General features: G+C 44.4%; 6 protein-coding genes across 12 annotated transcripts; 4 read left to right on the plus strand and 2 right to left on the minus strand.

Moving 5' to 3' along the window:
* The first annotated feature begins 7,223 nt into the window (after positions 1 to 7,223).
* stxbp2 (syntaxin binding protein 2) lies at positions 7,224 to 58,794 on the plus strand. 2 transcript variants are annotated; one of them, XM_078531438.1, is made up of 19 exons: positions 7,224 to 7,304; positions 24,388 to 24,437; positions 26,643 to 26,724; positions 28,276 to 28,352; positions 31,505 to 31,583; positions 32,736 to 32,839; positions 33,636 to 33,784; positions 35,444 to 35,528; positions 43,799 to 43,929; positions 44,489 to 44,596; positions 46,632 to 46,689; positions 50,734 to 50,799; positions 51,337 to 51,417; positions 51,692 to 51,830; positions 53,705 to 53,811; positions 54,833 to 54,931; positions 55,358 to 55,443; positions 56,436 to 56,593; positions 57,632 to 58,794. In XM_078531438.1, the coding sequence occupies exons 1-19, from the start codon at positions 7,268 to 7,270 to the stop codon at positions 57,709 to 57,711; spliced, it is 1,776 nt and encodes a 591-aa protein (XP_078387564.1). In that variant the 5' UTR covers positions 7,224 to 7,267; the 3' UTR covers positions 57,712 to 58,794. The 2 variants fall into 2 exon arrangements, with proteins under 2 accessions (XP_078387564.1, XP_078387563.1); XM_078531437.1 differs by lacking the exon at positions 7,224 to 7,304 and adding an exon at positions 23,453 to 23,552.
* A 5,751-nt stretch (positions 58,795 to 64,545) lies between these two features.
* Positions 64,546 to 99,043, plus strand: LOC144668773 (uncharacterized). The gene is made up of 5 exons (XM_078531103.1): positions 64,546 to 64,628; positions 67,783 to 68,066; positions 69,074 to 69,222; positions 96,428 to 96,566; positions 98,286 to 99,043. The coding sequence occupies exons 1-5, from the start codon at positions 64,546 to 64,548 to the stop codon at positions 98,564 to 98,566; spliced, it is 936 nt and encodes a 311-aa protein (XP_078387229.1). The 3' UTR covers positions 98,567 to 99,043.
* Positions 99,044 to 109,524: 10,481 nt separating this feature from the next.
* On the plus strand, positions 109,525 to 164,426 carry xab2 (XPA binding protein 2). The gene is made up of 19 exons (XM_078531466.1): positions 109,525 to 109,619; positions 111,623 to 111,771; positions 116,265 to 116,388; positions 117,813 to 118,010; positions 121,495 to 121,629; positions 123,170 to 123,334; positions 125,933 to 126,077; positions 131,197 to 131,348; positions 132,678 to 132,797; positions 134,409 to 134,540; positions 136,332 to 136,463; positions 137,340 to 137,453; positions 151,730 to 151,892; positions 155,060 to 155,250; positions 156,935 to 157,057; positions 159,260 to 159,431; positions 161,891 to 162,017; positions 162,629 to 162,744; positions 164,042 to 164,426. The coding sequence occupies exons 1-19, from the start codon at positions 109,584 to 109,586 to the stop codon at positions 164,101 to 164,103; spliced, it is 2,556 nt and encodes an 851-aa protein (XP_078387592.1). The 5' UTR covers positions 109,525 to 109,583; the 3' UTR covers positions 164,104 to 164,426.
* A 13,697-nt stretch (positions 164,427 to 178,123) lies between these two features.
* On the minus strand, positions 178,124 to 368,916 carry camsap3 (calmodulin regulated spectrin-associated protein family, member 3). Of its 3 annotated transcripts, XM_078531469.1 has the most exons (17): positions 368,484 to 368,916; positions 315,124 to 315,383; positions 250,345 to 250,506; positions 248,581 to 248,664; positions 229,378 to 229,516; positions 226,772 to 226,911; positions 217,508 to 217,601; positions 214,717 to 214,765; positions 212,156 to 212,232; positions 207,334 to 207,409; positions 203,776 to 205,924; positions 196,553 to 196,689; positions 195,840 to 196,042; positions 188,905 to 189,001; positions 183,924 to 184,042; positions 182,224 to 182,342; positions 178,124 to 178,873 (listed from the first exon to the last, which is right to left on the minus strand). In XM_078531469.1, the coding sequence occupies exons 1-17, from the start codon at positions 368,593 to 368,595 to the stop codon at positions 178,571 to 178,573; spliced, it is 4,320 nt and encodes a 1,439-aa protein (XP_078387595.1). In that variant the 5' UTR covers positions 368,596 to 368,916; the 3' UTR covers positions 178,124 to 178,570. The 3 variants fall into 3 exon arrangements, with proteins under 3 accessions (XP_078387595.1, XP_078387597.1, XP_078387596.1); XM_078531471.1 differs by lacking the exons at positions 315,124 to 315,383; positions 368,484 to 368,916 and adding an exon at positions 252,691 to 252,806; XM_078531470.1 differs by lacking the exons at positions 212,156 to 212,232; positions 214,717 to 214,765 and having other exon boundaries at positions 368,484 to 368,913.
* Positions 368,917 to 369,565: 649 nt separating this feature from the next.
* Positions 369,566 to 404,523, plus strand: LOC144668964 (sialic acid-binding Ig-like lectin 12). Of its 4 annotated transcripts, XR_013573571.1 has the most exons (10): positions 369,566 to 369,703; positions 386,276 to 386,674; positions 388,228 to 388,527; positions 389,402 to 389,680; positions 396,857 to 396,948; positions 397,315 to 397,368; positions 400,524 to 400,598; positions 401,125 to 401,195; positions 401,999 to 402,077; positions 403,964 to 403,998. XR_013573571.1 is itself a non-coding variant. In XM_078531472.1 (9 exons), exons 1-8 carry the CDS (start codon positions 369,568 to 369,570, stop codon positions 401,161 to 401,163), a joined length of 1,374 nt encoding a protein of 457 aa, XP_078387598.1. In that variant the 5' UTR covers positions 369,566 to 369,567; the 3' UTR covers positions 401,164 to 401,195; positions 403,964 to 404,523. The 4 variants fall into 4 exon arrangements, 3 of the variants coding, with proteins under 3 accessions (XP_078387598.1, XP_078387600.1, XP_078387599.1); XM_078531472.1 differs by lacking the exon at positions 401,999 to 402,077 and having other exon boundaries at positions 403,964 to 404,523; XM_078531474.1 differs by lacking the exons at positions 369,566 to 369,703; positions 401,999 to 402,077 and adding an exon at positions 373,618 to 373,879 and having other exon boundaries at positions 403,964 to 404,523.
* A 3,271-nt stretch (positions 404,524 to 407,794) lies between these two features.
* On the minus strand, positions 407,795 to 420,151 carry LOC144669017 (dynein light chain Tctex-type 5-like). The gene is made up of 4 exons (XM_078531570.1): positions 419,931 to 420,151; positions 413,558 to 413,671; positions 413,404 to 413,466; positions 407,795 to 408,396 (listed from the first exon to the last, which is right to left on the minus strand). The coding sequence occupies exons 1-4, from the start codon at positions 420,045 to 420,047 to the stop codon at positions 408,049 to 408,051; spliced, it is 642 nt and encodes a 213-aa protein (XP_078387696.1). The 5' UTR covers positions 420,048 to 420,151; the 3' UTR covers positions 407,795 to 408,048.
* Between the last annotated feature and the right edge of the window lie 14,644 nt (positions 420,152 to 434,795).

Raw genomic sequence — 434,795 nt, forward strand, 5'->3', positions numbered from 1 at the left:
AGACTTTCAATGTCACAGCATAGTCACGGACTAAAGGCTATGTGTTTTTTTTAAAAGAAAACTAAGAGGAATTTGGCCTAAACCTATTCAGGCCATTTGTTATTCCCAGAAATAAAAGGCCAGGATTTTCCATTCGTCAGGTGGGTTTGGCGGGAGCGGTCACGGAGCTGACGCCGCCCACAACTGGCTCCGCACCGCCATTTCACGCGGGCGGAGCCAAATTAAGGCCCGCCCTGTGTGGATCATGAGCGGTAGCGCTGAGCGCCACCTGTGCAGGCGGGGGGGTGGGGGTGCGGAGGGAGAGTTGGGTCAGTGCTCTTTCGCACATGCGGTGAAAGAGCGCTTCAACCTCCCTGAGGCAGCTCTGTATCTCAGGGAGATTAAAGCGCTTTTTAAAAAAAATAACTAAATGCATTAAGAATTTAATGAAACACGTCCCCTCCCATGTGACTGTGTCACCTGAGATGGGACATGTTTTTATTTTTCTAAGAAAGTTTTTATTTAATTTGTAATAGCTTTAGGAAACCTCCTCCCGCTCGTGGATGAGGTTCCCTAAAAAAAACGTAAAGGCCGCTTGGCCTGTTCGTCTGCCCCGCCAGCCGTAAGGTTGGACGGGCAGCATAAAATTCAGCTTAATTACCTCGTTAATGGCCTTAATCGGCCTCTCGATTATCCGCGGGCGCGCAGCTGACTTCGGCGGGCACCTGCCGAACGAAATATTGCGCGAGTTTGTGATGACGTCAGGACATATGGCCAATGTCATCACGCCTCATTTTATGTTCCGGTGTGTCGGGTGTGTGCCCGTACACCGAATGTAAAATTCTGCCCAAAGTGTTTGTGTATGGAAAATCTAATGCAAATGCATTGACCAGTGAGTTTGACTTCTAAAACCTACTAAGCCTGGGCACAAGAAATTGGAATTGATGAGTTAATTTTCATTCATACAAGTTGGTATTCTAAAAAAAAATGAAGGACAAATTACATGAAATTCAGAGGAACTATAGGAAAACAATAAAAAGACATGCACACACGGCCAAGGTGGTTTCTATGGATATAAAAGAAGTTTCTTTTGAAGAAGAAATGAATATCAAAGGACAATCTGTTAGGCCTTCAACACTGTTATTTTGAGATGTGAAAAGTGCAGTGTAATTTAGCAAGTTACTTTGGAAAAATTCTGATTTCATCTAAGGTACAGAACAAACAAGCAAAACATGTTAATGCCTGGAATCAAATAAAAATGTTTGACTTCTGTTTTAAAGATATAATGAGAATATTTTATTGGACTGTAAAATTTCTCCAGGGCTCATAAATGTAATGGAATAGTAAATAGCGGGATGTGTGAAATTAGATGAGAGGAAGTAAGTGAGGGCACAAGATAGAGAGAGGAAAACACAGGAACAAATGGGAATTGGAATAATCTATATTGGGTCTAATTCAATGGAATATCTCAATCTGATATATTCTAGCAAAAGGAAAAAGTGTAGATGAGGCTAGTAAACCAATAACTTTCTCTAGGTGTCCTAGTCTTTGTTTATCTTTAAGAATTGTATTTGATCTTCTGGTCAACACCTGAGGCACGGGACCATACTTGGAGAGATAAGAAAATACTTTGAGATCTTTTGAGAAGATCACATGAGAGTCAAGAATGTGTGGCATGACATTTGGGACACTGCATATGTGTGCAGATGAGTTATGTGTGAAATAATTAATATGCAGGAAATCAGTTCAAAAAGGGCTGGTCCGAAGATTGAGAAGTACTTGGAGAAATGCACTGAAGGACAGGGCTCAGGCATGTGCACTACTTGACAAACAGCATGGCATGAAATAGTGAACGTAGCCAGTAGAGTGAGACAACACCTTTAAATCATCAAGGCACTGACGCACACTCCATAGAGAAACTGACTTTAAAACAATCAGGATAGAATTAAACACACTGATACCTGTCAAAGTGAGCAACATTAGAGTAAAAGGGTGAAAGGTTTGGACTGAAACAATGAAGGGCTTGGGAGTAAGTACATGTAGTAGGAAGTATCCACAAGATGGATACAGATGAAAAGAGAGCTGGAGAATCTTTTAAGTCAACGCATGTTGTTACTTTAATGTTATTGAGTAAGGTAATCTGCAGGTGGGGAGTGTCAGGCTGAAGGGAGCATCAATTGACACTGGTGTTATTCAGAGATCATATTCAAGTTACAATGGAAAATGAAATTTAATAGGGGAACAGGATACTGAGATGAACATTCAACAGTGGGGAGAGGAACATGCTAAGTATTTATATTTGCAAATGTGAATTTACTGTGTCACAGCTAACACCCTAAAAATGAGGCATGGCGCCAAATGGTGTCCTATTTCGAAACCCATATTCTGTTTTAAACCTATACAGATATCACGTGTTGGGGATAGTATTCTGTTTCCAGTACCTGTATATTATATACCAATATCACCGAACTCAGAGTTAACTTTGGGATGCAAGAGGAAGCACTAAAAGCGATAGTTCAGTTAGGACACCCTATACCCTCTCTATCCTTAAATTTGAGGTCCATAAATAGAAAGAACTACCTCATCTCAGAATCACTTGATAAAGAGGCAACAAAACAATGAGGAAAGAGGAATTAGAGAGTTACGAGCCCGATACTGGTGGGAAACTGTCATGAATGTAGATCAACACCCTTGGTTAAAAACTCTGTCCACAATATTTGTCTTCTTATAAGTAGTGACAATTATTGGGATAATAATGAGACTCTGCTACCTGAGACACCTCACCTGGAAACTGTGGAGGTGCACCATTTGTTTGGGCTGGGCTGCTGTGAAAAACAATGATAGATTTGTTGTGAGGCATCAAATGCCAAGCATTTTAGCCTCAAGTAGGGGCATATTTAGGGAAATTGATGTTTAAAGAGTAGTTTTAGCCTAGATCACACAATCAAAGTATATCGATCAATCAACCTTATGGTATACTGTCCTTTTAATCTGTAACCAATAGAAGACTCCAGCATTTAATATCATGTGGCTCTGCTTAGCTTCATTTGACAGAGAAAGGCACCACAGGATTTTAGACACAATGAGGTAACATACTAATGAGTTAATTACAGAACAACTGCTGAAGACACTCCTGTTGCACTTATCTCCATGAGTGTCTCCATCAGAAACACATTGACTTGCCACCTTCAAGGTTAAATGGGCAAGTTTACATCCCCTCACTCGTAGAACCTTATCAGAACCTGGTGCTATCAAGACAGGAAAGTTAAGAGGGATTTATTGCATAAAGAGGAGGGAAACAATAACAACAGCTGCGTTCTACATTAAGTTAGTTTTAATTTGTAGTGTTTTAGAAGAAAGCAATTACATTTGGCTCAATGTATTTTTTGTATTAAGAGCAAACCTTTGTAACAATATGTGACTAGTTTTGTAACTGTATAATTCTTTTAGACTTTTATCACTCAAGACTATGTATTAGTTGAATGTATAAGGAGACTTTACTACCTTACATTTTGAGCACTGATTACTGCTATGTGCTTATATTTTTATGCACACTCTGTATAACTTTTAAGTATTAGCTATTTTGTAATCGTTTGTATTAGTACTTTGCAATCTTTTGTATTAGACCTACATAGTTTTAAGGTTAAAAGGAGCTTCAGCAAATCATTATTTTGTTTTAAAAGTAAAGTAACTCATTCCAATTACCAACAAGAACAGGGAGAAAAACATCACCTAGCAGATAGCCTGTAAAGACAGTTACTGATAAAGGTTCTGATTTAATGAGGAAACTCTTTCGAGTTACCAACAGTCACAGATTGCAACTTCTTTCAAGTACAATCACAGTTCTTGGTTTTCTGGGAGTGGGACATGAACCCACAACCCTCTGATTCAAAGGCGAGGGTGCTATGAACTGAGCCACAGCTGACACCTCTCGATTTAATGAGGAACTCTTTCGAGTTATCAACAGTCACAGATTGCAACTCTTTCGAGTACAATCACAGTTCTTGGTTTCCGGGAGTGGGACATGAACCCACAACCCTCTGATTCAAAGGCGAGGGTGCTATGAACTGAGCCACAGCTGACACCTCTCGATTTAATGAGGAACCTGTACCAATTAAGCAGAGTCTGAGACAATGAGCTCAAGGTATCATTCATGAGGACATGACAGCATAACTCCCCAATCCTGAAGAAATGGTCAAAGGAAGACATAATAAAACATTCTTTAATCCTAGCAAGAAATTATTAAAATAACAGAAATAAACTTTAATGAGGAGGGTAGTCCTACAGGTAATTAGCATATTAAGAAACCAGTCAGATAATAGTGAGAAGTGATATCAATTGATGACCATCACCCTTGGGGGCCAATCACAGACTGATCACGCACCCCCTTAAGCCTATTAGAATTTAGGCCACTCAGAATACAATAGCATCATTGATCATGCTGTGGGTTGTGGACTCACCGAAGAGAGAGAGAGAGAGATAGATAGATAGAAAGAATACCTGTTCTTTTCCAGCATTAAATTGGTCAGAACCAGAACCCAGGGACTGGTTCTCAGTCAGCAGCAAATGATTGAGAACTGCTCGGGATGAACCTCGACAGAAACCACTGCATCTCTCTCCAGACCTTCTTTGCAAAGGTACAATCCACCAGGAGGTGAACAACGGCCTCGTCCCCACCACAGCCACCTCGAGGGCAACGTGCCAAGGGGGTGAGACTCCTGGCGTGTTGGAAGGATCTGACAGGGAGGGCCTTTCTCAACACCAGCCAAACTACGTCTTGGTGCTTGTTGGAAAGTTCTGGCGATGAGGCATTCTGCCAAATGACCAGGATTCTGTGCTCTACGGGCTGTTCCCAGGGACACACACCGAGACAAACATCAACTGCAGCTGGAGGATCATCAACTCGGTGAAAGACGCTCTTTGGTCTGCCCGAAACTTGTTGGTCTTCCAGCGCAAAGAGTTGTCCCCGACCGAGTGTTGCAGACTGGCACATTCCAAAGTCCAGGACTACGTGCTGAGGGACGCACTAAAGCTTGGGGCAGCCACTGCAAAGGCGCAATGGGGAAGGGTCGCTGCCTAAGACCTTTCTGCCACAGTGCACCGAGGGGCTGGGAACTGTTTAAATCCCCTCGGGCTGTACAGCTCAAAATGAATGTCTGCAAATGATTGTAATATTCATTTATTGTATTGATGCATTTCGTGATACATGTTGTAAAAGTTGAACCTGATTGTATTTTTGTGATGGTGATTTTGAAATGGTTTGAAATGTTGTTGAAGATATTTTATGAATAAAGTATATTTTTGCAAAAAAAAAGTCAACAGCGAACTCTGTGTAAGCTCAAGAATGGGTATAATGACAACAATAACATAAGAAACCATCCCAAGGTGCTTCATAGGTGCCTCATCAGGAAAAAATAAACATTGCGCCACATGTGGCAATATTAGGGCAGACAGCCAAAAGCTTAGTCAAAGAGTTGGGTTTTAAGGAGCTTCTCAAAGGAAGAAAGAAAGATAGACAGGCAGAGAGGGAGTCCAGGTCCTAGGGCCCAGGCAGCTAAGTCATGGTCATCAATGGTGCAGCAATTAAAATTGGGCATGCTCAAGAGGCCAGAATGGGCAGAGTGCAATGATCAAGGTTGTAATTTAAGAACATAAGAAATAGGGGCAGGAGTAGGCCATTTGGCCCCTTTAGCCTGCTCCGAGGCTGGTCTGAGTGTGGCCATAACGCCACTTTCCTGCCTGTTTTTCCCATAACGCTGGACTCCCTTGTAGATCAAAAATCTACCTTACTTAGCCTTGAATATATTCAATGACCCAGCCTCCAGTGATCTGGAGAATTACAAACAATAACTCCCTGAGAGAAGAAATTCCTCCTCATCTCTGTCTTAAATGGGAGGCCCCTTATGTTTAAACTGTGACTCTTAGTTCCAGATTCCCCCAGACAGGGAAACATCCTCTCAGCATCCACCCTAACAAGTGACCTTAGATTCTTACATGTCTCAATATGAACACCTCTTATTCTTCTAAACTTCAGTCAGTACAGGCCCAACCTGATTGACTATCAGTGAAACAGCTCTTTTCTCCCATTTTCAATTTTTTATATCTGCATAAAGAAAAATGTTTTAAAAATTACAAAAAGAACAATCTTTTTTAATGTTCTGATGATTTTTCTCCAGGGTTGCACACAGCAGTGTCCTGGAGTTTGATCTTCAATTCCCGGGAGACTCCTGGTCAATCCTGGAGGGTTGGCAACCCTAACTGGTGTAATCTTACCAACTGTGCAGTTGTAGCAAGACTTCCCTACTTTTATACTCCATCCTCCTTGCTGGGGGGCAGATTAGAGAGATAGGGAGAAATGAGGCCATGTTCGTGGGATCTTGCTGTGATTAAACCGGCTGCCCATACTCACCGGCAACTAGTGACCATGCCGTAAACTATTGTTGGGCACGAGTGCCTAAGTAATCTGGCTTTCCTTAATCAACCTGCATTTGTCCATGTGAATATTAATTTTGGCTCTAATTATTGTTTCTATTGGTGTAGGAGGGCAGTGCGTCACAAGGATGGATGTGCTGGCCAACCAATGGCAAAAGTGTGGGTGCAAGTCATGTGATGAAACCTCCAGGGATACATTAAATCACTACAAAAACAAAAATACCTGGAAAAACTCAGCAGATCTGGCAGCATCTGCGGAGAGGAGCACAGTTAACGTTTCGAGTCCGTATGACTCTTCAACAGAACTAAGTAAAAATAGATGAGAGGTGAAACACAAGCTGGTTTAAGGGGGGGTAGGATAAGCTGGTTTAAGGGCGGGGGTGGGATAAGCTGGTTTAAGGGGAGCTGGATAGAGGGCCAGTGATAGTGGAGATAACCAAAAGATGTCACAGACAAAAGGACAAAGAGGTGTTGAAGGTGGTGATATTATCTAAGGAATGTGCTTGGCAGCCCTAGGATTAGGCTGTGCTTGTGAGATCTTGCTGTGCTTAAGCTGGCTACCCATACTTACCGCCAACTAGTGACCGCATTGCAAAATATCATTGGCCACGCATGTCCAAATAGTTTTCCCCACCATGCAGCCACTGTGTGGCATGTTCAGGGTATTTGAAGGCCCATTCCAATTGAGGAAGAGGTGAGAGGGGGCAATAACAGGCCACAGTGAACCCAACAGGAATGGATGACGTCATTTGATAGTTGGGCAACGAGGTCACCCAGAACTTGGCTGTGACGTCATCCTCCGTGACGTCACAAAGGGAAGCGATGCTCGTCTATCGCGAGAGGCGGAAAAGTCAAGATGGCGCCGATTGGGTTGAAGGCAGTCGTCGGGGAAAGTAAGTCCATTTTCGCTGGCGTTCGTCCTCCCTTTCCCACCCCACCCCCCCGCCCAACCCGGATCAGAGCGAGCTCGAAATATTTTCCTTCCGGCTCCGGAGAACGTGCGAACGATAATAACACGTTTAAGATCAAATTGACAGCTATCCTTCCGACTGCTCCCTGCCGCCGCCGCCCGGGCCGATGGGGATGGGGTGGGGAGGTGGCGAGGCCCCGCCCGCGCGCTCCTTCTCGTCGCCGATTGGTTCGCCCTCCTGTCACACCCTCTGCTCTCCTTTCCTGATTGGCTGCTGGGGCTGTCGATCAAACCGGGCTTCCTGTGACACGACCTGTTGCTGAGGGTTGGGACTGGTTGAAGTAGGGAGCTTTAAAAAATAAACTGTGGGGTGTGGTGCTTGGAGCTGGAATTCTGTTATTTGCAAGTTATTTATTTATATACATAACATATAAATAAATACAAACAGGGATTGAGGCTTAATAGCTTTTTTTTTAAAGTTCTTTTTTAAAAAAGAGGAAGGTGTTGGAGCTGCTGTCCAGTGTGGTTCCTGCTAAAGTTATTTAATTGTTTATCTGTCAAGAGCTGTTGTGTTAATGTCACTCAGGAAGTTTCCTGCCTGGCAGAACTTGTGAAATGCAGCTTTTATATTTTAGTTTTAGTAACATTCTGATTCTCAAGAGGGCGAGGAGGTGTTAGCCTTTTTGGGGGGAGCAGGGTGGAAAGAATAAGATGTCCTCCTGATGTAAATTTAGTGAAGAATAACACCCAGAATATGCGTGGCTCTGGTTTTTCCAAGCTGTTACCCAGCTCACAGATCAAAAGATTCTTGTTTTTTTTTGTGTGTGTGGGGGTTGGCTTTTTTGGTACAGTGTAGTTGTTTCTAACTGGTAATGGAAGTTTGGTAATAGCATTCAGTGCACAAAATGTGTAATGTTTTCACATGGAGTCTTTTGAAATGGTTTCCTGTATTCTGTATTGGTGAAACTTTTGTGCTGTGTACGGTTAAAGTTAGAATTTTACTTTAAGGCTTGAATTATCCTTATGTCCCATTTTGCTGTAAAGGCATTATTACTGTCATTTTGAATCAGTTTATGACATGCCACCAGATCTGTTTTTTCATATCTTTTTGAGGTATTTGCAGTGAAAGAACTTAATATTCCCCTGGCATTTGTATTTAGTTTCTAAATTGACTCTGCCTTAATTTTTTCTTAAAATTGGCTCAACTCCACAAGCTGGAAATTAGCATGGTTTCATACAAGTTCATTTCAGAGTAGAATCTAGAACAAAAGTCCTGTAACTCCCTTCCTAATAGCACTGTGGGTGTACCTACACCACATGGTCCGCAGCGGTTCAAGAATGCAGCTCGTCACCACCTTCTCAAGGGCATCTAGGGATGGGTAATAAATGCTGGCCCAGCCAGTGAATGAATAAAAAAAAAATGCAAAGCTAGTTAAATGAGTTTAGAAGAATGAACCAGTGTGTTCTTAGAATGTACATGTTGTGCACATGAAAATGTATGTGCCTTCCACTATGGGAATTGTGAATTTCTTTTAGCAATTATCCCCTGCAGTCTGGAACTCCCTCGCCCAGGATCTTTATTGCCATCAACCTCATTTTCCTGCCTTCTAAAGTATCCTTAAGATCCTGTTCTTTGTACATGCTTTGTCTTCTTCCCTTCTCTCTTTTTTCCTTTCTGCTTGCCCTGCACTCTTTGTCCACCATTTTGTGCCGTACTCTGAGATGTGTTCTCCATACATGAATTCCAGGTAGGAGTCACAGCACCAGTGCCACAATCAGCTCTGTATTCCGGCAAGGAGGGAAATGTTTTTAAACAATCAAGTTGGAGATGTGGTTAACAAGAGTTGGCCAAAGAATTGTAATTTGCTTCTCTCTTTAACAGCACTGTGAATAAAGTGACTAGTTCAAACAAGATGCATTGGCCTTTCCTTCATATTATTCAAAGCACTCTTGAAGTGAAAGTGGCAGGAGAATTCCATGTTTGGTCTTGAATGCACTAAAGTGAAGAAATATACAATATCCGAGGGAGGTCGCCCTGCACCACTTGATCATATGTGGAATATGTTAAACAAGTGCTCAGACAGTTAAAGATCTCTTGTGGAATATTATAAATTTATTCCAGATTCCACTTTAATATTTTTAAGGAATCAGAAAGCCCTCCTGACGCTCCCAAAAAATCAAAACTTTGCAGGTCAGAGATTGGAGCTTGTAGAGTTAAATACCTGTAGAGTTGCCACCTGGCAGTTAGGGCATGATTCACAGCTACAGGCAGCCACAATGTAATGGGACCTTTCCATCGGAACTTAGTGCTTTGCCATTGTTGTCCTTGGGTGGATAGTGCGTTATAATTGCAGCCTCCAACACTCGGCAGGTTCAGTGAAACTAACTGGGCCAGCTCATTTGTTTAATTTCCACTTTGCATGCTATGATACCAAGAGACTTATTTAGCAATAAAGTTTCTGAAGCTTTAGTATTTTAATTAATATGGATCGTAATGCACTAAATCAAAAACCTGCAATGCAATTTTGGTAAATTTTAAGCACTTTACCTATGCACACCCTTTCTTTCAGTTATGCCAGTTTTCTCTTTCCCCTATTTTTATGTAATGCATAATTGTGCTGTTTTTGTTAAGTTTAAAATTTTTGATCAGCTAACTGTAGAGATTCACAAAGGGCATCAAATAACACTTTTTGGAAGATATGGACATCAGTATCTAAATTATTATCAGACTTTGCAATGTAAATTAGCAACCCAATTGATTCCAGCATCACAGCCTATTGGATGTTAGACAGAAAAACACTTTAGGAGCAGTTCAGTCCACACCGCTTTCAATACTTTGAGTTGTTCCTGATCTAATTCCACTCAAGTTCTTCAGTTCCTTTGGCAGCTGTGGAGAAATTGTTTGTTAATGGTGGCTGCAGTTAGTCCAGGAATGGTGGCCAAAGCCAAAAGGGGCTTTGAGAACTTGGTTACCAGGGAGTAACTCTCAGGTATCAGCTGAGTATTCTGAATCTTTTCTAGTATCATGAAGTCCTTCCTGTAATATAACCAAAAGTGAACACATTGCTCCAATGGGGGAAAGCCAATACTCTGTATAGGTTCAGTGCCATGTTCTGTGATTCGTCTGATGTATTCCATGAGCTGAACAACTTTTTCCTGTTTGTCTTATTTGTCAATATTCATGGTTTTGAAACTCTGTTCACCAATACTTTGAAACATTTTTCCCTGTGCTTTATCCCTTTTAGATGAACAGTTCTGTTTATTTTTCATCACTAGTGTGCACTTGTCAACACTGAATTTTATTTGTCATTTCACAGCCCAACTTCCCACTCTATCTAGATTTCCCTATATTTCATCAATGTGCTCCTGATTATGTAGAGCCCTTTACCCCTCAATTTTCATTGAACTGTTTTGTGCTAACTCAACTCCAAAGTCATTGGTAAATAGCTTGAACAGCAAAGGCCCTTGCACTAACCCTTCAGTCTCATCACTAAACACTTTCTACCAGTTCAGTGTAGCTGAGTGAACAGCTAATGTCTGCTCCTTTGCAACCAGTTACAAGTGCATTTTGTTTACTGCCCAGCTAATGTCTGCTTTTCTACCTAATAACCAACCTGCTGTGCTGTACTATTTCAAAAGCCCTGCCTAAGCCAAGATAAATGGTAACAATAGAGATCCTTTTATCCTTATGCACTGGTACCTACGGTAATTTGAGCCAGTTTGTCAAATACACTTTCTTCCACAACCACTCATCAAATCTATTCTGTTTTCCCCGATAACCAAATATGACTAGCTGTTTTGAAATACCCTTCTTTGGGATAGCATCTAACATTTTACACATGAAAAGTTGTCCACATTGTAATAGCGAATACACTTGTAATGTACTCTATTGGCTGCAAAGTGCTTTGGGACACCCTAGGGTCGTGAAAAGCACAATAAAAATGCAAGTTATTTTTTTAAAGCAAGTTTGTCATGCCCATTTATCTTGTGTGGAAGATGTTGCCATAGTAATAACATCAGAACACTTGTGTTTCAGGGACTTGGTTTACTCTCTTTCACTTGCAGTGCTAAGAAATGTAGAAACAGAAAACTGATTTTGTGACAAGATTTTAACTTAATACAAGGTATCCTCTCAGCCTTCAGTAACTCGTGGCACAGGGACACTAGAGAAGAGGAGATAATTTCTCATGGTCAGAGGGAAGGAAAAAGGATCATGAAAAAACAGCCCTAGCAGAGTAACAGGAGATGTTATAGTCCTGGGAATCAAATAAGGGGTATCACAATTGCATAGCAGTTAGCAACATCAAAGAATTAGTGATTCCCATGCTTCAACAAATGACCAAAGCTGGCATTTTAGTGTCTTTACCATATTTGTATTGTGATGTATTATAGGAAAAAATCCTCTTAAACTGATGTACTTTAATGTTGTGTTTGGCTGTTGTGTACTACTCAATTTCTCACCATTTTAAAAATTCACTCATGGGATGTGGGCATCGCTGGCTAGGCCAGCATTTATTGCCCCATCCCTAATTGTCCTTGAGTAGGTGGTGGTGAGCTGCCTTCTTGAACCACTGCAGTCCATGTTACAATCCAGATTACTCCCATTGTTGCTACCAGTACCAATGACAGACCTATCACTGCCAATATTTCACACTTAATGCTCCAGATAGCCTTACTAATTTTCAAGTGGATTTTTAGTGAACATTTCGCCATCATTACTCAGATCTCAGTGACAGGATTGATGTAAACTGTAGGAGAGTGAAAAAGGATATTTTCAGGAAGTTGGAGAGATGGTTTCACGATAATCTTGTCACAAAAATCTGTTTCCTGTTTCTTCACTTCTGGGCATTGTGAGTGACAAGCTAGTAAATGAAGTCCCTGAAACATGTTCTTGAGATGCTTATGATTCTATAAACATTCCAGTGCCATTCACCTGTGCAAGATAAATGGCTATGTTAGTTCTATCCAACAGTGCTGTCTACATACTTGTCAATTATCAAATGAGTCAAGCAATTGGGTAATGTTTTGCATTTTTCCCTTATTACTTTGCAATGAATGTGCTAGCAGAGAAGAAATATGAAACTGATTTTTGTGTAAATAACTTTGTTCTACCTCCTTTTTAAATTGTTTTTGGGTTTTTTTCCTTTTAAGGTTCATGCCATCCCATAATCGATATTTAATATGAGAATCCATTCACAATGAATGTCACTTAAACTTCACTGAAGTATATCATCTTTTGAAATTTCCCCACTAGGCCCAATTAAATTGAGAAATGCCGTCAATATAATAGTTTTTGTCCTTTCCTGCTCGTGTTCCCCGAGAATCAAAGGCGAATAAAATAGTGTTTATGTAGCTGACTGTTACAGGTCTGTTACTGATTTTAGAAGGAGTTTGAAGTGATGAATTAAGAGAATGCACAATATCAAAGCATATTGACTTGTGTGATTCTTTTCCTTCTCCAATATTTTTGTGCTGTCTGGATTTGTTTTGATGTGTTTATAAATATTTGATTTTGGCAGAAAGCTGAGGGAGGTAGCATTATATCTCAAAAGCCAGGCCAGCCCACATTTCATCAGAGTTAACATCTCCTGGTCAAAACAGACAATAGGTGTTACTGCTGGTCAGTATGGTGTGCAACCATTTTTGACCATGGTGTCTTGATTCTGGTTTTGGAGAGGTATCGCAGGATGCACATGTGCTGCTTGCTCCAGTTCAGCTGTCTGAGCCAAAAAACAGTGAGAAAGAATACCTCATGGAATTCGTCTCTTGTGTAAACCTTTTCATCCAAAGTGACTGAAGAGAACTGTGAAGTTTTTGAGAGTTCTATTGTTTTTAAAACTGGCCAAGCTGAAGTTTTATAGTGTGACCAAATCTACTATTTTGCTGTTCTTGATAACCAAATATATGAATTGGTAATTTCTAATCTGGCAGTCTGATGTTTGGCAGTCCAAGTGATCAAAGCTGGTGGGTGTTACAGATGCTTTCCAGTTCAAACCTTAGTGGTAAAAATGATTTATTATGCTCTCCTACTCTAAATACCTTGTGCACCAGTTTTGGTTCATGGGAAATGTGTATTTGCCTACAAACTTACAGTGAGCACAAGTTGAGAGAGCCCAAATCATAATACTCTGTTCTGTAGAGGAAGTTCTGCTCTTCATCTGTGCCTAATCTTACCTGAAATGTTTCACTCCTCCGTCTGAAGACTACAGTTTAAAACAGTGTAAACTGTTGACAGGTGGATCGAGGGGTAAATGGGGCAGTTCTAGAAGTTGAGCAGAGGTGATGATCAGCTTTTCTACGTGGCAGCAAGAGAATAACATTTGTTACGATTAGACTGGTCTTTGTTTCATGGGGAGTTTTAATACTCCTTACACTTGTGGGTAGCTTTATTTTCCAATTTAATGAGTTTTCCCATAAGCATTGTGTGTTTGTAAGGAGTGATCGATTCATGGAGAAATGGTCACTTCAAGTGGTTGAGTTTAGGGACACCTGTGTTTGGATCACAAAGAAGGGTAAGCTTAAAGCACTCTGAGCAGCTTCAAGTGGCAAAATACTTTTGAGGAAAAAGTACTACCAGTTCTGAAGATGAGTCACATTGGATTTAAACGTTAACTCTGTTACTCTCTCCGCCGATGCTGCCAGACCTGCAGAGTATTTCCAGCACATCATTTTTATTTCACATTTGCAGCATTTGCAGTCCTTTGCTTTTATTTTTGAGGATTACTGTGCTTTAATTGATATTTTTGCCGGGAGGTGTGCTTTTTTAAGAAAAAAAATAACACACTCTTACCTTGCCCAGACCGGCATTCTTGAATGTGGATGATCTGCATTGTGTGAATTCCTGTCACCCGTTTGTCTCTCCCTATGTCCTCAGGAGCATAACCATGACGGATACGAGGTTTAATATTGTCGAGGTTGGAGTCGGGTTATTTTTTTTATTTTTGGGTTATGTAAGCTAACGTGATTTCTTTTCATATTAATGTGAAAATGGAAGAATATTAGTTTTTAAGTATTTTCAGATTTATAGTGTTGCTGCTAATCAGCACCAACAGTTCTTCACTTGGTTAAGATTTCTTTTTGCTTCCGTTTTTATGGTAGTCCTTTCAAACAGTCTTGCAGTATCTAGAATCTGGGTAAGGAATTTTATTTTTTGGTCTGTAAAAAAAAAAAACTGGGTATCCTACAGTTTTACCAGAATAACTTTATTTCTGTGCAGTAGCACTAAAACTACTGGTTGTAGTTTGCATAATAAAATAAAGTGTATGTGACTGCACTAAATCAGAAGGACCCTTCATCTAACCTCAATTAACTGGTCTTAAGTTTGACAAAAGCCGAGTGGCTGCACATAGTGTCGATACTGCTGGTAGGGAGCAGTTGCAAGACAGCCCTAATGTCTGAAGATTTACTTGGTAACTAGATGAAAACTATAAAACTTACTTTTGGGCTGCTCTTTGCGTTCTCCAGTATGGCCAGCACATTCATAATGGTTACTCAGCCATTGCTTTTTATTGTTTTCCACACCCACCCAGCCCATTGGAGTTTAGAACATAAGAAATAGGAACAGGAGTAGACCATTCGGCCCTGCGAGCCTGCTCCACACTTTCAATAAGACCGTGGCTGATGATCTTGTTTCGATTTCCACATTCCCATCTAACTCCGATAACCTCTGATTCCCTTGCGTAACAAGAATCTATCTACCTCTGCCTTAAAAATATTCAATGACCCCCACCTCCACCACCTTCTGAGGCAGAGAATTCCAAAGCCGCACAACTCTCTGAGAGAAAAAAATTTCTCCTCACCTTTGTCCTAAAAGGGCGACCCTTAATTTTAAATGGTGCCCCCTAGTTCTGGACTCAACCACAAGAGGAAACATCCTTTCGACACCCACCTTGCGAAAGCCGTTCAGGATCTTGTATACTTCAATCAAATCACTCCTCACTCTTCTAAACTCCAAATCCAGTCTGTCCAACCTTTCCTCATAAGACAGCCCACTCATTCCAGGCATCAATCTAGTAAGCCTCCTTTGAACCACCTCCAATGCATTTACATCCTTCCTTAAATAAGGAGACCAAAACTGCACACAGTATTCGAGGTGCAGGCTCACCAATGCCCTGTATAACTGAAGCATAACGTCCTTACTTTTATGTTCAATCCCTCCCATAATAAAATATAGCATCCCATTAGCCACCTTAATTACTTGCTGTACCTGCATAGTAACTTTTTGTGACTCACTACACCTAGATCCCTCTGCACCTCAGAATTATGCAGCCATTCTCCATTTAAGTAACACTCTGCTGTTTTGTTCTTCCTGCCAAAGTGAACAACTTCATATTTTCCCACATTAAACTCCATTTGCCAGATCTTTGCTCACTCGCTCAAAGTATCTGTATCCATCTGCAGCCTCCTCATGTCCTCTTCACAACATACTTTCCTACCTATCTTTGTGTCATCTGCAAATTTAGCTACCATATCTTCACTCGCCTCAACTAAGTCATTGATGTAAATCGTAATAAGTTGATGTCCCAGTACAAACCCCTGTGGGATTCCACTCATCACATCCTGCCAATCAGAAAAAGACCCATTTATGCATACTCTCTGCTTCCTGTCAGCCAGCCAATCTTTTATCCATGCTAATATGTTATCCACTACACCATGCGCTTTTATTTTCTGTAATAATCTTTGATGTGGCACCTTATCAAATGCCTTCTGGAAACCCAAGTACAGTATGTCTACAGGCTCCCCTTTATCCACTGTACATGTTACTCCTTCAAAGAACCCCAATAAATTGGTTAAATATGATTTTCCTTTCATAAAACCATGCTGATTCTTCCCTATTGCCTTGAGCTCTTCTAAATGCCCAGCTATAACCTCCTTAATGATCGATTCTAATAACTTCCCATGACAGACGTCAAGCTAACTGGCCTATAGTTTCCTGTTTGCTGCCTCCCTCCCTCCTTGTATTTGTATTGTGAGTTATGTTTGCTACTTTCCAATCTGATGGAACCTTTCCAGAATCTAGCAAATTTTGGAAAATTAACATCAGCGCATCAACTACCTCATTAGCCACCTCCTTAAAGACCCAGATGGAGTCTGTTGGGACCCGGAGACTTGCCAGCCTGCAGCTCCCATCAATTTGCTCAGTACCATTTCCCTAATGTTTTCAATTTCACCAAGTTCCTTTCTCCCGTTCACCTCCTGATTTGCAGCAATTACTGAAATGTTTTTTATATCCTCTATAGTGAACACAGAAGCAAAATATTTGTTCATTTCTTCTGCCATTTCCTTATTATTTACTATTAACTCTCCACTGTCACTCTCTAGAGGACCAACATTACTTATTCTTTTCCTTTTTAAGTACCTGTAAAAATGGATAGCAAGAGTTTATTCATTTCTAGCTAACTAGTTTGCAAAATAAGATTGGGGTCTGTCATAAGGGATACTGGGTGTCCCAGGAATAGCCCAAGAGTAGCTTTGTGGGACACCCCTGTATTTAGGAATCCCATTGCCACAGCAGCAGAAGCCCCCTCCCATTTCATCTGCATGCCTTCCACAGACCTGCAAACCCAGTGCTGCCTCCAGCATAGAAGCCCCAGAAATAGAAATGTAAAGGAGGTATCATATGCAATCTCTATTCTCCTGGTGATCTCCAGGATGGGTGATTTTGGGGTTGGGATGAAGGTTCAGGGACGTCTGTAGATTGATCACAGGTGAAGCCAGGGTTATGTTTTGCTGTGATGATTCATGACTGCCACTCTAACACATTTCATCTGGGCGTGCAAATGAATGGTAACCGAATAGTTGATTTTATCTTGTTATTCCATATACACCATCCTGTTGTTTGAAAGAACTGGATTCTGCCATAAGGGTCACTGTTGTGGATGGCTATAATTCAAAGTCAAGAATCGTTTTGCTGCTAAGCAGGAGCATTGAATAGGTCTGGTACAATTTCTTGTAACTTCTATTAAAGTCAGTGTTCTGCAGGTACAGGTGGTCTAATTCCTCCTCACACTCCAGTCATAACTTAAACGTGATGAAGAATAAAGTATAAAGGGAATGAGTGAAATTATAGTTCAGCCTTTTTCAATAAATGTGTTGACCAGATTGTAGTGGGCTGCTTCTGTACCCAGTATGCCATTGTTTCTGTTATCCTGCCTATTCTTTCAGTTGAATTGCTGTTCATCCGATTAAATGTAGGTAGGATACAAGAAGAGCTGCCACCCAAGCTCCCCATTAGAAATAACCAGCTTCAGAAATCACTTACTTGTTCAAGGAACCACTGTTATTGCTTGTGCTTCAGTTGAGTCTGTTATAACATAGAATTGCAGTGAATCTAATGTGGTTTGCAGCTACTTTTCTGTTTACTTGGTTTGTGTTGGTAATTTTATTAAGGACACTGGCTTAAGGATATTGCAGAGCCCAATTAGCTCCCTTGATATAACTGAAGTTTCTTAATGACTCTGGACTGATAATGAACTCAGCTTCTTTTTCACTGAACTTGTTTGAACCATGTTGTTACCACACCACCGTCCCCTCACCCGTAACCTTGGATTCCTCCACCTGTCATCACACTTTTTATTCCTGTTGTGGACTTTGTGTTTTACGTTCTGCATGGTGAGATTTTACATTAACCCTTTGCATGTTACATTTAATTAGATATTTATTTTGGGTACCTCGCTAATGTTAGACTATGTGGTTTTCAAATAATGTGGCAAATTTGATATTGCATTCAGTGACATGTTGTCACTTGACCATGTTAGATTAAATTTTGACTCCTTTGGTTTTTTTTATATTCCCCTGAGAAAGTGGATTCTTGCTGGAATACAGTTCTTGGACATTGGCTGGCCAGCCTTTAGTACTTTGCCCAAACAGTCCGCCTTCATTGTGAACTCGGATGGTGGGCGTCAGTGTGATACTTGACCGTCGAGGACATTATAACTAGACCTAATCCTCCTGGTCTCACCTGACGAGCACACTTGCACTTTTGCAAAAGTGATCACTGAGCGGCAGCCAAAAATGGGAAGGGTAGGAGCAAAGGAGGAAATAAAATCTGCCAAAGTATGCTGTGACCAGTTATAACTGCCCAAGTGCTGTGCGGCTGAGATCCACTAATGCTGCTGTGCGATTTAAACCCGGGACCCTCTTTTGTGCACCTTCGAGCTATTTAGAGGCGCTATAATTGGCTGATGCTTTGGGAAAAATAAACAAGTTCACAGAGTCATAGAGTTTTATAGCACGGAAAGAGGCCATTTGGTTCATCATGTCCACGCCAGCCATCAAGCCCCTATCTACTCTAATCCCATTTTTCCAGCACTTGGCCCGTAACCATGTATGCTGTGGCATTTCAAGTGTTCATCTAAATACTTCCTAAATGTTGAGGGTTCCCGCCTCTACCATCCTTTCAGGCAGAAAGTTCCAGATAGCCCCCACCCTCTGGGTGAAAAAAAAAAATTCCTCAAATGCCCTCGAAACCTCCTGCCCCTTACCTTAATTCTATGCCCACTGGTTATTGACCTCTCCACTAAGGGGAAAAACAATCGGATCTAGGTGTTTGAAATGTGTTTGGGAATGTTGATGCAAAAGAAGTAGGATAGTAGTCCATATTCTAATGTGTACAGTTTATTTAGGGCTGTTAATGACATCCAGCACCTTACAGTATGCAGAAGCCTCAACTCGACTGAGAAGTCAAGGGGCAAACTGCTAATTTAAAGCAGTATAGCCTAAGTGACAAGAGCTGTGTGCTTCCACCGGTCTGCACAGTTAATGTCTTTGTGTATTGTAGCCTCTTGGACTTTGGCCCATGACACAGGAAAGTCCAAGAGTAAAAATGTGTCTGCATCAGCAGGTCCTTAAGTGGCTACATGCACATAACTGGGTGTGCATTACTCAAGTTTTTTGCAGGACGAATGCTGTTTTGGCAAGTGTGAGGCTATACCACAGGCGTTAACTGAAATAGAGAGGATATGCAACAGACTAGAATTTGAAGAGAGGCGGAGACTTGGGACTGGAGGTGGTTGCAAAGGTAGCGAGGAGCGGAGTGGCGGTTAGCGGGGAGCGGAGTGGCGGTTAGCGGGGAGCGGAGTGGCGGTTAGCGGGGAGCGGAGTGGCGGTTAGCGGGGAGCGGAGTGGCGGTTAGCGGGGAGCGGGGTGGCGGGGAGCGGGGTGGCGGAGAGTGGAGTGGCGGTTAGCGGGGAGCGGGGTGGAGGTTGGCGAGGAGCAGAGTGGTAGATACTGACATTTTGTGCAGGAGAGGCTGCAGGTGGAGAATTCTGAATATTGGAGTTTAGCTGCAGATTGGGAGGCAATGGAGAATGGATTTCAATTCCTTGTAAAACCTGGATTATGTCACTCCATGGAAATACCCCTGTTGAATTCCAAAGCAGTTTTCTCTCCATTTTGATGAGGCTTTTGTTTTTATGTTGGCAATAAAGTAGCCTAACGTAAAATGGCACAGCATGCTGACTAAAGGCGGTAACTAAACCAGAGTGGGCAACTTTTTGAATTCCTGATCCTCTCCACCCCCCCCCCCCCCCCCCACCCCCTTCTGAATATGTTGATTCCTGGTGAGATAAAAATCCCCAGGAATCTCTACCTGCTCATAGCCCACATACGATGAATGAGGGGCTGAGCTAATGAGTTTAAGTAGGCCAAGGCTGTCCAACCCATGAAACCCAAGCCACTCTGGCCTTTTATTTCTTCCCAGCTAGTTTGTCCTGCTTGAATTTTGTGGGCCTGAATGTCTTCATTTGTGGGCAAGCCCTAAGTCAGAATCCCTAGGTTTGTTGGTACTTATAGTTAGGATTTTTTTAAAAAAATTTGTTCTTGGGATGTGGGCGTTGCTGGCATAGCCAGCATTTATTGCCCATCCCTAATTGCCCTTGTTCAGAGGGCATTTAACAGTCAACCACATTGCTGTGGAATATGCTTCCTTAAAAATGCTCAGCCAAAAAAACTCAGCTAGGTTCCTGATGTGAATATTAAACTGAAATAGTTAGGTGTATAAATTGAGTTTTTTTTTAGGCTTCCAGTGTGACAGATTCTCATTCTCAGCGTACATCTGCTGTTGATGATCATTCTACTGATGGTGTGTGATATCTTCAGTTCATTGTTGCTGCTGCACATGGTGGTTCCATTTCTGTGGAAACTGGCACCAATTATCTTAATCACTTCTGAATGTTTGTGATTGCTGAAGATTGCTCTTGTCTGAACAGCTTGAAAATGTTAGAGGCATTTTCAGAACACTTTTATGGATAATTGCATCTCAATACTTATTATCTGACTGGTATTTAAAACAGTGTGACACCATCATCCTTTAATGGAACTGTTGAAATATTGGAACTGCTGCAAAGAAGGCAGACTGTTGTCAGTATTAAAATGCTATCCCTGTTGGAGGAAGGGTAACAGATCCTTGGAAAGGGTATGTTGAAAACTCAGAATTATATGGCCTGTTTCTGTGCTGATTAAATCTGGCCCAATAAATCTCCACAGCAGCCCCCTCCTACCTTACATCGTTTTAACCCTCTCTGCATATCCTTCTATCCTTACTCATGTACTCATCTATTTTCCCCTTTATTACCGATATAAATCCAGGGTTGAGAGCTTTAAGACAAGATAAGAGCATTCAGACTTTTCCCACACAGGAGGTTAAGGGAGGGACTAAAAGAAAGTACTTACAGGCCATTGATGGTAATGACCCATTGGCCCATATGGAAGTGCCGAAAGTCAGCCTGCCTATGGCCTAAATCAAAATGGCAGACACCATACTTATGCTGTTGATGGTTTAATGCCATTGCTAATTTCCAGTTGGAGGCAGCTACTGACCCTCTTTCCTAAGTAGGGTTTTGCTGCTTCTGATTGGCATCAAGTTATTTGGGTTTGCCCTTGACAATGAGAAATGGAATTTTAATGTTCTTTCTGCACTGGGGTATCTTAGAAGTGCTCAAAGCTTTGTTTTGGGTGGTGTTTTGGTTCAAAGTCAAGTCAGAAGTTTCCACCGTGATGATTGGCATACAAGAAGTCAAGCACTACCTTTAAAGAGTTACTTCAGAGGTTAGTGTAAGAACACTTTGTTTTCAAGAGGGTTATTAAAGTTTGTAAATACTGTAACAATCCAGTTTGATTTTCTGCTAACGTTCAATAAATTGGTCTGGTGGCTTATACTCTGAGGCACAATCTGTGTATATACCCTTCTAACTACCAAAGGCAAGATCACATAGCACATGACATATTCCAGTGAGCCAGATACATTGTGCAGCCTTCTCTATTCGCCACATTTACCTGGATGTGGAACAGGTCTTATTTATATAGCACCCTTAACATAATGAAATGTCCCAAGGCAATTCAAAGGAGCATTATAGTGTGACACCAAGCCGCACGTAACATTGGGTCAGATAAGCTAAAGCTTGGTCCAAGAGGTAGGCTTTAAGGATCATCCCAAATGAGAAAAGTGGAGCAGGAATGTTAAGAGGCATAGGGAGGGCATTTCAGAGTCCAGTCAACTATAGACATGGCCACTAATGGTGGAGCAACCAAAATTGGGGATGCGGAAATGGGCAGATGAGTGAAGACATCTCAGAAGGCTACGGGGCCTGAGGAGATTACTGAGGGAGGGAGAGAGAGAGAGAGACGCCATGGAGGAACCCAAAAACAAGGCTGAGAATTTTAAAATCAAGACGTTGCTTGACTGGGAGCCAACGTAGGTCAGCGAGCACAGGGGGTGATAAGGGAATGGGACTTAATGCAAGTTAAATCACAGGCAACAGAGTTTTGGATGAACTCTGGCTTAGAGGGTAGAATGTTGAAGATCAATCAGGAATGCGTTGGAATAGTTGAGTCTAGAGGTAACAAAGGCATGAAGATGGTTTCGGAGGCAAATGAGCTGAGATAGGGGAAGTTGGGTGGTGTTTTGGAGGTGGCAATGGCGTTCTTAGTGATGCACGATTGTGGTCAGAAGCTTATCTCTGGTTTAAATGCAACACCAAGGTTGCGAACAACTAGCTTAATCTCAAAGTGCACGCAGATTCACGCAGATGGAAGGCCCACTTGTGGAAGCAGCTAGCCACACTGAACCCAAGAAAAATACCTAGATTAAAAGCGCAAGAACATAACAGGTTTGGATAGTTTCCCAAACAGCTTGCAGTGTAAATTCAAAATTTGGATCACCAAATTAGTGTGAATTTGGATCACCAAAAAACAACTTTAAAAAACTTTCATGAGGTTTTGGTGTCACTGGCAAGACCAGCATTTGTTTTCCATCTCTTGAGATGATCTTGAGTAGATAGTGGTGAGCTACTGCCTTGAACTGCTGCAGTCCATGTGGTGTAGGTGCACCCACAATGCTGTTAGGGAGGGAGTTCCAGGATTTTGATCCAGCGACAATGACGGAACAACGATATATTTCCAAGTCAGGATGGTGAGTGGCTTGGAGAGGAACTTGCAGGTTGTGGTGCTCCCATGTGTCTGCTGCCCTTGTTCTTCTAGGTGATAGAAGTTGTGGGTTTGAAAGGTGCTGTTGAAGAAGCCTTGGTGAGTTGCTATATAGTACACACTGCTGCCACTGTGCCTTGGTGGTGGAGGGAGTGAATGTTTAGATTGTTGAATGGGGCACCAATCAAATGGGCTGCTTTGTCCTGAATAGTGTCGAGCTTCTTGACCGTTGTTGGAGCCACTTATCCAGGTAAGTAGAGGATATTCCACCACACTCTTCCTTGTGTCTTGTATATAGTGGACTGGCTTTGGGGAGTGAGTTTTAACTCGGGTGGTGAGTTACCTGACTCAGAATTCCTAGCCTCTGACCTGCTCTTGTAGCCACAGTATTTATATGGCTGGTCCAGTTCAGTTTCTGGTCAATGGTAACACCCCAGGTGGTTGATAGTGGGAGTTTCAGCAATAGTAATGCCATTGAATGTAAAGGGAGATGGTTAGATTCTCTCTCTTTGAAGATGGTGAGTGCCTAGCACTCGTGTGGTGCAAATATCACTTGCTACACAGCTCGAGCATAAATGCTGGCCAGGTCTTGCTGCATATGAGCTGGGACTTCTTCAGTTTCTGAGGAGTTGGATATGATGCTGAACTTTGTGCAATCATCAGTGAATATCCCCACTTTTGACCTTGCAGTAGGTAGGTCATTGGATATGGTTGGGCCTAGAACACCATCCTGAGGAACTCCTGCAGCGATGTCCTGGAACTGAGATGATTGACCTCCAACAGCCACAACCATCTTCCTTTGTGCTAGGTATGACTCCAACCAGTTTCACCCTGATTCCCATTAACTTCAGTCTTACCAGGGTTCCTTGATACCACACTTGGTCAAATGCTGCCTTGATATCAAGGGTAGAGACTCCGCCTCACCTCTGGAATTCAGTTCTTTTGTTCATGTTTGGGTCAAGGCTGCAATGAGGTCAGGAGCTGAGTGGCCTTGATGGAACTGATATGGAAAGTAGAAATGCTGAATAAGGATAGTAATCATAAATCATTTCAATAGACGTGTTAGGTCAGAATCGAAAAGGGAAAAAATGTGGCCTGCATTTTGGAAATTGCATTTTAAAATCTAGAGTCTTTAACTTGATCCTGTAGTTGAAATGGTTGCTTCTCCATTACCCTTTTTAGTCGGTAAAATACTGGAAACTAAATTAATCTTTATGTAATAGACATATGTGTGAATAAAATGGCGCTGTACTGAAGCTAGAAAAGGCCCTCGGAGGCTTCATGTGTGCAATATGTGTTATAATGCATACAAAGGCTATATAAACCCAGCGATGTACTTTACCAATTATTGAGTTTTAAATAAAGACTGCTGAGAGAAACTTAAGTGCACCTCACTTGCAATTTTTTTTTTTGTCCTTTAGTATTTTTGGGTCAGTAGTTCTTGCCTGCTCATCTGTCATTTGTGTAACTTGTTATATTTATATTTTGGTTGAAGACTTTAGCTGATCGAGGGCCTGCTTTGTTTCCTTTTGTTTAATGTCACACACGTCCTTGTTGCATTACCATGTAAAGGCAGGAAAAGAAACCTTCACCCAGGACTTCAATATTTCCTAACCTTAACTGGAGTTTTTCTTCTTTCATAGAAATTTTAACTGGAGTGATCAAGAATCTGAAGAAGGAGGGAGAATGGAAGGTATGTGAGAGCTGTTTGGATTTGAATAGTTTAGCTTAGAGAAGGAAGAGAGATGCTTACCTTCAAGCAGCATTTTTTATTTCTCATGTATTTGAGCTTCTCCAGTGGTTCAAAGGCCAGATTTTGAAGCTGGTACAAGAATTGTTTGAACCTTGTGGGTGATGATAGGTAGTTGTCTTTTCCTAGCCTTGCTGTGTCATCCTTTGAGTAACTCGGTGCTTGAATTACAGTAACGCTTCTACTGGAATTATGTAAAATATAATTGAATTTGTTCTTTTAAAATGCAAAGTACCCAAGACGTTCTTGGTGCCAAACTGGGGGGCTGGTGGGGAGGTGGTGGTAAGTGGGGAGTGTGAGCTGTGGTCAATTCCATCTATTTACTTATCATCTGGAGAGTAAGTTTGAATTAATCTTACAAGAAGGTGACTTTCAAATCTGATAAGTGCTAGTGGAATAAGTTAAATAAAATGTCTGCACTCTTAGCTTGCACTTATGGGTGTCAGGACAGTGATAAATCTTTTACAATCAATGACTAGGTGGAGTGGTGTGTCATACAGGATATTTAAATGATTTATGGTTCTCACACTTTGCAAAATCTCGTGATCATACTCTGGATGAGATGCTGCTGCGTAGGCTTAAGGAATCCATGGCTGAAAAAAAAATGGCTGTAGAAGTCTTCGCTTAGAAGAGATGGGGGGAAACCAAGGGCGGAATTTTACACTGGCAGAATTTTTCGGTCCTGCCAAAACCAATGGACTTTGGAATGGCTCGCTGCGTTTTACAGCTCCATCCCCACCGTGACAGGGGCATAAAATTCCACCACAGGTACTTGTTAGGATTGGAACGGAGTAGATCCTGAGGGACTGTCCAAGAAGAGAAGCTGTTAGGAATCCCAAGAATCCAAGGAAGATCAAGCAAAATTGCAGGCAGGCAGAATTGAAACAAATAAGTTAAAACAGGTTAAGTGCAAGGCATTACATCGAAAGAGAATGAAAGGCACTCGTTCAGTGAATTGCTTTGAATGAGAGAGGTGAGCTGAAAGACCTGCAAATGAGTGTGTGCTTAGCTTGCCCAGTCAATATAGACAGTACTCAGTGAGGCAAAACATACTGAGCTATACCACTAAGTCAATAGAGTTTAATGCCTGAGGCAATGCGGCAAAAATGGCAGGGCGTTCTGATCAGTGTGATTGCAAAGGAAACCTCTAAGCTCAGGAAATGGTACAGAAGACTCCCTACACCCCCATCCATACACCTACCCACACTAAACACAAGTGCCAGGAGATTAAATGATGAGAATGGGCATGAAAACCTCAAATTTAGCTCCTTGTGAGATTGAAAATAAGGGTACTCTAGAGATTCATTAAATACCAAATGGAAAAGAAAAGCTAAATTAATGAACTTTTAAGTGTCGGACAAAACTAGCCAAGAGCAAAATTACCATGAAACAGTTTATACAGTGATCAACTTCAGCCTAGTGTAGAAAGGGGAAAAAAATCCTGATATATTGAAAACTGCAGGAGGAAGAAACTCGATGGACCAAATGACCTCCCTCATTCTCGTTGATCTTGGATGTTTAAGGCTAACTCTGGTGATTTCCTCACACACAAACTAGCAATGATGCAGCTTTTGAAAGTGGTGGTAACTTGTTTAAGAGGAATTGGAGAAGCTGAAGCTGTACATTCCAGAGAGAAAGAATGAGAGTTAAGCGAGGGCGAGTGGGAGGAGGGAATTTATCAATGTAAAATATGAAATGATGTAGACACGGTAACCTCAGAATATCACTTCAAAGTTGAGTTAGACCAGCAGGATAAAGAATGTCAAAGTAAATTAGTTGAAAGCATTTGAAAACTGACTTTAGAAAGAACTCCTTTAATGACGATGATAAATGTTTGGACTAAAGCAGCATCCTGGAGATGAAAACATAGGAGATTTTCTATTGCTACCCCACACAAAGACAACTCCAATTATTATTCACTATAAACTGCTTCCCAATATATATTTTATCCCTTGGCAATTTGTACCCATGTCCCATTGCCCTTGTACTTAAATTTAACAGCAAAGTTTAACACCCACATTTGGCATCACCTAACCCCTGCTTTTTAAAAAATATTTCTTCAACTCCACAATATCAGCTTTGTTTTTAATGCCTTTTCCAAAAAGTATAAAAATTAATTCAATGTAACTTTGTCTAAACCTCTCCCAGGTGCTGCTTGTAGATCACTTGAGCATGAAGATCTTGTCCTCCTGCTGCAAGATGTCGGACATAATGGCGGAAGGCATAACCAGTAAGTAAAGTAGAGCTTTAGTGCAACCGTTTGTTTGAACCCTACCCAGAAAGGATTGGGTGGAAATTGAAAATATCAATATAGATGACTGCAGTTTCACTTTAAGATCGTATATGAGGATCAAAAAATTCTGGTAAATTGTAATTCACAGAATCACAGAATCTTTACAGTGCAGGAGGTGGCTATTCGGCCCCTTGAGTGGGAGCAGTTTCTCTCTATTTACCCTGTCCATGCCCCTCAGGATCTTGAATACCTCTATCAAGTCTCCTCTCAGCCTTCTTTTCTTCAAGGAAAACAGCCCCAACCTCTCCAATCTATCCGCATCGCTACAGTTCTTTATCCCTGGAATCGTTTTTGTGAATCTCCTCTGTTCTCTCTCCAATGCCTTCACGTCCTTCCTCAAGTATGATGCCCAGGACTGAACACAGTACTCCAGATGGGGCCTAACTAGTGTCTTATATAATTTCAACATCCCTTACTCTTGTGTGCAATGCCTCTCTCAACATGCCCTGCCATCTTCAGTGACTTATGTACATATACACCAAGGTCCCTCTGTTCCTGCACTTCCTTTAGAATTTCTCCTTTTATTTTGTACTGCCTCTCCATATTCTTCCTGCCAGAATGAATCACCTCGCAATTTTCTGCATTGAACTTCATCTCCCACTAAGTTTGCCCAATCCACAAACAGTCTATGTCCTTTTGAAGTTCAAGGCTATCCTCATCACAGTTGACAATGTTTCTAATCTCCGTATTATCTGCAATTTTGATATCATGCCCTGAACACCACAGTCTAGGTCATTAATATATGTCAGAGAGAGCAAGAGTCGCAGCACTGACCCCTGGGGAACTCGTCTACAGCCTTCCTCCAATCTGAAAAACAACCATTTATCACTACTCTGTTTCCTGTCACTCAGCAAATTTCTTATCCAAGTGCCTACTTTCCCTTTTATTCCATGAGTTAGAATGTTGTGTGGCACTGTATCAAATGCCTTTTAAAAACCCATATACACCACATCAACATCAGCATTGCCCTTATCAACCTTATCTGTTACCACCTCAAAAAAAACTCCAGCAAGATATTTTCCCCTCTTCCTTTTTAAACAAAGCTGTAAGTATTGTATGCATTTGTTAAAGCCAGTTTGCAGAGAAAAGCATCAGGATTAGCTCTTTTGGCAAAAATACTTTATTGCTGTGAATGATTCAAAAATACTATCCCTAATTTGAGAGTGAAATCTGTTTTTTTTTTCCCTCCTTGCCTGGGGCCTAGGTTGTACATGGCATTCGCAGCTTGCATTACATTTTTGCATAGCAGATTAATATATCTAAATATAAGCAAACTACTGCAGATGGAAATCGGAATTAAAAACAGAAAATGCTGGAAAATCTCAGCAGGCCTGGCAGCATCTGGGGACAGAGAAACAGAGTTAATGTTTTGAGCCCATATGACTCTTCTTCAGACTAATATATTTGCCTTCTGTGTACTGCAGTGTTAATTATCATACAACGATACTTGAAATCCTGTTAGAGCATTGCTCTCACTTTTTATTCCAGTTGTTGAAGATATCAACAAGAGGCGGGAGCCGATTCCCAGCTTGGAAGCCATCTATTTGATTACACCATCAGAAAAGGCATGTGCTGCAAGTATAAACGCTCAGATCACCACTGGGCTCATTATGGTTATGTGTTTGTCAATATGTTCAGTAATCTTTTTGGTACTGGGTGTGGCACACATCTATTGCAATGCAGATCTCCTACGTTGCTGAAGAATGCATCTCCAGTCCAGTTGAAACTCTCTTTCGAGTTATCAACAGTCACAGACTGCAACTCTTTCGAGTACAATCACAGTTCTTGGTTTCCGGGAGTGGGACATGAACCCACAACCCTCTGATTCAAAGGCGAGGGTGCTATGAACTGAGCCACAGCTGACACCTCATCCAGTCCAGTTGAAGGAAAACCACACTGGTCTCCTAGTGATTGCATTGAGAGCGTCTGATGCTAGGTTTAATTGGTATTGCAACTATTCAAATGCAAGAGGTTCCTTTTTTATGTTAGTTGCTACTGCTGTGGAACCTCCCCATTTATATTATGGGAGAATTCTGTATCACCACCAACAACTTTACATCAGCTCTGAGTAAAAATACAAAGAACATAAGTAAATGGCACTACAACTGTGGGAAATTAATGAGCAGCAGTTTATTATATGAACAAGTAGGGGCTAGTAGAGTGGCATGCCTTAAATCCCTTTTTTCTGGGTTGAATTTAAGCTCTGTTCAAACCTGTTCTGACATTCTTTTCTTAAAATATTGTTATTGCCACAGCAAATTCTGGCTCTTTTTTTAAAAAAGAGCAAATTGAAAAATAGACATGATCTTCCAGTGTAGTCTCAGAATAGTAGAGACTGTGTTAATATTGTCATTTAAAAACTTAAGACACTAAAAAATGCTAGCCCTGGTTATAAATGATACGTTGCTATGTGCGCCACTTCTGTTACCTGTACAGCTCAAGGAAGGACTTCTCTGGCTGCAGTTGGTGGCTATATCAGATAATTAAACCGGTAATCCCAGGACTAGAAATTTGGCACTCTACAAGTGAGGCTGAAATTCCCATCTATATGTCATCCCCCTCTCCTCTATTTTTAAGACCATCTTTGACCTACCTTTTAGTCACCCCCTCATATTTTCTTTGACTCCGTCTGTTTTGATCTGATGGTGTGTCTGTGAAATGCCTTGAGGTGTTTTCCTATGTTAAAGGCACTATATAAATGTATTTTTGTAATGTATTAGTAAATCTGCTTTAACATTTTTGGAAAGACCCATAAAGATGGGCCTCTCCCTTTCACAGATACTGCCATGTTTGCTCACTGGCTGCTGCTGGCTGTGTGGGATCTGCATGTCAGGAGCCAACTCCATTATCACAGGACTTTAGTGCAATATAAATCGGTTTAAAGGTGTTTGTCATGCATGCTTGTATGTGGAATTTGCAGTATCCAAATTCTTAATGATCTGTCAGTTAGCTTCTTTTCACAGAAAAGCAATGATCAAATACCTGCATGAACAGATTGAAAGTTAATTGTAGAAGTTTAGGATCAAATATACCACAGAAAAGTATAGTTTACAAACCAGTTGGGATTTTAGAAAGGCAGCAATCAAAACTGAATAATGTAGATTGCAATATTTGATATCTTGGAGCTTTCATTTGATAGGTCTTAGTAAGAAACTTGATTATGGCTTGCTTTCTTGAAAGTTTTCAGAGGTTTTTACATTTTGGTTGCATCTCCCCTGTAAGTGGTGTTCAGTGATAGCCCCGTGCTACATAAACCCTACATTTACTTCTCCTTTTGTTTCAGCTTCGAGTTGTTAAATTCGTCGTTTGTGGGTAGAAGGCAATAAAAACCTGTCTCCGTGCATCTTGTGGGGCCCTCGAATGTGGTTTTCCAATATCGTCTGGCCTCCAGATGTCCCCTGTTTCTTCTTAGTAAATGCCAGCAGGAATGCTGTATTCCAGCCTCCACAGCACTCCTCGGTGTAGAAGTGCTTCAGTGCTCTCAAGTGTTTAAATAAATTGGGGTGGAGCAAATTGCAATGCAAGTTGTACACGCCTCTCTGATCGGGCCAGGTTTGAAGACCTGGATGGTCTTAATTGGTTTTGCCCTTCCATTAATGATACAATCCAAGTTAACTGCCTAATAGCGTAATTTTGTAGGGTATGTACCCTTTCTACTAGCTTTTCATTTTTTTCACTGTGTACAATAATGTTGTTTTCTGATCCTGGGTGGAAACTGTTAAAGCTTGTCCAGTGAGTTTACTTTTTGCACTATTGTTGTCAACTTCTGACTTTGAGTCTTGGACCTTTAATAGTACTTCCCAGTATAAATTGCTACTTTACCTTGTCCTGGTTATAGTGAAAACCCACTTTTCCTGGGTACCTGGATTTGCCCCCCCAGTAGAACTGTCTTGTCCATGGACCTAGTGTGACGGAAGGGGCATTACCCTCAAGGCCCATCCCTACCAGGATACAAATGCAAAATTGCCTTGCAAATGATTAACCTGACTGTTGCCTGTCTGGAAGCCTGTGCCCTTCCACAGCAAGCCTTGCAACTTATTTTTTTAAGTGAGGGTTAACATCTTGGTCAAGTGTTTGGAGTGAAGGTATAGGCAGATTTACTGGAGATTCCCAGCTGTTTTCGGCTCCAAGAGTTTTAGATTGTCACAAGCCCTATTGGGCATTTCGTTTTTGATTTGTGACCCTGTTTTTCCCTTTATTTTGCTACCTCTTCTCTGTGCTGAGCTTTATTTCAGTCCCATTTAGCAGATCATTTACCTTGGTCAGTCTACATTTGTTTAGTGGAAAGACAAGCTTAATGTTTTGAGTTCAGAGCTGAAACATAATTGAAATTAAAATGTAAAATTCTGGAAATAAACAACATGTTAGTCAGCACCTGTCAAAAGAATGGATGGATTTTGAAATTTCAGCTGTTAGGGAAAGTTCTGCCCTTCAGAAAGATGCTTGCCAAAAATCTCAATGAACCTGTTGAATTTTGACAAATTGACTGTCTTCATGTTGGCTCCCAATCCACGAAATTACCAGATTTATTGAATTCAATTTCATAACTTGATGGGATTTGAAACACTAAACTAGTGCCCCACTGCTTCACATTCAGTAGTGGAGTGATTGCCCATTGTATGTATAGGAGTTGTAAGTTACAATTTACAGTGTGCCTATGTATTTCTGTTTTATTTTTGTCCTGGGTGATTTATTTTTTCTTTTTTTTCTTTCCCAGTCTGTGCGAGCCCTGATTAATGACTTCAAAGATATACCAACATTTATGTACAAAGCAGCCCATATCTTCTTCATTGATTGTAAGTGTTGATGTTTCAGGTTTTGTTCTCAACATGAACAAGTAGAAATCGGTCCTGGAGTATTGGAACAACCAATGCCATTCCAAATGCTGCGCTTTCTTTATACATGGTTCGGACCCTTTTGAAAGAGCATTTGGAAGGATGTGTATGATTTCCATACTTCTGCATGAGATCCAGGAAACATATGCTGCGTGGTTTAATTTATATTATACAGCTATTGGAAACTAAGTGGCTGCTGAGGCAGCAATTAACAATTATAAGAGAACAGGATAAGAATTTGAAAAGGATACGGTGTCAAGATATATGGGATTAGAGTAGATGGCTCCAAGTGAATTGCTGCTATCTGTAAAGCTGGATTTGGCTTGACAGCCTCGTGGGCTGACTTCTATGGTATAAAATGTATTCTTTGTGCCTCTTGTAATTAAGATATGGTCAATTTCGCGTACTGCATTCAATATGAGGCTGCTTTGACATCTTACCATTATAATACCTGTTTGGGCCAGCTTGCTTCTCTCCAAGCCTTCATCCAGGTACAAAGTTGTCCAGTTAGATTAACTTGTGTTAAATCTATGCACATCTCCACCCCCCCCACCCCTTGCCAAAGACTTGCAAGTACTGTCTTCATCCTTTATACTGGTAGATTGGAAATTGGGAACTAAAAACTTAAGGTGATTGTACATTTTGGCACTCTGTCTCATGCCACAGGGTATTGACAGTACTAGGTTTCCCACATATTTTTCACCCTCAAGAGGAAATATCCAGGAATGATTGCCCAAATATTTTCTTAACCCCTGACATAAAGGTGGAGCTGATACTTATCTAGAATTAGACCTCTACTTTAACCTCATCCTGGGATTGTTTATACCTCGGAGTGGGGTGGAGTGGGTTTCAGAAAGAAAATAAGAGAGAAACCTAAAGAAGGCAGATTTTATTTCAAAGTATAGCAAAATGAAACCTTTTTTAAAAGTATGATGCCCATTTTTCATATTTAATAGTTCAATAGAGGTTACACCATCTTTGCACACTCTCTGTAACTGGCCATGGCCCCTACTTGTAAGTTAACTATTGCGAAGATAGATAATCTATCGAAAAAGTTATGCTGGGCATTGATCAGTCTGGTTTGGTTTCAATCCCAACTCTTGCTCCCCCCAGCCTGTCCAGAGTCACTGTTTACCGAACTTGGAAGATCACGGTGCACAAAAGTAGTCAAAACCCTCAAAGAAATCCATGCGTCTTTCCTTCCTCTTGAATCCCAAGTGAGTAATTGCAGGAAACCTGCTTTAATAATGCATCATTTGACCTTGTACAGCAATCCTGATGCCGCAGTAAATATGGATGAATGGCAGTTGCGTTTTACCATATTAATGATTCAAAAGACTTTTCAAATCAAGGTGAATAAAAAGAAAATCTGACATGCCTTTACAGTTTCTTCTCTAACAAAGTTTAAAAACAGTCAAAATTGTGCTAATTAACTTAAAAAGGAATTATAAAATCTGTATATTAAAAATTAAAAATAAACCCTTTTTTACTTGAGAGAAATTTTGATTTGACTTTTTTTAACTTAACATCTAACTATACTTTTGTTATACACTTTTTCTTACCCAAAACTGAGCACTTTCAAATATCTATAAAATGAACTTGTGTTCTTGAGGCCAGAGGGCTCTCCAGTGTTTCAGGAATGAAAAGATTACAGACTCATGGCAGCTCCACAGATATTGCTGCCTTCTAAGGCAATCCGCTTATTAAAGTTGTTAACAAGTGCCTTTTGACATGATAAATCTAATCCCTTGAGCTGCTATATTACGGTAATAATTTTGCATTGTTAAAATAGGGAAAATTAATCTATTTCTGTGGCAGGCTGGATAAATACAAATATTTTTGTTTTAATTTCAGTTTAATAGCTTAACTTATGTTCTGTCAAAAGTACATCTTTGTGTTTCATATTTTTCTTGAATAAAATACTTATTTCACAGCATACTTGTCTATAGTATAGCCTGTTTGTGCCCAATGCTGGCATCCAGTGACTGTGTGTGTGTGTGTGATCTCCATAAGGTGTTCTCGCTGGATTCTACAGATTCATTCTATCACTTCTTCAGCGCTCACACTGCAAATGGCAATAGTACCCTGCTGGAGGATCTGGCTGAACAGATAGCAACATTATGTGAAACATTGAAGGAATATCCAGCTGTGAGATACAGAAAGTAAGTCTGTTCATAATTCACATTGAGATCAGTGTGCAGTTTCCCCTTAGTGACATACCCGTGTGATGGGCCAAGGTCTGTGGAAACCTGGAACATTCTCTATCTCTTTCCCCCATTGTGCCCCTCACCACCCACCAAAAAAAAAATTGAGGCTTGTTCAAAGCTCAGCTTGCTGGGTTTTTGTATTCAAGGTTATGGAACCAAGGCGTAGATGAAATTAAGATACTCATTAGTCGTGCTCTAATTTAATGGTGGAACTAAAGAAGGAATGCCGTCCGATTGGCCCCTCACCTTCCCACCTCCATAAATTACAACTCCTCTGAACTTCTACCGCTCGAACCCTGCAGAAAGCATTGGAGTAGCTGTGCTGAAGGTGATAAAGCTATGAATGAGGGTCTTGGCAGTGGATGTGTGGAGCTAGAGGAGGTGGTTTTTCTAATGAAGAAGACATATTGTTAGAAGTAGTTTCCTTCCTCCTTCAGCTAGCAAAGTTAGCAAAACCTGTTGTAATTCAGGCCAATAAAGCGTCTGAAGTTATGCTGCTTAAATCCTATCCCACATTGTTCTCACATCATTCTTGCTGGCCTATATTGGTTTCTGGTCCTCCAATTAAAAATTCATCTTGTCTTTAAATCCTTCGATAGCTTCCAACTCTCATCCTCTTGCCCCATAATTGGTGATTGTGCCTCCAGCCACTCTGAAATTCCCTCTGCCTCTCCACTGCCCTCATACTTTATAAAGTGCCCTTTAAAGCCCAGCACTTTGACCAGGCCTTTGGTCACCCTATCCAATCTCTCTTCTGGCTGTGTATGCATTTTCTTCATATTCTGTGAAATGCATTGGAATTTTTTTTAAAGGTTATAGCTGTTACATAAATGCAGAGTAGTAGTTGCAGTCTCTCCCCTCAAACCTCCGAATCTAAAAAAGCAAGCACCAAGAAAGAAAATACAAGTTTTCGTTTTCTCCTACAATTGTGTTTTTTTTTTCCAAAATAGTGTACCTTTTTCAATTACAAATTGCAATTTGAAGGGCTTATCAATGCAGTGGACTATACAAAGTCCTTTCGTCGAAGTATGCAGCACAGGAGGGGGCCATTCAACAGACTAATGCTGTGAAAGTCTCATCAAAGGTCTGTTGGGAATTGACCTTGGGCAGTTATTAGCTAGCTCCCAGTGGCTGCAAGCCCACAGCACAAAAGCTTTCCATATAAATTGGTAATATATCATGCTCAGGGAGATGGCATGTGTAGGAAATTGAAAACGTGCACTGATGCAGCAAATGGGGAGAAGCGATGCTCTCCAAAGCTTGGAAGAGGAGAGTAAGTTTTACATTTGACCCCTGCTCTGTTTGGCCTGTTTGTGTTTGCTGATACAGCGTGCTAAAACTGTTCCTCAGGAATGATATTCCTTTGGAATGCACCAGAAACTGGTGCAGTTACATCGCAAATTAAATTCTGGGGATTTAATAGTGACATTTTAACAATTGTGTGCCTAAAGTACTGTACCCTTCTCAATTCCACTCTCGATCTTTGGTTGATTCAGTGAACCTTTTGGGCTTAATGTTAACCCATCCTCCCCCCAACCACAGCCACTCAGTCCTAAAATGCGATAAAGCATGTCATTGTTGAGGTGTGAATTTACCTTCTTCTTATGTTTCTAGGGGCCCAGAAATCAATTCAACAATGGCAAATCTAATTCACGACAAACTGAATGCATACAAGGCTGATAATCCCAGCATGGGGGAGGTGAGCCACATCATTACTGATTTAACTGTCATTTATGCACCTTGTGGTTTTAATTTTGCTTTTTCTTTTTGCTGACATCATTTGTAAAATCATCAACACTGGAGGGCAAGTGGCAAACAATGTGAACATCAGGTTTAAAGGAATACATGAGAACTGGCCTTCAAAGCAAGGCCTGGTACTTGAACATACGAAATAGGAGCAGAAGTAGGCCATTCGGCCCCTCGAGCCTGCTCCGCCATTCAATAAGATCATGGCTGATCTGTTTGTGTTTTGAATTCCGCGTTCCCATCTACCCCGATAACCTTTGATTCCCTTGCATAACGAGAATCTATTTACCTCTGCCTTAAAAATATCCAGTGATCCCACCTCCATCGCCTTCTGAGACAGTGTTCCAAAGTCGCACAACCCTCGGAGAGAAAAAAATTCTCCTCATTTCTGTCCTAAAAGGGCGACACCTAATTTTATAACAGTGCCCCCTAGTCCTGGACTCGCCCACAAGAGAAAACATCCTTTCCATGTCCACCTTGTCAGGACCATTCAGGATCTTATATACTTCAATCAAGTCACCCCTCACTCTTCTAAACTCCAGTGGAAACAAGCCCAGTCTATCTAACCTTTCCTCGTAAGACTACCCACTCATTCTAGGTATCAATCTAGTAAACCTCTGAACAGCCTCCAATGCGTTTGCACCCTTTAACAAGGAGACCAAAACTGCACACAATATTTGAGATGTGGCCTCACCAATGCCCTGTATAACTGAAGCATAGCATCTTTGCTTTTATGTTTAATTCCTCGCACAATAAAGGATAGCATTCAATTAGCTGCCTTAATTACTCGCTGTACCTGCATACTAACTTTTTGTGACTTATGCACTAGAACACCTAGATCCCTCTGCACCTCGGAATTTCTGCAGCCGTTCTTCATTTAAATAATACTCTACTTTTTTTATTGTTCCTGCCAAAGTGAATAACTTCACATCTTCCCACATTATACTCCATCTGCCAGATTTTTGCCCACTCGCTCAACCTATCTATATCCGTCTGCAACCTCCCTATGTCCTCTTCACAACATACTTTCCTACCTACCTTTGTGTCATCTGCAAATTTAGCTACCATGCTGTCACTCCCCTCATCTAAGTCATTGATATAAATTGTAAAAAGTTGAGGCCCCAGCACAGACCCTTGTGGAATTCCACTCATCACATTCTGCCAATCAAAAAAAGACCCATTTATGCATACTTTCTGCCAGCCAGCCAATCTTCTAATGCTAATATGTTACCCCCTACTCCATGAGCTTTTATTTTCCACAATAACCTTTGATGTGTCACCATATCAATTGCCTTCTGGAAATCCAAATACAGTACGTCTACAGGCTCCCCTTTATCCACAGCTCATGTTGAATGGTCCTTGTACTAATCTGTCGGCGTTATCTTTTTTGGACATTGTGGGCGTTTAAATTGGTGATAAGTTTTTATCCTCTTGGAATTTAGTATAATTTTCATTTTAAAGTACCTCTTAAAACTGCTTTAAAAATTTTGTATGCTGAAGCATGCCTATGTGTTTGGGAGATTCCTCATTATTGCCATTAAGTAGTGGGAATGATGGTCGAGGAAAGGGAGAGGCACTGAAGAGTAATGGGTGTGTTAATAACCTTAATGGAGTGACTTGCTGAGAGGGCTTTACTGTGTTTGCACTGTGAAGAAGCTGAACTAGCAGTATGAAGCCATTGACTCAGGATGTCAAAGAAATTATATTTTCTGCTTTTAGCTCTGATTCTAATCTCAGTACTCCTGTCGCCTAGGCAAGTTCAGCAGCTGCTCTGAGCCAGAGTTTTACCATCAAATATTACTGCAGCGTGCAATTCTTTTCTAAACAGAATTTTTAAATGACCTGAGGTTGGATTTAACCAGATAGATCAGTACGAAGCTGTCGTGCTAAATTCTACAGCTTTAACAGGAGTTATTATGGCTTGACTGACTCTCATTTACCACTGAGGGCCGTTGTTGTGCCGCGTGTCCGTGAGATTTGATCTGCAACCACTGTCTGATGGTTTCAGCGGAACAGTTCCCAGAAATCAAATATCTGGATAAGGAGGGTGAAGCAGAATAAAAATGGAAATATCTCATACCTCAAAATATATAGCTCCTCCTCCTCCTCCTCCTCTTCCTCTTCCTCCGCACCCTTCAAAATGCCGAGTTTCAAGAACTCCCACCGTCCCCACCCCAATCTGTCTCCTCCCACCCCCAAAAACCCATAGTCTATTGGGTAAAGCTTGAGGAGGAAAACCAGCTAAGGCCCTTGCTAATGACTTGCTTTCCAAAAATACATGTTTGAAACTTATGGACAGTAGGAGCCAACAGGATTGGATTCTGATGTGATGCCCTTGGCAGTTGAATAGTCAGTGCACAAGTATTTTGGTTGGTAAATGAAGAATGGCCACTTAGCAGAGGACAGTCACCTGTGAAATGTAACCCAACAAAAGTCAGATGGGAGTAATTTGTTTTGTACTTCTCCCCGTCTTATCTTTCTTGACTTCTGATTTTGTTTTTTATCCATTCTCAGCTGTTGCTACAAAATTCTAATGTGGTGAATAATTGGCCATTTTGACAAATAACTTAATGACTTATTAATGACTTCACAGTGACTTAACTCCCAACTTTGAGAATATTTTTTAAGTATTCCTTTTTTTTTATATAGTTGGGAGAAAATTAGGAGCTTTGTTACACCTGGAAAATAATCTTTTCTTAAAATAAAGAAAGGCAGGGCGGTGACCTGAAAGCTGAAAACGATTATAATTACAGGTCTGTCTCAATTACCCAGATTTGCCCAGACAGAGGGTTTGATCAATGTTGAAGCTCATGAACAGTGAAACACTGCAATCATGCTCCAGACTACCTGGGAGCAATACCACAGGAGATCAGCGAATAATTTTTAGGAAGTAGACTTAACTTTTTAACACAATCTGCAAGGTTATCTGTGAAAGTGCTCTGGAAAGCCTATGAAGTGAACATGATGGGGCATGGTCTTAATTTATCCATCTGCATTGTAGTGTTTCTTACTTTCTTTTTAAACTGTTTTCTTTTCTCTCTTCCTTCTGTCCCTTCCTTCCATGTCCATTTCCAGTTTCCTGTCCCTTTTCTTCCAGAATGCGAACAGTCGCTACATTTCAGCCAAGGGTAAATAAGCGCACATTTATTTCTGTGGATGTTACTGTGTGAGTCTCTTTTTGTCCAGCAGATTCAGGAGCAGTTCTTGGTAATAGCTTTCTACATACATGTTAAATGTAAGTGGTATCAGTTTGCACATTTTGCAAAGCGTGTAGTCTCCTTGTAAAAGTGACAGCCGTGCACTTTGCTCATTTGGGACTTTTAAATTGGGTACTCTCTGAAGGAATATCAGCAGAATAGGAGGAAAACATTTATTTAAACATGCTGTGCTACTTAAAAAAAATAATGCCCTGGAACATAATTTGTCTTTTTAACTTATTTGAAAAACTTTCATGAGTCAAAATAGATGTTTGAGACATTGAGAGATCAATTACTGGGAGGGCTAAGAAAGATGCTCCTACAAGGAGATATTGACTCCAATAATAAATATCCAATATGGATGTGGGATATGAATTACAAGAAAGAATTTGTATTTAAATAGTATCTTTCAAATCCCCTCACTATCCCAAAGAGCTTCCAAGGTCAATTAATTATTTTTGACGTATAGTCACAACTGTTTTGTGGGCAGCTGGTCCAAAAACCAAGATAAATGACCAGTTATGCTGCATTTCTGATTGTTTATGGATAAATGTTGGCCAGGACACTAAGCGAGCTTCTTGCTCTTTACCAAATAGTTACATTGCGCACATTACATCCACATAAATAGGCAAAAAAGACCTCGGTTTAACATCTCATCTGAAAGTCAGCACCTCTAACAATGCAGCACTCTCTCAGCAATGCAGTGAGCTGCTGCCCTAGATTACTTGCCCAAGTCTTAGTTTGAAGCTTCTGCCTCAGAGGCAATTGGGCACTTGTGTGCTGACAGTTAAATGAGATTTAAAGACATTAAAATCATTTTGAAACATGCAGGGTTCAGAGATTTAAAGCACCCGAAAGTAACACTCAGCTCTACCAAAACAGCTCCCCCAACCAGAACACACAATTGAGCAACTCTGACTAAAGCCAACCGTTGAGCACCTTCACAACACAGGTTGGAATTTATTCCATACCCTAGCCGTGGAAAAGAGTATCTAATAAATACCCATGTCTTGGCTGTTGCTTGAATGTTTATGTACTTAGTTCAATGTATTATATAAATGGAGACTTAGTGAAGATGTAGCTAGCGAATTAATTGTATTCATTACTTTATTGCTGTGTGCGTTACTAGCTGACGTTGTCATTAATCACAGACCTACATGCTGTGTTTAATTGAATATCATGTTGAGAAAGATTTGAATTTCCAGATGCAGTTGGAAAACATCCCTCATGGCAGATAGCAGTGTTACCAAGTTAAATAGTTTTATTTCTGCTGTCCCAAAACTTTCTTAATTTCCTGATGCTGATAATATATCTATCTTGCTGAATCCAGAAATGATGATACACCTATTAGTGATGAGGGTTTCAGCAGGCTTCTGGAGATGAATGCTGAAAGCAATATTAAAGGGCAGTCATCTGGGTGCCATTTTATTCTGACTATGCATACAACCATACAGGCCAGCTGCTTGGCCTTATATCGCTGGCCTAAGCTCTTCCTCCCCTTCCATCCCCTTCAACACTGCTGCTCCCACACATCCAGAAAGATGCAATATAATTGACTCTTAAATGCCCTCTGAAATGGCCTAGCAAGCCACATAGTTGTGTCAAAAGCTACAAAGTCTATAAGAAATAAAACCGGACAGACCACTCCGCATCGACTTACAGCAACAGCAAACTCAGCCCTGTCGACCCTGCAAAGTCCTCCTTGTGCCAAAATTGGGAGAGCTGCCCCACAGACTAGTCAAGCAACAGCCTGACATAGTCATACACTCAGAATTGTACTTTACAGATAATGTCCCAGGTACCACCATCACCATCCTGGGTATTTCCTGTCCCACCGGCAGGAAACTGAATTGGCTGAAGACTGGCATCCAGAGGAGGCAGAGATGGATCGTCCACTCAGGACTTCTGGCTGAAGCTTGTTGCAAATGCCTTATCTTTTGCACTGATGTGCTGGGCTCCCCCTTCATTGAGGATGGTGATATTAGTGGAGCCTCCTCCAGTGAGTTGTTTAATTGTCCACCACCATTTGCGACAATGGCAGGACTGCAGGGCTTAGATCTGATCCATTGGTTGCGGAACCGCTTAGTTCTGTTTATTGCATGCTGCTTACGCTGTTTGGCATGCAAGTAGTCTTGTGTTTTAGCTTCACCAGGCTGGCACCTTATTTTTAGGTATGCCTGGTGCTGCTTCTGGCATGCCCTCCTGCACTCTTCTTTGAACCAGGGTTGATCCCCTGGCTTGGTGGTAATGGTAGATGGGGGGGAATATACCAGGCTGTGAGGTTACAGATTGTGTTCGAGTACAATTCTGCTGCTGCTGATGGCCCACAGTGCCTCATGGATGCCCAGTCTTGAGTTGCTAGATCTGTTTGAAATTGGCCCAGCAGAGATGGTGACACAGTGGTATACAGTCAGGAAGGAGTTGCCCTGGAAGTCTCAACATTGACTCTGGACCCCATGAAGTCTCATGGCATCAGGTCAAAAATGGGCAAGGAAACCTCCTGCTGATTACCACGTACCCACCTCCTTCAGCTGATGAGTCAGTGCTCCTCCACTTGGAGGAAGCACTGAGGGTGGCAAGGATGCAGAATGTACTCTGCGTGGGGGACTTCAATGTCCATCACCAAGAATGGCTCAGTAGCACCGCTACTGACCGAGCTGGCCGAGACCTAAAGGACACAACTGCTAGACTAGGTCTGTGGCAATGTTGAGGGAACCAACAAGAGGGAAGAACATACTTGACCTCATCCTCTGCCACAGATGCATCTGTCTGTGCTGGCATCGGTAGGAGTGACCACTGCACAGTGGTGTCATGATCGAGGTAAAAGGAAATGTCTGTAATCTATTTTCAGTGAGGAAATCAATGTCTTGAGGAGAGGACAGTAAAATGTGAGGTAAGGAGGGAGTATTCTCAGAGTGGTTTAATTACAAGTGCATATTGTAAATGTTGCCACACCTTCACCAAAGAGACCCCCAGCTTTACAAACCTCTTTATTAAAACTTGAACAGTTGTATAATAAAACATTCACTTAGCTCCATCTGGTGTTCTAACATTTGAATAGCAGACGGAGAAGAGAGGGAAGAGTGTTCTACTGAATGTTCTACATCTGAGTTCTACCGAAAAATTTCTACATCTGACAAAGTATTTTAGATCGATCTTGGTTCAGAGTGCAGGCTTACATCCGAGGGAGGTGGATTTGAGTTGCATTGTAAAGTGGAAGAGTCAGTTCAGACTTGTGGAGATGGAAATCTTCAATTTGTGTATGTGAAACCGTTGTTAGGTTGGTAATTTAATGCCCTTAACTAGAGGAAGTAATGGGCAAGACTGTATATCTGGAGGTACCATTAACCTAATCTTGCTTTGGGAAAAACTTGTATGCCTACACAGAACCCTGGTTAATGATATCGCAGTGTTATACATTGCAGCTATTTCAGTTTACACCTTAAAAATATTTTCTAACTCAACTATCATCATGTGTAACTTATTTCCACAGTCCATCTCTGCTAATTTTAGCATCCAGTTTACACACACTATTTTCTCCCTTCACAGATTATGGTATATCCAAATAAACATTCCTTAGATTTGGTGTTTGCAATCTAGTAAAGACATTTTATCGTAGAAATGTTCATGAAATATTTTCACTAACTGATTTGTTTATTGCCACCCCACCAGAGGAAAAAGTCACATTTTGGTGCTTTTGAGAAGGGCAACCAATGCTTTATACTTTCCTAAGCTTCCATTTTAAAATAAGATACTTTTGGATTTCAGTAAAGCAGACTCCTGCTGCATAGGTCAAAAAACACTCATAACCTATAAGAGCACTGGACACAAGAACTAGGAGCAGGAGTAAACCATATGGCCCATCGAACATGCTCCGCCATTCAATACAATCATGGCTGATCTTGGGCTTCAACTCCAGTTTCCCACCTGCTCCCCATATCCCTCGATTCCTGAGAGACCAAAGATCTGTCTACCCCAACCTTAAACACATCCCACGATGGAGCATCCATCCACAGCCCTTTGGGGTAGAAAATTCCAAAGGTTCACAACCCTTTTGAGTGAACTAATTTCTCCACATCTCAGTCCTAAATGATCAGCCCCTTATTCTGAGACTCTGCCCCTGTGTTTTTGATTCCTGGCCAAACCTAACTTGAACGGGAGTAAAGGTGAGTAAATGAATTTGCTAAGCATTAGGTAGAGATTGAGCATTTCCCTGTACCATTGCAGTGAGTGATGATTTACTGTGCAATAGCGCCTCCACCTGGAGCTTTTGAGCATTGCAAAACACAGTCACTTCTCCGACCTGTAAGAGCAGTATTCTACTACAAATGGCATTCTGTTGCAGTAATATTGACTCTACAAGAAATATAATCTGGATATTAGTTTTTTAACAGAAACTCATCTTGATCAGCATTTCTATAGAACACAAATAGATATACAACTCTCCTTGTAAACTGACTTTATTTTTCTTTGACTGTTTTTCCATTTCTTAGAAATAGCATTTCCTAATACAAAACAATTCTTATTCAGCCTTATTTGAAGTAGTCCTGCTTTCTGGGAATTGCTTCGAGTCCCAGACGCTGTCTTAAAGCTGCCAGCAGGATTTCAGTCGGGTGCGCTGGTAACCCTTTAAAACAGTGTCCACACAAACTGTCAAAACATCCAGCATTTCAATTGTAAACCTCATCCAAATTTGACTGGCATCTGAAGCTCTGTAACAGGAAGGTGGGGTGTTCGTGGTTCCGAGTATGTGGTGGGAGGAAGCATCTACGTCATGAATTAAGCTGTTGGTTTGCATGCCGCCCTTTCTTTACCATACCGATACCAATAACTCTGAGCCCAGCGCCACCTCTCTGTAAACCATAAGGACACTCGGTAGGATTTATGCAATACATTGTGACCTCGTGTCGTTGTATAGACTGGGATTCTCTTTTGGATAGATGGAATCAAGATGGGCCAAACGGTCTTAATCTTGTCGCTAATTTTTATATATTTTTTTAACTCAAACTTCCAATCTTTTGTCTAGGGCCCTGAAAAGTCACGTTCACAGCTGCTGATATTGGACCGGGGCTACGACCCTGTGTCACCAATCCTGCATGAGCTGACCCTCCAGGCGATGGCCTATGATTTGTTACCGATTGATCAGGATATTTACTCGTAAGTTTTTTTTTTAAATCACTCCCAAGAAAAGAAGTTATATTGAGGCTTCATCAAGAGCTTTCCATGATCCTGTTCTGTGGTACATTATATTGAAAGTTGTAACGGAGATGTAAAGGAGTCCCATTCAAATTGAGAATGGTACTATGTACAGTAATGGCCAATTTAAACAGAGCATTTAAAACTTTTAAAACCTGGCAGTCAGAAATCGTTCCACAGTATTCCAGAGTTCCATTTGAGGCCTTGGAGAAGTTTTGTTCCTGGTTTATTGTGTGTTTCAGAGGGCATTCGGTGTTAGTAGTAGCTATTCATGGCTCCATTGTTAAATAAAATTATACAGTTCTTTTTGATTTTTAGTTACTAATTTTACTGTTTCAATGTCAGAGATAATGTCTGGGTGATTGTTATCCCTGAAAGTAGTGTAGATGTTGAAGATATAGCTAGTTGGGTGGGAGAAGAGAAAGCAGGGGAATTACATCCATATTAAAAGAGATCCATTATGATTTCTTTGCAGTATTTTTGGATACACGTGTGGAGACCTTGTTGCTTTGTTTTTCAGGTATGAAACTGCAGGAGTTGCAGAGTCTCGGGTAAAAGATACACTCCTTGATGAGGATGATGAGCTCTGGCTTCAGCTGCGCCACATGCACATTGCTGACGTCTCCAAGTATGTTATTGAGCGGTTTGTTATTGAGCGGTTTAACATTTATCTCCTGGTGTTAGACGTGGTTTGATGATGACTCTCCCGCCCCTGAGTCAGAATATTGCCAGTTCAAGCTGCAGTCTAGATACTGGATACAGGCTGGCACTCCAGTGCAATACTGAGGGAATGCTGCACGTCAGAGGTGTTGTCTGTTGAATGGGATGTTAAAGTCAGGACCTATCTTCTCTCTTGGGTGGACATAAAAGATCTCATGCCACTATTTTGAAGAAGAGCAGAGGAGTTCACCCCAACGTTGTGCCAACATCACTAACACAGAGTATACGGTCACTATTTTGCTGCTGTTTGTGGAACCTTGCTGTGCAACTGTGACTATACTTCAAAAGTACTTAATTTACTTAAATTACTTTGGGATGCCCTGAGGTCATGAAAGCTGCTATGTAAGTGCAGGTTTAGAACAAGGTGTGTATTTCTTCTACTCAGGATAGCAGATTCGCACACATTATCATTATTTCCAGCCTAGTCCTGACTTCTACCAAACAGATTGTCAATATATAACAACCACTTCCTTTAGCCTCTAAAGCATGTAACCCAGAACAATAAGTAGCAATTATTCCCATGTAATTAGCACACATCAGCAGTGTTAAAAAATGAGTGTAGTAAAGAGGTTTTGTAAAAAGAATAACAAAGAAAGACATTTGTTTACAGAGCACTTTTCACAACCACCGGATGTCTCAAAATGCTTTACAGCCATGGAAATACTTTTGAAGTGTAGTCAATGCTGTAATGTAGTAATTCTACACACATAGGCTAATTCCACTAATAGTAAAACTACAACCTAATTCTCAGAGCTTTCCTGTGCCCCCTTATTTTGAGTTGCTTTCCCGTAGGGATTACAGTATTGCAATGGGAAAAAATTTGACAAAATCGCATTTAATTAATTTTACACATGAACACACTGAAAGGCAGGTGTCTCCTTCGGGTTCGTCCTGGTGTTCACTGATAAGCACTGCCATTGTCATCTGATGTGGAGGGATTGGGGGGAGATGGGACATAAGTAGTTTGTTATAAAGTTGGGAAGTACAGAAGGTTGTCATTGAATTCTTAATCCAGATTCTCAAGCTTGCTTAAAATATCATTCCAATTTGTATAATTTAAGACATTTTTAAAATCTGAGTAAGTTAGTCATGCAAAAGTTTAGATTGCTCTGTGGAATCCTCCTGCTTCAATTGCAGTGCAACCTCTGTTTATCCCCCATTTTGATCACCAAAATTTTCCCAGGGCAAAGCCTTGTGCCTCGACATTTTGTTGTACAACAACTTTTGTTATTTATGTATCACCGCTTTTCTTTGAATAAAACTGCAAAATGTTTTTTTCTCATTTGTATTGCACTTTCCCATGTTCATTGTATGAAAGATTAAAATTTGGGGACTTGATTATTCTGAGGGGGTGCCATTATGTGTAAATTAATGTAAACAATTTGTGTTCATAAAGCACCTTTTAACATAGAGAAACTTAGCAAGCCATTCCAGAGTTGCTTAATAATGGGAGAATGAAGTGACAGCTAGGCTTTTAAAGGCAAGGATTGAAATAGAGAGGCACCTGGGTTTAGAGGAGAGGGCAGGGAGAATGAACTCTGCCACGGGCGAGCTGAGGAAACGGATGAAATGCTCAAAAGGCTAAAGTTGGGAGGATTGAAAAGTGCTCCAGGTCTATTCTGATAGTGTGATAATAACTGTTTATTACAGACTTCTCAAACAGCATCCACAGTGCTCCTAAAACGATGGAAATGTAACCTCTTTGGAGTCCTGTGCTGAGTAAATTTAAACTGTTACAGCTCAATGCATCATATAAATGGAAATGTGCAGACTTCTCTCCTGAGAGTTTGATTTGTAATCAGGTTCTGCAAGGCTGGGCTGTTAGTATAAATACATCATTTAACACTATACTGTTGTCCTGTTAAATAGATTTGCATATTTCCATGCAAGAGCCTGCACCATATATCTACCTTGCATGTTTTTTTTCCCCTCCTAACATACAGGAAAGTAACAGAGTTATTAAAGACATTCTGTGAAAGCAAAAGGATGACGACTGATAAGGTGAGCAGCGTTTTCTTGAGTGTTCACGACAGTTCATATACCTCTCCACGTAACACACTTCCTTAATTATGAATCCAATTTTAAAACCCTTTTCTTTCACTTTTTTTGTCGAGGGGGCAGTTAGGTTTTACGGTAGAACATGAAAAAGAGGGAACTACAGTTAGAGAAAGAAAGGTGTGCCACGTGCAGTGGTAATACTTGCATCTATATATAATGTACCGAAGAGAAAGATATGCTGAAAGGTTAAGATGAGGTAAATGGGAATAGGAGACTCATGTGGAGTATAAATAACAGTACAGACTAGTTGAGTTGAATGGCCTACTCTGTATATGAGCCGCAACTTCAGTTTTTGACTGGATTTTCTTTTGCGTCTTTCAAGCCTTCTCTTCTGCTAAGCTTGTATGAAGAAATATTACCTCATTTTAAACTTGATTCTCTACTGTCCAACATTACTCTACATGTTTGTAAAGGCAGGTTATTCACACCAGTGTTGAACTTGCTGAGGTGGCAGTAGATACGTTACTGAACGTGGTGACATCCTGAAGCAATCAGCTGCGTCAGAAATGCCTCTGAGTTTGTTCTCGTCAATCAAAGAAACATAATGTTGTTTAATGTTTAGTTGGAATATTGGAGGCAGCAGTGTTGGCTAACAGGTGCTGATACTCCAATGTTCTGACAGTATATGCCGTGAAGTTTGTCCCATGACATTTCTACCCACTGTCAAAGTGGCGTTGCTGCCAGACCCATGTGCATTTCTCTCTGTCTGATCAGCGCAACGTCACCACATTACAAGTTTTGGTATGTGCAGATTTAGCATCGATGCGTTATAAAATTTCCCCTCTCTACATGACATTATAGGCTAAGTATGGATGAGGAAGGCCATTCAGCCCATCCTTTTTTTTATTCATCCATAAAAATCCTACGCTTACCCATTCTGTTCTCTGCCCCCTCCCCCAATCCCATTGCAGTGTCAATTGTTTTCTTAAGTTAATCACGATTTTTATTTCCACTATTCTCAAGTCCATATACTAATCACTCGTGGAGAAGATGTTCCTGATACCTGTATGAAATTTACTGTTAATTTCAATTTTAAAATTTAATTTAATTTTAACCGGTGACCACCCCCACTATTGTTCTTGCAATTGTTTTAAAATAATATTCTGGAATGATCCTCTTACAAAGATCATCTGAGGCCCCCTTTCCCATTGAAGACCCAAACTTCTACCAACATTTTCTCGTAACTTGGACCTTTCACCTTTGCTATTTTGAAATCAAGACCATTGCACTAACTCCTACAGCCGTGTAGGACCCCGATGCCCATCAAACTTGTGGCAGTCACCAACGTGATACAAAATATATGCAAATCTTGTAACAACCTCCCAGAGATGAACTGGCATTGAGGGAAAGGACTAAAGATGAGCAATAGTGTACTGCACTGTGACAGCAGCTCTGTCAAATAATTTTAGTAACAGCAACTAACCACTATATATCCAGTTGTGGTGTATCAACTAAAATATTTCAACATTCTGTACCGTAAATTACTGACTGTATGATTTCACTTCTTCAATGGGGGCCTGTTTACTCCATACCTTAATGAAGCTAGGCCACAGTTTTTTTTTTAATGTTAAGGATTGTTTTTTTTTCCTGCAGGATTTTGTGTTTACTTTCGACATACCCATGGTCTGTGTCAGACAGAATCTGGAACCAGGTCCTCAGTCTAATGGGCTGCCGCAGGGTTCTAATGTCCATCGGATTAAAAGCTGTCTCAGCTGGTGAAGAGCATCAGTTCACCAGATGTGGCGAGTGTATTGGACAGCACTGTCCTATATGAATTCATTCTTTACCAAAGACTTCAAAATTATGGAACTTGTCCCTGATCTCCTACAATACACTAACTTTAGATCAAGCTTGGCATCACCTAAGCATTCTCAATTTATTACTCCCTCTTCCCCAACTGCTGATGTATTGCTTGGTTAATCTTGGCCAGTTGACCCAGGCTTTTCAACATTGAAATTTGAGTGGGGGGGTGAGGTGAGTGCAGAAATCAATACATAAATGTAAAGGGAGTTGACTCTTTACCCTGCTGATTTTGTAGCCTGTTTGTGGTCTTTTGGATTTCCAATCGAAGAACTGAGACCTGACTCTTTAAAGTTTGAATCTGCGCACCTGTGGGATTCAGACTTAGTTGTAAATGAATGCTGAATGCGGTGGTGTCCAATATAAAACTATGCATGCGCGCACACACTCAAGTACTTCTTAAATTCTAATTCTGAAATTAAAATTGTACTGTTTTACTTTTCACAGTTTAATTATTGAATCTGCTGTCATGCCCACTTGTTTCATGAATATTAGACTGATGTATAATTTTCAGCATTATAACGCCAAACATGTTTGCCTTCTTTTGGTAGTGGGGCAGTTACTGGAGTAATTGCTTTGGACTTGAGTTGAGGCACTTGAACATTTCTTTGTACTGAAAAACATTTGTGCATAATTACAGCAAGCTGATGGATTACTGACTATTTGATGCGATCTTCAAAGCAGAAAGTTATGGATTCAGTACCCCAAATATTTACCCTGTTTAGCTGATTTCAACTGGGGCAGCAGGGAGGGGTTCCTTTTGACTCAGACCTAGGATTTCAGTAGATTGAGGAAGGGAGAGAAATCGCCCAACGGCTGCACTCTTGACCCCTTATCTCATGATCCCAGCTGAAAAGTGGTTGCCAGATGTTATGACGTGGCAGATGATGTGTGCCAGATGGACCAAATCCACAAGGGAAGCTTGGTCACGCTACCATAACAGTTTTGCAATTTGTATTTATTATAAGATGTGTTGTGCCCTGAATTTAGAAGTAATAAGTCCACCAAGACCTTTGGATATTTTAAAAATTAAATTCAAATATTTATTAACAAAATAAAAGATTTCAAGCACATACATAAGACTACAATTACTTACTATTACTAATAACTCCTAAAATTCCTAATTGACCTGACTCCCAGTTACACCCTCATTAAGGCAACAGTCCAAAATAGATTTTAGATTTAAAATGGAACCAGCAAGTTAACACAATACCCACTTGACAGTGGAATCCCAAATAGCTTTTCTTCAACTTCAGTTTCGTTATATAGCAGACTTATGCACAAATAGCTGGAGGCTTCATTAAGGCTATTTCATACTCTGCTGTTAGATCTTAACATGGCCTTTTTTCTGCATAGCCTTTCATTCTCCTTTATATGGGCAGAATTTAGCCCTCAATGGGCAAGCGGGTCCCACCAGCTCGGCGGCAGGCGGGCACCTGATCCCCGCTGCTGAAACGGGGCCCGCCACCATTTTGAGTGAGCAGGCCAATTAAGGCGCGCCCAGCTGCCTACCTGACAGGAAGCGCTATTCTCCCGACGTCATCCCGTGTCATTTTCCCCTCGGCGAGCGGGCCCTGCCCCCAAATTGCCAAGAGGAAAATCCTTCAGTATATGTTCCTCTCTTTTTAATATGTAAATTCTATTGTTCCATATGTCTTTGAAACTGTAGTTTCCTCAAAAACTATCATGTTGCCAATATTGTCAGTAACTTTGGGAAAAATAAACACTTCTTAGCCTTGGCTAGTTGTAAACAGACTAAAATCCCTTTGAAATCCAAATCTCTTTTATCTAAAAATGCAAATTCCCTTACATGCTAAGCCAGCATCTGTGTTTACCCATTAGAATGTCAAGCACCAAGCTTCTTTTGATGATTTCAAGCCTTCAGTCTACTTGACTCCAAATGTAATTAAACCACACAGACCCAACTATAATTACGCCCATAAACCTACTCCACAATAAATGAGAAAAATATTATGAAAATTATTATACTTTTGTCTCACAGGTGTGGGCAGGATCAGATTCAGCTGTGAAGCCCACCTACCCTAATGACTGTCAAGAAGTCCAGCACTTAGTGTTGAGGCTGTAACGTGAAGAATGACTGTTTAGCCTAAAGTACCTTGAGAAGGGAAGGGGAGAGAACTGAAGTTTTTTTAAAGTGTCAAAAACACTTGTTTTTTTTTCTTTCAGGCTAACCTGCGGGATCTTTCTCAAATACTAAAGAAAATGCCTCAATATCAGAAGGAGCTCAGCAAAGTGAGTACCACTATAGTTTGCCATCTCTGTGAAGAGGGTAGAGAACAAATGAGCACATGTATTTTTAATTCACTAACAACCAGAGCTAAAATATTGGAGGAAAAAGAGTCTAAGATACCCAATAAATTACACCCTGTTGAATAAACTGTACCAGTTAGCTTAATATTTTTAGTAGTTAAAAGGGCAAGTTCTGAATAAAGAAACAACCCTATTTATATTTAATAAATGTACACTGTCTACAAGAAGCAGTGTAAATTAGTTATGATTAAGGGTTATGCAGTACTATGTAATCTGACTGAACCCTCAGTAGTAGATGGGAAGGAAGGAACAAAATTCAATTCAAGAACTTGTAATTTTTGACTGTTAGACTTCAAGATCTATTTCCCTTGCAGTTAATTTTAAATTAAGGATAAGGATCAATGAGTCCCTATTTTATGTACAGTAGTCCTGCTGGTGTCTTATTTCTCAGTTATTTGCTACCTGTGACAAGTGCAGCTGTCCTCGTGATAATGTCCCTCCTTTTGTTTTTCCCTCTAGTACTCCACTCACTTGCACTTGGTTGAAGACTGTATGAAACACTTCAAGGGCTCAGTTGAAAAGATGTGTAAAGTGGAGCAGGTCAGTGCATAGAATGTGCGCGCCAGTCTGGAGTCAATACTAGTGGCAGGTAATATTTTGGTCACTGATTCACAGTGACAATAACAGTGATATTTGAAGTCTTGTTAATTGATGCCTTTCAAAGTGTGTCTCATTGTAGTTTGACATTTCTGGGATATATTACAAACTGCTACAAAATTGAATTTTTCTTTGCAATTGCTCGGTACAGAAACCTGTAGTTATGTAGAATATTTGTACGTCAGATTAATAACACAAACTTCTTTCCTGCAAACAGGACCTTGCTATGGGGACTGATTCAGAGGGAGAGAAGGTCAAAGATCCCATGAAAATAATTGTGCCAATCTTACTGGATACTAACATCAAACCCTATGACAAGATCAGGATTATCCTTCTATACATCTTCCTCAAAAACGGTGCAGTATAACTTGTGCTATTTTTATATTAATTCAAATAGCTTTGCATTGCTCAGTGGCCACCAATTTTCACCCGCTTCACACAACAGACCAGTCACACTGTAGTTTTAGCATTGAAGTTACAAATCTTTCATTTTGCCTCAGTGTAAAGATGCAGCATAATTTTGAAGTAAAGTAATTAAATTGACAACCGGTATCATTTTGGCAAGGTTTGAGATCACTTCAATGAGGACGTTCAGCTTTGTGGCAACATAATTTAAGAAGTGGGCTGGGGAATTTGAGTGGTGGGATAGCTTAGAATTGGCCTCTTGCCTCTGCATCCTGGGCTTAAATCCAGCCAAATTGACAAAGTGCTGGTCCAGTGTGAAACGGAGTTGGGCAGCCAATTCCCTCTGTGGTGGTCATGAGCCTCCACTAACAGTAGGCCCAGATTCACTGCTAATTGTCCATGTCTTTGCAACGAAATGTATTATGCAGTAAATAGGGCAAAGAGGCAAGTGGATGCTCTTTTGAGGTTGGGGCTGAGGCACGTTGTAGGGTAAGAGTAGGTGGAGCCGTAATCTGCATTGTGCTGAGCAATGCCTAACCAGGGAGTGCTTGCTGTTGACACTGGCTGCCTGAAATGGACAAGCATTCCTTTCCGTAGAACCCCATTAACTTGAGCACAAAAATTTATTATTATAGCATTTTTAAATAAAAGATGAACTGATGTGATTTGACAAATGTTTGCTAAGTAGTAAGGTGGCTCTTTGAGCTTTTAAGTAGAAAGTCTCTTAAAAATCTGACTATCTGAAGTCTCATTTAAACTTGAACATATTGTATGTTAAGTCACATACCCCAAGTTATTAAGTTTAATGCAACATCCTCCATTTGTAACTGTCCAGTCACACTAATTTCAGCATTGGTGTGTTATCAAGATCATTCTCTATGCTGAGTTAATTGGTCTCAGCCTTGGGCTTTGAGCCTTTAGGCTTTGGAGAACATTAACATTAGTTGCTAATCGCTGTCCAATTACCCCTGCTGGTAAGTCATTGTCTAGGTGTTGGGCAAGGACAAGTGTGGGCTTGATGGGGGTGTCTTCCCCATGCAAACAGCCTGCCAGTGTTTCTCATTGAAACGTGGAGGATTCTGAGGGCTTGACAGCATAAATGCTGAGAAACTGTTACCCCCTCACCCCAACTAGAAAGTCTGGAACTAAGGAGCATAGTTTCAGGATAGGGGGCCAGCCATCTAGGGCCGAGAGGAGGTGAATCCTTGGAATTTTCTACCCCAGACAGGATGACTAGCTCTCACTGGGAAAATTAAGGGAAACTCTGGCATTAGAGCACGTTGCTAGGGGAGAGGGGGAAGTGTTTGCTGCTAGAGTTGTGTGAGTTACTGCAGTTGCACAAGATTTACAGGACAAACAGCATCCCAGATGCATGCAACCCAGGATACTGGGCTCAGTTTCAGGACAATCCCATAAAATAAAGGACAGTTGGTCACCCTGACCCCAGAGGGCTGGGGGTGCTCAATCAGTGAGTATAGTCAAAGGCTGAATCGCTTAGATTTTTGGGCACTAAGGGAATCAAGGGAAATGGGGATAGGGAGGGCAAGAAAGGTAGAGTTCATATGAAAGATCAACTGTGATCTCATTGAATGGTGATGCAGACTTGAGGGACCATAAGGCCTACCCCCTCTCCCTTCCCTTATATTCAAAATCCACTGTTGTGAGACCAATGTGAAGAATGGCTATTACTATCAGATTACTGGTTCTTGTGGAAGCTTTTGTGAGGTAAGGGGGAAAGGTATAAGAAATATTTTCTTTATCTTTATTACTGTGTTTATATTATCTAACTTCCTTTGGTTGAACCTGTTCGGTTTGGTCATTTCAGGGATCACAGAAGAGAACCTCACCAAACTTATCCAGCACGCAAATATCCAGGAAGACAGCAATATAATCCGAAACTATCAGAATCTGGGTACAACAATCATAGCTGGGGTATGCAGAACTTAAATTGACCAACTTCCTTATTTTAGTTTTGCTTTAAATGTTTGCAGAAACCTAGACGGTAGTAATTAATTTTCTTGAGCAAAGGTATAAGAATTTAGTTTTCCATATGTATAACTGTAAGGCAGTGCCAATAATCACTATTTGAGTTCAGCTGTAACAAGTGTGTTCCTAAATTGTGGCTAGGTTTTATGGTAATATCCTAAAAACATAAAATGCTGGAAATACACAGCAGATCAGGCAGCATCTGTCCGGTCAATGACCTTGCATCAGAACTGGAAAAAGTTGAGAGATATAACAGGTATGTAAACAAATACAGAGGCTGGGGGAGGACAAAAGGGAAGGCCTGTGACAGGGTGGAAGGCAGGAGAGATTAAATAACAGAAGGGATGATGCTGCAAGGCAAAATGGGGTAGTAATGGGCCAAAAGATGGGCTAGAAAAATGTTAAATTGGTAATAATATATCTGATTTTCCTACATGTCCCATGTTCAGCCACATTGTAGACATTGTAAAATGTGATTGTTGTGCTACAATTTAGGAACAATCATTGTCGCTTCACTGAGGTATTAACTTATACTGCATCAGCTATTTGTGAAAGTTGGGAGGTTAATGAGTGATGCGTTAGAAAATTTGAGTTCAGAGGTGACTAAAGTACAAATAAAATTTTCTGCTGATTTGGGTATGAGGTGCAAATGGAGGATGTTGCGAAGGTGGACATTTCGTTTGGCGATGAATAGAAGGAAGTGGGATTCAGAACTCGGGTCTTGGTCGAACATGTGGTCTGGCAGAAGATCAGAAAATGTCATTGTACCCTGAATTGATTTTTAAGTGGCAAAGAAATGTAGGTTTAGGGCAAATGTGGATATGTTTTGGATATATCCCTCTGGATTTGTCAACTTTACTTCAAATCACAAAGATTTTAAGGGATTTTAAAAGTGGAAAAAGACCAAATGTTGGCACCTGAAATTAGAGAAGTTAACGTGTACTTTTTTTTTAAACTTCATTTTAAGAGCGGATTATCTTCAAAGTCTAAACCAGAAAGAAAATTACGAACAGAATCAACTTACCAGCTCTCCAGGTGGACTCCAGTCATCAAAGATATTATGGAGGTACTGTAGTGTGAATAAATGTGGGCCTCTGATCTACAAAGTAAACTGTTACTTTATGATTGCTACGTATTCACTGGTCAGGGAAAGTGAGCTGTGTTTCTCCATTTTATTCCGTGCCGATACCTCAAGGTTTCATAAGCATGAAATATATTTCTTTTGACTAGCAAAATTAGAGGGAGGGAATGCAGTGTTAATTTGCCTATAATAGAGAATGAACAATCTGGAATATTAAAGCTGTAAAAATGGGTTTACGTGATGGCAGATGTGGTGCAGTTCATAATGTCTCTATTGGATATTGCACATTACTGTATGAAGTTTACGTATTTAAAATCTCGTTTGAAAAACGGATTGTCCTGTATTGCAAATTATCATCCATTGATTTACAATAGTATGCATTTTTGATGTAACAACTTGTAATTCCTACAGGAAGCTACAGAAGAAAAGCTTTGCAAAAAGCAATGGCCGTTTGTGTCGGACCCAGCCCCAAGTACAGCAACTCAGACAGCCGTGAGGTATGTCAGTGATGAGCTCCCTGCATCCAGTCTGCTGGGGCTGAACACTCTTGAGCCAGTTTGGCGATTTCTCATCTTCTTTGAAGAAAATGGGTCACTTTCTTTTTGTAGTCATGCTGTGTAAAGTCACTGTGCATATTAGAAAGGGTATGGATAGTATAGAAATTGTTACTCATCTCGTAATCCAGAGGACGAGTTCCAAACCCACCCTGGCAGTTTGAGAATTTAAATTGAAGCTTTAAAAATCCATAAATTTTTTTTAAAAAACTGATTCCACAAAGTGGCCATGAAGCTGCCTGGTGTAAAATCCAGAGATAAAAACAAAAAGCTAAAAGCTACTGCGGATGCTGGAAATCCAAAACAAAAACAGAATTACCTGGAAAAACTCAGCAGGTCTGGCAGCATCTGTGGAGAAGAAAACAGTTGACGTTTCGAGTCCTCATGACCCTTCGGCAGAACTGAAGTATAGTTAGGAGAGAGGTGAAATATTTGATATTTCACCTCTCTCCTAACTATACTTCAGTTCTGCCGAAGGGTCATGAGGACTCGAAACGTCAACTGTTTTCTTCTCCACAGATGCTGCCAGACCTGCTGAGTTTTTCCAGGTAATTCTGTTTTTATTTTGGTGTAAAATCCAGTTGGTTCACCAATGTCCCTTAGGGGGAGGTACCTGCTGTCTTTGCCTGATCTGGCCTATATGTAACCCCAGTGCCACACCGATGTGGTTGATTTTTACCTGCCTTCTGAAGGGTCTAGCAAGCTACTCAGTTGCATCAAACCATTACTCTGGGCAGCTAGGATGGTCAATAAACGGTCACCTTGCCAGCGTCGCCATCAGCCCAAAGTGATGTTTACTCCTCCATTTATGGGGATGGGATGAGATTGTTTGCATGTTGTTACCCCAACACTGAGACTCTTGCAACCCTGAGACACCCTTTGTTAATCGCACATGGGAAAACTTTAATAACGTGAATTTTTGTTACTTCCTCAAGCGCCCGCTTTGGTCATTGGCACAAGAACAAGACTCCAACAGAGTATAGAACTGGGCCCCGGCTCATTGTTTTTGTTATTGGAGGGGTTTCCATGTCTGAGATGCGCTGCGCATACGAAGTAACAAAGGCCACCGACAACAAATGGGAGGTGTTGATTGGTAAGTTTTGTCAGCTTTGTTACTTCCTGTACTGAGTTTCAACCATCGTTTGCCCCGCTAAAAATACACTGAACCCCCGTGCAAAACATTTTGGCACTCGAACTTATCTAATGGGCATTGTTTAAAACGGAGTGAATATTGACATTGAATTGGAGGTAGGGTGGGAGCTATGGTTTTAATTTATTTATGAACTACAGCAAACGGTCTCCGAGTTGGTGACTGAAACTACAGCAAACAGCATCACCCGAGTACGGTGGGATTATTCGTCCAGCCCAATGCATTGAGTTAATAGTTAATTAATAAAAGTTGCATCCGTGAAATTAGTTCTAGTTGCTTACAGCAGTTGTTGCTCCAGGCTTGATTAATGGGAGCATTCCCCCATCAAGTCCATTCCGGTTGGTATTTGTATCACTATAGGCAACCTATTTAAAATGGTAACGCCCCCCTACACCCCGTGTTTCTTTGTTAACTATATTATTGCTTTTGTCCATTTACTGCTTTATTATACTCTCAGAGACAACCATGAAAGATTTGACATTGGCAGAGTTAAGTGTGTAGAAAATAGCTAGTGTAGGTTTTAGATGATTTTAAATTTATCCAGATGGAGCTTGCAAAAACCTGCAGGAACCAGATTGGAATTTGGAAGCACCATTCCTGATTGGAGGGGGGGGGGTGGAGGAAAGACAAGTTTGACACTTAAGGCATTAAGTGTATGAAATGAAGTTGGACAGCACTTGTTCACCAATTGATAAATGGGTTGTGAAATAAGTGACTTGGGAATCCCACTGCAGTGGCTGCTGGAATTGGGTCAAGAGCAATTGAATTCAGAAGAACAAAAGGTTTTAAAGGCTTTGATGCAAACCTAGTAGAGGCATTCAGATCCTGTATAACAGAGCTGGTTTCTGGGGCTGATGGCTTTTCCCTTTGCCTGAAAGCCTTCTGTAGGAGAGCTCTTCTTCAGAAAGGTCAGCTTGGGTAAAACATTCTACAATTTGATCAGTACCAGAACAACATGTCCACCTTTTGCCTCCACCACAGGCTCCACTCACATCCTGACTCCTGAAAGATTCCTGGACAGTCTGAAGAATTTAGACAAGCCTCTGGAGACTCAAAGCTGAAACTACTGTTGGATGTTGCCAACCCTGCCGCCAACCTGTAATTTTCCAACTGTGATTAAATCCACAAAAAGGTGGAATAGTGACTCTAAATCAACTGGTTGTATGTTACGCTCACAGAATTAGATGTAATTATTTATTTATCTTTAAATTGAAGTTTACAGTTATCTCCCTCCTTTAATTGGCAAGCATGGGTGCATCAATGCTAATTTACTTGCCACTTAGTGAGTTGCACATTCTTCTCTTTCCTTCTGCCCGCAACCCGTTTTTTCCCCTTGAAGATGCAGATTCTTGCCCAGGCTGTGATTTATAAGATGCTGCCAGCCCTCTGGTTCTTCAATCCTACCCTCGTCTGATGTCTGTGCTTCCACGCACCCTTCCAACAAAGAGCATTTCTTTTTAAATAAGTTAACTTTGGCAAGTTTGTTGTCATCCAGAGACATGCAGATTAGGGAGCTCCCTGGCTCTGTCCCTGGCCTGCATCAAGTTTGTTGACCTCAGCCTGGATAGCACACAGGCGGTCATACAATTGACCTTTAACACCTGGGCTAGGAGTGAGGAGCCTGCCTAGTTATTTCCTCGTCCTCAAGCTGAGATGAGAAGATTTAGTATAGGCTAGAGTTTGTACCTCACCCCTTCCTGGTCTGTCTGCCTCTATATCATCATAAACCTGTTGAAGCTAACTCCGCCTGTTGCCATTAAAACCTTTTAACCAGCAGGACCTTGGAGCACCTTTGGTATAGTGGAGTTGCTGATTCATTGGACGGAGCATGAGTTACAACAGTTGCAAAGAGCCAGGGTACAGTAAACAGTTGAAGGTGTAAAGATGATAAGATGCACCGATGCTACCCACTAGCTTGTGAAGTGCTTTGATTTCGAGCTCAACCAAAGCTGCCACCTGGTTGGTTGGTTCCTACTCCTGTTTTACCTGAGGTTAAAAAGCCTTTCTATCCGCATATAATCGCATAGCATTCCTCTCGACCAATGGAAACGTCCCATGTTATTTTTACATTATAAATTTTAATGCACTTTGCATTGTTTGTAAACTGGAAGCAAAGACTAAATCATAAAGGATTGTATATTTGTGGTGTGTTGCATAATCTTTTACTTTACCTCTTTGCTTGCAGTTGTTCTGCAATCCGAATAGGCAATTAAACTTGTATTTTTAATTATTTAGATTCAATAGGTTGAGATGAAGGTGGCCCTTCAGGTCCGTTTGACCTGATCCTTGCAGAATACCAATGCTACAGCCTTCCCATTATTGCTTTATATAGGCATATGGACCTCTGCTTAACATTTACTGAATGACTCATATTAAATAATGCAAAATCAAATTTAGGACAAAATTATGTTTTAAGATCAAGCCTCGATGGAACAGATGTTGAGTTTGGCCATCACAATCACAATAAGCAGATGTTAATCTGAGGCCAAAAAAAAAATTGCAGATTACATGTAACAGCTTTCATACCCATAATATTTTCCATCACCAGAAATCCTTCATAAATTGATAGCCTATTGGATTATGGTGATTTACATGTCTGTTGATGGCACTTCACAGTGTTGGGTTCTCTGACTTATTCAGGATTTTGTGTGTGTTGTCTTCCACTCCCCCCTTTAGAATGGGTTCTGTCCATCCCCCTGGCACTTTTTTTTTTTGCAGTGAGCAAGTCATCTACTATTTCCTTTGAGGCTGCTCAAAGGAAGTAGACGAGGGGGGCCAGGACAGACTTGTGCTCTGAACTTTCCTTCTCTCCGTCCCTAAGGGGAAGGGTCCAACTTCTCTCGCTCCCCCTGCCCCCTCCACCTCCTCCATTAACACTGCCAAACTCAGGAGCTTGCTGTACGTGGAATCATGGTATAAACTTACATCCTCCCACTGGATGGCACCATACATCACAGCAGCAGGCACAACACAGTATCCCATCAATGTCAAATAAGAGATGTTGAATCAATTTCTAGATCATATAACCTAGTAAAGCTCACTAGTATATCCAAAGATATTTACATCTGAACACTTATTACCTCAAGACAAACAATTACTGGAGAAATTTCTATTGCTAGAATGAAGGCTTGCCTTTAGGGAGTATTTTAGTTTGAATTAATTTGTTAGTAAGCTCACTAGAGAGTATGGTGCCTGGAGAATTCACTTCTCCCCTATCCTCAATCGATTCCAGTTTTCTGAGATAACAGCCCTGTGTTCTCGATCAGCCATAGCAGTCTCTGGTGTTGCACAATTTTGTCTCTTTTCTTTTGTCTGACACGAAGGCGACTTGTTGCGATAAACTGCATTTGCCGAACTTCACACTGAAGGGATGTCACAACGGTTGCAACACAAAACTAGTCTGGCGAAAGCGTTTGAGAACTCAACCTCCCCTGGATCTCCTCAGGCGAGAGGCGATACCGTTTGGCCCCTGCCACACCCTAATTCTGTGCGTCGGTGTAGATTGCATTGAATTCACTTTTGTTTTTGAAGCTTTATTGCACTAATTAAATGCAGCCTCTGCACAAGTTTCTGTCACCAGACTGTATATGGGAATTTTTGAATTTTTCAATGCATGTTTGTAAATTTGGTTTAAGTGAAGCTGTTTGCAAATGCATTAGTCAACATTGAGGTTTATTTTTGAAATGATACATAGATGGTTTGGTGGAACCTTCTGGCCTTGGATAACATTATAATGCAATCTTTGTTTAAAGTATCACTGAGAATTCCTTGTGTGCTACTATTAACTTCTGTGCATTTCCCTATGCTTACGACCTGTGTTCTGTTCAGTTAAAATGTACCTTTTGAATTGCAGAACATCCCCCACCCCACTCCAACATCAATTCTGAAAGGGATGTTGAACAGGATGGCACATGCACTCTGGGCCCTAGAAAGATTATTCAGATTTGAGTAAAGGAAATTTCTGAAACATGGTATTTTTACCTCCGAGCCTTTTAAGGAAGCCAGTGGTAAGCCACCTGATGATTTACATGCCATTTTTACAGCTCAAGTCACATTTGGGCAGAACTGTCATGTCTGGACAAATACAAGATTTTCTTTGGATTGTGGGCTGTGCCTGGCTGTCAATCGCATTCTGCCCGCCAGGAAGAAGCTCTCCCACGTGTGCTTACACACACACACACACACACTCCTTGTCTGAGGGGGATGCTTAAAACATAGTCCACTTTCTCATGATATTTAAACTAGTTCTGCAGTGAGTTTCTAGGCTTACCGGGACCTTTGTGCACTTTTAAAATCCTAGCTTCACACTGGTGTATTCCATATGGTGCCATGCTCTGTAATGGTTCAGCCCCACTCCCAACCCCCCACCTCTTCCCCCTCTGCTTTCCCCAGGTGGCCATCTCGCACCATTTGGCTTCATTACATCTCCAAATCTAATCAGTACTTCATTCTCTCTGTGGCCCTGCTACCACATTACATTGGTGTACGTGGTATAACTTCAGCCTTAATATTAACTAGGGTTTCTGTTTATAAACCTGACCTACTTAACCAATTGGTCTGAGGTCACCTATTCTTTATGAAGTGCCCACTCTCTTGCCATGGAACAGTTCATCACATGATTGGGGAGGGGGGCTAATTAACTCTATTTTCGGACCTATTTGAATCTTTTGTTATCCAGCATGTAATCTGCCTATAGATTCAATGGATTTAATTTCATTGTGTTTATGATTTATCTAGATGGCAAAAGTTGATGTAAATATTTCCTCTTTAGTAGTAGCCAGAATAACTTCTGTATGTATATGCATTGAATAATTAAAGTCCTATAAACTCTCTCAGTTTATGGTGTGTGCACAATCTATCTTCATGTAATAAGTTACCTTTTTGGTATTTACTTATTTGATTCCATCTCCTGTAGGCTATGTATTTATAGTTTTTTAAAAAGAGATCTTGCATTTGTGTAGTGCTTCTGCCAGTTCAGGATGCCTTGAAGCATTTCATGTCTAATTGAAGTGTGGTCACAGTTGTGTGGAAATGTGGTCCCAATTTACCTCCGATAAATGTCCAGAAAATGTGACTCCCTTGGCACCACTTCCCTGCTCTGAAAAGCCTCTTTGAGGTCCTGACTCTCCCTGCAACTCATTGTTTTCCTTTATCTCTGCTGTCCTGTGTCCATTTGTTGGCCACTGAAGCGACCAGAAACATCTCTGTATGAAGCTGAGCTGGGATTTAATGGCCATTCCTAGATGCCCTTAAGAAGGTGGTGATGAGTTGCCACCTTGGACAGCTGCAGTCCCCATGCCATTGATATGATCACAGTGCTGTTAGAGAGGGACTCCCTTAATTTTCAGCCAGTGGCAATGAAGGAATGACTATATTTCCAAGCTAGGATGCTGTGAGACTTGGAGGAGAACTTGGAGTTGGTGCTGTCCTGTACACCTGATGCTCAGCCTTCTAGATGATGCAAGTCATGGGTTGAGGTGCTGTTGAAGCATTGGTGAGTTGCTGCAGTACACCTTGTAGATGATGCATACTGCAACCAACCACTCTGCCCCTGTGGTGGAGGCAGTGAATGTTTGAGGTGGTGGATGGGGTACCAGTCGAAAGGACTACTTTGTCCTGGATGGTGTTGAGCTTCTTGAGTGTTGGAGCTTTTTTTTTCCCATTTACAGGATGTGGGTGTTGCTGGCTAGGCCAGCATTTATTGTCTGTCCCTAATTGTCTTTGAGCTGCTGCGTTGAACTGCTGCAGTTCCTGTGGGCACCCTGTAGGTACACCCACAGTACTTATCCAGGCATGTGGAGACATTAAGCTCCTGACTTGTGCCTTGTAGGTGATAGGCTTTGCAAGTCAGGAGCTGAATCATTACCCAGCCTCTGACTTACTCTTGTAGGCACAGTATTTATGTGGGTGGTCCAGTTTCTATTCAATGGTGATCCCCAGGATGTTGACAGTGGGCGATAATGTTAGTGACATTGGCTGTCAGTTGGAGATGGCTAGACTCTTGGTGAAGAAATTGGTTGCATGGCTCTTGTTTATTGCAAATGTCACTTGCCCAACCCTGGATGTTGTACAAGTCTCTCTGCATGTGGGCATGGGCTGTTTCACTTTCTGAAGAATTATGAATGGAACTGAACACTACAACTATCAGCATACATCCCCAGTTCTGACCTTTTGATGAAAGGCAATTGATGAAGGTCATTGATTCCTAAAGGTGGTTTGGCCTAGGAATCTGCCCTGAGGAACACCAGCAGTGCTGTTGCATCATCTAATGAAACCCCTTTTTTCAGTGATATCCATTATATAATGAGATGTCTAAAGCTGCACTGTACTCAACCACTGACACACAATTTCATTAGGTTTTTTATTCAATAAATATACTCTTTACGTTTGATGTTTATAGACCAGGAAACACCAGATTAAACACCCTAGCGGACATGAGCTGTGTTTTGAAAATTAGGTGTGGGTGAGGAAGGAACAGACATACTGCTTTAATTATGTGTAGGTTGACTTGAGCTCTCCCCTGCTGTTTGAATAGTGCAATGGGATCTTTCACATCCTCTGATTTCAAAATCTCATTGGTGAGACTGCACCACAGACAGTGCAGCACTCCCTCAGTATTGCACTGAGAGGGTCATCTAGATTTTGTGCTCAAAGCTCTGGAGTGGAGCTATGTATCTGTGAACCTTGAGTCGGAGATGGGACTACTACAAACAGAACCATGGCCAACATTGTGACCTTTGACCATCTCCTTACCAGCCTTGTGTTTTAATGGAGTAACACTTTGATTTTTAAATGAGATCCTTAAAACCTCAACCTTGCCGTACAATCGAATCAGAGTTTGGGGTACATTGAGAGCACCATTTAATTGCCTTTCTTGCAGAAAACTGTTAGTTCACAAAAATAGACCAATTACAAAGCAGGGGAGAATAATTATGTCACACTTTTAATTTATAAAGCCATGACATGCTATGAAGGAAAGTGGTGATGTCATAATAGGATAAGCAGTTACATTGCAAAGCAATAGAGAAACCTCGAGTTAGTGCAGTGGTTTTCAGAATGGCTGACCCAATATTTTTGTTGCTAACATAAAAAAAATGAAATTGGCTTATATTTATGTATTTATTTGGAACTTACTAGATGGTTGGTGTTACCCTGGTAAGCATGAGTTCTGATTGTTTCGGGTTAATGTTTAGAATGTGTTGCAGGTCAGTGCAGCAGGACAGTTCTATGGCCTGATGTTCCACCATAATGTGCCTAAAGTATTCTAATAAGCAGCGAAATACGGCTCGATATCCCTTCAGATCAAGTCTCTCAGTTTAAAATCAGGGAGACAAATCGTCTGCCCCTATTGACCAGCTTACCCACCCCCCCCCCCCAAAAAAAAACAGGATAAAACCCATAAATATGGCTCCAGTGCATTTGAAAATTCAAATGTTTGGTGAGATGACCTTGGTGCACTTGTATGCTCATTACCTAGATTTGCTGTAAAAAATAAAAGGGATCCTTTAAAATATTTTTTTTCCAGAAATATACTTTATTCATAAAACTTGTAAGAGTACATTACAATTACAAAAGTACATTACTCCAAATGAAAGGTTATAGTGCAATAAAATTAAACTTTTTTCAATACAGCATGTTCTGCTCTGAGGTTCCTCAATGCAATTGCAATACTCTTGATATTTACCATATACATACCATGTCAGACATGCAGCAGGGTGAAACGTTTAAAATTGAATATTACAGAAAATGCAATTGAGTTAAACTTTTCTCCAGTCAGCATGTTCCACTCTAAGGTGCCTCAATACAATTTCAATGTTCTTGATATTTGCAATATACGTTCCTAGTTAGGCATTGAACTGTGGGATTCTACACCATTTCCAGCCCCTTGGTGTACTATGGCTGTAAGGCCTTGGACAGTGACCTTTCACCATTGTGCTTCTGCGGCGGCTGCCCCAAGCTTTAGTGCATCCCTCAACAGGTAGTTCTGGACCTTGGAATGTGCCAGTCTGCAACACTCAATCAATCAACACTGGAAGACCACGTTTAGGCAGGCTGAAGAGCATCTTTCACTTGAGTTGATGATCCTCCAGCTGCAGTTGATGTTTCTCTCAGTGTGCATCCCTGGGAACAGCCCGTAGAGCACCAAGTCGTGTCACGGAGCTGCTCGGGATGAACCTCGACAAAAATCACTGCATCTCTTTCCAAATCTTGGCAAAGGTGCATTCCAGCAAGAGGCGGTCAACCTTCTCTTCCTCACCACAGCACCTCGGAGGCAACGTGCGGAGGCAGTGAAACCCTGGGTGTGTAGGAAGGATCTGACGGGGAGGGCCTTTCTCACCACCAGCCAAGCTGCATCTTGGTGCTCGTTTGAAAGTTCTGGCGATGAGGCATTCTGCCAAATGACTTTGACAGTCTGCTCGGGGAACCATCTGAAAGGACCCATCATTTCCTTTTCCCGCAGGCCTCTAGGACATTACCTGATGGACCCGTGGTCAAAGGTATTTTCTGTATAAATGTTTCCACGAGGAATAGGTGTTATGACAAGGTCCAACTGTTTGGAGCATTCCATGGCAACGTGGCCAGACCCACCCTTCACAACGCTGAATTTTTTTTTAAGTAAAATGTTTTCACCATGAACAGCGCTTTCCTTAGAATTTCTATGCAAATAAAAAAAAATCACATTACACAAGCAATATATATGACCATCCAAGCCTGATCTTACATTCGGGATTTTTTTCTAGCAGAAGATGACGTGCGGCGGGATTTTCCACACCCTCCCGTTGCCACGATCTCCCGGTCCCGCCACAAGTCGATGGACTTCTGGCTGGGGCGCAGCCTCACCCGCGGCGGGTCCCACCCGCAACGGGGCTAGAAAATCCAGGCCAAGGGCTGCCTGTTCTTCCTTTAACCACCGGCCCACCCCCCACCCCCCCGCCCCATCGTCCCTGCCTAATTTGTGCCATTTTTGGGAAACACTCCAACTGTCCTGGCTGAGATTAACCAATGCCATTGGGACCTTATGTCTATACAGTTTAATTACACACTAGGCAGTTAACAGTACATGATCATTCAGCTGGTGTAGTTGTGAATGTTTTAGCTTTGAAGCGAGTGTAAAAAGTGGACACTAGGTCCTGAACCTACCAAGTCTCTGCTAAATCTTTACAGGATGCGGTGTGCCAAATATAAAATACGAAAGCAACTTTGCCAGAATGATGCGTCCTGGAGAGTTCCCATGGCAAGTCCAATTGCAGTTTAACTGGAAGTATTTATGCGGTGGTGTTATTCTGGATAGATGGTGGGTTTTGACAACAGCACATTGTGTTTTCATGTTGTAAGTATCACTGTATTTTGGGACTTTCATAGTGTTTGCCTGCTGAGTTTTATAAGCAACCTGCAACAGTTACCACGCAACAGCAACCAGCTTCTAACTGAATGTCAGATTACCTAATTAGATCAATTCTAGGGTCTGGACACAGTAGATAGGGAGAAACTGTTCCCATTGGTGGTAGGATCAAGAACCAGAGATCACAGATTTCAGTTTATTGGCAAAAGAAACAATGGAGACGTGAGGAAAAACTATTTCATGCGGTTAGGATCTGGAATGCGCTGTCTCCGAGTGTAGTGGAGGTAGGTCCAGTTGAGACATTCAAATTGGATTGTTATCTGTAAAGGAAGAATGTACAGGGCTAGGTAGAGATAGTGGGAAAGCGGCACTAGGTAAATTGCTCCTTTGGAGAGCCAGCACAGACACAAAAGGCCGAATGGCCACCTTCTGTGCTGTAACCGTTCTATGATTCTATAAAGGAAGTAGTTCAGTAGGTAGAAGATTATATGCTCTGCTTTGGTTGTGGCCTTAATGGGCAACTTGAACACAGTCATCACTTCAACAGCAAACAACTTAAAAGATGTCTCACCCCACATTGATTGGGAAATAGCTATTGAAGTGTAAACATTCCCTTCTTCATACCTTATAACACATTGTGTTACATAAATACACCTGTTATAAAGCAGTGTATCTTCTGACTTGTCATGGCTAAGGACCTGGGAGCTCTTTTTTTTATTCATTCACGGGATGTGGGTGTCGCTGGCTGGGCCAACCTTTATTGCCCATCGCTAATTGCCCTTGAGAAGGTGGTGGTGAGCTGCCTTCTTGAACCGCTGCAGTCCACGTGGTGTAGGTACACCCACATTGCTGTTAGGGAGGGAGTTCCAGGATTCTGATCCACCTCACAACATAAAAAAGATAAAACTTGCATTTCTACAGCACCTTTTGTGAACTCAGAACATCCCAAAGCACTTTAAATTTTACCTTGAATTTGACATAAAAGCAGAAACTGCTGGAAATACTGGGCAGGACTGGCAACATTAGTGAAGAGAGAGAAACGAGAGTTAACATTTCAAGTCAATATCCACTCAGCATTTCACATCTCGGTTGTTGTGACTTAGTTCAAATTTTCGCCTAGTTGGCAATACTTTGAGTCAGCAACCATTTCCTTGTTTAAGTAAATGAAACCAAAACCGAGAGAGAGTGATGGTTCCACCAAGCACTAATGGGAAAATTCTCTGGAAAATAGGTAGGAGGCAATGGTGACTGCAGCACTTACCATATGCTATTTGGAAACCACATTAGTGCTTTTGGACATTAACAAAACCCCAAGATTAAAATGGAAAATGTTGAAAATACACCAGCTTCATCTAAGAGTTAGATTAATGGCTGGGGTGTAGGCCCTTCATCTCGAACTGGGTTCAGAGGTAAGAAAGTCTCTTTGCAGACTGAACAAAATGAGGTGGGTAAGAAGGAACAGGCAAGAACCATGTAGACTATCTCTCGTCACAATGGGTTTTTAAAGAGGTTTAACAGCGCTAAATGATAAGATCATCTTAAGACAGACAGTGAGAAGGAATTCGAAAGGTAAAAGAGGTCAAATCTGCTCCCAAACTGCAGGGAGTTAAGTGGATGATAGGCAGAGGAAGTGGATGGGAAAAGGCGTTGGCTGAAATTGCTCAGTTTGGATACCAGTTGGACTTGCTGTTTCTCGAACCTTTCGCTTCAGGTTTTCAACGCCTGCAGTGCGTGCGTTTTTATCCTTCGCTGAAACCCTATTTCAATACTTGTTTTTCACGTTCCTCAGCAGCTCCAGGGAACTCTATCCAAACTTAGTCATCGTCGCTGGGACCCTTCAGGTGGACGACGTGCAAATTATTTATAACGTTCACAAAATCATTTTGCACAAATATTTTGTGTACGATTTGTTCGGGGTCAAAATCCCAGACAACGATATTGCTCTCGCTCTGGTGAGAGAACCATTTATTTTCAACAACCTGGTGTCACCAATCTGCCTACCGGATGACAGACACTTTGACATGGACACTGTGGAAAATTGCTGGGTTTCTGGATGGCAATTGAAAAGCGCAGGTAATTAATTTGAGTTTTATTTCAATTGTGTCTGTTTGTTTCCCCTCTTCACACCTCACTCACTACTGGCAACTTAGGCCAGTGGTGTATTTGCAGGAGATGTGCAATAGTGATATGGAGTGGTGTCTCTATCAAACATCACTCCCTCCTTTAGTAGCAGAATGTCTTTATCTCCTAGTGCTTTCTAGGCAATATCGTATACAGGAAATAGTCATGGTGGATGTTAGTGTCAGAGAATTTGATGGGGTGGATACAGTGGTACCACTTCCTTGGACACCATGGGATGTAACCCTAAAACTAGATAGAGCTGGGCCGGCCAGGGGTGATGTCAGGAGAACTTGGAGTGTTGCCGAAAAAAGAAACATGTCAAAGCTTTGCATCTTGCACTCATCAGGACACTTCACAAGAATACCAGTATAAGGGGAAAACAACAATTCATACTGTATGTGAAGAGAGCGCTGATTGATGGCAAACGGACCCTGCTTGGTAGAGACGTTGCCATGGAGAATGCACCAGTGATGGTGACTGACAGTTAACTGTCAAGCATTGTAGCTTGGGGTGGCTTAGCCTGGGTTTGAGTCCCAGCAGCGGTGCATCGACTCTGCTAGGACTCAAAACCCAGAACGCCTTCTGCCGCTAGAAGTTCAACATGCTATCCATTGTGCCAAGGAGCTATCCATATGTGAACGTGCAATTGCCGTAAGTGGCAATCGACATTAAACCAATTACAGCATTCAAAAAGGTACTGGATACTTGGAAAAGAAAGTTATAAAAGGCTATGGGAAGAGAACAGGGAAATGGGGTGGTCTAAAACCAACCTGTGTTAGGGGCTTAAATTCGGTCTGAAAGGAAGCCATTAGTCTGCGTAAATCTGTACAAGGCTGTTCTTATTACAACACTATGGTTTTTCTTCTCACACGTTTGAACTCAGTTTCAGAGAGTCAGGCTCAGTGTTAAATACAGCTGATTTTCTTGTGGATTTGACCCTGTTTGCTTTGTGTGTACAGCTCAAGGTCCCATGCCTCCAATTTACCACATGGTAAAGCAGAATGTAGGGCATCAGACGCTTGCGACTTGCGGGAAATTCTACCCTGAAAACTTGAGGAAAAACGTGATTTGCGTGATGAATTGGGATAAGAAACAGTCTCTCTGCATGGTAATGTTTTATTCAATGCTTGCCATTCTATTATCTGAGCGCTACGGGTGGGGTACCTCAATGTAGAGGTGATCCGGAGCACTTCTCACATTTTGTATCAGACAGGATAAACAGTTTTTTCTATGTTTGGAAGAATGAGGGGTGATCTCATTGAAACATTCTTAAGGGGCTTGACAGGCTAGGTGCTGGGAGAATGTTTCCCCAGGCTGGGGAATGTAACGCTGGAGGCCATAGTCTGAGAACAGGGGTTCAACCATTTAGGACAGAGATGAGGTGAAATATCTTCACTCCAAGGGTTGTGAATCTTTGGAATTTTCTATTCCAGAGGTCTGTAGCTGCTCAGACATTGAGTATATTCAAGTGAGAGATGGATAGATTTTTGCGTATAAAGGGGTACAAAGATAGTGTGGGAAGACGCAGTTGAGGTATCGGCCACAATCTTACTGCTTGGCAGAGCAGGGCTTGAAGGGCCAAATGGCCTACACCTGCTTCTTATCTTATTCTCTTCCTCATGAAGATTGTGCTACTGTCTCCAGTAGACCAGCAGTTCCTTATCCGAGTGACAATTTTATTTTTATGTGCGAACCTAGGATGAGGAGTTTTGGCGGGGTATTTGTGAATTGGGTTGGATATTGGAGACATCAGAGGCCAATCTTATCTGCCATTAATAATCACATCCAGCTTTTGCAGGCAAAAGGCATCAGGAGTCAATATCCTACTTGATTTGGTTTTCTTTCTTACCCCAGAGTACTGAGGCAGATTGTAATACCCATCCTGTCACCACAGCCCAGGGCAAGAAATGCTAGTTTTAAGGGGGCTTGTCAGGGTCTGAGGTACAGAACATAAAAAAATACACAGAACAAGAAAGGTCATTCAACCCATTCTTTTCATTGACCATGTATGCTCTTCGTCAACCTTGGATCTTCTGAAGGGAAGTTCTGTATAGGTGTTCCCTACTGTGGATTCCAAAGATGATCGAGGAAAATTCAACAGTACTCATATATCCCAACGTGTGGATGATGGGAAAGAATCTGATGTGATTTCCACTGCCCCACTTGTTGGTTTTCATTGTGTAGACTCCTATATGGTGGAAGCCCACAGGTTGGAATGGGTTGTCTGTTGAATTGTACTCAATAGGGTCAACGTTTAAGGGGCTTCGCACAGTATTATTGGTTCCAGCTCTTCTTTTTTCCTAGGGAGGTTACGGAGCCCCCCTTGAATGTCAGGACAAGCGCACAAAAATTTGGATTATAGCCGGGGCTGCGAGCTTCTGCAAACAATCGTGCAACTACACTGCCCTATTCACCAGGTACTCTCACTACCTTAACTGGGTGCAAACAAGCACCATCTTAGAGGGGAGGCCGTTCTTTCCTGTTGGACTTCCCCCTAAACCTACAGTGCCTTGCCAGAAAATTAGGCACACCGTGGACAGGAGCTCAAGAAAGAAATCGACGAGGAAATGGGAACAAAGAAGGGAATGGAAAAAGAAACGACCGCACAAGGTCACCTTTGGAAGCAACTCGTCAAACTCGCAGCGGGACCCCTGGCGAGCCCTTACCTGTCTTGTACAACTTGTGCTGCTACTTGGGAAACTAAACTGAAAGGTGCAATGAAACAGAGGTGATTGAATACTTAAAGACTGCACTGCCTCGTTATAGTACTGGACAAGCAACCCTGTTGCCTTGAGTTCAGCTCCCACCATAGCAAGTCTTGAATTCAATAAATCCGGTCATTTGTGGAAGTGTCTCCCTTGATTATCCATTCTGGAGTAGGTCTCAAACCTTCCGATTCAGAGGCAGGAGTGTTACCCACTGACCCACAACATAACATCTTCCAATACTGGGACAGGAGGGGTGAGTAAGAATCAATAGGTGGGGCATAAGTCTGGAAGGGGTAGCTGAGTTTGGAAGGAGTGAGACCATGAAAGAATTTGGAAAACACGGCCAAGAGTCTTAGAGCGGAGTTTTAGGGGTGTGAGGGAAGGGATTGGGACACAGCTCTTAATGTAAGTGAGAACGCAAGATGTGGAACTCTGGCTGATTTATAGATTTATACAAGGGAATAAAAAATTACATTTGAAAATCATCATTAGTGATGATTGATGAATAAACCATCACTGTAGTTAGCAAGTAAAAATGTAATGGCACATCAATAGTTTATAATTACAGAAGAGTATGCGAAATGAAGGGTAGTCTTTCATGGTTGTTAAGTCTCCCAAGTGAAATATGTTTGGGCAGGCACAACCCAGTTCTACTTCCCAGGGACTTGAATTCACCGCATGAATAATGCCAATAATTTGCCTTTAATTAAGCAACCTCGTTCAAAGAGGCCAGAGAGATCACAGTTAAAGGGAATGGAAGGAAGCAGGGTGGGGGAGTTGAGGGGTCTCCTCTGTGGATTTCCTTGAGCCAAGTTGTTGAAATAAAAAGGAAGACTTGCATTTAAATAGCAATTTTCACAATCTCGGGATGTCCCAAAGCACTTGACAGCCAATAGAGTACTTCTGAAGTGTAGCCACCATTATAATGTAGGAAATACAGCAGCTTATTTGCACACAGCAAGCTCACACAACAGTAATGCGATAATGACCAGATAATCTGTTTTTGCGATGTTGACTGTGGGATGATTATCGGCCAGGGCACAGGAGAGCAAGCTTCCCTGCTCTTTTTTTTTCAAATAATTCCATTGGATTTATGGAAGTATTATGATGTGGAGAGTGTAATTTGGGTTATTTCAATCATTTTATGAATGAAATTTAAGAGTTTAATGACCTTAGGTCCCTTTTAAGCTGAAGATCCTCTGTTAACTAACCAGGTCATGTTTCAAGGAGCACTTTGCAATAATTGCCTCCCCAGATGGCAGAATAGACTCATTAGGTTGTAACTTAAATTCTCATGTCTCAGGGCACATGAGGGGATTTCATTCCCTTGTTATTTGGTTCATAGAAGTTTGGGTATTTCCATGAATTAGTCATTATGGATTTAAATATTGGTACTGCTTGAAATTGTGATTGCTAAATGCATAGTTTTTCAGTGAAACATATGTGACCTACTTTCCTTTCGAATTAGTGTGGCGGGGGGTCAGGGTGGGTGGTGGAGGAGGAACATTCAACCTTCAGGGGATCAGAGCACTAGAGCATACGCAAGCAAACAGGATTTCCCAGATTACCGTACAAAGTTGCTCGCCATAGTCACATCACATTAAGGCAACTTTCGTTAACTGCAGGGTGAGGGTGAGGTTGTGGCGGGTGGCAAGCCAAAGAATGAGATAGTAAAGGATGGCAGACATCCACAGAAACGTAAGGTAAGGCCCGGCAGTGTGACTGATGCTTGCGGGATTGCACTTTACTGTGATTCATTGAAGGGCTGGAGGAAATTGGTGAAACGAGTTCAGACAAAAAAAAAGGTGGGGGGAGATGGTGGTGTAGTGGTAATGTGGTAATGTCACTGGGCTATTAATCCAGCTGCCCCCGCTAATGCTCTGGGGACATGGGTTCAAATCGCACCAACTGCAGCTGGTGGAATTTGAATTCAGTTCATAAAATCTGAAATTGAAATCTAGCCTCAGTAGGTGGTGACTGCCATGAAACTATCAGATTGTTGTAAAAGCCCAACTGGTTCACTAATATCCGTACCTGATCGGGCCTACTTGTGACTCCAGACCCACTAGCTTCTGAAACGGCCGAGCAGGACACTCAGTTCAAGGGCAATTAGGGATGGGCAGCAAACTCTGAGATGGCCAATTTTAAGAGCAGGCCTCGGAGTGGGTCAGAGAATTCTGTCAGCTCAGCGGCTGGGTGGGACTGGGAACCCACGAGGTTGGAAAGCAGACAATTTGGAAATAACTGGAGCCCAGCGTTTTAAAAATATTGACATTTAGACAATCCAAACTTTGTGTCTGACTCATTTGATTTTTCAGGTGTTTTAATATCAAACGGAGTTTCATTTCTGTCCAGAGCCCCATAATTTTCCATATGGGCCTGTTCAATGTGTCCCATTTCGTACCTGGATTTAGGGCAGATTGTTTTCCAGTTGTAGAGTAACAAGTTGTATTTCTAACTTTGTGAACTAAATTTGATTGTGATTTTAACCAAGCACAAAATGTTTAACTAAACAATTACCATAGAGATGGAATATTCTGATAGCAACCAAATGCCCCTTATACCTGATAAGCAGCTCTACCTGCCCTGAAGCTAATGTAATGTAATTTCCATCCTAGCAATTTTTATTCATTCATGGGATGTGGCTGTCACTGGCTAGGCCGGCATTTATTGCCCACCCCTAATTGCCCTTGTTCAGAGGGCATTCATGAGTCAACCACATTGCTGTGGGTCTGGAGTCACACATAGGGCCAGACCAGGTAAGGACGGCAGATTTCCTTCCCTAAAGGACATTCGTGAATCAGATGAGTTTTGACGACAATCAGCGATGGTTTTGTGGTCATCATCGGACATTTTAATTCTAGATTTTTATTGAATTCAAATTTCAACATCTGCTGGGGTGGGATATGAACCCAGGTCCCCAGAACATCAAGATAAAAGCAAAAAACTGCGGATGCTGGAAATCCAAAACAAAAACAAAAATACCTGGAGAAACTCAGCAGGTCTGACAGCATCTGCAGAGAGGAACACAGTTAACGTTTCGAGTCCGTATGACTCTTCAACAGAACTAAGGAAAAATAGAAAAGAGGTGAAATATAAGCTGGCTTAAGGGGGGTGGGACAGGTAGAGCTGGATAGAGGGCCAGTGATAGAACAAAGAACAAAGAAAAGTACAGCACAGGAACAGGCCCTTCGGCCCTCCAAGCCTGCGCCGATCATATTGCCCGTCAACTAAAACATTTTGCACTTCCGGGGTCCGTATCCCTCTATTCCCATCCTATTCATGTATTTGTCAAGCTGCCTCTTAAACACCACTATAGTACCTGCTTCCACCACCTCCTCTGGCAGCGAATTCCAGACACTTACTACCCTCTGCGTAAAAAACTTGCCCTGCGCATCATCTTTATAGTTTTCTGCTCTCACCTTAAATCTATGTCCCCTAGTAATTGACTCTTCCACCCTGGGAAAAAGCTTCTGACTATCTACTCTGTCCATGCCACTCATAATTTTGTAAACTTCTATCAAGTCGCCCCTCAATCTCTGTCGCTCTAGTGAGAACAATCCAAGTTTCTCCAACCTCTCTTCATAGCTAATAACCTCCAGACCAGGCAGCATCCTGGTAAACCTCCTCTGTACCCTCTCCAACGCCTCCATATCCTTCTGGTAATGTGGCGACCAGAATTGCACACAATATTCCAAGTTTGGCCTAATCAAGGTTCTATACAGCTGCAGCATGACTTCCCAGCTTTTATACTCAATACCCCTGCCAATGAAGGCAAGCATGCCATATGCCTTCCTGACTACCTTATCCACCTGCGTTGCCACTTTCAGTGACCTGTGGACCTGTACACCCAGACCCCTCTGCCCGTCGATGCACTTAAGTGTTCTGCCATTTACTGTGTAATTCCTGCCTGTATTAGACCTTCCAAAATGCATTGCCTCGCATTTGTCCAGATTAAACTCCATCTGCCATTTCTCCGTCCAAGTCTCCAACCGATCTATATCCCGTTGTATCCTTTGACAATACTCTTCACTCTCTGCAACTCCTTCAACCTTAGTGTCATCTGCAAACTTACTAATTAGCCCAGTTACATTTTCCTCCAAATCATTTACATATATTTCAAACAGCAAAGGTCCCAGCACTGATCCCTGCGGAACTCCACTAGTCACAGCCCTCCATTCAGAAAAGAACCCTTCCACTGCTACCCTCTATCTTCTATGACCAAGCCAATTCTGTATCCATCTTGCCAGCTCACCTCTGATCCCGTGCGACTTTACCTTCTGTACCAGTCTGCCATGAGGGACCTTGTCAAAGGCCTTACTGAAATCCATGTAGATAACATCCACTGCCCTTCCATCGTCGATCATCTTTGTCACTTCCTCAAAAAACTCGATCAAGTTAGTGAGACACGACCTCCCCTTCACAAAACCATGCTACCTCTCACTAATACGCCCATTTGCTTCCAAATGGTAGTAAATCCTGTAACGAAGAATCTTCTCCAATAATTTCCCTACCACTGACGTAAGGCTCACCGGCCTGTAATTTCCTGGATTATCCCTGCTACCCTTCTTAAACAATGGAACAACATTGGCCATTCTCCAGTCCTCTGGGACCTCACCCGTAGCCAGTGAGGGTACAAAGATTTCTGTCAAGGCCCCAACAATTTCCTCCCTTGCCTCCCTCAGTACTCTGGGGTAGATCCCATCTTGTCCTGGGGACTTATCCACCTTAATATTCTTCAAGACGCCTAACACCTCTTTTTTGATCTCAACATGATCCAGGCTATTTACACACTCTTCCCTAGACAAATTGACCGCTAAGTCCTTTTCTTTGGTGAATACTGATGAGAAGTATTCATTCAGTATCTCTCCCATTTCTTCTGGCTCCACACACAGATTCCCACCTCTGTCCCTGAGTGGGCCCACCCTTTCCCTGGCTACCCTCTTGCCCTTTACATATGTATAAAAGGCCTTGGGATTTTCCTTAATCCTGGTTGCCAGTGACTTTTCATGACCCCTTTTAGCCCTCCTGACTCCTTGCTTAAGTTTCTTCCTACTTTCTTTATATTCTCCACGGGCTTCATCTGTTCCTAGCCTTCTAGCCCTTACGAATGCTTCCCTTTTCTTTTTGACTAATCTCACAATATCCTTCGTTCTCCAAGGTTCCTGAAACTTGCCATGCTTATCCTTCATCCTAGCAGGAACATGCCGGTCCTGAATTCTTATCAACTGATGTTTGAAAGCCCCCCACATGTCAGTTGTTGATTTGCCCTCAAACATTCGCCTCCAGTCTAGATTCCTCAGTTCCTGCCTAATATTGTTATAATTAGCCTTCCCCCAATTAAGCACCTTAACCTGTGGACTCCTGTTTTCCTTATCCACCAGTACCTTGAAACTTACTGAATTATGGTCACTTTTCCCGAAATGCTCTCCTACTGAAACTTCGACCACCTGGCCGGGTTCATTCCCTAATACCAGGTCCGGTATTGCCCCTTCCCTAGTTGGACTATCTACATATTGTCTCGGGAAGCCCTCCTGGATGCACCTTACAAATTCTGCACCATCCAAACCCCTAGCACTAAGTGATTCCCAGTCAATATAGGGAAAGTTAAAATCACCCACCACAACAACCCTATTGCTCTTACATCTTTCCAAAATCTGCCTACATAACTGTTCCTCAATCTCCCGCCGGCAATTGGGAGGCCTATAGTAAACCCCCGACATTGTGACTGCACCCTTCCTATTCCGGAGCTCTACCCATATAGCCTCGCTGCATGAGCCCACCGAGGTGTCCTCCTGTCATACAGCTGTGATATTCCCCTTAACCAGAAGTGCAACTCCCCCACCTCTTCTACATCCCTCTCTATCCTGCCTGAAACATCTAAGTCCTGGAACATTTATCTGCCAATCCTGTCCATCCTTCAACCCAGTCTCTGTAATAGCAATAACATCATAGTCCCAAGTACTAATCCAAGCTCTAAACTCATCTGCCTTGCCTGTCATACTTCTCGCATTGAAACAAATGCATTTCAGACCCCCAGTCCCACTGTGTTCAGTAATTTCTCCCTGCCTGCCCTTCCTCTTAGTCCTACTGGCCATATTCACTGGTTCCCAGTCCTTTATTTCACCTGCTGACCCATTGCTCTGGTTCCCACCCCCCTGCCATACTAGTTTAAACCCTCCCGAGTGACACTAGCAAACCTTGCAGCCAGGATATTGGTGCCCCTCCAGTTTAGACGCAACCCGTCCTTCTTGTACAGGTCCCACCTGCCCCGGAAGAGATCCCAATGATCCAGATATCGGAAACCCTCCCTCCTACACCATCTGTTCAGCCACGTGTTCAGCTGCACTATCTTCCTATTTCTAGCCTCACTGGCATGTGGCACAAGGAGTAATCCTGAGATTACAACCCTAGAGGTCCTGTTTTTTAACTTTCTGCCTAACTCCCTGAACTCCCGCTGCAGGACCTCGTCACTCTTCCTGCCTATGTTGTTAGTACCAATGTGTACCACGCCCTCTGGCTGTTCTCCCTCCCCCTTCAGAATGTCCCGTACCCAATCAGAGACATCCCGGACCCTGGCACCAGGGAGGCAACATACCATCCTGGTGTCTCTTTCACGACCACAGAAGCGCCTATCTGAGCCCCTGACTATAGAGTCCCCTATGACAATTGCTCTTCTGTGCTTTGATCCCCCTGCTGAACAACAGAGACAGCCGTGGTGCCATTGCTCTGGCTACTGCTGTTATTTTCCCCTGATAGGCCATCCCCCCCAACAGTATCCAAAATGGTATAGCTGTTAGAGAGGGGGACAGTCACAGGGGATTTCTGCACTGACTGCCTGCCCCTTCTAGCGGTCACCCATCTATCTGTCTGTACCTTGGGTGTGACCACGTCTGTAAAACTCCTGTCAATGACGCTTTCCGTCACCTGAATGCTCCTAAGTGCATCCAACTGCTGCTCCAACCGATCCATGCGGTCTGTGAGGAGCTGCAATTGGGTACACCTCCTGCAGATGTAGTTGTCCGGGATACTTGAAGCATCACAGATTTCCCACATCCCACAGGTGAAGCACTTCACCCCAGCTACTGCCATTTCTAGAACTATTTAATAAATCAATTTAAATCTAATAACTGCTTATTGACTCCTTATTAACTATATGTTCCCTAGGGCTAGATTTCTACTATAAATGCTGAATTCTAAGAACAGTAATCCCCTGATTCTGGTCTAGATACCCTCTACTTATAGGTGGAGATTGCCAAAAGATGTCATAGACAAAAAGACAAAGAGGTGTTGAAGCTGGTGATATTATCTAAGGAATGTGATAATAAAGCCTGGGTCTCTGGGATACTAGCCCAGTGACAATACCACAATGCCACATCCTCTCCTGAGAAGATCAAGAACAACTGTATCACAGGAGCAGCATCACTTGGAGTTTGCCTCCAGGTTGCCCATTATTCTGAGTTGTCATTCCTTCATGCACAATGAGTCAGCAACAACTTTCCTTTATATTTTCGCTTCATTCTTTCATGGGATGTGGGCGTTACTGGCAAGGCCAGCATTTATTGCCCACCCCTAATTGCCCTTGAACGGTGTGGTCTGCTCAGTCATTTCAGAGGGCAGGTAAGAGAAGAATGAGAGGTGAATTTACTGAAATATATAAGATTCTGAGGAGCCTTGACAGGATAATTGCTGACAGGATGTTTCCAGTCTTGTGGGAATCTAGGCCTAGGGGGGCACTGTTTAAAGATAACGGGCCTCATATTTAAGACAAGAGATGAAGAGGAATTTCTTCTGAGTATTATTTTAAACTTTTCATGAGATATGGGCATCGCTGACAAGCATTTGTTGCCTGTCCCTAATTGCCCTTGAACTGAGTGGCTTGCTAGGCCGTTCCAGAGGGCAGTTAAGAGTCAACCACATTGCTGTGGGTCTGGAGTCACATGTAGGCCAGACCCAGGTAAGGACGGCAGGTTTCCTTCCTCAAAGGGCATTAGTGAACCAGATGGGTCAGGTCATTAGTATGTGGAACTCTCTTCCCCAGAAAACAATGAGTCATTGAATTTATTCAAGGCTGAGTGAGACAGATTTTTGATAGACGGGGGGGGGTCAAGGGTTATAAAAGACCAAGTGGAGTGGAGACCACAACCAGATCAGCCATGATCTTATTGAATGGCGGAGCAGGCTCGAAAGGTCAAATGGCCTACTCCTGCTCCTAAGTCCAATGCCACTATTACTGAGACTAGGTTTTAATTCCAAATTTATTAATTGAATTTAAATTCCACCAGTTGCCATGGTGAGATTTGAACCTATGTCCCCAAAGCATTAGCCTGGGTCTCTGGATTACTGGTCCAGGGATCTCCCCAAGTGCTTTAAAACATGGCAAAGCATCTAAAGGTGCTTCTTAGCAGAGTTATCAAACAAAATGAACAGTCAAACATAAGTCACATAAAAGGTATGGGACAGATGACAGAGGTAGGCTTTCAGTCTTGAAAGGAGGAGAGAGAGAAGAGATAGAGAGGCGGAGAGATTTAGGGAGGGAATTCCAGAGATTAGGGCACAGCCACAGGTAGAGAAGAGGGAGGTCCTGAATCCACCTGAGCCAGATTGGGGATTGAACCCCATGCTGTTGGCACCGATCTGATCCACACTGGCCAACAGGCCTGACTCTTTTTATATTCTTTCAAGCATAACAAAATAAAAGCAAATAACTAATGAAAGAAAACTAAAGAACCACCTCTTAAAAGGGGGAGGTTAAACCAAATTACTCAACGAAATGACCACAGCAGGACTTGAACTCAGTTATCTTATGGCATCATAATTCTCACTAAAGTCAGATTCATTAGGCCACATAGTCACCTGACTTGCTGTGCTCTTTTGAATACCAATAAGAATAAACTAACTAATTAACAGCCCCTTAAAGGGGCAATGTAATAAATAAAATTTACAAAAGAAAATAAATAAAAATTACAAAAGAAAACCTATCTAATTAAGCAAATATGTCATTCCCAGGGCTGGTGGTGCACTCCAGCGCCCTTGGTGCCCACCGGTCAGAGCAGGCCTCGAGTGTACCAGTGAACACCGCGTACTCCCACTCCAGAGACACGCGGCTGCAAACATAGCCGCGGAAGAGGGGCAGACTGCCAGGTCAGACGACCCCCTCAATCGCCCACTGCCTGGACCTGTTGATGGCCACCTTGGCCAGGCCCAGGAGCTGGCTAACAAGGAGGTTCCCCCTCCCTCCTCACCACCCCACCACACCGGGTGACCAAAGACCAGGAGCGTGGGGCTGAAGTGCAACCAGAATTTGAGGAGCAGCCCCTTCAAGGAGTCAAAAAGGGGCTGCAACTTCTGGCAATCTCTATAGACATAGAACACAGACCCCTCAAGGCCACAGAAAATACAGGTGTCCTGGGAGTCGGTGAACCATCTTAATCTCCTATTGCACAGGGCTGCTGCTCGCAAAGCCCTTCACACCAGGTCCTGACTCTCTTTGTACTCTTGAGTATGACTTTAAGCAATTGGTCAAATTAAAAAATTAACGGATTAAATTCATGTGATAGCATCTTAAAGGGGCACTGTAACAAAAGACAAAACCTTAAAGGAAAGTTATTAGATTAAAATAAAATGTTATCTTGGGTGCTGATGACGTACTCCAGCCCCCACAGTGCCCACCGGTCACATAGGCCTCAAGTAAACCAGTGGTCACCACACGCTCTCTTCACGGACACCCGGCTGACTCTCTTTATATTCTTTTGAATATCGGTAAAACAAATTAACCAAGTAACCAATTTTTTTTTTTTAAATTGATAGCCCCTAACAGGCACTGTAACTAAGGAAAAATTTAAAGGAACCGTACCATATTAAACCCAAACATGGTTTTGGGGGCCAATGAAGCACTCCACCCCCACTGGTGCCCACTGGTCACAGCCGGCCTCAAACACACCAGTGGACCCTGCATGCCCCTTCTCCAGGGATACCCGGCTGACTGCCTTTCTATGTGCTCTCAGTCCTTAATAAAATAATGCCCTTCACCCGTGTGTCAATAACAACATAATCAACCAGCCATTAACATTGTTTTCCACAAGGAAAAGTTGAAACAGAGACCATAGCACCTTTTGGAAAGTAAGGTAAATACTTAAATAAGAAGATGATAAAGAGCTATGCAGAGGGAAGCAGAGCAGTGGCGCACGCATGGGATTATTCTAACAAAGAGGTGGCTAAAATACGATGGGCTGAATGGCCTCCACCTTTGCTGTAAACCTCGACAGTTCTCTAACCTATGTGGATAAATCTGCGGCTAATTATAATTATGATAGAGTCACTGTTGCTGCCGAGTTGAATATCTCCTCAACATAGCCCACGCTCACAGCATACATTTCTAATTTTCACGTCCCATTAATGTAAGTGCTGCAAAGCCAGGATTTACAGAGTGTTTACCCTAAAGCCAGGATTTACTAAATCTGAATACAAAAGTGAGGATTAGCTAAACATAGAATTAAGATGGGATTTAATGAGTCAGAATGGGCAGAGTTTACAAAACAGCTGACTGTTTCTCTTAAACAAATATTGTGATAAGCTATGATATTGAAACAGCAATGTACAGTTAACATCAGTAGGCATTTAAGTTTTTGAGCGTAGTATTATTTATTATGGAGTCAGGATTTTCAGTGCAACTTAAAGAGAAATTGGTGATATTTTGGGAGATATTTCATTTCAACCTTCTCAATTTTGAGACCGTAGCACTCAGTCAGCGAAGTTTGTGCTGAGGTAATATTTGTTGCAACGGAAACGTCAGCAGTGTTTTTATGGGAAAATTTAACTGCTTCTGTTTCCTTTATTTCTCCCCCAGTTGCGTTTCATCCTCTCCTGAAGCTATAGGGAAGTAATTTATATTGATCTGCACAGGTAGTGTACATGGACTCCCAACTGTCACGATGCAGTTTGGTAGGAAGAATAGAGGCATAGACTATTTTCTAAATGGGGAGAGAATTCAGAAACCTGGAGTGCAAAGGGACTTGGGAGTCCTAGTCCAGGATTCTCTTAAGGTTAACTTGCAGGTTGAGTCGGTAGTTAGGAAGGCAAATGCAATGTTGGCATTTATTTCGAGAGGACTAGAATATAAAAGCAGGGATGTGCTGCTGAGGCTTTATAAGGCTGTGGTCAGACCACATTTAGAATATTGTGAGCAATTTTGGGCCCCGTATCTCAGGAAGGATGTGCTGGCCCTGGAGAGGGTCCAGAGGAGGTTCACGAGAACGATCCCAAGAATGAAAGGCTTAACATATGAGGAACGTTTGAGGACTCTGGGTCTATACTCGATGGAGTTTAGAAGGATGAGGGGGGATCTGATTGAAACTTACAGAATACTGAAAGGCCTGGATAGAGTGGACGTGGGGAAGATGTTTCCATTATTAGGAGAGACTAGGACCTGAGGGCACAGCCTCAAAGTAAAGGGAAGACCTTTTAGAACAGAGATGAGGAGAAACTTCTTTAGCCAGAGAGTGGTGAATCTATGGAATTCATTGCCACAGAAGGCTGTGGAGGCCAGGTCATTGAGTGTATTTAAGATGGAGATAGATAGGTTATTGATTGGTAAGGGGATCAAAGGTTACGGGGAGAAGGCGGGAGAATGGGGTTGAGAAACTTATCAGCCATGATTGAATGGCGGAGCAGACTCGATGGGCCGAATGGCCTAATTTCTGCTCCTATGTCTTATGGTCCTATTGACTCACTGGGGATAGTGCACTGTAGTATCAAAGCCCCACTGATCCCCGAGCCATGACAAATGTGAGAAGTTTACTCAGACCAGCAAATTACCCCAACCCTGCCTAACTGTTCAACTTAGGTTAAAAGAATACGAGCACCAAGTTTGTAAACTTAACAAGTAAATAACTGTTTATTAAACAAATTGTCTGCAACCAGTGGCAAAAGAAAGAAATATGAACTGCTAACTTTTAACTCTATAACTTAAACTCTACCCCTTCTTAAACCCCAATACACAAACACACACACACAAGACATGGATTTTAAGAGTGAGATGAAACAGTTCATTAGCACCAATCCAGAATCCAAGATTAGATGGGTTAACTTTGATTGCTTTCTTCCAAATTTCTTGCAGGAAGACATGAGGTGGTCTCCCAGCACTTGCAGTCTGTGGTTCTCAGGTTGAAACTCGCTTTTAATGTCTCTACTGGTGATTTTTTTCTCCTTTTCCTCCTGACTGGGGTTTCTCAAAGAAAGTAGGATACAGCGATGTGAGGAATGGCCAGCTAGCTACTATGGCAGGATTACTGGAGTCTTACAAAACACAGGAGAGAGATTTCTGGTCTTTCCTCTTTTCAGGCTAGGAGCTGATCCACTGCACTAACCTCACACAGAACCCGGCCAATTGGTCAGGAGCCAATCAAAACGCTGTCGCTAGGCAGTTCCCTCTTAAACCAGGTCTCTGTTCCAGCACCATTCTGTCTAACCTGGCACACACTGTTCCAAGAGAGAGCAACATCATGGATTTTCTTCTTCCTGCTCCATTGGACCTCTTTTAAAATATGGCCATGGTAGTTTTTAAAGCCACAGCCCAAAAAAAAAATAGGCTCTTTGCACAACACAGAGTGGGGAGGGAGTGGGTATGGAGGGAATTGGAAAGATCTCGGAGGAAAGAGGCCCTGCAGCGCCAGAAGTGGTGGGACCATGTAATTACAGCATGACAAGTTTACATAGGTATTTTCTGCTATATATAAATATGGACATGGGGCTTTACGGTGAAATATATGTAGGGAAGCTGGGGTTAAAGATGCACGCATCATTAAAAGTAACAACTCAGGTTAAAAAGGCCATAAGAAAATGCAAAGATAGGGTTTATTTCTAGAGAAATATAATTGAAAAGCAGGGAAGGTAGATGCTGTATGGAAGCTTGGTTATACCTTACTTGGCATACGGTGCTCAGTTCTAGTTCTCGTATGACAAAAAAGATACTGGAGAAGGTGAAAAAAGATTTACAAGGATGATGTCAGAACTGACAAGTTTCAATCTGGATAGACTGAATAAGATGGGGCTCTTTTCTCTGGGATTTTAAAAAACGATAGTCACAAGTAAGATGGTCTCAGAGTAAGAGGTAATTATATTTCTCTAGAAATAAACCCTTTCTTTGCATTTTCTTATGGCCTTTTTAACCTGAGTTGTTACTTTTAATGATGCGTGCATCTTTAACCCCAGCTTCTCTACCTATATTTCACCATAAAGCCCAATGTCCATATTTATATATAGCAGAAAATACCTATGTAAACTTGTCATGCTGTAATTACATGGTCCCACCACTTATGGCGCTGCAGAGCCTCTTTCCTCCGAGATCTTTCCAATTCCCTCCATTTAGGAACGAGATGAGAAGGAATTTCTTCACTCAGAGGGTGGTAAATCTTTGGAACTCTCTGTCCCAGAGGGCTGTGGAGGCTCAGTCATTGAGTATGTTCAAAGCAGAGGTCGATAGATTCCTAGATGCCAATGACATTAAGGGATATCGGGATAGTGCGGGAAAATGGCATTGAGGTAGAAGATCATCCATAATCTATTTAAATGGCGGAGCAGATTCGAGGGGCTGAATGGCTTACTCCTGCTCCTATGTTCCTACAAAGCCCAATAATGAGTTCAAGAGAAACTTCTTTACCCAGAGAGCGGTTCGAATGTGGAACATGCTACCGCATGGAGCAGTTCAGGAGAACAGCATAGATTAATTTAAGAGGAAGCTGGATAAGCCACACGAGGAAGAAAGGAATAGAAGGATATGCAGACAAGGTTGGATGAATTTGGGTGTGTTGATTGGAGCATAAATACCAGCACAGACCAGGTGAGCTGAATGCAGTTTCTGTGCTGTAACTTTTATCTAACGCGATGTAGTAAGTGCAAAATGCATTAATTTTTTAAATGAGGACTATATTAACAGTAATACTTTCTGATCCAATTATCCCTGTACTGTAACCACACTTCACCTGAAAACTACACAGTCATGACTCCCAGTGTGCAATGCCACACAAGAGCGACTAGTAGACAAAGGTATATTTGCTGGGGGCAATTGAGGATGAAGACTACTTTGTGTTGTTCTTAGTGATGCTGCCAATATCCTAAAGCACTCAACTGTGGCTGAACCCTGAGCTGCTGTAGAGAAGGAATTAAAGGAGGTGAGCGATTTTAGAGAGAACGTGGCAGGAGCTGGGGAAAGACTTAAGGAGGTGGAGGATTTGGGAAGAGAGTTCCGGAGTGTGAAAGTATCTACAACACTGGGAAAGATTGACACCTTCTTTCACCACTGCTGGTGTTAAGAATCTTGTACCTAATTACTTGGCAAACTGTCAGTCAGAATGTGTGAGCACTGCTGGGGTCACTGCCTCTCACTGAGAATAGCCTGTCTCACCCCTGAACTCTAAACAGAAGCTGAAGGATTATTCTACAAAATAAGGAGGCTGTGCAAAGCTTACTGTAAGGTAGATGTAAATACTTCACACTGAAGCTATTTCAACCCCAGTTACCTTAGTTTTGAAGGCAAACTTTCATAAATCTCTATTTGGTCCATTTTATGCACAGAACACAGACCAGTTTTGAGCCTCCTACATTGGACTGTACCTTGCTAAATTCAGTTATATGACGTGAGGGGTACAAAGTGTCTAAACATGATACTAGTGTTGGGCAGGACTGATAAATCAGCTGTCTTTTCCCTCATCTCAATACCATAAGTTGCACTCAACTCAGAAGGTGTAACAAAGGGAAAAAGCGGTAGCGGTGTACACAGTTCACTCAGGGAGTCTGAGTAGCTGTGGCAACATGCACTAGCATGCAGTAGTCCGGAGTTACAGATAGTGATGGTAGAGGCTCCAACGTTCTCTCCATCACGTGACTGAGCAGGAATCTCTCCCGCTCTTACCGCCTGCCATTGGCGTGTGTTGGAAGGGTTTGTGAGTTGATAATTAACTTGTTTGGCCGCGTTATGAACGCACCTTCCTCGGTAATCAGGTAGGGTTGCCAACTGTGATTAAATGTGTTCCTGGAGGATTAATCACTTGACTTGCCCAACGCTTCAGCCATTAGTCGGCCAACACATCCATCCTTGTGACGGACTGCCTTCCTAGGCACTTGGAAAGCAAAAAGACTTATTACCCAATTGGATGATGCTTGATTGTCAGCCAAACAGCCTTTTCCACCCCCAATTTTCAATATTTTTACACCTGGCAAAGAGAAATGTTCAAAGAAAATGACAAAAAAAAGCCTTTTTTTTTAGTGTCCATGTGGTTTTTCTCCAGGATTGTACACAACAGCATCCTGAAAATTCCAGGCCAATGCTGGAGGGGTGGTAACCTTGCCATCAAGTCCTAGAGTGGGACTTGAATCCAGTGCTGTTAAGGTCAGAGTCAAGGATATTACCATTGCACTACAAGACTTCCTCCAAGGGAAAGGAAGTACTCATCTGTTAATTTTGAATTCAAAATTACAACATACTAGGGTGGATTCTGAACTCTACACCTGTTTCTTTCCCCTCTCAAACTCCCAATAAATATTGATCCCTTTTCATTGTTGTCAAGACTCTGGATAATTATAGAAGCAGATGACAAAATACTCCTCAGGACACTGTGCTATTAAGGTCCGGGGCTGTTGTTCATTGTGGGCTTCAACAAAGAGATTGAGGGGTGCGTTATAGACAAGTTTAGTGAAAACCAACTTCACTTACCAGGTTCTTTTTATATTTAAGCCTCTGACAGAGGGAAGCTCAGGGAGGTTTCTCTTTCTAAATAGGAAGAAGAAAAATAGGCAAAAAACACTCCTCAATGAATGCATTGTAACTGACAGTGGATTACATACAATGTGCAGGCACATTGGTTTATGCCAGTATTAATGCTCTACATGACCCACCTTCCACGCCCCCCTTCAACTATCAGTCTAACCTTCTATTCCTTTCTTCCTCACCTGTTATTCTAGCATTGATACCGCTCACCTCAACTACTCCCCCTGAGAGCAAGTTCCACATTCTCACCACTCTCTGGGTAAAAAGGTTTCTTCTGAATATCCTATTTCAAATATTAATAACTATTTTATATTTATTGCCCGTAGTTTTCCTCCTCTCTCATATGGTCTATCAAACCCTTCAGCAATCTTAAAAGCTCAATCAGACCACTCCTCAGCCTTCTCTTTGAGAGAAGAGACACTATAGCTCCTGTGCTGTGTCTAGGAGTGTTGGTCATTGTGGACTTCAGCAAGAGATTAAGGTGGTACATTAGTCTGTGATAGACAACTTTAGTGAAAGCCAATAGCCTCTACACTTAGAGGCCCTGGTCAATTTTTCCTGTCCTTTTAATGGGAGTGATAGTGGTGTAGTGGTAATGTCACTAGACTAGTAATCCAGAGGCCCCAGGCTGGTAATCTGGGGAAAAGGGTTCCAATCCCAGGAATGTAAATTCAATTAATAAATCTGGCATTGAAAGGTCAGCCTTGGTCACAGTGACCAATAAAACTATCATTGTTATTTTTTAAGGAAAACCATCTGGTTCACTAATGCTCTTTAGGGAAAGAAATTTGTCATCCTTACCCGGTCTGGCCTACATGTGTCTCCAGACCCACAGTAATGTGGTTGACTCTTAACTGCCCTCTAAAATGGCCTAGCAAGCCGCTCAGTTCAAGGGCAATTAGGGATGGCCAAAGCCAGCAGCGCCTCTCATCCCATGGAAGAATAAAGAAAATAAATCTCCCCTGTGAGCCTCCTCCACTAAGATGGAAATCAAAACTGTGCACAGTATTCTATAATCATGGTCTCACTTACTAGCTGTTTATTACTGAAAGAGTTAATCACTTTTTAGCTTATCAATTGTGTGTTGGAGATAAGCTGCCTGCCGGATTAAACAGGTTGGGTGTTTACCAAAGATTCCTTAGGCTTGTTATGTGAATATAGGCTGCAGCATTGTATAGAGAGGATTGGAGGATTTATAAACCTGCACCGGAGTGGGTTTTTTGCATTGAACTAAGATTGTCAGTTGTAGGATCTGACTAGGTCTGCATGTATCTGTGATACTGGTGCCTCGGTAGTGCAGGCTACACGTCATTATTGCTGGAGGTGCAATAAGGTGAGCAGGAGATGAGTGAGATCCCTCGAAAGACAATGATGAAGATTTATTGAGCGGTTCATTGCTGAAGAATTGGAGGGGATACTGTGCACAACCTCTGTTCGGTCTGAAAAGGCATCACCTCTGTGAGCTGCGGCCCATCTCTCCCAGCAATGAGCCATAGCGGTAAGATGCTCCAGAATAGTCCACCCACTAATGATGTTAATACAATCAACAGTGTTAGGCCTGATGTCGGGACTGACTGCAAGGAGGAAACGCCTAGTGCCGTTGACAGTGAATTGGTAAGTGTTTCAATCTGTATCACTCCTTTCTCTCTTCAATCTGCATAACAATTTTAATAGAAATAGTAGGCAAGATGGGCCATCAAGCCTGCTCCTTCATTCAGTAAGAGGCTGATCTTTTACGCCAGCTCCACTTTCCTGCTTTATCCCCATATCTTTTCATTTCCTCAGTGCCTAAAAATTGATGGATCTCAGTCTTGAGTGTGGCCAGTAAGCATCCACAGCCCTCAGGGGTAGAGAAACCTTTTGAGTGAAGAAACTTCTCCTCATCTCAGTCCTAAATGGTTGGCCCCTTATTCTGAGTCTGTGAACCCCTAATTCTAGAGTCCCCAGACCTGGAAAACAGCCTCTTAGCACCTACACTGTGAAAAGCCTTAAGAATTTTATACGTTTCAATGAAACCACATCACATTTTTCTAAACGGCAGGGAATATAGGTCTGTTCTACCCAATCTCTCCTCATAGGACAAATCCCTCATTCTCAATCCATAGTGAACTTTTGTTTTGCTGCCTCCACAGTATGTATGTTCTTCCTTAGGTTAGGAGACTTAATCTGCACATAGTAGCCCAGAAGTGGTCACACCAAAGCCCCATATAATAGTTCGATCCATAAAACTCCTTTGGTTGTTTCTTGGCTGATGTTTTTTCCTCGCATAGGTTCCAATAATTAGCATTTTTAAATTCAGTGCTCATGCCGCAGATTGTGCACACTGTCGTGTTTCGAATCGGGAAAAGCTGCTCGTAAAGGTTCTTGAAACAAATCTAAATATCCTCCCGTATTTTTTTTTGTTTAAGACCCTGATTCTTTCTTCCTGCAGAGAGCGTACCCACTTCCTTCCCCTTCCTGGTAACTCACCCAAGTGGCTATCCTTCAGGTGTGACCCACTCAACATGCACACTCCCTGCTGCTTGTTTTTCCACAGAAATCCTGCGAGCAGGCTCCCAGCCCTTTAAAAACCTCCTATGGGAACACGAAGCATGAGGCAAATATCGTGGGCGGAATTTTAGGCCGGCAGGATTTTATGGTCCTGCCGAAGTCAGTGGACTTTTGAGTGACTCGCCGCATTTTATGGCCCCTCCCCCACCACAGCGAGGCTATAAGATTCTGCCCTGTGACACAGTCATAAGTGCGACTATAGCACCAACTTTCCCGGTGGTCTAATTATATCTTAAATCTGTATTTGTTTTAATCGGGATTAATAACGCATTACCAAAATGAAATTGCTTAGTATGGCTTGGTGCCCTTCATGAAGGGAAATCCGTTATATGTAAGCTATTGCAGATAATTTGATTGTCTAAGTATCTTGAGCAGGTCATAAAATTCAAAAACGGGTCAAGGACATTCAGCCCATTGAACGTCATTCTAGCTCTCTTAACTCTTCCAGAATTGCATCTCGCTGCACCTGACCTCCAGAACCCTGTCCAAACATTTGTCACTCTTTGACTAAGAAAGATTTTCCCAATATCTCTTTAACTACTGGTAAAAGCTCTAACTTTTAAGAATAAATTGGATAGATACATGGATGGGAGAGGTCTGGAGGGTTATGTTCTGGGTGCAGGTCAATGGGACTAGCGGAATAATATTTTGGCACAGACTAGGAGGGCTGAATGACCTGTTTTTCTGTGCTGTAGTGTTCTATGGTTCTATGGTTCTAAGCTCTGGATCCATCACATCATCAGAAGAAAGGTTATCTGACCCAGGTGCAGGTGTACCCTGGACCAGACTGGAAACCCCAGATTCTCTTTCATTCATGTGGGTGCTGCAGCAGCTCCTAGAAGGACCTTCTCTCCACCCAATCTAGACCTCTTTCACTTGATCCTGGTGCTCACATCCAGCCCCCTACACACAACCTGCTGCAGGTTTAAAAAGTTAAAGGATACAAATTCAGGAAAACCGTAGGACCAAAGATGCTCATGGCCCAGAAAGAGGCCTCGCTGCTCCATCGGGTGGATATGAGAGATCCTCTGGCAGTATTTCAAAGAAGAGTAAGGATGCTATCCATGGCGTGTGCCAATGAGCTACAATATATAAGATTCCGAGGGGGCTTGAAAGGCTAGATGCTGAGAGAATGGGCTGAATGGCCTACCCCTGCTCTTATTTCTTATGATCTTATTTATCCCGCAATCAACATCACAAAAGCAAATTCCTAGTTATTTTCACACAGCTGTTTGTGGGAGCTTGCTGTGCATAAATTGGCTGCCGCGTTTCTTACATTCTAGCACTGGCTACACTTCAAAAAGTACTCCATTGGCTGTAAAGCGCTTTGGGATATCCTGAGGTGTGGCAAGGCGCTATATAAAACCTAAGTCCACTCTGTGTTTTTCTCTCTGCTGCGAGTCTGTCCAGACTCTTTAAGCAACCCATAACCAACCCCACTAACCTGCACTCTCCCAGTAAAGGAATACATGTGATGGGCACATGGAAACAGCAGGAGATATCCACAGATGGAAGTGGGGGTGGGGGTGGGGGCAGAGAAAGAGTGACATAAAGAATTAGGGAGAAATGGACAGATACAACAATGTGAAAAGGTGAGAATTAAACAGGAAGGAAGAGTGGGAGAGAAGGAAAGTGAGTTATAGGACAGGTTATATTCTTCATTTTAATCATCTTTGAAGTCAACTATTATATAGAATGTACAGTACAGAAACAAGCCATTTGGCCCAACTGGCCCTTATGGTCTACATGAGTTTCCCCATACCCCTGCGTCATCTAACCCTTTCAGCATATCCTTCCGTTCCTTTTCCCCTCACCTATCTATCTAGCTAATTCCCCTTAAATTCTTTCTGAAAACGCGTTCGGGACAGTGCAGTCCTCCTTGCTGGGATGACATTGTGCTGGTAATTTATAGAAGGAACCTCAATGAGAGCATGGAACAGGAGAAAATCAGACTTAACTATAGATACTGAGGGTATCCACAAGCTAAGGGGAGGATCACAGTATTGCTGCTGACTGCGTGACAACACTCCAAGCTATGGAGCACGAAAGGATATCTGCTTGACTCCTGCTCTGCTAACTTCCCAAGTCCAGTGTTGGCCTTTATTGCAAGGGGACCAGAGTGCAAAGGGAAAGGAATGAGGCTAAAATTATACAAAGATCCCATTTAAAGTACTGTGTTGTGTTCTGAGCGGCTGCGCCTCAGAAGAAAACACACGAACGCAAGAGCTAGGAGGAGGAGTAGGCCACTCGGCCCCTCGAGCCTGCTCAGCCATTCGATAAGATCATGGCTGCTCTGATTGAGGTCTCAACTCCACTTTCCTGTCTGCCCCCCATAGCCCTGGACTCCCAGTCGTTCAAAAATCTAACTCAATGACACGCAACATCCACTGCTCTCTGAGGAAGAGAATTCCACAGACTAACGACCCTCTGAGAGAAGAAATTCTTCCTAATCTCTGTCTTAAAAGGGAGACCCCTCATTTTTAAACTGTGCCCCCTAGTTCTCGACTCCCCCACAATTGGGGGAACACCCCCTCAGCATCTATCCTATCAAGTTCCTTCAGAAACTTATATGTTTCAATAAGGTTGCCTCTCATTCTTCTAAACTCCGATGAGTATAAGCCCAACTTGCTCAACCTTTCCTCATAAGATATCGCCTTCATCCCAGGAATTAGCCGAGCGAACCTTCCCTAAACTCCTTCAATTATATCCTTTCTTAAGTAAGGAGACCAAATACTGGCTTTGGTAGGGGTGTAGCGCAGATGCACAAGGTTGATAGCTGGGACTAAACGTGAGGACAGATGGCATAGATATTACAGCCTTGTATACCCTTGAGACTAGATGATTAAGGGGTGATTGAGTTGAGCTATTTAAGATGATTAATGGAGCTGATGGTGTAGATAGGGAGCAACTATTGCCGCTGGCGAAGGAGTCCAGAATTTGGAGCACAAACTTAAAACTACAGCCAGGCTGTTACGCGGTGATGTCTTACATCATACAATGGACAGTGGGAGCTGAGAACTCTTGTCCCCAAAAACTGCTGTGGAATTTGAAAATTCCAAAACTCGGATTGGCAGATTTTTCTTGAGTATTGCTATTCAATGGGTTAAGATACGGGTCAGCCCTGACCTAACTGAATGACGGAACAGGGTAGAGGGGCTGAATGCTGGCCAACTCTTTTTTGTTCTAAGGGAGGAGGCTTCATGCTGAGGTTACAGGATCTCCCAGGAGAAGGAGGGAAAAAGAAGATGGTAGAAGGGGTGCTTTAGGTTTGGGGGGGGTGGGGGGAGGTTGGGGGGTGTGAGGGGGGGCGGCCTGGAGGGGATGGGGGTGGGGGTGGAGGCGGGGAGGGGTTGGGGGTGGGGGTGGAGGGGGGGAGGGGGTGGGGGTGGAGGGGGGGAGGGGGTGGGGGTGGGGGGGGGAGGGGGGGAGGGGGTGGGGTGGAGGGGGGGAGGGGTTGGGGGTGGAGGGGGGGAGGGGTTGGGGGTGGAGGGGGGGAGGGGGTGGGGGTGGAGGGGGGGAGGGGGTGGGGGTGGGGGTGGAGGGGGGGAGGGGGTGGGGTGGAGGGGGGGAGGGGGTGGGGGTGGAGGGGGGGAGGGGGTGGGGGTGGAGGGGGGGAGGGGGTGGGGTGGAGGGGGGGAGGGGGTGGGGGTGGAGGGGGGAGGGGGTGGGGGGTGGAGGGGGGAGGGGGTGGGGTGGAGGGGGGGAAGGGGGTGGGGGGAGGGTGGGGGGGAGCTGGGGGGGTGCGGGCACTGGTGGGGGAGGTGCTCACATCTCTGAAAGCTTCGGTAACTGGTAACATATTGAGGTGTATTTGGCACCTACAATGGATGGGCCTGGCATTCGCATTGAGGACGAGTCAGAGCTAACAGGCAGAGCAAGGGGGAAAATAGGGAAACTTTTTCAACAATAAGAAGTTGTCATCAGCAATTCTTTTTTTAAATGCAATAATCTAAAAGGTGGATGAGTTGAGGTGAAAGTCATAGGCCTGAATTTTTGCTCCCAGATCGGGAGCACAGAGTCGAGACAGTTCCCAACTCAGCAAACCCAACCCAGGAAAATGCGCCCTGGAAGGCTGGGTTGTCGGTCTGGAGTGGCGGAGGTTGTTAAGGGGTTGGGGGGGCCTTAAATTAGGAGCCGTGGCGGGCTGGGTGCAGAGGCGGGCTGGGTGCAGAGGCGGGCTGGGTGCAGAGGCGGGCTGGGTGCAGAGGCGGGCTGGGTGCAGAGGCGGGCTGGGTGCAGAGGCGGCTGGGTGCAGAGGCGGGCTGGGTGCAGAGGCGGGCTGGGTGCAGAGGCGGGCTGGGCAAAATGCTGACCTGAAATAAACAATCAAACAAAAATGCCCTCCAGCCCTCACCCCTCACACCCCCACATGCCTCCATGCCTTCCTCATGCCAACCCATAACACCTCATGCCTCTACCCACCCTCCATGGACCTTCGTATCTTCCATACCAACCTATGTCCTTCAATCCATGCTCCATGCCTTCATACCCTCTATGTCAAGCTAAGCCCTTCCATCCACCCCACCATGGCCACTCAAACCCTTCATGCCAACCTATGTCCCTCCACCCACCCTCCATGGCCCCTCATACCCTCCAGGTTAACCTATGCCCCTCCACACAAACCCTCCATGACCCTTTATAACCCATGCCAACTTAGCACCAACTCATGCCAACTCATCCAGTATCCACCATGGGCAGACCTCAGGACCCATGCTGAGATTAAATAATGTTCTTAAGTGTCTGTTGATGAATTCACTATTTTAGAAAACACTCTCATTGCTTAAAAACCCATTCACTATATTTAAATTCCTTTAACCCCTTATGAAAACAAGCATTTGTATTCATAGCCCCACTTCAAAGAGTTTATCACCATTTGGAGCTGTCAATCACACTGTGAAATGACAGGCGCCCTACTGTGATAACAAAAGGTTGTGAAATCAGTCATGCAGCACTAACCTTGTAATGATAACCCTCAGTCTTATGTCAGCAGACAGTGAAACAGCAAAAACTGATTTTTGTAATACTGCGGGCTGTTTTATTTAGTTTAAAGGGCAGAATATTTAAATCACTTGACGTCTTGACAGTTCTCTTGAAAGTTCCAATGAGTTTATCCACTTTTTACACATTCAACTGTACTTTTAATAACCCCAAAGGAGACCTTATATCTCCCAAAGGACACCTTACCTTGCCCAAAGGTGTCCTGGGACCACATCCAATAGGGTACCCTACCTCTCCAATAGGGTACCCTATTTCTCCAAAGAACTCCAGCAGATATAGCCCTTCTCCTACCTTGAATAAAGTGCACACATCATGTTTTAGACATACCACTAGCTGAAATCTGGCCCTACTTTTAATGAAGGAACAAATAGATAAGATATACTGATAGAGTCAGATGAAGAGGGATGGGAGGAGGCTCATGTGGCTTCACTTGGTGTTTATATTGAAGTAATGAATTCTGCCGGACTATTCACCGATATACCGTGTGGGCCAAACCCTCTCTGTGTGAAACTCGTTGACATCTCACACTACATAAATAGGAATTCTATCAAAGCTGAAAAATTAAATATTTATAGCCAGTAGCTTGAAGAAATCCTACAAGCACTGGGGATTAAGTTTGCTAAATTGGCTTTTAATTCCATCGTCAGCCTTGAAATACTCATTTCTCAAACGGCTTGAATGTTTCCCTCAAGTCTTCCTCATCCTGCCTGTACATGTCTTTTTTATTTTCCTTATTAATTCCCCGTTTAATTTTATCCCCTTCCACTCCTGAAGGCGCTAGTCCATGTTCTGGCTATGGGTCCACTTGCCCCAGCAGCCACCCAGCCAGTGCCTTGTGGCTATTCTTCCAGTGTGTGCCTAGACTGTGAATGTTGACAGATAATTTAATCCTGGGAAGCTTCACTGTCCTCCCCTGATGTCCAGCATTTACCGGAAGAAGTCTCAGATGGGAAGCCTGGATGATTTTCCACTCCACTTGACCTAGGACCATTGAGTTAGCTGCTACAAACAGATTCAGTCCAGCTAAGCCAAAGAAATGTGTGGCTCAGGATCACTGTAATCTACATTATCCTTATCCTTGTCTTTAAAAGCCTCCATGGCCACTCCTTTTCTCTGTAAACTCCTCCTGTCCTATAAGGCCACCTGTTCCTCCAACATTTAATTCTGATGCTTCCCTCCACCTCCCCCCTCATCACCATTCACTTTACCCCCAATTTTGGCAGCTGCACCTTCGCTGCCTCGGGCCCATCCTCTAGAAGACCCTCCCTACACATCTCCACCCCTACCTCTCCTCCTTTGAGCAAGATGTTGGCTATCTCTTCTAATCTCTCGTCTTTTGGTTCTGTGACTTTGGGACGATTTTCTATGTTACAGGTGCTAGTTTTTTTTTATATATAAAATATGAGTGGAAGAATTAGTGGCAAAGATAAATTTGCAACCTTTTTTTGTAGCTTAAGAAGAAGGTGTCAGGGTGCTTTACGAATGGGGAGGAAGGTCAGCTACAGAATGCAAGGAATGGCAGCAAAACAGTCAAAGAGATAGGTTTTCGATCATTTCTTGAAGGAAGGAGAGATCTACTGAGGAGATGCACCAGAAGAGTGTTTCAAAGGATGAAGTATGGGAACTGAAACACAGAAGGTGGAATATTAGAGATCATAAGGTCATAAGGAAAGGAGCAGGAGTAGGCCATTTGGCCCATTGAGCCTGCTCCGCCATTCAATAAGATCACGGCTAATCTAATCGAGGCTTTAACGTCACTTTCTTGCCTATTGCCCATAACCCTTGACTCCCTTGTCGATCAAAAACCTGTCTACTCAGCCTTGAAGATATTCAATGACCCAGCCTCCACTGCTCTCTGGGGAAGAGATCTAAGCTGGAGTGGTCAACTTCAGGAGAGATCCTAATATAATAGAATTACTTGCTCCACAAGGAGTTTCTAACATCCCAAATGAAACTCTCGGAATTCCAGTTACATGTCAGAAGGAATGTCAAATGAGATGGCACCCAAAATCAAACACTACACCAGTGGCAGAGAGAGTGTTTATTTGCAACCTTAATATACATATTGGTGAGTCAAGCAATGGACTTATTTTGTGCATGAAAAATCCTTGGAGGAAGTACTTTCTGCTGATGCCCGGAATTACTGTCTAAACAGGACATCAGTGGGACTTATTTGCAATGGGAGCAGTTTGGAGGGGCTGAATGGCCTACTGATGTTCCTATCACAGAATCCTAGGGCTATTTGAGAAATGCTCAGCACCTGTTATTTCTCCCCCCCACCCCCCCCACAGGAAACTGATCCCAATGAGGCAGAAAATGAAGGGTTCTTCAACATGGTGAGTCATGCTCAGAGAAACCGAATGGATGACCAGCGATGCAATCTTGGACGAAATGAGACACCTTCTAAAAAATCAGTTATTGACACAAACAGTAAGTGCAGTGCAGGAACCGTACTGGCAATGTCACACACAATGACATTCCCTAGAACTGGCATACCGGGTTGGCACCTGAGGGCACTCATTGAACCCGGGTAGTTTGATGGGATCATACGAATGAACGTACGAATTAGGAGCAGTTGTAGGCCACTCGGCCCTTCAGGCCTGCTCTGCCATTCATGGCTGATCTGATTGTCACCTCTACTCCACAATACCGCCAGCCCCCTGGTAATCTTTCATCTCCTTGCTTATCAAGAACCTCGCTACCTTTTCCTTAAAAATATCCAAAGACTCTGCTTCCACCTCCTTCTGGGGAAAATGTGTTCCACAGACCCATGATCCTCTGAGAGAAAAAAATCTTCATCCCTGCCCTAGATGGGTGATCCCTTATTTTTAAACAGTGACCCTGAGTTCTAGATTCTCCCACAAGAGGAAACATCACTCTCCACATCAAAGCAGTTGTCCTTTACCCAGTTCAAGGGTTGTAAACGAGCTGGTCACAGCGCAGCCTCAATTCAATTCAATCGGCCTAGCTCCACAGGCTGTGTTTGTAGGTAGTTCTGAACATATTATTTGAAGCAACATAGAGGGAGCTGTGCTCCATGTGTACCTGTGTGTGTGTGTGTGTGTGTGCGTGCCTGTATGTGTGCCTGTGTGTGTGTGTGTGTGTGTGTGCCTGTGTGCCTGTGTGTGTGTGTGTATGTGCCCATGTGCCCATGTGTGTGTGTGTGTGTGTGTATGTGCCCGTGTGTGCCTGTGTGTGTGTGTGTTTGTGTGTGTGTGTGTATGTGCCCGTGTGTGTGTGTGCATGTGTGTATGTGTGTGTGTGTTTGTGTGTGTGTGTGTATGTGCCCGTGTGTGTGTGTGTGCCTGTGTGTGTGTCTGTATGTGTCTGTGTGTGTGCGTGTGTGTGTCTGTGTGTGTATGTGTGCTTGCTTCACAACTGATCTCTAAGTGTCTGTTGCTGAAATATGGAAGTGTCGCTTCCCCTTATGGTTCAATGGCTATTGCATTTGTATTGAATTCCTTTGTTTTAACACCCAGTTGCAAACTTTTTGTTTTTAAATACTCAAGTTAAAATAAACATCAAGGGATGACTCCTTCAATTCACCTTTGGAGTTAACTTGAATCTCTCCCAATGAGCACTTTGCAAGTATTGACTGTGCTGCGCCAGTGCAAGTTACACAAGGTTTGTTAATGGAACACACTTGATAGCCTGAAGGCAAAATACTGCAGACGCTGGAAATCTGAAACAAAAACTAAAAATGCTGGAAAAACTCAGCAGGTCTGACAGCATCTGTGGAGAGAAAGACAGAGTTAACGTTTCGAATGCGTATGACTCTTCAGAGTTCTGAAGAAGAGTCATAAGGAATCGAAATGTTAACTCTGTCTTTCTCTCCACAGACACTTGATAGCCTAATTGTCCAATGCTTTCTTCCTTATCTGTCATGTCTTAAACACAGTGCATTGTCTCAACAGTCTAATGACGCTGTGCCTGGACACACCACTGTGAGTGTAATCTTAACTCCGCCTAAATTGATGTGACTGTCAATCAACTGAATTCAATTCCTAGTCTGTATGGCTCACTTTGGCAGTACTTGGGCCTATCAAGGGGAGGTGCTTAAGTTCCTCTTAAAACTTTCTTTTCCTTGTTTTTGATCTATCTGTTCATGCATCCTGCACTTAAATGAGTTTCTCGGCTTTTATCTGGCAGAGTCTAGCAGTGAGCGCCCAATCGATGAACTCCTGGACATGCTCGCTGACAAACAGGGCCAGCGTTTGGATGATCAACGTGTGACCTGTGACAACTTACCCGGTCTCCTGATGTCCGAGTGCTATACACCGTCCACTGATGAAGGCAAGAACGAGTTTCTCAGCAGAAGTGTTTCACTTCCAGATATGCGAGTATCTGTGGGGCCAGTCAGCTGTAGCTCAACAGTAGTTAGGCCCAGATTTATGAACGAACGTGGCAATGGATTCCAGTCCCAAAAATGATCGGAGTAATTTCAAACAAGACCTTTGAAATGGCCAACTCACGTGACAGAATCGTACAGCCCAAAAGGCTGGACATTCAGCCCATCATGTCTGTTGCTAGCTCTTTGAAAGAACTATCCAATTAGTCAAACTCTTGTCTCCTATCGGTGCCTGCATCTGACAAACGCTCGTCAGGTGATGTATTAGAAGTGGATGTGTTTAATGAGAGACTAGATAAAGACATGAGGGAGATAGGGTTCGAAGAATGTGTTGATGGGATGAATTGAAGTAGGGCAGGAGGAAGTTCATGCCAAGCACAAGCATGGACTCACTTGGATCGAATGACCTGTTTCTGTGTTGTACATTTCATGGCTGGGATTTTATGCTGGTCCAGGTCCCTGCCATTCCCTCCCCCCCGCTCAATGTAAATACAGGGTGCAAGCCCACCACCACTCTGCTGTCTTATCGCGCAATCACTGAATGTCTGTCAGGCTTGAGACGGGTCTTCTGCCCTGATCTGGGGAGGAAGTCCTGCCTCTAAGAGCTGCCAGGCAATCAAATGGCTGGCAGCTTTCTGGTCCCAGCACTGCCACCGGCAGTGGTGGCCATTGCTGGGACTGCATCCAGTCCCCGGTGGCACTCATCAATGGAGGCAGATGGCTGGCAGACACCAGCGAGCAGGGTGATAGGGTGGGGCGGGGGGCGGGGGTCAGGGTGGACAGGCCATGGAGGGGAGGGGAAAGGCAAGGGGAAAGACCTTGGGAAAGGGCATTCAATGGGCCCAGGGATCACATAAAGGAGGTACCCCTCCCAACTTTCCCGCCACCAACCTGAGCAGTGAAAGGTGCTGAGCTTCACATTTGGATGCGATCCCCCAACCACACTGGCTTAAATCCCAGAAGTGATGGGTTGAGACCCTTAAGTGGCCAATTAATAGCCATTTAACGGCCTCAATTGGCCCACAAGCGAGTGGGCATTTCAACGTCTTCCCGGCATGGGTAAAATGGCAATGGGGGCCAGCGGGTAGGTGTCGGGAACAGCGCCCATAGCGTTGCACCCATCTGCCAACCTGACCCAGGCATGAAATTCAGCCCCATGTGTCACTATGTTCAGCAGCATTACAGTGATGACTGTGCTGTTGGGGCATGTTTTGTTCTAGTGTGCTTTACTCATTTATTCTTTTTATCAACACCATGAGGTTGTAAAGCACCTTTCATATCGAAAAATATCCCATAATATAACCACAGAGATACAAAATGGCTGTCAAACCAAAGAAGGAGATGTGAACAAGAGTGACCAAAGGGTCTAGGGGCTTTGAGAAGGAATTCTAGAGCAGAAGGGTCCAGGAGGCTGAAGGCAAGATCATCAAAATGAAATGATACATTTACACACCTAGTCCTAACTCTGAACAGGATGGGGTAGGATGCGAGAAGCATAATCTAGACAGAAGGTATCTAAAGGGTAGGAGGAACCTCATTGAGGTACAGAGAATACTATGTGGTATAGATAGTATAAACTCAGAAAATTCTCTTGGAATGAGGTATGAAGGTATGAATGGAATCACTTTAAATTATTAAGAAATAAAAAGTTAACTTTATGAAGGGTGCTCCCAATTCCTCATCAATAGGAACGCGTGTTGGCAATTCAGACATAAGGTCAAGTTTTCTGATTTTCAGGCCCTGGTGCTGCTCCTGTTTCTGGGCCCTTGGGTATGTCTGTGCATTATGACCATTCCCCAGGTGAGATACCCCAAATTGTTCACTTCCTGAACGGGACCCCAATTTTGTTATGCCCCCGGGTGAGGAGAAATGAGCTGGCTCCCCTTCTTTATTCAACCCCCTTGGTTGGTTGCAGCAAGGTTAATTTTATCCCTCATGGATGCCTTTCCCTATTCCAAATGTATTTATGTTTTAGATGGAGCCAATTTAACTAGGCCTTCTTGAGTCAAAGAAAGAATAAGTTTATTAGTTACTAAAACCTGAGGAAAAAATAATAAAAATGCAACACACATACACACAAATTAGAAATGAGAAGTTCAGTACAATAATAAAAGTTTTAAAAATATACGAATCAGTCTTTGGTTTGTCCGTGAGGAGTGGATGGTGAAATGTTGCGGCCGTTAAGATGGGTGATTCCGGTAGAGCTGACTTTGGCAGTTGAGCAGTTGGCTTGGAGACACTTGGTTCCGCAGGTTAGCTGAAGGATCTGTCCTATTTCCTTTTTGACTGTGGCTTTGCTGACTTGCCTCCAGCCAGAGAGAGAGAGAGAGAGAGAGAGACGTTTACCTGCAAGCTCCAGGGGTGCCTAGTTGCTGTTCTTCTGCTGTGACTTTCACAGTACACACTAGACACACAGAACTAGAACTAGAGCACACAGATCAGGTTTGCAGCTGGCTTTTTAACCCCTTTTCTTGTATATACCTGGCAGGGAAAAAAAGCAAACGTGTCTTTTGCCAAGAATCTGTTTTCTTTCAACTCAAATCATGTCCACAATCTGAGACATAACTCAACTGGAGATGGTTTCTGATGAGATGTGATAATCAGTCTCCATTGTCTCCTCAACCACAGGAGATTAAAGTTCAGTCTTTTGCATTGCATCTCTCCCTTTCAAGTGTCTCTGTCTGAAGTGGATCTTGACACCTTTTTAGGTGGGACATTCCAAGGCCTCTCTGGACTAGTCAGTCAAGTATAATCCACATAAGAGTTTTCCAGAAAGTAGTCATTGTGCAGTCTCAGCCAGCTTTTGCTTCTATGTCCTTTTTTAAAAAAAAAATATCTTCCTCAAAAAGTTCCATATACCTGTAAGGAGTTCGACTGTGATCCACTGTCATGACATGGGCAACAGAACTTTTGAGAGACCAGAGAGCAAAGACTGAACAGTTCACAATTGTATCTGTTTCGTGATCAGCGAGTCTGAAGCCTCTGCTGATCGCTGCTTCTCACTACAAGATATTTTCAATATCTGCTATGCAACAGAACTTTATCACAATATTTCAAACCTCAAAAACTCATAAAAAGCACCAAGGTAGAGTGAGATTATAGGTAAGTAGACAAAAGGACAAGATTGAAGTCAATGGAAAAGATGCTTGAGAATCATGTGCAGTGTAAAACAGGTTACTGATTCACTATGAGCCCATTGCACACTCATGTCCTGGCAATCTCACCCCACAAAGCCCGCTCACAGTGAACTTTCATTAGCAACAAATTAAACAGAACTCCAGCCATGATTCCACCCCCTGTTCACAAGATAATTATGAATGACAAAGGCCACCTGGCCCAGCTCATCTCATCCATCCCAGAATGACATACACTCATACATATTAGGAGCAGGAGTAGGCGATTCGGCCCCTCGAGCCTGTTCTGCCATTTGATAACATTGCCAACATTGTACCAGTGGCTACAACTCAGAAGCAATTGATTGGCTGTAAAGCGATTTGGGACATTGTGAAAGGTGCTGTATAAATCACACAGTGAGTGGTTCAGGTCTGGAATGCACTATCTGAAGTGAGGTGGAAGCAGGTTCAACTGTGCATTCAAGGGGGTATTAGATGATTATTTGAATAGAAACAATGTGCAGGAGTACGGGGAAAAGGCAGGGCAATGGCGCTAGGTCATAATGCTCATTTTGAGAGTCGTTGCAGACACGATGGGCTGAATGGCCTCCTTCTGTGCTGTTAAAATTCTGTGGAAATGTAGGTTTTGTCTTTCTTTCATTACACATGCATGAGGTAGGCAGAGTGACTGTAGCAACGGGGAAATTGGAGGCCCAATGCTGATTCTCTAAAGATAATTAATCACAGAGCAATCAACTGATGTTGGGAAAGTGGCTACAAAGAAATAACCACATTTACAAAACAATTCAAATCTGTAGCTAATCTCCCCCCAACACCTCCCCCTAACCTGCCCCCCAACACCCTCTCCAGCCCCCCCAACCTCCCACAACCCTCCTGAGCCTCCCCCAACCCATCCTCCAACCTTTCCCCAAACCCACCCTCCAACCTTCCCCAAACCCACCCTCCAACCTTCCCCAAACCCACCCTCCAACCTTTCCCCAAACCCACCCTCCAACCTTGCCCCCAACTTCCCCTCTAACCTTCCCCCAATCTCTCCTCCAACCTTCCCCCAACTCACCCCCCAACCCCCCCTCCAACCTTCCCCCCCAACTCACCCTCCAACCTTCCCTCCAAGATTCCCCCAACTTCCCCCCAACCTCCCCTCCAAACTTCCCTTATCCCCACTCCAATCTTCCCCAACTCCCCATCCAACCTTCCCCCACCTCTTCCTCCAACCTTCTCCCAACCCCCCCAACCTTCTCCCTCCAACCTTTCTCCCAACTCCCCATCCAACCTTCCCCCACCTCTCCCCCAAACCTTCTCCCCCCAACCTTTCCCCAACCCCCCCTCCAACCTTCTTCCAGCCCCCATCCAAACCCTCCCGCCCCCCCCCCCCCCCCCCCCCACAAACAGCATCCAATTGGTTGTAAAATTACAGGGATGTGATTTACCATTTTTCGAGCAGGAACAATCTCAGTTGCTGCTGCTGCTTCCCACCTTCGGGCAGCTTCGTGGTTTCCGGGCGTGATTTTCAAAAGAAAAAATGGGAATCACAAAGCTGCCCGAAGGTCGGAAGCAGCAACAGCAACTAATGAAATTGACACTGACACTGACAGACCGGCTTAGAAAATATCGGAACTCTCAGCCTGACAGATCTGGTTTTTTTTAAGCTGGTCTTTCAGGTCTGCAGCGCTGGCTGTTCAGTGTGGGCAATGAGAAACTGTTTGAAACACCAAGCCTGCACCCCCCCCTGCACCCTCCCACAGACCCTGGAACCCAGTGTTTGGCACCGTCTGTACCCCCACCCCTCTCCTGGACCCTGTTGATATTGTCCCGGTGTGTGAGACTCTGCGCCTGGAGCACACTTTTGTAAAAAGTACCCCTCTATTTAGAGACCATCTTCAGTAGAGAAGAATTTCCTTAACTGAAAGAGTGAGCAAGTAGGATAGGAGAGGCAAGGTGCATTTAGGGACCTTCAAGATGATGATGGATGTCATCATGAGGGTATTAATGAATTAGAGGGATGAATGTACCATGGCAAGCAGAAGATCAAATGGGCAGCAGCATGCCCCAGTTAGAATGAGTGGTTCATATGGAAGGGGAAGTTTGATTGAGATGTACAAAATTGTGAGGGGCCTGGATAGAGTGGATGGGAAGGGCCTATTTACTTTAGCAGAGAGGTCAGTGACTAGGGGGCATAGATTTAAAGTGATTGGTCAAAAGATTAGAGGGGAGATGAGGAAGAACATTTTCACCCAGAGGGTTGTGGAGGTCTGGAACTCACTGCCTTGTACAGGCAGAAACCCTCAACTCATTGAAAAGGTGTCTGGATGTGCACCTGAACTGCCATAACCTGCAGGGCTGCGGACCAAATGCTGGAAAGTGGGATTAGGCCCGGGGGGCTCGTTTTTCAACCGGGGCAGACAGGATGGGCCGAGTGGCCTCTTTCTGTGCTGTAAACTTTCTATGATTCTAAATCACCTTGTTGAGTTGAATGGTCTTTTCCCATTCCACGCTCCCTAACACCCCCATCAGCACTGAATGTAGTTGAAGTTGATAAACTCCTGGGTTATTATAAATAGTGGAACCTTTCAGCTGGTATCTGTACTGATAATTACACTCAGACTCAGCAACTCTTCCATTCAGCCCAATCAATAAGGTCACCCAACACTTGGTATAAGTTAGCAGAAGTATTCATAGGATTGTAAGGGTGTATGGAGTGAGAAAAAACATTCATTCATTCCTTCCATGAACCATGCACACAGACCATAATCACAAACTCTTATCTAACTCACTCAATCTAGTGAGAGAAAGCTAGCTTCCGTCTTCCCATTTTAAATCAAACGTAGCTGTAAGATTCTAATCTAGACCACTCAATTTGCATTATATAGCCAAGGAGGACTTACATTTATATAGTGCCTTTCATAGCCTCAGGACATTTCAAAATGCATCACAACCAATGAAGCACTTTTGAAGTTATTATGTAGGAACGCGCCAGCCACTTTGTGCACAGCAAGCTCCCACAAACAGCAATGTGACAATGACCATATAATCTATTTTTGCAATAAATATTAGCCAGGACACCAGGGAGAACACCCCTACTCTTCTTCAAAATAGTGCCATGGAATCATCTACATCCACCTGAAAGGGCAGGTGGGCCTTTGGTTTAACCTCTCATCCAAAATTTAGCACCTAAGGCAGTGCATTACACCCTCAGAAGTAGGTACAGAATGGTCTGAAGGCTCTGGGGCTCAAACCCACAACCATCTGGCTCAGAGATGAGAACAAGACCCGCTGAGCCACAACTGACACGTCACTCTCTTTGTAAGCATCTGATCTCATGCTTATTTTACTCATCTTCAAAGCCTTCGTTCCTCCTGTTAACCAGCCATTAGCCAAAAATACTTTTTAAAGGTGTTGATGAATGCATCAGTAACTGGAAGACAGATAAAATAATGCTGCGCTTATTAACAGTGCTCTGTATTTTTTTTGAGCGATCACGGTGCTTTACCTACTTAAGCATTACGCGAGACATCATAACTTTGTCCCAGTTAATCTATTGTGACTTTAGAATCAGTCATTTAATCCTGTATTGTTTCAGACTTCGAAGCTGAATGAACAAGTCAGGGTTGGATTCCAGTTGAACCTGACGAAATTGCTGTTGACCTGACTAATCGAGAGTGTGTGAGAAACTGCCAGAGGAAAAGCAAATGGACCATAATACTGAATCATTTCCCTTAAATATTAATTCTTGCGAACACTCCTTGTTTGAGGCAAACCTTTTTTGCTCTCTGTTGTGGTTTTGTGGTTTTTGCTAAACTGAGGCAGACATTTGACCGTATTGGCCTGGTCTTCCCTCTTGTTAAACTGCAGCACCCTGATATGTTCAAACCTCTTTAAAAATTGTTTCAAATATGCTTAGAACCATCGTGTAATAATACCAGTCATCATTTATTAATTGTCATTGAAACAGAGTGTATCGCTCTGACTGTGTTTTCATTGAGAATTGGTACAAAATATTAATAAAGATATCTAAATGTTGCATGTTTGACATATAACTGAGCTTCAATTGCCTATTTTCTGTTCAATGTCTCTTCACTTCCATCCCACTCTCTTCAGCCCAAGTGAATTTTAATATAGAGTACACTTCATGTCAAGAAAACTCCAATAATTTGTAGTTACTCTCCATTATAAAATGTCTGAGATTTGACACATTCACTTGTTCATGTGACAACATGAACACTTTGACAAAATCATTAACCATGGGTTAAAATGGCAGATGGCAGAATGTCATATGATAGTCTTACAATGTTCGTTAATAATTTCTTTTATTCATTCTTGATAAGTGAGCATTGATGGCAAGACTGGCATTTATTGCCCATCCCTAATTGCCCTTGAGCAATGTTCTTGAACTGCTGCAGCTCAAGTGGTTGATATACTCAGAATGACTTTCCCATTAGCAGTTTAATACAACTGAGTATTGCCGAAAAAAGAGACATGCTGTCAAAGCTGTCTGTCTTGCACTCATCAGGACATACGCTTGCCAACCAATCAGCACCCTCTCCTCATGCAGTATAAATTGTTCTCTTTGAGATTTGGTATTCTTGTGAAACTGTCCTGATGAGTGCAAGACAAAAAGCTTCAACAGCATGTCTCTTTTTTAAGAAATACTCAAGTTCTGTACTACCAAGTGACTACAACTGAGTAGCTTGCTACTCCATTTCAGAGGACAGTTAAAAGTCAAGTACACTGCTGTGGATCTGGAGTCGCATGAAGGCCAGACCAGGGAAGGATGGCAGATTTCCTCCCCTGAAGGAATTGGAGAAACAGTTGGGTTTTCACGATAATACACCAACGTCAGGGCAAGATGTGTTGGTGCCAGTTTACACCGGGAAAGCCAGCTCGTAGAACTGAGTTGTCCTGTCTGTTTTTTTCAATCTTTGAGTTGACAAGTCAGATATTTCGAAAATGGAAATTGGACACCAAATCTTGATTTTAAAATGGAAAATCTATATTCCCACTTAATTCTCTCCATAATATGTTATTGGTTACGTTGTTCAATTGACAAAACAACCAGCAGCATCAATAATTTTAGTGATTACAATACAACTTGATCTAGCAGCAAGGCACTAAATACAAAAGATAGATGTTACTCCCTATCTGTCAAAGAACAGGTGACCATGTGTAGAAACAGGTTGTTCCTTGTTTCTTTGCTCCTGTTCTGTCCTTCCCCCATTAAGGTAGGTCCTTCCATATCTTCAACCCCATGCAGCATCCACATGGCTATGGCATCATCCACCTTCAGCCAATCAGTGACAGTGTGGCCCTATGAACTCATTTATGACACATGCTTCTCTTTGGACTGACTTTTTTCGGCAGTTTTGCAGCAGACACAACTTTAAAACAACTGTCGTAAATCAGTTTAGGGTAACAGCCGTTAAGGTTTTTCACCTAATTTACATCATTGACAAAGAAGATAAGATGTTCCATAGGGATAGATTCTCACCTTCTGCTCCTGGGTGATGATCTTGATGATGGTGGAGTGGAAAACCCATTTGTTGTTGAAGCTAAAACAAATTGATGATCTGAGCCAAAGTATTTTCTTTTCCAACAATATACTTTATTCATAAAATTTGTAAAAGTACATTACAAAACACTTCTATGTGAAAAATACAGAAAGTGCAATAAAATTTGACTTGTCTCCATAGAGTACGTTCCACTCTTAGGTGCCTCTACACAATGGTGGTACTCTTGATATTTACAATATACATTCCATGTCAGGCATGGAGCCTGAGAGCAAAATATTTCAAATTGGAAATTACAAAAGGTGTAATAACTTCATACAGCATGTTCCTCTCTGAGGTGCCTCATTACAATTTCAATACCCCTGATATTTACAATATACATTCCATCCCATCATACAGCTTGAGGAGTTTTACACAGTTTCCAGATCCTCAGTGCGCTATGGCTGAAAGATCTTAGACTATGACCTTTCCCCATTGCGCCTTTGTGGCGGCTGTCCCAAGCTTTAGTGCGTCCCTCAGCATGTAGTCCTGAACCTTGGAATGTGCCAGTCTGCAACACTTGGTCGAAGACAACTCTTTGCGCTGGAAGACCAGCAAGTAAAAACATCACCCACGCAGTGACAGTGAGAGTGACTCAAATAACCTTATCTGTTTCTCACCTCCGGTTTTCTCCCTTTGTCTTAGCAACAGGTTAACAACCGCCATATTCACCCCATCATATCCTCCTGTCAATCACCTTGCTGAGATTCATCTTCCTGCTGGCTTCTGTAGCCTCTACCATACCTCACAAAACATGGAATGGATTTCTGAAAAACACCTGGAATTAATATCCACGGCCACTTTAACAAAGACAGCAAAGTATAAAGTTTGGATACAGTACACGTATCCAGGATTTCTCACCATTTGATCCTGAGATGAGCTTGTGACCTCATATTCATGCCAACATTAATACTGCCTATTTCCACCTCTGCAACAAAGCCTCATTTCATCCCTATCTTAGTTCACAGCCTACTGAAATCCTCATTCATGCCTTTGTTACCTCTGGGCACAACTATTCCAATGCACTCCCGGCTGCTCTTCCGCATCTTACCGACTGAATTTGAGGTTATCCAAAACTCAGCTGCTCATGCCTTGATTGGCAGCAAATCCCAATCCCCTATCAGCACTGTGCTCGCCAACCTACGTCAGGTCCCAGTCAAGCATCGTTTTAATTTATAAACTTTCACCCTTGCTTTCAAATCTTTCTATAGCCTTGCCCCTCCCTACCTCTGTAACCTCCTCCAGCCCCACAACCCTCCGAGATATCTGCGTTCATCTAATTCTGGCCTTTTGAGTATCCCCGATTTTAATCACCCCACCATTGGTGGTCAGTCCTTCAGTTGCTTAAACCCCAACACCTGGAATTCCCAGCTCCCTATACCTCTCTACATCGCTTTCCTCCTTTAAAACACTCCTTAAAATCTACCTCTTTGACCAAGCTTTCAGCCATCTGTCCTAATATCTCCTTTTGTGGCTCGGTGTCATATTTTGTTTTATAATGATCCTGTGATGCATCTTGGGACGTTTCAGCACGTTAAAGGTGAAATATAATAGAAGTTTTAAAAAAGATATTATTGCCTTTATTGCCCCTTTTCCTTTCATTTTGCTTCATTTATATGGCAGCTGTTGCTGCTATTCAGTGAGTTCCCAATCTCAGCCATGCTCGAAAGAGCTGGGAGTAAAAGAGTTTTGGCTCACAATTTACACCCTGCAGACAATTCACGTCAATCGACATGCAATAGATATTAACATTGATATTTCTGCAAAAAATACTTTCACAATAATGATGGATTCCATGTTTTCTCTATCAGTTAATATCAAACTTTATATATACTCTATAATATATAAAGAATGAATAATTTATATAATATGCCAACTATTGGCTCCATAGTAGAAAAAACATTCATTTTACAAGAGCAGGGGGACATTAAATCCAACTGGCTGGCCTTATTCAACACCATTGTTACTCATTAAAACCTGTCAATCATTATATCTAAACCAATTACATTTCAGTATTTTGCCAAAATTAATATTTTACCAGTCACACAGAGAGGGGCGGGGACACTGGAATGCTCCAATAACTGTACAATATCTAGTGTCAATCAGACCACCTTGTCCAATAAGGACTAAGAGGGGCTGGTTCCATGTGCGGAACGCCATCCAATCACAAGGTTTATTGAGCTATCCAATCATCCTCTGGCATTGAATGCCAATCACGACAGCCTGATCCAAGAGAGTCAAAGAGGGCGAGGCTACAGTCCATTGGTTTATTCAAACGTCAATCATAGTTATACCCAATTAGTAGTCAGAAGACAACGACGTTGTACGGCCCAGCCGCCAATCAGCGCGATGAGGGGCGGGGACCTGGGTTCAGTCCGTTTACTTCACGCACTCTCGGCGCTGGAAGTGGCCGCTTTATGAAATGAGCAGCTTATTACGGAAAACCGATGTTATTTTTGTAAGTAAACCACGAACGGTCGGTTAGTAACCCCTAATCCATCGTCCCCAATCGGCTGAGCCAGTTTCCGTGGGTAGGCCTCAGCGGAAGCCTCGGGCTCGATTTATTGTCAGCCCGGCTGCGGCCTCCGGGGGCCATTGGCAGCTCCTTGGGTTGACCCCCAGGTTTTTCTTTTTTTTTAAAATTTAATTCGTTTTGGACTTAATTGAATAAAATGGCTTGTAAAAAAAATGCAGACGCAATATGCCAAACCCACATGACAGAGCCAGGGGACTGTCCAGTGTGAATGTGTCAGGGTCTTTGCTGCCTCACTGGTCAGTACCGGCTGGGGTAGGGAACCTAGTTATACTGTCACCGCAGGGCTGATCAGAGGCAGTTCCCCCCATCCAGCAGTGAGCAAGTCAGGGTGGCTGCTGCTACCCAACGGTGTGAAAGGGAGAACTTGCATTGATATAGCGCCTTTCACAGCCTCAGGACACCTCAACGCGCTCTACAGCCAGTGAGGTACTTCGTTGCCGCGCGATGGAGGAAACGCAGCAGCCAGTTTGCGCACAGCAAGCTCCCAACCAGCAGCAACGTGATCGTGACCAGGTCGTCGGCGTTTTTGTGTCAACGCCGGGTGAGAATCGACCAGGAGACCGGGTGGAAACCCCCCAGCTCTTGAAAATAGTCCCATGGGATCTTTTATCTCCACCGGAGAAGGCAGACTCGGTTTGGCATCCCATCCAAAAGACGGCACCTCCGACAGTGCAGCGCTGCTTCAGTAATATATAAGAGTGTCCGCCTTGCTGAAGTCCTGAAGTGGGGCTTGAACCCAAAGGGCAACAGTAGTGAATGTGCTTCAAAAAGTAACTCGTTTAATGGGAATTGCTTTGGGAAGTCCTGAGAGGTGATAAGCAGATTGTTCTTGTCCATAGTTTATGCATCATCTCTGTGGATTGCAGTGCTCAACTTACATGGAGGTACTGCCATAAAGATACTGCTCTTTTTTTAAATTCTGCACTGAATGTTGAGCAATGGCCTACATCCTTTAGATTCTGTGAATGTAAGCAGTCCAGCTAATGATGATTACCAGCAGATGTGGACATCAAGGAAAAAAATTACTAAGCAAACCTAAGTTCTGATGGCAGTTCAGGTGCCTCATTGGGCTGTTAAAGTGTACAATCAGAATAACCCTAGCACAGGGGCAGATGGTGGCATAGTGGTAATGTCACTGGACTAGTGACCCAGACTAATGATCTGGGGGTAAGGGGTTCAAATCCCACCACGGCAGCTGGTGGAATTTAAATTTAATGAATTAAAAAAAAATCACCTGGAATGTAAAGCTAGCCTCAGTAATAGTGACCATGAAACTTTCATTGATTGTTATAAAGACCCATCTGGTTCACTAATATCCTTTAGTCTGGCCTACATGTGACTACACCAAGGAGATGATGTGGGTGCCCTCTGAAATGTTCAGTTCAAGGGCAATTAGGGATGCCTGCATCCCGTGAAAGAATTAAAAAAAGCCACATACACAGCATAGGAGGTCATTGGCCACCCTTTGTCTAATGTATATAAAGCTGGGTGTTGGTTGTTCAGGCCAAGTCTTGCAGCTTGTGTTCTCTAAGTAGTTTTGGGGTGTAAAGATTGTACATTTTTATATACCAGTTAGTTACAGTTTGGACCTGGCTGTTACACACAACGCAAAGGAAACACACTCACTGAGTAAATCACGTATAATTCCGAGCAACACTAATCGATAAGCACCAAAATATCTACTACTTTTGGAGGGGTGTTAGAAAGGTTTGCAAAGAAAGTTTTCAAAGGAGCTTTTTCATACGTAAATCAATAACTCTCAGATTAGTTTTGTTTTACCAAGTTGCTGCTGTTTGCGCTGGCAGAACAGATGTTTAACACGTCGCCAGTACACCCAGTCTTTGCCCAAGAGCCTGATTGACTGGTGACTTTTTCTTGTGTCCCCTTGTCTTCACTCAGTTCACTTATCTGAATCTCTTTGACAGGAGGAAGATGATCTGCCTTACGAAGAAGAGATCATTCGCAATCCTTATTCCGTTAAATGCTGGATCCGCTACATTGAGTATAAACAGTCTGCGCCCAAACATGTTGTGAACATGATCTACGAGAGAGCACTCAAAGAACTTCCTGGCAGGTATTGTGAAAACTGTTCCCTTCAGGAGCAGTGTTGCTTTCTGATTACAGGGGGGGAAACTGAGACTCCTAAGATGGATAGCTGAAAAAAGCTACTGGCTTGCTCAAAAATATTAGTCGTTTTTGCACAGATCAAAGTTTTGCATCTTGCGTGCGTCCGTCATACGTTTATGGAAAGTAATCTTTGCCCTGGAACATGACATTTCCAATAATCCTTGACTGCAGTAGTTTAAACGCAGCTAGAATCAGTTGGCTTTGCCTAGCTGGAGCAGTTGCTTCAGAGGAGTGCAGACAGCTTGCAAGCAGGTTCCAGAACAAATGCCAACTGTGATCAACATCATGGGAGATATCTCACTTTTAGAATAAAAGTGCTTGCATGTAAGTATAGTTTGGAACCAGACCACTTGACCCACCTGGTCAGTGCCACTGTTTATGCTCAGTACGAGCCTCCTTCCACCTTACTTAATTTAACCCGGTGTATAGTTCTATTCCTTTCATCACCTGTTTATCTAGTTTCTCCTTATGTTGTTTGCTCAACTACTCCTTGTGGTAGCGAGTTCCATATTCTAACCACTCTCTGGGTAAAGGAGTTTCCCCCTGAATTACTTAATGGATTGATTGGTGATTATTTTATGTTTATGACCCCCAGCTTTAGACTCCACCGCCCCCTGTCCCACATGGGAAACCTCTTTCCTATGTCCACCTTATTATTTGAATGAATTAAAAGGGGAAAAAAAATGGGATCTGAAATAAAAATAGAAAATGTTGCAAGTCAGTCCACACTAGAAGAAAGATTGGGTTGCATTTTGGGGATAGATCATTTGTCAGTTCATACTGTCACAGGTAGAGTTTGTGTTTATTGTTCATGATCAAAGCTTTTTTTTTGTGTGTGAAGTTACTGTGTGTTCTTACTCTGAATGTTTTGTCCCAATTAAAATAATTTCCAGCAACAAGCTTTTGTGTTTTTAAAAATAAAGATTAGTTATCAACACACACTTGCCTCGGATGTTTAAAACGTACACACTACGATAGACACAAAGATTGGATACGGATGAATAACGAAACAATAGAGTTAGCATCTGGTATTATTTCAGTCTCTTTCATAGCCGGCCTGTAGTTTCTTAGCTAAGTTAATGCTTTAGCTGGAGTAGAGGTCTGGTAAAAGCAGAGGATTCTCAGTAAGCTGCGAGGCTTCTTGCCATTGAAGTGGTCAGGTAAGCTCTCAGGTGAACATGAAGTTGGAATAGATTGGGGGGGGGGGGAGAGTCCTTCTCCCTCTTTATAGCTGTTTTATCTTGACTGCATTATCTTGCAGCTGGTTCAATGGCCTTTCAGATGGTATCCCTCATGGTGTTTCTCTCATCCGAACAGCTTTTGCTGTAACTTTTTAAAGCAGGCACAAGCATGGCTGCCTTACCCATACAGGTCCAATATGTATACAAGCCCAAATAGCTTTCCCAAATAAGGTAGTGGTTTGGGCCAATACACATCCTGTGTTGTGGCCTTTCAAACTTTGAGTGTTTTGAGGGAAGGGGCCATCACAATACAATGAAAGGTCAAAGAGACTCGTTTCATATTCGTCTAACACCCATTAAGTATTGACATCTCTATTGTCCATGGTGAGGCAGGAAGACAAATTGAACGGTATCAAAGCAAATGGAATGGTGGCCTCTATTCCAAGGAGTATAAAGTAGGGTAGTGTTGCTATAACTGTACAGAGTCTTTGTAAGACCGCATCTGGAGTAGGAACATAGGCAGTAAGAGCGGGAGTAGACCATTTGGCCCATCGAGCCTGCTGCGCCATTCGAACAGATCATGGCTGATCATCTAACTCTTACGCCCTTTTTCCCACTATCCCCATAGCCCTTGATGTCATTAGTATCCAGAAATCTATTGATCTCTGTCTTGAACATACTCAATGACTGAGCCTCCACAGCCCTCTGGGGCAGAGAATTCCAAAGATTCATCACCCTCTGAGTGAAGAAATTCCTCCTCATCTCAGCCTTAAGTGGCCTGCCCCTTATTCAGAAACTGTGTCCCTTGGTTCTAAACTCACTAGCCAGGGGAAACATCCTATCCGCATCTGCCCTGTCACGCCCTGCAAGATTTTTGTAAGTTTTAATGAGATCACCCCATATTCTTTGAAACCCTGGAGAATACAGGCCCAGTTTCCTCAACCTCTCCTCATAAAACAATCCCGCTATCCCAGGGATTAGTCTGGTGAACCACTGTTGCACTCCCTCCATGACAAATGCATCCTTCCTCAGATAAGGAGACCAAAACTGTACACAATAATCCATATGTGGTTTCACCAAGGCTCTATGCAATTGCAGCAAGGTATCTTTACTCCTGGACTCAAATTCCCTTGCATTGAAGGCCATCATACCATTTGCCTTCCCAATTGTTTGCTGCACCTGCATGGTAGCTTCTAGTGACTCATGAACAAGGACACCCAGGTCCCTTTGGGCATCAACACTCCCCAACCTCTCACCACTTAAGAAATAATCTGCCTTTATGTTTTTCTACCAAAGTGGATGACTTCACACTTATTCACATTATATTCAATCTGTCATGATCTTGCCCATTCACTTAGCCTGTCCAAGTCCCCTTGAAGCCTCCTTGCATCCTCCTCACAACTCACATTCCCACCTAGCTTTGTGTCATCAGCAAATTTAGAAATATTACATTTTTTCCCCACATGCAAATCATTTTTCTAGATTGTGAACAGCTGTGGCCCAAGCGCTGACCATTGCAGTACCCCACTAGTAACAGCCTCCCATCTTGAGAATGACCCATTTATTCCCACGCTGTTTTCTGTCTGTTAACCAATTCTCAAGCCATAGCAATATGTTACCCCCAATCCTATATGTTCTACATTTGTTTACTAACTGGTGTGGGATCTTATCGAAAACCTTCTGGAAATCCAAATACACTACATCCATTGGTTCTCCATTATGCTACAAGTAACATCCTCAAAAAATCTCCAACAGATTTGTCAAACATGATTGCCTAATATCATTATTTTCCAAGTTTCCAGCTATCACACCACTTATAATAGATTTTAATATTTTCCTGGCTACTGACATCAAACTAACAGGCCTGTCTCTCTCTCCCAGCACTCTCTCTCGCTCCCTCAAAGTACTCTGTCCAGTTTTGGTCTCCTTAATTAAAAGAAAGGATACAATTGGATTGGAAGCAGCTCAGAGAAGATGCACTCAACTGATTCCTGGGATGAAGAGATTATTTTATGAGGAAAGGTTGAGCAGGTTGGGCCTATGCCCACTGGAGTTTAGAAGAATGAGAGATGACCTTATTGAAACATATAACAAATGGCGGCGATGGTGTAGTGGTATTGTAGCTGGGCTAGTAATCCAGAGACCCAGGGTAATGCTCTGGGGACCCGGGTTCGAATCCCACCCTGGCAGATGGTGGAATTAGAAGTCTAATGATGAGCGTGAAACCATTGTTGACTGTTGTAAAAACCCATTTGATTCACTAATGTCCTTTAGGGAAGGAAATCTGCCGTCCTTGCCTCCTCTGGCCCTACATGTGACTCCAGACCCAGAGCAATGTGGTTGGCTCTTAAATGCCCTCTGGGCAAGGGCGATTAGGAATAAATACTGTCCCAGCCAGCGACGGCCACATCCCATGAATGAATTTAAAAAAAAGATTGAGGGGACTTGACACTGAGAGGAAGTCTAGAACCAGAGGACATGAATTAAAGGTTTAAGATGGTGATGAAAAGAATTTTTTACTCTCGTTAGTCTGTGGAATTCTCTTCTCCGGAGAGCTGTGGAGACTGGATCATTGAATGTAGTTCAATTTTTGATTGATAAGGGAGTCAAGGGTTATGAGGGGCAGACAGGAAAGTGGAGTTGAGGCCACAGCCAGACCATGATCTTATTGAAAAGCAGAGCAGGCTTGATGGGCTGAATGGCCTCCTCCTGCTCCTAGCTCTTGTGTGTGTGAGAGAGAACAGTGATGGAATTTACTTGGTCAGAAGCTTTTACTTAGGAGACCTGGGTTAAAAATGTTAACCTAGACAGACAAGGTATCAATCAGGACACCAGATCTCACTTATTTCCATGCACATTATTTTCTCTCGCTTCAGGTTATAGTCCCTTCCTGGAGTTTTCTCATCCCCACGTGAAACACCTTTGCATTTCACCTACTACACATTTTCCCAATTCACAAGTACATTTAAATCCTCTCCTAACTTATCCCGTTCAACGTTGAAATAAACCGCCTTCATAAACTTTGTACATTTCAGCAAATTCAGGCATTGTGCGTGTGACTCCTAGCTCCAGACCATTAACAAAGATAGTAAATAAAATCTGTCAACATCCACCGAACCAATGAAAGCACAAACAGGGGAGAAGAGAGAAAGTTAGGAGAAACTATTTAGAGCCTAGCGTTTTCTTCTGGCATGTCCCGAGGATTTTGTGTACAATGATAGAGTCTTGTATGTTAATTCTGCTTCTAACTCTTCCCCAGTTACAAGCTGTGGTACAATTACCTGAAACAGCGGCGGAAACAGGTGAAGGGGAGATGTGTCACAGACCCTGCGTTCGAGGAGGTTAACAACTGCCATGAGCGAGCCCTGGTTTTCATGCACAAGGTGAGTATTGGTTTGCCCTAACTTAGTGGATAAGGGAGCATAGTGTTGCTATTACACACCCAGTAACCCAGAGGCCTGGACTAGTGATCTGGTGACATGACTTCCGATCCCAATAGGACAGCAGGGGAATTTAATTTCAGTGAATTAAATAAATCTGGAATCAAAGTTAGGATCAGTAATGGTGAGTGTGTAAAGCCCAAATGATTTACTAATACCGTTTTGGAGAGGAAATCTGCCATCCTTACCTGGTCTGGCCTACATGTGACTCGAGGCCCACAGCAAGGTGGTTGACTTTTACTTTCCCTCTGAAGTCGCCTAGCAAGCCACTCAGTTGTCAAATAGACTGCTCACCACCACCTTCTCAAGGGCATTTGGCAATGGGCAGTAAATGCTGGCCTTGCAAGCAACGCCCACAACTGGTGAATGCATAAATACTAGCACCACTCTTCCTCCCTGCGCCCCTACCCACTCCCCGCACCTCCAGAAATGAAATCTGTTGTTTTGATCATTTATCAGCAAATCACTATCACTAATAAGTGAAACTATAATGTAGATGAGATGTAGGCAGCTCCTTATAAACAATATCTCAAACTGATGGGGGTCCTTTCCAGTTGAGGTTTAAACCCCGTATTCAGTCCCTAACTAATATTGCTTTCCTCCACCTCCATTTCTGCTGTCTCACTCCAAATTCCACCAACATCCTCCTTCACTCTCTTGTTACCTCTAGACTTGATACGTTACACCAATATGACACTACGACCTGAACCTGTTTTGTAGTGGGTTTGATGAGTTTAGAAATATGGTGAAGGTTTCCCGATGGCATAGCGTACAATGACACCAACTTGTGTTATACTGATCCATAAACAGCCCCCAAAGGGTTGAAGCATCAGTTCTTTGGAGTGGATTGTGCTCAGTTAGCTGATGTCAGTCACAGAGATACTAATTGGCCTTAGTGCCCTTGAGCTATGGTGGTGGCAGAGATTAAGCTTGGATTCTCACTGACTACTTGTCAATTTGTGTATTTCCCAATTGAGTACAGGACTGAGCTTCACTGTGGTGTCCCCACGATTGAATAGTTTTGTCCTTGTCCAAATTTGGCTACCCGGGTGAGATGTTCGTGGAAGAGGGGCCCTCCAGAAAGTTAGAATGTGTAGGACAGAACCTGAGCCAATTTTTACAGGGTTTTAAAAGCACTTATTTACAGAATCCACATTGCAGACATGCACCTCCTAACCCAACAAACATTGTTTCAGCCTGCTCTTATCTTTTAGGGCACAAGTGAAACCCATTTAATGCCTACCACTTGCATACAACTAAATACAATGAAGACAGACGACTGACTGTACTAGAATGAGTTAGCAACTTCAGGACAAGGAGGAGGAGGGCAAAATAAAACGATCAATACTTTCTTTTAAAATTTTCAGATGCCGCGTATTTGGCTGGACTACTGTCAGTTCCAGGTTGACCAGTGTAAGATAACGAGAACTCGCCGCACCTTCGACAGGGCCCTTCGGGCCCTCCCTGTCACCCAGCATTATCGCATTTGGCCCATGTACCTGAGGTTTGTCCGCCTGTTTCCGCTGTCAGAGACTGCAATCCGAGTTTACAGGCGCTACCTGAAGGTACAAGAGTAAACGTGGCATTTCTGTTTGCCTCTGCTCGGGTGTTTTATTGGAACAGTTGATCCTTTTCTAGTTGATCTTCAGAATCGCTGGTTAAAGCAGCCTGTGGAAGAGTGCTTACTAGTTGATCTTTTATTATTTGATTATTTGGACTAACCATATAAATACTGTGGCTACAAGAACAGGTCAGAGGATGGGAATTCTGCAGCGAGTAACTCACCTGATTCCCCAAAGTCTGTCCACTATCTACAAGGCACAAGTCATAAGTGTGATGGAATACTCTCTAATTGCCTGGATGAGTGCAGCTCCCACAACACTCTAGAAGCTTGACGCCATCCAGGACAAAGCAGCCTGCCTGATTGGCACCCCAACCATCACCTTCAACATTCACTCCATCCACCACCGACGTACAGTGGCAGCAGTGTGTACCATCTACAACATGCACTGCAGGAGCTCACCAAGGCTCCTTCGACAGCAGCTTCCAAATCCACGACCTCTATCACCTAGAAGGACAAGGGCAGCAGATAATGGAAACGCCACTACCTGTAAGTTCCCCTCCAAGCCACTCACCTTCCTGACTTGGAACTATATCGCCATTCCTTCACTGTCGCTGGGTCAGAATCCTAGAACTCCCTTCTTAACAGCATTGTGTACCTATACCATAGCTATAGACTCTGGTTCAAGAAGGTGGCTCACCATTACCTTCTCAAAGGCAATTAGGGATGGGCAGTCAATGTTGGCCTAGCCAGTGATGACCATATCCCATGAATGAATAAAAGACAAATCTTGGGATGTGGGAGACTCCAGCAAGGCCATGTTTATTGCCCACCCTGGATGCTCTTGAGAATGTGGCGGTACGCTTTCTTGAGCTGCTGCAGCCCGTGTGGTGAAGGTGCTGCCACAGTGCTATTAAGGAAGTGTTCCCCAATTTTGACTCAGTGACAATGAAGGAACAACAATTAATTTCCAAATCAGAATGATGTGTGACTTGGAGGTGAGCTTGCAGGTGACGGTATTGCCATACACCTGCTACCCTTGTCCTTCTAGTAGATGGAGACCATGGGTTTGGGAGATGCTGTTAAAGAAGCCTTGGCAGTGCACCTTGTGGAGAATACATTCTGCCTGGTGGTCAGCAGTGGAGGACATGAATGATTAAGACATTGAGTAGAATGAGCTCTGGCGTTTGGAAGGAGAGATAACCTTATTGAAACATGTAAAATTCTTAGAGGATTTGACAGGGTAAATGCTGAGAAACTATCTGCCCTGGCTGGAGAGTCTGGAGCTAGGAACCATTGTCTCAGGATGAAGAGCTAGTTATTCTGGACTGAGGGGAAATTTCTTCTCTCAGAGGGTCGTGAACCTTCAGAATCTCTACACCAGAGAACCATGGATGTTCAGTACATTCAAGGTTGAGGTTGTTGGGCTTTTGAACTCGAAGGAAATCCATGTATATAGGGATCAGATGGGAAAGTGGAGTTGAGGCAGAAGATAAGACCATAAGACATAGGAGCAGAAGTGGGACATTTGGCCCATCGAGTCTGCTCTGCCATTCAATCATGACTGATCTGCTAACCTTCAATTCCACTTTCCTGTGTTTTCCCCATAACCCTTGATTCCCTCACTGATTGAAAATCTGTCTATCTCAGCCTTGAACATACTTAACGGCCCAGCTCCTACAGCCCTCTGCGGTAAAGAATTCCTCACATTCACTACCCTCTGGGAGAAGAAATTCCTCCTTATCTCTGTATTAAGTGGGTGACCCCTTACTCTGAGATTATGCCCTCTGGTCCTAGCCTTTCCCACAAGGGGAAATAACCTTTCATCACCTACCCTGTCAAGCCCCTTAAGAATCTTATATGTTTCAGTAAGGTCGCCTCTCATTCTCCTAAACTCCAATGAGTACAGGCCCAACCTGCTCAACCTCTCAGAAGAAAATCCCTCCATACCCTGGATCAACCTAGAGAACCTTCTCTGGGCTGCCTCCAATGCCAGTATATCTTTCCTTAGATAAGGGGATCAAAACTGTTCACAGTATTTTAGGTGTGGTCTAACTAGTGCACTGTATGGTTTTAGTAAGACCTCCCTATTTTTGTACTCCGTTTCCTTTGAAATAAAGGCCAACATTTCATTTGCCTTCCCTATTACCTGCTGAACTTGTATGTTAACTTTTTGGGATTCATGCATGAGGACCCCCAAATCTCTCTGTGCTGCAGCTTTCTGCAGTCTTTCTCCATTTAAATAATATTCAGATCCTCTTCTTCATGACAAAGTGCATAACCTCACATTTTCCCACATTATATTCCATCTGTCAAGTTTTTGCTTACTCTCTTAACCTGTCTATATCCGTCTGTAGACCCTTTGTGTCATCCTCAACACTTTCCTTCCCACCTATTTTTATGTCATCTGCAAACTTGGCAATAGTATGTTCATTTCCTTCATCCAAGTCATTAATATATATATTGTAAATAATTGTGGCCCCAGCACTGATCCCTGTAGCAGTCCACTAGTTACAGGTTGCCATCCTGAAAATGCCCCCTTATCTTGACACTCTGTCTTCAATTAGTTAGCCAATCCTCTATCCATGCTAATATATTACCTCCAACACCAAGGGCTCTTATCTTATTAAGTAGCTTTATGTGCAGTACCTTATCGAATGCCTTTTGGAAATCTAAATGTGTTACATCTACTGGTTCCCCTTTATCTATCCTGCTTGTTGCTTCCTCAGAGAATTATAATAAATTTGTCAGGCATGATTTCTCCTTCTTAAAGCCATGCTCACTCTGCTTGATTATATTCTGTATTTCTAAATGCTCTGCTATTACATCCTTTATAATAGATTCTAACATTTTCCCAATGACGGATGTCTTGATTTGATGTTGATGTTGATTGGCAGTGCAGGCTTGTGGCAGGGTGGCGTATGGCATACTCCTGTTCAGATTTCTTACGTTCCCACGCATTCACTGAAATGCAGCAAGATACGGATTTGTACATGCTCACAAACGGAGAGCTGCAGAGATCCAAAAATGCTTTGTAGAGTTTCCTATAATCTGGGGCCATATCTATGGAATTCCCCTTGTTCAACAACCCTTAAGCTTTCCATAGGGAGGAAGGAATAGATTTGTTTAGCTGTGTTTGCTGTGCTGGCAAAGTTGAATCACTGGCAAATGTTGGCACAGATGCTGTCCTTCAGATTGACAGATCATGGCTATACAGTTTTTCACTGTCCCATATTGTAAGTTCTTGATCTCACTATTAGGGAATATGTGAAGGAAAAGTTGACTTCTCAACAAGAGGGTAGGCCCACTGTGGTCACTCACTTGCTAGTAACAGGCTTTATCGCGTCTTTTTCAATAACCCAAGTGTAAATTGGCAGCCTGTATGCTGTTTGGTAAGGAAACTACATGTTTCTTTCTCCTCCCCCACCCATTCATTTCTGAATGAATACAATTCCTTGATGTTATTCAAAATCCTTCAATATTCACAGCTGTCTCCTGAAAACGCTGAGGAATACATTGAGTATCTCCACTCCATCGATCGCCTGGATGAAGCTGCTGTCCGGCTCGCTGCCATCGTCAACGATGAATCATTTGTCTCAAAAGAAGGAAAATCAAACTATCAAGTAAGCCAGTTTTTAGCCTAGCCAATTATCTAGCCGCTTGGTAGTACAGAACTTGAGTTGCTGAAAAAAGAGACATGCTGTCGAAGCTTTTCATCTTGCACTCATCAGGACAAACACAAGAATGCCAAATTTCAAAGGGAGCAACAATTTATACTGATTGAAAAAAGGAGTGCTGATTGGCTGGCTGGCAAGTCAACTGATTGATTGAGGCATTGCCATGGAAAATGCACCAGGGAACTATTACCCCTCCACATTTCTGTTTAATTCAGAAAAGGGGCCATGCCTGGACATGTTCCTTTTGCCTGCAGTGGACAGGTCCATGCCTATGAGTATATGTAGCTTCCAGCATAAATTTCCCTCTGAAATTTAGCATTTTTGCATCTGCCCTGATTAGTGCAAAAGGAAAAGATTCGACAGCATGTCTCTTCAGGAATGCATCTACATCATTGCTCCTTTATAATGCCAGGTACACCAAGAAAATGGTTTGCTGCAGTGCTAAAATGGAAAATAATTCCTTTGTATTGTAAGAATATGTCCAAATTTTGGTGTTTCACGATTGTCTGCCATTTTGTTTTCTGGGATAGAGGGGCACCTTTGTCTCCACCAAGGCAGATAATGGAGATTTCACTGCATGACCTAACATTTGATTAAATTCCCAACCCCGCCTTCTGAAGGCTCTGAATCGTACTAGTCCTTTAGGCACCAGCAGCCCTTCAGTACCTCCATCAAGTAAGCGTTTGTCATGTGAATTGAGACATTATATTTTAAAAGGTTACACACCAGAGCTCACAGCTGAGCTCTGACCCTCTGTTTACTTGTGTACTTTCCACTAGGAGGTTATTTGGACGGCTGTTGATAATGAAAGCCAGGGTGATAACCCACACCCTGATCCTCAACTCCCTCAACCCACCAATACCCTGGGCAAAATGAGCTAACTGTGTACAATGAGAAATTGAAGCTGAAATTTCTTTACCTGTGTTGCTCAGCATCAGACAATCACGCATGTATCCAATAAGGCATCAGGATACTTCTGTTTCCTTCATTGTATTTTCCTTCTAGTTCTGTTCTGCTTCTCCGTCCTTCAGTTCACGGATCCCAATGTGGAGCTGACCGTTTTGTGGCCTGCTAGCCTGAACCGGTTTTAATTATCGATTTCCTATTGCTATTTGTGGAGAGTAATGTTTGAGTTTAATGTTTGTGCACTTCTTGTAATGGTGCAAGCATGCACATGGTTCACAATGAAAGACTGGTCAGGATCTCTCCACATATTGAACAATTACTAAATTGGGCCCCTCCCTCTGCCCCCTCCCCCGTCTCTCTCCTTTCCTCCCTGTCTCCTCTCATACCTCCACCCCCCTCCTTGCTCCCTCTCCCCCTCCGCCACACACCCACCCACCCACCCCTCCCCCTCTCTCTCCCCTTCTCCCTGCTTTGTGACTCGCAGATTATGAAGAGTGCAATGTCGGGTGAGGACAGAAGCAAATTCTAATTTTCTGTAGTTGAGAACAAAGCATTAAAAAAGTTCTTTGTTTTTCCACAGCTGTGGCACGAGCTCTGCCACCTCATTTCTACAAACCCAGACCAGGTGAAGTCCCTGAACGTTGGGGCCATTATCCGGGGTGGCCTGACCCGCTTCACTGACCAACTAGGGAAGCTCTGGTGTTCCTTAGCTGATTATTACATTAGAAGTGGTCATTTTGAAAAGGTATGGGCTCCAAACTGAACAAGAAACTCCACTAATGATAAAACATTTCTGATTCTAATCATTCTCAGCAAAAAAATTCAGTTTAAGAAAAAACACTTTGCAATTGCTTTTTGATCTTTTTTGTTTTGCATGTTTTCATTTCTAAAACTTTTGTTTTGGTAATCATTGGTAGTGTCATTGGACACTCATGAGGAGCTACAATTACCAACCAGCCGGGTGATTGTAGACTATGATGGAAAGCTGACTAGCCCAAGTTACCTTGTTACTTAAATTCTGGAGTTAAGAGCATTGACTCTCTCACAATTAAAATGAAAATTATACTCTTGGGAACCTGTAATATACTATTACACAAATCGTAGCACTGTCACAGGCCATTCAGCCCAACTAATCCGTACTAGTGTTTACACTCCAGACAAGCCTCCTCCCACCCTAATTAATCAAACCCGTCAGCATATCCTTCTGTTCCTTTCTCTGTCATACTTAGCTTACTTCTCTTTATAGGCATCTATCCTCAGCTACTACCCCTGGTACCAAGTTCCACATTTGAACCACTCTGTATAAAGAAATAAAAACAGAAAATGCTGGAAATACTCAGCAGGCCTGTCAACATCTTTGGAGAGCAGAGCGGAGTTAATGTTTCAGGGCTGCGCTCCTGTCTGCACAGATGCTGCCTAACCTGCTGAGTATTTCGAGTATTTTTTGTCTTTATTTCCGATTTCCAGTATCCATAGAATTTTCCCCTGGGGAAAGAGGTTTCTCCAGTATTCTTTAAGATCTTCTTTATGTTCAGTCGTCTGCCCGAGGGCAGGTTCGACCCACAGTGCTGTGATCTCCACCATGGGTAGGGCAAAGAAGCACGTCTCGAGTCCACCCCAGCCGGAACCAGGATCGAGTCCCGTGCTGCTGGCACCAATCTGACCCTCACCGGCCATCTGAGCCAATTCCACCACCCCCACCCCCTCGTCAAGGAGTCCGATTTGCCGTGTCAACATGCACTTTTATGTGTATGTTGTAGTCTGGAGCTATGGACAGTGATGGTAGAGGCTCCAATGTCACATGGCTGATCAGGAATCTCTCCCGCTCTTACTGCCCGCCATTGGCGTGTGTTGGAAGGACTTTACAAGTTGCTACTCAACCTGTTTGGCCGTGCTATGAACGCACCCTCCTTGGCCATCAAGTCCTGGAGTGGGACTCAGAACTCGAGCTTCTGACGCAGAGACAGGGATGCTACCCACTGCACCACAAGGCCTCCATTCTTTAAGATAAAGAATAATAAATTCAACATATTTGCGGCCCCTAGTTTTGGACTCTCCCACATCTTTTCCATGTTTACTCTATCGAGCCCCTTCATAATCTTAAAGGCTTTTATCAGGTCAGCCCTCAGCCATTTCTTTTCTGGAGAAAAGACCCACTGCCTGTTCGATCTTTACGGGTGGTTTTTAAACTGGCGTGACAATTGCGCAACAGTTGTGAAATGGAGACAGTACCCATCATCATTAGTGTGGCTAGGAGTCCTATCAGTCCCTGGTTCTACTGTTGCTTTATGCATAGTTAGCAGTGAAGCCTCTAGATTAATGATCCTTCACATTGTTAGGTTTGTTTATTCTTCTTGCGGTTTCCTGGGCTGTGCTTGCTTTTCAAACAAGATATTAAATAGGACGAATCAGAATTCGAGCATTTAACACTTTGAAGGAATGTTGAGGAGAGACTGGCACATCACATAACATTGTCAGTGGCACCACCAAAGTTGAGATCTGAACTTGGTGATGCTCCCATTTTGACCAAGCTCTCCCATCTTAGTCAGCACGTGGGTGCTGAATGGACATCCATTTTGTTCGCTCCTCTTTTATCATAGAATGTTACAGCACAGAAACAGGCCATTTGGCCCATCAAATTAGTGCTGGCATTTTTCCCCACAGGCCACCTTGTTTGATCCTACTATCTTGCTTGCTTCTCATTTCTTTCATGCTCTATTACAAGCGGTTAGCTAATACTCTCTTAAAAGAATATAGTCTGCTTCAATGAGGTTTTGAGGTAGAGAATCCTCATTCTAACCACCTGTGTGGCTATTCTAGTATCCCCAATAATTATTTTTCTAATTGCCATCGCACTAACCAGTGGATCCAATCAATCAATCACTATTTACTACATCATAATCTTCACAGCTCTACCAGGTCATGCCTTAAACCTTTTCAGCTTAGAGGAAAAAGGTCCTAACTTCACAAGTCTTTCTCCATGCCAATGTAGCCTTTCATCTCTGTAACATTGAATAAATCTGTGCTGCACTTTTTCCATGTCTACACCTGTCCAAAAATGGAGTGTTCTTGCTATTGGAGGATTATCCCTGTACTACTTATTGTGATCGGTTGGAGTCTTTACAGGCCCCTTGTTACGCACATATGCACCCCATCTGTTCACCCTTATCCTGGGTGTACATACGTACCCATCCCTTTGCCTTAATCATAGGTACATGCGCACATACCTATGCCTTCACCTTTATTCTGGTGTATATACTCTCGCACTCTCCTCTCTCATTGGTTTGCACCGTCCTGATTTTCAATGGGCAAACAAAAGAGCTACCTCTGCGATTTCTTGTAGGCCAGAGACGTGTATGAAGAGGCGATTCAAACAGTGATGACAGTTCGAGATTTCACTCAAGTGTTTGATAGCTATGCGCAGTTTGAGGAGAGCATGATTGCAGCCAAGATGGAGACGACAGCAGAAATGGGGCAAACTGAGGAAGGTAAAGTTACTTTTACTTTGCATTTTTTTTTTCTTGTTTTTATTTAATTTAATTTATTTTCACCCCGCTTTGCTCTCACTGACTCCTGCTGGTTGACAGTGGCACTGACCCCGGCAAGCTGTTGATGTCTCGTCAGTTCAGCCTTTCTTCAGCCATAGTGTCAGTGTTGACAGGTAAATATCACAGGACCTCGAGTCTTGTCCATACTTGATATCCGTGCTTTCCAGCAGGAAGTTATTGCCATCAGGAACCCGAGCTGACTTTCCGCCTTTTACAATTCAGAGTATTGAGGCCAATGAGAATCGTACAATACCAAAGGAGGCCACTCAGCCCATCATACCTGTGCCAGCTCTATGAAAGAGCTATCCAATTGTTCACACTCCTCCGCTCTTTCCCTGTAGCCCTCCAGATTCGTCATTTTCATAAGAACATAAGAAGGAGTACGTCATTTGGCCCCTCAAACCTGCCTGCACCATTCAGTAACTGGAATCTAATCCAGAGGCCCAGGCTAATGCCCTGGGTACTTGAGTTCGGATCCCACTATGGGGCAGCTGGTAGAAATTAAATTCAATTAATAAATCTGGAATATAAAGCTAGCCTCAGTAATGGTGACCATTGAAACTATCAACGATTGTCATAAAGACCCATCTGGTTTACTAATGCCATCCTTACCTGGTGTGGCCTTCTGTAACTCCAGAACCACTACAATGGGGTTGACTCTTTTTCTCTGAGCTAGCCTGGCAAGCCAAGGACAGTTAGGAATGGGCAATAAATACTGGCCTTGCCAGTGACATCCACATCCCATGTAAGAATAAAGGAAAAAAAATAAGATCATGGCTGATCCGATTGTGGCCTTAACTCCACTTTCCTGCCTGTTCCCCGTAACCATCGACTCTCTTGTAGATCAAAAATGTAACTTAGTCTTGAATATATTCCATGACCCAGCCTCACTTCTCTCTGGGGAAGAGAATTTGCAAAGATTAGCAACTCTAATCATTAGAAATGATGATTTAGAGACCCCTTATTTTGAAACTGTGGGCGGAATCATCCCAGATTTGCACTAAGTGCGGTAGCGGCAGGAAAAACATAGCCGGCCGCAATGGTGGCTTTTCACACCGTATCGTCCCAAACTCACCGCGTTAATTATGCGTTAATTACCCAGGATGCACGCCGCTTCCATAGCGGGCGGGCTCCAATTCGCCTGCCATGCTGTCACCTCATCGCTTCATCACGCCAGGCACCACAATTAAAGTACAGCCATGCTCAGTGCTTCCAGCCCAGGACTTCAGCAAAGAAGATATGGCCCCGAAAGGCAAGAATACTGCAGCTCTCGAGCGCCTTTTGGCAAGGAACACAGCCCACCATCAACGGGCTGAGACCCGCTGTGATGTCCTGTACCCCCGCTCTGGCCACAGGAGCGGCAGCAACATTACCACTCCAGCTTGGTAGGCAATGGCACTGGTGATCAGTGCCAATGCTGCACAGAAGAGGTTGGCCATCCAGTGCAGATAGAGGATGAATGATCTCATCCGTGCAGCCAGGGTATGGCAACCATCTCATTGCTCTAAACTCTCACATTCAAGCCCATCACTCATTCACTGGCATCGCACTCACTGCCAGCTCAAGGGACATCACCACCCACTCTCACACACACCCCCTCACATCTCCATCTGGCCTCATCTCTGGAGGCTGCCTCCTCAGCCCTCACCATCTTGAGGCCACTTGCACAGATCAACATGTGTCCCCACACACACCCTGGGATACCCTCCTTCCCCAGTTCAGCTCTCGTTCTGCAGCCTCTTCCCTTGCCTGAGGCCACTTCGCTCCTATCCCCAAGCAACCCCCAGCCCTGCAGCTGGTGAAAAGCCACCCACTGGCTCATCTGGTAGATAGAGGCCTGCCTGTGAACCCCCCCTAAAAGTGATGTGGTGCTGTCTGTGAAGCCTGGCGCTGGTGACTGCGAGTGCTGACCGAAGCAAGGTGGGCAAACAGACCTTGAAGTCCCGAGTGAAGTGCAGCCGACCAAGTGCACGGCTTATCCATGCTGTTGTGAAACACGTCGGCGTGTTTTCCTGCCGACGTGGGCAGACGATCCTGGAGGGGTGGTTGATGAGACCCGCGGGCTGGCATTATAATGATATGCTAATGTATTGCAATGAGGCTCCCGACGTCCAATGGCGGGGAACGCGGCCCACCATCAATGATCGCAAACTGGTTGCACGGTGAAGTGAAACCAATTTTTGGCCTTCTCGCCATATTGTCCGCTTATGCCACCGAACACACCCGACACCAGCGGGCACGGAAAATCCCGGCCTGTGCCTTCTAGTTCTAGATTCCCCCAAGAGGGGAGACATCCTCTCAGCCTCTGCCCTGTCCAAGGCCCTTCAGAATCTTATTATTTCAATAGGATCACCTCTCATTTTCCTAAACTCTAATGAGTGTAGGCTGAGCAGGCTGGGCCTTTCTTCAGAAGACAATCCCTTCATCCCAAGAATTAACCTAATGAACATTCTCTGAACTGGCTCCAGTGCAAGTATATCCCCCAGTTAAGTAAGAAGACCAAAAGTAAAGTACATGCAGTACTCTAGGCGGAGTCTCACCAATGCCCTGTGCAGTTGTAGCAAGTCTTTTCAATAAATATCCAATTCCCTTCTGAAAATTATTTAATCTGCTTCCACCAATTTTCTGGCAGTGCATTCCAGATCATTGCAGTTTGCGTAAATACAATTAAAAGTTCTCATTTCCTCTCTGGTCCTTTCCCCAGCTAATATAGACTTGCTCAGATAGACGGCAGTAAAACCCATTATCTACGAGGTCACTACATCCCCTGTTCATTCGCAAATTTAGGCTGGGGAGAGTTCATGAATAAATAATTGAATTCCTACCTAATTTGCAAATATTATAGATAATTGAATATTATTCTTTTTATTTCATTTATTCTTTCACGGGTTGTTGGCTTCGCTGACTAGGCCACCATTTATTGCCTGACCCTAATTGCCCTTGAGAAGGTGGTGGTGAGCTGCCTCCTTGAACCGCTGCAGTCCATGTGGTGTAGGTACACCCACAGTGCTGTTAGGGAGGGAGTTCCAGGATCTTGACCCAGTGACAGTGAAGGAACGGCGATATATTTCCAAGTCAGGATGGTGAGTGACTTGGAGGGGAACCTGCAGGTGGTGGTCTTCCCATGCATCTGCTGCCCTTGTCCTTCTAGGTGGTAGAGGTCATGGGTTTGGAAGGTGCTGTTGAAGGAGCCTTGGTGAGTTGCTGCAGCATTTCTTGTAGATGGTACACACTGCTGCCACTGTGCGTCAGTAGTGAAGTGAATGAATATTTAAGGTGATAAAGGGGTGCCAATCAAGAGGGCTACTTTGTCCTGGATGGTGCTAAGCTGCTGAGTGTTGTTGGAGCTGCACTCATCCAGTCAAGTGGAGAGTATTCTGTCAGATTCCTGACTTGTGCCTTGTAGATGGTGGATAGGCTTTGGGGAGTCAGGAAGTGAGTTACTTGCTGCAGAATTCCCAGCTCTGATCTGCTTTTGTAGCCAGAGTATTTATATGGATGGTCCAGTTCAGTTTCTGGTCAATGGTATCCCCCAGGATGTTGATAGTGAGGGAATTTAGCGATGATAATGACATTGGATTAATTTGCTTGTTCAAGGAATTATATCAGTAAGTTTTTTTTTGCACAAAAGTGAATATTCTAAGTAAAGTCTTTATGCTACAAGGACTTTCCTGTATACGAACATAGGAAATAGGAGCAGGAGTAGACCATTCGGCCCCTCGAACCAGCTTCACCATTCAATAATATCATGGCTGATATGTTTGTGTTTCAAGTTCCACATTCCCATCTACCTCCGATAACCTTTGATTCACTTGCCTATCAAGAATCTATCTACCTCCACCTTAAAAATATTCAGTGACCCCGCCTCTGGAGGCAGAGAGTTCCAAAATCGCACAATCCTCTGAGGGAAAAAATTTCTCCTCATTTCTGTCCTAAAAGGGCAACCCCTAATTTTAAAACAGTGCCCCCTAGTCCTGGACTCACCCACAAGAGGAAACATCCTTTCCACGTCCACCTTGTCAATACCGTTCAGGATCTTATATACTCCAATCAAGTCACCCCTCACTCTTCTAAACTCCAGTGGAAACAAGCCCAGTCTGAACAACCTTTCCTCATAAGACAACCCGCTCATTCCAGATATCAATCTAGTAAACCTCCCCTGAACTGCCTCCAAAGTGTGTCTGTTATTTAGTGGGAATACATGAGAGTACATTTTTATTTTTCATCAATAGTTTGCTGTAAATTTTTCACTATATTTGCTCCGAATTATTATTTCACACCTAGGGCTTTTTCCAAAAGGCCAGCTGAGTTATGAAAGCCCATTCACATTCATTGCACCAGTTGCAAATTGATCTGAATCAATATACTGTTCTGTACCTAATTTAGATAAATTTATGGCACTGAAGGAGGCCATTCAGCCCATCATGTCTGTGTCGGTCAAGAAAGAGCTATCCAGCCTAATCCACTTTCCAACACTTGGTCTGTGGCCCTGTAGACCACCTAAAGTGCATATCCAAGTATTTTTTAAATGCGATGAGGGCTTCTGCCTCTGCCATCCTTTCAGGCAGTGAGTTCCAGACCTCCAGCACCAACTGGCTGAAAGGTTTTCTTCTCAATTTCCCTTCTAATCTTTTCATCAATTACTTTAAATCCATACCCTCTGGTTATTGACTTCTCTGCTAAGGGAAATGGGTCCCCCTTATAATTTTATACACCTGAATTAAATCTCCCCTCAGCCTCTTCTGTTTCAAAGAAAATCAACCCCAGCTCACAGCTAAAATTTCTCGTTCCTGGCAACATCCCCGTAAATCTCCTCTGCACCCTCTCTGGTGAGATCATATCCTTTCTGCAATGCAGTGACCAAAACTGTTTGCAGCACTCTAACTGCAGCCTAGCTAACATTTGTACAGCTATAGCATTGTTTTATAGAGTTTCTAACATCCGTTTGAGCTATCTTTCATTATGGGGTTATTCCTTGATGCTAATGTGAACAGTGAGGTTTTCACTGGGTCCTGTGTGATGTGGCCAGTGCAGTAACTCATACTTGCGTTTTTAACAGATGATATCGATCTGGAGCTGCGATTGGCTCGGTTTGAGCAGCTGATAAATAGGCGTCCCCTCCTTTTGAACAGTGTGCTGCTTCGCCAGAACCCACACAACGTACACGAGTGGCATAAACGTGTCAAACTGAACGAAGGAAAGCCGCGAGAGGTGAGGAACTCTATCCTTGGAATCATCAGACTTCCTTCATTCCCCCTTTAGAGTAAACCCCACAGCATGAGTCCTGGATGTTAGACAATGTTGCATAAGAAACACGAAGCCTGTTTAAAAATGCAGAATAGGTTTGCGCACGTAATACACCTGCAATCTGTTGACAAATTTATGTTGCTTCCGAGTTGTCACTGAGCTGATTTCAGTTTGTGAAACTAGTTGTGAGGTAAGTGACCCATTTTACTAAACCATTCTACATGCTAGTCCTCCATTCTTCCTCATTTCTGATGAAATCAAGATCTTCCTCGTGTTCTAACTCATTCCACCCCAGTTTCTCAGTGCTGAAATTTCATACCTGTCTTGTCTTTTTCCTTCCACCTGCAGTATGCAGCCTTTCAAACCTAGCACTTAGCATCACTTCTTCATTGATCTAGCCTTTTCTGCCGGGGGTGGGAGGGGGGGGGGAATCCTCCACAGTGGCCCAACTCCTAGATTACTCAGTTTAACAGAAGGTTATCTGCAATGTAGATACTGATTGCATCCAATATCAATAAAAGGTAGTAATTGTTCTGGTCCAAAAGGTGCACAGTTGAGTTGATTTGAAAAGGTTGGGGCAAGAAAACAAAGAATTTAGTCACTAGTACTGAGATGTACCTGTATCAATAGTGGTATAATGTGTCTTCTGTGATGGACATTATAACTACACTGTCCTTTGAGTTAGAGCTGTTTTTATTCTTCATGAAGAATACTTCATAGAGGAAAATATACACACACAAACGCACAGTAGTTTCTAAGCACTTCCAACTCGCATTTGTGCAGGAGGCAAGTGGCCAATTGCTAAGTTGCCTCATGATCTCCATGTCCCTGGCTGTTTTCCAAGGCCCCCTTCATAAGCAACTTGAATAGGGGATTGGAAAAGACGAGTGCCCATGCGGAAAGCAGATGGTCGGCATCTCTAATGTAAATCACAAGGGAAGGCTGGTGATCTGCTCGGAGCGCCTGTTAATGTCATTCACTGGCCAGCTACATAAGTTAAGATGGCATCACAGACATATCATAACAGCAGTAGACCAGTTAGCCCCTTGAGCCTTCCCAGCACTCAGTGAGATCCTGGCTGACACTCTTCTTTCTTGCAACTTTCTTCAGGCTTGATGCTACGTTCATCTCTGATATTTCACTTGATATTGGGAGCACCATCTCAATTGTGACACGGTGCTGTGCGATTCCAAAACACTATTTTAATACATCTAATCAGACAACTACACTACTTTTAACGGGTAGGAAATGAAATGTTTGCTCTGACGTAATCATCGTTTTTCTCCATTACAGATCATAAACACCTACACAGAAGCTGTGCAGACGGTCGACCCATTAAAAGCTACTGGAAAACCACATTCACTCTGGGTTTCATTTGCAAAGTTTTACGAAGAAAATAGTCAAATTCAGGATGTAAGTTGGACCGTTGCTCTCTCTTAAAGCTTTAGAGGAAGGGGATGGTGAACGGGTTTGACCACTGTCCTTTCAGCTTAGGATTCAAATTTGACGGAGACTGATGGGATGAAAGCCTGGCTGTAGGAGTCATTTGAGGTGATTGGTAGAAGGACGAGAGGGGACATGAGGAAAAACCTTTTCACCCAGAGGGTGGTGGGGGTCTGCAATTCACTGCCTAAGCCGGCGGTTGAGGTTGCAATGCTCAACTCATTTAAAAGGCAGCTGGATCTGCGTATGAAGTGCTGGAAACTGCAAGGCTAACAGACCAGGCGCTGCAAAGTGGGATTAATGCTGGTAAATGGGATTAGGTAGGTAGGTAGGTCAGGTGTTTCTCACGTGCCGGTGCAGACTCGATCGGCCGAAGGGCCTCTTCTGCGCTGTGTGATTCTGTGAAAGTGAGCGGCTGGTTTCTTTTTTCCCTTTTTTGGGCTGGCGCAGACACAATGGGCTGAATGGCCTTTTTCTGCACCGTAACTTTTCTGTGGCTCTGGCTCATTTATAAGATGAGTCTCAATCCAGTTCCTGATGAGGGTGAACCTACACAACAAAATGGTCCCTAATTAGGCACTAACTGAGTCTCAGTCAGGGGCCTCAGGTGGCTAGTAGGGAAATGAAACAAGTTAGAAGACTTGTGCAGGAGCTGTTCTGGAAATTTGGAACTGAGATTCCTTAATGAGGGAGAGTAGAGGGAGCTTTACTTGATCTTGGAAGTGCTTGATTATGATCCCAGGTGCTTAAAATGGGAAGACCTGAGCACAGATGGATGGGGAGATATGACATAAAGAGGTTCCTATATTCTCACTTTACAACAAAATCAGATTATGGCAACCCATTTTTAAAGTAGATGGTGCTTATTCCAGAAAGCCAGATAGGATAGAAATGGAGCCAATCTTTACAATCTACATAATTTGTTGGCAGAGATACTCATTATAAACATACACCTCCAAATCCAACCACCAGTTTGACTGCCCCTTTTTAAAAGGGGCACAAGTGGATCCCCAGTTAATGTCCACCACTTAGATACAATTAAACACAATTAATATACGATTAACAGTACACAGCGGCATTTTATTATGTGCTGAGGATTGTAAAATGCTTCTTAACATTTAGCACCTTCTTTACATTTTTCTCCCTTTATCTCCGAAAGGTGCTGAACTCTTGTTGTGTTTGATTCGATGGGTACCTCTGTAATATAGTGAGCCTTGCCAGTGAGTGTTGGTTGGTCATGAAGGGTGCAGCCAAAACCAGTCTTATCCCTGCCTGACATTCAAACACTCATTGCCTCCCTCCCTAACTTGCCACCTCCCTGTCCCACTGACTCCCTCACTCACCAGGTAACTGTCGGATTCGTACTTGTTTTTTCTCGACCCTCTAGCCCACCTGTACTAAGGCCAATTAAAGCAAACAGTTAACCAGCACCAGAATGGAACTGGGAACCTTCCAGTGTAGAGGACCTAATGCTGCATACACAGGGTAGCGGAGCTTTTACCGGCTGGACAACTGGGGCCAGTCTTTCTTGAAAAGGATAAGAAATGTTCATTGAGAAAGCCGAATCTGCTTCTGTTTCAGGCTCGGACTATATTCGAGAAAGCCACGAAAGTAAACTTCAAACATGTTGACGACCTCGCCGGTGTTTGGTGTGAATATGGGGAGATGGAACTGCGGCATGAAAACTATGATGAGGCACTTCGTCTGTTGAGGGTATGCCTTTGAGTGTCCTGCCTAATCGTTTTCACAGAATTATTTCCAAATATGGTTTTCCATCTAAGTAATGTGTCTTAATTATTTTTTGTTTAGGGGTAAAGAAGCACTCTCATTTAGGTTCACTGCCTTTCCCGAATCTAAAATTGTGGGCAGTGTAAAGGTAGGGGATAGTGATTGAGCTTCACTTTAGAGGGGGAAGTGGCGATGCCGCTGGATTGTCATCTGGAGGCCCAGGCTAATGCTCTGGGGACACGGGCTCAAATCCCACCACGGCAGCTGGTGGAATTTAAATTCAATGAGTAAATTTAATGAATTAAACCAAAAAAAAAAATCTGGAATGAAAGCTAGTAAAAGCTCAGAAATGGTGACCATGAAACTGATCACCAATTCTCGTAAATAGCCATCTGGTTCACTAATTCCCTTTAGGGAAGGAAACCTGCCATCCTTACCCGGTCTGGCCTACATGTGACTCCAGACCCGCAGAATTGTGGTTGACTCTTAATTGCCCTGTGAAATGGCCTAGCAAGCCACTCAGTTCAAGGGCAATTAGGGATGGGCAACAAATGCTGGCCTTGCCAGCGACGCCCACATCCCACGAAAGAATAAAAAACTTGCTTTGCCTTTGGTGCAAATTAATTGAAAATTTTACTAAGCTCAACAATAATTCCACATTGCAAAGCACAGAGGTTAGCAGAGAAATGGATTTTTAAGTCAAGCAGATTTTTTTTTTGAGGTGGGGGGGCGCTACCCCTTCGAAGAGCCATATTAATACCGAGGCAGAAGATCTGAGATTCTGCGTAGCCCCCATCTCCGACCCAGACGTTCCTTGTATGTGTCTGCTGTGCTCGGAGCACAGGTCAGGTAATTATTGAAGATCTCTGGGTTTACACTTCAGAGATTTTCAGACCCAGTGAAAAACTGTCTGGCCCAAAGCTGGACAAACGCCAACCCAGGTTTGATTTTTGAATCACGGATGCTTTCATCCCTCTCCTCCACCCCACCCTTCAGCTTTAGTGGACGGTGCTGCAGATTACACAGTTGAGTCAGCAGATGGCAATATCAAACTAGCTGGGAGTGCTCCTTCCACTGGAGAAATGGTCCTTTGGACTCTCTGGCTGACTTTCCTGCTGCTGATTGTTCACCTACTGGCTTTATAAACTTTTGTGATATTTTGTCTCCCGCAAGTCAAGTATAAACAAGCCTCCAATACAGCCAAGCAAAGTCTGTTTTTGAGTCTAATTGCCACGTTTTTTTAGTTTTAAAAAGATGAAATGTAACTAAAGTATAGACTAGTGCAAGTGGTTAATGGAAGGCGCTGAGAGTGGACTCAGTCTGGGTCACTGCTTGGGTAATCGGAGCCATCGCTACTTGAAATATTTCACTGCATCACTTATTTCTTCTTGTGTGCAATGAATATCTGTCTGTGTGTCTCTCCCTGTCTGCCTGCCTCTCTATCTGTCTCCCTGTCTCTGTGTCCCTGCTTGTCTGTCTGTGTCTCTCTCCCTGCCTGCCTGCCTCTCTGTCTGTGTCCCTGTCCCTGTTGCTGTGTCTCTCTCCCTGTCTGTCTGTGTCTCTCTCCCTGTCTGTCATTGTGCCTGTCCCTCTCTGCCTGCCTGAATGTCTGTGTGCCTTTCCCTGTCTTTCTGTGTGTCGCTCCCTGGCTGTCTGTGTGTTTTTCCTTATCTGTCTGTCTGTCTGTCTGTCTGTGTGTCTCCCCTGTCTGAATGGACAGGTGGAAAGAGCAGAGGGGAAATTAAAACCTTTATTTTGTACTTTTTGCCTCTACAGAGAGCCACAGCAGTACCGGCAAGGAAAGCTGAGTACTTTGATTCCACAGAACCCGTCCAGAACAGAGTATACAAGTCACTGAAAGTCTGGTCCATGTTAGCAGATCTGGAGGAGAGTCTCGGCACTTTTAAGGTGTTTAAAGAATAAATTTAGTCTTGGACTCCTTCGGTTTCTTGCTTTGCACACCAAAAAAGGTGTTTGAATTTGGCTTAATTGTGCAATTTATTATTTTTGCTTTAACCTGTGGCGTGAATAGGTTGGGATCCTGCTTGCCTGCCGTGAGCTGGTACCGATCTTGCTGCCAAACACAAAGTGGCAGCCCAACACCAAAGGGTCTCCGCATAAAGTTTCCATTGCCAACTACAGATCTCATTCAGGGAAGGTTTGAGCATCCCTCATGTCACAAGTGCCAGGCCGTTTGAACTTGCCACACTCCTGTTAGTCTCCCCTGGAGTACGAGACAGTATCACTTCGCTGTTTAGATGTTGGTGGTCTTCCTGTGACAGAAATGAGTAATGTGCATCATAGATTAAGTATAAAAAATAATTGAAAATGGAACACGAGGGCAGAAAACCTCATAAAGCGAAACAAAAGCATTTGAAACAAAGCAGGACAAATTTTTTAAAGTTGTGCGTGGTGAATGGAAAAAGAATGTCGTTGATCTCGTGTTAGTATCGTAGAATGGTTACCGCACAGAAGGAGGCCATTCGGCCTGTTCTATCCATGCCAGCTCTCTGCATGAGCAGCTCGCCCAGTCGCATACCCCCGCCTTATCCCCGTAGCTCAGAAAAAATTATTTCTCTTCAGACAATTATCCAATTCTCTTTTGAAAGCCTCCATTGAACCTGTTTTCGCCACTCTCCCGGACAGTGCGTTCCAGATCCTAGCCGCTTGCTGTGTAAAAAGCTGTATTGCTAGGTGTGGGTTAACGAAAGGAAATGTGTTTATTTTTTTGTAATTCTTGTTTTGTTAATTGTGTGTTTTTTGTAATTTTTATTTTCAAACTAGTCCACAAAGGCAGTGTACGACAGAATTATAGATCTCCGAATTGCCACACCTCAAATCATCATCAATTATGCAATGTTCCTGGAGGAGCACAGCTACTTTGAAGAAAGTTTTAAGGTGAGCTGCCGCTTTTCTATCTGTTTGGCACCTTTGCAGCACTGGGCGAAGGAGTTTCATTCTTGTAGCTGGGTTAAGTCTGTAGTGATTTTTAAAATTACGTATAGAAGGTTGTTCTTTTGAAGGTTCAAACACTGTTGGTTTGCAAACCAAAATAAGAGAATGTCCAGACGCCTGCTCTGCGGGGCCCTTGGCATCATAAGAGTGTACAGCCCGAGACAGCGGGCAGAATCACCTGCTGCCGTTTGCGGGAGAGGCAGAGATCAGTTTCATGCTAGCGTGAAATCACAGCAGGATCATCCGCAGGTGTCCGGGATCGCGAATCCCGCTGGAGGCCGGAGTGAACCCGCTAATGGGACGTAAAGTAAGGCCCAACTGGAATCGTCCCCCACCCCCCACGCCCGATTTACCGTTAACATTGGCTGAAAAACATGCTGGGGTGAGAACACGTCTGATGTGCAGAAGCCGGGACTCAGCGTTAGGGCCTTGCTCAGATCGCAGAGAAGAAGATGCTAGAGGCCTACAGCTACCGGACCCTGGAGGAGCACATGCATCGCATGCTGGGTGGATCCTCATGGACGCGGCTCCACCACGAAGCAGCTCCACGGAAGGTGGGAGTCTCCACGCAGCAGCTTCGACTTCACGGGCTTCACCATAGGCTGGCACAGACCATCAGTGAATGTGTCGGTGGGGAGAGGAAGGTCTAGGTGTGAATGGGAGAGGAAGATGTACTGGGGGTTTGAGTGGGGGGGAGGGCAAGGTTTTGGGGAGGGTTGGGTGAGGTTGTGGAGGGGGCACAAAGGTGTTGCGGGAATGAGGTTGGGGGGGCGTAGGGCGAAGGTGTAGGGGGTTGAGATTGGGAAGGGGAAGGAGGGTGTAACGGGAGAATGGTGCAGTCAGGGAGGAAGGTGTATGAGAGGGAGTTCAGAGGGGCGAAGATGTCCTTGGGGGAGGAGGGAATTCAGAGCGGGGGAAGGTGCCTGGGGGAGGACAGACTCCGGTGGGGGGGAAGAAGGAGTTTGGAGGGGGGAGGGTGTCTGGGGGAGGAGGGAGTTCAGCGGGGGGAGGGTGTCAAGGGGGTGGAGGGGACTTCGCAGGGGAGGGGGAGGAAGGTGTAAGGATGGAGTGAGCTGGAGGAAGGGGTGGGGTGTGGAATGTCCAGTGAACTGAATGTGTAAGGGAGGAGCCTGTGGAGTCAGACTCTGGAGAGCCTCCTGGGGAGCGAACTCAGGGTGGGCATGGTAGGATGGAATGGTGAGTGTGAGACAGCTATTCGGGTGGGAAGGTGAGGTTGCGTTGGCACCGGTAGAAGGGACGGTGAGGGTGGTTGGTGGTGTCATGGAGGCAAACACAGACCCTGGGAGTCGGAAGGAGAAGGTCGGGGTGGTCAATGTGGATAGGGATAAGATTTCCAGGAAGGTAGGGAACGTGCACGTTCACCTGGACATTCCTGAAGGGGAAAGGTTCAGGCTGTAGGGCAACAGTGGGGAGGTCGAAGGTGATGTCAGGGGGGTGGCCTGTGATGGGGGAAAGGACATGGTGACTGGGGGAGGGGAAAGGACAGGGGAGCTGATCGAAAACTTGACTACGACCATGGTTTTCAAAGCGAAAGTGAATGGAGCCTCGTGTTGGACAGACACAGGGTGCTGCATGGGAGTGTGATCAGTGTGTGGGTGGAGATGTGAGTCAGCTCAGATAGACAACTGAAAGGGAACCCCAGCTGGCAGCATCGAAAATGCTCGGGACTGTGAATTGGGTGTGATGGATGAAGGCTCCGTGTGGGTGGGAGAGTGCTTGCACGAGGCTCCGAAAGGCCCTGCCACAGACACTTCTCTCTCCAGATTCACTCCTGGTCTGGCTATGTGCAGCTGCTAGTGGCAGGGGGGGGGAGCTGCAGGTAGAGTACTCACGAAGCCTGTAAATTAGCCTGAAAGACAACATTACACGTTATTCAGTGAAAGTGAATATATTTTCAGATTATAAAGTGACTAAAAGTGTTCACCTGTGCAACCACTTGTGATCAGAATTTCTTAACTTTTCTAGGCCTACCACTTCTTCTAGGTGCTGCCCTGACATCTGCAGCAGGGGTGGAGACAGCCTGTGCAATGGTTGGCCCCGTTGCCTCTGATGACTTTGGCATGTGTCCTCTGGAGATCAAAGGCCTTGAGGGCCCCGGCTTGCTTTAACTGTCCTCCGGTGGGCCAGCTGCTCTCTCTGCGGTGACAGAGGACAAGGTTAAGGGGGTCACAGGCAAAGGGGACTCGGAGGGAGCGGACAGCTTCTGAGATTCCTGAGTGGATGATCCAGGGGTGTCCAGCTGCCGTTGCTCCTCCCTTCGGGTGCCTGAAGGCCCTGGCCTGACTACTTGAGAGGAAGGAGGACCTGGAGGGATGTTGAGGTGCCGTATTTCCCTCTCGTGTTGCCACTCCAGGAACTCACCCATGGCTACCACAGTGGAGTGCAGGTCTGTGCACATCTCCATGTTCTGCTGGACCAGGGTCTCCATGGCGTTCACCATCCTTCCCATGGAGACCTACATTTGGGCACCACTTCATCAGAGAGCAGGCAGACACACACCTCAGATTCGTGTGCCACTCTGTTGGCTTCCAATAACTCAGTGTGATGTGCCCCCCACCTTCTGCTATCTCTCCATGATGAGCTGGAAGGTGAGACAGACGCCTCTTCCCCAGCAGTCCTCCGAGTGCCGGGGAGCTCGGCTGAACTTGCCTCCTCCTGCTACGGACACTTGTCCGTGCGGTGACCACCAGACTGTGACCCCGAGCCTGCTGTAGATCTAGGTCCCACCGAGGTGTGTGTCTCTGCGCTGGTGGAGGGTGTGGGTAAGCGCTGTGATGGGTCTTCCAGGCTGCTTATTTCCAGCTCTTCAATGGAGGAGGTGTCCTCTTGGAGGCGAGAACCTGGATGGAGCTGAGGGACTGGCTGGCTGGGGGTGTCAGTTGCTTGGCAGGGTTCCCTATGAACCAAAGTAGAGATAATTAATGCATGGCAGCAGAGTCAGGAACAGGAGAGAGAGCACTCACAGTTGAGTTGAGAGGGGGATGACGTGGTGCAGGATCCTCACGTGGGTTTTCGCTGCCAACCTCACCGTCACTCCAGGCACAGTCTGTAGGCTACGCTCTGGTGTGCTTTAAATATGGCGCCGGGAGCGAGGAAGCAGCGGGCAAATCCAAGCCCGCCCACCGGCGATCCGGTGTGTTTCTCGTGAATGCATTATTAATGAGGCAGAGGTCGCGCCAGGAAGAGGTGCTAAAACCCACCATCGCGGTTGGCAGGTAAAACATCATTTTTCACGCCTGTGGGTGCAATTCTGGGACGATTCCATCCAGTGTTTTTAGGAAAGGGGGTAGAAAATTAGAAGGGAAGAAATATCGCGGTACATTTATTGCTGAATTCACAGTGTTGGGTTGCAGTAACAATTGTGTTAAACCTCGCTGCCTCAGACTAGTTGGATTTGATACCTCTGTTAAAATACATCACTTCACCACTGCCTCATGGCTTAGAGTCTGAGGCCTGTGCAATGCTCAGACTGGATTACTTTTTGTCAGGCTGCATCTGGGGCATTGTAATTGCAGCTTTGGAATAAAAGCCGCCCAGGCTCTGAACCAAACCGAGGCACAGGAGGATATAAAAATCACTAGTCCAGTTTCATTATAGATTTACCTCTACATTTTATCGTCTTTATGAAGTTTGTATAAGAGGAAGAACTAATAATCAGACACCCAAATTGCATTTTAAATGTCAATACACATGATCCAGAAAATGACAAAGTAAATTAACTCTGTATGCCTCCAGTTTTAAACATCATGCCTTTTGCCTTTGTGCATATTTTTATTGCCGTATCCTAGCAACTCTTTTCAATTGAAAGCAATAATGATTTAATGATGCTTAGTTTGACATTACTTTCAATGTCATGCTCGATGGATCCTGTAAAATTTGCACTTGCTCCTTGGTATGTTGATGGGTAAATCAGAATAGTTAGAGCCGCACATTTTAAGCGTGTGGTGTTTGCTCTCCTCCCTCCGCCCACTGATGCTGCAATGCGCAAATGTGCTGCCCAGCGTTAAGCTGAACCACGGCGATCAGGGAGGCTACAGTTTTGACTCCTGCTTCAAACCGTGGATGCTGACCTCAGCTGGTGAGGTGAAGGAGATACTATAGTTGACCTCAGTTGTGGCCTCTGCCACAACAGTGCAGCACTCCCTCAGTACCAGCTCTGGGAGTGTCGGCTTAGACTTTCTCCTCAAGAGTGGAATTCGAGCAAATGACCATTTAACTAAGAGGTGAGAGTGCTACCCACTTAACTCGCAACTGGTGGGAAAGTGTAGTTTAGTCTTATTTCATATTTGTCTAACTTAAATTACCCAAAATTTCAATTATTTTAATCATTAAATTCTCCACTATTTGTGTTATTGTACGATTTAATTTTTTTGAGTGAAAAAGTATTTTGAATTCTCAGTACATGAGGAATGTACATTACAAAGTTTTCTCTTTTGAGTTTCCTAGGATTAGTTTTGTACCCATCATGTTAGCTTGAAGTGCTGCCATTAATCTGGAATTGGCAACTAGTCTCAGTAATGGTAACCATGACAACTATCATTGTTGTAAAAACCCATCTGGTTCGCTAATATCCTTTGGGGAAGGAAATTTGTTGTCCTTACCTGGTCTGGCCTACATGTGACTCCAGACCCACAGCAACGTGGTTGACTCTTAACTACTCTCAAAGGGTAATTGGGAATGGGCAAAAAACGCTGGCCTTGCCAGCCACACCCACTTCCCACGATAGAAAAAAAGATACACGCAGATATTGTTTGATGTCATCCAGCCTGATTAGGCTGAGGTGCAGTCTGAGAGTCAACAGCTTCTGGTGAGCTAGTCTGACCAAGCACCTACTTGTGGACCTCCTCGGGCAGGGAATCTACATGTTGGAAGAGCAAAAAATACAAACGTACGAAATAGGAGCAGAAGTAGACCATTCGGCCTCTCGAGCCTGCTCCACTATTCAGTAAGATCACGGCTGACCTGTTTGTGTTTCAAATTCCACATTCCCATCTACCTCCGATAACCTTTGATTCCCTTGCCCAACAAGAATCTTATCTACCTCTGCCTTAAAAATATTCAATAACCCCACCTTCACTGCCTTCTGAGGCAGAGTTCCAGAGTCTCTCAACCCTCTGAGAGAAAAAAAATCCCCTCCTCTCTCTCCTGAAAGGGTGACCCCTAATTTTAAACAGTACCTCCTAGCTCTGGACTGACCCACAAGAGGAAGCATCCTTTCCATGTCCACCATGTTGACACTGTTCAGGGTCATATATGCTTCAATTAAGTCACCCCTCGCTCTTTTAAACTTCAGTGGAAACAAGCCCAGCCTGTCCAACCTTTCCTCATAAGACGGCCGGCCCATTCCAGGTATCAATCTAGTAAACTTCCTCTGAACCGCCTCCAACGCATTTACATCCTTCCTTAAATAAGGAGACCAAAACTGCACACACAATTCCTGATGTGGTCTCACCAATGCCCTGTATAACTGAAGCATAACACCCTTACTTTTATGTTCAATTCCTCTTGTAATAAAGGGTAGCATCCCATTAGCCTTCTTAATTACTTGCTGTACCTGCATATTAACTTTTTGTGACTTATGCACTAGAACACCTAGATCCCTCTGCACCTCGGAATTCTGCAGTCGTTCTCCATTTAAGTAATAGTCTGCTTTTTTATTCTTCCTGTCAAAGTAAACAACTTCACATTTTCCCACATTATACTCCACATGCCAGATTTTTGCCCACTCACTCAACCTATCTATATCCATCTGCAACCTCCTTGTGTCCTCTTCACAACATACTTTCCTACCTACCTTTGTGTCACCTGTAAATTTAGCTACCATGCCTTTGCTTCCCTTGTCTAAGTCATTGATGTAAATTGTAAAAAGTTGAGGCCCCAGCACAGACCCCTGTGGAGTTCTGCTCATCACATCCTGCCAATCAAAAAAAGACCCATTATGCACACTCTCTATTTTCTTCCAGCTAGGCAATCTTCTGCCCATGTTAATATGTTACCCCCTGCACCATGAGCTTTGATTTTCCGCAGTAACCTTTGATGTGGCACCTTATCAAATATCTTCTGGAAATCCAAGTACAGTATGTCTACAGGCTCCCCTTTATCCACAGCACATGTTACTCCTTCAAAGAACTCCAATAAATTGGCTAAAGATGATTCCCCTTTCACAAAACCATGTTGACTCGTCCCGATTACCTTGAGATTTTCTAAGCGCCCAGTTATAATCTCCTTAATGATTCATTCTAACACCTTCTCCAAGACAGACGTCAAGCTAACTGGCCTTTGGTTCCTGTTTTCTGCCTCCCTCCCTTCTTGAATAGAGGGGTTATATTTGCTACTTTCCAGTCTGATGGAACCTTTCCAGAATCTAGCAAATTTTGGAAAATTAACACGAACGCACCTACTACCTCATTTGCCACCTCTTTTAAGACCCTAGGATGAAGTCCATCAGGACCCGGAGACTTGTCAGCCCGCAGCTCCATCAGTTTGCTCAGTACCACTTCCCTAATGATTGTAATTTCACCAAGTTCCTCTATCCCTTCCATCTCCTGATTTACAGATATTACTGGAATGTTTTTTGTATCTTCTATAATGAAGACAGAAGCAAAATGTTTGTTCATTTCATCTGCCATTTCCTTATTATCTACTATTAACTCCCCACTGTCACTCTTTAGAGGACCAACACTCCACTTACTCTTTTCCTTTTTAAATACCTGTAGAATCTCTTGTTATCCATTTTTACATTTCTAGCTAACTTCCTCTCATATTCTTAATTTCTTTCCCCGATTAACCTTTTAGTCATTCTCTGCCATTCTTTATATTCTGGCTAATCCTCTGACCTGCCACTCATTTTTGCATGGGTTATATGCTTTTTCCTTAAGTTTGATGCTCTCCTTAACTTCTTTAGTTAACCACAGATGGTAGGTCCTCCCCATAGAATTTTTCTTTACAGTAGGAATATACTTATTCTTAGTATTCTGAAATATCCTCTTAAATATCTGGCACTGTCTCTCTATTGAACTATCCTCTAGCCTAGTATCCCAGTTCACTTCAGCTAGCTCAGCTTTCATGCCCACATGGTTGCCCTTATTTGAGTTTAAAATACTAGTCTTAGACCCACTCTTCTCCCTTTCAAACTGGATATAAAATTCAATCATATTGTGGTCTCTGCTACCTAGGGGTGCCTTCACTCTGAGATCATTAATTAATCCTGTCACATTACACAATACCAAGTCCAATATAACCTGCTCTCTGGTTGGTTCCAGAATGTGTTGCTCTAAGAAACTATCTCAAAAGCATTATATAAACTCCTCATCCAGGCTACTACTGCCAACCTGATTTTCCCAGTTTATATGTAGATTAAAATCACCCATGATTATTGCCATCTCTTTATCACACGCAACTAATACTACTTCTTGTATATTTTGTCCTATGTCGTGGTTACTGTTAGCAGGATTGTAGATCAGTCCCACCAGGGAGTTCTTTCCCCTACTATTCCTTATTCCACCCAAACCAATTCTACACCCTGATCTCCTATATCAAGGTCATCTCTAACTATTGCATCAATGCCACCCTTGATGAACAGTGCTACCCTTGCTTCTTTACCTAGCTTCCTATTCTTTTTGAAGGCCATGTACCCCTCAATATTCAGGACCCAATTCTTATCACCCAGCAGCCACGTCTCCGTAATGGCTATCAAACCATATTTACTTACTTCAATGCGTGCTATCAATTCATTTACTTTGTTATGAATGCTACGCGCATTCAAATACAGAGCCTTTAGCTTTGTCTTTTTGTTATCTTTGTAACATCTAGTCTTGTCTGTTGGTGTATTCTCAGGTTTTTTTCTCTCTGTCCCTTCCTGCCATTCTCTGACCCTCATTTCCCATATTATTATTTTGCTCTCCAGCCTTGACTCTACCCCTTGATTTGCTACATTTACCTATGCTTGATCCCTCACCCCTCTTGTTTGGTTTAAAGCCCTCTCTACTTCCCTAGCTATGGAAATTGGGTTAAAACTTGGATTTTAGACCTCGAATTAGGTTGCAATTTTGTATAATTGTTTCTTTTATTTAAAATCTGCTCTTCAGTGATTTTCGCACATCAGTCAAACAGCTTTTCTCTTGCTGCCTTTTGTTATCAATGCCGGGGAAGACAATGTGTCAGTGCTGATTAAGTTGCATTGCCATCGTCATACATCTCTCTGGTAACATGCAGCAGGAGAGTCTAATATGTTGCCCTGGGCCGTAGACAGCCTCTGAGACCCGGCAACTTAGCCTATGAAGCTGAGTCATATTTAATGATCTATTTAAACCTCTGTTTCTTTTGTTGGTTTTTAATTCTTCCATGGAATGTGGACATGACTGGCAAAGCCAGCATTTGTTGCCAATACCTAATGGCACTTGATAAGGTTTACTCTGATTTGGTTTCCTCTGTTTGAATTCTGCCTGTCTGGAATTTGAGGAAGGGCAGCATTTTGCACTCTTGACTAATTGGTGGATAATTCCTAAATCCGAACATCTTTAGGCACATGGATTTTATTGTATGGCCCATGAAGCTCCATGATCCATAGCTATGTGGCCCATTTTTAAAAAAAACTCTTGATTCGCAGCTCAGGTAATGATGGGAGCACTTTTTAAAATTCATTCATGGGATCTGGGCATTGCTGGATTCTCATCCCTAATCGCCCTTGAGAAGGTGGTGGTGAGCTGCCATAGTCCGTATGGTATAGATGCACCTATAGCGCTTCTAATAGTTAAGGCTGGGAGAGTAAAGGGTATGCTGGTGTGTTCCAAGCAAGTTCCCATTATCCAGATGGCCATTTGGCGCATCTAACAACCATCGACACTGGCTCGATGTAATCTGTGGATAGCTGTGCCCTGGTAGTAAACTTTCTGATTGCTTCATTCCCTTGTGTGTATGAATATCTCACCTCCACTTTCTCATGGGCAATTAAGGTTGGGCTGTAAATGTTGACCTAGCCAGCGACATCCATATCCCATAAATGAAATTTTTAAAAATCTAGTTCCCAATCACTAGGTGTTCGAACCAGAAGAACAACCTGTTTTGGTTTTGTTTAGGTTTATCATGATGCAATAGAACAACTTATTTGCTTATTTTACTTCCGGGCCACGCCTGCCACCCAGTTTTGCATTGAGTGTTGCAAAGAGATTCTGCTAATACTATATGCAAAAGCCAGGAGTGTACACAATGGAGCAGTTCATTGTTGCACCATGTTACTGACTAATGATCACTGGCTAAACCAAAAATTAAGCTCCAGAGTTGCCCTCTGCTCTCATTTCTCTCCCAGTTCGTGAATCATATGCCAAAATCTTATTAATATGGGTCATGTTCTTTCCTTGACATGATCTCTAGAAAGTTTCCCCGTTAAAAATTTTAGACCAAGCTTACATAAACTCAGGCTGTAGTTTCTGATCTTTCACCTCAGCTATGTTGCCACTCACTCGCTATGTACAAGGTGAGATGTTGGGTCTTTCAATCGCCTGTTACTGCTGCCTGACGAGCTGCCCTGTACCATTAAATATTTGTGAAGCGATGGGCGGGTTGGGCCCGATAGCCGAAAAGCATCTCCCCCACCAGGACCTGTTTTCTCAACTCTCAAATGGCCAGTGTTGCAGAGGAAGACCAAAAAAAAAACACTACAAAGACACTCTGAAGCTCTCCTTGAAGCACTGAATTCATTGACGTGAATAACTGGGCCTGGCTTGCTATTATCGTCCAAAATGGCGACAACTTGTCCGTCAAGCTGCATCACGTTTTGAGTCACAGCCTCTTAATGACGAGGTAGAGCGGTGGCAGAAAAGGAAGCAAATCCTGCACTCCAGATCCCGCGACCTCATGGGGCATCTGCCCAAAGTACTCCGAGAATCAGCCTGTTCAGTCGCATGAAGACCCGTGACTGAAACCCGTGACCCTGAGTAGGCGTTGTCCTTGAGCTGAGGGACAGCTGACGAGGAGTGTTGGGCTGTCACCTTGGATAAGCTTATCACCTTGGATAAGCTGACATCCTGACAACCTGGTGTAAAATTTGGAGCACTTGTACACCGGTGAAATGTAGATGATTCAGACCACCGCAATTTATGCAACGTGAAAGCCAGCGTGCTTGAGGCTAACCAGGTCGCTAGCTGAGAGAAAGGATCCTGTAACTACACATAAACACGCCAGGTTATACAAAGCCAGTGATCTAATCAGGTGATTTGGCTCAAAATGCAAAACTAGACTAATACCTGACCATTATGACTCCCTGAGGTTAGATTACAGCTTGCACATCATGCCCTGGCATTTGATATTTTATAATCTAATCTCTGGCCGCTTTCGTTGTGGTGGTGTGGGAGGGGGGGGGCGCGTTTCATTTCTATTTTTGGTTCATATTGGTTCCGGCATCAGCTAATTTCCACTCATTTCTGTATCATGCATGTGGATGGCAGTAACAGAAGCCAAATGATGTGCAATTGACCAGCCACGTACAACCAGGCGGAACATGTAAATCCCTATCAAAGAGTGGCAGAGTCCAGAACAAGGGGGATAATAACCTTAAAATTAGAACTAGGCAAAATGTCACAAAGCGTGTTGGAAATCAGGAACCCATTCCTCCCCAAAAAACTGCTCAGTTTAGCTCAATTGAAAATTTCGAAAGTGAGACGGATAACTTGTTGTTAGATAGGAGTATTAAGGGCTATAGAACTATAGCGGGTAATTGGAGTTGAGATACAGTTCAGCCACGGGGTAATCGAATCACAAATTAGGCTTAAGGGGCTGAATGGGCTACTCCTATCGCTATATTTGCAATGTTGAGGAATGAATTATATATAGTGAAAAGGGCTTTAAAGGTGTATAATACAAAGCACTATAGTGCGGTCAAGAAATACTTTTCTGCATGTTATTTATGAGTAGAGCTAAGGAGACTGGAACAGACCATTGGGCATCATCACTAGGCAGGGTCCACCTCCCCCATCTCAGCAAAGCTTTTCCAGTTTACCACCTCAATTCCTTTAGCCAAGCCAGTTTCCGCTCCAGTTCAGCAACTTACATTGTTCCAGTGAAGCCCAACAGAAGCTGGAGGAACAGCACCCCATCTTACAGTTAGGCATTTTACAGCCTTCTGGACTCAACAACTTCAGACCCTGAGCTCTTGTCCTCCATTTTGAATTTCTTTCCCCAAGTGCCAGTCTGTATCTTGTTTTCATGTTTTTGCTTTTAGACAATGCTGAACTTATTGCTGCTATTAACACATTTTGCTTTCAGGCAGCACTGACCTTCAATCTGCTATTCGCACCTATTCTGGACCAATCCTATGTTTCTTTTATACAATCATTACCTTTGCCTTTGGTTCCATGACATCTCTATCATTTAATCTCCCCCACCCTCTTAATTTACCTTTGACCTCTTCTGCTCCACCTGCCCCTTCAGTTCGAAAGAAGAGTCATATCGGACTCGAAACGTTAACTCTATTTCTCCCTCCACAGACGCTGGCAGACCTGCTGAGTTTTTCCAGTATGTTCTATTTTATGACTTACCATTATAACTCTGTGAGCATGAACCTTTCTTGGTTGTTGGAACTGCAGGCTTGATGCTAGTTTCTGATTCTCAGCACAACTTCCATTATTTGATAAAATCATAGTGCCTGGAAGAATAGCATTCTGATTCTCATTGAGACTCAGAAGGAGGCCATTCAGCCCACTATTCCTATTCAGGATTAGCAACCCAATTTGACAATGCCCCTTTATGACCAGCCAATCGGTTCTTCAGGTTGTTGTAAACAATAGTTTCCTAATTAAAACATGAGCCTGGGAGCAGTATTTTATATTGGCTGCAGTAGACTAGAAAATATAAGGGTTGTTCCTAACAATAACAATTATTCGTAGGAACTTTGCCTGTGCTGCACTGGAACAACATGGGCTTTTGATCTGTTTCTACGTTAATTCGAATATTATGTTCCTATTTATATAAAACATTTCTTTTGCTATGCTGCCCCAAACTCTTACGCCTCCTACTTTCACTATAAGTGCATGTTGCAGATGTGGTTCCAAGTTTTTGTACAATCCGAATCGAGGCCTGCTCAAACCACCTGGCTTAACAGTAAATTGTAACTTTTTGGGAGACGAGGGTGCCCGGGTTGCAACTAGGGGGAGACTCTAGCAAAGTAATCCAGAGGCCCAGGCTAATGCTCTGGGGGTGGCAGGTTCAAATCCCACCACTGCAGCTGGTGGAATTTAAATTCAATTAATAAAATCTGGAATTGAAATCTAGCCTCAGTAAGGGTGATCATGCAACTATCATCGATTGTTGTTTTAAAAAAAAAACCCATCTGGTTCACTGTTGCCCTGTAGAGAAGGAAATCTGCCAATCTCACCTGGTCTGGCCTACATGTGACTCCAGATCCACAGATGCGGCTGACTTTTAACTGCTCTGTGAAATGGCCTAGTAAGCCACGCAGTTCAAGGGCAGTTGGAGATGGGCAACAAGCACTGATGTTGCCAGCAGTGCCCACATCCCATGAAAGAGTAAATTAAAAGAAAACATTGTATGTTTATTTTCTTCCATCCTGTTTGGGAGTTGCCCTAGCATTGGCATCCTCCGCGGCAGTGACCTCACCCAAGATTAAGAAGTCATCATGAGGAGGGCCATTCTGGAACACAACAGATTGATATGTTTGGCATATTGTCATCTGGCAGTCAACATTTGCCAATGACATGGAGTGGCCTTCATAAATATTGTCCAAACCTCTGTTGCCTGTATCCCAACTTTCACTAAGTCCTGTTTACCCATCACCTCTGTGTTCCCTACCTGCACTGGCTCCCGGATAAGCAATGCCTTTATGTTAAGATTCTCATTCTTGTTCTCAAACCCTTCTGTGGCCTGGCCCCTCCCTGTCTCTATAACCTCCTCCAGCTCGACAACCCTCCCAAGCTCATCGTGCTTTTCTAATTCTGGCCTTCTGTGCATCCTCCATTTTTATTATTTCACCATTGGTGATCGTGCCTTCAGCAGCCTAGTCCCTAAGCTCTGGAATTCCCTCCCTAAATCTCTCTACCTTTTAGGACGCTCCTTAAAATCTGCCTCCTTCACCAAAATTTTGGCTACCTATCCTCATATCTCCTTATTTGGCAAGGCTTGGTGTCAAACTTTGTTTGACACTACTCCTTTGCAACACCTTAAACTGTTTTACTATGTTAAAGGTGATAAATAAATGCAAGTTGTTGGTGTAAGTGTGCAGCCCACAGCCCACTTGTGTGACTGGATACAGCATCATGGTATTTTCATAATACATTGTTCCACACAATCAGCTCCTCTATGAAGGGTACCTCTGGATGATTTCAGTAACATATGCTGCGCATGCTCCTTCTGTACTGTTTACTTGTCTCCCACTTTCTCCCTCCCACCCTAAAGTTGACCTCCATAGGGGTGCGTGTGCCAGCACATGCCCAGTACCTCTTCCAAATGACCCTCACCTTATCTCTAGAGAAGGCTGAGGGGAAACACACAACAGACCTGTTTAAGATTATCAAAGAGTTTGACAGGGGAGGACAAGCTGGGGGAAGTTAACTCCAAGACAGTCACTAATAAATCCAGTAGGGACTTCAGTATTAACGATTTTACCCAGAGATTGCTGAGAATGTGGAACACTCTATCACAGGGAGTAGTTGAGGTAAATAGCGTAGATGCATTTAAGGGGAAGCTAGATAAACGCATGAGGGAGAAAGGAATAGAAGGATGTGTTGATGGCGTGAGATGAAGAGGGATGGGAGTATACTCGTGTGGAGCATAAGCACCAGCATGGACCAATTGGGCTGAATTTCCAGCTCCTGCCCTATACGTTCAATGTAAACCTATGTTTTAGCCTGTATGGTGAGTTTGGTCAGGCTTTGACTGAGGTGGCATCAAAGCAGGCCAGTCTTGCTGTTCCATGGATGGACACTTTCTGACAGAAGTTTACAGATAGCTCAACACCTTATGGTAACTGGGTGGCAATCAGATACAAGACCAGCTGACCTTTCTCGCTGCAGAGTCCAGTGTGATGCCATTTGCAGTGCCTCAAACGTTAAGATCAGTTACCAACATACAGAGCAAGGATTAGGCTAGGAACCTAGCCCATCTGGCTCAGTAGCTCACAGTTCATCTACTAACAAAGTGGAAGGGTCTCTTCCTTCTATATAACCAACTGCGCTTTGTTTTTGCAGGCTTACGAGAGAGGGATTGCCCTATTTAAGTGGCCCAACGTATACGATATTTGGAACACTTACCTTACGAAATTCATCGATCGGTACGGTGGGAAGAAACTGGAACGAGCGCGAGACCTCTTTGAACAAGCTCTTGATGGATGCCCACCGAAATTTGCCAAAAGTCAGTCCTTACAAACTTGACGTTTTAACTCTGTTGTTCAAACTCCGATTTCCAGTGAATGGTGCAAACACCTGTGAAAAGTGTTTCCAGAGGATGTCACTAAAGTATTGTTTATTTTTTCCTTTAGCTTTCGCTACGCTCGTGACAAATTCTTTAAATGTAACCAAATTCTCTTGGGCTTCAATCAAAACTGACGGGCACTTTGCTTTTTCATTACAATGAGCAGTTTTGCTTGTATAAAAGAATATAAATTAGCTGTAAGATTTGGATTAGCCACACTTGGTCGTTCCATTACTGAATTCACACAGTAAGCCTGGCCCCTGGCAGTAGCACTGATTCTACGTACCCAAACATGATTGAAGAGTCCTGAAATGTATTTTAGATTCCAGCAAAGCTTTTGAAATGTGCTTACAATCCGCAATGTGCATCTTCTGAGCCGTGAACTGTTCGTGGCTTCACCTGTGACAGGTAATCAACTTCCTCATTTGGCCTTACACTTGGAACTGTTCCAGTACCATGTTGTACAGATGAAAAAGCTTCTAGCCTGAGAGGGTGACTTCCATTCTTCAGCCCTCTCCCTTTGTCCCAATCTTGTGCCTCCATTTTATCTGCATTCATTTATTAGGAACAAAATTAGGCTATTCAGCCCCTTGAGCTATTCTGCCATTTGACAAGATCACTGTATCTTAACTCCGGCCACCTCCCTCAGCTCCATCTCTTTTTATAACCTCATCTAGCAAAACTCTTATCGCTCTCAGATTTAAATATTAATAATTGATAACACCTACAGCTTCTTGTGGAAGAGAGCCCCACACTGTTACTGCCCCTTGCATGAAGAACAGTTCTCTAATTTCTCCCCAGAGCTGCTTCACTCTGATTTTATTTATTTTTTTAATTCATTCACGGGATGTGGGCTTCGCTGGCTGGGCCCAGCATTTATTGCCTATCCCTAATTGTCCTTGAGAAGGTGGTGGTGAGCTGCCTTCTTGAACCGCTGCAGTCCATGTGGTGTAGGTACACCCACAGTGCTGTTAGGGAGGGAGTTCCAGGATTTTGACCCAGTGACAGTGAAGGAACGACGATATATTTCCAAGTCAGGATGGTGAGTGGCTTGGAGGGGAACTTCCAGGTGGTGATGTTCCCATGCATCAGCTGCCCTTATCCTTCTAGATAGTAGCAGTCGTGGGTTAGGAAGGTGCTGCCTAAGGAACCTTGGTGAGTTTCTGCAGTGCATCTTGTAGATGGTTTATGGTTGTCTTTTTCTTGAATTGCCTTTCTCATCCCTCCTAATTTGTAAATCATCATCTTCCATTCTCTGCCCGAAGGCACCTCTGGCTCACAGCGCCACGACCTCCATGAGTAGGGCAAGGCCACAGGTCCTGAATCCACTCCAGCCAGAACGAAGATCGAACCCTGTACTGTTGGCACCAATCTGATTCACACCAGCCAACCAGCTCCCCACAGTGGAGTCCAAGTTGCTGTGGCAACATGCTCTTTTGCATGTGTGTTGTAGTCTGGAGCTACAGATAGTGATGGTAGAGGCTCCAATTATCTTTCCATCACATAGCTGACCAGGAACCTCTCCTGCTCTTAGCACCTGTCATTGGTGTGTGATGGAAGGATTTGAATGTTGATACTCAACCTGTTTGGCCATGTTATAGATGCCTTCCTTGGATATCAAGTCCTGGAGTGGGGCTTGAACCTGGAGTTTCTGGCTCAGAGGCAGGGATACTGCCCACTGCGCCACTAGACCTCCAACCTCTAAATATGGCCAGCTGTTTCAAAACAAAGACCATGTATTTAATGCGTCGCTGTTGATACTGTTCTATTTCGTTTACATTCTCTTGCTTTCCACCCCCCTCCTTTTTTACCTTTCCTCAGTTTTTCACTTCCAATTGTACAAACCTGTGGCGTCTATAGATGGTGTCCCTTTACACTTTCACCCACTATCCTGGAAAATCTGAAACTCTCAGTTCATTCCCACCCCTGACGAAATATTGTTTCCTATACCCGATTCCATTTTCATTTGTGCTTTGATAGTTAGAATATACATGTCCATTCGTGATTATGCAGATCTTTAGATCAATCAGGCAGTCTAGTTCTGATTGGGTATTTAAATCTAAACTATCCTGCCCAGTTTTTGTTGGCTGCTGGATAGAATGGTACAAGAACACAGTATTTGGGTGTCGCATAATCCAGGCCTGATTACTATTTAATCAAACATTACATGCTAATCGTGGGTTGTCAAAGTATGCGTTCGTCAGTGAGAAATTTGTACCTTGCCATTAGTATCCCAGTGCAGTTTTTATCTTCCAGGTCATCCCAAATCTTTGGAATCTATCATGGAGCCTTAAGGGAGATTGGAGAGGAAGTGAGTGTTTTCTCTCACTTTTTGGCCACTTATTCACTAAAACAGATTATCCGGACGTGATCACGTTGCTGATTGAGGGAGTTTGCTGTACACAAATGGGCTGCCATGTTTCCCAAGTTCAAACAGTGACCACCCTTCAGAAGTACTTCGTTGGTTGTAAAGTGCTTTGGGGCATCTTTAGGTTGTTTAAGGTGCAAAATAAATGCAAGTCTTCGTGTTCCCACCCTCAAGCTAGACCCTCATGTTACTGGGCCCCAGTTCATGATGGATTTAATTTTGGAGGCAGGTGATGCTTTCAGTAAGAGGACTGCACTATGAAATGAGGACAGTTCAGGGGTCTATAACACCGTCTGTGTTAAGGAGAAGAGATCTACCTTGTATTCTGATTTAATCCTTTATACATTGTATATATGATATAAACATATCCATATGTAAGTAAACATACTGCAACTCTGCAGCAGGTTGCACAGCATCTTATAGACAATAGCAGGTTAACAGAATCACCGAACCATTTCCTAGAAATTACAGCACAGAGTGGGCTGGTGCAGCATCGTGTTTTAACCTGTTTTCCTTCTCTTAGATGCCCATTGGCTTGGTGCATATGCCTGACGGTAATTAATTGTAGATTCCCAGCATTTGTATTTCTGTACTAAGATAAAAGCAAAACACTGCTGAGTTTTTCCAGCATTTTCTGTTTTTATTTTATATTCCTGTTTCGGCTGTTTGAGCAGGAGAGAGGGCCGTACACAAACAATACCACTATTGGTTATTCAGCTGTAATCTTTATCCTTTGCAGCTATCTACCTGCTGTATGCTAAGCTGGAGGAGGAGTATGGCTTAGCCCGACATGCCATGGCTGTGTACGAACGAGCAACGAAGGCGGTTGAGACTTTGGAGCAGTATGAGATGTACAACATCTACATTAAAAGAGCAGCCGAAATCTACGGAGTTACCCACACGCGGGGTATCTATGAGAGGGCGATTGAGGTACAGTAGGCTTCTGTTCATTTCTCATCCCCATTCTGCTGTGGTGCCTGGGATGTTCTGTAAGGCCTGTCCAAGCCAACGTTTGTAGGTTCATGTCATTCAGCTGAAGCCCAGAGGGCGCGGGCAATGTTTAGGTTGGAGCAGAGCTTCTATTCAAATATCACAGCCATGGTGGAGCAGGATGGTTGATTTCTGGCGTTTCAGCTGATGGGAGGGCACTGTGGAAGCATCTGCATTGTAACCATGGCAACTGAGTTTTATTGAATAGGTTGCACACTAGATTGCAAATGTAATGTTGGCCTTTATTGCAAGGCGGCTGGAGTATAAAAGTAGGGAAGTCTTGCTGCAACTGTACAGGGCATTGGTGAAACCCCACCTGGAGTACTGTATATAGCTTTGGTCTCCTTACATAAGAAGGGATATACTTGCATTGGAAACGGTTCAGAGGTTCATTCCTGGGATGATGTCTTATGAAGAAAGGTTGGGCCTATACCCATTGGAGTTTAAAAGAATGAGAGGTGATGCTTATTGAAATATGTAAGATTCTGAGGGGGCTTGACAGGATAGAATCTGAGAGGATGTTTCCAGCCTTGGGGGAACCTAGGTCTAAGGGGCACAGTTGAAAGATAATGGGTCTCGTGTTTAAGACGGAGATGAAGAGGAATTTCTTCCACAAGAGGATCTTTTTTTTATTTCTTCATGGAATGTGGGCATAACTGGCAAAGCCAGCGTGTGTTGCCCATTCCTAATTGCCCTCAAACTGAGTGGTCTGCAGAGGGCAGTAAGAGTCAACCAGATTGCTGAGAGTCACATGTAGGCCAGACAAGGTAAAGGGATTTCCTTCCCTAAAGGACATTAGTGAACCAGATGGGTTTTTACGCCAATTGATAATAGCTTTCAATTTGAATTTAAATTCCATCAGTTGCCGCCAAGGGATGTGAACCGGTATCCCCAGAGCATTATCCTGGGCCTCTCCAGTGACATTATCACTACACCACCAGCTCCCCACTGTCTTTGGAATTCTCTCCCTCAGGCTGGGTCATTGAATATATTAAAGGCTGAATTAGATTTTTGATTGGCGTGGGAGTCAAGGCTTAGGGTTAGGGTTAGGGTCAGGAAAGTGGAGTTGAAGCCACAATCAGATCAGCCATAATCTTATTGAGTGGCAGAGCAGGTTTGATGGGCCAAGTGGCCTACTCCTGCTCCTAATTCTTATGTTCTTATGTAGATTGGGCCAGTGATTTTTTTAATATTTGGTATAAGAGTGAAGTCTTCTTATGGCCACAACCTGAGTTAGAGTGCTCAGAGGAGGGGAATGACCCAGGGACTCTTGCACCAGTGCACCGCTGTCAACAGAAGGCCCCAGCTGCCCTCTCTCTTTCACCATTGTGGTATTTGAATGGAAGCTCTGCTTAAATCTAATTGTTGCATGTGCACTCCCAACAGTGAAAAAATGCAGTACCTTTTAAGTGCTTTTCAAGATATCACACAAAAGATACGGCAGAACTCTGATGAGGAGTTTAGGAGTGTTGATAGGGTGAGGTGTTGTGCGGGATTAACTACCTGTGATGGAGAGTTCACAGTGCACATTTGCCTGAGCATTTGTGAGGAGGTTCTCGACTGTGGTCTCAATGAAGTTATAATTTTGGATTGTATTTATAAGGTAATTTTCTTTTTGTTACAGGTGTTGCCAGATGAGCATGCCCGGGACATGTGCTTGCGATTCTCTGATATGGAATGCAAACTGGGTGAAATCGATCGGGCCCGTTCCATTTACTCCTACTGCTCCCAGCTGTGTGATCCCAGGGTAGGTACTCTCACTGCTCCCAGCTGTGTGATCCCAGGGTAGGTGCTCTCACTGCTCCCAGCTGTGTGATCCCAGGGTAGGTACTCTTACTGCTCCCAGCTGTGTGATCCCAGGGTAGGTGCTCTCACTGCTCCCAGCTGTGTGATCCCAGGGTAGGTACTCTCACTGCTCCCAGCTGTGTGATCCCAGGGTAGGTACTCTTACTGCTCCCAGCTGTGTGATCCCAGGGTAGGTACTCTCACTGCTCCCAGCTGTATGATCCCAGGGTAGGTACTCTTACTGCTCCCAGCTGTGTGATCCCAGGGTAGGTGCTCTCACTGCTCCCAGCTGTGTGATCCCAGGGTAGGTACTCTCACTGCTCCCAGCTGTGTGATCCCAGGGTAGGTACTCTTACTGCTCCCAGCTGTGTGATCCCAGGGTAGGTACTCTCACTGCTCCCAGCTGTGTGATCCCAGGGTAAACTCCTGAATTGGCAAATTGCTTTCACACTTTTATGGAGCATTAGTGAGATTTCCTTCTTCCCATTGTTGGTTTAGTATCACATGCTTGATAGAAACCTGTGTTCCTTGTTTAACTTCAGTAGTGAAGTCAGTTTTAGAGCCCACCCACCCCTCCCCAGTTTGTACCACAGCTGAGCTCAGCAGACTGAGTGCAGAACATGCCATGGTGTTATGATCATCCTGGTCTATATGCTTCTGTACAGGGTCTTGATTTTTGTTGCAGAGTTAGGAGCTAGTGTCCCTGCCTCTGCTCCGAGTTTGAAAACACCCCAAGACTTGATGGCCAAGGAAGGTGCCTTCATAACATGGCCAAACAGGTTGATTATTAGCCTGCAAATCCTTCCAATACATCCATGGCAGGTGGTAAGAGCAGGAGAGCCAACTGGTCAGTCATGCTTGATGTGGAGTGGCGCCCCTCAAGTTATAGTCCCTGGCTTCAGGCTTGGGACCTGTTCCAGGTTAAAACAAGCTGCGGAAACAACAGGTGTAAGCATCAGACATCGATGACCCACATCGTCCTTGCTTTCTCCCCTCCTGCCCTCAAGGAATCCACTCCTCCTGGGAAATATTCCTCGGACGCTATTCTGGCACCTCAAGTAAGTAACCAGCCCTTGAGCGTGTGAGTGGCAACAGGTTAATTGGCCTTGGATAACAAGCACGCTATCCAGCAGAGGAATTTGAATTTCAGTTGGAAATAGGAACCTTGAAAAGCCTGTTTTCCTTTTCTAGCTCGGGTATTGAAGTCAGTTTTAGATGCCCCTACCCCCTGGTTTCTACCGCAGCTGAGCTCAGCAGACTGAGGACAGAACATACCGTGATCTTATGATCTCCTGGTCTATAAGGTTGCATCTCGTGTTGCCTTTAGCTGCGGAATTGGGGGGTATATGTACACAAATCATCGAAGGTGACAAGACAGGTTGAGAGTGGTTAATAAAGCATATGGGATCCTGGGCTTTATAAATAGGGGCATGGAATACAGCAGCAAGGAAGTTATGAAAAACCAGTATGAAACACTGCCCCAGCTGGAGTACTGCATCCAGTCCTGGGCACCACACCTCAGTAAAGGTGTAAAAGCATCAGAGAGGGCGCAGATAAGATTCATGAGAATGATTCCAGTGTTGAGGAACTTCAATTATGTAGATAGATTGGAGAAGTAGGGATTGCTCTCCTTGGAGAAGAGAAGGTTGAGAGGAGTTCAATAGAGTTGTTCAAAATCCTGAGGGATGTGGAAAGATCGGGAGAAACTGTTCTTATTGCTGGAAGGATCGAGAAGCGGAGGCACAAATTTTAAATTAATTGGCAAAAGAAGCAGTGGCGACATGAAAAACATTTTTCTACAGTGCGTGGTTAGGATCTGCAATGCACTGACTGAGGGTGTGGTGGACGTAGATTCAGTCGGGATTTTCAAAAGGGAATTGGATCATTATCCAAGAAGGAAACATTTACAGTCTGCAGGGAGAAGGCAGGGGAAGTGGAACTAGGTGAATAACTCTTGCAGAAGCAGCATGGACATGACAAACTGTCTGGCCTCCATCTGTGCTGTACCTTTCTAGTTTAAGTTGCAGGGGTGAGCGATTGATTTTTTTTTAATATATAGAATTGATTCCTTTATTCAGTTTTTTTTAAAGATGGTTATGATTCAATACATTGGCAGTTTTCAGTTTCCAACAGGTTTCCTATTTAACTCCCTGTTTACCTTCAGATAACACCGTCATTCTGGATGACCTGGAAGGAATTTGAGATCCGGCACGGTAACGAGGACACCATTCGCGAGATGTTGCGGATTAAGCGTAGTGTGCAGGCCACGTACAACACCCAGGTCAATTTTATGTCCTCGCAGATGTTGAAGGCCTCCACTAATGCTACAGGCACAGGTAAGCTGTCCAGCAGCCGGATGTAAAGTGGCCAAGTTACTGAAATAATAGAAACAAGCGATAGTTGTCACTCCTCAGACCACAAGAAAGTTGCAAATGATCCAGGCCCTGTGACCCATTTTCTACTTCATCCATCCAGGCTGAACCGATAGTCTCCCCTTTGCAATATCCAGTTGGGTCTTTAACAGTGCTGGTGTTTTCACCCCTACTGCTTCTCAATTAGGGAGGCTTTTCCACATGCTGCGACAAAGAACTTACTGAGATCAGTCTTGAATTTGTCATTAACTACTTTGCGGCCTCTTGGCCTTCTCCCGCTAGTAGTTTCCCAGATTTACCATTGCATGCAGTTTACACAATCTTTTACACCTCCTGGACACCACCTCTCAAAGATAAAATGGCCCAACTTCAGATTTTCCTCAGGATACAAATGAGTGGCTTGTTAAAGTATTTCAGAGGCCAGTTCAGAGCAACCACCTTGCTTTAGGTCTGGAATCACATATTGACCAGATCGAGGTAAACATTTAATTCCCTAAAGGGCATTAGTGAACCAGATGGATCACCATGATCAATACTAGATTTTCAATTCAGGATTTATTTAATTAATTGAATCTGCGTTTCCCAACTCCTGTGGTGGGATTTGAACACATGTCACCAGACCATTCATCGTGGCCTTTGGATTACTAGTCCGGTAACATAACCACGATGCTACCGTGTCCCATCAAGCTGCTTTGCATGTTGAAGAGCTGCCCTATAACGTGTAGAAGGCACACTGTTTTATTATTGCAAATGTCACGACACACTGGGGACAGTGCGCTGTAATATCGACTCACTGGGGACAGTGCGCTGTAATATCGACTCACTGGGGACAGTGCGCTGTAATATCAACTCACTGGGGACAGTGAGCTGTAATATCGACTCACTGGGGTCAGTGCGCTGTAATATCAGCCCCACTGTTCTCTGAGCCACGACAAATGTGAAAAGTTTGACCAAACCACCAGATTGCCCCAATTCTACCTAACTGTTTAATTTAGGTTAACAGAATACAAGCACCAGGTTTGTAAACTAAATAAGTAAATAACTGTTTATTGAACAAATTGTCTTTAACTAGTGACAAAAGAAAGAAATTTGAACTTCTAACTATAACTTAAACTCTACCCCCTTAAATCCCTCTACACACTCTCACTCATTCACACTCACGCACATGCGCACACACATATGCACATACAAAACATGGATTTTAAGAGTGGACTAAAACAGTTCAATAGCACCAGCCCGGATTCGACAGGTTGATTTTGATCGATGTCTTCCAAATTCCTTTCAGTTCTTGTTGATAACACGAGGTGGTCTTCCAGTACTTTCAGTCTTTAGTTCACTGGTTGAGAACTTGCTTTTCAATGTGCCTAACAATGGTTTTCCCCTTTTCCTTTTTACAGAAGTTTACTCAGAGAGAGAGAGAGAGAGAGAAAGAGCAGTTTATAGAAATATGAGGAAAAGAGATTTTAGGTATTTTCTCTTTGCAGGCCAGGAACTTTCTGCACTGCTACCACACAAGCCCTGGTCACCTGGCCAGGAGCCAATTAAAACGGTGATGTCAGGCAGCTCCCTTGGTCCAAGACTCCTTTTTGGCACCATCCTGTCTTTCATGGCACACTCTGTTCCAGGACTGCAACATTGTATATATCTCTCATCCTGTTTCAGTAGACATGTCTTTCAGACTGTAGCCACTGTAGTTTTAAATCCATAGTCCAACAGAAATAGAGAAAAATGAAAGGTTATGTTCTTTGCACAGTGCATTCATTCTCAGAACACCTAACACTGCAAAATTACCCACTTTCCCTCCTTCCCTATGGGCTACAGGCTCCTAAAATCTTGACATCACTCTAACCACTGCTTCTTGAGTTTCTGCATCACCTCTCATTTAACTTTTTAGATGCCTTCTTCAATGCAAGCCTTGACCTTTCACCCAGATTGCTCAGTGATTGCAATCTTACCTAGTCCAGCTTTTTCCATGTAGACTCTTGTGTGGCAGTGTAGGCCATGGAGGAAGCTGTGCGGCATGTCTGGCCAGAATTTTGCGGAAGTGTTAATGAGCCTGGTATTTTGTTTTGAAAGCTGTGACTCATTAGAGACAGTCTCTGAACGAAATAATAGGTTTTGAACTTTCTGGCAGTGTTCCTTGCTCTCTGTCTTGAATTGCAGGAATAAACTAGCTTGTTGTGATCTTTTTTAGTGTGAATAAGTACTATTACTTGTAGTAACGCCATATTGGGGGGGGGCGGGAAATCTGAAAGGAATAATAGCCCAAGAGTTTGCCTTTAATCAAGAACTTACAGTCCAAATCATTTGCTTAATCTGGTAAGAGTAATGTGTGAAAGAGAATTAAAAACCCTAAATCATTTACAAGATGAGTATGGAGTTTTCAATAAGATCAGCTTTTTCCCCTTACATTCATTATTCAGTGTCTGATCTTGCACCTGGGCAAAGTGGAATGGATGACATGAAACTACTGGAACAGAAAGCCCAACAACTGGCGGAAGAAGCTGAGAGGGAAAAACCCAAACCCAAAGACAAGATTCTGTTTGTCAGGTATGCTGTGCCTTGGGCAGAATTGGAAGCGATTCTTACTAACGTTGGCATCTTTCAGTTCAGCCGGGCATCCTGAAATCTAGCTTGGATGAGATGAGCAGTCATGGGCGCATCCTTTCCTCTGTCAGTGCCCCCACTGACCTAATATAGAGGGTCTTGGAGCTTGACTCCAAGTCAAACCTTTGTGCCCCCCTCCCACCTTCTAACCTTTCTCCCCAAGCCCCTCTGTTTCTTCCTAAACAGCTGAGTTCAGCTCAGTCCTTATTTCCAACCACGAGTGGCAATGAGCAAGTTTATGATAGTGGAATGTAATACAAATGGACTGAATTGAATGGCTGCAGAACACAGCACACTCTTCACTAAGGAAATTTTCCATTAATTTCTCTTATGAGACGCTGTCTGGGACTGAAAACAGCGGCCAAATACAGTTGGCCCCAAGTACAAAACTACAGGGCCTCAGCACTCAATTTCAGTCTTGAATAAATTTAACGGATTGCAACCTTGCTTTTGCTCCAGAAAGCCCATCCTTGGTCCTTTAGCGTTAACATGCGTAAAAGTCTAAAGAGCTCTGAGTTTTCCTCCTGTCTTGACTTGCACACTCTCGTTTACAGGAGTGACGCATCTCGCACCGAGCTTGCTGAGCTTACAAAGCAGGCCAACCCGGATGAGATTGATATCAATGATGATGATGATGACGACGATGAGGAGGGTGATGACGAACCAGACGGTATGTAAGGATTAACGGACATTAATCACGTAATAAAGATGCACTCCCACTTTTGGAGCATCTTTGTAAAACCTCTAACAAACCCTCTAAACCCCCGTTTATTTGCTTTGCAACTCCTTCACTGCCTTCAAAAGCTTCCTCGAAATCTACCTGTTACCTCCCCTAACTGTTGTCCTAGTTGCTGCCCAGTGCCTCTCCCTCTAATCCCTGGTTTGTTCTGAAGTGTTTTGTTTCAGTACCTTAAAAGCATTGTATGAGTTTGCATTACTGCAGCAAGATCCTGATTTTTTTTCTCTTGCTGCAACATTGGTTGTGGACTGTGAATTAGCTGGTCTATGTCGTTATATTACTGTATGTAATAATGTGCGGATACCATTTAAATAGAAACTCTCCATACTTGTCCTTCACAAAAGTTACATTGTTTTTGTGTTATACTGAGACATACAGATCAGGAAGGTTCCTGCTTTGATTTCTAGTCTCTGTTGTGTTAGCTGATCTCATTGAGGTAGAAGTGTGACCACTCTATTTGGCCTCAGTGCCCCAGGGTTAGTATCCACTGATCCCAGCCAGAAACGTTACGTGGATGGACTGTAATGCCCGTGTAATTGCAGTGCTGAATGCCCAGTAATACTCCCTGTGCATTGTATCACATAGGATATTACCAGTGTCTCTGGTGATGATATGTTACAGTTCACTCAGGAAGGCTGAGTTGCTGCGGCAACGTGTATTTTTTACATGCATGTTGTCGTCTGGAGCTATGGATAGTGATGGTAGAGGCTCCAATGTTCTTTCCATCACGTGGCTCACCAGGAATCTCTCCCGCTCTTACTGTCTGCCATTGGCATGTGTTGGAAAGATTTACAGGTTGATACTGAACCTGCTTGGCCACATAGTGAATGCATCTTCTTTGGCCATCAAGTCCTGGGGTGGGGCTTGAAACCAGAGCTTCTGACTCAGGCTGGGACACTATCCACTATGCCACAAGACTTCTTTAAAATAGCAAGTAGAACTGTGAATATTTCACTTTTAAGTAAGCCCGTGTATTAGATTGTATTTTAAATTGGAATTAATATCACTAATCAAACAGGCACTGCTGTAGCTTTATATCTGCAAAATTGGTCTTTCTGTCACACTGTGCAAGCTGAACATTTACAGAACTGCTCAGGGAGCCAGGTAATTCTCTGGACTTGCCTAATCAGTTAAGAGCTTAGTGTTGACATCTTGATGAAAATGATTTAAAGTGATTTTAACCTCCTTTTTATAGGTTACCTAACTTTTTTTGCTTACCTATTTGCAGAGGTGCCACTTGAGCAGAAAGCTGTCCCCTCGGCAGTGTTTGGGGGTCTGAAAGATGACTGAACAGTAACTCGATGCAGAGTAATTACTCCCTATCGTCCATCGCCTTTGATAGCAGAAGCTGCTGTTTGGAATGCAGATACCCTGTATGTGCTGTTTAAGGCACACCTTAGCTGGTTAAGAAGCTGGACTGATGGAAAGATTTATTTCTTCCCCTTCTGTTTTGTATTCCAATTCCCCCTCCTGGTACCTGTGTATTACCAGCCAATGGGCACTGCCTTCTCTTCTGTTAAACTGTATTTATATAAATGTATGGCTAGAGCCAGTTTCTTTAAGGATTTAAAGCTTATTTCTATTACATTAATAAATGAGAATTCTACAAAATACACAGCTGTGCCGTGCACGGACAAACCCAATAGTCCATTTGGGTTGGGCGGTTGCAGTTTCTATACTTTGTGTGGGGGGCAGTCAAGACCTTTATTAACCTAGTGTTCCCTTGCCCGCCTTTCCATACTCAAGGCCAGTGTTTGTCATTTTCTCCCAAATATTGACAATCTCACAAGGGTTCGTCATCCTGATACTTCTCAAGGACAGTCCATGACATAAGGATAAGCAATACTGTCACTGCAGAAAATATCTGATCCATCAGAATGACATCCAGAATTCTCATTACCTTCTGAGACCCCCGTGCTGTGCGCTGATAAACCCGACAGTAAATCTGATATGGTGGCAATTCAATCTGATAGCCCATGTTTCTGTTAATATTCAGGAAAAACTTGCAATTGTCTAGCGCCTTTCATATGCTCAGTTTGTCCCACAAGCTTTACGGGCAATGAAGCACTTCAAATTGAAGCCACTGATGTAGGAAATGGAGCAACCACTTTGCAGAGAGCAAGTTCCCACAGACAGCAGTGTGGTAATGACAGGATAACCTGTTTTAATAAGTTTCAGAATTTATAATATACTGCTGTTGCCACAATTATGGTGACATCTGCACACTGACTAACCCTGACCAGCCTAGTATGTTCAGGATGCGGAGGTAACTCAAGTGAGCTGAAGCTCAGTGGGTAGTACTCTAAACCTCTTGGGTCAGAAGGTCTTGGTGGTAAGCTCCCCCTTAGAGACCAAAACACCCAGTGCAGTACTGAGGGAATGCTGCAGTGCTAGAGCTGTGTTACGAATGAGCCATTAAACTGAGGCCCTGTCTTGCCGCCTTGGGTAGACATGAAAGATCCCGTGGCATAACTCGGATAGAAGCAGTGGAGTTCACCCTGCGGTCCTGTCCAATATTTATACCCCAGCAAACATCACGAACACATGATCTAGTCATCATCACATTTTTGTCTGTGGGGTCTCACTGTCTGCAAATTGGCTGCTGTGTTTTCTACAGTACAATGTTTACACTTCAAAATGTTCTTCATTGGGTGTAAAGCACTTTAGGACAATCTATGTGAAAGGTGCTATATAAATGCAAGGGTATTTTTATGTAAGTTTCAAGCTACGCTTTTTAAGCATAAATGTGGGAAAGCAATGCTATTGGGTAGTTCCCTAGTCTAGCCTTTGGAGGCCATGAGGAATGAAAGCAGACACTGGCTTCACGCCCCTATCTCCTTGACCGGTCAGCCATTAGATTTTAGAGTCAGTACATTTAATCACAGTGAAATTTACACACACGCAGGACCTTAGCCGACTGTTGAGATCTGTAAATTTCTTGTACTTTTTTTTTTATTCGTTCATGGGTGTCGCTGGCTACTCCATCCCTAATTGCTGAAGGCATTTAAGAGTCAACCACATTGCTTTGGGTCTGGAGTCCCATGTAGATCAGACCGGGTAAGGACAGCAGATTTCCTTCCCTAAAGGACATTAGTGAGCCAGAAGGGTTTTTACAACAATCGGCAAGGGTCATCATCAGACTTTTAATTCCAGGTTTTTTTATTGAATTCAAATTTCACCGTTTGCTGTGAAGGGATTCTAACCCAGGTCCCCAGATCATTACCCTGAGTCTCTGGGATACCAGTCAGTAACTATTACATTATGCCACCACCTTCCCCCGAGTCTTGGATGTTACCCTCAGCATGTGTAAGTAAGAACTACTCACCATTACCTTGTATTTGGCTGTCCAAAGTATGTTTGCCACGTGTATTTACTTCTCATTACCTCATTGTACTTTGAAGGATTGCAATGCATTAATATTTCATTCCAGACATTTACCCATAGCCAGTAGTTAAAGGGCTTCACCTAAACCAAATCTGTCTCTCTCTCAGTGAAATTCTGAGATGCATGTACGTACAAACGTACAACCATCTTGATAATGGAAATCTGGAACTTTCTCCCGCAAGAAGGCTGTAGAGGCTAGGTCAGCTGAAAAATTCAAAACTCAGAGTTTTGTCTGATAAAGGCATTGAGGGATAGTAGAGCAGAGGCAGGAAATTGGAGTTGAGTTACAGACCAGTCATGATTTCCATGAGGGGCTGAAGGCATGAATTGGCAAGTGTTGGCATAGGGGATATGGGGGTGGGTGGGGTGTATGGGGTCCATGGTGGGGGGCATAGGGGGTGAGGACTCGAGGGATTTGTGTTATTTTTTATTTATTTGAACACTGTGTCCCCGAAGCACAGAGACAGACATTGCGCCCAACCTGCTTCCGCACCAGACAGTCTGCGCATTTATTCTGGGGTCGCCCGCCCCAACTCCTGTTTCAACCCCCCACCCCCCCGCCCGACCGAAATTCTGACCCGCGGACGAACATTTTGAAAGGTCAGGTTTGCCGAGTCGGGCCATCTCCTGACTCAGCAAACCCAACCCGGCGGCAAAAATCTTGGCACTGAGATTGTTGCCGCTCGTCAGGGAGCCCTATAAAACAGGCGCAGTCTCAGAATAAAGAGACTTGGATTGTTTCGGACTGAGATGAGGAGAAATTCCTTCGCTCAAAGGATTGTGAATTTTTGGAATTCTCCGCCCCAAAGAGTTGTGGATGGTCCATTGTTGAATATATTTAAGGCTGGGATAGATTTTTGGCCTCAGGAATGGGGAGCGGGCAGGAAAGTGGAGTTAAGGCTGACGATCAGCCACGATTGTGTTGAATGGTGGAGCAGGCTCAACAGGCCACATAGCCTACCCTACTGTGCTCCTATTTCTTGTGTTCTTGAATGGTCGCCTCCTGTTCCTTTGAGTGAAGGGCAGGGCAGGCCGAATGGCAAACGGGACGATGCCACAAAGCAAGAGCGATAACGAGACAAGTAAAGGAACAAAATATGGGTCTAGCCAAGGTGGAAATGGCTACTGTTGATTAGCCGAAGGGGGAAGGAAACATGGAAATCCTGGAACTTCGTTAAATGTTATCACTTTTTTATTCAGTCACAGGATGTGGATTTCACTGCCAAATCCAACATTCATTGACATCCCTAATTGCCGCCTTGAATACAACGGTGTGGCTTACTGGGCCATTTCAGAGTGCGGTGGGTCGGGAGTCACAAATAGGCCAGACCGGGTAAGGATGGCAGATTTCCTTCCCTAAAGTGAACCAGGTGGGGTGTCGTGAGAACCAGGTGGGTTTGTGGTCACCCATTACTGATACCAGCTTCTTATTCCAGACTTTGCAGGTACACAAGTGATAAATTTGCATCGTTATGAAGCACTGTTGAATTATTTATGTGAGCTATTTTAGGAACCTTTTCTTCACTCAAATTGGCAGTGATGCGAAGCTGCCAAAATGTAATTTAGCTGTCTAATTTCAGATGAGGAAATAGTTTCCACCTACCCACATATATTTTGTGCTCATCAAGTTAAGGGAATGGACCCTTGCCTTAAGCGGTGCACCGAGAATTAAACAGGTATAGCATGAGTTAGATTCAGATTCAAAGGCTCCCCGAGGTTTGCCTTAACCAATAGTGTGACATTTTGCCATTTTCTGCACCAGTCAAGTTGGAACAACCTGCCCAAATGATTAAGGTGGGTGTTAAGAGTTCCCATGGCACTATTGGAAGGTTAAAGACTTCACCTGATGTCTCTGGCTGACATTCCTTCTCTAACCAACACCACGATAAATGAATCACGAGGTTATTCAGAACCTGTTTGTTGGACCTTGCTGTATGCAAAATGGTTGCCATGTTTACTTGCACAAAAACAACAACCTGCATTTATAAGGTGCCTTTAATGCGCTTCTGGAGAGCACACTATTGAACAAAATTTGATATCAAGGCACATAAGGCGATATTAGGGCATGTGACCAAAAGCTTGGTCAAAGATGTAGGTTTTAAGGAATGAGGGGTGGAAAGGCAGAGAGGTTTAAGGAGGGAATTCTGAAGCTTAGGGCCTAGACAGCTAAAGGCACAGCTGCCAATGGTGGCATGATAAAAATCGGGCTTACACAAGAGATCTGAATTGGAGGAGTGTGGGGTTATGGAGCTGTAGGAGGTTAGAGAGATGGGGAGAGACCAGTCCAAGGAGGGATTTGAAAACCAGGATGAGAATTTTAAAATTGAACATTGCTGGGCCGAGCGCCAATTTAGGTCATCAATCATGGGGGTGACGGATAAACAGTCACTGCACTTCACACACACTGTTTCAGAGCTGGATATTAACGCAAGCCTCTTCCTTTTACCAGCCTCATTGTCAGAAATTGTTTATGTAGTTGGGGTGATGGGGGGGTGGGGGGAGGTGGAGCAGTTGGTGGTTTCCTGTAATCTTTATATCTTTATTCTTACAAAGACCTTTTGGGGATTACTCTTCAGGAGATTGCAGAGTGTTACTAAGAAGCAATCTATAGGAAAATAGCAGCAATAGACATTTGTGACAGGAGGACATATTTTGACCTATTTTGTCGTTCCATTGCAGCAGTGACTCAATGCTTAACTGTTTCCAATGTTTTAAGATTTTCCGCAGGCAGAATTTTGAGTATTGTGCTGGATTCGTTAACAGATCTTGTAACCGGGGTTAGGAAAGATATAGAATTCTTCACCATTGTACAACATAAGGTGAGGAAATGAACTTGAGAAAGATGGGTTAGGGTTATGTTGCAGTTATATAAAGCTCTGTTCTGGGCATTGCACCTTAGGTAGAATATATTGACCTTACAGGAGGTGCAGTGCAGATTCATTAAAATGAACTGGGGTAAAAGGGTTAAATTATGAGGACAGATTGCATTGACTAGGCTTATGCGCCCTTCAGTACAGACAATGGTGATCTAATTGAGCTGATGGGGGAGACCTGAAGAAGGGGACATAACTTTACCCTTAACACCCTGGCTCTAATTTTAATGTCAAGAAACACTTCTTCACACAAAGAGCTGTATGAGTCTGGCACTCTCTTCCCCCAAGAAATTGTTGAGGCTAAGGGATCAATTGAAAATTTCCAAACTGAGCAATGTGTTTTTATGAGGCAGGAATATTAAGTTAATGTGGAACCAGTGCAGATAAATAGAGTTAAGAGGTTGATCAGAAATGAACAAATTGTGAGTGGTGGAACAGACTCGAGGGGCTGAATGGCCTGCTCCTGTTCCTATGAAATATATCTGCACCAGTCAAAAAGAGGTCGTCAACATTTACACACATTTCTAATGAATTAAAAATGAGACTCGTACACTCAGATATTTTAATTTTCCCTTTACTCCTCTAGCAAATTAAGTTGAAGGATTAAAAACACTTGATGAATTGGCCAAAGTGGATTCAAATTCCAGTATAGGTAGGGAACGGTTGAATTAAATGGTTGATATATTAGGTGAAATAATTTTTGCAAAAACAGTTGGTACAAGTACAACATGAGATAATTCCATCTTCTGTATCTTTTTAAAAATATATGAATATGTTATGTGTTTTGAGCAGAGGTTTAGTTCCCCCCCCACCCCACTCTGTGCTTGACACTAAAATAAATTTGTTGTAGATGGAGTAAAGGTGGCGAAAAGGAGAGAAAAGACAGGGAAGGAGTAATATTTAACTCCCTCTGGGAGCATGCCCGAAGAGGGCGTTGGCAACCACAGACTTCCATTGGATTGGTCCATGATTATGCTTGGTAAAGTACTGCAGTGGTTTGCCATTGCTTTCTGCAGTATGGCTGACCAGGAAACTCTCGCACCCACCATCAGGCATAATGGAAGGCTGATAATCATCTTGTTTGGCTATGCAATGAACACACCTTCCATGGCCGTCAAGTTCTGGAGTGGGATTTAAACTTGGACTTTATGAGACTGAGGTAGGGATGCTACCCACTGCACCACAAGACCTCCTTGATATTTAACTACCAGAGGTTAGACACAAAACCGCCAAGTCAACTAATTCAGTTCATCCTTTTGCTTTGGGTCCAAGGTACAAGAAAAGTTCATCTTTCGAAAGTGCAACTTATGGATCCTGGGTGCACTCCAGTCCATAAGTCTGCCAGGGTCACTAATTTGTAAACCCAATCTGTTCTTTGTGCCCTCTCCAGTTAGTGTATTAGGGTGCAAAACAATGTGTGAGCAAGAGACAAAGGACATGCAATCACACTAATTTGACTTGGCGACTATACTGAATCAAAATTGACCAATCGCCTCAAGCAAACAACCTTTTAAAAGCAAAATACTGCGGACGCTGGAAATCTGAAATAAAAGCAGAAAATGCTGGAAAAACCCAGCAAGTCTGGCAGCATCTGCGGAGGAAGAAACAGAGTTAACGTTTCGAGTCCGTATGACTCTTCTTGGACTCGAAAAGTTAATTCTGTTTCTCTCTCCAGAGATGCTGCCAGACCTGCTGAGTTTTTCCAACATTTCCTGTTTTTACTATTTTAAGAGTATAACCAGAGGTACTTTTGAAATCGCTTTCTCTAGGGCACTGGACCTTTATGCAGAACAGTTCCATAAGCTCTGGAGAGGGTTGCATTGGTACGTGGCCAATCCCATGGCTGGTACACACCAATAAAACTCTAGTGGTTGACTGCGCTCTTGAAGCAAAGTCCCTGTTTTTTTTAATTGAAAGGAAATGTAAATCATGCTTCAAAGGCAATGTCAAGGAGGTCAACTCTTGTCGATAAATTACCACACTGCAACTGCAGTTAAAGCCAATGGGTGGTTGTACTTGAAAACTGAATCCATTTATGCAATGCTGACTCTATTAGAACAGCTCCAAGTTGCTGTGCAACTGGGTCACAAACATCATTAGCATTTTAGCAATGTGCGATATCAACCGCACCATTTAGGTGTCCATTCTTCTCCCAAGTGAAAATGATTAAGGCTCAGTTACGAGTTCCATAATGGCCAAGTAAAACCTGAACCCCGCCCCCCCCACCACAAGTTGCATTTATGGACGCCCCTCTTCCAGTTTTGTTTCCTCAACTTTCTGACCCATGATAACTCCCACCAATGTCAGAGATCTTCCAGTACTTCTCAATTGGTAGAATACTTGCCCTGGTTGTAGCCCAACCTAATTCTCACTTCACTTGATGCCCTTCTCCCACACACATTTCAGCTCAAATCATCGACTAGAGATTGGGAATCCTGGCTGATTTCCCTTACCCTAGCGTACTGGTTCATTATAATAGCACATCTTCAGCCATGTGTTAATATATTATCCCTTCTGCTCATGGCTGGGGAAGTAATCCTAATATTACCAGTTCCTCAATCAATTTCCAAATTCATCTCGCAGGATTTCAGACCTTTATACCAATAATAAACAAAACAGAAAATGCTGGAAAAGCTCAGCAGGTCTGGTAGCATCTGCGGAGAGAGAAACAGTTAACATTTCGAGCCCCTATGACTCTTCTTCATGGTGGAATAATAGTTTTGCAGTGTGATTCTGTGTCCATCAACCACTGAGTTGACACTGCCTGAAGTAATTATATAGAGAACTGTACATGGATGAGGGACCACAGCATCAACAAAATGTTACCTGTTATAAATAAATTGTCTTTAATTTTTATTCTCTAAACGTTAAGAAATTTGAAGAGAACTACTCGGTGGCATCACTGCTACGTTGCAATTGTAACAAAGTAGAATGGTTTTCATGCTACTGAACTAAAGAAAAAGAGATTTATACAGAAATTACAGCACAGAAACAGGCCATTTGACCCAACTGGTCCAACAGGCGTTTATGCTCCACGAGATCCCCTACCAGACTACTTCATCAAGGTTATCAGCAATGCTTCCTCTTTTCCCCTTCATGTGCTTATCTAGCTCCTCTGTAAATGTATTTAAGTTATTTGCCTTAACTATTACTTGGGTAGCTTGTCCCACATTCTAACAAGAAGGATTTGACTGCTTAACTTTCTCCTCTTCCCCCAAATCACTCCCTGCAGGCCTCACCCACATGGTTACTCTTCATGTGAAGGGCAAGGCAGAGTTTAATGCTTGGAATGGGATATGTGAGGTAAGGTGGAGAGACAGCAGGACTTAGTCCTCAGCCAATATCTACACACATCCTTTCCCTTTGCGGCCACTGGGTGGCAAATGAGGGGAAACATCTGGATGATTTTCCCAGCCCTGTGGCCCAATTTTAGGGCCTCACCAGACACTATACTTGCCACCCATTCTGGGGCCTCCTGGTTCAGAATGTTGTGGTGGAGCCCAATTCATAACTTGGTTGGAAATGGGTGCTTGATCAAAATGACAGCATCTCAAACAGAAATCTCAGGAGCGTAGAAGCTGAATTAGGGGGAGATGGTGGTGTAGAGGTAATGTCACTGGGTGAGTAATCCAATAGACCCAAGTTAATGCTCTAGTGTATATGGGTTCAAATCCCAGTACAGCAACTGGTAGAATTTGAATTCAGTTGATGAAAATATGGAATATAAAGCTAGTCTCAGTAATGGTCACCATGAAACTATCTTCTGCTTCACTACTGCCTCCTTTTCAGGGAAGGCCATCTTTACCCAGTCTGACTGACGCATGACTCCAAACCCACAGCAAATATGGTTGACTCTGAAATGGTCTAGCAAGCCACTCAGTTCAAGGACAATTAGAGATGGGCAACAAATACATTCCATGAACAAATAAAGAAAATTCTATAGGCGCACCGTGTTTCAGCTAAATAAGACTTATATTTATATTGCACCTTCTGCAACCACAGGACTAGTAACCAGAGACCCAGGGTAATGCTCTGGGGACCAGGGTTCGAATCCCACCCTGGCAGATGGTGGAATTTGAATTCAATAAAAATCTAGAATTAAAAGTTTAATGATGACCATTGTCAATTGTTGTAAAAACCCATCTGGTTCACTAATGGGAAGGAAATCTACTGTCCTTACCTGGTCTGGCCTACATGTGACTCCCTTCTATCAAGACAGGTGCCACGTGCTATGTGACCTTCCAACCCTAGGTCAGGTGACCCCCCATATACAGTACAGAGTAGCGTATACTGGAGTCCACAACCACGATCAGCTATTAGCATGACAGACTGTGCAGTTCAAGACGACAGCTCACCACCGCCTTCTCAAGCACAATTAGGGTTGGGCAATAAATACTGTGCTGATCAACAACACACACATTGATAATGAATTAACAAAATACATTTGGTGTAGAACTCTCAAAATCTGACATAGAAGCTGAAACAGTCATCAGCATCAGGGAAAAAAATGTGCTTCACAGCCATTGATCAATTGCACTCTGGGGAGGGCATGTTGGTGTGGGAGGGGTTTGGAGGTGGAGGGGAAGGGTTTAATTTTGGCAAGAGTTCCGTGTCACTTCAACTTCAGCAAAAGAGCCAGGAACCACAGAGTCAGCGTTTACCCCAGTTTTCCAGGATTTCCGTGGCTCGGCACCAAAATTCCACTGGCAGGCAGGGAGTCTCCCCCTCCCCTGCTCCCTGGAACTTCATCTCTTTGATGTCAACGACACCGGTGTTTTCAATCAGCGGGATTAACATGCCACGTGATGGTTTACTGGAATCCAGGGCCAGGCTGAGTTCCTGGACTCGATTCAATGGCTGAGGAGGGGGTTAGGAGAGGTATTTCCCAATTTTACTCTCTCCCACCCCCCACAAATCAGCCTGACTTTTACCTGTTTTACTCACCTCTCCAGGGAGATCACACGGTTGGGGCAAGCTAAAGAGCGTGCACAAAACATCTCCATCGTGCCCAACAGATTCACTGGACTAGAAGTTCTTTTCCTGTTTGTAACTAGGCCTGCAACCTCGGCCGAACTGGACTGGTAGTCTAGCCGTCTCCTCTAGATGCTGACTGACCTGCTGAGCATTTTCCCATGCCTATAACTCACTTGCATTTGAAACCTTTGTTTTACTAAATCGTCGTCACTGATGTTAGCAGAAGGGTCAATAAATTAGGCAGAATAGATTTAACGCAATTGGTGGAAGGATTAGAGGGAAGATGTTGAGAGGCAGGGGTGTGGTGTCAATGTCAACAGACTAGTAAATCTGAGGCCCAGGCTAACGCTCTGAGACATGGGTTCAAATCTCACTTTAGCAGCTGGTGGAATTTAAATTCAATTAATAAAATCCGGAATTGAAAACTAGCCTCAATAACTGTGACCATGAAACTATTGTTGTAAAAACCCCCCATCTGGTTCACCCAATGCCCTTGAGGGAAGGAAATCTGCCGTCCTTGCCTGGTCTGGCCTACCCTACATGTGACTCCAGGCCCACACTGCCCTCCGAAATAGCAAGCTGCTCAGTTCAAGGCCAGTTAAGGGTGGGCAACAAATGTTGGCCTTGCCAGTGATGCCCACATCCCATGAAAGAATAAATAGAAGAAAATGTTTTCACCCAGAGGGTGAGGTTCATTTTAGGAACTCACTTCCTAAAGAATGCGAGAGGCAGAGGCCATCATCACAGTTAAAAAAAAAACTTGAATGTGCACTTGGTGGTGCCATAACCAACAGGGCTATGGACAAAGAGCTGGAACGTGGGATTAGACTGGGTTGCTCTTTCAGGGCTAGTACAATCGCAATGAGCCGAATGGCCTATTCTTCCAAGCATCCATATGTTCTGCTCCAGAATCCCACCATGGATTTTGTACATCAAGATCATCCTCTATGGAAGAATGCGTCAAATACTGTTGCACTGTTTAAGATTTGCCGAGGTTGGTTTAGAAAGATCAGAATTAAGGCAAATGCAGACAAAGATACTTCTTGTAAATTGGTAAATTATTTTTATTAAATTTCCAAGATTTTTTTTTCTCATGTTATGCCTTCTAACATTACATATTCCAGGTCCCACATCTGTAGACACATACATCAGAGTCCATTTTAAATCCAGAGGTAAAATCTCAAGTGCTGCACCCCATACAATGTTACATATTGGGTTAAAAATAAAGATCAGAATTTTAGTCCAGGCCTATTTGGTCAATGTACTGCTTACCACCCCAGTTCTCCAAGGGGCTTATCAACATTGCCACAGTGAGTGATGTATCCCAATTGGGCAATGAAGGGTATCTTTTTCCACTTATTTGTTTCTAGTAGACTCTGTAGATATTCCACTGTTGAATGTTTGTAAAGCTTCCAACGAAATCCAAGACGACCAGCCCCACAAGAGAAATTCCTGTGCAAAATCCACTTTATCATCTGTAAAAATTGACACCATGATGGGCTCCATCAAGTTCAACTTTGGTAAAGTCCGAGGCTGATATCACCATGGCGGCTACAAATCAGTGAATATCCTAGTGTCATACTGCAGAAATTTCTACCTATTCTCATTTCTTGCTCTCTGAGGTGAGTCCTGATAGTTACATCTGGCCAATATCAAAACCCACACAAACGGGGAGATGGGGGGGGTGGAAAACACAAATGCTAAATGGGAAAGGTGGACACGTTCGCAAACATCTAGCGCTCTTGCAAGACTCGAATGTTCAGCTGCTTTGCGGTCCTTCAGGATCTGCATCACTGTTCAAATGTCTCAACTCTACCTACCTCCTGTAACAGCAACACTCAACCAATTTACTCTCCTCACTTGGCTAGTCAAATATTTAGGCAGTGAAATGGAGTTAGTCAACTCCCTCCACAGTGAGACTCGACAAGCCAATGGCCCCCCAACTGTCTCGTCCAAGTGGAGGATGCCTCCTTGTGGGCAAAACAACATCATCAGCCCAGCCAGTCCATGAACTATTACTCTGCCCAGAAGAGCAGACTATCAGTATAGGCAAAATACACTTGTGTACGGGAGCTATAAAAAAAACAAAAATCCTTCTATTGGCTCCAAAACGGCAAGTAGAACCAAAATCTAATTGTCTGATTGGAGATGTAAAAATGTCCAACTAAACAGTCAGAGCAAAAAAAACTAAATGTTCACATTGTAATTCCCATACAACCCAGTTCACCTTTTCAACAGTATAGTGCCAAAGAGGAATTTTAAAATTAAGAAATGTGCCTAAATACTTCAGGGATTCTTCATTATCCATCAACTTATTTTTAATATACATATACATATATATATATATATATATATATATAGACACTGGTGTGTAAAAAAGCAATCGTCAACAGCTTGCACTCTCCCAATTTCTCCAGTTTCTTCCCACCACCCCCCTCCCCCAAAAGATCGATTATCCAGTTCACTCACTAGACCAACTAATGAGTCAATGTGGTTCCTTTAAAAGGAAACTTTCCAAACAGACAGGTGAGATTGAACGTAAATAGCCGACGGATTCAAGTGACAGGTAACTGAGCAAAGCAAATGTCTAACACGTCACTGGAAGCTGTAGAAGCGCTGAGCCTGGGGAATGCAGCGAGGCCGCGAATTCAAATTCTTCATTTGAACTCTGCTTTCTCTCACGCTAGAATTTGTGGAGTTGACAAACTTTTGGTAAGGTTTCAGTGGAATGCTACACAGTAGCAAGAGCACCCAATTTAATCTGGTGGGGAGAAGGGGAAAGAGAGAGGGTGGAGGGAGGAGAGACACTAAGTAGTGCACAGAGATCCCAAACAAGTTGGCTCCTGAACATGAAACAATTACAGCAGTATTCGATGGTGGCTGCAACAGGCTATCTCCCCGCTCAATAGCTGGGCCAGGAAAATCTGGAGTGGGGGGAAATAGGTACAAAGATATGATTAATGTATAAATTGCAGACAGGTAAAATTCTGCATTCAGCCACGTTCAACAACAGGACTGGGTCAAAATGCTTTAGAGTTGATCAGATTGTTAACCAAATTGGGATGCACTGGATCTGGACACCTTAGTCCTATTGATTCCAGACTGGATGTGGTGTCAATGTGAACCTGAGCTTTGTATGAAGCACACGTCAATAGATCTTCCGAGTTCCCTAAATGGCGTAGGTGCAATCTTGAGAACTACAAAAACAGAGAAATGTTCTTCTGAGGTCCCAAGTCTGCAAACTGCAAACCCCAAGGTGGACTAGAATCATTGGAAAATCGCAAAATAAATTTCTGTCTGGCTCAGATCCCCACCTTTTCTCCAGTGGCAAGGTGTGGCTAACACCTGAGCAACTGAATAGATCACCATCTCGATTCCAAACTAAAAGAGATCCCGAAAGTCAGGAGTCAGAAGAGGAAATTCACCAGATGTAGCCCAAAACCACCTAGGATTGATACACAACAACGTCCACTTGGAAGCAGTTTCGCCAATGCAAACCTCAGGAGCTAGAGATGATCATATTAGGTGCAAACCTATAGCTCAGCGCAAGTGTCCCAATAGCTGAAGGTCCAAGATTTCGCTCTGCCCTAGAGAGACTCAACCCAGGCAAATTAAACTCTGATCAAACCTGGGCCAAATGCAAGCAGCGGAGGGGCTGTGTAATAAGCACAGCTATGCTGGAACTTCACCTTAATCCCACTCCAGCATTCCCTTTACCACTGAGATAGTGTAGGTGCGAAAACACGCAGCTTATTAAGCTATTGATTCAAGATACTTATTCCATTCCTTCCACAAAGCAGGCAGGTAGGAATGGCATGTTGATTATTTGAATAGTTAATAAAATCTCAACTCAGATAGCACTTATCGGACACCAAATACTGGAACAAGGTGTTTGTGGTAACTTTCAAACATAATTTCCAACTCCCAATCATTCTTTCCAATAAGTGACAGAGTACCTTAAATATTTCATCTATACAAACAGCTAAATCATTTAAATAGCTCCAATATATACAGACACAACATTTCGATCAGTAGTAACCTTCAGTAATTTAGCCTCAAAAATTTATACATCTAGTTTATTTTTATTTTTAAAAAAAAAAGTTTTGACCCCCTCGGAAAGTCTTTGCCAAGTGCATTTCCTCTTTAGTGCTTTGAATTTCAGACGACCCCCTCAAGCCTTCTGAGCTCCATCATCTGGAACATCCATTGGCGCAAACTCCACAGGAAACAGGAAGACAGGGTGGTAACCCCCTTCCCAAACTGGTTCACTCCCATGTGACGCACTTGCTCGTATGGTTATCGGGTGACTGACGGTAGCATGCAGAAATGGCGAGAGAACTCCAGCGTCCATCCATGAAGAACAGTAGAAAAGAGAGAGGAAAAAAACAAGAACAAATGGCAGGTTGGCAAGCCGGGGTCCAAAACCCTTGACCCGTCCGTCTGTACAGGGCAGTGGGGTGGGGGGTGTGGGTGGGGGGGGCAGGCAGGGGGGGGTGGGGGGGAAGGGTTGGCAGGGAGAGAGCCCATCATTTAGACGGTCCCGGTTTTTTGGGAGTACCCGGCCTCTTTGTCTGCCACAAGTGCCCTTGGATGGTGACCGCGTCGACACTGGCAGACAGGGTCTTGCTGGGGATCTGGGTGAATTGCTTCCGGTCAGAGTTGTACTTGTAGATGCCCTCGATCATGTTCTTTGTGATGACTTTGGGCCCGACTCCTGCCACGCGTTGCATATCCTCAGAGTCGGGGAAGAAGGTATACACAGCCCGGAATTGGCAGCTGTTATCACGGAACAGGATCAGGTAGTGATTCGATTTGCTCTTCTCTACCTCCTATCAGCAAGGGGAAAGAAAGCAGCGGAGAGTGAGAATAACAACCAACGCCAACTCCTTTTGAAACTCCCATTAAATTGGGGAACATGCAGCTTTATAAAATAATAATCTTGGGGGACATGGGGAGGCTCCTCAAGCCTCTTCGCCATTTAAGGAGATCAAGGCTCAGCTGAGACCCATATCCCTTAATATCTCTGGCAAACAGAAAATCTATCAATCGCAGGTTTTTAAAATGACAGTTGATCGAGCACCAATTGCCACTGGTGGAAGAAAGTTCCAAACCTCTACCTGAAGCGTTTCCAAATTTTACTCCGAAGGTTTGACCCTAAATTTTAGACTTCACCTCCTAGTCCTGGACTTCCCCAGACAGTTGAAATGGTTTCTCTCTCTCCATCTACCCTATTTATTCCCGTTAATATCTTAAAATTTGATCAAATCACCCCCTAATATTCTAAATTTCAGTGAATAAAACCTCTCCTAATTTAACCCTTGTAGCTCTGATTGGATTCTGGTAAATCCACACCGCACTCCCTTCAAGGCCGATAATCCTTCCCAAGGACAAAGTAGGCCCGTGTTCAACCTGGCCTGTCCTTCCAAATCCACAGAATAAAAGAGGTGCATATTATCTAAATGGTGAAAGATTGCAGAGCTTGAGATGCAGAGGGATCTGGGTGTCTTAGTGCATGAATCACAAAAGACTGGTATATGCAGGTACAGCAAGCAATTAGGAAAGCTAATAGAATGTCATAATTTATACTGAGAGAATTCGAATACAAAAGTAGGGAGTTTTAATAGACTAATCTTTTAGCTTCTCTTTAGCTCTGAAGAAGAGTCATACGGACTCAAAATGTTAACTCTGTTTTTCTCTCCACAGATGCTGTTAGACCTCCTGAGTTTTCCCAGCATTTTCTGTTTTTGTTACCAGACTAATGCCTGGATTGGGCGGGTTGTCTTATGAGGAAAGATTGGACAGGCCGGGCTTGTATCCGCTGGAGTTTAGAAGAGTAAGAGGCGACTTGATTGAAACATAAGATCCTGAGGGGTCTTGACAGGGTGGATGTAGAGAGGATGTTTCCTCTCGTGAGAGAATCTAGAACTGGGGTGGGGGGAGGTCACTGTTTAAATGTAAGGGGTCACCCATTTAAAACGGCGATGGGGCAAAATTTTCCCTCAGAGGGTCATGAGTCTTTGGAACTCTCTCCCTGAGAAGGAGGTGGAAGCAGAGTGTTTGAATATTTTTAAGCCAGAGGTGGATAGGTTCTTGGTACACAATGGGGGGTGATAGGTTATCAGGGGTAGGTGGAATGCAGATGTGGTCTCACCAATGCATCTGGAGTACTATGCACAGTATTGGTCCCCTTATTTAAGGAAGGATGTAAATGCGTTGGAAGCAGTTCAGAGAAAGTTTAGCAGGGGCCTAGTAGCCAACTCCTGTTCCACGTTCATATGTTCGTATTCTAATTACTGTTACACACCCCGAAGGTAAAACAACAGCTATTTATTGTTCTGAGGGAAGCTTGTTTTTAAGGGTCTTCCACTTTGAGAGACCCCAAGTTAACAAAATCAGCAGCAAATGACTAGCTCTTTCCTTTAAGGAAAGCTACATTTCAACAGCTGAAGACATGGCTGCCAAAGGTGGTGTAAGAGAGTTTGGAGTTGTAAAAAGTGCCAGAATTGGAGGGAGAGAGAGACCTTGGAGGGTTATCGGGCTGGAGGAGGTTACAGAGATAGGAAGGGATGAGGCCATCCGGCAAGGTAGGCCAGAGATGGACAAGCAAGACTTGGTGCGAGAGCTTTACATGATGTAAAGTTTACGAAGGCTGGAAGACAAGGAGCCACAAATAACAGAGTTCACGCAACAATGGAATGTTAAATTAATCGTTTCAATTCCGAGATCAATAGGATTGTTGCTGGACAAGGGTATGGAAAGCAAAGTAGGTCAATGGAATTAAAACACACATCAGCCATGGTCTTACTAAACAGATCAAGGGGCTGAATGGCCTCCTGTTGTTCCTAAAGGAGCTAAATCAAATTTTAATAAAACGGGTTTAGGCAGGAACTGTAGATTAAGGGACACTGAAAGTAAGCCGATTAAAGATACTTTAATTAATATTGGCAAAAATGCAAACAGGCACGCTATGTCAAGCCCCACTGCCGAAAATTCCCACCATTGCTCAGAATCATACAAGTTTTGTAATTTTGCTGTCTGATATGAGAGCTGGTAAATAATTGACTTCACTAGAGGATTTCTGAATCCCTGCAGTACTGACAGGCTATCAGTGCAACGATGGGGGACAGTGCAAAAAAAACAACTATCGCCGCTTGTCCCACTGCTTGACGGACAACCGCACCCCAGTGAAGAACAGGAACCCCTCAGCGCTCATGCACTGGCACGCAGCTCACATTCTGGGCCTTTAAACCCCAACAGCACGATCCCTGCACCCGCACCAGGGGACAGCTATGCAAATATTATGTAAACGGGTTTCGAATCCCCACCCATTTTCCTGAGGTGCCTTCAGTCATTTGCGTTTTGCAAAGTCTAGCCGACTGTTCACATAGAGACGGAGAGAAACACACACAAAGGCCGGTCAGAGCTCAATGCAAAGCGGTGCTTTGCATGGATACCACATATCGAGCGGCTGCCAACTTTATCTTAAGGACCATCTGTGAAAAATCATCCATGCCCAACGCACCCCTGCATTCCCCACACGCCTGGTTCACCCCCTCCTGCTCCCTCCAGATCACCACAGCTTCTCAAGGGCAAAAAAATCAGGTGTGAGACCCCGTGGGGCTAAATCGGGAAATCTTGCGTTTGGCTTAATAACGCCCGGTTTACACTTGGAGAAGTTTCTCTGCTCATCTCTCTCTGACACTGGACTCGAGAATCAAACAGGGGTCCGTCCGTTCCATTCACTCCCTCCCTCGCTGCCCAGAGGTGAGTTTATAGCTCCCACGAGCAGCTCCAACCTTTTCTGACAGGTTCCTGAAAAGTGCAGTTAAGGTGGATCATCGTCGGATTGGAAGGTGGAGAAAGCTCGAGGGGCCCTTGTGGATCACTCCTGCCCCCATTTCCTATTATCACAAAGAGGAGGTCATTCGGCCCATCGGGCTTTCACTGGCTCTTTCAATTAAGAGCCATCCGATTAATCCCACTCCCCCTGAAAATTTCTCTTTTAAGCATAGACATTCAACCCCTTTGATGAAAGTTATTATTGAATCGGCTTCTGTCAGGCAGTGCGTTCCAGATCATCATGACTCACTGCGTTTAAAAAAGAATTCTCATCTCTCCTCCCTCGATCGGTGTGTCTGCACTGCATGGAGATATGAACAGGAAGCCAGACCAGCCTTACCTCCAATATCTTATTCTTCTGGGGCTCATTCACCCTCCCTGCCAGACAGCAGCGAGTGATTGCGTTCTGTATAATATATTTATTCGACTTGGCGCTGGGCTCCTTGTACAGCTTGGGACCTGCAGAAGGAAAGATCGTTCATTTCTTTGCCCAGCTCAGTACAGAATCCAGCTGGATGGTGAAGGGAAGAGGCTTTATTTCTGGCCTACGTCAAGACAGCCAGCTCCCGGACGGATAGAATAAAAGGGGCCGAATGGCCATTCTGATCTCTAAATCATCTCATGATCCCATAGCAGTAATGGTGGAATAAAGTTGGCCTCAGTGCCCCCAGAATTAGGAAATGGAGGTGGGCTCCAGGCCTGATCACCGAGAGGATAGATGGTCAAGCCGGTCAGTAACGTGACCACCCCTGCCACGGTGCAGTGGCTTGGGTTTACTCACAGACAGTGAAGGGGCGTTTATACAGCACACACGATGAGGCCACTCGGCTCATCACGTCTGTGCTGGCTCTTTGAGTGCGCTATTTAATTAGTCCCAACTCTCTTGCTCTTTCCCCACAACAATGCTAACTTTTGCTCTTCAAGTATTTATCCAATTCCCTTCTGCAGGCGCTTCCACACCCCTTTCACAGGATGTACCCCAGGTCACCATAATGCACTGCGCAAAATAACCCCCACCCCCCGCCCCCACCAGTTTGCATCTTGTGGTTGCCAATAAAAAGAGTTCCTCCCAGACGACCCTATCCAAACTCACTTTGAAAGCCTGATCTCGTCCTAACCTTTGCTGCTCTATGAAGGGCAATCCCAGCTTCTTTTGGTCAATCAACATGGCTGCTTGACACTTCAAGGCTGCTGGCACCCAAGAGGCCTAACTCCAAACCTCCCTCGTGCTGTAGAAGCCTCAAGCTACAGGCCCCAAGGTCCTGACTAAGGGTGGTGATAATGTGTGTATATACACTTATTGACATCATAGCACTTGTCTATATGTATCTCTGTGGAAAGCTATGCAGGCTGGGATATCCCAGAATTCCATGCAATAGTGCAAGCCCACAACTAGACCAATTTAAGCTACAGAACCATCCAGGCCGGGTGAAGCATCTGCACTCTCCAGATATTTTTCCGACTGGAATCACAGAACGATACAGCACAGGAGGCAGCCATTTTGCCCATTGTGTCCATGTAGCCTCTCTACTGATCAACTCAGCTGGTCACCGCCTCCCCCCCTGCCCTTTCCCCGTAGCCCTGCAAGTGCTTATACAATTCCTTTTCGAAAGCCATGATTGAATCTGCCTCCACCACCCTCTCAGGCCGTGCATCCCAGATCCTAAGAACTCGTTGCATTTAAAAAAAGATTTTTCCCTCACGTCACCGTGGACCTCAGATCAGTGAGCCCTGGCTCTCGATCCCTCCACCAACACGGAGGGTTTCTCCCTACCTACTCTGGCTAAGACCACTCAATTTTGAGCACCTCTATCAAATCTCTTCCCAGCCTTCGCTTCTCCAACAGACCTGCGGAACTGAAGTTCCTCACCCTTGGAATCACTCCTCTCAACCTTTTTCTGCACCCTCTCTGAAGCACTTGAGCTGTGGCGGGTTTGTGGGTTTTGGAGAATAGGGGGAGGGGGGCGGGGTGTAGCCTCATGGTGGGAGAACACCTAAAGCACGCGGAATTCCTCGGAACAGGACAACAAATCCACTCACCTGTGTACTCTGGAATCGACGCTGGGGACGAGGCAGTCGAGGCATTCTCCCAGTCCTTCTCGCCATTGTGATTCCCCGCCAGTCGGTTTGGAGACGGGAGTCCTGAAGGAGAATCTGCCCTGTGGGGGTGGAATTGATACAAAATGCTAAAAAGGTGACAGGAAGATCAACGCATTCACAGTTTTGTCATCAATATTTCTGGGAGCTGTCTGACACCCAAATTCGCCAGCTTTGACTGGCACAGGGATAAACTGGCTTTGGCTCCCAGCAAACAAGGTCTACTATTGGAGGTTTTCCAATCATAATACGCTGAGAAATGTGGAGCTTGCTACCACAGGGAGTAGTTGTAGCAAAGAGCAACAATACATTTAAGAGGAAGCTGGATAAAGAATCTAAGGATAGGCTGATAGGATTAGCTGGAGAGGGAGGCTTGTGTAGAGCATAAAGAATGGACAAGGTGGGCAAAATGGCCTCTTTTGGGGCTCTACTTTCTGTGTAAGTCTATGCAACAATGCCAATGGCGACTTATGAAGGAAGTGGTCCAGTGCTATTATCCCGATGGGGAAACCGAGGCCATCTCTTCATTAACTCTCTGAAGAAGAGTCATATTGGACTCGAAATGTTAACTCTCGTTTCTCTCTCCGCAGATGCTGTCAGACCTGCTGAGTCTTTTTTCCAGCATTTTGTTTTTCAGATTTCCAGCATCCGCAGTATTTTGCTTTTATCTACATCTTCATTAATTGGTTCACTGTTTGCCCCAAGAGCACACATTCAGAAGCTGAAATTTTGGTAGGCCCCAATTGAAGAGAGCACAAAACTCATGCCTACATCTCCAATGACCCTCCAAACAGCTCAACAGGGAATGTGCTACAAGCAATTCATAAATCTCGGCTTCCTGTAGAAGGAGCTCGCATTTAACTTGAACTCTTCACGACCTTAGGTCATGCCAAAGCACTTTGCAGCCAATGAAGTGCTTTTGAAGTCTCGTCACTGTTGCAATGCAGAGAACACTGCAGCCAATTTGTGTAGAGCAAGATCCCACAAACAGCACATGAGACGATGGATCAATGGCATTTAGTGAGGCATTCTTCAAAATGGTGGCGCATGAGATACATCCACTCAGGAGGGCAGGCTTAACAGCACTGCTGGCGGGTCAGCACCCCCTCAGTGCAGTACCACACCGGAGTTATGTGTCTAGATTGTGCGCTTGAGTGGGATTTGTACCCACAACCTTCTAACTCAGATTCAAGGTTGCTTCCAATTCAGCCATGGATAAAAGCCATGGATAAAACATAAGCATAGCATCCTGCCTGTCAAAATGACACAGCAGCACAGAAAGTGTCATTAGAAAGTTGAAGACCTGATCTTTCCACTGTTGATTGATGGGGACAGTAGAGAGAGAGAGAGAGAGAGAGAGATTGGAGTGGGGCGGAGAGGAAAAAAAAGGCTACATAAAGCTCACTTTTATAATGAAAAGCAATAATGGATTAATGAATATATTAACAGCCTTTATACCACATGCAACTCAGGGAACACCTCCTATTCCACACTATGAATCATTAAACATTTGATCTTCAGTGATTTACTCAGTACAATATGTTGAATATTCACAAGGGATAAGTGTGGAATGCAGATTGCCAGCTCTGACACTGACTTTTGCTGCCATTGACTGCATCACCTTAATGGCCCCTTGGTTAAAAATGCTGTTTCTCACAGTTCCATTTAGCCAGCCGACTCAACAACATAAATGGAAACCAGGTCATCAAAAATCAATATTTTTCAGTCCAAAAATCCCACACCCACAAGGGGTTGTCGGATTTGAAAAGCAAATCCCAATGCCACTTGCTAACTAGTGCTCTGGTAAACCACCACACCGAATGTCTCCCCACGTTGCGACACTACAAATCCATCACTTGCTTCGAAGGTTACCCCATGTGGTATAAAGTGATAATCGCTTCACTCACATTGAAATAAGATGTGCACACAGGCAATCTTTATCCTCTAATCACTAAATGCAATCTAATGCTATGCCAAACACAACATCCAATAGTCAGGGCTCCCTGGTTTATGATTTCCATCAAGTTTTTTCTGTGTTTTGTCATTATGTGGGATTCCAGGACTTTAGGGACCACATTCTGTGATTCCGCTCCATTTTTCCGTGTGGTGAAAACCACAAACCAATGGCCTTGCAAATAATGTATATAAAATTTGGCCAGCCTTTTAACTCTGCAATATCACAACACCACAGCAACCCAAACTACACACATCCTCACTCTTCCTTTAACTGGAGGAATTATGGGTTGTGTATAGAACAGAAATGAGTGAAAAGATCCTGAATGTACACAGTATTAAGCAGTCCCCACGTAAGCCTCCACCATCTGCTTAAGGCCATGTAAACACTGGGATTTCTTTTCCTGCATTTCTGTTCAAATATACCTATTCAGCCCCACATGTACTGCACTGGAAGGGAAGCAATAGGAAATATTAGACAAGCAATACATTATTTTGGTATTAAATTATGACAATTTATTCAACACAGGCTGTTAATCTACATCATAGAATCTTACAGGAACAAAGAGAGGCCATTCGGTCCATTGTGCCTGTGCTAACTCTGTGAAAGAGCCAGCAGATTACTCCCACTACCCTGCTCTCTCCCCTTAGCCCACTGAATTTTCTCCCCTTTGTACATTTATCCTCAAGTTACTGTTAAATCTGCTTCCACCACCTTTCCAGCCAATGTTTTCCAGATCATATTGTGCTGCGTAGAGAAAAAAACTTTACTCCTCATCGCTCTTCTACCTTGTTTTTTTGCTAATTATCAAATGTGTCTCCCCTTTGGTTACTGAGCACACTACTAGTGGAAACAGTTTCTGCTCGTTGACTCTATTAAATCTCCACATAACCTTCACTGCTCTAAAGAGACCAATTGCAATGTCTCGAGTCTCTCTGGATAAGTGTGTGACAACCAAATAATAAAGCTCATTTGCGGAAGAAGTATTAATTACTCTGGAAACAGATAGACAGCTTCAGACAGATAGATGGTGCTAACGGAATGTAAAAATATCAACTGAAATCCAACACGGTTGGTCCTGTGGACAGGGCTTTGATAGTTGGGGTTGTTGTTGGCCAGCGCCTGGCTCTGTCTGCTGTATGGAGGATGACAATGGCTCCCCGAGACATCCTCACACCACCGAGGACAGAAGGGCAACTCTTGGGTTCTTTAGCTTTGCGAACAAAGCTATTTAAATGTACATCAAGTTACAGATGATTGACTACTCTCCCTTCAGCGATGCATGGGAAGACTGAAGCCATCGTCAGAGGCTCCTGCCATTAACTCTGCTCTCATGCCACCGATTTCCTTCCCTTCTCCAACCACCTCAGGCTGAAACCTTGGATTCCTTTCTGTTCTGGAGCTGGTGTTTAAACCTGTCTCTCACTAAGACGGATTACTTGCACCTCCACAATCATTTTCTACCCCGGAATTCCTTATCCACATTTTTTAAATCTCCTCTAGAGTTTATTATTTGAATATTCTCCTCACTATCCCTCCTTATCCTCTGCAAATTTATACATAGTGCAAAGTGCAGCAACCTCTATCCCACACCAAGTCCCATGTACCAATTATTGCCTCTGAATCACATGTGCTTCCTGTGCCCTAGTGTATTGCACTTAAACTCCTCTTGGTCCTCCTCAAAATCCCTCCATGGTCTCATCCTACCCTAACTTTACAACCTCCTTCACGCTCATATCCTCTCCCCCATCCTTCAGTCAGCCTTCTGTGCAACCATTGGTGATGTCACCTTGCTCCCTCTCGGAATCCCTCCGCCTCCTTTCCTCTCCACATCTTTTAAAAGAAAACACCTTTTTGATCAAAGATTTAGTCACCTCATCTTCCAATGGCTTGCTTTCCATTTTCCTACCCACCTGCCTATTGTGAAGTATTTTGGGCTATTCAAATTAAATGTCAAAGGCACTATACAGACACAGTATTACAGAATCTTTACAGCGCAGAATGAGGCCATTCAGCCCATCGATTCTGCACTGGCTCTCTGAAAGAGCATTCTACTTAGTCCCACTCCCCTACCTTACCCCCGCAACCTTGCACATTCGCTCTTTTCAGGTAGTAATCCAATTCCCTTTTGAACACCTCGATCGAACCTGCCTCCACCACCCTTTTAGGAAGTTTGTTCCAGGCTCCAACCACCCTCTGGGTGAAAAAATATTTCCTCACATCACATTTACTCCCTTTGCCCTTTATTTTGAATCTGTGCCCTCTAGTTCTTGATGTTCTCTGGAGTGGAAATAGTTTCTCACTATTTACCCTGTCCATACCCCTCAAGATTACTTATCTTGAATGCCTCTATCAAGTCTCCTCTCAGCCTTCTTTTCTCCAAGGAAAACAGTCCCGACCTCTCCAATCTATCCGAATAGCTACACTTCTTTCTCCCGGGGATCATTCTTGTGAATCTCCTCTGTACTCTCTCCAATGTCTTCACATCCTCCCTCAAGTATGGTGCCCAGGACTGGACGCTGTACTCCAGATGAGGCCTAACTGGTGTCTTGTACAAATTCAACATGACCTCCTTACTCTTGGACTCAATGCCCCTATTAATAAAGCCTAATATACTATATGCTTTATTAATTGCAGATAGGCCTTGAAAGTAGCACAAAAGGGTACAAGGCCAAACCAGTGAAGGGCAAATTTAAAACCAATGTTAGGAAGTCCTATCAACAATGTCTGAATAAAACCTGGAATAGACTTCAGTGTCAGGCACTGGAGGCAGAGACTTTGGGGTCACCCAAGAGATAATTGGGTGCCCAATTTCCTATAGGTAACCTAAAGTGGGCCAGTTGGTCTCGGTCATCCATATCTATCTTGTAAACCCATAGATTGTTAAAGGATGGATCTACCATCTCTGGTTAGGCCTTCCTGAAGGCTCCAGTCACTCATGAACAAACAGCAGTAAAAAGATGATATTACCTTGGACTTTTCTTGACTGAGAGACTATTGGCAGAGTCATTGGCCATCGTGGACAGCGAAAGTGTAGACCGAGAGTACACTTTATTCAGCCTGGAGCCTGAAAGCAAAGAGAAAGGTTCTGGTCATTCGTCTATAATCATTCATTTAAAACCTTTTACTCAAAAGTGCTGTGGCAACATTGCCGCCTCCACCACCAGTGCAAGTTTCGCCTGCATTGCTCACGCCATTCGAGCTGCTTCAGTTGCTGAGAGGCAAGTTACCAAGTTAATGCCACAGAGGTAGAGAGGGAAGCCATTCCCAGATCTGCTCGTGTGTCATTGCAACAGGTCCCAAGATGGAGTCTTGCATAGAGCAAAGTGAAGAAGGGGGTCTAAAGATTCTTTCCCAAGGATATTATACTTAATATAGTGAATATGCTTAGAACACACTATATAAATATTGAAAAGTATAGAAACCGTACACCAAGTCAATATTTACACAGAATTAGATAAAATGCACAGCACAAACAGGCTATTCAGCCCATCTAGCCCATGCCAGTGTTTATGCTCCACATGAGCCTCCTCCCACCCGATTTCATCTCGCCCTAACACCATACCCTACAATTCCTTTCTCCATCATTACTCAGCTCCCCATTAAAGGCACTGATACCATATTTGCCTCAATGTGGAAGCAAGCTCTACATTCTCAGCAATCCCTGGGTAAAGACGTTTCTCCTGAACTCCCTATTGAATTTATTAGTGATTATGTTGTATGTGAAACTCCCAGTTCTGGTCTCAAACCCTTTCATAATCTTAACGACCTCCATCAGATCAGCCCTCAGCCAGCTCTTCAGAGCTCCATCCTGTTCAATCCCTCTCCTGTTGGGTCTCATCTCAGTTCCAGTGTCAGCCTCGTCAATTTTGTTTGCATCTTCGCCAGTGTCTCCTTTTCATAATACGGAAGCCAGAACTGTACGCGGTGCTCTATTTACATCGATCAAGGTTTCCAATAGTTTAATAGCTGGCATGGCCCCGATGGGCCAAATGGTTTCAACCTCCCCTCCCCAAACTTCAGAGCTACCATGACTCCTCCTGATTCACATCTGTGCAGCACTTAATGAGAAGGGTACAAATTTATTCTTTCATTGAAGTTTGTTCAACCTCATGAAAACTCTCAAGTTGAAAAAGATATTAAATATGAACTGGAGTGGGGAGGGGGGCATGGAGTCTGGCAGCAACCTTTCACCTTTGGGGTCAAGGTTCAACCCAACCCAGGCTAAGTGGGGTGAAAGGCACCAGACAAAGGGGCCTACATGAACTGTCAGTAGAAATTAGGTCTACAGTACAAAAAAGCTTTCCTGTAATTCTGTACAGTAATGGGTTAATGGATATTTTAACCAGACCATGACGATATTAATGATGTAACTGTGACATCAATGGTCAGATGACCAAGAGGCTCCAAGGACATTAGGCGCAGAATAATCTGTGTCCTGAAAACCACATGCTTTCCCGGAGCTCTTGGTAAATAATATTAACAATAAATTGTTTGAAGTTAAACTATACCGACTACCTCAAATAAAACCAGAATATGCTGAAATATCTCAGCAGCACCTGCGGAGAGAGAAGCAGAGTTAACATTTCAGGTCCACATGACTCTTCTTCAGAGTTGACTATTTCAAGTCTATGGGGAGGATAAGGCCTCATTAAGGGTCAGTAAGACTAGAAAGCACGGTATCAGTAAAACCTCACTAACAATTCAAAACTCAGTTGGCACTGAAAGCACACTCAGGTTGACTGGTGTTGGCAATAAAAAAAAAGGCCAAAAATTGGGAGCCATTATTGGAATAGAGTGGGAGGAGGTGGGGGGGATTTTTTTACTGATTGCTCTCTGGATACACTAGGGATATCCATAATGGTTAAGATTCCCATTTCTCATTGGGAGAGCACAAGATAAATATAACAGGCTCGAGGGGCTGAATGGCTTCCTCCTGTTCCTATTTGATAAACAGTGTGCAAGCACAGAACAACGTGCTATCCTTTTCTTTCATGCTTAAAACCTCATCGCATATCAATGGAATTTTGCATTAAAGATGTGAACTGCTCATTTGCCATTGGCACAATGCAATCGCACAAGACTATTTTTTTGGAGAATTCGACAGGTTTGAAAAAAGGGGGAGTTAAAGTCCATGAAAGGAAAAGCACTCCTCTCGATTTTAGGTTGGTATGTTGGTCACAATCTCCTTATTTAGGCATCACCATTCTGTCAGGTTCCAAGGTGGTCTCTCGATAGGAGCCACCTGTCACACACACAGTGGCAACTGCACACGTCTGACACTAGATGGGGCGTTACATCAAACTACAGAAGGATTTGCATTTCCATTGTGCTTCTCATAATCATAAGATGCCTCAAAGCCTTTTTTAGCCCAAGAAGTACTTGTGAATCATAGTAATTTGTGTAATGTAGGAAACATGGCAGCCCATTCACGCACAGCAAGATCCCACAAACAGTAATGTGATAATGACCAGCTAATTTACTTCTGCAATGTTGATTGACGGGTAAATGTTGGCCAGGACAACATGGGAGACCCATTCCTACTCTCAGTTCACACAGGACCCTTCGAAATAGAGGCTCCTCTTTGAAATAGTAGCAAGGGACTTTTACTCCATCTGAGAGAACAGGCGGGGCTTCGGTTTAATGTTTCATCTACACACACACACAAAAAAAATAGCATCCCTGACAGTGCAGCACTCCCTCATCACTGCACTGGAAATGCAAGCTAACATTGTGGGCTAAAAACCCTGGAGTGAGGCTTAAGCCCACAGCCTTCGACTCAGATGAGTGTAGCATATTGCAAGATCGGAGCATTTTGTTATCGTGCACCCTCTGCTGGGGGAGGTGTAAATAAAGTTAGTGCAATAATGGCTGCCCGAAGCTGAGTTAATGTTGGACGATGATGAGCCTGGGATGCAATTTTCTCTTACATTCCATTTGAGAAATGGACTGAAGGATATTGGGACACACTTCTGGAACTTCCAAAGCTGATTTTGAGGAGGTTTGAGCAGTTTGATAAGATTGCTCAGCGTGTACATTGTACGTGGTTACACAGTGAGTCAACATGATACATAATTGAAAATGTAGCAGCGAAGGCATGTTTGGGGACAATGGGGGGAATTCAACCCTAACAAAGGGGACTGGTATAATTACACACGAGGATTACACGCAGGGCTGAAAGCGAATAAAATAGGAGGGGGTGGGGATAAAGGAAATGTCTTCCTCACCACGATGGGGCCAGATGCTTCTGATGTAACCTATGTTGTCCGAGACACCCCAGGTCGATGGAATACGCTGAAGTTAATGAAATTCTAGAACGACTAGGAATGAAATTACATGCGAGTCGCATCCCATGAAAGGAAACAGTTGCCAAGTAAGACTGTTGCCGATTACATTCTCGAAGGCTGGGAACAGATGAAGCCCGTGGAGAATATAAAGAAAGGAGGAAGAAACTTAAGCAAGGAGTCAGGAGGGCTAAAAGGGGTCATGAAAAGTCATTGGCAACCAGGATTAAGGAAAATCCCAAGGCCTTTTATACATATGTTAAAAGCAAGAGGGTAGCCAGGGAAAGGGTGGGCCCACTCAGGGACAGAGGTGGGAATCTGTGTGTGTGGCCAGGAGAAATGGGAGAGATACTAAATGAATACTTCTCATCAGTATTCACCAAAGAGAAGGACTTAGCGGTCGATTTGTCTAGGGAAGAGTGTGTAGATAGCCTGGATCATGTTAAGATCAAAAAAGAGGAGGTGTTAGGCGTCTTGAAGAATATTAAGGTGGATAAGTCCCCAGGGCCAGATGGGATCTACCCCAGAGTACTGAGGGAGGCAGGGGAGGAGATTGCTGGGGCCTTGACAGAAATCTTTGTATCCTCACTGGCTACGGGTGAGGTCCCAGAGGACTGGAGAATGGCCAACGTTGTTCCATTGTTTAAGAAGGGTAGCAGGGATAACCCAGGAAATTACAGGCCGGTGAGCCTTATGTCAGTGGTAGGGAAATTATTGGAGAAGATTCTTCGTGACAGGATTTACTACCATTTGGAAGCAAATGGGCGTATTAGTGAGAGGCAGCATGGTATTGTGAAGAGGAGGTCGTGTCTCACTAACTTGATCGAGTTTTTCAAGGAAGTGACAAAGATGATTGACGATGGAAGGGCAGTGGGTGTTATCTACATGGATTTCAGTAAGGCCTTTGACAAGGTCCCTCATGGCAGACTGGTACAGAAGGTAAAGTCGCACGGGATCAGAGCTAAGATGGCAAGATGGATGCAGAATTGGCTTGGTCATAGAAGGCAGAGGGTAGCAGTAGAAGGGTACTTTTCTGAATGGAGAGCTAGTGGAGTTCCGCAGGGATCAGTGCTGGGACCTTTGCTGTTTGCAGTATACATAAATGATTTGGAGGAAAATGTAACTGGGCTAATTAGTAAGTTTGCAGACGACACTAAGGTTGGAGGAGTTGCAGAGAGTGAAGAGGATTGTCAAAGGATACAACGGGAGATAGATCGGTTTGAGACTTGGGCGGAGTAATGGCAGACGGAGTTTATTCCGGACAAATGCGAGGTAATGCATTTTGGAAGGTCTAATGCAGGTAGGAATTATACAGTAAATGGCAGAACCCTTAAGTGCATCGATGGGCAGAGGGATCTGGGTGTACAGGTCCACAGGTCACTGAAAGTGGCAACGCAGGTGGATAAGGTAGTCAGGAAGGCATATGGCATGCTTGCCTTCATCGACAGGGGTATTGAGTATAAAAGCTGGGAAGTCATGCTGCAGCTGTATAGAACCTTGGTTAGGCCACACTTGGAATATTGCGTGCAATTCTGGTCGCCACATTACCAGAAGGATATGGAGGCGTTGGAGAGGGTGCAGAGGAGGTTTACCAGGATGCTGCCTGGTCTGGAGGTTATTAACTATGAGGAGAGGTTGGAGAAACTCGGATTGTTCTCACTAGAGCGACGGAGATTGAGGGGCGACTTGATAGAAGTTTACAAAATTATGAGTGGCATGGACAGAGTAGATAGTCAGAAGCTTTTTCCCAGGGTGGAAGAGTCAATTACTAGGGGACATAGATTTAAGGTGAGAGGAGAAAACCATAGAGGAGATGTGCGGGGCAAGTTTTTTACGCAGAGGGTAGTGAGTGTCTGGAATTCGCTGCCAGAGGAGGTGGTGGAAGCAGGTACGATAGTGGTGTTTAAGAGGCAGCTTGACAAATACATGAATAGGATGGGAATAGAGGGATACGGACCCCGGAAGTGCAAAATGTTTTAGTTGATGGGCAATATGATCGGTGCAGGCTTGGAGGGCCGAAGGGCCTGTTCCTGTGCTGTACTTTTCTTTGTTCTTTGAATTAAAGAAACTCTCATCACTGTGGGTATGGCACAAACTTAGAAACCAACTTGACAGAACCATTCAAAGGAGGCTTATAGAATAATAAAATCCAAGCCAAGCTTTTGAGCACAGGCTTATATCGGAAGGAGGACTGGGCCAAAGCCATAGCCATGGAAATGGCAGAAAGTTGCTGGTCAGAAGATCATGGTGAAAAACCAGGGCAATAAAGGAGGAGTTTGTGATCAGAGTTGTTGTAAAGAGACTAGGTGAATTCACATAGCTAAGGGTGAAGATTAGAGTGAGACTCCATCAATACCATGTAGATAATTTGCTCGAAAGGGGAAATCTGACAAAGGGAGAACGTGAGAAACCTCCTATAGTCCAAACTCCTCCTACAGCCTGAAGTGAAAATCAGAAAGTAAGCAAAAGCCACACAAAGAAACAAAAACTTTGCCAGTATCACAGAAACCACCAGCAGAGGAAAGTCAGTCAGGGTCTTTGATTAAGACAAATCAATGCCTGAGTCCCAAATATTGGCCGGATTTTCCAGCCCCATCATGGACGGGACCCGCCGCGGGAGAGTCGACAGCCCAGCCGAAAGTCCGTTGACTTGCAGCAGGACTGGACGATCCTGGCAGTGGGCGGGGCCAGGAAATCCCGCCCATTAAAGGGGAGTTGGTTGGTTATCAAAGTCAAAGTTCAGGTTCGACATGGTCAGATGTTGAGAGAGTAGAGTCATGCTAATGGAAACGGTAGGAGATATCCAGGCAGATAGAGAAAGAAGCCAGATAGGTTAATTGAAACTACTGAGGAAGGAAGAAGAAATAAATTGTTCTTTTCATTACTTCTTGCCAAATGATGGTATTTTCATTGAATAAATGCTGATGTTAAGGGAAAACAATTTTTTTTTTTAAAAACACAAATTATTCTGGTCATATATGCCCTCGTTCGGATTACAGTAAAAACAAATATTCAACCCAACTTGTAAAATTCCAGACATTGTTGATGTTGGTTTAGTCATTCTGGGAAATGATGTACATGTACCATTTCACAACTCTAGTTGTACTCTAGTTGAAGTACTCTAGTACTCTACTGAAGTCCAAGCCGACATTGTGGGCTCAAATAAATAAAAACAAAATACTGCACATGCTGGAGTTCTGAAATAAAAACTAAGTGTTGGAAAAACCCAGCAGGTCTGGTAGCATCTGTGGAGAGAGGAACAGAGCTAACGATTTGAGTCTTACCTGACTCTTAAGAGTCAAATTGGACTCGAAAGGTTAATTCTCTCTCCACAGATGCTGCCAGACCTGCTGAGTGTTTCCAGCACTTTCTGGTTTCATCGTGGGCTCAAGTCCTGGAGTGGGGCTTGAATCTATGGCCTTGGACTCAGATGAGGGCGCTGACAGCCGAATAGAGGCCGACCACATCCAAGGGAAATTTACTTTGTCCTGGTTTTCCATGTGCAATGGAGCTCCACCAGACTATGAATAAGCAGCGTAGAGACTGTCCATGGGGGTCAGTCTCTCTCCCCCGCCATTCCTTTCGGAACAGTGAATCCTTTTAGGGCATTTCGGCACCCACCTAGCAAACCCTTCACAGGGCTGCGAGTCAGCACTGAGTCATCACGAAAGACCGACGACTTGGGCCGAGGCTTCCTCCCTTTGCTCGCTGAGGTCTTTGCTCTCAGAACCTTGTCCAGGTCATCCATTATTTTGAGCTGCTGTCGCCGGAGGTACTCCTGCTTGATGAAGTTCTTCTCGACTTTCTCTTCCTCCACTTGTTGCCTTAAAAGGTGAACAGAAAAAACAATTTAGGCCAATCTATTTTTTTTTTTAAAAAAGTTTACACTCTCCTGAAAATGACCGAAGCCATTCTTTGGCACGTCAACATAGCGAGTGCCTTCAACACTGTTAAACCAATCCCGTCCTCATCCCATGTCCACCCATGGAAAAATTTTTTTAGCAGAGTTGTTGTTGGATATCAGTTAGAATTGAGAACCATGGTTGGATTTAATGTCCCTATTTTAGTCTACTGTTCCAACAATGGCCAGTTGGGCGTCCAGTGTAAAAGCATTCAAGATCTACAAGGCTGATACCCATTTTGGGATGTATCCCATATCAAAAGGTAAAGCCCACTGCTAGTTTTATAGAGGGTCAGAATCCCAGTGAGAGGAATTGATGTTTATAATGTGAAACAGAAACCCTTGGGAGACTTGCTTGTAATCTTTCTCCATAAAACGTGGAAAGGCAAGGGCTGGATTCAAGTTGTGCGGCGCTAGTTTTGTTCTGCCTCACCTGGTCTCCTCTTTTTTTTGCTCCTTTTCGGCATCCAGCCACATTCGGCGCCTCCTGAAGTCTTCCGTTCTTTTCTGCTGCTTCTCCATTAAGGTCGCTCGCCTCAAGGCCATCTCTTCCTCCGCCTTCGCCCCATCCTACAGGCACATTGGAAACAAACAAGAGAAACAATGGAGCAAAGTCTTCTGTACATTCTTACAAAGTTCTAAACCTTGGTTCAACTCTACAAAAGTTTAAGACTCGGTGTTGGGCCGGACATGTTGGCTTGAGCGGCCAATTAAACTGGGCGCTTGCAATCCAATTAAAACAAGAGGATCAAACTTGTCCAAATTGTCAATAAAAGTTTGGTTTGCTACTATTTCATACGGGCAAGTTGATTAAACCCTTCAGGTTTACTAAGTACACTGAAAATTCCTAGGGGAGAAAAAATTACTTAATTCACTCCTTCTCCAGATTAACTGCAGTAATGGAGACCTAAAGTTGGATAAGAGAACCTGAACAGACACCATTTTAAAAAGTGCAGCAATGTCACAGGAATGTCACCACACCATCTTGCCCCAGATTACAAGTCCTGAAACGCTCTACCTAACACCATTGTATGAGAACCATGAGAACAAGGACTGCAGCGATTAACCGAGAAAGCCCCACCCCAACCTCATCGGAGCAACCAAGGACAGATAATTAATCGCCAATGAACAAAACGTGCGAAAAAATCCATCTACAGTCAAAAAAGAATCTAACTCAACGGAAAGGTTCCAGTTTTCTATATCTGGTAGGTACCTCATTCTCTTAGCTAAGTAAAAACGACCTGTGGGCCAGCCATTCTTGAGGTCAGTGTAAGAGAATAAAACAATCTGGAGCAAGGATTGTCCAACCTGCATCTTGCAGTCTTTGAGTCATTGCCTATCTGGTCAATGAAGCTCAAGTAATTAGTTCCAACTTGCACGGAATTTCTTTATTCATCTGTTAGCAGTTTTATGGACCTGGGGTTATGGAATCACAGGATCTTAAGGGCACAGAAGGAGGCCATTCGGCCCATCGTGTCTGCACCGGCTCTCCAAAAGAGCATCATGACCTAGTGCTATTGCCCTGCCTTTTCCCCAAATGGCAGGAAATGATCCGTGGAATGAGGAGGCTGGTGGGCCGGAAGGTGAGGACCTCACTGTGTTTCTGGAAGGGAAGGGAAAGGGTGAGAGAAATGCAGAAAATGGAAAGGTTGTTCTCGCCACAGTTAACTAATCAATCCTAATTAAAACACTAAGAACCACTGCTATCTGGAGATTCAAATAAGCGTAAATTGACACCGAAATCTTGTAAGATAGCATCAGAACAGGTTTTTGGGAAAATGGAATGACCAGTGAAGGCAAGTCTAACTATTCTGCAAAATTATAAATTTGGGATCGCATTTTAAGGATATGGAGAGGAATTTTTGACAGAGCATTCCTGCATTGGCCACACTATGGGTCACCGGCCTTGGTTAAGGAACATCCCTGGTTTGAGGCACGGCAGAGAACAAATCAAGATAAGGCACCCTGGAGGGTTCTTCCCTCCCTATTCCGAGTCCACCTGTAACCAGCTAACATGGCAGGAAACAGGCCTCGATTCTACTCACCTTCCACATCTTATACTCCCACTGCCACCTGACACAAGGTGGGTGGAAATTGGAATTTACTCTTTATGCCACCTCTGAACATCTCCAATGGGTAAATTATTTTTGGATAAATTATTTTGATCAAGATGCCTGAAAGTGCATCCTTGCCATGAGTTATAGACGCTTTAAAAAAAAAAAAATGGTTTCAATCAAAAGCTGCTTGAGGCATAGCCAAATTCCACAACCTTGCTGTGATTGGACAACTGCACTGGATGACTCGCACACCTATATGTCACCCATTAGGTTGCCAACCTGTGGTTGGACATATTCCTAATTTTTTTTCTCTTTTATTATTCTTTCACGGGATGTGGGCGTCACTGGCTGGGCCAGCATTTGTTCCCCATCCCTAATTGCCCTTGAGAAGGTGGTGGTAAGCTGCCTTCTTGAACCGCTGCAGTCCACATGGTGTAGGTACACCCACATGGTGATCTCCAGTCTCTGACCATATCCGCCCCACTCTCCTGCCATTGGTCGCTCAGCAGGTCTATCCTCACCTTAAAGTGAGTGAACTCTATCTTCCCGATTGGATCATTCTTCAGTGTTGGTCAAACGCCCATTTTACCCCATGTCCAATATTTTTTTTATAACAAGTCAACAAATGCCTTCAAAGAAAAATTTTAAAATAAAACTCTTATTAATGCCTCTGTGGTTCCTTTCCTGGGTGTTGCTTGCCCTCCTTGCTATTTCACATTTCTCCGGATCCCATTCCTTCGCCGATCCAAGTCCAAGCCTTTCCCAGTTCCCACCAATGGCAGTTATTTGCATTTCTATTGCGTCTTTCCCAACTTTAGGATGTCCCAAAGCACTTTAAACCCAATGAAGCGCTTTGGAAGTGCAGTTGCTGTTGAAATAAAGGAAACATCGTGGCTAATTTGAGCACAGCAAGCTCCCACAGACAGCATTGTGATCATGACCAGACAACCTGTTGTTTAGTGATGTTGCTTGAGGACTAAATATTGACCAGGACGCTGGGGTATAGCTGAAGTAAAAGCAGAAAATGCTGGAAAAACTCAGCAGAGTCCATACGACTCTTCTTCAGAGGTATGAGTGCTCTGAAAAGTCATAAGGACTTGAAACGTTAGCTCTGTTTCTCTCTCCACAGATGCTGCCAGACCTGCTGAGTTCTTCCAGCATTTTGTGTTTTTATTTCAGATTTCCAGCATCCGCAGTATTTTGCTTTTAACTGGGGGGAGGGGGGGGATAATTCCTCTGCTCTTCAAAATAGTGTCACGACTCACTGGGGATAGTGCGCTGTAATATCGACTCACTGGGGATAGTGCGCTGTAATATCAGCCCCACTGTTCCGTGAGCTGCAACAAATGTGAAAAGTTTGACCAAACCACCAGATTGCCCCAATTCTACCTAACTGTTTAATTTAGGTTAACAGAATACAAGCACCAGGTTTGTAAACTAAATAAGTAAATAACTGTTTATTGGACAAACAGTCGTTAACCAGTGGCAAAAGAAACAAATATGAACTGCTAACTTCTAATTCTAACCTAAACTCTACTCTCTTCTTAAATTCCTCTACACACACACATACGACACACAACAACATGGATTTTAAGGGTGGGATAAAACAGATCAATAGCACAAATTCCGGAGTACAGGATTCAATGGGTTGATTTTGATTGATGTTTTCCAAATTCCTTTCAGTTCTCATTGATGGCACGAAGTGGTCTTCCAGCCTTTATTTCATTGGTTGAGCACTTGCCTTTCAATGTCTCTAACAGTGATTTTCCCCATTGCCTCTTGACAGGGGTTTTCAGGGAGAGAGAGCAGGTTATAGAGGTATGAGGAGAAAAGGCCAGTTAGCTATTATTGTGGAATTACTGGAATCTTCCACACACAGGAGCAGGAGCAAGAGGTTTTAGGTCTTGTTCCTCTCAGGCTAGGAGCTATTCTGCTGTACTGCTTCTCACATGAAACCTGGTCACCTGGCCAGGAGCCAATTAAAACGTTGTTGCCAGGCAGCTCCCTTGGCCTAGGACTCCTTTCCGGCACCATCCTGCTTTCATGGCACACTCTGTTCCAGGACTGCAACTTTGTGTATATCTCTCATCCTGTTCCAGTGGACATGTCTTTCAAACTGCAGCCATTGTAATTTTAATAACTACTCTAACAGGAAATAAAAAGATATGTTCCTTACAACAGTCCAACAGAAATAAAAATATATGTTCCTTACAAATGCTATGGGATTGCTTACATCAGTGCGAGGGACCTGGTTTGAAGTTTCATTTGAAAAACGTCAACTCTGAAAGTTCAGCACTCCCGCAGTGATGCACTGGAGTGTCAGTCTACATAATGTCACTGAGGTTCAGTGGCTAGCACTCCTGTCTCTGAGTCACAAGATTCTGGGTTCAAGTCCCACTCCATGGCTTGAGCACAAAAATCAAAGCACTCACTCCGTTGCAGTACTGAGGGAGTGCTGCACTGCTGCAGGTGCTGTCTTTCGGATGAGGCATTAAACTGAGGCCTGTCTGCCTGGATGTAAAATATCCCGTGACACTATTTGGAAGGGCAGGACACTCTCCCTGTGCCCTGGCCAATACTTATCGCTCAATCAATATTGCAAAAATAGATTACCCGGTCATTATCACATTGTAGCTTGTGGGAGCTTGCTGTGCACAAATTGGCTGCTGCATTTCCTACATTACAGAAATGACTATGCTTAAAAAATATTTGATTGGCTGTAACACGCTTTGAGGGGTCCCATGGTTGTGGAAAGCACTATATAAACGCAAGTCTTTCTCTTTCGTGTTTTCCAAGTGTGGGATTTGAACCCATAATCTTCTGACTCAGACATATGAGTGCTACCCACTGAGCCAAGGCTGACACAATGATATTGTTGTAAAAAATATTCCTGCTCTATGAATAGAGCAGGTCCATTAGTCAACATTCTTAACAAAGCCTTCATTAATTTGCCACTGATTTCCACTTTCTATTAACCAAGCCAAAATTTTCATTTTGTTAGTTTAGTATTACAGGATAAACCGCTTAAAAATTAAATACCACACAACGGAAACCCCATTGAGAGCAACATCATTCGTATAACTAATCAGAGGACAATGATTTAATATAAGTGGTAAAAGAACGAAAGAGGGAGATGATGAGAATTTGTTTTTCATAGACAGTTAGGATCTGGAATGTGCTGCCTGAGAGGATGGTGGAAACACATTTAATAATTTTCAAAATATACACTTGAATGGGAAGAACCTGCAGGGCTATGGGGAAAGCAGAGACTGGGACAAATTGAGCAGTTCTTTCAAAGTGTTCGCACAGGCATGATGGGCCAAATGGCCTCCTTCTGTGCAGTATTGCTTTACAACAGTGACTGCACTTCAGAAAGACATCAGTGTGGTGCGGACCAATAATGTGCCAAGTTCATTCTTAAAGCAAAATAGATTGAAGCAAAAGATTGCCCATCGGAGGCCAACCTGATATGACCCATGTCACTTTGTTCCCAAGGCCCAATGATCTCAGGTCAGGAGCTGGTCTGAGCCCCAAGAACTGGTCATCCAAGACAGAGATGGCGTGTGTAAAAACTTTCAATTGCTGACTACACCCCAGACTGTCTGCGATTCAGAATTTGGTTTTCATTTGTAACTGTAATAGGTTAATGTTTCTGGCAATCTGACTCAAATGGTATTTTTAATCTTTGTTAGTGCTTACAGGACTAGTCTGACCAACACCTCCTTTGTGCTGAATATGTGTCATCCCACTATCACTGAGTGTGTTAATAATGTTGATTTACAACAATGGTCATTCAGTATATGATACACCTTTGTCACACCTCTTGTTGAAAAGATACTGCTCAGCCCATCTAGTCTATGATGATGTTTATCCTCATGAGCAGTCCTAATCCTCTATACCCACCCCGCGCCCATTTCTCTTCATTCACCAATTTGATAGCTTTGCAAGAGATCGTATTTCATTCGTGCACACTACCGTGAATATGGCCACGCATAGCTTTTTAAAAATATATCATTTGTATCATAATTGGCTTTTATCCTCTCCAATCTAGCCTGTTGCACAACCTGGATTTGAACTCCTCCACCGTTGGTGGCCATGCCTTTAGCTGCTTGGGTCTTAAACCCTGGACTTCCCGCCCTAAACTTCACACCTCTACCTCCTTCTCCACCTATAAGATGCTCCTTAAAACCTACCTCTGACCAAGCTTTTGGTTACCAGTCCCAATATCTCCTTGTGTGTAAACCAGATGGAGAGCATTGTACATCCAAAATATAGCCCGCCTATTTTTTTTTGTTTGTCAGGAAGATATAGTAACGTGTGTGTGTGTGTGTGTGTGTGTGTGTGAGTGAGTGAGAGAGTGTGCCTTCATTGAATTAAAGGCAGCTGGTCTGAGTGCTTTGATGTATCAGAGGATAAGCTAGGTTTGAAATGTTAAGTAGGTAAACACGGGGAAGGTTAGAATGTAAGGTGTAAAAGGACATTAGCATTGTTAAATAAACTAGACTAGCTTGAAGTCAAAAGAGGGAGTGAAATATTACACCTAGTCAGGAGAAGTTAAGAAACAGCGTGTTTATTTTTTGCCCCCAAAGATTACTGGTAAAATTAGTACTATGATAGATATTATTAGTAGAGAGGTAAAAGTGAAACAGTAGAAACTTGCATTTAAAGGGGAAAATATGTATAAAGGAGAGAAGGCTGTGTGTTAAGACAGGAAGCCTAAGATCTAACAAGTGAGAAAAGCCTTCAGCCTCTAAGCCTCAACTTGTTGTCTACAAGGAATCAAAATGGAGAAAAGGCTCACGTTGAATTTGACAGCCCAGGTTATTGTGATATTTAGCTGGCTCTTTTAAAAGCTGTGTTTTTTTACTTTTGCCATAAGAGAGGTGTAACTGGCAGTCAGATTAACTAGGGGATTTAGAAGTTATTATAACAGTAATTTGCAGACATATGAGTGCGCTTAAAATCATTTTTCCTATTAATAAATGTTTAACCTGGTTTTGTAAAAACCTATAAGGCTCTGTAGTCTTATTACTACTGAATTCAAAGCCCAGTTTGCGAAACATACAAATTGCAAAAATAGTTGTGGTAGTTGTCTCAAGTTTCCCTCTGGGGCTTGAACAGCTCAGCATTTACCATCAGCTGTACCATAACATGTTCATGGATTTAGATAGATGGGAGACTGGACAGGTTTTATAAACAACCTGCGACCCTCAAAGGGCCATGCACTGGCAATCCAATACATCCAAGTGCTATAACAACGGCTTGCATTTATAAAGCACCTTTAATTCAGTAAAATATCCCAAGGCTGTTATCAAACAGAGTTTGACACTGAGCCACATAAGGAGATATTCGGACAGGTGACCAAGGTATGGTCAAAGAGGTAAGCTTTGAGGAGCCTCCTAAAAAGAGAGACACAGACATCAGTAGGTTCAAAAACACATTTAAAAATAATCCCATGCCTGACGCAAGAATTGGTACTTTTCATTTGCTGAGGCAATTAGACTGTGTTCATGCTGGGTCTCCGATAAGTTCCCTGGTGTTTCTAGTAGAAGAGGTGCGATTGGAGATGTGACAAGGAACAAAGCAAAAGTTCACCAACCTTGAAGAAGAAACCAACAGACCTCTGCTCAGAGTCCATTTGGTCATTCGTGGAGTCACTGACGTCCTCTAGTCGATCTTCACTTTCCTCAGGGCCTTTTAAGGAAGACAGCGGTATCTCGATTAAACTAGTCCTTTTAATAGTCGTGGCATTGTCCTTTTTCCCACCTTCAGGCTGCTCATCTGTCTGTCCACCTGTCTTTCGAGGTACTATTGGCCCCACAGGCCGGAGATTGCCTTCATTTTCAAGGTCAAAGGGCGGTTCATCACGCCCCCCCACTGAAGGTTCATTTGGCTGGCCAAAGCTTGCAATTGGTCCAACTGGCCTTTGCTTTGGCCTGACATCAGCGCCTAGCTCTTCGTCATCCTCACCAAAGCAAATGGAAGACTTGGTTTGGACTGTCACCTGGCTGGGCGAGAACTTTCTGAGGTGAGGTAGGGAGTCTACATTCTGTGGCGGCGTAAGGACACGTGTCAAAGGCGTTATCTTCAGCTCAGCAGGCCGCGAGTGCCTTGGGCTCTTTGGCGGGGCCGAATTTGTCTTCTTCTGGCTGGACTGGGGCGAGCGTGTTCCAGAAGAAACCGGTTTGCGCGAGGGCGAGGGCGAGGGGGACGAGAGCTCCGCAGATCGGGATGGCTGAAAATCGCGTGTTGGCCTTTGCGAGGACGGTTTGGGAGCCGGGATTACCCAAGCATGCATGTTTTTCTTCTCCATCAATGTTTCTTGCTGCTGCGCCAACCGCTGCATGTCGATCTGCAGGGAGGACAAGGCGGAGTTCAGTTTTGCAACAGCATTGTTGTACTCCCCGATATCCGTGTCCACCTCGGGCTCTTTTGGGGATTCTGATACCCTCAGCTTTGCATCTTTTTCTCCATTGTCCTGGCTAGGGCTTTCCTCATGATCTTTTTCTAGTATTTTGCTATCCTTTCCCTTAAATTCCGTCTGCGTTGGGCTCTCATTTCCGTTTTCATCGTCGTCATCCTCAATTTTTGACAACCTTTCCTCCAGGGATAACTTCCTTCTGTCTTCATCTGCTGCAGCCCCGCTTTCTGGCTCCCCACCTTCCTCTTTCTTTTTCAACTGTAAGAACGCGCTCTTTCCTAACCTCTGCCGGTGCTTGGCAAAGATGGCCTCGATCCTCTTCTTCTGCGCCTCGATCGCCCGCCGTTTCTCCTCCAGTCTAATTCCCAGCTGAGTCATCTCCGACGCCAGGGCCTGGTTTTGGCTGGGGCTCTCATCGGACTTTTGAGCCCAGGAGGCCATTTGCTGATCGTTAAGGTCCGAGCTGTCGGGTGTCGTCTTTTGAGAGCTGCTGGATTTGGAGTCCAGTGGGTTAATCTTCTTCATTTTCCTCTCCGCAAAGCTGGTCATCTTCACGCCCGAACCGGAGGAGGAGGCCACGCTTTCGGCCTGCGAGCTGATGGAACTGAGGCAAGACGTGCACTCATCTTTGCTGGTGTAGTCCTTCTCCTGAGCAGGCCTCGAACAGTCCTCCACGTCAGAATCCAAACTGTTGTCTCTCAGGACGGAGTCGTCATCCCGTGAGAAGTTACCATCTTCCACCGGAGCAGCTCCGCTACTCACCTGTTCTCCATTGGGTGCGAGAACCCCAGACTCTCTATCTGCATCTGTGGGCTTGTACGCAGGGTTGAGGTCAAATTTGGACTGGCCGGTCTTGGGTTTCACAAAGCCTTCAGTCAGGTCAGGCCTATGGAGGAAGAAGCCATCTGGTGCTCCTTCAGGGCGCAGTCTGGGTTCAAGTTTATCAGTATTGTGAATTATTTTCAGTGCTTCTTCAATTGTTGGCAACTCAGTACAATTATTATGATCATCGATTACCCCGTTTTCAACAGGCCTGTGGTGTTCTTTCTCCGTCATCTTATTGGACAATTGTGACCCCTTTCTAGGTGTCCTCGGCGACATCACTGGCCCATTCTCATTTGCCAGCTCCTCCTTCCCTAGGTAACCAGCAGTGTCTTCTGAAGAGTTGCACGCAGCTCTTGGTAAACAGTTTTGAGATCGATAGGCGTTGGTGGTGAGGCTGTCGGAGCTGACGGACCTCATTAACCCGACAGGGTTGCCCATGACAATGTCCACATCGCTGTCCAGGCCAAAGGGAATGCTGAAAGACACTGCTTGTGACAATGGCCTGCACAACAGAAAAATTGACATCCAGGTTACATTAAATGGCAGGTTAAAGATTGGATGTTACTTTAAAACGTTAAGACAAGATTGGATGCAAAATAACGATTGGGTTTTGGCTATAGAAAAGTAATCAACATTTGGAAAATACTTCCAGGTGCGGGTGTGAAAACAAGTGACTTGGAATTATTCATGAGAGAGTTTGATACTATGGATGATCAAAGATGGACCATGTGTCATTCTTCTCTCTTAGCTGCCTTGTGATAGTCTTTATAATATCCAAAAAAAAAAGTAACTGAAACACCGATGTTAACAGCACAGAAAGGAACCCATTTGCCCCTCGGCGTCTGTATCAGCTCTTGGTCGGAGCTAATGCCACTGTCCTGCTCTTGTCCTCGGCCAGGAAACAGCACACGCATCAAATCACGGTTTGTACTCATTTGGAAATTCCCCAAAACTTGCGCCCAACAGTTGACACTTAGTGTCCGAATTGCGCGACAGGAAAATTTACTCACGACTTGCCAGGACATGAGTGGGGGGAGCAGGACCTGGCTGTGCAGCCTTCCAAGCCTGCTCTGCCGCTGAAGGTGATTCGCAGTTAATCTATTTCAGCTCCGTGTCCCTGCACCGTATCCCTCAATCCCCTGTTAAGAGTTCGTCTCTGCTTGCAGCAGGCAAACTTCACCCCTAAACTGCAGCAACGAATTCAATTCCTCATTTCAAAAAGAACAAAAAAAAAATGGTCTGGAAAAATTCTCCTGCGCTGAATTAATAGCCTTAATTTAGAAAGTCACAACTAAAATTTATGGCTACGCCTGTGCCCTATTTTCTCTCATACCCTAAGGTAGGCCATTTCTCATGGGGCGTACCGAATCTTAGCAACCCTCCATAGCAACAGAATGTGTCAAATTGCAACACGACCATCGAGCATTTGCTTCACTTTGGCTGGAAGAGAGTATCCAAATCAATCTCTGTGCGGAACAGCGTTGCAGCCACCATTTCTTTACCCACTGAAACACTGTTGAACTCAGTCCTTTGCCCCGTCACCCCATCAGCGGACAGCCACAGTGGCTACTGACGTGGCGCAATTGGCAGTATTGCGCGCACACAGTTTAACTGGAAACCTGCTCATTGCGTCCGACACTTGCATCACCGGCAAGTAAAACTGGAAATGGGGGTGAGGGCAAACAGAATAGAGTGAGTCTTCTCAACATAGGTTCCTTGTTCAAACTGGACGTGGAAACAGGGATATGTTCTTGAAATTATGCAAAGTGCTATATTACTTTAAATGACAGCCTCAGCGAGAGCAAAACGCTCAGTGGTAGAATTTAACTTGGGGCCCACAAAACAGGGCACTTGGAAGGGGCTGCATCACACCTGATCTTTGCTATCACTTGCTCCTGTATCCAAAATTACCTCTTTAGTTGCTTCTTTGTCCATGCCTTTCCAAAGGAATCGACCTGTGACATTGAGGTAGAGTGATTCAGAGCACCTGAGAAGAAACACAAAGAGATGGCTTATAATGCTTCAATGTAATACAGCAACAACTCAAAAGATTGCCTCTTTCGGTTAGGTACATAGACATTGCAGTTATTCCATTGTAATTAACCCTCTGCTTGCCAATGAAGTCCAATCCAATTTGGCGACTTGGTTTACGTTGGAGGTAAAAGCCAAAAAGACCTCCAAATTTGGCCTTCTCCTGTGCTGTAACCATTCTGTGAAACGATGGCTGCCCGATTTCAACCCCAATGCATCCCTGACTGATGAAAACTACCAGAGGATGGGACTGCCCTACTGTGAAGAGGTCTCATTCTCGGCTGATGTGAGAGATGGACAGTGTCCAGCTGCTCCCCATTTACTCTGCCTGTTCTCTGGAAGGACAACCACCTCTCTCTTTTTTTTTTTAAAACCCCTAAATCGGCTCTATTGTAACAGTCTGGTGAAGAGGTGACAAAGCAAGCCCAATAAAATGGAGGCAAATAGCTGGAATGTGAACAGGGGAAGTTCAGGTTTTTTGGAAATCAACCACAAGGCTGGAAGGTGCCAGGTCTAAATTCATTCATGGGGGAAACTGTAATTAGCCTCATTCAGGAGGCTAAAGTCTAAATGCTCTTGGTAAAAAGAGGGAAAGTACTGACAGAAGTGAACACATTTTCGGACTGCTCATGATAGGCGGGTGAGTGGGAAGATCCACTGGGATAGTTTAATTATCTTAGGGACTTGGTGTTTTACTGGTCCTATCCCAGAAACCATAGCTTATAAAAAAAAGACTGCACGAGCTTTAAGCAAAACATGAGTTTTACACGTTCAGAGAGGTTATGATAATTGTGCCAAAGCACACAAGCTCTGCTCCATTCCTGAGCCTCCTCAGAGTTTCCTCAAGGTAATAGGTATTCTTCAAGGGGTAATAATTAAGAAAAGCAATAACTTTCAGGCATCAGCATCTGGCATGGTCCTGTGAGGATCTCTTATCTCAACATAATAAATGTGGGTCTAGCTGAGTTATAGGATTCCATCTCAGGATTACTGATTTGAATCTTCAATGGAGAATTAATCACTATCACATCAGATTGCCTTTACTTTCATTCACACCCTCAAAAAGGTGCTGGGTAATAGAGTATAGGCCGACCACACTGAATGTCAGAAGAACAAAGCTTCACTTGAAATTACACCACAGAAAAGGAGATTACATTTTCTGATATTACTGTCTTTTGGATGCGATGTTAAATCGAGGCCACGTCTGCCTGCTTGGCTGGAGAAATCCCATGGCACTATCCCAAGGAAGAGTTAGGAGAGTTATCCCCGGATTCCTAGCCAACCCTTCAGTCAACATCATAAAAAACAGGTTATCTGGTTATTATCAGACTGTTGTTTGTAGGAGCTTGTTTCGAGCAAATTGGATGCTTCCGACATTATAACAGTGACTACACTTCAAAAATGATTCATTGGCCACAAAGCACTGAGACATCCGGTGGTTGAAAAAGTGCTAGATAAATGCAAGTCTTTCTTTTCTTTAGAAGTCAGAGGGGAGAAGTAGATACACATTGTGTACTATGTATCATGCACTATTCAGCTTCCTGGGGTATTGTACATGGGGAGATGATACCAGGAAGCAATAATTAGATCAGATGATGGATACATAACTTAGTCCCTCCAAAACCATGATCAAAATGATGGATTTTAGTATTTCCCTTAAACAGCCTATGTAAACATGTCACACTGCAATCAGACCTTCCTACCAGTGGGGGTGCTGCAACTCCTCCAAAAGGTAGCAGACTGCAATTACAGCCTGGCACGTTCTATGCAGGCAATTTTCGTTCAAAACGTGGCCAGAGGAATTTGAAGGGAAGTGAGTACAGATGTGGAGAATTTTTTAAAAAACACAACATGGGTGATATCATATGACAAATATCAGGCCTGAAAAAAAAATGGACCCGACTCAGAGGTGAAAAATAAAAGATATCATTATCAGCTCATTTAACTGTGTTTTTTTTTCCATTTGTTCAATTATTGTGGGGTGTGTTCCGTGGGTGTGGAGCTATAACAGTAGGTCATAATTATAGAATAATAGATAGCTAACAGCAAATTATAAGGTAATTTAAATGAACTGCTCTAATGACAAGCTGCAACCACAAAGTAGGTTATAATCGTCAACACGGAGGGATGGAATTACTGCACTACACTCACTGTCAGGAGCTTATTCCTTCCACCCAATCAGTTGTTTAAAATCAAGTTTCTTTTCTCAATGCAAAAGGTGCATTAGCGGCGAGAGAGCTGGCACACTGAGGGAGAGGCAGTGATTAAGACCATTTTATTGTGGCTCAGCACATCTCTGGCTCCCGACTTGTGGGATCAGGTCACTTGCAGGGTCGGTCTGGATTAGTTGGTAGCGCCAGCTTCCAACCAAGTCAGAAGGTTAGAGGTTAAAGCTACATTGCAGGAATTGGGCGCAAAATCTCAGCGGACACTTCGGTTCTCCACTGAGGCAGTGCTGCAGTGGCTGGAGCAAGGTTTGAATCTCCAGACTCGGAGGCAGGAGCGTTACCATGGAGACAAGGCGGACACCTGGTAAATTGCTATGTCAACATTTCCCATTCAATTTTACTATGTCAACTGTCACCATGTAGTTACAAGCCACTAGGTGGCGCTATGGAATAACTTTCTGAAATCACTCCCAACACCATCACCAACAACAAACATCATATATGCAGCCAACATTTACCATCGAGAGAGACAAGAGTTATATTGTTAGAATAAACTTTACTGTGAATGTTCTCAATGACAACTGTTCCTGGATAGGAGAAGGGCTCAGCGACATCATTATGTTTTCAGTAACAAGTGTTATCGAGCGTAGAAAGCTTCCAGATCATTTCAGCTTGAACTGGGGAAACGTTTGCATTTACGTAGCACCTTTTTGATCTCGGGATCACCCCAAAGCACTTCACAGCTAATCAACAAGTGTAGTTGCTGTTCTATTGTAGGGAAATACAACAGCCAATTTGCCCAGAGAAAGCTCCCGCAAACAGTAACATGAGCACCAGATAAATCTGTTTCGTGATGTTGATTGAAGGATAAACATTGACCTGGCCACCAGGGATAATTCCCCTGCTTTACATCACATTGTGCCATGAGATATTTTTACATCCACATGAAGGGGCAGATGGGGCCTCAGCTTAAAAAATCATCTTAAAGTCGCCACCTCCAACAGTGCAGCACTCTCTCAGTACAGCACTGGCTTATCAGCCTAGACTACGTGCTTAAATCTTTAGAGTGGGACTTGAACCTACAACTTTCTGCCTCAGAGGCCAGGGTGCTATCCACTGACCCAAGGCAAGAAGCCAACAACACAATTCATAGAATCGGTCTTGCTTAACTTGGCTTACAGGTGACCACAGGCTGGACACTAGTAGTGATCATTGAAAAAGCAATTTGAATTATTGAACCGAGAGTAAGACACACAATATTCTACAATATCAGTGCAATGAAGTGCATTTTAACTCTTAGATATGAACAAAATGGCAGCATAACTTCTCCCAGTTACGAATAATTGCAAACTGAAGCTCTTGGAATAGGAACAGTTATATATTCAGCCAGAAACATTTAGAATTAGGATGGCATGAGCTGTTAAACATGGATCCTTTATTATCTCTTCCTAGTAGACTCCCTCTGCTGGTACATGTATGGTAGTCTTAAGCAGACAAAATGCACAATGCAATTTTTAAAACACTACAATTTCAGAGGCACTTCTTTACACAGAGGGTAGTGGAACTCTGAAACCTTCTTCCCCAGAAAGCTGTGAATGTTAGGGGTCAATTGAAACTTTCAAGACTGAGATCGATAGATTCAAGGGATATGGAGCTAAGGCAGGTCACCAGGGTTGAGGTACAGATCAGCCATGATCTATTGGAGGATCAAAACAGGCTCGAGGGAGAATGAAGGCCCTCTTTCTGGTTTTATACAAGAGAAACAAACAATTATTTCAAAACCAAGATATGCTTGAAAAAGAAATGACATAGTTGTTCAATTTAAGCAATTTTAACAGCAGCACAGGAGGCCTTAATTCAAAATCTAAATCACACAAAATTACGAGATCACCAATTGGGATGTAGTGCGGGAATCTTTAGATACATTTACAGAAGGGCTTACGTATGCATAACTTGCCCTAGCTACAAGTCAATCCATTAACCTTTAGCTGAGAATGAGGGAAAACAGTTAGAGAAAAACTGAAGCAAGTCCTGGTCACAATCTATGGCACAGTACTGCCATGTATGAAAAACTACATTTCATGACCAGCAAGGGAAAAGTACCCAATAGTGAACAGAATTATTTCTGGTCAGCAGTGTTATAAATAACCTGTGTGCGGGCACGTGGAGTATTATAACCCCAAGACCACCAAAGCTCACCTTGTTTAATGCTTCCCCAACCTTCTGAACAGAAAGTGTAGGCACAAACCTTGGTTTTGATTTATTGGGCCATTACGGACTAGAGTTGCCAACTCTGGCTAGACGTATTCCTGGTGCTTCATTATGTGACCACCAACTGCTTTCTTTTTCCATTCAAATTTCTTTTAAATAAACCAATAAACCACAGAATTCAAAAGAGACTGGCAAAGCCATTTTGCCGTGGTTGGGAAATTGACCTCTCATTCCTGGAGGCTCCAGGGCAATCCTGGAGAGTTGGCAACCCTAATTCTGGACCTCTGGTCCCAGGAATGCGTTAGCCAGAGGTGCCCCATTACCTGAGCTGCTTCTTCGGGGGGAGGTTTGCTGGATCACAGGCAGGAAGGGCTGCTTCAGCAGGAAGGCTGGCAGTCGACTGAAACAAGCAGAGAGTTTAAAAATGAGCGAGAGCAATTAACCACTACCACAACAGAGGTTTCACATGATACTACTGTCTGTTTAAAGATAGGCTATTGATTTGCGAACCACAGTAGCTGTGGCCGGGCCACATTAAGGAGATATAGGGGGCAGAAGCTCGATCAAAAATGTAGGTTTTAAGGAGCATCTTAAGGAAAGAGAGGTACATAGACAGAGGGGTTTAGGGACGGAACTTAGGACCTTGGCAGCTAAAGGCACGGCAATGAACAGCGAAGCAATTAAAATCCAGGGTACACAAGAAGCCAGAATTACAGGGGTGCAGAGACCGGAGGGTTGAGGGGCTGGAGGAGAGGAGAGAGATAGGGAGAGGACCAGGCCACAGAGGGATTCAAACACGTCAGTCAGAATTTTAAAGCCAAGGTGGTGCCGGATTGAGAGTCAATGTGGGTCAGCAGCCACGGGGGGGGGTGATGGATGGGGTTAAGGAGGGCAGCAGAGTTTTGGATGAGCTCAATTTTAGAGGGTGCAAGTTAGGAGGCCAGCCAACACAGCACTGGAATACTTGAATCTATTTAGACTCCAGTATGCGCTAAATGCAGGATTTATACATCAACACAGCAAACTTCATTCAACTGCACCTTCCTCCCTTGTGTCCTTCACCATGGAGAAGGGCAAGAGCAGCAAGGTTGTGTGAATGCCATCACCTCTCACGTTCCCCTCCAAGCCAGCTTGATCACATTGTTGCCATTCCTTCAAATGTCACTGGGTCAATGCCCTGAGATTACTTACCCAGGTTAAACCCTCGTGGAAGCATCACCACAGAGGCCACACCACCTTTACAGGGCAGCAAATATCAGCCCCACTCACATCGGATTCAACCCACAGGATTTGGAACACCGAAGGCGATTTAAAATCATCGCAATGCCCGTGTTCATTCAAGAAAGAAACTGGATTCATTGAGTCTCAAAACCAACATCAGATACCAGCCCAGTGCAATAAGATCGATCAAAACAACTGGACACTGGAGGTACTGAACATGACAGGCCTCAGTGACAAAATGTTGAGAAACAGGTTAACAGCAGCACAGGAGGCCTTAATTCAAAATTTAAATCACACAACATTACGAGATCGCCAATTGAGATATAGTGCAGGAATCTTACACACATTTACAGAAGGACTTGCGCATGCATAACCCAGGCCCAAAAGAGGCTGGTCTAGGTAACGGGGCTTTTTTTAAGACTTACATCTGCTTAAATCAAGAAGCCAGCTTTCAGACACTATATATTTTCACTGAGCTCACTGCAAACATGTAACCTGATGCACATCTGTTTTCGCAATAACATTTACATTGAAATAAAGTACCGAGCAAGAGCAGGTCATGGGTGAGTTGCAATTTTCAAAAAAAACACAGCCTATAGGAATTACAGACCCTCCAACACCCGACACCCACCCACCCAATTAACGGGACGACTATATTTCTTTGACACGTAGCCCAGAACAGCCTCACTAGTAAAAGGCTCCTTCATGTTTAGGCCTCACCTCCTTCCTAACAACCACCCCCACCCCCCAACGCCTTTTACATTCAATACGTTAAACATGGCCAGTGAACATTGCCACTTCCAGTTAGAACTGTGGACCTCTGGAAATGTTCAAGCCAAGTCTCGTGTTCATTAAAAAAAAAGACTGGTTTCCAAAACGTTACTTGTTTGATTTATTTTCGTCTCTGCCCATCCAGATTTGACCAGGACTCAGGATTTGAAGCAACATGATAAATACACCAGGATTAAATAAATACCGCCTCCCTCGCACCAACATTGGCTGGATTCCACCTCACATTTACTCTAATAATAGAGACCAGAACTGTTTGCTAACACAACTCCTCCCCACCCCCACATGCGCACGTGGAATCTGAGTCACACAAAATTCAAATGGAGGAGACCAGAATGACAACTTTTCACTGCACTGTCATAGGAAGGGACAATAAGCACTTGGAGCCAAATGCAAAATTAAAAAATGGCTCCTTGTCTTAAAAGTTATAAGTCTTTACAGGCCTGTACCTTGTGAGTTTTAATTTCTTTTTTTTTTACACAAGACTATACATCACCACATTTTTTTTCTTTTCCCTCACCCCCACCACCCCCACCCCAAGGCTATAAAAAAAAAGTGAATTAAGCAAAATTCTGCAGATTATGAAAGTAACATATTGGAAACACACATGTTTGCAGGACCATGGGCAAACAGGGGAGTGATGGTAATTGGATAGCCCCTTTCAGTCACAAAGGGATGAATGGTCTCCTTCTGGGCTGTATAATCCCCTGATGGAAAATCCTCGGCCAGCAGTTGTGTGCTTAGTTCCCTGCCTGGACAAGTGCGAGTCAATACCCGTGACCCCCTCGTGTGCTCCAATGGGAACTTACATCGGGATTCAGCAGTATTACCAAAAGTATTACGAAATTCTAGCCCACTGGATTGACCAGCTTACCTGGTGTTCTCAGCCCCTGTGGGAGTGTTGGATCCACTTCCAGAAGCATCTGCAACAGAATTGATTAGGTTGGTTCTTGCGTTTAGCAAAATCACATACACTGCAAAGGTCATGTTAAGGTGGGAAGGGTCACCTAATGACCTAGATTTGGGAGATGGAGGGGTGGGGGTGATTTTTCAGTACATCAATCCCATCGTCTGATGCATGGAAAAGACATCAATATATTTCAGGCCCCTGATCCAGTTAACTGTTCATTCGAACATATGGGCCTCCCTCCAACTCCCTCATCCTATACAAACAGGCCGGTCACCTCCAAATAGCTGCTCTGCCAGAGCACTCTTTCGTGGAACCCTGCAGCGTGTGGTGTTGAGAACATAAGAGAAGCAGTGGGTAGGCCTAGTCAGCCTGCTCCCCCATGAATAAGTGACTTATCTACCTCAATTCCACTTCCCTTCCTTATCCTTGTATCCCTTAATCCCCTAGAATCAAGGCATCGGTACAACAATGGCTTTATAACAAGTTATTTGGTTCATTTTCACCTCAAGTCCAGGGAAACGAGCACCCGGAGGTGAGAAAATATTTTTAGCTTTTTGTACCCAGCATCACCAAACCAGCTTGAGCATGGATTAGAGGCAGGTAAAGCTCCCTCTATTCTGCAATAACAGTCTCTCGAGTATCGCTGGGAAAAAAGAGACATGTTGAAGCTTTTCAACTTGCACTCATCAGGACACTCACAAGAATACCAACATAAAGGGGAAAACAACAATTTATACTGCACGTGAGGAGTGCTGATTGGCTGGCTCTAAAAGGACGTCAGTCCACTACATGGGTTTTTACAACATTCGATGATAGTTTCACAGCCATAGTTACCAGCTTTCAGAGAGTTTATTAATTGAATTTAAATTCCACCAGCTGCCATGGTAGGATTTGACCCTGTGTTCCCCAGAGGATTAGCCTGGGCCTCTGGGTTACTAGTCCAGTGACATTACCACATGCCACCATCCTGTGGAACATGCTTAGCCAAAATGCCATCTTCAGTACACGGTGTTCTCATGGTTGATACAAATAAAGTTGGATGAACACAGAACAGGAGTAGGCCATTCAGCCTTTCAAGCCTGTGCTTTCAATCGGCTGATCTGTGCCTTAACTCCATTTACCCACCTTTGGTGCTTTCACGGAATAAAAATCCATCAATCTCAGCCTTTAAAATTTCAGTCATTTCCCAGCATCACATCTTTTTTAGGGGGAAGGGTATTCCAGATTTCCAATGCGCTGTGTGGAAAAGTGCTTCCTCATTTCATGGTTCTCACTTTAGGATTTTCCCCATTGTTCTGGGCTCTCCCATCAAGGAGAAAGTTTGCTGCCATCAACTCCAATCAAACCCCTTCGCCATCAGCAACACCTCAATCAGACCACCCTTCAAACGTCTACATTCAAGGCTTTTGCAATCCGCCCTCATAATTTAACCCTTTAAGCCCCAGTATGATCAACTTGGTGTCAGGGGTTAAGCCGATGAGGGGCACCTTGCTGGAATGGGTTACCAGTATGACTGAGGTCAGTGGATGGAGTGTGACCCTGTGAAGATAGTTTGGGGGTGAGGAGGAGAACATGGTTTGAGATCAAATGGACTTAAGAGGCTTCTTTGTTCAAGCCCATTCTGTAACCTTGGTGAAAATAGAGTGCAGCCTGAAAAGAGTTCCTGTGTAGACACTGGACGCTCCAATCTAACCTCAGCACTCGTTCACTTTGATCAATCTATCTACACAGTGAAAGGTTTCTTACCAACAGCTCTTGGCAAAGATCAACCAGGTTTTTTATTGTCAGGGTAAGATGACGGGTGGAGTTTTCCTGCCCCCCCCACCCCTGGCAATGGTTTTATTGGTGGGCAGGGGGGCAAGGCGATGGGGGGGAGAGGGGGAGGGGGTGGATACAATGCGGCGGGAGCTGAGGAATTGGCGTCCTGAGGGTGGGGACGCGTGTTCCTGCCCGTCATGGCGGGTCACCACTCCCGCCACAGGGTCAGCGCCAAACCATTTTGCGCCCCGTCAATGGGGCACAGGTGAAGGCCCAACAAGGGTTACCCCCCACCCCCGTCGGATTGCCCGCACTGCCAGCGGGATATTACTCCGGTCCGGAACAACGTGCCGGGCCCGGGGCGGACTGACCTGCAGCGCGGCCTGGGGCAGTGCGCAGAGATGGGAAGGGAGGACGGAGGCCTCCACGTGTAGCAGGGCAGCATTTACATGACGTGGATATTCTATCTTCAGGACCTTTCAGGAGGTGGATCTCCTCCTTCAACAGTGGGTGAGTTGATGCCTTTTAAATACGGTGCCCAGATATGACAGCGGCCCGAGCGCCATCCAGCCCACCCCTCAAAGTATCGGGAAACCCCTGAATGCATAATTAATTAGGCCAACATCACACGAATTCCCAGCAGCCTCCGCGGCAGGAAACTCTCTCCATTTCTGCTTAGTTCTGGAAGGGAAAATTCCACCACTGTTGGCTAAGATACATATTAACAGTCATTCTTTTAATTAGGTCATAAAGTAACCATTACCCAACATTGACTCAAGGAGTGTTTTTCCAATTAACAACCAAACTGATCATCATTGTAACATCATATTCTAGTAAAGGAAATGCTACTATCACATATCCTCCATAAACCATTGGGACTACAGTATACTACGTACCACACAGATGTCCCCTACCCACCCTGTAGTTTTTGCTTTGAGCCATTTGAATTGGTTACCATGGCAGCAGCTGAAGGGTAACGTTAATTCTAATTCCATACCTTCCAGATCCGGAATCTCTCTTGGCCGGACAAATTCTGGCTTCAGGACTTCAAACCACCAGAACAGCTCAGCTACAAACGTCAGGATGTTAATCTGTCAGGGAGAGAGAGAGAGAGAGGGAGAGAGAGAGAGAGGGAGAGACAGACTTGTCAGTCACGTCACAAATGAAAAACATCTTTCTAATCTTTTCCATCAGACAAAGCACAGAATGAGAAATGGTTTATCGGCCCACCAAGCCTGCCCCTCCTTTAGGATCCATGTAGGATCTACCCGTCTAATTGAGGGAAAGTGACAAGTGGTTTCTCCTTAACTCTCTTAAAGGGCAATTGAGTAAAACTCCAGATTAATCCCGCGAACGCTGTGATTTAATGCCTGGCCTTCAGCTCTCCAGAGACCGACTCCTACCTCATCAGAACTAGAAACATCACGTTCCTTTGTGACCTTGACAAAGCTGCTGTTCCAAGTTAACATAAATGCATTATTATCTGGTGTTGGCCATTTTTAAACTGTTGAAGTCTTGGAAGAAACTGGAACAACAACTGAAGATTAGATTTCTTGGGAGCCGCCTGCACTGTTACATTTCGGAATGAAACTTTAAACTGACGCCCCACCTGTTTTTCAAGCAGGTGTACAAGACCCCACAACACAACTTGAAGAGGAGCAGGGAAACTTGCCTGATCGACATTTGTCTCACAAGCAACACCACAGATTAACCTGCTCGTACATCCTGTTCCTATTTAACAGGCCTGGCTGTGTGCGAATTAGAATGGTAGAATGGTTAACAGCACAGGAGACCATTCGGCCCATTGTTTCTGTGCTGGAGCATCTCTTCTAGTTCCACTCCTCCATAGCTCTGCAAATAGAGGGCCTAATTTGCCTATTGTAATTGTGACTGTGCTTCGAGAGTAATCAGTTGGTTGTCACATTTGGAGTGTCCTGATAACATGAAAGGCTCCACACAAATATAGTTGGCTTCGTGTTGCTAATGCAAGGTTGGCTAGAATTTAAATTGCTCTCTCTTGTGACGGATGAGGAGCTCAGAAGGCCAACGAAAATATTACCTCAAGGACATAGAAACATAGAAACTAGGAGCAGGAGTAGGCCATTCGGCCCTTCGAGCCTGTTCAGCCATTCATTATCATGGCTAATCATCCAACTCAATAGCCTGCTCCCGCTTTCTCCCCATATCCTTTGATCCCTTTCGCCCCAAGAGCTGTATCCAACTCCTTCTTGAAAACACACAATGTTTTGGTCTCAACTACTTTCTGTGGTAACGAATTCCACAGGCTCACCACTCTCTGGGTGAAGAAATTTCTCCTCATCTCAGTCCTAAATGGTCTACCCCATATCCTCAGACTGTGACCCCTGGTACTGGACTCCCCCACCATTGGGAACATCCTTCCTGCATCTACCCTGTATAGTCCTGTTAGAATTTTTTAGGTTTCTATGAGATCCCCCCTCATTCTTCTGAACTCCAGCGAATAAAATCTTAATCGACTCAATCTCCCCTCATATGTCAGTCCCGCCATCCCAGGAATCAGTCTGGTAAACCTTCGCTGCACTCCCTCTATAGCAAGAACATCCTTCCTCAGATAAGGAGACTAAAACGGCACACAATATTCCAGGTGTGGTCTCACCAAGGCCCTGTACAATTGCAGCAAGATATCCCTGTTCCTGTGCTCGAATCCTCTGGCTATGAAGCCCAACATACTATTTGCCTTCTTTACCGCCTGCTGCACCTTCATGCTTAGGATAGTCCCAGCAGTTTGCAGCTTCAAGTACCGTTTTAGAAGATCACTTTGGAGCCCTTTTGAAAGCTATATTTGGAGTGTGCTCAGCTGGAGAGCAGCACAGAGCAAAAGAGCTGCATATACTTTTTAAATTTACTATTACTATTTTAAATCTAACCTGCAGCTGACATGCAAAAAAGATAGAAAGAACCTGCAGAACCTTTCATAACCTCAGTATGTCCCAAAACGCTTTACAGTCAATGAAATGCTTTGAATTGGAATCATTGTCGTGACGTCGGGAATGCAGGAGATAATTTTGCACTCAGCCAGCTCCTTCCGCAAACAGCAGAGATCCTAACCGGATGTACAGGCTCAATGACCAGGGCTTCTCAGGTGGTGGGGTTTCCCTTCTTGTCACCCGAAGAGTCGGCAGGGAACACATCACCTGCCCCGCAGCCGCTTCATGCTCCAGCGAGCTGCCGATTGGCCGCGGGCAGGGCTTCCGCCCCCTCAGCGCGGGAGGGAGTCCTGCCTTAGAGAGCTGCCGGTCAACCTGACTGGCCAGCAACGCCAGCCCCTGCTTCAGCGGGCAGGGCTGCCCCCAGAGCCTAAGGGCCAGGACTCCAGGGAGAGGTAAGTTTTGGGGGGTCTCAGGGCGGGAAGGTCCTGTGGTTACCAGACCCTAGTTGGGTGGGGGTGGGGGTGAGGGGGTGCCCAAAGTTAAAAGGGGACTTCTATGGAGGCCAGCGCCCCACCCACCACCTGAGGCCTGAATCCGATTATTTTCGGCCTCCCACCCTCCCATACCAGGAAACTCCTTCCGCCAGCCTAAAAAAGTTGAGGCTCAAGCAGCAGATGGCTCTCCAATGGTCAATAGTTAGCCAAGCGCCAGCACAGGCACAACAGGCCTCAATTGGGGCAAGGCCGGACAGCCTGGCCAAGGCCTCACTCACCCCAGCGAAAAAGTGCAGGGGTCGGGGCGGGTGGAAACCCAGCAGGAAGCCCATTGGAGAAATTTTACATTCACCCCCCCCCAATCCTCCTCCCCCCACCCAGCGCCGACAAACCCACCGGCGGGGTGGGAGGGCATAAAATTCAAACCAATGTTTCAGGCCGGTTGCCTTCAGTCAGAACGTTCTGACAAAGAGGCAACACCCAAAAAATTAACCCTGTTTCTTTCTCCACAAATGGGAGGCCCAGGCCTGAATGCTTCCGGCATTTTCTGCTTAGTTCAGATTCCCAGCATGCACAGGGGGGTGTGTCCTTTCGTGATGTTGGCCGGGATAAATAAAAGGTGCACGTGGATCGGGAACGTCAAGCCAATTTCGGAACTACACCTCCCCGGTTTTCAAGCTCAGTTTTTGGTCTCTTGAACAGGCTCCACTTCCTGTCAAACAGGGCAACGAGTTATTTAAATCCAGGCCACATTCGAGTTAAACCTTCGAAACTAAATCTGAAATATTAAAGTGTGGTTTCCATTAAGGGAAGCCATCTGCTACAGGATTCACCTCAGCATTTGGCAATTCAAACTGTGCTGGCACTTAATAACATTCAGCTTCTAACCTGGAGCACAACTGAATATTTACTGGACCCAACAGTAAAGTCGTGGATGCCATTTGGTGGTACAATTGGTTACATTATACTTGCTCCCCCTGATGTCTCAGTCTGTTAAGATGGGGAGCTGGATGTCCCAGGATTGATCTGCACTCTGTGGCGAGTCACCTGGGTTGGGTTGGCCTCATGCCCCGAGCCTTTGGGAAACTTGCATCTGCTGGGGTGCCTGCTCTAGCAGGGCCAGATCTCCCACACGCCCTCAGTTGCGAGCATCAAGGCAGGACAGGAACCGACTCTGCTGTGGGTCTGCGTCCCCACATCCCGGTTTAACTAGCCTGCGTACTCTCCGACGTCCAGCTTCGTCTTTTGAAGAATGGCCACTTTTGGCACAATGCCCAAATGCATGAATCCAGCCCCCCAGCCAGGAATCAACTCCTTCAGGAAGGAGAAAATCTGTTTTACCTGTGGGATTGGGGTCAGTCTCCTGTCAAGGTGACGTAGTTTCTCCACAGTCAGTTGTCAGAGTCCTAGTTATTGTAGGATTTTTTAAAAAAAAAATCTTTTTATTTTCTGTTGGGCTGTGCATTAAAATTACAATGGCTGCAGTTTGAAAGATATGTCCACTGGAACAGGATGAGAGATATATACAATGTTGCAGTCCTGGAACAGAGTGTGCCATGAAAGACAGGATGGCACTGGAAAGGAGTCCTGGGCCAAGGGAGCTGCCTGGCAACAGCATTTTAATTGGCTCCTGGACGGGTGGCCAGGACTTGTGTGGTAGCAGAGGCAGAAAGCTCCTAGCCTGCGAAGAAAAAAACATCTAAAATTTCCTTATATCTCTATAACCTGCTCTCTCCCTGAAAGCCCCTGTCTAAAGAAAAAAGGGGAAAATCGCTGTTAAAGAAGGCAAGTGCTTAGCCAGTGAACTAAAGACTGAAAGTACTGGTAGACCACCTCATGTCATCAACAAGAACTGAAAGGAATTTGGGAGACATGGATCAAAATCAACCCATCGAATCCTGTGCTCCGGAATTGGTGCTATTGAACTGTTTTATCCCACCCTTAAAATCCATGTTTTGTGTGTCTGTGGGCGTGCATGTGTGTAGTGATTTAACAAGGGGTTGGAGTTTAAATTCTAGTGTTAGAAGTTAGCAGTTCATATTCCTTTCTTTTGCCAGTAAAGACAATTTGTTCAATAAACAGTTATGTACGTATTAAGTTTATAAACCCGGTGCTCGTATTCTGTTAACCTAAATTAAACAGTTAGGTAGAATTGGGGCAATCTGGTGGTTTGGTCAAACTTTTCACATGTGGCTCAGTGTCATGGCTTGGGGAAAGGTGGGGCTTGAGATTACTGCGCACTCTCCCCACTGGCAAGGCCAGCATTTGTTGCCCATTCCTAATTGCCCCTGAAAGCAGTTAAGAGTCAACCACATTGCTGTGGGTCTGGAGTCACATGTAGGCCAGACCAGGTAAGGATGGCAGATTTCCTTCCCCAGAAGGACATTGGTGAACCAGATGGGTTTTTTTACACCAATCGATGATAGTTGTCGTGGTCACCATTACTGAGATTAGCTTTATATTCCAGATTAAAGCGGTTTATTAATGGAATTTAAATTCCACCAGCTGCCGCGGTGGGATTTCAACCCATGTCCCCAAACCATTAGCCTGGGCCTCTGGATTACTAGCCCAGTGACACTGCCACGATACTCACTGTCTCCTGATATTGGAGATGGGGCTAAACATCAGTCAGACAGCTAGTCCATTGCAGATCAAGGCACTGAGGGTTAATTACTATCACCGAGGGCTCAGTATATTTAGCCAGCACATTCCATGCAAAATAGTTGTCAGTCGGGGCCTTACAATGAGCATCCAACCAGCTGCCTGAATTATGTAGTCCCTTAAATTTAAAAAAAAAATGCATTTCTCAACCAGACACATGGGCCCCATGAAAACCTCGAAGGTACAAGTTTAGGCTATAATCTGTATGTGGTTTCCTGTACAAGCCTATCATTTAAATAATAATGAGGCCCAGCCCCAGAGATCAAAAGCCCACACCACAGCCTGCTTCACATTAGATACAGAAAATTACCCTGCTTCTGACAGCTGCTGAACATGTAGGCTCCTTTATGTTGGCATCAATGGGGCGTTTGCACCACTGGTCCCCAAGGGAAAGATCTTTCAGCAGAAACATAGGAACTGCAGGAGGCTATTCTGCCCTTCCAGTCTGTCCTATCACGCAATTATATCATAGCTGATCCACACCCTAGCGCCATCTGCTCGTCCTCGCTCCATTTCCCTTAATGGATTTACCAAACTATAATCTATCAACGCAAAAAGCAAAACGCTGCAGGTGCTGGAAATTGGAGGCAAAAAAGACAGAAAATGCTGGAAGTAGTCAGCTGGTCAGGCAGCATCTGTGCAGGTTCTGACAAAAAGTGTCTCAACCTCATTTGTGAAGTTTTCAATCGATACCCACAGGCCTCAGACAGCTTTCTGGGGTTCCGGAGTTCCACCACCCTTTGTGTGAAGTGCGACCTTTCATCCCGACTGAATAGCTCTCATTTTAAAATCAATGCCCCCCTCCCCCTCCCCCCACCCACCTTGTTCTGGACTCCCCCACCAGAGGAAATCATTTCTTTCCATTTCTGCCATTTAATCTCCTCACGCGTCTCAGTTAGACCACCCCTTCATACTCTATACACCCGAGGATACAAACCTAGTCGGTGAAACTGATCCTTTGCATTTTTTTTAGCCCCTTTTAACTGCGGTGTCATTCTGGCAAATCTACTCTGCACCCATGAGTAGGTCAGGCAGATTTGATAGGAACACTGAAGCAGGCCATTCTGCCCCTTCCCAGCCCACTCCGCCATTCAACCAGATCATGGCTGATCTTTTTACCTCAATGCCATTTTCCCGCACTATCCTCATCATTAATACCTAGAAATCTAAACATCTCTGTCTTGAATGTACTCAATGACTGAGATTCCGCAGTCCTCTGGGGAAGAGAATTCCAAAGATTCACCTCCCTCTGAGCGAAGAAATTCCTCCGCCTCTCAGTCCTAAATGGCCTACTCCTTATTCTAAGACCGTGTTCCCAGGTTCTAGACACCCCCGCACCCATCCCCCACCAAGCCAGGGGAATTATCCTTCCTGCATCTACCCTGTTAAGCTCTGTAAATCCTGTGGGTTTTTTTTTAAACTGGGCTTGTCATCCAAGACTGGGGGTTTCAGGATTGATCAGGCAAATCCTAAACCAATGGGAGCAGCAGGAGCTACCATCCCAAACAGCAGGTGCTTTCCTTTACACGGCACCTTTAACATAGTAAAGCATCCCAAGCCACTTCACAGGGCCGGAAACCAGGCAAAATCTGACACTGAGCCAAAGGAGGAGACACTCAGCTGGTGACTAAATCCTTGGTCAAAGGGGTAGGTTTTAACCAGAGTCTTAAAAGGAGGGGAGAGGCAGGAGTGAAGAGATGAAGAGCTTTGGCGAGGGAGTTCCAAAGTTCAGGGACAGCTTCTATAAACAGCTGGTCCACATAATATGCAAGATTTCAAAAGAAACCCATTGATTATAAAAGCACATTAGGATATTCAAGGTGGTGATAGAACGCTACATAACTACCAGTTCTGTATTGTGCGTCAATAATTTGATTAAAGTTTACGGCCGACTTGCCTCACAACCAATTGTGTGACTGAAATCAAAGAAGTGAAGAGAATCATTAAAGTGCCAGCCCACTCATTGAACCAGACCACTGCCATGAGCTTAATATCCATAAGGCGGAATGCAATATAGATCGTCTCAGTGGGGAAGAATGTTGGGAGGCAGATTGAGAGATGCTAAGGGTTGTGATTAAAGGAAAGGGAGTGAAAGGGGATGACCTGCTGTTTATTACCTCAGGTCAACATCAACCTGAAAAATAAATTATCCGATATTAAATAACTAATAAAACCAGCTACCTTGCGCATCCTTCCTTCACCAGGCTCTGGCAACATCAATTATAAGAGGCGTATGTGTCCCCTATTGCAAAAAAAAATGCTCACTGGATACGCGTCCAGCCAATAGCGAGTCATGTGGTGTGGATTCTGTTCTTGGCACTGGGGAAGAACCTTGAAAAGGAAGTAAAAACCCAAAATGTTGGGAAAACTCAGGTCTGGCAGCATCTGTGGAGAGAGAAACCGAGTTAGTGTTTCGAGTAACTGATATTGGACTCAAAACGTTAACTCTGCCGCTCTCTCCACAGATGCTGCCAGACCTGCTGAGTTTCTGCAGTACTTTCAGTTTTTATTTCGGTTCTCCAGCATCTGCAGTATTTTGCTTATTGGAAAGAAAGTACCTGTTTCGGCTCTGTGGGTGTACCTACACCACACGAACTGCAGCAGTTCAAGGTGGCTCACCACCACCTTCAAGGGCAACTAAGGATGGGCAATAAACACTGGCCTAGCCAGTGGTGCCCACATCCCATGAATGAATATTTTTTTAAAAAATCTTGTTTGGTGGGGATTTTTTATTTTCTTTATTCTTTCATGGGATGTGGGCATCACTGGCAAGGTCAGCATTTATTGCCCATTCCTAATTGCCTTTGAACTGAGTGGCTAGCTGGGCTATTTCAGGGGGCAGTTAAGAGTCAACCACGTTGCTGTGGATCTGGAGTCACATGTAGGCTAGGCCGGGTAAGGGTAGCCGACTCCCTTCCCTAAAGGACATCAGTGAACTAGATGGATTTTTACAACAATCAATGATAGTTGCCATGGTCACCATTACGGAGACTAGTTTCCAACTCCAGATTGATTAATTAAATTTAAATTCCACCAACTGCCATGGTAGGATTTGAATCCATGCCCCGAGAGTGTTGGCCTGAGCCTCTGGGTTACAAGTCCAATGATGTTACCACTACACTATCTGCCTGTAATAGATACTTCTATACCCAAATTGTGTGTCACAATAATCCTGGAGTCATCAGTTACCTGACACTGCGTGCCATCAGGATTGAACACACCACTCCTATCTCCATATCCTGTCACCTACATCATTGACTATCTTCCCTAAATGCTACCAACAGGAAATGAACAGCTGAAATGTGTCTCATTCACAAACAAAAACATTGTCAGCTTGCCAGTATACAAGAAAAGGATTGTTTGGATAGCTGGCTAGGAGTTGAAATACAGATGATGATGATCAAACATGATTAGAAACATGGCAGTTAGTTCCTGAACAGTGAGGGCCACATGAACGTTGTGCCAATTGTGCTCAATTGTTCTGTTCTTGATTATGCAAGTCTGTTTACTCTTGATGCTCACCGAGCTCGATTAGTTAAGGCTGGGTGTGGACTCAGAAAAGTAAAAAAAGCTGTAGAAAGAGCTGAAGCCAGAGCTGAAGCATGGAGTAGACATTTTAAAGCACTGGGAATGAAACCTGTTACAAACACAGAAACTAGTGTCATCTCTGCATAGGTCAGAGATATAAAACATACATCACCAATGATGCAAGGATATGAGAATAGATTGGTTTTCGCTAATGTACCTTTCAAAACAGAGCGAGAAACTCAAGAACATCACCTTAGCAAAGGAAATGGCTAGTAGTCAGTGGATGCACTTACACTGTAACTGCAGCATCAATGCACAGCACAATGCAAGTACAGTACAGTGTAACTTAAACCTACAGCTGGGGTCTGGCCAGATACTAGAGCTTGGCTGGGATCTAACTCCATGCTGTAGAGAATTTGTATGCCACAGTGAAACGCACAAGTGGTCTACATGAGAACCTGGCTTGGTTTTATTAACGTATTTAATTGAACGCCAGGGGACAGAGATACTGATTATCACTCTTTAATTGCATGGCTAATGGGACCAATTTAACATATTTATAAATATCGGGTCAGGAGTTCCTGACAGCATGTACAAGAGAGCATGAGAAAGAGAACAAACACATGAAAAAGAGCATGAACGAGCAAGAAAGAATAGAATATTTATTACCTTTAACACTGGCGGGGAGTAGAGCATGTCCTCCAGGCCCAGGTGGCAGCAATTGCCCAGATATTCCTGGGTGAACTCCACAATCAGTTGCAAGTTGTAAAGACTGTCAGCTACAGACATGGTCTCCTTCAAGCAAACATCTGGGAAGTAAAGGGCAGGGCCAAAAGAAAAGTTAGGAACGTAATTGCTACAACCAACAAATTTAAGAGTACTTTTGTATCCTTAACTGCGAGACAACTGGGAGGCCAATACCCAGAGAGCCTCAACTTCCACCTCTCGATCTCCCCACTTACCTGATGGGACCGCTCCTGTTTCAAGCTACAGATATTCATGTTGTAGTTTCTAAAAAAGACTATACAGGAATTCATATGTTTTTAGAGCACAGAAAGAGGCTGTTTGACCCAAATGGACAATTCTGGCAATCGCGTTCCACCTAAGACGCCGCTCACCCTACGTTCATCTCACCTTACCAGCATCCAGCGTATTCCTTTATTTGCCACGTGTTTATCAAGCTTTCCAACAAACGTGGTGGCGTAGTGGTATTGTCACTGGGCTAGTACTGCAGATAACCAGGGTCATGCTCTGGGGATCTGGGTTCGAATTTCACCACAGCAGATGGTGAAATTTGAATTCAATTGTCAATTGTTGTAAAAAACCCATCAGGTTCACTATTGTCCTTACCTGGTCTGGCCTAGATGTGACTCCAGACCCACAGAAATGTGGTTGATTCTTAAATGCCCTCAAATTGTCTAGCAAGCCTCAGAGTTCTCAAGGGCAATTTATAGATGGGCAATAAATGCTGGCCCAGCCAGCGACACCCACCTCCCATGAACAAATATATCTATTAAAAGAAAATCACTCCACAAACTAACCAGTCCCTGGGTAAAGAAGTTTCTCCTGAACTCACAACTGAACTTATTAGTGACTATCTAACATACATGGCCCCTTTGATCTGATCGTTCCCTCCAGCCTTTTCAATATTTTAAAAAATCTCTCATTCTCCCCTCAGCTTCTCTTATCGAGAGAAAGGAATCCTGGCCTGTTGAGTCTTTCCTGATGGGTATAATCTCTCAGTTCTGGTATCCCCCTTGTAAATCCGGTCTTTTGCACCTTCGCCAGTGCCTCTAGATTTGTTTCATAATCCGGAGGGCAGAACTGTTTCTGGGTCCTGATATTATCGAGGTATAAAAATGTGAACCTTAACGCATTCATCTGCAAAATTAGGTCTTATAATGCAGAACGAGAGGGGAGTTACTGATAATACATTAAACATTCATAAATTAGTCATTTTATAAAGGTAATTTTAGGACTCTGGTCACTTCTTATTTAAATCACATCCATCCACAGGAACACTATATAAATATTCAACTACCTATCACAAGGTTATACTGGTCCGGGTTTTATCATAGTGTGAATGTGGTGGTTGTGGTACTGTACTAGGCTTGCAATGAATCTGGAAATCCACGGACTGGCACCAAGCTACCAAAGAAACCGTTATCACTGATGTTCAAGGAGGGGAGCCCACCACCTCTACCCTCTCCAGCCTACACGACGCCAGGGATGCACTCGGATTGACTCGCAACATCCTCTGAAGCAGCCCAGAACAAAACTCAAGCTCATGGGGACCCACAAACGCCACCTCAGAGCAGCCAAGGGACAATGAATGGGGCCTTGCCAGCGTATTACAGTCACAGCTGTTCCTGTCGGTTCATACTGCAGCACACCCAAAAACTCGTGCTTTGTTACATAGAACGTACAGCACAGAAAACAGGTTGCTCTACCCAACTGGGTGATGCTGGTGTTGATGGTTCTTATGAGCCAACTCATCTCACCCCATCAGTACGAGCTCCTATTCTACATCCCACCCAAACCCCACGGTATTGTTTATCGAGCTTCCACTTAAATACATCTATGCTATTCACCTCAACTACTCCTTGTGGGAGCAGGTTGCACATTCCTACCACTTGTCATTTTAATTCCCTAACCCACTCAGACCTCGGGGTCCTGCACTGTTCCAACGAGGAACAGCATCGCATTTTTCAATTAGGCTCTTTACAACCTTCTGGACTCGATACTGAAGTCAACAGTTTCAGATCATAACTATCGCTCCCATATTTTGGGACAACAGCTGTTGCTGACTTTGCTATTTACATCTACTCTTAGACCCATCACTTTTTTTCCTTTACTTGACCTGTTACCATCCCCTTTTGCCTTCCGCCATCATCTCTTTTTGTCATTTAACCTCCCCTTGTCTTCACCCTCTGTCAGATCTTTCCCTTTCCCTCTTTCTCCTCACCTCTTCAGCCTTTGTACTTGTTTAGAACCTGATCTGTTCTGCCAAAAGGTTTGCACCAAAACTTCAACCGTTTTTCTCTCCACAGAAGCTGCCCGACCTGTGAAGTATTTGCAGCATTTTCCCAGTTTCATTCGAACCACTTTCTGAGCAAAGAGGTTTCCCCTCTAGTCTCTATTGCATTTATCAGCAGATATCTTATACTCGTGGCCCCAAGTTTTATCCTCCACCTCTACAAGTGAAGACATCTTCTCTAGGCCTAATCAAAACCTGGGCTGAAGGAAGACTCTTGTTGAAATCCAGTTCAGCTCACCTTGTAAACGCAGTACATCTGGACAGTAGTGGTGGATCAGAGCTGCGACAGCACATCCATTGGCCAGGTCCTTTAGCTGAGTTACCATGGGAAAGCAGGGAGTCTGTTTGGTCAGCACTTTGTCCTTCCTGTAGCGAATCTGGTTACAAGGGAGGAGGGGAAAAAAAATCTTAGGTTTGGAAACAGAGCAGCTGAGAGGAGGGGTGGGATTGGGGGTGGGGGGTGGGGGGGTGGTTCTGAGGCACAATTCTACAGAAAACAAGGATTGAAATAGCCACTAGTATGGTTTAACTTCAGAAATAAGGAACACAAATGGACGAGAATAAGAACTCACTGACAGACTGGAGCCAAAGCCAATGGCCTGGTTCCCCAATGAGATGCACTTATCCACACTATCCTTCATATCTACTTGGACATGTCACACACACTGAATGTATTTACTTGGCGGGGGTGGGGGAGAAGTGAAGAGAGAGGGGGAAGCAGGGAGCTTCATCCTGACGATACTAGAACGGGACCACCATCTTAGGTATGTTTAACTTTTAAGCTGCCCCAATGCAGTCAACGACATTGGGAGCTGGTCTGGGTCAATAAGGACGCTCAATAAACCACAGGGTTCAAACGACCAGTCACTCCAATCAGTTAAATACCTTCCGATTTGAGTAAGCCAGTGCAAAAGCTAGGCTGGACCACTTAACCCTGGCCAGATCCTGATGAAATCGGTAGTGAGCCCATCTCAAATGAAATCAATTGTATAACTCAAGCTGATTGCTGTTGATGCTGTGACTTCAGAAGTTCCTTGACTGTGTAACTTACGGGAGCCTCTTTCTTATTAAGGATGAACAAAAACGGTGACGGCCCGTTAGTGACCAGAATCCCATAACCAGAAAATTATTCTCGTATCCTGCTTGGGATATATTCGCCTGAGTAAAGGCCTCTTGAGGCAGCCCACAGCTCTGAACAGGTGAATGGTTTCAGCTGCACTTACTTTAAGAAAGATTTGCATTTAGATAGCACCTTTCATGGCCCCTGGAGGTCTCAAAAACACTTTGCAGCCAAAGGAATATATATATATTTTTTAAAAATCTGTCGGTGACAGTAATTCTCTCCACTTATGCTGTTGTAGTCAGAGACCATCGGAAGGTTCAAAGCTAAAGGTTGAGTGTTTAAAAGCTAAAGGTTGAGTGTTTAACGGCTGAATGACTTGCTGCACAAACACCTTTTACTTCAGCAGCTCATATGGCATGGGGTCCAGGTAAAGGAAACATGAGAGAGGCAGAGGTCCCCCCCCACCACCTCCCCCCCCCACCCCCGCCGAAGACCTACAGGCATTCCCATGACCCTTGAGCAGTTGACTGGCTGTGAGCTGGTGAGACTCTGCTGCAGAGCGGAGGTTTCTCGAGCAGCGCCTCTGGGCTGCCTCAAGGTGATCCTTCCCTATTCAACTTCAAATTCAAGTCCCTGCAGACTCAGTTAGGAACTCTCACATTTCACACTGCGATCTGCTGCAATGCATAAAACAATCTAATGCACCTCCTTCAGAATGCTCCTTGCAAAATCATTGGCCCGTTTGTGGGGAAACTGGGTAAGCACCCGAGGGAGTAAGGAATTGAAGGCTGCGTGGATAGGGCAAGGTGAAGTAAGGTGGGAGGAGTCTCACGTGGGGCATAAATACCAGCAGAGACCAGATTGGGCCAAATGGCCCATTTTTTTGAGCTGGAAAATTCTATGTAAAAATTATACTTTAAAATACCGCACAGGGATCGCAGTCATGCCAACATGGTGGATTTGGACTTAAAATTTTATTCTGGGTCACTAATCTGCTGCAGAAATCTTCACCAGTTTTTTTTTTAAAAAAGAAAGGATTTCACTTAGTGTTTACTGCTGATTATTACAGGGTGCAAAGCATAATGACTGGCACAAGATCTGAGAAAGCCATCTGAACGACCAGAGATAAATCCCTCCTGCCTCTAAGGAAGCTGTTGGTCTTCGCTGTTTTGGCAATTGGTGTGGTTCAGTTAGATTAATTGTGTAGCAGCTTCCGAATCCAATTGAAGATCTACTGGAGTTCCGACAAGGGCCAGGCCAATATGAACCCAGAGGCTAAAATAAAATCTCAAGGAGTTGTGAAGAGTTCTATTTTTAAATAACTCAGTGGGAATACTACAAAAATTAGCATTTACATTGTGTCAGTACAAGACTCCAAGGTGCTTCTCAGTAGCAAGTTTCAATCACATGCCACCCAGCCACATAAGGGCACATCTAGTCAAACGCTCGGTCAAGGTGGCAAGTTTTAAGGAGCATCTTAAAAAAAAGGAGAAAGGTAGAGAGGAGGGGAGGTTTAGCAAATCGCAGAGATTACGGCCAAGAATACAAAGATAATCATTTTTTAAAAAAACCAGGGCTGTGCAAGAGGTCACGGGTGGAGGAGCGCAGAGAGGGATGAATGGCTGGTGGAGGGTAGAGAGAGAGAGAGAGAGAGGGAAGTTGTGAGGACATGGAGAGATTTCAAAATATGAATGATAATATTAAAAATCGTGGCATTTTAAAACTCTCAGCCTCGTTGTGTGTCCCTCCCACTGAACTTTTGCTATTGCACTTTGGAAAGAGTACTCGGTGATCATAGGATCAAAGCCGTGCCAGGGATTCTGTAGTGCAAGGCTTGGAGAACCCAAATGGGTACACACTGGGCTAGCTACACCTGATAATCCTGGTGCTCAGTTTTCTAAATAAGACACCTGCATCCTGTATGTTAGCAAAAGGATCGTTTGTGAAATGTCTGGGGAAATCTCAACCCAGTATCAATCGGGTGTATGTCCAAAGAATAGCTCCTTCAATAAGATAGGCTTTAAGAATGCTTTCGTTATATCAAGGAGAGGTGTAGAGAGGTCATCTATTTAGCATTTAGAAGAAAGAAGAAAATGGAGCCTTGCACTCTGTTGACAGGCATGGGTGGTGCTCAGGGATTGTGCTGGGATTTCTTTAAATAGAATTTGCTCTGAAGGGGATCTCTGCAAAATAGCAGAAAACTAGCAAGTTTAACGTGTTTATTATTTGACTCCCAGCACCATGGATCTTCCGTTGTGTTAGAATTTCACTTGAGGGAACCAGCAACCAAAACTAATCCTCAACCTTTAAAGGCAAACTTAAGATTCCAACCGTAAAATAACAGTGGTTTTTGGGAAGCTTTCAGATTCTAAAAAGACAGTTGGGGGGCAGGGGCAGGGGTGGTGGGCGTGTGAAAAAGGAGAAAACCATCAGGCAACCATTCACAAAAGACATTAACAATACATCACTGATGTGCATGGAGAGAAACAAAGCTAGCACAGGGCTGATGGGCCGAATGGTCACCTTCTGTGCAATACCATTCTATGAAGAGGGGCGCTTGGATTAATGGTCATCAGAAACTAGTCATCAGATACTCTTGAAGAACCAATCTCAGCCACAGGGCCCGTTTAATTAAAAAAAGAACAAAATAACAATAGTGGGCTCAAACATATCGAGTCCATATATTTTATTCCAGGGAACATCGAGTGAGATGGCCGACTTTGCCGAGAGGGCCCACAAAGCTGAACTTACGTTGCCGGGACATGGGGGGCTGCTGAGAAAGGGCCTGACAAGAAGTCTTGGCAAACCGAAGGAGGGATGAGTCTTGAATGCTATTTGGAGCTAACGCACATTAAGACGAGGGGGGCACATATCTTGAACTGATGGAAGGTACATTTGGAACCAATGTTTTCAGAGTGACCAACACATGGATCGGACTTGTGGGTGAGCTGACGTATGAACCCAAATAAGTCAGGAGAATCGAATGCTGCCACTGTGGACTGGAGGGTGGGTGGGGGGGGTATGTGATGTAGGAACCACAAGTCCTTTCGAATGAAGGAACTGGGATGGACCAAGTAGCTTTCCTCAACTGCAAAATGATCTTTTCAAGAGGCTGTCAGACATGGTGTGGGAGCTAAACATATCTATTAAATGATCATTAAGCTCCCTCAAATAGTCAGGCAAATCATCTGCAACTCCTAAATGCTCATTTAAACATTATTTTTTTAAAAATGCACGGACAAGGTGAAAGACCATATCCCTAACCAATTTGAGGAAAAAAAATCAAGCCCAAAGAAACTTTCTAAATTAAAATCAACGGTCCACTTTAACTGAACAGGCTTACATAGATTCAGACAAAGGAAATAAACTTTTTGAGGCTGTAATTCCCTCAACTGTACTGAAAACAGAGAGAGAGTCCTCCAGCAAAGACAATACCAGTTGGTTGGCTGTTTCAAACCTTGCACAGTTCAACATTTCATACACATCAATCATTAACAGGTAAAAGTTCATTTGGAAGGGTTAGTCGTTTTTCGCAAAGGAACAAAAATTTCAAGCAACAAGGCTACAAGACAGAAGTCACAGCATTCCAAATACGTTCCAAAAAAAAAAACCTCCCATTCCAACTCCTGAACTGAATGAAGCATGCATCGGGATGGAGAAAAGACGCGTGTGGTTACTTGACAAGCCTGAAAAATACTGCACAGTGCACGGAAACATAAGACCAAAAGAGATTCTTACGTGAAGCGAAAAAGAAAAAAGATGGCATTTAATGTTCGACTGTCTTATTCCTTTTTAAATATACGGTTAAAGGATCCCAACGCCTTAACCTGACATTTAGGAATTTCTAATCGAAGAATGCCAAGTTAATGGCTGAAGTCTTTGCTTTGGGCTACGAGACTTGGTTCACTATATTTGAGAATGCCCAATTAAATAGCTGACTTCACTAACACTAGCTGCCATGTCAATGTATTTGGACTCTCTGGTGCCTCCTAGTTGTTCACATCTACTTAGGTGTCAGGAGGAATTGTTGTCATGTAGAAAGTGTGGCAGCCAATTTACACACAGCAAACTCCACAAACATCAATACGATAATGACCAGGTAATCTGTTTTTGGGATGTTGGTTGAGGGATAAATATTGGCCAGGACACCACGGAGAACTCCCCTGCTCTTTTTCAAAATAGTCCCATGGGGTCTTTTGTATCCACTTGAGGGGGGCAGATTGATCCTTGGTTTGATGTCTCAAGGGGAAGACCTCCAGCATATCAGTACTTCGTCAGTCAATCAGTCAATCTAGATTTTGTGCTCAAGTCTCTGGAAAGGGCTTGAACCCACAAAGATTGAGTGAAGCTCCTTTCATTCTGTGCCCAATAAGCTTGGCCTCCATCTCTCCTTTGCAGGACTGTCCAAGATTTGGAGTTTGTAGGTCAGTGTGTGACACAGGAGTGACACATTAAGTCCCAATAACTTTCAAATATTTCAAGTTGCCAGCAAATCTTAATGTTCTGATTTAGGATTTGGACTTATGCGATGAGGCACCAAGAACAGACTTGCCCAAACTTACAAAATCAAACATCACAAACCAGCATTAAAAAAAAACTAAAAGCCTTCGAGGGACCAGGGCCTGGGTGACGGGGGAAAGATGTTCTAGTCTTCCTTACTGCATTGGTGTAATATCTGGCTTTTACCTCATTAGCCACCCACATGCCAAGTTTCCTGTGCATTGCTGCTGATTGTGAGCAATTTTGGGACACGGACTAATGCCCAATCAGAACAGGTTTCAGGCTGGTACAATTTATTTTGCACATAGGAAGCACAGAGTCAGCGAGGGAAGAGATTGGCCCCAGTGTTGGAAGTTTTGTGTTCCGATCCATTACACCATCAAGCCGTGTGAAATGTTACTTCAGATATTTTCAACTCTGTACATTTGAGATTTACAAGTGAAATTTGAAAACTTCAAAGAACTCCTACTTTCCCCCACTGCTCCATAAATTCCTTTCCAACAGAGCCTTAGGAGGGAAAATGGGGGTGGGGGGGGGAGGCAATTTGGACACTTAATTCAAGTTTTCATTGATTCTAAGAGTTAATTTGCCAAATTGATCTGAGCCAATAAAACAGAATCCATGAAGCCAGATCTCCCAAGTCAGTCAACAAGCTGTAGTAGGCTTTCCGATACTTGCACTGCCCTCACCATCCTCAAGACAAGGTTTGGGAGCGGTTTGTCTGTCAACCTTCAATAGCTGCATCACCAAGGGACACAACAGGTCAACTATTAAGAGTTTGCCCTCGCACGTGGACAGAAATTGGAAATGCTCACTGCACTTTGACAATTTATCCAAATCCTTTTCCCCCCCTCAACCTCTCTGAGTTTGATAATTCTTCAGAGAAATCGGGGATTACTAATTCAGATTCTCCCCTCACAACATTAAGTGGATGGGGTAATATGTAGAACATGTTTGGGTCCAAGCAAGGATTGAATTTGATGGCTTAAATGGGCCTTTCTTCATCCTCTTCCATATGCTGTCCTCTCATTGAGGCTTTTAAGATGGGAAGGAGAGCTGAAAAAAACAAAGAGCCCATCACCCATCTTTCTGAAAAAGGTGCAACTTGGGGCAGAGGGGGTAGGACCCTGTTCAATAAACAAATTTAAAAATGTATTTCAGAAACAGATGGTCAGTGGAAACCGCTCCTGGCGACTGCCCTTGTGTATTGTGAAGATGAATATTAATGGACACTGCCAGAGGGTTTGAGCAGGTTGCACATATTGATGCGTTACATTGGCAAGAATGCCTGGCCCAATGTTTTCAACAACACCAAACAGGATGACACAAAAAGGCTCATCAGAATTATAAATGTGAATAATTGAACAAAGCTTCATCCCGAATGCATAACGCTCAAATTACTCTAGGCAAAAGATTAAGTAAGGTAACTTGTAGCATTCAACTTCCTCCCCACCCTGACACCACCCTGCACCGCACCCCCCCCACCCCACCCCACACACAACAACAACCAAAGAACTGGATAAAGTTTAAATTCCTATGGAAAAGCAGAGAAAGATATACATTTTGGGTGGATAACCAACTTCTCAGCATTCAGAGCGAGGAAAATTACTGAGGCGGGGGGCAAGGAATCAGGATATCAGTGACCTGAGGCTCTGGTCGGTTTACCTGGATTTTGTAAACTCCGTGGCATTATTCTAGGAGGTGCAGGGTGATACCCCAGTGACCTGGCCAGTATAGGTCCCTCATTGTATGCGTCATCTCATGACGGCTTGCAGGACATGGCACACGTCATGACATAAGCTTACATAGCAACAGTTGCTCCACTTCTGAGTAAATCATTATGTGGTGTGGGCAATTTTAAGATGCTGTACGAAGGCAGGTTTTATACATTATTCCTTCGCATGGCAATGCTTTTTCTAATAAAAGAAATCAAAACGCTAATGTTACACTCAGCTGAAAGCTGAGCAGAGGTGCTTCCGGAGACTGAACTGGCTCAAATCGGGCGAGGTTTCCCGTGAAGAACATCCTTAACAGGTCAAGTCTTTTGGAAATAGGGAGGCGGTGAGGTGTGATCCTCCGAGCACAAATTTGTCGGGAGATCAGGTGAGAAACACAACAACGCTGTTATCCACTGAAGAGATTAATTTGTGGAGCAGTTGGGGTAGATAGTAGGGAATGACCCAAACAGAAAGCATTAGAGGCAGCAAGTGGGCATCTTATCAACAATACCATATTTTTCTTCTTAGGAATTCCGGTATTCTTTTTAACATATTTTCTTAATTCAGTGTGATAGGTAACATCAAAAAGGTGTCCTCATTTAAAAAGGTCAGGGCGGAAGAACACATTTCGAGCGTCTAAAAGCACGGAGTTCAATTTTTCTCACGCAAGCCAACTTTTGTTTTGATGGCAAAATTTGCAAGCGGTTTTGTTTTTAACAGCAGTGACAGAATCTCTCACGGGCTCACTAAGCCAACATGGGCCTGTTTAAAAAGGAATAAAGCAGTTTTCTTCACAACCTGTCCTCCTTCAACAACAACACCACCCACCCACCTCCCACCAAAAATGAAAAGACAAATTGATTGAACTAATGGAATACATTACCATAGGAGGCTTATTCTCAGACTCCTTCAAACAAAAAGCGATGGCATGCTGAATGCAATGGCAAAAAAAGGAAGAAGCATAAACGCAGTGTACTAGGGCTCAGCCACTTGAAAAAAAGAGCTGAGATCTGTCAGGTGATCAGCATGCAGCCTACATTTGGCTAAAACAGGGTGGGTAAACAGACTGGTGTCTCTTAGTTCATTCCATTGGTTGTGCTGACATTGGTGGGTCTCTCCACAATTTGCTAAAGTTTCCCTCACTCGCCTGACCTTCCCCTTCCTCCAAATTACTCGTGATATCCAATGAATCATTAGTTGACCTGCTTAGGGTCAATTTTTTGCCCATCTGTGCACCTACTGCTCTCCAAAAAAATAAAATGCACCCACCTATTCTGAATGTGTCCACTCATGTTCAGTTATGAATTTTTACAACCCCTCTGTGATTTCTCCAAATTTGACTTGAGTCCAGACAGTTCAATGTTAGCAGCTTATTTAACTGGGGGGAAATGGAGTCATTACTGATCCTATTTTTACACTCATGCCCCCAAGTACCCATTTCAGGCTCAACGGATGCCAACCAAGACTGCAAACCATGGCTGATTTGTCCTCCCTCTAACCCAATGACTTTGGAGACCAACTCTTGCATTCCTACTGATTGATTACCTGGCTATAGGAAAAAAATGGAAGAAGAGTAGCCCATTTAGCCCCTCAAGCTAATTCCACTAACAGACCAACGGTAGAAACTAGCCAAGCTCTCATTAGTAGTAAGGATGCTTCCCCTGCTGGAGTATCTAGAACTAGGGGTCACAGTCCTGAAAATAAGGGGTTTCCATTTAGGACTAAGATGAGTTTCTTAACTCAAGGGGTTGTGAATCATTGGAATTCTCCACCCCAAAGAGCTGTGAATGCTCCACTGTTGAGTATATAAGACAAAGATGATGGATTTTTGGATATCAACAGACACGGATAACGTGTGAAAGTTGAATTGAGGTAGAAGATCAGTCCTGATCTTATTGAATGGTAGAGCAGGCTCAAAGGGCTGAATGGTCTACTCCTATTTCCTATATTTGTCAGTTCTTATAAGAACGAACAGGTTTGGAACATGCATTTCCTTAAGTGGTGGTTTTCTTGGTTAGCCATTAATTATAGAGAAAAATCAACATTAAAAGAAGTTCTATCATTGCCTTATGCTTTTTTCTAAAATTTTGGATTGGAGAATCCTTCCCCTTGGTGTTCTGAAGCTTCTTTTCCCCGAATACCCTCCCAGTTAACATGGCTCAAATGATCATGTGTTGGGATATGGATGCCACTGGCAAGTGTGTAGTTATTACCCATGTCTCATTATTCTGAGGGCATCAAGTGTCAACCACAGACTAGGACTGAAGTCACACCTAGGTCAAACAGCTAACTCTCCCTAATGAGCACTCTGTTTCCCTTCTCCCCCCGCCCCCAAACACAATCTGGACACGTTTGTCATACCAGCTCAAATAGTCAGTTTTTTTAAACTCAATTTCACATGCCATGATGGGATTTGAACCTCTAACCTCTGGATTGCTATCCCAATACCACAAATGGTACACCACTTTACCCAGTTCCAGCTTTCTTGGCCTTACTGTCCATAAAGCTAATTTTGGCTCCATCTGGCTTACAGAATCTTGGCACCTTGGAGCAGATTGTAATACTACACCAAGCTCTGATCTATGAGTGTGCGTGTGAGACTTCTTCTCTCCCCCAGATTACTAACTCTGGAGTGATCTGAAGATAAAACTCATCTCACGAACCGTTCCATTCCCAACTTGGCAGAGAGAGAACTCCCCTCATCATCCCACTGGGGGAAACGGCTCCGAAGAGCAGCTTTCCAAATCCTACTCCCCTTCCTTGGGACAAGGCAGATGCTAACCCTCAATCCCAAACACATGGAGCAGATACTCGAGTGAAAGATGAAAAAGTGAAAACATCCAACAGAATGATCTAAGAGACACGCCACACAATTTAAAAAGTATTAAAATCTTAACAATGGAGATATAGTATTAACATTCACTCTCAAAGCAAAGGATTCTGGGATCGCCAACTACCTTGGCTCAATGCTCACAGTAGATGGTCAGTTTAAAATGGGCCCAGTTGCAATGAATCACAGACAGAGCAAGAAAACGTAGCATGAGCATTTTCTAAAATCTATGCATTAGGAAGTCTCAGTTAATTATAGAACAGTCAGAATTCCTTTTTACTGCCCATCACGTCTCATTAAAATGAAAACAAAACGAGGACTGATGCAGTGAATTAGAAACACCATTAAACGACTAAGTATCCTCAACTTCAGCATTATGGCCCCTTGATTGGAACACTGCTCACTAAGCCATAATTTCTGATGCAACATTTGCCATAACGACCAGGGGTTTAAAAAAAAAGAGTCCCAGAAGATACATCGGCCCTAAAGCACCTCTCCACGACATGCTTTTTCTTTGCATGCCTGACAAAGTGATGTTGCAGAAAACTCTTTGGCACACGCCGGTCCTGAGATTGGTGGCAGCTGAAGTCTTAGCTAGGTCTTAAGACGGATTTTTTGGTCGTCAAGGGAGTCAAGGTTGATGGGGGGGGGGACGGGTGGGAAAGTGGAGTTGAGGCCACAATCAGATCATCCACGATTTTAGTGAATGGCAGAGCAGGCTCGAGGGGCCAATTCTCCAAATTCTTGTGAACTTAATAACAAACCATTCAGCCAACTGGGAGAAGTTTGCCTCACAGCTTAAAAAAACACAAGAGTGGCTTATAAAAAATTGGTGCTGCCCAACTCCAATATCATTCACTTAACCACAAAGCTACAGGAATCGAAGAGGAAAAATGTCCTTTCCCTCACCTTAAGCTCCATTTCCCACTTTTTAATCCACTTTGTGCTTCGTTCTCTTATCTATCTTTCTGTTCCCCATAGGTTTAGTTTGGTGATTTTCTTTGTGAGTACTCCTACCTTCCCTCTGATCGCCCTCTACTTAGAGTCTTTTCCTTGATGTTTATAGGTTTGTGTAGATGCCGGCTTGAATTAGTGTTTAGGAGTAAAATCAATTGCTTAACTCCTTCCCCCACCCACCATATATAATCCAGTAGGTTTATAACACAGGATGTCGGAGCCAAACAGGCCACCTCTAGTGTGCATTGAGTTAACTGATCTCAGCCACAGCCATAACTAACAAGCTACAATTAGCCTCTTTGTTTTGAGGAGAGGGAGTGGGAGGTAGGTGGGTGGAGAAACACAACTTAGCTTCTCTTTACCTCCTCCCCCACCAATAGACCACTGCTTGGGTTGCCAACTCTGGTTGGATGTACTCCTGGAGATTCATCACCTCATGTCTTCAACCACCCACCCCGTAAAACAGTTTTCTCCCCCCACCTACAACATTATTTTGTAGCTAATAAGTGATCAAAGAAAACAAAAAGCTAAACTTTCTACATGTCCCTTATGATTTGACTCCTGGGTTTGTGGCTCGCAGCCAGGAACTCAATCTTCAATTCCTGGAGCCTCCAGGATTTTCCTGATGGGTTGGTAACCCTTTCATTGCTGGAAGAGAACACGACCAAGAAGGAGATAAATATCAGGATCAGCTGCGGTGCTCCTTCTGGTCATGTGGCCTGCCAGTATTGACCAGTGACACTCACCTGGGAATAATGGCCACCTAGACTGAACCGGCCCAGTTATTTGCCCCTCCAAGACCTTTCAGATCTCCTACAAGGGGCAATAGGACACAGTGGCAGCAGCAGGTACCATCTACAAGGTGCAAGGCAGCAATTCGCAAAGGCCCCCTTGACAGCACGTTCCAAACCCACGACCTCTACCACCTAGAAGAAGGGCAGCAGATACATGGGAACACCACCAGCAGTAAGCTCCCCTCCAAGCCACTCACCATCCTCACTTGAAGCTATAACACCGTTCCTTCACTGTCGCTGGGTCAAAATCCCAGAACCCCCTCCCTAACGGCACCATGGGTGTACCTACACCACATGGACTGCAGCGGTTCAAGGCAGCAGCTCACCACCACCTTCTCAAGGGCAATTAAGGATGGGCAATAAATGCTGGCCTAGCCAGCAACACCTACATCCCATGAAAGAATAAAAAGGGGGTTGGGAAGATCAAAGGCATCCATGAGCCACCTTCCAGTAGCGAAGTCGGATAACCAATACATGAGGATCGGGCAATTATTGGCCTACCTGCCCTAGGACAGATTAAGGAAGAAAGTGAGGCATCAGGAAAAATAAAATGAAAGTGAATCTCAGGCCAAGTAAAGTCAGAAAGGAAACTAATAATTCCATTGTTTAATTCATTGTTAGGGTTACAGAATAAAGATAGAGTTACGCTCCAGATCAGATGTGACCCAATTAAATGCTGATGCTGAATGGCCTTCTCTTGTTCCAGGTGTAGAGCTTTTTGTTCATGGAATGGATCCAAGTCTAGTTTGCTCTTCACAATAGGTTTCAGACATATTCACCACGCAGCACAGTCTCTTCTATATTTTCCATTCCATATACCCACAGAGATGGTGGCATAGTTGTAAAGTCACTGGACTAATGCCCTGGGCCCTGAGTTCAAATCCCACCATGGCTTTAATTTAAAAAAAAAGTCTGGAATTGTAAGATAATCCATAGTGACCATAAAACTATCGTTGATTGTCGTTAAAAACACATCTAGTTCACAAAATCTGCTGTCCTTACCCAGTCTGGCCTACATGTGACTGCAGACCCACAACAATGTGGTTGACTCTTAACTGCCCTCTGAAGTGGCCTGGTACTCAATTCAAGGCCAATTGGGAATGGGCAACAAGGATGCCCACATCCCAGGAAAGAATAAAGAGAAAAAACACCAATTTGTTGAAATTTAGAGGAAGGCAGAGCAGCGGAATGTGACTTGGCACTTCTCTGTAATAACAGCCATAGTGGACGATGTCCTTGACAGGGCATCACTAGCTCCCTCACCTAATGTTTTAACCTCTAAGAGGCTTTATAAATACCTTGTGAACCAGTAACCCAGTGTAACTCCTTTCACCAATATGGGAAAATAACATGGAGGCAATTTTAATGTGCCCCCCTCACCCATCCCCCTCCTCATGCCCACTGCCCCCACCCACCCATTGGGAAGCAGTCAGGGTCTGGCACAACGGTAACTCCATTAAAGTCAGTTGAGAACAATATTGGGTGGGATGTTTCACCCAGTTCCACACCCAGTGAGTTAGGTTAAAATTAACCCCGTACTCGCCACTCTCTCTCTCTAGTTCCCTAGAAAAGCTGCCAGTGGAGGCCAAGGTTCCTGTGGGGCTGCTCCCTTCACAATACCACCACATCAACCCACAACACTGCTCCAGAGAAGAAGCAAGTTCAGATCATCTGCAAACATCAATGGTCAGATCAAAGCTTCGCAAAGGCACACAAAATAAAAGAGGACAGGTTATTGAAGGCATGGTCAGAATAGAGATATGGTTGAACTCAGTGTGGCTGTACCCCAATCGGTGAAGCTTCATTAAACAGGAGCACGAGATAGAGACGGAGCTACAACCCTGGATCTCCAGCCTTCCATTGGGACAGGACAATGCCTGCATCTCCACTGAATATGTCTTACAAAGAACTGAACAGCATTGGTGAACGAGTTAATTTTTTAAATCCTGCCACGATTGAGTACAGGGTTCCACAAAACCCAGCCAATTGAGAGTTAGGGGGTCTGCAGGCGTGTCTAGTGAGGAAATGCAGCAGAGGGATGCTGGATTAGCCACATCATCTGTGGCAGCATGAGAGATGCTAAGATTTACCTCAGTAACTGTGGGTTTGGAGCAAAGCTAGGGAGTGCATCAATCAGGGAGTCAGCTTCAAGATCACTACTGAATAAACCTCCTCCCCCCAACTCCAACCCAGCCCTGAAAACATGGACATCAAGAGCAGTCTGAACTTTGATGCCCCATGTTGGAACAACCACCTGACTTGTTATGTGGAGCGTGACAATGTGGACAACACGAGTGGAGTCACTGAGGACTCTCAGCCCTGACATGCCTTCGGGGCGTGCGGAGGAGGGAGAGAAAACGGAAATATTTCTCCCTAGGCTACAGGGAGATGTAAACAAAGGAATATGGGCAGATGAAACAAAGAGGGAGGCCAGAAGAAACATTACCAACATTCGGGTTTGCAAGAGTTGAAGCCAATTCAAGTCACAATGTTTAAGAGGGAGAGAGACAAGGAGGAAAGAGGAGAACAGGAAGATGGAACTAAAGTAGGCAGCTTTGCTGTGAGGCCAACATTGATACGATAGGACAATGGGAGTCCTTTCTGTGCTATGCTCACTAAACCTAGAATCAGAGACGCCTGCCAGTCATTAACACAAGAAACGGCCAGAACTAATTTTAGCTTCAATTTGTGTCACCTAGAACGGTATGGCAGAGGAGTGCCAAATTCACTGCAGTCGCACGTCCCCTCAAGAGGAACGTGTATCAGCACTTAATCCTTAAGCGCAGCCACTTGGGCAGGAGTTCTTCCTGAGGCCAGAGCTGCTGCACATAATGAGGCAATTTATATGCAGACACGAGACGATGCAAGGAGACCCGCTGCCCAAAATAACAAATCTGAGGTAGCTCATCAGCAGCGGAGTCTTGCTGACGCGAGAGTGACATCCTGTTATACAACACAAATGTGAAGCAATTGCCCAGATAGAACTGAGTGCCTAGATTGTGTCAAAAAAAAGTGTGCCATCTTTAACAATAAATCGTTGGGGATAAATAAATAAATAATAAATAAATAAATAAAATTATGCATTCCTTTGGTGTTCTAAAGCACGTTTTGAATCTTCCCTCTGCACAGATTTGCACATTACGAGTGTCATCTGAACGTCATAATCCGTGCTCCATTTTAGCCCCTCTCTCTCTCTCTCGATCGAGTTTCCACTAAGAGAGATGGTCAGAGCAATGAACATCTTGATTTTTGCTATAGCTGATGACTCCAACCAGTTTCACTTCTCTTTACCTGACCTTTCTCGTCTTAGCCTCTCTTTCACACACACTTGAGATGCTCCACCAAATCGCAAGAGCAGCCAACGGGCAAAATGCCGTCCACAGAGGGCCGGCTAGTGTGGCCCACCCAAGGCTTGGAGCATAGCCCGACTGACCAACCAACAGGTGCCACTCCACAAACGCATTCAACATGAACACACTTTCACTACCTGGGCAAGCCGTTTAAACCACCCGCTGATATTCCTGCCCAATTCAGCAAGATGATTTCAGTCTGCCAGAATAAACTGACAAAAGCTCCAATACTTTCAAGGGACGATACCGTCCCAAGATTGTTTGGCAAATCTTTGGCCGGGACTTTCCGGCCCTGTCATGGCGGGACCTGCCCTAGAAGATTTGGCGGCCCAGATAAAAGTCCTTCGGCAGGGCGTGACAATCCCGGCGACCCAGGCAGGGCCGGACAATCCCGGCCTTTGGGTGGGAAACCGATGATCCACACTATGGACCCCAACAAGAAACTCATTGAAAAATCACTCCCCCAAAAAAAAAAGTCCACCACACCCTTCACGAATGCCCCTTTAAGAGACCATTTTGTTTGCCCATTAATTGGTTAAACTAACATCCGAGATCTTGCCTACGTATAGTTACAGCACTTCAAAAATAATTCATTGAGTGAAGTGGTATAATGTGATACTTTGACGCTATAAGGCTGCATTGTAAAATTCAAATGTTGTTCCTGTATGATAAAACCCTGCACAATAAACAATCCCAGCATCCTTTGCTTCTTGAGCGTCACATCATGCAGTCCGTCTCCCCACCCCACCCCCCCCACTCCCACCAGAAGGGTCATGGGATTGGGAAAAAAAAGAACACGCACTGTGCAACTCTAGCCAACAGTTTTAAATATCGTCTCAGTAAAACGAGACTTCTTTTTGTTTAACAAAAAAAGGAAAAACAACGCGGGGAGGGGGTGGGTGGGGGGTGGGGGCGAGAGTCGGGGGTCAGAGGGGGAGATGCAGTAAAAAGTTGAGAGGTGGACTTACAGGAACTAGCTTCCAATACCATTTGGTGGGGCACTGGTGAGGACAGTGTTTTCACAGAGGAAGGAGAGATCAAAGGTCAAATGGGGCAGCGGCAAAGAGAAAAGGAGGGAAAAGAGGAGAAGCATTGAATTTCATAATATTAGAGAGTGCTTCAGACGTCAAGCGGTACTGGAAATATTAAACACACGTTAAATATAAATATTCAAAGCTCAATTAGGCAAGATATGCAGATTCAGATTTCACTCGGCACAGTCAAAAATACAGAAATGGAACCCCCATCGTCATTTTTTTTTTAACGACCTTGTTAACGTGCATTAGTGATTTGTGCATCTACAGTTTGGAGAAACCACTTTTATTGCTGGTCTGAGAGAATTGCAACCGTCTTGCAGCAACATCAATGGGGGAAGAGTTTTGGTGCTGCACAAAAACCCACTAACCATGGTTCATTCCGAGTGGAGGTGCTGCAGGTAATCCCTTCCCTCTTATATTCTCTGATCCTTGCTCCATTGTCTCTTCCTTATATTGTCCCTTCCCAAGATCAGGAAAGGGTATGGTTGACAGGGCCAACACTTACTGCCCCGTCCATCGCACACAGGGCTCTTGTGGTGCAGCCTGAAAGCCAAAAACTGGGTCTAAAAAAGGTCCCAAGGTTGGAGGGAAGTCCTTTCACGGTGCCTAACTGCTCACCAACCTGGCTCCTCAAAGAAATAACACCACACAGGGCAGCGTTGAAATCCCCGAGACTAAACGAAGATCATTACACAACACGGTCACAAATTGTAGAGGAAGTCAGGCATGCACAAGAGGCTAGGTTTGGAGGAACGCAAGTTGTAGGGCTGGAAGAGACTCGGGTACAGACAACACACTTTTGGATGAGACACCGAAGGATTCCACTTACTTTCCCTCAAAACTACTGCCACATTTAACGTGCTACATGAATCCAAACACAGCAGGCACAAGTAACTCCACGTGCTTCGTTACTAATAATAAAAAAAAAACCATTGACAAAGCTACTAGAGAGCGTCGTGACAGTCTTGACATCACGAGTGACCAGTTAACTGAACACAACATTCAGGCCAAGTTAATCATACATGCCACATTTAAAGGAAATGTCTACTGGGTGGCTAGTTGACATGGAACAAATCGAAACATCTCACCTTCAACTTCAATCAGCACCCATCACTGCCAACCCCTTGCCCCAAACACATTTAGGCTGTGGTGTAGAATTGCTTGGCCAAATATTCAAGGCCCCTCTGTTGCCATATGGAGTGGTTTGGCTCCAGTGCAATGAAAGCAGCCACAAGACAAAGAACCTTAGAAGCAGCTCTGGCCAAAACCCAAATGCTCACATCGGTTAAAATGAAAACAAAATGGATTTTACGCCAAAGTGTAAATGTAAGCTCTCCCAATGCAATGCGGACTAATTATAGATCCTCTTAACGTGGAGGGATAATTGGGGCCTTCCCTCCTAGTCCAGGGAGTGAAGAACAGAGAGTTGTTAGAGAGGGCCCCATCATTGCTCTATTCCAACTACTCCCTGTTAACCAATCGGCTTGGAAAACGACCACTCGAGTGGCTAAATTCATCCCGTAATCTAATTCTGATCACCCCATTTGACTTACAGGAGTTCACAGATCTCTCTCCTCCCTAAAAGACCACGATAGATGAAGGTGCGGCTCCATAATCACTGAACAGTGTTAAATGCTGGTTAAAAGGGAAACAGCTCTGCCAGTAACTGACTGTACTTCTGCACTGTAACTGGGCTTGGGAAACTAGCCAGAATGGTGTGGATACCTTCCTCTCCCAGCAATGGCAGTGGGAGATGGACGCCTTCAGATAAAAGGCTTGTGCTGTCGGTAAATCAAAAGGAGAATTGCTCACAAAGAGCACTTCCAGCCTGAGGGAAACAATAATCCTGGGCAGATTCTGTTCAATCCAAGATGACTGGAACCTCTGGGCCCTGGGGTGGGCAGGGGGTTCCTGGGATATTTCATCAGGAGTCAGAGAAAAGCTTCTCCTGCTACCTATTGCAAAGTTACTTTCTCCTCCTTGGTGGTAGAGTCTCCCCAGGTTGGGCCCAATGGTCTTGCCCTTGCACCTCTGTCAATTCCAATTTAGCACAAGCCTCTTGAAGACACGAGAGGATTTTGCTTGTCCCATTCACCCACCAATCACAGCATAGCTGAGATGAAGAGGTCAAATATTATGGGCCACAAATACACCTCATCCACAGAGTACATTACAGCTTCATGAAAATCTATCACTTCTACAATTCAGGTACAAGATGTCCATCAAATCCAACCCATACAATGTGGAAAATAAAAAGCTACAATGCTTAATCTCAAGGAATCTTCTCACTTGGTGCCATTTGGAACTTTCCCAGAAACACGTGGCCTTACTAAACTCTCATCTTTCAAAAAACAATCTCCCTTCAGCTGTTCTTTTGGTCCCTGTCCTCACCCTTAGCATTTCTACTTCAACCCTCCTGTCTCTTGTAAGTACTCCACAACCTGCCTTCCATTGAAGACATTAATGAAAACATAAGCTCCTGTGGTGGTCAGAGTCAATACCTTGTGCATTGCAAAGTGACATGTAAAAAGTCAACTTTGATCAAATGTGCAAGCTGGGCACCTTGGACCATTTCTATATCACGTAACTGGAATATTAATCTACATATTGGATGGCAGTGCACAGAGTTACCACTGTCCAATGGCCAGGACTAAAGAGAAATCACTCAAAAAATGCTGAGTGCTACTTACAGATGTGAGACTAGGGAATAACCATCATTATATCACCAGCCTACAAAAACTCAAGCCATTGGCTGATAATAATATACAGTAAAGATTAAGGTCATGGTCTTGGAGTCTTGAATCTCTCGCACATTAAACCTTTAACAAGTGATGATAAAATCTTCCAGTTGTACCTTTCTGCTCTCTACACTTTTTTAAGATCAAGCCTCATCTAGATCATCACACACCATTGACCCTGGGACATTTGGCTCTGAATTCCAGATTCTCCTCACTAAAAATTGGGATACTCAAAAAAAGTGAGAATTTTTTTTTTTTTTAAAAATTCACAACTCCTTAGGACAGTAGAGACAAAAAAAAAAGAGGCAGGGGTTTGGAAAAATCAGCCAGTGAACTAACTTTAAGACAAGGCGGGAAACAGTCTGAAAAAACATTACCAACAGGTGAAAAGCACTAGGTGTGGTTGCCCATGACTGCAATCACAAGCTTAAATGTTTATCAGTGAGATGCCTACCCCTTGGTTTGTTGAATTGTCTATGCCAGGCTGGTGTCTCAGCTGGTGCAAGCGTTCAGAGACATCTTTTAATTTCTGGTTTATCTGGGAAATAAAATTTTTCAAATGTCATAAAGTGCCAAAGGCAAATTTATCGCATTCCTACAAAAATAAGTTGTACCTCAATTAGATCTTTGCAGACAGCAACAATCGGACAAATTTACAACATTTTCCATTTTAGATTACAGCGTCTGGAGTCACCTGACAATTAGTTACTTACACTGGAGGGATGCTATGTAGAAGGTACAGCACAGGGACAGGCCATTCAGCCCACTACTGGTGTTTGTACTTCATATGAGTTGTCTCCCACTCCTCTGCATCTAATCCCATCAGGAATAGGAGGAGAGGCTTTCTCCCTCACATGGTCATCTCGCTTCCCTTTAAATACATCTATGCTGAGCCTCAACCACTCCTTGTGGTTGGAAGTTCAACATATTGCATAATCCCATGGCAAAGCAATAAGCAGTGCTGAGGATATGTTCTGGGTAATGCTTGCAAGATCGCGATGATCAAGAAAGGGCCTGACATAATCTGTCGGACAAGAACCGTGTGCACAGTTTGACAATAAATGTGATTTTAGATCAGCCTGGAGATGATGTTCCCACTTTAGAAAATGGAAAAATGGAAGTTTTCACCAAAACGCAGCTCCTAAAACAGTAAAGGTCAGACCCAGTGTCAATGTCCACTTCCACCAGCTCGGTCACAAGCAGATGAGCCCTCCATTCGTGAAGTCGGCATGATTCTGTGTGTCATTAGCATCTCGAATCCCATGCCTAAGCCAATTCTATGTAGCCAAGGCAAATCTAAAACCATCAACAGTGATGAAGTGAGTCTCTACCACCTCTGCCAGTTTGATGGAGCCCAGAAGATGACTATAGCGTAAAAAGGATCAAAAACAGAAAACGCTGGTAAAACTCAGCAGGTCTAACAGCATCGGTGGAGAGAAAAAGAAAACAGAGTTAATGTTTTGAGTCCATTCTTCAGATGCTCTCTGCACAGAGGCTCTTAGGCCTGCTGAGTTTTTCCAGTATTCTCTGCTTTGGTTTCAGATTTCCAGCATCCACAGGATTTTGCTTTTATCTTATAAAAAAAGGATTCACAGGCACTGGAGAAGGTACAAAAAAAGGATTTGGTAGAATGATCGCAGCACCGAGGCCAGATTGAATAGGTTAGTTTGAGGAGTGACCTAATAAAGGTGGGGGAGGTTTGTGTGGGACATCAACGCCAGTGTATACATCTTGAGCTGAATGGCCTGTTTCTGTGCTGTAAGTACTATACAATGCCAACATATTAACCCAAAAATGCAACCACAAAACGCTGTTCAGCCAGTAATTTAAAGTATTTGCAGTCACCTTTTGAAGGTGAATGCATCACAATGTTGACAAGGCACAACTTAATTAAGGAAACCTTTTATTTAGTTTCTTGATGATGCCTGCCATAACCATTTATTAAAGCTAAACAAAACTGGAGTCAGACAGCTGGTCTACAATTAACCAGCATCTTCCCTTTGAAGGGATTAAACATCACCCAAATCGCAGCCAACTGCAAGCTCTGGGATTTGAGCCAATCACCATCTGGTCCCAACATCAGGACCTAGTAGATCACAGGGGATGTCACACCGACAACAAATCTACCCTGGTGATAAAAGGACTAAAGTATTTCTGGCATTAGATGTTTGTCAAGCCCTCAAAAATGTTTTTCTTTTTAAAAATGCAATATTGTTACCTTATCAACCCAGAGCAGCAAATTGTATTCAGTGCTGGCTGGGGCTTGTTTCGATGGGCTGAGACTTGTGACCTCCTCGGTGTCTGCTGTTATCTTCCTGCCACGCAGTGTTTCCATCATGTAGGTGGTCATCAGGGCATCAATAAGAGCCAAGTGGGCACCCTGGTTGGCAAAAGCAAAGATTGTGTTATTTATCTGCCTGCATACTCTGACACGCACTACAGTTAATGAACCATCCACTTTACCACCATCGCTACGGGAGCTGGTGAGTCAAATCCGCCAATCCTCAATGCCCTGAATTGAAATAACTTACTGAATGGAACAGAACTGCTGGACATATAGAAAACCAAGTGACTAAAAAGGCTAAAGTCACACTAAATCCACCACACGTTAACAATATTTTTTTAAATAGGTCACTACAGCCTATATTGCTGAGTACTTTACCTCAACATTTTTAAGGCTCTCCCTTTTCAAGCTCAACTTAAGTTCGCAAATGTAAAATCTACACGTGGATCTAACCCTTGTAACACTGGGTGTTCTTCCATATCAAGTGGACACAGCAACAAAAATCACTTGCTCACCATCAGTCTTCACTGAACTCCTAGCAGCAACACTGACCGAATATTTACCAGTCTTGCAGCTGAATGTAACCCATTTTGATCGAGACCTTTAACCATTTGGTGCACAAATGTGACCGACCTTCACCTTCGGCCACATTCAGCCAGTAGATACAACTTGCTCACTGTTACACTAGATCGAATCCGGGGGTAGAAGGTTGTCCTAGAAGGAGGGGCTGACACAATGGCCTATATTATCTAGAGTTCAGAAGAATAAGAGGTAGTCTCAAAGATATAAAATTCCAAAGAGGGTTTGAAAGGGTGAATGGGGAGCTTTGACTCATTGCTGAGAGAGCGAGCTACCATCTGGAGAATGCAGGATGGCTAGAAGCAAACTAGCATCATAGTTAAACAATTCTATTTGAAGCCGTAAACAGGACCAAGCGGTCACTCCAATTGATACTTTGTAAAACAACTTGCATTTATATAGGGCCTTGAACATAGTAAGGCATCCCAACTCACTTCACAGGAACATTATGAAACAAAATTTAGCTCCTAGCTGCATGAGATATGGAGACAGGCGAGCAAAAGCTTGGTTAAAGAGGTTTGTTTTTAAAATGTATCTGGGGGGGAGCGGGAAGAGAGAGACAGAGAGAGACACAGAGAGGGAGAGAGAGAGAGAGAGACACACAGAGAGAGAGAGAGAGAGAGACAGACACAGAGAAAGAGAGAGAGAGAGAGAAAGAGACAGAGAGAGAGAGAGACAGAGAGAGAGACAGAGAGAGAGAGAGAGAGAGAGAGAGACAGAGATCACCACGTCCTGTAATACTAAGGCTCAGTTGATAGCACTCCCAGCTCTGAATCACAAGGCTCAAGGTTCCAAGTTCCAGTCCAGAACTTGAGCAGAAAAATCAAGGCTGATTCTCCAGTGCCGTACTGAGGGAGCACTGCACTACCAGAGGTGCCACCTTTCACTTGAGACATTAAACCGAGGCCCCATCTACCTGCTCGGTTGAATGTCAAAGATCCCATGGCACTATTTTGAGGAGGAGCAGAGTGGGTGGAGGTGATGTTATCCCCCATGTTCTGGCCAATATTTATCCCTCAATCAACATCCAAAAAGCAGGCTACCTAGTCATTATTGTTGTATTATCCCCACAGATCACCACGTCATGTTATGGTGTGTGGTGATGTCTCAATGATGAGATCTTGAGACCTGTATGTTTAAATGTGAACCATTTATTGTTAATCTTTGACTATTTACAGACCCCAGGTTGCTGTCATGCATGGTGCTGCTCCACACAGGTAGGCTGCTTCAAGAGTGTGCTCTCTAGACTGTTCTTTCAGTCTGTTACCATGTGACTCCATACATCATACTGTGGGTGGTGCTGTGCTCCAGTCCCATGTTCACTCTTACTCTGCCTAGCACCTTTACATTACAATGGCATTGCAGGTGCACACACATCACACAACAATTGTCACTTTGCTTTTTGTGGGAGTTTGCTGTATATCTATTGGCTGCTGAGTTTCCTGCATAATAGTAACTGCACTTCATTGGCTGTAAAGCACTTAGATGCCTGGTGGTCATGAAAGGCACTATATAAATGAACTCTTATTACCTTTTAATAACATTCATGCTATATAACTAACATTCTAGCTGCTGACTGGCATTCAGATGCCAGACCTGCCTGTAAACAGCATGCACAGCGTTGACAATTTTTCATCGCCATTGTGCTTTTCCAGTGAGAAGAATGCTGCACACTCAGACACATCGACAAACACAACTCACCTCCCAGAAATAAAAACTGAACTGATGACGGTTGTGAGGGAGGGAGTGGGCGAGGAACAGAGAGCGCACAGATCCAAAGTTCCATCAAACCAACTCTCACATTCCAAATTTCAAAGGCGTATTTTTCCAGATGGATTTTGTAAACAAGAATGCAGCAATCCTGCCAAGCTTCAGCATTGTGGTTTGCGAAAGGGTGAAAAACTTCCATTTTTATTCTTAAGTCTGTTCATGACACCTTTTGTCGGTTTTATCAATTTACTATAGCTTGGCTTAATTAAGCCCGTAAGAAAAGACATTTTTTTTTAGACATGGAGGGAAGGGCCTAAGGTTTGGTCAGTCCTCAAATGAAAGGCTCTTTCCCATGGCAACTAGGGTCAAAGGTCACACCAGGCCTTGGCAGTGGAATCACAGAAACCAGATGACGTGGTTATGTTCCACTTTGGCACACTAAAAAAAAAGGCATATTTAATTACAGATAAACCTTGTGGTGAGATATGTCCAAAACCAGACTCTGTACAGTACAGCAATGTATGGGTCAGGAAAGCTGGCTGAGTATGCACAGGGTCAAAAGGGCAAATTCAAACAGCTCACAAAATAATTATGGTGAGGCCCAACTCATTGCATCTTCCAGAAAATTCCGAGTCGCATCCATTATCAATTCCAATCCTTTCCTGGGATGCTTTCCAAAACATTGCCTCCATTATGCTTTGTGGGAGTTAATTCCACACTTCAATCACTCTGTAATGGAACGGTCCAAACAGCCTTTTCCCTTATTAAAGTGTATTCTTTCAGGGAATGTGCGTGTCACTGGCAGGGCCAACATTTGTTGCCCATCCTTAATCGCCCTTGAACCGAGAGTCTTGCTGGGGCCATCTTCGAGGGCCGTTAAGGGTCAACCACATTGCAGTGGGCCTGGAGTCACATGTAGGCCAGACCGGGTAAGGACGGCAGATTTCCTTCCCTGAAGGGGCATCAGGTGAACCAGGTAGGTTTTTTAAATGACAATCTGATGGTCACAATACTGAGCCTAGCTTTTATTGCCAGGTTTTATCAATTGAATTTAAAATTCCACCAGCTGCCATGGTAGGATTTGAATCCATGCTCTGATGCATTAGTCTGGGCCTCGGGATCACTAGTCCAGTGACACGACCACTAACGCCACCATCATCATCACCTCAACTGTGCTGTAGACCCCGTGTAATTCTATGAAGAACTTCCCCATGTCAGACACAAATTATAGTTTCATGCTGCATCGTCAACCATGAAACCAAACTTTACAAAAATGTTCCCATCTTATTTAAATGGCGAACAGCTTACCTAAATGTTGTCTCCATCAGCTGAGGAGGTCAGAGATGCATTTTTCCAGGGGTTCCCCTACCCCCATCCCCAACTCCCTTCAAGTTTTGGCCCTTGAGTTCTTGGCTTTCCCAGTAAATGCTGTTGCTGCTGAGAGATTAGAGCTGTGCAGACAGTGTGGGGCAGGTTTGATGGGCTAGTTTGTCTTTCCTGCCCATCATTTTCGTGTGTTCATGAACTTAAAAGTCATTAATGTTTATTTGCTGAACCTCAAAATGAGATCCTTGCCTCAGTGATTTGAAGACATCTCCGCTCAACACTTGGGAATATTGCACTTTCCCACAGAAAACCGTCTCACTCGGCAGAAGCCTAACCGAAAGGCCTCAGAAATAAAATAGCCAAGTGCACGAGCAGAACCTCATCTTCCTCTCATCAGGCGTTTTCCAAGAAGGACGACCATTTGGCCTTCAAAAGAGGGGGGCCTGGAAAAGACCCAAGAAGTCAACAAAACCAAGGCCTTCAGGAGGTGGTTCGGCATCCCATCCACAACCTTAAACATTCACTCCCTCCACGACCGACGCACAGTAGCAGCAGTGTGTACCATCTACAAGATGCACTGCAGCAACTCACCAAGGCTCCTTAGGCAGCACCTTCCAAATCCATGACCACTACCGCCTAGAAGGACAAGGGCAGCAGATAGATGGGAACACCACCACCTGCAAGTTCCCCTCCAAGCCCCTCACCATCCTGACTTGGAAACATATCGCCGTTCCTTCACTGTTGCTGGGTCAAAATCCTGGAATTCCCTTCCTATTTAGCACTGTGGGTGTTCCTACAATACATGATCTGCAGCAGTTTACCACCACCTTCTTGGGGGGTAGTTAGGGAAAGGCAGCACATGCTGGCCTAGCCAGTGACATCCACATCCTGAATGAAAAATACTCCCAGTCAGTTACTATTTTAGGATCTGGAGGGAAGCTATAAAAAGCAATGCTAATTAACAAGAACTCAGGACATATAAAGAAAATCTAGCCACAACATAACACAGGGAAGTTTGAGTGACAGGCTGAAATGGGCCCAATCTTCCATCTCCCTCTTTCACCCTGCGCAAACTCCAAATATTTCGCGGTGCCACAAAACAGGAGGCACTGACACATTTGGTACTTGGCTCCTTAGGGGCAGAGGGTGGGGTCTGCGTGATGGCTGCACATCCCCCACACTGCTACAAACCATCTCCCTCAAACACAAGGGGGCAGGCTCATGGGAATTTGCATTGTGGTTCTCTCGCTATATTAAGTGAAGGCAGCTAAACATGGGAAGCTGGCACAAAGCGGTCACCCTCGGGACGGGTACCAAATGGCAGCAGCAGCGCACGCCAACCGTTAAAGTCAGGTCAGGGGCTCAAGCCCCACTCCGGAACCGGAGACCAGAAGCTAGGCCAACGCTTTCAGTGGGGGTACCGAGGGAGTGCTGCACTGCCAGGTGTGCCAGCTTTCAGATGACATGGTGAACCCAAGTTGCCATTTTCCTATTCCGATGGACATAAAAGGATCATAAACATTACTCAGTGGGAGGGTGTAGGGAGGGGAAACAGGTTGTCCATTAATTCATTCGCTGTACGTGGGATCTTGCTGTGCACCAAGTGGCTGCCGTATTTACCTACATACCACCAACAAAGTGCCTAACTGGCTGTAAAGTAGCGCCTCAGAGAAAAAGGCGCTATATAAGTGCAAACCTCTCTCTTTTTCATTTTTAAATGCTCTGCCCTACAAAAATAAGAGCGGCACTGCCAAACCTAGACCCCCCTGGTTGTCTAGAGGAATACAGGGGAAGATCAAACAGAAAAAGAAAACTTACAATAGGCACAAAGAACTAAGCACTGCAGATAGCCTAGACGAATATAGGAAGTGCAGGGACGAAGTAAAAAAGGAAATAATAAATTCAAAGAGAGGGCATGAAAAAAGATTAGCAAGTAAAGTTAAAGACAACCCAAAGATGTTTTACCAATACATTAATGCTAAAAGATTAGTTAAGGAAAAGTGGGACCTATCAGAGATGAAGATGGAAACTTGTGTGTAGATGCAGAGGCTGTGGGAAGGGTTTTGAATGAATATTTTGTCTCTGTGTTTACAAAGGAAAGGGAGGATGTAGATATAGTAGTCCAGGAGGAACACTGCGAGATATTGGACGGGATAGTCATAAAGAGAGAGGAAGTACTCGAAGGGTTGAAATCCTTGAAAGTTGATAAGTCACCAGGGCCAGATGGATTGTTTCTGAGGCTGCTGAAGGAAGTCAGGGAGGAGATAGCAGATGCTTGGAGGATGATTTTCCAATCTTCACTAGATACAGGGGAGGTATCGGAGGACTGGAGAAATGCAAACGTAGTTCCACTGTTTAAAAAGAGATCAAAGGAAATGCCAAACAATTATAGGCCAGTTAGTCTTACATCGGTGGTGAGCAAATTAGTAGAATCGATCCTGAGAGATAGGATTAACTGTCATGTGGAAAGACATGGACTAGTCAGGGATGGTCAGCATGGATTTGTTAAAGGAAGATCTTGCCTCACAAATTTGATTGAATTCTTTGAGGAAGTGACAAGAAGGGTTGATGAAGGTGGTGCAGTGGATGTTGTGTACATGGATTTTAGCAAGGCATTTGACAAGGTCACATGGAAGATTGGTCAGGAAAGTAAAAGCCCATGGGATTCAGGGTAATGTGGCAAACTGGATAAAAGTTTGGCTTTGTAACAGGAAACAAAGGGTAATGGTCGATGGATGCCCTTGCGAATGGAAAGTTGTCTCAAGTGGTGTTGCACAGGGCTCGGTGTTGAGACCCTTGTTTGTGTTATATATTAACGATACGGATGTGAACATGGGGGGGATGATTGGGAAATTTGCAGATGACACAAAGATTGGCCGAGTAGTGGATAGTGTAGAGGATAGCCATAATCTCCAAAATGATATAGATGGGTTGGTGGAGTGGGCGGTAAAGTGGCAGATGGATTTTAACATAGAGAAGTGTGAGGTCGTACATTTAGGGAGGTCAAACAGTTACAGGGATTACACAATAAATGGGAATATATTAAGAGGGGTAGATGAAGTGAGAGATTTTGGCGTACAAGTACACAGGTCCCTGAAGGCAGCAGTTCAAGTAGACAAGATTGTAAAGAAGGCATATGGAATGCTCTCCTTCATTGGCAGAGGTATAGAATATAAAAGTAAGGATATAATGTTGGACTTGTATAAAACACTGGTGAGGCTACAAACTGGAGTATTGTGTGCAGTTCTGGTCACCACATTACAGGAAGGACGTAATAGCTCTGGAGAGAGTGCGGAGGAGGTGTACAAGAATGTTGCCAGGGTTAGAAAAGTGTAGCTACGATTGGATTGAGGTGTACAAAATTATGAGGGGAATAGATGGAGTGGACAGGATAAAATTGTTTCCCTTGGTGGAGAATTCTAGAACCAGGGGACACAGATTCAAGATAAGTGGCAGAAGGTGTAGGGGGGACATGAGGAAGAACTTTTTTTATGCAGAGGGTAGTGGGTGTCTGGAATTCGCTGCCCAAGTTGGAGGTAGAGGCAGAAACTCTAAACTCTTTTAAAAAGCTGGATCTGCACCTAAAGTGCTGTAAGCTGCAGGGCTATGGGCCGGGTGCAGGAAGGCGGGATTAGAAAGGGCACCTGGGTGTCCTCGGGCTGGCAAGGACAAGATGGGCCGAATGGCCTCCTTCTGTGCTGTAACTTTTCTATGGTTCTATGAAACCCAAGTAACACAAACTACCCGCTGTAATCATGAGCTGGATTTTACAAGGAGGGAGTGGGGGGGCATACTGCTCACTCCCCCAGGATGAGGGGCAATCCCAAGCTGACCAACTTTTAGAGAGCCTGTCCTGCAGCGGTAACATGCTGGGCTCAGACTTCCGCCCCAAGTGGACAGGGAGTCCCACCCTCGAGAGCTGCCAGCCAATCTGATAGGCTGGTAGTTCCAGCAGCACCAGAGCCCACTAGTGGGTGCTACTGGGACTGCAAGGAGCTGCAGGAAGAAGAGCGATGGCCGTAGGGGAGAGGGGTACATCCTGGGGTTTTAGGGTGGGGAAGGGGGAAAGAGTGGGGGCTCCAGGTTTTGGAAGGCATGTGGGGAGGAACGGAATGTGTGTGTGTCTGTGTGCGTGTGCGTGTGTCTCTGTGTGTGTGTGTATAAGGAGGTTTGTTCCCCATGCACATCGGCCACCCTCATTTGATGTGCCCCATCACCCCCTTCCTTTCTGCCTTTTCAGTGAAGTCCCTTTCAAAAACAGCTTTGCCCTCTGGCCAGCCGGTCATTGCCCTGCATTCTCTGGCAGTGGAGGCCGATTGAGGCCCTTAATTGGGCAGTTAAGGGCCTCAATACATCTAAGGCGGTGGTGGCCTGGTGGGCGAGTTATCCACCCCAGCCTCCACCGTGTTATGAGTAACAGGCCAGAGATGGGCAAGGTGGTGGGATGGACACCCGAATGGTGGGGCAGGGGGTAGGGTGATAGTCATAAAATCCAGCCCCATGTCTTGATCCATAAGTTTGAGAGTGAGAGAGAAATAGCGTGGCCATGTACAGCGAGAGAGAGAGAGAGAGAGCGCGCGAGCGAGAGAGAGGTAGGAGAGTGAGAGTGAGAGAGTGAGAGTGAGTGTGAGTGTGAGAGTGAGAGTGAGTGTGAGAGAGAGGAAGGAGAGCAGGGCCTTTAACAGTGAGGGAGAGTGATAGAAGAGTGTGAGATCATTAAAGAGCATGAGAGGGAAAAGAATGTGGATAGGTGAGTAGGATTGGTGAGTATTTTTCGTCTTTACAGTAAAGTTAGGTCTTTAGTTTGGGTTTAGATCTCTAATCTTTTTTTTCTCTTTTTCTTAAAGATTGTTTGTTAAGTATAAGATCGATACTGATGTGTATAGAAAATAATTATCATTAAGTGTAAAGAGTGGGGATAGAGTAATTAATTAAATTGAATAATAAATGGTAGCAATGGCAGGATGGGTGATGTGTTGCTGCTGCAGCATGTGGGAGCTGCTGGACACCATGATGATTCAGAGCGAACACATCTGTACCAGGTGTTTGTAACTAGAGGAACTTCAGATCCAAGTTAAGGAGCTGGAGTCCGAGCTGCAGACATTGCGCCACATCAGGGAGGGGGAATGTTACCTGGACACTTTGCTCCAGGAGGTGGTCACACCCCTCAGATTAGTGAATTCAAATTTGGCCTGTGATCAGGGACAGGAGGGTGTGGCTGCAGGTGAGGCAGGTATGGGGGCCTGGGGTGGGTAGTGTTCGAGGAGCCTCAGCCCCTGCAACTGTTGCAAGGTTCTTGCAAGCTGTGTGTATGAGAGCGGGGAGTGCAGGGAGGATGAACGAAGTGACCACGGCACCGTGGTACAGAGGGGCATTCAAATGGGGGGAGGAAATGGGAATGTAGTAGTGGGAGGGGACTGTATAATTAGGGGGATAGATATTGTTCTGTGCAGCCATGAGCGTGAGTCCTGAAGGCTGTGTTGCCTGCCCGGTGCCAGGGTTAAGGGCATCTCCTCAGGACTAGAGAGGAACTCGGAGTGGGAGGGGAGGGATCCAGTTGTCGTCATCCACGTTGGCACCAACGACTTTGATAGGACTAGAAAGGAGGTTCTGCTGAAAGAATTTGAACAGTTAGGAGCTAAATTAAAAAGCAAAACCTCCAAGACAACGATCCAGGATTGCTACCTAAGCAACGGGTAAACTGGCATAGGGTAAATAAAGTCAAGGAGTTAACGGCATGGCTCAAAGATTGGTGTGGGAGGAATGGGTTTCAGTTCATGGGGCACTGGTGTCAGTCCTGGGGTAGAAGGGAGCTGTAGGATGGGCTTCACTTGAACCGTACTGGGACCAGTGTCCTGGTGAAATGAATAATTAGGGCTGTGGAGAGGGCTTTAAACTAAATAGAGGTTTGGGGGTGTGGGGTGGGGGAGGGTTCCGGAAAGCGGATACGTAGGCTTACAAAGCGAAGGGACATGGCAGTTACTTAGGCAGTGATACCCAGGGAGTGTGACAGGAAGGGACAGAGTGTACAAACATATAAAAACGCAACAAATAGGGTAAAAGGGGGGAAAAAAATGGTAAAAAGGCAAAATTACTGGGCCTTTGCTTAAATACATGTAATATTAACGGCACAAATAGAGGTTAATGGGTATGATCTTATAGCCATTAAGGAGACATGGTTACAAGGAGATCAAAGCTGGGTACTAAATATTCAGGGGTATGTGACTTTTCGAAAGGACAGGCAGGGAGGAAAGGGTGGTGGGGTAGCTTTGTTAGTACGAGATGGAATAAGTGCGATAGCAAGAAAGGATCTTGGATCGGAAGATGTAGAATCCACATGGGTGGAGGATAGAAATAACAAGGGGAAGTCAACACTGTAGTCTATAGGCCCCCTGACAGTAGCTATACTGTAGGTTAGGGAATAAATCAGGAGATAATGAGGGCATGTAAAAAAGGCAGTATATTAATCATGGGTAACTTTAATCTTCATGTAGATTGGGAAAATAAAACTGGCAGAGGTAGCCACGAGCAAGAATTCATAGAGTGTACTTGGGACAGTTTCTCAGAACAATATGTTGCAAATCCAACCAGGGATCAGGCTATTTTGGATCTGGTAATGTGCAATGAGGCAGGTTTAATAAATGATCTCAGAGCAAAGGATCCCCTAGGAAACAGTGACCATAACATGGTAGAACTTAGCATTCAGTTTGAGAGTGAGAAACTTGGGCCAGAAACAACTGTGCTAAACTTAAATAAGGGTAATTACAAAGGAATGAGGGCAGAGTTGGCTGGAGTGGACTGGGAAAGGAGTTTCGCAGAAAAGACGGTTAATGGACAATGGCAGATGTCTAAGAAAATAGTTCATGACTCTCAACAAAGATGCATCCCAGTGAGGAAGAAGGATTCAAGGAAGGGGATAAACTAACCATGGTTAACCAAGGAAGTTAAGGACAGTATCAAATTGAAAGAAAAAACATATAATGTGGCCAAGATTAGTGGTAAACCAGGGGATTGGGAAAGTTTTAAAAAACTAACAGAAGATGACCAAAAAAATAATAAAGAGGGACAAAATAAACTTTGAGGGTAAATTAGCAAGTAATATAAAAATGGACAGTAAGAGATTCTTTAAAGATATAAAAAGGAAGAGAGAGGCCAAAGTGAACATGGGCCTTTTAGAGAGTGAGGCTGGGGAAATAATAATGGGGAACCAGGAAATGGCAAAGGAGATTAATAAATACTTTGCTTCACTCTTCACCATAGAAGATATTAATAACATTCCAAAAATACTAAGTAATCAAGGGGCAAAAGGGGAGGAAATAAACACAATAACTATCACTAGAGAAAAAGTACTAGGGAAACCATTGGGGCTAAAGGCCAATAAGGCCCTGGACCTGATGGGTTGCATCCTAGGATATTAAAGGAAGTAGCTACAGAGATAGTGGATGCACTGGTCATAATCTTCCAAGAACCCTTAGATTCTGGGAAAGTCCCAGAGGATTGGAACACTGCCAATGTAACACCCTTATTCAAAAAGGGTGGGAGACAAAAAACAGGTAACTATAGGCCAGTTAACTTAACATCTGTCACTGGGAAAATGTTGGAGTCTATTACAAAGGATGTAATTGCAGAGCATTTAGAATGGCATAATCTGACCAAGCAGAGTCAGCATGGCTTCATGAAGGGGAAATCATGCCTAACAAATTTACTAGAATTCTTTGAGGAGGTAACAAGCAGGATAGATAAAGGGGAACCAGTATATGTAACATATTTGGATTACCAAAAGGCGTTCAATAAGGTACCACACAAGGCTACTTAATAAGATAAGAGCCCATGGTGTTAGGGATACTATATTAGCACGGACAGAGGATTGGCTAACTAATGGAACACAGAGCTGGGGTAAGGGGGGCATTTTTGGGATGGCAACCTGTAACTAGTGGAGTGCCACAGGGATCAGTGCTGGGGCCACAATTATTTACAATATATATTCATGACTTAGATGAGGAAATTAATGTACTATCGCCAAGTTTGCAGATGACCCAAAATAGGTGGGAAGGCAAGTGGTGAGGATGACACAAAGTCTACAGAGGGATATAGACAGGGTTAAGTGAGCGGGCAAAAGGTTGGCAGATGGAATATAATGTGGGAAAATGTGAGTTTCTGCACTTTGGCAGGAAGAATAGAGGAGCTGAATACTATTTAAATGGAGAAAGACTGCAGAAAGCTGCAGCACAGAGGGATTTGGGAGTCCTTGTGCATGAATCCCAAAAAGCTAACATGCACCTTCAATAGATAATAGGGAAGGCAAATGGAATGTTGACCTTTATTTCAAAGGGAATGGAGTATGAAAATAGGGAAGTCTTGCTAAAACTATACAAGGCACGAGTTAGACCACACCTAGAATACTGTGGTCCCCTTATCCAAGGAAAGATATATTGGCATTGGAGGCAGGTCCAGAGAAGGTTCACTATGTTGATCCTGGGTGTGGAGGGATTTTCTCATGAGGAGAGGTTGAGTAGGTTGGGCCTGTACTCATTGGAGTTTAGAAGAATGAGAGGCGACCTTATTGAAACATAAGATTCTTAGGGGGCTTGACAGGGTAGATGCTAAGAGGTTGTTTCCCCTTGCAGGAGTGTCTCGGACCAGAGGGCATAATCTCAGAGTAAGGGGGTGCCCATATAAAATACAGATGAGGAGGAATTTCTTCTCTCAGAGGGTAGTGAATCTGTGGAGTTCTTTACCGGAGAGGGCTGTAGAAGCTGGGTTGTTAAGTGTATTCAAGGCTGAGATAGACAGATTTTTAATCAGTAAGGGAATCAAAGGTTATGGGGAAGAGGCAGGAAAGCAGAGTTGAGGATTATCAGATCAACTATGATCTCATTGAATGGCAGAGCAGACTTGATGGGCCGAATGGCCTACTTCTGCTCCTACATCTTATGGTAACTTACAAGGAGGCTATTTATACCAAGCAATTATCTCCATGTTGTGACGTGGCAGATGATGTGTGCCAGGTAGACCAAATCCACAAGGGAAACTTGGTCGCGCTATCACAACAGTTTTGCAATTCATATTTATGATGAATTGTGCGCGCTGAATTCGGGAGTAATAATCCACCAAGACCTTTAGATATTTAAAAAATTAAATTAAAATATTCATTAACAAAATAAAAGATTTGAAGCACATACATAAAACTACAATTACTTACTATAATAACTCCGAAGATTCCTAATTAACCTGGCCCCCAGTTAAGCCCCCTTTAAGGCAACGGTCCAAAATAGATTTGAGATTTAAAACAGAACCAGAAAGTTAAAACAATACCCACTTGACAGTGGAATTCCAAATGTATTTTGCCCAAGCTTCAGTTTCGTTATATAGCAGACTTATGCACAAATGGCTGAAGGCTTCATTAAGGCTATTTCACACTTTCCTGTTAGATCTTACATGGTCTTCTTCCACATAGCCTTTCATTCTCCTTTATTTATGTTTCTCTCTTTTTAATATGCAAATTCTGTTGTTCCATATGTCTTTGAAGCTGTATCTTTCTCATAATATAAAAAAACTTTCATGTTGCCAATATTCTCAGTAACCTTTGGGAAAAATAAACACTCCTCAGCCTTGCTTACCTGGATAATTGTAAACAGACCAAGATCCCTTTGAAATCCAAATCCCTTCAATTATCTAAAAATGTACATTCCCTTCACACTTTACATGCTAAGCCAACATCCATGTTTACTCATTAGCATGTCAAGCACCTAGATTCTTTTGATGATTTCAAGTCTGAAGCCTACTTGACTCCAAGTGTAATTAAATCACATACAGACCCAACTACACTTACCCTGATGAACCTACTTCAAAATAAACCTGAAAAATAATGAAAATAATTATGCTTTCGTCACATTCCACAAAAAGACTTGCATTGATATAGCACTTCTCAACTTCAGGAAACCCCAAAGTACTTTACGGCCGATATGTGCACAGCAAGCTCCCACAAACAGCAACGTCGGAACGACCAGCCAGCCAGTTTTTGTGTTGTTGGTGAGGGAAAAATATTGGCCAGGACACAGGGGAGAACTCGCCTTGTTCCTCTTCAAAAAAGGTGACAGGATCTTTTATATCAAGGCAGACGGGGCCTCTGTTTAATGTCTCATCCTAAATACACCTCCTAGCGTGCAGTGCTCCCTCAGTACTGCCAGCTGAGATCAGGTAGAACACCTGGAGTGGGACTTGAACCCACAACCTTCTGACTCGGAGGTGGGAGCGCTACGCACTAACCACAGCTGACCCGGATGCACATGCACGGATCTGAATGCCCCCAAGCAATCACTGGACATACATGCAGGGCAATGGCGTGTCATCAAGTGTATTCAAACACTAGAAAGGTCAAGGGTTATTCAATGGATATGGTAACAGCTTGTAGATAAAAATCAGCTGAAAACTTCCCAAGTGACAAAGGCGCTATTGACGATTTGACAATAATTAAAAAAGGACATCACGGTGGGCAAATTCCAACAAAGGACTGGAAGTGGCTGCATCCCGTGTTAAATGCCAATCACATTCCCCCTCAGGGTACGCATTAAGATCCTGCAACGATCAGTTACAAATGGCCCTCAAACACAAGGTTGTGGCTACAGCTTACGAGGGGCCTCACAAACATTCTGAAACCGGAGAACATGCCTCCAGCAAATTATCCTCCCATGTCAATTAATCCTGACATTTCCAGGTCAAAATACAGAGGCACAGAATCAATCAAATCAGCGGAGCCAGCAATCTGTGGGCTAAGGAAACACAACTGATCTTGACCCGTGTAACTTTGGAAATATAAACCCACTGCATAGTTTGACTTTTGAGTTCTTTTTTCCTTTCAATCTTTCCACCCTTTCATTCACAAGGGAAAGTAAAATTGGCCGAATAAATTGCATGGAATCGGTTGCTTTCCAAGAGTGTAACCAACTTTCTTATGCTTGGTTCTGGCAAGTGGAACCGGCAGGCCAAGTTAAAAGGTAAGCAAAATCCCGAGGGCTCGAACCGAAAGGAAGCCACATGAAGAATATTCCGCAGTGAGATCTTGGCTTCGGGAACAATCAGGCTTTCAAAGCAGATGAGAAAAATCAAAGCGGCAGCCAAGTAATATTAATGACATGTAAATATACCACCTCAAACACAAGCTCAATTTACTGTAAATTCCTCCTAAATTTACTGTAAAATCTCCAGTTGAAACAGAAAACGATGGAAAAACTCTTGCAGGTCTGTGGAAAGAGAAACAGAGTTGACGTTTCAAGTCCAAGTGACTCTCCTTCAGAACTGAAGAGGCTGTTCTTCTTCAAAGCTAAAGAGAAGTAGAGAAGAGTCATACGCACTTGAAACGTTAGCTCTGTTTCTCTCTCCACAGATGCTGCCAGACCTGTTGAGTTTTTCCAGAATTGTGTGTTGTTTTAATTTCAGATTTCCGGCATCCACGGTAATTTTTTTTTAATCTTAGTGTTTTCCTCTCCATTTTGCTGCCTTTTTTTTGGTGTTCATCAACCGGGGACTGTAATTTTCTCCATTTCTGAGACCATCAAGCAGTCCTAAGTCAGTTACAGTTTGCTCTGATCTAAGCCCCAATCAACACCGCTAGCCCCAGCATCAGAAAGCCCTACTACACATGCCCGTAGGCGTGTAAAAACTGGTGTATAAACCCAACACCACCCCCCCTCCATGCTTTTGAGGTCTGTTAAAATTTAAGGTTTACATATTTGCTTCTGGGTCCCACCAAACCGGTGATAAATCTGGGCTACAACTACTACAGTACAGTTCCTACCTTTAACATAATGGAAGGTCCCATGGTGCTTCATGGGAGCATTATGAAACAAGACGCATAAGGACACATGACCAAAAACTTGGTCAAAGAGGTAGGTTTTAAGGAGTTTCTCAAAGGAGGAAAGGGAGAGGGAATTCCAGAGCTTGGGGCCGAGAACTGGAGGCACAGTCTCCAATGGTGGAATAATTAAAATTGGGAATGAACAAGAGACCAGAATCAGAGAAGCGCCAATATCTCGCAGGGTGGAGGGCCTGGAGGAGATTACAGAGATAGGCAAGGACAAGGCCATGGAGGGATTTGAAAACAAAGATGAGGATTTTAAAATCAAGTCGTTGCTTGACCAAGAACCATTGTAAGTCAGCGAGCACAGGGCTGATGGGGGAGTTTGCTGAGAGTTAAGACCTGGCAACTGAGATTTGGATGACCTCAAGTTTATGGAGAATAGAGTGCAGAAGAACAGTCATGAGGCAGGAAGAGGTGATAGAGACACAGAGAAATATAGAGATATCGCCCTTCAGTATCTACAATTGCAATCTGGCTTATCACAGAATTGTTATGGCACAGGAGGCAGCCATTTGGCCCATTGTGTCTGTGCTGGCTCACTGAATGAGCAATTCACTTAGTGCCATTCTCCCACCTTCTGCACGTAACCCTACACATTCTTCCTTTTCAGATAAGACTCCCTTTTGAATGCCTCAATTGAACTTGCTTCCACTCCACTCTCAGGCAGTGTATTCCAGACTATTACCACTCACTGTGTGAAAAAGATTTTCCTCATGTCACCTTCGCTACTTTGCCCAATTACTTGATTCTGTGCCCTCCTGATGGAGAGTGACTGCAGAATTCTGCAGGACAGAAGGACCTAGGTGGCCTTGTACCTGAATCACAAAAGAGTTGGTTCAGCAAGTAATTAGAAAGGCAAATGCAATGTTGGCCTTTATTGCAAGAGGGACAGAGTATGATAATTGGGAAGTTTTGCTCCAGTTGTACAGGGCATTGGTGAGACTGCATCTAGAATAAGGTGTGCAGTTTTGGCTCTGAAAGGATGTTTCCCCTTTTGGGGGAATCTAAAACTGGGGGCATAGTTTAAGAATAAAGGGGTCTCCTATTAAAGACAGAGATGGAGGAGGAATTTCTTCTCTCCGAGGGCTGTTCGGCTTTGGAATTCTCTTCCCCAGCCAGCAGTAGAGCAGAGTTAAACGTACTGCACCACACCCACCCCACCCCACCCCTGCTTTAAGCAAGGCCCTAGCTGCAGAGCCCCCTGTGCTAATATTTAAAGTCACATTTTCCTGTTCAGAGTCCAAGGTCCAGAAATGGACACCAGGCTGCCAAGCCATCACTGCAGAGATAACACAAGTCACATCACTCGAATTTAACTGCTTTAGACAAAGAACACTACCCATTCCCACTGGGCATATAGTATGGCCCCTTGGGCTGGACTGGTCAATACCAGTTGTGTTGAATCTAGGGCTCAAGCCGGGTTATTTAGTCAAAGTGCTCCCAGGTGACCACTTGATGTTGTGTGTTATTAAATGTTCTATTACTGCATAAAAGCAAAACACTGCGGATGCTGGAAATCGAAAACAAAACCAAAAAATACCTGGAAAAACTCAGCAGGTCTGGCATCATCTGTGGAGAGGAGCACAGTTAACGTTTCGAGTCCGTATGACTCTTCAACAGAACCAAGGAAAAATAGAAAAGGGGTGAAATATAAGCTGGTTTAAGGGGAGCTGGATAGAGGGCCAGTGATAGGTGGAGATAACCAAAAGATGTCACAGGACGAGCAAGGTACAGATAGCCCTGGTGGGGTGGGGTGAAGGAATCGAAAAAGGCTAAAAGGTAGAGATAAAACAATGGATGGAAATACATTAAAAATAATGGAAATAGGTGGGAAAAGAAAAATCTATATAAATTATTGGAAAAAACAAAAAGGAGGGGGATAAAATCAGAAAGGGGGTGGGGATGGAGGAGAGAGCTCATGATCTAAAATTGTTGAACTCAATATTCAGTCCGGAAGGCTGTAAAGTGCCTAGTCGGAAGAAGAGGTGCTGTTCCTCCAGTTTGCGTTGAGCTTCACTGGAACAATGCCGCAAGCCAAGGACGGACATGTGGGCATGAGAGCAGAGTGGAGTGTTGAAATGGCAAGCGACAGGAAGGTCTGGGTAATGCTTGCGGACAGACCGAAGGTGTTCCACAAAGCGGTCACCCAGTCTGCGTTTGGTCTCTCCAATGTAGAGGAAACCGCATTGGGATCAACGAATGCAGTAGACTAAGTTGAGGGAAGTACAAGTGAAATGCTGCTTCATTTGAAATGAGTGTTTGGACCCTTGGACGGTGAGGAGAGGGGAAGTAAAGGGGCAGGTGTTGCATCTTCTCCGGTTGCATGGGAAGCATGCATAAACACTCATTTCAAGTGAAGCAGCATTTCACTTGTATTTCCCTCAACTTAGTCTACTGCATTCGTTGCTCCCAATGCGGTTTCCTCTACATTGGAGAGACCAAATGCAGACTGGGTGACCGCTTTGCAGAACACCTTCGGTCTGTCCGCAAGCATTACTCAGACCTCCCTGTCGCTTGCCATTTTAACACTCCACCCTGCTCTCATGCCCACATGTCCGTCCTTGGCCTGCTGCATTGTTCCAATGAAGCTCAACGCAAACTGGAGGAACAGCACCTCATCTTCCGACTAGGCACTTTACAGCCTTCCGGACTGAATAATCGAGTTCAACAACTTTAGATCATGAACTCTCTCCTCCATCCCCACCCCCTTTCCGTTTCTTCCCCCTCCTTTTAGTTTTTTCCAATAATTTATATAGATTTTTCTTTTCCCACCTATTTGCATTATTTTTAAATGTATTTCCATCCATTGTTTTATCTCTGCCTTTTAGCCTTTTTCGATTCCTTCACCCCACCCCACCCTCACTAGGGCTATCTCTACCTTGCTTGTCCTGCTTTCTACCCTTAATTAGCACATTCCTTTAGATAACATCACTACCTTCAGTACCTCTTTGACCTTTTGTCTGTGACAGCTTTTGGTTATCTCCACCTATCACTGGCCCTCTATCCAGCTCTACTTGTCCCACCGCCCCTTAAACCAGCTTATATATCACCTCTCTTCTACTTTTCCTTAGTTCTGTTGTAGAGTCATGCGGACTTGAAACATTAACTGTGTTCCTCTCCGCAGATGCTGCCAGACCTGCTGAGTTTTTCCAGGTATTTTTGTTTCCTATTACTGCACTTGTTGTTGTGGGATATGTAAGCATCACTCATCATCGTCTGTTAAGAGTGTGGGAAGAAAGAACGTGCATAACTGTTCACTGGTGACCAACCAGTCTGAGCCAAGTAACCACAGTGCCTCACACTGGTTCGATGCTGTGAGAGGGACTGGGAAAAACAAAGATAAAATCGCTGCAATGTTTTAATCTGCTGAATGTGTTAGAGTCTTATGATTGGCATGTGCTCACTAAGCCATTAGCCAATGAGTTGTGCAAACAGACCCAAGGTCAAATAACATTCTATTTTTACTTAGTTCTGTTGAAGGGTCATTCGGACTCGAAACGTTAACTGTGTTCCTCTCCGCAGATGCTGCCAGACCTGCTGAGTTTTTCCAGGTATTTCTGTTTTTGTTTTGGATTTCCAGCATCCACAGTTTTTTGCTTCTAACATTCTTGACCATTGGCTCATTAGCAGGAGGCACTCACTATGGAGCTTTAATTGGCATTGACGTCCTGTACTGGTTGTGGTGGGGGGTGGGGGGGGGGGGGGGGGGGGGGGGGCGCGGCGCAGTGAGGGGGAGGGGGGGGAATTGTCGGTGGGGGGTTGGGGGTGGGGGGGGTTGAAAAGAGGATGGGAAGGGCAGCCAATCCTCCTGACTCGGCAGGAAAACATATCGATGTGGACTGCAATGCGCTGAGTGGTCGGATATTCTATTAACACTTCAGGAATCTGTCGGGATCCTCTCTCTCCGTCACAACAACCCTTCTCAAGCATAATTAAGATTTTAAACTCTCGACATATGAATCTCTCGTGGGGAGGGCACTTTTAACAGGCCCCCACCTAGACAGATAGGATCCAATATGCTGCCTGATTTGACTTTATATTAACTTAAATGGAGAATAAAATCAGGGCTGGGGTGTAAAATAAGCAGCCGGCCTCATCTGCATTCTACAATCGTCTGGCAGGCAAATGAGTAAAATTTACCCCCAGGCTTTAGCACCCAAGCTAGGCCGATAAAGGTATTAATTGATCTTGGGTTTGTTCACATGACTCACTGGGCATGTGCCCACTAAGCCATTGGCCAATCATAAGACTCTCTACATGCAGCAGATTAAAACACTAAGCCTCCCATTTTTGAAGCAATTTGCTTTGTTTTTTTTGCCAGTCCCTATGTGCAGCATCGAACCAGTGTGAGACAGTCCTGGAGTTACTTAGCTCAGACCAATGAACAGTTAAGCACGTCCTTTCTTCCCACGCTCTTAACAGACAGTGACATGAGTGATACTTACATTTCGCACAAGAACATACAATTGATGATATGAACAGAGTAAAAAGGGGAGGCTTGTACTTGTATGGTACCTCCATCTCCATCTCCGGCATTCAGCCACGGCTGGTTCCTACAATATTAATGCATTGCCCAAGGGTCTGACAACCTTTACACTGTTTAACCAAAGCATTCTCTATGCCTCTTCCACAATTACCATGTGGGCAACATGAGAAAGGTGTTAGGAACTCATGTCAGGCTACTGCTGTGGAGAGTAGCTAGATAGATTCTCGGATAGGACCGGGGTCCCAAACGTTAACATCCACTGCAGAAGCTGGCACAGCAGCTGTGATTCCCAGTATTTTCCCACCACCTCCCTCCCTCACCCAATGAGGACCAATGCCAGCAAAGCAGATTAGCTGGTCATTCATCCCATTGTGGTTTGTGGGATCTTGCTATATGTGTAAATTGGCCGCTGCGCTTACCTACACGACCTTGCTTCATAAACAATTCACTGGCTCTGCAAGACATCTCGAGGATGTGAAAGGAGCTATATAAATACAACCACTCCCTTTGGTCATCTTTTACAACCCAAGGACAGGTCCAGCTTGCCACTTCCAGCAGTCTTGACATGTAGAAGCCAATGCTGCAAAGATATGGATCCCAAGGGATAAACCTCGCACCTAGGATTTGTTCAGTGTGGACAGATTGGACTCCTCAACACATTTATTACTGCTGTGCAACAGATAAGCTGCAGTTAATCTCCCACTCCCAGTCTCATGATGCAGCTAACGTCCTCCGCTAAGCCTTGCAAACGCAACCCTGGCACCTGCATCATGCTTGGAATGAAAACCAACAAGGCGATGAGTTAACCTTATTCTCTCGAGCAAACCCAACCTTCCCACAGTAATTTGATCTGTAGCTTGTATTTCTCCTCCATTACAATGGCTCAGTATATGCTCTCCCTGGCAGCATCCCAAGCAGACACAGCACAGTTTTCACATACCAAAAATTCAACACTCACAGGTCCCACAAAGTCTTACACAAATCTTGCCCTTGTTCGAAGTGTATGAGGGTAATAGGATCCTATCATTACCCCGGGCAAGAGGTGGAATATTAAAAAAAAAAGGTACACTTGCTGTTCCCGACCTGGAGGAGACTGTGGAATGGTACATGAGAAAATATTAGGAGCAGATCCAGCTACAATTTCCACCTTCCCCTCCCCTTGCTCCATGACAAAAGTGAAACTTTATTTAATCTTTCATGGAACAAGTGCATCACTGGCAAGGCCAGCATTTGTTGCCCATCTCCAATTGCCCCTGAACTGAGTGACTTGCTAGGCCATTTCAGAGGGCAGTTAAGAGTCAACCACATTGCGGTGGGTCTGGAGTCACATGTAGGCCAGACCAGGTAAGGATGGCGGATTTCATTCCCTAATGGACATTAGTGAACCAGATGGGTTTTTAAGACAATTGATGATAGTTTCATGGTCACCATTACTGAGACTAGCTTTAATTCCAGATTTTATTCATTGAATTAATTTATCAGTGGCTCAGCCAATCAGAGCTAACTTCCCAACCAATCAGCACTCTTTCCTCCAGTAGTACAAATTGTTGCAATTGTTTGAAATTCAGCAAATTCAGGACAAAAAGCCTTGGTAACATCCATTTTCAGCAAAGCTAGAATACCACTCCCAGCACATGCCAGAACCTTAAAGCACAGAGCAGAACAAGATGGGATAAGTGTATAAAAATGCTTGTTTTGTTGACACTGTTAAACCTCCACTAACTACTGTTCTTTCCTGCTCCAGGAGGAGGCGCTGCAACCCCTCAACCTATTGTAACCAACAACATATCATTTGACCACCAGTAATGCCACAAGCAACTCATGACGGATTGAAAAATAAAACTTGCATTTATATAGTGCTATTTACTTCCCCAAGATCTCGCAAAGCACTTCACAACTAATGCTTAAAGCACTGGCACTGTTGCATTATAGTGTTCCATACGAACGTGGAGCATGAGTAGGCCACTCGGCCCCTCAAGCCTACTCTGCCATTCAATAAGATTATGGCTGATCTAATTGCAACCTCCGGCTTACCCCCAATAACCTTTCGCCCCCTTGCTAATCAAGAATCTATCTAGCTGTGCCTTAAAAATATTCAAAAGCCCTGCTTCCACCCCCTTTTGAGGGAGGGAGTTCCAAAAACTCACGTCCCACATAGAAAAAACTTTCTCATCTGTCTTAAATGAGCGGCCCCTTAGTTTTAAACAGTGACCCCCTAGTTCTAGATTCTCCCACAAGTGGAAACATCCTCTCTACATCCACCCTGTCAAAACTCCTCAGGGTCCTAAAGGTTTCAATTAAGTCGCCTCTTATTCTTCTAAATGCCAGCGAATACAAGCTTAACCTGTCAAACTTTTCCTTGTAAGGGAACCAGCCCATTTCTGGTATTAGTCTGGTAAATCTTCTCTGAACTGCTTCTAACGCATTTATATCCTTCCTTAAATAAGGAAACCAATACTGTACACAGTACTTCAGATGTGGTCTCACCAATGCCCTGTACAACCGAAGCATGACCTCCCTACTTCTGCAATCAATTCCCCTCACAAACAATAACATTCTATTAACTTTCCTAATTACCTGCTGTACCTGCATACTAGCCTTTTGTGATTCATGCACTAGGACACCCAGATCCCTCTGCACCTCAGAGCTCCACAATCTCTCACCATTTAGATAATATGCTTCTTTTTTATTCTTCCTCCCAAAATGCACAATTTCACACTTGCCTACATTATACTCCATTTGTCAGACTTTGCCTACTCACTTATCTATGTCACTTTGTAGGCTCCTTACGTCCTCTTCACAACTTACTTTCCTATCTTTGTGTCATCAGCAAATTTAGCAAACGTACCATCTGTCCCTTCATCAAAGTCATCCGTATAAATTGTAAAAAGTTGAGGCCCCAGCAATGATCCCTGTGGCACAACACTTGTCACATCCTGCCAATCAGAAAAAGACCCATTTATGCCTACTCTGGTTCCTGTTAGCTAGGCAATCTTCTATCCATACCAACATGTTATCCCCTACACCATGAGCTTTTATTTTCTGCAATAACCTTTGATGTGGCACTTTATCAAATGCCTTCTGGAAATCTAAGTACAGTACATCCACCGGTTCCCCTTTATCCACAGCATATGACTCCTTCAAAGAACTCCAATAAATTGGTTAAACATGATTTCCCTTTCACAAAACCATGTTGACTCTGCCGGATTACCTTGAATTTACCTAAGTGCCCTGTTATAATGTCTTTAATAAGAGCTTCCTATGGCAGATGTTAAGCTAACTGGCCTATAGTTCTCTGTTTTCTGTCTCCCTCCCTTTTTGAATAAAGGAGTTACATTTGCCATTTTCCAATCTAAATGGAACCTTCCCCGAATCTAGGAATTTTGGAAAATTAAAACCAACACATCAACTATTTCACTAGCCACTTCTTTCAAGACCCTAAGACAAGTCCATCAGGACCTGGGGATTTGTCAGCCCACAGCACCAACCATTTGCTCAATACCACTTCTCTGGTGATTGCAAATTTTCCTGAGTTCTTCTCTCCCTCCCATTTCCTGATTCACAGCTATTTCTGGGATGTTACTTGTATCCTCTATAATGAGCACCGATGCAAAATACCCGCTCAATTCATCTACCATCTCCTTACTTTCCATTATTAATTCCACGGACTCACTTTCTCTAGGACCAACGCTCACTTTAACTCTTTCCTTATTTAGACATCTATAGAAGCTCTTACTATCTGCTGTAGAGACCAATAACTTAAAAGATTTGAATTCCCAGTGACCACCTTAATAGAATTGCACAAGACTTCAGGTTTTAAGCCTTTTACTGTAACAATCTAAGATCGACATTAACTGAACATTATTTAGTAAACAACTAATACTCCAAACTACAGAGAAGACATTTCTTATTGCTGATTTAACATACTTGAAATTCCCACTCTGCATTTATACTTTCTGCAGAGTTACAAACAGTCCAGCTTTACTCCCGGCTTCCAACGAGCTAGCTTCTCTCTATTTTGCTGAGTCGGAATGTCCAGTGGCCATTGAAAACAGTTTCTCTCGTTCTTCTGAGAATCCCTGAACCAGTTTCTAGCAGCAAGGCTCACTCTGGAGGTTCTGTCTGCCAGCCAGGGGGAATCTTCCAGTGTCATTAAATTTCTACAGGTTTAAGACATTTGAACATCTCTTTGACTGAAGAACAATCGGCCACCTACATTCTGTCTGGTAGCTAACAGAGAAATCATTTTTCCCACTGCTGACTGCTAGTTGTCCCTCTCTGGAACTTACTACAACTGTACAGGGCATTAGTGAGACCACATCTAGAGTAGTGCGCGTGATTTTGGTCATCTTACTCAAGGAGGAACATACTTGCATTAGAAGCAGTTCAGAAATGGTACACTAGGTGAGTTCCTGGGATGAAGGGGTTCTGAGGAAAGGTTGAGCAGATTTGGCCTATACTCACTGGAGTTAAGAAGAAAGAGAGGTGATCTTACTGAAATATAGAAGATTCTGAGGGGACTTGACAGGGTAGATGCTGAGAGGATGCTTTCTTGGTGGGGTAAAATCTAGAACTAGGAGGCATAGTTTAAAACTAAAGGGTCTCCCATTTAAGATGGAGACGAGGAAGAATTTCTTCTGAGGGTTATTAATCTTTGGAACTCTCTGCCCCAGAGAGCAGCGGAGGTTGGGTCATTGAATATATTCAAGGTCGAGTTAGAAAGATTTGATTGATAAGGAGTCAAGGGTTATGGCAGGGGGAACAGGCAGCAAAGTGGAGTTAAGGCTACAATCTGGTCAGCCATGATGTCTCTGACTAGCAGAGCAGGCCGAGGGGCTGAATGACCTACTCCTGCTCATATTTCTTAAGTTATGTTCTAAGGACTCGCGCGGTCTGTGCCAGGCTTTTTTTCTCCCCAAAATCAAGCTGCCTGTGAGCCTAAGTCTACATAAAGCAAGAACAGCTACCTCGGTGTTCAGGTGTGAAGTATGGCACTTAGGTTTCAGTGACTCTTGACCTGGGTCCCCTGTCCCCTCTGTAACCATCACCTGACCTATGGTCAGGCACAGTCCAATACAACTACACACCATCCCCATGGTGACATGGCTTTAACTTAAATTAAACAAGACAGTCCAAAACATGACCATCTTATAAAAACGTCTCATTCCTAACATGTAAGCAACACAATTGTAAATCTACACACGGCAACGAGATAAATGGCCAGATACTGTTTGATTAAAGAGGCAGAGATGTCGGTTGAAGGATAAACGTCGGCCTGCCTACTGGGAAAACTCCCTGCTGCTCTTCAAATACCATCACAAAATCTTTTGCATCCACCCATGAGGGCGGATGGAGCCTGAGTTTATCATCTGATCCAAAAGACAGCACTGCCACCCACCCCCATCTCCCCCCCTGCCCCTACAAGATTCTGAGGGGGCTTGACAGGGTAGATGTTGAGATGATATTTTCACTAGTGCAGGAATCTCGAACTAGGGGGCATAATTATAGAATAAGGGGACACTCATTTAAAACTGAGATGCGAAGGAATTTCTTCGCTCAGACGGTAGTGAATGTCTGGAATTCTCTACCCCAGAGAGTTGTGGAGGCTAGATCACCGAAAGTATGTAAAGAGGAGGTAGACAGATTTTGGAAATATCGGGGAGTTGAGGGCTATGAGGAGCTGGGATGAAAGAGAAGTTGAGGCCTGGGGCGGATCAACCATGATCTTATTGAACAGCAGGGCAGGCTTGAGGGGCTGAATGGCCTACTCCTGCTCCTATTTCTTATATTCCCCGCTGCACACAATGCAGCATTCCCTCACTCAAACACAGGCATAAGTCTAGTGATATGTGCTGAATTATTTTGACTGGGATTTGAACCCACAACCCTGTGACTCAGGTACGAGAACACTGCCACTGGTAATATATAAATATCAACAAAAATTGTGCCAAATCATTTCTCAACAGTACGCTGCCTGGTAAGATGCAGGTGGTTAGGTTTCAGAATTGTGCCTCAGTACACCCAGTTTATACCACAGACAGTTATCATGGATGTTGCAACATGATTTGAGCAAAGTCCCAGTTGGCAAGAATCCATTCACAAAGCTCCAGGTTCAAGTCCCGCTCCAGGGCTTGAGCTCAAATCAAGGCTTACACGGCAGTGCAGACCTGAGGGAGTGCTGCACTGTCAGAGGTGCCATCTTCTGGACAAGACATTAAACTGAGGCACCAACGGCCTGCTTGGGTGGATGTAAAAGATACCATGACACTATTTTGAAGAACAGCCAAGGGAGTTCTCCTCCTCGTCCTGACCAGTATTTATCCCTCAATCAGCACGGCTAAAACATATTATCTGATCACATTGATGTTTGTAGGAGCTTCCTATGCACAAAATGGCTGCCATATTTTCTACATTAAACTAGTGACTACACTTCAAAGAGCATGCCATTGGCTGTAAGGCTCTTTGAGATGCCTGGTGATCATGAAAAGCACTTTATATAAATGCAAGCTTCTCTTATTTTGCCTTTTAAAATTAATGATAAACACACATTTACAGTCAATATATTGGAACCTTCCTTTTTCTAAAAAAAGGGAGTTAAATTTGCCAATTTATTAAGGATTAAGTGGAAGTAATCATGAAAACCCGAGGAGAATTGTGCTGCCTGGGCATCAAAGCAAATCTGCTGGGCTCAGTAAAGATTATGAAGGGTGCTATATAAATGCAGGCGCCCTCACAGATTTTCCCTCCCTTTATTGCTACAGTTAAGTGTCCTAATATTCTGGCAGGCTGCCAACAGTGAGGATTGGTGTAAAGTTCAATGCCATGCCCAGCTAATGTTTCAAAAGCAGTTCATCACCAAGCCTTACTTCAGTGAATTCCTGTGGTCAACATGAAACATTGACAGAGAATAAGTAATCATTAACACTTGTCCTATAGGCTTATGCTTCATATTTCCACAGTATGGTCCCAAAAAAAACATTCGAAGGAATGTTTGTTGGTCAGGAAATTTTAAAAATGGATTTTACATGAGATCCTGCAGGCAGAAATTAGCTAAGGATGTCTAGACTGCACCAATGTTATGGCTTCTCAGGACACTTCTGATCCCTTATATACAATTCCAGTTCCAATTCCTGGTGGGGACTTTAGCATCTCAGTTAACTACACGTGGACTGATCACCGAGTTTTTTTTTTAATTCATCCATGGGATGTGGGCGTCACTGGCTAGGCCAGCAATTATTACCCATCCCTAATTGCCCTCGTCAACCACATTGCTGTGGGTCTGGAGTCACATGTAGGCCAGACCAGGTAAGATGTTCCTTCCCTGAAGGACAATAGTGAAACCAGATGGGTTTTTTTACAACAATCGGCATCATTAGACTTTTAATTCCAGATTTTTATTGAATTCAAAATCCACCATCTGCCAGGAGGAATTCATGGAGACCATTAGCCTGGCTCTCTGGATTAATAGTCCAGTGACAATCCCACTATGCCACCGCCGCCCTCACAATCACCCAAAACAATGTGTCCCTGGATTCCTTCAAGCGAGTATTGTTGAGGCTACATCTCAAAACCTGCCCTATTTTTCATCTTGCGTTGCCGATCGAACATTTGCAGAGAGGTGCTCGGTGAAGATCTCCTGTAACAGGAAGAAGTTTACCATTTCTGCACATTGCCACTAAGTGAAGCAGAAGGTTATAAGGCCCACACACTACAAAAAAAAGAGAGAGTACCTTGATGTCGAGTCCGCACGAATGCAATTGCCAAAAGGCACTCTTGCACTAAATATAAAAGTTCCTAAGTTTGTCACCGGACCATTTGGGACCCTGTACAATTACACAATCCTAAATCTGTGCTTCAAGCTCCCACTGTGGGAGAATATCACCAGACAAACGTACGTGCGTGCGCTTGTGTTTATTTTTCACTAGTTTATACCGCTGACCTAAAACACTGTCCTACAGCCCTCCGAGATCTCTGGCCTCTGCAGCATTCTGATTTAAATCACTTAGACATGCCTTCAGCACATTGAACCCCAAGCTCTAGAATTACCTCCCTAAAGCCGTCCACCTCTCCATCCTCCTTTAAAACCTGCTTTAAAAAAATACCTCTTGACAAAGTTTCGGTCATCGTTAAGTAACTCAGTATCAAATTTTACTCCTGTAAAGTGCCCTTGGAGCGTTGGATGAGATTTAAATGCAAGGTGACCTCTGACACTAAGCGCCTGTTCAAATGGAATCACATCCAGAACTTGCCCTTATCTAAGCTGCTGAACATGTCAATGGCCAGTGGCTTTTGTCTTTCATGGGATGTGGGTGTTGCTCCAAGGCCCATCCCAAATTGCTTAACAGCATTTAAGAGTCAATCACATTATCCATGCTTCGACAAATAAGCTTTGTAAAGACATTTAAAAAGGTGGCGAGTGACTCGAGAAAGAAATTTCAGAAACTTGCCCCCACCTCATGGCTGCAGACTCAACGACAATGTGACAAAGAGAAAGATAATGGAAAATGGGTCAACATTTACAGCAGAGACCAAAAGTTATGGCATCAGGAAGAAAGTTGTGGGGACAGGTAATCTTTTTTTAAAAAATTTGCTCATGGGATATGGATGTCACTGGCTAGGCCAGCATTTGCTGCCCATTTGCCTTTGTTCAGACAGCATTTAAGAGTCAACCACATTGCTGTGGGTCACATATAGGCCAGACCAGGTAGGGACAACAGATTTCCTTCCCTAAAGGGCATTAGTGAACCAGGTGGGTTTTTACAACAATCGGCAATGGCAGATTCCAGATTTTTATTGAACTCAACATCTGCCGTGGGGGATTTGAACCCAGGTCCTCAGAGCATTATCCTGGGTCTCTGGGTCACTAGTCCACTATGCCATTACCTCTCCCAGACTGTGGAATTTTTAAATCATGTAGACACACATTGCCTTTCAGCAATCACCTACCCACCATGCTGCAGAGAGCGCTCTGGTTACCCTTTCAGTTGTTCTCACTTTCCTCCATTCTTGCCTTTTCTCGCTACGCTACCTCGCCCAGTACTGAGAATGTGCTCTAACCAGCTTGCCACAGCCTAAATAGATTGGTCTCCTAACTTTCCCTGCCAAGTATCTAACCAGTTCTCTTTCGAAATTTGCTGACACTCCTTCCCCAGGCAGCCTGTTTCACATCACCTTCAACCGTGTTTAAGTAATGCAGCCTAACTTGACTCAGATCTCAAGTCCCACGCGTTCTTCCCATTGAGGTTGAGATTATTATTTTATGAACTGCTCACCTTACTTCTGACCCTTACAACTTGGAAAACTTCAGGAGATTCCAATGCAAATATCAAACAAAACATGTCGCACTGTAACCTGACCCAGCGCTTGTCACCAGAATTCAGCTTTTGACTGATGCACCCCTCTGACCTGAAGTCTGACCAGAGACTTCACAACCAAACAAATGGGCAGGCCATCAATTAGGCTGAAACTGTACCATATTAAGTCACGCTGCTGCTTTAAGAAAGTGTGCTTAGAGGGTATAATACAAGGTGTGCCCAACACCATGGGTGGAGATGGGAAACTGTTTGGCACAGTGAGCTTCAGTCGAAACCCAACAAATATTGACTAATGAGGCAGCAGGCTGCCTCTGGCCTTCATTGTGCCTCATTAAATTCCAATACCTCTGCACCCTTTGGAAGAATTGGTATCGCCAAGTACTGCGCACACTCGCAGGAGCTGATCAAACTTAAAGTTATCAGTTACGTATTCCGCTCTGTCGTCTTTGACAAGCCTCAAGAATTTTGAGCCCTTTTCAAACAAGATCACAGCACAGGAGAGATCACTCTGGTGACTACTGGCCTGGCAAATAGGAAAATGAACCCTACTTCCCCAACGCCCCACTCATATTAGACGCTGGGGAGAAAGGCAGCGTCTGTTAATGCTTCATCAACATCCATCACTGAAGAGCTCTCAGTCTGCAAGAAATCGCATGGGGATACTCACTGGAAGGGGCTCACCATGAACTCAAGCCTAGTGGCTCAGTGCAATGTCTCCAGGGGGTGGGAAAACTTGATGCCAACTTGCAAAGCAGGAGTCTCCAGCTGTTTGCAACACAGATGATCTCTGCATTCTTTCCTAACACCACATAGATGGCCCCAGACAAGATGACAGGAACACAATGAGGCTTGAACCCACCGACAGTGCTTCTTATAACCAGCTAATTGGAAGCCCACCAGCAAAGTCCAGGACAACTTCCTCCCTCCACAGGTATAATTTGTCTCTACGTGGCACCTCAGGTCTGGAGCACCAAATGGGAGACAAAACTGCCACTTGCCCTATGAAACGCTCAGCTTCACCTCATGCCCAAAGGTGAACCTTCGCCCCTCCCAGTTATGCAATGTGGCAATATCAAAAGTTGCGGAACAAATAAGTAGCCCCAACAAGGCAATGCCGGTCAGGTGTAAAGGACAAGTGCTCTCGCACAGTATTACATGGCGAGACAGTGGCGTAGTAGTAATATCACTGGACTGGTAAACCAGAGGCCTGGACTTATGTCCTGGTTCAAATCCCACCACAGCAGCTGGTGGAATTTAAATTCAATGAATAAAATCTGGAATTGAAAGCTAGTCTCAGTAATGATGACCATGAAACTATTATTGATTGTTGTAAAAACCCAACTGGTTCACTGATGAAAACGTGCCATCCTTACCTGGTCTGGCCTACATGTGACTCCAGACCCACAGCAATGTGGTTGATTCCTTAGAAGCCTAGCAACCCAGTCAGTTCAAGGGCAATTAAGGATAGACAACAAATGCTGGCCTTGCCAGTGACTCAACGAAGAAAAGAAAATCTGGCTTTCCAACAACACGGGTGGATGGTCCAACCAATAGATCATCATTCAGCAGCTGAAATGGCTGGTTCCCAACTCAACAGTTCATTTGCTCAAATGAATTACTTTTATAGGAACTCACTCCTACCCCAAGTTGAAAATTCCAACACTGAGCTAACCAGCCCAATACTTTCAGCAACATGGGGACATTCAATAATTTGGGAATCCCAGTTACAGGAGCTGTGCTAAGCCAAGAACTACTTCCTTTTATATAGTTTAGCAAAACCGTCCCCAAGGTACTTCAGAAGAACATTACCAGGCAAAACGTGACACTGAGCCACATAAGGAGACATTAGGGCAGACGATCAAAAGCTTGGACGAGGGCGATGGGGATTGTACTGAGGGAGCGCTGCACTGTTGGAATTACCTGTTCTGCGAATGTTTAGCTCATGACATAAAACGCAAAGAAAAAAACACAAGAGCTTTCTTCCAGCCTACAGGACATCATTACTCCTTCCAAACCACTGCCAAAACAGATCAGCTGTTATTTTGTGGGATCTTGCTGTGCATAGATCAGCCGCTGAGTTCACAGACAATAAATCGCTTCAAAAGTAAAATCGTTGCGACTGAACTGCCTGGTGAAATCGGAGAGGTGTGACGAAGAGCTCTAAACATAAAACTTACCTTCCTTCCAGCTGAATACATCCAGCTGCTAATCTGTGCTGTGAGTGTGGCCCTTTCTCCCACATTTTTACTGAATTCAGTTGAATTTACCCATTGCCACTCCCTCCGGTTATTTCAATAAGCGGTCAAGATCGTGAAATGCCTTCGATTATCAATTAAATTGGGAGGGAAATTGCTCTTCCATTTATTTAACAGTAATTGATTATATCTAGCATTGAATAAGCAGCTGTGGCACCATGATATCTTCGCTGCATTTTAATCACTTTAATCCGGGCATCGGTTTGTTCAGGTAAGCTTAACAACTCCCTGCAGCAGTGAAGGGGGGGTGAGTTATCAGGAAACGATGCTTCTTGCTGCCTGATGGATGCTGTGTTTTAGCGTCAGGGTTATGTCACTGCAGACAATGCGAAAAAGAGCTTGATATTGCCCGAGTTAGCGCCCCCCCATGGCTGGGTGAGCCTGTGTGAGGGGCCACAATGCCAAGCCTGCACAGCTTGATACAGCAGTCTTGTCAATGTTCGACTCCATCTTAGAAATTAAAAGGACAAAAGACTTACTTATATTGTGCTTTTCATGATCACCAGGTGTCACAAAGCGCTTTACAGCCAATCAAGTGCTTTCCGAAGTGTAGTCACTGTTGTGATGTTGGAAACACGGCAGCCAATATGCGCACAGCAAGCTCCCACAAATAGCAATGAATTAATGACCAAATTATCTGTTTTTGAGGTACTGATTGAGGGGTAAAAATTGGCCAGGTCACAAGGGAGAACTCCCCTGCTCTTCTTCTGAGTAAAAGCCATGGGATCTTTTATATCCACCCTAGCAGGCAGATAGGGTCTCGGTTTAATGTCTCATCTGAAAGACAGCACCTCCCACAGAGAATCACTTCCTCAGTGCTTGTTATGGGGTGGCCGAATTGTGCTATTAATGATAGAGTTGATCTGCAGACACTCCTTGGGTAGAAACTTAGTTTATTTGCAATATACTCAGCAACAACTACACAAGTGCTTTCAACTCCAACTCCATCTCTACACTGACCGAGGTAGCCCGCGTTACTCTCCTATCGGTTACTACAGATCATGTGACCTTGCCTAACAATTATCATTAAAGGTACATTACACACTAAATAAAACTAGAATTACTACACTGGAGTGTCAACCTAGATTTTTGTATTCGAGCCCTGGAATCTGAGTGACTAAAGTTAACACTGCTTTTCTCTTCAGACCAGCTTGCTGGTAATATTTTCACACTCCAAAGCTCTCCCTCTATACTCCCCTGCTTCTGTGTGGCTGTTACTGTCTTTCCAATCAAGAGACTTGCATGTATTTTGTCTCATTGTTTTGGACTGGTAGCAGCTCCTGTCCAGAGTGCAATGCACTTCAATGACTACATTCTCAGTGCTGTAATTCCTTCAGTAGATTTGTTCTCTCAGTACGCTGTGGAGTGCTACCCACAGCCATTGTCCCTTCCGACAGTTGGCTAAGTTTCTTGTGGCAGCGTCAGGCATGAGGGGCTTCACTTGCAAAGGGCTCAGAAACATTCTGCGCAATAGGATTTCGCACTGCTCCTGGCCCTCGGTGAAACTGCTTCGTCACTTTGTAGACATTGAAGTGAACTCTCCTCCCTTACCGCTTGGCGTCCTTTCCTGAAGCTGCTTTCTTCCCTTCGGGAATTTTCAATCTCAGCCGCAGAACGTGTTCCAGCAGCACTGCCCTCATTGACTGTCGCCCTTTTCCAATTTAACCACCTCTGTGACTCAGACTTCGAAGCTTCCCCGTGTCTAAGTGACATGAAGCAGATGAAGCATATGCCCGTTTCCATGGTTATTTTTCCTGGAACAGGTCACTAGTCTGTCGCCAGAGGCCGTAGCTTGAGGGGTGCCACTCCACATCAAGCACAGCTGACCAGGGGACTCTCTCACTCTTACCAGCTGCTATAGGCATATTGGAAAGATTTACAGGTTGATACTCAAACTGTTTGTCCATGGTATGATCGCACCTTTCGTGGCTATCAAGTCCTGAAGTGGCATCTCAAACCTGGAGCTTCCAAATCATACGAACGAGGAGGAGGAGGCCACTCGGCCCCTCGAGCCTGCTCCGCCATTCAATACAATCATGGCTGATCTGATTGTAACCTCAACCCCACATTCCTGCCTACCCCCGATAACCTTTCACCCCCCTCGCTTATCAAGAATCTATCTAGCTCTGCCTTAAAGATATTTGAAGACTCTGCCTCAACCACCTTTTGAGGAAGAGAGTTCCAAAGACCCTCATCCGTCTTAAATGGGCGACCCCCTTATTTTTAAACAGTGAGCCTTAGTTCTAGATTCTCCCACAAGAGGAAACATCTTCAGGTTCCTATATTTCAATCTAGAAGCAGGGACACTACCCACTGCACCACAAGATCTCCCTCACTCTAATGGGGACGGACCTAATGCACATGTGCATGAACTGCTATTGTCACATCACCTCTGACCTCTGCTGCTGACCCTACTTCAAACTATTGGCACGTTTTATGCTGCGTTTAGGATTTCCTCTCCAGTTAAGCCGGCCAGAAGTAATAAACACCACATTTCATATTCTTTTTTATTTTCCTTAGAGTTATTATGGTACAAAGGAGGCCATTCAGCCCATTGGGTCCATGCCATTTGTCTGTAGAGCAATCCAGTCAGTTATACACCCCCTGCTCTTTCCTTGTTGCCCTGAAAATTGTATTTCCCTCAAGAGCTCATCCAATTTCCTTTCTGTCTCTGCTTTCTCCCACCATCCTGAAAAGCAGGAAGTTCCAGGTCATTATCACTTGCTGTGCAAAAAAAAAAAGCTCTTCCTCAAATGCCCCCCAAACCTCTTGCCCAAAACCTGAAATCGGTCTCTCCTCGGTCTTGTACGATCAGCTACAGTGATAGTTTAGCAAAGGGATCATTTACCGAGACTTTTATACACCACAGACAATGGTGATAAGCAAAAGGTTTGGAGTACCACTTGAAAGGACTCCACCCCAAACATTCCTACACTCGAGGGTGTTGGACTAAGCTCATAGCTAGAACAAGAAAACCACATCTTTCAAGATCCCATTTCCAGTTCTAGCACACAGGAAAAAAGAAAACAATGGTCTGGGATCGCCCACTGAATTACTGGATTCAGAACTCATTAATTACTAGGCTACATTCTCCGGAATGGAGTACGAGCGGCTTATGTTGAATAGACAAGACAAACTGTTCAAAGGCTTTTGGATTAGTTTAGTAATCAAGGTATCCCCACACAAACCTCTGGAATTTCCTCCCAAAACTCCTCTTCCTCTTGCTCCTCCATAAAACGTAACTTTCACTCCTGTGATGTTTCAGAATATTAAGCTGGTGCTAAGTGTCTGCAGACACTCATTGTCTGGACTCACACAAGAAGAAAATATATTTTGGTGAGTTTTTTTTGTTATTCGGCCATTTATTGCTAGGCCATTTTTAAGAGTCAACCACATTGCTGTCACATGACCAGGTAAAGATGGCAGATTTCCTTCTCTAGTGAACCACATGGGTTTTTAACAACAACCGACTATGGGCATCATTAGACATTTAGGTCCAGATTTTTTATTGAACTCAATTATTTTTTGAGTTCACCATCTGCTGTGGTGGGATTCAAACCCTGGTCCCCAGAGCATTACCCTGGGTATCTGGAGTACCAGTTCAGTGACAATATCACCGTGCCACCACCCTCCTGAAGGATTAGAAACAGCCATGAAAATATATCCCAGGCAAGGGATAGCACCTCCAGGAGAGATACCAACAAGTGAACAAAACTATTCCAGGTGGAGGCTGTTATCAGAGATCAAATATAACACACGAGAGATTTGGAAGGAGTATGCACTTAAAAGACCCCTTTTTGCTACACAGCGCCTTGGAAAGCAATCCCAGACATCAGTTGTAATTATACATTTTTAGTTGGCAGATTACTAGAGTTGGAATCACAATATTAGAGGTTCAACAGCCACGAGTGCCAATTAAGGAATAATTTACTGCCCTTGAAGCATTCAGCTAATTTGCCAAGGAGTGCATCAACTTCAGTCAGGATCTTAAAGGACATCCCAGAGTGGGGAGGAATTCACAGCATCAACACTAGACGGAGAATGGAACGAAGGAAGAAACGACAGCAAAGTTTCACTTATATCAAGGCTGAGGTGCCACCTGCTTGGTTCAGGGAACAATCCAACTTAGCACAGGGGGCCTCAAATAAACATACGTAAAGGTCTTAGCAGCCATTTCAGACTCAAACCCCAGGCATCCATTTCCTTGGCTACACTAATATGGCTGGTGAGTGCAATTCCCAGCTTGGAATAGGTGAATGCTTCCAGTCTGCCTTATTTCCAAGCTCAGCAACAACTCACCGCCCGCAAAACAGGTACCGTGCTATCAAATTCATCTGGTTTTTGACTTGAGGTGAGCGGTTATCTGGGGAATCGAGACAAAGCATCAATGAGATTCAGGATGGAACACAACTTGAGGGGAAACCATTTTGTAATTGAGTTTTTAAAAAATTCCTGTTGGGTTTATCTAGGAATGTAAACGGCTTTATAATTACTCACCCATATCCCAGTGCAATTAAAACTGAGGCAGAAACACCTCTTATACCAAAAACAGTGTTTAAAGATGGCAAAGACACGGAAGGACAAAGGTTCAGCACTCAAGTGTGGCACCATTGTGCCTGGGGGAGGGGAACTGGTTTAAACAGCGAGAACAAGGATTAGCTAAAGAGAAATAAAAACAGGAAACGCTGAAAATATTCAGCAGCTCTGGCAGCATCTGTGGAGAGAGAAACAGGAGCTAACGCTCAGGTCTGTGACCTTTCCATCAAAACTGGAAAATGGAAACCGCTGAGGTCACAGACGGGCATCGGACTAATCAGAGATGTAAGTGGGAGGAGTCTGGACAAGTTCAGTGGGGCAGGAACAGGCTGGAGCAATAAGTCTATCAAGGCAATCCCTGTTTGGGAAGGAGGTAGAAGTGGGTTGTTTGGGATTGGGGGATCTTTTCTCAAATTTGTTCTTGGAATGGGAGTATCACTGGCAAGTCCAGCATTCCCATCTCCACCCATAGTGTTGGCCAAGCCTTGTAGTATGCCCTCTAAGCACACTTCCTTTAAAGCAGCAGTGTGACTTACGAGGCCATTTCAGAGGTGGTTAATGAACGTTGCTGTGGGTCTGGAGACACATGTAGGCCAGACTAGGTAAGGATGGCAGATTTCCTTCCCTAAAGGACATTAGTGAAGCAGATGGGTTTTTTTTTTACAACATTCTGGTGGTTTGTGATCATTATTAATGAGACTACGAGATTGAAGGCCATGGAGGGAAGACCTCCAGAGACAAGATGAGGTCAATGCCAGCCCTTGATGTCAGATGGTGGGGTCATGGCCCAGGGGGAGGTAGGGGGAAGTGTCAGAGTTGGCGTTCAGCCTCTGTTGGGTAGAGGTCACTTTGCCAGGCTACAGCAGCACGATCCTGATCAGAAGGTTTGATGACAAAGTCAGGGTTGGACCTGAGAGAACAGAGTGAAGTAAGTTCAGAGGGAGACAGGTTAGGAGTGAGGGAGGGGAGCAGGGAAATTGAGATGGCCAAAGTCATACTGGCAGCTCTCAAAGTAAAGGTCAAGAGAGATTAGGAGGCCAGAGGGAGGGGCCCAGGTTGAGGGGGGATACTGAAGATGGGTAAACGATACATATAACTCCAGGCCAAAGAAGTGCATGGGGAACTGAAGGCAAAAGCAGCGCTCAGCAACAATTTATTTAGTGCCTTTGACATAATCAAGGCACTTCACATGAGTATTTTAAGGCAAAGGTCAATACTGCGCACAAGGAGATATTACTGCAGGTGGCCAAAAGGTTGGGGTCAGTGAGGTAGGTTTCCTGACTTGGAAATATATCGCCATTCCTTCATTGTCACTGGGTCAAAATGCTGGAACTTCCTTCTTAACAGCACTGTGGATATACCTACACCACATGTAATGCAGTGGGGTCAATATCACCTTCTCAAGGGCAGTTAGGGGTGGGCAATAAATGCTGGCCTAGCCAGCAATGCCCTCATCCCGAGAAAGAATAAGTAAAATAAACATTGGTGGAGCAGCAACCAAATAATGGGCTCGGGGGAGGATATGAGGAGAAAAAGGAAGTGGGGAGGCAGGTGGTCGAAAGGAGGATGGGGATGGGCGTTGGAAGGAGAAGGGGTGGATAGGAGGGGGGTGCAGAGGAGAACGTTCCCTTTGTCTACTCATTACCACCAGCATTCCAATCCTGTGTGAAAACTATTCAGATCAGAGGCTTAATTAATTGTCCGTTGCAAGAGGCCATTTGAATTTAGTTCGAGTTCCCTCATCAGCTTTATCGAGCAGAGAAAAGCTGACTGTTCAAATGAAACATGTCCCTTGTAAGTCAGGAAAAGCTCTCATTTCTCGGACTTCAGGCCTTTCTGTAAAACAAGATCCATGCTGGACAGAGCCACCAGCCTTGTTACTTCACTCTGGCTACATTGCGAATAACCGGGTTCAATTACTTACTACTGCTCTAGTGGGAGGAGGAGTTATCAGCATTCTGCAATCTGATAAATTCTCAGCAAGGATTCAGGTTGGATTCTGATGTGAGGGTGATGTACCCAGCCATTAAAACAACATCTGCATTTCGTCAATGAAGTACTTTTGAAGTGTTGTCACTGTCTTAATGTGGGAAATGCAGCAGCCGATTTGCGCACAGCAAGATTCCACACACACAGCAATGGGATCATGAGCAGATAAAGCAGGTGTGATGTGATTATTGGCCAAAACACCAGGGAGAGATAGTGCCGTGGGATCTTTTAGATCCGCCCCGTGCAGGCATTTTGGCTTATCATCTGATAGACTGTTCACCATTAATTTAACACAATGTTGTGATGGTGTAAGCCAATTCATGACAAAAATTGGGAGTTGAATACAAATTAAATGCACAGCAATCGCTCACCCTACATCTAGGTCAAACCAATTCCTCGGTTTTACTTTTGACTAGGTTCAACAGACTTAAGATGCAAAGAATACTGGCAGCACTCACCAATATCACTTGGATAATATAGAGGTGGCAGTTATTACTCTAACAGACCCTCTCCCCTTCCTCCCTTGCATCCTCCTCCTTCCTACCCCATTTCCTTGCTCTATCTCCCCCCTCCTTTCTTGCTGTCTCTCCCGCCCCCCTTTTCTAATTCCCAGCTTGCTCTCAGTCACAACACTGGGAAAATCACGGAAGGAAAACGAGCCATTGGGAAAGGTGCCATCCTATGCAGCTCCTGGCAGGTAGTTCCAAATTACACTGTCAGGAAATTAGGAACAGGTTTTGGGGCCATAGGCAACAAATGGGGCCGAGTCTCAAAGGAAAAAGAGATGCAAAGAAAAGTTTCCTTTTTTTTTATTCTAGCATTAGGTGCACCTACAACCTATAAATGTTGGCAGGTCCATCATCACCCAAAGAGTCAAAAGACAGGCTCATGTTCCAAGTGTGAACTTTTCCCAGAACCAAGTTCTGATCAATGGCATCAACGTGAAACTTTAACCCAAGAAAGGCACATAGTATAGTTCCAGCATATTGTGGCTTTAGTCCAAGCAGGTAAAGACAGTATAAGACACACAGACACAGAATGAGAGAGAGAGAGACAGACACAGCGAATGTAAGAGAGCAGGACCAAGATAACAGAGCCAGAAAGAGAAAATTTAATAAAAAGTTCGCAGCTTTTGTAGGTCACCATAAGCTTCAGATTGTTCAGGCCAATATATGTGAGCTCAGCTCAGAGGAAAAGCTGCTGCATGAAGCGGTCTAAGCTCCCTGAACCACCAGCAGCTTCAAACAAAGCAGGTCCAGCGACAACAGGGGTTTGGGACCAAGAAGCAATTAGGCAGATTTAGACCTGGACCTTAAATAGGCCGTTGTGATCAAGCCACTTTTACATAGTCACAATCAACAGTGAGAAATCATAGCCTTGTACACCATGAGACTGTAAATGGAGGCACCTGGAATGTGGGTCGACACTTGACATTAGGAAGCTGGTGAACCTGGAGGCCCAGTTTAAGCTCATTATCTGAAATGGGTGTTCACGGGACACACAAACAAGCCAATTTCACTCATTCTCATGCTGCCCTTCAACCAACTAGTGCCGCAGTAGGAATGTGATGAAAGAAACAGCTCACAAAGGATTTGACTTAACCCCCTCCTGAACCTTTCCAAAAAAATGGATTAAAGACGTTACATAACTCTGTTCAGTTGCACTAATTACAAAGATTAAATCAAGTTGAGGGGAATAACTGCTAGCAGGCCCTTCTGCAGCATTTTAATAGTAACAACAAAGTTCTCCGACATGCTGAGCACCATCACAAGATCAAGGGTATGATTGGAAGAGGGTGCAACATCTAAGTCTTTGTGCCAATTCTGCTCTGTGCTCACCAGTTTGAACGGGTCTGGGTAATGCAAGGGCAGACTTGTTTTTCCTCTTTCTTCTTTTGTGGAAAATGGGCATCGCTGGCAAAGCCTGCATTTGTCACCCATCCCCGAGCGCTCCTCAACATTACTGTGGGTCTGGAGTCACGTGTAGGTCAGGCCAGGTAAGGATGGCAGGCTTCCTTCCCTAAAAAATATTAGTGAACCACATGGGCTTTTACAACAATTGATGATAGTTGTCATGCCTTCTCGGACCGCTGCAGTCCTTGTGGTGTAGGTACATCCACCGCGCTGTTAGGGAGGGAGTTCCAAGATTCTAACCCAGCGACAGTGAAGGAATGGCGATATAGTTCCAGTGGTTTGGAAGGGAATTTCCAGGTGGTGGTGCTCCCATGTGTCTGCCGCCCTTGTCCTTCTAGATCCATGGTAGGATTTGAGCCCTTGTCCCCAGAGAATTAGCCTGGGCCTCTACCAGTTACTGGATTACTTGTCCAGTGACATTACCACTACACCATCTCCCCAAAACTTGCCATCATGGTTTCCATCTTGGCACGCGATCAGGATTGGATGATGAATTATAGATACAAAACTCTCAGTACTTCCCTTGGCCTCCTCACTTTATCATTCATGGGAGATTGTCAAGTAATTAAAATTATTCTCCAAATGCAATTTCTTCTGGAAAAGTGAAGGCTGAGGGGGTGAGCTGATAGAGATCTTCAAGATTGCGAAAGCATTTGATAGGATTAGCGTACAAGAACATTTTTTTTTAAAAAAGCAAGATTAGGCCATTCAGCCCCTTAAACCTGCTTCACCATTCAATAAGATCATGGCGGAGCTGATGTGGCCCCCATAATCCTCGACTCCCTCGTCAATCAAAAGTCTGTCCAACTCAGAATGTTTTCAATAACCGAGCCTCCCCTGCTCGCTGGGGTTGAGAATTTCAAACAACAAGAGAAGAAATTCCTTCTCACCTCCATCTTAAAATGGGAGACCCCTTCCTTTGAAACTGTGCCCCCCTAGTTCTAGATTCCCCCATTCTCTCAGCATCTACTCAGTCAAGCCCACTCAAAATCTTATATGTTTCAATAAGGTCACCTTTCATTCTCACAGAGGTAGTTCCAGGACTGGGAGTAATAAGTAGAGGAGAGGCACTGATAAGGAACCATAGCTATGAGAATAGATTGGAGAGGTCGGGACTGTTTTCCTTGGAGAAAAGAAGGCTGAGAGGAGACTTGATAGAGACATTCAAGATCCTGAGGATTATGGACAGGGTAAATAGTCAAAAGCCGTTCCCACCTGAGAGAACATCAAGACCGAGGGGGCACAGTTTCAAAATAATTGGCAAAAGTAGTAAAAGTGATTTAGGAAAATTGTCACCCGGGTGGTGGTCGGAGTCTGGAATGAGAGGGTGGTGGAGGCAGCTCGATCAAGGTATTCAAAAGGGAATTGTACTGCTACCTGAAAAGAGAGAATGTGCAAGGTTACAGGGATAAGGCAGGGGAGGGGGATTAGACGGTGTGCTCTTTCAGAAAGCCAGTGCAGACTTGATGGGCTGAATGACCTCCTTCTACACTGTAAAGAGTCTGTGATTCTGTGATGAATCCAATAGGGAATTCGGGAGAAACTCCTTTCTGCTGAAATTGTTACACAATGACATGGTTTGCATACAGATTTTCAGAGAGTACGCGTGAGCTGTTTCCTTCTTGAATAGTTAAGACCATGACCTTTGGGATGAAGAGTCCTGCAGACCTGCCTAGCAAATAGCTGTGAAAGTGAAAACCTTCAGACATGATCCTGCAGACCAGTGTTAAATGCCTTGTCCAACAGCCTGGCTGAGATGGTCTGCAGAATCCCTATCCTTTAAAGTAGTTGAAGCTAGAGATGAAAAATAATTGAAACTCCGATTAGAATTGTTAATTTAAGACCTTCAAGTTCTATTGTGAACCCGTTGCCTTAACACCAACTTGCATTTACATAGTGCTTTTAACAAAGAAAAAGCCAAAACGCCTCCAGGGACATTATATAATTAAAAAATTACACTAAAGCACATAAGGCAATATTAGATTTAGATGGTCAAAAGCCTGGTCAAAGATATGGGTTTTAAGGAGTGTGTCTTGAAGAAGGAAAGTGAGAGGAAGAGAGAGGTAAATAGAGAGAATTCCAGAGCTTGAGACCTAGGCAGCTGAAGGCACATACACCATTGGTGGAGCAATTAAATCAGGGATGCTCAAGATGTCGGGGTGAGATAAGCGCAGATATCAGAGGACCGTGGGGCTGGAGGAGATCACAGAGATGGGAAGAGGTTGTGCTGCAAAGTGAGATCAAAGGCGGGAATTTTATAATCAAGGCATTGCTTAGCCAGGAGCCAGTCTAAATCATTTGAGCGTATGGGTGATGGGTGAATGGAGTGTAAGACACAGACAGACGACCTCAAGTTTATGATGATCAAGTTTATGGAGAATATAGTGTAGGACGCTGGCCAGGGGTGCAGAGAGATGCACTGTAGGTAAATTACCTGTCATAATCCAGAGAGGAAAAAAATATTTCCTACATTACAACAGTGACTACACTTCATCAAAGAAATTTTCAGCCAATGATATGTCCTGAGGTTATGAAAGGCACTGTATAGATACAAGACATTGGTGTAAACAATGTTTCAACACTGACATCTGAAAGACTTGAAAAAAAAATCAATTAAATTTAGTTCAATTGCACCCTGCATAATATCATTTCATTCACAAACATACATCACATCAGGAAGTCAAAAGAGGCTGTTTCCTTCAAAAGTTGGAGATTACTGGACTCTGTAGGAAACACGTTCTAAAGACATTTAACTCCTTGTTGACTGATAAGTCTCTGAAAACATTTATTCCATCCTTAAAAGTGCTGAGAATCTACGTAATTACTTTACTAGCATATAAATTTGACTATTAACTTTAGCCTGAATGCAATCAACTGTCTGTGGCAGTAATCTGTCTGTGGTAATTACTATCTGTACACAAGAACTAGGTGGGCATCGCACAATTTATTTCATGACTTATGTAGTTAAGAGGTAATGGTCCATCACGTTGTGTCCTATTCCAGTCACAGGACTGGCAGAAGTGCAGAGTCATAAAAGATAACTGGGTTGAAATTGATTTTGGTCAAGTGCATGGGGGCAGGGGCGGAAGAGAAGAAAGTGTAAGAAAATAAGTCTTGCACTTATATAGTACCTTGCACAGTCCCAAGATGGTCCTAAATGCTTTATTACCAATGAAGTACTTTTGAGGTGTAGTCGCTATTGTAATGTAGGAAACATGGCAGCTAACATTCGCACAGCAAGCTCACACAAGCAAAGCACTAAGTGACCAGATAATCTGCTTTAGTTGTTGGCTGAAGTGGAAGAACCTCGAAATCCCACCTGCCAACCCAGGGACACCCTTGTCCATCATGCCATTAAGGATCGGCTAACTAAACACAGACTAGGGTCTGTAACTGGGGCTTTCAGCTATACAGCTCATTACCAAGCAGCCCATTAACAAATGAGCAATTGACTAGTAGCCAATCCTCCAGGGATTGCCCTGAAATCTCCAGGAATTGAAACTTAATCACTCGGACACTGCTGTGAGAAAATCCAGGGGAAAAAAACTGCAAGGGCATTGAAAAAAAATTGTGTTATCTATTCTCATTTGTTGAGAGATGATCTGTTCCACTGTCCGGGGTTGGAGGCGGAAGGTCTTGTGTTAAAACCTCCAGGGATATGCCCAGCCAGATTTGGCAATTCTAGCCATTGACGACACAAGATCAAATCTCCGTGAGGTGCCGTAATCTTTCACCGTAGCTTGGCCGTGTAGAGTTCAAGCCATCTGTATTTGATCATGGGACTTGTGTTGACTATTGACACTCGCTGCGCTTGATTGGTCAAGCCTGGGTGTGGGCTCTGGGAAAAGTAAACAAACTGTAGAAAGAGCTGGAATCCACAGCTGAAACATGGAGTATACATTTTAAAGCAAGCACTGGGAATAAAACCTGTTACACACATAGAAGTGAGCGTCACCTCTCCATAGACCTGAGATACAAAATATTCAACACGCAGGAAGCAGCTGTTCACACCATTTTGTTAACATCCCTGCCAAGCTTCCAAAGTTGCAGGCAGGGTCAGAAAACTCCTCCTGTGTGGAAACTCCCTCCTTTTAATCCCTTTACCATTGCAAGGTGATAGCAAGAAGTCCCAAAGTGATGATTTTTTTCCCTCTCTCTCTCCGGCAAACCTTCCCTACATGGGCTCAGGCTGCTTAACGAATGTAGTGATCTCGAGAGGAGTGGTCACATTTTACAGACATGTTACAACTACAGCCACTTGCATTTATATAGCACCTTTAACATAACGGAAACATCCTCACTCAGAGGTGCTTTACAAGAGTATGACACCAAGCTGTGAAAAGTGAAATTAGGTGAGATGACCAAAAGCTTGGTCACAGAGGTAAACTTTAAACAGCGTTTTAAAAGGAGGAAAGTGAGGTTTAGAGGAGTGGAGAGGTTAAGGGAGGGAATTCCAGAGCTTGGGACCTGGACAAGTAAAGACACAGCCACCAATGGTGCAGCAATTATAATTGGGAGTGCACAAGAAGCCAGAGTCAGAGCAGCGCAGATATCTTGTGGGCTGAGGGGCTTGAGATTATTACAGAGATAGGGAAAGGCAAGATCTTGGACAGATTTGAAAACAAGGACGAGAATTTTAAAATCTAGATGTTTCTTGACTGGGAGCCAATGTAGGTCGGCGAGCACATGGGTAATGGGTAAACAGGAGTTATGGAAATGGATCAAAAGCTTCCTTCTGAGAACTTAAGCTGTAACAAGTTTAAGGTCGTCTCTAAAGAGTTAAACAAAGAGGGTGCTTTCTAACATCACTAAGGACCCTAAGCAGGGCACATTCTTCACCCCCTATAATGCAGCAATTAAGGGGGCTTAGATAAGAAAGACATCTTTAACTAACGCAGCAGAGGACAGCAGTTGACCGGCTTATCAAGCCAGAAGACTGCCGACCCTGCATTCTGGCTGGTTAAGCCAAGTCATGCACTGTACAAACCGGATTAAGGCCGAGTTCATGTTTATGGACCTTTCGCTTCTGTCTGAACAGACCACCAGGAACATGTTCGAGCAGCGTTAGCAATCCTAGTCCGGGCTGTGGGAATGGTAATTAACAGTCTGATAGCTTAATGAGGTGAGAGAGGGCTCTTGCAGCTCGACAAAGCAGAAATTCCAGCAAATCAATCTATAGTTAAAAAGGAACAGTCCTTGGTACTTATTTTTAAAAAGAGAAAGCCAGAATAAAGGGCCATAGTCTCTTTCTTTAAAATGAAAAGACACCACCAATTGGTGAAGAGATGGGAAGTGTACAGTTTTTGATAAATGAACAAAATTGACCCATTCAATATTTCACAACGTACTTAACACATCAAAGCAGGATTTAATGTAAAAAATAAATTAGATTAATTACATTTCCCAATAATTCATTGAGGATTGTCAACCTAAGAGCATGAGAAATAGCAGTAGGGTATTTCTCCTGACTCCCCAAAGTCTGTCCACCATCTACAAGGCACAGGTCAGGAGTGTGATGGAATACTCCCCACTTGCCTGGATGAGTGCGGCTCCCACAACACTCAAGAAGCTCGAAACCACCTAGGACAAAGCAACCCGCTTGATTGACACCCCTTCCACAAACATTCACTTCCTCCCTCACCGACACACAGTGGCAGCAGTGTGTGTACCATCTACAAGATGCACTGCAGGAACTCACCAAGGCTCCTTCAACAGCACCATCCAAATCCACAACCTCTACCATCTAGAAGGACTAGGGCAGCAGGTGCATGGGAACACCACCACCTGGAAATTCCCCTCCAATCACTCACTGTCCTGACTTGGAAATATATCGCCGTTCCTTCACTGTCGCTGGGTCAAAATCCTGGAACTCCCTCCCTAACAGCGCTGTGGGTGTACCTACACCACATGAACTGTAGTGATTCAAAGCGGCGGCTCACCACCACCTTCTCAAGGACAACTAGGGATGGGCAATAAATGTTGGCTTAGCCAGCGACACCCATGTCCTGTGAAAGGATAAATAAATTCAGCCCTTAATTCTGCTCTGCCATTCAATAAGGCAATAGCAATCGTTTACTCAACACCGCTTTCCTGTGCTACCCCAATATCACTAGATTCCACCAGTGTCCAAAAATCTACCCATCTCAGCTTTGAATATGCTTAATGTCTAGAATTCTTCACCCCAGAGGTGCTCAAAGGCTCTCAACCCATGAGTGATGAAATTTCTCCTCAGCCGAGTTGATTTTTGACATGGTTTATTCCTTATCCTGAGATGACTGTCCCTAGTTCCAGATCCTCCATTCAGGAGAAACAGCCTCGCAGGTTCCATCTTGTCAAGTATTCAGTGGGACCACTTCGCACTCTTCTAAACTCCAGAGAATATAGGACCATGATACTCATTCTTTGCTCATAGGATCAACCCTTCCATCCCAGGAATCAATTCAGTGAACCTCCACTGCACCCCCTTTAAGGGAAGTATACCTTAGGTATCAAAAACAAAAAAAAAACTGCATATAGCATTCCAGATGTGGTCTTACCAAAGCCTTGTACAATTGCAGCAAGATCTCCTTCACCTTGTACTCAAAGCCCCATGCTTTCAAAAGCTTGCAGATCAAGGGAAGATCAAGATAGGATAGAGCTTCCACTGTAATCAATTACTTAGGGGAGGGGAAAAACGAGTGGGAGATTGTGTAAATTGAGACTTACTACATTGCGAGGATGCACAGAGGGGAAGTAGTGATTACAACAGAAACTCACCAAGGCTTCTCAGTCAGCACCTTCCAAACCCATGACCACCTAGAAGGACAAGGGCAGCAAACACATGACAACACCACCTGGAAGTTCCCCTCCAAACCACTCACCATCCTGGCTTGGAAATATATCGCTGTTCCTTCACTGTCGCTGGGTCAAAATCCTGGAACTCCCTCCCTAACAGCACTGTGGGTTTACTTACACCCACAGGGACTGCAGCGGTTGAAGAAGGCAGCTCACTACCACCTTCTCAAAGGCAATTAGGGATCGGCAATAAATGCTGGTCCAGCCAGAGAAGCCCACATCCCGTAAATGAATTGATAAAAAGCGCATGTGAAACATAGCGGGAACAAGGGATAAATTCAAAATAAGAGCAACAAGTGGGAGAAAGAGAGAGAGAGAGAGAGAGAGAGAGAGAGAGAGAGAGACGCAAGTAAGGTTGTGATGGAGAGAGTGTGGAAGCTTGATCAAAAGAGAAGTCAATCCTGTCCATGAATAGAGAGGCGTTGTAGAGGATTCTCTGCAATTAGGAGGAGTAATCGTAATCCAGTAACTCGACAAGCTGGTAAATTCTGGTTAACCAGTACTTGGGGTACTTTGGTACGACCTTGTCTCCTAAGCCACTTCACATCTTAGCCTTGATGCTGTGTGGAGGTATTGACTGAAAATCTGACATCAGCGTGTATGGCATCTCACCGCATTTCTCAAACATCTCAGGGTTTTACAATTATTTCTTTTCGAATGAAGTGACTTATGTAGGCACACTTGGCAACCATCTTGTCCATACAAAAAACAAGCGGCCAGTTAAATTTCTTGTGGAAATTCTGACTGAGGGATCAATGACAACCTGAACACTTGAGGAACGACCTCATGCTCTTTAAATAGTATCACGGAATATTTTCAACATCCCCTGAACAGAAAGACCCCCGAGTCTCTGTTTAACGTTTTATACAAACGTCTGTACCTTTGACGACACAGAATTCTGTCAGTACCGTTTGAAGTGTTAGAACGAATGGTGCATAAGAGTCAAAGAAGATGGGGAAGTAGGCCATTCAGCCCCTCGAGACTGCTCCATCATTCAAAACGATATGGCTGATCTGATGTAGCCTTAACTCCACTTTCCTGTCAGGCCCCCACCCCTGAACCCACTGCCCAACAAAAAAGCTGTCGCTAACTCCACCTTAGATATATTCAATGACCCAGCCTCCACTGCTCTCTGTGGGTGGGTATTCCAAACACTGACGAACCTCAGAAAGATTCTTCCTCATCTCCATCTTAAATGGGAGGCCCCCTGTTTTGAAAGGGTGCCCCCTAGCTCTGGATTCCCCCACACAGGGGAACATCCTCTCGGCATCAACTCTGTCAAACGCCCTCAGAATCTTGTATGATTCTATAAGCTCAATTGTGGAGCAGTTATTTCAAAGGCCCTAGTAATTTACCTTCACCGTCAAGTGCATTTTCAGTACCAAGCAGCCCGACTAACAAGATCCAACTGCCACAAACCAGCTGCACTTCCTTTCACTCTCCATTGCTCCCAACACTTTAGCATTTATGCAATCTGGGCAGCCAGTTCTTGGCTGGCTTCTAACAGCTCAGCAGATTCCAGCTGACAGTTCCTGTCTCTGTGGCCTGAAGGTGGTAAGAGATATAAAACAGTGCAGTATACATTAACGTTTCAATTACTTCCACAGTGACTTGATCTCTCTGACAAACAGTTCGAGCCACAGTACGCTTGCTTGTGTGTCAGTGATGCAGGCCTGTACAGCACACAGCTGAAGCCTGGTCTCAAAGTCCAAGGGAACTCTGATGCACAGAAACCTCTCCAAGTGCTACAAACCCCACCAGAGTTCTCTACATTTCTAATCTCCTGTGCTGCCTCCACTCTCTTGAGAACGCCACTGGTGATCGCGCCTTCAGCTGCCTGGGTCCTAATCTCCAAAATCAACTCTCGGCCGAGCTCCACCTCCCCCGCTGTTCCTTTGAAGGTAAAACCTTACCTCCGATCAAGCATTCAGTCACCTGTCCCAATGTGTTGGTGCCAAATTCTGTTTCAGCAATGCTCCTGTGAAGTGGCTTGGGACAATTAACCACCTTAAAGAGGCTATACAAATGCAAGTTGTTGCTGTAATCAATGCAGGCAATAGGAAAAAGCTCAAACTGACTGAAGCCGCAACCCTCTTGGTTTGTGATGGGACACAATAGATTTTAAAATGTAGGGTCCAAGTCGAGTGGGCAGCAAAGGCTCGATTCCCTTTTTAGTCTCGCGTCAGGAGTGAGTTATTTGGGTTTTTCAAATGAGTTTTTAAAAATCAGAGCAGAACCTTGGAATTATAGGTATAAGTTTACAGGGGAGGTGGTGGCATCGTGGTATTGTCACTGGACTAGTATTCTAGACACCCAGGGGAATGCTCTGGGGACCCAGGTTCAAATCCCACAACAGCTGATGGTGAAATTTGAATTCAATAATTTTTAAAATTGTCACAAAATAAACGAAACCCATCTGGTTCACTAATGTCCTTTAGGGAGGGAAATCTGCCGTCCTTACCTGGTCTGGCCTACATGTGACTCCAAACCCCACAGCAATGTGGTTGACTCTTAAATGCCCCCTGAACAAGGGCAATTAGGGATGGGCAATAAATGCTGGGCCCAGGAAGTGGCGCCCACATCCCACGAACGAATATTAAAAAAAAAGCTCTAATTATAGTTATAATTCCATAGACAGCTAGCTGGCTTTGTTCAGCTCCCGCTCTGAGTTTGGACATTGCTAAAACGAGCAACCCTGTGACTGAGATTTCAATAATAAAAAGGCACCATCATAAATACAGATCAACCCCCCCAACCGCCCCCCTCTTCCCCCAACCGCTCCCCCCCTTCCCCCAACCGCTCCCCCCCTTCCCCCAACCGCTCCCCCCTTCCCCCAACCGCCCCCCCCTCCCATCCCAACCGCCCCCCCCTCCCATCCCAACCGCCCCCCCCTCCCATCCCAACCGCCCCCCCTCCCATCCCAACCGCCCCCCCTCCCATCCCAACCGCCCCCCCTCCCATCCCAACCGCCCCCCCTCCCATCCCAACCACCCCCCCTCCCATCCCAACCACCCCCCCTCCCATCCCAACCACCCCCCCTCCCATCCCAACCACCCCCCCTCCCATCCCAACCACCCCCCCTCCCATCCCAACCACCCCCCCTCCCATCCCAACCACCCCCCCTCCCATCCCAACCACCCCCCCTCCCATCCCAACCACCCCCCTCCCATCCCAACCACCACCACCCCCCTTCCCCAACCACCCCCACCCCCCTTCCCCAACCACCCCCCCTTCCCCAACCACCCCCCCCTTCCCCAACCACCACCCCCTTCCCCAACCACCACCCCCCCTATCCCAACCACCCCCCCCACCTATCCCAACCACCCCCCCCACCTATCCCAACCACCCCCCCCATCCCAACCACCCCCCCCCTATCCCAACCACCCCCCCCCCCCCTATCCCAACCACCACCCCCCTTCCCCAACCACCCCCCCCCTTCCCAACCACCCCCACTGAGCCCATCAGTGCCAGACCCTCTGCCAAGGACAAATCTGACATCAGAGCTAAACGGGCTGTTCCGGTCACATTTCAAGTCAACCGATCCATCAGGAGGAAGGCCAGACACCCACAATCTCGCCATTTGACAATGTGCAGCTTACCCCCACATTTTATTCCCTTCCCATTTCCTTGCTCTTCAGCCAGTTTTGTTAAACCAGCTGCCTCTGGTAAGCTGCCACGCTCAGGGATGGTGCAGATGGTGGGAGCAGATGGAATCTGCACTGATTTAACAATAATCGAATGAGCGGACCAGACAGGAGAATCTTCAATCTAAAAGGAGTCACTGTATTCTGAGTTTTGTTAGCTCCCCTTTTAGATCAAAGCTACCGCTTCACAGTTCAAAGTATCAATTTTAATTTCCATGACTGGCGTTTTATTCTATTGTAAACTGGCTGTGTGTCTAACAGCTGATTGTACAATATGGCCGCTACACAATATCACTCATATTAACCTACAAGAACGTAATGCTCTCTGCGAAGCACTGTGGAAACATTCAGACATGATGATGAGGCACCATATAAATGCAAAGCTACGACAAGTGGGTAAAAGATAGTGCGCTCCCATAGCATCTTTCATAATCTGGCAGGGCTAGAACCAGGGGGACAGTCTCACAATACAAGGTAGGCCATTTAGGACGGAGGTGAGGAGGAATTTCTTCACCGAGGGCGCTGAATCCTTGGAATTCTCTACCCCAGAGGGCTGTGGAAGCTCAGTCATTGAGAATACTCAAGAGAGATGAACAGATTTCTAGATATTAAAGGCATCAAGGGATATGGGGATAGTGCAGGGACATGGTGCCAAGATAGAAGATCAGCTGTGGTCTAGAGGGGCTGAATGACCTGCTCCTATTTCCTGTTCCCATCTCCCTAAGCACTTTACAGCCAATGAAGTCTTTTTGAAATGTAGTTGCTGTCATAATGTGGGAAACACGAGGGGCCAAATCTAAGCAAGATAAGCTCCCACAAACAGTAACATGGCCAGATAATGTGCTTTAGTGAAGTTGGCTGCAAAATAAATGTTGGCCAGTCTATTGGGATACCGGGGGAGGCGATGGCGTAGTGGTATTGTCACTGGACTAGTAATCCCCAGGCCCAGGGTAATGCTTTTGGGACCAGGGTTCGAATCTCACCCTGGCAGATGGTGGAATTTGAATTCAATAAAAATCTGGAATTAAAAGTCTAACGATGACCATGAAACCATTGTCCATTGTTGTAAAAACCCATCTGGTTACACTCGTGCACACATTAGGCCACATTATCTGGCCATCCTTACCCGGTCTGGCCTGCGTGTGACTCCAGACCCACAGCAATGTGCTTGACTCTTAAATGCCCTCTGAACAAGGTCAATTAGGGATGGACAATAAATGCTGGCCCAGCCAGCAATGCCCACATCCCACGAATGAATAAATAAAAAACAACAGGACCACGGAATCAATGACGCAGACTTGGTTCAGCGTCTCATTTGAAAGCTGGTACTCCCAGCAATACTGCACAGAGTGTGTCTGCCTAGATTCAGTGCTAGACTCCACAACCCTCTGACACAACTGGCACCTAAACCAGGGAAACCAGCTGCCAGCTACACTTAAACAATGGCAGCTGGTATTGTTGGCAGCGATGTTTTTATTTGGCATGGCTGCCTCTGGACAAAGTTGAGGAAAGCGACCCCCCTCCTGAGGTGACTCTCCAGTCAAGAGGCTGACCTCCTTCATATGATGGCGTTGCACCTGAGGTCAGTTGAGTAGCCTGTGAGAAGGGAATCAAATCCAACCACCCGAACTGCCATACCAGCGACCGCCGTGGCATTAGTGGCTTGTACTCTGAGTCACAAGGTTACGGGTTCAGGTCTCACTCCAGGGATTGAGCTCATAAATCAAAAGCTGATACTCCAGTGAGGTCCTGAGGGGCGGCTGCATCGTCCGAGGCATCGTCTTTCAGGTCAGACGGACGGGCCTCGGTTTAATGTCTGCTCCGGTAGATGCAGAAGATCCCGTGGCACTAGTTTAAAGAGGAGCGGGACCACTCTCCCCAGTGTCCTGTTCAACCTTTACATCTCCATCAATATCACAAACAGATTACCCGGTCATCATCACATGGTTATTTGTGGGAGCTTGCTGTGCCTAAACTGGCTGCCACATTTCCTATACTACATTGGCTGCAAAGTGCTCTGAGACTTCCAGTGGTCATAAAAGGTGCTATATAGACGCAAGTCTCTCTTTATCACTAAGCCCCCTCATCCTTTCAAACCAACCACAACACAACCCACAATCTCCAAACTATCTTAATGTTAATCAATTTAACACGTGTTCAAGCATCTCATCAATTTTGCACAAAATGCATGACTCACTTCTTGTTGACTTAGATGGATCGAGAGGTCAAGATCCCCAACTGATCCCCAACTATTTCGATTCACACCACATAAATCCCAACTTGAAATACAGTTCAACAACCACCAGCATTCCTTGGCGAAGTTGGTCGGCCTTTATCAGGTCCCTGCAATGACCTCCCAACTCTCGAGCCAGAAGCAGACATCAGCAACAGGAATCATCGCCTTCACTCAGGACCACGGCAGGATCAAATAAGCAGAGACGGGAAATATTCCAACTGCTCCTCTTCACATTTATAATGGGGTCGCTGCACCGATTCTCACTGTGACCCTGAATCACTGAGGGAATATTCTGGGACTGAGTCAGAGAGTCAGGGAAGTGAGAGATTTGCCAAATGGCAAACAGCACATTTGTACATAGCTACAAGGGAACCGCCCTTATCTTAAACAGTAGGTTTGGAAACCCTCCTTTGTCCCACTTCGGAACTGGAAATAGCCTGGACTAAGTCATAAAAATGATAAGCTACTACGAGTCCTTTTGCAGGAAGAAGTTGGGCAAAGGATCACATGGATAATTCAGATCTGGCATTTTGAAATTATGATCAACCCTTAACACCCACGTAGCTCAAACTTTCAGGGCTGGGATTCAGCTCACTATGGCTTCAATGCTCAGCTGTCCCAACCCAGGGCCCGACCTAAACAGGCTCTTCAGCGCAGCACTGGGAGAGTGCTACAGTGTTGGAGGTGCCACCTTTTCAGATGAGACATTAAACCGAGGCCCTGCCTACTTATTCTGGTCAATGTAAAAGACCCCACATGGCACGGTTCCAACATCAGCAGGGGAGTTCACCTGATGCCTTTCCATTCGATTTAGCCTTCGATTGGTGCAACAAATTAACCGTGCATCCTCACATTGCTGTTTGCGGAGTCTTGCTGTGCACCGACTGGCTGAGCTGTCTCAGCGAGTTTAATTATTCACAGCCTGCAAAGGTGTGTGGGAGGATGCTGAGTAAAAACCAGTCTTTCTGCTGTGAAGCTTAAGAAGGAGAAAAGCTGCTGTGAGCAGCTGTCAGACAAGCTCATCTGTCCTGGACAGAATGTGTAATCACACAGCTAAGTAAATCATTTGAATCACAAAGCACATATTCCTTGTGCATGATGCAACCCATACACCAATTGCATTTACTTCCACACCCCCCGCCCCCAAACCCCATCCTGGCCCCAGTGAACCCCATCTCATGGGGGTCATTTTAACACTTCCCAATAGTGTAAAACAAGGAATCAGTCACCCAATGTCCATCACCATCAAACCCAATGGGCTGCTGCAACTATTGTTAACCAACATAGACCCTAGGTTGTGGGCTCAAGTCCCTCTCCAATCAAGGCTGACCCTCCAGAGCAGTACTGAGGGAGTGCGGCACCACCAGAGATGCCAACTTTCGGAGGAGCTATTGAACTCAGGCCCTCTCAGGTGGATCCCATGGCACTATTTCAAAAACAGAGCAGGGGAGTTCTCCCCAGTCCCTTGGCCAATATTTATCAACATCACAACAGATTGTCTGGTCAATATCAATTTAGTGGGATCTTGCTGTGCTCAAATTGGCTTCCACGTTTGCCGCATTACAACAGTGGCTACGCTTCTGAAGTACTTCATTGGCTGCGAAGTGCTTTGGGACATCCAAGGGTTGTGAAGGGTGCTATGTCAACGCAAGTCATGGTTTTATTTAGATCTTTTCTAAGTGTTTTGTATTGTCAAACACTCAAGAATAGGGAAATTAGACATTTTTAACTCCAGAGAGACAGTGCCAGTAACATTTTGCCAACTTAGGTTACCAGAGGGCAACATTGCTCCTTTGATACATTCTGGGAAGACAGGCAATGGCTTCAGCCCACATCATAGCTATTTCCTTCACACAGACACAAATCATTTATTTCAGGAGCAGGCAGCATCTAGATTTCAGCTATGATTTCTCACTGCCCAAACACAACCTTTCACCCAGAAACTCACTCCCAGGGCATTGGGAATGCCTGGTGCAGGACTGGGCCATACCCAGCAGCTTTACTGCCTGGTCTGTGCAGAGTTAAGTGCCAATAGGAGCACTAGGCTGACAATCCTGGCCCAAAAAAGAATAATCATTAACAGACAGGATCCCATTGTCCTGTTAAAATGGAAGGGCCAAGTTCTACCAGTACTCTGGCCAACATTCCCCTTTCAACCACCACTACCAAACACAGCCTGCATTTGGACTGCACCTTTAATGCACTAAAGGGTCCCAAGGCACTCTGGAGTCTAATAAGCAAATAAAGAAATGACAGTGAGCCAAAGGAGGTGATATTAGGGCAGGTGACCAAAAGCTTGGTCAAAGAGGTAGATTTTCAGAATTAACTTAAAGGGAGAGAGAGAGACAGGCAGATCAGTTTAGGGAGAGAATTGGTAGCTGAAGGCACAAGCACCAATGGCAGGGGGAAGGATATAGGGGATGCGCAAAAGAGCAGCATTGAAGGAGTGCAGAGATCCCAGAGGGGCTGTAGAAGGTTCACATCACTGCTCAGACAGCAGGCAGAGGACATGCTGTGACCATCTGATCAAGGCTCATGCCTACAGGGGACTGCCGTCTGTAGCAGGACACTGGACCTGTGGTGGGGGTGGGGGGGTCAAGTACCAGTGGAACTGTATCCGAGCTTGAGTGAACATCTCCAGGAAAGAATGGGGTTGGCTGGTGTTGTAGGGCGGCCGAGTTGTACGATTACTGAGAGGGTTGATCTGCAGACACTTCTTAGGTGGAAACATTAAGTTTATTTACAATATACTCAGCAGCAACTACACAAGTGCTTTTAACTCCATCTCTAAACAGATTGCTGAGGTAGCCCAAGCTACTCTCCTATTGGTTACTACAGGTCATGTGATCTCTCCTACCAAGTAATATTCTTAAAGGTACATTACACACTAAATAAAACCATAATTACTACAGTTGGAAGCAGCATCACATCAATAGCACAGCCCTGTTAAGGGTTTAATTAAAGTGTCCGCCTGAGGGGTCCTCTCATGTATGTTTGCTGAGATTTTTAAACATACACATAATCACTTTGGAAATCTGGAACTCAAGCTGAGCGTGCAGGTCCTGTTTAATGTGACATTGTTCCCACTGCAGACCTGGTGAGGCCATGGAACCCTGGTGAACAATGTTCAAAAGGGGCCCAGAATGGAAGAGCTCATCATCCCTGCACAGACCTGCAAGCTGTGCAAGTTTGGACTACTGCATTAGATTACTTCAGATACTTGGATTACTTTTTGCTAACTAGACATTAGTGGTTACAAACTGCAACTAAAGTGATCTGTTCAACTTTCACTCACTGATCACTCAAATCACATCTGACCTTTAATAGTTCCCCATCTTTCAAAGTGCAGAATTCAAACTCTTCTCTGGATGTGTTCTGTCTTTGAGCAGTTCCAACCTCTACATCTCATCTCCCAGCCAACTCCGGCCTCGTGTGCAACTGCCCCACAGATAGTTCACTTGCATCTGTGCCCATGCATTCTGGAACTTCCTTTCCAAAAACCCATATTCCTTGGTACTACACTGGTTATGTTCCAAAGTCTCACAGCTAAACTCCTCGATGGCCTCCTTAACTTGCTCCACATCGACTCCCCCGATGTGCTCCCCTTCTGTGAGGTTCTTCTGAGCTGAATAATAAGCTGTGTGTGTTATACAAGGGTAAGCAAGCTTTAGCTCCTTCAGTTATCCAGGTACTTAAACAATAAGTGACTCAAAGTAGCTGGATATCAGCAATAGGACAGCGCTTCTAACTAGAAGGAACATGTTTGGAACAAGGTAATACCTCCGTGAGCACTGCCAACTCTAGTTAGACAGCCAACCACCCTACGTGATCAAAACAGCCTTCATTTCCCCACCCCACCGCCACCAGTATTTTATAATTAAAGTGTTGAAAAATGCACTATAATTTTTCTCCTGGGTTCACAGCAATGTTCCACAAGATTATTTAATTCCTGGAAACTCCAGGACAATTGCAGAGGGTTGGCAACCCTATCCATCGGGTATGCAGCTGGTTGGCCAGTCAAAGTCTCAGTGAGGATTCAACCAACACAGCCAGCCAGTCAAGTTGAGGGGGGTTTGGCACAACCACACACAAGACACAACCAGGGCGGTCAGTGCTGCAAGGAGCGTTGGGAGTGACATTTCTGATTAGGAAGAGAGCACGCATGAACCAGAAAGAGAGAGAAAGTGCACAAGCGGGGAAAGAAAGTGAGATAAGAGAGAGAGAGCAGGATAGAGGGAGAGAAAAGAGCGTGGCAGAGAGTGAGAGAAAGGAGAGATAAGAGAGCATGTAGTAATTATGGTTTTATTTAGTATGTAATGTACCTTTAAGGATAATACTTGTTAGGATAAATCATATGATCTGTTGTAGCCAATAGGAGAGTAGCACGGGCTACCTCAGCAGTGTAGAGATAGAGTTGGAGTTGCTGCTGAGTATGTTGTAAATAAACTTAATGTTTCCACCCAAGAAGTGTCTGCAGATCAACCCTATCACTAAGAGTACAACTTGGCCATCCTACAACAAACTGGCGATGAGGATAAAACAGGATTGAGCAGAAGAAATCAAGTTAAAAAGAAATCGGCACTGTACCTCACCCAGTGATTGTAAGTAGCAAGTTCCATTAGAATCAAGGTTATCCCTCTCAAAATGCCACAATTTGGGAGAATTGATTCTCTCGAACCAGCCACAGATGTTTGGTCTCATTACACAGACCGCCTCACGTTATTTATTTCAAGCAAACAAGATTACAGGAGAAGAGAAGAGGCAAGCGATCCTCGTGTACTTGTGGGAGCAAAACCTACGGTTTGATTCAAAGTTTGACAGCACCCAATGGCCCCAGGTTTGAAAAATTTCTATGAATTGGGGAACCTCGTGAAGGGTCACATTCAACCCAAGCCCTCAGTCACGATGCAGAGGTTCAGGTTTAATTTGTGAAATAGAGCCCTGGGTGAGACAATTGCACGCTACGTGGCAAATTTGAAGCAGCTAACGGAATATTGAGACTTCAGTATGACTCTGAAGGGAGTCACGTGGTGAGTTACTCATTGCAGGATTCCCAGCCTCTGACCTGCTCTTGTAACCACAATATTTATATGGCTAGTCCTGTTCAGTTTCTGGTCAATGGTAACCCCCCAAGATATTGATAGTGGAGGATCCGGTGACGGTAATGCCATTGAATGTCAAGCAGCGATGGTTAGATTCTCTCCTGTTGGAGACGGTCATTGCCTAGCACTTGTGTGGCGCAAATGTTACTTGCCACTTGTCAGCCCAAGCCTGGATATTGTCGTTTAGTGAGGTCAAGGCTATACCACCCATAACCTCAGCAAGAATACTACGATGGGCTTTAATCCTAGCAGCAAATAAATATACTTTCGTACATAGGCCTGGCAATCAAATCGCAAATGCCGATGCCCTTAGTCATTTGCCTTTACAAGAAAATGGTGAGCACGTCCCAGTTCCACAGGAACTTGTTTTACTGTTAAATTTCTTAAGATTCCTCACCACTATGTGCTCCATAGGTCAGAGACTGGACAAGTCGGGACCCAGTCCTATCTCAAGTACGAGAACAAGTGTTACACGGTTAGTCAAAGGAGACCGTATCTGATGAAATGAAACCGTACTTCAACAGCAGACACGAGGTAACCACCCAGGGTGACACCTTATTGTGGGGAGCACGAGTGATAGTTCCTCCAAAGGGAAGGGAGCCATTTTTAATTGAACTACACAATGCTCATCCAGGAATTTCCCGAATGAAGACCATAGCATGCAGCTATGGTGGCCTGGGATGGATGGCGAAATAGAGAGTTTAGTAAAGCACTGTGTGCAATCTCAGCAACTGCAAAAGTTGCCAGCGACAGCTCCGTTACAACCATGGGAGTGGCCGGGTAGACCCTGGGTGCGGTTACACATTGACTACGTTGGACCTTTCCTGGGAACAATGTTTCTGCTCATTGTCGATGCCCATTCACAATGGTTAGACGTCTATGAGGTGAAGTCACCCACATCAGCCGCTACAATTGAGAAATTACATCAGAGTTTTGCCATTCACGGACTACCAGAAGTAGTTGTTTTCGATAACCGCACGGCATTCACGAGTGCTGAGTTTCAACGGTTTATCAGCCTCAACGGCATGGCTCATGTGAAAACTGCACCATACCCACCCTCCCTCAAACGGACTGGCCGAAAGGGCAGTTCAAACATTCAGGGTAGGCGTGAAAAAGCTAACTGGCGATTCCTGGCAACCAAGCTAGCTCACTTTCTCTCTCATTACAGGACTAGACCTCACACAATAACAGGTGTCACACCTGCGGAGTTATTGTTGAAAAGCCGTCTCAGGACGAGATTGAGCTTAATAATGCTGAACTTAGAGGGGAAGGTGGAAAATGGTCAGGGAAGCCAGAAAACTAGACATGGTTGGCACAGTCGCGAGAGGAAATTTACCGTGGGAGAGCCGGCAAACGTGAAAAACTTCGGGGAAGGACCAAAGTGGTTACCGGGTGAAATAAGTGCGGTGACTGGACCCCCATCTTACCACGTGGATGTGGAAGGCTGGATCATCCATAAACATGTGGACCGTTTAAGAAAGAAAGAGACAAATCACCAAGATTTGGTTCCTCCCTGCTGAGTATATTGTAAATAAACTTAATATTTCCACCCAAGAAGTATCTGCAGGTTAATTCTATCACTAATAGTACAACAGAGTGGGAGAAAAGAGAAGAGAGAAAGCGAGCAAACATAGGGAGTTGTGTTTACTTTCAACATCAAACAACATTGAAATAGGCGACACCTTTGAAAATGTGCAATGAGGAATGGACCCACTTCACGAGTGAAGCCTGGCAGCCCCCTAGCAACCAGCTAAGAAACGGAGAGTCAGTCACTCGACAGAAGCCCCAAGGGGATTTGACAGCAGGTCACATTTTTACAGCTCGAGGATGGAGGGCCACATCAGGGAAGTGATGAAAATAGGAGGTTAATTGCGAGAGTGGAAACGAGCTTGGAATCTTAACTGCTAAGTCAAAATAAACCAGGCTTCAGCACAAAATCTCACTCAACGCTCCCAGTGCATTATGGAGAGAGTATGCTGGACTCCCAAGGTGCCAAATTTCAGAGGAGACATTAAACCGAGACCCCCCCCAGCTACCTGCTGAAGTGCACCAGATCCCACAGCACTATTTTCAATAACAACAGGGGAGTCTGGGTTCAGGCTAATATTTACCCTTCAACGTAGGCCTTGCTGTGTACAAATAGGAAACGTAATGTAAGAAACATTTCCTACATTACATGACAACACTTCAAAATTACTGCTTTGGGGCATTGCGAGGTCGTGACAGGCACTATATAAAGGCAAGTCTCTCTTTTACTCCCCCACCCCCAACTTTTCTCTAGCAACATTGCAATATCAAAAAGTCAAAAAAATGAGGGGGTTAACTTAATTCTGTGACTTTACACAACTGATTTTGGGTAAGGTAACTGAGGGGGGTGGGGGGGTGGAGTCAGTCAGGCAACACTGCCTGCCATATGCCATATGGGCCCCCCACCATCCCTGGCTGTGCTCCTGTAGCCCAGTGCCAAAAATAACACAACCTCCATTTCCTGATCTTCAGATAACTCATCCCACAAGCCAAAGGAGTTTCTCCATCAGAAGCTAAAAAAAAATAGCCAACAGTAAAATCTTTTGCGTGGGGGATGGGCAGCACCGGTGAATCAAAAATGCAGATTAATGGAGAGTTCCACTTTTTTTTTATATATTCGTTCATGGGGTGTGGGCGTCGCTGGCTAGGCCGACATTTATTGCCCATCCCTAATTGCCCTTGTTCAGAGGGCAGTTGAGAGTCAACCACATTTTGTTGTGGGTCTGGAGTCACATGTAGGCCAGGCCGGGTGAGGCGGGCAGATTTCCTTATCTGAAGGACATTAGTGAACCACTAATTGCTGCTTTGCGACAATCGGCAATGGTTTCATGGTCATCTTCAGACTTTTAATTCCAGGTTTTTACTGAATGTATCTGCCGTGGTGGGGGTTTAACCGATGGAATACAGCACAACACAATACTTGCAGCATGAACTCATTTGCAAGTACACGGGATCCCACCAATTCTTCGACAGGACATTAAAACATGAATTAAAAAGTTTGAAATAATACAGTGTACAGGTGCAGGTCCCAGATAACTTAGTAATTGCTTCCAGTTGGCAACATGACAACTCACTGGGGGAACATCAGAAATTCCAGTTATTAGAGAGCCAAATAACACAAAGCTGACTGTACAACACATAGTTTTCTCTTCATTCTTTCCTCACAGTTTGGCAAGGAGATCCAGCCATTGATTGAGCACCTCTTAAAGCTGTAATGCTCCAAAAACAGACTCGCAGCTCTTAAATTCAGATTTTAAAGCCCCATAAAATTTTTACCTATTGCGCAAAATTGAAAATCTTTAACTCCAGTTACTCCAGGAAAAGTTTCTTCTTCAGAACCAGCATTAACTTTAAATTATAATCGACCTCAACCCAAACTTTAAGTTCAGGAGGCAAATAAAAGTCCCGACAGTGAAAACAACAATTGCCGGATTATCAAAGCCAGATATCTTTAATTCCCCAACCCAAATAAATACAAAAATACCCTGCACCACCCCTAACAAACCACACCCGCCCTCCCCCACAAAAAAGTTAATAGACAGACTTGCATTTATATAGTGCTTTTCCCAACCACCAAGTGTCTCAAAGCACTTCACAGTCAATGAGGTACTTTCAAAGTATAATGTAGGAAACACAGCAGTAGGTTCCCACCAACAAGAGTGTGTTAATGGCCGGATAATCTGTTTTCAGGTGTTGTTTGACCGAGCAGCCGCACCCATTAAAATCGTGCTGGGGTATTTTATAATGGGAGGGTAGAAGGGGCCTTGGTTTGATGTCTTATCTGAAAAACAGCACCCCCAACAGAGGGGGCACAGTAGGATGTGGTTAATTATACATAGCTCATGCTGGCAAGAGCAGCCGCTGGCTCCTCCCGCTTACGCCCAGTGCAGTGCTGAGGGGGGTGCTGCACTGTTGGAGGTGCCGACATTCAGATGAGACATGAAACCTCATCCCGCCCGGCCTCTCCGCTGGACACAAAAGCTCCCACGGCACCACTTCAAGGTCGAAGAGGGGGGGCTTCTCCCCAGTGCCCTGGCCGATATTTATACCCCAATCGACATCACAAAAGCAAATTGTCTGGCCATCATCACGTTGCTGCTCATGGGAGCTTGCTGTGTGCAAATTCACTTCTGCTTTTTGCAACACGGACTACATTTCGGAAGTTATTTCACTGGCTGCGATGAGCCTTGGGAAGTCAGAGGTCATGAAGGGCGCCATACAAGTGCAAGGCTCTCTTTCGTTCCCCCCTCCTTTCTGTCACATGGGATGGTCCGGCCCTGCTGCTTTCTCCAGGCTCCTGGTATCTATGCTGAGGTGCTGTGGTCTAAGGTAACTAGCACACAATATATGTTCGAGCTGCTGTGCTAAAGGGACTGGCTGTTGGTGCGTCTAAGACCCAATTTCTTTGGCTAGAAACTACATATCGCCTTATACACAAGTAATACGCTACTTCTTCAGTACAATCTGAAATTAGGGTTGCTTTGATTCTATATACATGCCTGACCTAGTCTCGCAAATCCCACAATTAATAACATTTTTTCAAAAGTCAAATGAACTCCACATTAGATTCACTAATCCTCACAAATCAACACAAACGGTCAGAAACTTTAAGATTTAATTGAACATCTTCTCAACATGCCTGTTAAACATTCATACAGTTCTCCCAATCGAGGATCAATGATGGCACTACTCTTTAAGAAGTGCGCTTACACTAAAACTGCGCTGCGCACTGTGGCCTCAAGGCTGCCCCATCACAGCTGTGCGCCCACACCAATGGCACTGCAGACCAACCAAACATAATCTACCATCAGGTTATAGTTTACTGCCCCAGCAGGACAAAACTGGAGATATACCTGATATGTTTGCCCTCTGCATTGCTCCAGTCTCCAAATGCATCCCACTAGCCTGCCCAGGAACCCCTTCCCCTCACAAAGCTTGTCCCCCCAATCCAACCACCACCTCCCTCTTCCCCAACACACACATCATTTGTTAACCTAAATTGAAAGCTCTTAAACGCAAGTGTGCCTGCAGCCCTCTGCAAACCCCACAGAGTGCGACAATATATAACACGTTAAAAATAAAATTATTCCAAACAAATAACTTCTATAAATAATATATATCACCACAGACAATTAACCATCCACAATCCCATTGGACACCTGCTAGGAAGCTTCGTCTACACAGCTGCTACTCACTGTCACATGACCTACAGTCCTCCAAAAGGAATCAGAGCAACTGGAAATCATGTACTTTTGATTAGGATCAGAGAGGGGATGAAATAAGAAGTTGCACAGCGATTGCATTTTGGTCCAACTATTGACACAGTTTCAAGGTAACACGAGGGGAACGTGCTTGGCTACACGATGCTTGGAAGGAGAGCGCCGTCCATCTCCATTAGCATCCCCACCCCACCACCATGATGTGTGTTGTACTTGCAGATTGGTTGCTAAACACTAGAGGGGGCACGGCCCTCCAACAATGGGAGCAAGAATTGACTCTCCAGGGTCTCCCAAGAGACTAAAACAATAGCAGCCAGTACATTAAAACATGCCAACTGCAGTGTTTCTCAGGACCAACGCTGGGCACTTATTTCCAAGGGACAGAGAGGAAATATAGCTGGGAATCCTCCTCCTGATTTCTATACTATCGGAAAGCCCATTGGATAGGAAGAGAGAAAAAGCAGAAAGATTGAGACATAGAAAGACAAATGGAGATAAAAACAAAAAACTACTGCGGATGCTGGAAATCCAAAACAAAAACAGAATTACCTGGAAAAACTCAGCAGGTCTGGCAGCATCGGCGGAGAAGAAAAGAGTTGACGTTTCGAGTCCTCGTGACCCTTCAGCAGAACTGAGTAAAGTTAGGAGAGGGGTCTTTTCACCCCTCTCCTAACTTTACTCAGTTCTGCTGAAGGGTCATGAGGACCCGAAACGTCAACTCTTTTCTTCTCCACCGATGCTGCCAGACAAATGGAGAAATAGTTAAGACAGAAAAAGGCAGAAATCAAGAGGTAGAGGGGGGGTAAAAAAGGCATGGACAGTTAGAAAAAGAGAGATATTTTTGCTTGGGAACAGTGTCCTTTCCCCACTGTAGGTTACCCGCCTGTCACAGCCTTTGTTCACCACCAAGCTCTCATTCATGGGATGTGGGCATCACTGGCAAGGTCAGCAGTGTTTACCCATCCCCAACTGCTCCTGAACAGAGTGGCTTGCTAGGCCATTTCAGGGGGCAGTTAAGAGTGTTACACTTTAATATTGGTACGGTGGATAACTTTTTAAAGACTAAAACAATACTTCTGGAGGCGTGGAGGTGATTGAGCACTGCAGCTCTCCTTTATTCTACTGCAGTAACAGAACTAAACAAAAAAATCCATGGATTCTGTGATCCCACAATGCACCGGCTTGCAAAGTACAGCAAGCCAAACGAGACATTCAATACGTAACAGAGTCAACCAGGCTGCTGAGGGTCGGGAGTCACACGTAGGCCAGACCGGGTAAGGAGGGCAGATTTCCTTCCCTTAAAAAGGTCATTGGTGAGCCAGCTGGGTTTTTACAACAGTGATAGGGATTCATGGTCACCATTACTGAGGCTAGCTTTCAATTTTAATGTTAATTAAAGCTGCCATGGTGTGATTTAAACCAGACCATTAGCCTGGGCCTACTGATTACTACTCATTTCCCTGGCCACTCAGACAAGGAAACTCAAGTTGGGTCAGTGCCTTGGACAACCAATGATGGTGGTGCTTGTGCACAGGAGGGTGGAGACCTTCAAATAAAATATAACCAGGGCCTCTACGCAGGTACGACAATGGTGAATTGCAAAGCACCACAAGGAAGATGAACACAGTTTGCCGCTCTAGCCCGATGGACCTGGCCGCTCACGTCCACGCACTTGAACCTTACCATTTTGATGGGCTTCTTCCGGAGGTCGGCATCAGTCACCGCCACCTCCTGGTCCTTCACCTGGAGTCCTTTCCGCGACAGAGCCTGGAGGACGGCCATGTTATCCTGAGGCAGGCCAAGCTCATCGTGCGGCAGGGTCTGACCACAGACCCGGCAGTAGATGTCCGAGGAAAGCAGCAGACGGATGACTGGGGGCTTGATGTGTTCCTGGTCATACTGGTCGGTGTAAAACGGCTCCCTCAGCTCTTCTGGCACGTTCTCTGGAAAGAATGAGTCAATCAGTCAGTCAGTCAATCAATCAATAAATAACAATGAGCCCTACAATTGCCAACTTTCAGCTTCCTCCTCTCCATGAGCACATTCGATTTGAAGACAAAGACTTATTTCCCCCGAAAAGCTTCATTTACTACTTAATAAAAAAAAAAGAATACCCATTGCGTCAGTTGTGGCTCAGTGGGTAGCGCACGCACACCTCCGAGTCAGGAGGTTGTGGTGTTCAAGTTCCACTAGCGATTTGGTCACACAATCTAGGCCAACACTCCCATGCAGTCCCGAAGGAGTGCTGCGCTGTAGGAGGTGCCCCCTTTCTGATGAGAGGTTAAAAACCAAGGTCATTCACGTGGGTTGAAACAATCTCATACCAGTAATTTGGAGGTGGTGCTGGGGTCAGGTCAGCTGGGGAGTCCTTTTCCCTACATCCCGGCGATGTCCTGTCTAATTTGTGCATGGCCTGTTTGCAGTACAATGCAGTCCCTTTAAGATGATCACATGTCTTAAAGAGAATGGTGGACGCGCACAAAAAGTTCCAGATCGCTATGCAGCACAGCTGAGGGAATTAGTCCTGGACAATATTTATCCCTCAACCAACAATTCAAAATCACTGATCTGCTCATTACCATCAGAAACAGGAGTAGGAAGTAAACCATTCAGCTCCTCAAGGTCGCTCACCATTTAATAAAATCATGGCTGACCCTCGACCTCCACAACTCTACTTTCCCCGAGGTACTGTTTGTGGGAGCTTGCTGTGCACAGATTGGCTGCTGTGTTTCCCCACCACCCCAAGTAAAAACAGCAACCACTCGATTGGCTGAGAAGCACTTCGGGGCGTTCCGAGAACAGGACAGGCGCTATAGGAATGAAAGTTCTCCCTGAAGTCAGGCTGGAAATGACTGAAAGAGTTGCGATGGTGTTGGTACAACGCAGACCAGCGAGGCAGCGCCGGGTCAGGTCTTATCCGGAGCCTCGTTTCCGTCAGTGGTTAAGGACGCGGGTGCACATGGCATCACTTGGCTTAAGAAGGAACAAACCCAAAATATTAATGAGCTCAGACAGAGCAGGTCAGGCAAGGAGACAGCCGCTTAGCTAACTCTTTAAACTGAACTTCCTCACTTGAAAGAGGCAGACCATGAACAAGGGAAGGCTTGTCAACAGTGGGAAATAAGGTCGGGGAGACATTATTCCTCAGCTGGTTATTGAGTAGCACGGAGGGGCACAAGAGAGCATGACGCAAATAAGCGAGTTGTTTCAATCTGAAATGTGCTTCTGGAAAGGGTGGCGGAAGCAGATTCAATAGTAATTTTCAAAAAAGGGGATTGGATTTTTTTAAAAAAAAGCTTGGAAGCAAAATACATACAGGGCTGTGTGGAAAGAGAGAAGGGCAAGTGGGCCGAATGAGACTGAGCTGAAGCAAAATGAGTGTGATGGGCCGAATAGGTCCTTCTGTGCTGCATCATTCTACGATTAAACCAGGAAGCTCCTGAACAATCCCATTGAGAAAACTCGGATCCGGACAGGAGGTTTCCAGCTGTGTTTCTGAGCACCATCCTTGCCCCCCAGGCCTGAAAGTTGCGGGTTCAAGCCCCACTCCAGACATTTGAGCACATAATCCAGATCGGCCCACCAGTGCAGTACCGAGGGAGTGCTGCACTGTCAGAAATTCCATCTATCAGATGAGACATTAAACAGAGGTTCCTGGCTACCCTCTCAAAGATCCCACATGGCAATATTTCAAGGAAGAGCAGAAGAGGTCACCATTATGTCCTGGCCAATATTTACCCCTCAAATCAACATGATGAAAAACAGATGATTTGGTCATCATCATAGTACCGTATATGGAGCTTGCTGTGCACAAAATGGCCACCATACTCCCTACATTACAACAGTGACTGCACCTCAAGTACTTCATTGGCTGTAAAGTGCTTTCGGACATTGAGATCATGCAAGAATGTGAGGCCTTTCCCTTTCTTAGAGCTGGTTTGACAGCCTCCCTCCTGCCTACAGAAGTGCAGAAAGCAGAGGGCAGTCAGGTTCACCACATGCGATCACTGTCCAGCGAGTCTAACTATCGATACCAGACAGGATAGACTCAGCTCCAGTTGCCTCCCAGCCAATAACCACTCAATACGTGGTCTAGACTTCACATACCAGCCTTCAGACAGATACCGAGTGCAGGGGATGCCTGAGGAGCTGTGCCCCATCACTAATGGTGGCTTCGGGAGAAGGGGCTGGGGGAAGAAAATTGGGGGGGGGAAATGGAAAAGCCGAGGAAGGGGTTGGGGTTGGAAGAGCTTCTCATCAACCATCATTTCAGGTTTTAACCCAGCGGGGTTCACAAGTTCACAAGTGGAGATTTCGCTTGCTGATTCAACTCCCCCACACGGAGTCCAGTGTCTGCTGTTAGCTGACACAAGGCATTCTGGAATGAAACCAGCCACCGGTGTGTTGACCAGTCTAGTGAAACGCTTTTACAGCAGACAAAGTGCCGTATGATCAGCTGACCTGATAGACACTTACCCACTAACACGACACCTCTTAAAAAAAGCTTCAGCAATCCCACCGACCTCTTTTAAAAGACCTGAGACAACATTCAAGGGAGCAGGAGCATTTCAGACCCCTGAAAATGTACATCCAGGAATATATGAGAGGCTGAAGGAAGCAGGCTCCCCTCACATCATGCACCATTTAGCAGCTGGGACTCCACATTACACTGTCTGAAAGGGTGGCAGAGGCAGGAATCCTTAGTGTTTAAAAAATACTTGGATATGCACTTGTGCAAAAACCTACAGGGCTACAGACCAAAGAGGCCTGCACAGACACAATTGGCCGAATGGCCTCCTTCTGTGCTATAAATTTTCTAAGTAAAAAGTGAGAAGCAGCTCAAGGTGGAGCATAAACACTGGCATCCAGCTCAGCCAAATGGCCCATTTCTGTGCTGTAAATCTTAGCTTAAAAAGAGCAATGTGGAATATCCGTTTCATTCAACCCCATCAGCCCGATCAGCTTGAGTCACACCCTCACTTACAGTCCACACAATAAAGGCTGTCACATGGAAAGAGTGGATTCATTCTCAAAGTAGGTAATGGTCAGTTTGTCAATCTTCAAGCTAAGGTCGAGGAACTTTGTTTCACAGAGATCTCGTCAGTGGAGAGATTAGCAGTCAGGTCATTATTCAAAGAGTCAATGTTATTTGACGGAAACATGTTTCACATCAGTTAATAAGTAAATAGGCTCAGTGCTCATTCCTGGGATGACAGGTTTTTTTTCTTCTCCCCTGCACAGACTCCCCAAACACGTCTTTCAGCACCAGGTCACGAAACCCACCCTAATACAGAACACAGCAAATCCAACAGGCCCAATGTTTGCATATGCAATGTGCTACCACAAGCTTAATGCCTCATTAACCAAGTTGAAGTAGGAGGAAGGGAAATAAAAAGGAGGTCCCTGTTCCATTTTCCTTCAACTCTTGATTCTAGGATGTCAGCACTTGGCATCTGTATCATTAAAACCCACTGTCCATCTATTCTTTCAAAAATATACTTCATTCAGAAAATTTACAAAAGTACATTCTATGACCAAGGTTGATGTTACATAAGGTGCAAACCAGGTCAGTTTCTTCCAATACTGTATGTCGCTCATTACATTTACAACCACAGGTGATATTTACAGTCCTACATGTCAAACAGCCGGAAGTGTTTTACCCAGTTTCCAGCCCCTCGGTGAACTGTGGCTGAAAGGTCTTTGACGATAGCCTTTTCCCCCTTTGCGCCTCTTGCCCCAAGCTTTAGTCGGTCCCTCAGCACATAGTCCTGGCCTTTGGGATGTGCTAGTCTGCAACATTCAGTCATGGACAACACTTTGCGCTGGAAGACCAAGATGATTTGGGCAGACGAAAGAGTGTCTTTCACCGAGTTGATGACCTTCCTCCACAGTTGGTATTTATCCATACGTGTCCCTGGGAACAGCCTGTAGAGTACACAGACAAGTCCAGAACAAGCGGACATAACCTCAAAATTACAGCCAAGCCACCCAGGGCTAATTTCAGGAAGCACTTCATCACACAAAGGGTATTGGAAATCAGAACCCTCTTCCCTCAGAAAGCGACTGAGGCCGGGCAGGTCCAAGAATGCATTCCTGGCTGATCTCCCACATTCTACCCTCTGCAAACTGAAGATCTTCCAAAATTCGTGGGTTAACTCACCTCAAGCCCCATTCCCCTCTCACCTCTGTACTTGCTGAGCTGCATTGGCTCCCGGTCAAACACCACCTTGATTATAAAATTCTCTTCTTGGTTTTCAAATCCGTCTATGGCCTTCCCTCTCCCCCTCTCTAATCTCCCTCAGCCTCACATTGCAGTTAGCCCCATACCCCAGCCCTCTCCGAGGTACCTGTGCTCCTTTAACACTGGCCTCTTTAGCATCCCTGATTTTAATTGCCCCATTTTTGGTGGCTGCACACTCAGCTGCCTGGGCCCCAAGTTCTGGAATATTCTCCACCTCTTTATTCCTCCTTCCAGACACTCCTTAAAACCTGCCTCTCTGACCAAGCTTTTGGTCACCTGACCCAATATCTTCCAGTATGTGGCTCGTGTCATATTTTGTTTTTATAATGCCCCTGTGTAGCACCTTGGGACATCCGACTACCTTAGAAGGCGCTATATAAGTTGTTGACAACCTGCCGAGTGCCTCCAGTCCAGAACTGGGTCCACAGTCAGACTACAGAAACCAATTCGCGGGTACTGAGTTCCTGGGACTCGTAACAACACCTTGAAGCAAAGACAAGAGAGGCCATTCTGCCCCTCAAGCCTGTTCCGCCAGACAGTTAGATCCATTCACCTTTACTCCATGTCCCTCGACCCTGACCCCCCTCCCCCCCACCCACCCGTAACTACCAACACGTCCTGGGGGTGCTTGCTGCAAATTAGAGCCAACTGTTGGTAATACACCCCCCAGCACCAGAAACAGTGTGAAGTGCCCAGAGCCCTCCTCCCACTCCTGTCCGAGCTGAAGCAAGGCAAGTTAACAGAAATAAAAACAAAAAGCTAAAAGCTACTGCGGATGCTGGAAATCCAAAACAAAAACAGAATTACCTGGAAAAACTCAGCAGGTCTGGCAGCATCGGCAGAGAAGAAATCAGTTAACGTTTCGAGCCTTCATGGCCCTTCGGCAGAACTGAAGCATAGTTAGGAGAAGGGAGAAATATAAACTGGTTTAAGGTTGGTGGGGGGGGGGGGGGGAAAGAGAGACGTTGAGGGTGGGGTGATTGTGGAGATAAGCAGTGATAGGAGCAGATAATCAAAATATGTCACAGACAAAAGGGTCAAAGAGGTGTTGAAGGTGGTGATTTGTCTAAGAAAAGTGCTAATTAAGAATGCAAGACAGGATATTCAAAGTACAGCTCTAGTGGGGGTGGGGTGGAAAGACTAACAAGGTTTTAGTTTTGGATTTAAAAATAATGGAAATAGGTGGGGAAAGAAGAATCTGTATAAATTATTGAAAAAAAAAAAGGGGGGGTGGGAAAAGAAACGGGGTGGGGATGGGGGGAGGGGAGTTTAAGATCTAAAGTTGTTGAATTCAATATTCAGCCCGGAAGGCTGTAAAGTGCCTAGTCGGAAGATGAGGTGCTGTTCCTCCAGTTTGCGTTGGGCTTCACTGGAACAATGCAGCAAGCCAAGGACAGACATGTGGGCAAGAGAACAGGGTGGAGTGTTAAAATGGCAAGCGACGGGGAGGTTTGGGTCTTTCTTGCAGACAGACCGCAGGTGTTCCGCAAAATGGTCGCCCAGTTTGCGTTTGGTCTCTCCAATGTAGAGGAGACCGCATTGGGAGCAACGAATGCAGTAGACTAAGTTAGGGGAAATGCAAGTGAAATGCTGCTTCACTTGAAAGGAGTGTTTGGGCCCTTGGACGGTGAGGAGAGAGGAAGTGAAGGGGCAGGTGTTGCATCTTCTGCGTGGGCATGGGGAGGTGCCATAAGTGGGGGTTGAGGAGTAGGGGGTGATGGAGGAGTGGACCAGGGTGTCCCGGAGGGAACGATCCCTACGGAATGCCGTCAGGGGGAGTGAAGGGAAGATGTGTTTGGTGGTGGCATCATGCTGGAGTTGGCGGAAATGGCAGAGGATGATCCTTTGATTGCGGAGGCTGGTGGGGTGATAAGTGAGGACAAGGGGGACCCTATCATGTTTCTGGGAAGGAGGAGAAGGCGTGAGGGAGGATAACAGAAAACCTGGTTAATGTACTACCCAAAAGGTAAAAATTAATGGAATGGCTTTCTGCGTTTGCTGACTTAAGTGAAAGAATATGGTGCTCAGCACACAATATTCCCAGCTCTAGACTAAAACCCAATGATCTTTCAGATCCCCCTAATCCCCACCAAATGGTCTCCTGGTTGAAAAACCTGCAGCACAACCCAACCCGCCAACCCCCACCTCACCCAGCCCCCGCCCCACCTCGCCCAGCCCCCCTCCCCCCCACCCCTCCGCCCCCCACCCAGCCCCCACCCCGCCCAGCCCAGCCCCCACCCCGCCCAGCCCAGCCCCGCCCCCACCCCCACCCCGCCCAGCCCAGCCCCCACCCCGCCAGGACCGAGCGACTTCATTCCCTGCTCAATAGAAAACTTCCACGTGAAGGTTACATTGCACCAGGGAGCCTATTGGGTTAAACAAGGAGAGCGTGTGGAGTTCAGGGGACAGAGTCTGATTACAAAACACAAACCCATCACATTCCATAAGGTGACAGGCACCAGCATTCAACAGGTAGAGCCCGATACTGTTTCCAATATCAAACGCACGCTGTAACCTTCAACTAAAAAGGGGGACAGATTCAAGGTTGTGACAACAAAATTTTGCTGATTTACTTTAGGATCCAACTCCAAGGTGGGAATCTCCTACAATAAGGAGAACTCAAAAGGTCAGAAGGTTAAACACAAGACTACAAGTCAGTATACAGTCTCCCCCCACCACCCCCATATTTTTTTCATGTACGTTCCCTCAGGTTTCACCAAAACCCGAGAAGGACAGCCATTAACAGATCTGTTATTGTCAGACTGAAAGAGAAATAAAATTTTCAAACTGCGTTGGTGGGATTTGAACCCTGGATTGCTAGCCCAGTAACATAACCACTACACCACTGTACCCCATAGCGTCTCCCCTTTCAGGGGGGGCATCATTGATCCTGAAGCACTATGCAGAGATCAGCCGGAGAGGTTATCACTGGGCGTTGCGGCCAATATTTCTACCTCATTGCAACACAGAAGAATCGGTTCACTCTCGCGTTGCTGTGGTGCCCACAAGCACTGGCTGTGGTGCTTCAAGGGAAACAGAAGCGAGGAGCGACAGAGAGAGCAAAGCCAGAACTTTTTGCTTGCCGGACGGGCGCCTGACCCGAACGAGTGTAAAGTGACCCGCGATGATGTCGGGTAAGTGTCCCCGTGTCATCGCGCACTCGGTGATATTTCGGTCAGCAGGCGCGCGCCCGGGAGTCCTCAGCGCGCCTGCCGACAATTAAAAGGCCTGTTAAGGCCATTAAAGCTTTAACCAAATTAAATTTTGTGCTGCCCCACCCAACCTTATGGCTGGCGGGACAGGCGAGAAGGCCAAGCGGCCTTTGCATTTTGTTAGGAAACCTCATCCACGGGCGGGAGGAGGTTCCCAACAGCAAATAAAAATGTTAACATTTCACTTATAACGTGTCCCTGCTCGTGGGACAGAGTCGCACGAGGGGACGTGGCTTTTAACATTTTAAAAATCTTTATTTTTAATTTTCAAAACCCTTCATCTCCCTGAGGCAGCTCCGTGAAATCGCAGTCAGGCCCCGATCGCCCGCCAAGCCCGTCCAACGGGGGCCTAGAGAAACGAGCGAGAGAAAAAGACAGAAAAAAAAACAGAAAAGAGTGTACATCAGCACCCTGGTCACAATACGGGGTAAACTTGTGTTTGAATGGGGTGGAAACCAACCCCAGCCAAAGCTACAAAAATATAAATAAATTCCTTGCTCCCCAAAACAGAGTGACAAGCCAATGCCAACCTCACTTTGACTTTAAAACAGAATGTAGTCTCACCCGGGATCGAGGACAGAATGGACAGCAATGGTAGCCAAAGCGTACAGTAGTGTAGTGCCTATGTTATCGGGCTTGAGTTCAAATTGCAACCAAATCATTCTGAGAGTTTGAATTCATCGAATCCAGAACTAAAATGGCAGCCCTGCTGTTGCAAAATTTATTTGGGGTTGGGTGGGGGGTGAAATGAAAATGGGGAGGAACCGTGCAATTCTAAATAAGGCGCCTTTAGTACAAGAGCTGCCTGAATTACCATTAAAAAAAAAAGGCATCCCACCTGGTCCCAACTGCGCTCTGCAAAGATGGAACGCGCAGGCCACAGATCAGATAATTTAATCGCTCAGTTCCATGCAAGAAGCTTTGCAAATAAATTACCCAGGGTTCAGAGTAAAGAAAATAGCATAATTTATGTTCATCTGGGATCCCTAGGGAAAGGGTTAGTATTCTTTCAGAACGAGATTAATCAAGCCTCCAGTCGACACAAAGCGATCGCCTGAAGATCTTCCCCTTCCAATTAAATGGTGGCCTTTTGGTGGGGTTGGGGTGGATGATTCCAGTTAGAGTGTGTGGACAGGAAAGAGCAACAAAAGACACAGCCCATCACTGCAGGGAACGGGAACTCTCATTTTTTTGATGTGAAATCCTTTGCCGCAGTTTCCTTACCACCCAGCATTTCAGTCTAGGTAAAGCATCCTGTATAATATGCACCCAACATGCAGTAAAGGCAGTACTATCCAAATGGTACATTTTTAAAAAGGGGGTGCAGGAACGGAGACACCCGGGGATGGATGTACACAGGTGCCAGGACAAGTTGAGAAGGCTGTTATAAAAGGCACACAGGATCCTTGGAGTTATTAATAAAAGGCAGACACTACAAAAGCAAAGGATCACTGATGTTGCTGAAGAGAGAGACAAGTTGCTGAAGCTTTTCATCTTGCACTCATCAGGACAAACACAAGAATGCCAAATTTCAAACAAACAATCACAACAGTTTATATCGAGGGAGGAAAGGGTGCCGGTTGACTGAGGCATTGCCATGGAGAAAGCAACAGGAGACTATAGGCTCCCCAAGTGCCTGGCTTATTCAAAACCAAAGGCGCAAGTCTTGAACATATTCTTTTAGTTCGTGGGTCCCTACCTACCCTTGCTAGCAAGGACCCTTCCCACAACCAAATTTGAATTGTGCAGATGGCACAAAATCTTGCATAAAACTGGTTAGGCCACAACTAGCGTATTGAGTGCAGTTCTGGAATCTGCATTATAGGAAGGATGTGATTGCACTAGAGAGCTGGAGAGTTTTAGTTATGAGGAGGGATTGGATAGACTGGGATTATTTTCCCTGGAGCAGAGGAGGTTGAGGGGGAACATGATTGAGGTGTATAAAATTATGAGGGGCATAGATAGGGTAGACAGGAAGGAACTTTTCCCCTTGGTGGAGGGATCAATAACCAGGGGGCATGGATTTAAGGTAAGGGGCAGGAGGTTTAGAGGGGATGTGAGGAAGAATTTTTTCACCCAGAGGGCGGTGGGAATCTGGAAGTCACTGCCTGAAAGGGTGGTTGAGGCAGAAACCCTCATAACATTTAAGAAGTATTTGGATGTGCACTAGCGATGCTATGGCATACAAGGCTATGGGCCTAGTGCTGGAAAATGGGATTAGAATAGTTAGGTACTTGTTTGACTGGTGCAGATTCGATGGGCCAAAGGGCCTTTTTCTGTGCTGTAGACCTCTATGACTCTGTGACTCTAAAGTTTGCAGGAAAAAAGGTGAAACAAAGTCTCCCTCACAATAAACATGGTTATAAGGTTTTTTATTTAAAAAAAAGAATTTCTCTCTTGGAGATGTGGGCATTACTGACAAGGCCAGCACTTGTTGCCCATCCCTAGTTGCCCTTGACAAGATGGCAGTGAGCCATCTTGCTTGAACCGCTGCAGTCCATGTGGTGTAGGTACACCCACAGCGCTGTTAGGGAGGGAGTTCCAGGATTTTGACCCAGTGACAGTGAAGGAATGACAGCAATGCTTGTCCAAGTCAGGATGGTGAGTGACTGAGGGGGGGGGGGAACTTGCAGGTGGTGATGTTCCCATGCACCGAATGCCCCTGTTCGAGCTGTTGGATGGCACGTGTTTGAGAGGGGCTGTCAAAGATAGTTTACCAACCCCCATTCTATCGAGCATGAGGCCTATTGCAGCAGGATGTACCCCACCTCTCGCCAAAATCAAACTTCTCCTCCTCCCCTCCAACTATCTAATTGGGAGACTGACATGTACAGTTCATGTGTCAGCTGTGGCTCAGTTCATAGCACCCTCGCCTTTGAATCAGAGGGTTGTGGGTTCATGCCCCACTCCCGGAAACCAAGAACTGTGATTGTACGCGAAAGAATTGCAATCTGTGACTGTTGATAACTCGAAAGAGTTTCCAGGATCCTATTTGCACATTGTCCCAAGTGCAGTGTCCCCAGGCCCCCACCCATGGGTGCTGGTTGTTCCCTGGCTGAGAGCAGCTAAGCATGAAGTAGGAACAAATCAGAAAATCCTCTAATCGACAGAGCTGAATAATGCACCAAAAGGGAAAATATTTGCATTTCTATAGTGCCTTTCACAATCACTGTTATGTCCCACTTTACAGCCAATGAAGCGGTTTTGAAGTCACTGTTGTAATGTAGGAAACATGGAAACTCACAGCAAACTCCCACAAACAGCATTGTGATAATGACCAGATAATCTGCTTTTTAATGTTGCTTGTTGAGGGATAAACATTGGCCAGGAAACTAGGGAATATTCCCCTGCTCACCTTCAAGTAGGACTTAAAAAGGTCCCATGCGACTGAGAGGGTAGGCGGGACCTGGAATTTAATGTCTCATGTGAAGGATGGCATCTTCAACAGTGCAGCATTCCCTCAGTACTGCACTGGAGCATTTGGACTGAACGTGAGTCTCTGGAGTGGGTCTTGAACCCACAACCTTGGTGACTCAGAGGCAAGGCTGCACCCGGTGAGCCACTGAGACATTGGGCTGTGTATTTACCCACCATGCCATTGGCAGCGCCCACTGAGTTTTTACGACAGTGGATAAAGTTTTTTGGGCACCATCTTCCTTTCTCAAAACTCTAATACCTACCCAAGTAACCAGTCTATCGCCACAAGACACACTTTCCTGCTGATATTTTTATTTGGGCTAATTCCCTCTGAACAGGTTGCACGAGGAACTTGACTTGTCCCAGACAGTCCGTTACTACTACAATACCTCTTTTAAGCAGACGGAAATAAGGAGGAGACTCAAATTCCCCACAGGGCATTCCCGAGAAATGCTGCCCAATGTACACAAGGGCTATAATCTAAACATTGACGTGGCCCTTCTGAAAACAAACCTCCCATTCAACATGTCCCTTCCTCGATACTACAGGCAGAGTACAATAACCCTGTTTGTTGGCCCAGTGTACACAGATCAAGGCCAAAGCAAACTGTGGGCCTACGTGAATCAGCCACTGCCTGACATCTGGAAAATAGAAACCAGAAGATCAAGGAGAAATGCTGAAAGGGGCTGATTCAGCTGCAAAAGGATACAAGACTTACTTATGTTCAGGGCACTCGAACTACTCAATCCCCAGATTGAAGCATACTGATGATAGAGTGCGCCAGAAAAGAACCCTTTGCTACACCAGAACTTCCAATTCATGCATGTTTCATGGGTGATGGAGCAAAGTGATAACATTACCAGACTGGTAGGTCCAAAGGCCCAAGATCAAACAGGACCATGGCAGCTAAAGTCACTTAAATCCAACTAATTCATTAATCTGGAATGAAAAGGAAATTGTCTTTTACTTAAAAACAAACAAAAAGTACGGCAAGGAAGCTCAGTCCTGTGTGTTTTACGACCTGGAGCATCTGGGAATTATTAGACACTCCTTGCAGTCTGGATGACATGTGCAGGAAGTGTCACCGGCTTGACCAACAGGTTTCGGAGTTTGAGCATCAGCTGGAGACACAGCAGGGCATCCGCGAGGCTGAGGGTTATGTGGACAGCACATTTTAGATGTGGTCACTCCGCAGCTTAAGGAGGTGCAGTCAGAGAGGGAATGGGCGACCACCAGTCAGAAGGAGGAAGGCAGGCAGGTGGTCAGGAAAGCCCCAAAAGTGCATCTCACTCAAGAACCGTTTTTCTGTGTTGGAAAATGGTGAGGGTGAAGGTTCCTCTGGAGAGAGCAGCCAGAGCCAAGTTTACAGCACTGTGGGTGGCTCAGCTGCACAAGGGAGGAGGAGTAAGAGTGCGAGAGCAATAGTGGTCGGAGACTCAATAGTGAGGGGTGTGGGCAGGTGCTTCTGCAGTCGTAGACCTGACTCCAGGATGGCGTGATGCCTCCCTGGTGGCAGGGTCAAGGATGTCACAGAATGGCTGCAGGGCATTCTGAAGGGGGGAGGGCGAACAGTCAGAGGTCGTGGTTCACATTGGTACCAACGACATAGGTAGAAAGAGGGATGAGGTCCAGCAACAAGAATTTAGGGAGCTAGATTAAAAAGCAGGACCTCAGGTTGTAATCTCTGGATTACTCCCTGTGCCACATGCCATTGAGCATAGGAATAGGAGAACAGAGAGGATGAATGCGTGGCTGGAAGAGATGATGCAGGAGGGAGGGCTTTAGTTTCCTGGATTTCCTGGTAAAAGGAGGTGGCATTGCACTATCGATCAAGGAGTCAATAACTGCAGTAAGGAGGGATGGTATCTTAGAAGGTTCCTCAAATGAGGCCATATGGGTAGAACTTAAAAACAAAAAGAGGGCAAGCACTTTGCTGGGAATGTATTATAGGCCTCCACACAAACAAACAGTCAGGGAGAGATAGAGGAGCAGATAAGTAGGCAAATCTCAGAGAAATGTAAAAATAATAGGGTAATAATAGTGGGGGATTTCAACTTCCCCAATATTAACTGGGATAGTTTTAGTGTGAAAGGCTTAGAGGGGCCGGAATTCTTAAAGTATATCCAGGAGAGCTTTTTGAGCCAGCACATAGAAAGTCCTACAAGAGAAGGGGCGGACTGGACCTAATCTTAGGGAATGAAGCCGGGCAAGTGGTAGAAGTGTCAGTTGGGGAGCATTTAGAGGTGAGGATAGTCACCCATAACTCGAAGGTTTAAGGTAGTTATGGAAAAGGACAAAGATGGACCAGAAGTAAATGTCCTGAATTGGGGGAAGGCCAATTTCAATGCGATAAGACAGGACCTGGCCAAAGTGGACTGGGAGCAGCTACTTGTAGGAAAGTCTACATCAGACCAGTGGGAGTCATTCTAAAAGGAAACAGTGAGAGTTCAGGGCCAACATGTACCTGTAAAGGTGAAGGGTGGGACCAACAAGTCCAGGGAACCCTGGATGTCAAGGGATATAGAGGATTGGATAAAAGGAAAAAAAAAGGAGGCTTATGGCACATTCAGAGGGCTGAAAACAGCGGAAGACCGAGAGGAGTATAGAAAGTGTAGGGGGTACTTAAAGCAACTAGGAGAGTGAAGAGGGGGCATGAAAAAAACACTGGCGGGCAAGAAAAAAGAAAATCCCAAGGCATTTTATAAATATATTAAGGGCAAGAGGATAACCAGGGAAAGAGCAGGGCCCATTAGGGACCAAAGTGCCAATCTGTGCGTGGAACCAGAGGACGTGGGTGGGGTTTTAAATGATTACTTTTCATCTATGTTCACTATGGAGAAAGACAATGTAGGTGTAGAAATCAGGGAGGGGGACTGTGATATACTTGGACAAATTAGCATAGAAAGGGAGGAAGTATTATCAGTTTTTGTGGGCTTAAAAGTGGATAAATCCCCAGGCCCAGATGAGATGTATCCCAGGCTGCTATGTGAGACAAGGGAGGAGATTGCAGGGACACTGACACTAATTTTCAAATCCTCTCTGGCCACAGGAGGTATCAGAGGACTGGAGGACAGTGAATGTGGGTAGAAGGGTAGTCAGGATAAACCAGGTAATTACAGGCCAGTGAGTTTATCAGTGGTAGGGAAACTACTGGAAAAAACTCTGAGGGACAGGGTTAATCTCCACTTGGAGAGGCAGGGATAAATCAGGGATAGTCAGCATGGCTTTGTCAGGGGGAGGTCATGCCTAACAAATTTGATTGAATTTTGAGGAAATGACTAGGTGTGTAGATGAGGGTAGTGTAGTTGATGTAGTCTACATGGGCTTCAGTAAAGCTTTTGACAAGGTCCTGCATGGGAGAATGGTCAAGAAGGTAAGAGCCCATGGGATCAAGGGCAATTTGGAAAATTGGATTCAAAATTAGTTTAGTGGCAGGAGGCAGAGGGTGATGGTCGAAGGTTGTTTTTGTGATTGGAAGCCTGTGACGAGTGGTGTACCACAGGGATCGGTGCTGGGACCCTTACTGTTTGTAGTGTACATCAATGATTTAGATGTGAAAATAGGAGGAATGATCATCGCAGATGATACGAAAATTGGTGGTGTCATAAATAGTGAGGAGGAAAGCCTTAGATTACAGGATGATATAGATGGGCTGGTAAGATGGGCAAAGCAGTGACAAATGGAGTTTAATCCTGAGACGTGAGAGGTGATGTATTTTAGGAGGACTAATACAGCAAGGGAATACACAGTGAATGGTCGGACCCTAGGCAGCAGCACAGGTACAAAAGGTGGTTAAGGCAGCATATAGGATACTTGTCTTTATTAGCCGAGGCATAGAATATAAGAGCAGGGAGGTTATGCTAGAACTGTATAAAATGCTGGTTAGGCCACAGCTGGAGTATTGTGTGCAGTTCTGGTCGCCACACCATAGGAAGGATGTGATTGCGCTGGAGAGGGTGCAGAGGAGATTCAGGATGTTGCCTGGGTTGGAGCGTTTCAGCTATGAAGAGAGACTGGATAGGCTGGTGTTCTTTTCCTTAGAGTAGAGAAGGCTGCGGGGGGGGGCCTGATAGAGATATACAAAATTATGAGGGGCATAGCTAGGGTAGATAGGAAGAACTTACCCCCTTAGCAGAGGTGCCAATAACCAGGGGGAATAGATTTAAGGTAAGGGGCAGGAGGTGTAGAGGGGATTTGAGGAAACAAATTTTCACCCAGAGGGTGGTTGGATTCAAAATTAGTCTGAGGGGGTGGTAGAGGCAGGAATCCTCACAACAATTAAGTAGCATTTAGATGAGCACTTGAAACGCCATAGCATACAGGGCTGCGGGCCAAGTGCTGGAAAATGGGATTAGAATAGATAGGGGCTTGATAGCCGGCACAGACCCGATGGGCCGAAGGGCCTGTTTCTGTGCTGTATAACTCTGTGACTATGACTAAAACGTTCATCTCATTAATAGCCATGAAACTACCAGGTGGTCATAAAAACCCAGCCGGTTCACAGATCCTTTAGGGGAGAAATTCTGCCATTCTTACCTACAAGTGACTCCAAAACCACGGCAACGTGGTTGATTCTTAACTGCCCTCTGAAACGGCCTAGCAAGTCACTCAGTGGTATCCAACTGCTACAAGAAGCACTGTGTGCACACCAACACCACAGACTGCCACGTTTCGAGAAAAAAGGCAGCTCACCAAGATCGAATGAAAAAGGCATTTGCACTAAAACATGAACAATCGCATTTAAAATGGAATCTGGAGGTTGTGTCTGTTGTCAGGCAGACGTGGTGGTGATTTCAGTGTCTGACTCTGGCCTCTACCAACTTATCTGATGTCAGCTCAGGCAGCAATAAAGACACCACAGTTAGCCTCAGTACCATTGCGTTTTGTGGTGGGGGGGGGGGTTAAAGGGCAAGAAAAACTGTAAACAATATAAGTGGTTCTAACATTAAGATTAAAGCTGGTGTTGCCTCATTTTTTTTTTTAAGTTTAAACCTCCTGATTTTCAATACTAAAACTAAAAACTGAAAAACATTTGGAGAGATGCAGGTTTTCAATAATTAACCAGGGTTAAAAGATCTGTAACCACAGCTCCAGATTAGGTCAAAGGAAGACAAGTTCAGATGTTAACATGGGGGTCAGGGGTTAAGGGGGGGGCAATGACCCCATGTTAACTCATGTAATCAAGTCAATAGCCTATTGCCTAAGCAAAGTCATGGATTGATATAACATTTAGGTGTCGAATTATCTGAATTTTGAACCAAAAACATAGCAGTCTAGAGAAATACAGAGGCAATGTGGGGTTTCCATGGTTACTGCATTTATTCACACACCATTTGAGCACATCTCCTGACACACAAATTGAGAGAGTGCTGACCATTTCTCCCAGCATGTGCACTGGTGAGACTGAATCAAACCAAACCAGGGAGCAGAAAGGGAGGGAGGGAGCGGAGAAACAGAATGAGTAAGGAAACTAGACAGATCAGGAGTGAGAAAGCACACACACACACAAACTGGATTAACATTGACCCATCCACCAAGACCCCGCTCTGCAGATTTCGGCTATCGTCTGACAATTCTTTATTGATCACAGAATCCTAGAACGGTTACAGCACAGGAGGCCACTCAGCCTTTTGTGTCCATGTCAGCCCTCTGCAAGTCCCACCCTTTCTCCATATTAGTACAAGGTGCTTATCCAATTCTCTTTTGAAAGCCATGATCAAATCGAACTCCAGCACCCTTTCAGGCAGTGCATTCCGAATCCTAACCACTCGCTGCATGTTAAAAAAAAACTTTTGCCTCATGTCACCATTGCTATCTTTTTGCTAATCACCTTAAATTGGTGTTCTCTTGTTCTTGATCCTTCTAACAATGCGAATAGTTTCTCGCTATCTGCTCTGTCCAGATCCCTCAAGATTTTGAGCAACCTCCATCAAATCTCCTCTCGACCTTCTCCACAAGGAGAACCACCCCGGTTTGTCCAATCTATCCATGTGACTGAAGTTTCTCATCTCCGGAACCATTCTCGTAAACATTTTCTGCACCATCTCCGTAACATCTACTCATTCCAGTGCCCGGAATTGGACACAACACTCCAGTTGAGCCATCGTCTCATCCGGTACCAATAATAAAATAGCTTCCTACCCCAGCCATCTGCGTTCACTGCCTGGTGTTTGATTCATCCATTGCTGTCATCGCACTGCCCCACACCAACAACCATAAGACAAGATTCCCTCCAACTGTCTCCACACTCCCTCCCTCACCCCAGAGAAGGTGACATTCACTGCTGTTCCCCTTATCCTCACTCAAATAACCAGGCCATTTATCCCTTGTATTGCCAAGATCGTGGGCTACAGGAGCATCGCGGCATCATAGCCAAAGGTGAACCTGATCCCTTCACCATAACGACAGACCACTGCAGAGTTAGGAGCAGCAAGCCTCGCTCATTCTTCACTCACCCCCAACCCAACAAACTCTTTGGCTAGTTACAGCACCTGCACTCTGCCCAGGGCTCAAGCTGGAGACTGTCTGCTCTGGATGGTGCATGTAACTCTGAAGGAACAACTCAGCCAATCTCCATTTAAATGTAGGAATTATCGTCCACAATTGCGATGACAGATGCACGAGGTCAGCTTAGCATAAACATAACTGAGACACACAGACAGACACACGGAGAGAGACAGAGAAGAAAAGGGAGAGAAGAGAGTGTGAGAGGGAGAGTAGAAAAAGAAAAAGGTGAACCTTCCAAGAGGGAAACATTCCTGTAACTCATTCTCACAATGCTTCACACAACAAATCTCCAGGCATTATGCATTTTGTACACAGCACAAGGCCCACACTGAGGGGATGATCACCCGCTCGTCCATCCGTTTTTGACTGAGGAGCGAACGTTGGCCAAGAAATAGGGAGAAGGCCCTGTCAACCTGTGGGATTATATCAAGAGAAGCAAAGGTCCATCCAAAGCACCAAGGAGAGCAGAGGGAGTTGCAGTTTAATGTCTCGCCAGAGTAAATGCCACACACACACCACCACCTTGGTCTGTCCAATAGTCAGTCCATTCAGGAAACGCCTAAACTTCAAACCAGTTCAAATTAATAGTAGCCCTGTCAGTTCCTCAGAAATCTAGAGGTGGTTGAGCAGGGGGAGACCCAAATGTTATAATTTGGTTTTGGGACGCGGACAATGCTTTGTTTACTGCCGGGTTTCACCCTGAACAACTGATGCCTTTGATGGTTGCTGGGCAGGGATTTCCAGAATATTGGTCCAAGGGTGTTGAGGAAGGCTGACTGACAAACGCCAGCAACAACTTTCTGATGACATGGCTGCGTTCATCGGTGTTCGAGGGCAGAGGGTAGAGAGCGAGGTGTTGGCATGGTGACCTTGGCAAATTGCTACAAGGAGCCATGGAAAAGTTACGGCACAGAAAGAGGCCATTCAGCCCATCGCGTCTGCGCTGGCTGAGAAAAAAACAAAACCTAGCTGCCCATTTTAATCCCACCTTCCTGCACCTGGTCCGTAGCCTTGCAGGTTACAGCACTTTAGGTGCTGATCTAGGTGCCTTTTAAATGAGTTGAGGGTTTCTGCCTCCATCACCAAACCAGGCAGCGAATTCCAAACACCCACCACCCCCTGGGTGAAGAAGTTTTTCCTCTAATCATCTTAAATCATTCCGTAGATTGTCGGTGGCGTCCTGATGGTGGAGGAAATGGTTTCATTCAGGACGCTCAGAGAGCACATGACAAGTTTTCCTTTCTGTCTCCCAGCCACACTAGTGGACAACGTACATGCCACATGCACCAACCCTAAAATGCTATGGGAAAAAAAAACACCCTGGCCAGCAGCATGGAGAACATCAAGTTCCTCTGCAGGAATACTCCCAATCATGTCCCGGAGCATTTCCCTTCCCCCAATCCCACCCCCCCGCTCAACCTGCCCAAAGCCCTTCTCTGCTGACGGGTCTCCATAGAAACCACACTGCAGCATGGCACAGCTGGTAAACACAGAGCGCGGAATTAAACAGCCTTGGGCTATCAGGATTGGGTAGGGTGGGGGTGTGAGACTGGGGAGAAGAGAGTTTAATCATTAAACAGTTACACCGAGTGTGTGTGTGTGTGTGTGTGTGTCTGTGTGTGTGTGTATGTACGTATGTATGCTCTTTGACCCTGGTACAGATCCAGTGCCCCTGTTATTTTGGTCATAGCACAAATCGACTCACACTGAAGGCATATATTTTGCTTACGTTTGCCTACATCTCTCAAGCTATTAGCATGTGTACGTGACCAACACACACACACCCACATCCACACCCCTACTTTTAAAAAAATCTACGAGAGAAAGCACAAGGGCGAGTGTGAACATAAGCATGGGGGAGGGGAGGGGGGGAGGGCGAGGACACAACAGCGCAGTATCGGAGTGAGCATGACAGAAGTGATTATGAGCTGCTCACACCTCTCCCTGTACCACATGCTGCTATGGCAACAGAAGCAGACTGAAAGGAGAGAGAAGATGGATTTGGAAGTCCCCAGGCAGGCACAGTACAGCTGTAGGACCCGATCTATCACTTGTTCTTAAATCCAAGAGTTAATTATCAGCAATAAATCTATTGGGGTCATGTGAAAGGCAAGTTACACCTTAAAAAGAATCCGAATTACAATTCTGCTGAATTCTTGTTGATGGCAGGCAGGGTACTTGGCTCACCCTTTCTGCAGGCTGGTTTTGGCCACCACACTGGCACAGCGACTAATAGACGCAGCACTGGAACAACACGTCAGGAGAATTTATTTATTTTGTTCTTGGGATTGTGGGGGGGCGGGGGGGAAATGGGTGGGGATGACCCAAAAGAAGGGTGATGGTGGTGGTGGCTGGGGGCATGCAAATAAAGAGAGGAAGAGGCAAAAAACAGAGAAGCAGAAAAAGGAGGAGAAGAGAACAAGGTATTCTTAAGATCCTCTTTCATCATACATTGGGTACAATATTAACACAGGATCAGGTGGCTACTGCCACCATGAAGCTAATTCTACTGAGAAAAAGTAACTCCGTGTTCATGTTGCTATCGTGCAATATTTGTTTAAAGAGGACGAGATGGCAAAATGAATACATCACGTGTACATTTCCCCATTAACAACTCACAGCAGAATTCTAGTTGTGCAAGTTGTGCTCGATCAATGAAAATAAACACTCCACAATAAAAGTCGGACGTGCAAATATGCCATGTGTCCACGGTGTCAATCTGGGAAACAAAATCAGGGCAGCGTCTCAGGTAAAGGTAATCTTTCTAATGGGAACTACGTCTCAATCCTAACCAATCATTTTGGCTGCTGGCAGATGTGCTATGACTGTCCGATTGCAAATTCATTGGCTCCTTCAGTAAATTGCTCATTTTCCCTTCAATTACATATCCAGAGAGAACAAGTGGCAATCAGGATGAACTACAACAAGACAGAATGAGTCACTAAATTGGGACACTGTCTCTTTAACACAGGGAAAAGCTCAACTCTGCAATAAATCAGTCAGCCCATCTTTAATCCAGATGTCTTTAAGTGGTTCGTCTCCCCTCACCCTCCAACCCCATGTGTTTACATTTATCTCCCACACGTCTTGCTGAGGGTCCTTCAACCGCCTGGCAAACTGCCAGCAAAAAATCGCTTTCTCCCTGCCCCCATTAGAAAATCACCCACCACCTCCAACCCCTTCAGAGAACTGAAGGCGGTACAGGGACCAGGGGAAGCACCAACAACGATCTTTAAAGAATCGAGCCAGGCAGTCACGTTCATCCTCCACCTTCCTCGCTGAAGACCCGTTTGTAAACCAGCTGTTTGTTCTCACCTTCCAACAGCAGGAGAGAGGCAAACGCAGCCAATTGATTTGAATATTTTAACAGTGCAATATGTTCACTGTTAAAACAAAACAAATCTATTCTAATTCTTCCCTTCCTCTGCTGCACCAGTTAAAACAAGAACCCCCATTATCTTCCCTATTCTTCAGCCTCTGTTTGACGAACGGGTGGTGCTCTGTCAGCTTCCACCCAGAAGTTTAGTAAATTTAAGCCCCATTCCCAAATTCGAACACAATCTTGGTGACATCCCAGCCTGGCATTGGGAAAGCACTGGGCTCAACATGGCACAACAACGTGTTAAACTAAGGCCTTCTCTTGCTCTCTCAGACGGACGTCAAAGATTCCACAGCTCTGATCCCTCCAAAGAGAAGAGAAGCTCCCCTCCAATAACTTGGCCAACATTCCTCCCCTACCAACATCATAGGTCACAGCAAGGAAGGGGTCCATTTGGCCCATTGTGCCCGTGCTGACTCCTTGCAAGAGTAATTCAGCTCGTCCCACCCACCTGACTTCTTCCCGTGGCCCTGTGATTGCTCCCAGTTCCTTATCCAAATCCCTTTTGAAAGGCACAATTGAATCTGCCTCCCCTGCACTGTCAGGCACTGCACTCCTGATGCCAACCGCTCACTGCATAAAAACATTCTTCATGTTGCTGTTGCTTCATTCGCCAGTCATGTTAACCTGGTGTCCTCCGGTTCCAACAATGGGCTCGGTTTCTCTATTTTGTCCAGACCCCTCATGACTCTCAACACCTCTATTAAATCTCCTCAACTTTCTCTAAGAGTAGTAGCCCCAGCTTCTCCAATCTATCGGCAATTAACAACGGCTCATCCCTGGAACTATTCCTGTGAATCTTTTCTACACTCTCTCTAAAGCCTTCACATCCTTCCTAAAGTGTGGGGCCCAGAACTGGACATAACACTCCAGTTGAAAGTGAACCAGAGTTTTATGAAGGTTCACCATAGCTTCCTTGCTTTTGTACTCTACACCTCCATTTATAAAGCTGGGCTTCCGTAAGTCTTTTTAACCACTTTCTCAATCTGCCCTGGCACGTTCAACAATTTGAACACATATACCCCAGGTCCCTCTGCTCCTGCACAGCTTTCAGAATGACATTTTATATTGCCTTCCCTCATTCTTCCTACCAAAATGTATCACTTCACTGCATTAAATTCAGCGTATGAACTTGTATCATTCCTTTGCATCCCCGGAAGGAGCTCTTGTTACAGGGAGACCAAATTTTGCACAGTGCATAAAATCACCTAAACATTCATCACTGACACTTAAAAGAAATTAGTTTCCCCCGTGAAGCTCCTTGGGGTTCCCCCCACCCCCCCAAGCCCAAGTTAAAACCTTGTATTTAATGAAGGTCTCGGTTACTGCATTGTTTTTTCCCTAGTTTGCCAAATAGTTACCACACTCACCTACAGCCAATTTATTTCAAAATTCATTCAAAGGGAAATATCATGAGTCACTAGACATGCACGAATCTTCAGTATTTTTTTCCCTGTGCTGATGGTAATGAGCTATGTTCTGCCACATTTTGTGAGATCAGCAATCCGCTTGTACCTAACGATATTGAACTTTCACCACAGAAATGTCTCAGTCAGCCTATCGGATCCATGCTGGTGTTTATGCTCCACATGAACACCCTCCCAATCCTCGCCAACTCACATTATCAGCATACCCTTCTATTCCTTTTTTCCTCCCTATGTGGTTATCAAACTTCCCCTTAAATGCATCTATGTTGCTGATCTCAACCACTCCCTGCAGCAGCAAGTTCTGCATTCTGACAATCTTGCAAAAAGTTTCTCCCAAATTCCCTACTGAAATTATTGGTGACCCATTGCTGCACACGGCACAAAAAGGAACACATTCTTAACTGCAGACAGCCTTTATTGAACTCACGTTAGTTACAATTCCCCAGAGAGGGTGGTGCAACTAAATGCTCAGCTCTTGCAATATACTACAACATATTTATGCCCTCCCCCTGATGGTGGCTCTCCCACAATTGGAAACATCTTACCTATGTCTACCCTCCCAAACCTCTTAGTTTGGAAGATCTCCATTAGACTGCTTCACAAAAAGGGAATGTAGTCCTCGGTGCTGGCATCATCCTGGTGAATCATCATTTTTTTTTGGCACCTTTTCCCAGTGCCTCTGTCCTTATGGAACTGGAATTGCTATTCATTATGTGTGAGACTAGACTGGCTGTTCAACCACAATGGTCTTCATTGCCAAGCTCGTTTCTGCTCCCAACAGGTGACCTGACAAGCTCATTCTTCCAGCGCTAACTGGTAAGCAATATGGGACAGGGCCCTGGCCTTTCCTACCACACCCTTCCCCCAGCGAGTCATGCATGACATCCTTCTGCCATTGCATTAACGCAGAACAGAGCAAAGTCTTCCTTTTGGCTGTAGCCCATGTCACACCACTGACTACACCACGGAGGGAGTTAAAAATCTAGGGACTAGTGTAAATGAGGAAATGCAACATATTATTAGCAAAAGAGAAAGTATGAGAGAAATTAATGGGACTTGAAAGTAAAGACCATCCCCTGGACATGATCTACATCCCAGAGTGCTGAAAGGGGTAGCTCTGGAAATAGTAGATGCACTGGTGGTCATCTTTAAAATTCCATAGATTCTGGGATGGCTCCTGCAGACTAGAAGGTGGCAGGTGTTACCCCACTATTTAAGAAAGGAGGGAGAAAGGAAACAGGGAACTGCAGACCTGTTAGCCTTACAGTCATAGGGAAAATGCTCCAATCTATAATAAAGGATGTGATAACAGGACACTTAATGGTAAGATTGGGGCAGAGTCAATGTGGATTTATGAAAGGGAAATAATGTTTAACAAACCTGTTGGAGTTTTTTTTTTGAGGATGCAACTAGCTAAATAGATCCCACATGAGGTTAGTGAACAAAATTAGGGAATATGGGATTGGGTGGAATATACTGGCATGGATAGAGAACTGGTTCAGAGAGGAAACAGAGTGAGAATAAATAGGTCATTCTCAGGTCAGCAGGCTGTGTCTAGTGGGGTACCACATGGATCAGGGCCCCAGACATTCACAATCTATAATCGATGATTTGGATGTGAGGATTAAACGTAACATTTCCAAGTTTGCAGCTGACACAGCACTAAGTGCGAGAGTTGTAAGGAGGATGCAAAGAAGCTTCAAGGGCATTTGGAAAGGCTAAGTGAGTGGGCAAAAATTTGGTGGAGAAATGAGAGGTTCTCCATATTGGTGGGAGAAATAGAAACGCAGAGTATTCCTGAAATGGTGAGAGGCTGGGAACTTCAAAGGGACTTGGGTGTCCTTGTTCACGAGTCACTGAAAACTAACATGCAGGTACAGCAAGCAATTAAGGCGGCAAAATGGTATGTTGGCCCTTTATTACAAGATGTCTTGCTGCAATTATTCAGAGCCTTGGTAAGACCACATCTGGAGTGGTGTGCACAGCTTTGATCTCCTTACCTAAGGAAAGATATACTTGCCGTAGAGGGAGTGCAGCAAAAGGTTCACCAGACTAATTCCTGGGATGGAGGGATTGTTCTATGAGGAAAGATCGAATAGCCTAGGCCTTTGCCCTCTAGAGTGTAGAAGAATGAGGGGTGATCTCATTCAAACATTCAAAATTATTACAGGGCTCGATAGGGTAGATGCAGGAAGGATGTTTTCACTGGCTGGGGGTAGGGTTCTAGAACCAGGGAAAACAGCCTCAGAATAAGGGGCAGGCCATTTAGGAGTGAGATGAGATGGAATTTCTTCACTCAGTGTGGTAAATCTTTGGAACTCTCTGACCCAGAGGGCTTTGGAGGCTCAGTTGTTGAAAATATTCAAGACTAAGGTCGATAGACTTCTACATATTAAAAACATCAAGGGATACGGAGATAGTGCAGGAAAATGGTGCTGAACTAGATGATCAGCCATGATCTCATTAAATGCTGGAGCAGGCTCGAAGGGCTGAATGGCCTACTCCTGCTCCTATTTCTTCTGTTCTTATGACATTTCAGCCACTATAAATACAGTGCACAACTCCTAATATTTATATCACTTGTCAGGTCCTATGTCCCGGGCAATATTTTTCCTTCAACAAATAACTGCAAAAAACTGATCATCTGGTGATTATCACATTGCCATTTGTGGGATCTTACTGTGCACAAATTGTCTTCCAGGCTTCAACAGTGACTATGCTTCAAAAAAAAAAAGGACGTGTACTTCACTGGATGTAAAGTGCTCTGGAGTGTCCTGAGGTTGCGAAAGATGCTATATATAAATGAAAGTCTCTCTTTAGTGAAGTGCCTTGGGCTGCTTTGCTAAGACACTATCAATCAATACGGAGCCTTTCAGGCCCAGGCCTCAATGAAGCCTAGAGTGACAGAAGAAACATTAAAAAGTCTTCTTGTTTCAAAACTACACAGCCAAAGAGACGCTATGCTATACCATAATCCAGACACACACATTCCCTCAGTACCTATATTAAATCATCGTGTGACAGATTTATGTCTATTTTCAAAAAAAGATCACAAATCTCAGTTGTTAACTTTAAGGCTCAAGAGGAGGAGAAAGCTGTTGAGTTTCAGCTTCAGAGTATTCAACAAGCCAGGCCACTGTGTAACTCAGGCCACAGTCCACGAGGCTCAGTTTATAAGGAAGCCATCTGAAAAGCCACTCCGAATCTGTAAACACAGTTTCTGTCCTCAGCTTGGTCAGGGAGCGGGGACAGGATAGACCAACACAAGACGAGAGTCTCGAGCAGACTTCTGTTTAAAATGCAGCTGTGACGTGCGCAGATCTTTCTTGCCTCTGCCCCACTCAGGGGCCAGGGGAGGGGAGGCAGAGATATGATGCTTCCCACCCCCCACCCTGTAGGAAGGGGTTAAAAATCCAGTCAAACTTTCACCTCAGATTTCCATCCAGTGACACCCTTCCTGGACTGTTCACACGAACCTGCCAGTCAAGAATGGGTTTGCAGGTGTCTGCGATTCTCACCACAGTCGAGAAGCCCATTCACATGTTGGGCCACCTGAGCTTGGCAGAACTGGCACCAGGAGAATCATAACCCAACAGGGAACGCTGTCTTCAGATGAAAACTGAAGGCTGCTGGAAATAGAAAATCTGTGCGGAAACCCTCAAGTCTAAAGGAGACTCAGACTCGCCTTCAGAAAACATTGACAATTAAACATCCACTATCACGAGGAGTCAAACAGGGGAACTCCGTGGCAAAGTCCAGCACTGAGCCACAGCTGGTTGACTTGCTTTTTCAATGCATTCTTTCATGGGATGCGGGTGTCGCTGGCAAGGCTGGCATTTGTTGCCCATCCCTAATTGCCCTTGAACTGAGCAGCTTGCTAGGCCATTTCAGAGGGCATTTTTAAAGAGTCAACCACATTGCTGTGGGTCTGGAGTCACATGTAAGGCCAGACCGGGTAAGGGCGGCAGGTTTCCTCCCCTAATGGACATTAGCGAACCAGATGGGTTTTTACGACAACGGTTTCATGCTTACCATGACTGAGACTAGCTTTTAACTCCAGATTTACTGATTGAATTTAAATTCCACCAGCTGCCGTGGTGGGATTTGAACCCATGTCCCCAGAGCATTAGCCTGGGGCCTCTGGATTTTTAGTCCAGTGACATTACCACTATGCCACTATTTCCCCTTGGTGCTCCATCTTCTCTCTGCTTGACAGAGGAAAGGTGTTTCCTTAATTCCTTTACCAAGAATGCAGTGTTCCTTTAAACTGAAAGAGGTTCTAGGGAGCTGGGTAAAAAATAAAAAAGGTGCAGTCTCAGCATGTTCAACAGCTGCCACACATCAAGGCGCCTTTGAAATGTATTCTAGACACCCAGACGTCTCGAGTTGAAATGTGTCAGCTGGGGCCAGGCTCCGCACATGTGCTGAGATCTGCTGTACAACACAAAAGGCAAACCTGCATTTATATAGTGCCTTTCACAACCAGGACATCCCACTGAAAGTGCAGTCGCTGTTGTAATCTAGGAAACGCAACAGCCAATTTGCACACAGCAAGCTCCCACAAAACAGTAATGTGATAATGATCAGATAATCTCCAAGGAGATTAAGGGGTAAATATTGGTCAGAACACCAGGGAGGTGTCCCCAACTTTTCTTTGAATGGTGCCACGGGACCTTTCACGTCCATCGGAGGGGCGGGGGGGCCATTGGAGCCTGGGTTTAAAGATCTCATCCAGAAGACTGCACTTCCGACAGTGCCGCACTCCCTCAGTACTACACTGGAACTTGATTATGTAGTCAAGTGTCTGGAGTGGGGCTTGGTCCCCTGATCTAACTTGGAGGTGATTGTGCCACCAGCTGAGACATGCATTTCTACAATTAAAGGTGCTTTATAAGTTGCTTTTGTACTCAAATACCGTGAAGTGCAAATTACCATTTGACAGTAGTGGCTCCAATTTCCCTCGAAGGCCGTGATAGGACAAGAAAAGCTTAGAGCTGTTGGCACAAGCTGGATTTTGACATGCTGATACTGCTTCCGGGTTTCCCTAGTGTGGATCACACACAAATCCAAACAAGTGACTGGACTTACAACCGATACTCCTATCACAACCCCCAGGACCTCCCAAAATCTTTTTATCACCAATATTCTTTGTTTTTGAAGTTCAGCTCCTGTTCTAATAGCTGGAGCAGGACTCGAACCGACAACCTTATGACCCTGAAGCCAGAGTTCTACCCACTGAACCACAGCTGACAACAGGTACAAGCACCTTTCAAACATACCTCCCACGATAAACCAAGGTGGAGAATTTGGCATGTGGTGAGAATGCGGTTAGTCAGTTGGGGAAGTGATTAAGAAACCAATGGTTTCAAAAAAAACCTCAAGTTTCTTCAAAAGGAGCTCTTAAAAAGGGCCTCGATAGCCAACTTCTCAAAGCAAAAACTCACCCCACCCTTCAAATGCTCCCTCTCCTGAAGGTGCTCGTTCTTGAAGAGGCCTTGGAGAAGGGGTGGGTAGGGGGGAAAGATACTGATCAGATATTTAACCAAGGGAGTCAGCAATCTCAAAGTGAATCTGGTCCCCTGTGAGGTGCTAGTGCCCGGCTCCTAAGGAGATCTGCCTCGGAGAGGAGCCTGCAGAAGAGACAGAAACAAATTGGCAATTCCTGCCTTGAACAAACAAACCCTCATCTTCCTAAAGGGGTCCTCACTGAGTCTTGTTTTATAAATGCTTTCCAAAGGAAGGCTTAGAAAAAGGGACAACAGACAAAAAGAGTTGGATTTAATAGTGCAGCAGATGGAATTGGTGAGTCATTGTTGAGTAGCTTCCATTTACAAATGAGTCAGCCCATTCCCCACACATGAATCATGAAGTGGGCCCCACCACTTAGTTAGGCCAGCCATAAAGAGGCACCAGTGCTGATTTAAGGAGCTGCTGTGGTAGCAGAGTGAGGAAGATTGAGGGAAGATGTGATAGAGGTATACAAAGATTCTGACAGGCATAGACAAAGAAAAGCGATTCCCATTAGCTGATAGTACAAGGACTAGAGGAGACAGATTTAAGACTTTGGGTAAGGAATGGTGGAGGAGACACGAGGAAGATTTTTTTCCCCATTCACAGCGAATAGTAAAGACCTGGAACTCGCTGCCTCTGAGTTGCTGGAAGCAGAGCTGCTAAATGATCTCAAAACGAAACTGGACGGACACTGAGGGGGAATAAACTTGTATGATTACTGGGATGGAGTGGGGGGAGTGGGACTGATTGGATTGCTCTACAGGAGAGCTTGATGAGCTGACTCTGTCCCACCATACCTCCATAGAGCGGTTCCATAAACCATCCTCATACTGAGCTCCACAGAAGGTTTACATAGTCTGGAGGACCAAAGGGTATTCGCTGTCCATCATGGCTCATACGTTCCTAACAAGTCAAACCTGCTACTCGTCAAGAGCCAAGTGCAATGGATGCAAATGTCACTGGCATGTCACTGCCCATCCCTAATTGCGCTCGAGCTGCTGGCTTGCTGGGCCATTTCAGAGGGTGGTTAACAGTCAACACATTCCTGTGGGCCTGGAGTCACATGTAGGCCAGACCAGGTAAGGACGGCAGATTTCCTTCCCTGAAGGACATTCATGAACCAGATGGGGTTTTTGGGACAATTTAATATAGTGATGGTGACCACGAAACTGAGACCACCTTTCAAGTCCAGACTGAACTTAAATTGCACCATTAATGGGATTTGAACCTCCATCCCTAGAGAATTAGCCTGGGCCTCTGGACTGCTAGCCCAGTGACATGGTCACTACACTAGTGTCTCCCCCAAAGTCCATCTGAAGTTCCTCTCTGCTGAAGGTACAAGAGTGGGAGCAGGCAAGGACAGGAGGCTTCTCATAGATTAATAATAGCCTTTTAACCATCGATCCACACACGACTAATGGCACAAGGCCATTATATCATGTGACCAGTGCGATAGTAACATTGGTTAGCTTTCCTGACGATAGAGGAGACTACAATCGGACCCACCTGGGCCAGTCTGATCTAAAATTAATAGAACATTTAGATCAATTCCAAGACCAAAAGCCCCATTTGATTGAAGGACTGGACTGGAAACCAAATCGTTCATGGCAGGCAAAACAGACAGCAAAAGAAAACCTAGTAAAAAAGACTCATGGGAATCACTGGTATCGCCACATTGCTGCAACCTAATGACTCTCGGGTTCCCAACTCCGGCTGGACATATTCCTGGAGTTCGCATGCTTTGTACAACGCTCTGCTTCATTCTCTTTTTAAACTCATTAGAACCAGAACTTCCAGCATTAATAATTTACGACATTATACACTGTGCACCCGCAGGCTCCGCTGTCTCAAGCAGGATGTCCAGGCAGCACCACAAGCTGTATTCTTCACAACAGATGCTGTAATGCCGGGAGCAACCAGGGACACTAGATGGTTTTGTAGAAAATAAATAGCCTCCTTTGGGATTAGTTGGTCCCTTCCTGGTTAGGATTTGGGCTGGAAAGCCTAGACTGATGGATGAGCAACCGTGATTGAACCTAATCTTGGATGTATATCACATGACCAGCTGGGCTTCAACCTCCTTGCCCACAAACTCACCATTAGTCACCCAACATTTTATTGAAAAGAGCAAAGAGATCACGCACTCTCCACTCGGAATGCTGCTCTGTTCTGTTCCAATCATTACTTTGGCTTAAGCATGAGGAATACGAGTGTTGCCAAGCTCCTGGACAACAGGAGGATGGACATTACAACTGAATCTGGACCCTCTGCACCCCATCTCCAGCTCTCCACATCACCCAGCAGGAGCTCACTGGGCAACCAGTAGCAGAAACTCCGGATGAACTAGGCCCTTGTTACTTTCACAGGCATGATACACAAGGGTATGGGGGAAGATGAACATTCTGACTTTTAAAAAGGTAGCATGAAATATGGACAATTTACCTTGATCCAAGATGGAGTCGAGGGGTCAGGTGACTCCTAATGCGTTTTGTACTGACAGGGACAGATACATCTGACCGTTATCTCTGCTAAGTCACTTAAAATACAGGCTACTTACCCAGGTGTTGATGGTGCCCCTCTCTTTCAACTGGAGGCTTAAAGCGTCAATGGCTGGTAGACTTGCCGGCCCTATGACAATAGCATTACAACTAAAGACATTTTGGAGGCTATTCATGGATAGAATGTTGATGGAATATCAAACATCCCCCATTGTGTGACAAATTGCTTAGCCATCAACCCATTATGTAGACAACGTAAACAGTGATACTGTTGTCACATGACTAAAACTGGCTTGTGATAGGGAATACCTTATTAATCCACAAAGGCAGCCCAGTGAATCAGATCAGAAGGTAGTGAAAGGAAGAACCCTGCCTGGAAAATCCACCACAGGCACTAAAGTGAATGGCTAATCCATTTTCCCTGCAAGATTATAATTTTCACCACAGGTGCTCAACAAACCGACTGGAAAAGCCAGGAACCTGCTGTTGCTTGGATTAAACCATTGAGAGATCATCAGAGGCCTTCAACTTCAAATTTTTTCCTTCAGTCACCCAAGAGAATTTTCAGGCCATCAACACCTTTGAAAACCGCCTTGAAGAACTAGAGTAATATCGAATTTCAAAACTTGAAAAAATCTAAGGGCATGCTACATCTTTAGAAATCATCCTTTCTTGTGTGCATTTGTGTCCTTTGTGAATGAGGAGTGGATATTTGTTGCGATTTGTGAAAATAAACATTCACCTTTTCTTTTGAGTTAAACTAACAAGAAAGCCTGTTTCGGGTTTGTTCTTAAAAGTTACAGCATTCAAGGGGTTAAAACACTCAAAAAATGCACCTTGTTGCGGTCAGTGAAGAGGTGGGGAAAAGGGAACATTATCCCAGATCTCTCCCTTGACTGCAACACCTTAGAAACAAGAGAAAGAAAAACTGTTTGACACCACCCAGCAGGGATCATTCAGTGCAGCGTGCACTAGGTAGGGGGTTGAGCCAGGGTCCTCACTGTCCCATCAGACAGACGTAAACACAAACGTACGAATTGGTCAATGTAACTTAAGAAACATGCACACACATCCCCCTGAGCAAACACTAAGCCTTCAATGGGAATGCTACTATGTTGCTCCAGAGTGAATTCAGTTCCACACTCCATATCACTGCTCTTAAGAGAATGTTGTACTTGAGAATCTGATCTTTACCCAAGGATAAAAAAAAATGTTCCAGCAACACGAATTCACCACCCCTCCCCCAGTCCCTGTCCTCCCTTGGAACAGTGTCAGAAGCATCTCTCCACGTCTTCAACATGAAAAGATGCATTGCCAGAAATGTGACTAGCTATTCAAAGTACTTTAAAAATTGACCAAAAAAATTGCTTCCATTTTTTAAAAAAAAAAGCTAAATCAATGTTTATTTTGATGCTCACGGTTTGTTTTGATGAATTGTTCCAGCTGTGAGGGGACTTTCTTTTAGAGGCGCTATATAAATGCAAGCCGTTGTACTACCAGTGAGAAAGATCACTTAACTCGCTAGAATACCAGGGATCAAACATGGAAACATCCCTCGCCCAGCACCCCGCCCCAGCCCTGCCAGCAGTCGGCACAGGGCAGGGTGCCAAGGTGCAAGAGGAAGCACCATCAGGAAATTCTGTCATGACCCCAGTTGTAGATGATTGGCCTGTGGTCAAGTGTGAAGCTGGCACTGAGTGGGGACAGTGCGTCCTTCAGGATTGAAGATTAGGAGTCATCAGCAGGAACACAACCCAAAAAAAAAACACAGCAGAGATCAAGTTAAATCTCCTAGAGGCCTCTGAGATTATTTCTAGGACAGCATCCATGGCCTTGATTTGCAAAAATTTGCTAAAAAATAAACTTTTTTTTTTCTAAAAAATCTGTCCAAACATTTCCAAAAGATTCCAGGAATATCTTCAAGACAGACAAAATTTGTTTCGTCAGTCACCATAAACATTTGTTCCCAGTGATAACCTATTCACCCCGGCATCATGGGGTACGAGGAGAATTGGAAAACAGGATATTTCACAAGCAGAATGATTAATTCCCAGAGACTTAAGCTAACGGTACTCCAGTTTATTTCAATAAAGGGCGCTTTACACAGATGAAAAGTCTCGGAACACGGTTCCCAAGTTTCTTCCCGGTCATCCCAAAGCAGATGGTAGCTCCCAATCTCTTCCGCTAGGCACAGAAAAATGGTACTTGTTTTTTTGCAGTAATGTCGGAGGTGTGGGGGTGCAAAGGTTGGCCCATGGGGGTGTCTCATACTCCGATCTCAACGCACATCTCAATTTCAGGCTCCACAATTGACAGCCATGCCTTCAGTTGCCTGGGCACCAGGCTCCGAATTTCCACCCCTAAAATCTGTTCCCTCCTTTCAGGCTCCCCTTAAAAATTACCTCTTTGGCCAAGGGCGCCTCAGAGAGAAAGAAGGGAGTCGTAAATTTTTAAAACCGCTCTGTGCGATTTTCTTTCAAACCTTTGTTTTCAAATTTGACCTGTAGACCTGAAAATTAAACAATCGTAGGCTTGTAACTTGCTTTTCCTCAATTTGTTCCAATATTCCGCTGGCCCCTTCCTGTCAAATTCATGACCTTTAAGACAGAAGAAACACTTTCACTCCAGCTTGGCACTGGACCCAGATCCCAGAGCCCACATGTTACTACGACGTTATCCCTTTATGGTGTTGAATAAATATCGCCAGGAGTACAAAACAAATATTGGCTGGAACTATTGTCAGCTATTTTCCCTTCATTATGTAGAAGGCAACCTTGACTGAAACAAGCCTCCAGGTCACTTGCATAATGATCTGGTTAATCATTTAATTGTGCAGCCCTCAATAGCAGCCACCATGAATTGCACAAACTCAAAACTCAAGTCAATTGCTTTTACCTCTAAAGAATGCTAGAAGCACAGAGGGAGGCCATTCTGCCAGCAAAGCCTAACTCCCGTGAATGAATTAAAAAAACTACCCACATCCCATGAAAGAATAAAAAATGGTTCACACAAAGGCACGATGGGCAGAATGGCCTCCCTCTGTGTCACTGGCAAGGCCATATTCATTGCCCATCCCCAATTGCCCTTGAACTGAGGCTTGCTAGGCCATTTCAGAGGGCTGTTCAGAGTCAACCACCTTACTGTGGGTCTGGAGTCTCGCATAGGCCAGACTGACTGAGTGAACGAGTGACTGACAGCCTTTCCCCTCCATGCTCCTGATGGTGTGAGCTCAAACCAGGGGGTGATTTCTATCCCCCATTCCAATTTTTACTCTCAATCTCTTGTCTGTATCCCCAGGTGCTGACACGTTCAATCTGCGGCCGCTCCAGTATCTCTCTGGACAGAGCAAACCATTCATTAATTCCCTCCTCTTCCAAATTTGAAGAGTATCTCGCGTTTGTACAGCACCTTGCCCCACCTCAGGACACTGCAGAGAGCTTTACAGCCAACAACATACATCTGGAGTATGGTGACAGTTTTAAAGTGGAAAGCGCGGCAGCCAATTTGAGCACAGCAAGCTCCCACAAACAGCAAGGAGATAACGACTAAATGTGCCTTCTGAACGACGTTAGCCGAGGAATAAATATTTACCAGGACACTGGGGAGAACTCCCCTGCTCTTCTTCGAAACAGTGTCGATATCTTTGACATCCACCCAACAATTTGAACAATTGCAGCTTCACTACAAAGGCCATTGTAAAAAGATGGTGACAGAGTGAGTACACACAGTGATCTATCCACTGTCACTGGGAATCCCAGCGATAGGAAACATTCTCCAAAGAGGCAATAGTCAAGGAAAGTAATGTGCAAAGTTAAAAAGGACAGTATTGAGCAAATGTTTAACAATCTACATAGCACAGCTGTTGAAACACCACAAAAGTACTGGGAAGATAGGGACCTAGTTGTATTGTCACTGGGCTAGTAATCCAGGGTAATGGCCTAGTGACCCGAGTTCGAATGGTGAAATTTGAAATCACTATAAAAAAAAAATCTGGAATTAAAGGCCTAATGACGACCATGAAGCCATTGACAATTGTCCTAAAATAAAACACCATCCGGTTCGCTAATGTCCTTAACCTGGTCTGGCCTACATGTGACTCCAGGCCCACAGCAATGTAATCGATTCTTAACTGCCCCTCTGAAATGGCCTAGCAAGCCACTCGGTTCTCAAGGGCAATTAGGGATGGGCAATAAATGCTGGTCTGGCCGGCGACGCCCCCCCCATCCCATGAATGAATGAGAAATAAAAAGAGGCACGTCAAGTTGAAAAGGAAAGTAGGTCAGGAACCGGCAGTCTGTTCAGTCAGAGAAACGACAGAGGGGCAAAACTAGAGCCAAATTTATTTTCAGAACCTCCTGCCCTGTGCACAACAAGTGCTGCTAATGCTGGGGGGAGGGGGTCAATGAATTTGAGCTCCCCGATCCCCGATGCACTGTTGGCAAGCTCACAACCACCGTGCAGACCGAGTGGGCAACTCCCAATCGATCCCAGATCCAGGTGGAGTTGACGCCTCCAAACCAGAGCAATTCAGGGATCTCCAATTGTCCGCTGCACCTCCAGGCCAAGAGAAATTTTATCAGCCAGGTTTCCTGGTCACGAGAAGGAGTGTGCATTGGCTCGTGATGCATTTCCTGGTTGAGTTGCCAATCTGGGCCACTCAGCAGCTAGAGTTGCTCAAATGAATCCAGTGGGAGGGCGGAAGAAGAAAAAAAGAATTATTTGTTGTAATCCATGCAAAACCAATCAAATAATTTTGGAAGTTACCATGGCTACACCATCCTTCCAAGGCCAGCTGCTAAATTGTCAGCAGAAATGCAGAAAATGCCAAGAGATAAAGTGTGGGCCTAGCACTGTAAATGATTCAAAGTTACAGTAGTTCTTGGAAGGTCACAATCTGCCTCTCTGACATAATTCCAATTGGGAGCCAGCGAGGGCCACTCTCTTGCCTGGCAGATTGTGTGTAGCCATATCGAGATGATGGGCAGGAACAGAATCCCTGAACCCTTAGTCACGTGCTGTATCACTGGAGATCCAGGATGTTTGGGTTGTTGCTGAATCCGCTCCGCTTCTCCCTCACTTTTGAAACTATGTTATAATAAACCACCCAAAGCTTTCAACATGAATAATTTATAACTTTACACAGTGCGCCTGCAGGCTCTGCTATGTTAAACATGATGCACATCTCGTGCTGTCCTCTGCTCACATTACAGCATCTGTCGGAAATTGGGAGGGAGGAACTCGGGATACGAGAGGGCTTTATTCTTAAAAGGTAGCCTCCTTCAGAATTAGGTCATGTGGTCTTTCTCCCCTCTGTGTGTCATTCAATTGTTCTGTGTTTGACTGAGTCTGTTTGATGCTCACTATGCTCAATTGGTTAAGCCTGGGTGAGGACTCAGAGGAAAGTAACCAAACTGTAGAAAGAGCTGGAAGCTGCGAGAAGCATTTTAAAGCATTGTAAATAAAGTTCCTATACACGTCATCTCTGCTTAGATCCAAGACCCTCTGTCCTAGGAGTTGGGTTTGAAATCACAGACAATTGCCAACTCGGGCTGAACATATTCCTGGATCTATCATGTGACCTCCTGCTGCCATCCACCCTGTCCCCACACTCCCATTGGCTGTTCATCATGTCAATCTTTGTGATACACCCACTTTCCTACACCAATCAGCAAGTGAGCAACACTCCATTACTCAATAGGATATTTCTAGGAGGTCGAGCAACCTCCATCCCTTCCCCAACATGTCCAATATGTTTATACTTGGTAAACAAAAGCATATGCATTTTAAAATAAATTATTTTTTTTTTTTAAAAAAGGGAGGGGGAATAAAAGGAACTTCTATGGTTTTTTACTGGGATACTTGGAACAGTATCCTTGAAGCCAGTCTTTAATTTCAGGAAACTCCAGGGCAATCCTGGAGGGTTGGCGATACTATGGGAGAAGTGTCAGCCACTGGAGATAGCGGAAGACAATGCCATGGACCCACAATGCTAAAAAAAAACAGCACAGGTCCAGGTCTTTGTAAGGACAGAAATAGAACTAGAAAACACGGATAAAGAAAGTCTAAACATCTCAGGATTGTGGCTCCTTCATTATAACCACCCTAAACACGGGATCAGAAAATTGCTGGTGCCTTATTGAAAAGATAATGAATTCAGAAGAGAAAAAAGAATCAGAAACAAGCCCCAGAGACAAGTGACCTGCATTTACATAGCACCTTTCATGACTTCAGGATGTCCCAAAGCGCTTGGCATCCAATGAAGTATGTTTGAAGTGCGGTCATTTATTCAGAAGAATTTGCAGGTGAACCCGACCGAAAGCATCACATGGTCGGCAGATGAACCCGATTCCACTGCCTTCCCCACAGCCTCCCTCCCAGAAAATAAACATCCAATAGCTGAGCTGAGTCCTGACATTTGTTTGCCCCCACCAGTTCCCAACCAAACCCCCACCTTGTGACTATGAGCAGCCAAAGCACACAGGAAACAGAAACCCATTTAGCAAGTTATTCGGCCATTTCCTACTGAACTCAACTGCATCAAACAGGAAATGAGAACTGGACAGATGAAGAGGGAGAAAAAAAAATCTTTGCTTCAGTCCCAGAACATGTCAACCAAAGCACTTAAAAGCTGAAACTCCCTGGTTAAGAGTCCAGGCTTATGAAATGGGAATAGGTTCCACCCAGAGAGTCAATATAATTGGGCCATTGAATATATTCAGGGCTGAGTTAGACAGATTCTTGATCTACAAGGGAGTCAAGGGTTATGGGGACAGGCAAGAAATTGGACTCAATACGACAATCAGATCAGCCATCTGATTGCAGGGGGGAGCAGGCTTGAGGGGCCGAATGGCCTACTCCTACCTTTCCTTACGAATCTCTTCTCCCCTCCTCCAATGTTGCCTGGCCTAAGTGCTTCCACCGCTTTCTATCTACATTTGAGATTTCCAGCATCTGTAGCATTTTGCCTTGGTGTATAGTCTAACTCTTAATGCAAGCTCTAAATGACTAATTTCAGCACCAACTTGACAAACCGGATAATGAGTTAACGAACCAGGCATTATTTACCAAAACAGGAGCATCAGTTTTTTTCTGGATACTCACTGGGAATGTGAGACTGTAACGCCTCAGGGCCATGTGTCAATGCATAGAATCAGGGTGAGTGTCTCACACTGGTGTCTTCCACACCTGCCAATGCACAGGGTCAGCACCAACAGCCAAAGCAGTGGGGTTGTGATCACACTCGTTTGGCATAGTGGAATCCTGTCCTTTGCAACAGCCATGAGTTTGAATCATCGGTGCCCCTGAACATTTATATACTAAAATGCAACATCCCAGCATCACAGGAGCATTACCACAGTTTGAGAATTGGACCATAAACGAGATATTGTGACAGGTAATTAAAAGCTTGATCAAAGAGATAGATTTTAAGGAAATTATTAAAAAGGAGAGAAGTAGAGGCACGGAGAGATTTAGAGATGGAATTCCAGATCTCAGAGTGCAGGTAGCTGAAGCCACGGCCCAGTTCGCTGGTATCATGGTGCGTGGAGTGCAAGAAAACGCAGGTATGGGAGAGCGCACAACCAACCATTAACATCCCACGCCCCCTATCCAAAACGTTTATCGAACTCCCTCTTAAACTTTCTCTGATTTAGTCGCTTCTTGTGGGAAACAAGTGAATATTCTCACAGCTTTGAAAAGGTTTCTTCTACTTCTCACATTACACCCCTAAAAATAATCCTAATCCAAACCTACCTCGACAACTAATCCCAACAACACTAACCGGGGGAAATAATCATTGCCTATTAAAAATCAAACCAATAGCCCCTTGGCTTTCTTTCTCCTGTGTATTCAGCTCTAGTATCCCAGAAGAACATGCTCTTCTTCAAATAACAGCATGGGCTCTGTGACATCCATCTGAATAGGCAGAGAGAACTCGGAATATTATTAGAGAGTCATACAGGAGGCAGTGCTTCAGCCCATCTTTCCAAGAGCTCTCCAATTAATTAATTTTACTCTACCACTCTATTCCAAATTTGGAAATGTGCAAATCTTTCCAAGTATAGTATATCCAATTCCCTCAACAGTTACAGATGAATCTGCTTTCACCGCCCTTTTAGGCGATGCATTCGAGATCACAACAACTTACTGCTTAAAAATTCTCATCCCCAACCAACCATCAATTACCCGCGTCCTCTAGTTACCCATCCTCCTGCCAGTGGAAACAGTTTATCCTGAGTTAGTCTATTGAAGCCCCTCCATTTTGAACAGCGCCAACACATCTCCCCTTAGCAGCCTATCGTGCAACCTCATGTCTCGAAACCACAAAACCATGAACCTGTTTTCAACTGATCCAAGGTGCTCAAGACTTCCTGCAGTGTTAACGCGATGCTGCCTCCACACTTCAGCAACACAAAAGTTGAAGTGTTCAACAGGGCAAAAGGTGTAATTTAAATATTCCCACACCCTCCTCAGTTTCCAGAAAAACTAGTCGCAGAGACTTTGTACTACTATCCCCTTTTGTTTTTGATTTCAGCTCTAAACAAACTGCTGGGGGGGTGGGTGGGAAATAAACCATTGGGAGTACCCAAGCACCAAGTCCTCACTCAGTAACAATCACCAGAATACCATAATTATTGACAACAGCAACAGTCACACAACAGCCACAGGTCCACCTTTCGCAGGGTGTAGTCGTTCTGACACTATCTGTAAGGCCAGGTGTCTGTACGGCTCACAATGAATGTATGCATCGAATACTAATTGTATTGAAGCATCTCAGAGTGCAACATGATGTATGTTGATATCTCCAATACCATTGCACTGCCTGTAATGACCATATTGGAATGATTGTAATATTCATTGATTGTATTGAAGCACCTCGTGATCCATGTGTAAAAGTTGAATCTGATTACACTTTTTGTGATGGCGATTTAGAAATGTTTTGTAGTGTTCTTCCAGATATTTTATGAATAAAGTATTTTTTCAAAAACAAAAAATCTGTAAGGTCAGGTGCCAGCTCAGATGTTACCCAACTGGGTCTGAATTGGGGATTCCTGCTTCAGGGTGGGAGAGGTGACTGCTATAATCTTGCCTATTGTTCTCAACCCTGCCAAAGGTCTCTGTCCGTCACTTCATGTTCAACATGATTAAAAGATTTAATAGGATAGAGTAGGAGGGGTAGGAGAGAGAGTAACGGAAGAGTGTGAGAGAAAGAGAGAGAGACAAGGGCTAATTCGGCAAAAAGGGCAGGAAACAATATCTTCAGAATATTAAAATTGCAGTGAAGAAATAGATAGAAGGATTAATCATTTAACTTTTGTTGACCGCTCTCCCAACAGGATAGCTTGCAAATTATGAATTTTTTTTTAAAATTACCTTGTAATATTTTCATGCCAAAGGGAAAAGGTCACCAATATGGTTCCAATTCAAACCAGGAATTGGAACAAACCGAGTCACAGCCCATTGTTTCCTCATTCGGGTGAAAACCATGGCCATTGTCCATTTTTTTAATGCTCAGTATACGAATTCCAAACAATCCAATATCTACAAACTATAGGAAATCATACAAAACTGATCATTTTTGTCAGAAATGCACTTTAGCCAAGGGTTTGAAGTGATGAACTGAAAGAATCTTTAGATGAAAGAACAAACTGCATTTACATAGTGCCTTTAATATAGAAACATGACCTCAGGTGTCCCACAGGAGTGTCTGTCAAAAACTGACACTGAGCCAAAGAGAGGTGGTTGTGGTAGGAGGGATTACTAAACGCTTGGTCAAAGAGGTAGGTTTGAAGAGTCGGAGAGATGCCCCAGAGCATACGGGCTAGATCAGGGTTCAGCAACACTTTTACTGATGAGCCTTTTTAAAAGAATTTGCCGACAGTAGAAATTATTAGGAGCAGTAAGATGAAAATTCAGTAAAATGAAAATTCAGCTTCTCTAAACCAACCAAATTGCCAAGTGTCCCAGATAGAATGCAGAATTTGCATAAATATTTAATAAAATACATGCATTGAATTTGTGTCGCCATTAGGGAAAAAAATTAAAATGGATCCCAGTCTGACGTTTTTACTTTGATGTAGTTGTCAGTAAGGTCATCTTTAAAACAAACCTAAAAGATGCGTAGAATTAAAAGCTATTTTTTCTATGATTGATTTGTGATAAATATAACTTCTAACAGCACAGGATAATTTATCATCTCAGCTCTATTGGAAACAATAATGGTTGCAGCCATAAGGCACTATCTATAGCCACAGTGTAGCTACACCGTTCAAACAGTTTTATACAGCACAATGATGGTTTTTGTTAAAATCATCTTTTGAAATTGTAAAGTGCAGCATAATGATTAGTCTTTTATCTCCACAACAAAAAGACAGCTCTTACTTCTTTTTGACTTGATGCTTTTTTTTTAAGGCCTATTCATGTTAACGTGATCCATCTGGAAAAGGTTGGGAATGGCAAATGATATATTAAAGAGCTGCATGTGGCTCCAGAGTCACAGGCTGCAGACTCCTGGCTTAGGTTGCTGAAGGTACGTCCGGCAACGGCGGAGGGGGAAGTGGCCAACAGGCTAGAGTCGCAGGGATGCCCAGTTCTCACAGGGTTGGGGGGCTGGGAAGAAATTAGCAGAGATAGGGAGGGACGAGGCGATAGAAGGAAGGATGCCATGCTACAGCCCCCAGATTGGCTGGCGTTAAAACTCAGCCGCTTATTGAAATCCCGATTCAAGCACAAAATGCATCGACTAAACAGAAATGTGTACACGTCATAAATGGACAAACTTGGAGCAGCTCTTGATACTGAAGGATGGCTACAAAAGGAGTCCAACAGCAGGACCAGGAATTTGCGCCAAATGTATATCATGTACAGTACTGCAAGGGTAGAAGGTGCAGGATCACTTTGTTCTGCGGTCTGCATTGTGCAGCCTATGAAGTGATACCAAACATGGACACTCCTTACTGAGCAGCCACACCTCCCCCCAACCCAATCAAGGGCCTTATTGTCTCTAACATAAAGCATGTTAGATTCCTCTACACGAAACGAACATACGAATTAGGAGCAGGGCTAAGCCACTTGGCCCCTCGAGCCTGCTCCACTTTTCGACAAAATCATGGCTGAACTAATTTTAACCTGAACTCCACTTTCCTGTCGACACCCGATTACCTTTCACCCCCTTGCTTTGCTAGCTCCCCCTTAAAAACATTCAAAGGCTCTGCTTCCACCACCCTTTGGAAGAAGGGAGTTCCAAAGACCCTCTGAGAAAATATGTTTTTCCTGATGTGTCTTAAATGGGTGACCCCTTATTTTTATATAGTGCTTTTCACAATCTCACTATCCCCCAAAGTGTTTTATGGCCAATTAAGTACTTTTCTGGAGCATGTGCACATGTAATGTAGGAAATGTAGTACCCAATTTTTGTGGCACAGCAAGTTCCCATAAGCCACAATTATGGTCTAATGTCCAGGCTCTGGATATTGACTAGTTAAAAGGTAGGTACTCCCCTACTGCTGTTGGATGAGGGATGACAGGGAGAACTCTCCTGCTCTTTTTGAAAAAGGTCATGGGATCTTTTTGCTGGGAGCACTCTCATCCAAGCGATGAGATCCTGGGTTCACGCCCCACTCCAGAAATTTCAACCCTATCATCTCGGCTGGCACTCCAGTGCAGCAGGGCAGCGAGGCACTGGCAGAGGTGCCATCGTTCAGATGAGATGCTAAACCAAGACTCAGGTGGATTCCAAAAATAAAAACCCACGACCCTATTTCAAATGCAAGCAGAGAACTTCTTCCAAAACGCCCCCGAAATGCCATCACAAAACAGATTATCTGGTCATATTGCCGTTGGTGGGAGCTTGCTGTGCGCAAATTGGCGTGACTCCTGCAGTGGCCCCATCACTTTTAAGTAATTAATTGGAGATAAACCGCTTTGTGACAGGAAAGCTTTGGAGGTTTTGAGAGGAGCTATATAAATTCAAGCCGGCTCTTTTATTCAAATGAGTGTACAATCGGGCATTTGTAAACTCAGTTGCAGTTCAGTAGTTGCTAGGACCACATGTGGGAATCAGGAAGCTTTCCGGAAAGCTCCAGTTGTTCAGAGACTGTAGGACATTTCAAAAAAATCTCTCCCTGTTGAGAAAGTTAGTCCATTAAACCCTCCGGCACAGGATTTGATGTGGAGTGTGGTCTCTGTATACGACAGCTAACAGTATAGGTACAGAGCATCTCTACTGGCAGAACTGCTGAGTTCCTTGCAGAAATCATTTCAATTTTGTGGAATTGGATTACATCGCTGAGAGGTAATGGAGGGGCTTGTTCCATTAAATGCTGGCGGCCTTCAAACATTTAATTCCTCTATTGCCACAGCTTGGATTGGTATTTACAGGCGGTGAGGAAGACTTACATTTTGTGACTAATCTGTGATGAATTTGACCTGGCATGCTTGATGGCAATATCCAGCACACATTTCAAAAAGAGTAAGAGATCAACTTGATGCGTTGTTCACCAATGTGGCTTATAGCGCATTGTTCACTTATTTGATCAGAACGTTGTGGTTGTGTTATCGTGGCTGGGATGCAAGACCAAGATTCAGCCTTCAGCCGACATCACTAAACTAGATGATCCGGTCTCCAGCACAGTACCGTTTGTGGGACCTTGCTGTGTGCAAATTGGCTGCCATTGTAACTACATCACAACAGTAAGTCACACCTTCGGAAAGCCCCACCTGATTCACTAAAGCCCTTTAGGGGAGGAAATCTGCCATCCTTACTCTGTCCGGATTATCTACATGGCTCCAGACCAGCATCAGCGTGGTCAATTCCTAACTGCCCTCTTACATGGTCCAGCAAATCACTCCGTTAAGGGCATTTAGGGATGGGCAATAAATGTTGGTGATGCCCACATCCTGTAAAGTGAATAGACATGAGAAAACTTGAACGAAGTTCTTAGTTGACAAAGCTTGGGGCATCCAGAGGTCATGGAACATCTTCACAGATGTTTATTAGCTGCCCCAGCTGCGCACTACCTGAACCTTGGTGGAGTTAAATACTCAAACTCCCACCACAAATCTTTAGCTGCTTTTCTAATATTCTTTAGCCACTCAATCAGAGTTCAACATACATCTGTCAGATTTCCTTTGTAGAAAGGTGTAAAAAAGATCAGTTTTTTCACCTGGTCTTCCTGGGTGAGAGTGGAGTTAGGAAGTAAATTGTTAAGATGGCTTTTATTTGGTCTACATTCCCATGCCCTTCTAGATGGTAGTGGTCGTGGGTTTGGAAGGTGCTGTCCGAGAAGCCTTAGTGAGTTGCTGCAGTGCATCGTGTAGATGGTACACACTGCTGCTACTGTGCGTCAATGGTAGAGGGAGGGAATGTTTGTGGATGTGGTGCCAATCAAGAGGGCTGCTTTGTCCTGGATGGTGTTGAACTTCTTCAGTGTTGGAGCTGCACTCACCCAGGCAAGTGGGGAGTATCCCATCACACTCCTGACTTGTGCCTTGTAGATGGTGGACAGGCTTTGGGGAGTCAGGAAGTGAGTTACGCGTCACAGGATTCCTAGCCTTGTAGCCACAGTATTTATATATAGCTGTTCCAGTTCAGTTTCTGGCCAATGGTAACCCCAGGCTGCCTGCATTCAAACTCGCACCAAGACCCCTTCAATGACCTATGCTCACTGATCTACATTGGCTCTCGGTCTGGCAATTTTTAAATTCTTATTTTGGTTTTCAAATCCTTCCATGGCCTCATCCCTCTCTATCGCTGTAACTTCTTGCAGTCCAACAATCCTGAGATCTTTGCTCTCTTCCAATTTTGGCATCTTGCAGACCCCCGATTTTCAACAGTGGTGGTCACACAAAGCATTGGCATTCATTTGCTAAATCTCTCTTTTCCCTTTTAAGATGCCAATGTCTTGTCAATTACATTGTTGCAGTTTGTTAACATTAATTACATTAAGGGAAACAGGTGGTGGGTATTCAAACACAAATAGTGGATAGCTGGGACACTGGGTGTTGGTGAGTCATGTTGACATTGAACAAAGTCAATAAACTCTCTCAGCAAAGAAAGGCTGCGTGTCTTAGTTTTGACTTCAACAGGTGTGGATCCAGTTAACACGCAAAACCTATCACTTTGATGGTCACCAGTCCTAATAGATTCTTATGTGGCTTAGTGTCAAACTTGACAATGGTCCTCACGACGAAGGCACGATATAAATGCAAGCTGTTGTGCATCAAGATATCACTACTCCACACACCCACACTCAATCAATCACAGTCCTTCAAACTCCCTCTTTCTCACGAGGAATTTAAGCTCCTCTCCTCCTAGGAGCTAGTCTGATCCCCAGCTGAAGCAGCACACAACAAACCAGAACTCCACAGACATAGTCTTCATCACAAATGGAAGACATCTGCAAAACCTGCTCACCTCGGTCTGGGTGATATAGATCCAATACCATCTTTGAGGAACAGAAACAGCTGCAGCAACTATATCTTTGCTTATTCTCAACTTCTGGATCTAGCCTTGGTCTTCTTCAGCTTGCTAGTACGGCACCAGTGGACTCATCGACTGCCACTGCCCAGCTTGGACTGATCTGTGTCCTTTTATATCTTGCAAACAAATTCAGTTTACCAGAGACTTGGGTTTCCAAGCCTTACTTTGCTTTCTTAGAAACTAGGAGGATTAGTTTCCTTTCTATGTTTACCTGTTCTGTTTCCCTTTCAGTTCAGGGTGTTTTAGTTAGCATTTGCCTCAAAAAAACAAATTAAAATTAAAAAACCCAGGTTTCCTCACAATGAAATTGCTACTCTTCCAGATTCCATTTATGAACCAGTCACGAGCAACATCAACAGTTAGGTGTTCCACAACGCTCCCCTGGTATTCAGACATAGTATTACTGAGGGCAGTGTTGGGTACAATCTTCCACCGCCACTTCTGCTTGAACCTCACTTACCGACCATTCCACAACCCACTCCCACCAACCACCAAGAGGACGACACTGGCCAGGAACTTTTGAGTTTATTGATTGAGGACTTTTGACGAGAACTCATCCTCCAACGAGATAAAGAATCGATTGAAACAGAATCAAGGCAATCGCAAGAGGTGCCGGGTGATCTCAACTCAACAGGATCAAAATAAACATTTGTCCAAATTGAGAAGCCAAGTAGGATGGCCGGGGCTTTCAGCACAGGTCTCCACCAACACTGAAAAGGGTGACTGAATGAGGAGAGAAGATAAATTAGACAATATATATGTGTAACAGACAAAAGGATGTAGGTGGTGGCTACCGTTAGTTTTAACAGGCTGAAGCTCGTTGAAAAGAAAGACTCCAGGTGTGGAGAGGCATTCAGGATAAGGAATTCCAAAATTTTGATGTCTTGAGAAAGAATGAGCAGGAGACAATGCAACTGAGAATGAGGTTAGACTACATTTGAAGTCTATGTACCTTGATGTGATTCAGATACATGAAACATTACAGAATATTGCTATTAGTAACAAACACACTCGCTGATTTAAGGAGCATCAAGGAGTAAGCTCTGTTCAATAGTCTCAAAACAGTCTCTGGTTAGTTCAATTTACCATTCAAATCAAGATTACTGGTTTAATTTAGAAAAAAAACAACAAACCAATGGCTTTCTTTTGTTGCTTAATGCCTTCCCACAATTCATCGACTCCTTTGCCCACAGGCAGTAATTATACTAAATTATTATTAGAGGGACGTGACGAGGGTAGCGAAATACCTTGCCCATTTTGAGAGAGAGTGAAAAACCGAACTAAAGGTGAACAGTAATTAGGAGGACATCTGAATTCTTTGTTTTGTAAAGTCAGTCAGAATTATTGCAGCCGTGGAGGGCTGGAGAAGGCACAGAGATAGAAATTGTTTGGTGTAAAAAGGATGGATTTCCTGGTGTTACAATTACATTTCAAATAGCCACGTATACCAGTTGCATAATGATGGGGGACTGAATTCAATCACTTGAAACTGGGGTTCTTTTAATTAGAATAAAAAGATTGATATTACGAAGGGATTTGAAGAGGTAAATAAGGGGAAAATTATTTCCGCTGGTCACCAAGTCATTAATTAGAAGGTATAAATTTAAGATCACTAAATGAAAAACTGTCTAAAAGCTTCTTCTAAAAAAATATAAACTCAAGAGTAACACAGAGTAAGGATGCAGAATTCGCCATCGCGAGAAATGGTGGAAGAACTCTGAATAACTTTCCATCTCCCTTTTCAAAAGCAATTTGAAAAATAAAAAGTTCAACAGCATGGGAACAAGTCCAAGTGAATAGCCCTTCAGAAAGCCAGCACAGGAGCAAGAAGCTAAATGGCTTCACTCTGTGCTGTAAAATGCTACAGTTCCACGAATGTAATCAAAGCCCAACTGCAGTCAAATCCTGCTTCTGCAGGTCAGGGAAGACTAAACAAGACTGATTTTCAAGGATTAAAAAGAGGCCTGAATAATTCAAATGCTCTAGGTAGAGGCAAGCGGGATAATTCATAAGCAGTAGGAAATCTTCCAAGAGCACCGAACATACCATTGATTGATGTAGTACAAATTCTTATAGGCATCAGGATACCATAAAATGGAGTCTATTTCTGAAATTAGCTCTAGGCTACCTAAAAGAGGTAGCTCGGTATCAAACTTTGTTTTGATAATCACTCATGACTCTCCTTGAGTCATTTTACTACATTCAGGATGCTATAGAAATACAATTTGTTGTTGTAGTAGTCCGTGAGAGAACAGACTGTGGACAGCGTGCAAGACAGCTAAAGCCAGAGTGGTGACCACATGGGAAAAGGGAATGGTCACAAGTGTGGCCTCACTACACTCAGTCCTGGTATTTGATCATAAAATGCTGAATAGAGGATCAGTTAACATTCTTCAAATGCAGTAACAAAATAGAAAGAACCTTTGTATCAGGATTAATTCCCTAAACCCATTTCTGGGGCAATGGACTAACTTTATCCAGTGGATTTTAATTGATGCTTTTCATTTCTTGTAGGATCTCAGTACAGAGAGGTCTCCTCCCTCCAAGAAACTTTCACTGTCCTCAACAAATCTTTAACAAAATCACCAGATGATACCTACCCAGCCCCCAACTCACCCCTCAATCATTCGAGGTGCAGGGGCAGGAAGAAAAATATTCATCAAGACACTTCCCCAATTGATTTTACTCAGGGTCATTCCCAACAATTAAGATCTCTCCCCAAGTTTCCCTCAAACCAAAACTCAGCCTTTTGGAGGACATATCTGCGATAAGATGGTTTGAAATCTACTTTCAGGGAGTGCACCAGGAGTAATTGGATCTGCTCCCCCTTCACCCCAGCTTTCTAAATATAGAACCTGTCTTAGGCTAGCTTGAGTTCCTTAAATTATACAGAAGCAAGAATAAATCCACTGACTAACACTTACTTTAAGACAGTTTGTTTTTTCCCCCTGAAGACATCGTGACAAAGTTTTTGCCCAAGAACATGTTCCTCTCAGTGGAGCAATTTGCACAAGTAACATGATGATGGAAGTGGACCAGACCAATCACCTCTCATATTCATTCTCACAATCAGACTCTGAAGCCATCTTTCAAGAATTAAAAACACAATGATTAGATACAGTGCATATTAGCGATTGGCAGTAACACTGTGTCTTCATTAACCAGGAAATCTAATTATCATAGAATCACAGGGAGAGGTCATTCAGGCCAGCAAGCCAGTGCCAGCCTTTTTTTTAAAGAGACATCTATTTATCCCCGCAACCCCCCTCCCCACCACAGACCTGCAAGTGTTTCCCCTTTAAGTATTATCCAATTTGCTTTGGAGGTTACTGCTGAATCTGCTTCTACCACCCTTTCAGGTATTGCATTCCAGATCATAACTCATTCCGGTGAAGCAAATCCTCATCTCCCCCAGCTCTTTTGCCAACTACCTTACATCTGTGCCCTTCGGTTACTGACCCTCCTGGACCAGAAACCAAGTCTCCTTATTTACTCCCTCAAAATCCCTCATGATTTCGAGCACCTTTTTTAATTCTCCCTTTAACCTTCTCTGCTTCAAGAACAAGAATTCTGGCACAATACCTGCTGCAGAAACACACCAAGCTTCCTTCAACAGCACCTTCCAAACCCACGACCACTACCAATCTAGAAGGACAAGGGCAGCAGACAAATGGGAACACCACCACCTGGAAAATCCCCTCCATGTCACTCACCACCCTGACTTGGAAATATATCACCGTTCCTTCACTGTCGCTGGGTCAAAATCCTGGAACTCCCTCCCTAACAGCACTGTGGGTGTACCTACACCACACGGACTGCAGCGGTTCAAGGAGGCAGCTCACCACCACCTTCTCAAGGGCAATTAGGGATGGGCAATAAATGCTGGCCTAGCCAGCGACGCCCACATCCCATGAATGAATATATTAACAAAATTTTAGGCGACGTTCATCTGCGATCATTGGATTCCACCCACCACCTTTACAATTCTTCTATCACCATAAATAGACAAGACAACAAATAACTTAACATGATCTCAAAGCTCATTTGCTACGCAATCATTCATTAAAAATTAGGGGAAAAGAAGAACTATTATTCCCACAGGGTACAAAAGTATAGCGGTTATGGTACTGAGCAAGCATAGAGGTTGACAAACTGAAGTCAATAAATTTAGAAATAAGTGGGCTGCACAGAATATGACCACACAAGTTGCAGAATTGTTGCAAAGCTCTGACTCACCAACATTCCCCCTCTGGAAAACAAACCCACCTCCCGTGCCCCATCTGATCTACACGTAACTCGTCTACTAAGCTAATTCTCAACGTCATTTGAAGTTGAACAAATCATTCAGTTATACAAGAACTTATATGGCACTTCAGGCACCTCACAGGAAGCAGCATTATAAAACAAAACGACACTGAGCCACATAAAGAGATATTAGCTCAGAGAGGTAGGTTTTCAGGGGTGCCTTAAAAGGAGGAAAGCAAGGTAGAGAGGCAGATAGGTGTAGGGAGAAAATTACTGAAATTAAGGCCCACACAGCCAGCATAGGTGGAGCGATTAACATCAGGGACGCACAACAGGCCAAGATTGGAGGAGCGCAGATACCTCAGAGGATTGTAGGGCTGCAGGAAATTAGAGATAGGGTGGGCTGAGGCCACGGAGGGATTTGGAAACAAAGGATGACAATTTCTTGACCAGGAGGCAATTACATCAGCAAACAGAGGTGATAAGCAAATGGACTTGGTGCGAGTTAGGACATTATATGCAATCACGATGTATTAAGAAAGCCCGGCACCATCTTCAGAGAGCAACTAGCACTGGACGGTCAACATGGCCTTGTCAGCATCACCCAAACAAAAACAGACAGTTGTTTTTTTTGATGCATTAACCCCAATCTATACAATTTCATCACAATACCCTTCAATCCCATTCTCCTTCAACCGCTTATCTCACACGATCCATGGAACCAACGGAGACCAACATGGACAGCTTGTCTGACAGACAAGAAGTTTGGTATGTTTGGGGTCGGCTGGTCTCAAAAGTTCAGTCCAACTCTGGCTTGGTTTGGGTGAATAAGGCCTCATTTAAATTTTAAAATTTATACACGAATATCTGCGCCTATCCAAAGCTGAGTCAAATACACTCATCCCTCCTTCAACCAAAACTAAAACAGCTCAAAAATCACAGACAAAACATTTTGTACCGACTGTCAAGACCATTTGTACAAAGTTCCCACTTGCTCTCTGGAAACTTGTACACAACAGGACCAACTGTCTTTTCTGATACAATACTGCTTTGTTCTTGCCTGCTTCTGTGTGCTAAGCAGGTGTGAGAGACACAAAGGCCGAGCAACCCACTCTGCTCTACCTTGATATGGCCTCACTGTGATCCAATAGAGACACTGACCAACACTGAGGAATGAGACCTGACCCAGCTCCTACAGGAAAGTCACTTGCCAAGGCCAGAGTGGACTATTGAAACGGGACAGGAGCAACAGACAGCAAGGTGAGGAAGGAAGGTCAGTGCGAGAGGACAAAGCTTGAAGCAGCAAGTAAACCCTTTTCAACTCGAGGGCAGGTGGAGAAGAGGGAATTCAGAAAACGCTAGGGTCAGATCTTGAACTTTTGAGATCAGGCCCAAATAGGCTTCTGACTGTTTCACAGAGAGGAATTCGAACTGATTGTGTTGCACCTATTTTCTGTCTACATTGATTTGTACTTGGATGCAAAGGGAAACCATGTTTATCAAAGCATATCATGATTGACCACGTCGCTTAAATTTCAAATGACAGATTTTCAAGGCAAGACAGACCACTTGGCTAATATACACATATATATATATATATATATATTTAAAGCCAAATTCAAAACAGTGATGAAATTAAACATTAAGTTAGGTTATGTTCTTGAACCAAAGCATATAACAAGATGTCGGGTCTTCTATATCTAAACCAGTCAGTCCACAAGCTTCCTAAGTTTCAAGCCTGCCACCTTGCTATGGCACCAGCGAGTGAGTTCTAACATTAATGGGTCCAATTCCCCGGCCTCCATCATACTTCCTGATAACCAGTTACAGCTGATCAACCTCAACACCACATCAGCTTGGCAATTACATGGACCACTGAAAGCCTCAAAGAACATCTTCAAGCATAAACGCTCCAGGGATACTAAGGTCACATGCAATCGACTGCAAACCAAGCCTTGGCCCAGTCGAGATTGGTTAAAAACCCTCCCTCACACTTAGATATGCGCAAGCTTGGTCAAAACTAAACGTTAATATGCTGGCAATCAGCTCCTTGTGTGCAGTTAAAGGTCCAAGAACAGGGCTAAGTCCCCATTTCCTCTACAGTGCAAATTTATACTCCCAGGCATATCAAAAATACCTGTAGTGGAGCAATCGGCCAGACTACATGTCAGAGATGCCACTTCACAATTATTTGTATCCAAGATTTAGATCCATTTTTCTGAAGGCCTGACACCTTGTTAATGAGGGGATTCCCTCAGAATCTTGGCCAGAACATATTACTGCTTTTCACCACAAAAACCTAACTCTCTTTTAATATCACAACATTTAGCAAGGTCTAATATCTCACTGGGCTCTTAAAATATATATGTCTCTTGTAAGGTACAAGGGAAAATACATACTGGATCACAAAGCAAACCCTGATTTACTGACTTGAGTCATTAGAGGATACCAGGCACACACACACACAGCTTGTGCACTGTCACCTAGGACAGGAGTAGGCCTCTGGAGCCTGCTCTGCCATCCAGTTGGATCATGGTTGATCTGCAATTTTACCCATAAACCTTCTGCAACAACAATGCAAATCAATAACCTTGTCTGAAAGCATCGTCACCCCCTCAAGGGCCGTGTGTTAGATGCTCAATGTCAGTTAAAGACTGACCCCCCCCCCCTCCTTCTTTCTCCAACTCGAATAGGAAAGGCTTTAAAAAAATCAAAGCCAAACAAGAGGGGATGATTTACCAGCAGCTATCTAATCCAGGGACCATCCACCCCACCCCCACAGTCAACTGTAAACCTTACACAGACTCACTCTCCCTGTACAGATCCTCCCATGAATCACAACCCACCTAAACACCACCCGCCCCCAACACGTTTTATTCTACAAGCCCTGAAAAACATATTTTACCAAGGACATGAAAAAAACTACTTTTAAAAAAACACATTGCTGCAGATATCCAGGCATGAAAAAAATAAATAAAACAAAGCAACACTTGAGAAGGAGAGAGCAAGTTGACCTCGCCTAACTGGTTACACAATTGGCTTGAGTCACGATCAAAGTACAATTTTTCCATGTCATTTCTTTTTTCCTCCTTAAACAATAACATGATATCACCTAGTGTCAAAATAACCAAGGGTCGGGCCCGGAAAATGGGATTAAAATAAATGTCCATTATTGTCACTCGAATGGGATTGGGTTTGGGGTTGGGATTGGGATTGGGGGGGCACTAACCCCATTATAATCCCGCTCGCCTCTCACCCGACCGGCTGTCAATTTCACCAGGTGAAACCGACACCCAGGTCGCGTTCTTGCAATTACACATTGGGACCTGCCCCCTTTTTAAAAAAAATATCAGGGAAATGCGTTCATGGGTTTATTTCATTTTAATTCCCTGTCAACAAGCGCCTTTTCTTCGCCAAATAAAGAAACAAATAAATAAATACGGCCATTTAAATTCACCCAGCCAGCCCGAGGAGAGAGAGAGACAGAGACAGACACACAGACAGATAGACACACACACATACACACACCAACCCAGCTCAGGGCTGCTTCTTAATCCTCTTAACCAGTTTAATTAAATGGTTCAGCCCCTGAATGCATTAGATCAATAACGCATCGCAAACGCACGGTTCGAGGCTGATCTGAACAATGAGTGGGTCTTTTTTTTTGTGTGTGTGTCTTGGATTCATCCAGCCCGAATGATGGTCTGGAACCGGGATTCGGGAGCACTGGTTAACAATGGCCCATAAATCAAACACCAGCGCAGCCGAGGGTCCCAGTCACACAAGACCCAGAGAAAATGAGCTTCCAATTTATTCACTGTACAGGGAGAGGAGGGAGGGAGAAAGCAAATTAAAGGTACCTTAAAAAAAAACAAGCAAATGTTTTTTCTTTGGGGAGGAAATAAAAATGGGATTTCCCCCCACATTCTACCCTAAACTCGGAGTTCAGGGACTGCAGGACAAGGGTTCAATGCCGCTAGTTTTGTTTTAATGAGACCATCTTCCGGTTGCGCATTACAACAGCCAAAGGAAAAAAAACCAGGAGAGATTTCTCTGTTCACTCTCCCTCCCTCTCCCTCCCTCCCACTCAAACAATAAGAGAACAGGCTCCCAGAACAATCATGTACCTGATCCATAGGACTTGGACAGGAGCCACGAGAGGCTTCCTGCGATCTTGGCTCTTGAGAAATCGTACTGATCCAAAGGCTTGATCTCCGGGACAAGGAAAGTCTTCCTCATTTCATCCACATCTACCCTAGCAGGAGGAAAGGGCGGCCATCCGCAGTGTGGAGGGGTGGCAAAAACCGGGCAAGTCGAGCCAGTAAAGATATTTTTCCCACCTCCTGGAAATGCTGCTGTGTCTCTGTCTTTCTGCGGAAAGGGCTGGTCCCTCCTCTCTGTTTAGCTTCGCCTCCCCGGGCGTGTTGAGTAGGAGCCGCTGACCATGCTTGGAGAAAGAGCTCTCATTTCACTTTATCCCCTCCTTGCCTTTGCCCCACCACCGCCTCCTGCCTCCTTTCTTGCCGGCTTTCGGATCCAGGTACTGCGCTGACTCACACTAGGGAGCTGGAGGCTGGTCTCTGCCCTAATTCGTCATTGCTTCAGGTGTCCTGTTGCCTTCACTCACAGCACCATCTAGAGGGGGACCTCTCAACCTCCTCAGAGGCGTCTCACTGATGACCCAGCTCACCCCCCCTCCCCTTTCTGCATTGTGCCCCCCACCCCCATTCAGAGCCAGGAGGGGGGATTGATTGGTCTCCCACCCTCTGGAACTCTTTGAAAATCAATTGACCCAGTTTCCTCCCTCAGACAATGTCCCCCCAGGTTGGTCACATATTACCTGGGGTACATTGAACCCCAATCGACGTGGAAGCCAGAATGTTCTGCATGAGCTCACAATATATAGAATCTCACAGCGCAAAACGCGCACATTGTCCACTGTGGGATCTTGCTGTGCGCAGAATTGGCTGCATTACAACAGCGACTACACTTCAAAAGTATTTAATTGGCTACTAAGTACTTTGGGGTGGGCTGATGTGAAATGCCCTTAGGTAAGTGCAAGTTTTCTTTTTAATCATAGAAAGAGGCCATTTGGCCCCTCTTGCCTCTGCTAGCTCTTTGAAAGACATGTCCAATTTGATCCCACACACCAGCTTTTTTTTCCCCATAACCCTGCAAATAGTCCTCATCAAGTCCTGGTCCCCAGTGGGAATGATTATGGGATCTGATTTTACCAGATTTTTAGGTAGTGCATCCCAGGTCATGATGACCTTCAATGTGAAGAAATCTCTCATCTTCCCTCTCAGCCTTTGGAATAAGGAAAAGCATTCAGCCCCTCACACCCCAGGTAACCGAAGTAAGAGAATGGACTGAAGGAATGACATTGTACGTTGCTGTACATAGTTTTAAGCTGATCTTTGCACTTTTTAATTTGCACAAAGGGAGATGGAGATTTTTAATTCTTCTCCCTGATGATATGTTTATAGCTACACTTTGCAGCATCCAGTTAGTTCTTCAGTGATTCTTGGCCATATGACTTTATCCAGGAGTCGATTCCACATCTTGACCAGGCCTTGTTTGAAACATTTGTGATATTAGGCTTAAATTTGCCTTTTACTAATTTTAACATGTATTCCCTTGCCCTACTCTCTCAAGGTAATTTAAAGTAATATTCTGTCTAGTTAGGAAACAACCATTAGTCCTCATTGGCTCCTACCTGAAGATACCTAAATTGTATCAAATAAGATAACACTTGAATTTATATAGCACCTTGTATGATTTCAAGAGTCCAAAAGTGCTTTTTGCAGCCAGTGAGGTACTTCTGAAGTGTTGCCACTGTTGCAATATAGGAACATGACAGCCAATTTGCACACAGCAAGATCCCACAAGCAGCAATGTAATAATGACCAGATCATCTGTTTGTTTTTGTGGTGTTGTCTGAGGGATAAATGTTGGCCAGAACACCAGTGAAAACTCCTCCCTCTTCTTCAAAATAATGTCTCATCTGAAAGGCAGCAGCTCCAACAATACAGCACTCCTGCAGTACTGCACTGGAGGGTCAGCCTAGAGTTTTGTGCTTGGCTCCTGGAGTGGGTCTTGAACCACAATCTTCTGATTCAGAGGGATGGGCAATAAATGCCAGCCTTATCAGTAATGCCCAAGAATGAATTGAAAATTCTTGTTCTGTGTTGTACTGGCCAACTGATAATCACAATAACTTATTTTTAGGTATGTAGCACTTATAACATAGAAAAACGACCCAGGGTGTTGAGCCAATGAAGGAGGTGTTAGGTGGGAAGATGAAAAATTTGGTGAAAGAGCTGACTTTTAAGGAGGGTCTTAAAGGTGGAGAAGTGAAAGGATTAGTGAGGGAACTCCAGGTTATGGGGTCTTGGCAACTGAAGACACAGCTGGCAATCTGGGGTGAAGGGGTGAACAAAAGGCCAGAGTTTGAGGAATGGGTGTGGGGGTGTTGGGGGGTGTGGTGCGGGGTGGGGGGGGGAGTTGCAAAGTGAGAGGAAATTCCAGGAATAGTGAGGAGTAAAGATTTCAAAGGATTTAAACACAAGGATGAGAATTTTAAATTGGCGACATTGAGAGTTTGGGAGCACATGTAGGTCCACGAGGTAAGGTGTCATAGGTGAGAGGGGCTTGGTACGGGTTAGGATATGGTCCAGAGAGCCTTGGATGAGCTGAAGTTTATGGAGCATGGAAGATCAGCAAGGACAGCATAGGAATAGTCATGACTTGGCTATCTATCCTGTTCCTTCAACATTGAGTTAAAATCCTGGAACCCCCCAATAAGAGCACTGTGGCTTTGCCATCTCCTGATGGACTGCAGCAATCCAATGAAAGACCTGCCACCTCGAGGACAGGGAGGGAATAAGAAATTTTAAATCGGAAGCTTTGAGGGGCTAAGTTGTCAGTGATTCCCAAATCCCAAGATTAAAAATAAAGTTGAGCGTAGAAGCGACTGGCAGGGATGAGGGACTCAGCAGCAGATGAGCTCTGTTTACAGGCGTATGCAAACCTTGATAAAGAGGGTAGGGAGTAGCAGATTTTTGTGATAGAGAGGAAATAAGATGGGAAGCGGGGGTCAAATAGGACACCAAGGATGTGAACCATAGCCGGAAATAATGAGCAGTGTAGGGAGGTATGATCAATCGTGGAGGTATGGAGGGGGTCAGACGAGAGAGTGGGGAGAGGTAAAGCTGGGTGCTGTCAGTGTACATGTGGAAGCTGACTTCATGTCTGCAAGTGATGTCACCTTTGGGCAGCATGAGGATGCTGGGGGTGGGGAGGGGAGTGGAAAAGGTGAAAGAGATATACTTGGCGACTGAGGGAGAGGTTTAGTTTGGCGGGAAAGGGGTGTAGTATAGTTCAAGAGCTGAGCATTTTGTTATACTGCCCTGTCTACTGGGGAGGAAGGAAGAGAAATTGGAGATTGAGAACTCAAAAGCACAACAATGGGCTTGCACAGTGAAAATTACTGATTTGTTAACGCCTCAGCACATCCCCATTTGTTTTGTTCTAAGCCATTGAAAGACAGTAGACAGGTACAAAAATAACAGTCAAAACCACTAATGGAATGTGGGCCTTTATCTTGAGGGAGCCAGTTTATAAAGCAGGGGAAGGTACATTTCAATTGTATAGGGTATCAGTCAGGCCCCACCTGGAGAACTGTGTTCAGTTCTGAGCACCATACCTCAGAAAAGATGGATTGACCTTGGAGGGGAAGCAGTGCAGATTCAGTGGAATGATACCACGGCTTGGAGGGTCAACTCATGAGGGCAGGTTGCTTGGCTCACAGTTCCTTGAGTGTGGAAGATGGAAGGGTGATTCAATCAAGGAATGCCAAATGTTTTGATAGGGAAATCATTTCCTCTGATGCTCCCATCAAGAACGAGGGGCCATGATCCTAAAATTAGAGCTTAAGCCATTCAGGGGGGGAAACGGGAAGCATCCCTCACACACTAAGGATGGTAGAAACCCCTTGCCCCTTCCCCCCCTCGCCCCCCCCCCCTACACACCCCCCACCCAACCGCAAATAACTGGATGCTGGGGGACAAATGGAACTTTCAAGATTGAAATGGACAGATTTTTCTTTGGACACACAACAGAGTAAATGGAGCCAAGGTGCAAATCATGTTCTCATCGAATGGCAGAACAGGCTCAAGGAGCTAATCAAACAACAAAACTAGCAATACCCCAATTTCAAAATCAATGCATTCCGTTAATGGGACTGTGACACACCTCTCCATTGACCCCAGTCTATTTCATTCTCTTATTCATTTTACTGTTTCCTCGTACCTCTTATCACTTCCCTGTAAAATAAGACCTGGTAGAAAGGGAAACATTGCTGGGGGAGAGTTGTCATCATTTAAGTGGTTTACTATGTTCATGGGTGTGTTTTGTGGCTGGCTCTGTTTATTATCCTCTTGATTACAGTTAGAAATATCAGAGTCGTTGTTTGACTCATGTGCATGTTATCCACTTTCACAGATCCGGTTTCACTCTCTCTATGACCTCATCGGTTCACACCAGCAGACTCCAATTTGCTAGTTTTCAATAGGATTAGTTGGCCAAAGCCAACTGGAGTGCCCTCTGCAGGCCTACAGAACAAAAGCAACAATTTGTCTCCTTGCAATTTAAATTCTATACATAAATATTAATAGCGTAATTTCTCTGAGGGGCTTTCTATATGTTATCCATAATCTAGCAAAGAGAAAAGTCTTCAGGATTAGAGGAGGGCTGAGGAGAAAATTAAATTCCTTTTTAATTTTCTGCTACTAAAAGGATGGTAATTAACTTTGAAACTGTTCTGTTCATTTTGTTCAATTGTTTCTGCTGAATAATTGTGAAGTGGTTGGAACTGCATCTGGGTAGCAGCACATAAGAACTGAATTAACAGGCACACGTCTGAACTGCCTTGGATTAGCAATGGTCGCTACTATAACAGCTAAACAAAATAAGTGACAGCCATTTGCTGTGTCATTCCTCAGAGCAATGCCTTGACCAATCAAGGTCAAGCTGTCTGCTTTAACTTTCAAGCAATGCTTGGCAGTTAACTGTAAGTTACCATCACTGGATAATTATCATGGCAACGCCGCTACCAGTTAGAGTCCACTTTCCAATAAATCAGCACTCTCTTCACATACAGTATAAATTGTTGTTTTCCCCTTGTACCAGTATTCTTGCGATGTGTCCTGATGAGTGCAAGATTAAAAGCTTTGACATGTCTCTTTTTTCTTTCAGCAACATTCAAGTTCTGTACTATCAAATGACTAAGTGAGAATTTAGTTCTGTCACAGTGTTGAGGTCACACGATACCAACAAATTGTATTTATATAGCACCTTTGACATAATAAGATGTCCCAAGGAGCTTCTCAGGAGCATTATGGAGCAAAATTTGACATTGAGCCACAGATGGCCAAAATCTTGGTCAAAGAGGAGTTTAAAGGGTCATCCTAAAGGAAGAGAGAGGTAGAGATCCCAGAGCTTGGGGCCTAGTAGGCAGCTGAAGGTATGGCTGCCAACTGTGGAGTGATTAAAATCAGGCAGAATTGGAGGAACGCAGAGACCTTGCAAGGTTGTAGGCTGGAGGAGGTTACAGAGATAGAGAGATGTGAGGCTAGCATGGAGGGATTTGAAAATAAGGATAGGAATTTTATAATCGAGGCCCTGCTTAACCGGAAGCCAATGTTGGTCAGCGAGCAGAGGGGTTTAAGGTTGAAGAGAACCTGTTGTGAGCTAGAACACGGACAGCAGAGCATTGGAAGACCTCACGTTTGTGGAAGGTAGAATATGGGAGACCAGGGGTACGTTGAAATAGTCACGTCTAGAGAGGTCACAGAGGCATGAATCAGGATGTCAGCAGCAGATAAGCTGAGGCAGGGGAGGACTTGGGTGATGCTAAGGAGGTGGATAAGCGGTTTTAGTGAGGTTGGAAGCTCAAATGTGACACCAAGGTTGCAAATAGTCTCTTTCAGGTTCAGACAGTCACCAGAGAAAGGGATGGAGTCAGTGGCTAGAAAATGGAGTTAGGAGGGAGGAACCAAAGGCCCTTGAAGGGAGGATGGCTCGGGCTGTGTTACTGCCATATATGGATCTCACTCCCTGAGTGGGACTACTTACTGGGAGGGTGGGAATGCTGAATTTACCCTCAGTGCCATGTTTGCGCCTGAATGGAAAATATTATGGGCTTATGGGTCACAAGCGATCTGGATTTAGTCACCATCTGATGGTTATGGATTTCTCCTTGCAGCAGAGATCACTGTGGCATTGACCTTTACTCCTTTTTTTATGCTGTGTAGTGTTTACCTGGATAGGAAAGAGTTGAAATGTGATCTGTGGAGCTGGCTAACTCTCCAGGAGGAGATTTGTGTTGGATCTGCAGACAGCCCGACAACTACACATACTGATCAGAGGGGACTTAAGCTGATTATACTGATTGACCCTCCAGGACTGAGGGAGTGCTACCCTGTTGGAGGTGCCATCTTTCTGATGAGGCCCTGTCTGCCCTCACAGGTGGATGCAAAGGATCCCATGGCGCTATTTTGAATACGAACACGGGAGTTCCCACAGTGTCCTGGTCGATATTTATCTCCCAACCAACACGTGAAACAGATTATCATTTAATTAATTGCTGTCTGTGGGAGCTTACTGTGCACAAGTTGTCTGCCATGTTTCCTACATTACAGCAGTGACTTCACTTGAACGGATATCCATTGGCTGGAAAGTGTCTTGGGCCATCCTGAGGTGGTGAGAGCGGAATTGCCCAAAAGGTTGGTGGGCAAAGCAGATTCAATAATATCTTTCTCAAGGCAATAGGATAAATTCTTGAAGGAGAACATTTTGCAGGGCAATGGGGAAAGGAGATGGGAGTGGGACTAATTGGATAGCTCTTTCAAAGAGCTGACAGCAGTGGCACGATGGGCTGAATGGCCTCCTCCTGTACTGTTCTAGGATCCTATATAGATACGAGTCTTTCTGCGTTGTGGTCAGACAATCATACAAATGAGGGTTGTGGATTGTGGAAAACCACAAACATACAGGCACCTTGAGATGTTCAAATGTAATGATAATGAACTGCCATAGATGGTAGGCTAGATACAAAACTCCGGGGTCAATAATTGAAAGGATCCTCAGATGAGCCCTCTATTCAGCAGTTTTAACTGCCTGAAATCCTTATTTGTAGCTAGTGGGATTTAAATTCAATTAATGAAAATGGAATATCATGCTAGTCTTAGTAATGGTGATCAGGAAACGATTCTAAATTGTAAAAACTCACCTGGTTCACAAATCTCCTTTAAGGAAGGAAATCTACCATCCTCGCCTGGCCTACATGTGACTTCAAACCCAGAACAATGCCCTTGGAAAAGCCCACTCAGTTCAAGGGCAATTAGGGATGGGCAACAAATGTTGGCCTTGCCAGTGGCGCCACATCCAATGAAAGAATAAAAACTTGTTCCTCCCTCGCTTTTGCTCTAACTTCACCAACTGACTACTCCTGCTCTCCCCTCCTGATAATGGATATACCCATGATGACGTTTGCTACAGGAAGTGCAGCCAAGCTTCCTGCTCCTTTTAGGTACCTTGAGCAGTGAAGGACATACTTCACAGGGCCTGCAGCAAGACATTCCATAGAAGTGTGGCTCTATCAAAAAGCTGATGCCTTCAATTAACGGACACAGTTCCCCCCCCCACCAAAAAAAAATAGCCGACTGCTTAAAAAGCACCTGACTGCTCTGAAACAGAGAGTGCAACAGAACTTAACCTTTCTCCAGTCAGCATGTTCCACACTCAGATGCCTCATTACAATTGCAATATTCTTGATATTTACAATGTACATTTCATGTCAGCCCAAGGGTTCTATACAGTTCCCAGCTCCTCGGTGCACTGTAGCTGAAAGGTCTTAGACAGTGACCTTTCCCCATTGCGCCTTTGCAGCAGCTGCCCCAAGCTTTAGTGCGTCCCTCAGCACGTAGTCCTGGGCCTTGGAATGTGCCAGTCTGCAACACTCGGTCGGGGACAACTCTTTGTGCTGGAGGACCAACAAGTTTCAGGCAGACCAAAGAGCGTCTTTCACCGAGTTGATGATCCTCCAGCTGCAGTTGATGTTTGTCTCGGTGTGTGTCCCTGGGAACAGCCCGTAGAGCACAGAGTCCTGTGTCACAGAACTGCTCGGGATGAACCTCGACAGAAACCACTGCATCTCTCTCCAGACCTTCTTTGCAAAGGCACAATCTACAAGGAGGTGAACAACGGTCTCGTCCCCACCACAGCCACCTCGAGGGCAACGTGCGGAGGGGATGAGACTCCTGGCGTGTAGGAAGGATCTGACGGGGGGGGCCTTTCTCACCACCAGCCAAGCTACATCTTGGTGCTTGTTTGAAAGTTCTGGGGGTGAGTCTTACAACCGATTCCCGGGCGAGGTCCCCAAATTGTTATGATTCCGGAAAGGTACCCCAAATTGTTATGCTCCCAGGTGAGCAGAGATGAACTGGCTCCCCTTCTTTATTCAGGCCCTCGGTTGGTCGCAGCAAGGTTAATTTGGAAAGGATCCCTTCCCTCATGGATACCTTTTCCCAGTCCAAATATATTTGTTTTAAAAGGAGCCCATTTGACCAGGCTTTCTTGAGTCAAAGAACTAGTGAGTTTATTAGTTACTAATTAGTTACTAATAAGTGAGGAAAAATAATACAAATGCAGCACACTTACACACAGATTAGAAATGAGAAATTGAGTCCAAATATAAAAGTTAATAAAAAGATATACAAATCGGTCCTTTAGCTTGGCTGTGAGGAGTAGATGAGGAAAGAATTGCGGCTGTTAAGTTGGGGTGATCCAGTAGCACTGGCTTTGGCAGTTGAGCAGTTCACAGAATTGTTAAGGTGCAGGAGGAGGCCATTCGGCCCATCATGTCTGCACCAGCTCTCTGAGCATTTTAACTTAGTGCAAATCTCCTGCCTTTTCCCCGTAACCCTGCACATTGTTTCTATTTAAATAATTATCCTACGCCCTCTTGAATGTCTCAATCGAATCTACCTCCACAGATTTCCAGGCAGTGCATTCCAAACCCTAACTACTCGCATTGTGAAAAAGATCTTTCTCGCCTCGCATTTGCTTCTTTTGCAGAACACTTCAAAACTGTGCCCTCTGGTTCTTAATCTGTTTACGAGCATTTACGTTTACAGATTCTCCCTATCTGCTCTCTCCAGACCCTTCATGATTTTGAAAACTTCTATCAAGTCTCCTCTTAGCCTTCTCCTCTCCAAGGAAAGCAATCCGAACTTCTCCAATCTTTCTTCATCCCTGGAGCCATTCTCGTAAACCTCTTCTGCACTCTCTCCAATGCGTTCACATCCTTCCTGTAGTGTGCACCCAGAACTGTACATGGTACTCCAGCTGAGGTCTAACTAGTGTCTTATATAAGTTCATCATAACCTCCCTGCTCTTGTATTCTATGTGCCTATTAATGAAGCCTAGAATACTGTATGCTTTAGAAACAGCTCTCTCTACCTGTCCTGCCACCTTTAATGACTTATGTACCCCGGTCACTCTGCTCCTGCACACTCTCTTTAGAATAGCATCCTTTATTTTATACTGTCTCTCCGTGTTCTTTGTACCAAAAGTGTACAACTCTCCACATTGAACTTCATCTCCGACCTATCTGCTCATTCCACCAATGTGTCAATTAATGTCCTTTTGAAGTTCTACACTGTTGGTATGGAGATTCTTTGTTCTGCAGATTAGCTGAGAGGAATTGTCCTATTTCCTTTTCAACTGTGGCTTTGCTGACTTGTGACTTGTTTTCAGCAGCTAGAGAGAAAGAGTTTCTTTTACCGGTAAATGCAGGGTTGCCCAGTCGGTGTTCTACAACTGTGACCTTCACAACACACACACACACACACACACAGACCAGAACAGAACAGAAAACCTGCACACAGAACTAGGGTTGCAGTTGGCTTTTTTTAAACCCCTTTCCTTGTGTATTCCTGGAAGGGAGAAAAAACAAACACATCTTTCACCCAGATCTGTTTTCTTTTCAACTTAGTTCATGTTCACAGTATGTGAAATAACTCAACAGGAGGTGATTTTTGGCTGAGATGGTATTCATTTTCCATTATCTCTACAACCACAGGAGATTCTATACAACTCCAAAAGTAGGGAGCTCATGTTGGAGTTGCATAGAATCTTGGTGAGGCCACAGCTGGAGTACTGTGTGCAGTTCTGGTTGCCACATTATAGGAAGGATGTGATTGCACTGGAGGGGGTGCAGAGGAGATTCACCAGAATGTTGCCTGGGATGAAATATTTAAGTTATGAAGAGAGTTTGTATAGACTTGGGTTGTTTTCGTTGGAGCAGAGAAGACTGAGGGGCGACCTGATCAAGGTGTACAAGATTATGAGGGGCATGGACAGGGTGGATAGGGAGCAGCTGTTCCCCTTAGTTGAAGGGTCAGTCACAAGGGGGCATAAGTTCAAAGTGAGGGACAGGAGGTTTAGGGGGGATGTGAGGAAAAACTTTTTTACCCAGAGGGTGGTGATGGTCTGGAATGCGCTGCCTGGGAGGGTGATGGAGGCGGGTTGCCTCACAACTTTTAAAAAGTACCTGGATGAGCACTTGGCACATCATAACATTCAAGGCTATGGGCCAAGTGCTGGTAAATGGGATTAAGTAGGTAGGTCAGGTGTTTCTCACGTGTTGGTGCAGACTCGATGGGCCGAAGGGCCTCTTCTGCACTGTGATTCTGTGATTACAGTTTAGTTTACGTTGTATATTTTCCTTTGAAGTACCTCAGACTGAAGTAGGCTGTGTCACACCTTTCAGGTGAGGCATTCCGTTCTCTTTGAATTAGTTGGTCAAGTAATCCACATAGGAATTTTCCAGCAAGTGGTTACTTTACAGTCTCAGCCAGCTTTTGCTTGTATGCCTTTTTTTAAAAAAAGCACGTCTCATTTAAAAGTTCAATATGTCCGTAAGTAATTTGGGGCTAGGACCTGTGGGCATGACAAATGATTTTGACAGTCTGCTCAGGGGACCAGTGTTGCTATGGAGCCAATGAGCAATAAGCATTGCTTTAAGGTGATTAAGCAAATTGTATTTAGATTTGAACCAATTTCTGGGGGGAAATCGTCTATGCAAAAGAAGCACTTTTTAGAAAAGCCAAGATCAGCAGCTTCATGACCGTTTTCATTCAATGAAGACATTGAACCGGACAGGTGACCATGGCTGAAGGGCTGTATACCAGCTGGGTAGTTGCTGGGATACTGTAAGTACCCCACAGCAAGGAGGTCAATGAGAGGGCAGATCAGCCTGATCTGACATTGGCTCTGGGAAGTGAACATTGTCTGAATATTGATTCAGGACTAGCTATAATGTCCCACTGGTTGTCTAGGCTGCCGATAGTATGAAGGTTGACATTTGGGTGACTTAGTAAAAGTAAACTAAAACCTCTAGAACAGTTATATCGTGAGGATACTATATTGGGAAAGAATATATAAAAATAAATGGTAAATTTAGTTGTAGTAGTTTGTAGGTGGAGAAGTTTTGAGATGTTGTGGTATGGCATTCAATCATGTTTGCTCTATATTTTCTTTCACATTCTAAGAATTTGGGCTTGATTGGAGCCAGTCCTTGTGGGTTAGTCCGAGCACCATTTAAGGGCTAAATTTGCCCTGGAATGTCCATGCTGAAGGACATCTGGGGCTAGTGTATCAAATGGGACTGTGACAGTGTAGCTGCTCAATGCATTACCCAGTGCAGCAGTGAGTCAACAGTAGCAAAAGGAGCCTGGCCCTGGTTGGAGATCCATCAGTTGGTCACACTCCTGACAGAAGTCCTTTTACTTCTGCCCAAAGCTAGGGAAGTGATGGGGTGGAGTGGGAGAGGGAAATCAGCTGAAGTTCCAGCTGTAACTCCATGATAACTTCTGTTAGATGTGATATGAGAACTAGATGTTGCTTTAAAAAACGTATTCTGTCTCTTTTATCCCTCTCTATTCATCCCGGTATTTCCCGACCTTTGTTTTGAACCTTGTTTCTGAATTAAACCTAATTTATACTTCCCGCTTTAACTTCCTGGTTTTGACTCTGCGTGGCTCAGTGAGGTTTCTTCAGTCTGGCTGGTTGAAGGGTTTTCACAGTTTCTTGCCCTGCTCGCAGGCACCAGAGATCCCATGTAGGGGATGATGCATTGAAACAGATGCCAGATTAGAGCAAGTTTACACTCTAAAGCCCGCGAAAACGTTGTGGGCGATTTTCAGCAGAGTGAACAATGAGCACCTTCATTGCTGACCGCAAAATCCGGGCCATGGTTCGTTGGTTTGAAACATTGATTCTCACTGGACTACTCCAATGTGACCAGACTCAGATTGATGTGACCCAAGTGGCTGTACCATCTTTGCCCACTAGAGGACCGCTATGAGCACAGACCAGAGCAGCAGCTGGTAGCAATGTCCAGATAAATTGAGCCATCCTTGTTGAAGACAAATTAAGTTAGATTAGAAAGTTGAAATGAGAAGGACAAAAGCAGAGCAAATCTGACCTTATGGCCTCACACAAACAGACTCTGATTTTCCTGTATTCAATGGGATTAGTTGGCCAAAGACAACTGGAGCTCCCTCTGCAGGCTGACAGAACAAAAGCAATCATTTGTCACCTCCTTGCAATTTTAGGTCTAAATATAAATATTAATAGCTTAATTTCTCTAAGGGGCCTTCTATAGGTTATCAATGAGTCACCCTAAGGCTCTGACTGGATGAGGTCAATGTCTAGATCCTAGATCCCATTGGGTTGATGTTTCACTGACGTTTTTGGCACACATTGATATTAATTTTGTACTTGGGCACAGAAATTTGAACTGGGCTACAAATGTTGTTTAATTAGTAGTGCATTGATTACCAGGATATTGTCAATCTCTAAGCTGTGTCCGAGCTAGAAAGAATTACAGGACCCATCCTACCAATGAACAACTTGCCAACGATGTGTAACACATTATTTTTGTCATCCTTTTGGAAAATTGATGGTAAGTGTTTGCATCACACCTTCCAGTACTTCCTCAAATGAACACCACACTAGTTCAGTCTGAGATTAATCATTCCTCATAGCTCTGTGGGTGTGACACCCACTGAAACAAGAATCCTTATGAGTATCTGTTCAATGGGTACGCTTCAGATACAGATGGACTCAGGCTTAAGGCCTGTCACGAGACACTGCAATGATTTTGGATTTGGTGCCTGTAACCAAATCCCGATAGAGTGGAGGATGGTGTCCAAATAGAGCCTTGTCGAATGAGAATAAGAATCTGTAATAGGCTCTGTCTCGGATGAGACTTGGTCTCCACAGACAGTTCCCAATGGGTTAGGGGTCAATGTAGATAATCTCCATTGTTGGATGATGGCTAAGAGAGGAACAAATGTAATTGAGTTTTCTTTCTTAAATTCCAAATAGAATATTCTGTAACTCGCGTATTCAGGAAAAAAAACATGATCAAAACAGGATCTTATGGTATAATTGTATCATGTCCCATTGCACAAAGGAACATGAACTGTAAAGCAAATAATTGCACCATTACTGAGATGTATTGCATGCAGTCACTTTGTAGAAGGGAGGAATGCAGCAGATACAAGCATGAATCTTGTAGCTCTCTCTGGGTTGGTTTGGCTCTTGTCTGTCAATGGTTCGAGCTGGAATCTAACCCAACAGTTCAAAATAGACAGGTCTTGACTAAAAAAGGCTTTCTCTGGACCAAATTGCCTCAATTGGTTAAGCCAGTGCAGTTCTTGGTCTTGCCACAAGGGTCTAACTTGATTTGTGTACCTATAGCAATTGTGGAATGGTATTGATGCTGCTCGCTCTCTCCCTAATTGCCCATACAGAAGGGATGGGGTTGTCCACCTATCATGACAGTGGTGCTGTTTGTGAAGGTACCTGTCGTCTCCATCATTCTGCCATCGTTAACGTGAGAGCCCAGAGCTCAGTGGCTGTCAGAAATGAGACATAAATAAAAATTATACCGATGGTGGGATGAAAACAGGAATAAAAGCTCAATCTTACGGTTTAATTGAATCATGCCCATTACACAAGGGAACAAGAACTGTGCAATAAATAATTGCACCATCACTGGGTGCACTCTTCCTGCAGTTTGAGGTAACTAGCACACCGTTACTTTGTAGAAGAGAAGGGAGAAAGCGGCAAAGACAAGCATGAATTGTCTATCCCTCTCCATGTTGGCTTGGCACTTGTCCTTCACTGACCTTTATTTTGCAGGTACAAAATTGACTCTTTATCTCTGCATCAAAAATTCAGTTGATAGTGGAATTTGCGGAATGGAAAGCAATGGTGTTTGGATTTACACCCAGGAATGAGCAATTGTTAATTTGTTCTTAAATTAGTTGTGACTAATTGGCTGAGTAAGTCACCAGATTTTTTTTATTGTGTGTTTTTGGAGTGGGATACCCTGGGAATAAGACTGAAATGTGATGGTTTTATCTAGCTGTTGAACTGCTGTACGAGGGAGGGTAAATTGCATTTAGTCTCACACATTTGATTGCATCTTTTTAAATTGCTTCTTCTCATCTTACTTCAGTGTTTTAGAGTTTTGTAGTATTTCTATACATTGAGAAAACTGACAGGATGTGGTGCTGCAGTGTGTGCCAGACACCATTTTAAAAAATAATTTGTTCATGGGATGTGGGCATTGCTGGCTAAGCCAGCATTTATTACCCATGCCTAATTTCCCTTGAGAAGGTGGTGGTGAGCTGCCTTCTTGAACCGCTGCAGTCCACATTGTGTAGGTGCACCCTTGCTCCAGGAGGCAGTCACACTCTCAGATTAAGTAATTCAAATTTGGCCTGTGATCAGGGACAGGAGGGTGTGACTGCAGGTGAAGCAGGTATGGCGACACAGGGGGGGAAGCATTCGAGGACTCTCGGCCCCTGCAACTGTCCAGCAGTTACAAGGTTCTTGCAAGCTGTGTGGATGAGAGCAGGAACTGCAGGGAGGACGGGTGAACTGACCACGGCCCTGTGGTACAGGGAGCATTCAAGTGGGGAGAGGAAATGGGAATGTAGTAGTGGGAGGGGACTGTATAATTAGGGGGATAGATACTGTTCTGTGCAGCCATAAGCGTGAATCCTGAAGGCTGTGTTGCCTGCCCGGTGCCAGGGTTAAGGGCATCTCCTCAGGACTTGGAGTGGGAGGGGAGGGATTCAGTTGTCGTCATCCACGTTGGTACCAACGACGTTGATAGGACTAGAAAGGAGGTTCTGCTGAAAGAATTTGAACAGTTAGGAGCCAAATTAAAAAGCAAAACCTCCAAGGCATTAATCTCTGGATTACTACCTAAACCATGGGTAAACTGGCATAGGGTAAATAAAGTCAAGGAGTTAAATGCGTGGCTCAAAGATTGGTGTGGGAGGAATGGGTTTCAGTTCATGGGGCACTGGCACCAGTACTGGGGTAGAAGGGAGCTGTTCTGGTGGGATTGGCTTCACTTGAACTGTGCTGAGACCAGTGTCCTGGCAAACTGAATAACTAGAGCTGTAGAGAGAGGTTTAAACCAAAGAGAATGGGGGAGGGTTCTGGAAAGGGGATACGTAGGCTTACAAAGCAAAAGGATATGGCAGCCTTGCAGGGCAGCTATTTAGGTAAAATACCCAGGGTGTGACAGGAAGGGACAGAGTGTCCAAGCATTAAAAAAACAGCAAATCGGGTCAAAGGGGGAAAAAATGGTAAAAAGGCAAAATTAATGGCCCTTTACATAAATGCACGTAATATCCGGAACAAAATAAATGAATTAATGGCACAAATAGCGGTTAATGGGTATGATTTTATAGCCATTAAGGAGACATGGTTACAAGGAGATCAAAGCTGGGAACTAACTATTCAGGGGTATGTGACTTTTCGAAAGGACAGGCAGGGAGGAAAGGGTGGTGGGGTAGCTTTGTTAGTACGAGATGGAAGAAGTGCGATAGCAAGAAAGGATCTTGGATCGGAAGATGTAAAATCCATATGAGTGGAGGGTAGAAATAACAAGGGGAAGTCGACACTGGTGGGAGTAGTCTATAGGCCCCTGATCAGAAGCTTTCCTGTAGGACAGAGAATAAATCAGGAGATAATGAGGGCAAGTAAAAAAGGCAGTACATTAATCATGGGTGACTTTAACCTTCATGTAGATTGGGAAAATAAAATTGGCAGAGGTAGCCACGAGCAAGAATTCATAGAGTGTATTTGGGACAGTTTCCTAGAACAATATTTTGTAGATCCAACCAGGGATCAGGCTATTTTGGATCTGGTAATGTGTAATGAGGCAGGTTTAATAACTGATCTCAGAGTAAAGGATCCCCTAGGAAACAGTGACCATAACATGGTAGAATTTAGCATTCAGTTTGGGAGTGAGAAACTTGGGTTGGAAGCAACTCTGCTAAACTTAAATAAAGGTAATTACAGAGGACTGAGGGCAGAGTTGGCTGGAGTGAACTGGGAAAGGATTTTAGCAGAAAAAACGGTTGATGAACAATGGCAGACATAAGAAGTGAGTTCATGACTCACAACAAAGATATATCCCAGTAAAGAAGAAGGATTCAAGGTAGGGGATAAACCAACAATGGTTAACCAAGGAAGTTAAAGATAGTATCAAATTAAAAGAAAAGATATGCAATGTGGCAAAGATTAGTGGTAAACCAGGGGATTGGGAAAGTTTTAAAAACCAACAAAAGATGAACAAAAAATAATGAAGAGGGGGAAAGTAAACTTTGAGGGTAAACTAGCAAGCAAATAAAAGTGGACAGTAAATATATAAAAAGGAAGAGAGAGGCTAAAGTGAACATAGGCCTTTTAGAGAGTGAGGCTGGGGAAATAATAATGGGGAACCAGGAAATGGCAGAGGAGTTGAATAAATACACGGTAGAAGACACTAATAGTATTCCCAATACTAAATAATCAAGGGGCAAAAGAGGAAATAAATACAATAACTACTACTAGAGAAAAAGTACTAGGGAAACTAGTGGGGCTAAAGGTCGATAAGTCCCCTGGACCTGATGGGTTGCATCCTAGGATATTAAAGGGAATAGCTACAGAGATAGTGGACGCACTGGTCATAATCTTCCAAGAACCCTTAGATTCTGGGAAAGTCCCAGAGGATTGGAAAACTGCCAATGTAACACCCTTATTCAAAAAGGGAGGGAGACAAAAAACAGGTAACCAAAGGCCAGTTAGTTTAACATCCGTCATTGGGAAAATGTTGGAGTCTATTATATGACTGCTTCAGTTAAGTTTCTGGTCAATGGTAACCCCCAGGATGCTGATAGTGGGTATTGACTGATGGTAATGCCATTGAATGTTAAGGAGAGATGGTTAGAACCTTTCTTCTTATAGATGGTCATTGCCTGGCACTTGTGTGTCATAAATGCTACTTGCCATTTATCATCCAAGCTTGAATGTTGTCCAATTCTTGCTGCATATGCGCACGGGCTGCTTTAGTGTCTAAGGAGCTATGAATGGTACAGAAAACTGTGCAATCATCAGCAAACACACTCTAAGACAACTCCCCACACAGGGATTGTTGTGTGGCCTCTGTGCTATTGAGAGTCTCCTGAGATTGATTTCATTCACTCTTCATTAATACCAGGCTGTCCTGAAGGTGCTGACTGAAGGCACTGACATCCATCCCCTATCTTAGCAAATGGACCATTCAGATGAAAGGTTCCAGTGAAATGTCACAGACCTGAAACATTAACTTTGTTTCTCTCTCCACAGACGCCAGACCTGCTGAGTATTTCTAGCATTGTCTATTTATATTGTAGATTTTCAGCATCCCGCAGTATTTTCCATTTGTAATGAGATGACGTGAACTGTGATTTATTATTTTTAAATACCCATTCCATTCCCTTGTTAATTTTAAATTGTTTTCCAGGAAAAAGTAGCAGAAATGCACAACTTATAAAGAAAGTCTATGGTGTAATAAAGGAAGATTTGACAATCACTTGCAAGTTTGCAGACTCCATCCAAAGGCCGACTTTGGAACCCAAAGTGATCACAACTTCCCCCAAAAGAATGGTAGCTGAGCTGTTTGTGAAATGGCTGCATTATAAACATCCTGAAGACCGTAAAAATGCCCATGTCATTGTGAATACCCATGATTTCGTAAAACAATGTCATTTCTCTTCACGTTATGAGAGTTCCCTTCACACTGCCCAACTCCACATCAAAGAATTACTTGTGTCAGATGCTGGATTCTATTTCTGTGACTCAGTTAACAAAGTAAGAGCTGAAGTTAAAGGGGAGCCTGAGGTGACACAGCTGATTATCAAAGGTAAGTGCTGGTCTGTTGAAATCAGGCCTCCATAGTGGGTGCACAGCCATCATGTTACTAATTTGGATGGAAGCAGGACTTCCAAAGTAGGAAATAACTTGTCCTAGGATGATTGGATATTGGTGGACAGCCTGTAATGATGCCTGATGTCCAATGATTGGGCTTTTGGTAACTGCTTAGTGCACTAGTGCAAACCCCCTGAGTCTCCCACCCAATCATTCAGTAAGGAAATTGACCATCCGTTGCTGTACTGAGCCCTTGAAGAGACTTGTGATCTTGAGAAGACCTGTTTGGCATTGGGGGGAACATGGATTGGGTTCAAAGTCCGCACACACCTTTCTAGCAGGCCCCACCTAAAGGCAGTCACGGCTGGGGAGTTTGTCTTATTTGCACCTTCCAGACCCAGAGTGGTCTGGCCGACTACTAAGACCCCCTGGCTAAGATGCACTAACCAGGAACAGGCCAGATATAAACCCTGACACTTCCTTCACCTGCATTTCTCAGCTGCTCGCTGAATGACGCGTTTAACATTCCGGAATTGGGAATGCTTTGCTGTCATTTGAAAAGCGGCCCTGCTGTTGAGATTGTCTATTGTGTGATTTTTGAAAAAGTATATGAGCAGGGAATCAACCTACTGCCCTTCCGACCTGGGAAACAATGTGTGACAGACGAAGAGTGAGGATGGCTCAGCAAATTTATAAAGTAGCCAGCTGACAGATAGAGATTAGGAAAGTCTTGGATTTGATCTCTAGCCTATACTGAGTTAGCTGCTGACAGTTGGTAAAATTGGGCCTTGGGATCCCTGACTGGGAGGGGGAAATGGCAGATGACTCCTGGTTACCCCTCCCCATCTCTGTAATCCCCTCCTTCCCTACAACCTCGGTGCTCCTCCAATTCTGGCCTCTTGTGGTTCCATGCTGCACTGTTTGTGGCTCTGCCTTCAGCTGCCAAGGGCCTAAGCTCTGGAGGTCCCTTCCTTAACTTCTCCACCATATTACATCTCTTTTCCTTCAAGGCACTCCTTAAAACCTCTTTTTTTGACCGAGCTTATGTGGCTCCTGTTGAAGTTTGTTTGATAACACTCCTGTGAAGCGCCTTAGGATACTTAATGATGTTGAAGGCGCTTCTTATAAATGTAAGTTGTTGTTGTCAGTTGCTATCCAACAACCTCCGCAGGACTGTCTGTGTGTTGCCCTGGTTGCAAGGACACACTTGGCATGGTTGTGGTTGAAAACATGTAGCAACTCAGTGCCTATAGGCGTTCATCTAGCTATTTGGGTAGGTGAGCAGATGGACAACTTCGTACCATTGCCTGGCATAAGTTGGTGCTTTCAGCATGGGACCAGGATGAGAGAGGAGAACGACTGGTCTGACACAAGAACACATATTCATTCTCAACTTTTTTTAAGGTATCAATATCCTTAAATACAAGCCATGTAACCAATTAGTTCCGACTACATGAACTGACAGCTGGGTGACTTTCACAAGTCTGCTCTTGTTATTCCTCCTGTTGTGACAAAGTACTTCAATACCTTTCTCTTTTGTTCTTTAAGCTGTACCGATTTCTAAGACTTTTTTCCAATTGTCCCCAATGGAAGCAAACAAGCCTACGATGCTGCGATTGGATATGTTCAGGTTTTATCCAAGAGACGTTCAGGTGGATTGGCTGATGGACAAGAATCCACTACAAGGAAGCACTCTGTTATCTGTCAATGCTCAATGTGATGGAACCTTCAATGCTACATCTGCAATTGCATTTGTACCACAAGCAAAAGACGACGGTAAAACAATTACTTGCCAGATCATTCATGAATCTAAGAAGATACCAAAGGTGCTGAAGCTCCAAGTTTCATGTAAGTACTGCACAGGCAGAACAATTAATTCTTCCTCCTTCCTGCTTGGTGCTGACTCCTTGCTGGACCAGCCCTGGACATGCGCCAAGTATTTTCTAGTGTCCTTTTCATGCAGCAAATTGTCGTGATCTGGAATGCGCTGCCTGAAAGGGCGTTGGAAGCAGATTCAATTGTAACTTTCAGAAGGGAATTGGATCTGCACTTGAAAACTAACAGCACTGTGGACTTACCAACACCACATGGATTGCAACGGTTCAAGAAGGCGGCTCACTGCCACCTTCCAAGGGAAATAAGGATGGGGCAATAAATGTTGGCCTTGGCAGCAATGCCCACATCCCATGAATAAATATATATTTTTTTAAATTTGCAGGGCTATGGGGAAGACACAGGGGGAGTGAGACCAATTAGATTGCTCTGCCAACTAGTCAACACAGACATGATGGACCGAATGGCCTCCTTCTGTGCTGATCTGTGACCTTCCCTGAGTGGCCGGTATTTACCTGTGGACAAAGACGGTGAGCATTAGCAGGCTATCCAAAACATAGCCAAATGTTTTCTACTTTGGAAGCAGGGATTGCTGAATGATGACCAGGAACTTTGGCTGATTTTTTTTCCCTTTCCCAGCTAAGGAGCACTGAGGCCAGTTCCAGCACCTTCGTGCTGCCCTAGCTGGGGTTGCCCAACTCGACATCGAGTAGACATCAGACAGACAAGGTCCTTCTGGTCTGTTTGGCTCGTGAACATGCTGAGGAACGATTCTGTCATGAGACTGGAGTGTGTTACTTATATCCACTGTTTTCAGTGAAGTTTATTCTGGAGGTGGGGCTTTAATATGATCTTTGTCTGTTGTTTTTATGATGCTCTTTTCTAACAGATGGACCTGTAAGTCTCAGGGTGCAACTAGGGAAAGATGTTCTGAAGAAGAAAGGTGACCTGCTCGAACTGCTTTGTATATCCAATAGCAACCCGATAGCCCAAATGTCTTGGAGCTTCAATGGAACAGTTTTGCAGACCAAGCAAGCAAATCAACTGAAGATCAAAGTGGAGAACATCTCACTCAGTGACCAGGGGAACTACACCTGCTCTGCAAAGAACACGTTGGGAACAAGAATGTCAGTGGTGGTGGTCAATGTGACTGACAGCGAGAAACTTGGTTTGTATCTATTAGCTTCGTACCGAAGACATCTCGAGTTTATCATAGAATCCTACAGCTCAGAGAGAGGCCATTTGGCCCAATGTGACTGCACTGCCTCACTGAAAAAGCTACCAATTAGCTTCCTCTCCTGCACTTTCCCCAACACCCAGAATTGGACACAGTTTTATTTTTTCCATTAATTTTCCTATTCAATTTCTTCCTCCCAAAAGCATAGATTTATTTGATGGATAACAGTTCCCACGTGAGCTGGACACTCTCTAGTATCTCAGCCCTAAAGCGGTTATCATGGTCAGCAGTGGTCGGTAGTTCAACAATGGAAAGCCAGCAATCCCAAAGTCAAACCCAACATGTGAGCAAACATAGCTTACGATTAAGGGGCAATTGCATGGAGGTGTTCAAATTGTGAATGGCTCTTAATAGAGTAAATAAGGTGAAAACTGACAATAGTTTCAGTAACCAGAGGACACAGATTAAAGATTATTTGCAAAGGGCAAGAGTGGGGGAGATGAGGAGAATTCTTTCTATGCAGCAAGTTAGGGTGATCTGCAATGTGCTTCCTGAAGGGGCGATGGAGGCAAATTCAAAAAGGAAGTGCAGGAAATGAAGTTTTCGGGGCTATTATGAAAGAGCAGGCCAGTGGGATTGGTTGAATAGTTATTTTAAAGAGGTAGCACAGGCAAGATGGGCTGAATGACCGCCTCCGGTGCTGTACTGTTTTCTGAATCACTAGCGGGGATGACAGAATCTCTGGGTTCCCAGCCCTCAGGTTGTGGATCACCGGGTTATCCATCTCTCAGGCTCTGCAGGGAAGTCTGGATAGCGACTGAGGGCAGAATTAGGCCCAGCTAATGTTCCCCTCGCTGGTTAAATACCCTATTTACCCTGCTGTCAAGGCTCTTACTTGAGAGGTAATGGAGGCTGCCTAGTAACCAATGGAATTCAGGTCTTATCAGTGTTTCCAGGAGGAACAAACTGGTTAAAGGAGTGAGTTGGTAAATCTGTAAAGTGTAACTGCATGCTGATACAGTTCGATGAAGGGAGGTGGGAGGAGGCTTGTGTGGAGCATAAACACCTGTAAATAATTTGTAATACATAGGATAGAAAAGAAAGGTAGAAAGAGTTGCATTCATAAAGCACCTTTCACTCCCCAAAGCACCTTACAGTCAATGAAATATGTCGTAAAGTGGAGAAGTGGCAGCCAATTTGCACACAGCAAGCTCCCACAAACAGCAATGTGATAATGACCCAGATAATCTGTTTTTGTGGAGTGGACTGATGGATAAATATTTGCTAGGACATTGGGGAAAAATCCCCAGTTCTTGTCCAAAACATTGCTGGGAGATATTTTGTGTCCCCCTGAGAGGGCAAACAGAGCCTCGTTTTAACATTTTGTTCAAAGTGACAGCATCTCCAGCAGTGCAGTGTTCCCTCAGTATAGCACTGTGGTGTCCACTTAGTGTTTTTTGTGCTCAAGTCCCTGGAGTGAGTCTTGAACCCATATCTTGTGACTTAGTGGTGAAACTGAGCCTTTGCTGACAGGGTAGAATGGCAGAATGTGCAGCACAAAATACAGGCCATTCGGCCCAGCTGGTCTATGCTAGCGTTTATACTTCTCATGAGCCTCTTCCCATTTCATTTCATCTCATCCCATCAACATATCCTTCTATTTCCTTCTTCCTCATGTGATTATCCCGCTTCCCCTTAAATGGGCAGAATTTTACGGTCCCGTTTCGGTGGGGACAGGGCTGTAAAATGCGGCGAGCCATTATAAATCCCATTGCCGACAGCGGGAACGTAAAATCCCGCTGTCGTAGCCACCTCAGCTACTCCCTGTGGCAGCAAGATCCACATTCTAACCACTCTCTAAGAAGCTTTTTTTTTGTAAAAATATACTTTATTCATAAATTATCTTCAATCACATTCCAAACCATTTCAAAAACAACATTACAAGGGTACAATCCAGGTTAAACTTTTACAAAATGTAACACCAGGTGCATCAGTACAAACAATATTACAATCATTTACAGCCTTTCATTTTGATCTGTACAGCCCGAGGGGCTCTAAACAGTTCCCAGTCTCTCGGTGCGCTGTGGTAGAAAGGTCTTAGACAGCGACCCTTCCCCATTGCGCCTTTGCGGCAGCTGCCCCAAGCTTTAGTGCGTCCCTCAGCACGTAGTCCTGGACTTTGGATTGTGCCAGTCCGCAACAATCGGTCGGGGACAACTCTTTGCGCTGGAAGACCAACAAGTTTCGGGCAGACCAAAGTGCCTCTTTCACCGAGTTGATGATCCTCCAGCTGCAGTTGATGTTTGTCTCGGTGTGTGTCCCTGGGAACAGCCCGTAGAGCACAGAGTCCTGTGTCACAGAACTGCTCGGGATGAACCTCGACAGCAACCACTGCATCTCTCTCCAGACTTTCTTTGCAAAGGCACAATCCACAAGGAGGTGAACAACGGTCTCTTCCCCACCACAGCCACCTCGAGGGCAACGTGCAGAGGGGGTGAGCCTCCTGGCGTGTAGGAAGGATCTGACGGGGAGGGCCTTTCTCACCACCAGCCAAGCTACGTCTTGGTGCTTGTTGGAAAGTTCTGGCGATGAGGCATTCTGCCAAATGACTTTGACAGTCTGCTCGGGGAACCATCCCACAGGGTCCACCCTCTCCTTTTCCCTCAGGGCCTCTAGGACGTTACGTGCTGACCACTGCCTGATGGACTTGTGGTCAAAGGTGTTTTTCTGCATAAATTTTTCCACCAGGGACAGGTGGTACGGCACGGTCCAACTACTTGGAGCGTTCCGCGGCAGCGTGGCCAGACCCATCCTTCGCAACACCGGGGACAGGTAGAACCTCAGCACGTAGTGACACTTGGTGTTTGCGTACTGAGGGTCTACGCACCGCTTGATGCAGCCGCACACAAAGGTGGCCATCAGTATGAGGGCGATGTTGGGCACGTTTTTTCCCCCTTTATCTAGAGGCTTGTACATCGCGTCCCTGCGGACATGATCCATTTTCGACCTCCAGATAAAGCGGAAGATGGCTCGAGTGATCGCCGTCGCGCAGGAGTCTGGAATGGGCCAGACCTGCGCCACGTACAGCAACAGCGAGAGTACCTCACACCTGATGACCAGGTTCTTTCCCGCAATGGAGAGGGAGCGTCGCTCCCACATGCCCAGTTTCCTTTTCACCATAGCCACTCGCTCCTTCCAGTTTCTAACGCATGCCCCGGTCCCTCCGAACCATATCCCCAGCACCTTCAGGCCGTCAGCCCTGACAGTGAAGGGGACAAAGGATCGGTCAGCCCAGTTCCCAAAGAACATGGCCTCGCTCTTCCCACGATTTACCTTGGCTCCCGAGGCCAGTTCGAACTGGTCGCAGATGTGCATCAGTCTGCGCACCGACAGCGGATCCGAGCAGAAGACGGCGACGTCGTCCATGTACAGGGAGGCTTTTACCTGAGTGCCTCCACTGCCTGGGATCGTCACTCCTCTTATGCCCGGATCCTTCCTGATGGACTCGGCAAAGGGTTCTATGCAGCACACGAAAAGGACAGGCGAGAGAGGACAGCCCTGCCTGACTCCAGATTTAATCGGAAAGCTATCTGTTTCCCACCCATTGATTGAGACTGCGCTACTGATGTTAGTGTAGAGCAGTTGGATCCAATTTCGAATTCCCTCCCCAAAGCCCATTTTGGAGAGCACATCCCCCATGTAGGTGTGCGATATTCTGTCAAAGGCCTTCTCCTGATCCAAGCTGATGAGGCAGGTATCCACACCCCTGTCCTGTACATAGGCAATCGTATCCCTGAGCAGCGCCAGGCTGTCAGAGATCTTCCTGCCTGGCACAGAGCAGGTCTGGTCAGGGTGAATCACCAATTCCAGAGCGGATTTGACCCGATTGGCGATGACCTTGGACAGAATCTTATAGTCCATATTCAACAGTGAAATGGGTCGCCAATTTCTAATTTCCTCCCTTTCCCCCTTGTGCTTGTAGATGAGGGTGATGATGCCTTTCCTCATGGATTCTGACATACTACCGGCCAGGAGCATACTCTCGTACACCCCTAGCAGGTCTGGGCCGATCAAGTCCCACAGAGCCGAATACAACTCCGCCGGCAAGCCGTCGCTTCCGGGAGTTTTACTCTTCTCGAAGGACTCAAGGGCCTTAGTCAGTTCATCAGGAGTTAGCGGTTTGTCTAGGCTCTCCCGCGTACTGTGGTCTAAGACCTCCGTGATAGAGGACAGGAAGGACTGGGAGGCCGTGCTGTCCGTGGGCTTCACGTCATACAGTCCGGCATAAAAGGATTTGCTGATCCTCAGAATGTCGGACCGTGATGACTTTACTGAGCCGTCTTCTTCCTTCAGGCTGCTGATCACAGAGCGCTCTCTGTGTACCTTTTGGAAGAAGAAACGTGAGCACGTCTCATCCTGCTCCACGGAGCGGACCCTGGAACGGAAGATGATCTTGGAGGCCTCCGAGGCGAAGTGCGAGGCTTGCTGGCCCTTCACCTCTTGGAGCTCCTCCTTGACATCGACCCCCATCGACTGCAGCCGGAGCAGATTCTGCATCTTTTTCTGGAGTCGGGACATTTCCCTCTGTTCCTTTCTAGCTTTCTGGGTGCCTTTGCGGATGAAAAACCTCTTGATGCTTCCCTTGATCACTTCCCACCAGTGTGTCAGGGACTCAAAGAGGGGTTTCACGGTTCTCCAACCTTTGTAATCCCTCTTGAGCTCCTCAATGTTCTCTGGGGTCAGCAGTTGCACATTTAGCTTCCATGCCCCCCTGCCCACCCTCAGGTCCTTCTCCAAGTGGCAGTCCGCCAGTAGGAGGCAGTGGTCAGAGAAGAACACCGGCTTGACCTCGGTGGATCTGACTGTGAATGCACGGGACACAAACAGGAAGTCTATCCTGGAACGAATGGACCCGTCTGGCCGCGACCAGGTGTATCTACGCTGCGCTCCGTCTGCAGGGTTGCTGAAGACGTCGTGCAGCTTGGCATCCTTAACTGTTTCCATCAGGGATCTGGACGTAGCGTCCAATCTGCTTCCGGCCCTGCCGGATCGTCCAGCCGCATCGATGATGCAGTTGAAGTCCCCGTCCAGAATGACCGGCCTGGAGGTCGCCAGCAGCAGTGGGAGCTGCTGAAAAACCTCCAGCCGCTCAGCCCCTTGTGCCGGGCCATACACGTTAATTAACCGGAGTGGAGCGTTCTTGTACATTACGTCTGCTACGAGGAGTCGCCCGCCCACCACCTCCTTGACCTCGGAGACGGTGAAGTTGCCTCCCCGCAGCAGAATACCCAGGCCGGAGGAACGAGAGTCGTTTCCGCCCGACCAGATCGATGGCCCGTGGGACCACCATCGTGACCATTGCCTGTAGGAGCTGAGGTGCGGTATCGCACACTCCTGCAGAAACAACAGGTCAGCTTTGACCTTGGCTAGGTAGTCCAAGGTCGCAACACATCGCGTAGTAGATTTAATGCTACGCACATTTATGGATACAATCTTTAAACCCATTTTAAAGCATTTATTCTCCTACCAAACCCACTGTCTCTGAGAGTCCCAGACCTTTAGTCTGCTCCTTCATACCCGTAGTGAGCTCAAATTCCTTCACTTTGGATGGGCTGAGGTAGATCTCCTTGGCCGTGTTCTGCTCCAGTGGCATCTGGAGGTTCACGTAGAGAGCGGGTTTTGAGATGACCTTTGCTGGAGAAGCTTCTCCAAAACCCACCCCCTCTGGGGTGTTGCTGTTCCCGGCTTCCTGGAGCTGGGGTGCGATGATTGCTTCACTGCTCCCAGATTCCAGGGGCTGTGGTGCACTGGCCTCCTCAGGTTGCAGGCAAAGTTGGGGTGCGCTGGTCTCCTTGTTGTCTCCAATTTTCTGGAGCTCGGGTGTCTCGTCCTCCAACGCCCTGGAGCTTTGCCGCCTCTTCTGTCGGTGCCGCTCTGGCACTTCATCATCCGAAGAGCTGCTGCCCTTGTCATCCATGTCGGATGGGAGACGCCTCTTGCCGCTTCTCTGGGAAACGCCTTTGCTTCTTCTTCGCTCCCTCTTACTTTTCTTGTTCTTCACCGTCCGCCACTCCCCCTGCTGCTTTTCCACTGCTGCCTCCTCCTCCATTGATTCGCTGTCCTGAGGACTGGGAGGTTCAGGGGGTAGTGCTGCTGATTGGCTCTCTGTTGCCTCAATCTCTTTCTCCACCTTGTCTCTCTCTGTGTCCTCCTTTGTCCCGTTGAGCTCCCTGGGGGCCTTGGTGGTTGGAGTGACACGAAACATTTCTTCTGCTTCCCCCTGGTCGGCTTTGGCTGCCTGTGCGTAAGTACGGCAGCGTTTGGGGCAGGTCCTGTAGAGGTGACTTGCCTCGCCACACAGGTTGCAGCACTTGGCCTGTTTGCAGTCTTTTGTCTGGTGCCCTTCCTGTTTGCAGATCTTGCAGAGGGAGACGCTGCAGTTGGCCGCCACATGACCAGCCTTGCCGCATGAGCGACAATGCTTGGGTTGCCCAGCGTAGACCAGGTAGCCCCGGTTTCCCCCGATAGCGAAACTGGAGGGAGGGTGGAAAATGGCTCCCTTACCATCGGTCTTTAGCGTGACCTTAAACAGGCGTTTGCCTGTCCAGATCCCCAAGTCGTCTCGAATCTCGGTGCCGCTCCCCACCTTATCGAAGTACCTGGTGAGGAAGGTGACCACGTCGGCGACAGGGACGAAGGGGTTGTACACATGCACCATCACCTCACGTTCCCGTTGCAACGGCAGAGAAAAGTGCGGCTCCGCCGTCAGGATCTTCATCTCCGGCAGGTCTCTCTTCTCCTCGAACACCCTCAGGAGCCGGACGCAGTCTGCCACCCGCTTGAACGTCACGTCAAAATAACCGCCTTTGCGGGAGTCATGCAGGGTGAAGATCTCCGTAGCTTGGAAGCCGCACGCCTTCAACAGGATCCTCCTGGTGAAGAAGCCCCGATCCATAGGTGATCCTCCTTCGCTGTGGTTCACCGTGACTCGGACGGTGATAGGTAACCCACGGTATGGATTTGGATTGCGATTGGTTATCGCCCTTCCATCCCGACCTTGCCTTGGCAGGACCATGGTGTCGCCCCTGCAACACTTGATCTTAGCCAAAAGGCCGAGAAGCGATCACTCTCTAAGAAGCTCCTCCTGAACTCCTGTTTGTGTTGCAGGTATGACTGAAATACAAGTGTGGCTGGTCCCTGGGATCAGCACCAGTGTCGTGCTCCTCCTGATCATTGTGACGTCTATTGTTGTGTACGCTGTAAGAACCTTTCGACTTTGGAGCTCAACTTGCTCAGTGTCTGGTGTCAACTTGCTTCTGAAGTGACTTCACCTTTCTTGGGAAGTCCCACAAGAAAATGCGCAGCAAATTGTAAAAAGCAATGTTCATGGAGGTGCTGGAAACCAGTGAGGCTCAGCAAGTCAGGCTGCATCTGTGCAGAAACAGAATCAGTTGCTTGATGCTTGAGGTCCTCAAACTCTTGCTCAAAGATCTGAAACCTTGACTGGCTGATGTCTGTGGCTCTAAAGGCCTGGCCTTCTGAGTGTCTCCAACCTCTGACGCTTTTGTTTACAGTGAGGCGACGGTCAGCCAGATCCATCAATCACAATTGTCCCTCTTTTTCAGCTCATAAGAAAGCACAGAGCCAAAGGGCAACAGGTAGAAGAACCGCTGTACATGGTGAGTACGAATGTGAAAGAAGGAACACAATACTCACCCGGGATTTCTAGACATTGGTTCCAATCAAATACTTTCTGTCAATAGCCCCTTTGAGTCCCTGTGCTACAATCCTGGGACCAACACAGTGAAGACCTATGCACTGAATCCATTCTCCTTGCTTTTCAGACTTCATCCTTCTGCTGGCAATATTCTGAGATGAAGCCAGTCTGTTTGCAACCTTGGTGTCACATTCGACCCCAAGGTGAACTTCCAACCTCTTAGTCATGCCAACTGTAAGACCACCCATATCCACTGTTATGATCACAGCTGATGTTATTGTTGAGCAAGCCAGACGCCAGAGTGAAGTCTGTCTCACTGATCATAAACCTTTTCTTATTGTGAAAACCAGGAGGAAAAGCTACTGACCTCAAAAGCATAGAACTCCAATAACACCTTTAAAATTTTAAAAATTAAGATTTATTAAAAAGAAAAAAGACTTAAGCACACAAGATTAACGTTCCATAGTTAAACAATCATACAGAACAACCCGTAAAAAACCCGCTTGGTCAAAAGTACACAATTAAACTATCTTCTTGACAACAATCCTCTTATAGATTTTAACCATAAAAATCCAGTAATATTACCCAAATCAAGGAATTGTTGTCCCATTAATAAAAGTACGCCTCACAATTTCTCAAACACTTCTGCTCTGATGTGGAATTCCAGAAGAGGTTCAGAAACAAACTGTTTCCAAAAACACAGACTTTCCTGGCTTAACACAGGGTGGCTGCCTCCAATTTAAAACTTGCACAGCTTTTTCAATGGCTCACACACCAAGGAGCTCGTCTTCAGAGCTTTTCTCCCATAGCCATCGCACGACTCAATTAAGCACCCTTCCTTAAATATCTTTTTTCTCTTTCACCTCAGGCTCCATTGTCTTCAAATACCCCTTTGAACTCAACTTCTCCACATTTAAAAATCTTTCATGTTTTCGATTTTGTCTCTACTTTCCTGTCAATAAAATTTAATATACCATCCCCTGTATACTCATGAAGCCTTTGTAAGATGCAAATGTTCCTTGCCACCTCTTGAAAACCCTTCTGAAATTCAACAGCTGAGAAACCAATTTCCCCACTTATCTCTCAGTGCAAATTTTAAATCCACCTTATCTATTTGTAACTCAATCTCACCATAACCTCTCATTACAAATGCATCAACCTAACACCTTTAACCTTTCATCTCATAGCCTTCACAGACAAGCTGTCTGTAGTAACTTCCCACCCTCCGTTTAATGAATTATACACACACACACACACACACACACATATTTTAAAAATATATCTCTCATCACACCGTCTCTGTCCCATCGCCTGATTTCACCCCTGTCTCAGCTCCTCTGCTGCTGAAAAATGTCATCCACACCTTTGTTTTTATTCCAACATACCCTTGGCTGGTCTCCCATATTCTAGCCTCCATTTACACTTGAGGTCATCCAAAACTCTACTGCCCGTGTCTTAAATTGCTGCAAGTTCTGTTCCCTTATCACCCCTGTGCTCGCTGACTCCCGGCCAACCAATGTCTTGATTTTAAAATTCTCATTTTTGTTTTCAAATCCCCCATAGTTTGGTGTCTCCCTAGCTCTGTACTCTCCTCCAGCCCCATAACCTCCTGAGATATCTGCGCTTCCCTAATTCCGGCCTCTTGTGTATTCCCAATTGTAATTGCTCCGCCATTGGTGGCCATGTCTTCAGTTGCCTAGGCCCAATGCTCTGTGTTTTCCCTCCCTCCACCTCTCTGCCTCTCTACATTGCTTTCCTCCTTTAAGCCATACCTTAAAAATCTACTTCTTTGACCTGGCAAAATATCTCCCTATGAATCCCAGTGTCCAACTTTGTTCTTTAACACTCATGTGAAGTGCTTTGGGTCATTTCATTACGCTAAAGGTGCATTACAATTATAAGCTGTTGTTGCTTTGGCTCTACTGTGGTCACACACAGCTGGTGCAGATGTGGCTTTACTGGGTTTTATCCTCTGTTTTCTCCCTGTCCCTCCCAAACCCATCGACTGTTGCTGAGGCGCAGTTGCACAGCTGGTCACCCTGGTACATTAACCAAGTGGCTACGCTTCATGTGATAACCAAGTTAGTGAGTGTTAACAGGTTGCTTGGCCTTAGTCTGGCAAAGCTCTAATTTTAAAATTCTCATCCTTGTTTCCAAACCCCTCCATAGCCTTAATCCCCTCTCTATCTCTGTAATCTCCTGCAGCCCCACAACCCTCTAAGATCTCTGTGTTCCCCCTCTTTCGTAACCTCAATTTTAACTGCTTCACCAGTGGTGGCCATGTCTTTAGCTGCCTAGGCCCCAAGTTCTGGGATTTTCTCCCTAAACCTCCCTCCTCCTCTAAGACCCTCTTTTAAATCCACCTCTTTAACTAAGCTTTTAACCACCTTTAATATCTCTTTACGCGGTTCATTGTCAGATTTAGTTTGTTAACGTTTCTGTGACACACCTTGGGATGTTTCACTATATTAAAGGTGCTGTACAAATGCAAGTTGTGGTTGGAGGAGGAGGGCGGAGGGGGTGCTGGTGGTCATCACAGCCAAATGTGAAATTGGAATCAGTCAATGTCTGCACAGTGTCTGGAAAGGAGTCACTTGATTGTGATCCAGTGCTGATTTTTTTTCTATAGTTTTGTTTTTCCCCGACTTAACCCAGAATTCTCGAGTCTCCTCCTGCCATTAGGACTATGATCAGCTGAGGAGGTATAGACCGGGAACAGAGTCTGTGAATATTTTTGATCTGTACATCCCTGGTGCAGTTAACCCATTGGATTGAGGTGGGGGCCGAGTCTGATCCTGCTCCCAGTAACAGTGGGTGTTTCCATTGTTGCTATTAGGGACGACCTTTCACCCCCCCTGTGACCCTGAGGTCATTGCCATGGTACAAGTTTCCTTCCAGTTTTTGGATGGGAGCTGAGTCTTGGGCCTGTTCTTGACCGGGACCACCCTCTCCAACACCTTGGGATTAAGCCCATTACCTATAGGCCTCCCTGCCACTGAACAGGAAGTGGTGCGAGTTTTGAAGTGGACAGGACAAGGAGAGAAGTGGAAACACTTCAATCTTGTGTAACTATGACGAGACCATGTTTCCAAATGGTTATGTCTTTCTCCCTTTAAGGTGTCCTCGCATCCGAATGCTGATGTTTATGAGACTCTGGAAAAAGCTGATACTGAGGAGCCCAGCGTGCAAAAGGTAACTAGCAGTGGACTTAAACTGATAGGCGCAGGCATGGGGCAGTAATGCTGGTGGGTGCCTGCGTGTGGGTCCAGGTTATTCCTATCCCTGAGCCATTTGAGACAACTCCAGCGGCTAGAGCAGCTCAGCTGTAGGGAGAGAACATGTTCAGGAAGTACAAGGACATTGGGGTGGGTATGGTATTTAACAGGGTGTAATTGGGTGCATTCTTCTGGTTGGGGATGGATGGAAAGTGCACGATGTATGAAGTGTGGGTGTGTTGGTACTGAATGGTATTCAGTGCGATGGGGTAGATTGGGCACAGTTTTTGGAGATGGATGTATGACCGATGATTAGTTGGCCGGGGGGGAGTTGGATTGTGTGCAGTATATTTTGCTAGGATCTTAGCGAGCTGGGGGAACCCTTTATCTCCCATGTGACCTTGGGTCCTGGGCTAGAGACTGACGGGAACTGTAAGACACTGTATCAGCTGGACTCTGGACAAGATCATCTCATTGACCTCTGCTTTTTATTTCTTCTTAAGACGAGTGAAGCCATTTATGCAAACACTTTACAAAATTGAAAGGCTTTAATTCAGCGCCAGCTGAGACCAAGGTAAGCCAAGGGGAGGTGCACAGCAGGGGAAAATAAGCAGCATACAGTTGAGGAACAGCCCCTTAAGCTTGAAGTCTTTAAACCGAGCAGCTGATAGCACAATTATATACCAGACAGAACTTCCTATTGTAGAATACAGAAGTAGCAACTTAAGTCGGTTTAAAAACTTTGATATAAATGAGATGGAAGTCTTTGAGAGGATAAAAAGGCTCAGAACAAATGAATCTATAATGTTGGATGGTATTTATCCCAGAGGATGAGGAGAGACAGGGGTTGAGACTTGAGTCATTAACATACATTATGAGGGAGTGGAACACTGGAACAGTATGAGTAGATTGTAAAAAAACTGGTTAACACATTGTCTACAATCAGCGCCAATTCAGAGTGCCATTAATACGCCACTTAACGTTTTCCCATTTCTCATATCAATAGAAATATAGAAAATTTTACTGCGCTGAAGAAGGCCATTCAGCCCATCCTGCCTGCGTCAGTCAAAGTGCTATCCAGCCGAATCCACTTTCCAGCTCTTGGTCCATGAACCCTGTAGGTTAGGACACTTCGAGTGCATATCCAAGTGTTTTTTAAATGTCATGAGGGTTTCTGCCTCTGGTAGTAAGTTCCAGACCCCCACTACCCTCTGAGTGGAAAGAAAATCTCCTCAATTTCCCTATAATTCATCAGCCAATCACTTTAAATCTATGCCCCCTGGTTATTGAACTCTCTGCTAAGGGAAATAGGTCCTTCCTATTCACTCTATCTAGGCTCCTCATAATTTTACACACCTCAATTTAATCTTCCCGCAGCCTCCTCTGTTCCAAAGACAAAGAATCTCAGCCTATCCAACCTTTCCTCATAGTTAAAATTCTCCAATCCTGGCAACAGGTAAATCTCCTTTGTACCCTCTATAGTGGGATCAGTTTCTTCCTGTAATGCAGCGACCAGAACTGTACCCTTTCTTCCTCTGGGCTTCCAGAATGATAAAATTGATTTCGTGTTAACTGAAAAACCTTTCAAGAGGAACCCTTGTATTTAGTATTATTAAAGGGATTGTTCTTTTTTACAAAGTACCCCGATCAGGTGGATCCCATGCCCCTATTTTGAAGAGAAGTGAGGAAGTTCTGTGTTCTGGACCATATTTATCCCTCAACCAACATCACTAAAAGCGGTCATCTGGTCATTATCACGTTAATGTTGGTGGGAGCTTGCCATGTGCAAATTGGTTGCCCAGGTTTTCCCTACATTGCAATGGTGCAACACTTAATCGGCTGTGAAACATTTTGAGGCATCCTGAGTTCCTGAAAGTAGTTGTCAAAGCCCAAAAAACCCCTCCAAAAATGGGGCTTGACTTATACACCCAGTATAAAAGTGAACCACCAGCCTGGGTGGTCACCATTTTGAAGCATCATCAGCATTCGACTCAAAGATTGGGTGTGTCTTAAACTCCCATGCACCTTCTCAACACCACCCCTATCACCTGCTCGATTCCTTGCACCCAGTTGTAAGGTGCCGGTAATAAAACACGCATTTGTGGAGTGGAAAATTGAGGCTGACTATTAATGCGAGTGTAACTAGTCATAGCTGAAAAGGTGGTGGGGGGGTTGGTGGTGTCGACTTATACACCGAGTGCTTGCAGAAACGTGATTTTTAGGGCTAGAAAAGTTGGTGTCGTCTTAAACACCAGTTGACTTATATGCCACAATTTATAGTAAATAAATCGGTTAAGTATTTCACTAACTGCCTAAGAATGTATAAGTGTACTTGGCAACTTCTACAGGCTCCCCTGATGGCTCAGTAGATAGTGACGGCCCAGCAGACTAGGAACTCCCAGGTTTTGTCAGGGCATGTCCTGATGTTAGCTCACCTCAACCGCAGACATGGAAGACATGCTCCAATTCACTTCAGCAATATAATGTTAAGGATTAGGAAGATTCAGCCACTCTTCTCACTCCTGGCAACTATCCAGTCGCTCCTGCTGGAAAGTGTCTGCGTTGGCACCAGGCCTGGGCAGAATCGACTCAGTTGCGATGCCCTCGAGAGTCGAATAGCACATCACTATCCTGCAGGTGTGTTCCAGCCGAAGTCAGCACCAGCAGTCAGACCACAGGGGTGAGAATGCAAAGCAGACGGGATGGCGTCTACCGCCCATTGGCGCCTGACGTTCAGCTCTATCAAAGACAATCCATCTCAATATCGGCCCTGGCGGGTAACAGCCAGAAGTTACAATAATGCCTCCCTGCCGAGTTGAATTTCACCGCCCAGTAGGTGGAATATCACCTTGGCACAGAGGGCAGGGGAAAGATTCCCCAAGATCAGGAGATCACCTGATTTCAGATCTTAAGAGTATGATGAACAGCTGAGGGGCAAAACCCATTCCAGGTGGCATTAACAGAGGAGATAGCTGTAAGGTAAAAATAACAAAGCTGGGGGTGGAGGGTGGTAGGAGGAGGCGGTGGGGGTGGTGTTTGTGGAACCAGGAATGAAAAATGATCAGTGGTGCTTGAAGCTCAAAGTGGGCAAAGTTGATACTTGGAGCCCATCGTATGCAGGGAATGTGAATTCAGGTTAGAAAGGGAAGGGTGGAATTCCTGATTAAACAGGAAGGAGGTGCATGTGGGGTTGGGACAGATGATAGATATATTGGTCCAGGAAGGTCCACTGGGACCCAGAGAGATGGTCACAGCCAAGAATTTTGTTTCATTTTATCTTTTTGGATGAAAGCCAAGTGCCACATTCATTCTGAACTCTCTTCTGTTTAAATTCTTTTGCAGATCGCTACAGAGGATTAAGCGGAAGGTTCAACATTCCTATCTTGAGACTCAACTGAATAGTGTAACTTCCCTGACTCTGCTCACACTCTGACCTGCCAGGGTTCAGTCAGTGGATGGTAAAGGGGACCAAAATCTTTTCTACTGCCTTAATGCAGAGCTTGTGTGATGATCACAGATGTGCCTTATTGCTATGCATTCACCCTCAGTGGATGGAATTCATCCATTGGCCACAACACACTGGAGCAGCAAGACTCAAAGTTGCCAATGGCTGGACGGACTCTCGACCCTCCTTCCACTGAGTTCCCAATCTCGGTCCCTAAGTGCTGGGCGGCCTCGGGGACCAATAAGGGAGACAGTGTGGGTGTGGGTGGCTTGTCAGTTCAGGTCAGCACTGAGGGGTAGCTAGAGGTAGCTCTCCTGTCCAGCTGTTGCTGTCCTGTCCTGTTCAGGGAAAGTAGGAGAGAAAAATAGTAACAATTAGCAAAATGAAATTAAGCTTTTTTTCAAATCATCTATTTGCATCCTCCACAATTGTACAGTAAATCATATTGTATTTGTCAGCGATGTCAGAACTGATTAAATACACTTGTAATTCGACTCTTTAGCTGTTTGTTCCCAATTAGGCTCCTGTCCTTTTGCTGCCCTTTGCCATCATCTCACCGAGCTGGAATTTTTAGACTAGATCTTGTCGGTGATTTCTCCTTCTATTCTAAGTTTGAGGCACAGACCTGCTGTCTTCACGGGATTGCTTCCTCATTTCAGCGACAGTCCCTTCCCATTGATCATGATACCAGCCCTTCCTTCCCACTGACAATTATTACTTAACATTCTCAGCAGCCAGCTGAGGCTCAGTCGGTAGAGTCTCGCCTTACGCCAGAAGGTTGTGGACTCAAGTTCCACTCCGGGGACTTGAGCACAAAGTCTAAGTAGGACTGAGGGAGTGCTGTGCTGTCGGAGGTACCATTTTCAGTTGTAGGATTAAATCAAGGCCCTGTCTGCCCTCTCCAATGGAATTAAGTAAAAGATCCCACAGTATTACTGGAAGAAGAGCAGGGGAGTTCTCCCTGTTGTCCAGACCAACATTTTTCCCTCAAAATGGATTAGCTGGCTATTATCGCATTGTTGTTTGTGGGAGCTTGCTGTGTATGAATTGGCTACTGCATTTCCTACTTTACAACAGTGATTACACTTCAAAAAGTACTTCATTGGGTGTGAAGGGCTTCAGGACATCCTGAATTATGTTATGGAAGGTGCTGTAGAAAATACAAGTGTCTCTTTTTCCTTTATTAAGAACTATAGCAGTGTTCAAAGGTTGTTGGTATCTTAACTAAAATCTGTTTGCTTTGAGATGTATTTGATTGGCTGCATATACCTCCAGTGTGACCTGTTGCCATGAGGACAGTCTACATAATTTGGTCTGATTCTGTTCTGCCTTGGCCAATGGAAACGCAGGGTCACAGCCAACGCATCCCAGCCTGTCCAGGACCCGAGAGCCACTCTCAACAAACCACCCCACACATATAGCAACTGTGTCCAAAGTCGTGTTTCAGAGTGGGAAAGTGCTCGTGGTATTTGACATGGGCCTCTGTCAAGAGCAAGCTGGGTGGAATAGGTGTCATAGTAACTGGGCGGATGATAACCTCATCCACCTTGTGCTGGTTGTCATAATTCATCTCACGGCCATTAGTGTAATTTTTCTTCCAATGAAACAACCTTATTTTCTCCCCTCGTTTCCTGAAGGCAGCAACTCCTTGATGGTTTCATAAACACCAGTCTTATCCTTCGAGTCACTCATCCACAGGATGTTTCTCAGTTGTAAACCACGATGGTCATAGAATTAGAATCATGAAAGCACAAAAACAGGCCATTCAGGTAGGCATTTATCCTCCACGCAAACAGTAATCCTGATCCCTCATGTCCACCCTGAAGCCTCTTTATCCCACTTCCCTTCAACTGCCTATCCAAGGTAGACTTCGTCTACAATGCATCAGGCTCAATTCTATTCTCATTCAACACTTGGACATGTACCTGTCAGCTGGGGAGGAGAGGGGGCGCACTTACTGGATAGCAGCGCCTGGGCAGAACCCCGGGATGACTTTTTCCCCCATCCTAATCCAAGGGCGGCTCCAAGGAACAGCACTAACTGGCTAATGAACCCAGGAACTTCCTGGTCTGTGCGACTCAGTGCAGTTCCTAAGTGACCCATCGAGGCTGGGCTCAGGATGGAGTTTGTTGAGGTAGGCAGGGATGTAATGCAATCAGTTACCCTGTAACCTCAGAAACAATGGGTAAAAGAATGGATCTGGAATAGTCAAAATTGATTTTATTTTAATATGCATTTATGCATATATTTTAAATGCATTTATGCATTGAAAAATAAATTGGGAAGCAAACTTAATGCAGGAACAACTGGGCAAAATGCACAGGAAGAAAATGACATCAAATACATCAACTCTATTTTGTCTAGACTCCCTACAGCTTGCCACACTAGCCAGTTTCCTCTCTTGTAACTGTCTGTCTAAGATGAGCTATTACACAATGTGATTGCGCTCCATTTAGGTTGCCAACTCTTGTTGGACGTATTCCTGGAGGTTTCATTATTTAACCAGCCACCTCCAACCTGCCAGCCCAGGCCAACAAGATGTTATTTCCCCATCTCTGATAACTCATGAACGTGTTCAAAGAAAATGAAACAAATACAGACACTTAGTTTTGAATGTTCCCCTGTGATTTTACTCCCCAGGTTGCTTGTTGCAAGTCTCCAGTCTTCATTCCCGGACAATAAATTAACTGAATGTGTTAAAGATGTAGCAAATGGATTTCAATGTAGGCAAATGTGAGGGCATCCACTCTGGACCTAAAAGGATAGGACAGGGTAAATGGTGAAAAGCTGGACATAGTGGAGGTCCAAAGAGATTTGAGGATCCAGCTACACAGATCATTAAAATGTGTCGATCAGGTACAGAAAGTAATCAAGAAGGTGAATGGGATGCTGGCCTTTATATTGAGAGGACTGGAATACAAGGGGGTAGAGGTCATGCTTCAGCTACCCAAACCCTGGTTAGACCAGACCCGAGTACTGAGGGCAGTTCTGGGCTCCACACCTTAGGAAGGATATTTTGACCTTTGAGGGCATGCTGTGTAGATTTACTAGAATGACAGCTGGACTCCAAAGGTTAAACCACGAGGAGAGCTTGCACAAAATAGGCTTGCATTCTCTGCCATGTCGAGGGGTGATTTGAGTTTTCAAGATCTTTGGGGGAACAGGGAGGGTCGATAGAGAAAAACTATCCCCCGACTGTTTGGGGGAGTCCAGGACTAGGTGGCATAGTCTAAAATTAGAGTCAGAGTGAAATTCAGGAGTGAAATTTGGAAACATTCTTCACAAGGAGGTAGAAATTTGAAACCCTATTCGCCAAGCTGAAATTGATGTTTAATCGGTTGTTACTTTTAAAACTGAGATTGATAGATTTTTGTTAATTAAAGGTGTGAAGGGATATGGGGCAAAGTACAGTTAGGCCACAGATCAGCCATGTTCTCACTGAATGGGGGAACAGGCTTGGGGGAGGGGTGGGGGGGAATGTGAGATGGTGGCTGGGGGTGGTATGTGCCTAAATGGCATCCTCCTGTTCATGTTCCTATCATCCTGGCAGGCTGATGGCCTTCCAGTTGGCTCTGGGAAAATCATTAACTGGGTATACTGAGGCATTGAGAGAGAAATCCTGCAATGAGATGGGGGGAGAGGTCACAATCGGAAGCAGAAAGTTCTCAGCTCTCTTCTGGCTCCATCTTCCATCTACTAACCCCCCCCAACCCAACCCAACCCAACCCAACCCAGCCTGTGGTTCAGCGCCATCATCAGAACACTTTCACCTCTTCATTTTCATTTTGATGAGCAGACATTCAGAAAACAGGGGAGGAACAGGAAGAGGCCATTTAGCCCCTCGAGCCTGCTCTAGCACTTAGTTAGATCATGGCTGATCAGGAGCTCAGCTCCATCTACCTGCCTTGCTTCCGTAACCCTTAATACCCTTGCTTAACAAAAATCAATCCGCGTAATTTAACACTTTTAGCCCAAGAGCTGCTCATTCGCAGTACGTGGCAAAGATGCTGGCCACACCGAACATGGCAGCGCTCTCATAACAGTGCGAAACAAAGGTGTCTGCGTAGCAGTCCCAGAGAGCACGGCTGGTCAGCAGAATATTCTCATTGTTCTTCTCACCCAGGGTCACAATGCACACCAGCTTGTATCTGGGCGGCAGAGTCCCCTTCGAAAACTGCTTAATTTCATCGCTCATCTCCTTCGCGAGTCGGCTGGCGAGGGCAGGGCTGTAACTGATGCCTCGCAGCTTGCTGGGCAAATATTCCTCCAGGAACCCCCGAACGCGCAGGGTGCCGAACTTCTGAGGGGGCTGCGAGGAAAAGGCTGGAACCTAGAAATGGAGAAGCAAACCAGCTGATTACTTCCTGCTGCATTGAGACAACTCCGTAATTTGTTACGTTAGTATTATAACGGGAAGTGCTTTTTCGGACACAGAGTGGTGAAAATCTGGGACTCTCTTCCCCCACCCCAAAAGGCTGTGGATGTAGGGGGACAATTGATGCTTTCAGGACTGACTGAGATTGAAATATTTTTATTGGTTAAGGTAGTGAGAGCAAAGGTGAGTAAATGGAGTTAAATATCACCCATGATCGAAAAGAATTGTGGAACAGGCTCGAGGGGCTGAATGGCCTACTCTTGTTCCTATTTTTACTTTTTGCTCATCCAGGTGAGGGATGGTCATGCTCAGCGATTGAATAATTTCAGTCTGCCCCGATCTCCTCCCTGCATCAACATCAACCAGGGTTGATGTGTAGTACTTGTTCGATGCAGGATAAACTCCATCTACTCTGATGCCCCAGCCTCGGACAGTGTCAAATTGAAAGAAAAAGCATATAATTCCGCAAAGATGAGTGGCAAGGCAGAATGTTGGACAGAATATAAAGAAAAGCAAAGAATGACTAAAATATTAGTAAAGGGGGAGAAATTAGAGTACGAGGGAAAGCTAGCTAGAAAAATAAAAACAGACACTATGAGTTTCTACAGTTATTTAAGAAGGTAAAGAGTAAACAAAGTGAATGTTGGTCCTCTGGAGAGTGAGAATGGGGAATTAATAATGGAAAATAAGGAAATGGCGGATGAATTGAACAGATATTTTGCATCTGTCTTCACAATAGAGGATACAAATAACATCCCAGGAATCAGGAGATGAAAGGGGGGGAGGAACATAAAACAATTACAGTCACCAGGGAAAGGGACTGATAAAAATATTAGAACTAAAAACTGACAAGTCCCCAGGTCCTGATGGACTTCATCCTAGGGTCTTAAAAGAAGTGACTGCTGAAATAGCAGATGCATTAGTTGTAATTTTCCAAAATTCCTTAGGTTCTAGAAAAGATTGGAAAATAGCGAAACAGACTCCTCTATTCAGGGAAGGAAGGAGACCGAAAGCAGGAAACTATGGGCCAGTTAGTTTACCATCTGTCTTAGGGAAATTGCTGGAATCTATTATTAAGGAGGTCATAGCGAGGCACTTAGAAAATCTCAATGTAATCAAGCAGAGTCAACAAGGTTTTGTGAAAAGGAAATCATATTTGACTAATTTATTGGAGTTCTTTGAGTAAGTAACAAGCAACATGGATAGAGGGGAACTTGTGGATGTGCTGTACTTTGATTTCCAGGAGGCAATTAACAAGGTGCCATATCAAAGGTAACTATGCAAAATAAGAGCTCATGGTGTAGGGAGTAACATATTAGCATAGATAGAGGATTGGTTAGCTAATAGGAAGCAAACAGTAGGAGTAAATGAGTCGTTTTCAGGTTGGCAAAATGTGGCAAGTGGAGTGCCACAGGGATCAGTGCTGGGGCCTCAACTATTTACAATTTACATCAATGACTTGTATAAAGGGACCGAAGGTATGGTTGCTAAATTTGCTGATGACACCAAAGTAGGTAGGGAAGTAAGTTGTGAAGAGAACATAAGGATTCTGCAAAGGGATATAGATAAGTTAAGTGAGTGGACAAAAAAATCTGGCAGTTGGAGGATAATGTGAGAAAATGTGAACTTGTCCCCTTTGGCAGGAAGAATAGAAAAGCAGCGTATTATTTAAATGGAGAGAGATTGTAGAACTCTGAGGTACAGAGGGATCCGTGTGTCCTGGTATATGAATCAGGAAAAAGTTAGCATGCAGGTACAGCAAGCGATTAGGAAAGCAAATGGAATGTTATCGTTTATTGCAAGGGAAATGGATTATACAAGTAGGGATGTTGTGCTACAGTTGTAGTGGCCGTTGGTGAGGCCACATCTGGAGTACTGTGTACAGTTTTGGTTGCCTTAAGAAAGGATATAAATGCATTAGAAACAATTCAGAGAAGGCTTACTTGACTGATACCTGGGATGAGGGTGTTATCTTATGAGGAAAGGCTGGACAGGATGGGCCTGTATCCATTGGAGATTAGAATATTGGAGAGGTGATTTTATTGAAACATACAAGATCCTGAGGGGACTTGACAAGGTGGATAGTATAAGAATGCTTCCCCTTGTGTGAGAGACGAGAACTAGGGAACACAGTTTAAAAATCAGAGGTCTGCCATTTAAATCGGAAATGAGAAGAAAAGTTTTCTCTCAGAAGGTTGCAAATCTTTAGAACGCTATTCCACAGAGAAAGGTTGGGGTAGGGTCAATGGACGTTTTTAAGGTAGAGGTAGATAGATTCTTGACTAACAAAGGAGTCAAAGGTTATCAGGGTTAGCGAAATGTGGCGTTGATGCCTGAATTAGATCATCCGTGATCTTATTGAATGGCAGGGCAGGCTTAAGGGGCCGAATGGCCTACTCCTGCTCCTAATTCATATGTTCATTTTGTTACAGACAGGAGGGGGATTAATTTAAACAGCCCTGATTTCTCCCATCCACAAACAGAAAGGTGTTTTGATTTTGATTTCCCCCTTTATTAGTGGTGGCGTATTTTCTCAGCCCCTCAGTTTTGGTGTGATCCGATTTCTATTGACAATTCCACAGCGAAATTGAGATATGGTTAACACAGAGGGACACTTAAACATGAGAGGAGGGGTCATAACAATGAAAGAAGGGGGGAAATAGAGACAGAAATGGGTTTAAAGGGCAAAAACCACAGAATAAAGAATTATTGTTTCACGTGAGTCCAGAGTGTGGAATCTAAAGTCCAATGGAGTATTCCTTCACAAAGTCAGCAGGTTGAAACTGATGCTGGATAATCCACTTTTCCAGTAAAGATGACTTCCGCAATGAGTTGGGCTGTAGAGATGAATTAGTCTTGTAGGTGGGGTACAGATGTTCAGAAGTTCCAGTAGAAATAGTATAGTTGGGACCAGGCATTCCAACTTCAAAAGAGCTCTGGGTCCTGAGCTACTGCTTGCTGGATGGAAGATGGAAGACCTCTTTGCTGCTTCCCAAGGCAGTATTACAGGTTCCACCAGCTTGTTTTGGATGTCATGTGACTCCCACCTCTCCACTTTGGCTTGGAGAAAGGATGATTATTCCTTCGACTGTATTCTTGAGATTGGTAATATTTCAACCATTAAGGATTTCAAAAGCTGTTTCAGGGTCCTTTGTCCTACTAAACTGGTAGGCCCATGGATTACTAGTCAAGTGACATTACCACTACACCACCTTCTCCCCCAGACAAACCCTCCACAATTGGTCTGGAGTGTCCATGCAGGAACTGAAGATTAATCTCCTGGACCCTACTGTGAGAAACACTTCTTCTGTTTATTATTTTTAACAATGCGGAGATGGGGAAAATAGGCTGCCTGATTGATAGTCAAGAATCATCCAAACAGGTAATGAAAAGGTGATGAAGAGTCTTTTTGCTTTCCAATTGGCTTGGCAAGGTAGGGCACCGTGAATGATGGGCAACCAATAGCGAGAACCTGGGGCTGGGGAAGGTGGATGCTGAAGGTGATGTGATAAAACTTCCAGGAATACATTCAATGAGAGTTGGTTGATTAATACCAGTTAATGTAACAGCAAAGACAGAGGTGAGAGAGGATTACCAGCATTCTTGTTGGGGAACCAGTACATCTAATACACCTGGATTTCCAAAAAGACTTTCGATAAGGTGCCACACAAGAGGTTAATAGGCGTGAAATTGGAGGTAATGTATTAGCACGGGTAGCAGATTGGTTAACAGATAAGAAGCAGGTAGCGGGCATAAATTGGAACCTTTCAAGTTGGCAGGTAGTGAATAGTGGAGTTCCACAAGGATCAGTGCTGGGGCCTCAGCTATTTACAATTTATATTAATGACTTAGATGAAGAGACAGGGAGTAATGTAGCTCTAAAGAAGAGTCATACGGACTCGAAATGTTAACTCTGATTCCCTCGTCACAGATGCTGCCAGACCTGCTGAGTTTTTCCAGCATTTTCTATTTTTATTTCAAAGAGTAATGTATCAAAGTTTGCTGATGATACAAAGTTAGGTGGAAAGGTAAGCTATGGGGAGGACACAGAGCGGTTGCAAAGAGATATCGACAGGTTAAGCTTAAGCAGGTTAAGATGGCAGATGGATTATAATGTAGGGAATTGTGAAATTATTCACTTTGGTCAAAAGAATAGATAAGGAGAACATTTTTTAAAAGGTGAGAAACTTGTAAGTGTGGAAGTTCAAAGGGACTTGGGTGTGCTGGCACTAGGAACACAAAAAGTTAGCACACAGGTACAGCAAGCAATTAGGAAGGCAAATGGCATGTTGGCCTCTATTGCAAGGGCATTGGAGTAGAAGAACAAAGAAGTCTTGTTACAGTCATACAGGGTTTCTGTGAGACCACATCTGGAGCACTGTGTGCAGTTCTGGTCTTTCCACGTTTAAGAAAAGATACATTTGTGCTGGAGGTAATACAGCGAAGGTTCACTAAACTGGTCCCTGGAGTGAGGGAGTTATCCTGTGATGAGAGGCTGAGTAAATTGAGCCCATATTCTCTGGAGTTTAGTAGAATGAGAGGTGATCTCATTGACACCTACAAAATTCTGAGGGGGCTTGATAGGATGGACGCTGAGAGATTGTTTCGCTGGTTGGGGAATCTAAAACTCGGGGGCACTGTCTCAGGATAAGGGGCCGATCATTTAGGGCTGAGATTAGGATAAATTACTTGACGCAAAGGGTTGTGAATCTTCGGAATTCTCTGCCCCAGAGGGTTGTGGATGCTCCCATCATTGAATATTTTTAAGGCTGGGATAGACAGATTTTTGATCTCTCAGGGAATCAAAGGATATGGGGAACAGGCAGGCAGGGAGTGGAGTTAGAAGCCCAAGATCAGCCATGATCATATTAAATGGCGGAGCAGGCTTGAAGGGCCATTTGGTCTACTCCTGCTCCTATTTCTTGTTCTTGTGTTCATATCAAGAGAGAGAACATTACTGACCTGTTCATTTATAATTTTGGTGACTGTTGGTTTCCTCGCAGCCAGTTTCAAAGCTGTCCTTTCCTTCCCATATACAAACAAATAAAAAAGGTTAGTTTCTTGCTTTGACAGAAAATTGGAAATTCTTTAATGTCAAATGTGCATCTTCAATCACCTTCAAATTCTTTGTCAGTCTCCTGGCAGCCAGAATCCCACCGAAGGTGAATGAAGGAGGGTGTGCCTCACTTAAAATACTCCCCAGCAAGGCACCTCCTTTCACTGCTCCAAGCTGTAAAAGAATATTGGAGGGATTAGTATCCACTGCACAGTGCCTAGGATTAAAGGAGGAAGGGTGCAGGCTAAAGATAAAGTCTCTATCCAAACCCTACCAAGAGTGGGGGTGGGGGGAGTAGTGGGAGAGTCTCCCATTAGACCTCGTTACAAGTGGGAGTGTTTGGATCTTTAAAGGGACCTGTTGCAAAAGTCAAACTGTTCCAATGATGAAATGTTTTGGTAGGTTAAGTAGGAAAAACTGTTTCCATTGGGGACGGATTAAAGTTCATTAGCAAAAGAAATATAGGGCAGGATTTTGCCCTTGGCGGGGGTGCTCGGCAGGGGCGGGGTTGGGACACTCCGTGATTTAATGCTGGCGGGGCAATTGCGGTCCGCCCAGCATGGAACGCGAGCAGCGACACTCAGCGCTGTCTGTGTGGGCGGGGGTGGGGGGAGGAGAGCGAGCGGGGGCGAGCGTGAACTTGGCGCACAGGTGCGAAAGCGCTTCAATCTCCCTGAGGCACAGAGCTGTCCCAGGGAGGTGAAGCTCTGTTTAAAAAAGAAACTAATGAACAAAATAAAAATGTCATAAAACGTGACTCTGTCACAAGGGCAGGGACATGTTTTTAATTCCAGTGTTAAAATTTTTATTTTATTTTTATTTGTTTTAGGAAAGCTCATCCCGCCCGTGGATGAGGTTTCCTAAAAATTGCAAAGGCTGCTTGGCCGTTTTGGCCCACTGTAAGGCGCGCGGCCAACTCCGGCGTGTGCCCGCCTAACGAAATACCTCAGGCTCCGCGATGACGTTGGGACACTCGCCCGACATCATCACACGTCATTTTACGCTCGGCTGGGTCAGGGGACGCGCGCCCTCCTGCTCACCGAGCTCAACATCCTGCCCATAGAATTGAGATTGTGTTTTTAATTTCTGATGTGGAATGCACTGCCTGAAATGGTGGGTAAAGCAGATTCAATACTAACTTTTAACATATTGTTCAGTTTCTCCAACGCGGAGCGCAAACCCAACCCTGTATATATTTATAAGCTTTATCCTTATCGCTATTTCGTATTTTTAAACTTGACTTTTCTGCTGAAGAAAGACAATTGAAGATAGTTGACCCTCTGCCTGGGATTACCTCCAGCAGTCTCTACAACAAAAGAATTCTCATTTTCAGAACTGTCACACCTCGCTGTGCCTAAGTGGCTGCTAGCAGTCAACCTGGGACTGTTTAGACCAATTTCAAAGGGAGCTATTGGCTTTGATAAGCCAATCTTGCTGGCAGAATCAGTGGGTCTGCTAAGACAATGGCTTCCTAAACACCAGACCCTCAACACCCCTTCCAACCCGTAATGGCTGAGACATTATCAGTCCTGAAAACAAAGCAAAATTCTAGAAGCCGGATAAACATCCTGTGTTGAAGTGATTGTGGACAAGGTCACATGACCCAAGACTCTGGCCTTTTGAACAGTTTAATATCATATTTCTGGGCTGAATAGGCAGTTTTACCATCTACCTGGCAAGCCACAAAGAAGCCAGCTCTGTCCAGGCAGGACACCGACCATCTAAACTGACTCTGCTGGAAAATTTCCTACCAACTCAGTCTCTGTGTGCCCAATTCACCTTGCAACATCAACCCTACCTGAAAAGAAAATCTTACAAAACCAGTCTCCAGCCAGTTGAACTTGATTGCCTACATGAAAGAATTCCTCATTGGACTCTGATTTTGGGACTCTGGAACTCATCTGAACCAATATTCAGTTTTTAGAGTCACAGAGTTATACAGCACAGAAACAAGCCCTTCAGCCCATCATGTCCATGCTGGCTATCAAGCACCTATCTATTCTAATCCCATTTTCCAGCACCTGGCCTGGAGCCCTGTATGCTATGGCATTTCGAGTGCTCATCTAAATACTTCTTAAATGTTGTGAGGGTTCCTGCCTCCTCCACCCCCTCAGGAAGTGTGTTACAGATTCCAACCACCCTCTGGGTGAAAAAATCTTTCCTCAAATCCAGTCTAAACCTCTTGCCCCTTACTTTAAACCCATGCCTCCTGGTTATTGACACCTCCGCAAATGGGAAAAGTTTCTTCTTATCTACCTATGCCCCTCATAATTTTGTACACCTCAATCAGGTCCCCCCCTCAGCCTTCTCTGCTCTAAGGAAAACAACCCCAGCCTATCCAGTCTCTCTTCATAGCTGAAACACTCCAGGCCAGGCAACATCATGGTGAATCTCCTCTGCACCCTCTCCAGTGCAATCACATCCTTCCTTCAGTGTGGCGACCAGAACTGCACACAGTACTCCAGCTGTGGCCTAACTAATGTTTTATACAGCTTCGTCATAACCTCGCTGCTCATATTTTATGCCTCAGCTAGTAAAGGCAAGTATCCCATATGCCTTCTAACCACCTTACCTACCTGTGCTACTGCCTTCAGGGATCTATGGACATGTACACCAAGGTCCCTCTGATCCTCTGTACTTCCTAGGGTCCTACCATTCATTGTATATTCCCTTACCATGTTAGTCCTCCCAAAATGCATCACCTCACACTTCTAAGGATTAAACTCATTTGTCACTGCTCTGCCCATCTTACCAGCCCATCTATATCGTCCTGTAATCTAAGGCTTTCCTCCACACTATTTACGACATCACCAATTTTCATGTCATCTGCAAACTTACTGATCATACCTCCTATATTCACGTCTAAATCATTAATAAATCATTAAACTACAAACAACAAGGGTCCCAGCACCGATCCCTGTGGTACACCACTCGCAAAAACAACTTTCGACCATCACCCTCTGCCTCCTGCCACTAAGCCAATTTTGGATCCAATTTGTCAAATTGCCCTGGATCCCATGGGCTCTTACCTTCTTGACCGTTCTCCCATGTGGGACCTTGTCAAAAGCCTTACTGAAGTCCATTTTACCTATCTCAACTGCACTACCCTCATCTACACAAATAGTCACCTCCTCGAAAAATTCAATCAAATTTGTTAGGCGTGATCTCCCCCTGACAAAGCTATGCTGACTATCCCTGATTAAACCCTGCCTCTCCAAGTGGAGATTAATCCTGTCCCTCAGAATTTTTTCCAATAGCTTCTCTATCACTGATGTTAGACTCACTGGCCTGTAATTACCTGGTTTATCCCTAGTACCCTTCTTGAATAATGGTACCACATTCGCTGTCCACCAGTCCTCTGGCACCTCTCCTGTGGCCAGAGAGGATTTGAAAATTGGTGTCAGAGCCCCTGCAATCTCCTCCCTTGTCTCACATAGCAGCCTGTGATACATCTCATCTGGGCCTGGGGATTTATCCACTTTTAAGCCTGCTAAAACTGCTAACACTTCCTCCCTTTCAATGCTAATTTGTTCAAGTATATCACAGTCCCCCTCTCTGATTTCTACACCTACATCGTCCTCCTCCATAGTGAACACAGATGAAAAGTAATCATTCAAAACCTCACCTACTTCCTCCGGCTTCTCGCACAGATTGGCAATTTGGTCCCTAATGGGCCCTAATCTTTCCCCGGTTATCCTTTAATATATTTATAAAATGCCTTGGGATTTTCCTTTATCTTACCAGTGTTTTTTCATGCCCCCTCTTTGCTCTCCTAATTGCTTTTTTAAGTACCCCCCTCCACTTTATATACTCCTCTAGGGCTTCCACTGTTTTTAGCCCTCTGTATGTGCCATAAGCTTCCTTTTTTACCTTACTCAATCCTCTATATCCCTTGACATCCAGGCTTCCCTAGACTTGTTGGTCCTACCCTTCACCTTTACGGAAACATGTTGGCCCTGAACTCTCACTATTTCCTTTTTGAATGACTCCCACTGTTCTGATGTAGACTTTCCTATAAGTAGCTGCTCCCAGTCCACTTTGGCTAGATCCTGTCTTATCATATTGAAATCGGCCTTCCCCCAATTCAGGACCTTTATTTCCAGTCCATTTTTGTTCTTTTCCATAACTACCTTAACTCTTACAGAGTTATGGTCACTATCTCCTAAATGCTCCCCAATTGACAGTTCTACTGCTTGCCCAGCTTCATTCCCTAAGATTATGTCCACTACTGCCCCTTCTTTTGTAAAGCTTTCTACATGCTGGTTCAAAAAGCTCACTTTTCACACTAAGACTATCCCAGTTAATATTGGAGAAATTGAAATCCCCTAATATTGTTACCATATTATTTTTACTCTTCTCTGAGATTTGCCTACATATCTGCCCTTCCATCTCCCCCTGATTGTTTGGAGGCCTATAGTACACTCTCAGCAAAGTGATTGCCGCCTTTTTGTTTTTAAGTTCTACCCATATGACATCTATTTAGGAACCTTCTAAGATACCATCCCTCCTCACTGCAGTAATTGACTCCTTGATCAATAGTGCAATGACACCTCCTCTTTTACACCACCCCCTGTCACGCCTGAAGATTCTATACCCTGGAATATTGAGCTGCCATGTCTCTGTGATAACAACAGTATCTCATTCCCATTTGTTAATCAACGCCCTCAATTCATCTGCCTCACTTGTAAGACTCCTTGTGTTAAAATAGATACAATCCAGCCTTGCATTATTCCCTTGTGCCTTAACAGGTCTATATCTGCTCTGCCTTCCAGACTGACTTAGTTTCTCTTCTATATTTGGCTGTGCATCACCCCCAACTGTACCTCCACCCTGTATCCCATCCCCCTGCCAAATTAGTCTAAACTCCCCCAAACAGCACTAGCAAACCTCACCGCAAGGATGTTGGTCCCGTTCTGGTTCAGGTGTAACCCGTCCGACTTCTACAAGCCCCACCTTCGCCAGAAACAGACCCAGTGATCCAGAAAACTAAAGCCCTCCCTCCTGCACCATCTCTTTAGCCACGCATTCATCCTCTCTATCCTCCTATTCCAATACTCAGTAGCACGTGGCACAGGGAGAAACCCAGAGATTGCAACCTTTGAGGTCCTGCTTTTTAATCTAGCTCCCTAAATTCTTGTTGCAGGACCTCATCCCTCTTTCTACCTATGTCGTTGGTACCAATGTGAACAAAGACCTCTGACTGTTTGCTCTCCCACTTCGGAGTGCCCTTCTGTGAATCCTTGACCGTGGCACCAGGGAGGCAACACACCATCCTGGAGTCACGTTGACACTGCAGAAGTGCCTGTCTGTACCCCTCACTATTGAGTCTCCTACAACTATTGCTCTTGCACTCTTCCTCCTCCCTTGTGCAGCTGAGCCACCCACCCAGCGCCGTGAACTTGGCTCTGGCTGCACTCTCCAGAGGAACCTTCACCCTCACCATTTTCCAACACAGAAAAACGGTTCTTGAGTGAGATGCACTCTGGGATTTTCCTGACTACCAAAAGCTCCAAAACCTGTTGCTCAAACTGGTCAAGCCAGTGAAACTTCCAGTCTGCAAGGAGTGTCTAAGAAATCCCACAAGCTGCAGGCCGCACAACACACAGGACTGAGCTCCTTTGTCATACTTTCTCTTTGTTTGTAATTAAAGGACTATTTTCTTAAATTTAAACCCCGCTCTGCTCACCAAAGTCTCACTCTTTGCAGGCCCGCTCTGCTCACTGAAATCTCGCTCTTTACAGCCCTGCTCTGCTCCTTACAGCCCCACTCTGCTCTGTGGTCCTTGTGATGTAAACCTCCTTTCCTCTATCCCTCCCTCGGCTGAGTGAATGCAGAGTGGGACGTCGCTAACCCTCCTTTTCACAGGTTTTGAATATGTAAAAGAAACTGACCTTCTGAGTTAATCCTAACTCGAGTTTTCAGTGGGGTTATTCATAAAAGTTGGATAACACAAAAAGCGAGGGTTGGGGAAACAATACGCCACCACTTATTCTTATAAACAAAACTAATTTGAAACACCTTTTGTTTGCAGACAGGCGGTAAGAGGAAAACAGGGCTGTTTGAACTGACCCCCTCCTGTCCATAACAATATACTTGAAAAGGAAACTTCTGCAGGGTTTGGGAAAAAGGTAGGGGAATGGGACTGATGGAATTTCACTTTCAAAGAGCCGGCACAGGTACAGTGGGCCAAATGGCCTCCTTCTGTGCAAGTGTTATTCTAAGTATCTGCTGCACTAGGTTAGTGCGAGAAACCATTTGAGGGAACTTTATCCTGAGACAGCAATTCTCAACCTCTGAGTAGCCAGGGTGAGATTAACACCAACATGGGAACTGCTTAAGGCTGGGGCTATGAGGAAATGTCAGAAACAAAAGTAAAATTCTTAACTTATAAATGTGCCGTGTGCGCTTAAGTTCCAGCTGTGCTGTGTTTTACCTCCATTGTCACTTTGTTTGTTGCAGGAAGGCTGGCGGCTCTTGCTTTGTTTGAGATAGACCTTCTTTTCTCTGTGTCACTGGCAGGTACCAAGCACTCACTCCTCCTTCTGTCCATGTTGGCGTAGTGAAACTCAGCAAAACACGTGAGCCCGTGTGCTGGAGCTATTGATCGGATACTTGCTAGTAGCTCATTACTGGGACAGAGGAAACAGTGGATTCAGTATCTCCATCACATCTACCCGGCAATGTGGAAAATTGCCCAGGTGTGTCCTGTACACAAAATGCAGGAGAAATCCAACCCAGCCAATTACCACCCAACCAGTCTACTCTCGATCATCAGTAAAGTAATGAAAGGTATCATCAAAAGTGCTATCAACCAGCACTTGCTTAACAATAACCCGCTCGCTGATGCTCAGTTTGAGTTCTGCCAGGGCCACTCAGCTCCTGAACTCATTACACCCTTGGTTCAAACATGGACAAAAGAGCTGAACTCCCGAGGTGAGGTGAGAGTGACTGCCCTTGATATCAAGGCAGCATTTGACCGAGTGTGCCATCAAGGAGCCCTAGCAAAACTGGAGTCAATGGGAATCAGGGGGAAAACTCTTTGCTGGTTGGAGTCATACCTAGCACAAGGGAAGATGGTTGTTGGAGGTCAAACATCTCAGTTCCAGGATTTCACTGCAGGAGTTCCTCAGACTAGTATCCTCGGCCCAACCATCTTCAGCTGCTTCATCAATGACCTTCCTTCCATCATAAGGTCAGAAGTGGGGATGTTCGCTGATGATTGCACAATGTTCAGCACCATTCACGACTCCTCAGATACTGAAGCAGTCCATGTCCAAATGCAGCAAGACCTGGACAATATTCAAGCTTGGGCTGACAAGTGGCAAGTAACGTTCGCGCCACACAAGTGCCAGACAATGACCATCTCTAACAAGAGAGAATCAAACCATTGTCTCTTGACATTCAATGGCATTACCATCACTGAATTCCCCACTATCAACACCCTGGGAGTTACCATTAACCAGAAACTGAACTGGACTAGCCATGTAAATACTATGGATACAAAGGCAGGTCAGAGACTAGGAATTCTGCAGCGAATAACTCACCTCCTGACTCCCCAAAGCCTATTCACCATCTACAAGGCACAAGTCAGGAGTGTGATGGAATACTCTCCACTTGCCTGGGTGAGTACAACTCCAACAATGCTCAAGACAAAGCAGCCTGCTTGATTGGCACCCCTTCCACAAACATTCACTCCCTCCACCATCGATGCACAGTGGCAGCAGTGTGTACCATCTACAAGATGCGCTGTAGGAATTCGCCAAATCTCGTTAGACAGCACCTTCCAAACCCAAGACCACTACCATCTAAGAGCACGGGGCAGCAGATACCTGGGAACATCACCACTTGCAAGTTCCTCTTCAAGCCAGTCACCATCCTTACTTGGAAATATATCGCCATTCCTTCACTGTCACTGGGTCAAAATCCTGGAACTCCTTCCCTAACAGCACTGTGGGTGTACCTACACCACATGGACTGCAGCGATTCAAGAAGGCAGCTCACCACTACCTTCTCAAGGACAATTAGGGATGGGCAATAAAATGCTGGCCTAGCCAGTGATGCCCATATCCCACGAATGAATAAAAAAAGCTTAATCACTCATCTGTTCGTAGACCTATTGCCTGTGTTGATCTGCAGGAGATGTTCAAATCATTGCTTAATTTGGTGTTCATTGTTTCAAATTATTTCTACATATTGACAACAACTTGTATTTATATAGCACCTTTAATATAATAAAATCATATTAAAGCTGCTTCACAGGAGCACATAAAGAGTGAAATGTCACACCAAGTCGCACAAGGAGACATTGGGCAGATGACCAAAAGCTTGGTCAAAGAGCTGGTTTCGAGGAGTGTCTTAAAGGAGAAAAGGAAGAGACTTAGAGATTTAGGGAGGGAATGCCAGGGTTCACAGCCTGGACAGCTGAAATCAGCTACAGTAATGATGGAGCAATTAAAATCAGGGATGTATAAGAGGCCAGAATTAGACAAGCGAGGATATCTCCGAGGGCTAGAGGAGATTATAGAGATGGGAAAGGGTGAGGCCATGGAGGGATTTGAAAACAAGGATGAGAATTTTAAAATCAAGGCATTGTTTAATTGGGACAAGGTAGAGCAGACAATACTGAAATTATACTATGGAGAGCAGCGATCTCTTAAAGCAAGAGAGCTTTGTTTTCTGTCGCCTTCCTGATCAAATTATTTTTAAATCTCTCTGAGTCTCTACTTCTCTTTCCTTCTTTCAGATGCTCCTTGAAACCCATCTCTTTGAACAAGCTTTTGGTCATCTGCCCTAATATCTCCTTATGTGTCTTGGTGTGATAATTTACTTGATAACACTTTTTGTATCTGGATTTGGACAGCGCTTACAAAGCTGCATTTTTATTGCCCATCCCTCACTGTGCGAAAGTGGTGTTGAGTCTTTTTCTCAAATTGCTGAAGTCCATGTGGTGATGGTGCTCCCTGCTAGTGTTAGGGAGGGAATTCCAGGAGACTGGCCCAGTAGCCATGAAAGAATAGTGAATACATGTTGAAGTCAGGGTAGAGTGTTCGACCTGGAGCTGATGGTGTTCCTGTGTCATTGTTACCCTTGTCCACCTTGGTGGGGACAGTTAGTGGGACTGGGAGTTGGTGTTAAGGTAACCTCGGTGAGCTGCTGCAATATCACCTTCTAGACGGTACATCCTGCAGCCTTAATGGACCTGTGTGGTGGGGGGAGAAGAGTGGGGTGGGGGGAGAAGAGTGGGGTGGGGTGGGGTGGGGTGGTGGGGGGCAGGGGTTGGGGTCCTGTATGGATAGAGTTTATATGGATAAAGTGAGTACAATGATAATAATTTCTAATAATTGCTTTTCTAACAATAAACGTTAGAAGGGATTTACTCCTTGTATCACTGACATCACTAAAACAGATTTTCTGGTCACTGTCACATATCTGTGTGTGGGAGCTTGCTGTGCACAAATTGGCTGCTGCATTTCCTATTACAAAAGCAACTACAAAAGCACCTCATTGGCTGTAAAATGCTTTTGGGATATCCTGAATTTGTGAAAGGTGCAAGTCTTTCTTTCTGTCCACCTAATGCTGTTAATATGATGTAGTAAAATCAAAGTAAGCAATTAAATGATGCCATTCCACACATTTTCATGTAAGAAAATGAAAAATGTATTTCGGTTAAAGCAGGGTAGGTGTCAAGAAGTCTTGGACTGACAGTTCTTTATGTCCGACTGCAGTGAACCGACATGCTAAGTTTCCATTGTGCAGTGCTTTTTCCCCCTCAAGGTTTTTGTCCCTCCTCTCCTGGAGATATTAACTCTTGTCATAGTAAATATGAGCAGGCCATTCCACTGTAGAGGCATCACAACCAAGCCCATACCTGTCCTTACCTAATAAATGTGCTTGCACATTCTGCAGTTGGAGTCACAGGATAGCGGTTGGCAGTAGGTAGCCTGTTCCAGCACAAGGGATCTGTGACAAAATGTGATGCTGAAGTCAGGAAACGCAGTTGAGATCCGGAGACCTCTTGGTCTGTAGTCCTCCGGGATTAATGCTTCAACTACAGGGACACTGTTGTTTCTGACTCTATCAGGACTGAACCCTCGTACATGTCCAGCAATGCTTGTACATGCACTATTGCTTCACCATGGCTGGGTCAATATACTGGAACCCCCTAACAGGACTGTAGGACCAGCTTCACCAGACGGACTGCAGCAGTTCATGAAGGTAGCTCACCACCACATTCTTAAGGACGCCTAGGGATGAGGTATCAATGCTGTCCTTGCCAGTGATGCCTATATCCCCACAAGTGAAATTTTAAAAACTTCCCTGAACATATAGAGATCAAAGTTTTTACCTTATACTCCAGTGCAGATTGAACAAAGGCCCCTACCTGAATTTGCGGCGATTCCTGGAGATTCCATGATATAAACACAGTTCAAGTCTTCAGTGATTGAGTTCTGATGAAGTCAGAAAGTTGCAATGCTTATCTGTCCTTTTAAGATGAATTCATTTGTACTCGGGACCAGCATCACAATGCACCGATCAGGAACACAAAGTCTCAAGATAAGACGCCCTGACAAAATGCTGTGTGGGATTGCAGTTCCAATCTGTGCTAGGCTGAGAAGGCAAGGAGGAAGGAGTGGCACTGACCTACTCACAAATCCATGAACTAGATCTTAAAAGTAAATGTTTACCCCGAGTGTTGTTAACAACTTTAGTGATTGGAAAGCGATCCATCAGCAGCTGAACAGGATGAGACAGAAGCCCTGTTGGCACCTGTCAAGCATTCAGGTCCCGGTTGAAAGTAAATATTTAAACTTTTTGAAAGAAAAAAAACTTTTTGAGTTATGGGGAAGGCGATGTAGTTGAACAACAGTCATCTCATTATTTAACTGAACTGTCATTCCAGCTCTCAATGAAAGACAAAGCCAATGATAAGGTACTGGATTTCAGGGCCAGCCACTGCTCAGAAATTAAATACTAGAACCAAGTAAATATGAAGTATTTAAATGGAAATTGTACCCCACTGAGTCATCACATCATTGAACAAGTTATTTAGAGTGACCCCTGTACACTTAGTGTATTGTAACTAACACATACACTCAGTCCTCACCAACAACACTCAGTCCTCACCAACAAGTGCATGGAGCTCATGGACTTCTTTGTCACAGAGATTGAGAACATTTGGTCCACTGCCTCCACTTACCGTCTGCCCCATCCCCCACCCTGCACCCTCCCCCACCTCCCCTTTAGCCACCCAGCCATTTTGCCTCCAGGCTCTCCCTTCACTCAGCATTGAACCCTGTGTCGCCCTCCTATCTCCCTACGGCCCCTTCCATATCTTAACTCATCCATGGCACCCACCTCTTGTCCCCATGTTTCAGCTCCCATTAAAACGATGACCCCTCAACTTCCTTTCCTGGCCCTCGTGCTAACTGACATTGTAAGGGCTCCCCACTCCTTCCATACTGTCACCCCACCTTTTCAAAACTGCCATCATCACCCACTCAAAAACTAAACCGCCCTTAGCTCCTTTGTGTTTGCAACCTACATCTTTAACGTCCCTTTCCTCTGACCCCCTCAAATGTGTTGGGTTTCTCCCAAATCCATGTCTATCTTTCCCACAGGACCATGTTTGAAACTCTCCAATCAGGTTTCCACCCCTCCCACTGACATGGTCCTCATCAAAGTCACAATTAAAATTTCCTGTGACTGTGACCACACAGAGTTCCATAAATCCCTCAGACCTCTGATCGGGGTGCTCTCCTTTCTCATCCTGCAGCCTGTGACATGATCATCCACATCAGCCGCCTCCTATCCTGCCTCTCGGTTTTTCAACTCAGCAGGACTTCCCTCATTTAATTTCTCACTTAACTATCCATCATAGCCAGAGCATCTCCAGTCTCTTCCCACTCATTTTTCCATATCCACATGCTGGTAGTTAGACAACTGCATCTGCAGGTATGAGGTCAGGTTTGACGTGTACACTGATGACACCCAGCTCTGCCACCCCAATGCCCCTCTCAACCCCTCCACTGCCCCAGGGTCTACTGGTCCAACCTCCAGTACTCAAGAAGTAATTTCTTCCAATTTAACACTGGCAAGACTGAAGCCATCAGCTTTATCCCCTTGTCACTGAATCCAGACTCGAGCTTCTGACCACATATCCTCTCCATCTCAAAGACCACCTACTTCCAATTCCATAACATCACCACTGTCTCCAGCCCCACCTCAGCCTAGCTTCCACCTTCCTACTTTCCTTACCTCTGGGACAACTATCTCAATGCTCTCCTGGCTGGCCGCCCGGCCTTACCTCATCTAAAACTCTGCCAGCATATCTAACTCTTACTCACCCATCCATCTTGTATTGTCTTCCAATCCTCCAACAACTCCAATTTAACATTCTCATCCTCTTTCAGATTCCTGCAGGGTCTCCCCACCAACCCCCCCTCTCCACCCCCTGCCCTGCATCCCGCCTGACCTCTGCATTTCAATGGCTCTGGTCTTTAGTTCCACCATTGGTGACTGTGCCTGGAGTCCTTTAGACTCTGTGCTCTGGAATCCATAAGATAATCTTATCCAGTGCCTTTGATTGAACCCATATTAGATTTTGAAGAAATTCATTCTGTGTAGACTATTGTGATATAATTGGATATATGCAAAAATCAATTGACTTCAAAGACTGAGCATCTACAGCCCTCTGTGACAGAATTCTTAACCCTCTGTGACAGAATTCTTAACCCTCTGGGGTAAGAAATTTTTCCTCATCTCAGTTATAAATTGCCAACCCTTTATCCTGAGACCATGCCGCTTAGTCCTAGACTCTCCAGCTAGGAAAACTGCATTTCTGTACCCACCTTGTCAAGTCATCTCAAAAGCTTATCAGTTTCAATGAAGATCACCTCTCATTCTTCTAAACTCCAGAGAGTACAGGTGCATTCTACTCAATCTCTCCTTATAGGAAAACTCTCTCATCCCAGGAATCAATCTAGTGAACCTTTGTTGCACCGCCTCTAATTGCTTCTTAGATATGGAGACTAATACTCCAGAGGTGATTTCACCAAAGCCCTGTATAATTGCAGCAAGACTTCCTTACTCTTTTATTCAAAGTCCCTTGCAATAAAAGCTAACATGCCACTTGCATTCCCAATTGCTTGCTTTACCTTTTTATGATTCTTTCATGGGATGTTGGCATCAATTGTTGTCCATCTCTCATTGTCCTGCACATTAACTTGCTGTGTTTCATGTACAAGAATATGCAAATCCCTTGGAACACCAACATTTAATAGTTTCTCTCCTTTTAAAAAGATTGTTTTTCTATTCTTCCTGCTAAAGTGAATAACCTCACATTATGATCCTCTGCAATGTTCTTTCCCATTGATTTAACATGAGCAAATCCTTCTCCAGACCCTTTGTATCACCCTCATGGTTAATTCCCACCTAACTTTGTCTTATCAGCAAACCTGGATACGCTCCGCTTGACCCCTTCATCTAATCATTCATACAGATTGTAAACAGCTGAGACGCCAGCACTGATCCTTGCAGGATCCCACTGGTAACAGCCTGCCAACCTGAAAGTGACCTGTTATTCCTACTTTCTGTTTTCTGTGTTTTAACCAATCCTCTATTTGGGCTAATTTATTACACTCAAATCTCATGAGCCTTTATCTTGTGTAACAACCTTGCTTTCTTTCCCCATAAATACACTTTATTCATAAAATTTATAAAAGTACATTATTACATGAATGCCCGAAGGTGCAAACCAAATCAGTTTCATCCAATTTATGGATGTTACTCACTAGGTTTACAGTTACAGTTAATATTTACAAGATTCCCTGTCAGACATACAGCCCAAGGGGTTTTAGCATAGTTTCCGGACCCTCACGTACTATAACTGAAAGGCCTGAAGAGTTTGGTGACCTTTCCCCATTGCACCTTTGCAGCAATGCAGCAAAAGCTAAAGGCTTTCATGTGCCACCTTATCAAATGCCTGTTGAAATATTCTACATCCACTGATTTCCCCTTTATTTATCCTCCTAGTTAGAACCTCAAAAAACCTAATAGATTTTGTCAAACACAATTTCCCTTCCATAAACCCCCTTGTTGACCCTGCCTAATGGTTTTACAAAAGGGAAACATGAAGAATTATTTGTGTACTGCATATAAAATTTTGGAGCGTGTAGTTTGTTTATATTTACTCATTCACCAGATGTTAGCATTTGCCCATCCCTCATTGTTCTCCAGAAGATGGTGGTGAGTTGCCTTGTTGTACCAATAGTAGTCAGGGTACAAGGAAGCTGGCTATTGTGTGACACAGTGGCCTTGACAAAGTAGCTATTTTATGGTAATGTGCTTCCCTCCTCAGCCACTGATAAGGGGAATCCCTGCTTAAGAGTTGAGCTGCTGGTTGAGTTCTGTCACAAGAGGGCAATGTCTACATTCTTTACATATGTCACTGCCCATTCAATGCCCTGTGTGTTCTCTAGCTTTGTCTCCTTGATTGCTTGGTTAATGTTCTCTCTTTGGGTGGTGTGTTTTTTGCAGCTGAAACAGATCTCAGGCCATTTACACTGTTCCGCATGTGTCAGTGGCTGATAATGACTTTGTCTAAACCTCCACCCCAACAATGACCCTGCCCACAATGAATCAAGCCTGCTTGTCTCTTAGATAAAAGCAAAATACTGCGAATGCTGGAAATCTAGAACAAAAAAAATACCTGGAAAAACTCAGCAGGTCCGACAGCATCTGCGGAGAGGAACACAGTTAATGTTTCGGTCTGAATGGGAGTCATTCGGACTCGAAACGTTGGCTGTGTTCCTCTCCGCAGATGCTGTCAGACCTGCTGCTTGTCTCTTATTTTGCTTCCATCCATTGTTTTATCTCTACCTTTTAGCCTATTTCGATCCCTTCCCCCCACCCCACCCCCACTAGGGCTATCTGTACCTTGCTCGTCCTGCTTTCTACCCTTAATGTCACCATTAGCGCATTCCTTAGATAATATCACCACCGTCAACACCTCTTTGTCCTTTTGTCTATGACATCTTGTGGCTATCTCCACCTATCACTGGCCCTCTATCCAGCTCTACCTGTCCCACCCCCCACCACCCCCCCCCCAACCCCCCCACCTTAAACCAGCTTATATTTCACCTTTCTATTTTTCCTTAGTTCTGTTGAAGGGTCATACGGACTCGAAATGTTAACTGTGCTCCTCTCCGCAGATGCTGTCAGACCAGCTGAGTTTTTCCAGGTATTTTTGTTTTTGTTTTGGATTTCCAGCATCCGCAGTTTTTTGCTTTTATTTTGGTTGTAGAGTTTATTTAAAGGAGAGTCTGAAACCCAAACAATATAGGTTTAATACACAAACCCCTTATCTCAGAACAAGCTTAAGAATCTACTTTATGCACAGCTGTTGCAACATGTCACACAACATTTCAGTGCTTTTCTTAAACCACAATTGAACACAGCCTGATGAAAGTCATTTTCTCCTGGCATAGACTAATCTACTTGCACTGTTTGAATGTAGCCAACTACTGTACAGCCAATGAAGTACTTTTGAAATGTGGTCACTATTGTAAGGGATACAAGTTATAAATTACAATATACAACTGCAGTAGAAGACAGATTATCTGGTTTATCCTGTATGGCTGCAAAAGAAGACAGATTATCTGGTCATTAAAACGTTGCTGTTTCTGGAACAAATTAGCTGTCGCATTTCCTACATTACAACAGTGACTACACTTCAAAAGTATTTAATTGGCTGTAAGGTGTTTTGGGGCATCTGGTGGTTGCAAAAAGCACTACATAAATGCAGGTCTTGTAGTGTCTACTCGAGAACACCTTTGCTGGAACATAATAACTGGGAGCAAAAGTGCATAAGCTTTGCTCTCGCACATTATGATGCTGTTTGAATATAGCTCAGTAATACAGACAGTGCATCACACTCTGTCTCCCAGTGTGTGTGTTATGCTGTGTTAAAGTATAAAGGAGGAAAGTATTTACATTTATATAGCAGCTTTCACAATCTCAGAATGCCCCAAAGCACTTCACAGCCAATGAAGTGCTTTCGAAGTGTGGTCACTATTGTAAGGGATACAAGTTATAAATTACACAAGTGAAAATCTGAGCCAGGAGGTACTTCTATGCACAGAAAGCTACTGAATCCTGGAACAAGTTGCTGGCTTTGTGCAGTCAGTGTGGATTCATTACAGCATTCAAAAGGGAGCTGAGCAGACTCCTGAATGTGGTCTCCAGGAATGTGTTTCATCACCTCTGGGAGACAGAGAGCAACTTCTGGGAGTTTCTTCCTAAATTGGACTAAGGTTTTATCCCTAATAGTTTTTATCTCTTCTAGGAGATTGCGTGGCTGGATTGAGGGGTTTGGTATCAGAAAGGATCTTGTTTTCTATCAGCCAGACCATGCCCAGACAAGATAAACTCAATGATTCTTTTCCTGTCCTAAGTTTCCACAGGTTAGTGTTCATAGTTGTTAACTCAAGTTAGAGTTGACGTTTCTCAATAAATTGGTGAACAACCTCAGGAGCAGAAGATAAAAGCAAAATACCGCGGATGCCAGAAATCTGAATTAAAAACAGAAAATGCTGGAAAAGCTCAGCAGGTCTGACAGCATCTGTGGAGAGAGAAACAGAGTTAACGTTTCAAGTCTGTATGACATCTCTGTCAATCTCTCCTTAGCCCCCACCTATCGCTGACCTTCTATCCAGCTTCACCTGCTCTACCCACTTAAATAGTATAAATTTAATCACATTTCTACTTCTCTTTAGTTCTGAAGAAGTCACACGGACTCGAAATGTTATCCCTGTTTCTCTCTCCACAGATGCTGTCAGACCTGCTGAGTTTTTCCAGCATTTTCTGTTTTTATTTCAAGAGCAGGACCAGGACTGACCTCAGATAGTAAAAGAAAGAGTAGGATTTATATCACGCTTTTCACAACCTCAGGACATCCTTCAGTGCTTTTCAGTTAATGAAATACTTTTTTTGAAGTGTAGTCACTTGTAATTTAGGAAAAGTCAATTTGTGGTCAGTAATGTCTCACAAACAGTTATGAGGTGGTGACGGAATAATCTATCCTTTAGGGACATTGATTGAGGGATACATATCAGCAGGGAGGATTCCTGCTCTTCTTTGAAACAATGTGTGCGTTCTTTTTTGTCAAACTGAGAGGGCAGATAGGGCCTTGGTTTAACATCTCATCTGAAAGATGGCACCTCCAACGATGCAGCACTCACCCTAGATTTTGTGCTCAAGTTCCTTCCATGGGACTTGAACCCACAAACTTCTTACTCAAGGCTGACAGTACTACCCATGAACCAGAGTGGGTTTCCCAACAAAGTATCTTTTCAAAAAGAAATACACGACAGAAAATATTCTTTCATGATTTATTAATTATTTACATGATTTGACAGAAAAGACATTCTCGGAATATAAGTTTACTTTCGATCTTGGGTTTGGGGATTAATTCATACTGAGTCTTCCTGAAAAACAACCAATCCACATCAGTATGCCTCTATTTGCTACCTATAAAACAGATGCTTCAAAATGCAAATACTGTTCACACAAATCGGTGCTGAATAGTTCTGGTTTGCAGCACTGAGATTGGTGGTTAGCTATCTTTAAGTCCTCCCAGACTCCTTCCTGCAAAATAACTCTTCCCTTTGCTTGTTAACGGATGAATCTCTGCTCTGTTCTATTGATAACTAAGGAACAAAGGAGCGGGAGGAGACCATTCAGCACCTCAATCCTTTCTGCCATTCGTTTGGCACAGTGAGAGCCTGTATCTAACTCCATCTTTTAAAAAATTCATTCATGGGATGTGGGCATCGCTGGCTAAGCCAGCATTTATTGCCCATCCCTAATTGACCTTGAGAAGGTGTTGGTGAGCCGCCTTCTTGAACCGCTGCAGTCCATGTGCTTCAGGAACACCCATAGCGCTGTTAAGAAGGGAGTTCCAGGATTTTGACCCAGCAACAGTGAAGGAACGGTGATATAGTTCGAAGTCAGGATGGTGTGTGACTTGGAGGGGAACTTGCAGGTGGTGGTGTTCCCATGTATCTGCTGCCCTTGTCCTTCTAGGTGGATGTACAGATCCCTTTGTACATCCACATTTCCCAATATATCACCACTTAAATAATACTCTGCCTTTCTGTTTTTCACACCGAAGTGTATAACTTCACATTTATCCACATTACACTGCATCTACCATGTTTTTGCCCTGTCCCAACTTGTTTAAATTGCCCTGAAGCCTCCTTGCATCCTCCTTACAACCCCGCCCAGGTTTGTGTCATCAGCAAACTTGGAGATAATGCATTTGGTTCCCTCATCCAAGTCATTTATATATATCGTGAAAAGCTGGGGCCAAAGCACTGTTCCCTGCGGTACACCACTAGTCACCATCTGCCACCCGGAAAAAGACCCATTTATTCTCACTCTCTGTTCCCGGTCTGTCAACCAATTCTCAATCCATTCCAGTGTATTACCCCCGATCCCATGTGCTTTAATTTTCCCCACTCGCCTCTTACGTGGGACCTTATCAAAAGCCTTCTTGAAATCCAAATACACCACATCCACTGGTTCTCCCTTATCTATTTTACTAGTTACATCTTCAAATAAACTCCAGTAAATTAGTTAAGCATGATTTCCCTTTCATAAACCCATGCTGACTTTGTCTAATCCCGTTAATGCTTTCCAAGTGTTCTGTTACCACATCTTTTATAATAGACTCTAGCATTTTCGCCACTACTGATGTTAGGTTAACTGATCTGTAATTCTCTGTTTTTTTTCTCCCTCCTTTTATAAATAGTGGGGTTACATTTGCCACCCTCCAATTTGTAGGAACTGCTCCAGAGTCTATAGAATTTTGGAAGATGACCACCAATGCATCCAATATTTCCAGGGACACTTCCTTTAGTACTCTGGGATGTAGATTATCAGGGCCTGGGGATTTTTCAGCCTTTAATCCCGTTAATTTCTCTAGCACCATTTTTTTGCTAATACTGATTTTCTTCAATTCCTCCCTCTTACTAGACCCTTGGTTCCCTAACATTTCTGGGAAATTACTTGAATCCTCTTTTGTGAGGAAAGAACCAAAATATGTGTTCAACTCTTCTGCCATTTCTTTGCTCCCATTATAATTTCCCCCATTTCTGACTGTAAGGGACCTACATTTGTCTTCGTTAATCTTTTTCTCTTCACATATTTATAGAAGCTTTTACAGTCAGGACTCTCATGCTCCATTTTCTCCTTCTTGATCAATCATTTTGTCCACTTTTGCTGAATTCTAAACTGCTCCCAATCCTCAGGCTTGCTGCTTTTTCTGGCAATTTTATATGTCTCCTCTTTGGATCTAATACTATCCCTAATTTCTTTTGTAAACCATGGTTGAGCCACCTTTCCTGTTTTATTGTTGCACTAGACAGGAATTAATAATTGTTGTAATTTATGCATACGCTCCTTAAATATTAGCCATTGCCTATCCACCATCAAGCCTTTTAGTAAGATTCCCCAATCCATCATCGCCAACTCACGCCTTATACCCTCGCAGTTCCCTTTATTTAGATTCAGGGCCCTAGTTTCGAATTCAACTTCTTCACTCTCCATCCTAATGAACAATTCAATCATTTTATGGTCACTCTTCACCAAGGGACCCTACACAACAAGATTGTTAATTAATCCTTTCTCATTGCACAATACCCAGTCTAGGGTAGCCTGCTCTCTAGTTGGTTCCTCAATGTATTGGTCTAAAAAACCATCACGTACACACTCCAGGAAATCCTCCTCCACAGTATCATTGCTAGTTTGGTTTGTCCAATCTATATGTGGATTAAAGTCACCCATGATTACAATTGTACTCTTATTGCATTCACCTCTAATTTCCTGTTAAATGCCTTCCCATTACATCTATGTTACTGTTTGTGGGTCTATAGACAACCCCCACCATCGCTTAATGCCCCTTGGTGTTTCTTATGTCCACCCAAACAGATTTCACATCATAAAAGCAAAATACTGCGGACGCTGGAAATCTAGAACAAAAGCAAAAATGACCTGCTGAGTTTTTCCAGGTATTTTTGTTTTTGTTCTAGATTCCACATCATGATTTTCACAGCCAATATCCTTCCTCACTATTGCATTGATCCTTTACTAACAATGCTACCCCATCTCCTTTCCCTATTTGTCTGTCCTTCCTAAATATTGAATACCCCTAGATGTTCAGTTCCCATCCTTGGTCACCCTGTAGCCATATCTCCGTCATTGCAACTATGTCATAGCTGTTTATATCTATTTGCGCTGTTAATTCATTTACCTTATTTCGAATGCTCTGCGCATTAAGATACAAAGCCATTAGACTTGTCTTTTTAACCCCGTTAGTCATCTTAGCTTTATTTTGCACTATGTCCCCATTTGTTTTACACCCTTGTTTTTTCTACCTTCCACTTTTATTTCTTACTTTTCTGTCTTTCATTTCTATCCTTGTTTCCCCCTCCTCTGTTCCCTGCTCAGGTTCCCATCCCCCTGCCATTCTAGTTTAAACTGGTCCAAATTCAGTTTCTAGTCAATGGTAACCCCCAGGATGTTGATAGTGGTGGATTCAGTGATGTTAATGCCATTGTGTGTCAAGGGGAGATAGTTAAAAACTCTGTTGTTGGAGACATTCGTTGTTAGGCACTTCTGTGGCATGAATGTTACTTGTCACATATCAGTATGGGCAGGTCTTGCTGTATTTGGATATGGACTGCTTCAGTATCTGAGGAGTTGTGAATGGTGCATTGCGCAATCATCAGCGAACATCCCCACTCCTGACCTTATGATGGAAGGAAGGTCATTGATGAAACAGCTGAAGATGGTTGGGCCTAGGACACTACCCTGAGGAACTCCTGCAGTGATGTCCCAGGACTGAGATGACTGATCTCCAACAACAACAACCATCTTCCTTTGAGCTAGGCATGATGTCAATCAGTGGAAAGTTTTCCTCTGATTCTCATTGACTTCAGTTTTGCTAGGTCTCCTTGATGCCATACTTGGTCAAATGCTGACTGGATATCAAGGGCAGTCACTCTCACCTCACAACCTGAGTTCAGCTTTTTTGTCCATGTTTAGACCAAGGTTGTAATGTGGTTAGTAGCTGAGTGGCCCTGGCAGAACCCAAGCTGAGCATCAGTGAGCAGGTTTTTGCTGAGTAAGGGCCGCTTGATAGCACTGTTGACAACACTTTCCATCAATTTGCTCATGATCGAGATTAGGCTGATGGGGCGATAATTGGTCAGGTTGGATTTCTCCTGCTTTTTGTAGAAAG

The sequence above is a fragment of the Cetorhinus maximus genome, chromosome 28, assembly GCF_964194155.1.
Source record: "Cetorhinus maximus chromosome 28, sCetMax3.hap1.1, whole genome shotgun sequence".
Lineage (NCBI taxonomy): Eukaryota > Metazoa > Chordata > Chondrichthyes > Lamniformes > Cetorhinidae > Cetorhinus > Cetorhinus maximus.

What these genes read in the sequence shown, in the direction of transcription:
- LOC144668773 (XM_078531103.1), top strand. Translation starts at nt 64,546, where the DNA reads ATGGCTGTAAGGCCTTGGACAGTGACCTTTCACCATTGTGCTTCTGCG. An exon ending in TTTAGTGCATCCCTCAACAG is followed by an intron (nt 64,629 to 67,782) that starts GTAGTTCTGGAC and finishes CACGTTCCTCAG; the next exon opens with CAGCTCCAGGGAACTCTATC. An exon ending in AGAAACAGTCTCTCTGCATG is followed by an intron (nt 69,223 to 96,427) that starts GTAATGTTTTAT and finishes CCCCCCCCACAG; the next exon opens with GAAACTGATCCCAATGAGGC.
- LOC144668964 (XM_078531472.1), top strand. Translation starts at nt 369,568, where the DNA reads ATGATTATGGGATCTGATTTTACCAGATTTTTAGGTAGTGCATCCCAG. An exon ending in GACTGACAGCGAGAAACTTG is followed by an intron (nt 389,681 to 396,856) that starts GTTTGTATCTAT and finishes TTTGTGTTGCAG; the next exon opens with GTATGACTGAAATACAAGTG. An exon ending in CGTCTATTGTTGTGTACGCT is followed by an intron (nt 396,949 to 397,314) that starts GTAAGAACCTTT and finishes CCTCTTTTTCAG; the next exon opens with CTCATAAGAAAGCACAGAGC.
- stxbp2 (XM_078531437.1), top strand. Translation starts at nt 23,510, where the DNA reads ATGATTGACCTCCAACAGCCACAACCATCTTCCTTTGTGCTAG. An exon ending in TCCTTCCTCTTGAATCCCAA is followed by an intron (nt 32,840 to 33,635) that starts GTGAGTAATTGC and finishes GATCTCCATAAG; the next exon opens with GTGTTCTCGCTGGATTCTAC. An exon ending in CCAGCTGTGAGATACAGAAA is followed by an intron (nt 33,785 to 35,443) that starts GTAAGTCTGTTC and finishes TTATGTTTCTAG; the next exon opens with GGGCCCAGAAATCAATTCAA.
- camsap3 (XM_078531469.1), bottom strand. Translation starts at nt 368,595, where the DNA reads ATGAGGAAGACTTTCCTTGTCCCGGAGATCAAGCCTTTGGATCAGTAC. An exon ending in ACAATTCAACAAACCAAGGG is followed by an intron (nt 229,517 to 248,580) that starts GTAGGCATCTCA and finishes CCTTGTAACCAG; the next exon opens with ATTCGCTACAGGAAGGACAA. An exon ending in AGATGTACTGCGTTTACAAG is followed by an intron (nt 226,912 to 229,377) that starts GTGAGCTGAACT and finishes TTTACTTCCCAG; the next exon opens with ATGTTTGCTTGAAGGAGACC.
- LOC144669017 (XM_078531570.1), bottom strand. Translation starts at nt 420,047, where the DNA reads ATGGACAGAAGGAGGAGTGAGTGCTTGGTACCTGCCAGTGACACAGAG. An exon ending in CAAACAAAGTGACAATGGAG is followed by an intron (nt 413,672 to 419,930) that starts GTAAAACACAGC and finishes ATTCTTTTACAG; the next exon opens with CTTGGAGCAGTGAAAGGAGG. An exon ending in GACTGACAAAGAATTTGAAG is followed by an intron (nt 413,467 to 413,557) that starts GTGATTGAAGAT and finishes GTATATGGGAAG; the next exon opens with GAAAGGACAGCTTTGAAACT.
- xab2 (XM_078531466.1), top strand. Translation starts at nt 109,584, where the DNA reads ATGAGCAGCTTATTACGGAAAACCGATGTTATTTTT. An exon ending in CCCACCGAAATTTGCCAAAA is followed by an intron (nt 151,893 to 155,059) that starts GTCAGTCCTTAC and finishes TATCCTTTGCAG; the next exon opens with CTATCTACCTGCTGTATGCT. An exon ending in TCTATGAGAGGGCGATTGAG is followed by an intron (nt 155,251 to 156,934) that starts GTACAGTAGGCT and finishes TTTTTGTTACAG; the next exon opens with GTGTTGCCAGATGAGCATGC.